Genomic DNA, 509,933 nt, shown 5'->3' on the forward strand with positions numbered 1-509,933 from the left:
ATAGCTACAAACAAAGATTGGGAAGCACTGTTTTAAGGCATTGGAATGTCAGTTTAATTCCTAAAGTGACTCCAGGCTTGCAATAAATGATAAAAATAGCTTCTTAGGGAATATATCATCTCTACCTGAAGATACAACAGTTTGAGAATTTTGCTTTTATTATCTTTTTTTGTTTCTTGTGGCCTGATATTTAAACACCATGATCTGCATTTATTTAAAATGCCAGCCATGATAGTTAAATAATTCATGGATATTCAACGTAACTATTGTCTGCATTATTGCTATCTGGATAATATGCCACTCTGCCCACACACCAACCTGGCACTATAGTGCCAAGGCAGTCTGGAGGGATTTTCAGTGGCACTATAGAAACAGTGCCATGAAAAATTCACAGAGAGAGCCAACTATTAGAATTATCTGGATAATGCCTTTTGATTTTCAGATCCTTTATTTGTAATGTGTAATATTACCTGCATATTATATATATATATATATATATGCAAAACGTAATATTAAACGCAAGGCTATGGTCTTTATGAGTGCTGTTCGTATATAGAGGAACAAATAGTACTAATACTGAAGATGAGAAATCAAATTTATTGGTTATGGTGTAAATCAGAAGACACAAAATATTTGGAGAAAGAACCTTAATGAAATATGATTAGTTTGTTAAGAGGCCATGAAAAATTAGACTGTAATGAGCAAAATATGCCAACTGGAGTTGAAGTCTGTAAATAGAACTGAGCAGTAGGTTTTGAAATTAGAGACTGCTGTTTTACCCATAATGCCTACTGCCATTAAAATTAGTTATCTTCTGCCTTGTGTATGTATTCTTGACTACAGATACAGAATGTACTAAAGATTAGACTAAATAAAGCAGAAAAATCATACAAGCAGCTTTTTTCTGCACAAACATCAAGGGAAAGTCATGCTCCCTGATTTAAATTCCAGCCTTTCATACAAGACTACTGAAAGAAGAGTTAAAGCAGAAGATCATGGTGAGCTGCCTGCCTTCTCTGGAAGCTTGACATTGTCTAGTATTACCAAACATGACATAAGTGGATGGAATGCCTTCCATCAGGTTCCATGGTCATTAGGACTAAAGTGCCCAGCTCTTGTTACAGAAAAGGTAAATCCTAAAATACTTTATTTATACTACAGTGTTTTGGGAGATATTGTATCTGTAGAAGCCTGTGACTCAAATAGTCTGACTCCCAGCTGAAAGCACCAGATTAACATAGCTGGGAACTTTTGAATTCTAGTCACCATGAGATCGAAGGCAGGGGGTTGTAAACTTTTTACACTGCTTCAACATCTTAAAGAGCTGCAAATTTTTAGTACTGCCTTGACACCATTTCATTCCTATGTCACAGAACTCTCATTTGTTGTATACTCCTCCAACATAACTTCTTCATCTAGGCTTCTCTTGTCAGAAATTCCTCATTAGTTCAATATTAGGTCCCGTTCTTTTTAACATTTATCATGCCTGCTTGGCACTCCTTCTTCAAACTCTTGATATCCCTTTTTTCATACACGCAGATGACGTATAGTTTTTATATCTTCTGAATCTTAAACTTCCTTTTCCAAGTCCATTTCTCTCTTCCAAACTTGGCATTGTTGCAGATTGATTATTGCAGAATGAATTGCTATTGAATACCAGAAAGACTGAAACTATGATCTTCTCTTGTCATAGTGTTGCTAATACACTACCTATGCTCACCATCAAAGGGATTCCTATACTATTCAAGGAGACCATCGGGGTACTGGGTGTAACATAAGAATAGCCATACTAGGTCAGACCAATACTGGGTCCACCTAGCCCAGTATCCTATTTCCAACAGTGGCCAATCCAGGTCACAAGTACCGGACAGAAACCCAAATAGTAGTAACATTCCATGCTAACAATCCCAGGGCAAGCAGTGGCTTCCCCATGTCTGTCTAAATAGCAGACTATGGACTTTTCCTCCCTGGACAAGGATCTCTCATTTCATCATCATATTTCTTGGGCAGTCTCCTCTTGCTTCTTCACAGAATTATTTGATACTCCTGAGGAAGCTTTGGCAAAACAGAGAGCCTTCATTGAGAGTTTCCGGGCAAATCCATACTTGATTATATTAAGAACATAAGCGTTGCCATACTGGGACAGACTGAAGGTCCATCAAACCTAGTATCTTGTTTCCAACAGTGGCCAATCCAGGTCACAAGTACCTGACAACATCCCAAAAAAGTAAAACAGATTTAATGCTGCATATCCTAGAAATAAGTAGTGGATTTTCCCAAGTCCATCCTAATAATGGCTTATGGACTTTTAGGAAATTATCCAAAACATTTTAAACCCTGCTAAGCTAACTGCTTTTACCACATTCTCTGGCAATGAATTCCAGAGTGTAACTACAGCTTAAATGAAGAAATATTTTCTCTGATATTTTTTTATTTAGCTTCATTGCGTGCCCCCTTATCCTTGTATTTTTGGAAAGAGTAAACAAGCGATTTATGTCTACTGTTGCACTCCACTCACGGAGGTTCTCCCTGATTGAAAGTTCGCTGCCAACTTAAGTGTGGGATGGATTAAGTTATAAATGAGACTAAATACTAGTAATGCAATGTACTGTAGCTGAAAAAAAAAAACAAAAGCCCAGTGGATCAATGAGGATTTGTACCGCTACCATTATTTCTAAAAGAACGTAATGTTCTTATGAGGTGTGTTGCAGTAGAGTCTGAAGATCCCTCGGTATACATATGAGTATTTTAAAAAAACCTGAATAATGATAACTTGGGTTGGATCCAGATTGTTATAAGGAAGAAGACTTATTTCTGAAGATTGATTATCCTTTAAATGAATGTTTGTTTGGGACATTATACTATTTGATATCCTAGAAATAAGCAGTGGATTTTTCCAAGTCCATCTTAATAATGGCTTATAGACTTTTCTTGTAGGAAATTATCCAAGCCTTTTTAAAACCGTTCTACCACATTCACTGGCAACAAATTCCAGAGTTTATTTACATGTTTTTTTTTTTATTTTTTATTTATTTTATTTATAAGCATTTTGAGATACATAATATTCAAAACAGAATAATATTGCATATTTGTAATCTTTCTTTCAATAGTAAATACAAATAAAGAAGGAAATTAACAATACACCCATCGTCCACAATAATAAGAAATGATCCAAGAATCATAGGAAAAAATTTTAATTTGAGCTATCAAAATCAAGCTCAAACATTCCAATTAAACCAAAAACCGCGCTGGGCCCCATAGATTCACTCCTAAGTGCTATACAGTGTTCATTCGGGTCTAAACTTTCACAATTATACTCTCTTTACTTTTCAAAAAAATGTCTAACTGATTGGGTTCAAAAAATTGGTATTGTTTAGTGTGGAGTAAAATCCTACACACACATGGAAATTTCAAAAGAAAATTGGCCCCCAGGGCTATAGCCCTTGGGCGCAAAGCAAGAAATAATTTACGACGTTTTTGAGTTTCCCTGGACAAATCCGGGAAAACTCTTATTTTTGAACCCAAAAATAAAGAATTCAAGTGCCTTAAGGATAACCTGAGTACTGCGTCTCGATCCAACTCTAATGCAAAAGTCACTAACAAAGTAGTCCTTTGAGTGACCACCTCCAGAGAAGATTCCAGAAAATCCGTTAAATTCATTGCATTCTGAGGGTCTAAGTTTCCTGGGACTTGCCCAGGAATTTGAATATAATATGCCCTTGTAATTGGTGGCAATGAGTTTTCGGTCATTCCCAGAATATCAACAAGATATTTCTTAACCATCTGTACAGGAGAAAGAATGGGCGATTTTGGAAAATTAATCATACGTAGGTTAAGTCTTTTGGATTGATTTTCCAGGTATTCCATGCATCTAGAAGCAAAGTTCCTTTCTTTAATTAATGTTTGATCCACAAGTTGCATTTTTTCAACTTTTTGAGAAAGAATTTTTACTTCAGTTGCATGAGACTCATTAATTTTAAATTGTTTGAGAGCAGACTGTGCCAAAACTTTAATAGTTTCATTATTCTTTGAAATAGCTGATTGTAAAGTAAAGAGGGTTGTGAAGTTCAGTTCCCAAAAGTGACTCTAAGGTCACTACAGCTGGTTTTTCAAACTGCCCTACATTAAATACCAGGGGAGCCGCTTGAACAACTTGTTCCAGGATACTCACTGTCGCAGAGTCCACAACAGTCACAGCTTTCTGCTCTGTAATAGCTGGTTGTTCAGGAGATGACCTTTGTGCTGCCGTCGAGTTCCCTCCCTGCTCGCTCCCTTCACCGCTTAGGGCAGAGGCTGCAGGACTCGAATGGAAGCGCTCACTTCCTGGTTGAGGGGGCGCTGCACGAAAGACAGGGCTTAGGGAAGCCCCGTCGACACTGTCGGTCAGCGCCAAAACGCTGACACCAGCAACTGGAGTAGAAGTCGATGGAGTTCCGGGCGTTATTCCAAAGTGCTCAAGCGTCGGCTGGGAGAGCGGGGGCTTTGCGCCAGGGTCTGAGGGGAAATCCCTGACTTTCCCACGTCGCTTGCCCATCGCATCAACGGGCAAGGTAACTCCCTCCAGCTCTGCTCGAGCGCCACTTGAAACGCGTCCGTAGCGCGGAATCAAACCGTCGCCATCTTGGATGAATATTGCTCGTTTATTTACATGTTGAGTGAAGAAATATTTTATCCAGTTTGTTTAAATTTACGATGTAGTTGCTGCATTGTGTGCCCCTAATTCTAGTATTTTTTAAGAGTAAACAAGCAATTCATGTCTATCCGTTCTACATCACTTCATATTTTATAGACCGCTATCATATCTCTCCTCAGCTGTCTCTTCTCAAAGCTGAAGAGCCCTTGCTTCTTTAGCCTTTTCTAATAGAGAAGTCATCCCACTCCCTTTATCATTTTCATCACCCTTCTCTGTACCTTTTCTAATTCCCCTATATCTTTTTTGAGATGCAGTGACCAGAATTGCACACAGTATTTGAAATAGCAATACAAAGGCATTATAACATTCTCAGTTTTGTTTTCCATTTCTTTCCTACTATTACCTAACATTCTATTTGCTTTCTTCACCACCGCTGCACACTGAGGGTTTAAACGTATCATCAATGATGATACCTAGATCCTTTTTCCTGAGCAGTGACTCGTAATGTGGAACCTTGCATCATGTAGCTATAGTTTGGGTTCCTCTTTTCCATATGTATCACTTTGCACTTGCTCACATTAAACGACATCTGCCATTTGGGTGCCCAGTCTCCCAAGGTCCTCTTGCAATATTTCACAATCCTCTTGCAATCTAACAACTTTGAATAACTTTTCTGTCATCGGCAAATATAATTACCTCACTAGTTATTCCTATGTCTAGATCACTTATAAATATGCTAAAAAATAGCAGTGTAAGTCCTAGGGGAGCAAGCTGCTTCTGGAACTTTCAGTGCCTGCAAAGATTACGGGTGCCACTGCTATGTTTAACTTAAACTTTGCAAAGCATACATTTAACAAATTCTCCACTCTGTTCAGTTTTGTCATCCAACTGTTCAAATACAGACCATATAAGTGACTGCTGGCCAACCGGGCATGCTGAGTTTGATTTATTCTCTTTCTCTGTTGAATCCATTGGCTGCTAAACTAATTCCTGAAAATGAGAAAATTCACACTAGCAGCAGGGAATATTAATAGACTGAGAGCAAAACCAGTAAAAACAGAAGCGTAATAATGTTTTGAAAACATAGAGCACATAAAATGTTGCCAGATTCCTAATCTGAAATGTTGTAGAGAAAATTCTTTAAAAAAATTGTCTGAGCAATAGCTCAGTGTGATATACAGTCATTCCTTATGCCATTAGAAAGAAGTCGCTCAGCCCTCCCATCAATTCCACAACATACCCCTTATTTATAGAAATTAACTTCCCCCTTGCAACCACACTCTGTCTTACTCAGTCAGCCAGCATCATTCAGCCCCCAGTTTCTATTCCTGTATTTTAGAGCTCACCAACTTTTAACCTATTTTATCCATCCACATCTGATCAAAGCCAATTCAGGAGTGGAGGAGTATCCTAGTGGTTAGTGCAGCGGACTCTGAGCCTGGGGAACTGGGTTCAATTCCCACTGCAGCTCCCTGCGACTCTGGGCAAGTCACTTAACCCTGCATTGTCCCAGGTACAAATAAGTACCTGTATATAACATGTAAACCACTTTGAATGTAGTTGGAAAAAAAGGCAGTATATAAGTCCCATTCCCTTAACTTGAAAAACATGCCTTCTGCAGCTTATCTTGTTGAGTACTTGACACATGCCCTAGTCCAGTACCAGTCCCCAAAAAAGCGAATGCTACATACCTGTAGAAGGTATTCTCCGAGGACAGCAGGCTGATTGTTCTCACTGATGGGTGACGTCCACGGCAGCCCCTCCAATCGGAACACTTTACTAGCAAAGGCCTTTGCTAGTCCCCGCGCGCTCATGCGCACCGCGCATGCGCGGCCGTCTTCCCGCCCGAACCGGCTCGTGTTCGTCAGTCCCGTATGTAGCAAGACAAAACAAGGGAAGACACAACTCCAAAGGGGAGGCGGGCGGGTTTGTGAGAACAATCAGCCTGCTGTCCTCGGAGAATACCTTCTACAGGTATGTAGCATTCGCTTTCTCCGAGGACAAGCAGGCTGCTTGTTCTCACTGATGGGGTATCCCTAGCCCCCAGGCTCACTCAAAACAACAACCATGGTCAATTGGGCCTCGCAACGGTGAGGACATAACTGAGATTGACCTAAAAAATTTACCAACTAACTGAGAGTGCAGCCTGGAACAGAACAAACAGGGCCCTCGGGGGGTGGAGTTGGATCCTAAAGCCCAAACAGGTTCTGAAGAACTGACTGCCCGAACCGACTGTCGCGTCGGGTATCCTGCTGCAGGCAGTAATGAGATGTGAATGTGTGGACAGATGACCACGTCGCAGCTTTGCAAATTTCTTCAATAGAGGCTGACTTCAAGTGGGCTACTGACGCTGCCATAGCTCTAACATTATGAGCCGTGACATGACCCTCAAGAGTCAGCCCAGCCTGGGCATAAGTGAAGGAAATGCAATCTGCTAGCCAATTGGATATGGTGCGTTTCCCCACAGCCACTCCCCTCCTATTGGGATCAAAAGAAACAAACAATTGGGCGGACTGTCTGTTGGGCTGTGTCCGCTCCAGATAGAAGGCCAATGCTCTCTTGCAGTCCAATGTGTGCAGCTGACGTTCAGCAGGGCAGGAATGAGGACGGGGAAAGAATGTTGGCAAGACAATTGACTGGTTCAGATGGAACTCCGACACAACCTTTGGCAAGAACTTAGGGTGAGTGCGGAGGACTACTCTGTTGTGATGAAATTTGGTGTAAGGGGCCTGGGCTACCAGGGCCTGAAGCTCACTGACTCTACGAGCTGAAGTAACTGCCACCAAGAAAATGACCTTCCAGGTCAAGTACTTCAGATGGCAGGAGTTCAGTGGCTCAAAAGGAGGTTTCATCAGCTGGGTGAGAATGACATTGAGATCCCATGACACTGTAGGAGGCTTGACAGGGGGCTTTGACAAAAGCAAACCTCTCATGAAGCGAACAACTAAAGGCTGTCCTGAGATCGGCTTACCTTCTACACGGTAATGGTATGCACTGATTGCACTAAGGTGAACCCTTACAGAGTTGGTCTTGAGACCGGACTCAGACAGGTGCAGAAGGTATTCAAGCAGGGTCTGTGTAGGACAAGAGCGAGGATCTAGGGCCTTGCTGTCACACCAGACAGCAAACCTCCTCCAAAGAAAGAAGTAGCTCCTCTTAGTGGAATCTTTCCTGGAAGCAAGCAAGATGCGGGAGACACCCTCTGACAGACCCAAAGAGGCAAAGTCTACGCTCTCAACATCCAGGCCGTGAGAGCCAGGGACCGGAGGTTGGGATGCAGAAGTGCCCCTTCGTCCTGTGTGATGAGGGTCGGAAAAGACTCCAATCTCCACGGTTCTTCGGAGGACAACTCCAGAAGAAGGGGGAACCAGATCTGACGCGGCCAAAAAGGAGCAATCAGAATAATGGTGCCTCGGTCTTGCTTGAGTTTCAACAAAGTCTTCCCCACCAGAGGTATGGGAGGATAAGCATACAGCGGACCTCCCCCCCAGTCCAGGAGGAAGGCATCCGATGCCAGTCTGCCGTGGGCCTGAAGCCTGGAACAGAACTGAGGGACTTTGTGGTTGGCTCGAGATGCGAAGAGGTCTACCAAGGGGGTGCCCCACACCTGGAAGATCTGTCACACTACACGGGAATTGAGCGACCACTCGTGAGGTTGCATAATCCTGCTCAACCTGTCGGCCAGACTGTTGTTTACGCCTGCCAGATATGTGGCTTGGAGCACCATGCCGTGACGGCGAGCCCAGAGCCACATGCTGACGGCTTCCTGACACAGGGGGCGAGATCCAGTGCCCCCCTGCTTGTTGACGTAGTACATGGCAACCTGGTTGTCTGTCTGAATTTGGATAATTTGGTGGGACAGCCGATCTCTGAAAGCCTTCAGAGCGTTCCAGATCGCTCGCAACTCCAGAAGATTGATCTGCAGATCGCGTTCCTGGAGGGACCAGCTTCCTTGGGTGTGAAGCCCATCGACATGAGCTCCCCATCCCAGGAGAGACGCATCCGTGGTCAGCACTTTTTGTGGCTGAGGAATTTGGAAAGGACGTCCCAGAGTCAAATTGGACCAAATTGTCCACCAATACAGGGATTTGAGAAAACTCGTGGACAGGTGGATCACGTCTTCTAGATCCCCAGCAGCCTGAAACCACTGGGAAGCTAGGGTCCATTGAGCAGATCTCATGTGAAGGCGGGCCATGGGAGTCACATGGACTGTGGAGGCCATGTGGCCGAGCAATCTCAACATCTGCCGAGCTGTGATCTGCTGTGATGCTCGCACCCGCGAGACGAGGGACAACAAGTTGTTGGCTCTCGTCTCTGGGAGGTAGGCGCGAGCCGTCCAAGAATCCAGCAGAGCTCCTATGAATTTGAGTTTCTGCACTGGGAGAAGATGGGACTTTGGATAATTTATCACAAACCCCAGTAGCTCCAGGAGGCGAATAGTCATCTGCATGGACTGCAGGGCCCCTGCCTCGGATGTGTTCTTCACCAGCCAATCGTCGAGATATGGGAACACGTGCACCCCCAGCCTGCGAAGTGCCGCTGCTACTACAGCCAAGCACTTTGTGAACACCCTGGGCGCAGAGGCGAGCCCAAAGGGTAGCACACAGTACTGGAAGTGACGTGTGCCCAGCTGAAATCGCAGATACTGCCTGTGAGCTGGCAGTATCGGGATGTGTGTGTAGGCATCCTTTAAGTCCAGAGAGCATAGCCAATCGTTTTCCTGAATCATGGGAAGAAGGGTGCCCAGGGAAAGCATCCTGAACTTTTCTTTGACCAGATATTTGTTCAGGGCCCTTAGGTCTAGGATGGGACGCATCCCCCCTGTTTTCTTTTCCACAAGGAAGTACCTGGAATAGAATCCCAGCCCTTCTTGCCCGGATGCCCAGCCCCCAAGCACTGAAGACACGACGCGTGCCTGTCAGTGAGCGAGATGACCCGGGCGCACTGGGTGCACTTCTTGAAGCCGCTGGGAGACTTCGATGTCATAGGCGGAAAAATCACGCCGGCGAGATCAAAAGTCGAAATGGCGGAAAAGGCACCCGAAAAACAAGGGGAAGAAAACTTCGACCCGAGGCCTAAAAGCGGCCTACCCCGACGACGAAAGAAAACTTACCGGGGCGAAAAAGCTGGAAATAGCGGGGGGAAAAAAGACTGAAGAGTCTCTTTCCACACACAGAATGGATTTTTTTTTTTTTAAAGAACACGAAGAACGCGCGAGGTCGACTTTGCGGGGCACGACAGACACGGCGAAAACACGACCGTACCGAGTGCGGACAAAAGAAGACTGACGAACACGAGCCGGTTCGGGCGGGAAGACGGCCGCGCATGCGCGGTGCGCATGAGCGCGCGGGGACTAGCAAAGGCCTTTGCTAGTAAAGTGTTCCGATTGGAGGGGCTGCCGTGGACGTCACCCATCAGTGAGAACACCTCGGAGAAATGTTTTTACGGAATCCACGTACAGAGAGCACTCTTTAGGTTCAGGATGTAGAGAGGGGTGGGTGGTAGCGTTTTCCACCTGCTGGTCTGCAGACCAGTACTGGTCCTCAAAAATGAGAACTTTTCCCTGCTTCTCTCCCGTTGCCGTCACTGCATCTCTCTTTAGGCTTGGGACAGAGAGAGGGGTGCTGCAGGGGAAGGTGGCGGCATGGAAGGGTGGGCCAGCGGGACACCGCATCCTGTGTAAGGGACAGTGGAGCCACAGAAGAAGGCGGGAAAGTGGCTGGTGACAGAGGAAGGTGGATAATAGTGAAGGATGGTGAGTAAAAAAATCAATTTTATTTAGAAATGAATTGATTCAAAGCAATACACCAAAAATGAATTGGTGAATCAATTTTGAATCGCAAATTGGACACCATTACTACTGGGTACTTTTCCCTCCAAATGGGTGAGATTGTGCTAATTCCTGTTCTAAAGCTGGATGGTCTTGATCTAACTAAAGCAAATAGCAAAATTAATTGACTTTGTAGTTCGCTCACAATTATCAGACTACATAGAAGATTCTGATGTACTTTATTCTTCACAATATGGATTTAGGTGGTCCCATAATACAAAGTTATTGTTGATAGATTTAACATCTGAAGTAAAGAAAGTACTGAGCACAGGAGGCTAGATTATGCTTTTGCAGATTGACACCTTATCAGCCTTTGATACGGTTGATCATAATGTTTTGATATGTATGTATTTCAATGGTTTAATGATTTTCTGAGAAATAGGAGTTATTGAGTAATTAAGAATGATGAATTATCTTTATAGCAGTTGCCTTGCGGAGTACCTCAGGAATCTCCTATCTCAACTCTTTTACTTAACATCTATGAGTTCCTTAGGCTTGTTGGCACTTGGAGAAGAAGAGTTTTTGTTTTCATATGCGGACAATATTTTTTATCTTGTTACAGATTTCTCAAGATCTGCATTATTCATATGTTAGGATAAAAATGTGTATTTATAAGATCAGAGTCTTTATCTTGTCTTCTAAAACTACATACAGATAAGACTTAGGGGCCCTTTTACTAAGCTGCGTAAGCATCTATGCATGCCCAACGTGCGCCAAAATGGAGTTACCACATGGCTCTTGTGGTAATTTAATTTTTGTCATGCATCCAATACGTGCGGACGAAAAATAATGTTTATTTTCAGCCACACGTATCGGACGTGCACCAAGTGGCATTTGGCGTGCGTAGATCATTACCGCCCAGTTACCATGTGAGACTTTACCGCTAGGTCAATGACTGGCGATAAGGTCTCAGACCCAAAATGGACATGCGGCAATTTTCATGTTGCTGCATGTCCATTTTCGACAAAAAGAAAAGGCCTTTTTTACAGGTGCACTGAAAAATGATTCTGTGTGCGCCCAAAACCCACGCCTACACTGCCACAGGCCACTTTTCAGTGCACCTTAGTAAAAGAACCCCTAAAATCCTTTGGTTTAGTTCTGATTTAAATAAAGTTCCAAATATTATTTTATTAGGTAATGACTCCTCCCTTTTGGTTGGGAAAACCTCTAGAGTCCTGGGAGTGATATTAGATTCTGCCAAGTCTATGGAACCTCAGGTTAATAACCTTGCAAAGAATTTTTTTTCTTAAACTTAGACAACTTAGGGGGTCTTTTACTAAGGTGCGCTAGCGTTTTTAGCTCGCACTAAACACTGAGATACCCATTATAGTCCTATGGGTGTCTCAGTGTTTAGCACCAGATGATTCTTAGCACAAGCTAAAAGTACTAGTGCACCTTAGTAAAAGACCCCTTAGATGGATTTGCTCCTATTTTTACAGGAATCATTTTGCTTTAGTGATACAATCACTAATGTTGACCCAGATGGCCACTGCAACTCTCTGGACGTAAGAATCTCACAAAAAAAAATAAAATCTGGAAAAGCCTTCAGTTGCTGCATTAATGGATATCAATAGAAATCAAACAAAATAAAACATGGAAAAGAAAATAAGATGATACCTTTTTTATTGGACATAATACATTTCTTGATTAGCTTTCGAAGGTTGCCCTTCTTCGTCAGATCGGAAATAAGCAAATGTGGTAGCAGATAGTATATATAAGAGAAACATCAAAGCATTACTTTGACAGTCTGACAGAGTGGGAGGGTGGGGTATGCATGGGGACATCAAAGCATTTCATTGATATTCTAATAGGATGGGTGTTGGTAGGTGAGAGGAGGGTGATTGTTGTAGCTGAGCATGCAGCTGCTGGAGCAGCTGCATGGGAGATGGATCGGTCGAGCTCATGGCTTTGGTGTTCTGTAATCCGTTGGGTTGGTCATGAGCCCTTGGGCCCTGGCTGAGGCCAGCGGGGCAATGACCCAGGCCAAGGGGAGACCGACCCACCACCATACACCCCAGCTACACAATACCCCTAAGCTACCCCTCCCCGCAGTCCCTCAGGAAGAAGGGAAATAGGCAAACAGGTGGGCCTCGCGGCCAAACCGGAACCCACGCACACAGAGCCACTCGTGCGGGCCTCACGGCCGAACAGGAACCCAGACACACACGGGGGGGGGGGGGTGTTGAAAGAACCCAGAGGGCCCCCGGGACTCCAAGATGTCAGATACGCGCTGAACACCAGCGATAGGGCAGAGGGAGAAACAAAAGAACCAGAGGCGGCCACGGCCACCCAGGGGACTAGTGCAGGGCAACTAACACAGCAACCCCCAAAAGGGTTAGGAAGCCCCAGGCAGAAGCCAGAGGAACCAGACACAAAAGGAATGCAGAAAGCCTTTGCCTCAAACCCACAGCAGACAGAGGCAACCAGAACACAAAGGGTTAAGTTTGTAGAGCCAGCAGGCACACCAGAGAGAGAGAGCGCTCCCTAAATCAACAAACAGAGGGAACGCTTCCCCGAGGGGAAGCAGGGCCGATAGAACAAACACACTGTCAGAGGCAGGGACACAAAACACACAGTACACAAAGGGTTAAACTCACTGAGCCAGCAGGCCGGGACACTGGGAAGAGAAATCCTTAGAGTAAACAAACAACCAGGGAGGACGCTCTCAGACAAGCAGCCTAGCTGAGACAAAAGCTGAACAAAGCCCAGCCCCCACTGAGGAACAAGCAGCTGGCTTCCCACAGAGAGCTGCAGCCAGCGAAGGGAAGCCCAGCTGGAGGCAAGAGAACAAATTAAACACACACACCTGCCACCAGCTAACACAAACAAAGGGAAAGGAAAGAAATCCCTGAACAGGGAACTCAGATCAAAGTCAGAGCACAGAGCACGTTCTGACCAAGAACTGCGGCTTTCAAGTCACCACAAGAGTGTGAGTAACGCCAAAGCAAGGCAGGGAGTAACACGCAGGCTTAAGTAGACTCACAGACGTCAGCACAAACCCTGGCAGCCAATCAGAAGAGACGTCTCCTCTCTCTCCCTGCCAAGCCGGCAGAATCATAACAGTGATAAACAGAGAAATGAACAGAGAAATACAACTTTATGGTTTATAATGGGCTAGAAAACCCAGATCCTTATTAAGTCCTGTCTGTTGGGTGTCAAAATATTCAATCATTCTTACTTCAAAGGTCTTACGTTCCTGTATTGTTTTAAAATTACCTTTCAGTATCCTTACTGTGAAATCACTGGTGCAGTGTTCTGGTCTTGTAAAGTGTTGGCCCACAGGGGTGGAGGCTTGACTGGCACCGGCTATTTTCATGTGATGTCTGTGCAGATTGAATCTTGTCTTAAGCATCTGGCCTGTTTCTCCAATATAGCATCCTTCATTACATTAATGGAAAAATTTGATCTTGCATCCCCCTAATTAATCCAGCTGCACTGGTTGCCTTATACTTTTTGAATCAAGGTATGCGTATATACAATAGCACTATATATATAGCTGGTAAGAGGCAATCCTTTTAGAAAGCCTGACTCCTTGGAAAACTTTTCCCACATGTTCCAGGAGCCTGGGGTCTCATGTTTAAATAGTCTCTGCATGGAGATCGCGCGAGACATGAGCTGAACAGCAACGAGTTGCTGGAGCTACGAGATCCATGCCCGATAATCAACGATCTCTCGCGGACCCAGACCCAAAATTGAAGGGGACAGTAACCCACATATGGACAGATACCTGAGGAACACACCTGGGACGATGGCACAAAGATCATCAAAGAAAGAAAAGCTAGAGAGAACGAAGACGGACAACCCCGAGCAATTCAAAATGGCGGAGGCTGACGCAACACAACCCGGAGGCTTTTCGGAAGCGCAGCTCCTACAGCTCACTGCAGCAGTGGCAAGGGCTTGGGACCCCAAATGGGCGGAGATGGAACAAAAACTAGAGACCCTGGCCGCACAGTCAAATGGTATAGGAACGAGAGTGGGAGATTTGGAGACCCGGGTGTCGGCCCTCGAAGACGATAGCAGAGGCTACAGCCCCGAAATAGCAAACCTCACAAAGCAACTAAAAGAGAGTCATGACAAATTGGAAGAATTAGAAAATCGTTCCAGAAGGAACAACATAAGAATTGTTGGACTAACAGAGAAGGTTCCGGAACGGAACTTAACATGCTGGCTCGAAAACTGGCTCGCAAAAGAACTTGCACTCACAGATACCATAGGCCCATTAATAATCGAAAGAGCACACAGAGTTGGGCGGAAATCAGAAGATAACACAAGACCAAGAGTGGTAGTGGCCAGAATCTTCAATTACCGACACAAGATGGAGATCCTACAGGGCTTTCGAATGTGTCGAGACACTTTAAAGCACGAGGGGACTAGAGTTTTAATTTTTCAAGATTTCTCAACAGAGGTGCAGCAACAGAGGCGCCAATTTCACCCGATATGTGCAACTCTAGCAAGGAAGGATATACGATTCTCACTGAGGTTTCCAGCCACATTAAGGATTTTAATTGGAGACCAATGGAAATCATTTAAAGAGGCAGCGACGGCAACAACTGCAGTGCGAGAAGCTGGACTAATTAACGTTGAGTGAGATAACACCAGACTTGGGGACGCGAGACCAACAACAAGTGTACTAACAAGGAGACAGAAGGGCATGGACTCAAGGGCGTAAGTGATCTCCACACTCCATCTCTAAGACCTAGAGGATGGAACCAGGGAATCTAAGGGGGAGAAAGGGAAGGGAAGGGAGGGAGATAGGGGAGATAGAAACATGCCTTCACACATCACAACAGGAAAGTAATAGACAGAGTAAAAGAAAAGAGAAAATGTATATAAAAATCCCTCAGGGCAAACAATATGCCAGTTAAAATAATAACATGGAATATAGGAGGGGTAAGCTCCCCAATCAAACGAGCAAAAATGCTAACGGCCCTGAAAAGACAACAAGCAGACATAGCATGCATTCAAGAGACACATCTCAATGACGCAGAACACAAAAAATTAAAAAGGACGTGGGTGGGGGAAGTTTTTGCGGTGCCTGCGCAAGGGAAAAAGGGAGGGATAGCAATACTTTTTCGTAAGGGATTAATATATAAGGCGACACAACTGGCCACTGGGAAAGATGGACGGTACATTATAATAAAAGTGTGGCTGCCAGGTCTAGAAATCAGGCTAGTGGCTCTTTATGGCCCAAACAACTACGAGCCGAGTTTCCTAAGGACACTAATAAGTAAGTGCATCACAGAAGGGAAGGAGAAGCTGGTAGTGGTGGGGGATTTTAATCTGGTACTGGACCCCCAGACAGATTGCTCAAACAGTTCCTCACCGCACCATTCTGGGAAAAGGGCGAAAGAGATGACTTTATTTGCAAAGGAACTTAATTTAATTGACATATGGAGAACATTTCACCCCTTAGATAAAGAATATACACACCGATCGAGAGCACATGGTTCGCAATCCCGCCTAGATTACATATTGGTAGACCGAACGGCCTTTCCACAAATGGTAAGAGCAGGGATAGGTCCAGAAGAAATATCGGACCATGCTTTTGTGTGGGTGGAAATTGAGACGCGCACAGGCAATGAAAGGGGTAGAGGATGGAGATTTCCAACACATCTATATTCGGACCCAAAATTTGCAAAATATCTTGCGGGTAGATGGGAAGACTACGCACAGAATAATACCGCACACGCACAAACACAACCTATTCTATTTTGGACGGCCTCAAAGGCCGTCCTTAGAGGGGATATTATTGCATATAGCAGCAAACAAAATAAACGCAGAACAGCGGGAGTTATGAGGCTAGAAGAAAAACTCAAAAAAGCACAGAGAGCACATGCACGGAGACCGTCCAAAGAAACCCTGGACACTTTAAAGTCAACACAAATAGCACTAAATTCGCTACTACATGAGAAAGAGAGCAGGTCTGCACTGTTCTACAAATACAAATTGCATAAGTTTGGCAACAAAACAGGACGATTACTAGCAAACATAATCAAAAATCAAAGAGGCCCTAGAGCAGTGACCACACTAAGAGATAAGACAGATAAAATGACTAATGATCATAAACGGATTGGTCAAATTTTTACTGAGTATTTTGCCAAGTTATACAAGAATCAAGAGAGTGGGCAAGGGGAGGAACTTAAAACCTATCTCCAAAACTCTAGGCTCCCAAAAATGCAAGACCAGCAAATAGAAGATTTGAATGCACCCTTGACTTTAAGAGAATTGCAAAAGGCAATCAAGACACAAAAGCTCCGCTCAGCCCCAGGTCCGGATGGACTACCAGGGGAATACTACAAATTACTGCCCCCTGAAGCCCTGGCTCATTTACTAGATTACTTTGAAGAGGTGATTCATGAAGGCTGTTTCCCAGCTTTTGCTAACACAGCTTTAGTAACACTAATTCCAAAAATAGGAAAATCACCAGAGAGACCAGGGTCTTACAGACCAATAAGCGAATGCTACATACCTGTAGAAGGTATTCTCCGAGGACAGCAGGCTGATTGTTCTCACTGATGGGTGACGTCCACGGCAGCCCCTCCAATCGGAAACTTCACTAGCAAAGTCCTTTGCTAGCCCTCGCGCGCCCGCGCGCACCGCGCATGCGCGGCCGTCTTCCCGCCCGAAACCGGCTCGAGCCGGCCAGTCCAGTATGTAGCAAGACAATACACTTCAAGGGAAGACACAACTCCAAAGGGGAGGCGGGCGGGTTTGTGAGAACAATCAGCCTGCTGTCCTCGGAGAATACCTTCTACAGGTATGTAGCATTCGCTTTCTCCGAGGACAAGCAGGCTGCTTGTTCTCACTGATGGGGTATCCCTAGCCCCCAGGCTCACTCAAAACAACAACCATGGTCAATTGGACCTCGCAACGGCGAGGACATAACTGAGATTGACCTAAAAAATTTACCAACTAACTGAGAGTGCAGCCTGGAACAGAACAAACAGGGCCCTCGGGGGGTGGAGTTGGATCCTAAAGCCCAAACAGGTTCTGAAGAACTGACTGCCCGAACCGACTGTCGCGTCGGGTATCCTGCTGCAGGCAGTAATGAGATGTGAATGTGTGGACAGATGACCACGTCGCAGCTTTGCAAATTTCTTCAATGGAGGCTGACTTCAAGTGGGCTACCGACGCAGCCATGGCTCTGACATTATGAGCCGTGACATGACCCTCAAGAGACAGCCCCGCCTGGGCGTAAGTGAAGGAAATGCAATCTGCTAGCCAATTGGATATGGTGCGTTTCCCTACAGCCACTCCCCTCCTATTGGGGTCAAAAGAAACAAACAATTGGGCGGACTGTCTGGTGGGCTGTGTCCGCTCCAGGTAGAAGGCCAATGCTCTCTTGCAGTCCAATGTATGCAGCTGACGTTCAGCAGGGCAGGAATGAGGACGGGGAAAGAATGTTGGCAAGACAATTGACTGGTTCAGATGGAACTCCGACACGACCTTTGGCAGAAACTTAGGGTGAGTGCGGAGGACTACTCTGTTGTGATGAAATTTGGTGTAAGGGGCCTGGGCTACCAGGGCCTGAAGCTCGCTGACTCTACGAGCCGAAGTAACTGCCACCAAGAAAATGACCTTCCAGGTCAAGTACTTCGGATGGCAGGAATTCAGTGGCTCAAAAGGAGGTTTCATCAGCTGGGTGAGAACGACATTGAGATCCCATGACACTGTAGGAGGCTTGACAGGGGGCTTTGACAAAAGCAAACCTCTCATGAAGCGAACAACTAAAGGCTGTCCTGAGATCGGCTTACCTTCCACTTGGTAATGGTATGCACTGATTGCACTAAGGTGAACCCTTACGGAGTTGGTCTTGAGACCAGACTCAGACAAGTGCAGAAGGTATTCAAGCAGGGTCTGTGTAGGACAAGAGCGAGGATCTAGGGCCTTGCTGTCACACCAGACGGCAAACCTCCTCCAATGAAAGAAGTAACTTCTCTTAGTGGAGTCTTTCCTGGAAGCAAGCAAGATGCGGGAGACACCCTCTGGCAGACCCAAAGAGGCAAAGTCTACGCCCTCAACATCCAGGCCGTGAGAGCCAGGGACTGGAGGTTGGGATGCAGAAGAGCCCCGTCGTCCTGCGTGATGAGGGTCGGAAAACACTCCAATCTCCACGGTTCTTCGGAGGATAACTCCAGAAGAAGAGGGAACCAGATCTGACGCGGCCAAAAGGGAGCAATCAGAATCATGGTGCCTCGGTCTTGCTTGAGTTTCAACAAAGTCTTCCCCACCAGAGGTATGGGAGGATAAGCATACAGCAGACCTTCCCCCCAATCCAGGAGGAAGGCATCCGACGCCAGTCTGCCGTGGGCCTGAAGCCTGGAACAGAACTGAGGGACCTTGTGGTTCACTTGAGATGCGAAGAGATCCACCAGGGGGGTGCCCCACGCCTGGAAGATCTGTCGCACCACACGGGAATTGAGCGACCACTCGTGAGGTTGCATAATCCTGCTCAACCTGTCGGCCAGACTGTTGTTTACGCCTGCCAGATATGTGGCTTGGAGCACCATGCCTTGACGTCGAGCCCAGAGCCACATGCTGACGGCTTCCTGACACAGGGGGCGAGATCCGGTGCCCCCCTGCTTGTTGACATAGTACATGGCAACCTGATTGTCTGTCTGAATTTGGATAATTTGGTGGGACAGCCGATCTCTGAAAGCCTTCAGAGCGTTCCAGATCGCTCGCAACTCCAGAAGATTGATCTGTAGATCGCTTTCTTGGAGGGACCACCTTCCTTGGGTGTGAAGCCCATCGACATGAGCTCCCCATCCCAGGAGAGACGCATCCGTGGTCAGCACTTTTTGTGGCTGAGGAATTTGGAAGGGACGTCCCAGAGTCAAATTGGAGCAAATCGTCCACCAATACAGGGATTCGAGAAAACTCGTGGACAGGTGGATCACGTCCTCTAGACCCCCGGCGGCCTGATACCACTGGGAGGCTAGGGTCCATTGAGCAGATCTCATGTGAAGGCGGGCCATGGGAGTCACATGAACTGTGGAGGCCATGTGGCCCAGCAATCTCAACATCTGCCGAGCTGTGATCTGCTGGGACGCTCGCACCCGCGAGACGAGGGACAACAAGTTGTTGGCCCTCGCCTCTGGGAGATAGGCGCGAGCCGTCCGAGAATCCAGCAGGGCTCCGATGAATTCGAGTTTCTGCACTGGGAGAAGATGGGACTTTGGGTAATTTATCACAAACCCCAGTATCTCCAGGAGGCGAATAGTCATCTGCATGGACTGCAGGGCTCCTGCCTCGGATGTGTTCTTCACCAGCCAATCGTCGAGATATGGGAACACGTGCACCCCCAGCCTGCGAAGCGCCGCTGCTACCACAGCTAGGCACTTTGTGAACACCCTGGGCGCAGAGGCGAGCCCAAAGGGTAGCACACAGTACTGGAAGTGGCGTGTGCCCAGCTGAAATCGCAGATACTGTCTGTGAGCTGGCAGTATCGGGATGTGTGTGTAGGCATCCTTCAAGTCCAGAGAGCATAGCCAATCGTTTTGCTGAATCATGGGGAGAAGGGTGCCCAGGGAAAGCATCCTGAACTTTTCTTTTACGAGATATTTGTTCAGGGCCCTTAGGTCTAGGATGGGACGCATCCCCCCTGTTTTCTTTTCCACAAGGAAGTACCTGGAATAGAACCCCAGCCCTTCTTGCCCGGATGGCACGGGCTCGACCGCATTGGCGCTGAGAAGGGCGGAGAGTTCCTCTGCAAGTACCTGCTTGTGCTGGAAGCTGTAGGACTGAGCTCCCGGTGGACAATTTGGAGGTTTTGAAGCCAAATTGAGGGTGTATCCTTGCCGGACTATTTGGAGAACCCACTGATCGGAGGTTATGAGAGGCCACCTTTGGTGAAAAGCTTTCAACCTCCCTCCGACAGGCAGGTCGCCCGGCACTGACACTTGGATGTCGGCTATGCTCTGCTGGAGCCAGTCAAAAGCTCGCCCCTTGCTTTTGCTGGGGAGCCGCGGGGCCTTGCTGAGTCGCACGCTGCTGACGAGAGCGAGCGCGCTGGGGCTTAGCCTGGGCCGCAGGCTGTCGGGAAGGAGGATTGTACCTACGCTTGCCAGAAGTATAGGGAACAGTCTTCCTTCCCCCGAAAAATCGTCTACCTGTAGAGGTAGAAGCTGAAGGCTGCCGGCGGGCGAACTTGTCGAATGCGGTGTCCCGCTGGTGGAGAGACTCTACCACCTGCTCGACTTTTTCGCCAAAAATGTTATCCGCACGGCAAGGCGAGTCCGCAATCCGCTGCTGGAGTCTATTCTCCAGGTCGGCGGCACGCAGCCATGAGAGCCTGCGCATCACCACACCTTGAGCAGCGGCCCTGGACGCAACATCAAAAGTGTCATAAACTCCTCTGGCCAGGAATTTTCTGCACGCCTTCAGCTGCCTGACCACCTCCTGAAAAGGCTTGGCTTGCTCAGGGGGAAGAGCATCAACCAAGCCCGCCAACTGCCGCACATTATTCCGCATGTGTATGCTCGTGTAGAGCTGGTAAGACTGGATCTTGGACACGAGCATAGAGGAATGGTAGGCCTTCCTCCCAAAGGAGTCTAAGGTTCTAGCGTCCTTGCCCGGGGGCGCCGAAGCATGTTCCCTAGAACTCTTAGCCTTCTTTAGGGCCAAATCCACAACTCCAGAGTCATGAGGCAACTGAGTGCGCATCAGCTCTGGGTCCCCATGGATCCGGTACTGGGACTCGATCTTCTTGGGAATGTGGGGATTAGTTAATGGCTTGGTCCAGTTCGCAAGCAATGTCTTCTTCAGGACATGGTGCAAGGGAACAGTGGACGCTTCCTTAGGTGGAGAAGGATAGTCCAGGAGCTCAAACATTTCAGCCCTGGGCTCGTCCTCCACAACCACCGGGAAGGGGATGGCCGTAGACATCTCCCGGACAAAGGAGGCAAAAGACAGACTCTCGGGAGGAGAAAGCTGTCTCTCAGGAGAGGGAGTGGGATCAGACGGAAGACCCTCAGACTCCTCGTCAGAGAAATATCTGGGATCCTCCTCTTCCTCCCACGAGGCCTCACCCTCGGTGTCAGACACAAGTTCACGGACCTGTGTCTGCAACCTCGCCCTGCTCGACTCCGTGGAACCCCGTCCACGATGGGGGCGTCGAGAGGTAGACTCCCTCGCCCGCATCGGCGAAGCTCCCTCCGCCGACGTAGTCGGGGAGCCTTCCTGGGAGGTGGCCGCGGTCGGCACCGCACGCGGTACCGACGTCGGGGACCTCAACCTGGGCGATGGGCCAGCCGGCGCCACGCTCGACGGTACCGGAGGCGCAAGCACCGCCGGTACCGGAGGGGTAGGGCGCAACAGCTCTCCCAGAATCTCTGGGAGAACGGCCCGGAGGCTCTCGTTTAGAGTGGCTGCAGAGAAAGGCTGAGAGGTCGATGCAGGCGTCGACGTCAGTACCTGTTCCGGGCGTGGAGGCTGTTCCGGGCTGTCCAGAGCGGAGCGCATCGACACCTCCTGAACAGAGGGTGAGCGGTCCTCTCGGTGCCGATGCCTGCTGGGTGCCGAATCCCTCGGTGACCCAGAGCTCTCGGTGCCGACACGGGGAGGAGACCGGTGTCGATGCTTCTTCGATTTCTTCCGAAGCATGTCACCGGAGCTCCCCGGCACCGACGAGGAGGACGTCGAATCCATCCGTCGCTTCCTCGGGGCCGAGACTGAAGAAGGTCGGTCTCGGGGGGGCTGTACCGCAGGAGCCCTCAGGGTAGGAGGAGACCCACCCGAGGGCTCACCGCCACCAGCAGGGGAATGGACAGCCCTCACCTGCACTCCACCCGATGCACCACCGTCCGACGACATCAGCAGACGAGGTCCTGGTACCACCGACGTCGATGCAGCTATCCGATGTCTCGGCGCCGATGCAGAGGCCCGATGCCTCGATGCACTCGATGCAGGGGCGGCCGAGGAAGATGGTCTGGACGCTGACGACGTCGATGCACTCGAAGATCCCGGTGCCGATGCCGACGAAGAGCCCGAGAACAACACGTTCCACTGGGCTAGTCTCGCTACCTGAGTCCGCCTTTGAAGCAGGGAACACAGACTACAGTTCTGAGGGCGGTGCTCGGCCCCCAGACACTGAAGACACGACGAGTGTCGATCAGTGAGCGAGATAACCCGGGCGCACTGGGTGCACTTCTTGAAGCCGCTGGAAGGCTTCGATGTCATGGGCGGAAAAATCACGCCGGCGAAATCAAAAGCCGAAATGGCGAAATTTGAAGCACCAAAAATTTAGAGGGAGAAAAAATCTCGACCGAGGCCGAAAAGAGGCCTACCCCGACGACGAAAGAAAACTTACCGGGGCAAAAAAGCTGGAAGTACGGGGAGGATTTACACGAACCCGGCGGGGGGTTTCCGGAGCACTTCCCGACTAGGACAAAGCTTTCCCGAAGGAAAAAAACACGTTCAAAACAAATTGGACGCGCGAGGTCGACTTTCCGGGGCTCGACACGGCGAAAACACGACCGTACCGAGTGCGGACAAAAGAAGACTGGCCGGCTCGAGCCGGTTTCGGGCGGGAAGACGGCCGCGCATGCGCGGTGCGCGCGGGCGCGCGAGGGCTAGCAAAGGACTTTGCTAGTGAAGTTTCCGATTGGAGGGGCTGCCGTGGACGTCACCCATCAGTGAGAACAAGCAGCCTGCTTGTCCTCGGAGAATCATTATTAAACGTTGAAATAAAATTACTGGCAAAAGTCATGGCGGATCGCCTGGCGGCGTGTCTGCCTGACATTGTTGGACCTGAGCAGGTTGGATTTGTTAGAAACCGGAGGGCGGGCCATAATGTGAGAAAACTATTACTGGCGATGGCAACCTGTAAAATTAAAGACATCCCAGCTTGGGTAATAAGTCTAGATGCCGAAAAGGCGTTCGATCAAGTAAGTTGGGCTTACCTATTCCAGGTGTTAACAACGGTGGGCATAACGGGGTGGTTTGCCAAAGCAATAAAAACCTTATACACGGACCCCAAGGCCAGTGTGATTGTAAATGGACAGAAAGAGACAGAATTCCCCATACAAAGAGGCACCAGGCAGGGATGCCCACTCTCGCCATTGTTGTTTGTGCTAGCAATTGAACCATTATTGAAAAAATTAATGCAAGACAAAGAAATACAGGGAATAGAGGTGGCAGGTCAACGGTTGAAAGTGTATGCATATGCGGATGATTTGCTACTATTTCTAACTAACCCCAAGTGCTCGCTAGAGGCGGTACTGAGCGAGATAGAGAGGTTTGGAGAACATTCAGGGTTCAGACTAAATTACACTAAATCACATGTTCTACCAGTCAATGCAGAAGTAGTGGGAACCTGGAAAGGCCCGCAACATCTTACGTGGACCCAGAGACCAATCACATACTTAGGAATTAAGCTACCTGCAGATTTGGGAGAGCTTTATAAAGAGAATGTAAAGAGGTTATTAAAAGAGACTGAAGAGAAGTTGGCTATGTGGAGATCACTGCCCATAACACTCTTAGGACGGATTGCCCTATACAACATGACTATAGTACCAAAATGGCTATATGTATTCCAAACTATCCCACTCTACCTAAAGAAAAAAGATGAAAAGACCCTGAACAAAACATTACAGAAATTTCTTTGGCAGGGGAGAAGGGCACGTTTACCGATATCCACCTTAACAACTCCGGTGGAATACGGAGGACTGGGACTGTTGAGTATACGATATATGACAGTGGCTTGTGGAATGCGCCACATTAACGACTGGTTCCGTGGAACAGAAGATTTTTCGAACACAAGTTTGGAGTTACAAGTGGTACCAGAGAATCACTTCACAAATTACCTACATGTAGGAGGTGGCCCCATACCTGAAGTTTTAAGGTACTCGTGGATAATGCCGGCAGCAAAAGCCACATGGAACTGGATATGCCGGCTACACAAGTTCTCAGCAAGAGTGACGCCATTTAGGTCTATATGTGGAAATAGAAATTTTGCACCCGGAAACATGTATGCGGTGTTCCACAGATGGAAAAATAAAGGAATGATATATCTACTGCAAGTGCTCAATCGGGAGGGCAAGATAAAACCGTTTTTGGAGCTACAGAAAGAGTTTGGCCTTGCAGCAACAGATGAATTTCACTACAAACAGCTCAAGCACTATGTAAATACCTTGCCATGGGAGTGGTTGGCAGAGGACGTCCAGGAGGAACTGGCGGCGGCGTTCTCTATGGGGGCGCAGCAAAAAGTCCCACTCACATATCACCATCATCATATCCGGGATACCGCAACGGAACTGAATTATAAAGGACTGGCGGAGCAATGGAATAAGGAATTGCCGATCAAGATACAGGCTTCACAGTTGCAAACATATATCCTCTCCATCAGGCAATTAACTACAGCTGCGAACCACTGGGAATTACAATACAAATTTGCACTGAGACTATATATAGCTCCTCGAAGAGCCTTCCACATAGGTGTGTCCCCTTGGGGCACATGCCCAAAATGTGGAAAAGAAGGAGCGACGCTAGGACACATGTTCTGGGCCTGCCAGAACATATTGAAATTTTGGAGGACCATTACAACCTATGTCTCACAGATATGGAATACGACCTGGAGATGTGAGGCGACTTTGCTGTTTGGACAACCACGGTTGAGTAAACCGAGACCAGGGGGGTTCAAAGAGTTTGTACTTAAAACCACCATTGTAGCTAAGCATGTCATTTTGTCAGAATGGATCTCAACCAAACCACCCACAAGACAACAATGGAGAAGCAGGATGTTGCACCTAATGAGAATAGAACGGCAAGGGATCCATAACCTAGACACAGAGACAGGAAAGAAATTTCAAAAGTGCTGGACCCCATTTTGGTTGACGCTAACTCCAGCAGCCCGAAGTTATCTTTTGAATTTTTGAACACTTAAAGACAAGTAGGGGGACATATCTGGCATGGAAGAAGTGGAATAGATAGGATTAGAGATGTTGTAGATGTGAAGGATTAGTGGAGAGGTAGCTTAGTACTAGAAGGAAAGGGGGGGGGGATAAAGGGAGGGAAGGGAGGGAGGAAGGGAGAAGAAAAGGGCACTACTGTTGAATACTGTTAAATGGGGGAAAGGAACGGCTGTAAAAGATAGGCACACAATATGGTTTTTTTTTTTTTTCTCGGACACAACATGAAGTGTCTGGGATGTCGTTAAGTTCTAAGTGGTATGCCATTTGAATAACAAATTGGAATTTAAATGTTTGGTAATATAGAATTGTGGGGGGATGTAAGCTGGGCAGGAGGGGGGAGGGAGGGGGAGAAAAAGTAAAACTGTTCAATGATTCTTAATCACAGATAGGAATTATTGTATTGCATACTGAATAGAATTGTTGTCATATTTCGGCTAATAAAAAAGATTTAAACATAAAACCGTATGAGGAAAGACTTGCCGACTTGAACATGTATACCTTGGAGGAAAGGAGAAACAGGGGTGACATGATACAGACATTCAAATATTTGAAAGGTATTAATCTGCAAACAAACCAATGTACTGTTTTGATTTGCCTTGGAGATTTTGTCATAGATTTTCTATGTATTAGAAATGTTCCTTCTATGTTCACTTTGTAAAGCTTAATAAACAGATTTAAATATATAAATAGTCTCTGCATTTCCTTACATTTTTCATTGTTAACTACAACAGAGGTAATTGAACTCCCTTTTTGTTTCTGTGAACATAAGTCAAGGTTAACTAAACCACCAGTGGATTATGTCCCATAGTAGCTTCACTTTCAGGCAGAGCCATAAATGACTGTCTGTATTCTTAAAATGTAACTTAATTCTGTAGGTCTAGTATAGTGAACAAAAACAAATCTTATCTTACCAATCAGTCATATCAGCTTCTGTGTGTATTTTGGTAATGCATGGTTAATGTTGTTGTTCTATTTTTAATTAAACATTTTGCGAACTTAACAAAAAAATGGTTACCTGTAAAAACTTACTTTTGAAAATTGTCCTCCCAACATGTGGAGTACTTTTTTCCACATCTAAAAGATAGATGTAATCTACTTGGACTTCAGCAAAGCCTTTGATACAGCCCCCCACAGAAGAATCGTGAATAAGCTGAAAGGGTTGAACTTAGGACCGAAAGTGGAGAACTGGATAAGAAACTGGTTGACCGACAGGTGGCAGAGGGTGGTGGTAAATGGAATCCGCTCGGAGGAAAGGAAGCTGAGCAGTGGAGTTCCTCAGGGGTCGGTACTGGGGCCTATTCTGTTCAATATATTTGTGGGAGATACTGCAGAAGGGTTGGAAGGAAAGGTGTGCCTTTTTGCGGCTGACACAAAAATAGCCAATAGAGTGGATACCCTGGAGGGAGTAGAAACTATGAGAAGGGATCTCCAAACGTTAGAAGAATGGTCGAGGGTCTGGCAGTTAAAATTTAATAAGCTAGTAGATGTGATGGTTTTTTTTAATTAAATATCGTTTTCCCTTCTGTGATGACTCCTTAATTTAACAGAAACCAGAATGCAGGTATATATTTTTTAAAAACTACAATAATGTAAACCTAAATGTACACTGATAAAACAGCATTACATAATAAATCAATATTATATATTATATAGTGAATTGTACTCAAGTTCTTTTGGTACTTCACATCGACCCGTAGGCTGCAAATGTATAAAGAAACCATCCCAGCATCATTGCACACCCTACCTCCACTCATATCAAAAGTTAGCAAAAAAAGACAACAATCAAAAAAACAGCTACTTAGCTGTATAATTGTAGCAAAAAAACCTTCTTGTAGTCTCTGAAAGGAGAAAATCTTTAAAATGGTTCGTCTGATGTATCACAGAGTGTTTTGCAATATATAAGCATTACGTTGCCCCGGGGCTTATATTGCTGTCTGCATAGGACACCAGTAGTCACGCCACCCCATTCATAAGATTTTCTCCTTTCAGAGACTACAAGGTTTTTTTTGCTACAATTATACAGCTAAGTAGCTGTTTTTCTGATTGTTGTCTTTTTTTTTCCTAACTTTTGATATAAGAGTGGAGGTAGGCTGTGCAATGATGCTGGGATGGTTTCTTTATACATTTGCAGCCTACGGGTCGATGTGAAGCACCAAAGAAATGTGAGTACAATTCACTATATAATATAGAATATTGATTTATTATGTAATGCTGTTTTATCAGTGTACATTTAGGTTTACATTATTGTAGTTTTTAAAAAATATATACCTGCATTCTGGTTTCTGTTAAATTAAGGAGTTAAAATTTAATGCCAAGAAGTGTAGAGTGATGCACTTGGGGTGCGGAAACCCAAAAGAAAGATACCGGATAGGAGGGAAGAGATTAGTAAGCTTGACTCAGGAGAGAGACCTTGGGGTGTTGGTGTCGAAGGATCTGAAGGTGAAGAAACAATGTGACAAGACGACGGCCATGGCCAGAAGGATGCTAAGTTGCATAGAGAGGGGCATAACCAGAAGAAAGGAGGTGTTGATGCCCCTCTACAAGTCGTTGGTGAGGCCCCACTTGGAGTATTGTGTTGTTTTGGAGGCCATATCTTGCTAAAGATGTAAAAAGACTGGAAGTGGTGAAAGAAAAGCTACAAAAATGGTATGGGATTTGCGTTGCAAACCGTACGAGAGACTTGCTGACCTGAACATGTATACCTTGGAGGAAAGGAGAAACAGGGGTGATTTGAAAGGTATTAATCCGCAAATGAACCTTTTCCGGAGACAGGAAGGCGGCAGAACTAGAGGACATGAATTGAGGTTGAAGGGGGGCAGACTCAGGACTAATGTCAGGAAGTATTTTTTCACGGAGAGGGTGGTGGATATGTGGAATGCCCTCCCATGGGAGGTGGTGGAGATGAAAACGGTAATGGAATTCAAACGTGTGGGATAAACACAAAGGAATCCTGTTTAGAAGGAGTGGTTCCGTGGAATCTTAGCGGAGATTGGGTGGTGATGCCGGTAATTGGAAACAAAACAGGAGCTGGGCAGACTTCTACGGTCTACACCCTGATCGTGACTTAATAGATAGGGATGGGCTGGATTGTAAATGTTAAGAGACTTTGATGTTAGCTTCAGAACTTAGTACAAGAACAGTACTGGGCAGACTTCTACGGTCTGTGCCATGAGAAAGGCAAGGACAAATCAAACTTGGGTATACATATAATGGGGAAATGGGACTTGATATACTGCCTTTCTGAGGTTTTTGCAATTACATTCAAAGTGGTTTACATATATTCAGGTACTTATTTTGTACCAGGGGCAATGGAGGGTTAAGTGACTTGCCCAGAGTCACAAGGAGCTGCAGTGGGAATGCGAACTCAGTTCCCCAGGATCAAAGTCCACTGCATTAACCACTAGCCTACTCCTCCACTCAAAAGTATCACATACCATATAAAATGAGTTTATCTTGTTGGGCAGACTGGATGGACCGTACAGGTGTTAATCTGTCCTCATTTACTATGTTATTATATAGTGCTGGGATGAGTTAGGGTGGAGTCTTTTTAAATTTGCATGGGGCTTGAATTTTGAAATAATCACCCGGGGCTACCATAAAAACCTACGACACATAACCTGACTGCCATCTTTGCTACCCTTCTCATTTTTACCCTTTTCTGGGCTACACAAACTTTATTGAAAAAGCACCAGGTCCTATCCTAGGGAATGTACACTCTTGCTATGAAGTATGGAAAAATAGTAGTCTGGTATTTAGATATATATAATGAGACCTCCTTTTAAACTTTAGATCTGAATTCAAAGCCCAAATCTACTGATAAACAATATTTTTATTTATTTTATTGCATTTGTATCCCACATTTTCCCACCTTTTTGTGGGCTCAGTGTGGCTTACAATAAGTTGTGAGTGATAGAAATACAGTTTGTTACTACTCGGTTATGGATTACATTGTGAGGAGTTAAGCGAGACAAACTCAGAGTATCATTTAGGAATATAACAATGGAATAGAGCAGTTAAACATTAGGGGAACAACGGGAAACTAAAAGGGCAGTACATACAACAAGAAAGCATAAAGGCATACATTTTCTGTGAGTAGAGGTATGAGTGTGGTGAGAGTACAGGGGATGAGAATTCATAGTGGCTGTATTGAAGCATTGTTGAACCGTGGGTGTGGGCTTTATGTGTTTTGGTTCTTTCCGTAAGTTTTCTCAAAAAGATGGGTCTTCAATAGTTTGCGGAAGGTGGCTTGTTCATAGGTCGTTTTCAGGTTGCGCGGCAGTGAGTTCCAGAATTGCGTGCTCATGTAAGAAAAGGTTGACGCATGCAGCGCCTTGTATTTCAAGCCTTTGCAATTAGGGAAGTGGACACAATAGACACAAGGCTCAGATGTTATAAAAAAACAAAATAGAAAGCTTGGCATCAGATAGAATAGTGGAAAAGTGACATCCCAGGAAAGCAATTGGGCATCCTTGGGGGCACTGCAGTGGACTTTATAAAATGCCCCCAGGTACACAACTCACCACTGCTCCCTTACCTTGTCTGCTGAGCCCCCTAAAACCCACTACCCCCAACTGTACACCACTACCATACCCCTTACAGGTGAAAGGAGCACCAACAGTGGGTTTCTGGTGAGTTTTGGAGGGCTCACAGTTTTCTTCACATGTGTAACAGATAGGGGGAGACAGAAGACTGGGTCCACCTGTCTGCAGTGCACTGCACCACTACCAGACTACTCCAGTGACCTGCATGCTATTCTAATGGACCTGAGTATAACATCAAAGTCTGGCAAGAAATATTTTTAATCACATTTTTTGGGGGTGGGAGAGGGTTAGTGACCACTGGGGGAGTAAGAGAATCTTTTTTGAGTGGAAGAGTAGCCTTGTGGTTAGTGCAGTAGACTTTGATCCTGGGGTAGTGGATTCAATTCCCACTGCAGCTATTTGTTATAAAAACAGGGCTAACTCAAAACGTCTAAGTTTTAGTCCTGGACTTTTTTGTTTTGTTCCATTATGGTTGAAAGATGTCTAAGTCTTAGGAATGCCCAAGTCCCGCCTTGAACACACCTCCTTGAGATTTAGACATCCTTCTGATGGACTTCAGAGAAAAACATCTAAAAAGAGGTTTTGAAAATAGTGATTTGGACGTTTTTGTGAGATAAACGTCCAAATTTATTTATGTGTTACATTTGTATTCCACCTTTTCCCACTTATTAGAGGCTCAAACTGGCTTACATAGTTCCGGAGAGGTGGTTACAGACTCTGTTGTGAACAAATACAGTGTAGGGGTACTATTACAGTGACAAATACAGTAAAGAAGTATCAGTAAATAGGTTTGGGTGATTCAGACAAAATGTCAGGGTGATCATTTGTCAGGGTTGAGTTACTGTCAGTGTCCCGATTAAATTGCTGTATTTCAATATTCAGTAATTGTCAGTTCTGTGGGGTATACCTTCTTGAACAGGTGAGTTTTAGGGTTTTTTGGAATTCTAGATGCAGACTTATGTCACTTTTTGGATGTTTTTCTTTTTTGAAAATGAGCCCCATAGTATATCTAGATTTTTAGAAACCTTTTGAAAAAAGTTCCTCATGAGAGACTCCTGAGAAAAATAAAGAGTCATGGGATAGGAGGCAATGTTCTGTTGTGGATTAGAAATTGGTTATTGGACAGAAAACAGGGTTTAGGGCTAAATGGCCACTCCTCTCAATGGAGGAGACTGAATAGTGGAGTGCTGCAGGGATCTGTACTGGGACCAGTGCTACTGAATATATTTATAAATGATCTGGAAATCAGAATGACAAATGAGGTGATTAAATTTGAAGATGACACAAAACTATTCAAGGTTGTTAAAACACGTGCGGACTGTGAAACATTTCAGGAAGACCTTAGGTTATCAATAGAAATCAAACAAAATAAAACATGGAAAAGAAAATAAGATGATACCTTTTTTATTGGACATAACTTAATACATTTCTTGATTAGCTTTCGAAGGTTGCCTTTCGTCATCAGATCGGAAATAACATGTTTTCCATGTTTTATTTTGTTTGATTTCTATTGATAACCTTAAGAGTGGACTAACACGGCTACCACACTCCTCTACTTAGGAAGACCTTAGGAAATTGGAAAACTGGGCATCCAAATGGCAGATGAAATTTAATGTGTACAAATGCAAACTGATGCACATTGGGAAGAACAATCCAAATCATACTTAACTGATGCTAGGGTCCACCTTGCGGGTCAGCACCCAAGAAAAGATCTAGGTGTTGTGGTAGACAATTCGCTGAAATCTTCTGCCCTGTGTGCAGTGGTAGCCAAAAAAGCAAACAGTGAAAATTGACCAGGTTGTTTCCTGGGATTATTCACACTGATAAGGTGGGCTTTATCCAACAGACAAGCAGTGTGGAATGTAAGAAGGGTAGTGGCAGCTTTGGCATACTGTGCAGATAAACACCTTCCTTCCCTCAGCGAGTTTAGATGCCCAAAAAGCATTTGTGTTCATTGGGAATACCTTTTTCATTTGTTGCAACTGTATGGGGTGGGGGCTTTCTAGACATACATTCAAATACTCTCCACTTGTTAAAATTTAAAAAATCTAGACATTCTAAAGCATTTTTCCCATTTTGGATCAATAGGGGGTAGGAAGGAAAGCTTTACATTTTACCAATTTTTTGCCTCAACTCTACAATGCATCTATATATACATTGCAATGAATATTTTATTTCTTATTTCCTTGTCCCTTATTATACCCATTTACCCCTACCTTACCTGACCCTTTTTCTAATTGTATTTGTTTAAAACCTACCGTACTTGGCGTCCACCATTATGGTATTTTGTAAGCCACATTGAGCCTGCTAATATGTGGGAAAATGTGGGATACAAATGTTACAAATAAATAAAATATATATTAATTCCATGGCTGCTATGGTAGTTTTTCTGTTTAGGAAGGGCACTTGTCAAGGGTGCCCATTATCTCCTTTATTGTTTGCTCTTTTTCTGGAGCCCTTATTGATTCAACTTAGGGTGTGGGCTTGTGAGGAGTGGAGATAGGTAATGAACAAATTCATTGTTTAGCATTTGCTATTTTATTGATCCTCAATCAACCTCAATTATCACTGCCCATGGGGTAGTTTCTGGTTTTATATTTTATTTGAACAAAAATGAAGCTATGTCAGTGGGAGGGTATGATTTTTCTAATTGGGATATCTCTTTCCCATTGAAAGTGGTGAATGATGAAATAAAATATTTGTGCATTTTCCTTCCAAGAAATGTGGTAGATACTTAGTTAATGTTAGAGTGCTTTTGCAGAAGTCCACTGACCTATTAATTTTATGGACTTTTTTGCCCTTGCATTGCACTCTAAAAAATGGTATTGTTTCCCAAGTGGATATATGTTTCACAAACATTTCCTTTATATATTATGACCATGGATTTAAATAGATTCAGTAAACTGTTACAAAGTTATTTATGGAATAATAAGCATCCACATACTACATCAGCACAATTGATGCTCCCTTTTGGTAGTGGGGTTTGGCTTTACCAGATCTTTGATGCTATAGTGGGGTATTTATTTATTATTTAGATTTTGCTCACACCTTTTTCAGTAGTAGCTCAAGGTGAGTTACATTCAGATATGCTGGATGCTTCTCTGTCCCAGGAGGGCTCACAATCTAAGTTTGTACCTGAGGCAATGGAGGGTTAAGTTACTTGCCCAAGATCACAAGGAGCAGCAGTGGGGTTTGAACTGGCCACCTCTGGATTGCAAGACCAGTGTTCTAACCACTAGGCCATTCCTCCTCCATGAGACACATAGAGGGGCATTTTTGATAGTGCATCTAAGTCAGAGTGTGGACATTTTGTGTTAAACATACCAAATCTGAATAGGAAATATACCCATTTTCAAAAAAAGAAAAATGTCTAGCTTTTTTTTTTTTTTTTCAAAAACAGTTTCAAACAAGGTTTTGTGCTTTGTGTGCGTCTCTTTTTAGGCCATTTGCAGAAAAAAACACACAAATTAAAAATGAACAAAATCAAGCCATTGGGATGTAGGAGGGGCCAGCATCTTTAGCAGATTGGTCCCCCAGACATCCCAGGAGAACAATGGGGCACCCTTGGGGGCACTGCTGTGGATATCATATTAATGCTCTCAGGTACGCATCTCACTGTTGCACCCTTATCTTGTCTGCTTAGCCCTCCAAAACCTACTATCCCCAACTGTACACCACTACAATAGTCTTTATGGGTGAAGGGCACCTATATGTGGGTACAGTGGGTTTCTGGTCAGTTTTGGAGGGCTTACAGTTTCCATCACAAGTGTAACAGGTAGGAGGAGGTATGGACCTGGGTCCACCTGTCTACAGTGCACTGCACCCACCACTAGAGTACTCCAGGGACCTGCATGCTGCTCTAACGGACCTGGCTATAATATCTGAGGCTGTCATAGAGGCTGGTGAGCACTACTTTTATTCACATTTTGTTTGGAGTGAGAGGAGGTCAGTGACCACTGGGGACATCTGGTCATTTAGGGCACCTCTTTATTCACTAGAAAAACAGGTCTAAACCAAAACATTGAAATTTTCACCCTAGACATTTTGGGTTTGTTCCATTATGGCTATAAAACATCCAAGTGTTAGACACGCCCTAATCCCGCCTTTGAAATCCCCCCCCCCCCCCCCCCCCGATATGCTCCCATGTGATTTGGATGCACTGCAACAATGCATAGATAGATATCTGCAAAACAATTTTCAACAATACCAATTTGGATGTTTTGAGAAGAAATTCGTCCAAATGGTGCTTTATGACCTTGAGTGAATTCTTTCAAAAAAGGTAGTAAAAAAGGTAATAAATAAATAAAACAACACTTTTTTTGGATGTTTTTCTCTTTTGAAAATGAGCCCCATAGTAGACTGGACTAAGGGCACTGCTTATTATGTACCTGAGTCTTTGGAGAGTCAACTTATCATATCAGTTGCTCTGCTTTATTATCTTCACACTAATAAAATCTATCAAATAGTGTATCTACATGTCATATTATTTTGAAATCTATGCACTGGTGATGGCTTTGATTATGTCAGAGGATGAAGATATCTCCCCATATGATGGTGCTACTTCCCTCATGTGGTAATCGTGATTTGGATCCTGATTTTTCTAAAAGAAATTTGCTCCATTGGCTTGAAGGAGGAATTTCTGCAGTGGGCTATCTGGTTAATTAGGAAGGTTACTGTAAATCTTTTATTTCATTTTATATAGAACTTATATCCTGCTAATACCAATGCAGTTCCCGGTGGGTTACAAAGTAAGAAATTGAACACGATGTTCAGAATAAAATACAAAGCCATAAAATGACTCAAAAGATCCCATTACAAATTTCTTAAACAAAAAACTCTTAAGGGACCTTCTGAACATTAGAAGGTCTGGGCTGTGCCTCAGCTCCAATAGCAAGGAATTCTAAAAAGCTGGAGCTTGGTAAGAAAACAAAGATGACAAAATTCTTTTATTATTATTATTTTATACCTAACATTACATTATGTGATATCCACAAGTAAGCCTTCTCTGGAGTAGCTCACACACTCTGGAATGCACTGCCTGAAAAGCTCTCTACTTCGGGAAGCAGGTGAAAGCTTGGCTCTTCAACTAGGCCTTTACTTGAAGAAGTAATTAACTTGTTAGTCTCACTCACACACACAAGTGACTCAGGCTTAACATACTGCAGCAGGACATGTTTATCCACTCCTACCCTAGCTGAGATAATATTTAACCAGATCTCTGACCTCATGTGCAACTTTCTTTAAATTAGTTACCTGACTTTCTAACTCTTCTTACTCTCTTACCTATCTATATGTTCCATTATTGCTTATACCCTTCACTATTAATTAAACTGTTCTATTATGTATTGTGTTGACATTGTTAGTATCCTATGCCATACTTTGGATTCGTATTTGAATATTTTTACTGCTGTAATTGTCTATTGCTCATATTTGATCTACTCTTACTCTACACCACCTTGAGTGAATTCCTTCAAAAAGGTGGTAAATAAATAAGTAAAATAATAAATAAATTCCTATTCCTTTTGAGCTTCTTAAAGCAGAAAATATGTTGGAACTAAAGAACGAGTATAACTATCTACAAGTGTGCCATTACATTAATTTACTGGATGCATCCCAGCTAAATGAGGATGCTGCAGATGGTTTTATCAGAAACTTTGATACTTTCTAAAACAACAGCGAGTTTATCCTTTTACCAGAAGGTTCTCGTTATACTGTCCCCATCTTAGGATTACAATATATTGGCAGATGCGTGGAATAGAGTTAACTGGACTGAGTTCTGTGAGTGGTGAGATTTTGTATCTTAATGAAAGCTATAAAGAAACTGATTTGACTGTCTACATTGTAGGAGCAGCAGGATAGGTTTCTTTTGCAATTATATATATTTGATGATAGGGCTCAGTTTGGGTATTATTTTGATGTAGGGTGTCCATGGTTGATTAAGGGGGTCTTTTACTAAGGTGAGCTACCATTTTTATCTCGCACTAAAAATCAGCTGCCGCTAAATGTTGAGACACCCATAGTAATATAATGGGCATCTCCGTGATTAGCACCAGCTGATTTTCAGTACAAGCTAAAAACACTAGCATGCCCTAGTAAAGTAAAAGACACCCTAACATCCATACTGATGTATGAGATTGCCTCTTGAAGTTGTAACTTGTTGGTATTATGTTGAGTATTTTCAGGCATTGTTGCTTTTTGTTTCTCTTTGCTTGGTATGGTCTAATAAAGAGTATTTTCCAAAAAATTATAAATAGGGGAAAACAAAGCATAGGGTTATCTCTCTAGCAGCATTCTTATGAAAACTGCCAGAACAGACCAATCAAGTGGTTAGTGCAGTGGACTGTAAAACAAGGGATACGTTAAAATCCCACTGTGAACCCTCCAGGAACAGAAAAATGTCTACTGTACCTGAATCTACACCATTTCACTAGCCTCCAAGTACGAAAGTTCATCTTCCTTGACTCTGCCTCCATCAGCCACCTCCACAATTACATTATTAATTGAACTTTAGCCTTTACTTTGACTTAACAGTTCTACACTTTAACAGCGCACAGAATGAAATTAAAAGAACAGAACGCAGTACTTTTGGTCTCCCCCCTTGACCAGTTTACCCCTAGCCACCACCTCCTATCTCCACTACAGTCTCTGCTGTATGTAGTGTACTGCTCTGTACAACATAGCAGTTCTACAGTCTCGGTCTACCACATTTCCTTGTTGTTTATTTGCTCTGGGGTGGTGCAGCGGGAGTACTGGATGACTCTGCCTACCATCACTGAAGCATGACCAACTTAAATTCCAAAAGGAGAGGAGTGCCACCAGCCCAGGGAAAAGAGAGATCGAGAACTTGGCAAAGCCACCACTCGGTAGCTGTCTTCGAAATTTCTCCGATTCAATTTCTCCGCCGTCCGTACTCCGTAGAAGGAGGAAGAGGAGGAGGTATACGCTGAGGCACTGCCTGGACCTGATTGGTTCCTCCAGATGCGTCATGACGTCACGCGGAAGCGCAGGCGATCGGGGCGGTGCATCTCGCTAGCACTCTGGCCTTGGCCCTCAGGTGCTGCCTTGTGGGTTCGGTTCGGAGCAGGATCACATGCAGACTCAAGCTGCATAGTAAGAGCTCACAACCAGAACCGAGCTACGGGCAGCGACACGAGGTATGGTACTTTTCATTGGAATGGTAAAAAAAAGGGAGGGCGGGCTTCCAATATTTTGGGATGGCATTTCCCATCCCGTGTCGCCCCGTAGCGACGCCTATGCGGAGGAGGAAGAGGAGGTGTACGCCGTGGCGCAACCCAGTGCTGATTGGCTCCCTCAGTTGCGTCATGACGTCGTCGACGTCATGCGGAAGCACAGGCGATCGGGGGCCTTGCTACCACTCGGGCCTTGGCCATCGGATGTTGCCGTGCCGGTTCAGAGTTCATTATAGGCTGACTCAGGCTGCATAGTAAGGGTTCGGGACCGGTACGGAGCTACGGGCAGCGGCACGCGGTATGGTGCCATTCACTGGGCTTACAAAACGGGGGGCTTCTTATGTTTTTGGGGTGGTATTTGCTACCCCGTTTCGACCCGCAGCGACGCCTATGCGTAGGACTAGATCTTGAAAGTCATGACTGTTCATTGCTTTGTTTTGATAAATTTGAAATTACCTTGGCCGTGTTAATGTGTGTGTTTTAATCTTCAGCTTGGTATAAATCCATAACCTTATCAACAGGGTGCATACTCTGAAATAAGTTGACACCCCCCCCCCCCCTTTCTGCCGGGCTAATTGATACTTTGTTCATAGGTGCCATGGAAGAGCTCCATAGCCTGGATCCAAGACGACAGGAATTGTTGGAGGCCAGGTTTACAGGAGGTGTGAGTGGTAGTACTGGAAGTTGCAGTGTTGGAGCTAAAGTGAGTATAAATATTTTCTAAACCAGTTTTCTTAACTTTATGTTATTTGCAAATTCAGCTGTATATCTGTGTATGCGTTGAAGAAATATGTATCACTCTATTTTGATACAGACCAGCTCACTCTGAATTTTTGAGATTTGGTTAATCCTTCAGTCAAATCTTGAAGCAAAGGCTTTAATTTATAGAACATCTAGGACCACTGAAGATCTGTGTTAGACTACTTACCTTTAAAAAAATTAAAGAGAATAATCTCAAAGGGAGTACTTTACAAGCAAAAGTGGTCTGTTTCAAAATTGCGCCACTGAAATAATGGATAAACTTAACGCATATACAACCTGCAGATATACAGATTTGCCTGCTGTATTTGAAGAGGTGTTTTGGAGGGTGAGATAGGAGAGTTTGCACTTTAGCATATGCATTTGAAATTTCAAGGTTTGCATGTAACAACCTAGAACTTTTGTGCACTCCAAAGAGCATGTGTAAGTATAAATGCATCATTTTCTCAGGATAATTTGTTTTAAACTCTTCTTATTTAACTTGGAGAGCACAACCTTATAATATATTCAAAGTGATGTACCATGCGCTAGATATGTTGGACACAGTTTGCATTTTTTCAGTACTTGTTCAAAACTGTATCAGATTCATGTCATCTTGTTGATAGTTTTTTTTGCTTAGCACAATTTCATATATCTTTTCTCAGTGTGCTATTCTAGTGATTTGCTTCCAAAGTTTAGCTGTGATATGCTTGGTGGCATGTATATATTGGTTTGCAAACCGTTTGTTCTGGGAGAAGATATTAACATTTTTGCAAAACCAAGTAAAGACTAGAAATCTTGAGAGATCACTTTCAATAGAAACGTTGATCTGATTTGACCTCTTACCCAGAAACACACTGTGAGCTTGTATCCTCATCAGCACTAAGGGGATGCTGAGCTTGCACTTTGTAAGGAATAGTGTGTAACTGTATTTGTAGGTCAAAAGCTGCAATATCAGCTCCACCCTCCCAACACATGGAGACCAAATAATGTTCCCAGTCTTCTGTCTACCCGAAGAGTATGTGTAGGGTTTCTATGAGGTTCTTAAGTAGAGAGGTGTGGTAGCCATGTTAGTCCACTCTTAAGGTTATTAATAGAAATCAAACAAAATAAAACATGGAAAAGAAAATAAGATACCTTTTTTATTGGCCATAACTTAATACATTTCTTGATTAGCTTTCGAAGGTTGCCCTTCTTCGTCAGATCGGAAATAAGCAAATGTGGTAGCAGATAGTATATATAAGTGAACATCCAAGCATTTCGTTGACAGTCTGACAGGGTGGGAGGGTGGGGGTGGGTAGGAGGATCTGGGTTTTCTAGCCCATTATAAACCATAAAATTGTATTTCTCTGTTGATCACCCTCCTCTCACCTACCCACATCCATCCTGTTAGAATGTCAATGAAATGCTGTGATGTCCCCATGCATACCTCCTACCCACCCTGTCAGACTGTCAAAGTAATGCTTGGATGTTTCACTTATATACACTATCTGCTACCACATTTGCTTATTTCCGATCTGACGAAGAAGGGCAACCTTTGAAAGCTAATCAAGAAATGTATTAAGTTATGTCCAATAAAAAAGATATTATCTTATTTTCTTTTCCATGTTTTATTTTGTTTGATTTCTATTGATAACCTATGAGGTTCTTATAAATTGTCAATTTAGGTGTTTGTGGAGTTTTTTAGGGATACAAAAAAAATCAGTATTTATTCACCACATGTACTATTGCTTGATACATATTTGATCCTTGTGTTTTTCCAATGTTTATCCAGTAGAAACATTTTAATTTTATTTTTGTATGGAAAAGCTTTATTGATTGCATACACCTAGAACTTCTGATCTTAGGTTTCAACTTGGTATGCGTGTGCTTTCTCATTGAAAAAGTCTGCACTAAAAAAAAGTGTGTGCATAGGAAAAGGGATTTGATATTTTTCCTTTTTGTGGTACAATCAAAGCAGTTTACATATTTTGGCCCTCTTTTATCAAGCTGCGCTATGGCTGTTGTTTAGAAATAGTGACAAAGCCCATTCAAAGTGAATGGACTTTGTCGGCATTACTGCGATGGCAGCTGCTAGTGCGGCTTGATAAAAGGGGGCCTCTAAATCTTTTATCTAGTTACCATCAAGTGCTTTTTCATTAAAAACAGTCTCTTTGGAGACTTGTTTGAGAAAGGCAACTGCAGCCACGATGCCTTCCTACTTTTCAGCAAGATTGTTTTAATTTTTTTTATATAACATCAGGGCCTCCATCCCGACAATATGATTCAGGGATTGCTTTTTTTTTTTTTTTTGGGGGGGGGGGGGGATTCTTAGCTTGATCACAAGTGCTATCCCTTATGGATCATCACAATGAGTGTTACAAACAGGACTGTCAGAAAGAATGGGCATAATGAACATCCACTTGCCATATTTCCACTTTGTGTGAAATGATTAAAGTGATATCGTCCATCCCACAGTACGTTTAGCCTGACTACGATCCTGGCCACAAGTGCTTGGATGAAAGCGATGATAGTTCTAGGTGTGGTATGTTGTGTAAAGATGCCACTTTGAGTGGTTTGAGAATGCAGGGGAGAAGCTTCTCTTTATTTGTCTGGAATGAGTAGGTTCAGTTAGAGCTGTCTTTCAAGCCCCCCAAAAGATCCAGGAGGTAATTACAGTTGTAGTTTTGGCCAGGCCATGTGAAGACTAGTGTCTCTTGACACCTTGCTTCAAAGAGAGGCTTGGAGCAAAGTTTGTCTGAATCACAATAAAAGTATCAAAAAGACCCATCTCGCAATCTTAAATGGGTGATGAGTCTCTAACAGGGATTACTATATAGCTCCAAGGGCTTGGATGTGTAGATGATGCATATGTGCTGAAACAACCACATGTGGATGTACTCCATTTAACTTCTTGCTTCAAGGCAGACTGTGCTATCTTCTAAAGGGCCATCCACAGGTCTTTGATCAACACCTTTATGTTGCTGTTGAGTACAGTATCATATGAGACCTACCCTGCTCTGGCTACTAGTGGTATGTAGGGTGGAGATGAGAAAGATGATCTCTTAGTCTTGTGATTGATTTCTTTATATGCACCAAATTACAGATGCTTGGCAATTCAGTACTGGGTGTATTGAGCAATCTGCCTTGGCCATCATTGCTGTGTATTCTAGGTTGTTGGCATCGATGTAAGTTTGTTCCTCAGTGCTGGTGCTGATACCAGTTGTGTTGGGAGTGGAGTCTGCCTCACTATATCGAGGAGTTGCACCTATGATTTCATCTACCTCTGTTCTGTATTTTTTTTTTTAATAAGTGTTTCTTTGGCTCATTTCTTTTGATCATATTAGCTATCTCTGTGCCCAGATTGCTTGCTCCATTGAAGTTGGGATGCCATACAACATTTTTGTTGATTTAGTTGTTCCAAAGTTGGGGAAAAGCTGCTCTAACCTTTTTCTTTGAATCTTTTAGATAATGGAAACATATTCATATCACACCATAAAATATTTCCTTTCCTGGTTTTGTTCAGCTAAGGAAGATTGTCCTTTTGATTAGGAGAACCCAAAGTTCTCTTCTTACTTCTGAACAACCTGGGTTCACCAGTTGAATTAGTGGTAGTGAGTCTTCTTTTACAGGAAGCGCACATGCTTGGTGCTTTGTCTTAAAAAAAGACTGACATATCCTGTCAAGGTATCTGTGGGATTTGACACACTCGCTCCCTTTCCAGTGCTTAGTGGTTGAATTCATAGTTAAGAGGTCCAAAAAGCCTAAAATGCACACATTTTGTTTAGGCGTGCTTTTCTGAAGTGGTCTTTGAAAGCTGTTTATAGCTATTTTGCATGCTGTTTTAGATTCTTTAATTTGCAATTTTTCAATTTGTATTTTGTATTTATTTTCATTACTTCTTATTCTTTAACTTTTTTTAGGGCTGCATTTTGATTAAAATTTGTCGCTATTAATAATGTAATTAAATCTGACTAATTTTTCCCTGTTGCAGCTCCTTGTGACCCTGGGCGATGGAGGGTTAAATGTCTTATGCAGAGTTACAAGGAGGTGCGGTAGAAAAAGAAATAACATACCTTTTATCGCGATTACAAATTTTAATTGAAAAGTAGCACTAATTGTTTGCCTATTAGAACCCTTCTTTGGCAGAAGTAAGTGAATCTGTATTAAAAACCTTCCAAGTTCTGGAGTTGACAGAGTTTCTCATAAACTACACAGAATGAAATTTTTGTTCATTGATGCTGCTGCTAAACTAATCCAGACAAAACCCTATTTCCTCACTAGCAGGATCACACCCATGGTCAAGTTAGTGTTGTGGAGTCAATAGTTACCAGCTACAGTATTACTGACAACATCAGGCTGCATATATGATGAGTGTTTTAGATTCATGATTGACTGTGTGGGTCAGGTTACCTGGGCGATTTAGGCATCGTTTTTACAAGTACATGTTTTGAGTGAGACGAAATGCACATTGTCAGTGGAGGATTTCCACCTAGTAGTTCAGAGCTTGATTTTGACGAAGTTGGATTATTGTATTGTCTTGTATCTGAGGTTCTCACAAGCATACTGTAAAGCCTTATAGGCTGTACAAAATGCAGTGATAAGAGAGTCTTAGGTATTGGCATCTTGTGATCTCTGCCTTTGTGGGGAGCTTCAGTGACTCCGTGTCTGCTATTAAATCAGGTTTAAGTTGATTCTTGTTCACAAAGCAATTTAAGGTTTGATTACATTTTATATGACCAAGGCATTGCAGATGTATTATCCGTCCAGGAGATTAAGATCAGAAGGGGAGTGCTGCCTTTCTTTACCACCTGACAAGGTGAGGTAGCATTGTGGGCCCTTTGCTTTTGTAATGGGTTACTTGGGTATCTCAGGTTGCTTGCTTGGGTATCACAGTTTAGGAACCAATTGAAGGCTCATTTGTACATGCATTTTTAACATAAATTTGTTTAGATCGTATTCTTTGTGCAAGTCATTTAACCCTCCATTGCCCCATGTACAAATAAGTACCTGTATATACTATGTAAACTGCTTTGAATGTAACATAGTAAATGATGACAGATAAAGACCTGTACAATCCATCCAGTCTTCCCAGCAAGATGGTATGCAATATTTTATATGTATACCGGAGTTTGATTTGTTCTTGCCATTTTCAGGGCACAGACCGTAGAAGTCTGCCCAGCACTGTTCTTGTACTAAAATTTCTGAAGTTAACGTTGAAGTCCTTTAAAATTTACACTCCAGCCCATCCATTTCTATTCAGTCATGATCAGGGCACAGATTGAAGAAGTCTGCCCAGCATTGGTTTTGCTTCCCAATTACTGGTGTTGCCACCCAGTCTCCAGTAAGCTTCTGTGGATCCATTCCTTCTAAACAGGATGCCTTTGTGTTTATTCTATGCATTTTTGAATTCCATTGCCTTTTTCATCTCCACCATTAAATTTTAACTCCCAGACCCTCGACCATTCTTCTAATGTTTGGAGGACCCTTCTTATTGTTTTTACTCCCTCCAGGGTATCTACTCTGTTGCCTTTCTTGTTTCATCCACTAAAAGGCAAACCTTTCCTTCCAACCCTTCAGCAGTATCTCTCACAAATATATTAAACAGAATTGGCCCCAGCACCGACCCTTGAGGAACTCCACTGAGCGGATTCCATTTGCCACTACCATTGCCACCTGTCGGTCAACCAGTTTTCTATCCAGTTCACCACTTTTGGTCCTAGGTTCAACCCTCTCAGCTTATTCACGAGTTTTCTGTGGGGGACCGTATCAAAGACTTTGCTAAAATCCAAGTAGATTACATCTAGCGTGCGTCCTTCATCCAGTTCTTTGGTCACCCAGTCAAAGAAGTCAGTAAGATTCATTTGGCAGGGTTTTCCTTTGGTAAAGCCATGTTGCCTCTGATCCTGTAACCCATTGGCTTGTAGAAAGTTAACTATCCTTTTTTTCAGCAGTGACTCCATTATTTTTCCTACCACCGTTGTGAGACTTACTGGTCTGTAGTTTTCCCATTTCTTCCCTGTCTCCACTTTTGTGAAGCGGGACCACATCCGCTCGTCTCCAGTCTTGCGGAACCTCTCCCGTCTCTGAAGATCTATTAAATAAATCTTTAAGAGGTCCCACCAGGACTTCTCTGAGCTCCCTCAGTATCCTGTGATGTATCCCATCTGGTCCTATAGCTTTGTCCACCTTCAGATTCTCAAGCTGCTTATAAATTATTTCTTCTGTAAATGTCGCAATATGCACTTCATTCCCAGATATTCCCTTGGCAGCCAACCACGGCCTTTCTCTAGGATTTTCCTCCATAAACACCGAAGAGAAGTAATTGTTTAGCATGTTCGCTTTATCCTCATCACTCTCCACATAGCCATTCTCTTTATCTTTCAGTCTTGCAATGCCATTCCTATCTTTTCTCCAGTATATCTGAAAAAGTTCTTGTCACCTCTCTTTACATCTTTAGCCATTTTTTCTTCTGCTTTTGCCTTCACTAGCCGTATTTCCCTCTTCGCTTCTTTGTGTTTAATCTGATACTCTTTTCTGTGATCCTCTCATTGTGTTCTTCTGTATTTCTTGAACAAAACCTCTTTTGCTCTTATGTTTTCAGCTGCTTGTTTGGAGAACCATATAGGCTTTCTGTTTCTCTTGTTTTTGTTTACTTTCCTCGCGTAAAGATCAGTTTGCCATATTTATAGCAGCCTTTAGCTTGGACCACTGATTTTCCAGTTCTTCTACGCCTTTCCATGCCTATAGCTCCTTTTTCAAAATCAGTATATCTGAAACCTAGTACTTTGAGTTTTGTGCGTCCACGCTCTGCCTTTGCCCTTATATCAAACCATATTGTGTGATGATCATTATTACAGAGGTGGGCACCCACCTGGATATTGGAAACACTTCCTCTATTCATGTGCACTAGATCCAGCGTCGACCCTTCCCTTGTGGGTTTTGTCACCATTTGTCTGAGCAAGGCACTTTGACAGGCGTCCACAGTCTCTCTATTTCTTTCCTATTCTGCCAACGGGATGTTCCAGTCCACATCAGACAAGTTGAAATCTCCCAGCAGTAGTACCTCTCCTTTCATACCAATCTTTTGAATATCTTTTATCAGATCCTTGTCTAGCGTTTCCATTTGTGCTGGAGGTCTTAACCCCTGTGTGGATACAGGTTCCATCTTCTCTTTCCAGGACGATCTATAAAGCTGCTTCCTTTCCCCAGGTTCTCTGCATTTCAGCCGCTCTGATATTGTCTCTCACTTACAGTGCCACTCCTCCACCTCTTCGGCCCTCTCTATCCTTCCTAAAAAGATTCATCGTTTATCGTTTATTTATTTACTAGACTGTTTCTTATTACAGAATAAATCAGAACGGTTTACAATCAAATATAACATTAAAACAATTAAAATACACAAATCGGAAATCCATATGTGATAGAAAAGCACAGCAGACCATCAAAACTAAAAATATACAATTAATAAAAACATTCATATATATCAAAAACAGCAAGGGGCATTAATCCCCCCCCCCCCCCCCCCACTTTTTTTCTTTTTCTTCCAGTTTGATTGTAAGCAGTGTTTCCAAAAAATTCTTGAAAAAAATGTGTTTTAACAATTTTACGAAAATGAGTGTAAGAGTCCTCAAGCCTAAGTTCTTTAGGAAGGCAGTTCCAAAGTGTTGGAGCCAGAAAAAAAAATGCAGATTTCCGAGTAGATTTCTATTCATTGAACCACATTTCTGTAATAGCAACAATATACACTTTTTCTTCAAACATTAGGGTGTGCATGTCTTGAACCTTTTTACTTAGACTATGAGCATTTGTGCTCATTGCTTTTCATATGCTAAGGTAGTTTAGGTGGTTTTCTATATTTAGATGACCTTTCCTTCTGCCATCATGTTTATTCTGGGAGTGACTTTCTGAATTCTCTTGTTTTCTTTTGTCACTCCCACCCTCTAGTTTAAATGTCTAGAAACATACCTTCTGAATTTGTCCCCAAGGATCCGTTTTCCCGTTGCAGAAATATGTAGCCCATCATTACAGTACAGCCTGTTATATCACGTCGCATTTCCTTTTCCCTTTGTAAACAGTAGAATTTGGCCCAGGCATTATGTGTTGGCCTGTTTTATTGTTGCAATAAGTTTTTATAGAATTTTTGCAGTATTCTTCTGATTTTCATCAATGTTGTACTTCATTGAGTTGTGATTTTATTATTGCGTATGTACTGTACCTTTGTAAACCCACTTAGTTGTAGGTGGGCTAAAAATAGCATAAATACAATTATGTTAACACCATGGTTTCTTTTCACATGATATTTGCCTAATTGACCCTTAAAATTCTAGTGGAATAAGTTCACCTGGGGACTAAAATAGTGCATCTGTGTCACAACCAGTGCAGATACTGTTTTGTAGCTCCATCTTGGCAGGCTGGACAAAAGATTAGTTTTCAAATTCCTCCTCACCAAATTGTTTTGTGAACAGATGTCTGCAACCTGAATTATGAAGCTCATAAGCAGGGACTTTGTACCTAGAACTCTTGGTCTATTAGCTAAGGAAGTGGTGTTTTAACTTAGAGCAGCAGACAGTAATTAGCTGTTTGAGGACTTCCAGAGATACGGTGGCCATCAAAATTTTCCCAATTCAGATATGGAAACAAACAGGAAGCAGATCATCCTGTGTCATGTGACTGTCAGTATGAGATTGGACCTTATCTCTGTGTTCAGTCTTAGGAGCTATGTAACTGGCAGAACGTCTGGTAGACAGATCTTAGATACCTAGATACCCACGGCTGGATCAGAATGTGGGGCACAGAATATTTTTTAGTTGGGTATCTTCAAGATAAGATGTGGTCAGTTTGATTGAACTGGAAAGTCCTCACATCCTATGCCAGAGACCACTATTATTTTTCCCTTCTTTATGGAATAGGTCTTGTCCTTGCATTCTCCATGGCTGCAAAAATAGTAATAAAACTAAAATGACCTTAGCACCTTCTTAGCTGAGATAAATATGGTTTTCACTCCTTCAGGAGTTATCCATTAGCAAACCAATCAAGTTGGACAGTGTACCAACCCAGATCTTGTGAAAACTAAAAACCATTGAGGCATATTTTCAAAGCACTTAGCCTTCCAAAGTTCCATAGGTTTGTATGGAACTTTGGAAGGCTAAGTGCTTTGAAAATATGCCTGATTACCTTTCTCCCTCATATAATGTAACTATTCAAAGTTGAGTGTGTGGCCTAAACTCTGCTGGTACTTTTAAACCATAAGATTTGTACCATTATTGGAGAAAATATAATGGCTTTGATTGGGCAGGTTTTTTTTTCTTCTTCTTTACTGGTCAACACAGATTTATGCCTGCTTTCTCCGTAGGTGGTAATTTATCACAAAATGTATGTATTTGTATAATGAGATCTATGTGCTTTATTCCTCTCTGTCTTCTTTCCTTTCCGGGGATCATGAATTAAAGCGGGCATGTCAAACATGCAATAGTATGTAATGTTCATTATAAATTTAACACTGGTTAATTACATAATGTAAAGTTGGCTTCTAAGTAATTGTAATGGGAGAATAGGGAGGACAAATATTTTACTGTGGCCCATCAATGAATGAATGCATGGCTGCTGTAGCAGCCCATCCTTAGTCATGAGTTTGATATATCTGGATTAAAGTATGTGTGCTTGGAAAAGAGATGGATGAGGGAAGATATGATTGAGGTCTACAAAATCCTGAGTGGTGTAGAAGTGATATTTTTTTTTCACTCACTCCAAAAGTACAAAGACTAGGAGATACTCAAGGAAGTTACATGGAAATACTTTTAAAACAAATAGGAGGAAATATTTTTTCACTCAATGAATAGTTAAGCTCTGGAATGTTTTGCCGGAGGATGTAGTAACAGCGGTAAGAATAGCTGGTTTTAAAAAAGGTTTGGACAAGTTCATGGAGGAAAAGTCCATAGTCTGCTATTGAGACAGACATGAGGAAGCCACTGCTTGCTGTGGGATTGGTAGCGTAGAATGTTGCCACTATTCGGGTTTCCACCAGGTACTTGTGACCTGACTTGGCTACAGTTGGAAACAGGATATTTGGCTAGATGGACCATTGGCCTGACCCAGTATGGCTATTCTTATGCTGTTGAACATTGTGTATACTTTACTGTCTGTTCAATCCTTGTTATCTCAGAAAGGATATGGTGGAACGGAACTAGAAAAGCTTCAGGTAAAGACTACATAAATGATAAAGAAACTGGTGTAATAATGCTCATTTGTGAGTGTTTATGACAAAAAAGCTTTTATTAAAAAAAAGTTCCTAAAAAAAAACAAAAAAGGAAATGATAAAAAGTGGATGGAAGAAGAGAAGAAAGGCTAAGGGGTTAGGACTTTTCAGCTTGGAAAAGAGAATTGAGAGGGGATATAATAGTATCAGAAATCCTAGGCCTTATTTGCAATTGTAAGGGTTTATTTATTTTATTTTTTTATTTTTGTTACATTTGTACCCCGCGCTTTCCCACTCATGGCAGGCTCAGTGCGGCTTACATATACAGGTACTTATTTGTACCTGGGACAATGGAGGGTTAAGTGACTTGCCCAGAGTCACAAGGAGCTGCCTGTGCTTGAAGTGGGAATTGAACTCAGTTCCTCAGTTCCCCAGGACCAAAGTCCACCACCCTAACCACTAGGCCACTCCTCCACTCCATTTATGACTCCATTGTGTGCTTTGCAAGGGTAAGAAAGAAGGTTATTGGTGCTTGCATCTGGAAATAAATTATTTTTGCATTTTTTTGTGAATGCTGTCCAGTGACTCTAAATGCTATAAATTTATACATATTGGAGATTAAGAATACAAGCATTGCCCTTTTTGTTTTATAGCCAAAAGTGTATTCTTTGGGAGGAAGTGGCAGAGATGCAGAAAAACAAAACAAAATAAAAACTACTTTGGAGATGGGGTGGGTTGGGGGTAGTGGCTTACTATACTGGGAGTTCTGCAGGGCCCTAAGAAGGCTGTTGATTGTTACTGATTGTTACATTTGTACCCCGCGCTTTCCCACTCATGGCAGGCTCAATGCGGCTTACATGGGGCAATGGAGGGTTAAGTGACTTGCCCAGAGTCACAAGGAGCTGCCTGTGCCGGGAATTGAACTCAGTTACTCGGGACCTAAGTCCACCACCCTAACCACTAGGCCACTCCGTTGGAGGAGGCAGCTCACTGTGTTCTGTGGGAGAAACGAGCCTGGACTGGAGATTGAGAGGTTGTAGTTATGCCTGTTTCAGGGTACCAGAAAAGTTATTGTTTGTCAGCAGTGGCTGCTAAAACTGCTTTGGAGCTCCACAAGTGGATGGCAGCTAACTTCATTGAAACTTGTTTGAGGGAGGAAAAAGCAAAACGCTACTGGAGGAGAGTTTTATGGTGCACTGAAACAGGGTTAGCTATAAGCATTTTAACATTTAGTTATTCTAAAACAGCTTGGAGATGGTGGGTTCTGAGCGGTCCTGAGCAGGAGATAGAAGTAATGGCACACTCTAGGTACAATTTCTGATGTAGGAAAAGTAAGTATTATGGTTTAAGTGGAAGAAGGTGCTAGTACAGAAAGGCAGAAATTGTGGGTGTTTTGCCTCAATCGGAGCACTTACTTTTGGTCAGTGAGTAGCACAACGAGATGTAGGAGATAGCATCTGTTAGTAGAAAATGTGATCAAGGCATGTAGCATAGCTGGGCTTAAAATGGGCTTGGATAATTCTCCTAATGGAAAAGTCCATAAAAAATATTAACCAGGTAGGCTTGGAAAAGCCATTGCTTAACCCTTGAAATTAGCTATGAGAAATTTGATCTACTTTTTGGAATTTTCTGGGTAGTGTGATCTGGACTGGCCACTATCCAAGACGAGATGCTGATCTAGATAGACCTTGGTCTGACTTATCATGACTTATGTTATGTTCTTGTGTAAGTCTCAGAATAATTTGCCTTCAGAAAGGCTTTGAATATTGACTATATAGTTTTCAGCCCTCAAGGGCTGTATTTTCAGGGTAAGTTGTAGATTCTCTGACACATGCCTTGGGACCTTTTGTTTTTAGGAAGGAATCCATTGTTACTCATCTTGGGCAGTCATGGTGAAGTTATTGAATCTAAATTAAATACAGATTCAGATGGAAGTTTGCCATTTGCTAGTAAGACCATAGATACTTTCTCTTGCTTCAGCCTCATGGTACATGAATATGTTCTGTATCTTTCAGAATTTGACCTTAAAGCATACTCTATTATGGTGCAACTGACACTTAGGGGACAGTTCTATAAAACGGAAGGGATAGATGCTGTAATTCAACCTTGGCCTCCAGGTCTTCTTTGTGTTCCCTCTGTGATCTCTTCTAGGGTGGCTCATTCAGAGGATAGAGACACACGAGGGTCCAGTTGTCTTGGTGGTTCTAGACTGACCTCGGAGGCCGTGGTATGTGGATCTGATGCGTCTTCGCTCGGGTCCTCCTCTAAGACTCTCAGACCAAGTCGGTCTTCTGGTACAAGGTCCAATTCCTCATCCAGATCCGGCTCGATTTTGTCTTACGGCCTGGCTCTTGAACGGGCACGCTTGTTGAAGAGAGGTTATTCTTCACAGGCTGTTTCCACCATGCTCCAGTCCCGTCACTGGTCCACGTCTCTGAGTTATATCAGGACTTGGAGGATCTTTGAGGACTGGTGTTCTGAGCGGCGCATCGCTTCTCTTCGGGCTTCCGTGGCAGAGATGCTAGATTTTTTACAGCACGGACTTGAGAAAGGTGCGGCACTTGCTTCCTTAAGAGTACAAGTTGCGGCCTATGTTTCCGGGGGAAAGTGCAGGGTAAGTCCCTTGCTAGTCATCCTGACATGTCCCGTTTTTTTGAGTGCAGTCAGTCTCATTCGCCCTACGGTCAGAGACATTTTTCCTGCCTGGGATCTCAACTTAGTGCTTTCTGTCCTCACTAGGTCACCCTTTGAACCTTTGTCATCTTGTTCCCTTAAGGATTTAACTCTCAAGGTGATGTTTCTGGTTGATATTGCTTCCGCTAGGCACATGTCGGAGTTGCAGGCTTTATCCTGTCAGTCTCCTTTCTTTCAGTTTTCTAAGGAGAGAGTGGTTTTACGTCCTGTTCCCTCCTTTCTTCCTAAAGTACTCTCACCTTTCTCAATCAGTGGTTTTGCCAGTTTTAGGCTCCTTCTCTGCATCGGAGGAGCAGTGGAGATTGAGGACTTTTGATGTTTGCCTTGCACTCAAGCATTATCTGAGTCACTGAGGTTATCAGGCAATCAGACCATCTCTTTCTGTTATTTGGAGGTCCTCGCAAAGGGCTTTCGGCTTCTAAGCCAACTATTTCAAGATGTATTAAAGACACGATAGCTTCTGCTTACCTCTTGGTGGGGAAACCAGTTCCAGAAAAGCTCAAGGCCGGGAGGAAGTGACGTCAGCGGAGAAAATGGCCGCTTAAGAGCCGTGCTCCGTCGGTCCCTCGGTGCAATCAGCGTATTCCCCCGATATTTAGCATATAATTTTGTTCGGAGAGTAGAGCCCCAGTCAGAGAAACGCAGGGGTAACGCGACGAGAAATGCAGAAGAACGGGGACGCAGTCGATCTCTCGCAATTCGCTTACTCCAATTCGGCCCCTCGAAAGCACATGGCAGCAATGGAAGCTGAACGGCCAGACTCGCCTGAAAATCCCGTAGAGCAATCGGGTGGAGACCTATTCCAGACGCAGGAACCTGTGGAGGGAGGCGACAGCGGTTTCCCCGAACTCCGGCAGTGGCTACAGGAGATTCGCACAGACATGAAAGCGGTGCGTGCGAAACTGGAGACACTAGGAGCAGAGCTGCGAGGCGAAATAGCGGAGATTGGCCGCAGAGTTGAGGAGACAGAGACTAGGCTGGACGAGCAGGCTGAAGAAATGGGGGCGCTGGACAGGCAGATATCAGATATTGCAATAGGACAGCAGCGCATGGCAGACCAATTAGAGGACTTGGAAAATCGCAGCAGGCGCTGCAACCTGCGGTTCCGCGGCCTGCCCGAAACGCCTACATATCAAGACGCGGAATCCGTAGTGCAACGGATTGTGAGTGCATTGCTTAGTAAGGCAGATACACCGCTGACTCCAGAGCAAGTTTTATTGGAGCGGTCACACAGGGCGTTGGGACCAGCCAGAAATAACCTACCGAAAGACATGATTGCCTGCTTCCGCGATTTTAAATTGAAGGAGAGCGTCCTGAGAGCCGCGCGGCAGGCGGACAATTTTCAATGGGATTCCTACAGAGTAGAAATTTACCAAGATCTTGCGACCGCTACCCTGAAAAGGCGGGCTGACCTGAAACCAGTAACGGCCAAGTTACGAGAGATGGGGCTGCGATATCGTTGGAAACATCCATTCGCGCTTCTCTTCTATAAAGATGGAAAGCAGCACCAAGTCCGGATACTTGCGGAAGCCAGAGCGATCATCCCTGAGGGAGAACCAGAAGCCGGCCAATCTGGAGCCGAAGGACAACGGAAATCTGCGGGTCCACGGCCCTACCCGAAATGGCAGCAAGCAGGCCATAAGAGACTGGAGCGCCAGAAGTCTGCGTGTCGTCTCCCATGAATGAGGGAATACAGGCTAGTATGTGTTCCACTGACACTGGGAACCGCAGCAGGACTGGGTAACTGAGATGTTGGCTTGATAGGTGAACAGATGGACTGGACAAAGGGTCTAGGAGATTAGTTGCGCCATGTTGAGGGGATAAGTGAACATATGTATACAGTTATGAGGGAGTGAAGGGGATAACTATAACACCATCAAAAGCACCGGAAAAAAAAAAAAAGAAAAGCTCAAGGCCCACTCTGTGAGGGGTCAAGCCACTTCTTGGGCAGAAAAGTCTTTGGTTCCACCTGTGGACATAAAGCTGCAACTTGGTCTTCGTTGCATTCTTTTTCTAAACATTACAGATTGGATGTTCAGTGTCGTCAAAAGTCGGCCTTCAGGGCCCATGTCCTTTCGACGGGGTTGCTGGGGTCCCTCCCTTAAAGGTTCTGCTTTGTTACATCCCATCAGTCCAATCCTGGGCCAGTCCGGAGGGACACTAAGGAAGGAGAAATTAGACCTTACCTACTAATTTGCTTTCCTTTAGTCCCTCTGGACCAGCCCAGGTCCCTCCCATCAATACAGCTCAGTCGTTCAGTGTTTCTTTACTTGAAGGATAGTTCGTTTTTAGAATTCTTCTTTATAGTTCTTTTTTCTTCTCGGTTACCGTGGTATTGGACGGAGCTACTCTGCGCGTTTGTTATCACAATTTACTTACAAAAAATAATAATAATAAAAAAAAAGATGCAAGACACTTTTCCGTGCCTGATTAACCATGCTGTTCTCAGTTCTTGGGTGGCTGCTCAGAATCCCGGAAGCACAGAAGTTAATTCTTTTCCTGCTTTGTTATACATTTACTGATTATGGGTCACATGGCCAGGGCTCTTATTTGTTTGTTACATTTGTACCCCGCGCTTTCCCACTCATGGCAGGCTCAATGCTTCTCAGTCGCCACCTGCTGGAAGGAGTGCACAACCCATCAGTCCAATTCTGGGCCGGTCCGGAGGGACTAAAGGAAAGCAAATTAGCAGGTAAGGTCTGATTTCTCCTTTTGAATATGCTCTGTAATTTTGTTCTTTATAATAGTCTCTGCCATTTTGCCTGGCACTGACGTCAGGCACACTGGTCTATAATTTTCCAGATCACCTCTGTAGTAAAATCCTAGGCTTGTGAAGATCAGTGGAGAGATGAATAGTGTAAGGTACAGCCAGATCCTAGACAAAAATATGCTCCAGTCTACCATACAGATAGGACTGGAGGGAAAGTTAACTATGATCCTAGGCACAAAGTGGAGCAGCTGAGCAAAAAGTGGCTCAGTTAAAGCCCATTGACCAATAAGAAGGCTGTCAATAATTAAAATTTCTACTGTGAATTATTTGGATAAAACAGTAGTGAACTTCCTTTAAGCTCTGGGTTTATGCATAACTCTGTGGAAGATTCCACCTTTATAAGGAGACAGACTCCGAGTCATGCATAAGCCCAGAGCTTAAAGGAAGTTCACCTCTGATGGTACTTTTTATCCAAATAATTTACTGAGTAGAAATTTGAATTGACAGCCTTGTTGTTGGTCACCAGGGGTTTATTGCATATCATCAAGCTGATCAATCCATAGACTGGTGGGTTGTGTCCATCTACCAGCAGGTGGAGATAGAGAGCAAACTTTTGCCTCCCTATATGTGGTCATGTGCTGCCGGAAACTCCTCAGTATGTTCTCTATCTCAGCAGGTGTGGTCACACACAGCAGCAGCTCTGGCTAGGCCTCCAAGCCTAATCCTTAGGTTTTTGTTGAGGCCTGGGGTTGAGGGCTCTTTTGAGCAAGTGCAAACCTGGTGGCGCCAGGTCCCTCCTTTTCTCCCCCCTCCCGCTGGCTCCGTTTAAAAAAAAAAAAAAAAAATATATTTTTAAAACGTCTTTAAAGGCGTTTAATTCGACGTTTCTTTAAACGTTCATTGCAGCTACTCACTGGGACACCAGTTCGTTACAGCTCGGAGCGGCAAGCCAGGTAATTTTACCTTTTATAGCGGGCAGGGGGTTCCCCGATTCTTCTCCTCGTGGCAATGGCGTCGGAGGGCGAGGGCGCAAAGGGTCGCTCCCCCGGATCGCTGGAGCGCTTCTAGAGGGGATGCGGGGGTTTTACAACCTGATTCGCCCTTGATGGGTGATAGTTTAGTGACCGATGAATGTCCCGGTCGTTCCTCTGGCGTGGCGGTTTTTCCCGCCATAAACGCCCATCCCCGCTCCTCGCCTCTGCCATCTTGGCCGGCCACGCGGCTCGGACGGCTTCTTCGGGGGCCGCCCTTGAGGTTGGAGACATTAATGCCATGAACGCCCTTAATTTGGGCGACGGCACAAAAGCGTCTAAAGTTAAGCGCCGTTCTTCCCGCGCGGCTCCTTCACGGAGTTTCGCAGCCGGACGCCATTTTGGATGCGCAGCATGTCTCTCCCCCGCTATTGCGAGCGCCGGTTGAGAGTGCGTCTAGGGCTGTTGCCCAGGCTGCGGAAGTGCACAGTCTGGGGGGTTTCTCCCCGAGTTTGTTTTGCTGCTGCATCAGGCTTTCCTCATGCAAAACGCTGCCCCTGCTCCCTCTTCTGATAAAGAGGTTGAGGTTCCCAGAGGTAAACGCCCTCGGGTTGATTCCAGGCCTTGGAGGACTTTTGTCTCCTCCGATGTAGATGAGGGCAGCGTGTCTGAGGTCTCCCAACGATCCTTTGCGGATTCCTTGGAGGAGATAGATCCCCGCTCGGATGGAGCGGATGACACCTCTGCAGCGCGGCTTTTTAGCCCAGAGGATTTGCCCAACATGTTGTTACAGGCCATGGATACTTTGAAGATTTCCTCTCCGGAGGACGTCTCTCCTCAGCCCCTGTTGGCTCTGCCATTATGCTGGGACGAAGCGCCCGCCTAGAACCTTCCACGTGCATGATGCCATGCACACCTTAATTGCGGCTCAATGGGATGTTCCCGGAAACGAGCCTTAAAGTGGCTAGGGCTATGTCCCGCCTCTATCCTTTGGCTGTGAGTGAACGTGAGGCCTATCTGTGGCCTACCGTGGATTCTTTAATCACTGCGGTGACTAAGAAAACGGCGTTGCCGGTGGAAGGTGGCACGGCCCTAAAGGACGCCCAAGACAGAAGATTGGAGGCGGCCTTAAGGTCGTCCTTGGAGGCAGCTGCTTTAAGTTTGCAGGCCTCAGTTTGCGGCTCCTATGTGGCCAGGGCGTGCCGGACTATGGTGCAGCGGGCTTCCCCCTCGGATCATTCCTTGAGGGCTGATTGGCCGGCCCTGGAATCGGGCTTAGCCTATTTGGCAGACTTGCTGTATGATGTCTGGAGAGCCTCAGCTAAAGGCATGGCTCAGACAGTCTCTGCGCGGCGGTGGCTTTGGCTGAAACATTGGTCTGCTGACCACGCCTCTAAATCCCGCCTGGCTAGATTGCCTTTTAAAGGCAAGCTGCTCTTTGGGGTCGAGCTGGACAAAATCGTGACCGATCTCGGCACGTCTAAGGGCAAGAAATTACCAGAGGTCAGGGCTCGGGTTAGTACTCCGTCCCGATACCTCCATACCGCCCGGGCAAGTCGGGTTCCTCTGCCCCCTCTTCCTTCAAGAGGAATTTCTCCCCAAGCAGCATTCCTTTCGCAGAGACCGCCGTCCCGGAGGTGCTCCCTCCGGTCCTCCCCCAGGGTCTCGTACCCAATGACGGGGCCTTGGTCCACGCCCCAGTGCAGATTGGAGGACGGCTGTCCTCGTTTCTGGGCGAGTGGACCACTATAACTTCAGACGCGGGGGTGCTGGAAGTCATCAGAGACGGCTACAAGCTAGAGTTCGGCCAACCCTTAAGAGACGGGTTTGTACTCTCTCCCTGCAAGTCTCCGGTCAAGCTGTGGTAGTGCAGCAGACCTTGGACAACCTGATCCGCCTGGGTGCGGTCGTTCCGGTGCCAAAAAAATCAGATTGGCAAGGGACGTTACTTCCATTTACTTTGTGGTTCCAAAGAAAGGAGGTTCTGTCCGGCCTATCCTCGACCTCAAAGGGGTCAATCGGGCCTGGAAAGTGAGGCACTTTCGCATGAGACTCTCCGCTCTGTTATAGCGGCAGTGAAGGCAGGAGAGTTCTTGGCTTCCTTGGACATCAAGGAAGCGTACCTGCATATTCCCATCTGGCCTCCTCTCCAACGCTTTCTGCGTTTACAGTCCTGAGACGACACTTCCAGTTCAGAGCCCTCCCTTTCGGGTTGGCTACTGCTCCGCGGACCTTTTCCAAAGTAATGGGGGTCATAGCGGCCTTCCTGCTAAAGGAAGGAGTACAAGTCCATCCTTATCTGGACGACTGGTTGATCCGAGCCCCCTCTTATGCAGAGTGCGGCAAAGCTATGGACCGGGTAGTTGCTCTTTTGAGCTCCCTGGGATGGATCATCAACTGGAAGAAGAGCCAGCTGCGCCCGACTCAGTCCCTGGTGTATCTGGGAGTTCGATTCGACACCCAAGTGGGCAGAGTGTTCCTGCCAGACAATCGGATTGTCAAGCTTCAGGCTCAGGTGGACTAGTTCCTAGTAGCCTCTCCTATTCGGGCTTGGGACTACGTGCAGCTGTTGTGCTCTATGTCGGCCACGATGGAAGTAGTGCCCTGGGCCAGGGCTCATATGAGACCACTACAGCTATCTCTGCTGCTGCGCTGGACTCCGATGTCGGAGGATTATGCTGTGCGCCTTCCCGTGGACCCAGCAGTGCGCAAGGCGCTGAGCTGGTGGACGCAGACAGACAAGTTGTCTGCAGGATTGCCTCTGGTGACCCCGGAGTGGATTGTCGTCACGACAGACGCCTCTTTGATGGGCTGGGGAGCCCACTGCTTGGGAAGGACAGCGCAGGGGCTCTAGTCTCCTGCAGAGGCAAGTGGTCTATCAACCTCCTGGAACTCAGAGCCATTCGGTTGGTGTTATTGGAGTTCATCCCGGTACTGGTGTTGAAGCCTGTACGGGTCCTGTCGGACAATGCCACGGCTGTGGCCTATATCAACCGCCAGGGAGGTACCAGAGCGCCCCTCTAGCCAAGGAGGCTATGAGTCTTTGCCAGTGGGCGGAAGCGAACCTGGAGCAGTTTTCAGCGGCCCACATTGCCGGAGTCATGAATGTCAAGGCGGACTTTCTCAGTCGCCATACCTTGGAGCCCGGAGAGTGGCAAACTATCTGCTCAGGCGTTCTTGGACATCACGAAGCGCTGGGGCCAGCCGAGCCTAGATCTGATGGCGTCATCGGCCAATGGCCAAGTGCCGCGCTTTTTCAGCAGAGGACGGGACCCTCGATCCCTGGGAGTAGATGCTCTTCTCCAACAGTGGCCGACACAAGAGCTCCTCTATGTGTTCCCGCCCTGGCCCATGTTGGGCAGGGTGCTAGACCGGGTGGCAAAGCATCCCGGCAGGGTAATCCTGGTGGGTCCGGATTGGCCCAGACGTCCCTGGTATGCGGACTTGTTCAGGCTCTCAGTCGACGATCCTCTGCGGCTGTCAGTGGAGCAGGGCCTGTTACATCAGGGTCCCGTGGTGATGGAGGATCCCTCTCCCTTTGGTCTTACGGCCTGGCTATTGAGCGGCAGCGTCTGAGGAAGAAGGGCTTCTCAGACAAGGTCATCGCCACTATGCTGAGAGCGAGGAAGCGCTCTACTTCTACTGCTTACGCCAGGGTTTGGCGTATCTTTGCAGCATGGTGTGAAGCAGGCTCACTTTCTCCCTTCACTGCTCCAATTTCTTCAGTGTTGGCGTTCCTGCAAGAAGGTCTGGAGAAAGGCCTGTCGCTCAGTTCCCTTAAAGTCCAGGTAGCGGCTCTGGCTTGCTTCAGGGGCCGCCTGAAGGGTGCTTCCCTGGCTTCGCAGCCAGATGTGGTGCGCTTTCTCAAGGGAGTTAATCACCTGCGCCCTCCTCTGCACTCAGTGGTGCCTGCGTGGAATCTCAACCTGGTGCTAAGAGCATTGCAGAAGCCGCCTTTGGAACCCTTGTCCAGGGCATCTCTGAAAGACCTGACGTTGAAAGCAGTCTTTTTGGTGGCTATCACTTCAGACAGAAGAGTTTCCGAGCTCCAGGAGCTCTCATGTCGAGAGCCTTTTCTGCAGTTCACTGAGGCAGGAGTGACTATTCGCACAGTGCCTTCCTTCCTGCCCAAGATTGGTTCTCGCTTCCATGTGAATCAGCAGCTCTGTCTCCCTTCCTTCGTAGGGAGGACTACCCAGAGGAGTACTCCGCTCTTGAATATCTGGATGTGAGACGAGTCATCATCAGATACTTGGAAGTGACCAATGATTTCCGGAAATCGGATCATCTGTTTGTCCTGTTTGCAGGTCCTCGTAAGGGTCTGCAGGCTGCTAAGCCTACAGTGGCAAGATGGGTTCAGGAAGCCATTGCAGCGGCTTATGTGGCCGCGGGGAAGGTGCCGCCTATCCAGCTGAAGGCTCACTCCACGAGAGCTCAGGCGGCCTCGATGGCAGAGGCCGGATCCGTTTCCTTGGAAGAGATATGCAAGGCGGCAACGTGGGCTTCGGCTCATACATTCTCCAAGCATTACCGTTTGACTGTGGCTGCACGGGCGGAGGCCCGGTTTGGAGCTTCAGTGTTGAGGTCAGGGATTTCTATGTCCCGCCCTGGGTGAGTACTGCTTCGGTACATCCCACCAGTCTATGGATTGATCAGCTTGATGATATGGAAGGTAAAATTATGTATAATCATACCTGATAATTTTCTTTCCATTAATCATAGCTGATCAATCCATAGCCCCTCCCAGATATCTGTACTGTTTATATTCTGGTTGAATTTTAGGTTCAAGTTTAGCCTTCAGTTACTTCAGGAGGACTTCGTGTTCAAGTTCTTCTTTCACTTGGATTCTTCAAGAGTTGAGACGACTTTGTGTTACAGTGAGCTGCTGCATTCCTCTCCCCTCCGTTTTACGGGGCTGGATTGAGACATAAATTCTGCCGGCACTCCCTCCCGCTTCGTGCGGCTGTAGGGCAGCTTTGTACCCCTCCCGCTTCGGCGGTGTTAGGGTCAGTCAGCTCCTCCCGCGGTTGCGGTTGCAGGATAAGCCAGATCCCCCCGCATCGGCGGGTGTGGTGTCCCTCCCCCGCTCCGCGGGGATGAGCTGGACGGATTCCCCTCCCCCACTTGTGTGGGGATGAGCTGGGTTAATTCCCCTCCCCCGTTTCGGCGGTGGTGAGCTGGGCAGAGTGTCCCTTCGTGGGTGTAATTCTCTAAGTGCTGAGTCCTGCGGATGGAGCTTTGATATCGACATACTGAGGAGTTTCCGGCAGCACATGACCACATATAGGGAGGCAAAAGTTTGCTCTCTATCTCCACCTGCTGGTAGATGGACACAACCCACCAGTCTATGGATTGATCAGCTATGATTAATGGAAAGAAAATTATCAGGTATGATTATACATAATTTTACCTTGTGGCAGTCAGTATCATTACGTAATGAGCCATTATAGATACCTCAGCTAAAGCCCGGACATGAATCTTATAGAACATCTGTGGAAAGACTTGAAGCCTGCCATTCAGGGACAGTCCCCAGCCAACTTAAAAACTTGAGCTATTTTGCCAGGTAGAATGGGCAAAAATTGTATTAACCCTCCGTGGAAAGTTGGCAAATGCATGTCCCCAATGATTCAGTACTACTTGTTGCATAAGGGGCTGCTACAGAGTATTAAGTCAAGGGGTGAGAAGAGTTACATAGTTCTTTTGGTTTCTTGTTCTTAATTACTTTTTGAATCATCAATCAATAAATAAATATTTCTGTAATTGTGTTTCTGCATTGACAGTGTAGAGTATTTTGTGTAGATCGTTGAAACAAATTCCTAATTGAATGCGTTTTGAGTGGAGCACGTCTCACATTCTGCAGTCTGAAAGAAATACATATGTATGAAGACTTTTGCAAGCCATATGTGAATTTTATTGGGAACCAGGATAATTTTGATTATGAACAGAAAGTAGAGGAGTTTTCCTTTTGAAGTAAGGAGACTGGCTTTATGTTCTGTGGACCTCAGGAAGTCATTGTGTGACTGTATCCTTATGTGGGTTTATTTAGATTACTGCTAGGAACACGGGAATTCCAAAACTATACTTTGCATTTTTTGACTGAATGTGAATTCCATAGGTGTTGTCAGAGTGGTGTACAGAATAAATATAAAATTGTTTTATAAAACTAAAACATTTCAGTAGTTTCTTCTAAAATGAAGATAAGATATTGTTAGAGATTAGCAGATTACGAAATTTGGTTCTATGGTTCTTAACAGGTTTAATTTCTGTCTGATAGAACCCAGCAACAAATGCTGGACTCTTAATCATCAGATTTGCTTGTCATGGCAGAGGGTTTTCTTCAATGTTCAGCTGTGTGAGCTGTGTTGTTTAATCTTTATTTACTCCCCCGTTGCGATGTGTACAGAGAATTGAGGATTGAATACTTTATATATACTAGCAATGTGTTTATTTTTGCTAGGGGCATTCAAGTAACTTTTCACTGGCTTAGCACCAGTGGTCTTAGTTTGAGATTAAAGAAAACTGAGCTGCTTGTTGTCTATAGGAATCTGATCCCTAACTTTCCTAAGAATATTTTGATTGAAAATCAACAAATAATTAAGGCTGCATTTAAATTAAAAATTTAATCCCAATTAATCATGTGATTAAAGGTATGTTTGTTTATATTTTTCCCTACTGCAGCTCCTTGTGATTGGGCAAGTCATTTAACTCTCCATTGCCCAGAGTCACAAGGAGCCACAGTGGAAAAATAAATAACATACTTTTAATCGCAATCACAAATTTTTAAAAATCTTCCTTTTATTAAATGTTTTCAATAGAAATCAAACAAAATAAAACATGGAAAAGAAAATAAGATGATACCTTTTTTATTGGACATACCTTAATATATTTCTTGATTAGCTTTTGAAGGTTGCCCTTCTTCGTCAGATCGGAAATAAGCAAATGTGGTAGATGACACTATATATAAGTGAAACATCCAAGCATTTCATTGACAGTCTAACAGGGTGGGGGTGGGTAGGAGGTATGCATGGGAACATCAAAGCATTTCAGTGATAGTCTAACAGGATGGGGGTGGATAGATGAGAGGAGGGTGATAAACTTTATGGTTTATAATGGGCTAGAAAACCCAGATCTTTAAGTCCTGTCTGTTGGGTGTCAAAATATTCAATCATTCTGACTTCAAAGATCTTACGTTCCTGTATTGTTTTAAAGTTACCTTTTAGGATTCTTACTATGAAGTCACTGGTACAGTGATCTGGTTTTGTAAAGTGCTGCCCCACAGTGGTGGGAACCAGGCTAGCACCAGCATTCTGCATGTGATGCCTATGTAAATTAAATCTTGTCTTTAGCATCTGGCCTGTTTCTCCAATTAGCATCCTTCGTTACATTTTTTACACTGAATGATATATACCATATTGGAAGATGAGCATGTGAAAGATTCCTTTATGTTGAATATTTTTCCTTTGTTAATGACTGTGGGGTCCTGTGAAATGTTTTGGCATAGCTTGCAGCTGGATATATTGCAAGGATGTGTGCCCGTCTCTTCTTTTTCAGTCTATATTGGGAGTTTACTTCTGATTAGCTTGTGTTTTAAGTTGGGTGGCTGTTGGAAGGCCAGCATTGGTGGAGCTGGGAATATCTCTTTCAGTAATTCATCCTCTTGGAGTAGAGGCTGAAGATATTTTATGATTTTTCTTAATTTTTCCAGCTCTGGGTTGTATATCACTATAAGGGGGATTCTGTCTGTGCCTTTTTTTTCTTTGTACTGTAGCAGATTTTCCCTGGGTGTTTTGAGGGAGGAGGCAATGTTTTTGGAGATTACTTTGGGGTTGTAGCCTTTCCGTTCGAAGGATGCAGTCAGGATTTCAAGATGTCTGTCTCTGTCCCTTGGGTCGGAGCAGATACGGTGGTATCTTGTTGCTTGGCTGTAAATAATGGATCTCTTTGTATGTGAAGGGTGGAAGCTGGAGTTGTGGAGGTAGCTGCATCTGTCTGTGGGTTTCTCGTATATAGATGTTTGTATATAGCCATCACTGATTGAGACCGTGGTGTCCAAAAATTTGACTTTTTCTGGGGAGTAGTCAATTTTGAATCTGATTATAGGATGGTATGTATTGAAGGAATAGTAAAATTGTTTGAGTTTCTTCCCCCTCTGTCCAAATCATAAAAATGTCATCGGTGTACCGGTAGTATTTTAGAGGTTTGGTCTGGTATGTATTCAGAAATGTCTCTTCCAGCTCAGTCATAAAAAGGTTGGCATATTGGGGTGCTGTCCTGGTGCCCATCGCATTGCCTATTATTTGTAAATAGATATCATTGTTAAAGCAGAAGTAGTTGTGAGTTAAAATAAATTTGATTAATTTTGTAATAATTTCTGGTGAGTATTGATGGTCTGGTGTGGATGTTTTTAGGAGTCTTCCACATGCAGCTATGCCATCTGCATGGGGAATGTTGCTGTATAGTGATTCTACATCCATCGTGACCAGAAGGGTGTTTGGTGATATTTTTCAATTTATTCAGAAAGTCTGTGGTGTCTTGTATGAAGCTGTTTGTTTTGTGCACAAGAGGTTTCAGAATTTCCTCTATGAGTCCAGATATTTCCGCCGTGAGTGTGCCAATACCCGAAATGATTGGTCTGCCAGGGTTTCCAGGTTTGTGGATTTTGGGTAGCATGTAGAATGTGCCTACAGAAGGTTGGTTTGGCATGAGTTTCTTCAGATGTGGCTGTACTTGTTTAGGAAATGTTCTGATAAGGTCTTTTAGCTGCTTTGTATAATCCTTTGTGGGGTCCTCAGTTAGTTTCCTGTAGTATTTATATTCAGAGAGCTGTCTGTGCCCTTCTTATGGTGGCCGCTCTTTCTGGTGGGGTAAGATTGTACAGAATTCTCTTTTGTTTGTTGGAAAGTTATGATTTTACCCTATGTCTGAAACTTTCTATGTAGTTGTCCAGCTTGTAGTTTTGTCCCTCCTGTGGGGTGAAATAAGTGTTCTTTTGTTAAATACTGTATTCCGGTCTGTTGGGGGTCCCTTTATTGTGGAAATGTGCCTTCAGGCGCATTTTTCTAAAGAATTCTTCTAGATCTGAATATAGTTGGATTTCGTCCAGTTAGCTGGATGGGCAAAATGAAAGTCCTTTGGAGAGGACAGAGACTTCATGCTGTGATAAAAGTGGACTAACACGGCTACCACACCTCTCTACATTAAATGTTTTAAAACTTAGATACAAAATATATACTAGCAACTGGTACTGTACAAAAAGAAATAACACGCAGCATATTCTGCCAAGTAGTCATAATAGCCAAAAACAGTTGAACCTTGAAAAATGAGAAAAACACAAAGAATCAAACTCAAAAATAAGTGAAGTAAAGCCTGAAGGAGAGACACACGAACTCTTCACTCACCACTATATATAAAATGTAGCACTGAATGTGATGTGTCTGTAAGCATAATGATCAGCTCTCTTGAAGTCCAGTAATGGTTGCCAGATCCGCTCAAATTTTGCTTCTACATCTTTGTACATAAGTATTGCCATACTGGGAAAAACCAAAGGTCCATCAAGCCCAGCATCCTGTTTCCAACAGTGGCCAATCCAGGTCACAAATACCTGGCAAGATCCCCAAAAAGTACAAAACATTCTATACTGCTTATCCCAGAAATAGCGGATTTTCCACAAGTCCATTTAATAATGGTCAATGGACATTTCCTTGTCATCAAGCAGATGAAGCCATTACGTATGGGTTGTGTCCATCAACCAGCAGGGGGAGATAGCACTCAAATTTCACAGTGCCACATGGTCAACTAGCTCCACTGCCTCTTCAGTATTCTCTGTCTCCCCAAGCAGGGTGGTTGCAGCGTGATCAAGCTCCTTAAAAAATCTGCCTGGGGGTTGCTCCTGGCTTGCCAGTTGTTAGCAGCTTCACTTTAAAGGCACATAGGTTAGCCCTTTTCCTGCCTTACCCATCCCCCCAGTGGATGTGAGCACATTAGTTTCACTTTTCCCTGCTCTTTCCCAATCTATACTTGGTGGATGCAGGCACATTGGTTCGCCTTTCCCACGGTTCTGTACCTCCGGAGTTGATTTGATTGCCTCTTTTGCTGTTTTCTCTACTTTCCTCACAGCGTTTAAAAAAAAAAAAAAAAAAACCAAGAGGTTTTCTTCAGTTTCTACAGCATGATTGGAGCTTGTATACTCGGTCCAGTGAGGTAAGAGTGTTTTCTGACTCCTCCGGGGATGGCCTGCGATTGGGACTGGAACCCGGTGCCCAGGGCAAGTTTTTCTCCTCTGACTTTGTATTATTGCTTCATAATGCATATATGCTTAAAAGAGCTCAGCCATAGGGGTTTTCTACGGCCCCCCTTACTGCCCCTCCGGTGGATGCAGGCCTGGGATTGCCCTCTGAGGCATTTTTCCCTGATAGCTGGCCGCAAGAGAAGCGCAGAAGGGTAAATTCCCCTTCAGAGAGTGGCACACCCCCCTTTTTCCCCCCCGTGGTCGGGATGTGGTGACTGAGGGGTCTGGCAGGCCCTCGTGGCCAGAGGAACCAGAGGAAGGTGCAGAAGGGCCACTGGATTCAGATGATCCGTCCGCGGTGAGGATTTTCCACCGCGAGGAGCTGCCAGCGCTTATTTCACATTGAGGCATATTTTCAAAGTACTTAGCCTTCCAAAGTTCCATAGAAACCTATGGAACTTTGGAAGGCTAAGTGCTTTGAAAATATGCCTCATTGTCTTACAGGTCCTCTCTATTGAAGATCCTGGGAGTGGCGTGACCTCCTCTGGAAATCCGAGGATGGCGAGTACCAAAAAGCCTGCTTGAGCCTTTCCTTTGCATGACTCCATCCAAGAGCTTATTTCAGCTTAATGGGCTGACCCCGAAGACCTTTGAAAGTTTCCAGGGCTATGGGGCAGTTATACCCTCTGAGAAGAAGAAGCGATATGGATCACCTTAAAAAGAGATGATAGAACCTCAGTCCACGTGGGTGTTGTCTACAGACCCCCAACACAACTGGAGGAACTAGATAGGGATCTGATCGCGGATATTCAAAAGTTAGGAAAGAAGAGGGAGGTGCTGTTGCTGGGAGACTTCAATCTGCCAGATGTAGATTGGAAGGTTCCATCGGCGGAATCGGAGAGAAGTAGACAGATCGTGGATGCTTTCCAAAGTGTTTTGCTCAGACAAATGGTGAAGGAACCCACGAGGGAGGGAGCGACGCTGGATCTGGTGCTCACAAATGGGGATAGCGTGTCAAATGTCCGAGTGGGTGCCCACCTGGGCAGCAGTGACCATCTAATGGTTTGGTTTGATATGACTGCTGTAGTGGAGGGCAGCCACTCAAAACTCAAAGTCCTGGATTTCAAGCGTGCTGACTTTACTAAAATGGGGGAATACCTGAGGAAGGAGCTGATGGGCTGGGAGGAAGTACAAGAAGTGGAAGGACAGTGGTCCAGGCTGAAAGAAGCTATAAATAGGGCCACAAACCTTTATGTAAGGAAAGTAAATAAAAGCAAGAGAAAAAGGAAACCGATATGCTTCTCCAAACAAGTGGCTGAGAAAATAAACGCTAGAGTTGGCGTTCCAGAAATACACAAAAACTCAAGAACAGGAACACGGGAAGGAATACCGGAGGAAACTGAAAGAAGCCAAGAGAGAGATACGTCTGGTGAAAGCGGAAGAACAAATGGCTAGAAATGTAAGGAGGGGTGACAAAAATTTCTTCAGGTATATTAGTGAAAGGAGAATGACTAAAAAGGGAATTGTGAGACTAAAAGATACTGCGGACCGCTATGTAGATAGTGATGAAGAAAAAGCAAATTTGCTAAATAGATACTTTTGTTCTGTTTTCACAGAAGAAAATCTTGGAGCAGGACTGCGATGGACTGGAAAAAGTACAAATGAAAATGGAGTGGATACAGCATCATTTACAGAAGAGAGTGTGTATGAACAACTTGTAAAGCTAAAGGTGGACAAAGCCATGGGACCGGATGGGATCCACCCCAGGATATTAAGGGAGCTCAGAGAGGTTCTGGCGGGTCCTCTTAAAGATTTGTTTAATAAATCCTTGGAGACGGGAGAGGTTCCGAGAAATTGGAGAATGGCGGAGTTGGTCCCTCTTCACAAAAGTGGTGATAGGGAAGTAGCTGGAAACTACAGGCCGGTAAGCCTCACTTCGGTTATTGGAAAAGTAATGGAAGTGATGCTGAAGGAAAGGATAGTGAATTTCCTGGAAGCCAATAAGTTGCAAGATCCCAGACAGCATGGTTTTACCAAAGGGAAATCGTGCCAAACAAATCTCATTGAGTTTTTTGATTGGGTGACAGGAGAATTGAATCAGGGACGAGCTATGGACGTAATCTACTTAGATTTCAGCAAAGCTTTTGACACGGTTCCCCACAGGAGGCTTTTAAATAAACTGGATGGGCTGAAAATAGGACCTGAAGTGGTGAACTGGATTAGGAACTGGTTGACGGACAGACGCCAGAGGGTGGTGGTGAATGCAGTTAGCTCGGAGGAGGGAAAGGTGAGTAGTGGAGTGCCTCAAGGATCGGTGCTGGGGTCGATTCTGTTCAGTATATTTGAGAGTGACCTTGCCGAAGGGTTAGAAGGTAAAGTTTGCCTATTTGCGGATGATACTAAGATCTGTAACAGAGTGGACACCCCGGAGGGAGTGGAAAACATGAAAAAGGATCTGCAGAAGCTAGAACAATGGTCTAAGGTCTGGCAATTAAAATTCAATCCAAAGAAATGCAAAGTGATGCACGTAGGGAATAGAAATCCACGGGAGACGTATGTGTTAGGTGGCGAGAGTCTGATAGGTACGGACGGGGAGAGGGATCTTGGGGTGATAGTATCTGAGGATTTGAAGGCGACGAAACAGTGTGACAAGGCGGTGGCTGTATCTAGAAGGTTGTTGGGCTGTATAGAGAGAGGTGTGACCAGCAGAAGAAAGGGAGTGTTGATGCCCCTATATAAGTCGTTGGTGAGGCCCCATCTGGAGTATTGTGTTCAGTTTTAGAGGCTGTATCTTGCTAAGGATGTAAAAAGAATCGAAGCGGTGCAAAAAAAAAGCTACGAGAATGGTATGGGATTTGCGTAACAAGATGTATGAGGAGAGACTTGCTGACCTGAACATGTATACCCTGGAGGAAAGGAGAAACAGGGGTGATATGATACAGACGTTCAAATATTTGAAAGGTATTAATCCGCAAACGAACCTTTTCCGGAGATACAAAGGCGGTAGAACAAGAGGACATGAAATGAGATTGAAGGGGGGCAGACTCAAGAAAAATGTCAGGAAGTATTTCTTCACGGACAGAGTGGTGGATGCTTGGAATGCCCTCCCGCGGGAGGTGGTGGAGATGAAAACGGTAACGGAATTCAAACATGTGTGGGATAAACATAAAGGAATCCTGTTCAGAAGGAATGGATCCTCAGGAGCTTAACCGAGATTGGATAGCAGAGCCAGTGGTGGGAGGTGGGACTGGAGGTTGGGAGACAGGGATAGTGCTGGGCAGACTTATACGGTCAGTGCCAGAGCCGGTGGTGGGAGGTGGGGATAGTGCTGGGCAGACTTATACGGTCTGTGCCAGAGCCGGTGGTTGGGAGGCGGGGCTGGTGGTTGGGAGGCGGGGATAGTGCTGGGCAGACTTGTCTGTGCCCTGAAGAGCGTAGTTACAAATCAAAGTAGGGTATACACAAAACGTAGCACACATGAGTTGTCTTGTTGGGTAGACTGAATGGACCGTTCAGGTCTTTTTCTGCCGTCATCTACTATGTTACTATGAGTGAGGAGCATTTGGCTCACTTTGCAATGCCTAAGGTGGATGCCCTAGTCACAGCTGTGACAAAGAGAACTACCCTCCCGGTTGAAGGAGGTGTTGCCCTGAAGGACATGCAAGACCGTAGACTGGAATCAGCACTTAAACGGTCCTTTGAAATTGCTGGTCTTACTATTTGGGCGTCTGCATGCAGTTGTTATACTGCTGGAGCCTGCCTGGCATGGTTGCAACAGGCAGTGGAACAGCCCGGTGATGGAGCGAAGCCCTTGTCTGAAGTGGCTCCGCGAATGGAGTCGGCCTTGTCGTTTTTGGCTTATGCCCTTTCTGATATTGTCAGAGTTTTGGCTAAACAGATGGCTGTAGCAGTGGCGGCTCGCCGTCTTCTGTGGCTTCGGCATTGGGCGGCGGACATGGCCTCTAAGCAAAGGTTGGTGAAGTTGCCCTTTCAAGGCCTTCTCCTGTTGGGTGAGGAGTTGGAGAAAATTGTGAAAGGCCTGGGAGATGCTAAACCCCAGCGCTTACTCGAGGATAGGCCGCGGCCTCCCTCCAAGGGTCAGGCGGTTCACTCCTCTTAGACCTCGCATCCGTGAAGCTAGAAGGTACCGCCCGGGGCATTCTGCTGGGTCCACTTCTCGTGGCCGGTTTTCAGCAGAGGAACTCCTTTCGCTCGGACAAACGTTCCACAGCAGCAGGCTTAAGACCTGGAGTTCAAGGGCGACCCTCTCAATGATGGTGCGCCGGCCCCCTCCTCGATTCCTGTTATAGGAGGACGTCTTTCCCTCTTTCTCGAGGAGTGGGCCAAGATTACCTCAGATCAGTGGGTCTTGGACCTGATCAGAGAAGGATACCGAATAGAATTCGATGCCCCGATAAGAGACGTGTTTGTGGAGTCCCGATGCGGTTCTGCCGCCAAACGGGCGGCGGTAGAGGAGACCTTACAAGGCTTGATTCACATTGGGGTAGCTTCCCCCGGTGCCTCCCGCCGATTTCGGCTGCGGCCGCTACTCCATTTACTTTGTGGTGCCGCGAAAAGGTGGGTCTTTTCGCCCTATTCTGGACTTAAAAGAATTAAACAAGTCCCTAAGAGTGCGGCATTTTCACGTGGAAACCCTGCGCTCCGTCAGTGCGGCGGTACAGCCAGGAGAGTTTCTCACGTCTCTGGACCTGAAAGACGCTTACTTGCACATTCCAATTTGGCCCCCGCACCAGAAGTTTTTGCGGTGATGGGAAAACATTTCCAGTTTCGGGCCTTGCCTTTTGGCCTCGCCACAGCTCCCCGAACCTTTTCCAAGGTAATGGTGGTAGTAGCTGCTTTTCTCAGGCGAGAAGGTATCCGGGTTCACCCGTACCTAGACGACTGGCTCATCAGAGCGGACTCCGCAACAGAGAGCCATCAAGCTACAGCCAGAGTGGTCTCAGTACTGCAATCTCTGGGCTGGGTCGTCAGTGTAGCCAAAAGTCACCTGACCCCCTCGCAATCTCTAGAATATTTGGGGGTCCGGTTCAACACAGACTCGGGATATGTATTCCTACCCGAGCAAAGGCGGTGCAAGCTTCAGAATCAGGTCCGTCTGCTCCTGAGGATGCCCCGCCCGCGAGCTTGGGACATTGTCCAGCTCTTGGGATCGATGGTGGCCACCTTGGATTTGGTGCCCTGGGCGAGAGCGCACCTGAGACCTCTGCAGTATTCCCTGCTTCAACGATGGTCTCCAGTATCTCAGGATTATCAATGCAGACTCTCTTGCCTCCCTGCGGCCCGACTCAACATGGAGTGGTGGCTCTCAGACAGCATGCTGCGGCGAGGAATGCCGCTGGTACTCCCCGATTTGTGCCTAGTGGTGACAGATGCCAGCCTGAAGGGCTGGGGCGCAGATTGCAAGGGGAAGCATGCCCAAGGTCTTTGGACACCCGACAAGTCAGAGTGGTCCATCAATCGCCTAGAGTTGAAAGTGGTGTTTCAGGCGCTTTTGGCCTTTCAAGTGACCCTGGAAGGATTGGCTGTCAGAGTGATGTCGGACAACATGACAACAGTGTCCTACATAAAACCGACAAGGCGGCACTCAGTGCAGAGCGCTGGCCGCGCAGGCTGAACAGATTTGCCACTGGGCCGAGCTGCATCTACAGTTTCTGTCGGCAGCTCACATTGCAGGTCAGAGCAACGTGCAAGCCGATTATCTAAGCAGGCATCAAATCGATCCAGCGGAATGGGAACTGGCAGACGAAGTATTCCTGCAGATATGTGCCAAATGGGGCAAGCCTGTAATGGGTCTTGCCATAAGCTTGTCGCCATAAGTCCCGTGCTTTTCAGCAGACGGAGAGATACTCGCTCAGCCGGGTTGGATGCCTTGGCTCAACCCTGGCCTCTGGTATGTGTTCCTTCCGTGGTCCTTGATAGGGCGTGTGCTCCTGCGGATTTGGCTTCACCCAGGAGAAGTGGTTCTCATCACCCCGGATTGGCCCAGGGGGCCTTGGTATGCGGACCTCCGACAGATGCTAGTGGAGGCTCCCCTTCTTTTACCTCTGGTACTGAACCTGTTGTCGCAGGGACCGGTGACCATGGAGGACGCCTGCCGTTTTGGTCTTACGGCATGGCTATTGAGAGGACGCAATTGAGAGGCAAAGGCTATTCCAATAATGTTATTTCCACTTTCCTGCATGGCCCGCAAGCGGTCCACTTCCGTGGCTTATGCCAGGATCTGGCGCCAGTTTGAGGCTTGGTGTGTTTCAAAAGCGATCACACCCATGCGGGCTCCTGTCTCGCTGATTCTGGACTTTTTGCAGGATGGTGTACAAAAAGGCTTGGCCTATAATTCCCTGCGGGTGCAAGTGGCAGCATTGGCCTCCCTTCATGGTAAGGTTGCAGGCGTGTCTTTAGCTGCTCATCCAGATGTGGCACGGTTTCTTAGAGGGGTGATTCGGCTCCGTCCTCCCGTGCGGGCACCTTGTCCAGCTTGGAACCTGGGGCTAGTTTTGAAGACTCTGCAGGGTTCTCCTTTTGAGCCGCTATGGCGAGCTTCAGAGAAAGATTTGACACTAAAGGCCGTTTTTCTTGAGGCCATTACTTCGGCGAGACGGGTGTCAGAACTCCAGGCGCTGTCCTGTCGAGACCCATTTCTGCAATTTTCAGAGTCCGGGGTCACGGTTCGTACCGTGCCTTCCTTCATGCCTAAGGTGGTTTCAGCGTTTCACCTAAATCAGCCTATTTTTCTACCCTCTTTTGTTAAGGAGGAGTTTCCAGAATCCTTTGGGCAGTTGCGTCTAAAGCCACTATTGCCCGCTGGCTTAAAGAAGCTATCTTTTCAGCTTATCTGCTTGCCGGCCAGCCTCCGCCTGTAGCCTTTAAGGCACATTCTACAAGAGCGATTTCTTCCTCTTGGGCTGAAACTGGAGCACTCTCTCTTCATGAGATTTGCAGTGCAGCAACATGGGCTTCGAAGCTCTCATTTGCCTGACATTACAGGCTGGATGTGCGTTTTGGAGCACAAGTGCTAGCGCGTTGTGTGACTTGTTCCCACCCTATATAGGGATTGCTTTGATACATCCCATACGTAATGGCTTCATCTGCTTGATGACAAGGAAGGGAAAATTAGGTTCTTACCTTGGTAATTTTCTTTCCTTTAGTCATAGCAGATGAAGCCATGAGCCCTCCCTGTATGATTGTCTGTATGCTGTGAATCTGTTTCAGGTTCTTTTCTTGTTTCCTGTAGTTCTAATCCTTCCTTGGGAGAAGGTTGGAAAACAGTCTTCAGGATTCTTGTTCACTTATAGGAGGATGAGTTCATTCCCTCCAGTTCATGTGTAGGAGGTTGAGTTCATTCCCTCCAGGAGAATGTGTGTATTCCCTCCATAAATACAAAGAGGAGGACGAGTTTATTCCATCCAGGAGGATGTGTTTATTCCCTCCTTTTGAGTTCATGCCCTTGTTATTGGGCCATCGTTCGCTGTGAGGAAAGTTCATGTTATTCCCATTGCGGTTTGTTATACTGCTTTGGAAGCTTCAAATACTGAAGAGGCAGTGGAGCTAGCTGACCATGTGGCACTGTGAAATTTGAGTGCTCTCTATCTCCCCCTGCTGGTTGGAACACTCTGGTGCGCACATATAAGTAATGCCACACTGGGAAAAGACCAAGGGTCCATCGAGCCCAGCATCCTGTCCACGACAGCGGCCAATCCAGGCCAAGAGCACCTGGCAAGCTTCCCAATCGTACAAACATTCTATACATGTTATTCCCGGAATTGTGGATTTTTTCCAAGTCCATTTAGTAGCGTTTATGGACTTGTCCTTTAGGAAACCATCTAACCTCCTTTTAAACTCTGCCAAGCTAACTGCCTTCACCACGTTCTCCGGCAACAAATTCCAGAGTTTAATTACGCGTTGGGTGAAGAAACATTCTCTCCGATTTGTTTTAAATTTACTACACTGTAGTTTCATCGCATGCCCCCTAGTCCTAGTATTTTTGGAAAGCGTGAACAGACGCTTCACCCACCTATACCTCTATCATGTCTCCCCTCAGCCGTCTGTTCTCCAAGCTGAATAGCCCTAGCCTCCTTAATCTTTCTTCATAGGGAAGTCGTCCCATCCCCGCTATCATTTTAGTCGCCCTTCGCTGCACCTTTTCCAATTGTACTATATCTTTCTTGAGATGCGGCGACCAGAATTGAACACAATACTCAAGGTGCGGTCGCACCATGGAGCGATACAAAGGCATTATAACATCCTCACACCTGTTTTCCATACCTTTCCTAATAATACCCAACATTCTATTCGCTTTCCGAGCCGCAGCAGCACACTGAGCAGAAGGTTTCAGTATATTATCGACGACGACACCCAGATCCCTTTCTTGGTTCGTAACTCCTAACTGGAACCTTGCATGAAGTAGCTATAATTCGGGTTCTTTTTTCCCACATGCATCACCTTGCACTTGCTCACATTAAACGTCACCTGCCATTTAGCCGCCCAGTCTCCCAGTCTCGTAAGGTCCTTCTGTAATTTCTCACAATCCTGTCGCGAGTTAACAACTTTGAATAACTTTGTGTCATTAGCAAATTTAATTACCTCGCTAGTCACTCCCATCTCTAAATCATTTATAAATATATATATATATATATATATATATATATATATATATATAAAAAACATTTCTCTGATTCACTGCCACTGTGTGCTAAGAGATCACCACATGCACGCGCCAGTAGGCCAGGTGACATCTGATGCTCATGCCTATGTCAGAGCTGAGGTCTACGCATCAGCCCGGAAGCAGAGAGGATTAATAGTAAATGACAGCAGATAAAAACCGGATCGGTCCATCCAGTCTGCCCAATAGTAACAATCATTATCAATTCATGATTAAATCAACAATGAATGTGATCTACGATAATAAAACGCAACCTCAACGTTCTGAGGACAATGATGTCACTGAAGTCAGTCAGTCTTCCAGAACGGTTCGTGGATTCATGGTGGTGAAGCCACCCCACTGACCCGTGCCCTGCCCTCGCATCAAATGTCATGACGTCGAGGGCAGGAAAAAAAAAAACTCTACTAAACAAACGGTTCGCACCCACGCAGGGGGAGGAGGAGTAGGGAAACAATGCGGAACGTGTTTCCCTACTCCTCCCCCTGCCAACCCACCCGCGGAAAGGGGACGCACCTCCAAAGCTCCGGAGTGCAAATGACTCTGGAGACCACTGTTCCCACATCCAACACCCCCCCCCCCCCCGCGCACCAAACCTCTAAACATTCAAGCTGTTCCCACATCAAACACCACCCCCTTCCCGCGCACCAAACCTCAAAAAATACAAGCCCCGCCCACAGATTCGTATACCCTCCCCCTAAAGCTGCAGCTGAAAACAAGGACCTCCAACACCCCCCCCCCGCAACAACCCCCTCCTGAGACACCCACCTTCGCGTTGCTTTGCCGGCGGGGGACCCGAAACCCCGCCAGCACAAGCCCTGTCTGCTCACTACGGCGTCATCTTCGGCGTTCCTAGCCTGTGGAGGCAGGGCTTCTGTGCGTGTGACGTCCTGCATGTGTAAGACGTCAGACGCACAGAACTCCGCCCTGCACAGCTACCAACGCCAAAGATGACGCCGTAGTCAGCACACAGGACTTGTGGTGGCGGGGTTCCGGGTCCCCTGCCGCCAAACCAACGCGAAGGTGGGTGCGATGGGCACGGTGGGTCGGATGGCTGCGGCCGGCTGCATCGCCGTGGGTGGGATGGCGCTGGGAGGGGGGCATCGCACCTCACAGGCAACAGCAAAATGAGGAAAACCTTGCTAGCGCCCGTTTCATTTGTGTCAGAAACGGGCCTTTTTTACTAGTATTATATACTTGATTATAGTCTTTCTGTGGCATTTCTGAGACATAGACCACAGAAGTCTGCCTGGCCCTATCCTTATGTTCCATCTGCTGGAGTTGCCCTCAAAGCCCACTCCAGCCTATTCATCTTCTTATTTGCGGGACACAGACCATAAAAGTCTGTCCAGCATTGTCCTCATGTTCCAGCCACTAAAGTTGCTGTCTAAACCCTTTCCAGCCCATCCAAAACCAGATTGTCATATATGAGAGACAGATCGTACAGGTCTCCCGGTATCGGCCCTAGTTCATCACAGCCAGAGTCACCATGTAAGTGTCACGCAACACATTCACACACATGCAGACATTTAAGTTTAGGTTTTTTATAACTTCCATTTTCTAAATAGAGATCCTCTGTGTTGATCCCATGCCTTTTTGAATTTTGTCACCATTTGTATCTCTACCACCTCCTTAATGGAGGCTTTCCACATCTGTGCTGTTAAAGCAAGGAGGAGGAGGAGACAGCACTCAAAGAACTTGGTACTCGGTAGGTGAGAGGCTGGCGCAAGTGCAGCATACACTTCCACGGGAACCCCACAGGAACTGCTTCCGTCCCCACGGGAACCCCACAGGAACTGCTTCTGTCCCCTGTTCCCGTGCAAGTCTCTAGTTTCAACCTATCATCAACGACTACACCTAGATCCCTTTCTTGTTCTGTGACTCCTAATGTGGAACCTTGCATGACGTAGCTATAATTCAGGTTCCTCTTTCCCACATGCATCACTTTGCACTTGCTCACATTAAACGTCATCTGCCATTTAGACGCCCAGTCTCCCAGTCTCTTAAGGCCCTCTTGTAATTTTTTTATTTTTATTTATGTATTTATTCATTTTATATTTATGCAATTAACATAAATTGCACATTATAGAAAGGTTAACATGAAAGTTCACTGAAAAAGATTTTTTTTTTTACAATTTAGTCCACAAAATGTTGATCCAAGAACTAGGAAATACTCAATTAAAATAAACATAAATTGATACATATAATCGAGCAGACAGAGCCTAGAGTGTCGCAGCCAGATAAAGCGCTAGCAATCAAGAACTACTGCAGTACTATTCTTTAGATGAAATAAATTCTATTAACTTCTCTGGTTTAAAGAAAATATAATTCATAGTATTCAAAGAAACACAACATTTACAGGGGAACCTTAACATAAAGGTCCCTCCTATACGCAGCACTCTCTCTTTTAACAATAAAAATGGCTTCCTTTTTCTTTGAGTTTCTCGCGCAAAATCTGGAAAAACAAATTTTTGAGCCAAAGAAGGGTGAATCCGTGTGGCGAAAATAAAGTTTGAAAATATTATTACGATCTAATTGCAGAGCAAATGTAGTTCTTTCAGTTATAACCTCCAATGAAGTCTCAAGAAATTCCGTTAAATTTAAACCAGATTGGGGATTAAAAGGCAATTTTTTCCCTCCAGCTCCTGAAATATACACTGCTTTAGTAATAGGTGGATATCCCTCAGAGGGAATACCTAGTATTTCACTAAGGTATTTTTTCAACATATCTAATGCTGGAGTGAAAGGGGATTTAGGAAAATTAAGGAAACGTAAATTGTTTCCCCTAATCTGTTTTTCTAAATATTCCATCTTTCTCTGTTGGAGGTTACTGGCCTTTATCAACACAAGCGTTGAGGAGTTCACCGTTTTAAGTTCTTAATCAAAAGTCTCCATTTTTGTAGATTGTTCTGCAAATTTCATTACTAACTGACTTTACGATCGCTTTAGATCCACTACTTCACCACGCAAAATACCTGAAATTTGCTGCAGGTTGGAATTCAATCCTTGTATTGCCTCCCACAATAGTTCCAATGTAACGGTTGTAGGTTTAGTCAAAACTCCAAGGCTCACGGAGGGTTTGTCAGGATTTCTTTCAGACAGAAGGTACTGTCTGAGCTGGCAAACTCACTGGCATCGACGCGGCAACGGGGCCTCCACATGTAGCCGCTGGTGACCAATTTCCAGACTCAGCATGCTTCTCACTTGCTCCTGCCACTTCTCCTCCTAGTCTTGGAGGGGCCGTTATTGAGGGAGGACTCAGAGAGACTCCCTCAGTGCTCAGGTCAACTTGCTCTCCCGGACCTCCCGAAGCGATCACTCCGGCTCCTAGCATTTGGAGTCCCGACTCCTCTAATGTCAGCTGCCGCAAGAGAGGGGGTTCAACCCTGCCTGCGGAGGTAGGCAAACCAGGTTTCCCCTTCCTCTTTCCTATTACGGCTCCGTGGATACTCAATTGAGCAAGCTTTCAATGGTTGTTAGGAGCTCTTTCCTGTACGTCTGCTCAAGCAGCCATCTTTGATTGCCTCTTGTAATTTTTCACAATCGTCCTGCGATTTAACGACTTTGAATAACTTTGTGTCATCAGCAAATTTAATTACCTCAGTAGTTACTTCCATCTCTAGATCATTTATAAATATGTTAAAAAACAGCGGTCCCAGCACAGACCCCTGGGGAACCCCACTAACAACCCTTCTCCATTGAGAATACTGACCATTTAACCCTACTCTCTGTTTTCTATCTTTTAACCAGTTTTTAATCCACAAAAGAATACTACCTTCTATCCCATAACTCTTCAATTTCCTCTGGTGTTTTTATGAGGTACTTTTTCAAACGCCTTCTGCAAATCCAGATACACAATATCAACCGGCTCACCTTTATCCACATGTTTGCTCACCCCTTCAAAGAAATGTAGTAGATTGGTGAGGCAAGATTTCCCTTCACTAAATCCATGTTGACTTTATCTCATTAATCTATGCTTTTGAATATGCTCTGTAATTTTGTTCTTAATAATAGTCTCTACCATTTTGCCTGGCACCGATGTCAGACTCACCGGTCTATAATTTCCCGGATCTCCTCGGGAACCTTTTAAAAAAAATCGGCGTTACATTGGCCACCCTCCAATCTTCCGGTACCACGCTCGATTTTAAGGATAAATTACATATTACTAACAATAACTCTGCAAGTTCATTTTTCAGTTCTATCAGTACTCTGGGATGAATACCATCTGGTCCAGGAGATTTGCTACTCTTCAATTTGTAGAACTGCCTCATTACATCCTCCAGGTTTACAGAAAATTCATTAAGTTTCTCTGACTCGTCAGCTTCGAATACCATTTCTGGCACTGGTATCCCACCCAATTCTTCCTCGGTGAAGACCGAAGCAAAAAATTCATTTAATCTCTCTGCTACGGCTTTGTCTTCCCTAATCACCCCTTTTACTCCTCGGTTATCTAGTGGTCCTCTAGCTGTCCAACCGATTCTTTTGCCGGCTTCCTGCTTTTAATATACCTGCCACTCTTTCCATGAGTTCTATTGCCCATATTCTACCCCCCCCCAGTTTTCTTCGGTGGGGCTAGCTGGACATTTCCATTAGGCAGCAATAACTAACCTAGCTGCCAGAAGCAGAAAATTGGTTAGTTCCTTAGCATCGGTAGCAGATGAACCCAGAGACCTGTGGGTTGTGTCCAAATGGGCTATGATGGCAGCTCCAGTAGTAGGAATTTAAGAACAGAGCCAGGCAGACTTCTATGGTCTATGTCCCAGAAACACCAAAGAAAGACCATGATGAAGTATATAATACAACATTCATTGTTGATTTAAATTTGTTGGGCAGGATGGACTATTCAGATCTTTATCTGCTGTCACTGTGTTACTATGTTACTAGCAGGTGGAGATAGAGTGCACTAATTTGCAGTGTTGCTAGTGGGAAGTCATGCTTCCTGGCCAGTCAGTATTCTCTATCTCCAGCAGGTTGGACGTGTTCCACAGGCTCCTGGCTTTATTTGCTTCTTTTCTGGCTTTGCTGGTTCAGTAGAGCTAGGGGTGTTCTGGCTGAGCGGTGGCAGCTTTAGAGGGTACACCTGTACACCTGGTCACCCCAGGTATTTTCCCCACCCCTACTCCTTTCCTGGGGGTTTATGCTCCAGCCTTCCCTTTCTCACAGATTTGCCTTCTGAAAAAAAAAAAAGTGACTTTCTGTGCTGGCCTTGCACTCTCTAGGTGCTTGTCACGGCTTGGGAGACTTGAGTGAGCCGAAGATTCCTTCCCCATTGGACTGCGAGTTCCTGTGATCTGCGGTGAGTGTACAGCCTCCTTTCTGCCTTGCAGCAGCTCTGTTTTGGCCTTTTATGGTGGCATAATTGGTAAAGCACTGTTCCTGCTGTGGGAAGCGGAGAACAGCGTCAGGGCTTTGCCCCGGAGGGTGCTCAGTCTCTGACGTCCTTGAGATCTCCATTGGGGAGGTTGAAGCTGACTCTTCCCACGTGCTGGAAATTCATTCTTCTCCTCTTTCAGAGGGCTCAGCGGTCATTTTCAACTTGCCCTTTCCCGCGGTTCCTGCTGCTATTCTTTTGCATCTGTCTCAGTTTTTTTTCCTCTCCTGTGATCTGCGTGAGGGGGGTGCACCAGTTGGTTCTTCAGTGGTGAGCTCCGATTTGCCCTTTTCCCTGGAGTTTGTTTTACTGCTCCTTGCTTATGTGTTGAAGCGCACATCTTCAGGAACTGGAGTTTTGTCTGAGATGGTGGTTTCTAGAGGCTCGTCCTCTTCGGGCAATGAGACCTCAGCATCTAAACGCACTAGGTGGAGGTTCGTATTGGAGGCTAAGCCTCTTCTTGACTTGCCATGGTTGACTTGGAGACCTCCTTCAAAGTGGAGTCTCTTGCTTCTGAGGCAGATGACCCCTCCATGGTTCGAGTGTTCCATGAAGAGGAATTGCCCACCTTTATTTATAAGGCTTTACAGGCTCTGAACATTTCCTCCCCTGAGGCCCTCAATGAGGCTGCTGCTATTCTAAGTTGGCTAGCACTACTAGACTGCCTAAGGCTTTTCCTATTCACACAGCCATGCGGGAACTTAGTTCTGCTTAGTGGTCTTCTGTTGCGGGACTATGGGTGGCCAAGGCGATGGCTCACCTATATTCAGTGACACAGGTCAAATTGGAGCACTTCCGGTTGCCTATGGTGGATGCCTTGTTGGCGGCTGTGACCAAAAGACCTTTTTGCTTATGGAGGGGGGGGGGGGGGGCGCATTGTACTCGAGGACGTTCAGGATCGCAAGCTCGAGGCTGCTTTGAAAATGTCCTTTCAGGTTTCTTCCTTAGCTTGTTTGTGGGTCGTAAGCAGCCTGCACGTCTCTCTCCTAGGTGCAACAGGCGGCTGATTCCTTATTGGAGTCGGGGGCTCAACCACCTCCTGAGTTCCTGGATGTTGTCGGGGTTGGCCTACTTGGCTGACACTCTGTATGACTTGGTCAGAACAACGGCCAAACAGATGGCTTTGGTGGTGACCTGCTGTAGGTTATTCTGGTTGTGCTATTGGGCTGCTGATGTGGTTTCCAATGGCGCCTGGTCCTGCTACCCTTTATTGGTAAGCTTTTGTTTGGAGAGGCTTTGGAAAAGTTGGTCAAGGACCTGGAAGAGACTAAGTCTCAGAGTTTGCCAGAGGATAGCCTTCTCTTTCTCCTAAAAGGGACTCCTCAGAGGTCTCGTTTTCGAGATGATAGGAGGATTTAGAGAAGTTGGTTGAGGACTTTGGAGACACTCAGTCTCCGCATTTGCCAGAGGATAGACTTGTCTTTCTCCTAAAAGGAAATCCTCAGAGGTCCCATTTTCGAGATAGTAGGAGGTACCGCCCAGGCCATCCCTCTTAATGCGGGTAGATCCGCTATAGCCAGAAACAGTCCTTTTGGACTGATAATGCTCTGCAGGACCCCCTTTGAGGATCCTGTCCCCCTTCTTGCTCCTCCCAACAATGGGATGCTGGCTCATGTTTTGGCGGTAGGGGGGCGTTCCTCTTTTGCGAGGAGTGGGCAAAAAGTACTACAGACCAGTGAGTGCTGGATCTTATGTGCGACAGCTACATGCTAGAGTTCTGTTTGCCAATCTGAGATTTTTTTTCTTGGCGTGCCTGTGCGCCTCTCTGTGGAAACAAGCCACAGTGCGGGCCACTCTTCTGCACCTACGGTGCCAGGGGGTGGTGGTGCCTGTTCCTGCTGCAGAGCGTGGCCAGGGCACTACTCCATTTACTTTATGGTGCCCCAGAAGGGTGGAGACTTCCATCCTATCCTAGACCTCAGAAGGGTCAAGCAGTCCCTCAGGGTCCGCCTTTTCTGCATGGACACTGTTTGCTGTATGTGGCAGTCCAGCCCGGAAAATTTCTTCCAGCACTGGACCTCAAGGAGGCATATCTGCATTTTTCCATTTGGTGTTCTCATTAGAGATTTCTGTGGTTTGCCATTTTGGGTCAGCATTTTCAGTTTCTAGCGCTGCCCTTTGAACTTGCTATGGCTCCACGTACCTTTGCAGAGGTCATGGTCATGGTGGTGGTGGCCGTGGTGCGGCGCAAGGGATTCGAGTCCACCCCTAATTGGACAATTGGCTCATCTGAGTATCCTCGTTCAAGGACAATTGTCAAGCCATGGCTCAAGTGGCATCTCTTCTCCAGTCATTGGTCTGGGTGATCAACGTGCCCAAGAGTCTCCTGGTGCCTTCTCAGCCCCTGGATTATTTGGGGGTTCTCTTCAGCATCAAGGTAGGTCAGGTGTTTCTCCCCAAACCAAGGTCCACCGAGCTCCAGAGCCAGATTCGGTGCTTGCTGCTGTCTCCGGCCTCCCATGTCTGGGATTATGCTCGGGTTTTGGGATTGATTGTGGCCACACTGTAAGTGGTGCCATGATCTTAGACTCACATTTGACCCCTTCGACTGTCTCTACTGAGTTGGTGATCCCTGCTTTTGGAGGACTACGAAAGACATCTGGCTTAGTAACATTTGGCTCAACACAGGCGGATACTCCCATGTAGACTCCTGAGTGGATGGTGGTGATCTCGCATGCCAGTTTCTCGGGGTGAGGAACACATTGACTCTTCCATTATCGCCTAGACCTCGGGACTTGAAAGGTATCGCTTTGGCCCATCATCGCTTGGAGCTTTGGGCGGCTCGCCTTGCTCTGCTGGCATTTTAGCCTTTTCTCTAGGGACGGCCGGTGAGAGTTCTCTCCAACAACATGACGGCAGTTGCATACATCAGTTGTCAGGTGGGCATACAAAGCCCTTTGCTGCAGAGGAAGCGGACTTGCTTCTCCAGTGGGCAGTGGCTCACTTGCTTCAGCTCTCCGCAGCTCTCTTTGTGGGAACAGAGAACATACAGGCTGACTTTCTCAGTTGCACCACTCTGGATCCTGGCAAATGGGAAATTTCTCCGTTAGCCTTCCAGTTGATAGTCCAGCGTTGGGGTTCTCCCAACCTGGACCTTATGGCGACCAGCGCCAATGGAAGACTTCTCGCTTCTTCAGCAGAAAAAAGAAGTGAGGTTCAGAGGGGTTAGATGCTCTTCTTCAGTCTTGGCTGGAAGCAGTTCTGCTTTTTGTCTTTCCTCCTTGGCCTCTGATCGGCTGGATGCTTGGGCATGTTCAGGCTTGCCAGGGTTAGGTGATTCTCATGGCCTTGGGTTGACCCAGGAGGTTGTGGTTTGCAGACCTGATGCATTTGATGAGGGCTGAGCCATTGCCCCTCCCCTGGCACCAGATCTGCTTCGCCAGGACCTGGTTCTCATGCAGGAACCCTCCCGCCTTGGTCTTACGGTTTGGCTCTTGTGTGGACTTCTTTGAGGAAGAAGGGTTACTTAGGTACAGTCATCTCTACTTTGCTTCATGCCAAGAAGCCTTCTACTTCGGTGGAGTACGCTTGAGTATGGCGTGTATTGGTGCTCGGAGAGAGAGATTTCGCTGCTTCTGGCTTCTTTATCTTAGATTTTATCTTTCTTGCAGGAAGGGTCTGGCAGCCAGTTCCCTATGGGTTCAGGTGGCTGCTGTAGCCTGTTATTGGGGGCGCATTGTGCGTGCACCTCTGGTCTCTCATCCTGATGTGGTGCATTTCCTCAAGGGGGCCAGTCGTTTGAAACCTCCAGTGTTTCTTCCTTGTCCATCTTGGAGTCTTTCCTTAGTCTTCCAAGTGCTGCAAGTTCCTCCATTTTAGCCTATGCGTGCGGCCACGGTGCGGGTCATCACAGAACTGGGCTCTTGCCTACTTTATGCAGAATTGTTATATTGGCATGTTGGAAAGAATCAGGGCTACAAACAAGCCTTATCTATGACTTCATGAAGCATTTTTACTAAAAATAAATCTGCTACCAAACCCCAGTACTACTTTATAGAGTTTAGTCGGCATCCTGTCTGGGCCTGCTGATTTTCCTGAAGGAGTCGTGGAGACAGCTTTCCAGAGTTCTTTTTTGGGTTATGGTAGAGTCCAGTTTGTCTGTGTTAGATTTGAACAGTTGCTTCCTCTCTAGAGCCTATAAAAATTTAGACCTCTGAGGCAGCGATCCAAGATGGCTCCTCTAAAAAAAATTGTTTTCTCTGACTTGCTCCTGTGTATTGAGATGCCTAAGAGACGGGGAAGAGTGAGGAATCCCCCACTGACCTCGGTGCTGACTTTGGGGCATTGACCCATGGAGCAGTTTGTTACAGCTCCTCAACCATATCCCAGTGTTGCCGCTATGACGGGCGGAGCAGAGACCGCCGCACTGCTGGGCAGTGATGTTTCATTGAGCCCAGTTTCTCCAACCCTGCCACCAGCTCCTCGAGTCTCAACTGGGAGCCAAGCACAGGAGAGGCCTAGAATGACTGCCTTGACCTCAGGGGAGGTATTAGGTCGAGTGGCTGATCTCAGTGAAACGGATCTGGAGCCTCTAGGAGGAACTGGTAATCTTTCTGTGTCAGGGGTTGGAGGTATTAGTGAGGCTTCTATAAAATTGTTTGCTGTTCCTCCTTTTCTCAAGCCTTCAGTGGTCACCTTAGAAAACCTTTGGAAGGCAGTGAATGTATGCACAAGCTTTGTGGAATTTTTGCACAGATTGCTTCTCAATCTTTGGCCAAACCACAGGTGATTGAGTCTGAGGTAAATAATCTAAAGAAAAATGTTGCAATTTGGATCAAGAGGTAAAAACTATAAAAAGTACCCAGTCTTTTCTAATGATGGACAAGATGGCTATTCTTCAGAGGTTGGAACTCATGGAAAATAAAGCTAGGTCTTTGAACTTACATATTTTGAATTTTCCTTATATAATTTCTGTGGCACTTAGGGAGGTTTTTCATAAGTATTTAAAGGATATTTTGAAATTTCCAGAAAATACTAATGCCTCCTTTAAATAATATATATTATGTTTTACTTGCTGGGGAAGATCAAGAGGGCCTATTCAAGCTGAGACTTCTGAACTTGTTGTGGGTCTTTTAGAAACTTCTGGAGATTTTATGATTGGGACTGCAATTTTAATTGTGTCCTTCCTATTTGCACAGGATTTCATTTTCAAAGTGTAGAATTTCTTGGTTACAAGATCAGAATTTTTCTGTCTGTATGTAAAAAAAACAAACAAGAAAAACCCAGGAGCACAGGAAACAGTTTCTTGCTATGAAGCAGGAAGCCCTGGCTCTTGGCAACATTTTTCTTAAGGTTTCAATGCAAGTGCAAGATACAACTGCATGGTTCCTCTTATGTATTTTATGACCCAGTACAGCTGTGAGATTTCATTCAGAGCAAGAAATCAGGTGTAGAAGTGATTACTGTGAATGTGTGAGCTTGTGGAGTAATACATTTATTGTGGGTTGGGTTTTCAGTGTCTAAGATTTATTTTTTTCTTATTTTTGAGAGTTCTCTATTTCTTTTATAGTCTGGTTCTCTCTAATTGTGGTCTGCAGTTTTCATTTTTAATGGCTTTGTTTTAATTGCCTTATTTCTTAAATTGTTTGTGGGAATTGTTCCTTAATATGAAAAACTAGTAAAAAAGGCCCGTTTCTGACACAAATGAAACGGCGCTAGCAAGGTTATATTGATTAGTTGTTTTTTGTTAACCAAATATTTAATATTAAAGTATTGTAATGAGATGGAGTAATAGTGAAGGGTGTATAATGAGGAAGGTGGAGGCCCTGTGTAGGACCACAGGTGCGGTCCTTTTTGACAGAGTGTTTGTGTGTGTAAGACAGAGAGACAGACTGTGTGAGTCCGAGAGTGTGTGTGTGTGAGAGTGATACAGAGGGATTGAAAGAGTGTGTCTGTGTGTGTGTGATACTGTGTGTTTGTGTGACAGAGAGATACAGAGAGTGTGTGTGTGGAATTGAGTTCCATGACCCCCTCCTTCCCTTGCTCTCCTTCCATCTGATGTGAGAGAGTGTGTGTGCAGGACCACAGGGGCGGTCATTGTGACAGAGTGTTTGTGTGAGTGAGAGTGTGTGTAAGACAGAGAGACAGACTGTGTGAATCATACAGTGAGTGTGTGTGAGACAGAGGGATTGAAAGAGTGTGTGTGTGTGTGTTTGTGTGACAGAGAGATACAGAGAGAGAGTGTGTGTGTGGACCACAGGGGCGGTCACTGTGACAGAGTGTTTGTGTGAGTAAGAGAGAGAGAGAGACTGTGTGAGACCGATAGTGAGTGTGTGAAGAAAAGAGATTACTGACTGAGGTATTTCAGGAATGAAATGCTGGTAAAAGAATTGTCAATACTCCTTTCAAGTAATTAAATGTTTGTAAGCATATGGTAAAAGGCAAGAAAGCTTTCAAAAATGTTGTTTTGTGAACTGCAGGTTTAGTGCAAAAGCAATGCTGAAAGTGCTTTACCATGCACAGTACTTCCCAAGGAAGCAGAACCGCAGCAAAGTGAATTGCAAAGTGGAAAACTAAAAAGCCAACCAAACCCTCAGTATTTTTCATGTTAACATGGGAAATACACATTGAATGTAAAAGAATGGTACCGTGTCAGCGACTACAGCCCTTAACCCTTTTATTGCCACATCAACGTTAACACTTCAGGAGCGAGCTTGCTCGGCTGGTTTGCTTGCTGTTGGAAGAGGGGAGGAGGAGTTGCTTCTTTTAGGATCATGTTAAGTGTTTCCCAATCTGCTAGGGGGAAGCTGTGTCATTTGTAACCCTGCCTCTCGAAAACAATTCTTCAGAGCACAGAGTAGTAGTCAGCCCCAAGCGCAGGAGCACCAACAATAAGACCATCGTTGATTGGCTGCAAAATCTCTTCCTGGTTGCTAGGAAAAGGAGTGGGTGATTTGTTGCTTTCAGGGTGATTCCTTGCTTGCTGTCATAACTTAAAGGAGGCGGATGTTCGTTCTCGTGCGTTGCCTGTAGATGTAAAGTGAGATGCATGGGGGGAGGGGTTTCAAGTGTACAGCGCTGCGTACGTGTAGTAGCGCTATAGAAATAATAAGTAGTAGTTGTGGTATCGGAAGGGGGGGGGGGGTTGTGGGTGAGCTGTAGGAATTTGAACTCTGACACTGGGATGGAAAGGAGGCGGATCTTCGTGCTCGTGCATTGCCTGTAGATGAGAAATGAGATCCATGGGTGGAGTTGAGGAATTTGAACTGTGACCCTGGAAAGGAGGCTGATCTTCGTGTTTGCGCATTGCCTGTAGTTGTAAAATGTGATGCATTGGGGGGGGGGGGAAGAGTTTTGTTTTGTGTTTGTATCGGAAGGGGGGGTGCTGAGTTGCATGAATTCCTCGGCAGGGGGAGGAGTAGTTTCCCTACTCCTCCCCCTTTCCTTGGTTTTTTGTGGAGCAGCTGTGCTGGTGACATCATCCTTGGCTTCACCCAACTCCGCCAATAAGACGTGCTACATGGTCTGTGAGTGTCATTGCTCTGCCCACAAGGTCATCACGTTTGACGTGTGGGCGGGGCAGACAGTCATGGATGAAAAATTGATCTCTGGCGCCTCACATTTAGAACGTTGGAAAAGTGAGGCTTCAGAACGTTGGTGGTGCGTTTTATATAGAGAGATGGGGCGTGGCTGAGGGCGGGTCTAGGAGTGAGGGTGACTGGTCCTAGCCTACGAAGACTACAGGATTTTTGTGCTTCTCTGCCTTGGACTGAGCTTCAGAACATTCGAGGTGGGATTTATTAATATAGATTTCTATTCAAGATTGTTTTCTTGACGTATATTTGAAACTTAAACATTAAAAAAAAAATTTAGACCTCTGAATATTATCTTTCCCACTCTCTGAAGTGTACAGTTTGCTAAATGATCATGCCCTGTTCTTCTGTATGCAGTTTGCCATCCCTTCCTCGTATTTCATCAATTGTTCCTTGAGTAATCCTAAACTGAAGTTGGGAGGCAAGGAGTTTCTGTCTTTACCCCAACTATATATTGCTTAAGTCCCATTTTTCTGTACAACACCCCTAGTACCTCCAGAGCATGCTGGTTTAGCTCCCTTCTAACCTGTTATTTGTTTAGTTAATGGTCTGTCCTGATGGAGCTTATGAACCCTCTCTAAATGTTTCATCTCTTGTAGCTGATCCAATTTTTCTCTTTTATCCCTGGCCCCTAGTTCAATACATTTGCCCCATAGGACCGCTTTAAAGGCATCCCATAATAATCCCAGGCTCACTGGCCACCCTCCCCCCCACACTATTAATCTCATTACGATGAGCAGACTGCCTGCAAGCCACCAAAGCCCTAGTGCTAGGTATGAACTGACTCCCGCTCACTAGGCAAGCTCTACAAAACAGACCGTTTCCTCCTAATCTAAAATGAAACACGCTGTACCAAAAAAGGCTACAGAAAATTCTCCCTATAAAAACAAACTGAAGCTTAAGCTCAAACATAAAAGATACTTCCTATCCACACTCAATATCCGGGGGGGGGGGGGGGGGGGGGGGGGGGAGGCTTTAAGCACTTCAGAACAACCAAATCTACCCAATGGCAAAAAAAAAAAAAGTGGTGGGGAGTTGGAGAAAGAGGACAGGAAGTTATTCTACTTCCTCAGAAATCACAATGACACCTTACTCAAGGGCAGATACAGTTAATGCTAATTATCTCTATTCATATACAGGTTTCTTCCAAGTAGACTATTCTGGCCATCAGTAACATACCAGTCCCGTTCAGCAGACATGTAGCTTTGTTCTGAATGAACTTAATTTTTTTTCTCTCTTCTAGAAGTAGTAGACTTAAAAGGATTTCACTAGTCAAAAATTAAAATATGTTTTCATACATTGCTAGCAGAAAAGTAAGAAAAGAATACAGTTTGCAAAATGCAAATTAAATATAAACACGAATACCAGCTTTTTAATATTTAATCGTTAGCTATCTAGTACCTCTCCCAGCTGAAGAGGCACTTTGGTAATAATGGGACAGCCTCAGTCCCAAACACTCGTTCTATTGACCTATAACGACAAACCAATTGTCTAATAAGCAATTGATACCGGCCCTAGGATAATAATTTTACCTTTCCATTAAGCCAATCTGATATACAACTACTATTACTGAAACTAAAGTTAAAATAGGCAAAGGCACTGAGCCTTGGGGCATGACAAGAAGAACCAGACAACCCTATTCCATGTTGACAATGCTTGGAATCAAAGCAGCAAGTCATGAACCCCTACTGTTGGAAAATGAGTGCAAAATAAAAATAAGAGACAAGCTTTCATTTTACAATTTGTCAAAAAATAATAATGTTCTTACAGATATCTATACCTGGTTTAAAAAAAAACAAACAAAAAAACCACACCATGTACTAGTTTGTATCGCCGTTGTATCGCTCCATGGTGCGTCCGCACCTTGAGTATTGTGTTCAATTCTGGTCGCCGCACTTCAAGAAAGATATAGTAGAATTGGAAAAGCTGCAGCGAAGGGCGACTAAAATGATAGCGGGGATGGGACGGCTTCCCTATGAAGAAAGACTAAGGAGGCTAGGGCTTTTCAGCTTGGAGAAGAGACGGCTGAGGGGAGACATGATAGAGGTCTATAAAATAATGAGTGGAGTGGAACAGGTGGATGTGAAGCGTCTGTTCACGCTTTTCAAAAATACTAGGACTAGGGGGCATGCGATGAAACTACAGTGTAGTAAATTTAAAACAAATCGGAGAAAATCTTTCTTCACCCAACGTGTAATTAAACTCTGGAATTCATTGCCTGAGAACGTGGTGAAGGCAGTTAGCTTAGCAGAGTTTAAAAAGGGGTTAGACGATTTCCTAAAGAACAAGTCCATAAACCGCTACTAAATGGACTTGGGAAAAATCCACAATTCCAGGAATAACATGTATAGAATATTTGTACGTTTGGGAAGCTCGCCAGGTGCCCTTGGCCTGGATTGGCCGCTGTCGTGGACAGGATGCTGGGCTCGATGGACCCTTGGTCTTTTCCCAGTGTGGCATTACTTATGTACTTATGTACTTATGTAAATATTGTTTAATGCATTCCTCAATTTCTTTTGCGTATTTTTTTGTTTTTTTTTTCCCCTCCCTCATTTAGTGTTAGAGATACTGAGACATTGTCTGAAGAGAGAATCATTCCAATATCACAGATCTCAATTGCAGATATCAATGAGTAATTTAGCAAAAGACATGTCTAGTCTGGAATAGGAATTATGAAAAGTAGAGTAACATTTCAAGTCCATGAAATGAGGATGAAAACGTCTTCATGTATCCACTAAGGACAGCAGATAGGTTAAGTGGTCATTTTTCTTAATGAAGGAGGGTGAATAGTGGAGTGGAGTGAGGTAAGGATCTGTACTGGGACCGGTGCTATTTAACATATTTTTAAATATTTGACTTGGCTTCCTGCCTGCCTATTGACTGGTGTCAGTTTGACCACATTTCACCTGTACAGTGCTATTTTCTTTGGACTAGCTTTCCGTAGAACGGCAGGCAAAGTTTAAGGTAATTTGGCTATGTTTTTAAAGCATGGCCTGTTCAGTGACTTCACTCGAGAGCGCAAAGTTTGTTAAAAATTTCATCTTTAATGTAAACACAGTTTTGTTTGTCTTGGCAAGACATCTGTTTAATTTTTAAGGCCTAATCTTTGGAACTTGTTATAACTGAGCTTTGGTTAAAAAGATGAAGCAATTTTTAAAAAGTAATTTTAATTTTACATCTTATATTTATAATTTTATGAGTTTATTTTACATGTATAGATATTTTGTGTGATTATTACTAATGTTAGTCTGTAATCCACTGAGTATTGTCAGGATCAGTGGATTGTAAGTAATTTCAATAAAGTAAACTATGATCAGTAATATCAGAAACATCTGTCAGGAGATCATTTATGAACAACATTATTAAATAGAATCTCGTAAAGATCAAAAAATCCTGTGTTAACCTTAGCTTTTTTGGAAAGAAAATTTCAAAGGAATGGCTCCACAGACATACTGTGTTTCATAGACAGATGTTCCAAACAGCGCTCCAAAAATAGCGCTGGAACAGCGCGGGGCGTTATTAGACCTATGATCAGAGATAATTGAATGCAAATTTAAGCACGCAATTATCTCTGATCATGGGGTAGAAGTGCGGGAGAATTGTGCCTTAGCATGCACGCAGCACAATCCTCCCGCACTTGTTTGACAAGTCTGGGCTGTCAAAAGCCCAAACCTGTTAAACACAGGGGCTGGAGGTCCATGGGACCACCATGCCCCAACTACCCCTGCCCCAAGCAATGGGGCTGGAGGTCCAGTGGACCTCCGGTCCCCCTGACGATCCCCCCCCCCTCAGGTTCAGGGAGGGCTGGAGATCCGTTGGGTCTCCAGCCCCCCCTAAGTCCCCCAGCAAAAATGGTCCCTGGTGGCCTAGTGGGCAACCAACCAACCCCTGCTAAGGATAGGGGCTATCATGCCTGTTCCTCCTCTCGAAAGGCGCATAGGTCGGTACTCCATCTTCTTTGTGGTTCCAAAGAAGGGAGGGGCTTTTCGGCCTATTCTCGATCTCAGAAAAGTAAACCAGTTTTTGCGGGTTTGTCACTTCCGCATGGAGACATTAAGGGCAGTTATTGTTGCTGTTCAACCAGGCGAGTTTTTGACGGCTCTCGATTTGAGGGAAGCTTACCTGCACATTCCCATTTGGCAGCCCCATCAGAGTTTTCTCAGATTTGTGGTGCTGGGTCTGCACTTCCAGTTTCGGGCCCTTCCTTTTGGAATGGCCACTGTCCCACGCATTTTTTCTAAGGGTCATGGTGGTGGTGGCGGTGTTCCTGCAGAAGGAGGGGATTCGAGTGCATCAATATATTGATGACTGGCTGGTTCGGGCGACGACAGCAGAGGAGAGTCGAGTGGTCACCGACCGAGTGATTGCTGTGTTGCAGTCCTTAGGTTGGGTGATCAATATGGGCAAGACTCATCTGGTTCCTACTCAGAGTCTGGAGTATCTTGGAGTGCAATTCGATACGAAGTGGGGGAAGGTGTTTCTCCCCGAGGGGCGAAGGATCAAATTGCTTTCTCAGGTACGGACCTTATTGAGTCGTCGTGCTCCCCGAGTGTGGGACTATGTTCACTCCTCAGTTCCATGACGGCGACCTTGGAGGTCATTCCATGGGCAAGGGCTCACATGCGGCCTCTTCAGAATTTCCTTTTGAGCAGATGGTTGCCAAAATCGCTGGATTATCAACGACGCCTTCCTTGGTCGAGCCGGGCCAGAGACAGTCTCGCGTGGTGGCTATGGTCAGCCATTTTGCAGAAGGGTGTTTCTCTGGTGTCTCCCAATTGGGTGGTAGTCGTGATGGATGCCAGCCTTGCGGGCTGGGGAGCCCATTGTCTTCATCGAGTAGCCCAGGGATCGTGGACCCCTCTCGAAGCGACTTGGCCGATAAATCGTCTGGAGTTGTGAGCAGTCGTGAATGCTCTGCGAAGTTTTCAGGACCATCTGCATAGGCAGGTGGTTCGTGCGGCGGGGGGCACTCGCAGTCTTCCCTTGGCAGTGGAAGCGTCTCGTCTTCTAGTATGGGCGGAAGCGCATGTTCAGAGTATGTCGGCAGCATACATTGCGGGTCAAAACAATGTTCAAGCAGATTTTCTCAGCTGGACTGTTTTGGACGCAGCAGAATGGACGCTGTCGGACTCTGCTTTTCGGCTGATCTGTCAACGTTGGGGAAGACCAGTAATGGATCTCATGGCCATGGCTTGCAATGCCAAAGTTCCCCAGTTCTTCAGCCGCAAATGGCAGCCAGGATCCGCAGGATTGGATGCTGTTCTCCAGCCATGGCTGGAACAACAGCTACTGTATGTTTTTCCTCCTTGGCCTCTGATAGGGAGAGTTCTTTGCAGCATAGCGAGGCATCGGGGGCCGGTCGTTCTAGTGGCCTCAGACTGGCCCCGACGGCCGTGGTATGCGGATCTCATTCGAGCACTCTCAGAGCCACCATTGCGACTTCCAGTGACTTCCGATCTGTTGCATCAAAGGCCAGTTCAGATGGAAAATCCCTCCTGCTTTGGTCTTACAGCCTGGCTGTTGAGAGGCGGCAGCTGAGGAAGAAGGGATTTTCAGGACCAGTCATTGCCACTCTTTTGGGGGCACGGAAGCAGTCTACTTCAGCAGCGTACGCGTGAGTGTGGAAAGCTTTCTTGGCGTGGTGTGCTTTGCGTGCTGAATCGCCTTTTCGGGCGGACATTCCGATTATTCTGGAGTTCCTTCAGTATGGTCTTCAAAAGGGATTGGCATATAATTCCCTTTGAGTGCAGGTGGCCGCGCTAGCATGTTTTAGGGGCAAACTGGATGGTAACTCTTTAGCAGCTCACTCTGCTGTGGTCTGTTTCCTTCGCGGGGCTCTTCGGTTTCAGCCTCCTCTGCGGCAGCCGTGCCCGGCATGGCATTTGAATGTGGTACTGTAAGCCCTCCAGGCCCCACCATTAGAGCCGTTGAATAAGGTTTCTGAGAAGGATCTAACACTTAAGACTGTGTTTTTGGTGGCCATTGCTTTGGCTAGGAGGATTTCTGAAATTCAGGCTTTCTTCCAGAGATCGTTTTTTGCAGTTTTCTGAAGCAGGGGTGTTGATTCGGACGGTGCTGTCGTTTCTACCTAAAGTGGTTTCGGCTTCCATGTCAATCAGGCGGTTTATCTTCTGTCTTTTCGAAGAGAGGATTATCCGAGGGAGTTTGCCTTGCTACGTTTCCTGGACGTGCGGAGAGCCTTGTTTCGGTACTTGCAGATCTCTAACGAGTTTCGACGCTTGGATCATCTCTTTGTGCTCTTGTCGGGATCGAAAAGAGGTGAAGCAACTTCTAAGGCTTCCATTGCTCGCTGGATTAGGGAAGCCATTGGAGCGGCGTATCTGCTACAAAGGTGGGCGTCTCCAGTGGCCCTGAAGGCACATTCTACTCGGGCACAGACGGCTTCTTGGGCGGAGGCGTCGGCCTTATCTCTGGAAGAGATTTGTTGGGCGGCTACTTGGGCATCCTGTCATACTTTTACGAAGCATTACAGGCTAGACGTGTCTGCTCGGGAGGATGTGAGTTTTGGGGCGGGAGTGTTGGTGCGGGGAGCGTCGGCTTCCCACCCTACTTAAGGAATGCTTTGGTACATCCCACTAGTTCCTGGATTCATCTGCTGCAAGTGATAAGGAAGGTAAAATTGTGTCTTACCTGATAATTTTCTTTCCTTTAACGCAGCAGATGAATCCAGGATTCCTCCCTAGTTCAGCCAACGTTTTTTTCATTTTCCGTGCAGTGTGGGTATTTTTTCCTTTCGGGTTCTCTTTTGCAGAGTTCAGACAGATATGGGAACACAGAGAGGATTCCGATTTATGGATCAAGTTGCAGTTATTTCAAAGTTCTTATTTGGTTCTCTGTTTTTCATAGTGAGGATGGTTTCTGGTTGTTATTGGTTTCATATTTTTGGCCTTGGCAAATGGTTACGAACGACATACTAACTGAGGAAGGAGCTTGGCCATCTGACATCACTGCCTTTAGTTTGTTTATCTCTATCTCCACCTGCTGGTAGGCGGACTTAACCCACTATTTCCTGGATTCATCTGCTGCGTTAAAGGAAAGAAAATTATCAGGTAAGACATAATTTTACCTTAATGCTCCAAGCAACTCAGAACCAACAGAGGTTTAAGGAATAGCAGTGTGCTTAGCTCCAAAATTATAGTGAAAATAATAAGTTTTCTTCCTTTAAAGGTAGAGCAACTACAGTATGTTTAAGTGCTTTATATAGTGACAACCAATTTTTATGGAATGTTGCATCTTTTACCAGTAAACTTTAAAGCAGGGACTGTGACATGCTGGGTAATATAGCTGCTATTGAATCATCTGGCTGCCATTTTATTTTACTATGTATGAGGAAAGCTTAGTTTAGGAATATGCATGAGATAATGTAATTTGTACTGACAAAAGCTGAATGATCAAGGAGAAAGCACACAAAAGGCCTGTTTCACTAAAAAATACATTTGTGTTATACAGCCATTTTGAATGATGTTTGCGCTCCAGAGTACAGAAAGTTTGTATGAACAAAGACAGGAATAAAAGTACGGTCACTAATATTTCTTGCGGACAAGCATGATACAGATATCCTCACGTGTGGGTGATGTCATCTGATGACACCCTGCTCTGTAACAGCTCTCAAGCTTTTGAGAAAGTTCTGCTGTGCATGCACATGCCTTTCTGTCTGCTGCTGTCATCAAGTGGGACCTTGCCATTTTTTAACAAAGCTCAACGGTGGACTTTTTCTTGTGCTTCCTCTTAACTCATGTCTGATATATTTTCACAGTTGCTTTTAAGATTTTTCTTATGTTTGTATAAGTCCTGTCACTGTTGTGCAGTGTCTTCTCCCCCCCCCCCCCTCCCCCCCCCCCCCCCCCCCCCCCCCCCCCCCGTTACCTAGTTTGGGCATTTCACATTTATTTTTTTCATCTCGTGTGTGGCCATAAGCGCTCTGTTGGATATTTTTCAGCACAGAGTCATTTGATTTCAGTGCGGATATTTTTCTAGATGTGTACCAGAAAAATGGTCTCAGTGGCTTTAGATAGTGTTCCTAGTACTGCAGGATCATATCTATAATGGATATGCATTCCTAGTGCCTGCAGTGTTCGGGGCCCAACCATGATCCCCCTTGATCATTGTATTGTGTTCACAGATGTGAAAGAGAGACATCTGTGTTTAAGAGAAGCAGTGCAAATGAATTTCTGGTGCCGATAAGATTGGTCCATGTATTTCAGCATTGGAAGCATCAGTTTCCATTGCTCTCAGAACTGCATCGAACACAGGAGATGCACAGACATTGAGCATTTCTGTTGTTCTTGACTTTGAGCATCAATAGAGGCCATTGGGATTGGTTATTGCTCGATTCCCACCTGAGGAAAAGGAAGGCTTCCTCCTAATTTTCATCAGCACCGAGGATGCCGATTGTAGAGTGCAGTCTGGGGCACATCAGCATCGAGCTCCTTTGGAGCATAACACTGAGGCACCAATATCATCAGTGTCCTTGAAATGCCCTCAGCATGAGGATCACTCATCCCCTGTGCTATCGGAGTAGATGCAACATCCTCCATGTAGCTGAGATGTACTGATGCGAATTTGGGCCATTAGGGAACACTTGGAAATTGTTGCTATTACAGAGACATGATTCCCATGAATGGGATGTAACCATACCGGGCTATAATCTTTTTAGGAAGGATAGGGAGGGCCGAAGAAGTGGAAGGAGGGCTGAAAAGGTTGGAGGAGTGGCACTGTATGTGAAAAATAATATCACAGTGGCTGACATGCAAAGTATCTGGGGAAAGGAAGAAGCTATACGGATCGTCCTGGAAAGAGAAGATGGAACCTGTATCAACATGGGTGTTATCTGTAAATCTCCAGCACAAATGGAGAAGCTGGACAAGATTGAAGATATCCATAAGCTTGGAATGAAAGGAAGGCATTGTTGCTGTGAGATTTCTACGAGTCTGTTGTGGATTGGAACATCCCATCGGCAGAATCGGAAGGAAGCAGAGATTGTGGATGCCTATCAGTGTTTTGCTCATACAAATGGTGATGGATCTCACAAGGGAAAGATCATAAATGGAGGAAGTGTTTCCAAAGTCCGGGTCGCTGCCCACTTAGGCAGTAGTGATCATCACACGATATGGTTTGACATAACAACAAAAGCAGATTGCAGATGCATAAAACTTAAAGCACTGGATTTCAGACATGCTGATTTTGGTAAAATGGGGGGAATATATAAAGAAGGAGCTGATTGCATAGAAGAAGTGGAAACGCAGTGATCCAAACTGAAAACTGCAATAAATATGGCAACAGATCTTTATACAAGACAAGTAAACAAAAACAAGAGAAACAGGAAGCCTATATGATTCTCCAAACAAGTGGCCGAAAAATAGTGGCAAAGAGGCACATCAGGAGGATCATGGAAAAGATTACCGGATTAAACTCAAAGAAGTGAAGAGGAAATTATGGCTAGCGAAAGCACAGGTGGAAGAAAAATGGCTAAAGATGTAAAGAGAGGTGACAACCTTTTTCAGATAAATTGGGGAAAGGAGAAAAGCTAGAAATGGAATTGTAAGATTGACATATACTGAGAATGGCTATGTGGATAGTGATGAGGAAAAAGCAAATGTGCTAAACAAATACTTTTGGTCAGTGTTCATGGAAGAAAATCTGTGGAAAAGGACCGCATTTAGCAGCTGAGGGTATATCTGGGAATCGAGTGGATACTGCACTATTCACGGAAGAATGCATTTATAAACAACTTGAAAATCTGAAAGTAGACAAGCTATGGGGCTGGATGAGATACATCCCAGGATACAGAGGGACCTTGAAGAAATCCTGGCAGGACCTCTTAAAGATTTATTTAATAGATCTTTAGAGATGGGAGAGGTTTCATGGGATTGGAGACAAGTGGATGTTGTTTCTTCTTCACAAAAGCATGGACAGAGAAGAAATGGGAAACTACAGTCTGGTAAGCATCACATCAGTGGTAGGAAAAATAATGATGCTGCTGCTGAAGGAAAAGAGAGTTAGTTAACTTTCTAGAATCCAACGACTTGCAGGATCTGAGGCAACATGGTTTTACCAAAGGAAAATCCTGCCAAACGAATCTGATTGATTTCTTTGACTGGGTGACCAAAGAACTGAATAAAAGGACATGCGCTAGATGTAATCTACTTTGATTTCAGCCAGGCCATTCATAGCGGTTCGTCACAGAAGACTAATGAATGGCTGAGAGGGCTGAATTTAGGACCCAAAGTAGTAAGCTGAATTGGAAACTGGCTGACCGACAGGTGACAGAGTGGTGGTAAATGTAATCCACTCGGAGGAAAGGAAGGTGAGTAGTGGAGTTCCTCAGGTGTCTGTACTGGGTCTAGTTCTGTTTAATACAGTGTACTTATGAGAGCCATTGCTGAAGGGTTAGAAGGAAAAGTTTGCCTTTTGGCAGATGACATGAAGATAAGCAATAGAGTGGATACCCTGGAGTGAGTAGAAACCATGATAAGAGATCTCCAACATTTAGAAGAATGGTTAAAGGTCTTGCAGTTAAAATTTAATGACAAGAAGTGCAAAAATATAAAGGAGATGTACCAGATAGGAAGAGAGAGATTGATAAAGCACAGCTCAGGAGAAGGACCTTGAGGTGATAATGTTTGAGGATCTCAAGGTGTCAAAACAATGTGACAAGACTGTGGCCATGGCCAGAAGGATGCTAGGCTGCATAGAGAGAGGTGAAAGGGACAGGTACAAATCAAGGTAGGATATACACAAAAATTAGCACATATGAGTTTATCTTGTTGGGCAGACTGGATGGACCGTGCAGGTCTTTTTCTGCCATCATCTACTATGTTACTATGTATAACCAGTAGGAGAAAGGAGGTGTTGATGCCCCTGTAAAAGTCATTGGTGAGGCCCCACTTGGTATATTGTGTTCAGTTTTGGAGGCTGTATGTTGCTAAGGATGTAAAAAGACTTGAAGCGGTTCAGAGAAAAGTGACAAAAATGGTATGGCATTTGTTTCTCAAGAGGTATGAGGAGAGACAGAGGTGATATGATACAGACCTTCAAATATTTGAAAGGTATTAATCTACAAACAAACCTTCTCCAGAGACGGGAAGGTGGTAGAACTAGAAGACATGAATTGAGGTTGCAGGGGGCCAACTCAAGAATAATGTCAGAAAGTACTTTTTCACAGAGAGGATGATAGATACTGTTTTCATCTTCACCACCTGTGGGAAATAGTGGAGATGAAAACAGTAGTGGAATTTTTAAAAAGGGTGGGATAAGCACAAAGGAATTCTGTAAAGAAGGCATGGAACCAAATAAGCTTAGCAGTGAGTAGATGGTAATACCAAAAGGAAATAAAGCCAGTGCTGAGCAGACTTCTGTGGTCTATGTCCTGATCATGGGTGGACAGATTTGGATGGACTAGAATGGGGCTTCTATGGCAACTTCAGTTGTCGGAGAACAAAGCCAGTTCCAGGAAAACTTCTACAGTCTATGCCCTGAAAATGGCAAGGATGAATCAAGATCAAGTATTACTGTGAGACACAACTTCCAATATACTCCAAGTGACTCAGGAAGACTTGAGCACTGTGACTGTGATGTCCTTTCCTTCTTTCAGTGGCAGGTTTTGAGGAGCAGCTCATGACGTTTGAGGAACGAATGGAACTGCTGTTGCGATGGTGTTGATTTTGAGACTAGAGGATATCCAGCCAATACTTGATCTATTCACTGCCTGCAGGAATGGTACCAATGGAGTTTGGAATCTGCGTACTACTCTGGTGTTTGTCTCTTGTCAATTGTGAGAGGAAAGGTCGCTGGTTGTTCAGTGCCCAGGCTCAGGCCTGATCAGGAGGGTCAGTTCAAAAAATGGGCATAGATTCAGACATCTCCTGCTGAGTATTTTTATGAATCTGAATCTAAGTGCTCCTGAATAATTGAAGCACAGTCGGGGGCTTTCTTGGAAGAGACGTCTACTGGTCTCCCATCAGGCTCATCCCTATCACGCGAGGGATGTAAATCTCCTTCAGGGACACTCTCTCTCTGAGATTTTATTAGGGAGATAGTTAAGGCCAACCCATTTTCTTTGGAGACAAAGGAGGAACTCAGGGCAGAAATGAGTATCTTCCAGTCCTTGACCTCCCCCTACCTCCACAGAAGTTGTGATACTGCCTTTTCTCAGAATCCTGAAGGATATTCAGATGAGAATATGGGAGACCTCCCTCTCTGAACTTCCTGTTAACAAAAAGGTTGACTCGATGTACAGTCTAGAAAGCTTCAGGATTTGAGAAGCTGCAGCTTCCTCACCATTCAGTAGTGGTCAAATCCAGAATCAAGAGTCTGAAGACTCGCTCTATGGCACTCCTGGGAAGAGAGAGAAGGATCTTGGAGACTTTGGGAAGGAAGCTCTTTCAGAATGCTCTACTCATGTCCCGCATAGCATCTTACCAGTTCTTCATGAGCATGTACCTGCAGAACATGGTGTGCAGTGTAGTGGAATTTGCTGACATTCTTCTACAGGAGAAGGCAGATGAACTCTTTGAGCTAGTAATAAAGGGAAAGAGTGTGGGAAATATATTTTTGATATGACATTGAATGCCTTCACAGTGGGGTTTGGTGCCTGCAGAATTGCCTGGCTGTGGTCCTTGGACCTCAAGCCAGAAATGCAAGAGAAAGTTGCTGACATGCCTTGCTATGGAGAGAATCTCTTCTGAATTAAGGTGCAGGAGGCTGCTACCCTCATCAGACAGCACACAGACACTCTTAAGACTCTCTCCAGGCCCACTCCTAATCTAGCCTTCTCTTCTAGGAGGTTTTATAGCAGAGGACAATAGAGATCTGTTGCTGTCATAAGCATAGGCATACTCCACCCTTCCACTCCTCCCAGCTGTCTTATGGATTTAGCTCTTGTACTAGACAGCTGAGGGCCCAAAAGTCCCAACCAGTTCCACAGTCAAAACCATGGGCTGGGTTTTGATAATCTCCAGCAGAGCATAACTTAAATCCCAGTAACCACCTCAGATAACCTTCTAGTAGGAGAGAGGCTAACAAGTTTTGCGTCAAGATGTCCCCTTATGACCTCAGACTGGTGGATTCTCAAAATAGCATGGAAAGTTTGCTAACTGCAGTTTAGAGAACATTCCTCCAAATTGCCCACCAAGAGCATCAGAGTTAATCTCTTAACATCAGGAATTGCTTACCAAGGAACTCTTCCTTCTAACAGGCCAATGCAGTTGAGCCTGTTCCACTGTTGGAAATAGGACAGGGATTTTATTTCAAGTAATTTCTGGTCTTGTAGAAGATAGGGGCATTTTGTCTCTTCCTAGATCTAAGGACTCTGAACAAATGTCTGACCAAGCAAAAGTTCTGGATGGTTTCCTTAGACACTTTTATTCCCATTCTACAAAAAGGGGATTGGTTATGCTCCCTGACCATAAAGGATGCTTATACTATATACAGATACATCCAAATCACAGAAGGTTTGTAGTGGGGAAACCTTCCAGTACCACATACTGCCTTTTGGCCTTATGTCAGCACCAAGAGTATTCACAAACTATCAAACAGTTATAGCATCACTATGCAGTTAACCCCTCCATCTGTCACGTCCTCAACCTCTCTCTCTCCACTGCAACTGTCCCTGACACCTTCAAGCACACTGTAGTCACACCACTTCTCAAAAAACCATCACTGGACTCCACCTGTCCCTCCAACTACCGCCCCATCTCTCGCCTACCCTTCCTCTCCAAGATACTTGAACGCGATGTCCATAGCCGCTGCCCTCGATTTTCTCTCCTCTCATGCCATCCTTGATCCGCTTCAATCCGACTTTCGCCCACTTCACTTGACAGAAACGGCACTCTCTAAAGTCTGTAATGACCTGCTCCTTGCCAAATCCAAAGGTCACTACTCCATCCTCATCCTCCTCGACCTATCCGCCGCTTTCGACACTGTCAATCATAATTTATTTCTTGACACACTGTCCTCATTCGGATTCCAAGGCTCCGTCCACTCCTGGTTCTCCTCCTATCTCTCCCAACGTACCTTCAGAGTATATTCTCATGGATCTTCCTCCACCCCCATCCCACTCTCTGTTGGTGTTCCTCAAGGATCTGTCCTTGGAAACCCTTCTTTTCTCAATCTACACCTCTTCCCTGGGCTCGCTGATCTCATCTCATGGCTTCCAATACCATCTTTATGCTGACGATACCCAGCTTTATCTCTCACACCAGACATCACGGTGGAAACCCAGGCCAAAGTATTGGCCTGCCTATCAGACATTGCTGCCTGGATGTCCAACCGTCACCTGAAACTGAACGTGGCAAAGACTGAGCTCATTGTCTTTCCATCCAAACCCTCTTCTCCTCTTCCTCCACTCTCCATTTCTGTTGACAACACCCTTATCCTCCCCGTTTCATCAGCCCCCAACCTCGGAGTCATCTTCGACTCCTCCCTCTCCTTCAATGCCCATATCCAGCAGACAGCCAAGACCTGTCACTTCTTTCTGTATAATATTAGCAAAATTCGCCCGTTTCTCTGAACAGACCACCCGAACCCTCATCCACTCGCTCGTTACCTCTCGCCTTGACTATTGCAACCTACTACTCACTGGCCTCCCACTTAACCATCTATCCCCCCTTCAATCCGTCCAGAATTCCACCGCGCGTCTTATCTTCCACATGGACCGATATACTCACATCACCCCTCTCCTCAAGTCACTTCACTGGCTCCCGATCAGATACCGTATACAGTTCAAGCTTCTCCTACTAACCTACAAATGCACTCAATCTGCAGCCCCTCATTACCTCTCTACCCTCATCTCCCCGTACGTTCCTACCTGTAACCTCCGCTCACAGGACAAATCCCTCCTATCAGTACCCTTCTCCACCACCGCCAACTCCAGACTCCGCCCCTTCTGCCTCACCTCACCCTATGCTTGGAATAAACTTCCCGAGCCCATGCACCCTCCCTGCCCATCTTCAAATCCTTACTCAAAGGCCACCTCTTCACTGTAGCTTTCGGCACATAACCACTTACCTCTATTCAGGAAACCTACACTGCCCCATTTGATTGACTGCATACTTGTTCTTTAGATTGTAAGTTCTTTTGAGCAGGGACTGTCCTTCCTCGTTTAAATTGTACAGCACTGTGTAACCCAGTAGCGCTTTAGAAATGTTAAGTAGTAATATGCAGACGGGATACACATATTTTCCTACTTGAATGATATATTAATCAAGAACACATTAGTGGAAACAGAAAAAGAATGAATGTGCATGACTGTTTGGTGCTGGTGCTACTTGTCATAAATTTTCCCAAGTCATAACTCAGCCCGTCACATAAATTGAAGTTCATTGGAATCCTGCTAGAGATAACTCTAGAATCTGCATTTTTCCATTTCAGTGGATTTTAACGCTTTGTACTAGTGGAAGTGCACAAGAGACAGCAAGTATCAGCTTATCAAATGTTGAGGTTGTTTAGCTACATGGCCTCCACAGTTCTTGTAACTCCCATAGCATACCTTAGTTTGAGGCAAGCTCAATGGACCCTGTCTACCCTGTGAACATAAGCCACAGGGAGACTTTTGGATGTTATATCCATCACAACTTTTGGTGGATGGTTCATTTCAGTCTGGTGAAAGGAGTCCCTTTCCAGATTTCCCAAGTTCAAAAAGTCCTAGCAACAAATGCGTCCAGCCTGGGCTGGGGAGCTCATGTAGATGGGCTCTACACTCAGTTTCTGCTCTGCTTAGGATAAGATTAATCAGATAACCTTCCTAGAGCTGAGAGCAATCTGGAACTTTCTAAAGTCTTTCTGGTAACTTTAATCCAGACAGACAATCAGTCTGCAATGAGCTGCATCAGCATGTAGGTAGGGATTCATACCTTTTGTTGAGAAATAGAATATAGAAGTGGGCCATCTTGCACAGGATGTCCCCCAGAACCAAATATCTAGCAGGGAAAGACAACTGTTTGGTGTACAGACTGAGTTAGATTCTGCAACCTCATGAGTGGTCTGTAGATAAAAGCGTAGCCACAAAATCTTTCAAGAATGGAACACCCTCTCAATAGATTTTTGCCACTTAGTACAACAAGAAAGCTCACTCAGTTCTGCCCCAAACTAGGATCACACAGCAGATGCCTTTCTCTTCCACTGGGGCAGGGGGGGGGGGCTTCTGTATATACAGTATGACTCTTTCCCTCCCTCCCTCCCAATACTTCTCATAGTGAAATTTTTCTGAAACTCACGCAGGATTGGAGGACCATGATTCTGATATGGTTTCCTCTTCTCTTGGAGCTTTCTGTTAGGGAATTTTGGAGAGCGGAATTTTTTTTTTCCCCCCACCACTGATTGCTCATTATCGGGGAATCCTTCTACATCCTGACAGTTTAGTTCCTAACTCTCATGGCTTGGATGTTGTGAGGTTGGGGGTTGATTTGCTGAACTTACCTGAAGGTGTGTTTTGGGTTCTGTTGGCCTCAAGAAGAGCTTCCAGTAGGAGGTCTTATAGCTTTACTTGGAGGAAGTTTGCCATTTGGTGCAAGGGCAAGGCCTTAGGTCTGTTTTCCTTTCCCTCACAAACATTTGCTTGAATACCTTCTACGTTTATGAGAGTCAGTCTGAAGACCAACTGTATTAGGATTCAGCTTGGTACAGTTGGTGCTTATCAGGTAGAAGGTAATTCTTTCTCATTCATTTAGTTGTTCACTTCCTGTGAGGCTTGCTTCTATTGAAGCCTCCCATTAAGCCTTCAACAGCTCTCAATGTTGGTTATCTCAGCTAGTGAAGGCTCTTTTTGAGCCACTGGATACCTACCTTCTGAAGTACCTGACCTGGAAAGGCTTGCTTTTGGTGGTGGTCTTCAGCCTGAAGGGTCATTGAACTCCAGAGCCTAGTAGCTGATTCACCTTACATTAAGTTTTTCTTTTATCTCAGTTTTTCTATAAGAGTGGTCTTGCACACACATCTTACTTTTTTGTCTAAGGTAGTGTCAGAGTTCCGTCTTAACCAGACAGTAGTTCTGCCAACCATTTCAAAACCTCATGCCCACAAAGGTGAAAGCACTTCTGCATACTTTGGACTGTAAGGGATCCTTGGCCATCTATCTGTAGCAGACTAAAGTCCATATAAAATCCATCCAGCTTTTTGTTTCTTTTGAGCCAAAAAGTGTGTTTGCCAATGGGAGCTGCCATCAGCAAGCACGTTTTCAAAATTGGCTAGCAGACTGCATTTCCTTCACTTACACCCAAGCAGGCCAAACTTTGGAGGGACATGGGGGAAGCCATTGCTTCCTCTGGGGTTGGTAGCATAAAATGTTGCTACTGATTGGGTTTATGCCAGGTACTTCATATCTGGCCACTGTTGGAAGCAGGATACTGGGTTAGATGGACCATTGGTCTTGACCCAGTATGGCTGTTCTTATGTTCTTATATCACAGTTCATAATGTTAGAGCTATGGCTGCTCAGGTAGCCCACTTCAGATCGGCCTCCATAGAGATTTTTAGAGCTGCAACATGGTCTTCAGTCCACATATTCACATCACATTGTTTTGGAAGAGGATTTCTGATGTGACAGTTGGATTGACAAGACAGTCTTCCAGAAATTATTTGGGGTTTAGAATGCAACTACACATCGCTAGACCCAGTTATTTTCTGTTCCAGGCTGCTACCTCCTGCCCCCCAACATGCACACAGTTTTTTGGATTTTTTTTTTGTGCATGTTATTGTTAGACCTTGCTTGTTGTGAGACTTGTTCATTATTCCTTTTTATTGTTGATTGCAGACTATAGCTAGGGAGTCTCACATGTGTGAATATCTATTTTGTTTTCGGAGGACAAGCAGAAGTTACTTTCTTGTAGCAGCTGTTCTCCAAGGGCGACAGGATACATATTCTCTCATACCATTCTTTCTTCCCTTGGAGTTAATTCTGGTATCTAATGAGATCCTGCACAACAGCAACAGACAGAAAGGCATGCACTTGTGTGGTACAACTCTCTTCAAAAGCTCGAGTAAAACTAGAGAGCTGTTTCCGCTCAGGGCTCAGTCAGATGATATTGTATACATGTGGGGATGTCCTTCTGTCTTCAGAATACCTGATGCGGGTAAGTAACTTTATTTTATTTTGGTTAGCCTTTGAGGGTGGTTTTGAAGTGTCTTGGACCTGCTAATTGTTGTGCTAAAAAGGTCTGTTTATAATGCAGAAGAGATTTTGATGCCTGAGTTATCTTAATGAGCATCTGATTTTCCCCAAAAAAGAAATAAGAATTACTCTTGTGCAGCTACTCATACAATTAACCAACATTATTAACAGATATGTATGATATTTTCTTTAACACAAGTTGATATATATATATTTTTTTGTTTTGCTTTCTTGGCAGGCTTCAACAAATAATGAAAGTTCTAATCACAGTTTTGGAAGCTTGGGCTCTCTAAGTGACAAGGAGTCTGAGGTATGTAGTGCTGTTTGAAGCTCAGTTACTAGCTGAAGGGAAGTTTATCTTGACTTAAGCTACCCAGACGTACAATGAAATGTCACTGTTACAGTGGATGAAAGTATGACAGGTATTAGCTGCAGTTAAGAGGATGTTCATGTACGTTCTTAATGCTTGGAGCAGAGCAGTTTGTGAATGATAAACTATCAGCAGAATTCAATTAATCAGATTGCTCCATTTGTTGACAAAGCCCCTGGAACAGGGTCAGCATGTTTAATGGATTAATGAAAACCTTGCTGCTAATGTAATTGCTTTACGGTAAGATAATAGGTGTTACTGTTGTGCATATTAGTGTTTTAAAACTGTTAGTGAATTTAGCTTTGTGAGATCTGATTGTTTGTCTTATTTCACTGTCTTCACAACCAAATATGTCTGTGGTGAGAGTCTTAAACAGTAGGAGACTCAAACAGCAACACTTGTTAATTGTTTTTCTGATGATTCAGTTCCTGAAGGAGCTCAGTTACTTTGCAAGGAGTTAGCATGTTGAGTAACTTTATTTTTTATGAAGCAAAAGAGTAACAATTTGTTATTCATGATGCTTGCCATAAATAAAACTGTTGCATAAATGTTCAAGATTGGTCAGATCAGACTTGTAGGTTCATAAACTAGTCATTGTCCACAGTTTACTGCATCAGCTCAAGCAGGTTCTGAGACAGGGTTCTGAAATTACATGGTGCATTTGTATTCAGTTTGTTTCTTTCTTGAGGGAAGTAGGATCTTGCTGGAAAGGGAGGAGATGAGATCTTAGGTAGAAAGAGTAGAAGGAGGGATGGAGATGGAGAAAGAGGAAGGATAGGAAGAATTTAAAAAAGGTATCTGTGATCAGGAGGAGGCAGGTTGATAAACTCACATCCTTCCCATGATATATACAGATTCGTTTCTTCACTCACCACATCCTCTTCGGTGCCCTCAATCATGCAATCAGCCTAATGGCGCGGGGCATTTTTCTCTTTACATCTAATCTTTTTCCCAGTTGCTAAAGTACCTCAGTCATTTGTGGCCCCTATTCACATTCTCTTCCTAGCCCTGTCCCTTCCTAATCTTTTCCCTCACCCCCTACCTCTCTCCGCTACAGGAACTCACTGCCCATCCATCAACTTCATCACCTCACCTTCTCTCCTACCCTCTTCCTCCCTCTTGGCTTTTAATCTCCACCTATTTCTTCCGTCCATTTTGCCTTCCCCATTCCACCTAAATACCTCTCACCTTCGACGCCTTCATGGCCACACCTCTCCTACTCTCCTCCGCTCTCTTTTACTCCTTCTCTTACTCTCAGCCGGTGACATCAATCCTAATCCTGGCCCCCCTCACCAACTATTATCCCAACTCTACAGATCTCACCGCAACCTCTCTAACCTCATCTCTATTTCTCTACTCCCCTCCTCTTCTCTGCCCTTCTCTTGCGCCCTATGGAATGCCCACTCTATCTGTAACAAACTCACCTATATCCAGGACCTCTTTATCTCGCATCACCTCCATCTGCTCGCCATAACAGAAACCTGGCTCTGCCCTGATGACTCTGCTTCAGTCGCAGCCCTGTGCCATGGCGGTTATCTATTTTCACATACTCCTCGCCCTGCTGGCCGTGGGGGCGGTGTTGGACTACTTCTCTCTCCCTCCTCCAGATTTCAACCCCTTCTTCCACCTCAATCTCACTGTTTTTCCTCCTTTGAAGTCCACTCTATCCGCCTTTTCTCTCCTCTGCCTCTTCGAATAGCGATCATTTATCGTCCCCCTAATAAGTCCCTTTCATCCTTTCTCAGTGACTTTGACGCCTGGCTTGCCTTCTTCCATGATCCTTCCTCCCCATCTCTCATCCTTGGTGACTTTAATATTCCTGCTAATGATCCTTCCAACTCTTATATTTCCAAGTTACTCGCTTTAACGTCGTCCTTTAATCTCCAACTATGCTCCACCTCCCCCACTCATCAAAATGGTCACTGTCTTGATCTCATCATCTCCTCCAACTGTTCACCCTCTAGTTTCCTTGCCTCTGATCTTCCCTCCTCGATCACCATCTTATAACTTTCACACTTAAATCTCCTCCCTCCCAGTCCCGTCCTATCTTATCTAATTTATCTAGGAATCTTCACGATATTGACCCTTCATCTCTATCCTCCCATGTTTCAAACCTCCTCGCTACTGTGGCACCATCCACGTCTGTCAACGAGGCTGTTTCTTCCTACAACAATACTCTATCCTCTGCTTTAGACACTCTTGCACCTTTGATGACCCGCCCTGTAAGGTGTACAAAACCCCAACCTTGGCTGACTTCTAATATCCACTACCTACGTTCCTGTAACCTCTCCGCCGAACGCCTCTGGCGGAAATCTCGGGCCCTTGCTGATTTCTTACACTTTAAGTTCATGCTGACCTCCTTCCAATCTGCTCTTTTACGTGCCAAACAGGATTATTATATCCAACTGACCACTCTCTTGGCTCTAATCCTCGACTTCTCTTCACCACATTGAACTCTCTCCTCAAGGTGCCCCCTCCCCCAACTCCCCCTTCATTATCTCCTCAGACCCTTGCTGAATTCTTTCACAACAAGGTTCAAAAGATAAACCTTGCTTTCTCTACCTCACCACCTCTCCCTCCACTAGTCCGTTCCTCTCTCTCTCCTTCCCCTCATTCCCTTTCCTCCTTTCCTGAAGTTACTATTGAGGAAACTACACTTCTCCTTTCTTCCTCAAAATGTACCACCTGTTCCTCTGATCCCATTCCCACCCACCTTCTTAATGCCATCTCTCCTGCTCTTATTCCTTCTATCTGTCACATTCTCAACCTCTCACTTTCCACTGCGACTGTCCCTGCTGCCTTTAAACATGCTGTGGTCACACCTCTCCTTAAGAAGCCTTCACTCGACCCTACTTGTCCCTCTAATTACTGACCCATCTCCCTCCTTCCTTTTCTCTCCAAATTACTTGAGCGTGCTGTTCACCGCCGCTGCCTTGATTTTCTCTCATCACATGCTATTCTTGACCCACTACAATCTGGTTTTCGCCCTCTCCACTTAACTGAAACTGCGCTTACTAAAGTCTCCAATGACCTATTACTGGCTAAATCCAGAGGTCAATATTCCATCCTCATTCTTCTTGATCTTTCCGCTGCTTTTGACACTGTCAATCACAGCATACTTCTCAATACCCTGTCCTCACTTGGATTCCAGGGCTCTGTCCTTTCCTGGTTCTCTTCCTACTTCCCCCACCGCACCTTTAATGTTCACTCTGGTGGATGCTCTTCTACTTCTATCCCTCTGCCTGTCGGCGTACCTCAGGGTTCTGTTCTTGGTCCCCTCCTCTTTTCTATCTACACTTCTTCCCTTGGTTCATTAATCTCATCCCATGGCTTTTCCTACCATCTCTATGCTGATGACTCCCAAATCTACCTTTCTACCCCTGATATCTCACCTTGCATCCAAACCAAAGTTTCAGCGTGCTTGTCTGACATTGCTGTCTGGATGTCTCAACGCCACCTGAAATTAAATATGACCAAAACCGAGCTTCTCATTTCCCCCCCCCGAAACCCACCTCCCCGCTCCCCCCGTTTTCTATTTCTGTTGATGGCTCTCTCATTCTCCCTGTCTCCTCAGCTCGAAACCTTGGGGTCATCTTTGACTCTTCTCTCTCCTTCTCTGCTCATATCCAGAAGACTGCCAAGACCTGTCGTTTCTTTCTTTACAACATCCGTAAAATCCGCCCCTTTCTTTCCGAGCACTCTACCAAAACCCTCATCCACACCCTTGTCACCTCTCGTTTAGACTACTGCAATCTGCTTCTTGCTGGCCTCCCACTTAGTCACCTCTCCCCCCTCCAGTCGGTTCAAAACTCTGCTGCCCATCTCATCTTCCGCCAGGGTCGCTTTACTCATACTACCCCTCTCCTCAAGACCCTTCACTGGCTCCCTATCCGTTTTCGCATCCTGTTCAAACTTCTTCTACTAACCTATAAATGTACTCACTCTGCTGCTCCCCAGTATCTCTCCACACTCGTCCTTCCCTACACCCCTTTCCGTGCACTCCACTCCATGGATAAATCCTTCTTATCTGTTCCCTTCTCCACTACTGCCAACTCCAGACTTCGCGCCTTCTGTCTCGCTGCACCCTACGCCTGGAATAAACTTCCTGAGCCCCTACGTCTTGCCCCATCCTTGGCCACCTTTAAATCTAGACTGAAAGCCCACCTCTTTAACATTGCTTTTGACTCATAACCACTTGTAACCACTCGCCTCCACCTACCCTCCTCTCTTCCTTCCCGTTCACATTAATTGATTTGATTTGCTTACTTTATTTATTTTTTGTCTATTAGATTGTAAGCTCTTTGAGCAGGGACTGTCTTTCTTCTATGTTTGTGCAGCGCTGCGTACGCCTTGTAGTGCTATAGAAATGCTAAATAGTAGTAGTAGTAGTTATATCCTGACGTTTTCAATCTCCACAGTCCCCAGTACCCTCACCTCCACCCTTCCTATCCTTTCATTCATACTCCCCTTCTTCCTTATCCTCTCACCCTACAACACTTCTGCTTATCATTCTTCCTACTCTTTTTGCAGCATATCTGACCCCTTCACACTCTTGCTTCTGTCTCCTTTCACATTTTTCCTCCCCCACAGCCTTAAATCTTGCCTGTTCATGTTCTCTGTTATTCACTCTTCTTCCTCCTTGCTATCACTCACCCTTCTTTATTCCCATATCACTCCCCAACCCAGCTGGACTTTTAGTGGAGGACAGAGGGAATGTGGTATTTCAGACGGCTTCCTCTCCTGTACTTTGAGCCATGCAAGATACCATAGTTTTCTGCAGTTCAAAGTGTGTCATTTGGGGCCTGGCAGCAGAGAAGGGGGGCATTTATTTATTTGTTTGTAGCCAGAGACAATACTGCCACTATCCTAAATAGGTGAGGGAAGAGAGATGAGTTGTTGTTGACCCTTCTGCCAGCATTACCTATATTGCAGCACCCAGTCTCCCATGGCAGTTCTGTAGAGAATGGGTAATTGTGCAGGAAGGGCCAGATTTTTCAACTTTTCCCACAGCCACAGAATCATGGGCCATTGGGTCCTGTTTATAGCCAGTGATAAATAGGTGATCACTGAGGCTTAATGTCTTTATTGAAAGTGGTCAAATGACCAGTAAAAGTGCTTATCAGCTTGTTGAATATTTTAATGTTGTTAAGTATCCTACCTTCAGAACCATAAAATGTAGCTTTATTCCTGGTGATGAGGGAAAAAAGTATCTGCATTGGGAGCGTGAACATGAAGGAGGTGGCAGCAGCAGCACAAGATAGCCATTGACACTGGGAAAGGTTGAGCAAGGAAGGGAGAAAGGTTATTGTGGGTAAAAGTAGGACAAAGAGTTCCAGTCGCTCCTTATCAGTGTCTTTTATACAGTACTTAAAGGGTTCTGAGTATTGGATCAATCAGATAATCATGTCACCACCATTCAGGCTATATATATAAGCCAGGTATTTCATTATGGTGGGCATGTATTCGTCATTGATCCATGTTTTTCAACATTTTAACTTTCCACTTTCAGCTAATAAATTTCAACTTTTAACTTTCAATATTCAATCTTATAGCCTCTAGTGTACTTAGATTAGACGAGCTTTCACTATTCTTTTTTTCTTTTTTTGTTTCTTTTAAGAATTGTTATTCATATTGGAGACCTCTTTTAATCCAAAAGGATTAGAAGAGGTGTCTGAGATGAATAACAATTCTTAAAGGAAACAAAAAAAGAAAAAAAAAAAAACAGTGAAAGCTCGTCTAAGCTAAGTACACTAGAGGCTATAAGATTGAATATTGAAAGTTAAAAGTTGAAATTTATTAGCTGAAATTGGAAAGTTAAAATGTTGAAAAACATGGATCAATGACGAATACATGCCCAACATAATGAAATACCGGCTTATATATATAGCCTGAATGGTGGTGACATGATTATCTGATGGATCCAATACCCTTTAAGTACTATATAAAAGACACTGATAAGGAGTGATTGGAGCTGGGTATTGATAAGGATTAATTAATGACAAACCCCCTCCACTAAGGTTGAAACAATACTGTTTAAATTGGATAACGCAATGTTTTATTGGCATTACTGATGTGTGCTAGAACCTGCCCTATCATTTATATTGTAGTTCCATTCAAAATTTATGTTAAACATTTATTTTAGATTGTAAATCGCCCTGATCTGCGAGTCAGCCTGGGCGGTATACCAAGTTTTAATAAACTGTAAATTCCTTGTCATCAAACAGATGAATCCATTACGAGTGGGTTGTGCCCATCAACCAGCAGGGGGAGATAGCACTGAAAAACCATAGTGCCTCATGGCCAGCTAGCTCCATCTGCCGCTTCAGTATTCTCTATCTCCCCAGCAGGGTGGTTGCAGCTTGTTCAAGCTCCTTCAGAAAATCTGCCTGGGGTGGCTCCTGTGCTTTTGCCAGTTGTAGCAGGGGTGTTGTGGCTGATGGTGCCCACTTTAAAGGCAAATAGATTAGCCCTTTCCCTGCCTTACCCGGCCCCCGATGTGGAAGTAGACAAATAGGCAAGCCCTGTCCCTGTCTTTGCCCACGCTGTGGATGCAGGCACATAGGTTCGCCCTTTCCCTGCCTACTGATCCTCCGGAGTTGGAAATTTGCCTCTTTTGCTGTTACCTCAAACTTTCCTCACAGCGTTTAAAAAAAAAAAAAAAAAAGTCACGTCGCGTTTGGCGCTGCGATCCCAGAAAAGAGGTTTTCTTCTGATTGTGCAGCGTGACTGGAGCTTGGAGACTCAGTCTGGTGAGGTAAGAGCATTTTTTAGCTCCTTCGGGGAGGGCCCGCGTTTGGGACGATTTTGGCGCGAATCCGCCATTTTGAATTTCCGCCGCTTTCGGCGATGGCTGCTGAGAAAGTTAAGCGCTGTTCTGTTTCTGGCAAGCGCAAATCTGCAGTGGGGCTCTGTAATGCATGCTTTTCAGACGGTAGAGCCGGCCCGAGCATGGCGAGCGATTTTTCTTCCCGCTCTGTGGAGCTGGCAGCAGCCGCCATTTTGGAACAGCATGGCGCGACCCCTGCTGAGGCGGAGGGGTTGGAGCCTGGAGGGGCGCCTTGTGTGGAGGCTGATAAAAGAGCTGTTTCCCCCAGACTGGAACCGGGAGGCCAGGGTGAGCCATTTTCCCCTGAATTTGTTTTATTGCTGCATAATGCATTTATGTTAAAAAGAGCTCACCCGCAGGGGTCTCAATCGGCCCTGCTTTCTGTATCCCCTCCAGTGGAGTCTGGCCTTGGATTACCGTCAGGCGCGTTTTCCCCTGACAGGATGGCTGCAAGACAAGCGCAGAAGGGTGGATTCCCCTTCAGAGAGTGGCACACCCCCCCCTCCCCCGTGGTTGGGATGTGAGGACTCTGAGGCGTCTGGCAGGCCTTCGTGGTCTGGAGAGCCAGAAGAAGGTGCAGGATTGCCACCGGATCCAGATGATCCTTCCGTGGTGAGGATTTTTCACCGCGATGAGCTGCCAGCGCTTATTACTGATGCCTTGCAGGTCCTCTCTCTATAGAAGACCCTGGGAGTACTGAGACCTCCTCCGGTAATCCGAGGATGGCAAGTACTAAGAAGCCTGCTCGAGCCTTTCCTTTGCATGACTCCATCCAAGAGCTTATCACGGCTCAATGGGCTGACCCCGAGGGGCCTTTGAAAGTCGCCAGGGCTATGGGGCAATTATATCCTCTTAGTGAGGAACATTTGGCGCACCTAGCAGTGCCTAAAGTGGATGCCCTGGTCACGGCTGTGACAAAGAAAACTACCCTCCCAGTGGAAGGAGGAGTTGCCCTGAAGGACATGCAGGACCGTCGCCTGGAGGCAGCTATGAAACGGTCCTTTGAAATTTCAGGCCTATCCTTACGGGTGTCTGCATGCAGCTGCTACGCTGCCCGAGCCTGCCTCGCCTGGTTACAACAGGCAGTGGAACAGCCCGGAGATGGAGCGGAGCCCCTTTCGGAGGTGGCACCGAAGATGGAGTCAGTCTTGTCTTTTTTGGCTGACGCCCTTTATGATCTGGTCAGATCGTCGGCTAGACATATGGCTGTAGTGGTGGCGGCTCGCTGACTTCTGTGGCTACGGCATTGGGCAGCTGACATGGCCTCTAAGCAAAGGTTGGTGAAGTTGCCCTTTCAAGGCCTTCTCCTGTTTGGTGAGGAGTTGGAGAAAATTGTGAAAGGCCTGGGGGATGCCAAACCCCAGCGCTTACCCGAGGATACCACGGCCTTCTTCCAAGGGTCAGGCGGTTCCCTCCTCTTACAGACCTCGCTTCTGTGAAGTTAGAAGGTACCACCCGGGGAGTTCTGTTGGGTTCACTTCGCGTGCCTGTTTTCAGCAGAGGAACTCCTTTCTCTCGGACAAACGTTCCGCAGCAACAGGCTCTAGACCTGGAGTTGAAGGGCGACCCTCTCAATGATGGTGTGCCGGCCCCCTCCTCGATTCCTGTGATAGGAGGACGACTTTCCCTCTTTCTCGAGGAGTGGGCCAGCTTGTTCCAGCCCGCCTGATCCAGCTTCTCCCTACTCGTTCCTGTCCATCTGCACCAGCTTGTTCCAGCCCACCTGCTAGCTTGTTAGGCATTGACTTTCTTGCCTGCTTGCTACCTTGTCAGCCATTGCTTCTCCATCTGCACCAGCTTTTCCAGCCCACCTGCTAGCTTGCTAGCCATTGACTTGCCTGCCTGCTAACTTGTCAGCCATTGCCTCTCCCTGCCTGATCAGCTTCCCCCTGCTTGCTCCAATCCCTCCGCTCCATCTGTTGCAGCCTGCCTGATCCAGCTTGTTCCAGCCCGCCTGATCCAGCCTCTCCCTGCCCGTTCCTGTCCATCTGCACCAGCTTGTTCCAGCCCACCTGCTAGCTTGTTAGCCATTGACTTACTTGCCTGCCTGCTAACTTGTCAGCCATTGACTTACCTGCTCTCCAGCTTCTCCCTGCTCGTTCCTGTCCATCTGCACCAGCCTGTTCCAGCCCGCTTGCTAGCTTGTCAGCCATTGACTTACTTGCCTGCCTGCTAACTTGTCAGCCATCGACTTACCTGCTCTCCAGCTTCTCCCTGCTCGTTCCTGTCCATCTGCACCAGCTTGCTCCAGCCCGCCTGCTAGCTTGGCAGCCATTGCCTTACTTGCCTGCTTGCTAACTTGTCAGGCATTGACCTACCTGCTCTCCAGTCCATCAATTCCACCAATTCCAAGCCTCCAATCCAGCTTTTTCCGCTCTATCTATCTGCTTATCACCTCAGTCACTACACATACACCTGTTACACCGCAATCATTACTTATGGCCCCCGTCCACATTCTCTTCCTTGCCCTGTCCCTTCCTAATCTTTTCCCCCTCCCCCTACTGCTGTCTACTGCTAGAACTCCTTGCCCACCCATGTCCCCTCCCGTCCTGCTCGCTACGGCAATACCCCATTCACCCCCATCCCTCACCACCTCACCATCCTTCGTGTCTCCTTCCTCCTTCCTAGCTCTTAACCTTCAACACTTCCTTCCTGCCATTAACCCATCACCATTCCTCCTAAGTGCATCCCGTCTTCGTCGCCCGACCTCCCCCACTCTCCTCCGCACTCTCTTGCTCCTCCTCTTGCTATCTGCAGGAAACATTAATCCTAACCCAGGCCCCCCCCCCCCCCACACCTGTCCTCCTCCTATCCATGCAAACGATTCCATGATGTCTCCAATCTCATCTCTATTCCCCTCCTCCCCCCCTCTTCCCTCCCCTTCTCATGTGCCCTGTGGAATGCCCACTCAGTCTGCAACAAACTGCCCTTCACTCACGATCTCTTCATCTCTCGTTCCCTTCAACTGCTCACCCTAACTGAAACCTGGCTCTCCCCTGACGACTCTGCCTCAGTCACTGCCCTTTGTCATGGAGGTTATCTCTTCTCCCACACTCCCCGCCCAACTGGCTGCGGTGGAGGCGTCGGGCTATTACTCTCACCTTCCTGTAGTTTCCAACCTCTCCTCCTACCGCAGTCTCACTGCTTCTCGTCCTTTGAAGCACACTCCATCCGGCTATTCTACCCATTGCCACTCAGAGTGGCAGTCATTTACCGCCCCCCTAATAAATTCCTCTCTTTCTTCCTCACCGACTTCGATGCCTGGCTTTCCGTTTTTCTTGAACCCTCATCTCCGTCCCTCATTCTCGGCGACTTTAACATACACGATGATGACCAATCCGACCCTCACGCTTCTCAGTTCCTCACCCTAACATCCTCCTTCAACCTCCAGCTATGCTCCACCACCCCTACTCACAGAGATGGCCATTGTCTTGACCTTGTCCTCTCCTCTTCCGGCTCTCCCTCCAATTTCCACGCTTCAGCTCTTCCTCTCTCAGATCATCACCTGATCACCTTCACACTTCTTCACCCCCCCCTCAGCCCCGTCCAACTTTAACCACTACGTCCAGGAATCTCCAGGCTATTGACCCTCCCACCCTATCCTCTAGTATTTCTAATCTCCTCCCCTCCATCATGTCCTCCGAGTCTGTCGACAAGGCTGTCTCTGCTTATAATGCCACTCTCTCCTCTGCTCTGGACACCCTCGCACCATCCATCTCCCGTCCCACAAAGCGTACTAATCCCCAGCCTTGGCTGACCCCTTGCATCCGTTACCTTTGCTCCTGCGCCCGATCTGCTGAACGCCTCTGGAGGAAATCTCGCACCCATTCTGACTTCCTTCACTACAAATTTATGCTATCCTCCTTCCACTCCTCCCTATTCCTTGCCAAACAGGACTATTACACCCAATTGACCAATTCTCTCAGCTCCAACCCCCCGTCGTCTCTTCGCCACCCTTAACTCCTTCCTCAAAGTGCCCTTTGCTCCCACTCCCCTTCGCTGTCTCCTCAATCACTGGCCGATTACTTCCGCGACAAGGTGCAAAAGATCAACCTTGAATTCACTACCAAGCCATCTCCTCCTCTTCACCCTTCAACCCTCTCCCTCAACCAACCAACCCAGGCCTCTTTCTCCTCCTTTCCTGACATCACCGAGGAGGAAACCGCTCGCCTTCTTTCCTCCTCGAAATGCACCACCTGCTCTTCTGATCCCATCCCCACCAACTTACTTAACATTATCTCTCATACTGTCACCCCTCCATCTGTCATATCCTCAACCTCTTTCTCTACACTGCAACTGTCCCTGACACCTTCAAGCACGCCGTAGTCACACCTCTCCTCAAAAAACCATCACTTGACCCTACCTGTCCCGCCAACTACCGCCCCATCTCCCTCCTACCCTTCCTGTCCAAAATACTTGAGCGTGCCATTCACAGCCGCTGCCTTGATTTTCTCTCCTCTCATGCTATCCTCGATCCACTTCAATCCGGTTTTCGCCCTCTTCACTCGACAGAAACAGCACTCTCTAAAGTCTGTAATGACCTGTTCCTTGCCAAATCCAGAGGCCACTATTCCATCCTCATCCTCCTCGATCTATCCGCCGCTTTTGACACTGTCAATCATGATCTACTCCTTGCCACACTGTCCTCATTTGGGTTCCAGGGCTCTGTCCTCTCCTGGTTCTCCTCCTATCTCCTTCTATCTCTCCCACCGCACCTTCAGAGTTCACTCCCATGGATCTTCCTCCACCCCCATCCCGCTATCTGTTGGTGTTCCCCAGGGATCTGTCCTTGGACCCCTTCTCTTCTCAATCTACACCTCTTCCCTGGGCTCCCTCATCTCATCTCATGGCTTCCAGTATCATCTGTATGCGGACGACACCCAGCTGTATCTCTCCACACCAGACATCACCGCGGAGACCCAGGCAAAGGTATCAGCCTGCTTATTCGACATTGCTGCCTGGATGTCCAACCGCCACCTGAAACTGAACATGTCCAAGACCGAATTCATCGTCTTTCCACCGGATTCGGGCCCACCAAGGAGAGGTGGTTCTCATTGGCCCAGGAGGCCGTGGTATGTGGACCTCTGGCGGATGCTGGTAGAGGATCCCCTGCCGTTACCTCTGGTACCGAACCTGTTGTTACAGGGCCCGGTGACCATGGAGGATGCCTGCCGCTTTGGTATTATGGCATGTCTATTGAGAGGGCGCAATTGAGAGACAAGGGATATTCCAGTAAAGTCATTTCCACTCTCCTACAGGCCCGCAAGCGTTCCACCTCCGTGGCTTATGCCAGGATTTGGCGCCAAATTTGAGGCTTGGTGTGCTTCTAAAGTGATCACACCCATGCGGGCTTATGTCTCGCCGATACTTGACTTTTTGCAGGATGGTTTACAAAAAGGCTTGGCCTATAATTCCCTGCGTGTTCAAGTGGCAGCTTTAGCATGTTTTCGAGGGAAGGTCGCTGGCTTCTCTCTGGCTGCTTACCCGGATGTGACACGGTTTCTTAGAGGGGTGCTTCGGCTCCGTCGTCCCGTGCGGGCTCCGTGTCCGGCCTGGAACCTGGGGTTAGTTTTAAAGGCTCTTCAGTGTTCGCCCTTCGAGCCGCTTAGGCGAGCTTTGGAGAAGGATGTGACCTTAAAGACGGTCTTTTTGGTGGCCATGACATCGGCGAGACGTGTATCTGAGCTCCAGGCGCTGTCCTGTCGAGACCCATTTCTGCAATTCTCAGAGTCCGGAGTAATGGTACGTACGGTGCCTTCCTTCAGGCCTAAGGTGGTTTCAGCGTTTCACCTAAACCAGCCTATTTTCCTGCCCTCCTTTTCTAAAGAGGAGTTTCCAGAAGCCTATGGGCAGTTGCACCTTCTGGATGTGCGAAGGGCTGTGTTGCAATATCTGCACATGTCAAATGCCTTCAGGACCTCTGACCATCTTTTTGTTCTTTTGTCAGGTCCGCGCAGAGGGTCTCCAGCGTCTAAGGCCACTATAGCCCGTTGGTTCAAAGAAGCTTTCAGCATATCTGCTATCTGGCCGGCCTCCGCCTGAAGCCTTTAAGGCATATTCCACAAGAGCGATTTCCTCTTCTTGGGCTGAAACTGGAGCACTCTCTCTTCAAGAGATATGTAGTGCAGCTACTTGGTCTTCTAAGCTCTCGTTTGCCTGACATTGCAGGCTGGATGTGGCTACCAAGAGAGACGTGCATTTTGGAGCACAAGTGCTGGTGCATGGAGTGGCTTGTTCCCACCCTATCTAGGTATTGCTTTGATACATCCCACTCGTAATAGATTCATCTGCTTGATGACAAGGAAGGGAAAATTAGGTTCTTACCTTAGTAATTTTCTTTCCTTTAGTCATAGCAGACGAATCCATGAGCCCTCCCTCAGTGGTTCATTATGTGATTTATGGTACTTTTATGTTCAGTTTTTCCTGTAGATATGTTCCCTCATTGGGAGAAGTTGGAAAACAGTCTTCAGGATTTCTGTTCAGTTACAGGAGGATGAGTTCATTCCCTCCTTTGAATTATAGCTCCAGTTTTGGGGCGTTCATCCGCTGTGAGGAAAGTTCATGTTATTATGCTTTGCGGTATAACACTGCTTTGGAAGCTTCAAATACTGAAGAGGCAGATGGAGCTAGCTGGCCATGAGGCACTATGGTTTTTCAGTGCTCTCTGTCTCCCCCTGCTGGTTGATGGACACAACCCACTCGTAATGGATTCATCTGCTATGACTAAAGGAAAAAAAATTACCAAGGTAAGAACCTAATTTTCCCTTAGTGTGCAGAAGAGGTGAATTTAGGATATTGCCAACGATGCTCAGATATCAAAGGGGTTAAAAGAATAATGCTGAGCTATGAAGCACGAGAGGGCTGGCAGATATGTATGCTAGAATCCTGTGTGTAGTCTGTAAGAGAGTGGAACCTTTATAGCTTGGCTTATTCTTTGAAGAGCAAGTCTCTTGAATGTCTGTCCTGTAGCAAGTGCTTCTCCAATATTTCTGAATCCTTTGTGGATTTGAATGAGTAGTAAAATTGTTATTTAGGTTAGGCAAACATGTCTGTGTACCATGTTTTGTTGAAAGATGTTGGAAGTTATTATGTAGGATCATCCCCCCCAAAATGTTAAAGTATAAATTTTATTATATATTTGCTTTTTTGGTCTTTTTGTTCAGCTGTCTGAGGAAGCAGATTTTTGTATTCTCAAAGAAGCAGGTTTTGTTACAGTGCATGTTTTTTTTTATTCATGACTCAGCACAACATTCAATAGGCAAATTTCGATGACTATGTTGGTCGAGATTAAGAAGGTAAGGGTGAGCTGGTCGATATTGTGTATCTGGATTTTCAAAAGGCGTTTGACAAAGTACCTCACGAAAGACTCCAGAGGAAATTGAAAAGTCATGGAATAGGAGGTATTGTTCTATTCTGGATTAAAAACTGATTAAAAGATAGAAAACAGAGAATAGGGTTAAATGGTCAGTATTCTCAATGGAGAAGGGTTGTTAGTGGGGTTCCCCAGGGGTCTGTGCTGGGATTGCTGCTTTTTAATATATTTATAAATGATCTAGAGATGGGAGTAACTAGTGAGGTAATTAAATTTGCTGGCGACACTCAAAGTTGTTAAATAGCAAGAGAGGATTGTGAAAAATTACAATAGGACCTTACGAGACTGGGCATCTAAATGGCAGATGACATTTAATGTGAGCAAGTGCAAAGTGATGCATGTGTGAAAGAGGAACCCAAATTATAGCTACATAATGCAAGGTTCCGCGTTAGGAGTCACCGACCAGGAAAGGGATCTAGATGACATCATCGATGATACGTTGAAACCCTCTGCTCAGTGTGCTGCGGCGGCTAAGAAAGCAAATAGAATGTTAGGTATTATTAGAAAAGATAGAAAAGAAATGGAAATCAAAAATGAGGACTTTATGATGCTTTTGTATCGGTCCATGGTGCATCCGCACCTTGAATACCGTATTCAATTCTGGTCAACGCATCTCAAAAATGATATAGTGGAATTAGAAAAGGTACAGAGAAGGACAACGAAAATGATAAAGGGGATGGCAAGCTTTCCCTATGAGAAAAGGCTGAAACATCTAGGGCTCTTCAGCTTGGAGAAAAGACAGCTGAGGAGAGATATGATAGAAGTCTATAAAATAGACGTGAATCGCTTGTTTACTCTTTTCAAAAATACTAGGACTAGGGGGCACGCAATGAAGCTACAAAGTAGTAAATTTAAAATGAATCAGGACATTTTTCTTCACTCAACGTGTAATTAAACTTTGGAATTTGTTGCTAGAGAATGTAGTAAAAGCAGATAGCTTAGCGGGGTTTAAAAAAAGGTTTGGATGAGTTTCTAAAGGAAAAGTCCATAGACTATTATTAAAATGGACTTGTGGAAAATTCACTGCTTATCTCTTGGATAAGCAGCATAAAATGTATTGTTCTTTTTTGGGATCTTGTGAGGTACTTGTGACCTGGATTGGCCACTGTTGGACTTGATGGACCTTCGGTCTGTCCCAGCATGGCAATACTTATGTTCTTATGTAAGAAAAGGAGGGCGGAGCTCAAGGCTTATTACTTTGAGCAGGCATTCGGCAGTTAGCTTTGCGGGTTCAGTGTGAGAACACTTTTCCTGACTGGACAATTCAGCTACTCTTATTTGGATGTGTGTGTTGTGTGTGCTTACTCTGTCCTATTTTAATAGGGCATTAATTTCTCTCTCGTTCTTGTTTGAGAATTATGACCTGCTTTCTACTTTATTTAGTAGAAGCGGTATATAAAGCATTAATAAACATAGATAAAAGGAAATCATCAGCGGAAGAGAAATTAGCATAGGAAGGAAAGTAAGCTATTTTAGTTGTGTGTGTATGTATAAGAAGCTAAAGAGCACTAATTTAAAAATGTTTGGCTGGTAGGAGAGTTGATTGTAAAAAGGTCAGAAAGCCAGGACTTGACACATGGAATTCCTTGAATAAAAACAAAACAAAAAAAAGTTTAATGAAAATAAATTTTGATGTGCCAGGTCAGTTATGTCCACTATAAACAGTAATTAAACATGTTTCAAGAAATAGAAGAGTAGCCTAATGGTTTGCACAGTGGGCTAAGAACCTGGGAAACTGAGCTTACTCCCCCTTGGCTCCTTGCAACCCTGAGCAAGTCATTTAACCCTTGCCTCAGGTACAAAATTTGGATTGTGAGCCCACTTGAGACAGAAAAGGTACCTGCATATAATAAAAATGTATACCGCGTTGGTTTTATCACGGAAAGGTGGTATATCAAATCTGTAACCCTTTACCCTTCATTAGTTTGAGTCTTCTGTCCAGGACTGCCAAAGATAATACATTTAAGCTCTGGAGAGAGGAGGAGGAGGATAGTGGCTGCTATTGTGGTATCTTTGCTGGTACAAATGCATGGTACTAAGGGAGTTCATTCTTGGCAGCTCGTATTTATGCCTTGGCCAACAAGAGAATCTGAAAGTTATCCAAACCAGGGGATTTATAAATGAGAGAGATTGTAGCAGAATAGGAGTCAGTGCTTTGTGCAATTTGTCTATTTGTAAATTTCACATAATAAAGGTACTTTGAAGCATATCCCTTGTCAAGCACAAGGTTGACAATGCTGTTAAACAGTGGCGGAAGCGTCTCTGTGTATGCATCACAGCAAACAGTGGATATTTTGAACATGTACTTTCAACTGTTGGAGTGCAAGTAACTTGCATTCAAAAATTTTCCGAACTTAAGTTGATTTGAGCATAACGTCCTTAGCGTTCACACTTGTCATTTGTTCATATGATGTTTTGAAGTTGAAGTACCTTTATTATGTGAAATTTACAAAGAATATTTATCATGCCTTATATTTGTTGCATGACTAGCTCTATCATAGGCCCATTTGTGAGCAACGTTTTTTTTTAATTGACACACAGTCATTGCTATAGAGAAAAATAAAAGATGCCATGTTATTTTAGAGCACGGTATAGATACCTAGTAGCAAAGATATAGTAAAGTTATAATGAAAACACCTCCCTTATGGTGAAAGGCTAAACATTTTAGGGTACTTCAGTTTGGACAAAAGGTGTCTAAGAGGGGATTGATTAAAAAAAACCCAACTTAAAATCTGTGTAGTGGTATGGTTAAATAGAAAAAGGTTATTCAAAAGTTTGTCGAGCAGTGCAAATAAGAGGAAACTTGAAACTAATCACCAGCATATATACTGTAAAGAAATTTTTACAGAGCATGGACCTTATCCCTACCACTACATCACTTTGTATTTGTTCATACCGGAGTTGGCGAACGCCTTTCTGGTACTATGTAAGCCACATTGAGCCTACAAATAGGTGAGAAAATGTGGGATACAAATGTAACAAATAAATAAAATTAATTAATTAATCTGTGAAATATGTTAGAGCATGTGGTTAAGGTGACTGACAGTGGGATTCAAAACAGGTATGAAAAAAGGGTTAATTAAAAAAAAAATAGCCAGGTAGACATAATAGCCATTGCTCATCCCTGGAAATAAGCTATGACAAAATATCTACTTTGGGATCTGCTGGGCACTTGTGACTTAAACTGGCTGTTCGTAGAGACAGGATCCTGGACTTATGGAGGAAAAAATATAAATTGAGAAATAATTGGGCAGCATACAATAAGCCAAGAGATGTCATCAAAAAATGGAGAGTCAGATGTCGATGGGCCTCGGGCCTCACAGCAGCTGCAGTAGAGTGTTAAGGAGACCCCAAGATTACCTTTTTGTGTGTGTACACACACAGCCGCACTATCTTTGATTAAAAAAGCATTTGTCATATTCTGATTTTTAACTAAATAATTACATGGAAGCTTAAGAAAAGATAAAACACCAATATGTAATATGCTCATTCTTGAGGAAATTCTGCCTTTTCTAAGTTGCTCTAGAGACATTGGGAAACATTCTAATTTTTAAATTAAGAAACAATCTTAAGACCCAATCCCAATCATATTAGTCCTCTATCTGAAACATTCTGTGTTCAAACACTACTATTTGATTAGACAGATGATCAGAAAAATATAATTAGCCTCAGCAGCAGTTCATCAAAGCTGTTCATCGCTAATATTTTCAATCCTCTTAAGGCTTACTGAATCCCTTGCAATATAAAAATTTAAAAAGCAATGTCATTAATTTAATTGTTTGATTTTCTTATATAAAACATCAAAGCTGCTGTCAGCAAAAATGGTACTTCAAGCTGTTAAAGACAGTCGGTTTACTCATAATCCTGACTCAATGCAGACTTTCATTGACTCACTGCTTCAGTGGTCTGGGTAAATGGTGCTGTGTTCTATGGTAGTGCTGCTGAAAAATGTAACCACAATTAGTTTCTTGAGTAGCACTATAAAACATATAACTAGATGTTTTGACCTAAAGCCTACGTGTACTGTGCTTCACAGTAGTGTAGGTATGCTCACTGACTTTTTTTTTTTTTTTTTTTTAAACAGAAGCTGCAATGACATCACATTTTACTTAGATTTTTATACCTTTAGTAAGAAACCAACATTTTGGTATAAGATCCTTTTGATGTGAGCATGGATGTAGATGGTTGTGGAGCTCAGATCGGAGTAGGTGACATTATAATAAGGCAAGGTGCAACAAGGGTGTAATGCAGGCTACTCAAATGTTTTGAGTGGAGATCCAGAAACTTCAGCTGTTTGAAACCCGATGTCTGCAAACTACTGCAGACATGTACCAATCAATAAATACTGAATAAAATGCTCTTTTTCTATCTTTGTTGTCCATGCATTGTGTTTTTTCATTTGTTGTGGTCCCAGTGTCTTTTCTGCCTTTCTTTCCCCCCCCCCCCCCCCCCCCCCCCCCCCCAAGTGGATCAGCGTCACCCACTTGTGAGAATATAAAGCCTTCTGTCCTTGGAGATAAGGCCTTCTGTCCTTGGAGAATACTTGCTACAGGTAAATATATTTAAAGGAGGCAAGCAGGGGCTATTGGCGAACCAAGCAGTACTTAGTGATTAGACACAAAAGGCTGGTAATCCATGAAGCAACAGTTTTTGAGGGGTTAAGGATTAGGCGATGTGATTGGAGTCAGGATCAAAGTCCAGGTAGGTTTGTAGGGCAGTCAGATCAGGAGACTAAGGATCATGATAGAAAACAAGTAGTATATCATCAACATAGAAATATGGAGAAATAGACACTGGATAAGGGCCATAAGAGCACAAAAAATGTTAGAGGACGAGAGCCAGAATAGAACCTTGTTACCCTGTAGTGAAGGGTATGTGGAGAAGAATTAGATGAAGGCAGAGAAATGTGGAAAGACCGATTAGAAAGAAAAGAAGAAACACAGCTAAGTGTATTATCATTGATGCCAATGGCTAAGTGTCTGGTCAGCAAAGTATTATGATTAATTAGGTCAGAAGTAGCGATGAGATCTAGAGAGACTATAGGGGCTACATTTACTGGAGTCATCGGAATGAAAATGGCTGATGAGGTATGTGTAAGTATTGTTTCTGTGCTGTGGTCTAGCTGGCCTAAAGACATACTGGTGTGAGGGGAGGATAAGGGATGATTCTAAATGCTGGAGAATTTGGATAAAAATGAACCTTTTGGTAAACTTAGAAAAAAAGGGAAGATTACAGATCTGTTGATGATTTATGAATAAAGAAGGATGATTTTTTTTTTTTTTTATGATAGGGTGAATAATGGCAGTCATGGTACTGGAAGACAAATGGTTAATGATGGAAAAAAAACCCAACAAACTTAGAGACCATAAATGGCAATTTTCAGCCATGAAGAAGGGATTGAGTCAAGGGGACAGGTAGTTAGTCTTGAAGATGAAAAGTTTGTAACTGAGGTCATTGAGAAGAGGTTGAACTTGGAACAAGAACTGGTTGGAGAACAGGGAGTCTTCAAATGGGGGAGATGAGACCAGAGGGTTATTGCTGATCAGAGAGAGGAGTTCTTTGAGAAGTGTGTTGCAAAATCAAGTGCAGAGAAGCAATGGTGTCCCTAGAGCAAGTAGAGGAGAGTTGAAACAGGGGTGGAGAAGAGTTGCTTAGGGCGTTTGGCAGAATTATTAATTAAGTTGGTATAATACACATGCCTAATTTTCTAAAGTCGGATTCAGTAGGAGTAATGCAGTTCCTTACAGAACAATAAGTTCTCCGAGGACAAGCAGGCTGAACTATTCTCACACATGGGTTGACGATCCGAGTCAGCCCGGGAATCTGCATAAAAATATGCAAAAAAATAAAAGTTTGGTAGAGTCTTGTGGCGTGCATGCGCGGACTGACTTCCTGCCCGTCGCACGACTGTGGTCTTCAGCCTTCTTCAATTTTGAAGCGTTTTTACTCTTTTGGTTTTTATTTTCATTTAATTCTGTTAAAAAAAAAAAAAGGTTTTCCTTTTATTTTTTCTTAGTTTTGTTTTCCCTCTTAAAATTTCCTTTCTTTTTCGTAGCAGCCGTCTTTTAGGCCGCACGGTCGGGTTTCTCCCTTTTTGTGCCTTTTTTCTTGGCACAATTGAGCTGTTTGATTTTGCCAGTTCGGTCTTCCCTTCCATGCCATCAAAGAATCCGAACGGCTTCAAACGTAGTACTTGGTGCAACCGGACCATCTCAGGTACAGATACCCATTCGTGGTGTATCCAGTGCCTTGGGCCTGACCACAACCCAACTTTGTCTTCGTCTGAAGAAGAGGACACAATTTGCTCGAGAAGCCCAGGGAGAGAAACTTTTTGGGGCTCAGTCTGGTCCTTTGTTGGTGGCATCGACATCGAGGAACGCATCAACGTTGGGAGTGGAGGTAGACATGGCTGCTGAGAGGCCACAGCACACTGGGAGCAGTGAGGCATCGAGTGGGTCTCCACCTGCCTCAAGGCCTCCTGCTGTACAGACCCCTCGGGAGCGTCCATCGTCGGACCTGACCCCGAGGCGACGTGGGGATTCGACTTCGTTCTTGTCGGCATAGAGGAGCCTCAGTGAGGTGCATCGAGTGAAGGCTAAGATGCACCGACACTGTTCCCCCTCAACCCATGGTCCTGGGAGCTCCAGGGCACCAAGGGATTTGGCACCCGAGAAGTGTCGACGCCGGTAGGATCGCTCCCCCTCCATACAGGAGGGGCCGACACGTCGGCCTCTTAGCAGTCCGGTTCCTGCTCCCAAGCCTCAGCCGATTCTGCTACCGACTGCTCCACCATTCTAAAGACCTATGTGATCAAACCTGTTCCACCAGGGGAAGAAGGGCTGGGATTCGATTCGAGGTACTTTCTTGTGCAAAAGAAAACAGGGAGGTTGCGTCCCATCTTAGACCTAAGGACCCTGAACAAATTCCTAGTTTGAGAAAAGTTCAGGATGGTTTCCCTGAGCACCCTTCTTCCCATGATTCAGGAAAATGATTGGCTATGCTCTCTGGACTTAAAGGAAGCTTACACACACATCTCGATACTTCCAGCTCACAGAAAGTATCTTCGATTTCGGCTGGGAACACAGCACTTTCAGTACCGTGTACTGCCATTTGGCCTAGCGTCAGCTCCCAGGGTATTCACGAAATGCCTAGCAGTAGTTGCAGCATCTCTACGCAGACTGGGAGTGCATGTGTTTTCTTATCTCAATGATTGGCTGGTGAAGAGCACCTCAGAGGACAGTGCTCAGGAGTCCATGCGGAAAACTATTCAGGTGCTGGGACTACTAGGGTTCGTAATAAATTACCCCAAGTCCCATCTCACTTCTGTTCAGAAATTGGAGTTCATTGGAGCACTGCTGGACACGAGGACAGTTCAGGTCTACCTTCCTGAGACAGTGGCAGACAACCTTCTGTCCCTGGTGTCCGCAGTTCGAGCGTCTCAGCAAGTCATAGCTCAGCAGTTGTTGAGACTCTTGGGGCGCATGGCATCCACAGTTCTTGTTACACCCATGGCACGTTTACACATGAGATATGCTCAGTGGACTCTAGCTTCTCAGTGGTATCAAGCTGCGGGGAATCTAGAAGATGTCATCTAGCCGTCCACTGACTTTTGGAATTCTCTTCAGTGGTGGACAATCTGATCCAATTTGACCATGGGGCGACCATTCCAAATTCCACAGCCGCAGGAAGTGCTGACGACAGATGCATCTCTCCTGGGGTGGGTGGGGGGGGGGGGGAGGCGGGGTTCATGTAGATGGGCTTCACACTCAGGGAGCCTGGTCCCCCCAGGAGACAGATCAACCTCCTGGAGCTCTGAGCGATCTGGAACTCTCTAAAGGCTTTTAAATATTGGCTGTCTAACCAAATTATCTTGATTCAAACGGACAATCAGGTTGCAATGTACTTCACCAACAAGCAGGGATTTCACCCTCTGTGTCAGGAGGCCGTTCAGATGTGACTTTGGGTGCACATGGCATGGCATGCTTCTCCAAGCCACTATCTGGCGGGCGTAAACAACAGTCTGGCCGACAGACTGAGCAGGGTAATGCAACCTCATGAGTGTTTGCTGAGTATGGCCATTGCTTGCAAGATCTTCTGAGCATGGGGCACCCCCTCGGTGGATCTTTTTGCCACTCAAATCAATCACAAGGTCCCTCAGTTCTGTTCCAGGCTTCAGGCCCATGTCAGACTAGTGTCAGATGCCTTTCTCCTACATTGAGGAACAGGCCTTCTATGTGCGTATCCTCCCATACCTCTGGTGGGAAAGACTTTGCTGAAACTCAAGCAAGGCCACGGAACCATGATCCTGATTGAGCCGTACTGGCCACGTCAGATTTGGTTCCCTCTTCGTCTGGAATTGTCCTCCGAAGAACCGTGAAGATTAGAGAGTTTCCCGACCCTCATCACCAGGATGAGGGGTTGCTTCTACATCCCAACCTTCAGTCTCTGGCTCTCTCAGCCTGGATGTTGAGAGCCTAGAATTCGTTTTCTTGGGTCTTTCGAAGGGTGTCTCCCGGGTCTTGCTGGCTTCCAGGAAAGATTCCACTAAGAGGTGTTACTCTTTCAAGTGGAGGAGGTCTGCCATCTGGTGTGACAGCAAGGCCGTAGATCCTCTTTCTTACCTTACACAGACCCTGCTTGAATTCTTCTACGCTTATCAGTCAGGCCTCAAGACCAACTCCGTAAGGGTTCACCTTAGTGCAATTAGTGCGAATCATCAATATGTAGAAGGTAAGCCTATCTCTGGACAGCCTTTAATTGTTCGCTTCATGAGAGGTTTTCTTTTATCAAAGCCCCCCTGTCAAACCTCCACCAGTGTCATGGGATCTCAACGTCATTCTCATTCAATGTCTTGCAAACATTTTATCCCTGTCCTCATGCCTACCCTGGCGAAAGCAGCTTGCACACCTTGGACTGCAAGAGAGCATGGCCTTTACGTGGAGTGGACGAAGCCCTTCAGACAGTCTGCCCAGTTGTTTGTTGCTTTTGATCCCAACAGGAGGGGAGTTGCCATCAGAAAGCGCACAATCTCCAGTTGGCTAGCAGATTGCATATCCTTTGCTTATGCCCAAGCTGGTCTGACTCTGGAGGGCCATGTCATGGCTCATAATGTCAGAACAATGACTGCGTCGGTGGCTCACTCAAAGTCAGCCTCCATTGAAGAGATTTGCAAAGCTGCAACGTGGTCTTCAGTCCACACATTCACATCACACTACTGCCCTGAGCAGGATACCCGACGTGACAGTCGGTTTGGGCAGTTGGTGCTGCAGAATCTGTTTGGGGTTTAGAATCCAACTCCACCCGCCTAGGCCCATTTTATTCTGTTCCAGGCTGCACTCTCAGCTAGTTGTATATAGTTTCAGGTTAATCTATGTTGTTGTCCTCACCGTTGTGAGGCCCAATTAACTTATGTTTATTGTTTTGGGTGAGCCTGGATGCTAGGGATACCGCATGTGTGAGAATAGTTCAGCCTGCTTGTCCTCGGAGCAAGCGAGCAGGTATTCTCCGAGGACAGTAGGCTGATTATGCTCACAATCCCACCCACCCTCCCTTGGAGTTATTTCTTTATGCTTTGTGACTTAACTGAAGAGTACGGTCTTGCGACAGGTGAGAAATCAGTCTGCGCATGCGTGGTGTGGTGCTGCACGTGTGCCAGAAGACTCTAGTGAACTTTTATTTTTTGCTATATTTTTATGCCGATTCCTGGGCCAACGCGGATCATTGACCCATGTGTGAGAATAATCAGCCTGCTATCCTCGGAGAATATCTGCTACAGGTAAGTATCTTCGCTGTATCCGAAGATCTTGCCTTCTGCCTTAATCTCTCAGTACGGTGTAGCTGCCTTTTAAAAAGGCGTAGGTGTCTTCCTACCAGGAATTTCTAGGATGCATGGAGGAAGATGTATGTATGGGGGCTAAAGGGCTAAGTCATTAAAGGGGAGTTTTCTACAGGTCACCTAAAGTTAGGTGCTGGGAAGATGCATGCTAAATGCAAATTCTATATTGGTAATGACGCATATTATTTTCAAAAGAAGGATTTCTTCTCAAAAGAATACTAGAATAAATCGTCAGTTATGTGTTTAATGTTAGATGTGAGCACTTACGCTAGCTATCTCAGTAGCTGGTATAAATGCTCATGCCTAACTGCTGTCAAGTTAGGGTGCATATTCTGTATCCTGCACGTATAAGTGCTGGTCATGCCCCTGACCTGCTCATGCGTTTCCCAGGTCCATCCTCCTTTTCCAGTTGTGTGCTGTGGATTTTGTGTACTCAGTTTATAGAATACTCAGGATAGTCATGTGTGTAACTGCAAATTAGTGCCAATAAATGCCAATTGACACCAGTGATAGCCAATCATTGGTTAATGCCAAATAGCTGCCAATTTACCAATTATGCATGCAATTGGCACTATTCTATAATTTGTACGTGCAGCTTTATATGTTGTCAAACTGTGCATGCAAATTTATAGAATTGGCGAGTAAATGCAGAGCACAAGGTAGTCCCATAAGCCATTTTGCTGATCTAATCATAATGGGGTGAAGTCTGAGGGAAAAAGAGCAGAACATATTAGGTATATTATGAATTAATGCAAAACCCTACAAAAGTCACTCAGGATCTATAGAATAAATCTAGTGTTATGGACCAGTTCCAAACAAGGATGTACCTTGAGAAAAGCAGCATTGTCATTATTGCTGTGAGCCCAAAGCATCAATACACCTACTGGGAAAATTGAATAATCTGGGTTATTACAGATCTGTACACAGATACTCAATTCTAACAGAATACCTGGCCTTGGTCATACATGCAGAAAACAAATAGATCCTCTCCAAATACAGGACAAGAGACCACAAACTAAAAATAGAAATATATTGACAAAAATTAACTTGAAACCCTTGGGAGCCAGACTCTGCATGCATTGCAATACCAGAGAACAAGAGAGAAATCTTAGCGGAGGAGTGGCCTAGTGGTTAGGGTGGTGGACTTTGGTCCTGGGGAACTGAGGAACTGAGTTCGATTCCCGGCACAGGCAGCTCCTTGTGACTCTGGGCACGTCACTTAACCCTCCATTGCCTGCCGCATTGAGCCTGCCATGAGTGGGAAAGTGTGGGGTACAAATGTAACAAAAACAATGTGCAAAATATAAAGATTGCAGAAAGCTCCCAAAATTATCATACTGGTCCCAGACTCTCTTTTTGCTATCTTTGTAGCTTGTTGTCCAGGACCTCCTTTACCATTTGTTTCTCTCCTCTTCCTTACTTCCTCTCTTATATTAATCTCCAACATTGATCTTTCACGCTCAGCTTTATTCCATTTTTTTCTGCTTCTTAATCCACTCAGATTTTATCCCTTTCACCATTCAATCTTCAAGCTCCCTATTCTTGCTTCTTTTATCTGTATCTTTCTATTTCTCCCCTACCCATGTCTAACATTTTCTCTCTTCCCTTTCCCATCTATCCTTGTCAGGCTTCTCTCCTTCCACCTCCCCTTTGTACAGCATGCTCCTTTTCTGCGCCACTGCTGTCTGGAAGAACAGAAAATAACAACATGGGGCTTTGGATTCATTTTCTGGTTCTGTCCTCTCAGATGTGACTTCTTAGGTTGGAGGAGGTGAAACCGACAGGTGCTGAGCAAGTGCAAGGTCCAAGGCTTCACACTGCTATTTTCACATTGCTGACTTTTGGTTGCATTCAGAAGGGTGTGAGTGGGTTCCTTCAGTGCAACTGGTGCAAATCTCACTGCGGCATACTGGTTGAGAAGCACTGATCAAGATTACACTGCAATGAATTCAGCAAACAGATTAAGTAGAGTCTCCTGCATTTTTTTGTGGAAGCCACATTGACGTTCGTCCCAAAAGTCCTGATCCTCTTAGTTGCTAAAGTATACATTTCTTGAGAACCTTAGTCAAAGCTGATAAATTAGAGACTTTGGATGGTAGTTCCAGGTATCTTTGCATCTAGTATCGATCTATTAAAACAGGCTTCACAACAGCTTTCTTCAAAGTTTCTGGAAAAGAGCCAGTTTGTAGAGAATTTTAATGATAGTAAAACAGGTACAGTTATATCTTCTACTGCTGGCAATAAAGCGAGAGAACAGGGTTCAAAACAAGAATCCTTATTTTTTACTTAAAGCAAGCACAGTTTCATCCTTTATAATAGCCCCAGCCTCTGATGACATGAAATATTTCAACAGAATTGGAAAAATATGTTTAGTTATTTCTTCTGTTCTATGTGAGGAGTACGCGGGTGAGAGGGGAGCGTGAGGCACCCCAGATAAGCCAGAGAGCCCTTTTCCCCAAGGGGGGAAGGAAGGGTAAAGACTACAAGACCCAGCAGCCCCTCAGAGACTACCACACTAACATTAGAGACTATCATTCCCAGCAACCCCCAGAGACGGCACAAGGAAGGACCGGTGAGGGGAGTTCGCAACACCCGGCCTGGAGAGCCAGGGGAAGGGACGAGGCTCCAGCCTTGGCTAATCAGGAGGATAAGGAAGAGCTGGGGGAGAGAGGGTTAGAAGAACCCATGGAGTGGCAAGAGGAAAAGGGAGAGGAGGAGCCCATGGATGTCTGTGCTCTTGCTAAAACCACAGGGAGAGAGTTTAAAAGGGAGGTAAAAGTCTGGTTTGGGGGGTTGCTGACAGGGGGAAGGAGGTGGTTAACCTATAGGAAGGGTTGGGGCAGCACATGTTCTAGCCGGAGGCCGTGAGGAGTTTTTGGCTCGAAGGGAGTGCTGGCAAAGAAAGGGGAGGCTTCTGCATACTTCAGACTGGTGACCGGGGGAATTTTTGGGCCGGGAGGATTACAATATATTTCCTTTACTTTGTGGATAATATATCTTCTTTACTTAATGGAATACAATGTATTTCCTTTCCCTTGTGGATAATATATCTTCTTTACTTTATGGATTACAAGACATTTCCTCTACCTTATGGATTTATGAGTATACAATAAATTTTCCTTAGCCGGGTGGAGTCCAGTATTTTCTTTAACTGGTGGCTTATAAGGAAATGGGACTTGATCTTGGGGGGGGGGGGGGGGGGGGCGCTACTGCCATTAGAGGGAGACCAAAGACTATACAAGACCGGACCCCCAGCACCAATCCGCTCAGTGGAATCACACTCTCACAGCCTTAGAAGCTTTTACATCTTTTATGCTCCTGCTAGTATGTACCATTGTAGGATATGGTGCCTCATTTTGGCTCTGCAGACTAATGCCAGTCATCTTAAAAAGAGTTCCAATGCTGTATCTCCTCTCTCAATTTTCACACTGGTTTTCTATCGTGCAAAAACAGGATCCTCAAGATGCAGACCTTTATTCTACAAGTGACTGGACTAGGGGCTCCCACAGTGCAGTCGAGGACTATCTTGAAGACCTATGGTTACTGTGCAGCAAGCTTTACAGAGGGAACTGCATTGGAGCTTGAGAAGCAGTCATGTATTCATATTTTCATTCATTCATGTTTGCATCTGTACACATCTGCAACATCTTGGTAACCTAATGGTTTTGTGAATAATTTTATTTTAGAGAGCCATTACATTTTATTTCAGTTTACATTCTTATGGGGAAAAATGTAATTATGGTTTGATATTTGATCAAGATTTATGCCTTATCTATATTTTTTACTGATATTGTTTCATCTGGCATCTTTATTCTGTTGAACAGCATGGATGATCCTTTATTGAAGTACTGTTTGAATTAATTGCTTTTATTTGTAGACTCTTTCTTTGTACCAGATGTTTTTATCTTTGGCTTGTCAGGCACCCATGGTCACACACAAATGCTAGCAGAGACAATGTAATGTCACCTACTAAGTTTCTTTTTGTTAGGTGACAGCAGAAGACAACTAATCAACTCATCCAGTTTGTCTACTGTTTTCTGTCCCCAAGGTGTTAGGATATTACTTCTTATCCATGATACTTTGTCTTTTTGCATTGTAGTCTTCCCTCCAGGTGAGCCTACAAGATCCCTTTTTTAGTTCACAACTATCACCACTTTCCTCCCATGTCCAGCCATGAGGTCCCACAATAATTCTACAGCCACAAACACCAACCTAGCCTGTTTCCGACTTCCAGATTCTGGTTAACATTGGGAACATGTTGCCTGCAAGGGAGCCATGTATTTGATCTTCCTTTTTGCCATGCTCCCATGCAGTTCATATTTGAGCCATAATCTTGAAAAATTAACATTTTATGTAGCCTGGCTGGGACCTGTGTAGCTATTTTAAAGTGATTGTAGGACTCACAGTCGTCTTTCTCAACAGTTTCCTTAACCCATGACTACTGACTTTGGAGGGATGGCCTAATTAGGGCAGAGCCTTGGTGGTGCCAGACTGTTTCCACTTTACAGTGATTGACCTGATAGTACCCCCTCAGGGATATTCAAACACCAATTGATGTTTTCTTATAGCCTTCCCCTAGTCATTAACTTTGAATAATTTAACCTTTGAGTTCTTTTGGTCTGCTTCTTGCTGGCCTCCCACTTAGTCACCTCTCCCCTCTCCAGTCGGTTCAAAACTCTGCTGCCCGTCTCATCTTCCGCCAGGGTCGCTTTACTCATACTACCCCTCTCCTCAAGACCCTTCACTGGCTCCCTATCCGTTTTCGCATCCTGTTCAAACTTCTTCTACTAACCTATAAATGTATTCACTCTGCTGCTCCCCAGTATCTCTCCACACTCGTCCTTCCCTACACCCCTTCCCGTGCACTCCGCTCCATGGATAAATCCTTCTTATCTGTTCCCTTCTCCACTACTGCCAACTCCAGACTTCGCACCTTCTGTCTCGCTGCACCTTCTGTCTCGCTGCACCCTACGCCTGGAATAAACTTCCTGAGCCCCTACGTCTTGCCCCATCCTTGGCCACCTTTAAATCTAGACTGAAAGCCCACCTCTTTAACATTGCTTTTGACTCGTAACCACTCGCCTCCACCTACCCTCCTCTCTTCCTTCCCCTTCACATTAATTGATTTGATTTGCTTACTTTATTTATTTTTTGTCTATTAGATTGTAAGCTCTTTGAGCAGGGACTGTCTTTCTTCTATGTTTGTGCAGCGCTGCGTATGCCTTGTAGCACTATAGAAATGCTAAATAGTAGTAGTAGTAGTATTTCATCTTCCGCATGTTTAGACTTTTGTTTGTTTCAATTTCACATCAAACAGAAATAGCTTGATTCTTCATCCAGGAATATTCAAATCAGCTGAACTACAGAGATTGGGCACTAGTGTCTTTCTTCTGTGTTTGTACAGCGCTGCGTACACTTTGTAGCGCTCTAGAAATGTTAAATAATAGTAGTAGTAGTAGTAGTGAATACTATTTAACTTTATTATAGGTCTTGTAGCAATTTTTAGATCCACTGCTAATTTTTATCTGCTGTATGACACAGGGGGTGTGAAGACTTGTACAATCAAGAATTTTGGTTTCTCATTACATTTTAAATATTTCTGTAATTACTGTATTTTCATATTTAAAATAGTCTGTTGTACAGATCAGTGAAATTCCTACATTAATGCATTTTGAACTGTGTTTTTTAGATAGTGGAATGTGAAAAATATACAGGGATGTGTGAAGACCCAAGGCACTGTATTTTATTTCATGTATTGCACTAAATTTTAATTATTTGAGGACATACAGGATATGCAGACACACTTGATGGTGAAGTCGTCTGGACAGATTCACTTGCAATGCTCTCCCGTAGCTCAGGAAACTTTTTAAGTTCCTGAGCTTGTGCAGCTGGTCCTGCTCAGAATTGGCCCCTCGGTCTTTTTTTTTCTCTGCTAACGGACCAGGTGTCAGTCTTTTTCCTCAAAACACTATTTTTATCAAATTTGCATTTAATTTTCCTTGTCTGCTATAATATCTCTTTAATATGGTTGCTTCAATTCTGCATTCACTGAAGTGTCTGTTTCAACATGTGGACAAGGAAATAGTCTGACACAAATCTCTCTCCTCCACCTCAGCTGATAAAGCTTCTGGCAGAGAAGAAACAAGAAAATTAAAGCTGCCTAGTTGTTTGAGTGATTTATTCATACTGACAACAAGTCCATAGACCGCTATTAAATGGACTGGAAAAATTCCTCATTTTTAGGTATAACTTGTCTGGAATGTTTTTACGTTTGGGGAGCGTGCCAGGTGCCCTTGACCTGGATTGGCCACTGTCGGTGACAGGATGCTGGGCTAGATGGACCTTTGGTCTTTCCCAGTATGGCACTACTTATGTACTAAGGCAACTGGAGCCTAGTTGCTTGCAAAGTGACTCTTTTTGACTTAATGTGCTTTTGCCTCTACACAGATTCCCCTTTGGCTTTACATTCTCCTTTGACTTTACATTCTCCCTCTGGAAGACAAGCTGATTAAAAAGGAGTATAAGCACAAGCACCTTGAGTCAGAAAGAGCCACTTTGCAAGTCTCTTCCTAGAGTAAACAGCACCCTTCAGTGGGTCATTGATTCAAGTAGTAAACATACTTCAAAAACTGGAAGTAAAACTGTGACTTCTGAGAGAAATACCTCAGTCTGTCACCGTTGACCATACTGGGACAGACCGAAGGTCCATCAAGCCCAGTATCCTCTTTCCAACAGTGGTCAGTCCAGGTCAAAAGTACCTGACAGGGATCCCAGAACAGTAAAACAAATTTTATGCTGCTTATCCTAGAAATAAGCAGTGGATTTTCCCAAGTCCATCTTAATAATGGCTTATGGACTTTTAGGAAATTATCCATACCTTTTTTAAAACTTTCTAAGCTAACTGCTTTTACCACATTCTCTGATAATGAATTCCAGAGTTTAATTGTATGTTGAGTGAAGAAATATTTTCTCCAGTTTGCTTTAAATTTACTACTTAGCAGCTTCATTGCGTGCCCCCTATTCCTAGTATTTTTGGAAAGAGTAAGTGGACAATTTTCCTCTACCTTTTCCGCTCCACTGTCATATATCCCCTCAACGTCTCTTCATCAAGCTGAAGAGCTTTAGCCGCTTTAGCTTTTCCTCATCTCGCCCTTGTTTGTAGAGTGGGCCATAGAACCATAGAAATAGTAATGCAACAAGTATCTCACAAATCGCTGGGCATAACTCCCTTCGTCGCTCTCAGGGATTCTAAATGGTATCAAATTAGAGTAATGACTCCAATTTTCAAACCTGTCTTTGAGGATCTGGACTTGAGCATTCAATTCCTGAACCAAAGAACTTTTCGGTCTCTATCTAATCCTTGAGTGCTGACACACACTGTTCAGTATCAGTTACTCTTGCTACCAGGTCCTCAAATCATTCATCAGATTTGGAGAGCACCATTTGTAGAATCTCGTCTTTCACCTCTCATTTAATGCAGCCCTGCCACAAAGTCTTCCGTATGTTCCGTCTTGATCTTCATTTCTTCTCCATCCATAGCCACTTGCGCACCAATCTTTGCAGTATATATTTCTTTTATAGTTTTGATGACTTTCTTTCACAGGTGTCAACATTGTACCACTTCAGGTGCAGAATACAACTCTCAGATGTGGTCCAGTATCTATAATTGGGCAAGGTAAGGAGCCCAGCTCACTCATGCCTTCTCTCCATGCATTCTAACCAGAAGTCTATCAACTAGGTGTTACTCTATTCACAGCTTGAAACTTGGAAGGAATTTCTATCTGTCCAGGCAGTTTCTAAATGTTTACGGTTAAAATACAAAGTTTTGTTGAGCCTGGGATCTGATCTTCATCAACATCGTGAGGCTGCCATTAAAAAAAATCTCAAAAAGCCAGACCCTAACGCCTGCATACCTCCTGGAAAAGACCACAGAATTTTGGACATAGTTACTACTACTTAACACTTCTAAAGCGCTACTAGGGTTACGCAGCGCTGTACAGTTTAACAAAGAAGGACAGTCCCTGCTCAAAGGAGCTTACAATCTAAAGGACAAAATGTGCAGTCAATCAAATTGGGGCAGTCTAGATATCCTGATTAGAGGTATAATGGTGGTTAGGTGCCGAAGGCGACATTGAAGAGTTGGGCTTTGAGCAAGGATTTGAAGATGGGCAGGGAGGGGGCTCGGCGTATGGGCTCAGGAAATTTATTCCAAGCATAGGGAGAGGCGAGGCAGAAAGGGCGGAGCCTGGAGTTGGCAGTGGTGGAGAAGGGTACTGAGAGGGAGGGATTTGTCCTGTGAGCGGAGGTTTCAGGAAGGAGCGTAAGGGGAGACAAGGGTAGAGAGATAATGAGGGGCTACAGATTGAGTGCATTTGTAGGTTAATAGGAGAAGCTTGAACTGTATGCGGTGCCTGATCGGAAGCCAGTGAAGTGACTTGAGGAGAGGGGTGATATGAGCATATCGGTCCATGCGGAAGATAAGACGAGCAGCAGAGTTCTGAACGGATTGAAAGGGGGATAGATGGCTAAGTGGGAGGCCAGTGAGAGGAGTAGGTTGCAATAGTCAAGGCGAGAGGTAATGAGAGAGTGGACGAGAGTTCGGGTGGTGTGCTTAGAGAGGAAAGGGCGAATTTTGCTGATGTTATAGAGAAAGAAGCGACAGGTCTTGGCTATCTGCTGGATATGCGCAGAGAAGGAGAGGGAGGAGTTGAAGATGACTCCGGGGTTACGGGCAGATGAGAGGGGGAGGATGAGGGTGCTATCGACTGAGATAGAGAGTGGAGGGAGAGGAGAAGTGGGTTTGGGAGGAAAGACAATAAGCTCAGTCGTGGCCATGTTCAGTTTTAGGAAGCGGTTAGACATCCAGGCAGCAATGTTGGATAAGCAGGCCGATACTTTGGCCTGGGTTTCCGTAGTGATGTCTGGTGTGGAGAGATAAAGCTGGGTGTCGTCAGCATAAAGATGATATTGGAAACCATGAGATAAGATCAGCGAGCCCAGGGAAGAGGTGTAGATTGAAAAGAGAAGGGGTCCAAGGACAGATCCCTGAGGAACTCCAACAGAGAGAGGGATAGGGGTGGAGGAAAATCCATGAGAATGTACTCTGAAGTTCCACGCACTCTTTTAGGATTCTAGCTCATCAGCTTCACGTGCTTCATTGCCATCACATTAATTGATTTTTAAAAATCTTTCTTCAATACTCAAATCAATCATTTGTATCTTCTCTAATCACCTCATTTCAGGAATGTGCTTTCCATTTGTTGAAGGCCAATTAGAAACAGTGGCTCAAATCAAGAACAACTCATCTACTGTAGGGGAACGTTTGTCTTCTAAATAATAATTACCACCCAACAATTGTTTCCACAGCTCTATCAAAGATGAAGAAATTGACCATATAAGAACATAACATAAGAATGGCCATACTAGGTCAGACCGATGGTTCATCTAGCCCAGTATCCTGTGTCCAGCAGTGGCTAATCCAGGTCATAAGTACCTGGTAGAATTCCAGATAGTAGCAAGATTCCATGCTACCAATCTTAGGGATAAGTAGTGGCTTTACCCACGTCTGTCTTAATAGCAGATTATGGACTTTTCCTTCAAGAACCTGTCCAAACTTTTCGTAAACCCAGACACACTAACTACTGTATAGTAGACCACTTTCTCAGAGTCAAGCTTCATTGTTGAAGAGAATTAATCTTCCAGCAAGCATCAAATGCTTCCTCCATTGGTGGTGGATGGACACCAATCTAAAAAAAAATACACAATCAGTTATTACTCACTACAGATGCATTCCCAATGCATAGGGATCGCACTTGGAGCATCTACAGACCCAGTGTTTCTGGTCCCCACAGGAAAGAAATTTCACATCAATCATCTTGAACTCAGAGTGATTTTCAAAGCACTTCACACCTTTTCCAAGTGGCTAAAGGGAAAAAGGTGGTCGTTATCGTTTATTTTACTTGATATACCGTTTTCAAAACAGTTTGCAATATAGCAATAAACAAAAACAAAAAATACAAACAATACATAAAACCTATAAACAGTGGAAATCCATTATCGATAGGAAAGTTCATACACCCAAGACCAACCATCATAATGCAGGCATACTCCATATTCAAGTCACTGACAAACAGCTAATTAAAATCCAGATTTCATCTTGTGAGGCTTATCATAACTAATTAAATACAGTTTCCTTGTCCTGGTGCAGAAGTTCGACTAGGCAAACCAAACACTCCATAAGCCAGATGTTGAGAAAAAAAAAATCCAAAAGCCAAATTAAAAAAATAATTTTTCAGCAAGACTCTAAAAGCTTCATATGACTGTGAGTCGTAAGTGACGAGGAAGTGAGTTCCAGAGGGCCGGGACCAAGAAGAAAAAAGCAGCCGAACATGTTGATTCCCAACTGGCGCTTAGTGGAGACTGAAGGACTAAGCTGTTATCTGTTAAGAAGCATAGGGAATGATATGGCTAGGAAGGTAGGATGGATTTGAATTTAATCCGGGATTCAATAGGAAGCCAATGTAGACGCTGTAATAGACAACCAGGTAGCCACGTTTTATCTAAACAGACAAGGAGGATCAGGATTGCATCATCTGTCAGGAGGCAGTAGCTATTTGGAATTACCCCCTTCTCATACCAGATTATGCTTTTAAGACACTTATTTTTCAGAAAATGCAAATCTAGCAGATTTATTGTGTAGCAGAGGTAACATCAACCCTGCTTCCTTAGCTGTGTTGCAGGTTTTAGATTATCTCCTACATTTATCCAATTTTGGTCCGCAAACCAATTCAGTTATAGATGTCATGTATCCATCTTAGCTGCTTTTCTCCATTAGTCTCTTGTTTCATGAAGGGTCTTCTTTATATCAAACTTCCTCTGTATACACCAACTTTGTTGTCCTTGCTCAGCTTTTTCCGTCTTCTTCGAACGATTTGGACAAGCAGCACTGATAGTTATCTTGTATAAGAATTTGACATACATAAGAGTAGCTATACTGGTTCAGTCCAGTGGTCCATCTAGCCCAGTATCCTGTTTCCAACAGTGGCCAAGCCAAGTCACAGTTACCTGGCAGAAACCCAAATTGTGGAAACTTGACATGCTACCAATCTCAGGGAAAGCAGTTGCTTCCCCATGTCTGTCTCAATAGCAGACTGTGGACTTTTCCTCCAGGAACTTGTCTAAACATTTTCTAAACCCAGGTACACTAACTGCTGTTACCACATCCTCCAGCAATGAGTTCCAAAGCTTTACTATTCTTTGAAAAGATATTTCCTCCTATTTGTCTTTGTACTTTTTGAAAAAGTGAAAAATCTATTCACTTTTACACATTCTTACACCACTCAGGGTTTTAAAGACCTTAACAATATCCCCCCTCAGCTGTCTCTTTTCCAAGCTGAAGAGCCTCTTTAGCCTTTCCAAAATGATAAAGGGGATGGAACTCCTCATTTTTGGCACTCCTCTTTGAATCTTTTCTAATTCTTGTATATATTTTTTGAGATGTGACGACCAGAATTGGATCATAAGTGACATTCAGTATCCAAACAGTATCTCAGTGGATTACTCAGTGCATTAACGTCTGTTTAAACCAATCTGGACCTTCCTTCTCCATCATCAGTGCCTGCTCATTCTCTCAGAGCAAAGGCCACTTTAGTAGCATATCTCAACTCCACTTCCTTTGAAGACATATATAAAGCAGAAATTTCATCATCACATCATACTTTCACCAAATATTACCATATTATTCCCTGGTTCCCTGGATATGTTCTCAAGAAGACATGCCTTTTGGACAATTCGTGCAGCATAATTTGTTTCAATTTAATTTTTGGTCAATCCCAGCTTTTTTTTTTTTTTTTTGCTGCTTTTGCTTGGGTTGGCTAGTCATGTACAAATATGTATACTTCTTTGCTGACCATCAGCTGTAGAATCACCATCAAATGTCTTCATATCCCTTTCTCAACAGAGAAGGCACAGTTGCTTACCTGTAGTGGCAGGTGAATGTAGTCATACATAGAGATTTTTATTTGCTATGATAAGGACTTAGGTGTGGTGGGAGGGGCAATTTTGAGCGGGACTGGTAGTGCGAGCTTGGGGACAAAAAAAAATTGTTCCTCGAGCTAGGGGAGAGCATTGCAAGTGGATCCATCTGGAAGACTTCACCATCATGTGTGGCTGCATTCCCTTGCTGTCTGTGAAGAGCCCCTGTTACAGATAAGCAACTGCGCTTTAATCAGATAAGTGATTTAGTATTAACATGATACTTTTCTTTTGTATGCTTCTCTACATATGGAATGTTGGAAATGTATTGCTGTAAATTACAAATAAGATCATATTTCACTGTCTCTTTTTTCACTTCACTGATTGCCAATAGCATTACAAATACAAATTAGTCTTGGCCAAATTTGTCACTACCTAATACTGTTGCTTTATCTTTTTATTGTCTCACGTGTACATCATGTTCTCAAGACCAGGCCTTGTTATCAGTGTCTATTACTGTGTATTTTTTGCATAGTGCTGATTTGTAATAGAGCTTTATCTGCAGTGGAGCATAGTCTATGGAACACCTTGTCTCAAGCCCTCTGGATAGAGACTGATTTAGGAAGCAGGTGAAAGCTCTCTCTCTCTCTTTTTTTTTTTTTTACTTAGTCTTTTAACTTGTCATAACTCTTTGTGTGTATTACTGGAATGTTTTTGGGTAAGATTATTTTTGTAGTCGGTGATATGTTTTTCAGTTTTTGTCTGTGTATATTGGTAGTAATGTTGTATCAACTATTTTATGTTTCTTTCAAATGTTTAATTGTTAATCTCCTAGGACCATTTGATGGGCAGTCTATAAATCTTTTAAATAAATAAAATAAAAGGATTGATGTCTGTCTGTCTGTCCATTGATATGTTAATTCTCCAAAAAGGAGTGGAAACTTACCAAATGTTACCATGCAGGAAAAAAATATGAATTTCTTGGATGACTTTGGAAACAAATTCCAGGTCAGTATTTTCTGTGGGGAAACTTAAAATGTTGACCATTGTGCCATCTAAAAATCCCAACTTAGTTTTCGAGCACTTTGACACTGAACGACACAAACAGGTAGGGAAAAATAACTAAAGCAGTTAGTGACAGGTGGCCCAAAAAGGTGCATTCAAAGCCACCATTTCCACAGTTCGAACAGCAACCACTTTTTTTCAGTTTCAAATTTGCCCACCTGTTTAATAAAGTTTAACCTGAGTTATCTGCAGCAGGGCTCATTTTATTCCTGTGGACCTTGCTGCAGATAACTTGAGCTAAGCTTTAGTAAACAAGTCCCTTTGTTTGTTACTTGGACACTTAGGGCCCTGTTTACAGTCTGTGTTTCGGCCATAGCCTTCATCAGGAGTCCTTAACAAATAAGAAAGATAATAAAATAGTATATACAGACATATTAAGATAAATATAAAGGAAGAATCACTTATTAGTAAAACCCAACACCATGTGTGTAGTGTATGTTCCAAGATTGCTTCATAACTGAGAAACACAATGGCTCAGGCCTTTTAGCCTATATGTAACATAAGCTGCAAGAAGGTTTCACTGGTAACATATAGCCTACAGGAACTTTTTCTGTGGTCCTGTGACCTGCAGCAGGAAACCCCAGTTTAAAAAGAAAATGCTATGATCAAACAAAGCAATGGCAATAAAGGCACACATTTGTGAAATGACATGATCTTTTGTAATTGTGAAGAGTTTGTTTCTCTCTTCTGCATGGTGGGGAAACAAAATTTCTTGCATTTCATTAAATAAAAAATAGTATTAAATAGGCTTAAAACCAAACTTCTTCACCAGGACACAAGTCAGCATCTTCAGTTTTTCCTCATCTTTTTAAAAAGTGTACAAGCTATAAGGTTTCATTGAATTAAGGGGGGAGAGGGAGATTTGGGTAGGGAAGGGCTGGGGAGAGGTTGGGAAAGGTCATAGGGCAGCAGGCGAGTCTACAATGGCAGTGGTAGCAGCAGCAGCCTCATCACCCTCCTCTGAGTCCCAGATTTCAGACTGCACAAAAAGTGCCTTGGCCCGGTGCAAGACCCGGTTCAGGTTGTGCTTCCGCACCAGGTGGTCAAAGTGCATTGCCAGTTCATTGTAGTCCATGCCATGTTTCATGATATGCTCATGGTGCTCCAGCAGGATGGCCGGGCACAGGAAAAGCATGAAAGGGTTCCCTCGGCCAAACTCTTGGGGTGGGGGCAAGCTGACCATGGATAGAGGGGGTGAAACAGTGGAAGGCGGGGCAGATGCCCTTAAACACTCCTGAGTTTCTTTCACCATTGTTGAAACCTCTCTGTCGGAATTCCCTAAATGTCCTGTTTTAATAGTATCCTTCTAGTATACTCCACACCAAACCACACACTCCTGGGTGACTGTCTACTTTCTCCCCCATTTTAGTTTAAAAGCTGCTCTATCTCTTGTCTGAATCTCCAGAGATGTTGACGTGTCTTTATTTGAGAATTTCTACTCGCTGCTTTCAGGAAAATGAGATCGGGCTTGGAGAGACATAAAGGAAAACCTTTCTCTGCTTCCCAGATGCACAGCATTTGGGATTTACAGTTGCAAATGTAAGGCTAATTAATTGCTTCAGGATCCTTCTCACAAGTCCTGTTGCTGCAGTCAGCCCTTTACAAGAAAGGTGTTTGAGAACCAAGCAAAACTGGTTAAGTTTTAAATTCTTAACGTTACTTAACCCTTAACTCTTAACCATAGATCACTTAATACAGGCCCAGAGAGTCACCATGGCAGGTGCTGACATATCAACGTTTCTTGCTTAAGGAAGATGTTAATGGGAGTCTCTTGGCTTTACAAGCTTCTAGATCCTTCTATAGAGGACTAACAGGTTCAATTCGTAGAATAGCTAATAGGTGGATTATTCGTCAGTTAGTATGCTCTTGAGTGTTACAAGTGCACCAGAATTGGAAGTTTGTCTTTGCTTTTTTTGTACTTTCTCTCTTGGATTCCTCTTTAGCATTTTGGTCAAGGAGGTATCAGCCCAAGGTCTTAGACTCTCGGGCTTGGACTACTAGTCCCCAGTTCTGCAGAAAGAGTTGGTACCTGGAAGTTTTATCATTTTAGATTTATGAGGTAATAGTGCCTCAAAAGTCTTGTAGTTAACATGAGCTTATTTTAGTTTGTAGTTTAGCTTATTTATTTAAGCCTAGAGTTTAATCTTAAAATCTAGGCATATGTTCTTTGGCTGGGAAGTCTTCCTTCTAGGAAGTCCCTTTCTACATTCGGTGGAAAGCAGCAGCAGTCTTCAGAAGGAGAGAGAAACTGTAATCAGATTTGGCGTTACCTACAAGTGACACCTGTCTTGTACCACTTACCCTTATGCAGCTCAGGAAAGGTTAAACCTTGACCAAGTTGGGCATATGTTTTTAACCCCTCCAGTGTTGTTGCTATTTTAATAAAATTTTCTTTGAACTACATTGATTTGTTCCTGTCTGTTCACCTTTTTGCCTGCAGAACTTTAATTTTCAATTGCCTTTTCTGGCTGTGGTAGAAAGAAGCTTGTCCTAGTGGAACAGTTCACAACATTTCTTGCAGGGAATCCCTCTGGATCAACCCAAATGGATTGTGGTGACCACCGGTGCCAGTCTTTGTGCTTGGAGGGGCCCACTGCATGAATTAAGTGGCACAGGAGTGATGGCCCCCCTCTGGAAGCATCCTGGGCATTCAGTCAGCTAGAAACCAGAGCTGTCCAGCTGGTCCTGACAGTTCGTCCCCTTGTAGTGGAAGAAAGTGGCTTGAGTGATAGGTAGTGTCATGGCAGAAGGGTAACCAGCTTGGCCGGCATTGATGCCCTGATGCAGCGGTGGCCCAGGCAGAGCTCCTGTACATCTCCCTCTTTGAGGGATCTTCATTGGTTACCTATTCAACAGTGGATTAAATTTAAAGTGACATGTCTGGTTTTTAAAATACTACATGGTTTTGAATTCTGAAGATGTGGTGGACTTAACTGAAATTTCTGGCTTCTAGGCATAACAACTGTTTTTTATGCACCTTTCAAATGGGGTACCCTGACCCTAAGAATATTCATTTTAAAACTGTTTATGAGAGCTCATTCCCATTTCATGCTGCTAAAATTTGGAATGAGTTATCTTGGGATATCTTATTTTGTATTTAGGAGAGCTTTAAAGACATCTCTGTTTGATTAATATAGTATTTTAGATGTATTTGTGAAATATAAGAATTTTTAAAGTATATAATCAATTACAAGCCACCCATGTCCAGCGACCCTTCTCTCTTCCCTGCCCCTCCCTCCAGCCACCCATGTCCAGCGACCCTCCTCTGGACAGGGATCAGTTGTGAGGCATGTCCCCCCCCCCCCCCCCCCCCCGGGTTCTGAAGTTGACATCATAATGGCTACGGTGATGTCAGCCTGATCTACGGTGCCTAGCAGACCAACTCGGAATGAGCCACGGTCCCAGGCAAGTCAGAACGTTGGAGGTGAGAATTTTTATATAGGATAGTAACACAGTAGATGACGGCAGATAAAGACCTGTAATGTCCATCCAGTTTGCCCAACAAGATAAACTCATATGTGCTACTTTATATGTATACCTGTCCTTGCTATTTCCAGGGCACAGACTGTAGAAGTCTGCCCAGTACTAGCTTTGCTTCCCAATTACTGGTGTTGCCGCCTAATCTCCGCTAATCTTATGTGGATCCATTCCTTCTGAATGTGTTTACTTTTAATTTATCCCACGCATTTTTGAATTCTGTTACTGTTGTCATCTCTACCACTTCCAATGGGAGGACATTCCAGTTATCCACCACTCTCTCTCTGTGAAAAAATACTTCCAGACATTTTTCCTGAGTCCGCCCCCCTTCAACCTCAGTTCATGTCCTCTAGTTTTACTTCCTTCCCATCGCCGGAAAAGGTTTGTTTGCGGATGAATACCTTTCAACTATTTGAAAGTCTGTATCATATCACCCCTGTTTCTCCTTTCCTCCAGGGTATACACGTTCAGGTCAGCAAGTCTCTCCTCGTACATCTTGTAACGCAAATCCCATACCATTTTTGTAGCTTTTCTTTGAACCACTTCCAGTCTTTTTACATCCTTTGCAAGATGCAGCCTCCAAAATTGAACACAGTACTTCAGGTGGGGCCTTACCAGCGACTTGTACAGGGGCATCAACACCTCTTTCCTTCTTCTGGTTACACCTCTCTATGCTGCCTAGTATCCTTCTGACTACGGCCACTACCTTGTCACATTGTTTCGTCGCCTTCAGATCCTTAGATACTATCACCCCAAGATCCCCCTCCCTGTTTGTGCATATCAGACTCTTGAACACATACGTCTCCCGTGGATTTCTTGTTCCTAAGTGCATCACTTTGTACTACTTTCCACTGAATTTTAATTGCCAAATCTTAGACCATTCTTGTAGCTTCTGCAGATCCTTTTTCATGTTTTCCACTCCCTCCGTGTTGTCTACTCTGTTACAAATCTTGGTATCATCCGCAAAAAGGCAAATTTTACCTTCTAACCCTTCGGCAATGTCACTCAGAAATATATTGAACAGAATTGGCCCCAGCACTGATCCTTGAAGCACTACACTACTCACCTTTCCCTCCTCTGAGTGAATTCCATTAACCACCACCCTCTGGCATCTGTCTGTCAACCAGTTCCTAATCCAGTTCACCACGTTGGGTCCTATCTTCAGCCTGTCAAATGAGGAACCGTTTCAAAGACTTGCTGAAATCTAAGTAGATTACATCTGTTGCATATCCTTGAGTCAATTCTCTGGTCACCCAGTCAAAGAATTCAGTAAGATTCATTTAGCACGATTTACCTTTGGTAAAACCATGTTGTCTTGGACCTTGCAACTTATTGGATTCCAGGAAATTCATTATCCTTTTCTTCAGCATTAGAAACATAGAAACATGACGACAGATAAAGGCCATATGACCCATTCAGTCTGCCCATCCTCTGTAACCCCTAATTCTTCCTGTTCCTAAGTGATCTCACAATCTTATCCCATGCCTTTTAAAACTCTGAAACAGTCCTCGACTCCACCACCTCCACCGGGAGGCCATTCCACGCCTCCACCACCTTTTCTGTGAAATAATACTTCCTTAGGTTACTCCTAAGCCTATTCCCTCTCATCTTTGTCATAAGCCCCCTCATTCCAGAGCTCTCCTTCATTTGAAAAAGGCTCTCTTCCTGTACATAAATGCCCTTGAGATATTTAAATGTTTCTATCATGTCTCCTCTCTCCCTCCTCTCTTCCAGCATATACATGTTGAGGTTCATAAGCCTGTCCCTATAATTTTTGCGTTCAAGACCGCTTACTAATTTCGTAGCCGCCCTCTGGACCGACTCCATCCTGTTTATATCTTTCTTTTTTATTTTATTTTTTTTTTATTAAGGTTTTACAAGTATAACACAAAACAACCAAAAAGAAACAGTAACAATAATCCATGGCAAAGTTAATAACAAAAATAAAAAGGCAGAACAACATACCATGACAATACCCATAGCAAATCAGCAATTATACAATTATCAGGTAGTGCTATTAGGAGTTTATATCTTTCTAAAGGTGCGGTCTCCAGACACGCAGTACTCCAAATGAGACCTCACCAGAGACTTGTACAATGGCACTATCACCTCCTTTTTCCTGCTGGTCATGCCTCTCTTTATGCACCCAAGCAACCTTCTGGCTTTGGCCGTTGCTTTTTCTACCTGTTTGAAAGCTTTAAGGTCATCAGACACAATCACCCCCCAAGTCCCGCTCTTCTTTCACACGCTGAAGCACTACACCCCCTATACTGTACCATTCCCTCGGATTTTTGCGACCCAAGTGCATGAGCCTGCATTTTTTGGGATTAAACCTTAGTTGCTAAATATCCATTCCTCTAGGTTTGCTAGGTCCTTCCTCATGTCATTCACACCCTCCAGGGTGTCCACCCTGTTGCAGAGTTTAGTATCATCCGCAAAGAGGCAAACCTTACCAGACAGCCCTTCCGCAATATCGTTCACAAAGACGCTAAAAAGAGCCGGCCCTAGGACCGATCCCTGCAGTACTCCACTGATGACCTCCTTTTCTTCAGAGCAAGCTTCATTTACCACCACCCTTTGTGTCCTACCATTCAACCAATTTTTTACCCAATCAGTTACTCTAGGTCCCACACCGAGGGCACTCAATTTATTTATCAGTCACCTGTGCGGAACCATGTCAAAGGCTTTGCTGAAATCCAAGTATACCACATCAAGCGCCCCTCCCACATCCAACTGTTTGGTCACCCAGTTGAAGAAGACAGTCAGATTCGTCTGACACGACCTGCCACTAGTGAAGCCATGCTGCCTTGGGTCCCACATTCCATGTAGTTCAAGAAATGTCACAATCCTCCTCTTGAGAAGCGTTTCCATTAGCTTACTCACCACCGAGGTCAGACTGACAGGTCTGTAATTCCCTACCTCCTCCTTACTTCCACTCTTGTGCAAAGGAACCACATCCGCCCTTCTCCAGTCCACTGGGACCACTCCAGTTTCTAAGGAAGCATTGAAGTGGTCTGTCAGCGGAGCCAACAGAACTTCTCCAAGTTCCTTAAGCACTGTTGAGTGTGTCCCATCAGGCCCCATCGCTCTGTCTACTTTTAGTTTGGCAAGCCCCTCACGAATACAGTCCTCCGTAAACAGGTCTTGGTCTACTATACATCCATCCCCTTTAGCTTTTGTTTCCTGCAGCCCTACCCCTGGGTTTTCATTCGTGAACACAGAGCTAAAATAATCGTTAAGCAGTTCAGCTGTATCCTTATAATCTTCCACATATTTCTCTCCCTCAGCTTTGAGCCTCACAATGCTATTATGGCACTTCCTCTTGTCACGTATATATCTGAAAAAGGTCTTGTCCCCCAATTTTACCATATTAGCTATCTTTTCCTCCATTTGCCACTTCGCTTTCCTGATAGCTTTTCAAGCTTCTCTTCACTTATTTAGGTATTCTCTCTTGTCTTCATCTTTCTGAGTTGTCTTATAACGAGCAAAGGCTAGCCTCCTTTCCCTTATCTTTTCAGCTACTACATTTGAGTACCAGAGAGGTCTTCTTTTCCTCTTACTTTTATGTAATTTTCTAACATAAAGGTTAGTTGACTTTAATATAGCTCCTTTCAGTCTTGTTCATTGCTGTTCTACATCCTTCAGCTGTTCCCATCCCGCTAACTGTTCCTTGAGAAATTCCCCCATCTCGGCAAAGTTAGTTCCTTTGAAATCCAGGACCTTCAATCTTGAGTGAGCCCTCTCTTCTGTTTTAATATTGAACTATACCATACGATGATCACTAGATGCCAAATGGTCCGCTACCTTGACGTCAGAAACGTATTCTCCATTCGTAAGCACCAGGTCCAGAACAGCTCCATCCCTCGTCGGTTCCGTTACCCACTGCTGGAACAATTCTTCCTGTAGGGAATCTAAGATCTCTTTGCTTCTAGATGACCCCGCAGCCAGGACACCCCAATCAAAATCCGGCATATTGAAGTCACCTATCAGTAGTACTTCCCCTTTCCTAGCTATCTTGCGGATGTGTTCAATTAAGTCCCTGTCCAGTTCCTCCAACTGTGAGGGAGATCTATATATCACTCCGATATAGATACATTTTCCTTTCCCTCTTTCCAGTTTAACCCACAGCGCTTCTTCCATACTCCACATGTCCTGCAGTTCTGTCACTTGGATATCATTCTTAGCGTATAATGCCACACCTCCACCCTTTTTTCATACTCTGTCCGTCCTGAATAGATTATAGCCAGGTATAGCAACATCCCAATCATGATTCTCCGTGAACCATGTCTCCGTGACTGCCACTAAATCCAAGTCCGCTTCCATCATTGTAGCCTCAAGTTCTAGAAGCTTGTTTCCCATACTACGGGCATTGGTATACAAGGCTGTCCAGATTTTACTCTTTTTATTCACTTCTGTAGAGGCATTAGATGTCCTACCTTCCTTGGGGTTAATTATGGCTTCGTGGCCTTTTATACCCATCCCCATCAATTTTAGTTTAAAGCCCTCTTTAGAACTTTAGCCAGCCTGTTGTTGAAGACACTCCTTCCTTTCCTTGACAGATGGACACCATCACCGCTCAGTGCCTCTTGGAAAATCATCCCATGGTCTAAGAAACCAAAGCACTCTCGTTGGCACCAACCACGCAGCCATGCATTTATCTCCAAGATGCGAGATTCTCTCATTCGACCTTTACCTTCGACAGGGAGGATCGATGAGAACACTGCCTGCGCACCTAGATGCTTCACTCTCTGACCCAAAGCCACGAAGTCTCGTATGATACGTTCAGTAGGATACTTAGCTATATCATTTGTGCCAACATGGATGAGTAGCATAGGAGCGTGGTCTGTAGGCTTGATGAGTCTAGGCAATCTTTCCACAATATCGCGAATCTTGGCATCTGGCAGACAGCACACCTCTCTGGACAACATATCCGGCCAGCAGATGGGTGCTTCAGTGCCCCTTAGAAGTGAATCTCCAACCACCACTACCTTTCGCTTTCTTTGGGCCAATTGTCCGGCTGTGATGGCATTTTTGGTCATTGTTTCCTCCTGTTTTTTTTAGATGTTTCTAGCTCTTCTATCTCCAGGGCTGTGAACAGATTCTTTACCTGAATAGAAGGTGAAGTTGGAGGATTGATCTTGTGGGACTTGGTGGCCTGCCCAAGATCTTCTCTCCCTTTGCTGGAAGTCCTCAATGTTTTGACCTGTGTCTCTGGGACTTTTCCAATAATCGAAGTGAGGCTCACTAGCCTGAAGTTTCCAGCTTCTTCTCTGTCACCACTTTTGTGAAGAGGGACCACATCCACTTTTCTCCAATCCCTCGGAACCTCCCCTGTCTCCAAGGATTTATCAAGTCTTTAAGAGGACCCGCCAGAACCTCTCTGAGCTCCCTCAATATCCTGGGTTGGATCATGTCCGGTCCCATGGCTTTTGCCACCTTTAGATTTTCAAGTTGTTAATAAACACTCTCTTCCGTGAATGGTGCTATATCCGCTTCATTCTCATATGTACTTTTGACAGTCAATTGTGGTCCTTCTCCAGGATTTTCTTTTGTGAAAATAGAACAGAAGTATTTGTTTAGCACATTTTCTTTTTCTTCATCATTTTCCACAAGTGATTCGTAGCATCTTTCAGTCTCACAATTCCATTTTTAGTTTTCCTCCTTTCACTAATATACCTGAAGAAATTTTTGTTGCACCTCCTTACATTTTTAGCCATGTGTTCTTCCACTTGCACTTTCAACAGCTGTATCTCTTTCTTAGTTTGTTTGTTTCATCTGGTATTCCCCTCTGTGTTCCTCTTCTTGAGTTTTTCTGTATTTCATGAACACCAACTCTTTAGCCTTTATTTTCTCAGCCACTTGCTTGGAGAACCATATCGGTATCCTTACTCTCCTTACATAAAGGTTTGTAGCTATATTTATAGCTTCTTTCAGCCTGGACCACTGGCCTTCCACTTCTCGTATGTCCTCCCAGCCCATCAGCTCCCTTCTCAGGTATTCCCCCATTTTACTAAAGTCAGCATGCTTGAAATCCAGGACTTTGAGTTTTGAGTGGCTGCCCTCCACTGCTATATCAAACCAAGCTGTTTGATGGTCACTGCTGCCCAGTGAGTCAGCCAAGTACTGTATCAAAAAAGTTCTCTAGATGTGGCCAGCAATGATACAGTCTGATAAAACAAATTCAGCTAGAATATAACTTTCCTTTTGTAAATCTAAGTAATTATAGCAGTTCATCAGTGTAAAGTGCAAATTTAAAATCAGTTTGGAGACTAAGGCTGCTTGCTTTATGTATTTTTACCTAGGACTGGCAGAACCTGTCCACAAAGTTAGAATGCTACAGCAAGAGTTAGCAGGATGTAGGAGAAGAAGCAGTTAGAAAAACCTAGTCTTTCTACTATCAGAGCTAGACAGGAAGTGGAAGATAGTTTTTTGTTGTTGTTTTCTGTCTTTTTTTTTTTTTTTTTTGGGGGGGGGGGCAGGATTAGAAGACAGAGAAGTACACCACAATACAGATTCACAGGACAAATTAAATAAGCAATAAATTCAAGAGACTAGATATATCAGGTAGCTAAACCTGTAGCCAGAAAGTTGAGAAATTAGAATAAAATAATCAGAAAACACTTAGCAGTATTTTGGTTCGGGTCCAGCACATGGAATGGAATTATAATTATGTAAGCTATTTGTTTATACATACTGTAACTTTGATCACTGGGATGTATAAATGTTATAATGACTGTAGACTGATGACAAATAGAGCAAGAACCACATCCATAATAACCAAATGGTTCTAAAATTTAAAATTTCTTGGTCAAAATGGGTTCAATGGTTGATGGCCCTCTTATGATTTTTAACATCTTGAGTAGGCACGCATAATGTGGTATTAATTTTTAAAACATTGGTGCATCGAAATACCTTTGCGTTAAGATATTTTTTAGATAGGCTAGAAAACCTCAAGGGGCATACCATATCAGGTATTTTCTCCCGTCCCCCCTTTCCGTTATTTGGGAACACCTTCCTATCTGGTCATTTTTTTTTCTTCTAGATACCCTTTCTTTAAACCTTTTATTTTCATGTTTTTTTTCACTTGTCTTTTCAAATTCATTCACAGTTAAATACAATCTGAGGTGCAAGAATTGGGTAACTGGAAGACTCGTCTTTAGACTATGCTGATTCTTAAAATGTAAATTTTTATCTGTAAGCTTACTATAAATAGATGTACTAAATCCTCCATCTGCCTTCCCAGTTTGAATATTGAGAGACTTTAGATTTCTATCTTTTTAGTAAACCAATGTAAAAAAATATCTTTAATTCATCTGTGCCACTCCAAATAATAAAAATACCATCTACGTATCTTTTCTATTCACAGTAGGTATGCATGGGTGGTCTGAGAGAGAAAGCTTTTCTAATCTATCTACATATAATTTTGTGACATGAGCCATAGCAGCCCCCATTTTGCTGCTTGAATTGCTGAAAAGAACTTACCTTGAAATAAAAATAATTAAAACAAAATTGTTGTCAAATGCTATCTCTGTGTAAAAAAAAATATTTTTAGAGTGATGGGTCCAGCTTGGTGGAACTGCTTGTTTCTATCTTTGAGATCAGTTCAGGTTGTTGCCCTTTTTAAAAAAGGACTTAAGACATTTTTATTTTGAAAGGCTTTTAATCAGTAAAGCTACTAACTCCTAACTATTTATTTTGGAGGATTATTGCTAGATGTTTAAGGTTAATTTTGTTTACTTTTATGTCAGAAGTATGTTTTATTGTGTTGTTTGTTTTTAACTATGTATTGATACTATTGTAAGGTGCCATGAACTTTCTGGATTGTGTGGGTTAGTAAATAATATAAATAAATAAATAGATAATTTAGAAATAAAATCAGTGGATAGTTTAGAACAAGTATGCTGCTGAGTAAGGTTCTTACATTTGAGGTTGTGTACCATTATCTCTTAAATGCAACAAAGACTCAATGTCACCAACAGCAAGTCTTCAGTTATTCAAAACATAAGTTTAAGATTACAATTTCCATGCATACATTAGAAACACACAGATAAATCAACAAATACTAGATAGAAAACTTTCAATGGCTTCCAAAATGTTAGTGTGTATGTATTATGTATTGATTAGGGCTGTACCAAATATTCGGCCCCCTAGTGCAATATAGCTAAATCTGCTTTTAAAATTTCAGATGAGGGATAATGGTATGAGTCTCATTCTCTTTTTAATTTAGTATGCTAGGAGTCATCCAGATGAGTTTCACAAAAAAATGCTATCTGGGCTTTATGCTTTTTACTGGTAAAACATTTTTATTAGTTTTCATATTCACAACCTTAACAGATATCAAATACATTGTGATTCAATAATAATAAATCACACCCCCTCCCCAACCCAGACCACCCCTAACTTTTCAGGAAAATCACTATAAATCTACTAGAACCTTTAGCCTGGATTCTTATGGCTTCCAGTGATTATGGTAGAAAAACAAAAAGTAATGAAAGAGAGAAGGGATTATTTACTAGAGAACTAATTGCTACTAGGCCCCTGTTCCAATGAGATTATAAAGTATCTAAAGTAAGATTTCTCCCCCTCGGTGTCATATTTTGAATGTAACTATTGCAAACCATCAGAAAATGTTTTCTATGTTTGGGAAATCCATGAGCCTCCCAAACAAGGAGTTGATGCACTTCATTCCTTCATTTCTAATAAGTGAGGTACTCCGTGGTCATCTATGACTGCAAAATACATTTCCTGGCTGCCAGACACATTTTATGAATTAGAGATGTATCCTCCTTAGATTTCCCCTTATAAGCCCCTCTTGTATCTGATACTAGATGTTCCGGTGAATTAGTTATAGTGCATCCTTAAATAATAGACATATACTGAACTATTGAAGTGTAAAATTGTCTAATCTTGGGGCTGGTGGTTGGGAGGTGGGGATAGTGCTGGGCAGACTTGTACGGTCTGCCCTGAAAATGACAGTTACAAATCAAGGTAAGATATACACAAAAAGTAGCACATATGAGTTTGTCTTGTTGGGCAGACTGGATGGACCGTGCAGGTCTTTTTCTGCCGTCATCTACTATGTTACTATGTTTCCCCAGCACTCTCCTATATGAAGTTGGAGTTCTTCAAAGGTTAATAAAAACCCTTCACCAGTAATAATGTTCTAACATTGTCAGCCCAGCTTTTTCCCAGCCTGGTTCAAATGCTATGTTGCCCCTAATGGAAAAAAAAAAGTCAATGACAAAAGGGTTTCTGTACAATTAACCTCCATGCCTCTCTCAAAGGGCGCAGAATAATACTACAGCCCAGCTGATAGCAAAGTTTTTTGATTGGAGCTTGTAACAAGGAGAAATTATATAAGGAGCAGGATAAGCCGTTTCCAAGTCTAATGGGTATATTACATATTTTGAAAAAGCCAGTCTCTAATATGCCTCAGTGAACATGCATTATTACATAAATGTAAATTAGGGAGACCCATTCCACCCTGCATCCAATTACCTAAGAGGAATGAAAATTTCAGTTTAGATTTCTGTTTCACCCCACAAAATTTAGATAATGTAGAGTTAATGTGTCTCAGGTCTTTTTGCAGCAATCTGATTGGCAGTGTTTGTAGCACATAAAGGCCATTTGGGAAAGATTGTCATACGAATAAGACTTATTCTGCCTTCCAATGATAGTGGCAAATCCCCTCAGCTCTTCAGTTGTCACTCTGTAGTAGCCAATAATTTAGCAACGTTTAGATGATAGGAGTTCAGTGGTGGTTCAGTAGTAAATTGAATCCAACCTCTGCCCTCATCGCCCCCTCTCCCAAAACAAGTAAATATTTGAATGAAGATATTTTTCTAAGGAGGTGACTATTCAAAAAATTCATATTCTTATGTCATAATACAAAACCTGAAAAAAATCCCAACTCAACATAAGTGTAGCACACAGCAGCACTAATTCCTGTGAGTTAAACAGCTAGAACCCCTACCTATGAATAGACAGCATTATAAATATTAAACACTGGCCCTTGAAATCCAATATATCTACTACTGGTAAAAACAGAACATGGGACGGTTACAGATCTCTACACCAACTACGTGCAAATAGAATACTGCATCTGAGTCACAGGCAAAACACAGCCACATAGGAGCCAACTCTATGGATCCAGTGGATGCCGAGCACCCCCAATAATGAGCAAGCTCCTTCATTGTGTCATGGGAAGGGTAATTTATATTGTATTTGGCACCCCCAATCGTTTTGAATTGTTGGTGCCTATGCACAGATAAATCCTCATCAAATACAGATCACAAATTAGAAAAATCAGTATGAACCTGAAGAAGTCAAACTTGGCATGTACCACAACACTGGGAAAATAAAAACAGAAATGTATTTTCCCCTTGTACTGAACAAAGGGTAAAGGGTCAGTAGTTATGGATTTTGATATACTGCCTTTCTGTGGTACAACCAAAGTGGTTTACATGTATTCTATGCAGGTACTTTTTTGGGCCCTAGTGGGTTTACAATCTAAATTTTTGTACCTAAACAAAATATAAAGATATTCATGATGCGTGTTTCCCAATACTAACATATTCCAGTTAATAAATTCAAAATAAATATGATTTTTCTGCCTTTGCTATCTGGGCATTTTATATTTCCAATCATATTGGTCTCAAGTTTCTCTATTCTACTTTCCTGTCTGTTTTCTGCTAACTCTGTCCACTGGCTGCTGTCTTTTGTCCTTCTGTCGTCTTCCATTCCTTCACATTTGTCTGATATATTGGTTACTCTCTTTTAGCTCTTTCCTCCTCTTTTTTTCTGGCTGGCTGTCCATTCAGGTTTCACCTTCTTTCTCACACTCCAGTCCTCCACGTCTGTCTTTTTACTTTTCATCTACTTATCAACTTTCCATATCCTTCTCGCAGTCCCTAGCTCTCCCATTTTCACTGTCATAATTCTTTCCCAGTCTCCTATTCCCTTCTGTCGCCCACTCCCCATTACCACATTTCTACCCTCTGTGTATCATCCTCCTCTCACTCATCTCCTTGAGAACTTCCATGGCCTTTCCCATATGGTTACATCATGCCCAGCATCTCTTCTCCCATCACCTTTGTAGCCCAGCACATCTTCTCTGTACCTCCACCCTTCTAGCCCAGTATCTTTCCTCTCCTCCTTACATTTGTTGCATCTCCCTGTCCCCTCTTCCTTCCACCCCAACAGTGCAGCTTTTTCTGTCTGCCCCCAATAGTGCAGCTTCTTCCTCCTCCTCCTCCCCCCCATGGTATCTCCCTCTCTCTATCCCATTCTTCTCTTCTCATCCATAGTCAGCTTCTCTCCTCCTTCATAGTCAGCTTTCCTCCTTCTCTTCCCCTCCATAGTTGGCTTCTCCCCTCCATAGTCAGCATCTTCCCTTCTTCTCTTCCCCTCCACAGTCGGCATCTCCCCCTTCACTCCTCCCCCCCTTCATAGTCAGCATCTCCCCTCCTCTACTCCTTCTCCCCTCCATAGTCAGCATCTCCTCTCTACTCCTCCTCCCCTCCACAGTCAGCATCACCTCGCTGTACTCCTCCTCTCCTCCACAGTCGGCATCACCTCTCTCTACTTCTTCTCCTCCTCCTCCCCTCCCTAAGTATTTCCTCCTCTCCTCCCCTCCCTAAGCATTTCCTCCTCTCCTCCTCCTCCCCTCCCTAAGCATCTCCTCCTCTCCTCCTCCTCCCCTCCATAAGCATTTCCTCCTCTCCTCCCCTCCATAAGCATTTCCTCCTCACCTCCCCTGCCTGGCAACTGGCTTCTCTCCTCTCCTCCCCTCCCCTGCCTGCCATCTGGCATCTCTGCTTCATCCCTCTCCCCATCCCCTTGCCTCCATATGGCATCTTTCCTTCCCTTCCCTTCCCTCCCCTGCCTGCCATCTGACATCTCCTTTCTTTCAAACCACCATCACCCTCCCCACACACCCACCCCAGTATATTTTAAAACTGTCTTCACTTCTAGAGGTCACTAGCTGTGAGCACGAATCCACACACATTATTTATGAAGGTCCCAGAACCTTCCATCTGCTGCATCCTGCCTATGCGGAAACAGGAAGTTGTGTCAGAGGGAAGGCTCTGCTCCTGGTCACAAGCAGTATATGTGAATTTCTGCACCTTGCTGGTGACCTCTTGAAATGAAGACAAGATTTAAGGTACATGGTGAAAGGAAAGAGGAGGAGATGCCAGATCATGGGTAGTGGAGGGAGGTTTGAGAGATTGGAGGAGATGCTGGATATTCGATGGGGGATGAGAGAGATACTGGACCATAGTGGGAAAAAGAGAGAGAAATGCAGGACCATCCGGCAAAGAGTTTCAGAGCTTAACTATTCATTGAGTGATAAAATATTTCCTCCTATTTGTTTTATATTTCAACGGTTTTTATTGATGATGTACCACGTCAAACAAAACCAATATAGTCAAACATTTTGTAAACATTCAGTCATGTCATAATTGTACATATGCATCTAGTCTAACATCATCAACATTATTTTACATCCTTTCCTCCCCCTTCCCCCCCACCCCCAACCTCCCCTTTATTTTACTCCTTTACCTTTATCTACTTATTTCATGGTAATTATACTAGCAATATCTATTACAGGTCTTAACCGGTCCAAAGTCCGGAGCAAATATCTGCTGGATGTCTCACTATCTAGGACATATCCAATTTGTTAAGCACTGCACTTCTAGCCTTGTGGGAGATATTTTGTAAATATTTAGTCCATATATTAACAAAGATCTTTCTTTGGGTTACCGTAAGCCTCCCTGGCCTCCCAGAGCATTAGCTCATGGAACCTATTTCTCCAGTACCAAAAGGAGGGTGGCTCAGCCTGCAGCCAATGTCTGAGTATACATTTTTTTCCCCACTACATGGGCCTTACACAAGAATAACTCCTGATTTTTGTCTGAGATCCCATAAGCATTGCTTTTATTCAAAAGCACTCCCCTCCAGGAGGGAAGCAGTCTATGTCCCAATAGTTGTTCAAGATATTTCTGTAACATTTTCCAAAAGTGTTTTATTCAATCACATCGCCAAAATGCATGCAAAAAAGTGTTATCTCTATGACACTTAGGACATTGAGCATCAGATATCCATCCTGCTCTTACTGCTTGTGATTGTGATATGTACCCCCTGAGAATTACCCTGTATTGACTCTCCTGCAGCTTCGCCCCTCCCACTTGTCTTGGTATATCTTTTATCAATTTTGCAAAATGTATTCCTTTCAGCTCATAGCCCAAGTCTTTGCACCATGTCTTTTCAAGTATCTCATAGGCACGGGGGGGGGGGGGGGGGGGGGGGGGGCTAAGGAACTCCAATACTTTATGTAAACTTGATATTGACACCTGTCCGTGTGCATCCCCTTTCAAAAAATCTCGAAGCCTAGAGCCCAACCTTGTGCCTAGTGCATCTTGGTCCACACTGAACCAATAGTGATGCAATTGTCGATATGGGTAATAATCTTTAGTGGCTAAAGAGAATCTCTGCTGCAGGTCCGGAAAACATTCATTAAATGTTCTAGCAAAGTAATCCCCTGTGCCGACCATCTATCAAATAAACTCTTCTCCAGCCCCGGTGGAAAGTCCCCATTCCCTCGCAATGGGAACTGGTCACTAACATTGAGGTTATATTTCCAAGACTGCATAAGAAATCTCCAAGCAGTTCTCAGAGGTTGAAGCAATACGCTGTTCCGAATGCTAAGTGGTAAGCTTTTTGTTTTTGCTTGTAATAAGAAATTCAAATGCCAAGGCCTAAATAGTTCCTGCTCCCAACTAAGTGGGGTATATTGATTTGTGTTAAACAGCCAATCCCTAAAATGTCTCAGAAGGCATGCCTGATTGTATCGTTTAATACAAGGTAATCCTAGCCCACCCCGTGCCCATCCATCCTCTTATTTGTTTTAAAAGTATTTCTATGTAACTTTCTTGAGTGTCCCCTAGTCTTTGTACTTTTGGAACGAGTAAAATATCAATTTACTTCTACTCTTTTTACATCACTCAGGATTTTGTAGACCTCAATCATATCTCCCCTCATCCATCTCTTTTCCAAGTTGAAGAGCCCTAAATTCTTTAGCCTTCCCTCATATGAGAGGAGTTCCATCCCCTTTATCATTTTGGTCGCTCTTCTTTGAACCTTTTCTAATTCCGCGATATCTTTTTTTAGATACGGCGACAAGAACTGAGCGTGATACTCAAGATGCGGTTGCCAGACTGTAGGTGGACTTCTCTACATTGTCCCTGTAGGTCTCCTTTATGTACATTTGTCTTCCTCAGCTCCACCAAGTCTGCTACTCTAGCCTCAAGAGAATGGACCGGTCCTCTGACAGCTAGGAGCTCTATGCATATAACTGCTCCCCAGCTGGGAGATAATCATACATGTGACAGTGCAAAAGACTGCATCGCACCCCTCTCGCTGCTGGACTGCTGTCGCCATCTTAGTATTTTTGAGTTTTCAATAATTTAAAACTTGCTAAGATATAAAGGATATTAGTCTAATATAAAAAAAGTATTTGGCTTATATGGTATACTAGTAAAAAAGGCCCGTTTCTGACACAAATGAAACGGGCGCTAGCAAGGTTTTCCTCGGAGTGTGTGTGTTTGGGAGAGTGTATGTGAGAGTGAGTGTTTGAGAGTCAGAGTGAAAGTGTGAGTCCAATCCATGCTCCTCTGTCACCTGGCCCCTCCATTCATCCCTATCCAGCAATTCCGCTGTCTCCCTGAGGCCTGCCCTGCAATCCATATGCATCCATGGCCATCTGTCCCTTCCATTCATCCGTATCCAGCAATTCCCCTCTCCATGAGTCCTGCCCTTCCAATCAATGCTCCTTTGTCACCTGGCCCCTCCATTTTTCCCTATCCAGCATTTCCCCTCTCTGCCTGAGGCCTGCCCTGCAATCCATATCCATCCATGGCCATCTGTCCCCTCCATTCATCCCTATCCAGCAATTCCCCTCTCCCTGAGTCCTGCCCTTCCAATCCATGCTCCTCTTTCACCTGGCCCCTCCATTCATCCCTATCCAGCAATTCCCCTCTCTGCCTGAGGCCTGCCCTGCAATCCATATGCATCCATGCCCATCTGTGCCCTCCATTCATCCCTATCCAGCAATTCCCCTCTCCCTGAGTCCTGCCCTTCCAATCCATGCCCATCCATGCTCGTCTGTCACCTGGCCCCTCCATTTTTCCCTATCCAGCATTTCCCCTCTCTGCCTGAGGCCTGCCCTGCAATCCATATCCATCCATGCCCATCTGTCCCCTCTATTCATCCCTATCCAGCAATTTCCCTCTCTCCCTGAGTCCTGCCCTCCCAATCCATGGCCATCCATGCTCCTCTGTCCCCTGCCCCCTCCATTCATCCCTTTCCAGCAATTGCCCTCTCTCCCTGAGCCCTGCCCTCCCAATCCATGCCCATCCATGCTCCTCTGTCCCCTGCCGCCTCCATTCATCCTTTTCCAGCAAGTCCCCTGTGTCCCTTCCATGACCCCCCCTTGCATCCATGCTCCTCTCTCTCCCATGTCCCAGCCTGGGCCGCCCTCTTCTTCCTCCCCCCCCCCTTCGCATCCATGGTGTCGTTTCTCCCCTGCCCTCCCGCTCCCATTGTTTTTCTTTTGTGGCCACCCTCTTCGCTCCCCCCAACATGGTTTTTATTTTTTTTTCTTGTTTTTAAATGTACCTCCGTGGTTCCGGCAGCGAAGCGTCAGGGAAGGAGGCGGTGCTCCCGACGTCTAGGTTTCCCTTCGCTCGCTGTGTTCCGCCTTCTTTTGACGTCATCCTTGACGTCAGAAGAAGGCGGAACACAGCGAAGGGAAGGCTAGACGTTGAGAGCGCCGCCTCCTTCCCTGACGCTTCGCTGCCGAGCGTTGCGATTGGATGAGTGTCATTGCTCCGCCCTCGACGTCATCACGTTTGACGCGTGGGCGGGGCAGACACAATGCGATCTCACCCCCTTCACTTTTGGCTAACAGAGGCTTCATTCGAACGTTGGAGGTGCGTTTTATATAGAGAGATTGTGTGATTTATTTAGTGTTTTCTTCTTAGAAAGTAATGAAATGTAATTAAAACTCTGTAAGAGCACTCCTCTCTTGTTATCCTAATTAGAAAACTGACTATAAATGAAGAGTTGTGCTGGGGGGGGGGGGGGAGTTGAGGAGGGGTTGGGTTGAAGTCTAAGCTAGGGCCTTCTATGCCTTCTAGAGGCTGTCTGTTAATGCTGTGGTACAAAGTTCAAGTTTTAAAACTAGGGGGAAAATAGTATGGAGATTAGTTGATAAAGTCTGCTTTTTTATATTTTTATTTTGCCTATTGCTAACCTACAATTTCTCCTTTAAACCCCAATCTTTAAGTTCCAAAAGCACAATATTGCTCACTTACCAGAGAAATGTCCTCTTCTCTCAGAACTTCTCAGAAAGAAAGTTAAGTGGGACCTTTCCTCTTTATAAAGTTTTGAATCTAAGGGGACTGCTTCAAACAGACCCTTTCAAGCTAATTCAGTAATCAGATTGACCTTAATAACCTTTGCAAATATTCTACTTTCTTACACCTTAACTCCTAGTTTAGGTCAGCAGCAATGCTACCTTTCCAGCAACCAAAGAAGAGAAAATAACTGTCTTTTAGAACAGAATTTGAGCCTTGCTACTATCCTTTCTTAAAGTTCTTTGGCTGTTAAGATTCTACCTCTAGAAAACGTTTCAGTTTAAAACTGTGTGAAAAGTGTCTACCTGTAGAGAAAATTTTAGTTTTAAACTATGGGAAAAGGGTCACTATGGAAACTAGTTGTTAATGTTTGCTTTTCTTTCTTATTTTTCCCCCCTAAGACTGAACTAGGCCCTTCTGTGCCAGCTAGAGGCTATCTGTTAATGCTGTTGTATAAAGTTGATGTTTTAAAACTAGAGAGAAGAGAGTATGGAGATTAGTTGATAAGTACATAAGTATTGCCATACTGGGAAAGACCAAAGGTCCATTGAGCCCAGTATCCTGTTTCCAACAGTGGCCAATTCAGGTGACAAATACCCGGCAAGATCCCAAAAATGTACAAAACATTTTATACTGCTTATCTCAGAAATAGTGGATTTCCCCAAGTCCATTTAATAACAGTCTATGGACTTTTCCTCTAGGAAGCTGTCCAAACCTTTTTTAAACTCCGCTAAGCTAACCGCCTTTACCACATTCTCTTGCAACGAATTCCAGAGTTTAGTTACACGTTGAGTGAAGAAATATTTTCTCCGATTCGTTTTAAATATACCACATTGTAGCTTCATCGCATGCCCCCTAGTCCTAGTATTTTTGGAAAAGTTTGCTTTTTTTAGTATTTTTATTCTGCCTATAACTAACCTACAATTTCTCCTTTAAACCCCAATCTTTAAGTTTCCAAAGCACAAAGCATAGTAATGTTCACTTACCAGAGAAATGTCCTCTTCTTTCAGAACTTCTCAGAAAGTTGATCTTTTTTTGGAAATCACTTCAACCTCTGCTATTATCAATCTGCTAATATGAATGGCTGGTGGGCTGCAGCAGTAGTGCTTATTGGGTAGCAGAAGTATTTGTTTATGAATGTCTATGCTCAAACAAGACTCTCTGGAATTTATTCAGCAGTTAGGAGATGTATGGAATATGGTGACATGGATAAGATCATTGCAGAGGACTTCAACCATCCTCTTGATTTAGTGTTTAATAGACTGCATGTAATCTATTGAGGTCCAAGACATGGAGTGAACTTTATGACTTTATGATCTTGATGGAACTGGTAGATCGCTAGATGTTAATGAGCCATACGAAATATGACTGTGCATTTTATTCTGTTCCACACTAAACATTTACCAGGCTAGACCACTTTCTCGTATCTAAATCTGATGTGGCTGGAGTCTTAAACATTAATGTACACACCATTTTGATTTTTGCTCATGCTGCATAGCTTTAGTGGAGTCCATTGTTGGTAATCTGAAAGAAAAATCGGTCTGACATTTCAGTAACTTCTCACTGACAAAAAGGTTTTGGAATAGGAATGAGACAGTAGCCCCCCCCCCCCCCCCCCCCCCAAAAAAAATATAGTATGAGAAGCTTATAAAACCAACTTGTATGGGAAATTTATCTGTTAAGATTTATGGAAAAGGAAACAAGATACAGAGTTTAAAAGTTGTGGAGGTGGGGATATCTAGGCTTGAGCAACACCACATTGTGACTTGGGGAAATAACGTGCTAATGAAACTAGGACAGTTAAAATATGACTACAATGATAAACTCTTCAGCATGTAGGCCAGGAAATTCTTGTCCAAACATCAGGCAATAACAAATTGAGTTGATTGATGGCCCAGTATTTGAAGGTCTGTAAATAGAAACACCTTATAGTCACTATGAAAGATACAGACTTTTAAGATGTTATCCAATGAAAAAGAAATAGCTACTTTTTGGTCAAATATTCTGAGCTGTTTCAATTGACAACAGAGGGGTAAGACAGCTCTCGTAATACATAGTAACATACATAGTAACATAGTAGATGACGGCAGAAAAAGACCTGCACGGTCCATCCAGTCTGCCCAACAAGAAACTCACATGTGCCACTTTTTATTTGTATCTGTCCTCTTCAGGGCACAGACCGTATAAGTCTGGCCAGCACTATCCCCGCCTCCCAACTACCAGTCCCACCCCCCACCACCAGCTCTGGCACAGACCGTATAAGTCTGCCCAGCACTATCTCCGCCTCCCAACCACCAGCCCCGCCTCCCACCACCAGCTCTGGCACAGACTGTATAAGTCTGCCCAGCACTATCTCCGCCTCCTAACCACCAGCCCCGCCTCCCACCACTGGCTCTGGCACAGACCGTATAAGTCTGCCCAGCACTATCCCCGCCTCCCAACCAGCCCGGCCTCCCACCACTGGCTCTGGCACAGACCGTATAAGTCTGCCCAGCACTATCCCCGCCTCCCAACACTGGTTCTGCCACCTAAACTTGGCTAAACTCCCAAGGATACATTCCTTCTGAACAGGATTCCTTTATGTTTATCCCACGCATGTTTGAATTCTGCTACCGTTTTCATCTCCACCATCTCCCGCGGGAGGGCATTCCAAGCATCCACCACTCTCTCCGTGAAAAAGTACTTCCTGACATTTTTCCTGAGTCTGCCCCCCTTCAATCTCATTTCATGTCCTCTCGTTCTACTGCCTTCGCATCTCCGGAAAAGATTTGTTTGCGGATTAATACCTTTTCAGCAACTCTGCAGCATATAATATCAGAACATGAGGGTAGAATTAGGGTCATCCCTTGCCCCCCATGTAATAGTTCAAGCTGTTAAGTTCCTTTCCAGTAAAGCACCTGGATAGATAGGTAGACAGCTGAATTTATAAACAATTTTGCTTGGATTTTATTTATTTATTTATTATTACATTTTTACCCCGCGCTTTCGCACTCAAAGCAGGTTCAATGCAGCTTGCATAGTATTAGGGATTACAGAGTATTGATAGAGAAAATAAAAGTTAAGTATAGCAGAATAACAAAAGAGATAGGTAGGTAGAGAAGGTCAAGGGTGAAGGGAGTAGGGGAGGTATAAGTAAGGGTAGGTGAGCATTGGAAGAGGGGTTGAGGAGGCGGAAGGGGGATGGAATACAGGATAAGCATAGGGAATTTTGGTGGGAGAAGTAGTCTACGTCATTATTGTCTCCTGGATATGTGTTGGGTAGTAGAGTTCATAGGAATTAGTTTAGGTCATTAGGATAGGCCCTTCCCTACACCCCTTCCCGTGCACTCCGCTCCATGGATAAATCCTTCTTATCTGTTCCCTTCTCCACTACTGCCAACTCCAGACTTCGCGCCTTCTGTCTCGCTGCACCCTACGCCTGGAATAAACTTCCTGAGCCCCTACGTCTTGCCCCATCCTTGGCCACCTTTAAATCTAGACTGAAAGCCCACCTCTTTAACATTGCTTTTGACTCGTAACCATATGTAACCACTCGCCTCCACCTACCCTCCTCTCTTCCTTCCCGTTCACATTAATTGATTTGATTTGCTTACTTTATTTATTTTTTGTCTATTAGATTGTAAGCTCTTTGAGCAGGGACTGTCTTTCTTCTATGTTTGTGCAGCGCTGCGTACGCCTTGTAGCGCTATAGAAATGCTAAATAGTAGTAGTAGTAGGCTTGCTTGAACAAGTGGGTTTTTAGTGATTTCCAGAAGGGTAGATAGTCCCTGATTGATTGGATAGGTCTGGGGAGGGCATTCCAGAGTTGGCTGCCTAAGAAGGAGAAATTGGATCCATAATAGGTTTTATATCTGAGTCCTTTGCGATTGGGGTAATGTAGGTTGAGGTAAGTTCGTGAAGTTTCAGACATGTTTCTGGAGGGAAGGTCAATCAGATTAAGCATATAGCTCGGAGATTCACCATGGATAATCTTATGGATTAATGTGTGGATCTTGAAGTTGATTCGTTCTCTGATAGGGAGCCAGTGAAGTTTTTCCACGAAGAGGTGTTGCGCATTCAAATCGAGATTTGCCAAAAATAAGTCTTGCTGCTGTATTTTGGGCAGTTTGAAGTTTTTTCAGGATATGGGTCTTGCAGCCTAAAAAAATACTATTACAGTAGTCGGCGTGTATGCACTTCTTTGAGTCAAAAGCTGCTTTGCTAAAGTTCTAGTGACTCTTATCCCTAAACCAGGGAAAGATCCCACTTAGTTAGAAAATTATTGACTTCTTTATTGAATCTTGATATTGACAGGTTTTAAAATGGTTTGGTTTGTCAAAAGCTGCTTCACTAAAGTTCTAGTGACTCTTATCCCTAACCCAGGGAAAGATCCCACTGAGGTACAGAATTATTGAATCTTGTTTATAAAATATTGTCAGGTTTTAAAATGGTTTGGTTGCAACGATGAATTATATGATGAGTACAAATCTTTTCCTCAAGTCTAGTGTTTAGGATTATAATTTAGTAATATTCTTGTAGATTCCATTAGAGGAGGTAGGGTTACAAGACATGGTTGCCCAGTGTTCCATCGTCTATTAAGGTTTGATATTGGAGCCATTCTTGTAAAAAATTCTTAGTAATATGGACATTCACAGAATCAGTTTTCCTGAAACTGAATGTCAAGTAATCACCCTATACAGATCACCACCTATTATTTTGATAGAGCCAGACATTTCACTTCTGGCCATGCTAATCTTGGTGTGACAGTTTTCGTATTCTGTGGTTGCCAGTTTAACTGGAACAAATTGGAAATTATGCCAATGAATGCACACACAGTTCAGGGGGATGTAGGGGAATTTGGGTTCAAATACATAGGAATTGTTTTTTTGTTTTTTTCACAAAGATACTGAGTAAATGATGGAATTAAATATGAAGGCCAGGCTTGATGTTGTTTTCAGGGTGATGCACCACTGCCGTCTGCTGATGCTTTCTTGGTAGGGCAGAGTTGTAGCAATCAAGCTGATCATTTCTCAGACTACATGCTAACCATGCTCCCCTACCTCTGCCCCAAGGAATTTTATGCTACAATAGAACAATCTATTTAACTAACTTTCTTTGGAGAGATAGGAGTGGAAGGAGTAGCCTAGTGGTTAGTGCAGTGGACTTTGATCCTGGGGAACTGAGTTTGATTCCCACTGCAGCTCCTTGTGACTCTGGGCAAGTAACCCTCCATTGCCCCTGGTACAAAATAAGTACCTGAATATATGTAAACCGCTTTGAATGTAGTTGCAAAAACCTCAGAAAGGCGGTATATCAAGTCCCATTTCTCTTTCCCTTAAATTGCCTTTAAAATGCTTAGGCTCCTAAAGAACTGGGCATGGTGGATGCCCAGATTTTTATCTCTCACATGGCAGTTCCACATAGCTCAGGATAGAGGAAGAATGTAATTCTTCTTAGACTTTGTGCTTTAGCAGTACTTGCCTGCTGGTGGTTCCATCTTATAACATTCACCTAGCCATGTTTCATGATACAGCATTTAATTGTCTTGCCCCCCGCTTTACGGAACTAATTGCCGGAATCTTTATGGTCTGACCCATCTTTAATATGTTTTAAATCTGGAATAAAGAGTAGCAGAAATAAACTCCACACAAGAGTATTTATTTTTTCTCCAATGTAGAGTTTTTTTCCTGCTACTCTTTTCCATTATTTTATTGAAACCTGTGATAAAGGAAAAGGGGAGGAGACTTGTTATATTGCCTTTCTGTGGTTACAATCAAAGTGGTTTACATATTATATACAGGTACTTATTTTTGCACCTGGAACAATGGAGGGTTACCTGACTTGCCCAGAGTTAAAAGGAGCTGCAGTGGGAATGAAACCCAGTTCCTCAGGTTCTCAGGCCACTGACTTAACCACTAGGCTACTCATTCACTTCCGGAAGGGATTGATCTTATGAAGGCCTTAGTAGCCTGTCCCTGGAACTTTGATGTTTCGTGTGATAATTTTACTATATTGACTGCACAATGCTTGCTGAACTGAATAGTATCAAATAAACTTATTTTTTATTTTATTTATGCTTGCTGAACTGAATAGTATCAAATAAACTTTTTTGGTTTGGACGTTATTTTTTTGCTTTCCAGTTTTAGGGTTTTCACTCTAGAGATCTTTCATGCCTCATGTATTCCCACTGCCTCCAGTTTACACTTGTCTGTTGTAAGGAAATGATTGTTATGCTGTGCAATCTCTACCTCCTGTTACTTTGTCCTCATCCTTTGATGTGTTGTAGGTAGTTTACAGTTGTTTACATATATAATTTGTGTGTATACTGCTGATGCTGTTAGCAATAGTGCATATCAGATGCCTTCCTAATGTTATGTTGGTAGAGACCTTGGATAAGATAGAGCCATGACTGCTGTTTGAACTGGTGCTATCTGAGCTTGATAGAGGGTCAGAAGATTCGTGATGGAAAACAGTTGAAACCCCTATTTGGTATAACCCCAGGATTAGCAATAAAACATTAACTTTGCCAGTATGCAAGAGGCGAGGAATTTGGACATTGAAGCAGTTGGTGGATAATAACAGGCTACTGTCCTTCCCTGAATTAGCTGTAAGATTTGGGATTTCTCAATCTCAACTATTTATATAGTCGCAACTGTCATATAACATGAAGCCCTTTAGATTACAATACACTTCAAATGGAGGTGGAACTGAAACTATGGGGTGCTCTTCCTTGTACTAAAAGACTGAGGACCATGTACTTTCAATTCAGCTCTGGTCTGTGTGAAGTATGAGGAAAAAAATTGCTTATATTGAAGAGGGTGGTGTCTCAAGGAAGATGTTTTGGGGCACCATCAAAAGACCCACTCAGTCTACTAGCCTTATCCAGTCTGTTCTTTCTTGTGTTGAGCAATTTGGTCACCATGGAGGGTGTGGAGGGCTGGTTTATTTGATTCAAATATCTGTTGGCATTGCTGCAAGGCATTAGGCACCCTATCACATATGATATTTAGTATCCTTCCATACAGGTCTTTTGGAATGAGATATGGCAATGTATACAAGACATACTGCAGTTCAATCTAGACTTATCCTTAGAGATGGTGATCTTAAAAGGAGCTAATTAAGGCTCATAAGAAGTTACTGCATACATCGATATTACAGGTTTTACAAATAGCTTGCTAACTGGGAAAAGAAAAACTTCTAGTAGCACACAGTTTGACGAACAAATATGTACTGAAAGTAGCAGAGGACAATGGGATGTTTGAGTACTTGTCAGCTTTGGGAACAAGTAGAGACATGCCTAAAATTGATGGTATCCCAAGGATATTGAAAGGATATAATGTATAGATGAACATATGGGCCCTTAATTGTGACTGTGACTTTAATCGACACCACCTAAGTTGATCTTATAGTGGATGTGTATTTGTATTGTGTTGTACGTTGATGGATGGATATTAAACTCAATAAAATAATCTTTTTTAAAAAACAGATGCCAGTTGAGCCTATCATTTTATATGACACATTGATTGATTTATTTTGTTTATAGACTCCTGAAAAGAAACAATCGGAATCATCAAGAGGAAGAAAGAGAAAAGCTGAAAATCAGAGTGAAAGCAGCCAAGGTAAACCAAGAAATCTTTCATATAAAATCACGCTGGTATTTTTATGTTCTTGCAAATCCAGATATTCTGAAGAACAGTAATTATATAATAAGAAATATATAATCTGTTTCCTGATTTATTTATTTTTTTATTTCTAGGATCATTGATAGCTTTTATATCATTGTGTACCACCTCTGTTTTTTTTTCACTTCCTTCTGTTGTGCATTGTTAATAAGATTTCAGAATATCCTTTGCATTTTATTGCAGAACATAAATGATGGCATGATAGAAGTTGTTAGCCTACAAGCAAACAGTTATTAAAGTTTCTATCAGCACAGTCTCCGTCAACTCCAAAAAAATAATGTCAACAGAATATAGACTGTGGATTCACTGTGTTCTCTATTTATTGTAAAAAAAAAAAAAAAATGGGGAAAAGGTCTCTTTTATCACCAGGTAACACTCTATCCCGATTATGAGGAGATTAGTTGAAAAATCTGTTTGGTGATGAATATAATCATTGACCAAAACCCCCACTCCTCCTGTGTGAAATAACTCCAACATAAACAATGGCTTCACTCCCGCCTATTCAAGATTGCTGACCATTCAGGCTTGTTTCCCTTGAAAAAGCAGCAGCGAAACGGATGTCCGTTGGGACCCACAGAGCCAAAGATAAGTGTAGTCCTGCTGAACATATGTTTATCATTTGTTATCCAGCAAATTATTTCACAGTGATTTTGATCTAGTTTAAAATATCAAACATAAACATAAAATATCAAACATATTTTTTTGAGTCACTTTATTTTTGAGTTATATCACACGGAAGGAGGTCTTTGGTCAATAATTATATTCATCACCAAAAAGGTTTTTCAACTAATCTCCTCATAATGGGGATAGAATGTTACCTGGTGATAAATGAGACCTTTCCCCCATTTTTTTCACATTAAATAGAAAACACAGTGAATCCACAGTCTATATTCTGTTGATATGATAGAAGTTGTTACAAGACCTATGCTGGATACACAGATGGTTGAGTTGGAAACTTGTGAGCAATAGTTCCAGTTGTCAAGCCTTCAACCCTAGCTGTTGTCCATTGACTCATGTTTCATTGATGGTCAAAATTCATTCAGCCATCTTTAAAAAAAAAAAAGTATCCTAGGGGAGAGCATATGTCATAATTACTTATTTCATGCTTGGATTGGTAATGGCTGAACAGCATTCAGGCTGCATACTTTAAGGAATTTCTGTGGAAAATTTAAATATCAATAGGTGAGCAGGAATGTTCAGGAAGAGAGCTGGGAGAGAGGTTTATGTTTGGTAAATTCAGATGTTTGGGATAGATGCTAATATCATATATATAGTAAGCATTCTACATTGCTGCTGATCATGCTATAATCTTCATTCTCGTACAATAAAATTTAAAAGCTTTTTAGGCTTTTAGACTGCCCAATTTAATTAAAAGTACTCCTGGTCCACTCATAGCTAAGCTATAATTAAAACCACATGAAATTGATATTCTTGTATCTGTAAAGAGAATACCATTGGTACAAATGCAAAAGTTGCTTAACTGTAATTACCAGAAAAGTATATACGGATGCATTGGACACTTGGGGGCTGATGCACTTGGGATTGAGCACAAGTGTTAACTCACATGGAATGTATGGCCGCAAGGCATTTAAGTATTGTGCAGTAATGCAGAGAGAGAAACAGTGATGTCACTGCAAGCAGAATGTGGGAAATTTATCTCTAGGTATATGGCTGAGTAGAAGGGTTGGTTGGGATGATAGGAATTGTTTAGTTTTTGTTTTTTTTTTAATCATAACAACTGATCTACAACTCTAAACAAGGCACATGGAAGAAAGTAGTGGCACACACATCTGTGCCTTTTCGCCTGCGCCTGTACTTCTATGCATAAATATCAGGTCTGAAAACATGCTTATCAATGCAGATACCAGATTTAGGCACCTAAAAGAAGGGCATAATCTCATGTGTGTATTATTTTAAGGGGAAAATATATTTATAGGTATAGATTTGTATATGCTGGTTTGCCACAACTGCACATGTGGTGGATGCAGTATTGTCTTCACAACATGGGCACCATTACCAAGTGAGACCTGTGCCCAAGTCCCTCTTCTTCATTACCACATGACTTGCCTGTGCTTAAAATTTGCATATCATTTGTTTACTGCATTGCTGTGGTATATTTTCATAGTAGTTTAGCAGTACAAGCTTCTTTGCACAAAGCTCTACTGCAAACCTTTCTGCATTGGCCTCATGGTAAGAAGACATAAAAAGGTCAAATTAGCACAAGCATGAAACTTGTGAGCAGTAGCACCAGTCATTGAGGCTTCATCTTATGCCAGTTATGTTTAGAATGTTCCTTGTTGCCTATCTGTACTTCCTTCAGAGATTATCCATTCTTCTTTTAGATTTTGTTAAATGACAGTATGTAATGAAGATTAGCTGTTTATTGTAAAATTGTGCAGTCTTAAATGTTTTGTAAATAATTTGTTGACTAGGAAAGTCAGGTTGTCCAAATGCTTTAGCTGTACATAAGGTTATACAGAGTTAATGGCAGATAGAATTGGCTTAATGGTTACAACAGTCTGCTGTGAACTAGGGAAAACGGAGTTCAAATTTCATATCTACTTGTGACCTTGGGAAAGCCAATTCAGCTGCCGTTGCTTCAGGTATAAACTTAAATATAAGCTTTCTGGAGCAGGAAAATATTTACTGTACTTTATTTGTAGTATAGCTTCAGTTTGGGAAGGCAATTAAATCCAACATATGTGCCAGAATTTCTCTAGGAATTTAACAATATTTAAGAGAATGGAAATTATGAATAAAGAATTATCTCCATTTGTTGAAACTTTTTTTGTTGTTGTTTTGGGTTGGATTATTTTTTTGTTTACCTTTAGCTCATTAGAGATCTGGGTTTTGGATTATTACCCTTCTGTGCCTTTTTGACCTTTTCTTTACCCTGTGCCATGTATAGTTATATTAATTTCCAGATATGACTTCTTACCCTTGTTTTCCCTTTTGGTCTGATATAGATTTATTATTATATGGATATCTTAGTAATGATTAGGCTCCTAAAGTTTATGGCCCGGCTTTATTTGCATCATAGCCATTAATAAAACCCAATTAATAGAACTTATATATCCTTTCAATTGAGCATGGGTTGAAACAGAGTTTGAAAAGATGTGTCTTCTTTTCCCTTTGACTTGTATGCACATCAATGCAAGCATCCTCTCAGGAGCAGCAGGCAAGTGATTTCTCTATAAGGTGGCTTGTGTAAGATGTGTGATTAAAGACAAATCATTTGTGGCACATCATGATCATAAACAGTGATGCAAATGTAATCTTTGAATTAGTCTTAAGGCCAGTTGAAGTTATAAGCAGCTAATTACAGTTACTTCTTTGTTATATTTTAAAAATAGATTTTGAAACCTCAAACTTCTCAAAGTCTTCAGTGCAGTAAGGGTTGCGTTAGAATGCTGTGCGAAACTTCAGCAAGTGCATTCTAATGCATGTGCTAAAATATTTTTTACTGCCGAAGCAATCAACTAATGGCATACAGGTTATCTCAACATTAAAAAATGTGTGCTGTCAGAAAACACAGCATACTCCGCTGTGCTAATATGCAGTAGTGCTGTCCGATTTGCGATTCAAATTGATTCACCAATTAAATTTGATCAAATCAATTCAAATAGATTTGTTTTGGGAGAAATCAGACTTTCCCCCACCTCCCTCCCGCCGTCACCCAAGCCATTGCTGTTGCTTCTCTAGAGCAGCAGCAGAGGTGGCAAAGGAAGTTAAACTCACCACAGTATTGGACTCTGTATTAGTTCAGGCTGCAGGCTCTTCCCCGGAACAGGAGGTGGGACTGGTAACCGCTCCAAAGGAGAGTCTATCCCTGTGGTGAGTTGAGTTGCTTTTGCTGTTGCTCATCTAGAGCGGGAGGGGGGAAACAGAGGCTGGTTGGAGGGGAGAGAGGGCAGAGGCTGGATTGAAGGAGAGAGGAGGAGAGCAGACTATGGATGGAAGGAGGAGAAAGAAGGAGGGAAAATGCAGGATGGCAGGAGGGAGAGGAGGGCAGAGGCTGGATGGAAGGGGTGAGAAGGAGAACAGATAGAAGGAAGAGAGATGGAGAGCAGATAGATAAAGGGGAAGGAGGGCAGAGGCTGGATGGAAAGGGAGGGATAAGGAGATCAGATGGATGGAGGGGGAGGTGAGGACAAGAGGAAAGGAAGGGAGATGCTGGTCCTGGGGGAGGAAGGACAGGAGGAGAGGGGGGGAACAGAGGGATAGAGACATAGAGATGCGATGCTAGACATGGGGAGGGGGATAGGAACACAGAGGGGGGTGCTGCTGGACAGGGCAAGAATAAAGATACAGAGAGAGGAGATGCTGAATATGGCAGGGACACAGAGGGGAGTTGAATGATCGACATGCACAGAGAAGAAATGCCAAAAGGACCAGGAGACCCTGGCAAAAGATTTAAGGAGAAGACAGAAGGAAGTTGAAACCAGAGACTTGGACCATCATGATTACAAAAATTAAAAGACAAGAAAACAAATGTAGAAAATGAATTTTCCTTGTCATCAAGCAGATGCAGCCATTACAGATGGGTTGTGTCCATCAACCAGCAGAGGGAGATAGAGAGCACACTTTTTTCAGTGCCTCATACCAGCTTGCTCCACTGCCTCTCTTCAGTATTCTCTATCTCCCCTAGCAGAGTGGCTGCAGCTTCTTCGAGCTCCATCTAAAATCTGCCTGGAGGTTGCTCCTGTGCTTTTGCCAGTTGTTAGCAGGGGTGTTGGAGGCTATAGCAGCTTCACTTTAAAGGCACATAGGTTCGCCCTTTCCCTGCCTTACCCATACCTCTGTGGATGTGGACACATTGCTTAGCTTTCCCTGTCCTTCCCTACCAACAGTGGATGCAGGCACATAGGTACGCCCTTTCCCTGCCTTTCCCACTCACCTGAGCCTCCGGAGTTCTATTTACCTCTGTTTTCCTCACAGCGTTAAAAAAAAAAAAAAAAGTCGCGTCTTGCTTTGGCGCTTAGACGCTGGAACAGAGGTTTTTCCTTGCCTTTTTCTGTGGGACCAGAGCTGTGATACTCGGTCCAGTGAGGTAAGAGTGTTTTCTGACTCCTCCGGGGTGGGCCCACGATCGGGGCGATTTTGAATTTTACAGCCATTTTCGGCGATGGCTGCGGAGACAGTAAAGCGCTGTTCCAAGTGTGGCAAGCGCAGATCAGCAGCGGGGCTCTGTAAATCGTGCTGTACAGACGTTAGAGCCGGCCCGAGCATGGCGAGCGACGATTCTTCGCGCTCTGAGCTGGCAGCGGGCACCATTTTGAATTTACTACATGGCGCGACCTCCGCTGAGACGGAGAATCCTGAGCCCGGGGGGAGGCCTCGGAGTGAGGCTGATATGGGAGCTACTAGCCCCGGCAGAGATCCGGGTGCCCAGGGTGAGTTTTTCTCCCCTGATTTTGTCTTATTAATGCTTAAAAGAGCTCTCCTGGGTATGCCCTCTGAGGCGTTATTCCCTGATAATTGGCAGAATATGAAGCGCAGAAGGGCTCATTCCCCTTCAGAGAGTGCTGCACCTCCATTCCCCCCCCCCCCCCCCCCCCCCCCCCAGTGGTCGGGCTGCGAGGATTCGGAGGACTCTGGCAGGCCTTCATGGTCTGAGGAGCCAGAGTCTGGTGCAGAAGTGACTCAGGATCTGGACGATCCCTCCGCGGTGAGGATTTTCCACCATGATGAGCTGCCAGCGCTTATTTCTGATGCCCTGCAGGCTCTCTCTATTGAGGACCCTGCCAGTGGCACAGCCTCCTCTGTGAATCCTAGGATGGCTAGTACCAAAAAGCCTGCTCGAGCCTTTCCTTTCCATGACTCCATCCAAGAGCTTATTTCGGCTCAATGGGCTGACCCCGAGGGACCTTTGAAAGTTTCCAGGGCTATGGGGCAATTTATACCCTCTGAGTGAGGAGCATATGGCTCACTTTGCTATGCCTAAAGTGGATGCCCTAGTCACAGGTGTGACAAAAGAGAACTACCCTCCCTGTTGAAGGAGGTGTTGCCCTGAAGGATATTCAAGACCGTAGACTGGAATCAGCACTTAAACGGTCATTTGAAATTGCAGGTCTCACTATTCGGGCATCTGCATCCAGTTGTTATGCTGCTAGAGCCTGCCTGGCTTGGTTGCAACAGGCAGTGGAACAGCCCGGTGATGGAGCGGAGCCCTTTTCAGATGTGGCTCCGCGGATGGAGTCGCTCTTGTCCCTTCTTGCTGACGCCCTTTATGATATTGTCAGAGCTTTGGCTAAACACATGGCAGTAGCAGTGGCGGCTCGCCGTCTTCGTTGGCTACGGCATTGGGCGGCGGACATGACCTCTAAGCAAAGGTTGGTGAAGTTGCCCTTTCAAGGCCTTCTCCTGTTTGGTGAGGAGTTGGAGAAAATTGTGAAGGGCCTGGGTGAGGCTAAACCCCAGCGCTTGCCCGAAGATAGGCCTCGGCCTTCCTCTAAGGGTGCGGCGGTCCACTCCTCTTACAGACCTCGCTTCCGTGAAGCTCGAAGGTACCGCCCGGGGTGTTCTGCTGGGTTCACTTCTCGTGCCCGTTTTCAGCAGAGGAACTCCTTTTGCTCGGACAAACGTTCCACAGCCACTGGCTCAAGGCCTGGAGTTCAGGGGCGACCCTCTCAATGATGGTGCGCCGGCCCTCTCCTCGAGTCCTGTCATCGGAGGACGTCTTTCCCTCTTTGTCGAGGAGTGGGCCAACATTTCCTCAGATCAGTGGGTCTTGGACCTGATCAGAGACGGTTACAGAATAGAATTCGACGCCCCTGTAAGAGACGTGTTTGTGGAGTCCCGATGCGGTACTGCCGCCAAACGGGCGGCGGTAGAGGAGACTTTACAAGGTCTGATTCAGATAGGGGCCGTGTCCCCGGTACCTCCCGCCGAACACGGCTGCGGCCGCTACTCCATATACTTTGTGGTGCTGCGAAAAGGAGGGTCTTTTCGCCCTATTCTGGACTTAAAAGAATTAAACAAGTCCCTGAGAGTGCGGCATTTTCACATGGAAACCCTGCGCTCCGTCATTGCGGCGGTACAGCCAGGAGAGTTTCACACGTCTCTGGACCTGAAAGAAGCTTACTTGCACATTCCAATTTGGCCCCCGCACCAGAAGTTTCTGAGGTTTGCGGTGATGGGAAAGCATTTCCAGTTCCGGGCCTTGCCTTTCGGCCTCGCCACAGCTCCCCGCACCTTTTCGAAGGTTATGGTGGTAGTAGCTGCCTTTCTAAGGCGAGAGGGTATTCGGGTTCACCCGTACCTGGACGAATGGCTCATTCGAGCAAACTCTGCTGCAGAGAGTCAGCATGTAACAGCCAGAGTGGCCTCAGTGCTTCAATCTCTGGGCTGGGTCGTCAATTTGGCCAAAAGTCACCTGACCCCCTCGCAGTCCCTAGAATATTTGGGGGCCAGGTTCGACACAGCCTCGGGGTATGTGTACCTATCCGAGCAAAGGCGGTGCAAGCTTCAGAATCAGGTCCGTCTGCTCCTGAGGATGCCCCGCCCGCGAGCTTGGGACATTGTCCAGCTGCTTGGATCGATGACGGCCACCATGGAACTGGTGCCCTGGGCGAGAGCCCACCTGAGACCTTTACAGTATGCTCTACTCCAAAGATGGTCTCCAGTATCTCAGGATTACCAATGCAGACTCTCTTGGCTCCCTGCGGCCCGACTCAGCATGGAGTGGTGGCTCTCAGACAGCATGCTGCGGCGAGGAATGCCGCTGGCGCTCCCCGATTGGTGCCTAGTGGTGACAGATGCCAGTCTGAAAGGCTGGGGCGCACATTGCAAGGGAAAGCATGCCCAGGGTCTATGGACACCCGAGGAGTCAGAGTGGTCCATCAACCGCCTAGAGTTGAAAGCGGTGTTTCAGGCGCTTCTGGCCTTTCAAGTGACCCTGGAAGGATTGGCTGTCAGAGTGATGTCGGACAACACGACAGCAGTGGCCTACATAAATCGACAAGGCGGCACTCAGTGCAGAGCTCTAGCCGCGCAGTCCGAACAAATTTGCCAGTGGGCCGAGCTGCATCTACAGTTTCTGTTGGCAGCTCACATTGCAGGTCAGAGCAACATGCAAGCCGATTATCTAAGCAGGCATCAGATCGATCCAGTGGAGTGGGAACTTGCAGACGAAGTGTTCCTGCAGATATGTGCCAAGTGGGGCAAGCCCGTGATGGATCTAATGGCGACAAGCTCCAATGCCAAAGTCCCGTGCTTCTTCAGCAGACGGAGAGATCCTCGCGCGGCGGGGTTTGATGCCTTGGCTCAACCCTGGCCTCCGGGCCTACTGTATGTGTTCCCTCCGTGGCCTTTGATAGGGCGAGTGCTCCTGCGGATTCAGCTGCATCCAGGAGAAGTGGTTCTCGTCGCCCGGATTGGCCCAGGAGGCCTTGGTATGTGGACCTCCGACAGATACTTGTAGCGGATCCCCTTCAGTTACCTCTGGTTCCCAACCTGTTGTCACAGGGTCCGGTGACCATGGAGGTCGCTGGCCGATTTGGTCTATTTGGCCTGGCGATTGAGAGGGCGCAATTGAGAGGCAGAGGCTATTCTAATAAAGTAATTACCACTCTCCTGCAAGCCCGCAAGCGTTCCACTTCCGTGGCTTATGCCAGGATTTGGCGCCAGTTTGAAGTCTGGTGTGCTTCCAGAGAGATCACACTCCTGCGGGCTCCTGTCTCGCCGATTCTGGACTTTTTGCAGGATGGTGTACAAAAAGGCTTGGCCTTTAATTCCCTGCGGGTGCAAGTGGCAGCATTGGCCTCCCTGCTTGGCAAGGTTGAAGGCGTGTCTTTAGCTGCTCATCCGGATGTGGCATGGTTTCTTAGAGGGGTGCTTCGGCTCCCTCCTCCTGTGCATGCATCTTGTCCAGCTTGGAACCTGGGGCTAGTGCTGAAGGCCCTTCAGGGTGCTCCCTTTGAACCACTTCGGCGTGCTTCAGAGAAAGATTTGACACTGAAGGCCGTCTTGTTAGTGGCCATTACTTCGGCGAGACGGGTGTCAGAGCTCCAGGCACTGTCCTGTAGAGACCCTTTTCTGCAGTTTTCAGAGTCCGGGGTCACGGTTCGGACCGTGCCTTCCTTCTTGCCTAAGGTGGTTTCAGCGTTTCACCTAAACCAACCTATTTTCTTGCCCTCCTTTGTCGAGGAGGAGTTTCCAGAATCTTTTGGGCAATTGCACCTGTTGGACGTGTGCAGGACTCTGCTGCAGTATCTGCGAGTTACTATCTCTTTCAGGACCTCTGATCATCTGTTTGTTTTGTTATCAGGTACTCACAGAGGGTCTCCAGCGTCTAAAGCCACTATTACCTGCTGGCTTAAAGAATCTATCTTTTCAGCTTATTTGCTTGCCGGCCGGTCTTCGCCTGATGCCTTTAAAGGTCATTCCACTAGAGGAATTTCCTCTTCTTGGGCTGAAACTGAAGTACTCTCTCTTCAAGAGATGTGTAGTGCAGCAGCATGGGCTTCTAGGCTCTCTTTTGCCCGACAATACAGGCTGGATGTGGCTGCCAGGAGGGACGCACATTTTGGAGTGCAAGTGCTGGTGCGTGGTGTGGCTTGTTCCCACCCTATCTAGGGATTGCTTTGATACATCCCATCTGTAATGGCTGCATCTGCTTGATGACAAGGAAGGGAAAATTAGGTTCTTACCGTGATAATTTTCTTTCCTTTAGTCATAGCAGATGCAGCCATGATCCCTCCCTGTCTGATGCTATCTGCTGTAAATCTATTTCAGGTTCTGTTCGTGTTTCCTGGAGATTCCGTCCTTGGGAGAAAGTCGGAAAACAGTCTTCAGGATTCTTGTTCAATTAAAGGAGGATGACTTAATTCCCTCCAGTTTCATGTTTTGGAGGATGAGTTTATTCCCTCCGGGAGGATGAGTTTATTCCCTCCAGTTATGTCTCAGTGGAGGATGAGTTTATGCCCTCCGGGAGAATGTTTCATTCCCTCCATTCTGAGTTAATGCCCTTTGTTGTAGGGCCATCGTTCGCTGTGAGGAAAGCTTATGTTATTCCCATTGCGGTTTGCCATACTGCTTTGGAAGCTTCAAATACTGAAGAGAGGCAGTGGAGCAAGCTGGTATGAGGCACTGAAAAAAGTGTGCTCTCTATCTCCCTCTGCTGGTTGATGGACACAACCCATCTGTAATGTCTGCATCTGCTATGACTAAAGGAAAGAAAATTATCAAGGTAAGAACCTAATTTTCCCTTATTTTCTATTTATTAATGATAGCCTTAAAAAACTGAATTGAAATGAATCGAATCAAAAACGTTTTGACCGCATCGAACAGCACTAATATGCAACCCTTTGCTGCATCAAGATAACTCTTCCTTCCTATCAATGTGTGAGTTGGAATTGGCTCATGCATTAACAGGAAGGAGACATCTCCCCACATCACCCAAAACATTAGCCCTGGTGATTTAGTAGTGGACTCAATAACCCCAACCCCACCCACCCTATATTACCTAAAAATAACTCCATTCTCACCAAAAGTTTCCCTTTTGCCGAGGGGGGGGGGGGGGGGGGGAGTCATAGGAGGTCAACTTTGGAATGCCTTACCAAGATCTATTCAATTAGTCAATGACCTTCTACCTTTCCAAAAACTACTAAAAACTTACCTCTTGAAGCAAGCCTACACAAATAACCTAACTTAAATTTACAAGACCTTTTTACTACTGGACCAGAATATAATACAGAATCTGGAATATGCTCCCCATTTTTTCCTCTATAATATCCCTCTCCCTACCCCTCCCTACACAATCTAATACATCCCCTTCCTATCCCTCCCTAACATTTTTCACATATTGAACTACGTTAGTCCCTATACTCCCCCTCCTATCATTCCCCTAACTCTTCCTTCCTCCTTTATGCCCATCTTACCTATCCACACATAAATGATTACCTCTTTACTTACAATATTATAGCTGCATCCATTTTATATCACTTTGTTAACATGATTTACTATGTAAGCCGCATTGAACCTTCTAATGAGTAGGAAAATGTGGGTTATAAATGTTACAAATAAATAAATAAAGTAAAGATGGAATTGTTGCTCATTTTAAGTAATGTAATCACAGGTTACTAGGTATAAGTGCAGTGCCTCGTAAAAGTTTTCACACCCTTGCACATTTCAGACATTCTGTCTCAAAAAATACAATTCAAAATATTTATGGTAGGAATTTGTTTCACTGATGGTACACAACAACATATACATATACTCTTGGCTTAATACGTGCTAGAAGCCTCTTTTGCAGCAATAGCAGCCATTAGTCATTTAGGCTAAGTAGCAGCCATCTTTGCTGCAGTTCTTGCTCATTCTTCTTGACAGAATAGCTCAAACCCTTTCAAGTTGGCCAAAAGTATTGCCACAGATTTTCTATTGATGCCGGTCAAGGACATTAATTTTCTTCTCACCAAGCCACTCTGTTGTTGCTCTTGCTTTGTATTTAAGATCATTGTCCTGCTAAAATGTAAATCTTCTCCCCAGTCCCAGGTCTTTGGCATACTGGAACAGGTATTCCTCCAGGATCTGCCTGTACTTTACACTATCCATCTTCACAAACCTTCCTGTTCCCCACTACTGCAGAGCATCCCTACAGCCTAATGCAACCACTACTGTGCTTTATTGTACAGATGGTCAGGGTAGTGGGCTGTGTTTATTTTATTCACTCATATTGTTTAGCATTGAAACCAAAAGTTCCGCTCCCTTAGCATCCCTCCGGACCGGTCCAGAAATGATTGATGGGTTGTGTGTGACTACCATCAGATGGAGACTTAGAATTTTGATTCTTGCATGAGCCTATAATATCCTTGCCCAGCCTCAGTTTGAATCAGTATTCTCATCTCCAGCAGGTGTTAGATGTGGTGAGCCCTTCAGGCTCAGTATTTTCTCTTTTTTATTTCTTCTTGTTTATTCTTTCTTTCTTTAGTGGAGTGGAGGAGTAGCCTAGTGGTTAGTGCAGTGGACTTTGATCCTGGGGAACTGAGTTTGATTCCCACTGCAGCTCCTTGTGACTCTGGACAAGTCACTTAACCCTCCATTGCCCGGGTACAAAATAAGTACCTGAGTATATGTAAACCGCTTTGAATGTAGTTGCAAAAACCTCAGAAAGGCGGTATATCAAGTCCCATTTCCCTTCCCTTCTCCATTACTCTCTCTATAAAAAAAAAAAACAGTTTTCGCTGCCTTTCTGTGCAAGTTCGGTGTTTTATCAGCTTGAAGCTGTTGTCAATCAGCTCAGGCTGGGTGCGCTTTGACCTACTGATGGTCGGTCATGAGTGATAAAGTTGAAAAGATGTGCTGTTTGTCAGCGATGCAGTGTAACTGCCATTGGTGTTTGCAAGTATTGCACAGTTTTGGTTCCTGAAGGGGCCCCAGATCAGACTGATTCGGCATGCTCTGTTAGTATCAGTGGAGCCACAGTTCCAGCAGGCCAGTGGGAACCGTCACCATTATGGATTCTCAGTGTACTGCAGTGGAGCGGCCTCCACAGCTCATGCCTCAATCTTCCCTTCCTTCAGCGGCTTCTCAGGTGATACTGGGGGAAATCCTGATTGGGGCTTTCCACCAGAGTTTGTTTTGGTGATATACAAAACATTTATTTTAAAGCAGTCCGCTCCCCATTCAGATGTCACCCTGGGGGCCACTGTCCTTATCCAAGCATGCCCTAGGGTTCTTTGGGATGGGGGGGGGGGTGGAGGATGAAGCTCCTGGAGATTGCTTTTTCTCAGACCACTTTTTGGATGATGAGGAAGGGTCATGGGAGGGTAGGGACCTTGAGGGATTAAGAGAGCCTTTCTCCCCTCAGGGAGATTCCTGCCAGGAGAAGATTCCTTGGTTCATGCCTTGCACAAGGAGGACTTGCAGGAGTTCATCACTTTGGTCTCCACTCTTAATTTTGAAGAAGAGTCAGTGACTATGGTTCAGTGGACAGTGGACCCTTTGGTGAAAGGGATCCATATGTCAGGAAAGACTTTTCTCATGCATCAAGACATCAGAGAGAGAGAGAGAGAGTTCTGGCACAATGGGAGATTCTAGATGCTCCTTTTCGCTTAGCCAGATCCATGATTCGCCTTTACCCTCTTCCAGACCAGGATAAGAATTTGTTGATGCCTCCTGTCATTGATGTGGTATTGGCGATCACCAAAAAGACTATGATACCTTTCGATGGAAGTACCACATTGAAAGACCCACTGGATCGTAGGATGGAGTCTCTGTTGAAGCACTCATTTGATGTTTCTGCCTTGGCGGTTCAGGCTGCCATTTGTGGAAGATTGGTTGTCAGAGCATGTTTTCACTGGTCGGAGCATGTCTTTGACAGATCTTCAGATGACTTGTCTTTGATTGATATGAAAGTCTCTCGAAATGAGATTGGGTCTGCTTTTTTGGCGGATAGGCTGCACGATTTGCTTACAGCTTCTGCTAAGTCTATAGCTCTTAATGAAGCGACCCGGCATTCTCTCTGGCTTCGTGGTTGGTCTGTGGATGCAGGTTCCAAGTCTAGTTTCAGTAAATTTATGTTTAGAGGCTCCTTGTTGTTTGGGGAGGTGCTCAATACGTTAGTCAAGAGTTTGGGGAGGCCAAGGTATCTCAGCTTCTGGAGGATCTTTCTCGAACGGTGGGCTGTGGCTTCCTGGCCAGTAGAGGCTGTTTGCATGATTTTAGGCATTTTCGGGCTGGAAGGTTTGCAGGTACTCAAAGAACTAATTTTTTCTAGCATTCTCAGTCCTTTCATGGAGCCCATCATGGATGCAGACGGAGTGGTCAGGTGTCTCAGGCCCAGGGTTAACTTTCATAATGAAGGTGTCTGGTATCATCCTCTGAGACATTTATTGAAGATGGGCCCAGATAACCTTGGACCAGTCAGTCCTCGATATTATTCGCGATGGGTACTCCTTGCTCGTCCCCTCCTGGATGCTTTTCTGGAGTCTCCCTGTCGTTTGTGCGTAAAGACGGGGGGCAGTCAAATATACCCTTGCGAGGCTTTGGACGGTTTGTTCAGTTCCTCGAGAAGAGATAGGCACGAGTGGTTGTTCCATCTATTTTGTAGTTCCAAAGAAAGACGAACCATTTTGGCCCATTTTTGATCTTAAAAGTGTGATTCGGTTTTTAAATGTCTCTTCTTTTCAGATGGAAACTGTTCGATCTGTCATTGTTGCGGTTCATTTTGGGGAATTTCTGATTGCGTTAGACTTGTCCGAGGCTTATCTTCACATTCCAGTCCTCCAACAGCACCAGAGATTCCTTCATTTTGCAGTATTGGGCCACCATTATCAATTCTGTGCCATTCCTTTTGGTCTAGCGATGGCTCCTTGGACCTTTACCAAGGTGATGGTGGTGGTCACAGCAGCTCTGTGCAGAGAGGGCATCCTTGTGCAGACCTATCTAAATGATTGGTTGATCAGAGCAAAGTCATTTCATAAAAGCTGCCAAGTAACTGCCAGAGTCACTTAGTTTCTGGAAACTCTCGGTTGGGTAGTGAATCTTGTTTCTTGGACCCGACTCAGACTCTGGACTACCTTGAGGTCTCATTCAACACCCTCCTAGGCCGCCTTTTTCTTCCTCTTACCTGGATTCACAAATTGCAGGATAAGATTCACTAGCTTCTTCACCGTCCTGTTCCCCGAGCCAAGGATTACCTTCAGCTGCTCAGCTCCATGGTGGTGACTATAGTGGTAGTGTCCCCTGCAGTGGTCTCTTCTCTCCTGGTGGTCTCCTCAGTTGGATTCTTTGGAGGACTGGTTACCGCTCAAACAGAGATGCTCGTGAGTCTCAGTTGTTGGCTGCTAACTCCCAGTCTCTCCAGAGGTGTTCCTTTGGCTCTTCCTCAATGGATGGTGGTAACAACAGATGCCAGCTTTTTGGGCTGAGGGGACCCATTGTCTGGGACAGTTGTCACAGGGCCTCTGGTCCCAGGAGGAAAATCTTATCCCATAAATCTGTTGGAGACCAGGGCAATACAGTTGGCCCTTCAGGCTTTTTACTGTCTGATTGTGGTCAGAGCAGTGCAAGTTCTTCCCGACAATGGTAGGGCAGTGATGTACATCAATCGTCAAGGCAGCACAAGAAGTCTCCAGCTGGCGAAGGAAATGGCGCTTCTCATGAGTTGGGTGAGTTGTTATCGCTTGGATCTTTCCTCAGCTCATGTGGCCGGGTCACAGAATGTACAGTCCGACTTTCTCAGTTGTCAGACTCGGGGGCCAGGGAAGTGGGCCCTGGGTCCGGAGGCTTATGACTGTATAGTCCGTTGGTGGGGTGTCGCAGTAATGGATCTGATGGCGATGTGGCAAAATGCCAAGATGATGCAATTCTTCATCAGAGAGAGGATTATCAGTCAGAGGGCATTGATGCCCTGATTCAGCCCTGGCTGGGGAGTCAAGTCTATGTGTTTCCTCCATGTCCTCTGTTGGGTTGTGTCATACAGTGAATTGAAAGTCACAGAGGACTGGTGGTGCTCTGGATTGACCAAGAAGACTGTGGTATGCTGATCTGATGCGGCTGGTGTTGGACTCGCCACTGAAACTGCCAAACTCGGGAGATCTATTGAGACAAGGTCCGCTTTCCATGCCAGATCTGACTCTGTTTTGTCTTATGGCTGCCTCTTGAGAGGGCTTGGCTAAGATAGAGATGGTATTCTGCGAAGGTCATTGTTACTATGCTGAAGTTTTGCTGAACATCTACATCTCTCACTTATGTGCGGGTTTGACGAGTTTTCGAGGACTGGTGTGCAGATCGTAACGTGCATGCTGGACAGGGCTCACCATTCCTCCCCAATGATCTGCGAACCCTAATGCCAGCTTGGAGCTGGTGTAGGGTTTGCCGCAGCCAGCGACCCAATCTTTGGCGCGCTGGCCGCTGATCATTGGGGATGAATATGTTTAGCCCTGTTTAGCATACATTTGCATGCTAGTTGTGTTCAGAGCCCATGAGCGCGTTGTTTCATGCGCTCGGGGGCTCTGATCATGGGGCAGTAGCAAACGCCGGTGCTAACAGCCTCTAGCCCTGGCGTTTGCTTCTGATCATCCCCTTGTCAAAGATTTGATATTAAATATTGTTTTCTTAGTTGTGATGTCTTTGGCTTGCCAAATGTCAGAGTTAAGGTGCTTTTGTGTAGGGCGCCCTTCTTAGTCTTTTCCAAAGAGAAAGAGAGTAGTTTTGCGACCTGTTCCTTTCTTTTCTTCCAAAAATCTTGTCATCCTTTCATTTGAACCAGGCCGTTGTGTTGCTCGTTTTGGGTTCTGCTTGTGGCTCAAATGAACAGCATCACCTGCAGAACTAGATATGCTCAGAGTTTTGCAGGAGTATCTGCATTGGATGGCAGATTTGCAGTATTCACACCATCATTTTGTTCTGATCCAGTGGCATTCGGAAAGATTTGTGAGGTGGATTAAGGAGACCATTGGTTCTGCCTATCTTCTTTCGGACAGAGTGGTTCCAGAGAGTGTTCAGTCTCATTCCTTGAATGGTGTGGCCTCTTCATGGGCAGAGCGGTCACTTGGATATCAAGGTGGTGACCTGGTCTTCTCTCCATACTTTTGTTTGTCACTACAGGTTGGATGGTCAAGCACATCAGGAAGCGGTTTTTGGTGAGCGCATTCTTACTGCAGGGCTTTATGGGTCCTGCCCTTAAATGTACTTCCCCGGTACTTTCCATCAGTCATTTCTAGGCCAGTCCAGAGGGATGCTAAGGAAGGAGAAATTAGATCTTACCTGCTAATTTTCCTTTAGTCCCTCCTGGTACGGTCCAGATCCCACCCTTTGAATTAGGCTGGTCCTTTCCTGGATAGTTATTTGATTTATTTGACTTTGTGGAGAGAGAGCTGCTTTGAGAATTCTGTGTTGAGCTCTAGTTTTTATTGTTGTATTGGAGAAGAAAAAAAAAAGTCTTTCAATGGTTCTCTAAGCCAGCACTCTTGCTTGTTTGCTGTGTGGTTATTGGGGACCCTGCTGAGCAAACAGATGCAGATTCTTTTCTTTTTCTTCCATTCTTGCTTTGGTAGGGACATACTGATTCAAACTGAGGGTGGGGAAAGGATTTTATAGACTCGCGCAAGAATCAGAGTTCTCGGTTTCCACCTGCTGATAGGCTTGCATAACCCATCAGTCATTTCTCGGCCGGTCTGGAGGGACTAAAGGAAAGAAAATTAGCGAGTAAAATCTAATTTCTCCTTTGGCCTCATTTTTCCACATGTATGCAGAGTCCCCTAAGTGTTTCTTTGCAAACAATATGTGATACATCATATGACTTTCCTTCAGCAAAGGTATTTTTCTTGCCACTTTTCCATACAGGCCATATTTTTGGAGCAGTCTTGAATTTGGTGAACAGCATTGTCCCAGTCTCAGACAGAGATTACAGTTCTTTTAATGCAATTAGGTGTCATAATGACATTTCCTCATCAGTTTTCTTAATCCACTGCTACTGACTTTGGAAGGGCAGCCTGATTGAGGCTGTATCTTGATTGTGCCAAACTGTTTCCTCTCTTCAGTGATGGACCTGATGGTGCCCAGAGAGATACTCAAACATATGAAATTAGTCTTTCCTCTCTCTATGCGGTTTTCATTTTTTATTATATGCAGGTAATTTCTTTTTCCCTAGTGGACTCTTATGAACCTTGTTAAGGTAATTTTGGAGACTGGAGTTAATTTGGATTTAGTTAAGACTTTTGGTTTCTTAATTATCTTTTCAGTATTTCTGTAGTTGTATATTGTGTAGCTGTATAGGTCAATGAGAGAAATTCCTACTTTATAGCATTGTGTTGATGTTAGCAGAGATTCTCAACTCACACCTTGTGCCACACCCACAGTGCATCTATCTCATGTGTATTCATTGTGGGTACCCTAAAAACCTGATTGGCTGGCTGGATTGGAGAACTGCGTAGCGAACCCCTGCTATAGAAAGTGAAAATACATACAGTATTGTACACCGCCTTAAGTGAATTCCTTCAAAAGGGCAGTAAATAAATCCTAATAAATAAATACAAGGGTTTGAAAACTTATAAAAGGCACTTTTCTGGCCATTAATTCCATCTTCTGTATTATTCTCCGTCTGTGTGAGGTCATCTGTAAGTCAAGTTTTAAACCAATAAAATAATACAACAGATCTTGTAATACTTGGAATGTTGCCCTCTAGCACCCCTATTTCTGCTTTCCACTGAAGCACTTTTTCTGTATTACCTCAGGATGCTTCAGCCTAGACCTTAAAACTGCAGTGAAGTAACTTTCACTCTAAGTTCCACTGAAGGTCAATATAAATCATTTATGTGAAGCACATCATTTGACCAAAATCTACAGCTCTCTGGGGAGGAATTTAAGGTTTTTGTTTGCATTTTAATGGAGGAAAGCACCCACTTAGATGATGATCTAGTTCTGTGAAACCTCTATGGCAGGAACTTATTGCCTCCTGTTAGTGTAGTTCTCTTCGGTCTCTTGATGGCTGTGGTTTCAAGTCTAAAAGTTAATTCACTATTCCTTTTCATCCTGCTAGACCAGTCCTGATGAGTGGGTTATATTCCTCTATCAGACAATGAAGATGGAGATCTGGAATTTTCCAGTGTGACATCACAGTATAAGAAGTGATGCAGCACTAGAACTTGCAATATTTTCTGCCTCTAGTAATGTGGGTTGGTGTAGCAGTTGCTAATTTTCTTCTGACAAAGCTTGTTAAGTATAGTCTGCTGCCTGTCCTGCAGGTTTAGCATAGATTGGCCTACCGGAAGTTCTCGGGGATCGGTCCATGTAATTGAGCAGCTGAATTGTGCTCCCTGTGGGCCTTGGGTTTGGTGTTGCTTGACACTGTGGGAGTCAGCTTTTTAGAGCCTAGCTGAGTAGGACAAGGCCCCTGAGGGGATTTATACTCCCTCCCGCTTTCCTTTTGCATGTGTTCTACTTGTCCCTATCTTCCCTCCTGACAAAGGGGGGTTTAGAGGTATTTTGGTTCCTACTTGATTCTGTCCTTTGCAGGAATAAAGTTTTTATTAAAGAAAAAAAAGAGAGAGAAGGGGGTCTTAAAACTCAACTCTTAGCCAAGGAAACAACCCTGGGGACCGCCAGAGTGAGCCAAGTGATTTAGGGACTCTCCAAGGTCACTGGCGAGATGGGGGGGGAGACCAGTTTCTTATGCCGGCATAGAGGTTGGTGTCTGAGCAGCATCACTGGCTCCTCTTACATTGGAGATGTAGTACAAGCCAGTTGGTAAATTCTTCCCTATCACGGCTTTAGCAGCTAGAGGTGGCTGAGTGTCTGGCTTCCGTCGCAATCATGTTTTTTGTGCCAGCAGGAATCATGTTCATCTTGGACATTACTGCCTGCTTCCAGAAGGCTCACAGTTCACTCCACATGCCCCTTCAGAGGGGGGGAGGTCTGGTGTTCATACCAGGTCAGAAAGCTCTCACGGGTGCAGGATTGCCCCCTGGGGAATGAGGAGAACTTGAAGCACCTGAAAATCTGAGTGTTTGGTGGGGTCCTGGAGTCTGGTTTCCATCTTCTCATTTGAAGAATAGGAAGAAATTGAAGGGTGGGGTGGGGGTGGGGGGCTAGCCTCGTCAGCAGCCTGTCTCTAGAGCAAGTTGAGCTGCCAGGGAAGAATAAGGAATTCCATGTCAAATGGTCACTCCACAGGAAGGAGTTGTTTTCACTCATTTCCCAATGTTAATGTGGGTCCTAAAGGTCCAGAGGATTGTTGAGCCTGTTCACATAGGGATTTTGGAAGTAAACCTATTCTTGGAAGCTCTTTGCATGCCATCCAAGTTCTTTCCTCTTTTTAATGTTCTAAGTGGTAATTTAGGAATAGAAGTCCCCAGAGGCAGTGTTGACAGACACTGGGATCTTGGGGGAAATTCTTTCCATTACCACAAGAAATCTGGTCCTCCTTTTCTGCCTTCCTGAATTAGGAACTCAGAGGACCACCATCCCAGTGGAAGGAGGCTGATACACTGTATGACCGTGTCAGGATATATCCGGAGACTGATACACTGTATGACCTAGCCAGGATATCCGCCGAGTCAGTGGCTTCTCTGTAAGCAACCATTTAGAGGCAAGTTGTTGTTTGGGGAAGACCTTAAAAAGCTGGTTAAAGAACTGGGAGAAGCTAAGCAGCAACAATTACCTGAAAATCAAGCTTTGACCAGCAGTGAGACATTCCATGACATGCTCTTGTCTTAAGGTTTGGGGGAGGTTTTGCTGTGGGAAACCTGCTCCATGTTCTGCATGTTCTATTTCTTCTTCCAGTAAGATCCACAAGAATCAGCTTTTTTGCGATACCCACAAATTTTGAGATATTGGGGGAGTCACTTTCTCTGGAATCCAAGGTGCCCAATGAGTCATGGTGGACCCTCTTCAGGGCAGTCCAGGTAGGAGGCTGGCTAGGGCTATTCTGAGCGTATCTGTATCACCTCAGAATAGTCTGTCCTGGAGGTTATCCAGCAAGGTTGCATGCTGGAATTCACAGGACTCTTTTCTGGTACCTTTATGATATCATTGTGCTTCGGTGGGCAAGAGAGCAGGATTAACGTATACCTTGCAGCGATAGCTCCTAATGCCTTGGGTAGAGTAGGGTTGGCAGAGAATTCTATCTATCTTATAGTCCCCAAGGGTGGGCACTTCTCTCCCTTTTTGAACCTGTAAGGGGTAAATGGGTTTTTCTTGGTACCTGTCTTCCACGTGGAAACATTGATGTCAATGGTTTTGTCAGGCTGTGCAGGGGAGTTTTTGGCTATATCATATTTCACATTCCTATCTGGAAGTGCCACAAGAAACACAAAAAAATTTTTCTGTGCTTCATTGTTCTTAATGAGCATTTTCTTTTCTCTTTCTGTATTTTTTAAAATTATTTATTTATAATTTAAGCAAAAAACATACAAGCATTCCACTTCAACAAGAAACACGGAAATAACATTATCCAAAGGAAAAAGAAAATGTAAGAAAAGGAAATATTCCTTCTTAAACCACTATCAGGGGGGAGCATAAGCAAGAAAGATAAGGAGATCCATAGGAAAACTTCAAATTAGTATGGCATGCCATGTGATCCATCACCCCATTATATTACCTATTTACAGCCCCATCACCAGAAAATGTGCAGTAATATCCCAATGGGGCAAGCCGTCAAGTCGAATCAAGCCACAACTTTCTTCAAGTCAAGAAAAGCTCTTAATTATTCAGGTATCAAACAGACATACTTTGTTCCTAAACATTTTATCAGACATTTACAAGGATAAGCCAATAAAAAAAGAGGCCCCCAAGGCCAAAACCTCTTGTTCCATGGCCAAAAAGATTTCCTTCAATCTTGTATTTGTCTTGTTACATCTGGATATATCCACACTTTTTTCCCATGAAATAACACTTGTGCATTACAAAAATACAGACTTAAAACCATATAATAATAATAATAATATTTAGATCTTGTTCAGACACAAATGAAATGATCAATGCAGCTCTTTCAGTCTCTTCAGTTATAGGCAATTCAAGTATTTCAGATACACAATGTCTCATTGATTGCTACCTGACTCCCCAGCCCCTGAGACCCTTCAGAAGTTATTTTTGAAGGAGCAAAAAAAAAGATCTGATTAACAGGAGGAATAGTTTCAGGAATAAACTTTCAGGACCTCTATCGGATAACTCCTAAATATGTTCATTGGCAGAACACCCAAGGGCTTGGGAAAATTCAAGAAGTGAAGATTATGATTATAATTCTCCAGATTTTCTATCTTCTTATGCAGTAATAGTTTATCTTTAATAATTGCTGCTTTTGTTCCCTGTAATGCTTTCAGTTCTTCCTTAATACTATTTATTTGATATAAAAATGCTGATTTAGTCCCATACAAGGTTTTTGACTAAGTGTCTGTACTCACAAGAACAAAACTTTTTTTTTAGTAGACTTGGCAACTGTCCCATTCAATTTTTGGAGAAGCAGTCTGATGTTCTCTAGTGTCACCGCCGCTGGCTTCTCTACCTCCACTTTATCAATAAAGGGCAAACCACCGCCATTTCTTCCACTGTCTAAACTCTCGGCTTCGCCCCTAACGAGAGCGTCCCAACCAGCAACTTCCACTGCAAGAGGCTCGTCTGATACCGCCAGAGCAGGTGGAGGTTTCAAAAACCAGGGGAGACAAGGTCACATGCTGGCTCTCCTTCTGCCAGACCCAATGTGTGGGCCATCCTTCCGGAATCTTGTAATGGAGTTCTGGTGGTATGCCTCAAGATTGCTTTTCCACCAACCAAGACTTCTTCCCCCATGCAGCAATCAATCTTGACTACCCCCTTTCATTTAGTGTGCGGTATAACTCTAGAAGAATCAGGGAAAACAGCAGCAAAACTCCAGCACTCGTGTAACAGCACCAGCTCATGCTGCTATCTTGGCTACTCCCCTTTTCCATGAGCATTTTCAATTCAGGGCCATTCCATTTGGGTTTGCCACACCAAAAGCCTTTTCCAAGATCATGGTTATTGTGGCTGTCTTCCTTCTCAAGAAGGGCGTGAGACTATATACTTAATTAGATGACTGTCTGATTCTGGACAGACATGGAAGAGGCATCCAGGAAGGTGAAGAGGCAGGTGTTCCACTTTCTGAAAATTCTGAGCTGGATGGTCAACTATGCAAAGAGCCAACTGAATACCCCTCAGACCCTTAAATTTTGTGGGACTCTCTTCAATACCATATTCAGGAAGGTTCTCTTGTCACAAGAGAGAATGCTCGCTTGTAGTCCCAACTCTGAGCAATTCTGTCTGGGACTATCTCCTGCTTTTAGGTTCTGTGACAGCTGCACTGGACCTAGTCTCTTGTGTGTGGAGCCACAGGCGAACCCTGCAAGGATCTCTACTTTTGTGGTGGTCACCCCAATCTCAGGACTTTGACATCCATCTCAGGTTGGGAAAGTCATTCAAGAAGGAGCTGTTGGACATATTCGGAGCTCTTCCTTCAGAGAATGGACCTGGAGCCTCCCATTTTGAATGGTAGTGACAGCTGATGTGAGCCTGTCTGGTTGGGGAGCCCACTGCCAGAGACAGGTTGCTCAAAGACTCTGGTCCTCTCAGGAGACTCCTTGGATTCATCAGCAGGTTGGAAGCCACAGTCTCCACCTGGCTCTAGAGTTTTTCTTGTAGTGCATTTGTGTGTTCTCCAGCATGCCGCAGCTATGACTGAAGTCAACAAATAGGGATGCTTCTGGAGCTGGACTTGGCCAGGAAATCTGCATCCTATTCCACTGGATGGAGACAAACCTGAGAGCAATATTTGCAGCTCCATAGCCAGGGTGCAGAATGTGGAGGTGGATTTCTTAAGCTGGGATGTGTTGGATCCCTGGAGCCTGGGAACTGAGTATCCAAGCCTTTCAGTTGGTAATAAATTATTGAGGCCTCCTGGGTTTGACCTGCTGCCAGTGTGGCAGAATTCTAAGGCAATAATGGTCTTCAGTTCACTGCCATCAATGTGCTGATGCAGACCATCTTGAGGCTACAGCTGTTAAATCTTTCTTTGGCCTCTCAGCTGAGTGCTTCATGGGATATTGAGCCATCTAGGGTTAGTAATGGTCTCACTTGCCATGGTATGCTAACCTGGTCAGGCGCTAGTGGTAGATCCTCTGCCTCTACCCCAGTATCAAAGCTGCCTACACTAGGGTCCATTATTGATGGACAACTCAGGTTGCTTTTAAAGTATGGCTAGGTCCTTGAGAGGCTCCATCTAAATAACTAGTTATTCGTCAGCAGTAGGTTTTATATTGCTTAAGGCATGTAGATCTTCCTTGGCATACATACAGATATTTATTTCTGGTGTTCAAATCAGGAGCCTTCTGCTTGGTGAACAAATCTTCAGCCTTCTGATCCTTCACGCAAAATGGTTTGGGGCATGGATTGGTGTTGAATTTGCTGAAAGTTCAAGTAGTTGATTAGCCTATTTGAGGATGTGTTATGGTTGTTTCTCTGACAGCTCACTCATGTGGATAGTTCCCATTTTCTAAGAGGAGTCTACCACATTTGCTGCCCTCTCCTTACCCCTTTTCTGGTGATCCCTTGATGGGACCTCTACTTAATCTTGAATACTTTGGAGGGAGCTCCATTTGCGCCTTAAAATTCTTTGAAGACAGTTTTTTACCTATGTGCATTTTGGAGCTGCAAACCTTGTTGTACAGAGATTCTTGTTGGTCGTTTAAGAGGACTGTAGCTCCCTGTAGATAGTTCCAACCTTCTTGCCTGAGATTCTCTCTCTCTCTCTCTCTCTCTCTCTCATCTCAACTAACTGATTAGTTTGTCAGCTTTCTTGTAGCATCAGAATTCAGGGATTCTGAGTTTCTTTTATAAGCTTGGATATCATAGGATCCTTCTTTTCTGCTTGAGGATTACAAACTCCTTCTGGAAGCAGGATCACTTATCTATCATCTTTAATGGTCTGCACGATGGTGAAGTGGCTTCAAATCCTCTCTGGCTAAATGGATTAAGGGAGCCATCAGATACACATATAGTCAGAATGAACTTGAAGCCCTATGGAACCAGCTTCTGATTCAATGAGGACTCGGGGCAGCTTTGTGAATGGAGGTTAAAGTGGTCGCTCCAGAGGATATTGCAAGATGGCGACTTGGTTCTCTTTGTATGCCTTTATCAAGCATTATAGGTTGAATGTGCATGCCATAGATGATGGCACATTTTGTAGGATGGTTTTGGAGAGGGCCGTGATTTCCACCCGAAGTCTTGAAGCTTCCACTCTTTTGGACTGGTCTCACAGGATGAAAAGAGAGGTGAAATTTGTTCTCTGCTGATAATTTCCTTTCAATGAATCATGCTAGACCAGTCTAGTTCCCACCCAGGAGGATTGCAACTTCAAAGGTAAACCTCAGTGGTCTGCTCCTTTCTAAATTAGCTTGCTGCTGTATAGGTTTATCCTTGCAGAGAAATTCTTGTTGAGAACTCATTTGATGCTACATTATGAGGTGTGTTTTATTTTCTTTCTGTTAGTCCGTTAGCTTTGTTAGTAGTATGGTGCAAGCTCCAGCACTGCAGCACTCCGTATGCTATGAAAGTCAGCTCTTCCTTCATCAGCTGATAGGAAGAGATAACCCACTTACCTGAACTGGTCTAGTAGGATTTGAGAAGAGGAAATTATGAGGTAAGAACAAAATGTTACCTTTTTTTAAATTTAGATGATCAGAATATAGGGTTATTATGCTTTCACTGACCATATGTGACCACCTCTGGGAAAAGGAAACTGTTGTATATATATATCCTTTTTAAGTTGGTAGTATGAAATAATTCATTCATTTATTGAACAATAATTACCATATTTTAATTGTCATCTAATCTTTATTATATCTGTTGTTTTCTGTTAATAGTTCATTTTTTGTCTTTTTGCTTTATTTAGGAAAAAGTAGTGGGGGACGTCACAAAATTAGTGACTATTTTGAGGTAATTTTTTGTTTTTGTTTAGAATTTGTTGCAGTTCTATTTAAATCAGTGGAAGAGTGATGTAATGGAAAGAAGGATTAGCAAAACATATCTAGAGTGTGGCAAGATAGCATTTAGAATCTCAGATTTGTTTGCATTGTGATATTGGGCATCCTACTGTTAGAATGGAACTAGATATCATAAAAACAGGCACGGAATTAAGTTTTGTGAATCAAAGCAGTTGTGTTTTCTTAAACATTTTTTTTAAAGAAAAGTAGTAATATACATATAATCAATTTTTTTAAAGATAGGATGTGTATTTCTTTAAGAACTTTGACTGAAAAGATTGCCTGTAACTATATTCATTCAGCTTGTCCTTTCTAAGTCAGATGACCATGTTTCTTTTTTTTCCTTCAGTACCAAGATGGAAACGGTTCTAGCCCTGTCAGAGGCTTACCTTCTGTAATCCGTTCACCTCAAAATTCACATTCACATTCCGCCCCGTCCTCTTCCGTAAGTTACCAGTACACAACAGACCAAGACTAAGTATTTTCATTGTCTACATACCAACAACTGATTATTTGGAGTAGTGATTCCTTAGTGTAGTAAATATAACCTTTTATAAAAGCTAGTTTTGCACAATAAGGGCTCTTTAACCAAGCTGCGGTAAGCATTAATGCATGCTTACTGCAGCTTAAAATGTCATACCGCGGGGCGTGCTGAGGCATCCCACTGTAAAATGCACATATGTGCATGTTACTTGTGCATTAAAAAATTAAATTTATTGTTTTGGCTGAGGGGGTGTGTTGGGGGGGAGGTGGTGACTAGGCATGTGTAGGCTAATCAGTTAATACAGCCACATTGCTGCACACTAACTGATTAGTGTAGGATTAGTACTTGACCCCTTACCACCTACAAAATATGGGAAGGTAAGGGCTCACAAACTAACTTTTGTTAATGGTTGTGAGCTAATGGCAACAATAGTGCATGGCCATTAAATCAGAAAATGGAAAATCAGCAATTTCTAGCCGTGGTATAAAGTGGCCTTAGCATGCAGGAAAGACCTGCGTAAGGGTGCACTAAGGCTATTTTTTGCTGCAGCTTTGTAAAAGGGCCCCTAAAGCAGCAATAGTGGCATTGATATTATTTAAATATTTGTCTTGTCTGTATTACAGTAGGCAAGTTAAAAGTCAAACATAAACAGTAAATTTCAACCAACATACACTAAACATATCAGTACATATTAAAATACTGTATCGGCTACCTTTCTCTCCTCTTAATTGAGCTAAAACATTTTGTTTGTATTGTACAAGCTAATAAAATTTGAAAAACAGATGAATCTTCCATCCAAATTTGATTAGGTAGGCTTCAGGCCAGGCCCAAGAATATTCTGCATTGTCCCATAAACGTCTTATAGTACTTTTTCTGACTTGCACCTTACAAGGAGCATGCGGGTAAGCCTGGGAGTAGGGTAAGCTAGTAGTTACTAACAGGGCTATGGAGTTGGAACGATGGAGTCAGTCGGTAAAAATGTACAGACTCCAGCTTCAAAATAAAAGGTTACATGATAATATATTGTTTTATACTTATATATTTTTCTCCTGGATCGAAAGTACTGGTAAATTTGTTATGTTGTATTGACTCCATTGCCCTGGTTACTAGCATTAGTCCTATATGAAGCCAAGTGTGCCAATGTGCTACTTCACAGTTGGAGTATGGGGAAATAAAGCATTTGTTCATGTGATCTGATAACTGGATTGACCTGCTAGTAGTATGTTGTTGTTTTATTTTATAGGACTGTACAAAATAAATTTTAATATTGCAGATTGTGCTTGCATTTAACAGCATAAGATACCCAGTTCAGTCTTATTATGTTCTGTGTAAGTATGAAAAAAATATGAACCTGTTTTGGGTTATGTTTACTTACAATTTTGCCCCAGTGTTAAGTTGGAGTCACCTTGATTTTTACCTTACAAAAGTTATTGATCTCTAAAACAGAGAAATAGAACCTTTCTTTAAAAGAGAGAATATATACTGTACACAGAGCAATGTTAGAAAAACAGTAATACAATATTTCTTTTGGCAGTGTTATCAAGTTTAGTTCTGAATTTTGTTTTAAGCAGTTTCCCTTCAGTTTCCTGCAACTCTGGGAGTGGTATGTCCCCATCTGGCAGGAATCATGCTGAATGCGATGTCACTTTTATATCATAACCAATACAGATGTATGACTCCATTACTCCTGTTAGCAAATAGATCTTGTGCATATTTAATATGGATATCTTGAAAACCCAGGTGGATTGTGGCCCTAGAGGACCATGGTTGCCCACCCTTGATATAGAGAAATTAAGAATATAGGAGCATATTTACTAAAGGGCATTAAGGTTTGGAGTTAACACAGATTTTGGTATGTGTTAACTGCAAATCTTCTGCTGTTATTTTTAAGGATATTTTTTATGCAGGTCATGCGCTAACGTAGTCATTAGTGCATGCTAAGGATTAACATGGGATCACTTTGCATCTCATCTATGTAGGAAACAGTAAGTGATCACATATTAATTCAGCATTATCCAGTTAGTGTACATTACCTAGAAAGTGCTAGCTGGATAATGTTTCCACACCTATGCTTTGCCCATGCCACACCTTCTCCCAGTGAAATTCCCTATTGCTCCGTGTGCTAGCAGATTTATCACCACAGAACACCTCTGTTAGCATGCATTAAGGAATCTAAAACAAGGCATCAACAAATCAAAAGTCAAAATTATAAAGACGTGCCACAGATTTAACCAGATGTCTGAAAATAGCAGGGCCTTCAAGGCCTCCTGGAAGAGAATTCCAAAGCTAGGACACAATGACAGAGAGCAAACTATTGCAAGCCACTGCTAGTGTAGTAGCCAGTACTGGGGGTGACAGCAGTAGATTGAGCAAGATGATTTTAAGGACCCTGCTTATGACTGAGACATGGTTGCCCCAAGGATATCTGATGCCCCTACAGGCACTGTCCCCTTCCCTTCTTCCCTGCCACCTGTCTGGCCTTGCCTCTTCTCTTCCACCTTTCTGGCCTTTCCCCTTCTCTCCCTCCCCGCCACCTTTCCAGCCTTGCCTCCATTACCCTTCATTTCTCCCTGCTGGACCTACCTCACCTCTCTGTCATACTTTAACCTCTGCTGCTGTTTCTGCATCACTGCCCTGATAAGTTCGCCCACACCATCATCACTAATCCAGTCAGTATTGTCCGGGTGAGGCCTTGAGCATCCATACATGCTCAAGGCATGCATGGTCCCACCTCTCCAAACTTCATTTTTCGGAGAGGATGGGGTATTGCAGGCCTGAACTGCATGGGTTCACAAGGCTCTGGGTCAACCAGTTGGGCTGACTGCCACACTGGCGCTGCCCTACACGGATGCTTAGTCTTACTAGTGATCATACCAGGCCTGGGCTGAGAGATGAACATATCCTTCTGATCTGCTTATCTACTACCTTGATCTTTTCCATTGTTTCTATATTATCCTATTATATATTGGTTGTCACTCTTTCTAGTAAATAAGTGGAAGGCCAACGGATTTGTGTTTCATAAAGAGGATTTTTTTAAAATTCATCTACTACAGCCAATATTTTGTCATAGAATAGGACACAGAGATGAAAATGTTCAAACCATATCTACATTTAGAACAGAACAGTGCTTTATCTGCAGAAATTGGCTAAGAAATTGCCCTCCCGATATGCAGGTAAACATATGTGTATATGGCATCTGTGCACATAAAGAAGTATTCCCAGGGTGGGACAAGGGGGTTGCGCTTAGCTACACACTTTTGAAAATGGAAGCGTACGTATCTAAATTAAAATAAAAAAAATTGTGAATGCCAAAGTAGGTATAAATATATGGGCATAGTTTCCCTGGGATAATTTGTTCATGTATTAGTATATGCGTGCATGTGCTTTAAAAATCCATCCAGGTCACTTTTTGTTCATCCACACCATTATAAAATTGCTCCATGTTTAGTACAATCTGTATTTGTTAGACATTGATTCCTTCTCCTCTTCTAATTTTATGGATCTTGGTAATAAAAGATGTACACCCATGTGTGCCCATTGTTTTAAAAAATCTCTTCTTCTAAGATCACTTTTCAGCTTTTTTTCTTACGTATATGACTTGCATGCATTAGAACTCCCTCACAATGAGTACTGTGACATTTATGCTGTCAGGTTTTCAAAGCAGCAACTAGGTTTGTGAGCCCTTGGGCCGCTGCCAAGGAGCGGCAGAGGCAGGCAAAACCACCCCATCCAGCACTGGGCTAACATACATACAAAGCAGGAACACACTGGACAAGAACACTTGGACTGGAACACAGGACTGAAGCAAGGCTTCACCTGCACTTGACCACCCTTCCCCAGGAGTTGAGCCCCTGGGTGCAGGCGGCCGGCAGGATTTCCCGGACTGGGCAGGAACTGGATACCAGCAGGAAACACACAACAGAGTCAAGATTACAAGCTGCCAGGCAGCCACTAAGACAGAAACACAGACATGAGGGAGTCAGGACTAAAAGCTGCCAAGCAGCCACTAATAAAGAACACAGATACAAGACAAGGAAATGCAGACCAGAAACAAGACTAGGAACTAAACAATAAAACCAAAGCTAAACTACACACAGACTAACTAGAATCAGACAAGGAACAATTCAAGAAACCAGACTAGGCAGAAGTGCAACAAAGCACCAGGGACCTTAGACGATGCAAAGGCCAAAGTTTCTGGGTGATTAATAAAGCCCATCAGCTGCTAAAGCTCTGCTGCAGCAATCACAAGGCAACTACGGGTGCTGTTCAGGTACAAACAAGGAAAGCAATTCTGGCAACCCGGAAGATCTGGACTGAACTGGGCTGAAGTCTGGAACGGGTGACAGTAAACAGACAGTCCATTGCAGCCACCAGGTCTGGCCACCAGAGGGCGAGGTGAGCACAGACAAGGAAACTGTCACAAACGTGACATATGCTTCCTGGTGGCATCCTAATGAGGGGCCAAAGCAGAAGTACTTGTATGTATTTATACCTATAATGCTAGAAATGTGTAACTAAATGTGCTGGCAAAAAATACTCAAAAGGTACTCGACCACCAACCCATAGGTTCATTTTCAAGAGTATATATTGTGAGGAGGATGCAATTGATGAGAAAGCATTTGTCCCTGGGAACAGGAGGAAAGGTAGAAACTACCAGTCCCAGCAGCCCTTTGGGGAAAGGCACACTAAAAGTCGGGACTACGATTCCCAGCAGCCACTTTAGAAGCTCTATCATAGAGTCCAGGACTCACATACCCAACAGCCCCTGGAGGAGGTTAAGGAGAAGTTCAGAGAGGGTAGTTTGAAATACCCGGCCCGAAAGTGCGGAGAATGGGAGTAACTCTAATCAGGAAGATGAAGTACAGGTGGGAAAAGGGTGGGATGAGGAGCCCATGGAATGGAAAGGGGCAGAGAGGAACAAGAGGAAAAGGAAGGAGAAATAGGTGGAGAGCCCATGGATATTGCGGGGCTGGCTAAAGCCAAGGGAAAGGAACTGGGCCAGCAAGTAATAACATGGTGTGAGGGCTGGGCTTGGAGGGGGAGGGAGGTGGTTACTCCAAGGAAGGAGGTGAAAGAGGGAGAGTTAGGGCTGGCTACCACAGGGTCGAAGCAGGCGGTTGTCAGGAGTCATGGCTGACAGGTAAAGGGGAGGGGACCCTGCTACTTCCCCTGGCTCGTGGAGAAGAGCTGGAAAGGAGAAGTAAGGTGGTGGAGGCCATGTTTTGAACTGCAATGTTGAAACTACAATATTTTGAACTGCAATGTTGAAACTACAGTGATTTGAACCACAAGGGTTTTGAACTGCAATGCTGTGAATGGCAATGATTTGCGTTGCACTGTTTGAGAGGGGGGGGGGGTTGACTCCCTAAATTTCATTTGAACAATTTTTGGGCGCTGGTGAAATGGCAGTGCTTTTGAACTGCTGTCTTGTGGGAGAAAGGAAGGAGGAGGGGGTTTGAGCTGTGTGTGTGGGGTGGGGGGGTTCTTTCTTTTTTTTCTTTCCGGGCTCATTGGGGGAGCTAAGAAGTGAGAACTGTTGCTGTTATTAACTGCTTTGTTCTGGCAACCTTCCGAAATGAGAGGGGACTGCATGAAAGTAAAAAGAACCTTGCACAGAGGATTATCATATGTCTGTTTCTTTTTCTTTTCTCTGCGTGTGGATTACAATGAGGGGAAGGGCCTAGGAGCCCGGAGGTCCTTTTCTTCTCTTTGTGTGGATTACAGTGAGGGGAAGGGCCTAGGAGCCCAGAGGTCCTTTTCTCCAGGAGGAGGAGGTCAAATGGGGTATATGTTCCCGAGAAGTGGGTTGAAATTCTGGACCAGCGCTACAGGTCTGGAGGGACCGGAGGCCAGGGAGATCTCTAATAATATACAGTTCAGGTCAAAAATATAAAAAAGCATATTCATGGAAAAGAAGCACAAGAACTGTATTATTGTCTCATAGTTCTAGGGCAGTGTTTCCCAAAGGAGATATTTTTTGGCAAGAGATACTTTATAAGTCTGATTTTGTAGAACAGGACATTCGTTCAATGATTCACTCATTCAGCTCAGTATCTTCCTCAATTTTAGAGAAGCGAGCACCTTGTTATATTAAATATAAGATGAAAATGGGTAATCCATGGTATACAGAAAGTTTGCTAATGTTAAAATGCAGTTGTAGATCATTGGAAAGACAATAAAGGGAAAAAAAGATGAAAGTCTCTATTCTGCCTGAAGAATGGAAATAAGATGTTACAAAATGGCTATTAAGGATGTAAAAATTGCTTATTATGATGAAAAAATACAGGAAGCAGGTAATTCCTCTCAAATGTTATTTAAAATATTTCAAGTCCTAATACAGATAAAATTCTAATAATTCCAGAGTTGATGCAGCCCTCAGCAGAACAATTGGTCTCTTTCCTTCAAACAAAATTTAATAATATTAAACAATTGATTTTAGCAGGATCTGCTTATTTTAGAGGTTAAATTCTGCAGATAGATACTGGGATAACTTTTCAACAGTAACTTCTGTTTCAGTGATGAATATTTTAAAAAGATGGGTAGCCTATTAGATGTTTGCCCTGCATTTTATCTTAAGAATATTCCACGGAATTTTTGAATTGGCTTACTTATTTTGTAAATACTGTTTTATTAGAAGGCAATTATCTGAAGGATATTGCAGAGATTGGAGCTGCTTTAACCTTTGCTGAAAAGTTTAGACCTGTTGCTAGTATACCATGGATGGCAAAACTTCTTGAATTTGTCAGCAACCAATTTTCAGAATATCTTTTCAACTCTGAATATCTACATTCTTCACAACATGGGTTTAGACTATCATATAGGACAGAAACATTATTGATTCCTTTAACAACTGAAATAAGGGCATTTCTTTCAAAAGGTAAAAACATAATTTTGTTACAATTTGATATATCTGTGGCCTTTGATGCCGTCGATCTTGACTTACTGCTCTTTAGACTTGGTGAAACATGCATTGGCGGATCAGTACTTGGTTGGTTTACAAGATTTCTAAAATATAGAACTTACACGGTAGTTAAAATATAGAACTTATACAGTAGTTAAAAATCAGGGCCGATATAATGGGACAAAGTCAACAAGGATTTAGTGAAGGGAAGTCTTGCCTCACCAATCTGTTGCATTTCTTTGAAGGGGTAAACAAACAAAAATGTGGACAAAGGTGAGCCGGTTGATATTGTGTATCTAGATTTTCAGAAGGCATTTGATAAAGTCCCTCATGAAAGACTACAGAGGAAATTAGCGGGACATGGGATCGGAGGTAGTGTCTTACTGTGGATTAAAAACTGGTTGAAAGATAGGAAACAGAGAGTAGGGTTAAAAGGTCAATATTCGCAATGGAGAAGGGTAGTTAGTGTGGTCCCTCAGGGATCTGTGCTGAGACCTCTGCTTTTTAACATATTCATAAATGACCTAGAGATGGGGGTAACTAGTGAGGTAATCAAATTTGCTGATGACACAAAGTTATTCAAAGTCGTCAAATCACAGGAAGATTGTGAAAAATTACAAGAGGACCTTACGAGATTGGGAGACTGGGCTTCTAAATGGCAGAAGACGTTTAATGTGAACAAGTGCAAAGTGATGCATGTGGGAAAGAGGAACCCAAACTATAGCTACGTCATGCAGGGTTCAGCGTTAGGAGTCATGGATCAAGAAAGGGATCTAGGTATCATCGTTGATGATACGTTGAAACTTTCTGCTCAATGTGCTGCAGTGGCTAGGAAAGCAAATAGAATGTTGGGTGTTATTAGGAAAGGGATGAAAAACAAAAATGAGGGTATTATTCTGCTATTGTATTGCTCCATGTGGTGCGACCGCACCTCGAGTATTATGTGCAATTCTGGTCGCAACACCTCAAAAAAGATATAGTTGAATTAGAAAAGGTGCAGAGAAGGGCAACAAAGATGATACAGGGGATGGGACAACTTCCCTATGAGGAAAGGCTGGAGAAAAGGCGGCTGAGGGGAGATATGATAGAGGTCTATAAGATAATGAGTGGAATGTAAAGGGTCGATGTGGAGTGTCTGTTTTTACCCTTTCCAAAAATACTAGGAGAAGGGGACATGCGATTAAGCTGCAGTGTAGTAAATTTAGAACAAATCGGAGGAAATGTTTCTTCATTCTATGTGTAGTTAGACTCTGGAATTCATTGCCGGAAAAAGTGGTTAAGGCGGTTGACTGAGCAGAATTTTAAAAAGGGTTGGACGGCTTCCTGGAGGAAACGGCCATAGAATGTTATTGAATGGACGTGGGAAAAATCCACTATTTCTGGGATGGGCGGGATAAATTGTTTGTTCTTTTGGCTGCTGTCAGAGACAGAGTGCTGGGCTTGATGGACCCTTGGTCTGTCCCAACATGGCGATGCTGATGTACTTATGACTAGTTGGCTGCTAGGACGTGTTGTCCCCCCCAATTGTTCAATGTTTTTATGAGTCATTTGGGAAGATATTTGGAACAGCTAGTTTTAGAGTAATTGCACAGGCTATTTTATTACCTTATCTGTACTATTGTAATTTGCTTTATTGTTCTCTAAATGTGAAGCTGAAAAAGAAGCTCCAATTGCTGGAGAACACATCAGCCAGATTAATATTCAACCTGGATAGATATAGTGAAGTGACTATTCTGCTAAATGAACTGCATTGGCTCAAAGTAGAGAATCAAATTTTTTTTTCAGACTTGCTTGCCTAGTTTATAAAGGGTTTTTGCTTGGAGACAGTATTTTTAACGTTGTCAGGCAGTGGATTTAATTCAAGGAGCAAGGAAAGACTGTTCTTAAATTTTCCTTCAATGAAGACTGTGACCTATAAAATGATCATGGAATGTTCATTTATTTTTCAATGCATTAAAAATTTGGAATAGTATTTCAATTCAGTTACGCTGTAGTCCATCCTATATTTTATTTAGAAAAGGTCTTAAAACTTATTTGTTTTCAAGACAAAAATTGGATTAAATCTTAATACAGAATATAATTATATTAGCTTGTTAAATAGTAATGATAATGAATTAGAAAGTTTCTACTCTTTTCTTGGTTTGTAAATTCTTCTTGTATGGGATGTTCTTACTGATTGTAGTCTGCCTAGAAGCTTTATGTTAAAGAGCAGAATATAAATCTGTTAATATAATACTCAAAAACATAAAAAATGACCTACTGTGTAACTCAACAAGTATATGTGAAAGTGAAGCCCTTCACAACTAAAGGAAGGAAAAGGCCTCAAGGAGCTCAAGACTTAACAGTCTCAAGAGCTACTTAGGGCCAGATGCACAAAAGTCGTCGTTAGAGCCGTTCCCTACCGAATTCCATAGTGAATCGGTAGGGAACGGCTATGCATCAAAGAAAGGGAATGCAAATGAGCTACTCGTAGCTCACTTGCATTCTCTATTCCCTCGTAAAACAGTCGGAGAATTGGCCGGTCAAGCATGCGCAGAGCAGCAAAGCATTATGCTGGCTGCTCTGCGCATGCCAAATACGCCTCAAGTGCTCGTCAGGAGCGTCCTTTATGGACGTTCTTCACTGTAGTGTATTATAAAAAAATAAATCACAGGCTCTGATGCTGCAGGCATCCTCTGCACCTGCCATGGTACAAATAGAAGCAATTCTGGAGACTGTCATTAGGATTTCCATCCGCCCAGCGCCATCTTCCACCCAATCACAGCGAAGGAAGCATTGAGCCAAGCTGAGCTAAACGCTTTTCCCCCTCCTGCGAGGTAACCCTGGCTCCGATGCTGCAGGCTCTCAGCTAAGAGACCCAGAAGTCTCTGAGCCAATCACAACGCGTTTAGCTCAGCTGAGAGCCTTCAGCATCAGAGCCAATGTGTTGACTGAATTTCACTCATAGCAAGCAAGTGCAGTTTGGAAGTTGTTAGTCTTGAAAAGGTTCATGAAAGGCAGAATAGCAAATGTTCAAATAAATAAAAACAGGGAGAAAATAATAAATAACTCCAATTTTAACAAAACTATTAGTGGGATTTGAACCCGCCACCTCTGGATTACAAGACCAGTGCTCTAACCAGTCGGCCATAGCTCTGTTTGCTTGGATGTCCCTCCCTTACTTCCAGGTCTCTCAGCTGAGTGAAGCACGGGCAAAAAGGACATTTTTATTATTGGGGGGGGGGGGGGGGGTGGGAGGACGCACAAAATGGACGTTTTCTTTTTTAAGCGAAGCTTTATTAAAAAAAATCAAACAGGCTTCGTTGCTGCAGGCTCTTTTTCGGACATCATTCAACCCCGGAATAATAAAAACGCCCTTTTTGCCCGTCACAGCGCGTTTAGATCGGGTGAACACGTTGTGATCGGCTCAGGGACTTCCAGGTCTCAGCTGAGTGAAGCACTGCCAAAAAAGACGTTTTTATTATTCCGGGTTTGAATGATGTCCAAAAAAGAGCCTGCAGCATCGGAGCATGTTTGATTTTTTAAAATAAAGCTTCACTTAAAAAAAAACCTGTCCATTTTGGCCGTGCTTCACTCAGCTGAGAGACCTGGATGTAAGGGAGGGACATCCAAGCAAGTACAGTTGTGGCCGAGTGGTTAGAGCACCGGTCTTGTAATCCAGTGGTGGCGAGTTCAAATCCCAGTAATAGTTTTGTAAAAAAAAAAAAGGACGAGTACTTGGATTTTTTTTCCACTTTTTTAAGTTGTATGAAGTCTTTATTGAACATTTATCAAAACAGCATCAGAGGCTGTTTGATTTTTTTTTTTTTATATGGTGAAGAATGTCCATAAAGGATGCCCCTGACGAGCACTTGGCCGTTTTTGCCCCCCCTCCTAATTTTTTTTTTACATTTTAATAATTTTTCCAATCCCGCGCAGCCCCAACGAGAGGTACAGACCTCTCGTTAGATTTTCCAGCATTTTTCAGCGTTAAGGTAATTGGAAAAGGTTAGTGCATCTCATTACAATAGGGTTTCTACACGATTTGCTCATCTGCATTCCATTTTTGTTAGCTGCTACCGTCGTCGGAAAAAAGTCTTTAATGCATGCCAGGGTTTACTACTTGTTAAGGGCTCGTTAAGTTTAGTGCATCTGGCCTTTAGTGATCAAAATGACCAAACAAACGGTCAATGTGATCTGTTCCTCATCATCGGCTAAAACAACCTCCATTTGTTGTCTAATGTTTTGCTTCAAATAATTACAGAAAAACATGCAAAGTCACTTCCCAATAACTTCAGGTGGCAAGTACTATGTTGTATTCAAATATGTTCAACCTCATGCTCAATCCAAAGCTTAGGAATGAAAAACTTAGCTTTGCTCGATGCAATCATCCATGATGCAAGCTTAAATTCCGCTCAAGGCGTTCCTTGGGACCGACGTTGTCCAGCATTTCGCTCCTACTTATATGAGCAATGATGCTTCAGTGTCCACAAGTCGAGGCTGCAAAGAAAAAAACTTCTGCATAACTGCCGCATCTGCAAAATAATAATGCTTGATCCTGACCTGACCAATCAAAAAAGGTTTAGATGAAGTGACACCATTCTATACGGGAATTTAATGCCTCAGGTTTTAGGGATTTTAAATTAAAGATCCATTTCTGTTCACACTGAAGTAGCAATTTACGAATTGCTCCGCCTCTTCTTAAGGGCTGCACTTGTTGTAATACTACACCCCCTATCTCTTCAGAAGAATGTCGATAAGAGATGCAATGTGCCGACAAGGGTAGGTTAGTTTTACCAGTGTGGATAGCACTCCGATGTTCTACTAAACGGACCATTAGAGCCCTAGAGGTCTGGCCCACATAAATCATCCCGCACGGACATTGCACACAATACACACTACCAATTCCGATTTGCATGAGGTGAAGTCTCTCAAAATATATTTTTTATTCGTGACTGGATTAGTAATATCCAAAGTTTCCATCATGACATCACACACTGTACACTCTCCACATTTCGTGAGTCGACCCACCATACCCGGCCCCATAGTGCCCTCATTCAGTGGAGCCAGAGGACAGAGGGACACAGCAACTCCTTCAAGTTTCTGCCTCTGCTATAAGCAAATCTCATTGCACAGTCCTTAAAAGTGGAAATGGATTGTACCAATGACCAGTGCTTGCACACTGCTCGGACCACTCATGAGGTGCTTCTGTTGTATCTCATAACATGCATTAAAGTTCTTCCTTCTTCTCCCACTGGTCCTCTAGGTGCCAACGACAAATCACGGTTATCTAACCTAGCTCTTTGGTATGCTTGCCTTCCCACTGAGTGAGGGTAACCTCTGGCTACCAATCTGCTGCAGAGGGATTTAGACTGATTATGAAATTCATCTTCAGTAGGACAGATCCTCCTATACCTCAAAAGTTGTCAGTAGAACAGATCCTCCTGTACCTCAAAAGTTGAGAGAAAGGGAGGCTATTTTTGAGTGAAGCCAGGTGGCAGCTCTGATAATTCAAAAATGTATTTTTGTCGGTGTCCTTCTGAAAGACAGTGGTGGAAAAACCATCAGTAGACTTCTTAACCAGGACATCCAAAAAGGATATCTCTGAATCATGATAGTGCATGACAAACTTGATCCTGGAGTGGCAATTGTTCAAAAAACCCAAAAGCTGTTGTAAAAGGTCCAGACCCCCATCCCATAGAAGAAAAATGTCGTCAATGAATCACACCCAAAGGCACACTTTAAAACAAAACCCAAAAAACTCCATACACATATTTTTCTTCAAAATCAGTCATGAAAAGATTTGCTACCAAGGGAGCCATGGTTGCTGCCATTGCTACACCGGAAATTTGTTGGTAGATCTTGCCTTCAAACTGGAAAAAATTCTTCTTCATGGCTACGTCTGCCAGCTTTATAATAAAAGAAGGTGGAGCTCTCGGTGCTATTCTGCCTTCAATTGCTTCATCTTGGGGTATTCTCGTGTATAACGAGGTCACATCAAGGGTCACCATCAGTGGTGTCTGGCTCACTCCCTGTAATTCAGAAAGACATCGCAAAAGTGAGTCATGTCTTTAAGGTACGACTTGCCCATCGTTACCAGCAGTTGCAAAAAACAATCATTGAATATTGATAAGGGTTCCAAGACCGACCCTCCGCTGGAAATTATGGGTCTGCCAGGAGGATTATACAGAGTCATATGGATCTTTGGCAAAGTGTAAAGAATGGGTATCTGCGGATGCAGTGTATTCAAAAAGTAAAATTCTTTGTGTCAAAAATCCATGAGCGTATCCTTCACTGGTCATCAACAAAATCTCCTTCTGTAGATCAGTAGTAGGGCAGCTCTATATAATCTAAATCAGCCGCCAGCTGTCGATGGATCTTGGCTATGTATTCATCCCAATTCTGCATTACAGTTGCCCCACCTTTGTCCGCTCTGCAGATCATGATACTGGTGTCTTTTTTCAGGGCAGCAAGGGCTTGCTGTTCTCCTCTAGTAGTATTGAGAAACCTCTTTCTCGCAGTGGAGGCTTCTACTTGCTGAAATTCTTGCAACACCAAAGCTTTACAGGAAGCCAAAAGTGGAGTTAAATGTCCAGGCAAGCTTCACTTGTATTTTCTCTTCACAATTGAAAGGCTTGTGTAACTTCTCCAGTATCATCGATAAACATCTTCAGATGTAAGAGGCACAAGAATTTTTTCAATTCAACCCATTATTGGAAAGCATCTAATGGTTGAGTGGGAACAAACGAGAGCCCCTTGGCTAGCAACCCCATCTCCTCAGATGTCAAAACACAGTAGGATAAATTGATCACTACAGAATCCGTTATTGTGAGCGGGAACGTGTAATTGGACGACTCTGATGGGAGGGGTTCTGGGGGTATATGTTCTACCCATTCTTGGAAATTGCCTCCTTGTCTCCCTTGTTGTCATCTGATTCTTCGACCTCTGCCTCTTCTGCCTCCGGCTCTGCCTAAAAAAGGAGGAGATCCTGAGCCAGAGTAGCTATTGTCAGACATCTTCCTTTCATCTTCCTCGGAAGGCTGTCCCACTGTGTCCTTAGATGATACAAGCCATGGATATACAAATTTGGTGTCATAATCTTTTTCATCTCACTGCAATTTCTTTATCTTTAATCGCTGCAGATCTGAGCAAAATTGATCTAGTTTATACCACAAATCATCATGCTGTCTCTGAAAACCATTCCCTTCACTTTTAATGCTTCCATTAGAGTATCAACTTCCGCTTTAATGGTTAAAGGAAACCTCTTTCGTTTTATCAATAATAAGGACCATCAGGTCCAATGAACATTTGTTCAAAATGCCCGCCCACTTCTGGAGGAAGGCGTCATCATTTAGAAACAATTTGGGTGCTTTTATTATGCATAATCCTTGTGGTATTAATCCCTTCTTACAGTATTCTATGAGGGTGGCTCCATGAAGCTCAGGCTTAACCATTCACTTCATAGTATCCTGAAAACCTGACTGGCAAGGGGGTACTTCAGGACTGACTTGGGAAGCACTGTTCTAGAGCAATATTTGGCAAACTTTTTAAGTTGTCACCTTTTTGTGCTCAGTCAAACTTTTTAGGTTGTCACTTTTTTTGTTCTCTAACCCTTCCTGTTTTAAATGTAATGATTATTTTCAATGGATAAGTTATGTCAACATTGGTATAAGTATAAAATCTGACATTTTTCAATCAATACTCATAAAATTAGTATAGGCATAGCCTTTTAATAGAACAAGAAGTACACATATTCTTAATTTTTGATTGCAAATCTTTCTTTATAACATTTTCTTCATGTTATTTTCATTACGGTAAAAAAAAAACCCTCAAGTTAACAAGCCCTCTAATATTTTTAGTCCCGTACTCTCCTTTACCCATTTCAAAAAAGCTACATTTAACTTTTAAAATGTCAATACAATGTATTGTAAAGTTATATTAACCCAAATATCTTTCACTATCCCCATCCCATTCAAGGTCTCCCCTTTGTCTTGCAGTTCTTCCAGTTGAGGACCATTACAACTGGGAAGAAGTAACAGCTTTTTTTTCTCTCTCTTTTATGCACACGAGGCCTCCCCCCCTCCCTTTCCTCTGTAATGAAATAAAACAAGTGGTGAAAGGATGCAAAGTGTAGCTCATGGAATTCTTTTCAACCCCTCTATGTGAGTGTGTCTATGTGTAGCATGTCTGTGGTGTTGACTTGGAGGAGAGATGATGCAGCACCCAAGTAGTCAGTTGGTTTTGAAAAAAAGAACAAAATTAAATCTAGTTTGATGATATATGAAATCATTAAATATCACTGACAACAGATTTTAAAGGGTGGATTTTACAGTTTAGCCGTAGGATGCCTCTGTCCCATGGCCAGGGCTGGCCCCTAGGCAAATTTACATTTATGAGTCCCTATCATGAACTCTGATTATTTCCTCTCTTCCTCCTGCCATGCTTTACCTGTCTAGCATAAGAAAAACCACAGGCCCTAGTTCTGTGTACAGTGAGGGCAGCAGCAGGTTGTGAAAGAGCTTGAGGACTGTGCAAGTACATGCTTTGAATGGAGTGACCTAGTTTAAAGCTGTGTGCTGTGAACCAGGGAAGCTGGACAAGTCCTTTTCATCCTCCATTGCCTTTTGTACAGACTATAGATGGCAAAGGTGAACTACTCTGAAGAGTGAGGTTAAAGGCCACAGAGCAAGATTTATAGGCTATGTCTGGCACAGAAATCATTCTAGATTTATACTTCAAAAAGGCCTCAACAATAGATAAAACAAGACAAAATTGTATTTAGCATTCTTTGGATATAGACAAAGTAAAGGCAGTATTTGCACAGTTTTCAAAGGAATTTGCCCAGGTAATGAAATAGTTACATGGGCAAATTCCCCAAATACACTTTTTCTCTCTCTGAAGCTGTTGCTTGCTGCTTATGGGCTCACTCTGTGAACACTCTCCCCTGTCAATCAGTTCTGCCCTTCCTGTGAGGTTTTAGTAATCACTGAGGGCTAGATGCACTAAACCGTAACGACCCTCTAACAACCCTTTAAGAAGGAAATTCCTAACCTTTGCATGCATTAAAGGCCTTTTTCCTACGAAGCAAGCAGTTAACGAAAACGGAATGCAAACGAGAAACTACCATTGAAATGTGGACAATTCGGAATGCACTAACCATACCGACGATTGCAACGAATCATTTACCGTCAGAAATTTTACGTGCGCTCAGACCTGTCGTTAAGGCCTGAGCTGTCATCTCCCCGCTGCCCCCTGCACCATAAAAATCCAAGCCGGCATGTTTAAAAAGAAAAGTGAGATACAAATACAAACGCGTGGCTCTCCGCTCCCCCCTGCATCACTACAAAACTAAACATACCTCAAAAAAGGATTGGAAGGGGGCAAAGGCGCTTGTCAGAGGCATCCTGTATGGATGGCTTTCCCCGCCCCCCCCCCCCCCCCCAGATCATACAGACACTGTTCCCCACTTCTCCCTGCAGCTTAAAAATCCTGTCTCTCTCTCCTTCTCCCACAGCTTTGAAAATTAACACTCTCTGCTATCCCCTGAAGCCAATTTCCCAGTACTGTAAACAAGCTGCCCCTTCCCCCTCCCTTCTTGTTCCATCACAGTGAAAGAGGTCTTTTGTTACAAAAGGGGGTTTACAAGGGTCCTTCTTTTTAGAGTCATCTTCAACTGCACTCTCCTGCTAGGTCCGGGACCTGCAAGCCTTTATGCTCTCTGATCTAGCAGGAGAGCTAGATCCGATCCCCCCCTTGCACGCCCCAGTCTGACGTAAGCAACCTACGTAGGTTTAATACGTTTGCGGCATGCTCAGAGCAGCCAGCATAACGCTTGGCTGCTCTGCGCATGCTTAAGGGGCAAATTAATGACGGGAATTACGAATGTATGATACATTGTACTTTTCAATACCGCACCGAACATTTCTGAGCTGTTTCTTTTGTGCATTCTTCGTTGTTTCAAATTCGTTAAGCACTTTTACAATTTAGATTTTTTAACGTTTGGTTGATGCATCTAGCCCTGAGACTTTTTTCCTCAGCTTCTTGCAGTGTTCCTTCCCCTCACCCCCGCCCCCCCACCCACCTCCTTTTCATGTCTATCCCTTCTCTGCTCTCTCCCAGTGTTGCGAGATGGTAAACATTTTTCTAGCCCAAAAGTAGCCCAATATTCGTAAGGTCAATATGGTATTGTAATCATTGTAGTCACCAGCAGCATAATCAGCATCAGCTTAATTATCAGCATAATCAGAATCAGCATCAGTTTAATCATCAGCAGAATCAGCAGCAGCTTAATCATCAGCATCAATATAATCATAATCAGCATAATATTAATATTTTCAAACTATCTTCAATTTTCTTTTTCATAAAAAGCAGACTAACATTAATTTTTGTAAGCACTTAGCAGTCTACAACAAGTAAAGTCAGAAACAACACAGTTTACATCTAATTGTTCAACCACACTTAGGATTCATCACCTTTAATGATTTACAATTTAGAACTAATTACTACTCTAACCGATGAAACCAGTACTTCCTCTCTGTATATCACGTGCTGTACTAGCATGTTTGAAACTTATTAGCGAGATTAAATAAAAATGCTACCAACAATGAAGAACAACGTGATTAGAGCAGCTGGGTCAATGGGGAAGACGGTGGCTGTGTGTGCGGACTCTGTGGAGGAGAGGGAAAGGGAGAATTCAAAGTTGGAGAATAACTTGTGCTGCTAGCAGCTACTCACGGCAGGCTCAGTGACCCAACAGGCCTCTCCTGCGCACTTGGTGGATCCCTTTCACAGGCTGCTGTCTGTCTCTGCGTGCTGCCCTACAGTCTAGGGTCACCGCACACTAGTGGAGGAGACACGCATGCTCCGGAGTGATGGCAGGCTTGACCTACTTGGAGGCTGTGAAGAGGAGAATTAAGAGTTTGCCGGATGAAGTGGACCACGCCGAGTAGCAGGGGAGCAGTTGCAGAAGGAGCTGGAACAGGAGAGGAAGTGCAGGAAAATTGTAAAGACTAGTGCAACTTGCTAGCTTTCAGAGCCAGGAGGTGTGTTTTTTTGGGGGCCGCAGTTTGGTGATAGGTAACAGCAGAGTCTTACGTCCGCAGCTGCTGCGCTCAGCAATTTAAGAGGGCCAGATCCTGCCTCCCTTGGCCTCCTATTGGTCCAATTAGGACCAATAGGAGGTTGAGCAGTACAGAGCTGTGGCAGTGAAAAATAGCCCAACCAGCAGATGCAGCGCCAAAAAATAGCCTAAAAAGCCGTGAGCTTTCAAAAAATCCCGCGGGAGGAAGCAGAAAACCGCCTAATTCAGGATACTCTTGTCTCTCTCTAAGCTCAACACAATTCCTTATGCAAAGCTCAGTCCTCTCCCTTCCTGCACATCGTGCAGATGTTGCACTGGCACAGCACAGGAACTACCCCAGGCCGGCTCAATACTTCCCTTCTTGTAACAGGAGTTTCCTTCAACTGTTTCAGCCCCATTACCTTCCTATTGGCAGGATGCTACTCACAATCTCTACTGCTAGTTACACTGGAAGCAAGTAGAGCTGGTTTACTTGCATATAAGAGCTGTAGATTTAGGTTTTAAACTCTGAAAAATATCCAGACATTTAGCTATCTTTCTAGCTTCTGGACATTAATGCAAATATCTGTAGACTCTTGAAAAAGTCAGTTGGCAGGCCTAGCCTCTGAGCACATCTGCCATGGCCTCCCCTAATTCTATAACTTTAGTGCCTAAATGTAAGCACCATTTGTGAGCACACAAGTTTCATAGCAAGTAAATTGAAGAAGGCATGGGCATGTTGAACATTTACGTGCATAGTTTATAGAATACTTGCATTTTTGTTCAAAAGTGCTAAATTTAAGCACTCATTTTTACCCACAAGTGACATGGTATAAGTGTTCATAAATGCCAACTATGCTAATATTCTATAACAATCTGAGTGCCTAGATTCCATTATAGAATTTGTGCTACCTATGATGCATTTTTGCACCTAAACTTTGGTGCACTTTAGAAAATTGTCCCCTTGGGCTTTTGGTGCACTTTAGAGAATTGTCCCCTAGTACTATTGGTATGTGCCTAGTTTGCCTGTGCCTTTATCTATGGCAGGTTTTCACGAGTTATTCTCTTAGATCAGCAAAGAAGAAATTTGGTTAACCCTGGATTTAAATAGTGTAGATGAAAAGTGGCTAATTCTTGAAAGTTTGCCACATATATTAGCCTAATAAAAAAGTAGCTCCTAGACTTGTTTGTTTGACTCTGATTTCCATATAGCTAAGTGAACTAACATGGCAACTTTGATTCGGTACTTAAAGAGTGTATAACTTCTCAGTTGAACAATGATTCCATCAGATCCATGACTTGACATGCCCATCCACGACAAATTAAAACAAAGGTTTTTCACCTGAAATAATGGGAATTGACAGATTATTAGGCATATCACATTTTTTGAGAAGTTTCTTCCCTTACAAATATTAGGCCATGGCCACTGTAGTACCCACGTGCAGAGTTGCAGTGGTATCTCCAATTGCAGTGCCATCAGCACACTCATTCTCTTTCTACTAAGAATTTGTCTCCTTCAATGCAGATCATATTACAACGGTATAGGTTGGAACTTAAGCTTCGTAACACTGGGGCATTATAGCATCCTGACAATAGGTTCATCGGCCAATTTTGCAAGCATGTATCTCTTCTCACAGCTCATCCAGGAAGCTTGGACACAAGCCAAATGGATGCTTCATATCAGTCATCTGGCTTAGGATAATATTTTACTCCTGAGTATTTGCATGCCTTCTTCAAGATCAGTCTGTTTTAATACAGACATTCGATCCAATTGTCATGTTTTATATAAATTCAAAATACTGATGGTACTTGCTTACAAACTTATGTTTAACTCACTAATTAGCAAGTAAACCTCTCCCTTATAATATCTAGGGTCACTATAGAAGGTTTTTTTGACTCATGAGGAGCTCGCACGATATCCATACTGAGAAGAATTTCCTTCAATAGTGGGTATCAAGCATTCAATCATTCACTGTTAACATAAATAGTAACAGAGAATGTTGAGCATCTGAAGTCTTTTTCCACCTTCAAAACACTAGATATTATAAGGGAGAGGTTTACTTGCTAATTAGTGAGTTAAACATGTTTTATATAAGCAAAAACGCATGAGTTCCCTTCAGCTATGCCAGGAAGCAGCATGAATTTGGGTCTTCGCAATTTCTCATTTAGTAACTACCTAATTACTTGGTGATTTGATAGATAGCTGTGACATGAACACACATCAGCAGGTCAGCAAATATATTGTGCCTGGAGCCCATATTCTTCTCGGACCTTGTTTAACCTTCTATGTTGGTGTAGAGACCATAAACAGGCAAAGGATTGAAAAACATTTAGCTTCTTCTTTTACCTAATAGCAACTAGCTAGGAGCAACTGTACAGTTGCATTAGACATATCACTTACCCTATAGCAATCGTCAGTATATAGAGACACTTGTAGGGCAACAATAAAGCAAAGGAACAAGCATGCAAACTGTAGGAATGAATTTTATGCTTAAAGGTGAAATACCTCAACAGCCTGAAATGCCTTTATAGAGGAGAGTGCTCACCAACTGCTAAATATCTAGAATAAAATCCTTGTGTAGTCTTCTTCATTTTCCTAAGCTTTATGCTTCATTGTCCCCAAAACTCAAAAGTTTAAAAAACAATGACATTTAACTTGTTTTTTCTTCCTAAAATCTTGAATAGTGTGATTTTCAGGTGGTGATAATGCAAAGGAAGTTAACACACATTGGAGTTGATAGCCAAACTCGATTTAGGAGAGACATTCAAAAAAGCAAGTACAGCTTCATTTTAGAATAGATGCTGCTGAAGTTATGTAAAATAGAAACAATGTCAAGCCCTCCTCTTTAAATAGCAAGAAATCAATAAAACTGCTTCACAGAGTATAAACACTTTCATTTTCCAGAGGAAATTTTATTTGGATTTATAAAGATGTATAAGGTTTACATTTGTTGTACGTTTATTCATCTTCTCAATAAAACTAATAGAAACTCACTAGCTCAAGAAAAATGTTGTTTATGAGTAAAGCTCTGGGTTTGTGGAACAGTTTACCCCCGATTTGAGCTTGGTGTCCAGCTCCCTTGTTTTTGCAAGTTTCTGAGAACCTGATTGTTGAGACTTTTGCTTAAGGCCAAGGCCAGCGCAATATAAGTACATAAGTACATAAGTAGTGCCATACTGGGAAAGACCAAAGGTCCATCTAGCCCAGCATCCTGTCACCGACAGTGGCCAATCCAGGTCAAGGGCACCTGGCACGCTCCCCAAACGTAAAAACATTCCAGACAAGTTATACCTAAAAATGAGGAATTTTTCCAGTCCATTTAATAGCGGTCTATGGACTTGTCCTTTAGGAATCTATCTAACCCCTTTTTAAACTCCGTCAAGCTAACCGCCCGTACCACGTTCTCCGGCAATGAATTCCAGAGTCTAATTACACGTTGGGTGAAGAAAAATTTTCTCCGATTCGTTTTAAATTTACCACACTGTAGCTTCAACTCATGCCCTCTAGTCCTAGTATTTTTGGATAGCGTGAACAGTCGCTTCACATCCACCCGATCCAAGGTAAGCATGGCAGAGGAATGCCAACATTTAGGGGCACATCAAGCAGCAGTGGAGCCCTCTACCATGCTTATCTTGTTTACCAAGGTGGCGCAGAGCCCACATTTGAGACTTGACACATTCCACTCCTTTCAACAGGAAGTCTGAGGGGGCAAGACACAGAAGTACTGGCGTGCCAGGCCTCTGCTGCTTTCTTCTGGCTTGGGAGCAGGGGACACCAGGAACCCTAGCTCTGTTGGATGAGAGGTTCCAAACTAATACTGAACCAAGGAGAAAATTAAGGATTGTAATCAGTTATGAGTGTATTTACTGAATTTGTTTAATTTATTTTATTTTTTAATATCCATTCAAGAATGGGCTAAAAACAACAAACTTTGCCTAAACCCAAGTAAAACTGAGTTTCTGTGGGCCCCTAACACAAGTGGGCACTTACCTGATCTCATAATCTCTTTTGGGAAATACAAACTTCCCCTCAAATCACAAGTCAGGAACCTTGGAATACAGTTAGTACATAATCTGATCCCCCAAATCCAAGCAACCTTCAAGAGCTATTTCTATCTTTTATGACAACTACTCTGCCTCTCTCCATACATTGAGAAGGCAAATCTTGTCTGTTGTGCATGCCATGATAACATCAAGCTTGGATTACTGTAATGCACTTTACAATGGTCTGACTGCAAAGGGCCTGCATCAGCTCCAATTGATTGAGAATGCTGAAGCAAGACTACTTGAAGGTTTTAAGCAGTGTATCACAAATTTAAAACTCTCTCTGATCTTCAAAGTCCTTAAAGGAAATGGCCAAGGGTACTTGAACAGAATCACCCTCTACATACCTCCAAGGACACTCAGGTCCTCCCAAGGAGTATCCCTAACCACACCCTCTCCAAAGGACATCATACGATGTGATACCTGCTAGTGAGCCTTCTGTAGAGTAGCCCACCCCCCCGCACTCTGGAATGCAGTTCCTGAAAGACTTCACTCAACACAAGACTTCCTCTACTTTAGAAAGCAGGTGAAAGCTTGGCTCTTCAACCAGATCTTTAATGGAAGAAGTAACTAACTTTCTAGTCTCTCACATACTACATACACAGATGCACGGAATGACACTGGCTGCACATACTATAGCAGGTCATGTTTATCCACTCCTACCCTAGCTAAGATAATATTCAAGCACCTTTTTGACCTCATGTGCAACTTTCTTAAATTAATCCTCTTTTCTTTTCTTTCTCTTTTTTTTTTACTCCTATTATTTTATCTTACCTATATATATGTTTCATCTTTGCTTATACCCTGTGCTGTCTACTAAAATGTTTTATTACATTTTGTGTTGACATTGTAAGTGGTATACTATGCCATACCTTGTACTGTTGTTTGAATATTTTTACTGCTGTAATTGTCTGTATTGCTTATGTTTGACTTATTCTTGCTGTACACTGCTTTGAATGAATTCCTCAAAAAAGCAGCAAATAAATCCTAATAAATAAATGTCGTTTGTTGTTTTAAATTTAATTTTAATGGTATTACAGTGATAGTTTTAGTTTTATTTTCATTGTTGTTTTTTAATCATATACAATGGCTAGTTATCTACCTTGAACCTGGCTCAAGCTATGTAACACTGAAATCAAATTATTTAAATGTGAGTATATGTCTGTGTGTGTGTGTGTGTATATATATATATATATATATATATATATACATATATATATATATATATATATATATATACAGTGGTGGAAATAAGTATTTGATCCCTTGCTGATTTTGTAAGTTTGCCCACTGACAAAGACATGAGCAGCCCATAATTGAAGGGTAGGTTATTGGTAACAGTGAGAGATAGCACATCACAAATTAAATCCGGAAAATCACATTGTGGAAAGTATATGAATTTATTTGCATTCTGCAGAGGGAAATAAGTATTTAATCCCTCTGGCAAACAAGACCTAATACTTGGTGGCAAAACCCTTGTTGGCAAGCACAGCGGTCAGACGTCTTCTGTAGTTGATGATGAGGTTTGCACACATGTCAGGAGGAATTTTGGTCCACTCCTCTTTGCAGATCATCTCTAAATCATTAAGAGTTCTGGGCTGTCGCTTGGCAACTCGCAGCTTCAGCTCCCTCCATAAGTTTTCAATGGGATTAAGGTCTGGTGACTGGCTAGGCCACTCCATGACCCTAATGTGCTTCTTCCTGAGCCACTCCTTTGTTGCCTTGGCTGTATGTTTTGGGTCATTGTCGTGCTGGAAGACCCAGCCACGACCCATTTTTAAGGCCCTGGCGGAGGGAAGGAGGTTGTCACTCAGAATTGTACGGTACATGGCCCCATCCATTCTCCCATTGATGCGGTGAAGTAGTCCTGTGCCCTTAGCAGAGAAACACCCCCAAAACATAACTTCCATATCATCAAGCTGATCAATCCATAGACTGGTGGGTTGTGTCCATCTACCAGCAGGTGGAGATAGAGAGCAAACTTTTGCCTCCCTATATGTGGTCATGTGCTGCCGGAAACTCCTCAGTATGTTCTCTATCTCAGCAGGTGGTGGTCACACACAGCAGCAGCTCTGGCTAGGCCTCCAAGCCTAATTTTTAGGTTTTGTTGAGTGCCTGGGGTTGAGGGCTCTTTTGAGCAAGTGCAAACCTGGTGGTGCCAGGTCCCTCCTTTTCTCCCCCCTCCCACTGGCTCCGTTAAAAAAAAAAAAAAAAAAAATTTTGAACGTCCTTAAAGGCGTTTATTTCGACGTTTATTTAAGCGTCTATTGCAGCTACTCACTGGGACACCAGGTCGTTACAGCTCGGAGCGGACAGCAGGTAATTTTTACCTTTTTATAGCGGGCAGGGGGTTCCCAGATTCTTCTCCTCGTGGCATATGGCGTCGGAGGGCGAGGGCGCAAAGGGTCGCTCCCCGGATCGCTGGAGCGCTTCTAGAGGGGATGCGGGGGTCTTCAAGCCTGATTCGCCCTTGTTGGGTGACAGTTTAGTGACCGATGTATGTCCCGGTCCTTCCTCCGGCGTGGCGGTTTTTCCCGCCATAAACGCCCATCCCCCGCTCCTCGCCTCCGCCATCTTGGCCGGCCACGCGGCTCGGACGGCTTCTTCTTGGGCCGCCCTTGAGGTTGGAGACATTAATGCCATGAACGCCCTTAATTTGGGCGACGGCACAAAAGCGGCTAAAGTTAAGAGCCGTTCTTCCCGCGCGGCTCCTTCGCGGAGTGTCGCGCCGGACGCCATCTTGGATGCGCAGCATGTTTCTCCCCCGCTCTTGCGAGCGCCGGTTGAGGGTGCGTCTAGGGCTGTTGCCCAGGCTGCGGAAGTGCACAGTCTGGGGGGTTTCTCCCCCGAGTTTGTTTTACTGCTGCATCAGGCCTTCCTCATGCACAACGCTGCCCCTGCTCCCTCGTCTGGTAAAGAGGTTGAGGTTCCCAGAGGCAAACGCCCTCGGGTTGATTCCCAGGCCTTGGAGGAATTTGTCTCCTCCGATGTAGATGAGGGCAGCGTGTCTGAGGTCTCCCAACGGTCCTTTGCGGATTCCTTGGAGGAGACGGATCCCCGCTCGGTTGGAGCGGATGACCCCTCTGCAGCGCGGCTTTTTAGCCCAGAGGATTTGCCCAACCTGTTGCTACAGGCCATGGACACTTTGAAGATTTCCTCTCCGGAGGACGTCTCTCCCTCAGCCCCTGTTGGCTCTGCCATTATGCTGGGGACGAAGCGCCCGCCTAGAACCTTCCACGTGCATGATGCTATGCACACCTTAATTTCGGCTCAATGGGATGTCCCAGAAGCGAGCCTTAAAGTGGCTAGGGCTATGTCCCGCCTCTATCCTTTCGCTGTGAGTGAACGTGAGGCCTATCTGTGGCCTACCGTGGATTCTTTAATCACTGCGGTGACTAAGAAAACGGCGTTGCCGGTGGAAGGTGGCACGGCCCTAAAGGACGCCCAAGACAGAAGATTGGAGGCGGCCTTAAGGTCGTCCTACGAGGCTACTGCTTTAAATTTGCAGGCCTCAGTTTGCGGTTCCTATGTGGCCAGGGCGTGCCTGACTATGGTGCGGCGGGCTTCCCCCTCGGATCCTTCCTTGAGGGATGATTGGCCGGCCCTGGAATCGGGCTTGGCCTATTTGGCAGACTTGCTGTATGATGTCTTGAGAGCCTCAGCTAAAGGCATGGCTCAGACAATCTCTGCGCGGCGGTGGCTTTGGCTGAAGCATTGGTCTGCTGACCACGCCTCTAAATCCCGCCTGGCTAGATTGCCTTTTAAAGGCAAGCTGGTCTTTGGGGTTGAGCTGGACAAAATCGTGACCGATCTCGGCACGTCTAAGGGCAAGAAGTTACCAGAGGTCAGGGCTCGAGCTAGTGCTCGCCCCGGTACCTCCAGAGGACGGTTTCAGGAAGCCCGTCGGTACCGCCCGGGCAGGTCGGGCTCTTCTGCCTCCTCTTCCTTTAAGAGGACCTTCTCCCCCAAGCAGCGTTCCTTTCGCAGAGACCGCCGTCCCGGAGGTGCTCCCTCCGGTCCTCCCCCAGGGTCTCGTACCCAATGACGGGATCTTGGTCCACACCCCAGTGCAGATTGGAGGACGGCTGTCCTCGTTTCTGGCCGAGTGGACCACAATAACTTCAGACGCTTGGGTGCTGGAAGTCATCAGAGACGGCTACAAGCTAGAGTTCTGCCGACCCTTAAGAGACGGGTTTGTACTCTCTCCCTGCAAGTCTCCGGTCAAAGCTGTGGCAGTGCAGCAGACCTTGGACAATCTCATCCGCCTGGGGGCGGTCGTTCCGGTGCCAGAAAATCAGCTTGGCAAGGGACGTTACTCCATTTACTTTGTGGTACCAAAGAAAGGAGGTTCTGTCCGGCCTATCCTCGACCTCAAGGGGGTCAATCGGGCCTTGAAAGTTCGGCACTTTCGCATGGAGACTCTCCGCTCTGTTATAGCGGCAGTGAAGGCAGGGGAGTACCTGGCATCCTTGGACATCAAGGAAGCGTACTTGCATATTCCCATCTGGCCTCCTCATCAACGCTTCCTGCGTTTTGCAGTACTGGGCCGACACTTCCAGTTCAGAGCCCTCCCGTTCGGGTTGGCTACTGCTCCGCGGACCTTCTCTAAAGTAATGGTGGTCATCGCGGCCTTCCTGAGGAAGGAAGGAGTACAAGTCCATCCTTATCTGGACGACTGGTTGATCCGAGCCCCCTCTTATGCAGAGTGCGGCAAAGCTGTGAACCGGGTGGTTGCTCTTTTGAGCTCCCTGGGATGGATCATCAACTGGGAGAAAAGCCAGCTGCGCCCCACTCAGTCCCTGGAGTATCTGGGAGTTCGATTCGACACCCAAGTGGGCAGAGTGTTCCTGCCAGACAATCGGATTGTCAAGCTTCAGGCTCAGGTGAACCAGTTCCTAGTAGCCTCTCCTCTTCGGGCTTGGGACTATGTGCAGCTGTTGGGCTCTATGACGGCCACGATGGAAGTAGTGCCCTGGGCCAGGGCTCATATGAGACCACTTCAACACTCTCTGCTGCAGCGCTGGACTCCGGTGTCGGAGGATTATGCTGTGCGCCTTCCCTTGGGCCCAGCAGTGCGCAAGGCGCTGAGCTGGTGGACGCAGATGGACAAGTTGTCTGCAGGAATGCCTCTGGTGACCCCAGAGTGGATTGTCGTCACGACGGACGCTTCCTTGTCGGGCTGGGGAGCCCACTGCTTGGGAAGGACAGCGCAGGGACTCTGGTCTCCTGCAGAGGCAAAGTGGTCTATCAACCTCCTGGAACTCAGAGCCATTCGGTTGGCGCTTTTGGAGTTCATCCCGGTACTGGCGTTGAAACCGGTACGGGTTCTGTCGGACAATGCCACGGCTGTGGCCTATGTCAACCGCCAGGGAGGTACCAAGAGCGCCCCTCTAGCCAAGGAGGCTATGAATCTATGCCAGTGGGCGGAAGCGAACCTGGAGCAGCTTTCAGCGGCCCACATTGCCGGAGTCATGAATGTCAAGGCGGACTTTCTCAGTCGCCATACCTTGGAGCCCGGAGAGTGGCAGCTATCTGCTCAGGCGTTCTTGGACATCACGAAGCGCTGGGGCCAGCCGAGCCTAGATCTGATGGCGTCATCGGCCAATTGCCAAGTGCCGCGCTTCTTCAGCAGAGGACGGGACCCTCGATCCCTGGGAGTAGATGCTCTTCTCCAACAGTGGCCGACACAAGAGCTTCTCTATGTGTTCCCGCCCTGGCCCATGTTGGGCAGGGTGCTAGACCGGGTGGCAAAGCATCCCGGCAGGGTAATCCTGGTGGGTCCGGATTGGCCCAGGCGTCCCTGGTATGCGGACTTGATCAGGCTCTCAGTCGACGATCCTCTGCGACTGCCAGTGGAGCAGGGCCTGTTGCATCAGGGTCCCGTGGTGATGGAGGATCCCTCCCCCTTTGGTCTTACGGCCTGGCTATTGAGCGGCAGCGTCTGAGGAAGAAGGGCTTCTCAGACAAGGTCATCGCCACTATGCTGAGAGCGAGGAAGCGCTCTACTTCTACTGCTTACGCCAGGGTTTGGCGTATCTTTGCAGCGTGGTGTGAAGCAGGCTCACTTTCTCCCTTCACTGCTCCAATTTCTTCAGTGTTGGCGTTCCTGCAAGAAGGTCTAGAGAAAGGCCTGTCGCTCAGTTCCCTTAAAGTCCAGGTAGCGGCTCTGGCTTGCTTCAGGGGCCGCCTGAAGGGTGTTTCCCTGGCTTCGCAGCCAGATGTGGTGCGCTTTTTCAAGGGAGTTAATCACCTGCGCCCTCCTCTGCACTCAGTGGTGCCTGCGTGGAATCTCAACCTGGTGCTAAGAGCATTGCAGAAGCCGCCTTTTGAACCCTTGTCGAGGGCATCTCTGAAAGACCTGACGTTGAAAGCAGTCTTTTTGGTGGCTATCACTTCAGCCAGAAGAGTTTCCGAGCTCCAGGCGCTCTCTTGTCGAGAGCCTTTTCTGCAGTTCACTGAGGCAGGAGTGACTATTTGCACAGTGCCTTCCTTCCTGCCCAAGATTGTTTCTCGATTCCATGTGAATCAGCAGCTCTGTCTCCCTTCCTTTCGTAGGGAGGACTACCCAGAGGAGTACTCTGCTCTTAAATATCTGGATGTGAGACGAGTCATCATCAGATACTTGGAAGTGACCAATGATTTCCGGAAATCGGATCATCTGTTTGTCCTGTGTGCAGGTCCTCGTAAGGGTCTGCAGGCTGCTAAGCCTACAGTGGCAAGATGGGTCAAGGAAGCCATTGCAGCGGCTTATGTGGCCGCGGGGAAGGTGCCGCCTATCCAGCTGAAGGCTCACTCCACAAGAGCTCAGGCGGCCTCGATGGCAGAGGCCGGATCCGTCTCCTTGGAAGAGATATGCAAGGCGGCAACTTGGGCTTCGGCTCATACATTCTCCAAGCATTACCGTTTGACTGTGGCTGCACGGGCGGAGGCCCGGTTTGGAGCTTCAGTGTTGAGGTCAGGGATTTCAATGTCCCGCCCTGGGTGAGTACTGCTTCGGTACATCCCACCAGTCTATGGATTGATCAGCTTGATGATATGGAAGGTAAAATTATGTATAATCATACCTGATAATTTTCTTTCCATTAATCATAGCTGATCAATCCATAGCCCCTCCCAGATATCTGTACTGTTTTTATTCTGGTTGCATTTCAGGTTCAAGTTTAGTCTTCAGTTATTTCAGAAAGACTTCGTGTTCAAGTTTTTTCACTTGGATTTTTCAAGAGTTAAGACGAGTTTGTGTTACAGTGAGCTGCTGCATTCCTCTCCCCTCTGTTTTACGGGGCTGGATTGAGACTTAAAATTCTGCCGGCACTCCCTCCCGCTTCGTGCGGCTGTAGGGCAGCTTTGTACCCTTCCCGCTTCGGCGGTGTTAGGGTCAGTCAGCTCCTCCCGCGGTTGCGGTTGCAGGATAAGCCAGATCCCCCCGCATCGGCGGGTGTGGTGTCCCTCCCCCGCTCCGCGGGGATGAGCTGGACGGATTCCCCTCCCCCACTTGTGTGGGGATGAGCTGGGTTAATTCCCCTCCCCCGTTTCGGCGGTGGTGAGCTGGGCAGAGTGTCCCTTCGTGGGTGTAATTCTCTAAGTGCTGAGTCCTGCGGATGGAGCTTTGATATCGACATACTGAGGAGTTTCCGGCAGCACATGACCACATATAGGGAGGCAAAAGTTTGCTCTCTATCTCCACCTGCTGGTAGATGGACACAACCCACCAGTCTATGGATTGATCAGCTATGATTAATGGAAAGAAAATTATCAGGTATGATTATACATAATTTTACCATTTCCACCTCCATGCTTGACAGTGGGGACGGTGTTCTTTGGGTCATAGGCAGCATTTCTCTTCCTCCAAACACGGCGAGTTGAGTTCATGCCAAAGAGCTCAATTTTTGTCTCATCTGACCACAGCACCTTCTCCCAATCACTCTCGGCATCATCCAGGTGTTCACTGGCAAACTTCAGACGGGCCGTCACATGTGCCTTCCGGAGCAGGGGGACCTTGCGGGCACTGCAGGATTGCAATCCGTTATGTCGTAATGTGTTACCAATGGTTTTCGTGGTGACAGTGGTCCCAGCTGCCTTGAGATCATTGACAAGTTCCCCCCTTGTAGTTGTAGGCTGATTTCTAACCTTCCTCATGATCAAGGATACCCCACGAGGTGAGATTTTGCGTGGAGCCCCAGATCTTTGTCGATTGACAGTCATTTTGTACTTCTTCCATTTTCTTACTATGGCACCAACAGTTGTCTCCTTCTCGCCCAGCGTCTTACTGATGGTTTTGTAGCCCATTCCAGGCTTGTGCAGGTGTATGATCTTGTCCCTGACATCCTTAGACAGCTCCTTGCTCTTGGCCATTTTGTAGAGGTTAGAGTCTGACTGATTCACTGAGTCTGTGGACAGGTGTCTTTCATACAGGTGACCATTGCCGACAGCTGTCTGTCATGCAGGTAACGAGTTGATTTGGAGCATCTACCTGGTCTGTAGGGGCCAGATCTCTTACTGGTTGGTGGGGGATCAAATACTTATTTCCCTCTGCAGAATGCAAATAAATTCATATACTTTCCACAATGTGATTTTCCGGATTTAATTTGTGATGTGCTATCTCTCACTGTTACCAATAACCTACCCTTCAATTATGGGCTGCTCATGTCTTTGTCAGTGGGCAAACTTACAAAATCAGCAAGGGATCAAATACTTATTTCCACCACTGTATATATATATATATATATATATATATATATAATGTATATAAGTGAGTGTAAGCATATTCTTTAAGGTTGCAAAAATGTTTTTATTTGTGTGTTTTAGGTTCAACAGAATAGTCCTTCACCTACTGCATTAGCTTTTGTGGACCACCCTATTACACAACCAAAGCAGTTATCATTTAAAGTGATTCAGGTAAGCATCATGGAGTTATCTTGTATTCCATTTGTTTCATTGCAATGACTGAAAACCAATTTCTAAAACGTGTTTGTATCAGATTGTTTTATAAATGCTCATTTTCTAGCAACTCCTGTCTGTACTCTAGGGTCTTTGTGAATGTGTTATCTCTATTGAATGTTGATAGGTTAAGTGGGCAGTTTTCAATATGTCTTTTGAGACAGTCCAAGAGTATCATCATCATCATCATTAAACTTTATGTGATATCAGAGTCATTAGAATATCTAAGTGGGTTTCAACTTCAGTAAATGAGGTGGGAAACAAACACAAAATACAAAGAGGGGAGATATGATAGAGGTCTATAAAATAATGAGTGGAGTGGAACAGGTAGATGTAAATTGCTTGTTTACTCTTTCCAAAAGTACTAGGACTAGGGAGCATACAGTGAAGTTACTAAGTAGTAAATTTAAAATGAATCGGAGAAAATATTTCTTCACGCAACGAATAATTAAACTCTGGAATTCGTTGCTAAAGAATGTAGTAAAAGCAGTTAGCTTAGCATGGTTTAAAAAAGGTTTGGATAATTTCCTAAAAGAAAAGTCCATAAGCCATTATTAAGGTGGACTTGAGAAAATACACTGCTTATTTCTAGGATAAGTAGCATAAAATGTATTGTGCTTTTTTTGGGATCTTGCCAGGTACTTGTGACCTGGATTGGCCACTGTTGGAAACAGGATACTGGACTTGATGGACTATCGGTCTGTCCCAGTATGGCAATGCTTATGTTCTTATGTTCTAAAGATCAGGGACAGACAGGTAGTGTACTTGTATGCAAAGGTAAGTTTTTGTGACTTTCATTGACATTTGATAAATCCCAGGTACTTTTGTACAGTTAGATTCGGTTTAGTTGGACAGTGTATTGCTCTGTGTCCATGGGTTACAGTTTGGGAGCGAAGCTTTATTGTAGCAGATACTGAAGTTTTTCAGCTATATTGAATTGCACACAAATTTACTTACTCTAGTGCACATATTTTGAATTGTATATTTTAAGGGGGAGACAAATGATGGTTTATAAGAGCAAGTAAACTTCTGTTTGCAACAGTGTTTTCATTAAACCTGTGCTTTTGGGAACTGGAATAGTGTTGTAAGGTTCCACTACTGATAGTCTCTCATTACAATATTATTAGTGGTGTTAATGTCATCAGGTTGTATTTTAAATTTTCCAGTCATTTAACCAGCTTTGTTCTATTTTTGTTGTTATCTGCCCTAGAGACTGACTGAATTTAGGTTTCATTAGGGTGCTGAACCTAGCCCCAAATCCTTTACTTGTCCAGTTTCGGCTGAAAGGTTATTTTCATTTTTGGCCATGTTTTTAGTTTGTCAAAAATGACAATGTGTTTTGCTGAAAATTTGTGCTTTGTCCCGTTTATCTCCTTCTCTTCCTCCGAACAAGAGTTGCCCTTCCTCTAGGACTCCCTCTCCTGAGTGCCTCCCCCTAGGACTCCCTCTCCCGAGTGCCTCCCCCTTTCCACCTGTAGGCCTCCCCCTTCTACCCATAGGTCTCCTGGGCCTATCTTACAGTCCCTGGTGGTGTAGAGGTGTACTTCGGGCAGGAATGCTCCTCAGTTATTCATGCCCATTCTGGCTATGCTCTCAAAAATGAGTGCTGCAACTATGGACATTGCTCCTGCCCTGACTACACCACCAGGGATTGTAAGGGTAGTCCTGGGGTGGGGCTACTCTTTGTACTGCGATTATGACCTTGCACAATAGTTTATATCAGCATTTCCCAAACTGTGCGCCTGGTGTGTCGCAGCGAACTCTCAGGGGTGCCACGGCACAGCTTGACCTCCCTCCCGCTGCCCACGTCCCAGCCTCATTCCCTACACCCCCCCCCCCCCCCCTGGAGCTCCGAAATCTGCCACTTCCTGCTTATTCCCCTGCTGCCGCTGCAGTTCTTGCAGCTTACATTTTTGGGCTGTCCGCAATTCACACAGGCACTGTGGGGATTTCCTTCTGCCGCTTTCAGCCCTCACAACAGGAAGTTGCATCAGAGAGGGCCAGACGTGACACACTGAGAAGGCCCCAGAGTGCCTGCCTGTGTGAATTGTGGATGGCCCAAAAATGTAAGCTGCAAGCACTGCAGCGGCGGCAGGGGAAGGAGAAGGAAGCGGCAGTGATCCTGGACCTGCAGGAAGGAAGGTAACTAGCAATGCTAGATTTGGGTAAGGCAGAGGTGTGCTGGATTTATGGGAGGAGAGGGCTGCAGGGAATGGTGTGCTGGACTTTCTGGGAAGAGGGTGCTGCAGGGAAAGGGAGACCCATGTGGCCGGGGGGGGGGGGGATAGGGGTGCCATGAAAAATTGCTCGAACACTAAGGGTGCTGTGAGCCGAAAAAGTTTGGAAACCCCTAGTTTTTATGACAAATAGAGTGCTCCAAATAAATGGTTTTGATACATAGTTTTAGCAGGAATTTTAAGTCTGTAAATTTTGAATGATATACCTCTTAGGGAATTAGCCTGTCTGTGGAGTTTTGATGTCCGCTGTTACTGCAAGTGTGGCGCAAAGTCAGCCACTGTAAAAACACCATGGTTAGTTAGTTTTCATTAGCTTTAGTCCATGTGTATGGAAGCTGTTTTGCTTGGAGGTAAGATATGGTCTTACATTATTAAAATTTTTATATTCTAGCTTGGATATTGGTTTAGCATAGGGATTCAGACCACAAGCTCTGACCCCAGCGGCCTTCACTGGTTCATATTTACACAACCAAACTTGAGTTTTTTGGTTTCGGAATTTTGGCTGTAGTTTCAGTTTTGGCCGAAAGCTTTCAGAGAGTTTCGGTGGCAGTTTCGGTTTTTGTTGGCCTCTAATCTGCCCACTGCTTCAGGGTTTGTGACATCCTAATCCTAGATGTAAAGCTTTACGAATAATAAAATAGTTTAAAAACATCGAGCTAATTTTTAAGTTTCTGGCTAATAAATTCTGGCCATTTTAAAGTTAAATATTTCAGTACTATAATGTAATTTTTCTGAAATGTTTGTTTCTGTATTTTAGACTGATCTCACAATGCAGAAATTAGCGTCGCTAGAAAGTAATAAAAACCAAGACCTAGAAAAAAAAGAAGGTCGTATAGACGATTTGCTCAGGGTAAGTTGCAAAGGAGTTTGTGGGAAAACATTTTGGAGTTCTTTATTAGATGTTTTTTTTTTTTTTTTCAATTATTCAATTTTTTATTGAAGATTGCAACAGATGAAGATTATAACGTAACAATCACAATAAGATTAGAACTTGTAATATCATCTTGACACAACACATTTTGTATTTAACCAACCAACTCACCACCTACCCCCAATTCTAAATCCTATACCTCCTCTCTACTTCAGTCAAAGTAAACTGTCCAAATTTCAAACTACGAAGTTGATAAAAGCAGTAAGACATCTCATAAGTATCGACTGTACAGTTGATTACAGCAGTACATCTTCCTGAAATGAAAAATAATATAACAGATTAAACCAGAATAGAGCAGTGTAGCCTTTCGTTGACCCCTCTGAATAGCAATTCAAAAGTTATTTAAGCACTAGAGATAAGAGAAGTGATCAGTACAGTTGATAAGGTTCATTGTGCCATTTATTTTCAAATTGAGTCTTTTGTCTATGTAAGGCTGCTGTGAGTTTCTCATAGTTCCTAACTTCAGTTCATATACCTTTCCAGGACTCAAACAGTGGACCCACTGTATCTTTACAAGCTTGTACCATAGTCATTTTGGCAGTCAAAAGTAAGGATAGTGTTAGATGCTCATTTAAAGTCCACGGAAGAGATATGGGAAAGTGAGCTAGCAAACAAATGTCTGGCTTTAGATCCCCAGTTACACCACACCAATGTCATATCTGTGTCCATGTTCCTTGCCAAAACCTTTGAGTCCGTGGACATTCTTACCACAAATGCTCATAACTCCCCTCACTTCCACAGTTCCTCCAACAGAGAGGTGAGACTGTGGTCATAACGGAGAAGGATTGGATCCTGGATGGATACCAATACAGTCTCGTCACCTGCATATATTGCATCTGCTGATAGATAGACACTGCCGAACAGTGCTTAATGTAATTGTAAATATAGAGCCAGTCCTCTGAGGTAAGAGAAATCCCTAACCAGAGCTCCCATACAACTTCATGTGATGCTTCTCGAGAGGGATGCAGCTCTAACAGAGCATGGTATACATGTGATAATAGCTTTTTATTCATCCCCGATTTAAATAGGACAACCTCTTAACTCTTTCAGCTTCCTTTGTAAGTTATGACACGTCTCCTGTCGTTGGATAAGATCTTGGAATTGAAAATATTGAAAAAAGAGGATTCCTCTGCCCCATCAGATCTTATGCTGCGGAAGGGACAGAAGGGTCATAAAAATGTCTTGCTGACGTATGTCCTTACAATACTGCAAATCCAAAGTTTCCGATGCCCTTCTCAAGGGAGCCAGGTAACCAATGGAAAGAGGCATATAATCGCTTGATCAACTATAAGGATGGTATATCCCTGAAACCCCCGTGTGCACTTGATCTGTTTCCCAGTGATCCAAAATGTGCTCAAAAAAATATGCCCAGAGTGAACTTTATTCTGTGCTTCTGTTCTGGTACCCGCCTTCCCCATGTACTCACAAACTGAGTATTGGGCTATGTATTCCTCTCAATACGAACCTAATGTTTTTCTACTGATTGATCTTGGTGGTCTTGCATTGCTTTGAGGATTACAGCTTTGTAATATTGCCATAAGTTCGGGAAGCCCACCCCCTTTTCCTCTTTAGGGAGAGACCGCCATATAAAGTTCCTTAATCTCTTATCCCATTTCCTAAAAATATCTCTGGGCATTGCGATAGGGAATTGAGTGAAAAAAAATAGAAACTGCAGAACTATCATCATTTTAAGCAGTGCAATCCTACCAACCCAGGTAAGCGTAAGATCTCTCTATCCTTCTGATGAAGACCTAATAGGTTGCTCTAATGGGATATAATTCAAAGTGTACAAATCCTGTACTTTAACAGACAGTTTAACTCCCAAATAACTGAACCCTTTCTTGTTCACCTGAAACAAAAAGTTATGCAAATCCTCTGCTTATAGATGTATTAAAAAGAACGTACGAATAGCCATACTAGGTCAGACCAATGGTCCATTCTAGCGCAGTATCCTGCTTCCAACAGTGGCCAATCCAGGTCACCAGTACCTGGCAGAAACCCAGTTAGTAGCAACATTCCATGCTACCAATCCCAGGGTAAACAGTGGCTTCCCATATGTCCATCTCAATAACAGACTATGGACTTTTCCTCCAGGAGTTTGCCCAAATCTTTATTAAACCCAGGTACACTAACCACTGTTACCACATCTTCTGGCAGCGAGTTCCAGAACTTAACTATTTTTTCAGTGAAAAGATATTTCCTCCTATTTGTTTTAAAAGTATTTGCATGTAATTTCATTGAGTGTCCCCTTGTCTGTACTTTTTGAAAGAATGAAAAATCAATTCACTGCTACCGGTTCTACACCACTCAGGATTTTATAGACTTCACCCCCTCTCAGCTGTTTCTTTTCCAAGGTAAAGAGCCCTGATCTCTTTAGCCTTTCCTCATATGGGAGGAGTTTCATTCCCTTTATCATTTTGGTTGCTCTTCTTTGAACCTTTTCTAATTCCGCTATATCTTTTTTTTCCGTCATCAGACTGTTTTTAGTCCTTAACTTTGGTCTGGTTTTTCCCCTTTCTTTTTTCCGTGCCTTGCCCTTTTTTTAGGCACCATTGAGTCATTTAATTTAACCAACGAGGTTTTTCCATCCATGTCCACGAAGACTCACAGTGGCTTCAAGCGCTGTACCCAGCGCAGTCAGACTACCTGTAGAAATGTCACCCATTCTTGGTGTCTGCAGTGTCTTGGGCCTGACCGTAGCCCTGGTATAACTGTGTTCTCTGTCTTCTCATGAAGAAGAGGACCTAGGTTTCCCAAGAGGCTCAACAAGAGAGAATTTTTGGAGCCAAGTCCGGTTCCTCGACGTTGGCATTGAGGTCGGAGGTGTCTGCATTGATGTCGAGCATCGCACCGGCATTAGGAGCGTTGGTAAGCATGGCTGCTTCGAGACTCTTAGACATTGGGAGCAGTGAGGCTTCAATTGGGTCTCTGCCTGTCTTGAGGCCTCCTGCTGTGCAGGCCCCCCCCCCCCCCGGTACTGTCCATTGTCGGACCTGACTCCTAGGTGATGTGAGGATTCGACGTTGTCCTCGTTGGCACCTAGGAGCCTTGGTGACATGTTTTGGGTGATGGCCAAGAAGCATCATCATCAGTCACCCTCGACACATGGTGCCTGGAGCTCCGGGGCATCGAAGAATTCTGCACCCAAGAAGTGTCGACACCAGGAGGATTGCTCTCCCTCTATACAGGAGGTGCCGATGTGCCTGTCTCCAAGCAACTGAGAGCCTACTCACACATCGACCCCAGCGGTTCTGCAACCTGCGCCTCAACTCGTACCCAAGCTTTCCTGGTGTTGGCCCTCAATGAGCACATCAGGGCCTTCCTCTCACAGCTGCTGGATGGCCTTATGTAGTGGTGTGCATCCGTATAGGCGGTACTTGCGCATGCTATATCTCCCGTTGTGGCCCCGCCTGCTGCTGGTGGCCTGGTGTCGACTTTCATCCAAGCCGGGAATCCCTCGACGTCGGTGGAGAAAGCTTCACCTGAGTCAAGACAGGAGCCAGCTACTTGACGCTGCTTTCGAGGGCACAGTTCCTTGACATTGAGGCAGATTCGGTTTCTGCAATCCCAAAGGGAGATACTTTCCGACACCGAAAAGGAGCGCTCAGGGTATTCAAAGGAAGATCCCAGATTCTTCTCCTCTGATGAGCCTTATGGGATTCCCTCTGAACCCTCCCCTCCACCTGAAAGAAGACTGTCTCCGCTGGAGAGCCGTTCATTTGCATCTTTTGTTAAGGAAATAGCTGATGTCATTCCATTTCCTTTGGAAGTGGAGGATGAGCCCAGGGCTAAGATGCTCAAGGTCCTGGTCTACACATCTCCTCCTCAGGAGGTTGTGACTGCCCCTCCCCTAAGGGCCCTGAACAAGTTTCTAGTCCGAGAAACGTTCAGGATGGTTTCCATGGGCACCCTTCTTCCAATGGACTTAGAAAAATGATTGGCTATGGTCTCTGGACTTAAAGGATGCATATACTCACATCCTGATACTTCCAGCCCACTGGAAGTATCTTTGATTTTGGCTGGGAACATATCACTTTCAGTATCATGTGTTGCCTTTTAGCCTTGCATCGGCTTCCAGGGTCTTCACCAAGTGTCTAGCGGTAGTTGCAGCATCGCTAAGCAGACTGGGATTCCATGTATTCACATATCTCAATTGGCTGGTGAAGAGCACCTCAGAGGACGGTGCTCAGGAGTCCATATGGATGACTATTCGGGTGCTAGAGCTACTAGGGTTTGTTCTAAAGTATCCCAAGTCCTATCTACACCCTGTCCAGTGATTGGAGTTCATAGGAGCCCTGCTTGACACACAGAGGGTTCGAGCCTTCCTACCTCCTGGAGACGAGAGTGGACAATCTTGTCTTGCTGGCATCCAAGGTTCGTGTCTCTCAGCAGGTCACAGCTTGGCAGATGTTGAGCTTGCTGGGTCACATGGCTTCCACAGTGTATGTTACACCCATGACATGTCTTCATATGAGATCAGCTCAATGGACCCTGGCTTCTCAGTGGTACCAAGCCACGGGAAGTCTTGAAGATGTAATTCTTGAAGTGTCCCAGAGCTTGTATGCTCTCTTCAGTGGTGGACAATCCGATCCAATTTGACCCTGGGATGTCCATTCCAAATTCCTCAGCCACAAAAAGTGCTGACGATGGATGCATCTCTCCTAGGATGGTGAGCTCATGTAGATGGGCTTCACACTCAAGGATTTTGGTCTTCCCAGGAAACGAATCTTCAGATGAACCTCCTGGAGCTTCAGGCAATCTGGAACGCTCTAAAGGCTTTCAGGGATCGGCTATCTCATCAAATTGTTCTCATTCAAACAGACAATCAGGTTGCAATCTATTACACCAACAAGCAGGGGGGAATCGGATCACACCTTCTTTATCAGGACACCATCCGGATGTGGCATTGGGCTTGCCAACATGGCATGTTCCTTCAAGCAACTTATCTGGCGGCGCAAACAACACGCTGGCCGACTGGCTGAGCAGGATATTGCATCCGCATGAGTGGTCTCACAATATGGGCATAGCCTGCAAGATCTTCTGAGCATGGGGAACCCCCTTGGTAGATCTTTTTCTACTCAGATCAACCACAGAGTCCTTCAGTTCTGTTTCAGGCTTCAGGCTCACGGCAGACTAGCGTTGGATGCCTTCCTCCTCAACTGGGTGACAGGTCTTCTGTATGTGTATCCTCCCATACCTCTAGTGGGAAAAACTTTGTTGAAACTCGAGCAAGACTGTGGAACCATGATTCTGATCACACCATACTGACCGCAGCAGATATGGTTCCCTCTTCTTCTGGAATTATCCTCCGAAGAACCGTGGAGATTGGAGTGTTTTCCGACCCTCATCACACAGAACAAGGGGTCGCTTCTACATCCCAACCTCTAGTCTCTGGCTCTCACAGCTTGGATGTTGAGAGCCTAGAATTTGCTTCCTTGGGTCTTCCGGAGGGTGTCGTCCAAGTCTTGCTGGCTCCCAGGAAAGATTCCACTAAGAAGTGTTACTGTTTTACATGGCAGAGGTTTGCCATCTGGTGTGGCAGCAAGACCTTAGATCCTCTTACTTGTCCTACACAGAACCTGCTTGAATACATTCTACACTTATCAGAGTTTGGTCTCAAAACCAACTCTGTAAGGGTTCACCTTGGTGCAATTAGTGCTTATCAGCATGTAGAAGGTAAGCCTATCTCTGGACAGCCTTTAGTTGTTCGCTTCGTGAGAGGTTTTCTTTTTTTTTTTTTAATTTATACATTTTTTTTTATTAAAGTCAAAATATCGCAATTGCATTACATCTTATCATACCACTACATTTCACCTTATAACATAACATGTCTCATGTGCATTTTAAACATTTTCTCCCCCTCCCTCCCCCTCCCCTCTTTGTCCCTCAGGATGTCAAGCTGTTCTCCTCTCCCTTCTTACCAAACAAAACCTCGTGCATCCGCACCCATTCTTGTGCTCCAGGGTTATATCTCCCCTTCCTTTTATCTGTTAATTTTTCAAATTCTATAACATCTTTCAACTTCACCCTCCATTTTTGCCCTCTCTGATTACCCCAACCTAGCAGACACCATTTAGGTTCATGTGGAAAGGGGTTTTCCAAAGCTGCTGATAGTCCTTTCACTATCTCTCTCTAGTAGCCTTGCAGCTTATTACATTCCCACCATATATGATAAAATGTTCCCTTTTCTTGCCCGCACTGCCAACAGGCCACTGAAGCCCCTGGGTACATTTTGTTCACTTTATCTGGTGTGTAGTACCATCTGCTCAATATTTTGTAAGCATTTTCTTTTATCAACACGCATATTGAGGCCTTCTTAACCTCTATACACACCCTCCTCCATTCGGCCTCGCTTAGAGTCTGTGTCATATCCTTTTCCCATGCCTCCATATATTTGTGTTTCCGAAACTCTTGGCTCCTAAGGTGCCCATATACTTTAGAAATTCCTCTGCCTCTCACATCTCTCTCACCCCACAAGTTTTCAAAATTTTCCTGGTCCACTGGTGCGTTTTTTGCCCATTTCTCTGATATAATAAAGTGTTTAACTTGTAAATATGCATATATGTCTGTCTCTTGCAGGCCATATCTTTCTTGTAACTCCCCAAATGTTTTAATGTGGCCTCCCTCCAGGAAGTCCAGGAATCTAATTAAACCCTTCTGAAACCATGTTGAGAAAACCCCCGATTCTTTTCCTGCTGGGAATCCTGATTTTTGCATGATCCATGCATAGGAGGATCTCTTCTGTCCCCCCGCAGTTGAACTTTTAAGGTTCCCCAGAGAGTCAATAAGTGTGATACAAAGGGGTTCAATGTCATTTTCCCATAGGACTGTTCCGGGATGGAAACCCATAACAAGCCCTTCAAATATCCCTCTCTTACAAACACTTGTTCCAATTTGGTTATGTGTGATAGATCTACCTTGCACCATTCTGCTATTTGTGTTATCTGCGCCGCCCAATAATACCACTGCATATTTGGCATCTGTCTTCCCCCATCCTGTATCCTTCCCCACATTATTCTCCGTGACAGCCTAGCTGTTCCCCCCCCCCCCCCACACACACACACAAATCTCTCTAATTCCGATTGTAATCTTGTCAATTCCCTTTTCGGAACTGGTATGGGTAGGGTTTGGAATAGAAATAGAAGTCTTGGTAGAATATTCATTTTTATCACCGCTATGCGTCCCCACCACGATATCCAGCCTGACCTCCATCTGTTCAAATCCCTTCTCACTGCATGTAGTAGGGGTTCATAGTTCCAAGCATATAAATTCTTTAAATCTTTGGGAATTTTTATTCCCAGGTACCGGAATCCTGTTTCTGTCATTTTAAAATTAAACCTTACTTTCAGCTGTGCTTGGTCAGCTTCTGGTATTGTAATTCCCATTATCTCAGATTTGTCATAGGTACTGCAAATCCTGCTTGCCTCCCGTATATTTCAAGTTCTTTAACTATGATGGGTAGCGTTTGCAACGGTTTGGCCACATAAAACAGGATGTCGTCCGCAAAGAGCGCGATTTTATGTTCTTTAGCTCCTAACCAAACTCCCCTTATGTCTCTCATAGTTTGAATTCTCTGTGCAAGGGGTTCAATGGGCAACGCAAACAGTATAGGCGAGAGTGGGCACCCCTGCCGTGTCCCCCTTTGAATTGGGAAAGCTTCAGAATAGCCTCCATTGATCTTTAGTATCACAGTCGGGGATGTATATAGTCCCTTCACCCATTCTATAAAAGGTATTCCCATGCCCATTGCTCCCATTACTTCCCATAAGTAGTCCCACTCCACTCTGTCAAATGCTTTCTCTGCTTCTACTGCAAGTAGCATCAGTGAGTCTCTGTTGGAGTTCCTCAGGGATCTGTCCTTAGGCCCCTTCTTTTCTCAATCTACACCTCTTCCCTAGGCTCCCTGATTTCTTCTCATGGTCTCCACTATCATCTTTATGCCGACGACACCCAGCTTTATCTCTCCACACCACAAATCACTGCGGATACCCAGGCCAAAGTCTCGGCCTGCTTATCCGACATTGCTGCCTGGATGTCCAACCGCCACCTGAAACTGAATATGTCTAAGACTGAACTTATTGTTTTCCCACCCAAACCCACTTCCCCTCTCCCTTCACTCTCTATCTCAGTTGATAACACCGTCATCGTCCCCGTCTCATCTGCCCGCAACCTCGGTGTCATCTTCGACTCCTCCCTCTCCTTTTCTGCGCACATCCAGCAGATAGCCAAGACCTGTCGCTTCTTCCTCTACAACATTAGCAAAATTCGCCCCTTCCTCTCCGAGCACACCACCCGAACTCTCATCCACTCTCTCATTACCTCTCGCCTTGACTACTGCAACCTACTCCTGACCGGCCTCCCACGTAGCCATCTATCTCCCCTTCAGTCCATCCAGAACTCTGCCGCACGTCTTATCTTCCGCCTTAACCGATATACTCATGTCACCCCTCTCCTCAAGTCACTTCACTGGCTCCCAATCGGATACCGCATACAGTTCAAGCTTCTCTTACTCACCTACAAATGCACTCGATCTGCGGCCCCTCCGTACCTCTCTACCCTCATCTCCCCGTACGTCCCTACCCGTAACCTCCGCTCTCAAGACAAATCCCTCCTTTCAGTACCCTTCTCCACCACCTCCAACTCCAGGCTCCGCCCCTTCTGTCTCGCCTCACCCCATGCCTGGAACAAACTCCCTGAGCCCATACGCCGTGCCCCCTCCCTACCCATCTTCAAATCAATGCTCAAAGCCCACCTCTTCAATATCGCCTTCGGCACCTAACCACTTCACCTCTTCTCAGGAAAACTTATCTACCCCAACTTGACATTTCGTCCTTTAGATTGTAAGCTCTTCCGAGCAGGGACCGTCCTTAATTGTTAATTTGTACAGCGCTGCGTAACCCTAGTAGCGCTCTAGAAATGTTTAGTAGTAGTAGTAGTAGTAGTAGTAGTCTCCTCTCCTCTGTGCCCCCCATATAATATTCAATGTACGTTGAATATTGTCCGCAACTTTTCTATTGAGTGTCCTATATAATAATTCTCACCTCCAACGTTCTATGCTTGGGACCGTGGCTCCCTGGCTGCAAATGGTCTGCGAGGCAGACACGCACGGACGTCACTGACGTCAACACAGCTGATTCCAAGGCAAGGGGAGGAGTACTCCTCCTACTGCCTTGGAATCAGCTGTCACCCCCCCCCCCCCCGCGCTACGGCCCCCTCAAAACCCACCCCCTCCCGCAAACCTGTCGATCCCCCCCCCCCCCCCCGGAATGCCGAAAACCGCACCCCCCCTCCCGCCGCTGTTGTGCACTACCTTCGGGTGGGTTCCTCAATCATCTTCTCAGAAAGTTTAACTCCGTGCGTCTGACGTCAGACGCATGCGTGCATCTGACGTCAGACGCACGCAGAGGAACTTCCAGACAAGATGATTGAAGAACCTACGGGAAGGGAAGAACAACACGGCGGCGGTGGCGGCAGTTTTCGCTCACACGGGGGGGGGGGGGGGGGGAACGACAGGTTCGCGGAGGGGAGGGTTCGAGGGGGCCGTAGCACGGGGGGGGGGGGGGGAATTGCCTGCCTAAGGCCCGTTTCCTTGCCTACAGAAACGGGCCTTTTTTACTAGTAAACCCAGATTGGTCTGTGTGAATGAGGTGTGGCATAATATGAGCTAAGTGATCCGCCATGATCTTTGCTAAGATTTTAACACCTATGTTCAGTAATGAGATTGGTCTGTATGACCCACACACTGTTGGGTCTCTCCCTGGTTTCGGTATTACTGTAATTCCTGCTATTTTCATGCTGTTGGGTAGGCCGTTTCCTCCATAGTTCGCATTTCCAACCCTTGTCAATAGTGGGGCTAGCTCCCCTCCAAATACTTTATAAAATTTCCCGGTATATCCATCCAGTCCCAGTGCTTTCCCTCCTTTTAACCCCTTAATCACCCGAATTACTTCTGGAACCGTTATTGCCTCTCCAATTCCCATCTCTGGGCTTTCGTTACCTTGTTAAGGCCTAAGTTTTGTAAATGTCCTTGTATTTTCTCTCGGGGTGCCCCATCTCCTGCCTTATAAAGTTTAGAATAGTACTGCACAAATTTACTCCTAATGTCTTTAGCTTGGTATACCAGTTTATCTCCCTGTGTCTTTAGTTTTGTAATCAAGCTCTTGACTTGTTTTTGTCGTAGGCTGCGTGCTAACATGGTCCCTGCCTTGTTACTAAATTCAAAGAATTTTTGTTGCATCAGTGACCTGTGGAATTCCATCTTAACTGCAATTTTTGGAGCTCCCCTCTGCATTGTACTAATTCCCTAAGGGTTTTGGTGTCTCTATCCGTTTGATGTTGTATTTCTAGCTGCGTCAATCGATTTCTTATTAACACTTCTGACTCTTCTCTTTTTCTTTTCTTGCTTGCGCCTTTTGCTATCAGATGTCCTCTAATCACTGCTTTCAGTGCATCCCACAATGTGCCCTCCGAAATCTCCCAGTTATCATTAAATTGCAGGTATTCTTTTATTGTTTTATGTATTTCTTGACATTCCTCAGCAACCCTCCAGACCGGTCAAGACGCTTGGGTTATGCATGCCTACCAGCAGAGGGAGACTGAGAACACTAACTTCAAACTGAGTACATATAACCTGTGCTAGCCCTCTATCTCCAGTATTTTCTCAGTCTCAGCAGAGGGTAGACATGCAGCCTGTGCAGCTTGTCCGGTCTGGTAGGATCTTGTGAGACTAGTTAATTTTTCCTGATTTCTGGGGATAAGTTGGTGATACAGTTCTTCCCTGTGCCTGGAACGCTGTAGTGTGCAAGGGGTTGGTAGGTCCGGTGGGGCCTGCCATTGTCCCCTCTGGGGTGTCACACCCGGGTGGCCGGGTCCCTCCCCCCGACTGGCTCTCCCGTTTTGGCCAGAGTTGTGCCTCGGCTGCAGTGTTAATCCTGCAGCCTTGAGTGCCATTCAGATTCTAGCAGCAGGGCTCAAATAAAGTTTAAAAAAAAAAAAAAACAAAAAAAAAACCTCCTCGTGTAGAGGACTGCAGGAGCTGCACTCCGGGGTCTCCGGAGTTGTTCAGCCGGTCTGGGAGAGCTGAGTCAGTATTCAGCGCCGGTGAGTGTTGGTTTTCTTTCTTTTAACTTCGCCGGTTGCAATCAGCTGTTTTTTGTTTAGACGCGAGTATGTCGGGGAAGCTCCTTCGTTGCCGGCTGTGCGCGCGTCGGGGTGTTGACGCGGCTGGCGGTTCCTGCCGTTTTTGTGGAGAGCCCAAGGCCCCATCCCTCGCGCCACCGGTGTTAGCTGCGGAGGCTCCTTCGGCGGGATCGCAGGAGAGTTGTGCGGCTCAGGTTGGCGCTTCAGCGGCGGTCCCGATTTTGGCGGGAACCGCCGCCATCTTGGATTCGGGTCTTTTGGGCGCTGAGACGGTCGTGGGGCCGCAGCCACTCCCGATTTCGAGTCCCGGGGGGGGGGAGGCCTCAGGCAGCATGGGGTTCCCTCCTGAGTTTGTTTGGAGTTTGTTTCAGGCTTGGAAAGCGGGCCCGTCGGGTGCGGAGTCCCTTAGTCCTAAGGTGGGGGGGGGGGGCTACCGCTAAAAGACCACGTGTGGAGTGCTCTGAAGATGTAGAGGTCTTTTCTCCTCCGGATTCTGAGGGTGATTTTAGCCCCCTGGAAGAGGAGGAGGGGTCGGTGGCAGGGCAGGATGGGGACCTGTCCTTGTCTGGGGAAGACCCCTCGGTGGTTAGGATTTTTCACAGGGATGAATTAGCGGATCTCATTGAGCAGGTGTCTGCCACTTTAAGGTTTGATCCGGCGGCAGCTCCCATTGGGGATGGGAAGCAGGTGGATCCTTTGGTCAAGGGGATCAGGCGGGTCTCTCGCTCTTTCCCTATGAATGCGGACTTGAGGGATATGATCACGCAGGAGTGGCATTCGCCGGAGGCTCAGTGTAAGGTGGCTCGAGCTATGACTAAGCTCTATCCTCTTCCTCAGGAGGACAGAGACTCCCTCAGGCCCCCGACTGTGGATGCCGTGGTTACGGCAGTGACTAAGGCTACTGCTATTCCAGTGGATGGGGGGGCCGCGTTGCGGGACCCTCAGGATAGGAAATTGGAGACCTTCCTAAAGCGCAGTTTTGATCTGTCGGCCTTGGCGCTGCAAGCGTCTGTTTGTGGAGGTCTAGTGGCTCGGGCTTGTTTTCGCTGGGCTGAGAGGCTCCTGGATAGTCCGCAGGCTGATAGGGCTTCTCTTGTTCAAGATCTGGCCAAGTTGGAGATGGGGTCGTCGTTCTTAGCGGATGCGCTGTACGATTTGTTGAGGGCCTCGGCTAAGAACATGACCTTTGCGGTGGCGGCTCGGTGGGCCCTGTGGTTACGGGGCTGGGTGGCCGATGCCGCCTCCAAGACAAAACTTTGTTCCCTCCCTTTTAGAGGCTCTTTGCTTTTCGGGGAGGAATTGGATAAGTTGGTGAAGGGTCTTGGTGATGCTAAGGCCCCTCGGCTTCCTGAGCTTCGCCCCAAGGTGTCTAAGGGGGCAGCAGGGCGGGGGCGCTTTCAGGAGGCTCGGCGGTATCGGCCCGGTAGGTCCTCTGGGGGGACTAGGGGTCGGTTTTTCCAGAGAACCCAGTCCTTTCGAGGTGGCCGTCGCGGGGGGCGAGGCTCCTCTTCGGGAGCGTCCGGTACGTCCCGTGTGTCTCAATGATGGTTTGGGGACCCAGCCTTTGGTTCGCGTGGGGGCTCGCTTACGCTTGTTTTACCAGAGGTGGGTCCAGATCACGTCAGACCAGTGGGTACTGCAGATAGTGCGAGACGGGTACGCCCTAGAATTCGACAGTCCCCTCTCCGACTTCTTTCTCGTGTCTCCCTGTCATTCAAGATGCAAGGCAAGAGCAGTACGGGCCACTCTGTCGCGTCTAATCGGGTTAGGGGCGGTGGTGCCTGTTCCCAGGTTAGAAAGAGGTACGGGCTGTTACTCCATTTACTTCGTGGTGCCCAAGAAGGAAGAGGGGGCCTTCCGGCCCATTTTAGACCTCAAGAAGGTCAATGCGGCCCTAAAGGTTCCCTCCTTTCGGATGGAGACGTTACGCTCAGTTATTGTAGCGGTGCAAGAAGGAGAGTTTCTGACGTCTCTAGATCTGACAGAGGCTTACTTACACATTCCCATTCTAGAGGCGCACCAGCGTTTTCTTCGCTTTGTGGTCTTAGGGAGGCATTTTCAGTTTTGTGCGCTGCCTTTCGGCCTGGCGACTGCGCCTCGCACCTTCTCCAAGGTGATGGTGGTGGTGGCGGCGGCGCTGCGCTTGCAGGGCATTTTGGTTCATCCGTATCTGGACGACTGGTTGATTCGGGCCAAATCAAGGTCAGAGAGCGAGGAGGCTACCGGTCGTGTGGTGACCTTCTTACAGTCGCTCGGTTGGGTGGTCAATCTGGCAAAGTGTCACCTGGTGCCTTCCCAGTCTCTGGAGTATCTGGGAGTTCGCTTCGACACGAAGAAGGGCCGGGTGTTCTTGACAGCTTCTCGCATCTCCAAGCTACAGGGGCAGATCCGGCGGCTCCGAGCGCAGAGAGCGCCTTCGGCTCGGGCGTATCTGCAGGTGTTGGGTCTGATGGCAGCAACAATAGAGGTGGTCCCTTGGGCCAGGGCCCATATGAGAGAATTACAGAGAGCTTTGTTGACTCGTTGGTCTCCTCAGTCTCAGGACCTGGAGGAGAGTTTCCCTCTGCCGAGGGTTGCCCTTCGCAGCCTTCGCTGGTGGCTCCACGCTCCGAATCTAGCGAAGGGCATGCCGCTGGACACTCCCAGTTGGACGGTGCTGACCACGGATGCGAGTCTCTCGGGCTGGGGAGCGCATTGCCTGGGTCAGGTAGCTCAAGGACGTTGGACGTTGGAGGAAGCATCTTGGTCCATCAATCGCCTGGAGACTCGAGCAATTCGTTTGGCTCTTCGGTCCTTTCACACCCTGTTAGTAGGCAAGGCAGTCAGGGTGCTTTCCGACAATGCCACGGCCGTCGCATATGTAAATCGGCAGGGAGGAACGAAGAGCCAAGCGTTAGCTGTGGAGGCGGCGGAGTTAATGTTCTGGGCAGAAGCTCATCTTCAGGGTCTCTCGGCGGGCCACGTGGCAGGGGTGGACAACGTGAGCGCGGATTTTCTAAGCAGACACACGTTAGACCCCGGGGAGTGGTCCCTCCATCCCTCAGTGTTCAATCGACTGGTGTTGGAATGGGGTCGGCCGGGGCTGGATCTCATGGCATCGGCCGACAACGCTCAGGTTCCTCGCTTCTTCAGTCGTCGAAGAGATTCTCGGGCCGAGGGCATCGACGCGTTAGTGCTCCCGTGGCCGACTCAACAGTTGCTCTATGTATTTCCGCCATGGCCGCTGGTGGGCCGCGTGGTGCAGCGGATCGGGCGCCATGCAGGTCTAGTGGTTCTGATTGCGCCCAATTGGCCTCGACGTCCGTGGTACGGAGACCTAGTTCGGTTATTAGTGCAGGCTCCGATGCCGTTGGGGCCCAGGGTGAGATTGGTTCAGGGGCCGATCGAGATGGCCGACCCGGCTCCATTCTCGCTTACGGCCTGGCTCTTGAGAGGCTCAGATTAAGGAAGAAAGGTTTTTCAGCCAGGGTAATTGATACCATGTTGCGTTCTCGTAAGAGGTCTACTTCTTTGGCTTATGTGCGGGTGTGGCGCATTTTTGAGAACTGGTGTCAAGAGCGGGATTATGTCCCTCTACGCGTGTCGATCGCGGAAGTTTTGGAGTTCCTGCAGGATGGTCTTGACAGGGGGCTCTCGCTCTCTTCCCTGAAAGTGCAGGTTTCAGCGTTGTCTTGTTTCCGTGGAAAGATTCAGGGAATTTCCTTGGCGGCTTCGCCGGACGTGGGGCGGTTCTTGAAAGCTGTCAAGTTGCTTCGTCCGCCTCGTCGGCCGACGGTGCCGCCTTGGGATTTGAATTTGGTCTTGGAGGCTCTGGTAGGCCCTCCGTTTGAACCGTTGGCTTCCATCTCGTGTAAAGATAGAGCAGCTTTTAAACTAGAAATGGGGGGAAGGCCGACAGTCGCTCAAAAGAGCATGGTTCGGGATAAGGTATCTTTCAAAGATATCACCATAACAGGGAAGATAGAGTATCCTGATAGTGAGGTTGCAAAAGAGATTGTAGTAGATCGGGTATCTTTAAATAACAATAAAAATCAGACAAAAGATTGCCAATTAATACTGTCAAGTACTAAGCATGATGTACTTAGGAACAACAAACATAGTTTGAAATGTCTATATGCGAATGCCAGGAGCCTAAGAAATAAGATGGGGGAGTTAGAATATATTGCACTAAATGAAAAATTAGATATAATAGGCATCTCTGAGACCTGGTGGAAGGAGGATAACCAGTGGGACACTGTCATACCGGGGTACAAATTATATCGTAGTGATAGGGTGAATCGGATTGGTGGAGGGGTAGCATTGTATATTAACGAGAGCCTTGAATCAAATAGATTGAAAATTCTGCAGGAAGCAAAACACTCCTTGGAATCACTGTGGATTGAAATTCCATGTGCAAAGGGGAAAAGGATAGTGATAGGAGTGTACTACCGTCCGCCTGGCCAGGACGAACAGACGGATGCGGAAATGTTAAAGGAAATCAGGGACGCAAACAAACTGGGCAACACAATAATAATGGGGGATTTCAATTACCCGCATATAGACTGGGGTAATGTAACATCTGTACACGCAAGGGACATAAGATTTCTTGATGAAATCAAGGACAGCTTCATGGAACAGCTAGTTCAGGAGCCGACAAGAGAAGGAAAAATACTAGACTTAGTCCTTAGTGGTGCTCATGATCTAGTGCAGGGGGTAACGATACGAGGGCCGCTTGATAACAGTGATCATAATATGATCGGTTTTGATATTGGCATTGAAGGAAGTGAAACTAGGAAATCAAGTACGCTAGCGTTTAACTATAGAAAAGGTGATTACGACAAAATTAGAAAAATGGTGAAAAAAAGACTGAAAGGAGCAGCTCGCAGAGTAAAAAACTTGCATCAGGCGTGGATGCTGTTTAAAAACACCATCCTGGAGGTTCAGGACAAATATATTCCACGTATTAGAAAAAAGGGAAAAAAGACTAAACGTCAGCCGGCGTGGCTAAACAGTAAGATAAAGGAAATCATTAGAGCCAAAAAACAATCCTTCAGAAAGTGGAGAAGAGAACCAACTGAAAGTAACAGGATAGATCATAAGGAATGCCAAGCCAAATGCAAAGCGGAGATAAGGAGGGCAAAAAAGGACTTTGAGAAGAAATTAGCGTTGGAAGCAAAAATACATAGTAAAAACTTTTTTAGATACATTAAAAGCAGGAAACCGGCCAAAGAGTCGGTTGGGCCGCTGGACGAAAATGGTGTTAAAGGGGCGATCAAGGAGGACAAAGCCGTAGCGGAGAAATTAAATGAATTCTTTGCTTCGGTCTTCACCGAGGAGGATTTGGGGGGGACACCGGTGCCGGAAAGATATGTTTCTTGACAATCTTTTTCATCTGCTATCAGTGATTCATTAAGCCTCCACACCGTCTCCCGTCTTTCTATCCCTAATTGTCCCACTAATACCCAAACTGGCACGTGGTCTGAAACATGTATGTTGTCAATGTCTGAATCTTTCATGTTCCCCCACAACGATCTACTCCCCCAAATCGCATCTATCCTCGAGTATGATTTTTGGGCATGTGAATAGAAAGAAAATGTTTTTTGGCCTGGATGTTGCAGTCTCCATACATCTACCAAATCTAATTCCTTCATTAATTTGAGAAATTTCCCCCTGTGGATTCGTGCTCCTCCTCCTCTCCCCAGGGAGTGATCTATTGTGGAGGCGGTCAAATTATAATCTCCTCCCATAATTATCTGGCCCTTTACAAATTGACTTAGGCCTAGGCTCACTTTTTCAAAATATGTTCCTTGCTCCTCATTTGGTGCATAGATATTGATAAAAGTTATTAATTGATCTTCAATCCTCCCTTTGATTGCTAAGCATCTGCCTTCCTCCCCCTTGTATATGTCTTCTGGTACAAATCTTAAGTGGTCATCAATATAGATTGCCAACCCCCCCGTCTTTCCCCCTTTGGAGTTTGCTAATATAGTGCCCTGCCCCAATTCCCTGTATCTAATCAAGTGTTCATCCCTTCTTTGGATATGGGTTTCTTGCAACATTATTACGTCCCATTTCAGTCTCTTTAATTCTTTGAGAACAATACTTCTTTTCCCAGGGTTATTCAAACCATTGACATTCCATGATCCTACCCGTATCCCCCTCCCTCCACCCCCCTGACCCCCAGTGGGCTCCTGATTCTGGCCCCGGACACTCCTGGCCAGTGCTACCCTGGAGGTAGTGCATCCGCGCCAGATAGTTGCCCCTGTAAAATGTTTTCATTTACTATACCATCCCCCTCCACCCCTTTCCGCATCCATAATTCCCCACCAGACAACGCTTATCTTTTGGTCAACAGTATGTCCACTGTTTAGTATACTACCAAAGTATCTTTAAGCAGTCATCGAAACAGCTTTTCAGTCATTTCCCCTCGTTTCTCCATCTGGGCAGGCTGGTTTCATAGATCTGGTTCTCCTCTCGCCTCCGACTCTCTTCCAGCTTTGCTTTTCCGGGGTCTGTTTCCCTTGCTGTTGTCTTTGTTCTCCTTCCTTGTCCCTCGGAATATCCGAGCAGCCTAGATCTCTCAGGATTTTCCAGGCGCCCTCCACGGCCTGGATTCTCCGCGTTTTAGCTCCTACCGTGACCAGGATGCCTCTCGGGTACAACCACCTGTATCGCTGTCCAGTTTTTTGTAAATAAGCTATAATGTCTTTAAATTCTCTTCGTGTTTGCAAGGTCTTTTTTGCCAAATCCTGAAATATTTGTATTTTACAATTTTCCCAGGTTATCTCTCCCAGGGCTCGTGCTTTGCGCCAAACAACTTCTTTGATGTTGTATTCGTGAAAGCAGGCCACTATATCTCGTGGCCCCTCTCCTCTCTGCGGCCCTAGGGTCCGGTGCGCTCTGTCCAATTTATATTTCTCCGAGGACAAGCAGGCTGCTTGTTCTCACTGATGGGTGACGTCCACGGCAGCCCCTCCAATCGGAATCTTCACTAGCAAAGGCCTTTGCTAGTCCTCACGCGCCAATGCGCACCGCGCATGCGCGGCCGTCTTCCCGCCCGAAACCGGCTTGTGCCGGCCAGTCTTCTTTTCTCCGCGCTTGGTACGGTTGTGCTTTACCGTTCGTGCCCCAAAAAGTCGGCCTCGCGCGTCGTTTTTCGACTGCTTTCTGTGAGAAATCCCAGAAATTATTTGGATTAACCACTTTTGGTTTTTCCTCCCTCTCCTTCGAGGTTTTTCGCCCCATTAAGTTTTCTTTCGTCGTTGGGGTAGGCCTTACTTAGGCCCCGGTCGAAATTTCCCTTTTTTCTGTGCCAAATTTCGCCATTTCGTCTTTCGATTTCGCCGGCGTGATTTTTCCGCCCATGACATCGAAGCCTTCCAGCGGCTTCAAGAAGTGCACCCAGTGCGCCCGGGTAATCTCGCTCACTGACAGGCACGCGTCGTGTCTTCAGTGTCTGGGGGCTGGGCACCGCCCTCAGGCCTGTGTTCCCTTTTGCAAAGGCGGACTCAGGTAGCGAGGTTAGCCCAGTGGAACATTTTGTTCTCGGGCTCTTCGTCGGCATCGGCACCGGGGGTATCGAGTGCATCGACGTCTTCAGCGTCCAGACCTTCAACCTCGGCGGCCAGTACATCGAGTGCATCGAGGCATCAGCCCTCTGCATCGGCGCCGAGACATCGGACAGCTGCATCGACGTCGGTGGTACCGGGACCTCGTCTGCTGATGTCGTCGGACGGTGGTGCTTCGTCTGGAGTGCAGGTGAGGGCTGTCCATTCCCCTGCTGGTGGCGGTGAGCCTTCGGGTGGGTCTCCCCCTACCCTGAGGGCTCCTGCGGTACAGCCCCCCCGAGACCGACTTTCTTCGATCTCGGCCCCGAGGAAGCGACGGCTGGATTCTACGTCCTCCTCGTCGGTACCGGGAAGCTCCGGTGACATGCTTCGTCCCAAGAAGTCGAAGAAGCATCGTCACCGGTCTCCTTCCCATGTCGGTACCGAGAGCTCTGGGTTGCCGAAGGAGTCAGCACCCAGCAGGCATCGGCACCGAGAGGACCGCTCACCCTCTGTTCAGGAGGTGTCGATGCGCTCCACTCTGGACAGGCCGGAACAGTCTCCACGCCCGGAACAGGTTCTGACGTCGACGCCTGCATCGACCTCCATGCCTTTCTCTGCAGCCGCTCTGAACGAGAGCCTCCGGGCCGTTCTCCCAGAGATTCTGGGAGAGCTGCTGCGCCCTACCCCTCCGGTACCGGCGGTGCTTGCGCCACCGGTACCGTCGAGCGTGGCGCCGGCTGGCCCATCGCCCGAGGTGAGGTCTCCGGCGTCGGTGCCGCGTGCGGTACCGGCTGCCGTCGCCTCCCAGGAAGGCTCCCCGACTACGTCGGCGGAGGGAGCTTCGCCGATGCAGGCGAGGGAGTCTACCTCTCGACGCCCCCATCGTGGACGTGGCTCCACGGAGTCGAGTCGGGCACGGTTGCAGATACAGGTCCGTGAACTTGTGTCTGACACCGAGGGTGAGGCCTCGTGGGAAGAGGAAGAGGACCCCAGATATTTCTCGGACGAGGAGTCTGAGGGTCTTCCTTCCGATCCCACTCCCTCTCCTGAAAGACAGCTTTCCCCTCCTGAGAGTCTGTCTTTTGCTTCCTTTGTCCGGGAGATGTCTACGGCCATCCCCTTCCCGGTGGTTGTGGAGGACGAGCCCAGGGCTGAAATGTTTGAGCTCCTGGACTATCCTTCTCCACCTAAGGAAGCGTCCACTGTTCCCTTGCACCATGTCCTAAAAAAGACATTGCTTGCGAACTGGACCAAGCCTTTAACTAATCCCCACATCCCCAAGAAGATCGAGTCCCAGTACCGGATCCATGGGGACCCAGATCTGATGCGCACTCAGTTGCCTCATGATTCTGGAGTTGTGGATCTGGCCCTAAAGAAGGCTAAGAGTTCTAGGGAGCATGCTTCGGCGCCCCCGGGCAAGGACTCTAGAACCTTAGACTCCTTTGGGAGGAAGGCCTACCATTCTTCTATGCTCGTGGCCAAAATTCAGTCTTACCAGCTCTACATGAGCATACACATGCGGAACAATGTGCGGCAGTTGGTGGGCTTGGTTGATGCGCTCCCCCCTGAGCAAGCCAAGCCATTTCAGGAGGTGGTCAGGCAGCTGAAGGCGTGCAGAAAATTCCTGGCCAGAGGGGTGTATGACACCTTTGATGTTGCGTCCAGGGCCGCTGCTCAAGGTGTGGTGATGCGCAGACTCTCATGGCTGCGTGCCTCTGACCTGGAGAATAGAATCCAGCAGCGGATTGCGGACTCGCCTTGCCATGCGGATAACATTTTTGGAGAGAAAGTCGAACAGGTGGTAGAGCAGCTCCACCAGCGGGACACCGCATTCGACAAGTTCTCCCGCCGGCAGCCTTCAGCCTCTACCTCTACAGGTAGAGGATTTTTTTGGGGAAGGAAGACTGTTCCCTACTCTTCTGGCAAGCGTAGGTACAATCCTCCTTCTCGACAGCCTGCGGCCCAGGCTAAGCCCCAGCGCGCTCGCTCTCGTCAGCAGCGTGTGCCTCAGCAAGGCCCCTCGGCTCCCCAGCAAAAGCAAGGGACGAGCTTTTGACTGGCTCCAGCAGAGCATAGCCGACATCCAAGTGTCAGTGCCGGGCGACCTGCCAGTCGGAGGGAGGTTGAAAGCTTTTCACCAAAGGTGGCCTCTCATAACCTCCGATCAGTGGGTTCTCCAAATAGTCTGGCAAGGATACACCCTCAATTTGGCCTCAAAACCTCCAAATTGTCCACCGGGAGCTCAGTCTTACAGCTTCCAGCACAAGCAGGTACTTGCAGAGGAACTCTCCGCCCTTCTCAGCGCCAATGCGGTCGAGCCCGTGCCATCCGGGCAAGAAGGGCTGGGATTCTATTCCAGGTACTTCCTTGTGGAAAAGAAAACAGGGGGATGCGTCCCATCCTAGACCTAAGGGCCCTGAACAAATATCTGGTCAAAGAAAAGTTCAGGATGCTTTCCCTGGGCACCCTCCTTCCCATGATTCAGGAAAACGATTGGCTATGCTCTCTGGACTTGAAGGATGCCTACACACACATCCCGATACTGCCAGCTCACAGACAGTATCTGCGATTTCAGCTGGGCACACGTCACTTCCAGTACTGTGTGCTACCCTTTGGGCTCGCCTCTGCGCCCAGGGTGTTCACAAAGTGCTTGGCTGTAGTTGCAGCGGCACTTCGCAGGCTGGGGGTGCACGTGTTCCCATATCTCGACGATTGGCTGGTGAAGAACACATCCGAGGCAGGAGCCCTGCAGTCCATGCAGATGACTATTCGCCTCCTGGAGCTACTGGGGTTTGTGATAAATTATCCAAAGTCACATCTTCTCCCAGTGCAGAGACTCGAATTCATAGGAGCTCTGCTGGATTCTCGGACGGCTCGCGCCTATCTCCCAGAGACGAGAGCCAACAACTTGTTGTCCCTCGTCTCGCGGGTGCGAGCGTCCCAGCAGATCACAGCTCGGCAGATGTTGAGATTGCTAGGCCACATGGCCTCCACAGTCCATGTGACTCCCATGGCCCGCCTTCACATGAGATCTGCTCAATGGAACCTAGCTTCCCAGTGGTTCCAGGCTGCTGGGGATCTAGAAGACGTAATCCACCTGTCCACGAGTTTTCTCGAATCCCTGTATTGGTGGACTATTTGGTCCAATTTGACTCTGGGACGTCCTTTCCAAATTCCTCAGCCACAAAAAGTGCTGACCACGGATGCGTCTCTCCTGGGGTGGGGAGCTCATGTCGATGGGCTTCACACCCAAGGAAGCTGGTCCCTCCAGGAACGCGATCTGCAGATCAATCTTCTGGAGTTGCGAGCGATCTGGAACGCTCTGAAGGCTTTCAGAGATCGGCTGTCCCACCAAATTATCCAAATTCAGACAGACAACCAGGTTGCCATGTACTACGTCAACAAGCAGGGGGGCACCGGATCTCGCCCCCTGTGTCAGGAAGCCGTCAGCATGTGGCTCTGGGCTCGCCGTCACGGCATGGTGCTCCAAGCCACATATCTGGCAGGCGTAAACAACAGTCTGGCCGACAGGTTGAGCAGGATTATGCAACCTCACGAGTGGTCGCTCAATTCCCGTGTAGTGCGACAGATCTTACAGGCGTGGGGCACCCCCTTGGTAGACCTCTTCGCATCTCGAGCCAACCACAAAGTCCCTCAGTTCTGTTCCAGGCTTCAGGCCCACGGCAGACTGGCATCGGATGCCTTCCTCCTGGATTGGGGGGAGGGTCTGCTGTATGCTTATCCTCCCATACCTCTGGTGGGGAAGACTTTGTTGAAACTCAAGCAAGACCGAGGCACCATGATTCTGATTGCTCCTTTTTGGCCGCGTCAGATCTGGTTCCTTCTTCTTCTGGAGTTGTCCTCCGAAGAACCGTGGAGATTGGAGTGTTTTCCGACCCTCATCACGCAGGACGAAGGGGCGCTTCTGCATCCCAGCCTCCGGTCCCTGGCTCTCACGGCCTGGATGTTGAGAGCGTAGACTTTGCCTCTTTGGGTCTGTCAGAGGGTGTCTCCCGTGTCTTGCTTGCTTCCAGGAAAGATTCCACCAAGAGGAGTTACTTCTTTCTGTGGAGGAGGTTTGCCATCTGGTGTGACAGCAAGGCCCTAGATCCTCGCTCTTGTCCTACACAGACCCTGCTTGAATACCTTCTGCACCTGTCTGAGTCTGGTCTCAAGACCAACTCTGTAAGGGTTCACCTTAGTGCAATCAGTGCATACCATTACCATGTGGAAGGTAAGCCGATCTCAGGACAGCCTTTAGTTGTTCGCTTCATGAGAGGTTTGCTTTTGTCAAAGCCCCCTGTCAAGCCTCCTACAGTGTCATGGGATCTCAATGTCATTCTCACCCAGCTGATGAAACCTCCTTTTGAGCCACTGAATTTCTGCCATCTGAAGTACTTGACTTGGAAGGTCATTTTCTTGGTGGCAGTTACTTCAGCTCGTAGAGTCAGTGAGCTTCAGGCCCTGGTAGCCCAGGCCCCTTACACCAAATTTCATCACAACAGAGTAGTCCTCCGCACTCACCCTAAGTTCTTGCCAAAGGTCGTGTCGGAGTTCCATCTGAACCAGTCAATTGTCTTGCCAACATTCTTTCCCCGTCCTCATTCCTGCCCTGCTGAACGTCAGCTGCACACATTGGACTGCAAGAGAGCATTGGCCTTCTACCTGGAGCGGACACAGCCCAACAGACAGTCCGCCCAATTGTTTGTTTCTTTTGATCCCAATAGGAGGGGAGTGGCTGTGGGGAAACGCACCATATCCAATTGGCTAGCAGATTGCATTTCCTTCACTTACGCCCAGGCTGGGCTGGCTCTTGAAGGTCATGTCACGGCTCATAATGTTAGAGCCATGGCAGCGTCGGTAGCCCACTTGAAGTCAGCCACCATTGAAGAGATCTGCAAAGGTGCGACGTGGTCATCTGTCCACACATTCACATCTCATTACTGCCTACAGCAGGATACCCGACGCGACAGTCGGTTTGGGCAGTCAGTTCTTCAGAACCTGTTTGGGCTTTAGGATCCAACTCAACCCCCCGAGGGCCCTGTTTGTTCTGTTCCAGGCTGCACTCTCAGATAGTTGGTAAATTTTTTAGGTCAATCTCAGTTATGTCCTCGCCGTTGCGAGGCCCAATTGACCATGGTTGTTGTTTTGAGTGAGCCTGGGGGCTAGGGATACCCCATCAGTGAGAACAAGCAGCCTGCTTGTCCTCGGAGAAAGCGAATGCTACATACCTGTAGAAGGTATTCTCCGAGGACAGCAGGCTGATTGTTCTCACAAACCCACCCGCCTCCCCTTTGGAGTTGTGTCTTCCCTTGTCTTTGTTTTGCTACATATGAGACTGGCCGGCACAAGCCGGTTTCGGGCGGGAAGACGGCCGCGCATGCGCGGTGCGCATTGGCGCGCGAGGACTAGCAAAGGCCTTTGCTAGTGAAGATTCCGATTGGAGGGGCTGCCGTGGACGTCACCCATCAGTGAGAACAATCAGCCTGCTGTCCTCGGAGAATACCTTCTACAGGTATGTAGCATTCGCTTTGCCTGGGTTTTGCGTTTCTCCACCATCACCTCCAGTTCCCAGGATAAAAGCACACAGCTCCTGCACAACTTTTAACGCATCTTTATGTGTCTCATCCTCTGGTATGCCTTTGAAACGCAGGTTGCATCTCCTAGACCTGTTTTCCAGGTCTTCCAGTTCCCCTCGACTTTGGTGTTCTTTTTGTAAGGCTTGCTGCAGCTCTTTCACCTCCTCCTCCATGACATCCACTCTCTCCTCAGTCTCTGAGACTCGTTTCCCAATGTCTCTCAGTTCTTCTCGCAATTCTCTTACTGCAGTTTGTATTCCTTTCCTGGTAGTGATCATTTCAGCTTTGAGCTCTTGAAACCATCGGGATATGTCCGTTTTACTCAGCTCCAGATTTTCCTCTGTCAGTTCCTTGGGGTCCAGGTCCGATTCGGAAACTCCGTCCGCCATTTTGGAACTTCGTGACGCCACAATTGCGCCCGCTCTTTTCCCCGTTCCAGGTGTCTTCGCTGAGTATTTAAATTTGGCAAGCTTTTTCCGTGCTGCCATTAATTCAAGCGCTCAATGTGTTGTCTGGTACGGTTTTGGGATGGTAAAACAGCTTTTTTACCCTGGCTTTAGCAGAGCTCTTTCCTTAGGCAGCCATCCAGTAACGCTGACATCACTTCCTCCATGAGAGGTTTTCTTTTATCAAAGCCACCTGTCAAACCTCCACCAGTGTCATGGGGTCTGAATATCATTGTCACTCAGCTGATGAAAACTTCTTTTGAGCCACTGAATCCCTGCCATCTGAAGTACTTGACCTTGAAGGTCGTTTTCTTGGTAGCTGTTACTTCAGCTCGTAGGATCAGTGAGCTTCAGTCCTTAGTAGTGGATGTACCTTATACTAAGTTACATCTCAACAGAGTAGTCCTCTCCACACACCCTATGTTCCTGCTGAAGGTGGTGTCTGAGTTCCATCTGAACCAGTTGCTAGTCTTGCCAACATTCTTTCCTTGACCGCATGCCCATCCTGGTGAAAACAGCTTATACACCTTGGATTGCAAGAGAACATTAGCCTACTATATGGAATGGACAAGGCCCCACAGGCAGGTCTGCCCAGCTTTTTGTTTCTTTTGATCCCAACAGGATAGGGGGGGTCGCCATCGGGAAATGCACCATTTCAGTTTGGCTGGCAGATTGCATTTCTTTCACATGCCCAGGCTGGCCTTGGAGGGTCATGTCCGAGCCATGGCTGTGTTGGTAGCCCACTTAAGGTCAACTTCCATTAAAGAATTTTGCAAGGCTGTGACGTGGTCTTCAGTCCACACATTCACATCTAACCACTGCCTTGAGCAGGATACCCAATGCGTCATTCGGTTTGGGCAGTCATTGTTGCAGAATCTGTTTGGGGTCTAGAATCTAACTCCACCCTCCTAGGCCCATTTTATTCAGTTCCAGGCTGCACCCTCATTCAGATTATATATAGTTTAATGTTAATTTCTGTTATGTCCTTGCCATTGCAAGGCCCAGTTGACCAATTTTGTTGTTTTGGGTGAGCCTGGATGCTAAGGATTCTCCACTTGTGAGAAGATAGAAGTCTGCTTATCCTCAGAGAAAGTGAAGAAACTTACCTGTAACAGGTATTTTCCGAGGACAGCAGGCTTCATATTCTCACAATCCCTCCCACTTCCACTTGGAGTTGACTCCTTCGTTATTTTTACTTTATTTTTTTTTTTTGCTTTAGTATTAAACTGAGGAGACTTCGTTTTCATGACGGGCGGGAAGGCACTCGTGCATGCGCAGTGGAGTGCAGTTTGTCCTCCACAAAGCTCTATTTTTAGCTTTGACAAAATGCCGGACTGGGTGATGCAGATCGGCGTCACCCACTTGTGACAATTTGAAGCCTGCTGTTCTCTGAGAATACCTGCTACAGGTAAGTATCTTCGCTATAGCAAGGTATCATTTGTATATTATAGTATTTTGTGTTTAAGTTTTCCAGCTACTATTGGCTGTTCTGTGGGTAGAGGTTTAGTGGCTAGGGCAAACAAGAGCGGGTACATCAGACAACCCTGTCTTAATGCTCTGCCTAGCAAGAAGGGCTCTGATATTTCCCAATTAACCATAATTTGGCTAGAATGAGCTATAAAAAGAGAACATACCCATAAACTATAATTCCCCCCAGACCTTTTTTTTCCATAACACTAAACATAAAGTCCTATTCTACCCTATTGAATGCTTTTTCAGCATCGATTGCAACACACACCACTTTTATTTTCTCACAGGATCCAATCAGTTAAATTAACTGCCCTACATATATTGTCTCCCAATACTCTCCTCTCCACTAAGCCTGTTTGATCCCAGTGGACAATTTCGTGTCACTAAAATTTTGGCAAAACTTTTCATGTTATTATTTAATAGTACAATGGGCCTGTAACTGGTGCACTGAGAAGGATCCTTTCCTGGTTTTAGAAGAATTACAATTTGTGCTTTATACATACTACTAGGCAATGGATCTTCCTGTTGGATGCTGTTGTAAATGGGCTAAAAAGGGAGCCACTTAGTCTAATATGCCCTTGTAAAATTCTGCCGGAAATCCATCCTCCCTTGCAGCTTTTCCTGGTGTTTGATTCTTAATGGCTTCCTCAGCTTCCCAAGACTGTATATTCCTATTAAGCTATAGTCAACCTTTCTCTGATGTAATTGGTAGAGACAATTTCTCTAAGTGTGCATTAATCGCGGACTGGGAAGCCATATTTTCTGACTTTTACAGTGATTCATAAAACCATCTAAATTCCACTGCAGTCTCTTTATTTGTTGCTAGAGCTTTACTCTTTGGATTTTCCAGTTGTCGAACCCACCTGGAGTCACTCTGCTTCTTCAGCTTCCAAGCTAATATTTTACCTGGCTTAGCAGGAGCTCCAAGCGCTGCATTTCTTACAAGTTTAGTTGATCATGTTTTTCTTTTAGTAATGCATAAGTTCTTGGGTCTCTTGTTTATTTGGTTTGCAATGCTGATATTCCTCTGATTAATGAGGTTCTCTGCTGTTCTCTCTCTTTTTAACCTAGCTCCCTTTTGTTTGAACAAACCTCTCACATAAGCTTTTCATACGTCCCACATCATTTACGGAAACATTACCAGTATCATTCGATGCCACGTAGGCTGCCTATTCTTCCCTAAGCCAGCATTGTATTTTGTAGCACATTTGCCCTCCAGGATTTCTGTAATTTCAGTCCCCTCTTCCTCCTCCTGATACCGTAACTCAGGCCATCTCCCCAGTTGGGAGACTGTACAAAGCATGTATGAATTTTTCGGTGCAGAGAAGTATGTATAATTTCTGCAAGCTTTACTCTTCTCCCTCCAAATATCTACCAGATTCCATTTCTTAAGCAGGGCCCACAAAGTGTTGTTTATTTTCCCCATTTAGTGTTCAGAGAAATATGTTCTTGTTAGGTGCTCTTATTTTCAATACTCAATTGGCTATTTTTTTAAATGAAGTTATGAACAGCATTTGATACATGCAATATGCATGACCATACATACTATTAAGATTCTTGGAACAGTTTTTTCATTATCCAGAGATGTAATAGTCACATACTACCCCAATAAGCGTATTAATTCCTTCAGATTACGTTTTCGCATTGCTGCTTCAAATATATTCTGAGTTTAGAGAGTTTCTTGGCTTGGAACTAGTAGTGCTTCTAGGACACCATGTTGTGCTTCAATGCCTCAAAGACAATAAATGTTCAGGAATCCTAGGGTTACTGTACTTTGGTGTCCTAGAATGTACTATTTTCATGGACTCCAAGAATTTTACGTCTCACGGGTAATAGATACTTCAAATACATTTCTGATGCTGAGAGTACATACACCTTATAAACAGGATTTGTTACATTCATGATAAATTTTGAGATACATAAATGTTCCTCACTTGTCAATATTCTGATACAAAGTAAATAAGTCTTTTAATTTGAAGTTGTTCTGCCACAACTTTATCTAAGCAGTATGTCAAGCCTACAGTTTTCATTGAGAGCACTGAACTCTGAATGCTGTTGCCTGTATACAAGTTCTGCCTAAAATCCCACATTTGTGTGCTGCTTGTTAAATTTAAAATGCTGCCTCTCCCCAATTATAGTTTGGCAACTTTAACCATGTTTGCTAGAATAAGTTTTTTATTCTCAAAGTTCCTTTTTCTTGTCTGTTTATATATAATTATTATTATTAGCATTTGTATAGCGCTACCAGACGCATGCAGCGCTGAACACGTGACATAAAGAGAGACAGTCCCTACTCAAAAGAGCTTACAATCTAAATAATACAGACAGACGAGACAGTTACGGGTGAGGGAAGTAAAGGTGAGAAGGAAGGAAGGGGCAAGGGGGAGAGCAATTGAGTAGTGGCTAGGAGCTAAAAGCAATATGAAAAGGTGGGTTTTCAGTATAGATTTGAAAACAGGTAGAGATGAAGCTAGACGTATAGGCCCAGGAACTCTATTCCAGGCATAAGGTGCTGCGAGAGAAAAGGAACGAAGCCTGGAGTTAGCAGTGGAGGAGAAGGGGGACGACAAGAGAGATTTGTCCAGTGAGCGGAGTTCACGGGGAGGAATGTAGGGAGAGATGAGAGTGGAGAGGTAATGGGGGGCTGCAGAGTGGATTCATTTAAAAGTCAGTACGAGAAGTTTAAACTGTATGCGGAAGCGGACAGGGAGCCAGTGAAGTGACTTGAGGAGTGGGCTAGTGTGGGTATAATGATTCTGACAGAAAATAAGTCGTGAGAAGTTTGCTACCGCCCCATGATCAGAGGCCTCAAGTGTGTGAAACAAGGCGCTCGTGGGCTCTGAACGCAACTAGCATGCAGATACATGCAAAACAGGGCTCTTAGCGCAAGTAGCATGTAAATGCATGCTAAACCTATTCATCCGCAACGATCATCGACCAGCGTGCCTGAGATTGGCCCGCTGGCCGTGGCAAACCCTACACCAGCTTGGAGCCGGCGTTAGGGTTTGCAGACCATTGGGGAGGAATGGTGAGCCCTGTCCATCATGCATTTGCCTGCTAGCAGGCCCCCATTCCCCCCCAATGCAACTGCCCCTGCAGGACCCCCGGCCTGACCGTTCCCCTCCTCCCCAGGGACAGGTCGCTGGAGGTTCCCCCAACACAGGTTCAGGGGGGGGGGGGGCTGGAAATCCGGTGGGTCTCCAGCCCCCCTACCCCCCCCCAGCATCCCTCAGATGTTCCTTGTGGGCCATGGGTGAATCCCCCCCCCCCCACCTGGTGGTCTAGCGGCTCTTCCCCACCCCCCTACCTTCAGTTAGAGGAGGGAGGTGGCCTCCCTTCTCTTCCATCAGCACCACCTGGAAAATGGTGGTGCCCAGACCTGCCCAGTGCATCCTGGGATGCACTGGGCGGTGCTTCACACCATATAAGGGAGAACTTGTGTGGGGGGGTGGGGTCGGAGGGACCGAAGGTCCGCCGGACCTCCAACCCCCGTTTCGCTTGACAAGTGCGGGAGGATTACGCTCAGGCACAACTCTCCCGCACTTCTACCCCATGATCAGAGAAAATTGTGTGCTTAAATTTGCATGCAATTATCTCTCCGTGCTGTTCCAGCGCTATTTTTACAGCACTGTTTGGAACAGCGCAGGGCTTTTGATTATCTGCCCATAAGTGAGCAGAGTAACTTAAAATAAAGTCCCTGAGGTTACCTGTTTAACTCTGTCTACTTTTCCTGAAGTTTAAAAGCGGTGTCCCAGCAAATCCTTAGCAGTGAAGTTCTGTGGAAGTCCTTTCACAGCACCTCTTCTGGAAGGTGATATTTATTGATATCTATGAATTTTCTTTCCTTGAGCCCTACTAGACACATTGTTACTTGCAGTCTTTGAGTTGAGGATTAGCTAGTGTTGGGGGAGCTATGCAGTGCAGCTGGTGAAGAACCCAAATCTCATCAGCCATAGATAGACGCTGATAGAGCTGAAAAAAGCAGCTAGCACGAAACTAGAATCTTGGTAGCCAAACCACAGGCGCTGTCAATGTGGGCAAGTTGGAGCTGAGTTTCTCAGCTGCACAACTTATAAGGAGCTCAGATAATTATATCCTCAGCATGCTTGATTTTGAAAGGAGTCTTGCTATTCTTTTGGGTACTGTTGCATAGGTTTTAATTGTCAGATTCTTTGTAACTAAATTATATGTGAGGCTCTTGCAGAAATTGAAAGCATAGTTTTTACAGAGGTATGCATCTTATTTTTAATGAGAGAAAATAAGAGTTCCACCCAAAAGTTTTTGGAAAGCATACCGATTTTTCCTCGACACTGGAGAACCATGGAAAATATCCTAATTCTTCCTCATATCTTGTGTCTTAAGTGATGTACTCTGTGATGTATTTTGTTTACTTATAGTAGCAGAAGTGTCAAGAGTACAGATTTTTTTTCTGAATTAATCAGAAAGTATAGTTTCTACACGGATTTTTCAGACTTGTATAATATATACATCAGTAGAAATATGAGCTCAGTTTTAACATCCCTGCACATGTTAATGCTGTTGGTTATATATATGTACCTGAAATAAGGAGGTATTTTAAGTTAGACTGGATTACTACTTCTGTTGCACCTGTGTGCATTGCTACCGTAGGCTCTTTCCAATGGTATATGGCACTATTATGAAATTGAGCTCTAAAATGGTCTTTATCTAAGGTTAAAGGGCAGCTAGGTGCCAAGCTAACTCATAAAAACACTGAAATATTGTATTAATAACCTTTTGTTTGATAGTTTATGCTTTGTGGGCAATATGTTGTAAATGTATACACCTTAAAGGCAATGTCTGTGCAGTGAGTATGATGTGGTCTGTGATGAAAAAACTGTCAGTCTATTGTGCAGTTGTCCTCAGGACTTTGTGGATGTGAGTCCTGGAACGGAACTGTCATCTGATGCTGAAGCTTCATCAGTTTGTCTGTTCTGCTTTGTCAGATTTGACAGTAACAGGATGAAGTTTGTATCACCAACCTACTTGTCATATATAGTATGACAGTCATTGAGGCAGTGCAAATATAACTTCACTGGGTTGGCCATGTTTCTTTTGACATCTAGCAAATGAGCAACATTCATGAAGTGGTCCATGGCGTAATCCAATAGAGCAACAGACTAGGGAGGCTGGGATTCCAGTCCCCCTTATCCCAGTGATATGTCTTGTGACTTTGGGCAAAGCACTTCATCTTCCACTGTGTGAGTTACAAACTTAGATTGTAAACTTTTGGGGGCAGGGACCTATCAACTAGACCTGAACTTTCAATTCCCCCTGAGATGATATTTGGAAAGATGAGTGGTTGAATTCAAATCTAAAAAGTATAAAAAATACAAAAACAAACTAGGTTGCAACCCCCTCTAATGATATACAGCCTAGGGAACCTAACCTCTGTTCAGTTACAGCAGATAGAACATAGAATATGTGCCAGTTTGAAATTGTGGTGGTGTTAGAGAAATGTCAGGGTACCCCTTCCGTAATTTGAATGTGATTTCTCTTTGGAAAACTGTGCAGTTTAAGAGTTGGCCTGTGTTCACAGAGAAAGCTTCCTCACTGGTAAGGTCTGTTGATCTATAGCTCAGTGTGGAGGTGGATAGGACAAAGCATTTGAGGACTTTTCAATGTAGCCAACTCTTGAGTCAGTTGTTGAAGTACTGCTTTAACATCCTCTAACTTTTTTTTTCTTCAAAAATATGTAGTCTGCTGTTGCTGCTGCTTAATTTGAATGTTCTCTGTAGCAGATGGCAAAACAACATTTTTTCCAAAGTATATGTTTTGAGTTGAGAGGTTTGTGCCATGACCAGCTTAATTGCTTTTCTTTGGAATTTTGCTGTTTTCCTGAATCTACTTTTATAACAGTGTGGCATGTTTTTAAAAAATGAACTGTTAATATTTTGATTGTGTTATCAGTACTATTGGATACTGCTAACATGTTCTTATTTTTCTTTTGCATCATTTGTAGACGAACTGTGATCTTAGAAGACAAATAGATGAACAACAAAAACTACTTGAAAAATACAAAGAAAGGTTAAATAAATGCATTTCAATGAGTAAGAAACTTCTAATAGAAAAAGTGAGTTAAAATATTAATATATTAAAAATATATTTTAAGATTTCTTTTTGTGTTGTACCTATGTATGTTTAATTATGAACAGTCAGATGAAGTTGAATGTGTTACTGTTTTGGTTTTTGTAGAGCACACAGGAAAAACTGGCCAGTAGAGAAAAAAGCATGCAGGATAGATTACGACTGGGTCACTTCACAACCGTTCGACATGGTGCTTCGTTTACTGAACAGTGGACAGATGGCTTTGCATTTCAGAATCTTGTCAAGTTAGTCACTGCTATGTTTCTTTTTAAATACTTTGTTGTGAATTTTTACTGCTATTCTGTTATCCAAAAATGACTTTATTTTTGTATTTATTGGGATTTATTAACCACCTTCATAAAGAGATTCACTCAAGGTGATATACAGTAGATACAGTTTAACATCAAACGTACAATTTTGTTAACAGCATAAAAATATTAAAATGAACAAGTAAAGACATAGACAGAATGAAAGAGGAAAACTTAAAAGGAGCAAATTGAGACCTAAGAATAGGACTACCATGAAACAAGATAAAAAATATACACATTTAACAGCACTGAAATTCAAATAACAGAGATATATATAATACAATGTAAGCATAATATCGATGGAGTATCTAATAAGCACACAATTAGAACATTCAAATAACATTGCTATGATACTAATGCTAACGATTCCACGCTGCTATCTGTTTCATGTGCAAAGTTTATTTTATTTGACTCAATTCCATCTTTATCATATAGCGCAACCCTTTATATTTATTTATTTATTGTTGTTACATTTGTACCCCGCGCTTTCCCACTCATGGCAGGCTCAATGCGGCTTACATGGGGCAATGGAGGGTTAAGTGACTTACCCAGAGTCACAAGGAGCTGCCTGTGCCTGAAGTGGGAATCGAACTCAGTTCCTCAGGACCAAAGTCCACCACCCTAACCACTAGGCCACTCCTCCACTCCAGAGAACCCACCTAGGCTGTGATCCCAAAGGTAGGTCTTATGACCCCATTTATGTTCCCAACCCACATTTTGGGAAGCTCTATCCTATTTTAGTTGGAACCACTCTCTGTGCCAAGTCTTGTATAATCTCCACTTTTTGTGAAATCTGTCCCTTTCCCAATTCTTAAAAGCTGTAATCGTACATGTTTTTGTATATATCCTCCATTCGTCTGATAACTGAGACATAGGGGTAGTCTTTCATGGTGCCTGTGACATGCCACTAGATTCCTTGCCATAGCAAAACACACCCTGTAGCCCACCTCCATCAGTGGGATGGACAAGGAAGTTTTAGCCACCTCAGAAATTTTTTGCTACTCTTCCTTGCTCCATTGGACCCCTAATTTAGTCTCCTATACTACCACGAAGGGAAGGTTCTCATCATTCCACACCAGTAACTCTCCATAGATTCTTTAATAAAAGCCCTTTGGTGCCCTTATGTCTTGTGTACAGCTCCTCAAACCCTATTGAGGGCCCACCCAATCCACAAGCAAGCACTTCTAATGTAATGAACCACTTTTCTCCAGTCCATACTATGATTGCAGCTCCTCAGATTACTTTGTTCCACTCTTCTGAGTGAGGAGGATGTGGTTTAAGGAATATCAAACATATAAACGGCAAGTGACCGACTCACCTGCAAATGCACAGTACAGACTTCCCTCTCTGTCCCACCCTCGAGTCAAGAAGTCATGACGTCAGAGGGCGGAACAGAGAGGGAAACGGACTGAGTCGTACTGTCCTGGAAACGAACATCGTGCGAACCAACCTCCACCCTCCTCCTCCTCCTCCCCCTCCCATCCCCGCCGCCGCTCCCGCCCCCCTCCGTATCGGGCCCCCTGCACTGACCTGACAACGCCTCTCACCTCAGTGTGGAAGCGCTGCAGGCAGCAGCAGAGCGATCTGCTGCTGTCTGTAGCGCTTTCACATGGAGGTGAGAGGCGCTGTCAGGTCAGTGCAGGGGGTGCGGCACGGGGGGGGGAGCGGTGGCGAGGAGGGTAGCTGGACATGGGGGGAGGGCAGGGGGGAGAGGGCATGGTTGCAGGACATGGGGTGAGAGCAGGGCAGACAGGAGGGTTGCTGGACATGGGGGGGAGGATCGGTGGACGGGGTGAGGCCAGGGGAGAGAGAGGAGGGCTGCAATACTCGCCCGTTTTTACGGGCTTAACGGCTAGTATAATATATAAGCTCCTTAACAAAAATGAAAGTGTTTTTCAGCAGATGTATATACCTAAAATAATCCTTTCAAAAGGCACGAATGGATACTGTGAAGATTAATTAGTTAGTGGTATAATATTAGACATAAAAAGCATGATGATGTTATAAATAATTCTCCGAGGACAAGCAGGCTGCTTGTTCTCACTGATGGGGTGACGTCCACGGCAGCCCCTCCAATCGGAAACTTCACTAGCAAAGCCCTTAGCTAGCCCTCGCGCGCCCGCGCGCACCGCGCATGCGCGGCCGTCTTCCCGCCCGAAACCGGCTCGAGCCGGCCAGTCTTCTTTTGTCCGCACTCGGTACGGTCGTGTTTTCGCCGTGTCGAGCCCCGGAAAGTCGACCTCGCGCGTCCAATTTATTTTGAGCGTGTTTTTTTCCTTCGGGAAAGTTTTCTCTTAGTCGGGAAGTGCTCCGGAAACCCCCCGCCGGGTTTCGTGTAAATCCTCCCCGTACTTCCAGCTTTTTGCCCCGGTAAGTTTTCTTTCATCGTCGGGGTAGGCCTCTTTTGGCCTCGGTCGAGATTTTTCTCCCTCTAAATTTTGGTGCTTCAAATTTCGCCATTTCGGCTTTTGATTTCGCCGGCGTGATTTTTCCGCCCATGACATCGAAGCCTTCCAGCGGCTTCAAGAAGTGCACCCAGTGCGCCCGGGTTATCTCGCTCACTGATCGACACTCGTCGTGTCTTCAGTGTCTGGGGGCCGAGCACCGCCCTCAGAACTGCAGTCTGTGTTCCCTGCTTCAAAGGCGGACTCAGGTAGCGAGACTAGCCCAGTGGAACGTGTTGTTCTCGGGCTCTTCGTCGGCATCGGCACCGGGATCTTCGAGTGCATCGACGTCGTCAGCGTCCAGACCATCTTCCTCGGCCGCCCCTGCATCGAGTGCATCGAGGCATCGGGCCTCTGCATCGGCGCCGAGACATCGGATAGCTGCATCGACGTCGGTGGTACCAGGACCTCGTCTGCTGATGTCGTCGGACGGTGGTGCATCGGGTGGAGTGCAGGTGAGGGCTGTCCATTCCCTGCTGTGGCGGTGAGCCCTCGGGTGGGTCTCCGCCTACCCTGAGGGCTCCTGCGGTACAGCCCCCCCGAGATCGACCTTCTTCAGCCTCGGCCCCGAGGAAGCGACGGATGGATTCGACGTCCTCCTCGTCGGTGCCGGGGAGCTCCGGTGACATGCTTCGGAAGAAATCGAAGAAGCATCGACACCGGTCTCCTCCCCGTGTCGGCACCGAGAGCTCTGGGTCGCCGAGGGATTCGGCACCCAGCAGGCATCGGCACCGAGAGGACCGCTCACCCTCTGTTCAAGAGGTGTCGATGCGCTCCGCTCTGGACAGCCCGGAACAGCCTCCACGCCCGGAACAGGTACTGACGTCGACGCCTGCATCGACCTCTCAGCCTTTCTCTGCAGCCACTCTAAACGAGAGCCTCCGGGCCGTTCTCCCAGAGATTCTGGGAGAGCTGTTGCGCCCTACCCCTCCGGTACCGGCGGTGCTTGCGCCTCCGGTACCGTCGAGCGTGGCGCCGGCTGGCCCATCGCCCAGGTTGAGGTCCCCGACGTCGGTACCGCGTGCGGTGCTGACCGCGGCCACCTCCCAGGAAGGCTCCCCGACCACGTCGGCGGAGGGAGCTTCGCCGATGCGGGCAAGGGAGTCTACCTCTCGACGCCCCCATCGTGGACGGGGTTCCACGGAGTCGAGCAGGGCGAGGTTGCAGACACAGGTCCGGGAACTCGTGTCTGACACCGAGGGTGAGGCCTCGTGGGAGGAAGAGGAAGATCCCAGATATTTCTCTGACGAGGAGTCTGAGGGTCTTCCGTCTGATCCCACTCCCTCTCCTGAGAGACAGCTTTCTCCTCCCGAGAGTCTGTCTTTCGCTTCCTTTGTCCGGGAGATGTCTACGGCCATCCCCTTCCCGGTGGTTGTGGAGGACGAGCCCAGGGCTGAAATGTTTGAGCTCCTGGACTATCCTTCTCCACCTAAGGAAGCGTCCACTGTTCCCTTGCACCATGTCCTGAAGAAGACATTGCTTGCGAACTGGACCAAGCCATTAACTAATCCCCACATTCCCAAGAAGATCGAGTCCCAGTACCGGATCCATGGGGACCCAGAGCTGATGCGCACTCAGTTGCCTCATGACTCTGGAGTTGTGGATTTGGCCCTAAAGAAGGCTAAGAGTTCTAGGGAACATGCTTCGGCGCCCCCGGGCAAGGACGCTAGAACCTTAGACTCCTTTGGGAGGAAGGCCTACCATTCCTCTATGCTCGTGTCCAAGATCCAGTCCTACCAGCTCTACACGAGCATACACATGCGGAACAATGTGCGGCAGTTGGCGGGCTTGGTTGATGCTCTTCCCCCTGAGCAAGCCAAGCCTTTTCAGGAGGTGGTCAGGCAGCTGAAGGCGTGCAGAAAATTCCTGGCCAGAGGAGTTTATGACACTTTTGATGTTGCGTCCAGGGCCGCTGCTCAAGGTGTGGTGATGCGCAGGCTCTCATGGCTGCGTGCCGCCGACCTGGAGAATAGAATCCAGCAGCGGATTGCGGACTCGCCTTGCCGTGCGGATAACATTTTTGGCGAAAAAGTCGAACAGGTGGTAGAGTCTCTCCACCAGCGGGACACTGCATTCGACAAGTTCGCCCGCCGGCAGCCTTCAGCTTCTACCTCTACAGGTAGACGATTTTTCGGGGGAAGGAAGACTGTTCCCTATACTTCTGGCAAGCGTAGGTACAATCCTCCTTCCCGACAGCCTGCGGCCCAGGCTAAGCCCCAGCGCGCTCGCTCTCGTCAGCAGCGTGCGACTCAGCAAGGCCCCGCGGCTCCCCAGCAAAAGCAAGGGGCGAGCTTTTGACTGGCTCCAGCAGAGCATAGCCGACATCCAAGTGTCAGTGCCGGCGACCTGCCTGTCGGAGGGAGGTTGAAAGCTTTTCACCAAAGGTGGCCTCTCATAACCTCCGATCAGTGGTTCTCCAAATAGTCCGGCAAGGATACACCTCAATTTGGCCTCAAAACCTCCAAATTGTCCTCCGGGAGCTCAGTCCTACAGCTTCCAGCACAAGCAGGTACTTGCAGAGGAACTCTCCGCCCTTCTCAGCGCCAATGCGGTCGAGCCCGTGCCATCCGGGCAAGAAGGGCTGGGATTCTATTCCAGGTACTTCCTTGTGGAAAAGAAAACAGGGGGGATGCGTCCCATCCTAGACCTAAGGGCCCTGAACAAATATCTCGTAAAAGAAAAGTTCAGGATGCTTTCCCTGGGCACCCTTCTCCCCATGATTCAGCAAAACGATTGGCTATGCTCTCTGGACTTGAAGGATGCCTACACACACATCCCGATACTGCCAGCTCACAGACAGTATCTGCGATTTCAGCTGGGCACACGCCACTTCCAGTACTGTGTGCTACCCTTTGGGCTCGCCTCCGCGCCCAGGGTGTTCACAAAGTGCCTAGCTGTGGTAGCAGCGGCGCTTCGCAGGCTGGGGGTGCACGTGTTCCCATATCTCGACGATTGGCTGGTGAAGAACACATCCGAGGCAGGAGCCCTGCAGTCCATGCAGATGACTATTCGCCTCCTGGAGCTACTGGGGTTTGTGATAAATTACCCAAAGTCCCATCTTCTCCCAGTGCAGAAACTCGAATTCATCGGAGCCCTGCTGGATTCTCGGACGGCTCGCGCCTATCTCCCAGAGGCGAGGGCCAACAACTTGTTGTCCCTCGTCTCGCGGGTGCGAGCGTCCCAGCAGATCACAGCTCGGCAGATGTTGAGATTGTTGGGCCACATGGCCTCCACAGTTCATGTGACTCCCATGGCCCGCCTTCACATGAGATCTGCTCAATGGACCCTAGCCTCCCAGTGGTATCAGGCCGCTGGGGGACTAGAGGACGTGATCCACCTGTCCACGAGTTTTCTCGAATTCCCTGTATTGGTGGACGATTTGCTCCAATTTGACTCTGGGACGTCCCTTCCAAATTCCTCAGCCACAAAAGTGCTGACCACGGATGCGTCTCTCCTGGGATGGGGAGCTCATGTCGATGGGCTTCACACCCAAGGAAGGTGGTCCCTCCAAGAAAGCGATCTACAGATCAATCTTCTGGAGTTGCGAGCGATCTGGAACGCTCTGAAGGCTTTTCAGAGATCGGCTGTCCCACCAAATTATCCAAATTCAGACAGACAATCAGGTTGCCATGTACTATGTCAACAAGCAGGGGGGCACCGGATCTCTCCCCCTGTGTCAGGAAGCCGTCAGCATGTGGCTCTGGGCTCGCCGTCAAGGCATGGTGCTCCAAGCCACATATCTGGCAGGCGTAAACAACAGTCTGGCCGACAGGTTGAGCAGGATTATGCAACCATCACGAGTGGTCGCTCATTCCAGTGTTGGTGCGACAGATCTTCCAGGCGTGGGGCACCCCCCTGGTGGATCTCTTCGCATCTCAAGTAACCACAAGGTCCCTCAGTTCTGTTCCAGACTTCAGGCCCACGGCAGACTGGCGTCGGATGCCTTCCTCCTGGATTGGGGGAGGGACTGCTGTATGCTTATCCTCCCATCCCTCTGGTGGGGAAGACTTTGTTGAAACTCAGCAAGACCGAGGCACCATGATTCTGATCGCTCCTTTTTGGCCGCGTCAGATCTGGTTCCCTCTTCTTCTGGAGTTATCCTCCGAAGAACCGTGGAGATGGGAGTGTTTTCCCGACCCTCATCACGCAGGACGAAGGGGCCCTTCTGCATCCCAACCTCCAGTCTCTGGCTCCTCACGGCCTGGATGTTGAGGGCGTAGATTTTGCCTCTTTGGGTCTGCCAGAGGGTGTCTCCCGTATCTTGCTTGCTTCCAGAAAAGACTCCACCAAGAGAAGTAACTTCTTTCATTGGAGGAGGTTTGCCGTCTGGTGTGACAGCAAGGCCCTAGATCCTCGCTCTTGTCCTACACAGACCCTGCTTGAATACCTTCTGCACTTGTCTGAGTCTGGTCTTAAGACTAACTCCGTAAGGGTTCACCTTAGTGCAATCAGTGCATACCATTACCAAGTGGAAGGTAAGCCGATCTCAGGACAGCCTTTAGTTGTTCGCTTCATGAGAGGTTTGCTTTTGTCAAAGCCCCCTGTCAAGCCTCCTACAGTGTCATGGGATCTCAATGTCGTTCTCACCCAGCTGATGAAACCTCCTTTCGAGCCACTGAATTCCTGCCATCCGAAATACTTGACCTGGAAGGTCATTTTCTTGGTGGCAGTTACTTCGGCTCGTAGGGTCAGTGAGCTTCAGGCCCTGGTAGCCCAGGCCCCTTACACCAAATTTCATCACAACAGAGTAGTCCTCCGCACTCACCCTAAGTTTCTGCCAAAGGTCGTGTCGGAGTTCCATCTGAACCAGTCAATTGTCTTGCCAACATTTTTTCCCCGTCCTCATTCCTGCCCTGCTGAACGTCAGCTGCACACTTTGGACTGCAAGAGAGCATTGGCCTTCTACCTGGAGCGGACACAGCCCAACAGACAGTCCGCCCAATTGTTTGTTTCTTTTGATCCCAATAGGAGGGGAGTGGCTGTAGGGAAACGCACCATATCCAATTGGCTAGCAGATTGCATTTCCTTCACTTACGCCCAGGCGGGGCTGGCTCTTGAGGGTCATGTCACGGCTCATAATGTTAGAGCCATGGCGGCGTCGGTAGCCCACTTGAAGTCAGCCTCCATTGAAGAAATTTGCAAAGCTGCGACGTGGTCATCTGTCCACACATTCACATCTCATTACTGCCTGCAGCAGGATACCCGACGCGACAGTCGGTTCGGGCAGTCAGTTCTTCAGAACCTGTTGGGCTTTAGGATCCAACTCCACCCCCCGAGGGCCCTGTTTGTTCTGTTCCAGGCTACACTCTCAGTTAGTTGGTAATTTTTTAGGTCAATCTCAGTTATTTCCTCGCCGTTGCGAGGCCCAATTGACCAATGTTGTTGTTTTGAGTGAGCCTGGGGGCTAGGGATACCCCATCAGTGAGAACAAGCAGCCTGCTTGTCCTCGGAGAAAGCGAATGCTACATACCTGTAGAAGGTATTCTCCGAGGACAGCAGGCTGATTGTTCTCACAAACCCGCCCGCCTCCCCTTTGGAGTTGTGTCTTCCCTTGAAGTGTATTGTCTTGCTACATACTGGACTGGCCGGCTCGAGCCGGTTTTCGGGCGGGAAGACGGCCCGCGCATGCGCGGTGCGCGCGGGCGCGCGAGGGCTAGCAAAGGACTTTGCTAGTGAAGTTTCCGATTGGAGGGGCTGCCGTGGACGTCACCCCATCAGTGAGAACAATCAGCCTGCTGTCCTCGGAGAATACCTTCTACAGGTATGTAGCATTCGCTTTACAGTTTGTTCTATTCAATCATTCAGTCTCAGTGCTGTGCATATAATGAGTTGAACAAAAGGAACCTCAATCCTCCCAGTAGTGGAATTCTTACTGAATATGTAACCCTCTACTCCATCAGGTGTCCCATTTCTATTATCGGTTCTACTATCACAGGGGGGGAAAAAAAACATTGATTAAAAAACAAACAAACAAACCTTGATTTTAAGGTAGCACAAGCTACCAGAGTAAAGGTGCTTTATCAACTATCCCCCAGTTCAAATTCCAATTCGCAAAAATCAGGAGGCATACCCAAAAATGGAGAAATTATACTTAGCTGGCAAAAAAAAAAAAAAAAAAAAAAAAAACGCTATCGCAACCGCTCCAGCTGCCACAGCTCAATGTGTAGCTTCATAAATCCAGCTCTCTTCATATTTCGAATGATGCAGTGCACTGCCGATCCACCAAGCTTCCTTTCCTGTCTTCAACAAGAGCACCTTGTTTTGCAATCTGCTGCTGTTTCAGGAAGATGCCTTTCTATAGAACCTTTTTTCTCAAATTTGATGGGTATACTTGCAGTCTGCTCAAATGTGGATATATGTTCGGAAAACTTTTATAGAATAGAGATTCAGCATAGTACAGATTTTACTTACTGTGTCCAAATTATTACTAATTATGACATGTATGTATGAATGTATACATCTTAATGTTAGATCTGATTTAATAAGTGGAAGCCTACATGAAGAGTCCAAAAAGGACCCTATTTTAATCCTGTTTTATAAGGCAACGTAGGCACTTATGTACCTTTATAAAATAGGCTCCCAGATGCAGAAACAATTTGAGCAAATGGCAATCACACATTTACAGCTGTTCTCAGGCAGGTGTAAATGTGTGAGTCTATGCTATTTGTGTACTCATATATTTTGTAAAATGCAAGCATGTATCACAACTCCACCCCTGTTCTTCTCAAACTATGCCCCTGGGAATGTCCACGCACAGTGCATGTAAAGGTATACACTATTTTTGAGGTGTATTTATTTACATGCTCTTATACCTCTGCACATATATAAGAAGGGCCTTTTCTGCATGAAAAAGGCTTCATACATGGAAAAACCTTTATGTAATTATCATACTATAACATAGCTCTGTGTCAGTAGGAGCTATATGTCTATATAAATATCGGTAATTCACCATCTCTCCAACTGTGCATATCTACATAGATATATAACTAACTTTCTTTATCATGAGCTGAGAAAGTTTGTGAATGCCAAGTATGAGAATTGCAAGTTCTTATCATAATGCCAATTCTTAACTTAACCAATCTTTTCTTATGCTGTTAAAAAAATACAGCAGTTCTCTGTTTCTTTAGACACAATGTACAAATTATAACAGTAAGACTCATTCAGAATTGGCGTGTGAAATAGTAAGTGAACACATAGTTTTCTTAGCACATTTAATTGACTGATTTGTATCAAGTGCTTAAATAATTGGGCAGCAAGCAAACCATCCTGCAGAGCAAATCTGCATGACTAAGTTTTGGGCATCCTGTCTTGAAGAAAAGTTCAAAAGGGTTTGACTTTGGTCTTCACTGTAATAGTTAGTGGGAGCTTATCATTCCACAATCAAAGGAAGTTTCAGAGGACCTGTGGAAATAGTTGCTGCTCATCTGTCTGGACAAGGTTACAAGGTTTTTTCTAAACATTTGTGGTTCTACTGTCAGTTTACAAATGGAAAAAGTTGAAGCCTACATTGACTACCCGGGAGCAGTCATCCTGCCAAGATCATCAAGAGCAAATTAGAAAATCATACATAAAGTTACAAAACCTTCACTAATGTCTAAATTCGTATCTGCAGGCTTCTCATGCTGTTGTCGATGACTGGTTTTATGTGTCAACCATCAGATGGAAACTGAATAGGAATGGGATTCATGTCGGAATAGTTAGGAAGAAACTACAGCTTTCTAAGAACATTATTGCCCACCTCAGTTTTACCAAAATGCGCATTTTGGGGACACACAAGACTTCTGGAGTAATGTTTGCTGTACAGATAAGCCAAAAATTGAACCTTTCGGTCACAATAACAAATATTTTGTTTGGTGAAAATCAAACCCTGCCTCATCGCGTGTTGAGCCTGATGGCCATGAGTGGAAGCTGAGCTGAAGGTGGGTCATGCAGCAGGGAAAACAAACCTAAAGATTCAAGTAACCCACCAGTTAATAATGCAGACTAGAAAGTTATTAAATAAATACATTTACTACAAAATAGCTGATGAAGGGATTGCATGATTTTGATTGGCTAAGTCAGAAGTCCTAACTTAAACCTTATCAAAAGATGGCAAAACCAGAATCAAATCATTCATGCAAGAAAGTCCTCCCCGAAACAACTGTGTATGGAAAATTGAGGCCAAAATTACTGAAGAGCAATGTGTGAGTCTTATAAACAGGAAATGTTTACTTGAAGTTATTACTGCTCAAGGAAGTTTAACAGATTACTGAATGAAGAGTTCACATTTATGGTCTGTTTATTCCATGGGGGTTTCCATTTTATTAGGGTTTAGATTAGGATCTAATCATGTTTTGAAGATAAATTTTGCTAAAATATAGACCATTCTAGGGGCTTCACAAACTTTTTCTCAGTACTTTAACTGTATTTGTCTAGAAATATATATGTGTTTACGTAAAAGTTGTTGAAATGCACAAAATGAAAAAAAAAAGTTGAAAATACTTGACTGTGAACTTAAAGCATTACAAAGCCTGTAATGAGATTGTGGAGGTGGGAGAGCAACTTAATTACTGTGTCAGTTGAGATGGTGCATCATTCTTATCGTGATATTCCTTGAACATTAGTTGTGCTGAAGTAGTGCCATTTTACAAAACTATCAACATTTTAAAACATCAATTCTAAAAACTGTTTTGTAGCAGTGTTAGCATTCAAAATAAATAACATTCTTAAAGTGACACATGAATCAGAACAACTCACTAAGGGGACCTTTTACCAAGCTGTGATAGGGCTACCGCTGGCTTGGCACATGGCGATGCTGTCCTACCTGCTACTGTGGGAGCCTTGCTGTAGTGCCAACTCCCGCACACAGCATTTCTGCTGCCAAAAAAGTATTTTTTAGCATCGGGGGCTTACCCAGCAGTAATTGGGTAATGCAGGTTAGCACGGGAGCCCCAGCATTGCCATTTCCATTTTTTAAAAAGAAAAGTTCTTTTAACAGCATTGGTAAAAGGAGGCCTTGGCGTGCAGGAATCCTGTGTGCCGATGCCACTGCAGGGGTTCTTCTACCACTGCTTGGTAAAAGGATCCCAATGGAGGTAAAAACGAGTATATACAGGACAATTTGATCCAAATCTGTAGTATAGAATTTGGAATCTTGCACTTATAGAAAACTTAATATGAGAGCCCTACTTCATTAAAAAAAAAGTATTCAATATTAAAGGGTATAAACCAAATGGCGTGTTCTGTTCTACCACATCAAGCATTGAAAATCCAACTTAGCTAATAATGCGAGATCATCAAGCTATTTTACGAGGTAGATATTCAGTGGACTTTTGAGCACATTAAAATACATGGTTAGCTTATTCATAAGTCTTTATTAGTGCTGTTGAATAATTGTTGTTAAAATTTGTGATTGTGTTAATAACGATTACAGTTAACGCCACAACCTTCAGCATCCATTTCCCTTGTAGGCTTCCACTCTACATTAAGAATGCCCTGGTGTTCTAGAGTAGGACAGGCAGGAGTGATCCCTAGTTGCTTCTGCCCATACTGGCTGCAGGTTCAAAATAGCAGCTGTGAACTGTAATGGTAGTTCTGTGGTACTACTGCTAGTGTCCCTAGATCACCAGGGCAACCTTAAGGTACCCCCAGGGGGGTGGGGGGGGGGGGACTTCAAGATGGGTGTTGACTCTCTGAGGGGATCTTCTGAAGGGGATGGATATTCTGAAGGACAAGGTCAACATTCAAAAATACTTATGTGGCCAATAGAAGATACTATGGGCTTGATTTTGTAAAAAGACCCACATAAGTATTTTTGAATGTTGACCTTTCTATTTCTAGAAATACAGAGGCCTATATTCAAAAGCACTTACGTGATCAACCTTGCTGCTAATCACATGTTCTCTTAAAAAAAAAAAAAAATAATCCCAGGTGTTTCATGTATAGCTGTATATCAGGGTGTCTAGGTTAACAGAGCAGGAAGGTGCCTATTTTTAACCAATTTTATAAAGATCTATAGGCGCCTGTCTTTTAGCACAAATCCTGCAGAAATAGGTACCCGGATTGAAGGTACAGACATTTACACCTGCTCTCAAGTAGACATAATGTATGCATATGCAGAACACACAATTCTGCCTATTTTATAAAATACGTATTTCAAGTTCTCCATGGCATCACCACTCGCGAGGAGCAAGGAAGGTATTGATTAATTATATAACTTATTACAATGTCCCAAACATCCAAACTTTTTTTATATAAAGCAGATATCTAATGACTGCAAATAGAATAAACAGTATGGTTATTTTATTTGTGGATCATCAGATCTAACCGCAGCACAACTCATATGAACAATTTTGTTCTTTCATTTCAAAGAAAATGGTTGTGGTGCGAATCCTCATAAGATCTCCTTTTTCTAAATTTTTCTTTGCTTTTCTTAGTTTTTCATATTCATATTTATATTCCATAATAGTCCATTTTATAAAAGTGAGCTATATGCTTTTAGCCCAACTTATCTTAGTGTGGCGGCAACCTTAACCGCAGGAGAAACTGGCCCAGATCATGCCTCATCCCTATTTCAATTGTCACATGTGTTTTCTCTCTTTGTCACTCAGTCTCCCTCTCTTTGTTAATCTTTACCACTTTTTTTTTTTTTTGGAAATAAAAACAAAGTAGAACTGCAAAATAATATGATTAAATGAGTATGAGAAAATTAGAGAAACATTGAAGGAAAAGATAAAATGGTGTGAAAAAGCAAAGCTTGGGAGCTTTATGTTCTTTTTAAAAGGGTTGCTGATTACCTGGACAGTATCGCTCAATAAATTATTTAGGATAGTTTCGAATGTATTTCCTTTTAAAGGCATTGCTTGATTTAGTTGATTTAAGTCAATTATGCTGAAATATTCCCCTGCTTCAATGCACTCACATGAAGGAGACAGTTTAAATTTTACCATAATTGATGGGTGGATGGTGCCGACTGCCATCACCTGCTGCTGCCTGAGCATGCCCTGGTGAGGCACAAAGCAGCAGTAGGAGCAAAGCAGGATGAAAGAATTGCATGCACTCTCATTTCTACAAAGAGGCACATTTTCACCTCTATCCAAGTCCCAAGGAATGCTTGTTTACATGCCTCCACTGTTGGTATATCTAAACTGGAAGTCAGTGGTTCTTTGGCGAGGCTGCTCTATGCTTTAGTAATTGGATAAAGAGAAGACATAGGAAATAGCTCAAATATAGGTGGGTAACAGCTATACTAAGAAGCATTAGCAATAAATGCAAATGTGAGTGAACAGAAGCGAGAAGACACATAATGTAACCCGGAAAAACAGAAAAATATCTAGGTGTGTGTTACTTACGGAACTCAAACAGCACATTCTTTCCATTGCATATAACCAGCACACACACACACCCCTACATGTGTGTAAGTATATAATAAAGAAAGATAGAGGAAGCATGAATTCTAGAAAAAGTTTAACAAATGATGCATCAAAGACAACATAGAGGAACACAGCAGATGCTGCCTCGGCATGTCAGAGATTGATAATATCACATGAAAAGATACCTGCTAACACACAGAAGTCATCATGGACAATGAGAGGCATGTGCAAGGAAATGCATTTCAAATGTCCTTTACTAGTGTGTTGTGATCCCATGAACTACTGTGCCCTTGATGGTATTCCATACGTCACCAGGGCTTTGGTCTCTTGATATCTAGGATGTTGGGTGTTCAATTTCATTCTCTGGACCTGGAGTAGTCACTGAGAAATACACAAAAAATTGCTTTGTTTAGGCAACTGCATCCAGTAAGTGCAAGGCAAAGTAGATAAGGCTCAGTCTTGCTGTGGCAGTGTGTGTTGGATATGCAGAACCCCCCGCTCATTTCATACAGATAAAGAGCAAATGTGCTAGACCTAACTGGAATTGTCCGAAGGATAGTTTGTTTATTATGTAATTTGCTGTACTGCTTTTCATAATTAAAAAGAAAGAAAAGAAAATGAAGCAGTATACAGTAGCTGGCCTAGAGAACCAACTAAAGAAAGACTGTGGTGGACAGTGGCAGAGGTGGTGGCTGAGCTGTTGTCATTACTTTGTCAGTGAGAATCTCAATAACATGCCTACAAGTTTCTGCTGTGTCCAGTGTTGCTAATACGTTTAAGTCTATATTTGTGCTACCTAGGTGCAACTGGGACATGCTGTGCTCTTGGATGAATTTACATTACATGCTTTAGAGAAGGTGCAAGAAGAGTAGCAGTCATCAGCCTTAGCTTCCAGATATTCATTTGTTTGCATATGTGATCTCCATTAGTACTGGCATGACTACATCCTAGCATATAAAATATTGTGCTAGCTAGTATGTGCAGTGGTTATGCTGCAAAAGGCAGAAGGCTACTTTCAGGAGTAAGATTAATAGCGGGACTCCTGATTTGGTTTAATTTTAGCTGGCTTCTATTCATTTATGCTCATGACAAGTTACATTCAGGGGCGCTGGAAGTTTTCCTGTCCCTGTAGAACTCAGTCTGTACCTGAGGCAATAGAGGATTAAAATGACTTGCCCAAGGTCGCAGGGACAGCAGTCCACAAGTTGAGGATTGCATAGCACATGAAAGGGAAAAGTATGTGGTTAGTCTTCTCTAAATGTTGTTATCCCACGTGAATAAAGGATGACAAAGAGAGGGTACATAACAGATGGTATTTTCCCATTTGGACTTGCTGTATCTTGCTACGGCATTGAGTGTTTTTTTTTTTTTTTTTACTTGTTTTTGTGTGCATATTGAAACTACCCCATTTGAGTTCTATGGAATTGGGATGAATAAGTGTTTCAGAGAGAATGCAGATAAGGTGGTATGGAGACTGACTTGTGGATAGAGGTTTTATGTTTCTTGTAGTCATTTTAGGTAAAATCACGACTTATGTATGCCCATTGTACTTTCCTTATCCATTTTTTTTAATGGGATTATCACTCATGACTTAAAAGGTATGCCTGAAAAATGGATATTTTGGGCACATTCATAGGGAAATAAAGTAAATAACAAGTTTCATGTTTGAGAGAAGGGCAGATACAGCATGCTTTATTCATCATCCAGTTCACTGATAGTTTGCCTCTCTTGCAGCCTCTGCACAGGATTTTAACAACTGTTATATTTTTGTGTCCATAAACTCACAAGCTTTTCCAAATAGCTGTTCACCATAGTCTCCTTTCTGTCCTCAAATGTGCAAACTTGAATTTACAAGAGCAAAAAATGTATGTATTTGATACTCTAAAGAGATACGTTAAGATATGCAGACATATAGTTATTAAAAATAGAGGTGGTGTTATAGTCTTTAATTATGATTGAATAGTTACGTTTTATGTGGCTAAATGATTGGTTTTAAGATAACACATTTTTTCTGCTTTATTTGCACACTCCAAGTAGAAAGGAAAATGAATCAAAGGGCTACATTTTTATGAATCACAATCATATAACTTAAAGTGAGAGCCTCAGATCCTAACTTTTCTACTCATTCAGTGTCTTGTACTGTGGAACTGAACAAGTTCTTGTTCTTGAGTGTTTATGCTTCCTTTCTGAGCTTTTCCTCAGGTGTCAGCTTTCAAGATATCTCCTTGGTGACCACTGAATTCTGCAGCCCGGTAGCAGAGAGTAGCATGTGTTTTAATCCAGAGAACAGCATTAATTGCATTAACTTGTTTTGCTTTGTTTTAATATGTAAGCTATTGATTATTGAAAAATTGTTCATCTAGGTCAAACCATTTTAGTTATGCAAGAAGACCAATTTTAAAGTGCATGCATCATCCATTAGCGTAATTAATGTATCTGTGCTAATCAAAACAGAGACCTTAACTATGGTTAGTATACTATTTGAGATTAAAATGAGATGTGGATTCTTTTTTTAATTTAGTTATTTCTCTACCCACTGTACTAAATTTGTTCTGTTTTCTTGAGCTATAACTGTGTCTTGAAAAAAACCTGACTGGTTTAGACAACTCTGTAAAACTAAAAGTGGGTACATTTTCAAAAAGTGTAAGTTATACTGTACAGGCCATATATTGTAGGTAATTGCCCTTTAGAAAAGATACTGTTTAATATAGTTTTTATTGCTAGAATTCATTGCATATTGCTTCACTCAGGCTTACATAATTTTGACAGGCAACAAGAATGGGTAAATCAGCAACGTGAAGAGATTGAAAGGCAAAGGAAACTCTTGGCAAAGCGTAAACCTCCATCTACAAATAATTCTCAAACGATAGTGGCCAGCTCTGAACCAAAGCAAAGGAAAAACAAAGCTGTAAATGGAGCAGAAAATGATCCATTCTTGAAACCTAGCTTACCACAGCTGTAAGTTATGTCTTCTCATTAGTTTTGTAAGTAACTGTGTATTACGTGTACTGTCTAATATAAAGAGGTCCTGTGATCAGACAAATAGGGATAACATGCACCATCCAAAAGCCAGTTGGGTTTTGGAGAAGGAATTCATGATGTTGCACAATTGCATATTTTCCCTATTAACTGGGCATTCTTTAGTTGGCATTTATCAAATGTTTATGATTTAAACTCCAGAAATCTATGTGAAAGGGGACAATTGAGGTGATTGGGAATTATCCTTTTAATCCTCATTCTGATGTGGAATATTTTTGATCAGTATTTCACAATCTGATACACTACCTGAATAATATAAAGGTTTGTTTAAAATTTTTTGGCCTGGCAGTTTTCCTCTTGCTCCTATGGGCGTCCATCCAATTCAAAAATAACATTTATTGCAGAGCTTCACAAACTGTGGGTCACACCCCCAAATGAAGTCGCAAAATTCACATTTGGGTCACAACCTGAAGGAGGGGGACCAAAAAAGAAAAATGTCAAAGGCCTGTGCCTCCTGACAAATCTGTGGTATTAGATCTGCAGGGGCTCCGTGCAAAATGGGATGATGACAGTGTCAGCAATAATGCTGTAGGAGCGCTGGGAGCAGCAGCGTTGTGTATTGTCTGTGGCTGCAATAAGAGGTTACGGCCACAGAAAGTTTGATAAGCACTCATTTGATGGGCTGTGGTGTTAAGAGCTTTCATTCAGAGTCTTCCAAGGATTTTTCCTTTTTGTACCCCATATCAATTTAACTTGGACATACAGCCAGATGCCATAATTTTTGTGACTTTATCCAGGGCCAGCTCTACCATTAGGTGGACAAGGTGTCTGCCCTAGGGCAGCAGACAGGGTAGTGATGCCAGCATGACCAGCCAGATAGCAGCAGAGCAGCATGTGAAAGCTTCTGTCAGCACAACAGCAGGCCTTTGAGTACTTGTGTGTGTGTCTGCAGAGGCCTGCCATGTCCCTCACCCTCTGACAGGAAGTTTGTGTCAGAGTATGTGGGATCCAGTAGGCCATGAGTATGTACGGTGCTCAAAGGTCTGCCACTACTTCTGTTACATTTTGCAGCAGCAACATTGGGCAGAGCTAGGTAGGGTGGCAGTGACAAGAGAAGAGAGGGAAGATGCTGAACATGGGACATGTAGAATAGGGAAGGAAAGGGGGATGGTGGTGGGAATGCTAGACTCAGTAAGGTGGGTGTGGAATGGGGCTGATTCTAGATATAAGTGAGTAGGGAAGAGAGGAGATGCTGGACACAGGATGGGTTGAAGGCGCGGTAGTGTTTTTAGTGTGTGCTAAACACTAGAGACACCCATAGGAATATATGGGCATCTCTAGCATTTAGCGCACGCTGAAAACGCTAGTGCGCCTTTGTAAAAGGCCCACTTAGTATTTACTGTACTGCCTTGGCTGACTTAGCAGAACAAAGTGGTGTACAGACTACAATAGAAGAACAGAAAGGAACTACAATAAATGGAATAGGAAGCAAAGCATTCAAAGAGCTCAGCACTAACTATATCTGGGAGATGGGGGGAGGGAAGGAAAGGGGGAAGGGCATGAAGGAATGAGGGTGGGAAGGTGAATCACAGTTGAGTCGTCCCTTAAACACCTTAGGCCTGCTGTCTTGAGACGTTTGAAAGACAGCTCACCACATATATATTTAGCGGAATATTATTCCAAGTAAACCGTGCCATAAAAAAGAATGCGCTGTGCCTAGTTTATTCAAGCTGGGCAGCTCATAGGCCAGGGGGCACAAGATGATGGTCATTCAATGAACAAAATACATGGCTGGGAGTATAGGGAATGGTGAGAGCAGTGAGGTGAGGTGGATCCTCTAACCGGAATACCTTGAAATCAAGCATTAGAATTTTAAATTTGATTTGATATTCAAGCGGGAGCCAGTGATGGTTTTTTTTTTGTAGCGGCAAGACTCTGTCAGTCTTCGTGCATGACATAGTAGGTGAATGACAGTGTTTTAGAGAATCTGAAGCTTTTTCAAGTTGACTGGGTTGGGTTTCTAGATTTGGTTCCCTGTGGGTGTTTGACAACTTGGAGGTTGGAGGGTCTCAGAGAGATCCCCTATAGGATGCTACATTTGTCTGCACTTCACCTGCTTTTAGCTGTGATACTTGTTCTAGTCCTTTGAGAAGTCATGCCAGTTGAGAAACCTGTTTAAAAAAAGAGGGGATGCAGAGGAAGACTTGTTAATCTTGTGCCTTGCTTACAGTGATTAATTTGAGTGGAGACTTCTGGAAACCTCCCAAGCATTCCTTGGTTTTTGGCTGGCCCTACCCCACCCCATTTTATACTTTGGGCTTAAGAAGGGTACTAGTAGCAATTCCATGTTCACCCTGTGATTGGCATGGTTTCAGGCTTCGGTTACATAGTTCAGAAGTTCTCAGGGTTCAGAGTTGCATCCAGCTTGAGTTTTTCCTTCAAGTGTGACCTCTGTTTTTCAAAATCAAGTTCTTCCTCTTTTTGCTCCACTCAACACTGGAGAGTGGGAAACTGTTTGTTGCACTGGCTGTTTTATTTAGTTTGGGGGGGGGGGGGGGGTGTTGGACCTTATGACAGTAGAAAGGGCACCGCTTGTGGGTGTCTTCTGATAGTAGTCCATGAGCCAGAAGCAGGATGACCGCTTGGGTGTCCATACTCCCATGTTATTCTTTCTTTATTCTATGCATTTGTATCCCACATTTTCCCATCTATTGGTAGGTTCAATGTGGCTTACATGAATGTGGAGTAGATTGGTTACAGATTCTATAGAGCAATACTACAAATTGTGTAGAACAAGGCTGCAATTTGTATAGAGCAAGGTTATAATATTTATTTATTTATTTGTGACATTTATATCCCACATTATCCCATACAAGTTGAGTTCATTGTGGCTTACAATAAATAGTGTAGGATATGTAACAAATAATAATGCATAAGAAAGTAATTTGTTGTAAGAATCCAATTTTACAATACAATATCATAAACATATTGGGATAGCTATAGATGTTTATCATTTAGAAAATCTATTATGAATGAGAAATTGTACATGAAGGAAAGAGAAAGTTAATGGTAAATAGAGAACCAATTCAGGTTCTTCCCTTGGTGCTCTGATCTCATCCCATGGTTTTCAGTATCATCTTTATGCTGATGACTCCCAGATCTACCTCTCCACACCAGAAATCTCAGCCGAAATCCAGGCCAAAGTATCAGCCTGCCTGTCTGACATTCCTGCCTGGATGTCTCAGCGCCATCTGAAACTAAACATGACCAAGACTGAGCTTCTTATCTTTCCCCCTAAACCAACCTCTCCTCCTCCCCCATTCTCTATTTCTGTGGATAACACTCTCATCCTTCCTGTCTTATCAGCTCGTAACCTTGGGGTCATCTTCGACTCCTCCCTCTCCTTCTCTGCACATATTCAACAGACTGCTAAAACCTGCCATTTCTTTCTCTATAATATCAGCAAAATTCGCCCTTTCCTCTCTGAGCACACTACCAGAACCCTCATCCACGCTCTTATCACCTCTCGCTTAGACTATTGCAACTTGCTTCTCACAGGTCTCCCACTTAGCCATCTCTCTCCTCTTCAATCTGTTCAAAATTCTGCTGCACGACTAATATTCCGCCAGGGTCGTTATGCTCTTATTAGCCCTCTCCTCAAGTCACTTCACTGGCTTCCTTTCCGTTTCCACATACAGTTTGAACTCCTCTTATTGACCTATAAATGCATTCACTCTGCAGCTCCTCAGTATCTCTCCACTCTTATCTCTCCCTACATTCCTCCCCGGGACCTCCGTTCACTGGGTAAATCTCTCTTATCTGCACCCTTCTCCTCCACCGCTAACTCCAGAGTCTGTTCCTTTTATCTTGCTGCACCATATGCCTGGAATAGACTTCCTGAGCCGGTACGTCAAGCTCCATCTCTGACTATCTTCAAATCTAAGCTAAAAGCCCACCTTTTTGATGCTGCTTTTAACTCCTAACCCTTGTTCACGTGTTCAGAACCCTTATTTTATCATCCTCTTTTTAACATTCCCTTATCTCTTGTTTGTCCTGTTTGTCCTAATTAGATTGTAAGCTCTGTCGAGCAGGGACTGTCTCTTCATGTTCAAGTGTACAGCGCTGCGTACGTCTAGTAGCGCTATAGAAATGATAAGTAGTAGTAGTAGTAATTAATATCCATATTATTTAATTCCAATTAATTATTACCTGAATTGGTTCTCTATTTACCATTAACTTTCTCTTTCCTTCATGTACAATTTCTCATTCATAATAGATTTTCTAAATGTTAAACATCCATAGCTATCCCAATATATTTATGATATTGTATTGTAAAATTGGATTCTTACAACAAATTACTTTCTTATGCATTATTATTTGTTACATATCCTACACTATTTCCATGGAACAATGAGAGTCTGTAGTAGATTTGTTGCTGTATGTATAGAACTAGGTTACAATTTATGAAGCTCAAAGATATTAATGGATGTCTTGATTATGACTGGTTTTATGTGTATATATTTGTATCAGGTGAGCACATAGTGTTTGGGTTGAATTGGGCAATTGAAGCTTATTTCAGTTTCTGGCCATTGTCATATTCTTGTAATATTCATTAATCTGATTGGTTAGGTTGGTTCAGTGGGGAGGATCTTTCCAAAAAAGTAGGCCTTCAGATGTTTTTGGAAGATTAGTTTATTGTCCTTGAGTTTTAGGTCTATCGGTAGTATATTCCAGAGCTTGGTGCAAACATAGGAGAACTGGAAGCATATGGTTGATTTGTATTTTAGACCTTTACATCTAGGGAAGTGGAGGGTTAGGTAAGATCTTGCTGATTTATTTGTGTTCCAGATTGGTAGGTCTATTAGATTGGTCATGTAACCCGGTGATATGCCGAAAATTATTCTGTAGGCCAGAGAACATATATTGAAGGATATGCGTGCCTTGATTGGTAGCCAGTATAGCTTTTGGCGAAGGGGTTTAGTGCTTTCAAACCAGGTTTTTCCGAAAATGAGTCTGACCACTGTATTTTGTGCTGTTTGTAGTTTTTTTTTAGGATTTGGTCTTTGTATCTTGCGTAGATTCCATTGCAATAATCCACATGGGCCAGAACCATGGTTTGGATCATGTTATAGAATACATCTCTTGGAAAGTATTGCTTTATATGTTTGAGTTTCCACATTGTGTGGAGCATTTTCCTTGTAGTGGTCTTAGCTTGGTTTTTGAGTGATAAGTCATGGTCTATGGTGATTCCTGGGATTTTCAGGTTGTCTGAGATTAGGAGAGATGAATCCAAGGCATTGATGGCTGTGTTCAGTATTGTGTGGAGATGAGAATATGAAGCAGTGTGTTTTTTTCCCCATTTATTTTCAGTTTGAAGGCTGATGCCTAGGATTCCATGGTGTTCATGCTGTTCTTGATTTTGATGGAGATTTCTGATGGGTTGTTTTTGAAAGGGATTTAGATAATAGCGTTCTTCTGTCACGAGTGGGATGCTCAGGATCAACAGGTTGTCACCTTGAGGGAACAATTATCAGGGTCTGGTCTTCCTCCCACCCAGGGTCCTTATAACTTTGGTAGGCCACACTTGTCTGGGCTGGTCTAGCAGGACTCGAGGAAAGGAAATAGCATATAAAGAACAAATTTCACTATTGTATAACTCCACCCTTGTGCATGCCCACAATAAAAGTATGCACTGTGTAAACCCTGGTTGGTATTTTATAAAGTCATTTAAGTGGAACTATCTTAGAGATTCAGCAAGAAAGTATCCTGCTCTATCTCAGCGGGTGCAGAAATGCTCAAGCCATATCTAGATATGCTCTGTGACATGCAGATCTAAGTTTTCTTTCTTCCTTCCTCTACTCTAGTCCATAATCAGGAGGCTACTGGAGAGGAGCCAGCCACAACTCAAGCTCACCATACTGTCCTAGGAGACAGTAGTTTCTAGAACTGATTGTTACCAGATCAATTGGAAAATCACATTTTTATTTAAGCTTCTAAGTTCACCTAGAGCCAAGGTCTCTATAGTTGCAAGTGTCCAGTGGCTACAAGAGGAGGTTTGTGGGAGGAGAGAGAGCAGCAGTTGTGATGCAGGAGGAAGTGTGGCTGTGGGAACCAGAAGTGGCATAATTATGCACAAGCAAGGAAGCACTCTAGGCTTCACACAAGGAATGGCCCATTTTGAGGCAATTTGGGGGCTTTGAGACAACTTGGCCCAGGGTCAGGTCCCAGATTGACACATGAGCCCCCTCCCCCAAACCTGGAAGCACACATGTTGGTTCACATATGTGTGCGCAGAACCGAGAAGTATTGAACTGGGTCCAAGAGCAGGGTGTGGGCAGCAGTGGATCTTGGAATAGTACCCCCACAAACCTTGAAATGCCGTGTCCACATATTGGCCGGGCACTGTCCAGTTTGGAGGGAGTAAGACTGAGAACTGCCTGGGTCAATAAAGGGAAGCAGGAGGCTACTGACTGTACTGGGAAGGGACTGGCTGGTTTGAATAAAGTTGCTGTCTGGGGGCAGCCTGAATTGTCCTTTGGTTGAGAGGCTGTGAAGGCAGAGTAGTGTTATTAGTTCTATGTGGCTGGTGTAGTATTGTATTGGGAAAACTGAATGACTTGGGTAACTGGAGGTAGCAGTAAAGTGCTGGAGAAAAATTTGTATTGCAGGAGCAGTACAAGACAGTATGCATAGTAACATACATACATAATAAATGACGGCAGGTAAAGACACATATGGTCCATCCAGTCTGCCCAACAAGATAAACTCATTTTACGTGGTATACGATACTTTATGTGTATACCCGTTTGATTTGTCCTTGCCATTCTCAGGGCACAGACCGTAGAAGTCTGCCCAGCACTGTTCTTGTACTAAAGGTTCTGAAGCTAACGTCGAAGTCTCTTAAAATGTACACTCCAGCCCATCCATATCTATTCAGTCACGATCAGGGCATAGACCGTATAAGTCTACCCAGCGCTGGTTTTGCTTCCCAATTACCAGCATTGCCACTTGATCTCCGCTAAGATTTTGTGGTTCCATTCCTTCTAAACAGGATTCTTTTCTGTTTATTTATTTATTTCATTTGTATCCCACATTTTCCCGCATAGCAGTAGGCTCAATGTGGCTTACAGGTTCTGGAGAGGAGAGTACCAACTCCGGGAATATATACAGAGTGGAAAATAGAGTAACAGTAGGTGCAAGGAAGCTTATCCTATATAATAATTCTCACCTCCAACGTTCTATCTTGCTGCCTGTGTCCGTGACTTCTTGGTCTGCTAGGCTCCGAAGCCCTGGCTGACATCACTGGACCCATTATGACTCGAACCCAAGGAAAAAAAAACCCTCACAGCTGATCCACTCTCCCCCCCCCCCCCCCCAAGTTCCAGACCCCACCTCCCTCCCTCCCTCCGATTTCCAGACCCTCACTCTGAGTTCCTGACCCCTGGACGCCCCTGCCGTGACTCTCTCGAGCCCCCCCTTCCCGCCGCCAACCTTCCCCCGCCGCCGTTGCCTACCTGTTCTGGCGGGGGACCCAACCCCCGCCAGCCGAAGTCCTCTTATCGGCTGCGCGGCGTGGATGAATGATCTCATCAAGTTTGAATCTGTTTGTGTGTGTGTGTCTGACGTCCTGTGTGCAGAAATACTGAAAACTGAAGCACCTTTTTATTTTATGTTATGTTCAAAGGAAAGGGGTTATGGTGTCCAAGATTAAACTCTGGAAGGAGAACTAATGAAATATAACTAATGAAGTATATTTTCTCTCCTCACAATATAACACGAACAAACCCACCACTATTAACACCCCAGACTACACCCTTCCTATTTCAGACAGTCTGAAAATTCTTGGAGTTACAATTGACTGAAACCTCACGCTGGGAAAGCCATGTGGAAACTCAAAAGAATAAATTCTTTCTTCCCAAGGGAAATATTCCGCAGCCTGGTACAATCAATGGTGCTAAGCCACCTAGACTACTGCAATGCCATCTATGCTGGATGTAAAGAACAAATCATTAAGAAACTCCAAACTGCCCAAAACACAGCAGCTAGACTCATATTTGGAAAAACGAAATACGAAAGCGCCAAACCCTTAAGAGAAAAACTACACTGGCTCCCACTAAAAGAAGAATTGCGTTCAAAGTTTGTACCCTGGTCCACAAAATCGTTTACGGTGAAGCCCCGGTCTATATGTCAGATCTCATAGACTTGCCAACTAGAAACACAAAAAGATCAGCATGCACATTCTTGAATCTTCATTACCCCAGCTGCAAAGGACTTAAATATAAATCCACATATGCATCCAGCTTCTCCTACATAAGCGTGCAACAGTGGAACGCACTACCAAAGGCCATTGCATCCAGCTTCTCCTATATTAGCGTGGAACGCACTACCAAAGGCCATAAAGACGATGCAAGACCTAGCAACTACTGAAAACCAAGCTGTTCAAAAAGGCATACCATAATGATCCATCCTAAATACTAGACTACTAGACTGTAAATGAACTAGACAAAACCAAAATCTCCACACCAAACTGATAACCTATGTGATAATAATTGAAGTTACACAACACGCACTACCACTTTATTTCACACACCGGAAATGAACTTTCTATATTTGACTGTCTAACTTATTCTATATTCACTTTATCATTTAGGAACTTCAGTGTAATACCACTGTGTATTCTACTTTACCATTTATACACCTTAATGTAATATCGCTTGTATTTCTCTATCCGGAAATGGCGATCGCCATCACGTCATAATGTAAGCCACATTGAGCCTGCAAATTGGTGGGAAAATGTGGGATACAAATGCAACAAGTAATAATAACAGCTTTGTATTGCTTAATAAATCATCTCTGCTTAGTTGATTGCAAAGCCTGGAAGTTGGCAGAGACAGGCTGAAACTCCTCTTTCAGTGAGTGTTTGTTTAAAAGAGAAAATGATTTTCAGAATCAGTGTGCCAAATGAGTGAAGGCTGCTAAAGTGCAACCATAAGTCAGAGGGGAGTGAACACAGAGAGAAAGAGAGAATGGTGATTATAAACCAGTAATTACTGAAGCTCCTTATGCTTCCTCAACAGAGATTTAATTTTCATCAAAGGTTTGGAGCTAGACATAGGTGTAGTTTTAAAAATCATTTTAGCCAGGGAAGCTTACCTTAACAAATAGCCAGAAACACCAGTAAAATCTTAGATAACCTGTGAATGAGGCCAGTGACGTACCAACGGGGGGCGGTGGGGGCGGTCCGCCCCGGGTGCACGTCGCTGGGGGGTGCCGCGGTGCGCGCCTGTTGGCTCCGAGTTCGCTAACTTCGCACGTTCGCTGCAGCTCCCTCTGCCCCAGAACAGGTTACTTCCTGTTCCAGGGCAGAGGGAGCTGCAGCGAACAAGCGAAGTTAGCGAACTCGGAGCCGACAGGCGCGTGCCGCGGCACCCCCCAGCAGCGTTCACCCCCGGGGGGGGGGGGGTCATTTCGCATGGGGGGGTGCATCGGCGATCCGCCCCAGGTGCCATCCAGGCTGGGAACGCCACTGAATGAGGCACACCAAAACAATCTAATCCACATAATTTTCTTAGCAACAAAGAGCACTACCCACATGCCGTTACTGTTCCCAGACATCACTGTCAAATGCACTGAAGGAGTCTCCACTTATATTCATGTATGCTTACTGCCTGTTAGACACATTAAAAAAAAAACCCTCATCGTTCTATTTTCAAGTTTGGTCTGTTTGGGAACAAAGCGTTTCAAGAATAGATAAAATACTGTTCTCATCAAACTAAAAGATTTGAAAAATTGCCTTCTCTCATAATAGGATGTTCAGTCAAAAGAAAGAAAAAGAAAAAAAGTTCCTAAAGAGTATGAGCCTTTTCCTCTCAATAGGCGGTAAGCGACACTGACTTCTTACAGCGTATTGCTGAATAGCGTTTAGTGATGCGTGATTTTACCTTCCTAGTTGTTTTGTCAATATATAAACGTGGGCCAAGGGCGTGAATAGCATATACAGCCCCTTCAGTGTTGCAATTATTATAATCTTTCAAATTGTATACAGTTGATTCAAAAAAGGTGTTTAAACATGTTATCCCAAAGCGTTTTCACAAACAACATAAGCACCGTATTTGAAATGTCCCACAGAAGATGACATCGGTCAGGGAATAACTAGAATATTTAAAGTGATCTTTCAAATTCCTTCAGACAGAGATAAATACTAATCTAGGCATTTTTTTTAATACATTGTGAACCTAAAGAACATTGCAATTTTTTTGAGATTATTTTCCTAATCATAAATGCTTCAGAAGAGTATGGTAACACTGCAAATTTAGGCTGAGACAATCATTTTCCTGATGTCAATAATAAATACCTGTTCATATATTTTGCATGTTTATGTTCTTTGTTTATGTTGCTTCATTAACCTTGCCTGAATAGTAAAGTACAAACGTGTTTGAAACACTGAAATTGCCCCACTGGGATATCATCGCAGAAAAACTTCAGATGACAACTCTGATAGTTTAACTGGCCATTAAGAACAATTGCAGGCTTATTTTCGAAAGAGAAAGACGCCCACATTTCGACCCAAATCGGGAGATGGGCGCCTTTCTCTCATGGGCGCCTAAATCGGTATAATCGAAAGCCGATTTTGGGCGCCTCCAACTGCAGTCTATTGTGGGAACGGACAAAGTTGACGGGGGCGTGTTGGAGGCGTGGTGAAGGCAGGACTGGGGCGTGTTTATCGGCCGAGGAGAGATGGGTGCGCTCGGCTGATAATGGAAAAAAGAAGGACGCCAGAAGCGAGAATTTGGGTCACTTTTTCTGGACCCTTTTTTTTTCCACGAACAAGTCCCCAAAAAGTGCCCCAACTGCCCAGATGACCACCGGAGGGAATCGGATTGACCTCCCCTGACTCCCCCAGTGGTCACTAACCCCCTCCCACCAAAAAATAACTTTAAAAACTTTTTTTCCAGCCTGTATGCCAGCCTCATATGTCATACTCAGCTCCATCACAGCAGTATGCAGGTCCCTGGAGCAGTTGTTATTGGGTGCAGTGGACTTCAGGCAGGTGGAGCCAGGCCAATCCCCCTCCCCCTACCTGTTACACTTGTGCTGGTAAATGGGAGCCCTCCAAACTGGCCCCAAAACCCACTGTACCCACATCTAGGTGCCCCCCTTCAGCCATATGTGCTATGGTAATGGTGTAGAGTTTTGGGGAGTGGGTTTTGGGGGGGATTTGGTGGGACCCAAGGTAAGGGAGCTATGGACTTGGGAGGTATTTAAAAAATTTCTTTAATTGTTACAAGTGCCCCCTAGGGTGCCCGGTTGGTGTCCTGGCATGTGAGGGGGACCAGTGCACTACGAATCCTGGCCCCTCCCACGACCAAATGCCTTGGATTTGTTCGTTTTTGAGCTGGGCGCCTTCGGTTTCCATTATCGCTGAAAACCGATACCGCCCAGCTCAAATCTGCCCAAATCCGATTCATTTGCCCGGCACCAACCATATTATTGAAACAAAAGATGGATGCCCATCTTTTTCGAAAATATGGAGATGGCAGACCTAATTATTTACAGGTCTGGCCTGCCCCTTCGCGGACCCGTCCTCGGAGATAGACACCCATGGAGATGGGCGTTTGCGTTCGATTATGCCCCTCTTAGTTTTCTAAATATGGTGATATGTAATTCCCCATTTTCATTAAAGATCTGTAAATCCGAAAAAGAAATACGTCTTTACTTATGCTGTAAATTTTCAAATCACATGCTGTACATTTATCCAATGTAGAAAGAAATCTAACCACTCTTCATTATCCCAAAAGAAAAATAAGTTGTCAAATCGGACCCACAAAATTGAGGGCCAGAATCCATAATTTTGTTGATTATGCTACAGTAGGATGCAGAAAAAAAATAATTCAATGTCAGTATCACAGTCAGTACGTTAATCAGGAATGTAGCCTTTAACTGTGAGTAGCTTGCTTGTAAAAGCTTATGATGTATCAGGGGCGTAGCCAGACACCCAATTTTGGGTGGGCAGAAGAACTCCACCCTGTCCCACAAGTGATTTAGTCTTCCCTCTCTTGCCTGCATACCATATGGTCTCTCAAACATCCCCCCTCCCCCACATACCTTTTAAATAGCAGATTTTCACCGGCAACGAGCAGCAACTAATACACATTGCTCATTTTGGCCCCACAGCCTTCCCTCTGATGTGTTTCCACATAGATGGGAGTACATCAGAGGGAAGGCTGTGGGGTCAGTGTGAACAGTATGTATCAGTCGCTGCTTGCTGCAGGTGAAGATCTACTATTTACAAGGTATGCAGGAGGGACAGTTGTTGGGAGTTTTTGGCTGGTGGGGCTTGGGGATCCCTGCCAGCCACATCATAGGTATGCTGCTACTGGGTGGGCCTGAACCCAAAGTGGGTGGGCCTGGGCCCACCAGGGCCCACCCTTGGCTACGCCACTGTGATGTATGACATGGATTGCATCCTCGTGAGGGAATATTCATATATAAAGAGGTAATATCCAGTGTTACAAGATTCTCTGTTTGCTGTATTTCTTAAATAAGATAACTTATTAATAAGAGCCATGGAGTTTTTAATATATCCTCCCCTCAGACATGAGCAGTCAGAAAAACTGATCAACATAGATTATCTAGTGGAACTTAAATCAGTCCTAGCCACTATAGGATAACCAGGATGATTGAAGGTAAATTTATGTGCCCCGATTATGGCTATACACATCTGGTTGGGGTGGAGTGAGCTTTGACAACAACTCCAGTAGTTGGGGAGTATGCTCAGTGCTGTGCTTATTTATATAATCTGTGTCCTGAAAATGTCAAGGACAGATCATTATCAACCTTGAAGTAACTATACACATGAAGTCAAATTCGTTAGCGTTTACCTTTAAAAAAGGAGACTATGATAAAATGAGAAGAATGGTTTAAAATAAACTTGGGGGGGGGGGGGGGGCAACTGAGAGGGTAAAAACTGTACAACAGGCATGGACGCTGTTCAAAAATACCATCCTGGAGGCCCAGGCCAAACATATTCCGCAAATTAGAAAAGAAAGACGGAACTCCAAAAGACAGCCGGCGTGGATGAAAAGTGAGGTGAAGGAAGCTATTACGGCTAAAAGAAACGCCTTCAGAAAATGGAAGAAGGAACCGTCTGAAAATAACAAGAAGCAGCATAAGGAGTGTCAAAGCAAATGCAAAGTGCAGATAAAGAAGGCCAAGAGGGATTACGAAAAAAAGATAGCACTAGAGGCAAAAAAACATAGTAAAAAATTTTTTAGGTATATTAAAAGCAGGAAGCCAGCAAAAGAATTGGTTGGGCCGCTGGATGACCGAGAGGTAAAAGGGGCAATTAAGGAAGACAAAGACGTAGCGGAGAGATTGAATGAATTCTTTGCTTTGGTCTTCACTGAGGAAGATTTGGGTGGGATACCGGTGTCGGAAATGGTATTTCAAGTGGACAAGTCGGAGAAACTTACTGACTTCACGGTAAACCTGGAGGACATAATGGGGTAGTTCAGCAAACTGAAGAGTAGCAAATCTCCTGGACCAGAGTACTGATAGAACTGAAAAATGAGCTTGCGGAGCTACTGCTAGTGATATGCAATTTATCCTTAAAATCGAGCTTGGTACCGGAAGATTGGAGGGTGACCAATGTAACGCCGATTTTTAAAAAAAGTTCCAGGGGAGATCTGGGAAATTATAGACCAGTGAGTCTGACGTCGGTACTGGGCAAAATGGTAGAGGCTATTATCAAGAATAAAATTACAGAGCACGCAGAAAAACATGGGCTGATGAGACAGTCAGCAAGGATTTAGTGAAGGGAAGTCTTGCCTCACCAATCTACTGCATTTTTTTGAGGGGGTGCACAAACATGTGGACAGTGGGGAGCCGGTGGATATTGTGTATCTGGATTTTCAAAAGGTGTTTGACAAAGTGCCTCATGAAAGACTCCTGAGGAGACTGGAGAGTCATGGGATCAGAGGTAGGGTATTACTATGGATTAAGAGCTGGTTGAAAGATAGGAAGCAAAGAGTAGGGTTGAATGGAGAAGGGTAGTTAGTGGGGTCCTGCAGGGGTCTGTGTTGGGACCGCTGCTTTTTAACATATTTATAAATGACCTAGAGATGGGAGTAACTAGTGAGGTAATTAAATTTGCAGGTGACACAAAATTATTCAGGGTCGTCAAGTCGTAGGAGGAGTGTGAAATATTACAGGAGGACCTCGCGAGACTGGGGGATTGGGCGTGCAAGTGGCAGATGAAGTTCAATGTTGACAAGTGCAAAGTGATGCATGTGGGTAAGAGGAACCCGAATTACAGCTATGTCATGAAAGGTTCCGCGTTAGGAGTTACGGACCTAGAAAGGGATCTGGGAGTCATCGTTGATAAGACGTTAAAAACGTCTGCCAGTGTGCTGCGGCAGCTAAGAAAGCGCACAGAATGTTGAGTATTATTAGGAAAGGGATGGAAAACAAACACGAGGATGTTATAATGCCGTTGTATCGATCCATGGTGCGAACGCACCTCGAGTATTGTATCCAATTCTGGTCGCCGCATCTCAAAAAAGATATAAAGGAATTAGAAAAGGTGCAGAGAAGGGTGATGAAAACGATAAAGGGAATGGAATGACTTCCCTATGAGGAAAGGCTGAGAAGGTTAGGGCTCTTCAGCTTGGAGAAAAGGCGGCTGAGGGGTGATATGATAGAAGTCTACAAGATAATGAGCGGAGTAGAGCGGACAGATGTGAAGCATTTGTTTACACTTTCAAACAACAACAAAACCAGGGGACACAAGATGAAGTTAGAATATGGTAGATTTAAAACAAATGGGAGAAAGTTTTTCTTTACTCAGCATGTAGTTAGACTCTGGAACTCGTTGCCGGAGAATGTAGTGACAGCAGTTGGCCTTAAGGGGGAGGGGGGTTTGCCGGGTTCTTGAAGCCTGGATTGGCTGCTGTCGGAGACAGGATGCTGGGCTTGATGGACCCTTGGTCTTTTCCCAGTATGGCGATGCTTATGTGCTTATCCAGCTTATTTTCGAAAGAGAAAGACGCCCATATTTCGACCCAAATCGGGAGATGGGCATCTTTCTCCCATGTGCGACCAAATCGGTATAATCGAAAGCCGATTTTGGTCGTCTTCAACTGCACCCCGTCGCAGGAACGAACAAAGTTGATGGGGGCGTGTTGGAGGCGTGGCGAAGGCGGGACTGGGGCGTGGTTATCGGCCAAGGAGAGATGGGCGTCTTTAGCTGATAATCAAAACAAGAAGGGCGTTGTGGACGAGAATTTGGTCCGCTTTATTTGGACCCTTTTTTTTTCAGGTCCAAGTCCCAAAACAGTGCCCTGACTGACCAGATGACCACCAGAGGGAATCGGGGGATCACCTCCCCTGACTCCCCCAGTGGTCATTAACCCCCTCCCACCAAAAAAAACCCAATTTAAAAACGTTTTTTCCAGCCTCTATGCCAGCCTCAAATGCCGTACCCACCACCTCCATGACAGCAGAATGTGTTCTATCCTCTGACAGCCTTTCCCTGGTTCTGATGTGGCTCTCGAGTGAGTGTGACACCATTTCTGTTATGCGCACTGCAGAGTCACATCAGCAATGCATTGTGGTGGGTGTAGGATATTGGGCTCCGTGATTCCAGTAGCTTGTGTTAAATGCTCACGATGTTGGTAGTTGGTAGGCTCTACTCCCATGGTGCTTTTCCCCCTGCTTACTGAGTCAGAGTGTGTCCTGTTTTGTTTCCGGTAGTCCATGAGGTAGTGGCCATTTTTGTAACACAGTTTTAGATCCCTTTCATGTGTTAGCCACGTTACAGAACTTAGTTCTTCCCTTGAATGTGGCTGAAAGTGGGCATTGTACAGCATTCTGCCAGCTCTGACCTACTGCTAATCTCAGTACCAGGAAGACTCTTTGCCAGTGGGGCACAATCTCTGATCTGCAGTTAACTGTGAGTAAACTTGCTTATTCAAATAAAGGACTTTTTCAAAGAGATTAGTCTTCTGGTGTCAACTGGTGTGCCAAGGTTATACAGCAGCAACAAGTCCTAGAGGCCTGCCTGTATGCAGGTCCCTGGAGCACTTTTAGTGGGTACTGCAGTGCACTTCAGGCAGGCGGACCCAGGCCCATCCCCCCTACCTGTAACACTTGTGCTGATAAATGGGAGGCCTCCAAAACCCACTGTACCCACATGTAGGTGCCCCATTCACCCCTAAGAGCTATGGTAGTGCTGTACATTTGTGGGTAGTGGGTTTTGGGGGAGGGGGGTTGGGAGCTCAGCACCCGTGGTAAGGGAGCTATGCATGTGGGAGCATTTTCTGAAGTCCACCGTACTGACCTCTAGGGTGTCCAGTTGGTGTCCTGGCATGTCAGGGGGGCGAGTGTACTACGAATCCTGGCCCCTCCCACGACCAAATGGCTTGGATTAGGACGTTTCTGAGCTGGACGTTTTTATCTTCCATTATCACTAAAAAAAAAAAAAAAAAAAACGCCCAGCTCACAAACGACTAAATCCATGGCATTTTGGTCCGTACAAACCGTATTTTCAAAACGAAAGATGGACGCCCATTTTTTTTCGATAATACGGTCCGTCCCACCCCTTCACGTACCCGTTCTTGGACATAGACACCCATGGAGATGGGTGTTCGCGTTCGATTATGCCCCTCCACGTGTCCTCTTGTAATTTTTCCCAATCCTCTTGCTGTTTAACAACTTTGAATAATTTTGTGTCATCAGCAAATTTAATTACCTTACTAGTTACTCCCATCTCTAGATCATTTATAAATATGTTAAAAAAACAGTGGTCCCAGCACAGACCCCTGGGGAACCCCACTATTTACCCTTCTACAGAATGAAATAGTTGCGGTGTATTAGAAAATACTTTCTAATACATCATTATAGGATTATTGTGCAAGCATTGATTTTTATCTCTATATTGGCTATACTGAAGAACTTCTGAAATCTTTGCAAACAGCACAAAATATGGCGGCCAGGCTGGTGTGTAGAGCTAAGAAATTTGAGAGGACTATGCCCATGAAAGAATTTTATTGATTCCGATGAAAGCCCATGTTTCATTTAAGATGAGTTCAATGATATTTAGGGTTTTGTTTGACAGCACCTAGGTATATGATTAAATTGATAACATTTCCTGTAGGTAGGAAGCTCTTATCACTTTAGGACTCATCGGTTGTTGCACATCCCATAAGCTACATTAATTTGGAATTTCCTTCTCTCTCTTGTGAAATCCAAATCTCATTAAATAGGATTCTGAAAGAAATTGAAGGCTTTCTTATTTCAAAACTTTTTAAAGTATGCTTTATTTTCATTGCTGTTTAGAGTTTCTATTATGTATTTTATGGTAGCTCCTAATAATGGCTATCTTTATCTGTGTAATCTGCACTGAACTATCTTGGATAGTAGTGGAATTGTGTACTAACGGTCAGCGTAACCATCCCTTTAATTCAAGAAATTGTTCTACTAACACTGTCCACAGCGTGAGTCTCAGAAAGTTAGTTGTACATTTCTTGATATTAAGAAATGTCTATCATTTTGCTTACACAAAACCTTCCTTTTCTATCAAATGATATACTTATCACCCATGGGCTAAATTCTGGGTACATTTTTGTCAGGTTCTGGAGAGAATAGTTGTGGTCCTTGGTTGAAAATAGAAGGGTAGGCAAAAAGTATAATAAACCCCAAAGTAACTATATATGAAAGCTTACAGCACTCAAACCCTAGTAGAGTGTGTTCTGATTGAACTGGAGGCCCAAAATAATAGGAGGAAATGAACTGGGTCAAAAAGATGGTGTGCTTGGACAGCGCAGAGTCTATTTTTGGCCTAAGTAGAGAGGGAACTCCTCCGAGATGAGCCTTCACTCCCATTCATGGTCTGGCTGAGATTATCATAATAATATCAGACTTTGAGCATTCTGTCTCTGCAGAGCTTTTGAGTTTCCCATGTCTTAGAACTCTTTAATAAGCCCAGGCCATGAGATTAGTGGTGGTAGATGTTATGGATGGGCAGACTGAATAACCATATGGTCTTTTAACTGCCTTCATTTTTGTATGTTTCTTTGTAATTTTAACTTTTTCAGACAGTATAATTCAACTTTCTTTACCTTTTCATTAATTGACTAATTTTATTCATTTGTTGTCTCTTTTATCAGGTTAACCCTTGCAGAATACCATGAACAAGAAGAAATTTTCAAACTTAGATTAGGACATCTCAAAAAGGTAAGCATCTTTGTGGGAAAAGTAAATGATCTTACAAATAATATGCTTAAAACATTATTTTAAGGTGATACCTTCTCATGTAACTCCATTATTCATGATGTATTGTAAGCCACATTGAGCCTGCAAAAAGGTGGGAAAATGTGGGATACAAATGCAGCAAATAAATAAATAAATGTAACCCAGAAAAGCAAAAAATCAAAATTAATTTTTAATTGAATGAAAATTTGTATTCTTAGAAAAATATGTATTAGTTACATCGGTACATATGATAAGTTGGGGAGGACTTAGTACTTCTGCAAGCTATGACATGTCGTGCTGATCTGTTGGCAGGCTATTGTGGCCCTAAGCTGTAACATTTAAAAGGCCCACCGCCCGCGATCAAGTAGCAAGTAAATGTTAGGTTTAATAGTTTTCCATGCTAGTGAAGTGTAAGGCCCCTTGTAATTTGAGGCCCTAAACTGTTTCTTGTCTAGCTTATATGTAAATCCAGCCCTGTCTGTAGGCATTCTATAATGGTATCAAATGCATGGCTAAGAGATAGCTATGTGACATATAGTTAGATTTTCAAAAGTTATTGCTGAGGTCCTTCGCCAAAGAATATTAATGAAACAAGTTCTCGTAAGACAAAAAAAAAAACCTTTTCTAGGTCAAAAATGGATTAAAAGCAAACAAAAAGTATTTTTTTCACAATGAAGAATCTATGTTGTTAAATATAATCAACTTCCAAATGATCTAGAAAGAGACTAAGCAGCAAGGGAACAAAATTTGCCAATGCAAATCCCTGAGAAAGTTAGGAAACTTGAAATGATGCACCTACTTGCAACACTTACACTAAATCTTTCTTACTTGCAACTTCTAAATAATAGCTATGCTGTACTAGAGCTAAAGGATAATACTGCACTGTAATACAAGAGCATTAAAGGAGCAATCAATTACCCACGTGCATCTGTTCTTCTGTTACGTCCTGGGTGTGTTTATAAATTAGACACTTTCGTACAGTGAATTTACTTATGACACAGTTTAAAACATATTCATTTTGATTTTTTTATCGCTAGTCCAAAAAATACTCAAGGTCTCCTTCAGTCTTAAAAATATTCCTTTGGTATGTAATTACCAGTAAAGCCATGATATCATTGCTTCCATATCATCAAGCTGATCAATCCATAGACTGGTGGTGGGTTGTGTCCATCTACCAGCAGGTGGAGATAGAGAGCAAACTTTTGCCTCCCTATATGTGGTCATGTGCTGCCGGAAACTCCTCAGTATGTTCTCTATCTCAGCAGGTGGTGGTCACACACAGCAGCAGCAGCTCTGGCTAGGCCTCCAAGCCTAATTTTTAGGTTTTGTTGAGTGCCTGGGGTTGAGGGCTCTTTTGAGCAAGTGCAAACCTGGTGGTGCCAGGTCCCTCCTTTTCTCCCCCCTCCCGCTGGCTCCGTTAAAAAAAAAAAAAAAAAAAAAAAAAATTTTAAACGTCTTTAAAGGCGTTTATTTCGACGTTTATTTAAGCGTCTATTGCAGCTACTCACTGGGACACCAGGTCGTTACAACTCGGAGCGGACAGCAGGTAATTTTACCTTTTTATAGCGGGCGGGGGTTCCCCGATTCTTCTCCTCGTGGCACATGGCGTCGGAGGGCGAGGGCGCAAAGGGTCGCTCCCCGGGTCGCTTGAGCGCTTCTAGAGGGGATGCGGGGGTCTTAAAGCCTGATTCGCCCTTGTTGGGTGGCAGTTTCGTGACCGATGAATGTCCCGGTCCTTCCTCCGGCGTGGCGGTTTTTCCCGCCATAAACGCCCATCCCCCGCTCCTCGCCTCCGCCATTTTGGCCGGCCACGCGGCTCGGACGGCTTCTTCTTGGGCCGCCCTTGAGGTTGGAGACATTAATGCCATGAACGCCCTTAATTTGGGCGACGGCACAGAAGCGGCTAAAGTTAAGAGCCGTTCTTCCCGCGCGGCTCCTTCGCGGAGTTTCGCGCCGGACGCCATTTTGGATGCGCAGCAGGCCTCTCCCCCGCTGTTGCGAGCGCCGGTTGAGAGCGCGCCTAGGGCTGTTGCCCAGGCTGCGGAAGTACACAGTCTGGGGGGTTTCTCCCCCGAGTTTGTTTTGCTGCTGCATCAGGCCTTCCTCATGCACAACGCTGCCCCCGCTCCCTCGTCTGGTAAAGAGGTTGAGGTTCCCAGAGGTAAACGCCCTCGGGTTGATTCCCAGGCCTTGGAGGAATTTGTCTCCTCCGATGTAGATGAGGGCAGCGTGTCTGAGGTCTCCCAACGGTCCTTTGCGGATTCCTTGGAGGAGACGGATCCCCGCTCGGATGGAGCGGATGACCCCTCTGCAGCGCGGCTTTTTCGCCCAGAGGATTTGCCCAACCTGTTGTTACAGGCCATGGACACTTTGAAGATTTCCTCTCCGGAGGACGTCTCTCCCTCAGCCCCTGTTGGCTCTGCCATTATGCTGGGGACGAAGCGCCCGCCTAGAACCTTCCACGTGCATGATGCCATGCACACCTTAATTTCGGCTCAATGGGATGTCCCAGAAGCGAGCCTTAAAGTGGCTAGGGCTATGTCCCGCCTCTATCCTTTGGCTGTGAGTGAACGTGAGGCCTATCTGTGGCCTACCGTGGATTCTTTAATCACTGCGGTGACTAAGAAAACGGCATTGCCGGTGGAAGGTGGCACGGCCCTAAAGGACGCCCAAGACAGGAGATTGGAGGCGGCCTTAAGGTCGTCCTTTGAGGCGGCTGCTTTAAGTTTGCAGGCCTCAGTTTGCGGCTCCTATGTGGCCAGGGCGTGCCTGACTATGGTGCAGCGGGCTTCCCCCTCGGATCATTCCTTGAGGGATGATTGGCCAGCCCTGGAATCGGGCTTAGCCTATGTGGCAGACTTGCTGTATGATGTCTTGAGAGCCTCAGCTAAAGGCATGGCTCAGACAGTCTCTGCGCGGCGGTGGCTTTGGCTGAAACATTGGTCTGCTGACCACGCCTCTAAATCCCGCCTGGCTAAATTGCCTTTTAAAGGCAAGCTGCTCTTTGGGGTCGAGCTGGACAAAATCGTGACCGATCTCGGCACGTCTAAGGGCAAGAAGTTACCGGAGGTCAGGGCTCGGGCTAGTGCTCGTCCCGGTACCTCCAGAGGACGGTTTCAGGAAGCCCGTCGGTACCGCCCGGGCAGGTCGGGTTCTTCTGCCCCCTCTTCCTTTAAGAGGAATTTCTCCCCCAAGCAGCGTTCCTTTCGCAGAGACCGCCGTCCCGGAGGTGCTCCCTCCGGTCCTCCCCCAGGGTCTCGTACCCAATGACGGGGTATTGGTCCACGCCCCAGTGCAGATTGGAGGACGGCTGTCCTCGTTTCTGGGCGAGTGGACCACAATAACTTCAGACGCTTGGGTGCTGGAAGTCATCAGAGACGGCTACAAGCTAGAGTTCTGCCGACCCTTAAGAGACGGGTTTGTACTCTCTCCCTGCAAGTCTCCGGTCAAAGCTGTGGCAGTGCAACAGACTTTGGACAATCTGATCCGCCTGGGTGCGGTCGTTCCGGTGCCAGAAAGTCAGCTTGGCAAGGGGCGTTACTCCATTTACTTTGTGGTACCAAAGAAAGGAGGTTCTGTCCGGCCTATCCTCGACCTCAAAGGGGTCAATCGGGCCTTGAAAGTGCGGCACTTTCGCATGGAGACTCTCCGCTCTGTTATAGCGGCAGTGAAGGCAGGGGAGTACCTGGCATCCTTGGACATCAAGGAAGCGTACCTGCATATTCCCATCTGGCCTCCTCATCAACGCTTTCTGCGTTTTGCAGTCCTGGGACGACACTTCCAGTTCAGAGCCCTCCCGTTCGGGTTGGCTACTGCTCCGCGGACCTTTTCCAAAGTAATGGTGGTCATAGCGGCCTTCCTGCGAAAGGAAGGAGTACAAGTCCATCCTTATCTGGACGACTGGTTGATCCGAGCCCCCTCTTATGCAGAGTGCGGCAAAGCTGTGGACCGGGTAGTTGCTCTTTTGAGCTCCCTGGGATGGATCATCAACTGGGAGAAGAGCCAGCTGCGCCCGACTCAGTCCCTGGAGTATCTGGGAGTTCGATTCGACACCCAAGTGGGCAGAGTGTTCCTGCCAGACAATCGGATTGTCAAGCTTCAGGCTCAGGTGGACCAGTTCCTGGTAGCCTCTCCTCTTCGGGCTTGGGACTATGTGCAGCTGTTGGGCTCTATGACGGCCACGATGGAAGTAGTGCCCTGGGCCAGGGCTCATATGAGACCACTACAACACTCTCTGCTGCGGCGCTGGACTCCGATGTCGGAGGATTATGCGGTGCGTCTTCCCTTGGATCCAGCAGTGCGCAAGGCGCTGAGCTGGTGGATGCAGACAGACAAGTTGTCTGCGGGAATGCCTCTGGTGACCCCAGAGTGGATTGTCGTCACGACGGACGCCTCATTGTCGGGCTGGGGAGCCCACTGCTTGGGAAGGACAGCGCAGGGGCTTTGGTCTCCTGCAGAGGCGAAGTGGTCTATCAACCTCCTGGAACTCAGAGCCATTCGGTTGGCGCTTTTGGAGTTCATCCCGGTACTGGTGCTGAAGCCTGTACGGGTACTGTCGGACAATGCCACGGCTGTGGCCTATGTCAACCGCCAGGGAGGTACCAAGAGCGCCCCTCTAGCCAAGGAGGCTATGAGTCTATGCCAGTGGGCGGAAGCGAACCTGGAACAGCTGTCAGCGGCCCACATTGCCGGAGTCATGAATGTCAAGGCGGACTTTCTCAGTCGCCATACTTTGGAGCCCGGAGAGTGGCAGCTATCTGCTCAGGCGTTCTTGGACATCACGAAGCGCTGGGGCCAGCCGAGCCTAGATCTGATGGCGTCATCGGCCAATTGCCAAGTGCCGCGCTTCTTCAGCAGAGGACGGGACCCTCGATCCCTGGGAGTAGATGCTCTTCTCCAACAATGGCCGACACAAGAGCTTCTCTATGTGTTCCCACCCTGGCCCATGTTGGGCAGGGTCCTAGACCGGGTGGCAAGACATCCCGGCAGGATAATCCTGGTGGGTCCGGATTGGCCCAGGCGTCCCTGGTATGCGGACTTGATCAGGCTCTCAATCGACGATCCTCTGCGGCTGCCAGTGGAGCGGGGCCTGTTACATCAGGGTCCCGTGGTGATGGAGGATCCCTCCCCCTTTGGTCTTACGGCCTGGCTATTGAGCGGCAGCGTCTGAGGAAGAAGGGCTTCTCAGACAAGGTCATCGCCACTATGCTGAGAGCGAGGAAACGCTCTACTTCTACTGCTTACGCCAGGGTTTGGCGTATCTTTGCAGCGTGGTGCGAAGCAGGCTCACTTTCTCCCTTCACTGCTCCAATTTCTTCAGTGTTGGCGTTCCTGCAAGAAGGTCTGGACATAGGCCTGTCGCTCAGTTCCCTTAAGGTCCAGGTAGCGGCTCTGGCTTGCTTCAGGGGCCGCCTGAAGGGTGCTTCCCTGGCTTCCCAGCCAGATGTGGTGCGCTTTCTCAAGGGAGTTAATCACCTGCGCCCTCCTCTGCACTCAGTGGTGCCTGCGTGGAATCTCAACCTGGTGCTAAGAGCATTGCAGAAGCCGCCGTTTGAACCCTTGTCGAGGGCATCTCTGAAAGACCTGACGTTGAAAACAGTCTTTTTGGTGGCTATCACTTCAGCCAGAAGAGTTTCCGAGCTCCAGGCGCTCTCATGTCGAGAGCCTTTTCTGCAGTTCACTGAGGCAGGAGTGACTATTCGCACAGTGCCTTCCTTTCTGCCCAAGATTGTTTCTCGCTTCCATGTGAATCAGCAGCTCTGTCTCCCTTCCTTTCGTAGGGAGGACTACCCAGAGGAGTACTCTGCTCTTAAATATCTGGATGTGAGACGAGTCATCATCAGATACTTGGAAGTGACCAATGATTTCCGGAAATCGGATCATCTGTTTGTCCTGTTTGCAGGTCCTCGTAGGGGTCTGCAGGCTGCTAAGCCTACAGTGGCAAGATGGGTCAAGGAAGCCATTGCAGCGGCTTATGTGGCCGCAGGGAAGGTGCCGCCTATCCAGCTGAAAGCTCACTCCACAAGAGCTCAGGCGGCCTCGATGGCAGAGGCCGGTTCCGTCTCCTTGGAAGAGATATGCAAGGCGGCAACTTGGGCTTCGGCCCATACATTCTCCAAGCATTACCGCTTGACTGTGGCTGCTCGGGCGGAGGCCCGGTTTGGAGCTTCAGTGTTGCGGTCAGGGATTTCTATGTCCCGCCCTGGGTGAGTACTGCTTCGGTACATCCCACCAGTCTATGGATTGATCAGCTTGATGATATGGAAGGTAAAATTATGTATAATCATACCTGATAATTTTCTTTCCATTAATCATAGCTGATCAATCCATAGCCCCTCCCAGATATCTGTATTGTTTTATTCTGGTTGCATTTCAGGTTCAACTTTACTCTTCAGTTACTTCAGAAAGACTTCGTGTTCAAGTTTTTTCACTTGGATTCTTCAAGAGTTAAGACGAGTTTGTGTTACAGTGAGCTGCTGCATTCCTCTCCCCTCCGTTTTACGGGGCTGGATTGAGACTTATAATTCTGCCGGCACTCCCTCCCGCTTCGTGCGGCTGTAGGGCAGTTTTGTACCCCTCCCGCTTCGGCGGTGTTCGGGTCAGTCAGCTCCTCCCGCGGTTGCGGTTGCAGGATAAGCCAGATCCCCCCGCATCGGCGGGTGTGGTGTCCCTCCCCCGCTCCGCGGGGATGAGCTGGACGGATTCCCCTCCCCCACTTGTGTGGGGATGAGCTGGGTTAATTCCCCTCCCCCGTTTCGGCGGTGGTGAGCTGGGCAGAGTGTCCCTTCGTGGGTGTAATTCTCTAAGTGCTGAGTCCTGCGGATGGAGCTTTGATATCGACATACTGAGGAGTTTCCGGCAGCACATGACCACATATAGGGAGGCAAAAGTTTGCTCTCTATCTCCACCTGCTGGTAGATGGACACAACCCACCACCAGTCTATGGATTGATCAGCTATGATTAATGGAAAGAAAATTATCAGGTATGATTATACATAATTTTACCTTCTCTATCATCTTACTTTGTTTTATTGCTTTGTTTTATGGTGGTACTCATATCTTCCCTTTATTTTTCTCAGACCTTATTCTCTATCATCTTACTTTGTTTTATTGCTTTGTTTTATGGTGGTACTCATATCTTCCCTTTATTTTTCTCAGACCTTATTTTTAAATGGAATATTTCTACTTTTTGCATTTCGGGAACACTATCATCAATAGTACTTGTACCTTGAGAAAAGTTTGCCACACAGTGTGTATAATTTTGTGCATAGTTAATGAGCACAGGCATGATTGCATAAAATTGCATAATTTCCTGTGTGTAGGAGTCCACGCTGTATAATATTGTTGACTAGCTTAAGTAGGAAGCAGATAGAGTGGTGGCGCTTAGGAAAACAGACTGTATAGTTAGGTATAGCGAGAACAGGCAGAAAGGATTGGCTGTTGGCCTAAGCCAGTCAGCTTGCTGCAGCTTCTGCCTGTGTTAAGGTTAGCAAGAGGAGGGATCATGAGAAGAATGAAGGATGCTGCTGAACCTGCCTGATTAATTGCTTAGAGCTGCCGAACAAGTGCCCTGAGAAGGGGAAAGCATTTCTGCACTGAGATATGTGCTGAGAAATTCATCCTCTCCCTTCAGGCATTGAGCAGTTCCCTTCTGGGACTTTCTAGATTTTCTCTTTAACTGGGCTGCACGGTGGCATCCTGCATCAGTGGGTGTAGAGGGGAAGACAGAGGGGCTCATGAACTTTGTCCAAAGTTGAAGGGTTAAGGGGGAAGAAAGCATCCAAGGGGAAGGCGGGACCCCTTGTAGAGACCAGCATATGCCTGATAAGGATGACTAGGAATTCCTGACACAGAGAGGAGAAACCTAATGAGGAAGGAGTATAGGGGAGCCCCTGAGAGAGGCTAGGAATCTGATGGAGATATGAGAAAGAGCAGTTCTTGATAGGGAAACAGGAAGAAGGGTGGGAAGGAGGTGCTTGGGGGGGAGAGTATGGAAAGGGAAAGCAGAGGGAACCTGAATGGGAAAGAGTGAGAAGAAGAAGTATTCTTTATGGGGAAGGGAAGGAGGGATGAGTAAGGTTGGTTGATGGGGAAGAGGTGGAAAAGGGGGGCCTTGATGAGCATTGAAGACTAGAAAAGCAAGAGGTATAGAGCTCTATGGTCAGTAAATGTCTCTTGCCCCTTGCATATTCTCATTTCTCAGTAGAACACACTCTGCACCTAGGTTTTATCAGCTGGCTCCAGATTTGCCATTGCATACAGGAAGTTGTGTTGCTTTTCTTAGGAAATACAAATGGGAAATTAGAACTAGAAGTTCCTGCATGCAGTGAGGTAATTCCAGGAATACATAAGCCCTGTCAGCAAATCTGGATACATCTCTCACTTGTAAGGAAAACCCCACACACAGTTTGCCCCTTCAGTCTTGAGTATCATGCATACACACCCTCTATACTTGTGGCAGCATACATACCTCGCCCCTCATCCCTAAAAGGGATTTGTGTTTTATTTCCTATATAGTATATACATAATTTTCAGATTTTTAGGGTGTGATTACTACATTTGCATTCTATTTCAATTTTTGAATATATGTTGTTTTACTTCAGAAATTTCTCTATTAGATGCTGTATCTTTTTAATAACATTTCAAGTCTTTATCATATTCACTACTTTGGCTGCTTTTTTCCATCGAGACAGACTGAGGAAAAGCCTTAGTAAATCAGGGGCTTTGAAAAATATTTCTTTTTTGTTTCCTGTGATGGGGTAGGAAGGTAGCTAGCTTCCATTTTATATTATCACCTATATTAGCAGAATTTCATGAGCCCTGAATTTTTAAAACTTTTCCAGAAATTATGGCTTCTAAAATGCAATCACTGGTTTACCTCCTGACCTTGTATCTAAACTTGTTTCCTACCAGACCGGTCCATAGGCATGGGTATGCCTTCCCCTGCCATCATATGGAGACTGAAAATCAGTGAACTAATGGCATCCTATAAATATCCTGTGCAGTTCCCTGCTGATCAGTATTTCTGAGCGTCCAGCATATGGTAGATGATGCATCTTGTGTCGTCTTGGCTGTTTGCGTAGACCTGGTCTGAGGGGGTTAGTGTAGGTTATTGCTAATTTGTTTTTCCTTCACTGACCATTATTAAAATAAAATTTTTAAAAAAGGTAGGGGCCCTTGAGAGCCTCCCGGGAGGAAAACTGAAATGCTAGCTTAAAAAAGAAAAGAAAAGTGAATGTTGAGCTGGCACAGAGTTGTGCTAGGCAGCCAAGGTGGCGATTAGGCAGTTGAAGCGCAGAAGGAACTTTTGGCTGTGATGGGGGGAGAGGGAGTGAACATGGCCTTACCTCTAGAGTTCCTGAGTTTATGTGAATTGGTGGTGATGAAGCAGTGTGGCTTAGGCCACATGGCAGCCTGGAGAGAGCACAGCCAAGGCTGTTGAATTTTAGCTGCCACTTCTCAGGCTCTTCAGGTCAAGAGTGCTTCAGGTGTTAAGTTCATTGAACTGGTGTGGCTCACATAGTTGGCTCAAGCAGTGGAGAAGGGGCTACAGGGTGATGGAAGCTGCTCGCAGTACTCTAAGCAAGGAGGCTCCTGCAGCACCCAACAACCTGATTTTGGTGGGAAATGCTGCCATTTTAAGTGCTGCCAGGGAGGACGTGTACTTGGACAGGCCCCCATTTTGAGCAGTTAGATGATCAAGAAGTACCTGAAGGAGGTAAACGGGCAGAGAAGCCCCCATTTGCCAGTGCTGGTCAGGGGTTCTCCCTTATCTTCAATAAGGTCTGGTGGCTGAAGGACTGTCAGATACTGTAAGAGTACAGGAATCCTTAGTGGCATGCAGGGCATGGTACGAGAGATAACAGTGTTGGATCTGCTGGGAAACAGTGATCATAACATGATCAAGTTTGAGCTAATAGCTGGAGTGAAGCATAGAGGTTAGGGCTCTTCAGCTTCGAAAAGAGATGACTCCCCTCAGCCATCTCATTTCCAAGGATTTTGTAGACATCAAACGTGTCTACAAAATCCTGAGTGGTATATAATGAGTAGAAATGAATTGAGTTTATACCTCTTTCAAAAAAATACAAAGAAGTTATATGGAAATACATTTAAAACAAAGAGGAGGAAATATTTTTTCTCTCAGCGAATAGTTAAGCTCTGGAACTCATTGCCAGAACAGCAGTTAGTGTATTTAGGTTTAAAAGAGGTTTGGACAAGTTCCTGGAGGAAAAGTCCATAATTTGCTATTGAGACTGTTTGTCCTGGGATTGGTAGCATGGAATGCTGCTACTATTTGGTTTTCTGCCATGTACTTGTAACCTGGATTGGCCACTGTTGGAAACAGGATACTGGGCTAGGTAGACCGTTGGTCTGACCCAGTATGGCTATTCTTATGTTCTTAAGGAGGGGCCACAAGGGGCAAAGAAACCTTAATGGTTAGCCAATAATTAATTTTTAGAGAGAGATTCAGGGGCAAAGAAACCTTAATGGTTAGCCAATAATTAATTTTTAGAGAGAGATTCACTGAGATCTCAGAATCTGTTAGTCTGGGTGGATATCTTCTGGGGGGCCCATGTCGGGGAGCAGTAGGAATGGCTGGAAGAAAATGGGGTGCCTCCAGGAGAGGAGCTTCAGTGGTCTGGATCTTCCATAGAGATGTTGCCATTCTTGATAGCACAAGTACTATCAGCTTTAAAGGTTTCAGAGACAGAATTTCCAGAGAATGTGAAGACAGATGATCTACTGCTGGAAGGTATTAAGAAGCCATCTCAAGCCTTTCCAATGCGTAGGTCTTACACCGGATGTGCTTCCCCACATCACAAAATGAGGGGGAATCCTAAGGGATGCATAGATTTAATGATAGAAAGATGAAGTTTAGTGAGAGCTCCTCTATCCATGTGTGCTCAGCTCAGTAGCATCCTGGAAGTCCCATTATTAGGGTAATTTTACAACAGGGCACCATGCAAATCTTAGAGCTTACAGAATCAGTGGTCTGAGCCCTCTACTCTCGCTTCCAGCAGCTCTCAGAGCAAATGTTGTGTATTGTGGCACTTACCTCAGATCTTACCCGACATACAGGAGAGTTGGAAACATGAGTCTCCAAAGTTGAGGATATGCATCAAGAGCAGGCCATGACCTTAACAAACCTAGGCCTATTCACACAGGCACTCCAAGAGAAGGTTGATGACCTTGAGAACCGCTCCAGACGAGAGTCCTTGTGGTTGCTCGGACTGCCTGAATCAATTCCTGAGCACAATTTACACCAAACTTTAGAGACTTGGCTGTTAGCTAACTTCCCAGAAGCAGGAGAGGGTGGCACCATTCGACTAGAACGGGCCCACTGAATTGGAGCTAGGCGCACTCAAGACCTGAGGCCATGCATTGTAATCGTGAAATTCCATCACTATGTACAGAAGGCTATAGTGCTAAGACTTACAAAAACTGCAAGAATCAAGTTCAGTACAATGGCGAAAAAGTGAAACTCTTTCAGGATTATTCCCCAGCATTGGCAGCATGCCACTGTGCTTTTTCAACTGTTTGCTCCGTTTTGGTACAAAAAAAACCCTGCGTTTCATGCTGTAATACCTGGCCACCCTCAACGTTCACAATAATGGGCAATGGATCTCTCATGTCACCCCAGAGGAGGCACAAGATTGACTTAATCATTTGGAAACTACTTGAGCACTTTATGTAGTCACTGATGGACATAGCAGTTGAAAGTAGACTACAAGCTATGTTTGGGAGGCCATGACCACAAACTTTTCTTCTTTTTTTTTTCTTTTTTTGTTCCTTCCTAATCCACCATTTTATTGGGCCGATACTGTATAAGAGAATGACAATATTTCTTAATTATTAGTTTAATGGGGATGGGGTTTCCTTAGCGCACATAGTGATCTGTTACCTTGCTCTTTTTAGATGAGGAAGGTAAAACTCGGTATGATGGAAGGGAAGTGGGTAATGATATGGGGATGGAGGGTTAGTTGGAAGGGGAGGGAACCTGAGACGTTGTTAGAAGAAAGGACGATGTTTCAGAAGTGGGAGTTGTTTCCCCGCACCAGATTTATATTGCTGCACTGGTAGTAGGATAATGAAACTTTTTGTACTGATTAAGGGCCATGGTCATGACATCATTGAAATACAAAGGGAAGCGAGGCTGGGCACCTTGGAGCATTTCTTGACTGTATGATCACACAGTCCTTCACTCACCAACTAGGATTGAGAACTGGTCCCCTGTAGAATAGCCAAGTGGAATGTGGGAGGGGTTTCCTCCCCCATAAAGCATACTAAAATTTTGCAGAAAATGGAAAGGCATAAGCTAGCCATGGCATACCTGCAGGAGACAAGACTGACAGTCAAGGAACATCAAAAATTAAAACAGAAATGGGTAGAAGTGTTCTATCCCTCCTCTGGAGTGAGGCAGGGAGGGGTGGCAATATTGCTGCGTAAAAGCCTAAATTACAAAGCACAACAACTATTTAAAGGGGAAGGTATCTACTCCTCAAATTATGGATTTCTGGTATATGGTACCATCTTCTGGTAATGTATGCCCTACCCCATTTGAGCCACAGTTTTATCTCAAGTTGTTGAGTCTGCTGCACCCATATAGTCGGGAAAACTTAATGGTAGTTGGAGATGCTAATCTTGTTCTGGACCCTAGTTTAGATCGTTCTGGAATGTCTGGGAAAGTGAGGATGAAGTGTCACAGGGATGGAATCTTAGCCAGTTTGCCATTGATGGATCTGGTAGATCCTTGGAGTCTTCTACACCCAGGGGAACACAATTACACGCATGCCTCTCATTCACATGTCACTAAATCCAGAGTAGACTATATATTGACACAATGTGAAATAGTTCAGAGAACAGCAGCTGCAGTGATAGGCCCCGGGGGCATCTCTGACCATTATGTTGTGTAGGTTGATCTAGACCCCCCCCCCCCCCCAAGCGTCTTTTCGACCACAGTACCATTTGCGGTTCCCAGAATATTTATAGAAGGATTAGGATTTTCAGAAATTTCTGCTGGATAAGTGGGAATTTTTTGTCCTCACCAATGGTCATCACAGAGACCATCCCAGTGTCGTCTGGGAGACAGCAAAAGCGGTATCAAACATATAAACGGCGAGTGACTGTACTCACTCGCAAATGCGCAGTAGAGACTTCCCTCTCTGCCCCGCTCCTGCTTCAATACGTGATGATGGGGGCGGGACAGAGAGGGAAGTCTGTACTGGCATGCTGCAGACGTCGGAACCGCTCCCCCCCTCCCCCGGAGTCGCCGCTGCCCCTCCATCTGGCCAGAGCACTGTGAACTTACATCAGCACGCAGCAGCAGGCACATCAGCAAAGCTGCCATCGGGCTTCCTTCTCTGCCTTTGTCCCGCCCTCGCCGACGTTACGTCACACGAGGGCGGGACACAGGCAGAGAAGGAAGTCCGCCTGGACGGCAGCTTTGCTGATGTGCCTGCTGATGTAAGTTTACAGTGCTGCTCGGGCCGGGTGGAGGGGCGGCGGCAGCGACTCCGGGGGGGGGGGCTCGGAACCCCCCCCCCCCCCATTCCAAAAGTAGCCCGTTTTCACGGGCTCAACGGCTAGTTAAGAAGAGAAATAATAGTGTATACCAGCGCCTGTAAAGCAAGACTAGCAGATAATATAGTACAATTGAAAGGGCAGCTTAGCCTTAAAGTATATGTGCGTGAGCCAACAGAAGGGAACAAAAGTCTGTTGCTCCACTCTGATTGCCCTTAACACTCTCATACATGCGCATAATAAGTGCTCTTTATTATATTGCAAATTTAAATTCTATCAGTTTGGAAATATATCAGGTAAGCTAATGGCAAGATTAGTAAAGATTTATGGAGGGTCGCAAGCTGTTCCCATACTGAGAGGCGAGAATGGGAATGTCACTGGGAATCAAGATAAAATCATGGAGCAGTAATTGAATTTCTTTTCTGGCCTATATGGGCGGGAAGAGGGGAAGGACCGGTCCAAAATCATACAGCAATTTTTGGATGAAACGGTGTTACCCTCGTTGACTGCTGACGCTGTAGATACCCTCAGCCAGCCTCTTTGGCCAAAAGAGATACAACGGGCTGTAGGCTTTCTCAAACTGTACTCTGCACCAGGGCCAGATGGCTTCACTGGGGGGGGGGGGGGGGGTTACAAGACCTTGCAAATACAGCTTTTAGGACCCCTTCATGCTTATTTTACGGAAGTGGTAACAGCGGGAACATTCCCTTTAGAAGCTAACAAGGCTTTTATATCACTCATCCCAAAGCCCCAAAAACCCAGTGAGAAAGTAGATTCTTATAGGCCCATATTTCTTCTCAGTGTTGATTTAAAGATATTATCTAAAATCATGGCCACCAGACTGGGAGTAGTGCTCCACGATATAATAGATGAAGCACAAGTTGGGTTTGTAAAGGGCAGGCAATCTGTTTTAAATGTACTGGTAGCAATGTCACACTGCCTGACAAATAAGATACTAGCATTGATAGCCAGTCTAGATGCCGAAAAGGCATTTGATAAAGTGTATTGGTCATATCTTTCTGAGGTGCTGTCACACTTTGGGATTCAGGATTGGTTCCATCAAGCGAATCAGACTCTATATAATGGGCCTCAGGCACAGTTAATAGTAAATGGGACATATTCATCGGTCTTCTCCATTTTTCATGAGATGAGCCAAGGTTGCTCACTATCACCGTTACTCTTCATTCTCTCCCTAGAACCCCTGCTTTGTATCCTAAATAATGCCCCAAATTTAACAGGAGTACAAGTACGTGAAACACAAGTCAAAGGATTAGCTTTCGCAGATGATCTGATAGTTGTAATGTCAGACCCACAACGATCATTAGACACCTCAAATATTTCTCCGTTAATGGAAGACACGAAAATCAAACTTTAGTGGATTTATCTTTGTGGGGCAGAATAAGACTCTTCAACATGATATTGGCCCCTGAGATGGTTACAGTGGTGGAAATAAGTATTTGATCCCTTGCTGATTTTGTAAGTTTGCCCACTGACAAAGACATGAGCAGCCCATAATTGAAGGGTAGGTTATTGGTAACAGTGAGAGATAGCACATCACAAATTAAATCCGGAAAATCACATTGTGGAAAGTATATGAATTTATTTGCATTCTGCAGAGGGAAATAAGTATTTAATCCCTCTGGCAAACAAGACCTAATACTTGGTGGCAAAACCCTTGTTGGCAAGCACAGCGGTCAGACGTCTTCTGTAGTTGATGATGAGGTTTGCACACATGTCAGGAGGAATTTTGGTCCACTCCTCTTTGCAGATCATCTCTAAATCATTAAGAGTTCTGGGCTGTCGCTTGGCAACTCGCAGCTTCAGCTCCCTCCATAAGTTTTCAATGGGATTAAGGTCTGGTGACTGGCTAGGCCACTCCATGACCCTAATGTGCTTCTTCCTGAGCCACTCCTTTGTTGCCTTGGCTGTATGTTTTGGGTCATTGTCGTGCTGGAAGACCCAGCCACGACCCATTTTTAAGGCCCTGGCGGAGGGAAGGAGGTTGTCACTCAGAATTGTACGGTACATGGCCCCATCCATTCTCCCATTGATGCGGTGAAGTAGTCCTGTGCCCTTAGCAGAGAAACACCCCCAAAACATAACATTTCCACCTCCATGCTTGACAGTGGGGACGGTGTTCTTTGGGTCATAGGCAGCATTTCTCTTCCTCCAAACACGGCGAGTTGAGTTCATGCCAAAGAGCTCAATTTTTGTCTCATCTGACCACAGCACCTTCTCCCAATCACTCTCGGCATCATCCAGGTGTTCACTGGCAAACTTCAGACGGGCCGTCACATGTGCCTTCCGGAGCAGGGGGACCTTGCGGGCACTGCAGGATTGCAATCCGTTATGTCGTAATGTGTTACCAATGGTTTTCGTGGTGACAGTGGTCCCAGCTGCCTTGAGATCATTGACAAGTTCCCCCCTTGTAGTTGTAGGCTGATTTCTAACCTTCCTCATGATCAAGGATACCCCACGAGGTGAGATTTTGCGTGGAGCCCCAGATCTTTGTCGATTGACAGTCATTTTGTACTTCTTCCATTTTTCTTACTATGGCACCAACAGTTGTCTCCTTCTCGCCCAGCGTCTTACTGATGGTTTTGTAGCCCATTCCAGCCTTGTGCAGGTGTATGATCTTGTCCCTGACATCCTTAGACAGCTCCTTGCTCTTGGCCATTTTGTAGAGGTTAGAGTCTGACTGATTCACTGAGTCTGTGGACAGGTGTCTTTCATACAGGTGACCATTGCCGACAGCTGTCTGTCATGCAGGTAACGAGTTGATTTGGAGCATCTACCTGGTCTGTAGGGGCCAGATCTCTTACTGGTTGGTGGGGGATCAAATACTTATTTCCCTCTGCAGAATGCAAATAAATTCATATACTTTCCACAATGTGATTTTCCGGATTTAATTTGTGATGTGCTATCTCTCACTGTTACCAATAACCTACCCTTCAATTATGGGCTGCTCATCTCTTTGTCAGTGGGCAAACTTACAAAATCAGCAAGGGATCAAATACTTATTTCCACCACTGTATATATGTTCCAAATGATACCTCTGTTTTTGAAGGGCTATGATGAGAAGCAGTTGGGAAGGGCTCTGCATCACTACTTGTGGTAGGGCAGGAAGCCGAGATTACCGCTCAGGGTGTTGCAGACCCTGATCCAGCATGGTGGAATGGGTCTCCTGAACATAAAATACTTTTCAGTGGCAAGCCAGATGAGACATATAAATGACTGGTATCGACAAACAAAGGCCTTCTCGTGCACCATCTTGGAGACACAGCTGGAACCTGGAACTCACATCAGTTGTATAATTCATGGTTTGACCACTTTGCCCAAGGGCATATATAAGCATCATCACATATGCAAAGCAGCCAGGGAGACTTGGAAATGGACTTGTCGCTTTCCGTTCTTGCCTAATATAACACCATATATGACCTTTTGTGGGACTCAGACTTTCCTACGGGACAAGGAGACAATCAGTTTAAGTGCTGGCAAAATCGTGGCCTATGCTACTTGGCACATTTCGTAGACCGAGAACCAAAACCATTTCCCAAGATTCAGAGAGCGTTCAATGTGCTTATTTTAGAATTTTTTTTCATATCTTCAACAGTTAATGGGATGGAATGCCATCATGGAGGACGTACAAGAAGTTCTGTCGGAAACCTACACGTTGTGCTCCCAATCACCAGTACCTGATACAAAGAGATGCTGGCTGGCTAGATGTGGGGTATGAATGGAGGAGATGCTGCTGGACCCTGGGGTGGGGGAAATGCTGGCAAGCTAGCTGGACATGGAGGATGAATGGAGGAGGTGGTAAAGAATGGATATGCTGTCAGACATGGGGATGGAGGGGGAATGGGGAGATCATGAGATTCTGGCAGGCTGGCTGGATGTTTTGGGGTGTGAATAGATGAGAAGCTGCTGGACATGGGAGTAGGAGGTGAAATAGATCATGAGAGATGGGAGAAGCTGGCAGGATGGATGGACATGGAGGTTGAATGGGTGTGGGAGGGAGAGGAGATGGGGGACATGGGGGAAATATGATAGAAAATGTTGGACATGGGGAGGGAAAAGGGAGACACAGGATACTGGACATGGGGGGGGGGGGGGTGGATAGGGATATCCTGGGTAGGGGGCAGAGAGAAATGCAGGAGGAGGGTGAGAGAAACTAGATTTAGTGTAAGGCTGAGGAATAAGGCCAGGGATTGCTAGACAGCCCAAAGACATACAGCAAAGAGGGGGGAAGGCTGTTTACAGTTGGATGTAGGTGAGGAGAGAAGAAATGTCAAATGGACAGGACACTCTAGAAACAAGAGTTACAGAAAGATGAACAAAGAAAAGTAGAAATCGGAGCATGAGACCATCAGAATTAAAAACAAAACAATAAACATGGCCAAAGGTAGAGAAAAAAAGAGCTTTATTTTTAATTTTGTATTGGAATGTCAAATTTTACAATGTATATCTGCTGTTATGGTGTTGTACTGTTTGCAGCGTTCTGAGAGGATGTGTTTGAAGCAGTGATAGCTAACCTTGCTTAATTTGGAATTATTTCATCTAGTTTTCTAGTGAAAATGAAGCCTCTGCTTAGTGGCCAATTTACAAAGATCAGTGAAGTATTGTAAAGGCGAATTTAAGTATCATCGCAGCATATCATCTCTATCTTAACACCTTCACACTAAACATGCGTTTTTAACCCAACAACGATTGAAGGATTCTAGTCAGCATCAGCCTATCCTGTTTCAGTTACACAAAAAGAATCAGACCAAGCCAATTGATCCAAATAAAAATGAAAATATTATGAATGCTATCGCCAGGTGCCAAAGATGGTCTCCCCATTAACATCATTTCTATTGATGGCCTCAAGGAAGGTCTGAGGATTGCAACAGGGTGTCAAACCTATGAACTTCCAATCAGATCAAAGATTGATGCATGCATCAGAGATCTGTTCTATGGAAAAGAGCAAGATTCAAGTACTTGTGAATGGAGAGTCCCATGTTGCACTTGCAGATTACTGGGCATCCATTAGTCAATGACAGCTACTTGGGAGTTGCATGCTGGACGAGACTTGGAATTTCCACTCTTGTCCACTAATGTTTACCAAGTGGAAGAATGCCACTTTCGTTCTCCCTTATATGGCAGACTGTCCCTGCCTGGTGCATCTCAGGATGCACCGTGTGGGGCAGGGTGCTGAGGCAGGAACGAGTGAGCATCAATCCTGCCTCATTTAAAGGTATGGGAATCTCAAGGCCTGGGTAATGGAGTAGGGGGGGGGGGGGTGGTGCCAGAGAGCTAATTTTGTGTAATTGGAGGAAAGGCAGCGAGAGTCACTAGACTATCAGGGAAATGTTCAGAAGTGTGGGTAGGTCTTTGGGGAGGGAGGGGGACATTAGGCCATGAGGTGGGAGGGGGGGGCAATTACAGGTATCCAGGGTAGGGTAGACGAGTTGAGGGAGAGAGCAGGGGTTGGCGGTAGACACCCACTCCTCTCTACTGACCCTTTTACGCTGCCTCAGACCTTGCAAAAACTTTCCCACAGTAACTGTGTCAAATTCTTTTTCTTTTCTTGCATGCTGTAGGATAGCAAATCCACTACATTTGCATGTGGTTGCGGTGATGGTTAAGACAGTGTTAAACCCATAGTAATCATGTGAGAAGTTTTCTGTATTGGTCTCTCAATGTGGTTTTCTTTGCCTTTTTCTATAGAGGACTGATGTGAGCAAAATGACATTGCATGTCCAGACAATGTATATTGAGGATTAGGCATGCTATAATGATGCATTTCACATCTTGAAGCCCAGCCTAACCCTCATAGCCTTCATTTAGCTGCTATTGTACTACTATACGATCTTTCTGATGTCCTGTTCTTCAACTCTGAATTTGATATTCAACTGTTTGCCCAACGCTTCTCAGAATCAGACAATAACTTAAAGAGTAGTTGCAATATTTATAACACTATAGAAGAATGAAAAATAGTTAAGACTTTTAAAGAACCTTCTTTATGATGCATACTTTGAACAACCCATTGATTTTGGTGGGTAAATGTTTTCTTTTCCTAGATTGGTTAAACTGAACTTCACTCTCCTTTCAGGAAGAAGCAGAAATCCAAGCAGAACTTGAACGTTTGGAAAGAGTACGAAATCTTCATATACGGGAACTTAAAAGAATAAACAATGAAGATAATTCACAGTAAGCAACTGTTTTTTTTTTTTAATAGTTTGTTTTAGGTTGTATATGGTACTCTTTATAGAATTTACTGTAACGTGTGCAGTTGCAGCCACCAGTGATGAAGTTAGTTTGATTACAGAATCAGATTTTCAAAGAATCATAATTTGAACCTGATATATACTCATAATTCCATGCATAGAGACAAACCATCCATCACTGGCAAGATGGTCTGACAGCAGCATATGCTTTATCTTTAGATTATATTAAATCTCAAAAGGTGTAAGAGCATGAGAAGCAGAGTTGTTATTGACTTAGTGCACTTGTGTGAACTAAAATACATGGAGGAAACATGACTTTTGCCCAGGGTGAATCACAATCATTGATAAAAGGGATCTGAGTATGTCCTATATGTTCTGATTCCACTAGATTTTCAATTTCTTTCTAGACAGGAACAGAGTTTCCAAATGAAATATCCGTTTTCCAGTACGTTATGTAAGTTTTAACAAGTAGGAAAATTGTGGCACACAAGCTGAACATGTTCATAGTATATTCAGCACATACCTGATATGCATGCGGACAAATACACATGAAAACTAATTGGTTTGTTTCTTTCATTATGAAAAGTACATAAAAGTGACTGTACCAGTAACTGAATAATGGCACAGTGCTTTTTGATTCACAGTAGAATCCAAGAACATGAAGACCCAACTGTTTTGCTACTTTTCATTTCTTAGCTGTAATCTTACAGACTCAACTCGGATCCCAATAGAGTTTCTCTATACTTGTACCATGCTTTCTTGAATATTGATACAATCTTTGCAGCTATTGCCTCCTTTGGTAGTCTTTCTGGCATTTAATACCTTTTCTGTAAAGAATCCTGTGTTATATTGCATTTGAATCTACGTTCATCCAGCCCCATATTATGAGTTCTAGTTTATTTTTCCCCCTGAATATTTGAATCTCTCTGCCTTCTATTCTTTTGGTTAAAAATTTAAGGGGCCTTTCACTAAAGCTTAGCATGAGCTAATAGATGTTAGTGCCTGCTAAATGCTGTGTGTCCTGTGGGCCATGAGGCATTTAGCGCACACTAATGTCCATTAGTGCACACTAATCTCCAGTAAAATAGCCCCTTAGGTCTTACGTCTTGCCACATATGATTAGTGTTACAGACTGCACTATTTGTAAGTTTTCCTATGGACTGTATAAGCAGTGTTAAAAAAATAAAAATAAAAAATTTGAGCTTAGAAAGAGGATGGCATAAAAAAAATTAAATGGATGCGTGTATGTTGATGGGTTTAGTAGTGCTTAGACAATGACTGCCTGTGAGGCGGGCAGACTTTTATGATGATACTAGTAAGTAAGGCCCGTTTCTGGCAGAAATGAAACGGGCGCTAGCAAGGTTTTCCTTGGAGTGTGTATGTTTGAGTGAGTGAGTGTGTGTGAGAGTGACTGTGTGAGAGAGAGAGTGATTATGCGAGTGTGCTTGTGAGTGACAGAGAGTGATTCTGAGTGCCGAGTGTGTGTGACACATAGAGAGTGAATGTGATACAGTGTGACACATAGAGGGGCATAATCGAACGAAAACGTCTATCTCTATGGGCGTTTGTCTCCGAGAACTGGTCCGTGAAGGGGCGGACCGAACCGTATTTTCACAAAAAATAGACGTCCATGTTTTATTCGACAATTTGTGAGCTGGGCGTTTTTGTTTTTCAGCGATAATGGAAAATGAAAGCGCCCAGCTCAAAAACGAATAAATCCAAGGCATTTGTTCGTGGGAGGGGCCAGGATGCGTAGTGCACTGATCCCCCTCACATGCCAGGACACCAACCGGGCACCCTAGGGGGCACTTTTACAAAAACAAAAAAAAAGGTAAAAGAGCTCCCAGGTGCATAGCACCCTTCCCTTGTGTGTTGAGCCCTCCAAATCCCCCTCAAAACCCACTGCCCACAAGTCTACACCATTATTATAGCCCTAAGGGGTGAAGGGGGGCACCTACATGTGGGTACAGTGGGTTTGGGGGGGTTGGACGACTAATAAGCATTAAGCAGCATAATTGTAACAGGTAGGGGGGGATGGGCCTGGGTCCACCTGCCTGAAGTCCACTGCACCCCCTAACAACTGCTCCAGGGACCTGCATACTGCTGCCAGGGAGGTGGGTATGACATTTGAGGGTGAAAATAAAAAGTTGTGAAACATCATTTTTTGTGGTGGGAGGGGGTTAGTGACCACTGGAGGAGTCAGGGGAGGTCATCCCCGATTCCCTCCGATGGTCATCTGGTCATTTAGAGCACTTTTTTGGGACATGTTCGTGTGAAAAAAGGGTCCAACAAAAGTGTCCTAAATGTTCGCTAAAAACGCCTTTATTTTTTCGATTATCGCCCTAATGCGTACATCTCTAACCACGCCCCAGTTCCACCATCGCCACACCTCTGACACGCCTCCATCAACTTTGTCCGCATCTGCGACAGAGTGCAGTTGAAAACGTCCAAAATCGGCTTTCGATTATACCGACATTCGTTTTTGTGAGATAAACGTCTATCTCCCGATTTGGGTCGAAATCTAGGCGTTTTTCTCTTTCGATTATAAGGTGGATGGTGTGACTGTATGAGAGTTAGAGACAGAAAGACACTGACTGTGAGAGTGTGTGTGTGTGTGACAGAGATACCTCCCCCTCCCTCTGTGGGTGTGCAGTGTGGCTCAGTTATTGTTTTGTTGGGGAGTGTGTGAGAAAGGGGGGGTAAGGGGGGAGTGTGTGAGAAAGGGGGGTAGGGGGAGTGTGTGAAAAAGGGGTGTGGGGAAGAGAAAGGGAGCAAGGCTTGCAGAACAATTCCACATCAGAAGGAAGGAATGAACTAATTCAGTTTTACTTTTATCCCATTGCACACTGGGCTGGACATCGATTTTTAAGTTGTGGGTGTAGTGCAAATGGGATAAATCCAGGCCTGCGTCTGTTTGTCCCTCATGTTGGAATTATTGGCAGCCGGGGGGGGGGGGGGGGGCAGAATCTACTCAATCTCACACCCCGCAGGTCCCTGTCGCCCCATCCCACTGGTGACTTTCTGACAGTGGTGTGTTCGTGTCACGGAATACCCAACCTTGAACTACCGGCTCTGTAACTGAACAAACGGCGGTTATCGCTACTTCCGGCACTTTAAGCGACGCATACTGAGCTCGTCCTGGGCCGAGGCAGCTGCCGCTGCAGCCATGGCCCTCGGTTCGCCGCCTTTGTTGCCTCACGTCGTTGATGGGCTGTAGACCTCAGCAGGGCCAGAGGAAGGCAGCGTGCCCAAAGCCGGCCTCCGACGGCCTCTGTGCTTTCGCTTGAGCCATCGCCCCCACCCTCCTCCTCCTCCTGCCAGCAGGTTCGGTAACTTCACCCGACCCCAGGCCTCAGTTGTGCCATTGTTGGGAGTTTTGTTCGACCTCGCGATCTTTCACGATTGCATGGGGGGGGGCATGGTGGCAGCTGCAGATGGGAGCAGACCAGTACCGGATCACTGACACTGATTCCTAGGCCTTGTGGTCCGGCCTCGACATCTTCGCTCCTTCCCTCTGTCCTGTAGCCTTGCGGTAACGTTGACTGACTCGTGCTGGTGTTCTGTGATTGGGCACAGTCGTAGATGACGTCATCATGTCAGGAGATGGATGCAGGACTGAGCATATATGCTTCAAGCTTTTTGTCCACGCTGCCAGCTTCAGAACATTGGAGGTGCGTTTTATTATATAGGATTAGGATGTGCTGGAGAGGGCTTCGACGATAACTCCAATAATTGGAACGTAAGGATAATGCTGGGTAGACTTATCGGATCTATGTCCTGAAGATGGTATAGAAAGATCAGGATCAAGTATATGTATGATTTAATCATGAATTGATAATGAACGTAACTGTTGGACAGACTGGATGGACTGTTTAAGTCTTTATATGTTGTGTTACATGGAGCATTACATTTTAGTGATTAATTTTTATCTGTCCCTCATTTGGTTTCACCTAATTAGTTGAGCATATTATTATTGGTGGTGCAATGTAATTTATATTTAGAACTGTTGGGTGCAGTTGGAGCTTTCAATATGCAGTTCTGTCTGTTTGCCGATGGAATATAGCTCTGTGCTTCACTTGAGACTGTTTCCAGGACCACCTTAAAATAGTGTCAACTTTTATTTGTCCACAGTTTTGAATCTGGTATATAGCAAATAATGTTTTTCTTTTTCTTCTATTTTTATTATGAATTTCAAATATATAATAAAAAAATAAAAATAAAAGTAATCCTAAACAATTCCTCTTAACAGAGAAAGGAAACATTATACAGGGAAAAAAAAACCCAAATATGATAGCCTTATCGCATGAGGAGTGAAGAGAACAATAATAAAGAAACACATTAACAAATAATACAGAGATCCCTAGCAAAACAGCACCTGAATTAATCCCCAAAGCTTGCCTTATTCTCAAGACAAATAGACAAGAGAAAAAGAGAAAGATTCATAATCTACTGCCTGCCACCCCCCACCCCCCCATTTATGTGTAAAAAAGAAAAAAAAATCCTTCGTGAGAACTCAAAAAAGATATAACAATTTGCAACTGAAGTAATTGGGGATATGCAAGGCAACCTAAGATAAAAAGAGGTTCCCATCGCCAATACTTGGAATTTCAATGCAAGAAAAGTTCTACACCTCATTTGAGTTGAACTTGCAATGTCTGGAAACAGCTGGATCTTTTGCCCACAGAAGAAAACATCTTTAAATTTAAAGTAAGACTTCAAAATTACATTTTCATCACTCTTAGATTCAAGGGAGACAAAGAGGGTTACTCTCACAGAAAAAGAATCTTACAAAGCTTAAAAAAAAACCTCTGCTTTTTCTATCATATTGGGCCGCCTTCCTTCTCACTTATTAAAGCAGTATTACCAAGAAATATAATTTATATACCAGTTCCCTCAGAATTGGGGCATTTAAGGACCTGTAAGGAATATTTTCTCAATATCTCATTTTTGAAATGTTGAATTTTTTTAAATTTTGGTAGTATGTATGATGATTATCAATGCTGATAGCATGATTTAATTGGTCTTGACATTTTAAATATTAAAATTAGTTTGTATTATCTGTATTGTATATTTTATGGATAGATTTTGATGTGGCAGAATACATGTATTTTTTAAAATTTTGTTTGATGCTCTTCCTCACATCAAACACACAGTAATTTGGTTAGTATTAAATATATATATCAATAAAGGCAGTATATCATGTTCTCCAATAAACCAAGTACAAGAGTTCAGCACTTCTTAATTTTTTTATTTATTCATGACATTTATACCCCACATTAGCCCGAAATAGACTCAAGTTCAATGTAGCTTACAAACAATAAAGTGAATAAAACATAAAAATGTACAGAATATAACACAAATTACAATAACTTCAAGAAGCAAATTAATACATATGCAGTAAGTAACCAGGGATTTAGACTATCTCAAGGACAAACAAATAATTAAGGGTGGAAAGGTGAGAGCATTATTAGGCAGGACTAGATGGGAAACAAGATTAAGAAAAGGGTATGGGTAAAATTCTAATAGAGTTCTTTATATTCAGAAAGGCCAGACCGAAGAAACGTGTTTTTAGAAGACTTCTTGATTGATTTAGGAAGAGAATTCCAAATTTTGGTGCCTTGATAGGAGAAATTAGCAGAGTGAACTGTTTTATATATCACATTCTTACAGACAGGGAAATGTAAGACAAGATATTCTCTGGATGATGAAACAGCATTACGAGGGGGTAATTCAATAAGATTATTCATATATAGTGGGCCTTGACCAAACAGGATTTGGTGGATGAAAATGCATAATTTGAAAGATATTGTATCTCTTATTGGTAACCGTAGCTCATATAGAAGAGGAGTAACTTTGGCAAAGCAAGGAGATCTACATATAAGATGAGCAGCAGCATTTTGGGCTGTTTATAATTTTTTGAGAAGACCACTTTTAAGTCCAGCATAGATACAATTGCAATAGTCGAATTTGGTGAGGACAAGGGATTGAACCAAAGTACGAAAGAAAAATGGCCTCAATCTCTTTAGCTTCCAAAGTGAGTGAAGGACACTCAAGGTCAACTTAGATACTTGGTTTTCAAGGGTGAGGAAACGATCTATTGTGACTCCCAAGATTTTCATTGATGATTCAAGTTTTGTTCTTAATAGTAAAGTTACTAAGATTCATAGGATGGTGAGGGTTAGTTATAATTAGAAACTTAGTTTTATTCATATTAAGTTTTAGTTTTAAATTAGAAGCCCATGATTCCATAATTTTATCCCTAGACTAATCATGTGAGTTATGTCAAGTAATTCCTTAGAAAATGGGATATAAATGGTGACATCAGTCATATAGTTATCATATAGTCTTTTGATCATCTAATAAAATGCTGATTATAGACATTTTAAGGCTATGTTAGGCATTTACAGCAAGTATAACAGTGAAGTGTGTTACAGTGGATAGAGACATTAGTTATTGGTATTAATGCACACTAACCAGTAGGAAATGGCCCCTATGTTTATTATTCATGTGATACTGTCACCCCACCACCACCTCTCTCTCCCTTAATCCACACCCCCCTACTCTCCTTCCTCTCCTTCTTTTTCCTCCTTCTCTGAAGTTTCTACTGAGGAAACTGCCCTTCTTCTTTCCTCCTCTAAATGTACTACCTGTTCATCTGATCCCATCCCCACTCATCTACTTAGCACTATCTCTCCTACTATCACGCCTGTCATCTGTTACATCCTTAATCTCTCACTTTCCACTGCAATTGTTCCTATGGCCTTCAAACATGCTGTTGTCACTCCACTTCTTAAAAAACCCTCACTTGACCCTACCTGTCCCTCCAAATATCGACCCATCTCCCTCCTTCCTTTCCTCTCCAAATTACTTAAACGCGCTGTTCACCGTCGCTGTCTTGATTTCCTTTCTTCTCAACCTATTCTTGACCCACTCCAATCTGGTTTCCGCCCTCTTCACTCTACTGAAACTGCACTTACCAAAGTCTCTAATGACCTTTTGCTGGCTAAATCCAGAGGTCTCTATTCTATCCTTATCCTGCTTGACCTATCTGCTGCTTTCGACACTGTTGACCACACCATAGTCCTAGATACGCTATCCTCGATTGGATTCCAGGGCCCTGTTCTTTCCTGGTTCTCCTCTTACCTCTCACTTCGCACTTTCAGTGTTCACTCTGGCGGTTCCTCTTCAACTTCCATCCCGCTTTCAGTTGGTGTCTCCCAAGGTTCTGTCCTTGGACCCCTCCTTTTCTCCATCTATACCTCATCCCTTGGTACCCTAATTTCATCTCATGGCTTTCAATACCATCTTTATGCAAATGACTCTCAGATCTACATCTCCACCCCTGAAATCTCAACCGTAATCCAGGACAAAATTTCATCCTGCTTGTCTGACATTGCTGCTTGGATGTCTCAACGCCATCTGAAGCTAAACATGACTGAAACTGAACTTCTCATTTTCCCTCCTAAACCCACGTCCCCTCTTCCCCCTTTCTCTATATCTGTTAATGGCTCTCACATCCTCCCTGTCTCCTTGGCTCGTAACCTTGGAGTCATCTTTGATTCCTCTCTCTTCTTCTCTGCACATATTCAACAAATCGCTAAAACCTGTCGTTTCTTTATCTACAACATTAGCAAAATTCGCCTCTTCCTTTCTGAATACGCTACCAGAACCCTTATCCAAACCCTTGTCATCTCTCACTTGGATTATTGCAATTTACTTCTCACTGGTCTTCCTCTCTGCCATCTCTCTCCTCTCCAGCCTGTCCAAAATTCGACAGCACGACTTATTTTCCGCCAAAATCGTTATACCCACACTAGCCCACTCCTCAAGTCACTTCACTGGCTCCCTATCCGCTTCCGCATACAATTCAAACTTCTCCTACTGATCTTTAAATGCATCCATTCTGCAGCCCCCCCATTACCTCTCCACTCTCATCTCTCCCTACATTCCTCCCCGTGAACTCCGCTTACTGGACAAATCTCTCTTGTCGTCCCCCTTCTCCTCTACTGCTAACTCTAGACTTCGTTCCTTTTCCCTCGCTGCACCTTATGCCTGGAATAGACTTCCTGAGCCTGTACGTCTAGCTCCATCTCTACCTGTTCTCAAAGCTATGCTGAAAACCCACCTTTTCACCACTGCTTTTGGCTCCTAACCACTACTCAATTTGCCCTCCCCTTGTTCCTTCTCACCCAGTACGTCCCTTGTCCTTAATTGTCTTGTCTGTCTGTATTATTTTTAGATTGTAAGCAGTTTACAATAAAAGTCCCAAGTATAGGGAGGTTGATTAATAGCTGATGTTCAAAGGGTGATTGAAAACAGCATATCCTAAGTTTTGTACTTATTTCACCTTACTAGTATCAAAAAAAAACCCTATGCCTACTGTTTAAAGTGTAATAATAAATACTACTTATTTTTAAGGTTCAAAGACCATCCAACATTAAATGAGAGATATTTATTACTTCATCTACTGGGTCGAGGTGGCTTTAGCGAAGTATATAAGGTAAAATAATATGAAATATTTTCCAGCTGAACATGTTAAGATTCACATTTCAAGTTTCATAAATTATTTAATCAATGGAGTCTATTTGGGAGAATTCCAGAACCTTTCATTAAAGAAATGATTATTCTTCCCCAAACCTGAAATAGAAAATTTAGGAATTGTATATCTGTATTTGAAATAACAGAGAAAACCTTTTCCACACACATAAGCTAATTTAGAGAGTATTTCTCAATATAAATCCTTTCCAGGGTTTTTACATAGACTTTGGAACTTTGTAAAATTCTGCATTGGGTTGTTACGTTTGGCTCTATTTTGATGTGTTTTTCAGGCGTTTGATCTTTATGAACAAAGATATGCTGCTGTGAAGATTCACCAGCTTAACAAGAGCTGGAGAGATGAGAAGAAAGAGAACTACCACAAGTAAATACAGTATTAATACCTTACCATTCTTGAGGTAAATTGAACTTACCCTAGTTATTGTGAAAATAATTAACCCAATATCTCCTTCTAGACATGCCTGCAGAGAGTATAGAATACACAAAGAACTGGATCACCCAAGGATAGTTAAACTATATGACTACTTCTCGCTGGACACAGATACGTAAGTGTGAAGAGCGAAAATGTTTTTTCATCTGCAAACTACACCCAAAGTTCTGGGTTCCATAACTGCATTGGCTCCCTCTTAAAGAACGCATCACATTCAAAATATGTACCCTGGTCCACAAAATCATTCATGGAGATGCCCCAGCCTACATGTCAGACCTGATAGACTTACCACTTAGGAATGCTAAGACATCGTCCCGCACATTCCTTAACCTTCATTTCCCCAGCTGTAAAGGGCTAAAATACAAACTAATGCACGCGTCAACCTTTTCCTACTTGAGCACACAACTCTGGAACGCACTACCGCGTAACTTAAAATCGATCCATGAACTAACCAACTTCCACAAACTATTGAAGACCCATCTCTTTAATAAGACATACCACAAAGACCAACAAATATGAACTCCTTCACACATACCCAGAATTGTCTTTACTATCTGCTTGTTATATTAATATCATGCTTTATCATTATCATGTTACCCAAGATCCTTCTATAATACTAAATGTTTATTTCTTACAAATCTCCATTATTCATGATATATTGTAATCCACATTGAGCCTGCAAAGAGGTGGGAAAATGTGGGATACAAATGCAATAAATAAATAATAAATAAATGTTGCTTGAGTGCTTAATAATTAACACACGTTTAGCTTGAAAGTTCACCATAATAAGCTGCAAGGAACACATTTATTTTCCTTTAATTTTCCTTTCTGTTTACTTTTGATTTTTTTACTTCCTTCTCAGGACAAATGCTTAGTTTGCAAGTTTACTGTAGCTTCTGCTTGTTGGATTTTTTTCTGTAGTTTTATTTGTGCTTATAGTCAGTTGTAAGTTTTCAGATATAAGTAGGATGTGCTCCAACATATCAGTATTACAAGTATTTTCTTGTTTTGCTTTTTGTCTGGTGTGGTCTTAAAATATTTTGCATTATATCTAACAGGTGTATTTTTTTTTCATTACATTTCCAACTTACTAGGTTTTGTACAGTTTTAGAATACTGTGAAGGCAATGACTTAGACTTCTATCTGAAGCAACATAAATTAATGTCAGAGAAGGAAGCCAGGTCCATTGTAATGCAAATAGTAAATGCACTACGTTATCTCAATGAGATCAAACCACCTATTATTCATTATGATCTTAAGCCAGGTAAGGAGAAAGTGTGTTTACTGGTATATAATCTTTCTTCTCCATTGTACTCTTCCTGATTTAGCTTGCTAAAGTTCTTACAATGCCTGAACTATGCACAGCAATTGTGAAATTATAGGGATAACTTTATAAGGCATTTTCTACGAGTAAAGCATGTATTATGTATGGAAAATGGTTCTTTTGAAATAGTACAGGTGTATACCATGGGTGTTCTAGGGGTTGTTTGTGATGGTAATACAATATATGTATGCATGTTATATTAAAAAAAAAAAACCCAAAAAACATAAACATACATAAGATTACACGTATATATATTCACCTTTGGACCAGATGTGAATTTGTGTGCTACCCGGGGGATCATTGTAGGAACCTATTTTATGAAGGCACATAGGTGTTTTGAAATGTTTTTAGGTGCCTAGTTATAAAATTACTCCTTTCTCTTCATCCCTCCAAACGAGCCCAGACGCATGGGCTTATTTTCTCCTAACAGCAGATGGAGACTGAGAACCAATGATTTTGAAGGCATCACTAGTGTCATGTGTAACCCATAGCCAGCCAGTGTTTCTCAGCCTCTCACAAAAGCATCGTTAAGGAAGGGGATGTTCCACCAGGAGAGGACACAGCAATAGTCTGTATTTTTGTAGGGCTGAGCTGGCATCTTTAATACCTCAGGTGCTTTTGGTGTTGATTTCTGAGGAATATCCTGTAGTAGGTGGAATTTTGGAGGATCCAGTGCTTGATGGGATCTGGAAGCTGGCCTTCCCTATCCGTAGGTGATCAAAGGACCTGATTGTGGCAGAATGGGACAAGGTGAATGATGGGTGAAGGTGAGCAACAGAGTTCCTGCTAAGCAACTTTGAGCTGCATGGAAATTCTCCACTGAGGAAGTGCATTGATATTATGCTTTCTGTCATGAGGTACAAGCAGATCAATCTGCCTGTCTCTTGTGACTAACAGCATGATGATATTGCACCTCCCCTCTCTGGCAGGAACTTTGGTGGAGGAGTTCCATGCACCTGAAAGCTACTTAGAGGGAACCCGTTGGACAAGTCTATGGCCAGGCTGTAACCACAGAGAGAAAAATTGCACCTTCCTAAATTGGATGCCTTGGTATCAGCTTTGACCAAGAAGATGACCATCCCAGTGGAAGGAGGCACATCTCTTGAATATCTGCAAAATTGTTGGATGGATGGGTCTGTTGAGCAGTCATTTGAGGTGTTAGCAATGGCCTTACAATTAGCAGTCTGCAGCGGCTAAGTGGTTTGCACATGTCTGCAATGGATTCAGCAATTGCTAGATTAGAGGGTTCCCAGAAGGTGTTCTGGAGGCAGCATGCCTAAAAGCAAGTTCATTTTTGGTTGACACCTTGTATGACTTAGTACAGTTGTTGGCAAGGAGCATGGTACAGTGGTGATAGGGCATTGCCTGCTATGTCTAAGAAGCTGGTCAGTGGATGTGGCCTCAAAGATGGTGACTCATTGAGCTTCCTTTAAGGCAAGGGTTCTCAATCTTTCTTCTGTTGTGACATACATGATAAACAATGATTACTACAATCCACAGCTGAACATAAAAAAGAGCCTAAATTTGTGGCTGAGGTGGAGAAATTAACAGATCGCAGATTGGGGCATTTAAAACTGGATGCAGAGGAGTGGGTACATTTGGATAACATACTGGGTGTAATATAAAGGTTGAATTAATAAGTTTAGGGGACGGGAAGGGAGTTAGACAGGGAGCAAGAGGGAGCGGGAAGGGGGATAAATGGGTTCAAGGAAGGGGGGAGGGAAGGTTAGGGGGGACGAAAATAGAGAGTGGGCAGAGAGGAAAGTGAACGTATCTAAAGTTGTTGGCTAATTGTCCTAAAAGCAATGTAACATGTGTTCAGCATTTTGAGGTGTAATAATTGTTAAACTCTCAATAAAAACTTTAAAGTAAAAAAAAAAAAGCACCTAAATATTTAATTGTTGTGTAAAAAGGGAAATATAAAATGTTCTTTCACAGCAACACAGGAAATGACGGGAGATAAAGACCTATATAGTCCGTCCAGTCTGCCCAGCAAAGGCAGAGCTGCACCTACTCTGTGCAGGTTATAGTCATTCATGCTTAAACATTGGTTGGTAATTGGCCATCATGCCAGTTACATACAGGTAGTTAAATACAGTGGCTCTTGAGAGGATGAGATTAAAGAATATTCTGGTCACGTGATATCAAACCTGTTGTTGGGTAGATTGTATGGACCATGCAAGAATTCATCTGCTGACATTTACTGTGTTGCAGTTCAGGAAGAGATTGAATTATCTAGCTTATTATCTGAGTATGGAGGATCTATGAGGCTAGGTGTCAGGACTGGTCTTTGAGTCTATTCCATTGTTCTCTGCTGAACATTTTGGTTGTTCTCCAGGATATACTTGATCAGGGATTGACCTTGAATTCCTTGCTAGGCCCATTGCTTGTAATAGGAAGACTGGTGCAGGGTTGTCCCTTGGCTTCTCACCCACATGTAAGGCAGTTTTTGAGGGACATAAAACATCCAAGGCCCTTGATGACAGTTTCCTTTGAGCCTCTTCAGGAAACTTTTCAAGTAATATCCAAGAAGATAGTAATGATCCACAAGATAACCTTGGGCTAAAAGAAGGGAATCGTCATTTCATATTATTTGGTCAATCTCCCATCCAATGTGTCATGAGGCAGGAGGTCACAGGTTTTCAAAAGGTCTGCATTGGACATGCAGTGGGCTTTGTAAACAAGAGAACCAAGGATTTTTGCAAGTCGTCATCCTTTTCAGTGGACCCAGAAAGGACAAAGAAGCATCAAAAGCTTCAGTGGCTTGCTAGAATAGGAAGCTATTGCTTCATTATACATACTGCAGGAATAAGCAGTATCCTTGAGGTTGAAAGCTCACCCAACTAGGGCACAGGTCTTCATCTTGGGCAGAGTTTAGTTCTACCACAGGACATTTGTAAGGTTATGCTGGCATTTTTTTTTTTTGTTCAGCATTACAGACTGGATGTTCTGGCTACACAGGATAATTTGGGGAGCAAGCGTTTTTGAAGGTAGGCTTGTCTAGGTCCTCCTTTGTTAGACACTGCTGTGGTACTTCCATATATCTGGACTGGTCTGGAGGGATGATGAGGAAGGAAACATTAAATCTGATCTGCTAATTTTGTTTCCTTGAGTTCTTCCAGACCAGTCCAGAACCCACCCATGGTATGTTTTATGATGGCAGTATGTTGAGGAGCTGTGACAGATTCTAGGACTAGAGAATCTAATGCCATTTGGTTACCTCTTTAGTTGTTTGGTGGGCTGGAATTGAGTGTTTCCTGCTTTGCTCTTTCTTTTTTTTTTTCCTTTTTTTTTTTTTTTGGTAGGGGTATGGTGTTGCATTGTTTTGTTACAGAAATACCGGCTGACTGGATTGCACAGGACCCTTTAGAGGGTGATGTCATTAAACTGGTCATTCTCAATTTCTGCCTGCTGGTAGGGGAGAATAAACCCACATGTCTGGACTAGTCTTGAAGGACTCAAGAAAAGAAGATGAGCAGGTAAGACCTAATTTCTTCTTATATGTACTGCTTATATTCATAGGAGTAATAATTTCAGCATACATTTTAAAACAAGTAGCTAAAAAATTTTATATTTTGGTTGGGTTTGTTTCTTTCCTTCATTTTTTTTTCCACATCTCTGGTTGCTTTCCTTTTTCTCTGTTTTCTTCTGTGTCTCAGATGAGATACTGGGTAAGGTGACTGCCATATTAGCCACTGTGGCTTATCTAAGTAGTCTAATTTCATGAGAAAAAACTGAACTGGATGCAGATGGATGTACCATTCTGCTCCTAGATTAGTGCTAGATGATTTTTAGTTGCTACCTGACAGTTGGAAATTCTTGAATTCCTTTGAGAATTAACTGCTGTTTAGTCTAACTCTAAATGTTTTACTTAATGCTTTAGGCTTAGTAAGTAGGAAAAAGGCACCTTGAGATAAGTGTTTATCATCTCCTTACTTGCCAAAAGCACAAAAAAAGTAGTTTTATTCAAGAAAAAGAAGTAAGGGAGAAAAATCAGCTTTGTGCATATTCAAATATCATAGTATTTTTGTCTTTTTATTTCTGCCTGATTTTTGTTAGGAAACATCCTTTTAGTAGATGGGACAGCATGTGGAGAAATCAAAATAACTGATTTTGGTCTTTCTAAAATAATGGATGATGACAGCTATGGTGTGGATGGCATGGATCTTACTTCTCAAGGAGCAGGGACATACTGGTAATTTTGCTATTTCCTACAGCTTTTTCATGTCCTTACTGTTCTTTTCATTCAAGTTTCTTCTGTGATAAATGTACATACTTTTTATATATAATTGACTAAAAGTATTAATGTGCCGATTTTATAGTTCTGTTTCACATTATACTCATGCTTCTGAGGGGAAAATACCTTTTTTTTGTTTGTTTGTTAAATAAGATAATGAATTCATAATTACCTAAAAACGTTTTGGTGTTCTTGATTGTTGAGTAAAGCCAATGGTATGCTAGAGCCGGTTGTTAAATTTTTAAAGCTCTTGCGAGCCGGTTGTTCTGGCAGGCGAGCTGGCTCCCAGGTGTGGCGCAACCCGGCAGTAAGCGAGGTATGCATGGCAGGAGGGTACCACAAGCCATGCTGCTTACCTCACCTCCCGCCGCCCTGAGGAGTTTAAATCTTTGATTTACCTCCGTCGCAGCAGCCGCAGTGAAAGCCCTGCCCGTCTCTAGTCTTCCCTTCGTTCCTGTCAGTGTCCCGCCTTCTGACGTCATTTCCTCTTTCCGCAAGGACGGGACACTGACAGGAAACTAAGGGAAGGCTAGAGACGGGCAGGGCTTTCACTGATGCAGTCGCTGCAACAGAGGTAAATAAAAGATTTAAACCGTGCAGGGTGGCAGGAGCAAAAAGAGGGATGTTGGGGGGAGAAGAGGGCGGGCAGGTGGACATGGGAGCAGGAGGGTAGGGGAGAGAGGAGCATCGAAGCCATCGATGGACATGGATGGGAGGGCAGGGCCTAGGGAGAGAGGAGAAATTGCTGGACATGGAGGGGAAGGCAGGGGAGAGAGGAGAATTGCTGGATATGGATGGATGGAGGGGGCAGGGGAGAGGAGAATTGCTGGATATGGATGGAGGGTAAGGGAGAGGACAGTTTCTAGACATGGGTGGATGGAGGGAAGGGCAGGAAAGAGGAGAGCTGCTGGACATAGGTGGATGGAGGGGAGAGGAGGGTTGCTGGACATGGGTGGATGGAGGGGAGGGCAGGGGAAAGAGGAGGGTTGCTGGACATGGATGGATGGAGAGGAGAGCAGGGGAGAGAGGAGGGTTGCTGGACATGGATGGATGGATGGAGAGGAGAGCAGGGGAGAGAGGAGAGTTTCAGGACGTGGATGGAGGGGAGGGCAGGAGAAATTCTGGACATGGATGAAGGGGAGGGAAGAGAGAGGAAGTGAGATGAACATGAATGGAGGGGAGAAAGGAGAAATGCTGGACATGGATGGAGGAGAGGGAAGGGAGAGAGAAGAAATGCGCGACATGAAGGGAAGGAGATGAGATGAGGGAAAAGGAAGAGAGGAGAAAAACTGCACATGGATGGAGAAAATAGGCAGAAGCTGGATCCACTGGACAGTCAAGTCTGTGGAGGACCCAGCTTTTACTTATGGAGGGCAAGAAATGAAGACGAAAGGAGGAAAGAAAAGAAATAAATGGAAAGGAAGCCCTGGAAACGGAGTCAAGGGAACAGATAGCAGCAGAATCAGATACTGGGCCAGCATGATCAGAAAAACAAAGTCACCAGACAACAAAGGCAGAAAAAAATCATTTTATTTTCATTTTAATGTTTGGAATATGTTGTAGGTATCCAGAGGTACTTAGCTGTCAGAACACTACTGGGCAACATTCTGGGGAAGGGGGAGCCTATTCCGAAAGGATGGGCTCCACCTTAACCAGGGTGGGACCAGGCTGCTGGCATCGGCATTTAAAAAGGAGATAGAGCAGCTTTTAAACTAGAAATGGGGGGAAGGCCGACAGTCTCTCAAAAGCGAATGGTTCGGGATAGGGTATCTTGCAAGGATACCTCACAAACAGGGAAGATAGGGTTTCTGGATAGTGAGGTTGCACAACAGACCGTGGTAGGTCAGGTGCCCTTAAATACAACTAAAGATCAGACAAAAGATGGCCAATCAATAGTGTCAAGTACTAAGCATCATGCAAATAGGAACAACAAACATACTCTGAAATGTCTATATGCAAATGCTAGAAGTCTAAGAAATAAGATGGGAAAGTTGGAATATATTGCAGTTAATGAAAAATTGGATATAATAGGTATTACTGAGACCTGGTGGAAGGAGGATAACCAGTGGGACACTGTCATATCGGGGTACAAAGTATATCTTAGTGATAGGGTGGACCGGTCTGGTGGAGGGGTAGCATTGTATATTAATGAGAGCCTTGACTCAGATAGATTACAAATTCAGCAGGACACAAATCACACCCTTGAATCATGGTGGGTTGAAATTCCATGCATAAAAGGGAAAAGGACGGTGATAGGAGTGTACTACCGTCCGCCTTGCCAGGATGAGCAGGTAGACGCAGAAATGATAAAAGAAATCAGAGACGCAAACAAAATGGGCAATGTGATAATAATGGGTGTCTTCAATTATCCAAATATAGACTGGGTAAATGTAACATCGGGACATGCTAGAGAGGTACAATTCCTTGATGAAATCAAGGACAGCTTTATGGAGCAGCTGGTGCAGGAGCCGACGAGAGAAGGAAAAATTCTAGATTTGGTCTTTAGTGGAGCGCATGATCTGGTGAGGGACGTTATGGTACTGGGGCCGCTTGATAACAGTGATCATAATATGATCAGTTTTGACATCAACCTTGAAGTAACTATACACAGGAAGTCAAATATGTTAGTGTTTAACTTTAAAAAAGGAGACTGATAAAATGAGGAGAATGATGAAAAAAAAAACTTATGGGGGCAACTGAGAGGGTAAAAACTGTACAACAGGCATGGATGCTGTTCAAAAATACCATCCTGGAGGCCCAGGCCAAACATATTCCACAAATTAGAAAAGAAAGACGGAAGTCCAAAAGACAGCTGGCGTGGTTGAAAATTGAGGTGAAGGAAGCTATTAGGGCTAAAAGAAACGCCTTCAGAAAATGGAAGAAGGAACAGTCTGAAAATAACAAGAAGAAGCATAAGGAGTGTCAAAGCAAATGCAAGGCGCAGATAAAGAAGGCCAATAGGGATTACGAAAAAAAGATAGCATTAGAGGCAAAAAAACATAGTAAAAAATTTTTTTTGTATATTAAAAGCAGGAAGCCGGCAAAAGAATCGGGCCGCTGGATGACCGAGGGGTAAAAGGGGCAATCAAGGAAGACAAAGATGTAGCGGAGAGATTGAATGAATTCTTTGCTTCGGTCTTCACTGTGGAAAATTTGGGTGGGATACCGGTGTCGGAAATGGTATTTCAAGCGGACGAGTCGGAGAAACTTACTGACTTCACGGTAAACCTGGAGGACGTAATGGGGCAGTTCAGCAAACTGAAGAGTAGCAAATCTCCTGGACCGGATGGGATTCATCCTAGAGTACTGATAGAACTGAAAAATGAGCTTGCGGAGCTACTGTTAGTGATATGCAATTTATCCTTAAAATTGAGCATGGTACCAGAAGATTGGAGGGTGGCCAATGTAACACCAATTTTCAAAAAAAGTTCCAGAGGAGATCCGGGAAATTATAGACTGGTGAGTCTGACGTCAGTGCTGGGAAAAATGGTAGAGACTATTATTTAAAACAAAATTACAGAGCACATCCAAGGACATGGATTACTGAGACCAAGCCAGCAAGGCTTTTGTGTGGGGAAATCTTGCCTGACCAATTTACTTCATTCTTTGAAGGAGTAAACAAACATGTGGACAAAGGGGAGCCGGTTGATATTGTGTATATGGATTTTCAAAAGGCGTTTGACAAGGTACCTCATGAAAGGCTACAGAAGAAATTGGAGGGTCATGGGATAGGAGGAAATGTCCTATTGTGGATTAAAAACTGGTTGAAGGATAGGAAACAGAGAGTGGGGTTAAATGGGCAGTATTCACAATGGAGAAGGGTAGTTAGTGGGGTTCCTCAGGGGTCTGTACTAGGACCGCTGCTTTTTAATATATTTATAAATGATTTAGAGATGGGAGTTACTAGCGAGGTAATTAAATTTGCTGATGACACAAAGTTATTCAAAGTCGTTAACTCCCGACAGGATTGTGAAAAATTACAAGAGGACCTTACGAGACTGAGAGACTGGGCAGCTAAATGGCAGATGGCGTTTAATGTGAGCAAGTGCAAGGTGATGCATGTGGGAAAAAAGAACCCGAATTATAGCTATGTCATGCAAGGTTCCACGTTAGGAGTTACGGACCAAGAAAGGGATCTGGGTGTTGTCGTCGATAATACACTGAAACCTTCTGCTCAGTGTGCTGCTGCAGCTAGGAATGCGAATAGAATGTTGGGTATTATTAGGAAAGGTATGGGAAAACAGGTGTGAGGATGTTATAATGCCGTATCGCTCCATGGTGCGACCGCACCTTGAGTATTGTGTTCAGTTCTGGTCACCGCATCTCAAGAAAGATATAGTAGAATTGGAAAAGGTGCAGCGAAGGGCGACTAAAATGATAGCGGGGATGGGACGACTTCCCTATGAAGAAAGACTAAGGAGGCTAGGGCTTTTCAGTTTGGAGAAGAGATGGCTGAGGGGAGACATGATGGAGGTATATAAAATAATGAGTGGAATGGAACAGGTGGATGTGAAACGTCTGTTCACGTTTCCAAAAATACTAGGACTAGGGGGCATGCGATGAAACTACAGGGTAGTAAATTTAAAACAAATCGGAGAAAATATTTCTTCACCCAACGCATAATTAAACTCTGGAATTCGTTGCCGAAGAACGTGGTGAATGCGGTTAGCTTAGCAGAGTTTAAAAAGGGATTACACGGTTTCCTAAAGGACAAGTCCATAAACCACTACTAAATGGACTTGGGAAAAATCCATAATTCCAGGAATAACATGTATAGAATGTTTGTACGTTTGGGAAGCTTGCCAGGTGCCCTTGGCCTGGATTGGCCGCTGTCGTGGACAGGATGCTGGGCTCGATGGACCCTTGGTCTTTTCCCAGTGTGGCAATAATTCTGGACTCGTGTCTAGGGGAGCGTACCTCTTTAGCCCAATGACTAACTAGTTGTTGTAAAAAAAAAAAAAACAATGCCACAGATGGAATATATATAATTTATTAAGTAAAGAAAAAAAAAAATATATATATATAGTTCTGAAGCAAAATGCCAAGCAAAATACAAAATAACTTGCTATAAAAATAGATTATCACCCAAAATATAGATAATGGAATATGATTATCCTAATGGACTAACTAAATGAGTGATTACACAACCAATCACAATACTGATATCCTAATGATAAGCATGCGAAGTTACACCACACGTTTTATGCAAAATACCGTTAGCATCTAAATTCATAGATCATAAGTCATGACATAACCCATCTATCACAGACAAAGCAAAGAACTAATTATCCCCATGACCATAGGGGATAATTAGTAGTAAATCCTGTTACCTCACCCTGCAGTCTGTGGCAGACATCCAGTGGTAAAGAAGCGGATTCTTCCTCAGACTCCAGCTGACGCCGCAGCGAGTCTCTCCGTCCAGGAATAAAGTTCGAGATCTGTCTTCTGGACACAGATTACACAGTCATAAGTAAGGCCATAAACTGTAGTTGAGCGAACCTTGTGAATTTGCTACAAGGTATGCAGTTCACTGGTGTTTAGGAAAATCAGTCTCTGGCTATTCGCGAGCCTTCTATCCACCCGCAAGTCTTCCGGTCGTCTCCCTCTTCTTTTTCTCTTCAGTCCAAACTTTTTCGTATCCAAGGGTCAGATGATACCTGTGGACCAATCACAGATGGTGTAATCATGTCCAGCGAGCCTTTGTTCTAGTATCGACGACAAGCAAACCTCCCTGTCTGCTCACATACTCCTGGAGCCATGTGTCTCTCTCCTCCAATCTTCCGAGGAGATAGCAGCCAGTTTGCAACACAGAATATGTTCTTGGATGAAATCATCTTGCTATGCTCAGCAGTAATGTTCCTTTGACAAAGCTGGTACAGGCCACAAGCTGTAATCCATATTGTTATAATAATGGCTGCATAGGCCAAGACCAGCAAAGATGAGATCTCAGGTAAATACTCCTGCAATGTCCACTTTGAGAATTTACGTCTGCTATTATATTTTGCAATGTATAGCGACGTGTTTCTTTCTGTTTTTCTGGTATTGTGCTGCATGCAGAGTCGAACTTCTTAGGATTTCAGGTTAATTTTTGAAGAATTTGAATAGGGGCTATCTCTGTTCTGCATGTATGACTGCAAGGCCAAGTGTCTGACTAGGGATCTGTTTGTTAGGTTCTGAGATTTTGATAACACATTGTTTTTCAGAGTTGGCAAGACTGTCTGTTCCCCTAATTTGGTTTGTGTCATTTTGGGTATACTGCAGAGATTTTTTTTTTCCTGGTAAAGGACTTCTAAAACAGACATCATGTTATGAGAATCGGGTTCTCAGCGTTAAAAGTTTATATTTATTTTCTTATTTATGGCATTTTATCCCACATTAAACATGAATTAGATGGGAACCTGGGAGCATTTAATTTTTTTTCCCCTGGAGAGAGTAATGCATTGCCATCTCCCCCCTCCAAGGCTTTCTCCCCGGCTATAGCCAGCTCTGCAATTTGGGGGGGGGGGGCGCAGAGGTGGACTGGGGAGAGAGTCTGCTAACATTTACCAGCACACCACTGAGTAAACCCATTCTTGGGTTTATTAGAAAGGAACTCATATAGAATAGACTTTTAAAATAGAAGCTAGAGATCTAAATTTCTTAGCAATTCCTTGTAAAAACTGTTTTGAATGTATTCCCTCCTAAATAATTTAATATATAGGGAGTAATTTTATAAAGAAGGCACTAACATTTACATGGCAAATGTACACACAAATGCCCAGATTCTGGCAACGTGCTATTCTGTAGGTGTACATGTTTTTACAAGTAGGCATACACATGGGCAGAGCGTGGGCTGAAGTCACACTAATGCACATAACTTATAGAATACTGTAAGTTAAGTGCATATCTCTGGCATCTAAGCATTTAAATCATTTCTGTGGCTGGCATAAGTGTTTCTGCCTACACACATACACTTACGTACCTGATTGTGCTAGTATTTTATAAAGGAAAGCAGGTGCCTATTTTCCTTTATAGATGAGGTTCTCAACCCAGTCCTCAGGACACTCCCAGCCAGACAGGTTTTCCGGAAGCCCACATTGAATATGCCTGAGAGAGATTTTCTTAAAAATGGAAGCAGTGCATACAAATTGATCTTGGACATATTCATTGTGGATATCCTGAAAACCAGACTGACTTGGTGTGTCGCGAAGATTGGGTTGAGAACTCCTGCTTTTAGAATAAGCTCCTGTTAGGTACCCCTTTGTAGATCTGCCCCCCCCCCCATAATGCCTACTTGTGTAGTTTCATATACTTTCAGTAAGCATTACATAAATTCTTCATTTACTTTTATAATACTTATTCATTGTTCTGGAAATGAAATGCAATGATATAGCAAAAGATCATCTTTATCAAGCTGATATGATTGATGTACAAAGAAGGGGAAACAAATCTGAGAAAATATTTTTCCACTCCACGTGTAATTAAATTCTGGAATTCGTTGCCAGAGAATGTGGTAAAAGCAAGTTAGGGTTTAAAAAAAAGCAGGCAGAGTTAAAACATTTTACACAGTTTCTGCGCTCTTAAGGAAGGAATTCGATATAGATGGGGCTACCCATTTACCCTGAGGTTCTATAAAGAAGGCAAGATGCATCAAGTCCGGATGGTGGCAGAAGCGGCGGAAATTTTTCCAGACACATCGGCTCATAAGGAGGATACCCTGAAACGCCCTTCGGCCCTGCCAAAGGCCGCTCATCCACGCTGGCAGAGAGTTGTGTCAGGTGGGGGCCGCCTCAATGCCAACAGTCAGATTCTGCTTTAAAATCTGCAGGCCCGTCAGCAAAACCTTGAAAAACTGTCTCTGAGCTAGGCATGGAGTGCCTGGGACTTTGAATTACTAGTAACTGAGATCCATGAATGCAGATAAGAAGCAACCGTTAATATTTGGCTCAAGGAGTCATTGATCCTGGTCACACTATCTGCTACGGGTGGTTTGTAAGTTTAAAGTCATGAGTGGCAAAAGGTTGAGGCCACTTTCCTTCTGAGGCACCCTCATATCTGGAGGGGAGGACTGCCTGATAGTTGAAGAGGGTAAGGGAGGGGGGATTGTTCTGGTTGGGGAGGGGCAGTTATTTTGTTCTAGCAGGTTTATGGCTGGTCCTCAGATCTTTGCAGTGGTGCAAGTAGTGGTTCAAATACTTTGTAAGATAGATAATGAGTGTTTTCACTTTTCTGACACTTAATGTTAAGGGGCTGAATTCACCGGTGAAATGCCAACTTATGTTTAGAGAGATCTGGCACTTGGGTGCAGATGTGACATTTACTTAGCATGAACACTTATGTGGGCATAATGGTTCTTACCATCTTTATTTTGCTTCTAGTCACACAGATAAAAAAAGAAGGGAGTATTAATAGCCCTCTCCCGACGGTATCCCTGGCAGGTGAGACACATAGTCCGTGATAGGGGGAGGGATGATATATTCTTATGGTTTTACAGGTGGGAACAGAGGTGCTGTCCTTTTTAAATCTCTACACCCCTAATGAGCATCAAGGGGCTTTTTTTTGAAGAGTTATCAGCGGTCCTTTCCAGACACGTGGAGGGAACTCTGTTAGTGGAAGGTGACTTTAACCTTACCTTACAGCCTCACTTGGATAACTCCTCAGCAGGAATAATGTACTCTCATCCGGATCGCATTAAGTTGCATAACTTTATAGGCAAATGGCAATTGCTGGACATTTGGCGTCAGTTACACCCCAACATACGCAACTGTACCTATTATTCAGCAGTCCATGATTCCTCTTCCCGCATTGATCTTTGGTTAGGGCCTCCCAATTTGCTATTAAGTACGAGGGACACACAAATTCACCCCAAGTCTTGGTCTGTCCATTCCCCCCTTACTTTGGAGCTTAGTGTGCTCTCTCCCCCAAGGACTCAGTGGCGATTTGATGACAGACTTCTAGCTGACCCTTTAGTGATTTCCTGCCTAGAAACTGCACTTAAGGAATATATTGACTTTAATGGTAATGGGGAGGTACATTCTATGATACTATGGGAGGGCCTCAAAGCAGAAATTCATGGGAAAGTCATAGCACTGCAGACACATATAAGGCGACAAGCAAGAACCTGATCTCAAGAATTACACACCAAACTTTCCATTCTCACCACCCAGGATCAACAATAGCCGGGTGCCCATCGCATTGGGGATCGTATCTATTCTATACAATTGGAGCTCCATGAGCTCCAGCTAGCAGAGATAGCAGAACATTTGCAGCGGGTTAGGCAAACTCATTTTGAGTTTGGGAAATAAACCATCCCGACTCTTGGCATATAGGTTAAAAAAGCGATACACTAGCAGATATATTTACTTGGTTATGGATAAAGTTGGGAAGAGGTGTACACAGCCTGAAGAGATCCGACTAGTCTTTTTAGATTTCTATGCTACATTATATTGCCCTGATGAGTTTCCTACAACTTCAAAAATTCAAGACTATCTAGATGAGATAACGCTCCCAAAAATATCTAATTTGCAGGGGGAGGCCCTGTTGGCCCTCCATCACGTTAGGTGAGGTTCTTTGGGCCATACAAGATTTACCAACTGGAAAGGCTCCAGGGCTGAATGGGTTCATGAACAAATTTTACAAATGCTATCATAAGCTTCTTGCCCCCTTATTAGTCCGAACCTTCAATGAACTGGGAGATCATCCAGAGTTGCCATACTTTTGGTTCTTGGCATATATCACAGTCTTATTGAAGTCTGGAAAAGATCCCCAACAATGTGGCTCTTACCTCCCAATTTCATTATTGGGCTCGGATTATAAATTGTTTAGAAGGGGTCACGTGACGCGATGCACGCGAGCGGTCGCTAAAAGATTAGCTCCGTGCCCTCTCTCGCATTCCAAGCCATAAACCCTCGAAGTAAAAAAGGAAAACGGCTAAAAAGTGATAACAACACACCCGCGAGGCTAGCCCAATCGCTTACCATCGCAGATCGGGTGTCCGAAGCAGCAATGGCCGCGAAATCGCTTCGCAAAGACAAAGACAGAGGAAAAGCGGGAGAAGACAAGATGGCGGCACCGGCGAGCCCATCGAATTTGTCGGTTAGCTCAGCATGGACCGCCGAAATAGTGGAGAGGTTACAGCAGCCCTGGAAGTTATTCTAGACAAGAAATTACAGGGACTGGACTCCAAACTAGCAGGTTTGCAGAGCAATATGACGCAACTCACCCAGGATTTGGCCGGCTTTCAACAACGAACGGGGGCCCTGGAAGACCAAGTTACAGCCATGGAATAGAGGTATAGTAAACTCCTAAAAACAGTGGAAACACAAGCCGAGAAGATAGAAGATCTAGAGAATAGGTCTAGACGCAATAACTTGCGTTTTGTCGGGCTGCCTGAGGATATAGGGGAAAGGGAGCTTCGGCCTTTCCTGGAGAAGTGGCTAGTGAAAGAACTAAAGCTGCAATCAGAAATAGGGCCCCTAATTATTGAGAGAGCTCATCGAGTAGGCCCCATGCGACAAAGTGCGGGCAGGCCCAGAATAGTGATATGTCGGGTACTTAATTTTACCCATAAAACTGCAATTATGCAGGCCATACGCGGTGGAGCAGCGTTGACTTATAACAATCAAAAAATCCTCTGTTTCCAAGACTATTCAATTGCAGTTGCCGCGTAGAGGAAGGCTTTCTCGCCGACTTGTTCGCAACTAGTGCAGCATAAGATCAAATTCGCGCTGTTGTACCCAGCAAAGTTAAAGATCTTTTACCAATCATCTGTTAAAATTTGTGAGACGGTTCCTGAGGCACAACAATATGTAAGACAAATACTGAGTGCAGGAGACGAATGACTAACGGATAATGCTGCGACTGGGAAGTACATGGAGCAGATACAGTTGAATATGTTGGATTTAAATTACTGACAATGTTAAAATATTTGAGTTAAGGAAGTTGAAAACCTTTGGATAAAATGACCTCAATGGTACAAAGCGACAACCTGAATTTGGTTTGATTAAAGCTAGATTCTGAGGTCATGGCAAACATAGGAACCGAATGATTATCGGGCCAGTTCTGGATCCTGATAGAAGCTCAGGGACGCATGTCAGCGGACATTCATGAAAGAGACTAGGATTCACTCCGAGGCCCAACAATAAGTATGAGACAAACTAAAAAAGGAGATGAATGACTCAAAGGGATCGGATAAGTTGGATCCGTTGAATAATGCAGGCAACTGGAGTGTATTGGATTACAAAATTGAGAATTAAGCGGCAGGTAAACTGCGAGTTGAAACTTTCAGGAAGCTGATTAAAGGAACCAAGCGCCCTTGAAGACATGAATCAGGGTAGACCATGAAAGGCTGCAACTTAGAAAAGTACTTATGACCGAGGCTTGGACAAATACATATGCGCGGCAAAAGAAATTTATCGGTCTATAATAAGAATAATAGGTTGATGAGGCAGCTTGATCAACCGTTGACACGCTTTTGGATTACAACTGCTGAATGGAAGAGACAGCTTGATCGGCCGTCTTCATGATTGTGGATTACAACTGCTGATTGGATAGGCGGGAGCCAAGGCGGGCATCTATAGACAATATCACTAACCAACAAGAGCGGAGATTTGGAGATAGCATGGAAGGCATATTGAAGACGTTTCTGTTGGTCTACCTGATAAGCTGGAATAAAACACTTACGAGGACAATGCTTAACAGATATAAGACCCTATCCCTCCTTTGTGACAGAAAGGAGGGAGGAATTGGTGATGATATATATGCAGGTTATGAAAAGACATTAGATTAAGGGAATCATAACGTTAATGGTTAATGTTGGAGTTACTACATATAATATACAAGGATCCCAATTAGAGGAAAGGGCATTGACACAGTGTAGAGAAACTGTTATATTGAGTAAAGTTATTTAGAAATGAGAGAACACTGACTAAGTGAAGAGGTACCATTGAATATGAGGAGAGAGAGGGAGGAGAGGGGAATTAATATAAGGGCTCACATAAATAAGAGGGAAGTAAACCTTGAAATAGAAGCTCAATTATATGGAATGCAGAGAGGGGCGTAAACGTGACTAGTCCCATAAATAGGGACGAAGCACAGAGGGTTAATAGGGAATATGGGAGGAAGGGAAGTAGAAGGGAGGGATGGGAAGTTAAGGGGGGGGGACGAGTTGGGGAGGGATAGAGCGCAGGGGTAAGCAAATAGAAGTAAGTAAGACAAAGAATAAGGAAGAGAAAAATGGTACTATGCAGCATAAGAGAATGTGTGGGGAATACATGATAAGAAGGGGGAACCATAGGCTGGGGTGGTTGCTCCCGGAAGATAAAGAGCTTTTGTGGGTGATCGGATGCCACCACGACCCGTGAAAGATGGTTAAAATAGTGACCTGGAATGTGGGAGGCATCGGATCACCAGTAAAGCGCTCTAAGATATTAAAATATCTACAGAGAATCAGAGCGGATGTTGCTCTGTTGCAAGAGACGCACCTGAATGAGACAGAACATGATAAGCTAAAAAAATGGTGGGTAGGAGAATGCATTGGTTCACCCGCAAAAGGGAGAAAAGGTGGAGTGGTCGTCCTAATAAGAAAGGGGGTGGTGGACAAGATTTGTGATGTAATTAAAGACCCAGAGGGAAGATACATTTTTTGCAAGGTACTATTGGCAAGGAGACAGATACTATTGGGTAGTATTTATTCACCGAACCAAATGGATACCAAATTCTATCAACAGCTACTAGGGCATTTAATAGTAGAAGACTCTTCCCGATTAATTTTGGGAGGAGACTTTAATACAGTATGGGACCCGCAGATTGACAAATCAAATGCCACACAGACACCAACTTACTGGATGTCAAAGGGACTACCAAACTTATGTTCCCTTTTGGACCTATTGGACATCTGGAGAGTTCTTCATCCACAAGATAGAGATTACACACATATGTCCAGAGCACATAACACACAGTCAAGGATAGACTATCTACTGATGTCACGCACATTAATGGGAGAAGTACAGGATACCCAAATAGGACCGTATGCAATATCGGATCATGCGGAAGTTTGGGCGACTTGGAACCCTGGGGAGGTGGGAGGTAAATTAAAGCAATGGACATTCCCAAGTTATTTGACCCATAATGCGGGATTTCGGGAACATTTGTTGAAAAGTTGGAAGGAATATAAACTTTTTAATGAGAACACAACCTCCAACTCAATTGTATTCTGGGAGGCGGCAAAAGCAGTCCTGAGAGGAGAGATTATTAGTTATGTAAGCCAATTTAAAAAAGCTAGAGACAGAGAGATACTGAGACTAGAGAAAGAAATTGTAACATTGCGAAAGAAGTATGATAGGTCTTCCAGTGCTCAAATGAGGAAAGACTTGGTGTCAGCTCAAGTGGCTTTAAATACCCTTATCCATGAGAGAGAGATGAAGTCACAAACTTATTATAAGTTCCAATTATATAAGCATGGTAGTAAAGGTGGAAAGATGTTGGCCAGACTTATTGCTCGGAAACAGACATCGAGAAGGGTTATAACTTTAAAGGATGAGACGGGCAAAATGTGCTTTACAGATTTGGAAATCCAAAATATCTTTAAAACTTTCTATCAGAACTTATATACAGAAGAACATGACTCAGGTCTTCCGAGCAACTTATACTTAGAGGGGGTGGCCCATCCGGTCCTCTCGGAAAGGGAACAAAAAGTATTAAACGAACCAATAAATATTGATGAAGTACACTGGGCAATAGCTAATAGCACACCAGGGAAAGCGCCAGGACCGGATGGTCTAAGAGTAGAATTTTACCAACTATTAGGGGAAGACATACAGCCTGCATTGGTAGAGACTTTTAATGGGTGGGTAGAAAGAGGATTTCTTCCTAAACAACTGAACATGGCCCAAATTATTTTGCTACCCAAACCCAAGAGAGATCATACATTGCCGGAGTCATATCGACCCATTTCTCTGCTGAACTGTGAAATGAAGATATTTGCTAAGATATTGGCAGGACGCATGAGTCGCGTATTACCAAAATTGGTGCAGGAGGGACAGGTGGGATTTGTCAAAGGAGATCAGTTGCTAAAAATTTGAGGAGAATCATCGCAGCGCTGGAACATGTAAAGAGGGAATCAAAGCCAACATTGATGATCAGTTTCGATGCCGAGAAGGCATTTGATCGGGTTGACTGGAGTTATATGTTTGCTACGCTAAATGCATATGGATTTGCAGGGTGGTTTATTACAGCAATTAGAACATTATATACATCACCGCAAGCTAGAATAATGGTCAATGGCAATTATTCGGAAGCTTTTGAAATAAAAAGAGGAACTAGGCAGGGGTGTCCCCTGTCGCCACTTCTTTTTGCATTATACTTAGACCCACTGATTAGGGATATTGTCGAGATGCCAGCCATAAGAGGAGTGGTGATTGGGAAACAGGAATTCAAATTAGCTGCCTTTGCAGATGATTTGTTAGTTATGCTCACAAATCCAGAGGAGTCCTTGCAAGCACTACTGGAGGTGTTTAAAGAGTTTGGAACCTATTCTGGGTTCAAACTAAACCTGGAGAAATCAGAAGCATTGGTTAGTAATATACAGAATGCAACGTCCTGGCAGGGAACGTTCCCATTGAGAAGAGCAACCAATTCGTTTCGATACTTGGGTATAGAGCTGACGCCAGAAGTGGTAGATCTATATTCACTTAACATTAAGATGCTGTTGACTCAGACTAGACACCAATTGGAGAGTTGGAGACAGTTGCAACTGCCGCTGATGGGTAGAATATGCCTAATTCATATGGTGATCCTACCTAGGTGGTTGTATGTCATGCAGACCATACCTATATGTATATCGGGGAAAGACCTGAAAACATTCACTAAGATGGTAATGAAATTTTGCTGGGCCAATAAGAAAGCTAAGATGAAACAACAGTTCATGATGGGTAATTGGCAACAGGGAGGGCTAGGATTACCAGACTTGAAGTTATACAATATGGCCTGCTTAATGCGGCATGTGAGGGATTGGATATTTGGAACAACATACTACACACCATTAGAATTAGAACAGGAATATTTCGAACCGCTGCGATTGCAATCCCTAATACAATTAGAAACGACGCAGGTCCCCGAGATATACAGGGACAATTTGCTGTTAAAACCGCTTAGGAGAGCTTGGCAATTCTTGGGGAACAGATTGAAGATGGGGAGAGGGGTAACAGAATTATTAACAATCAGAGGGAACCCAACCTTTACAGCAGGTATAGAAAACCCAGTCTTTCAGCGATGGGAAGAAAGAGGTTTGGAATGTCTGGACGAAGTAATAGGCGATTACGGAAAGATTAAACCTTTAGATCAGCTGTTAGAGGCAGATGCAATTCAATGGGGTGATACATTTGCGCACTGCCAGCTCAAACACTTTATTCAGTCAATAGATCAAGGCCGATTGGAACAGAAACAGGGATTGAAACTAAAAAAATTTTTCCTAGAGATTTCTGAAGAAATGCCATCAATTTCAGGGATACATAAAGCTCTGTGGCCATATGAGAAACCCAAAAACTTTCAAAAGGTAAAAGAGCGCTGGGAGAAGGATTTAGGAGTCAAGTTATTGGTATGGGATGTTGAGAGGCAACTGAAGGGGATACCGAAATTGGTCAGCGGAGCTCAATATAGGGAATGTGCATTCCGTTTTATACATCGAGCATACATGTCACCTGCACAATTCGCAAAATTCGGGGGATTGCAGACGCCCTTGTGTGTGAGATGTGGGAGAACAAACAACACATTTTACCATAGTTTTTGGAGCTGTTGGAAGATTAGAAGGTTTTGGGGGAAAATAACTCATTATATATCACAACTATTAGGCCGAAAGCTAGCAGGTACACCAGTGCAGATGCTATTAAATTTACCAGGATCCTTTAAAGGTCAAATACCAGAGCACAATTTATTTTTCCGTAAAATAACATTGCTGGCAAAAAAATGTATCTTGCAAAACTGGACAAATGATATAGGGCCAGATTATTGGCATTGGCGGAACCTTATCCACCAGTTAATGACGTGGGAAGCTAAAGAAGCCAAACGCTCACTAAAAAGAAAGAAAACATTTATGAAAATTTGGGGTGCTTATGTAGATTCTTTGTCTCATAGGGGAAGAAGTTTGGTCCTCAACACATTAAGATGATAACAAAGCATAAGTATCAATAAAAAAACGGGGGGAGGGGTGGGATTGGGGAGGAAGGGGGGAAAAGAAAAACTTTTGGAGACAGTAATAACAGGTTGTTGTATAGTTTTTGCTTGGCAGATGTGGTATCAATGGTTGTAAGAATGTTCTTATGTCATGTCTTCAATAAAAATGTTGAAACATAAATTGTTTAGAAAAATTCTAGCTAATAGACTGCAGAGGGTAATGCCGCATTTAGTCCACTCAGACCAAGCTGGTTTTATTTTGGGACACCAAGCATTTGATAATATTAGGACTTCACCTGATACAGGAAGTGAATAATACAAGGCAGCCTACACTGATCCTCTCCATGGATGCTGAGAAGGCGTTTGATCGAATGTATTGACCCTTCATGTTCTCTGTTTTGGAGCGCTTGGGAATTGCCGGGTGATTCCTCTCCTGGCCCAGGTTACTGTGCACTCTCCCAATGGCTTCTTTACAGGTCAGTGGCTCTTATTCTACTCCTTTCCTTCTGGGTCAGAGAACATGTCAGGGGTGTGCGCTGTCCCCTTTATTGTTTGCACTTACTATCGAGCCTTTGGCTCAGGCACTTCGAGCACACCCGAGTATACGTGGCCTAACATTGGGTACAGAGGTACACAAGTTGATGCTATTTGCCAATGATATCCTGCTGACCCTAACAGAACCCACACGTTCATTGCAGGTAGTGGTGCAGTCCCTTCAAAGATATGGGAGGGTCTCGGGTTTTCAGGTTAACATGGATAAGTCTGAGGCCCTAAGCCTCCATATACCACTGGGAATGATAGCCTCATTACAACAATTGTATTCTTTTAGATGGTGTAAGTGGTCGCTTCGCTATCTTGGAATTAATCTTACGCCCACTTTGGAGACCCTCTATGCTACCAATTTCCCCTCTAAGATAAGAGAATTGTTCCTTGAATTAGATAGATGGGAGGGTTTGGAACTCTCATGGTTGGGCAGAATATCGGCTATAAAAATGATGATTCTGCCGAAGTTACTATATTTATTTTTGTCGTTGCCACTGCCCAAACATTTTTTTCACCAACTTAATCATAAAGTTTTTGCATACATTTGGAGGCATAAGCCACCATGAGTACAAGCAGAGGTTCTTTATCAGCCCAAGAAGAGATGCGGTATGGGGGTTCCAAACTTTCTTTTGTATTTCCAAGCAGCTCAATTACATTTATTAGCGGATTGGGTCGCTGGTAGCTCCAAATCTTGGCTATAAATTGAAAAACATTGGCTAGGCATGAGTCAGTTAGGTTCCATACTGTGATTACCCCGCTGACAAATTCTTACATTTATTAAGCAAGCCCCCCTGGCTATACATTTTCCGTTACAAACCTGGTAAGGGTATACGCCAGAAATTTTTTCCTGAAAGGACATACTTCCGACAGATGGCAATATGTGCTGCCCCAGGCTTCCCCCTTGGAGCAGAAGATGCAATTTATAAAATCTGGGAACGGAAGGGTCTCACACAATTGGGGCAGATTTGGGAGGAGAGGCAAGTGATATCGTTTGCTGATCTTCAGGAGGATTATGATTTACCAGCTCACCATATGTTTTATTATAGACAGATACGAGACTACATATATTGCAGAGCTAAAGAGGAGCTAGCACTAGAAGATACAGCACTTGCATGTGTGATTCGGGGTGAGAATTCCAAGGTCTGCACCTCGAGACTCTATGCTGCCTTGCTAACACGACACACTCCTATATTAAGATATACTGAGAGATGGAAACGGGATCTAGGAACTACCTATGAATTGTAAAAGTGGGAAAAGTCTTTTGGATATATGTTACAGGTCTCTGTTTTTAGCTCATTGATAGAAAATGGATATAAAATGCTTTATTGCTGGTACTTTACCCCATATAGAATAGCAAAAATGTACAATAAAGGTAAGGGCCATTGTTGGAGGGAGTGTTCTGAGAAAGGGGTTATGCTTCATATTTGGTGGACCTGCCCTAAGATAAGGACTTATTTGACTGAGGTGCTTCATCTACTGGCCCAAATTATAGGAATACAATATTCAGCAATAGTGCTGTCTCCTGCATTTTTGCCCAAAGGGGGTTCAACCAGCTGTGCATCATCTGGCGTCAGTGCTGCTTGTAGCTGGAAAAATTATGTTGGCATCTGCTTGGAAAAGTCCATTTCCACCTCCAGGGTTGAAGGTAGTTTACAAGATGGACAACTTATACCAGATGACAGTAATTCGAGCTGGACAAAATGTACAATTTTATAAACAATGGGACAAATACATTGCATGGAAATCCCGTTCTGGTATAGATTTAGATGCCCCAAGACTGATTGCACCACCTGTTTGATTACCTAAGAATGCTGTAAGATTTATGTTTGCTATGGACTAGCTGCTTATCAGACTAAAGATTATGATACTGGGGAAGGGAGGGCTATGTTAGACTATACTGGAATGGTTAAAAGCTCTTGTTTACAAGCTATTGTTTGAGTGTTATTATACTTCAAAACTTTCAATAAAAATATTTAAAAAAAAAAGAAATAGCCATATTAGGAGTCAATTTTAAAATAACGTAATTTGTAGTATGAACAAAATACACTCTAGTTTCCATCCCATTGACTGAAGAATTTAGTACACTGTTCACACATTACATGAGAGCTTTCCATAATTAACTTGTGACTTTTTCACTCCTGAGTTAAAGAAACTGTTGCCATTCATAGTCGGTGAGTAACTGCATTCACAGAATGGCTAAGAAAAGTTAAGCATTAACATTAGTATTATGTGACCATGCCTCAAAATTCTGCAGTGCATGGACACCTGAAGTACTAACTCAGTGGTTTCCAAACTCATCTTGGGGGAACCCCAGCCAGTCAGGTTTTCAAGATATCTGCAATGAACATCCATATCATGAATATTAATTGTGAATATCCTGAAAACTTGACTGGCTGGGGTTCCCCCAAGACCGGTTTGGGAATCACTAGGCAGCTGAAACAGTGCTTCCTTATTAACCTGATAAACCAGTCCAGGCAAGTGAGTTATGCTTTTCAACCAGCACATGGAGGTAAAGAAATCATTGACAATTAAGTGATGTCATCATAAGAGGTGGTGTAGCCCTGATACTTGTGCTAGTGACATAGCAAATCTGCAAAACTTGAACAATGTAGAATAGCATCATAGAATGGCAATATAGCCCAGGATCCTGACTCAGCAACATTGCTCTGCAGCATAAAGCATTAGAGACCACCATTAAGGATCAATATTAGATCTAATTCTAGGTTACCACCATATTTTGAACTGGGAAGATCCAACCCTGGTCCCACCAACAGGATAGATGCCAGCAGATAGGAAGAGACATATGCCCCAAAGCAATCTTTTAGTGTGGGTCCTGGATGAGTTTATCAGGACTCAAGGAAAGGAAATTAGCAGGTAATAACAAATTTCACCTTCCGTAGACCAATCCAGATGAGTGAAAATGTACCAAAGCTTCTAGTCCCCAGGTGGGAGGAAAATAATGAACCATATGCATATTGCCTCTCCAAGGAGTCTGTAACCCTCTTCCAGAAGCCCCCCTTGTAAAAGTTAAGCCAAGAAGGGTGGGAATAACGGGAAAGACCAGGTAGGCTGGTACCCCACCCAGAATCACATGCTGGATTGTTCTCAGTCAAACCAGGAGCACCGACGTAACAAACACTGAGAAGGGCGTAGTGACAAAGTCCTCAAAAATAGCAAGGAGTCACCAGATGAGCAAATCGATACTAAGGTCTGTATGGGAAAGAATTCTGAACATTGAGGATGCCAGACCACAAGCCACAAGGCAACCCTAAGCAGGCCTCAATAATACAACTACGCCAACCAAGTGTACATTTTGCCAGCACCCCCAAAGCCTTGCTGTGGTCCCCCACAATGAATGTGAGGGAATTAGAGCGCTAAGAAGGAGAAGGCAAAGAACAGGATCTTCCAGATTTGGGGTATCTCTCAAGTGGACTATTTCACCATCAGCAAAAATGCAAAACAATCCCACTTATGCTCAGTACATCAAGCCTTACTTCAACTGACAAAATATGCTCTAGCCATACCTTAGACTTGGCTTCTCCTTTATGCTTATCGCCTCATCCTGCTTGTAGGAAATGCCAGGCACCATAATATATATAGTACTCTACTGGCCTTGTCAGAACTGGTTCCTTTTGCTCAAAAGGTCCAGAGTTCTATCTCAGTGCAGGCTCCAGATAGTTTCATCACTAATCATGCAGGATGATGGCTCCCTTATTCATCCCAGTCTTAAACTGCTAACCCTTACAGCATGGAAATTAAATGGTGTTTAGTCACCAGACTAGGACTTCAAATGCCTGTACCTATGAGAAAAGTATACACCAGATGTACCTAAACTTCAAATGGTAGAGAATTCACATCTGGTGTTTCACAAATAGACATTACCTCATTTACTGTCTTCCTGATTCTGTATTGCACTATTTGTATTATCTGTATTAACTAGGTTTCCAAAAGTCTTCCATCAGAGCTTGCTCTTGGTCTATGATGCCTCAATTAATAGGCTTCCAGTTGCTTGCTATGCTGTTTTTTTCTAGACTCATGAAGTGTGTGTTTGTGTATCATTAATAACTTCCACATCTTTTGACAAGTAAGCTGTTCTAGACTAATGAACAATTTATAACAAGACAAGCAACTCTGGACTTGGGAGTTACACCGTTGTGTGCCTGAGTCAGTCCTGCCTCTTGATGGAAAAAGCTTGTTTTCCGTAGACAGCAGGACTGATCAGGCACACCATTTCTCTCACCTTCCCAGGAGTTGCATTACTTCTTGAGCTGCAGAGCTAACAGGTGTTCAGGAGACTGCTATGTCAAGAAGAGCCGCACATTCTTAGAACTTTTCTGAGCTATGGTAGAGCTACTTTGTATACCATGAAGTCACCCATTTGTGTGCTTAATCCTTTTATAGGTCAGAAACAGTGCTATATGCCCCCACCTTCTCATTTTCCCTTACCTGGATGACTGTCTAGTGAAGGGCTCCTCACCTAAAGAAGCCAGTCTGTCCAGATGGCAATTTGCTTTCAGTAATCACTGTTTTGTCATAAACTTCTCAATAGCAGTCTTACCACTGCCTCAGAAACTCCAGTATATTGGAACAGAAAGCCCTAATTCCAGATTAGAGTGTAGTCAGTTGGAGCAAGATCACCTGAAGCTTCATGCACAAATCGAGCACCTCAGCTCTGTCTCTTATGATGCTCGGTCATATACAGTGATGTGAAAAAGTATTTACCCCATCCTGGTTTCCTCTATTATTGCATACTAGTAAAAAAAAGGCCTGTTTCTGTATGTAATGAAACGGGCGCTAGCAAGGCTTTCCTCGGAGTGTGTATGTTTGAGAGAGAGAGAGAGTGTGTGTGAGAGTGACTGTGAGAGAGAGAGTGAATGTGCGAGTGTGTGTGTGTGACAGAGAGAGTGTGTGCCAGGGTCCCCCCTCCCTCTGAGTGTCAGGGTTGTCCCCCTCCCTCCCTCTGAGTGTCAGGGTTGTCCCCCTCCCTCCCTCTGAGTTTCAGGGTCCACCCCTCCGAGTTTCAGGGCCTCCCTCCCTCCTTCCCACCCTCCCTCCCAGTTTCAGGGCCTCCCTCCCTCCCAGTTTCAGGGCCGGTCTCCCTCCCAGTTTCAGGCCCTCTCACTACTACTCACGCGGCGCCAGCTCCCCATTTCCGGCCACTGCTGCTTCTCCTGTTGAGCAGCAGCGGCCGCTACAAAAACAAAACAACCGGAAATGTTTTTAAAAAGCGAGTGCGGCACTGCAGGTAGTCATCAGTCATTGGCTGTCGGCTCTGCAGCCGCTCCTCTCGCCTCTCACATTGCTGTGCTCCTCCGGGGTCGTCCTCCAGGGGCAGTGACGTGAGAGGCAAGAGGAGCGGCTGTAGAGCTGACAGCCAGCTGTGAGTGACGTCAGCCTGGCTACAGAGCCTAGCTCAGCAACACTGAAGGAGCCACAGACACAGGCAAGTCATTAGAACGTTGGTGGTGAGAATTATTATATAGGATATGTTTTATTTGGATTTTCTCACACCTTTTTCAGTAGTAGCTCAAAATTACATTCAGGTACACTGGGTATATATGTCACACAATAGTTTCTGATCTTTAAACAAAGGGAATCTGAGTAAATACATAACACAGATTTTAAATTACTACTTCATTTATTTAAGGAACAAATCCATCTGTATGCTAAGCCATGCGGCTTAGTAAACGTGGGGAAAATTATCCAGCACACATATCAACCATATGAAAAAGTAATTGCCTCATAAACATAACTAGTTGCATCACCTTTAGCAGCAATAATTGCAGTCAAACACTTCCTATAGTTTGATATCAGTTTTTTACTTTGCTGTTGAGGAATCTTAGCCCACTTTTCTTTGCAGTTCTGCTTTAATCATGCATGAACTGCTCATTTCAGTTCCTGCCACAGCATCTCTGTTGGACTTTGACTAGGCCACTCCAGAACTTAAATTTTGTTTCTCCTCAGCTATTCAGATGTAGATTTGCTTTTGTGTTTTAGATCATTATCTTGCTGCATAACCCAGTGATGCTTCAACTCACAGTCAGATGTCCGGACATTCTTCTTAAGAATTTTCTGGTACAGTGTAGAATTAATGGTTCCTTCAATAATGGCAAGGTTATCCAGATCCTGAGGTAGCAAAGCACCCCCACATCATCACACTGCTACCAGCATTTTTGACAGCTGGCATGATATTTTTACTGTAAAATGGAATCTCTGTTGTCCAAAGAGTTCTGGTTTTGATTCCGCTCTCCAAAGAACATTTTTTGCAAATGTGAGACGAACATTAATGTTTTCTGCCTTGCTGTTCTGCCATGAATTCCATTTTGCCCAGTCTTTCTTATTGTGGAGTCATGAACACTGACCTTAGCTTAGCAAGAGCGGCTTTCAGTTCTGTGGATGTTGTTCTGAGATGTTTTGAGATTTCCTGGATGAGTTGTTGAACTCCTGGAGTAATTTTGATAGACTGGCTGCTCGGGGGAAGGTTCACCACTATTCCAAGTTGTCTCCATTTGGATAATAGATCTCACTGTGGTTCAGTGGAATCCCAGAGCTTTAGAAATAGCCTTGTAACCTTTTTTTATATTGATATTTTTCAACAACATTTTTAAAATCTTTTCTGGAATTTCTTTTTTTCATGGTATAGCATTTTTGTAGAAACTTTGTGGTGACCACTCTTAATATATAACTAGGTTTAGACTCTACAGTTTGGCTACAATCAAGCCTGGCTGTGTTCAAGCCACTGAATCTGGTCCTTGGTGGTGTTCAGGGCATATTGCAAGAGGTAGTGGTGTTGGGTCCCCTGGGAAATAGTGATCATAACATGATCAAGTTTGAACTACTATCTGAGATGAACCCGCAAAGGAAATCTACTGTAGCTGCATTTACTTTTGAAAAGAGCAACCATAATAAAATAAGGAAAAGGTTAAAAAGAAGCTAAAAGGATCGGCTGCTAAGGTTAAGACACTAACAGGCTTATTTTCGAAAGAGAAGGGCGCCCATCTTCCGACACAAATCGGGAGATGGATGTCCTTCTTTCAGGGTCGCCCAAATCGGCATAATCGAAAGCCAATTTTGGGCGTCTTCAACTGCTTCCCGTCGCGGGGATGACCAAAGTTCACAGGGGCGTGTTGCCACCTTAGCGAAGGCGGGGCTGGGGCGTGATTAAGAGATGGACATCCTCGGCCGATAATGGAAAAAATAAGGGCATCCCTGATGAGCATTTGGCTGACTTGGTCCATTTTTCCTTTCGACCAAGCTGTGAAAAGGTGCCTGAACTGACCCGATGACCTCCCCTTACTCCCCCAGTGGTCACCAACTCCCTCCCACCCTAAAAAAAAAAAAATTTGCCAGCCTCTATGCCAGCCTCAAATATCATAGCCAGCTCCATGACAGAAGTATGCAGGTCCCTGGAGCAGTTTTAGTGGGTGCAGTGCACTTCAGACAGGCGGGCCCAGGCCCATCCCCCCCTACCTGTTACACTTGTGGTGGTAAATGTGAGCAAACCTCACCCAAAACCCACTGTACCCACATGTAGATGCCCCCCTTCACCCCTTAGGGCTATGGTAGTGGTGTGGGGAGTGGGTTTTGGGGGGCCTCAGCACCCAAGGTAAGGGAGCTATGCACCTGGGAGCAATTTTTGAAGTCCACTGCAGTGCCCCCTAGGGTGCCCGGTTGGTGTCCTGGCATGTCAGGGGGACCAGTGCACTATGAATTCTGGCTCCTCCCATGACCAAAGGGCTTGGATTTGGTCGTTTTTGAGATGGGCGTCCTCGGTTTCCATTGTGGCCGAAAACCGGGGACGACCATCTCTAAGGTCGACCATCTCAACATTTAGGTCGACCATCTCTAAGGTCGACCTAAATGTTGAGATATGGGCGTCCCCAACTGTATTATCAAAATGAAAGATGGACGCCCATCTTGTTTTGATAATATGGGTTTCCCCGCCCCTTCGCAGGGGCCCTCATGAAAACTTGGGCGCCTCGTTCGGTTATGCCCCTCCACATCAGGTGTGGACGTTATTCAAAAATACCATCTTGGAAGCCAAGACCAGATGCATTCCACGTATTTGCAAATATGGAAAGAAGAGAAAACGACAGCCAGCATGGATAAAAGGTGAAGTGAAAGAGGTTATTAGAGCCAAAAGATTGTCCTTCAAAGAATAGAAAAAGGACCCAAATGAAGAAAATAAGAAGCAACATAAGCACTGGCCATCAAATGCAAAGCATTAATAAAGAAAGCTAAAAGAGAATAAGAAGAGAAATTTGCCACAGAGGCTAAAACTTGCAGTAACAATTTTTTCAGGTAGCCTGTGAGGGAATCTGTGGGACCATTAGATCATGAAGGAACAAAAGGGGGGCACTCAGGGAGGACAAGGCCATAGTGGAGAAACTGAATGAATTCTTTGCTTCAGTCTTTATGGAAGAAGATGCAAGAGATCTGCCTGTACCTGAAGTGGTTTTCAAGGGTAATGATGCAGAGGAACTGAGAAAAATCTCTGTGAACCTGGAAGATGTACTGATCCAACATGACAAATTAAAGCGTAGTAAATCACTTGGACCAGATGTCATACATCCAAGGGTACTCAAAGAACTCAATTATGAAATTACTGATCTGCTGTTAGTAATATGTAACCTGTGGTTAAAATCATCCATAGTAACTGTGAAGATTGGAGGGTGGCCAATGTGACACTGATTTTTAAAAAGGGTTCCAGGGGTTATCTGGGAAATTACAGACCTGTAAGCCTGACGTCAGTGTCGTGCAAAATAGTGGAAACTATTATAAAGAATAAAATTACAAAACACAGAGACAAACATGGTTTAATGGGATGGAGTCAGCATGGGCTCAGCCAAGGGAAGTCTTGCCTCACCAATTTGCTTCATTTCTTTGAAGGCATGAATAAACATGGATAAAGGTGAGGTGGTTGATGTAGCGTATCCAGATTTTCAGAAAGCTTTTGATAAAATTTTTCATGGGAGACTCCTGAGAAAACTAAAGTCATGGGATAGGAGGCAATTTTGTGGTGTGGATTAGGAATTAGTTATTGAACAGAAAACAGAGGGTAGGGTTAAATGGTCATTTCTCTCAATGGAGGAGGGTGAACAGTGGAGTGGTACAGGGATCTGTACTGGGACCGGTGCTATTTAACATATTTAAAAATGATCTGGAAATCGGAACGACGAGTGAGGTGATTAAACTTGCAGATGACACAAAACTATTCAAGGTTATTAAAACGTGCAGACTGTGAAATATTGCAGGAAGACCTTAGGAAATTGGAAGACTGGGCATCCAAATGGCAGATAAAATTTAGTGTGGACAAATGTAATGTGATTCACAATGGAAAGAATAAGGGTCAGCACTCAAGAAAAAGATCTAGATGTCGTTGTAGATAATATGCTGAAATCTTCTGTTCCGTGTGCGGTGACAGCCAAAAAAGCAAACAATGCTAGGAATTATTTGGAGAGGGATGGTGAATAAGACCGAAAATACTATAATGCCTCTGTATTGCTCCATGGTACAGCTACACCTTGAGTATTGTGTTCAGTTCTGGTCACCGTATCTGAAAAAAGATATAGCGGAATTAGAAAAGGTTCAAATAAGAGTGACCAAAATGATAAAGGGGATGGAACTCCTCTCATATGAGGAAAAGCTAAAGAGATTAGGTCTCTTCAGCTTGGAAAAGAGATGGATGAGGGGAGATATAATTGAGGTCTACCAAATCCTGAGTGGTGTAGAAGTAAATCGATTTTTTACTCATTCCAAAAGTACAAAGAGTAGGGGACACTCGAACTTACATGGAAATACTTTTAAAACAAATAGGAGGAAATATTTTTTCATTCAACGAATAGTTAAGCTCTGGAACTCTTTGCCGGAGGATGTGGTTAGTGTATCTAGATTTTAAAAAGGTTAGGACAAATTCCTGGAAGAAAAGTCCATAGTCTGCTATTGAGACAGACATGGGGAAGCAACTACTTACCCTGGGATTTGTAACATGGAATGTTGCCACAATTTGGGTTTCTGCCAGGTACTTGAGACCTGGGTTGGCCACTGTTGGAAACAGGATGCTGGGCTAGATAGACCTTTGTTCTGACCCAGTATGGCTACTTTTATGTTCTTACAAATCTAATTATCAGTGGTGGTCCTTAGTCAGCTGCCACCCAGGGCGGATCATCGCTGCACCCCCCCCCCCCCCCCCCGGATGCAGTGTTGTGTCCCTTTCCCGGGTGCAGAGTCCCTCCCCTGGGTGTAGCAGCGTCCCCTCCCCCATCGCATCACCTCAAAACCCCCCTCCCCCGGGTGCATTGCTCTTACCTCCTGGGGTGCTGGTATCAGCCACACAGCAGTTGAGCTGTCGGCTCCGCCGATTCCCTGCTCCCTCTGCCCTGGAACAGGAAGAAAGATCAGAGAGAGAGAGCAGGGAACCAGCGGAGCTGACAGCGATGTGGCTGCTCCCTGCATCGTGCACCCGGGGCAGACTGCTCCCACCGCCCCACCTCGGTACACCACTTCTGTTTATCAATTAAATTTGGTAAGTTGGTTGATTGAATAACTTAGAGGGGCAGTTACTTTTTCACATGAGTGTTGTGTGTTGGATAACTTTGTTGTCTAAATAAATGAAGTAATAAAAATTGTGTTATGTGTTTACTCCGTTTCCCTTTGTCTAACATTACATTTTATTTAAAGATCAGAAACCATTCAGTGTGATATAAATGCAATAATAAGGGACATCAGGAGGGAGGAGTAAATTGTTTTTTTTCACAGTACTGTAATAGCTTCCACCAGGTAACCCCATATGTACACTTCCACTTATGTGAGTTTCAGGGTTCAGTTGACAAAGCCATAGACATATCAAGTAAGAATAAACCATTTATTTATTTGCGCTGTCAAGTGATGGGGAAACATGTGACTGCCTGATCCAGGGTTTTCCATTCCAATAGTTCATGCAGAGAAAAATGTAATCTATGCTGATGACATCACCTTACTTATTCCCCTGGATGTAGGCCTATCAAATGTTGATAATAAAGCTACATTTGGAGTTAGGCTAGTGGAAGATTGGGTAGTTATAAACTAAAATTAAATTTGGATAAAACATTTTTGGCTTTTAATCCAAGACAGAATATTTCATGTCATACAATTACTATAAACAATATTTCTTTTTCAATCGAAACAGAGTTAAAAATTTTGGGTGTAGTTCTGGATACTGGTTTTTCCTTTGAGAAACGTGGCACAACTAACTAAAGTATTTTTTAGTCTGATAATGCTAAGAAGGATTAGACGTTTCTTTGAATTCCTACAGTTTAGGTTGGTTGTTCAGGCCTTGATCTTAAGAGGCTGCAAACTTTGGAAAATGTAGCAGTTCGTTTGATCTATTCTGCTAAGTAATATGATAGGTTGTCTCCTCTCTAGGTGAGGGCCCACTGGCTTCCCATTAAGCTAGCTAGGATATATTTTAAAGCATGTACAATCATCTTTAAAACGTTACATTTTCTCACTCCTGAATATATGCTGTCATTATTTGCGCTACGGAATATTTTGCTTTTACATTTCCCGACCTCAAAATTTGTCAGATTTAAGTCAATCTTCCAGTCCTTATTGTTTTTGTTGGAATAAAATTCTGAAATGAGCTCCTGGGCGTTTTTAGATCTTTGTAGTCTCTTGCTATTTAGAAAAGCCCTTAAAACATATCTATTCGAGAAATGTTTGAAATACAATTAATACTAGATTCTCTTTTATAATTAATTTGATTTTTTTTAATTTATTTGTTGCATTTTTTTATTTCAACAAGCATATACTTGTAAAAGCAACACAGCTTTATCAATGGAAAAGAAATATATGTCAAATAAAAATTTTAAGGAAAATCTAACATAATTCAATTGTCGCCTTCTTAGACCACTATAGTTAGGGGATATGTCCAAAATTATAGAAGATTATTAGCGGAATATTATGATCATAGTAAATTAAAGGCTACACATGTGGACTTCAATATATCTTATATACCAACATTATCACAGTTGTTTGGAGTCTAGAAACTTTTTAACTGATCAGGCACAAAAAAGGTATACTTAATCTCAGCAAAATTTGATTTTTGTCTTTTTTTCTTGATTGTTACTTCCCAGGTTTACCTGGTTCTTTTTGATGTAAACCACATAGAACCGGTGAGGTGGTTGCAGTATAAAAGCACTGTTTAGTTTAGTATCAGGGATAGATTTGCATGTAGTGGAGTTGGTTCATTCAAATCTATTTCATGTGTATTAATTGTTGATTTTCTGAAAACCAGACTGACTAGGGAGTACTCTGGGTGACTTGAGAAACACTGCCTTGATGAATTCTTTGTATCCCTTTTAAATTGTACTCCTAGGACATTCTGTACTTGATGTAGCGAATTCTGCACTGATCAGATGTTGCTATCCCAATCATTGGTAAAATCCAAAATCTGGGGGTAATTCTAGATTCTGCTCTTATCATAGAATTTCAGTTACAAAAAATTACAGAGCAAGGGACGGTGTGATACAGGGAGGTTGGCAAAGAGCTTGCAGGTATGTTCATTGGGGAGGAATAGGGGGATAGAGACAATATTGGGGGGGGAGGCAGAGAGAGAGATAGGGGTGTTGACAGAACTACATAAAGAGTGCTGGACAAGAGAGAACATGAGAGGACAGGGTAAAGTGAGGGTGTGAGCTATAGAAATGATTAGTAGTAGTAGTAGATAAAGGGGCTCATTTTCAAAGCACGTAGACTTACAAAGTTCCATAGTAACTTATGGAACTTTGTCAGTCTTAAGTGCTTTGAAAATACACCTCAAACGCTGAGAAGTGTTGAACCTGCTGGAATAGGAGAGAGGGATCAAGACAAGCTGGGAGGAGAGATCTGGGGAAGGTGGAAGGAGAGTGAAATTGTAGGGAAGGTCAGTCCTGAGGAGGGAATAAGCTGGTTGGGGCATATGACAGAGGAATTGTGCATAGAAAACTTACAAATATGTAGAACAGAGGTTTTCAACCCAGTCCTTGGGGCATATCCTGCCAATCGGGGTTTTTAGAATATCCCCTAGAACATAAGAGTAGCCATACTTGATCAGACCAGTGGTCCATCTTGCCCAGTATCCTGTTTTCCAAACAGTGGCCAAGCAGACTATGGACTTTTACTCCAGGAATTTGTCCAAACATTTTTTTTTTTAAACCCAAATACAGTAACCGCTGTTCTCCGAGGACAAGCAGGCTGCTTGTTCTCACGACTGGGTGACGTCCGCGGCAGCCCCCACCAACCGGAAGAAGCTTCGCGGGACGGTCGGCACGCAGGACACGCCCACCGCGCATGCGAGGCCGTCTTCCCGCCCGTGCGCGACCGCTCCCGCCAGTTACTTTTTTTCCGCGACTGGAGAGAGTTGTGCAATTGCCTCTCTCTCTGTTCAGCCACCGGATTTTTCGACCGCGTTTACGCGGATCGTCGCTTTTGGACCCCGTTCGGTTTCCTCTTTTCTTTTGTGTTATTAAAAAAAAAAAAAAAAAAAAAGGGATTTCGCGCGTGTGGAGCACGTGCTCCCCTTTTCCCTCGCTTCTAGCGGGGACGCCACGTTGCGGCCTAGTGGCCGCTCGGTCGGTTTGTTTTTTCGTGGTGTGATTTTAGCCACCATTGCCGACTTTGACTTCGCCGACGCGATTTTTCCGTCGATGTCCTCGAAGGTCCCGAGTGGATTTAAAAAGTGTGGTCGCTGCGGCCGGCCGATCTGGCAGACCGACACCCACGCTTGGTGCCTCCAGTGCCTCGGGCCGGAGCACAATCTCAAGTCGTGTGCTTTGTGTCTCGGTCTCCGGAAACGGACTCAGGTTGCGAGGCAAGTTCTACGGGACCGTCTTTTTGGAACTTGCGCCGGCCCCTCGACGTCGACCTCGACGGCATCGGTATCGAAGGCCGGTTCTTCGGTACCGGTATCGATGCCCGAGACATCGGCACCGATGGCAGCGACCCCAGGAGAACAGGTCCCGTCGGCCCGCCGGTCCGCCGGTGAGAGTGGGGTTGAGAGGCCGCGTGGGCAGTCGGCCCCGGTCACTCCCTCAGCTCGTGAGCCACGGGACCGAACCCTGTCGGACCCGGTACCTCGAGACCGAGGGGGATCGACCTCCTCCTCCTCCATGCCCTCCGGCGCCGGTGACGTGCACCGGAAAAAGGACAAAAAGCGCCGTCACCGGGAGCCCTCGGTGCACCCTGAAGAGGAGTCGACGCCGAAGCGTCATCGCAGAGAGGAGAGATCTCCGTCGGTGGTGGAGGTACCGACGCGTCGGGGTTCCGGCACCTCGGTGCCGTCTCCTGGCCCCCAGCAGCTTCTGGCACCGACACCCTTACCGGCCCCACCGCCTTTCCCGGCAGCGGGCCTGGACGAGTGCCTCAGAGCCATCCTTCCGGGGATCCTGGAAGGGCTGATGCGCCAGGCTGTGCCGGCGTCGGGGGTGCTTGCGCCCCCGACGCCGATGACTGTGGCGCCGGCGAGCTCTAGCCCGGCGCCGGGGCTGTCGACACCGCCGCCGCTTGCGGTGCCGGTCTCGACCGCCACGCAGGTGGAGTCCCCGTCGACGTCGATGGAGGGAGCTCCGTCCCCGCCGGCGCGGGAGTCCACCGCTCGACGACACCGAGACCTCGGTGCCTCGACGTCGAGCCGGGCCCGCTACCGGACTCAGCTACATGAGCTTATGTCCGACACCGAGGATGAGGACTCGTGGGGGGAAGAGGAGGACCCGAGATATTTCTCCTCAGAGGAGTCTACGGGCCTTCCCTCGGACCCCACGCCGTCACCGGAGAGGAAACTCTCCCCTCCTGAGAGTCTCTCCTTTGCCTCCTTTGTGCGGGATATGTCTATCAGCATTCCCTTCCCCGTGGTCTCTGTGGAAGAGCCGAGGGCCGAGATGCTCGAGGTCCTCGACTATCCATCACCACCTAGAGAGTCCTCCACGGTACCGCTGCACAATGTCCTGAAGGAGACGCTGCTTCGGAACTGGGTGCGACCATTAACTAACCCCACCATTCCCAAGAAAGCAGAGTCCCAGTACAGGATCCACTCTGACCCAGAGCTCATGCGGCCCCAGTTGCCCCATGACTCAGCGGTCGTGGATTCTGCTCTCAAGAGGGCACGGAGTTCGAGGGATACCGCCTCGGCGCCCCCGGGGCGGGAGTCTCGCACTCTGGACTCGTTTGGGAGGAAGGCCTACCAATCCTCCATGCTCGTGACCCGCATCCAATCCTACCTGCTCTATATGAGCATCCACATGCGGACCAATGTGCAACAGCTGGCGGACCTGGTCGATAAGCTCCCGCCGGAGCAGTCCAGGCCATATCAGGAGGTGGTCAGGCAGCTGAAGGCGTGCAGAAAGTTCCTGTCCAGGGGGATTTTTGACACCTGTGACGTGGCATCTCGTGCTGCGGCCCAAGGTATAGTGATGCGCAGGCTCTCATGGCTGCGTGCCTCTGACCTGGACAACCGCACCCAGCAGAGACTGGCTGACGTCCCTTGCCAGGGGGATAACATTTTTGGTGAGAAGGTCGAGCAGATGGTTGACCAACTGCATCAGCGGGAAACCGCTCTCGACAAGCTCTCCCACCGGGCGCCTTCAGCACCCGCCCCCACGGGCGGGCGTTTTTCCCGGGTCCGGCAGGCTGCACCCTATTCTTTTGCAAAGCGTAGGTACAACCAGCCGGCCCGAAGGCCTCGTCAGGCACAGGGACAGCCCCAGCGCGCTCGTTCCCGTCAACAGCGTGCGCCTAAGCAGCCCCCTGCGCCTCCACAGCAAAAGCCGGGGACGGGCTTTTGACTGGATCCACGGGAACATAGCCGCCCTACAAGTGTCCGTACCGGACGACCTGCCGGTCGGAGGGAGGTTAAAATTCTTTCACCAAAGGTGGCCTCTCATAACCTCCGACCAGTGGGTTCTCCAAATAGTGCGGTGCGGATACGCCCTGAATTTGGCCTCCCTGCCTCCAAATTGTCCTCCGGGAGCTCAGTCTTTCAGCTCCCATCACAAGCAGGTACTTGCAGAGGAACTCTCCGCCCTTCTCAGCGCCAATGCGGTCGAGCCCGTACCACCCGGGCAGGAAGGGAAGGGATTCTATTCCAGGTACTTCCTTGTGGAAAAGAAAACAGGGGGGATGCGTCCCATCCTAGACCTGAGAGGCCTGAACAAATTCCTGGTCAAAGAAAAGTTCAGGATGCTTTCCTTGGGCACCCTTCTGCCAATGATTCAGAAAAACGATTGGCTATGTTCCCTGGATTTAAAGGACGCATACACTCACATCCCGATACTGCCAGCTCACAGACAGTATCTCAGATTCCGCCTGGGCGCACGGCACTTTCAGTATTGTGTGCTGCCCTTTGGGCTCGCCTCTGCCCCACGAGTGTTTACAAAGTGCCTCGTGGTGGTAGCGGCCTACCTGCGCAAGCTGGGAGTGCACGTGTTCCCATATCTCGACGATTGGCTGGTCAAGAACACCTCGGAGGCAGGAGCCCTCCGGTCCATGCAGTGCACTATTCAACTTCTGGAGCTGCTGGGGTTTGTGATAAATTACCCAAAGTCCCATCTCCAGCCAACTCAGTCTCTGGAATTCATAGGAGCTCTGCTGAATACCCAGACAGCTCAGGCCTACCTTCCCGAAGCGAGGGCCACCAATCTCCTGGCCCTGGCTTCGCAGACCAGAGCGTCTCAGCAGATCGCAGCTCGGCAGATGTTGAGACTTCTGGGTCATATGGCCTCCACAGTCCATGTGACTCCCATGGCTCGTCTTCACATGAGATCTGCTCAATGGACCCTAGCTTCCCAGTGGCTCCAAGCCACCGGGAATCTAGAAGATGTCATCCGCCTCTCCACCAGTTGCCGCACTTCACTGCTCTGGTGGACCATCCGGACCAATTTGACACTGGGACGTCCATTTCAAATTCCACAGCCCACGAAAGTGTTAACGACGGATGCATCTCGCCTGGGGTGGGGAGCTCATGTCGATGGGCTTCACACCCAGGGTCTGTGGTCCCTCCAGGAAAAGGATCTGCAGATCAACCTCCTGGAGCTCCGAGCGATCTGGAACGCACTGAAGGCTTTCAGATATCGGCTGTCCTGCCAAATTATCCAAATTCGGACAGACAATCAGGTTGCAATGTATTACGTCAACAAGCAGGGGGGCACCGGATCTCGCCCCCTGTGTCAGGAAGCCGTCGGGATGTGGCGCTGGGCATGCCGGCACAGCATGCTTCTCCAAGCCACGTACCTGGCAGGCGTAAACAACAGTCTGGCCGACAGACTGAGCAGAGTCATGCAACCGCACGAGTGGTCGCTCCATTCCAGAGTGGCACGCAAGATCTTCCGAGAGTGGGGCACCCCCTCGGTGGATCTTTTCGCCTCTCAGACCAACCACAAGCTGCCTCTGTTCTGTTCCAGACTTCAGACACACGGCAGGCTAGCGTCAGATGCCTTTCTCCTTCATTGGGGGACCGGCCTCCTGTATGCGTATCCTCCCATACCTTTGGTGGGGAAGACCTTACTGAAGCTCAAGCAAGACCGAGGCACCATGATTCTGATAGCGCCCTTTTGGCCCCGTCAGATCTGGTTCCCTCTTCTTCTGGAGTTGTCCTCCGAAGAACCGTGGAGATTGGAGTGTTTTCCGACTCTCATTTCGCAGAACGACGGAGCGTTGCTGCATCCCAACCTTCAATCCCTGGCTCTCACGGCCTGGATGTTCAGGGCGTAGACTTCGCTGCGTTGGGTCTGTCTGAGGGTGTCTCCCGGGTCTTGCTTGCCTCTAGGAAGGATTCCACTAAAAAGAGTTACTTTTTCAAGTGGAGGAGGTTTGTCGTCTGGTGTGAGAGCAAGGCCCTAGAACCTCGTTCTTGCCCTGCACAGAACCTGCTTGAATACCTTCTGCACTTATCGGAGTCTGGCCTCAAGACCAACTCAGTAAGGAATCACCTTAGTGCGATTAGTGCTTACCATTATCGTGTGGAAGGTAAAGCCATCTCTGGAGAGCCTTTAGTCGTTCGATTCATGAGAGGCTTGCTTTTGTCAAAGCCCCCTCTCAAGCCTCCTACTGTGTCATGGGATCTCAACGTCGTCCTCACCCAGCTGATGAAACCTCCTTTTGAGCCACTGAATACCTGCCATCTGAAGTACTTGACCTGGAAGGTCATTTTCTTGGTGGCAGTTACTTCAGCTCGTAGGGTCAGTGAGCTTCAAGCCCTAGTAGCTCATGCTCCATATACCAAATTTCATCACAACAGAGTAGTGCTCCGCACCCACCCAAAGTTCCTGCCGAAGGTGGTGTCGGAGTTCCATCTTAACCAGTCAATTGTCTTGCCAACATTCTTCCCCAGGCCACATACCCGCCCTGCTGAACGTCAGTTGCACACATTGGACTGCAAGAGAGCATTGGCCTTCTACTTGGAGCGGACACAGCCCAACAGACAGTCCGCCCAATTGTTTATTTCTTTCGACCCTAACAGGCTAGGGGTCGCTGTCGGGAAACGCACCATCTCCAATTGGCTAGCAGATTGCATTTCCTTCACTTACGCCCAGGCTGGGCTGACTCTTGAGGGTCATGTCACGGCTCATAGTGTCAGAGCCATGGCAGCGTCGGTGGCCCACTTGAAGTCAGCCACTATTGAAGAGATCTGCAAGGCTGCGACGTGGTCATCTGTCCACACATTCGCATCTCATTACTGCCTCCAGCAGGATACCCGACGCGACAGTCGGTTCGGGCAGTCGGTGCTGCAGAATCTGTTTGGGGTGTAAATCCAACTCCACCCTCCAGGACCCGAATTTATTCTGGTCAGGCTGCACTCTCAGTTAGTTGTTCTTCGTAGGTCAATTTCTGTTGTACCCTCGCCGTTGCGAGGTTCAATTGACCTGGGTTATTGTTTTGAGTGAGCCTGAGAGCTAGGGATACCCCAGTCGTGAGAACAAGCAGCCTGCTTGTCCTCGGAGAAAGGGTATGATACATACCTGTAGCAGTTGTTCTCCGAGGACAGCTGGCTGATTGTTCTCACCTACCCTCCCTCCTCCCCTTTGGAGTTGTGTGTTTCTTCTTTTGCTAGTCATTCAACTGGCGGGAGCGGTCGCGCACGGGCGGGAAGACGGCCGCGCATGCGCGGTGGGCGTGTCCTGCGTGCCGACCGTCCCGCGAAGCTTCTTCCGGTTGGTGGGGGCTGCCGCGGACGTCACCCAGTCGTGAGAACAATCAGCCTGCTGTCCTCGGAGAACAACTGCTACAGGTATGTATCATACCCTTTACCACATCCTCCAGTAAAGAGTTCTAGAGCGTAACTATTCTTTGAGTGAAAAAATATTTCCTTCTATTTATTTTAAAAGTGTTTAAATTTTGGCATAGAATTCCCTCAGTAGTAAGAATTGTCCTGTATGAATAATTAAATGGAAAGTACAATTAAAATGAATTTTGCTCATCATACTCAAACACATTTATGCTGCCATTTTGGGGCATTTGATGATTTATTCTGATTCCTTAGGCTGTCCTACAGCACCCTACACAAAAGTGTCCCATACACAGCATAATTGGGAAAATAAAATGAATTTTGCCTTTTATTCATTTCCCATGATTATAAATATTAGTACATGCATGTAGCACACTTTGAAGCATAATCCAGCCATGCTGCAACAAGTGTATGGAGGCTGAATGTGAACCTGAGAGACAGTGGATTCCCTGAGGTAAGAGGAGGTCAGGGCAGGGAGTTTGTGTGTTAACTTGCATTTTTTGCCCATCAGATTTGACAGGCCCCTCCACTAGTACAGAGATACTCAACCTAGTTCTTGGGACTCCACAGTCTGGTTTCAGGATATCCACAACAAATATGTATGAGGCTTGCTTACAGTCAATACAGTACATACAAATCTGTCTCATGCCATTTGCATTGTGGATATCCTGAAAAACAGGCTAGCTGGGGGTGTCCCAAGGACTGGGCTAAGAACCACCACACTAGTTTAAAAGGTAAAATCATAGGGTCAGTCTAATGTCCCTCCGATAGTTCTGCCTGCTGTGATGTAAAACCTGGATGTAAATCCCAACTAGTGTGGATCACTTCCACCTAAAATAAGATTTGGGGCAAATGTGCCATATATTGAGGGGAACTGTTGTCACAGATCCTTTCTTAAGAGGACGCATCCATGCAAAACTATAAGAACAATAATATGCATTCAAACTGTGATACAGATGTATTAAAATGTGGCAGCCTTTTTGGAAATGAGGTTCACTGAGTGGTAATCTTTTTTTGCCAGCTTCTCCATCGCAAAATTTTTCACCAAGATTTGTTGTGCAGGTCATTTGCATTCATAACAAACTTATTTGAAAATTGACAAATCCCACAGGAAATCATTTCAGAGGTTTGAATGGGACAGCTGGAGTAGGTTATTCACTGTTTTCTGCCAAATAAAGTATACAGCTGATATTTAACTCAATCCTGTTTGTTCAAAGTGCTTTGAATAGATATTTTAGATGAGAAGGTTGCCCTTTTCTACAAGAAACTCTGCAGAAATGTGGTCTTTCATAGGTTTTCTTTATATAGTTTTATATATTAGCTGAAGGTGGTAAACTAAGATTGTGCTCTTCTTACACACCAGTGCATGGGTTTAGAAATAATGACATGATTGTGCTTGAAATTTCCCATTTATTCTCACAAATGGTCCAGAGTCTCAGCACAGGACTGAAGTCTAAGGATGAAATAACTCACCATGGAAAGCCATATAACGTACTATACCGTATAGATTCATAATCTCTCATTTCTGTACAAGTGGAAAAAGTTTAGATTAGTGCACTATTCATCAGTTCACATTTCTGAATATGAAGGGCAATACATTTTCTGTGAGAAACGAGAAGTCCATAGTACTGATTCGGCAACATTTAAATGTATGTGGGGTCTGAATGCAGAGGTCATCAGAAGTAGTCTTTGACTGTATTTGACAGTCGGATGCTTTCCAGTGAAGCTGCTAAATAGTAAATTTAAAACGAACCAGAGAAAATATTTCTTCACTCAATATGTAATTAAACTCTGGAATTCGTTGCCAAAGAATGTGGTAATAGCAGTTAGCTTAGCAGGGTTTTTAAAAAGGTTTGGCTAATTTCCTAAAAGAAAAGTCCATAAGCCATTATTAAGATAGACTTGGGAAAGTCCACTGCATATTTCTAGGATAAGCAGCATAAATTTTTTTTTATTGTTCTGGGATCTTGCCAGGTATTTGTGACCTGGATTGGCCTGTATTGGAAACAGGATACTGGGTTTGATAGACCTTCGGTCTGTCCCAGTATGGCAACACTTATGTTCTTATGAATTTTTTATGTTGAAGAACCTACAATGTACTTAGTTGTGACTAACTAGATATTTACTTTCTACAGGTACTTGCCTCCAGAATGCTTTGTGGTGGGAAAAGAGCCACCAAAAATTTCAAACAAAGTTGATGTATGGTCTGTTGGAGTAATTTTTTTTCAATGTCTCTATGGCCGAAAGGTAAGAATCACAAACAGTGCATTCAGATAAGCTATGTGGATGTTTTCAGACTGCCTGGAATGTTAATTAAAGTTGATGTTTTTACAGCCCTTTGGTCATAACCAATCACAACAGGACATACTACAAGAAAATACAATATTAAAAGCCACAGAAGTTCAATTTCCAGTTAAACCTGTTGTAAGCAACGAAGCCAAGGTAACATTTGTAAATTCTGTAACAGAAAGTAGAAATATTTTCTGTTAGCAACTTGTTTAGCTTTCTTGACATCTAACATCTATGAATCTTTGGATTAAAGGCAGGTGTTTATTTACCAAAAGGCCATTACATGAGATTATGCTCTCTAAATAGAAATCAATCCATTGAAGAACTATTTGGTAAATAGATATCAGTAGATCATTATAGCTGTCATTTAAGTTTCAGCTTGCTAAGATAGTGTGACGTGAAATGTCAAAAACGGTGCTTTCATTTTCCTGTAGTATTTTCTCATTACTATTATTTCAAAAATGAAGTTGGCAGTTGGGAGCTTTTGACATTGGCACTATAGACCTCACCAGTGGCGTACCAAGGGGGGGTGGCGGTGGGGGCGGTCCGCCCCGAGTGCACGCCGCTGGGGGGTGCCACGGCGCGCGCCTGCTCCTCCGAGTTCGCTAAACTTCGTTCGTTCGCTGCAGCTCCCTCTGCCCTGGCCGGAACAGGTTACTTCCTGTTCCGGGGCAGAGGGAGCTGCAGAGAACAAACGAAGTTTAGTGAACTCGGAGGAGCAGGTGCGCGCCGCGGCACGCCCCCCCCCAGCGGCGTGCACCCAGGGGGGGTGTCATTTCGCCGGAGGGGGGAGGTGTCATCTAGCGGGGGGGGGGGGGCGCGCATCGGCGCTCCGCCCCAGGTGCCATCCAGGCCAGGAACGCCACTGGACCTCACCTAAGTAATAGAGATTTAACTTTTAAATTGGCTGATGCTTAAACTGAAGGAGAATATAATTATTTTATTTGAACAATTAAACTGTTGAGAAATCACCTCCGACTTCCCCAGTTGAGCTAGCATTAAGGGGCAAGTAGTTCAGGGCAAGTTGCATTCAGCAACAGTAGGGATTTTCCTGTCCCCAGAGAGCTTATAATCTTAAATTTGTACATGAGGCAATGAAGGGTTGAAAGACTTGCCCATGATCACAGGGAGCAGGATTTGAGCAGGGTTTCTGGTTCTCCATCAGTAGGCAGAAGGGTTGAAGCGGCGTAATCGGAATGATGTCATCCTCACGGCTCTTGTGTCAGCTCTCTCCTGTAGCCCAGGTAAACCTTTAGAAAAGCTGTCCTGGGCATGTGGTAGATTCCCACACTGTAATCAGCTCTTCTCCTCACTTCAGTCTGTTTTAACCACTCCAATGGTCAACAGCTCTCTCCTGCTCCTCTTCACAGGGTCTCAAAAAAAAAAAGGCGATCTACAGCCAGATGCACAAAGGTCCCGTTAAGGATCCGTCTGCGTTTCCAAATCAGTAAAAATTTACAGATTTAGAAACACAGAGAGATTCACAAAGAAAATCACATGCAAACGAGCTGCTCATTGCTTTTGCGACCCAGCTCACTTGCATTCAATATGGGGGAAGCAAGTCAGTGAGCTGAGCGTGTGCAGAACAGTCAGTCGCTATGCGTGGCTGCTCTGATCATGCTACAGACGGCTCTCATACACGCAGACAAGCTGTGTGTGTGAAAGCAGTAGATTTAACTTTTTTGCTTTTTTTTTTTTTTTTATTGCAAGTACAAAAGTGCTTTTTTTTGGATGTGCATACCTGTATTGCAGCTCCCTGCCTCCTGATGCTGGGAAAAAATGGGGAAAACCTCTCTGCTGCTCTAGTCTCCACTCTTCTATGAAGAATCAGCAGCATCAGGGCTTGGTTCCACCCCCAGCTGTTCCTGCTGCTTCCTTCTATTGGCTGGCTGACATCCTAGATCGCCCATCTCCCTGAAGATGGACTCTCATTGGCTGGCTGCTGTCCCAACTCCTCCTCCCTGCAGGACTTTCCTGATGATATCACTTTAGAGCTGTGAACTGATTGGATCCGAACTTCCTGGTGTCCCCCTCCAGTAGTGAGTGGGCAGGACATCCCAGGCTGATGCTGTCCAATTGGTTTAGCCCCTCTTTGTGGAGGGAGACACCAGGAAGTTCGGATCCAATCAGTCCACAGCTCTAAAGTGATGTCATCAGGGAAGCCCTGCAGGGAGGAGGAGTTGGGACAGCAGCCAGCCATTGAAAGTCCATCTGCAGGGAGATGGGTGATCTAGGATGTCAGCCGGCCAATAGAAGGAAGCAGCAGGAACAGTTGGGGGTGGAACCAAGCCCGTTTCCCACAGACGCTGTTTCTTTGATGGACCTTTGTCTTCCTTGCATTTTTGGGAAGTCACCATTACTTTTATGCTTTACATTTCGGTACTGCCCCCACCCCCAATTTCTTGCCAGTAAAATGTAATTTGAAAAAGAAATATATGTGGCACGGCTTTCATACACACAAAGAAGCTGCGTGTAAGCTGGTATACTTTTTTTTTTTGTGCTCCATCTTCTCTGCCTTGTTTCTCCCCTTCTATTTCCAATAATGAAGAACGGCAGGTCCACACCTCCCATTAAAATTTCCACGGTAAAGGTAGGGACTGCTTTTGTGCATGGGGTTGGAAAAGTAGTGCATCTCATCGCATTCTCATTTAAATTATAATAGTAATTAGCTTATTTGCATTCCGTTTTCGTTAGCTGCTACCGTGACAGGAAAATGGCTCAGAGGACCCTTTTGTGCATGTCCCGGTTTACTACTTGCGCGCTAAACTGGCTTGAACCAGTTTAAAAACCACGTTGCTGCCTCGTCAAGTTTGGTGCATCTGGCCCCTAGTGACCTCTGTACAATTAATAATAATAAAAAATAAAAATAAATAACTAAAATCAAAAACACAGAAGGGACAACAAAAATTGGAACCATGTCAGCTTCCACATGGATCCCCAGGGACTGCCTTGGTACCCGCATATTCTCAGCTGCAGAACATCTTCGCTGTGTTCCTACAAAGACCAGGTGCTAACACCATGCCAGCGTGTATGTGTTTTTGAGCATCACGGCCCCTCAGAGCTATTCTTTAACACCAACAGTACCTCAGCCTACCTCTCTCCTACATCAGCAACCATGTAAACTTGGATTCCACAGCGCGTAAGGCTTTTGGGGGAATTCAAACCAACCACTCCTCAAACCCTGCAGCCTGTTTCTGTATTAGCAGTGTTACACATACCCACTGACTGCAGAATGCACAAACAAGAGAAGAAGAGCAAGCCTCAACACTTTAAAAACTCTGCTCTTCAGTTAAGAGCAGTCATAAGTCTACTTCCCTTTAGGGGACCAATCAGTCAGATAAATAATAGCAGTCTAACTCTCTTAAAGAGACCCTGCTGCCTGAATGCCAAACACTGACAGTCTCTCTAAAAAGGCTTTCGCAGAATAAACTATGATCAACTTCATCTCCCAAAAACCCTTGTTGCTGCCAGACTCTCCGACTGTCCCCACAATGCATCTCCTTCATACGGAAACTCCCATGGCTGCTTCAGTTCCTTCAACAAGTTGTTCTCAAACAGCTGTGCTGCAGCTCCTCCAAAATTTCCTTGTTGGTGTGTACTTCTGTCCTCCAGAAATCTTTTCAACCACTCTCCTCTACTAATTGGGTGTTACAGACTGCATTTGGAATCAGTATGACAATGTGACATTGGACCATCTTCGGGTACCCCATTGGAACCCCTTGTAGTTTCCCTCACCTCTGAAGGACCACCTTTTTTAGACTCCATAGAGGTTCACAAGGATTCCACCCCAAGTGGATGATATTCTTATACCAAGTTGTTGTTTTTTTTTAAGGTTTCTAAAGTTGTAGCTCTCCAAACTGCTTCCATTGTGCAGGATATACAGGACTTCAACCCCATTCTGCAGTCCCTCATTGCTGCTAAAGAGGTTCCTGGATTACCAATTCAGCAAGTCTTACAAGATCTTCAACTCAAGATCTGGCAAATGCCACTCACCACTTCACCCACATCCTAGGCATCTTGACATTAAGTATAGGGCCACCCTGCTCCAGGTCACTCACACCCATAGCTTCCTCATTAATCTGCAGTATCGGAAGCAGCCCTGGGGGAAAAAAAAAACAAAAAAATCAGACTATAAACCATCATGCCCCCTCGAAAAGGGCAGAAAATGCTTAAATCAGTAAAAGTGTATTCGAGATCAATGCTACTGACAGTTCACCAGAAAACTGAAAGAAACAACTCGCTCTCTCAAACTTAGATCTACAAGAGTGCAACTTCCATCGCATCAACACATCTTATGATACTGCCTCCATACCTTAGCTTTTGCTATCACTGTGCAGAACCACATGGCTTCGGGCCTCAGGGAGAATCTCTATGACTGACTCGCAAATGCCCCCTGCCTGGGAGAGAATCTATTTGGCAAAAAAGAGGTGAAGGGTACCTTCACTCTTATTAAAGATCATTTTTATACACTTCATGAGCTCTCCATCCCAGCACCCTTCAAAGAATTAAGACTTTTCTTCAGGGCAAAGAATTCATCATGATCTAGTTACATTAGAATTTCATGGTGATGACCAAATGAAATTTAATTTTCAGGTCAATAATATGATCAAATCTTGCTGTTTTCAATTAAGGATGATACATCAATTTATTTATTTATTTATTGCACTTGTATCCCACATTTTCCCACCTGTTTGCAGGCTCAGTGTGGCTTACAAAACCTGTAATGGCATCACCATTTCAGGGAATAGAGATACATTTGGTGGTACAAAGGTATCACTAATAACAAAGGCTAACAGTCGATCTACTCAAGCAGTTACAGAAAGAAGACGATCAAAGTGAAGGAGGAGTGTTGCAGCCAATATTGACAAAAGCAAATCTGGTAAAAATTACACATGCTCTGGTAACCAGCAGATTGGATTACTGTGATACACTTTTTCAGGGTCTGACTCATTAGTTTAAAAAGATTACAATTGGAACAAAATATGATGGCCCTGTGATTACTGGCAAAAAAATATTTGATCATATAACACCTGTTTTGGCTGAGCTGCATTAGTTACCAGTGTCAGCAAGGATACATTTTAAAATTTTATGTTTGGTATTTAAAGCCTTTCAGTTGAGAGTTCCTGATTACCTTTCTGTCCCTATTAACAGGTATGTTCCAGTGAACTACATTGGAACTTCCTCCTTTGTCTATGGTTAAGTTAAGTACCACCATGAAATGGGCCTTTTGTTATTTTGGCCCTCTCTTGTGGAATCAGTTGTAGGAGGATATTAGGAGTATGGAGAATTATTTGCAGTTACATAAGGCCTTGAAAACTTGGCTTTATGCAGACAAACCACTGCTTCCCCAGTTTCAACAAAGCCTCATTAGGTTTTTTGACAATCCACCAGTAATGGGCAGATTAACTCCTTTTAAGGAGGTTTGGCAATCTATCACCACAGAAAAATGGGTTCTCAAAATCATTAACCAAGGATAACGTAAGAACAACTTCTCCTTTGTAACGCTCCATATGCGACCACTGTAGTGGCATCTCAAGTTTCGCTGGGCTCTGCATTTCTAGAGCCTGTCCAGCAGAATTCCTCTCTGTCAGGGATTCCCTCTGCTGGTGGCAAAACTATGTAGTGGGCACAGGAGAGGGAAACCAAAGTACACTCACACAGGAGCAGTGAACAAAAGCACAAGGATCCTTCAAGGTTGGGGACATCAACTCAAATTTATTGGACAAACCGACACGGTCCATGTTTCGGCCAAAACAGTCTGCATCAGTGGTCTTGAACTAGTGCACAATGTCCAAAAAAATGCATGAAACAGCAATGAGACACTGCTCATTCTGAAGATGCCAAAGGTTGCCACAACAAACAGCTGAATTCTTATTGTCAAACAAAACCACATTAATGCACTGCCGAAAACCAGCGGAGTAACACCTAGAGAGTCAAAACTATGTAAATATTTTCAAGGGCTGCCCTTTTTGTATGCCACCCTGTACCATCACCTTAACAAATGTTCCCTTGATGTCTTAGACATGTGAACTCAAGGCTTATGGTCACTTCAGGAATCCTTCCTAGACATGAATCAGTTTGAGCTTCAAGCAGTATATCTGGGCCTTCAGACTTTTTTTGCACTGGCTCCACCACCAAACTATCCTGATACAGATGGACAATCAAGTCACCATGTTCTGCCTCAAAAAAACAAGACGGTTCAGGATCCCTGCACTTCTATCATGAAACCATCAAAATCTGAAACCTAGTATTTGCCGTAAAAACCTTATTATAACCCACATATCTCCGAACTTGCAGTTATGCTCAGTGGTAGGCTCAACCCACAGGAATGGTCACTCAGACTCAACTATTTGATAGCTAGAGGATGCTGGATATTGACCTTTTTGCTGCCCCTCTCAACACAAAGTGCAAACGTTTCTGTCAAAGGCTTGCGCACAATTCTTTTGCCCTCCCTGGAGGCCTTCTATATGCATTCCCTCCATTCACACTCATTCCGAAGGTGATACAGAAAACTCAACAAGACAAAGCTACAATAATCCTCATAGCTCTGCACTTGCCCAGGCAAGTCAGATTCTCTAGATTTATTGCAATGACCTCAGTACAACCAGTCCCTCTGAGGCAAAATCCATTATTACTAACCTCAGCGAGGCGGTCTTTTACATCCCAAACTCAAGTCAGTTTGCTGACAGCCTCGCTGTCGAACAGCAAGCTTTTAGCCTATCTTGTGGTTCTTCGCAACATGAAGAACATCATCTTTGTTTCTAGAAAACTATCCACAAAACAGTCCCCTCAGTCTAAATGGAAGAGATTCTCAAAGTGGTGCATAACCCACATTTATGTGCCCACTATCTGCCATCTCCCGGATATATTGTCCCACCTACTGTTTTTGTTTAATTTGGACCTTTGCATCTCTTCAGTCCATCTTCATCTTTCTGCTACAGTGGCATACCATAGGCAGGAAATTCCTGTCGCTTCATCCTTTGATTTTTCACTTCATGAGGGGCCTGCTAAATATTAGGCCCCATTTTCATTCTCTATATCCTCAGTGGGACCTTAAGATCATCCTAGCAGGACTTCTCAAAGGCCCCTTTGAACCTCTAGGTGAAGCAACACTCAAGCATCTTACCTTGATGACAGCATTCCTTATGGCAGTAATGACAGCGTGAAGAATGAGTGTGTTGAGGGTTCTGGTACATCAGTCCCCCTCCTCCCTTCCTTCACCTCATTGTTCCACAACCGAGTTGTTCTGTGCACTCACCTGAAATTTCTTCCCAGAGTTGTGTCCGATTTCATATTAACCAATCTGTAATTCCTTCCGGAGTTTTTTCCCCCAAAGGTTTGTGCTGGTTTACCATTGGACTTCTTTTTTTACTACCTATATGCCATGAAGCTTCTTTTCAAAACTTCTCATTTTGTATCCTTCAAACTAGCCATCCTTGAGGCCCCAGTGTCAGTATACTCTCTTGCATTGAATTTCCAGCTGCATAGACTTCTGCTACAGTCTTTCACCTTTCCATTGCTGGGATATATATCTATCTATTCACCAGCTCTGAACTACAGCCACATCTATTGCAACCTTCAAGACATCTCAATTTAAAACACTTTTAAATCAGTAAGTTGGCCCTCTCTATACATGTTCACTAAGCAGTACTGCCTGGAATCTTCATCTCAAGCAGTGCATTTATTTACAGTCTCTTTGCTTATCTTTTATACCATTTCTGACCAGCTCCCCATTATCTGAATCAGGCCATCTTCATTTGTCACCTGGGGTAACTCTAAGCACTAGAATCATCCAGTCGTGTAGCTGCATTCAACCTGCCTGTCAATGGAGAAAGCGTAGTTATTACCTGTAACGGGTTCTCTGTAAACAGCCAGGGAACACAGCCACACTTTCCATACCTTCTGTCCCTTCATGGAAGTGGGAGCTGTAATATATTCTGAAGTGAGGTGTAGGGGAGCTGCTTACAATGCAGGAATCTCATGCATGCCCAGGATAGCCTCTCCAAATGTTTTCCAGGGCTGTGGGAAAGATCCAACACAGGGGCCATCAGGATGATGTCACCCCAATTGTGTGCTGCATTCCCTTGCAGTCTGGAGAACCTCCATTACAGATAAGCCACTACACTTTCTAAGCCCTCTGCTCTAATCATTAAGCTACTCTCCAAAAATACAGTAATATAAGGCCTCTAAAAATGAAGCCTCTGGATCCCCAGGTCATTACTATATGCTGCCATCCCTGCCAGATATGATGCATTTATTCCTGTAATTTTGAAACTTAACATTTAGGAAAGTAAGCATAGAAGTATATGAAAAGTCCAGTAGAAATTTAGTTGGAGCCTGCAAAGTTGGATTCTGGTATAGAAATCAAAATGCCAAAAAGTTTAAAACCAATCTTCTAAACCTGGTAAGAATTTAAAAAATACTGTATATAATTTTAAAACAAATACAGTGACTCTCACTGTATTTGTTTATGTATAGTTCAGGACAACCAGTTTTCTTTCTTACCAACAACAAAAATCATTGTCTGCTTTCTAGGCCTTTATAAGGCGGTGTTTATCATATCGTAAGGAGGATCGATTTGATGTCCACCAGCTGGCTAATGATCCTTACCTTCTCCCTCACATGAGAAGATCCAATTCTTCAGGAAACTTGCATATGAGCGGGCTGGTTCCATCCCCTACACCACCTACTTCAAGCATTATATCATACTAAAGCCCTTCAAGTCTAGACTGGCATGAGACTCTCAAGTAGCTTTCAGGTGCAAACTTCCGTTTGAGAAGATATGAGTGTTTCTACACAAGACATGTTTGAAGATGTGTGTGTATTTTGAAACTTGGGAGTCGTTCTCTGTAGTGTTTGTATGGTGAGAGTGGATCATGGACTGTGAAAAATGTACCCTTCTGACTGTAACCTTCAAAGCTGAAGGATGGCAATGCCTGTTCTGTGTTAAACAGGCTTTACTGTGTTTAAGGTTGAAATATGGACACTGGGGGGGGGGGGGGGGGGGGTAGTGAAAATGGCTGGAAACCTTGTAAATAGCCTTTTTTGTAATTCTTAAAATACATTTGTTTGGAACTGAAGAGTTTTAAACATGATGGGTCATACTTTGATGTTTAAAATGTTCAAACAAGAAAAATAAAAAATGCATTTTGAACTCTTAAAAGAAAGCGCACTGTTTGGGTACACAAATCATTTTGCCTTTTGAGAGGTTACTCCAGTGAAACCAAAGTAAGATGTCAATGGGTACACACTTTTTTTTTTTTGTTTTGATTGCTTGTTTGAGTTTGTTTGGACAAAGCTTAGTTTGAAAGTTTGGGATAAAGTGCTTTTTCATTTGCCACATTTGGAAGACTGTAATGGTTTCTGCAGCCTTAATGGTTGTGCCTAAGAAGCCAGGTGTCTGCTTCTTTCACAAGTTAGTTTTAAAAAGGTTGATGAATCATTCCAGATAAATCATCCTTCGGTTCATGGACTCTTGATTTTTGAAATAGCTACACTTTTTTAAAAATTGTAATAATAGTTGCAGTGCTTTCAGAATGTACTGTTACTTTAGAATTTTAACAGATGTTCTAGGATTTGTTTGTAGGCCTTGTGATAAATGCAAAGTGCAAACAGTATGTAACCAAATGCAGACAAGACGTCATGTAAATTGTTCTATGCAGGATAATGAGACATTTCCTTCTAACTCTATTGTATATTAATGTACAGATGTCATATTTTCAGTTATTCTTAAATTTCAGCAGCTTGTTCCTGTACAAATGTTTAAAGTATGGCTTTTCTAATTGGATATAGTATTTTTTTTCAAGTCCTCTTGAAGGCGCTTTTTAATTGCTGCTAAATGATGTTGCTTTTACTTTGGCAGAAACAGAGAATGACCTCCTTAAAAGATGCAGATGGACTGTCACTATGAATTAAAAATCAAGGCATGTCTAAACATAACCGTGTTATACATACATTAGTTGGTCAGTTTCTTGTGCTCTAAAACTTGAGCATTTTGACACTAGATTTAGGAAGGTTTCATAGTTAATGAACATTTTCTTTTACGTTTCCATCTGCGGAGTAGGAGGATCTTCTTATAAAGAAATGTTCTTTGTGGCTTGAACAGGTGTTATAAAATATGAAACATTTTCTAACTGCCTTGTATGGTAAAACCAATTTTTTTTCTTCAGGTTGCTAAATTTCTCTTCTGTACATTATTCCTTTTACTATCACATTTATTCTGTTAAATACTTATATGTAATTTTGTTCATATTCCAGATGAGGCTGTATTACAGGCTATCTTTTTAATATTGTACAGTTAACTGTGGCTCTTGTTTCTCATGTTGTGAACTGTTGCATTTTTCATTGTACATAGATATATTAACTGTCTCTTTAAGATGCTGCTGAAATTGTAGAGAATGTAGCCAAAAGAGTAATAAAAAATGGAAGTTGACATTTAAATTATATGTTAAAATGTTTTTTGCGTTTTTTTTTTTAGTTTTTTACTATTGATCATAATCTGTTAATCTTTAGATTTATATTCAGTAAAGAAATATTGACTTGATTTTGTTCAGCTTTTAGAGCGTATAGTTTTTCCATTATCTTTCTGCTAATACTCCATATTTATTTAGTCTTTTTACCTAAACTTATATTTTGCCAGACCGGATCAAACTCTGCTCTCCTATTACTTTCCTTTCTATCAGTTAAACTTGGCCAACATAAAATGTGATGTAAAGCTTTTTTGTGGTGTTTCTCCTGGGTTGTGGAGTACCCCCCCCCCCCCCCCCAATGTAAAAACGTATACAAAATATAATTGCAGCTTTAGTGTGTATTATAAAACTAGTTATTCATTTCCTTGGGGATCTGTATCTGTATTTTTTATTATGTTGCATATAGGATTAGGGGATTCAGCTGCTTTTTTGTCTTGGGTTATTGGTGTTCTGTGGTTGTGTTGGTAGATTTTACATGGGGTTTTATTTTTTCTTTGATTGTATATGGCAGTTTTGATTTATTTTTACCCTAATATGTCTTTGTATGTTTTATGCAACCCAAATGTGGTATATAGAAGACTTTTACCATGAGAGATAACCAAACAGATGAACAAATCCCCTCACTTCATCAGATAGTAGGTGCTTATGGTTAATACTGGTATACTGACCAAAACCTTAGTTCTTCATGGTTCACTGAATGTAACCCCATGTGAAGGGAACAGGCAGCATCAGCTCAAACTGTGCACAAGAAAGGAAAGAGAACCATGTACTAGAAAGAAGAGAGAGAGGACCAGGATTGGTCTTGAGCAGGCAAAAGAAAAGACACTATATCTAATTCCATTGAAAAATGATTGAGCACTGGGCCACCTCATTCAGTGCGAAGAGAAGGTAATTATCTTTTTCTGCTCTTTGAGATCACTGTTGAGCTAAGTGACTTTATTATTGTGCCACTGGGACCTAGATGTCAGTCATCTGCTGGAGCCATCAGGAGCAAGTGAGAATCACTCTTATCCCATACAGGAATTAGTATTTTGAGGTAAGCTTTAGGGTGGGGGGGGGGGGGGGGAGGGAAAAGGGCCTGGAGGCATCCTTAGTTACTGTCAATGGGGGAAAGGGCTTCCAAAAGGGGCAGGGCTAAGAAGTGGGCCATACACTTTAAAATTTTAGCTCCAATTCAGGGCCTAGCCCACCAGAGACTTGAGCCCCCCCCTCCCCCCCCAGGAGGGTAAGATTGCTGATACAGGTAGTCCTTTTCAGACATCAAGATGCTGCACAAAGGAGTTCAAGTTTTGTTTATTTTATATGGATTACCATGGGAATGAAAATAAAACATTTTGCAGTAACGGGATAAAGATGGGCCAGGAACTTATTTGTATCCCAAAGCTGAATACTGCTAAACCGACTGCTAATCCATTCAGTGTGTTCGCACATTAGCCTCCTAGTCTGAGATTATCATTTATTTTAGACCTGTGTTTACTAGTGCTTGGCAGTGACATTATTCTCTGATGACGTGGGACACAGTAATTCCACATATTACTACTACTACTTATCATTTCTAAAGCGCTACTAGACGTACGCAGCGCTGACTAGACGTACGCATAAAGTATGACCATTCATGTGTTTAGGCACAGTCACAACCTACAAAAAGCCTAACGACTATGAAAGCATTGGATTGAGTAATACAACCTATTCTAAATCTAAAACAAGTAAATAAAATTCCTTTCCAAACTCATCCCAGTACAAGGATTCCTCCACTTGGTCCCCTGTGATGCAGTTTACCAGATCTAAGCATGTATACTAACCTTTACTATAAGTTTTTTTCTATTTTTAGTAGATTAGGCTACATTACTAAGGGGTCCTTTTACTAAGGTGCGCTAACGAATTAGCCCATAGGTATAGAATGTGGGATTTAGCATGCACTAAGGGCCTTTTTTTACAAAGGTGCGCTAGCATTTTTAGCATGCGCTGACCATGTAGATCCCCATAGCAATATTATGGGTGTCGACATGGTTAGCGTGCACTAAAACACTAGTACACCTTTGTAAAAAAAAAAAACCTTTAATCCGTTAGCACACCGCTTCCAGTCTTTTTACTTCTTTAGCAAGATATGGCCTCCACAACTGAATGCAATACTCCAAGTGAGAGCTCACCAACAACTTGTAGAGGGGCATCAACACCTCCTTTCTTCTGCTGGTTGTATCCCTCTCTATGCAGCCTAGCAACTGTGGCCAGAAGGATGCTAGGCTGCATAGAGAGGGGTATAACCAGCAGTAGAAAGGAGGTATTGATGCCCCTCTACAAGTCGTTGGTGAGGCCCCACTTGGAGTATTGTGTTCAGTTTTGGAGGCCGTATCTTGCTAAAGATGTAAAAAGACTGGAAGTGGTGCAATGAAAAGCTACAAAAATGGTAGAACTAGAGGTCACTGTTCAGAACACAAATTAGCTTTGGTAAAAAAAAAGAAAGTACTAATCAATGCTGAGTTGGAATCGCTGCTTTCTGCACAAAGAAACTGCTTTGATTACTTACCTCCAAAATGCAGTTGGGGACTCATGCCCTAGTTTATATGATAACTTTCTCTGTCCTGAATAAAGGAATCCCTTCTAATTGGCTAACATAGAGGAGTATATTGTGTAATTAAGAGGAAGATATTTACTGAAATGTGTAAAGTAGCATGTTATTGCAGCAGTATTTACCACAGGAATCACAAATCTAGTGGTGCTATGGCGCAGAACATTGTGCATTCTTGGCTGCAATAATGAAGATGGTGGGCCCCAAGTCAGGCTGGTAGTAATGTAATTCCCATGCTCACTCCTTGATCCCACTTCAGCAAAGACACTCTGTCCCCCAACAGAAAACCTACTGTTGCTAAAGAGGCAGTACTACTGGCAGGGGTCAGAGGTGCCATTTGATGCTAGCAGCCGATTTGAAATCACTCTTACCCTCCATTGCTAAACTCCAGGGATAATTCTGGTAGGACCAGGGATGTCTTTATAGGGGAACAGTCTTCCAAGGACCAGGGTTTCAGTTTCATGTGGGGGGGGGGGGGGGGGAAGAGGGTCTCTTTGAGGCCGGTATGTAATCTGTTAAGGGACTGTGATCAGGGGGGATCTGTAATAGTCATGTGAATGATATCACTGGTCCTTTTAAGATGGCACCCAGTCTCAAATTTGCTGATATTTTTCCACAAATAACATAATTTACAAAATAAACACAAGCTATGTGTTTCAATTTGAATAGCTTTCGAAGGTAACCCTTCTTCATATCAGAAATAAGAAAATGTTGACAAATACCAGAATATAAAGTGAAACGGGCATTACAATGACAGTCTCACAGGAGAAGTGAGGGGTAGGTTAGGTGAGAAACAGGGAGAGTTGGGTGGATGAGAGACAGAGAGAGATGTATGGCAGATAAGAGAGTGATAAAGCAGTAGTAGAATTTTATGGTTTAGTGGGATAGAATGTCCAGATCTTTAAGTCCTGACTGGTGGGTGTCAAAATATTTCATCATTTTGAATTCAAATGTCTTACTTTCCTGGATTGTCTTAAAATTTCCTTTTAGTGTTCTTACCATAAGATCACTGGTGCAATGTTCCGGTTTTGTAAAGTGCTGTCCCACAGAGGTGGCATCCTGGTTGGCATTGGAGTGTTTAATATTGTGTTTGTGTAAATTGAGCCTCATCTTTAACATCTGGCTTGTTTCTGCAATATAGCTCCCTTCTAGTGGGAAGAACACACTTTCACTATGTACACCTGTCTTTGTATTACCCAATTAGCCAACCTTGTCACTCTTCACGCAAGACTATTTTCTTTCCATGAGTCCTCCTTTCTTGCCAATGACTAAATCTCTCATTTAAAATGCTCATCTTTTTTTCTCTTTCCTATGGGGGAGGGGGCAGTTTTTTAACTAACTTGTACAGTAGGTCCCATGAGTTTATAGTATTCCTACAGTGGCTGTAAAAGCATGGTGAGGAATATTTGTAAGAAAGATGCTATATAAAATAGCATGATATATCTAGAATTCTGGAAATGCCCACATTGCTTGGCAAAGATGTCAAACCTATGAGTTTTCAAAATAAAGGGTTCTTTAGAGTAACTATGAACACACTAATTGTTAAAGGAGGAAAAGCCTCGAGAAGCTCCTAGACTTTTAAGGTTGTCTTCAAGGAGCAGGACTTCCTCATCATCGTCAAAAACCTCTGTGTAGCGTCGTACTTACTACACTGGTGATAGTCTCAATAAGGGGTTTAGTATAATAAACTTAGCTTATTCTAATGGACTTAACTTTAGTCAGTCGATCTCTGTGTGATCTCTAAATCTGGACTGTGATCAACAATGGCCAGCGTTTCGAATCTCTGCTTCAGGATCACGGGCCATACAGATCTTCAACTGGAGGAGAGAGACAGAAATTAATTTTATCATACTTCAACTACTGCTACAACCCAGTTCGAGATCAGAAGACCTGACGAGTGTGCATACGTGCGTGTTGAAGTATACTCAGCAATCCGGAAAAAGGTAGCTCGGATTTTAAGGGACCACTGGCGAATAGTCCAGACGCTCCCCATTTTTTCTGAATCTAGAATACGGTTTGCATATAGCAGAGGGAAGAACTTAAAAGAATTACTCTGCCCGTCAATGCTCCCCATTTTTTCTGAATCTAGAATACGGTTTGCATATAGCAGAGGGAAGAACTTAAAAGAATTACTCTGCCCGTCAATGCTCCCAGATGAATACTCCACCCCACTTATGCATGAGGGTCACAAGAGATGCAATGATTGTGCAATATGTGATCTAATGATAGAGACCACAGTCTTTAGGCACCCTAGCACCAAGAAAGAATTTAAACTGCACATCAACACCACGTGCAAGTCAGATCATGCGATTTACGTAGGGCAAACATCACGGACTTTATACTGGAGCACAAGAGTGCAATCAAGATTGTCCAAAGTACTTCCCCCCTAGCTCTCCACTATAACGATTTGAAGCATGAGTTTAGATCCCTTCGCTGCCTTGTGTTACAACAGATCACAGCCTCAGGGCCAAGAGGGTTAGATAGGCGTCGTATTCTTTTACAAAACGAGCAGAGATGGATCTTTAAATTAAATGCTTCCATCCCTGCTGGACTTAATTCTAATATTGAGTGGATCTATTTCTTATAAAACTCAATACATGGCCACGAGTTACTGCCTCTTAGAAGACATATGGTACCTATCCCTGGAAGAACGGGGATTGGTTGTGATGGTAACAGCGTGTGACGTCAGCAAGTCCTTAAAAGAGTCGCCATTTTCTGAGGCGGGTGTCTCTGATGCTGCCTTCGGCTTTGTTGAACAGATGTAAGTACACAAAAGCGAGCAAGTAAACAGTAAGCTGGGCCAGTATGATAAAATTAATTTCTGTGTCTCTCCTCCAGTTGCAGATCTTTATGGCCCATGATCCTGAAGCAGAGATTAAAAACGCTGGCCATTGCTGATCTCGGTCAAGATTTAGAGATCACAAAGAGATCGACCGACTAAAGTTAAGTCCATTATAATAAGCTAAGTTTTTTTTTTTTTTTTTATTTATTTATTAACATTTTCCATTATATTACAAGACATTCCTCTTGTTCAGGTATAATATATAGTAATTTACAATATTGTAAAATAGTAATAATAAGGAAAAGAAAAAAAAAAAAAAGTGAAAATAAACCTTCACTAAGGAAAATTTATACTCAAGTCCATAAATGTGATCCAAGATTTCAGGAAAATTGCGGAGACAAAATATAAGGAAATTAATAGAGATTATACAAAAGCTGTTAAGAAGAGCACAGTTATAATTAACGCTTTTCCATTTTCACTGAGGTTATGAGCGAGGACACATGTGACGGCTCTGTAAATACATATTTTCTTTCTTTAAACCTTATTATGCACTTGCAGGGGTACCTTAAAAAAAAAGTACCCCCCAAGTGCAACACCTCAGGCCTAAGGAGTAAGAATTGTTTCCTTCGTCGGCGAGTCTCCTTGGAGACATCAGGAAAAAGTAAAACTTTTAGACCCAAAAAGGGTTTATCTTTATTACAGGAAAACAGACGAAAGAGCAAATTCTTATCTGGTAATAATACCACTGTGGCCACTAATGTAGCCGCAGTTGCCAATTCAGTATCAGAAGTTTCAAGTAACAGGGAAATATCAATCGGAGCTTCAGGTGAAGAGGTTCCTTTCCCAGGAATATAATAAACCATAGACATTGGAGGCAGATTCTGTTCCGGAATTAATAAATTTTCACGCATATAGCGTTTCAGCATATCTATTGGAGTTACATTCTGAAGTCGAGGAAAATTAGTAAATCTAAGATTATGATTTTTAGTGTAATTTTCAAAAGTTTCCATTTTATCTCTAAGACTTGTCAAGTCTTTCACCATAATAGGTTGTAGGGTTTCAATCTTCAGAAGTCTCTGATCCAGGTTAACTATTTTTCCATTTAAATCTTTAATCTGTTGCTCTTGTACACCTAAGTTACTTTCCAAGGATTTCACTTTAGGTTGAAGGTCGTTTATCTGCTTAAGGAAAACTTGACCCAGATTGGAAACCAAGTCCCACAAAGCTTCAAGTGTAACATCTTTAGGTTTAGTCATAAATTCTATGGGTAATTCAAACCTTACAGGCTGATCAGCGTCCTCACTTCGCCCCTCAGCTTCTCTCCCCTCAGTTTGCAGCGTTTCCACAGGCAAACTGGTCTCCAATCCCACCTCGGTAGTAAGAGAGGCTTCGATTCGGCGTTCTTCTGGGCCCCTTACCTCAATGGGAGTAGACCCTGTCGAATCCAGGAGGAAGGAACTGGCGCCAATCGGCTGGGGAGGAGGAGTGCGTTCAGCGGGGCTTAGAGTCACTTCAAATCCAGAAAGCGCCAAATTCTCCGTTTCGCCGGCGCGTACATCTGGTTGCAACCCGCTTTCAGAATGAGCTCCCTGCGATCTCAAGTAGCGATCCAACGGACCAGGTAAGGAGGGTGTTAACGGGGAAGCCCTACCCGCTATTCGTCCTCTCCGTTTCGGCATGTTAGGAGCTTGAGTCGACACAACCTAACAGCTTGCGGCCATCTTGGATCAAGCCATAATAAGCTAAGTTTATTATACTAAACCCCTTATTGAGACTATCACCAGTGTACTAAGCACGACGCTACACGGAAGTTTTTGCCGATGATGAGGAAGTCCTTCTCCTTGAAGACAACCTTAAAAGTCTAGGAGCTTCTCGAGGCTTTTTCTCCTTTAACAATTAGTGTGTTCATAGTTACTCTAGAGAACCCTTTATTTTGAATGTGCATGTTGACAGAATAGGGAGCTCTTACCCCCCACCCCCCCCCCCCCCCCCCCCCCACCCACACAGTGATTATTTAGTTCAAACCTAAGAGTTTTGCCTTCACAGATCTGGAGAATTGCTCATTTCAGTATGAAAATTTAGTAAATCCTGCTGGAATAATGCCGTTTGTTGTCATGGACTTAAAATAAACCAATTAAAAAAAAAAAAGAGTCCTTATCCAGCTTCTCTTTAAGACAATCCCACTTTAATGCAGTATTCTGTAGGAATAATAATGGATATGCCATTGATCTTTCAGTGCAGAATTTAGACACTTTGCAGGTATCTGGTTTCCATAGGCATATGTTGTTTTTCTAGTGAACCTTTTAAAATGTGTTTTCTTGTTTCCAATGAAAAGAAAATGTAAATGCCCAGTTATTAGTCATGCTGCAGACTGATGCCAAAGAGACAAGATGGGTCACATGGTACAGTGTAATGTGCCAACCCAGGAATGTAAAAATAATATCCATGTTTTCTAATTAAACAATAGCAAAAAGTGTTTACATTTTAAAGATCTACGCTGTCTGTCTTCTCTCATTCTTTCTTCCAAGCAGCAAAGAAGCATTGAACATTATATTTGAATAATATGTTTTTTTTCAAAGGCTAGGTTGGTTTGTTTTCCAATTGCTGGGAATAGTAAGAGGGACCATTGCAGGACTACACTGGAAAATGTGCTTCAGGGCCCTCTTTTGTGACGGTGCCCAATCTTGCCTCCCTGCCTTGGACCATTGCTCAGCAATGTCCTTCTCAATAACTTACTGCCTGCAGGCAATTTTGATCTGATCCAACAAGCCAAAGATGTGATTTCATAATTAGCCTAGAATGGGTGGCAGAGCTGGTGGTTGGGAGGCGGGGCTAGTGCTGGGCAGACTTATACGGTCTGTGCCGGGGCTGGTGGTTGGGAGGCGGGACTAGTGCTGGGCAGACTTATACGGTCTGTGCCGGGGCTGGTGGTTGGGCGGCGGGAATAGTGCTGGGCAGACTTATACGGTCTGTGCCGGGGCTGGTGGTTGGGCGGCGGGGATAGTGCTGGGCAGACTTATACGGTCTGTGCCAGAGCCGGTGGTGGGAGGCAGGGATAGTGCTGGGCAGACTTATACGGTCTGTGCCAGAGCTGGGGGTGGGAGGCGGGACTGGTAGTTGGGAGGCGAGGATAGTGCTGGGCAGACTTATACAGTCTGTGCCAGAGCTGGTGGTGGGAGGTGGGGTTGGTGGCTGGGAGGCGGGGATAGGGCTGGCCAGACTTATACGGTCTGTGCCCTGAAGAGGACAGTACAAATAAAAAAGTAGCACATATGAATTTATCTTCTTGGGCAGACTGGATGGACCGTGCAGGTCTTTTTCTGCCGTCATCTACTATGTTACTATGTAACTGTGAAGTAAGAACTCAATTTTTTCAAATTCCTTTGGACAGGAGTTATTAAACATTGGAAGATAGATTATACTTAATTTACTTTGGTTTATCTCTTGAGGAATTTTTATGTCAGCAACCCATATTCTAGGTGTGCAAAATATGATTGCAGACAAACTTAGGTGTTACCTGGATACTCGTGAATGGCTCATGAATCAGGAGATGATACCTTCCAACAGCAAGAGTCCCAGCAATAGTCCTTTTTTTTTCATTGGAAGACCAAAAGCTTCTGATACTTTGCTACAGAAACTAAGGGGTCCTTTATAAAAGTGTGCTAGCGTTTTTAGCGCATGCTAAAAATAAGCACGTGCTAAACATTAGAGACGCCTATATATTTCTATGAGCATCTCTATCTTTTAGTGCACGCTGATCATTAGCATGTACTAAAAATGCTAGCGCACCTTTGTAAAAGGCCACCTAAGTGAGTATACACTGGCATTGGACTCTTTCAACATACACTGAGAGAGTAAGGCTCCTTTCAGCTCATCTCCCTATGTCACTAAAGGCTCCTTTTACAAAGCTGTGGTAAGCACTAGCATGTGCTTACCACAGCTGATAAGGGTTTACTGTGGGATGTGCTGAGGTGTCCCGTGGTGATTTAGCAATCCGCCTGTGTAAATCTTATGCTAAAAATAATTTCTTTTACTGGAGAGGGGGCATTTCTGTGCTGATCAGCACAGCTACATTGCCATGAGCTAACGGAGTGGAGGAGTGTCTTAGTGATTAGAGCACTGATCTTGACATCCAGAGGTGGATGGTTCAAATCCCACTTCTGCTCGTTGTGATCTTAGGCAAAATCTCAGGTGCAAAATTAGATGTGAGTCCTCCAGGGACTGGGAAATATCCTGAATGTAACTCACCTTGAGCTACTACTGAAAAAGGTGTGTGTAAAATCCAAATAAATAACTGATTAGCGCACAAGCCCTTATCACCTACAAAATAGGAGCCTGTTTACTAAGCCGTGCTGTAGACACACTAACTTTTTAGCACTCGCTAACGATAGAGAAGCCCATTATATTCCTATGAGTGTCTGTAGCGTTAGTTCACACTAAAAGGTTTTGCGCATCTACAGCACTTAGTAAACAGGACCCTAGGTGTCTATAAGAGCTCACAGTCTAATATTTAATAATGGCGGCGTGCTAATGGCAACATTAGTGTGTGAAAAAGGAGAAGGAAAATTGGCCACTTTCTGGATGTATTAGAAATTACCTTAATGTGCGGGAAAGACCCATGTAAGGGTGTGCTAAAACCACTTTCTACTGCAGCTTTGAAAAAGGAGCCCTAAGAGAGGAAATTTTACAAAAGATACAACAGGCCAAGACCTCAGTCTTTATATACCTATCTGGCCTTACCCCAAATCTAACACCTTTTGATTCAGTCACCAATTTCATCTAGCAGAATCTCCTTCACTGAAAATTAAATTCTCCACCTGGGTTAGGTATCTGCTAGCACTAACAGCATAAATGTTGAATTTGTATTAGTAGTATCTTTCAACTTGTTCATGCAGTAGAAGATATTGTACTGCATGAAAACTAAATTATTTGTAGGTGAAGACTCACAATAGATTTGCATATTTGGGACAATATCCCTGTATTAACACTTGATGACTTTCCATTGTAAAGATCTTTTTTTTATTAATGTGAATAATGCTGCTGATGTGCTACGTTTCAAAGCCTAGGCATGTAAGGTTTTTCAGTACTTAAACTGGTTTGCTCATTGACTCTAATATCTTTAGCTATTTTTGTTCATGCATTGTTAGGGGTAAATCTGTAAGGGGGGTGCCAAGAAGACACTTATTTGGAGCCTATTCTATAAAACGTGCCTACTTCTCTTTATAAAATACTAGTGAACAAGTCAAATACATGCTTATAGTTTAGTTGCAAGCACTTTGTCCAGCCATAGAGCTAATGTAAATGCTTGTCCCCAGTACATGCAAATTATAGTATCTGTGCTGTATGGCCACCATTGCATCTAGGTGCATGTGGGCTGGTATTCTGGGCATTTAAATATTTCTTGGTGCCTAAAAATAGGCACACTTGCAGAATTGCCCTCCACATGTTAGTTTCAAACAATCTTTAATAAATGTGATTTGATTTATTTTTAAGATTTATTTTTTCATTTTTTCATTTTCCTTTTTATTTATTTAATGAAAGGTGGTATTTCATTCTAAATACAGAATTATTGTCCTTTGCTGTTTCTCCTTTTGCTACTTTATTTAAAGGGATTGCATCTGTGATTAGTTAGTGATATCTTAAAACTATTGAAAAGCATTTAATGCATCACTCTAAGAAAAAATATTTCAAAAGTTTTACAAGTTCTCACTGCTCACTTTATTGAAGAAAAATGCAGAGCTGCAGTGTAGTCTTCTCTTCACATCTTTACATCTCACCACTGTCTGCATGGACTGTCTTGAAGAGAGTGTATTTAGTTCTACAAGACCTCTTCATGATATATTGTCCAGACAGTAGTAAGATTTGAAAGTGTGAATGGAAGGCCATGTGTTCTAGCTCTATGTGGTTCTTCAATAGAAAGTGAACAGGGATAGGCAATCTAGGTTCAGAGAGTGGAGCACCAGCTGAAGCTGTTTTATGTCTTCTTGAATTCACGCAAAACCCCCATTCCAGGTTTTAGCTAAGGAGCTGGTTGTGGCTTTGATTACCTCTGCTGTCTTGGACAACCACAAGGTCCTTCTTGGTGAGAATGAAGGGGTGGAGGTGCTAGAAAACCTTTCCTGTGAAAGATATTCTAAGGTTTTATGCAGACAGCTTAGTGCAGGGGTTCTCAACTCAGTCCTTGGGGCACACCTGGCCAGTCAAGTTTTCAGGATACCCACAAAGAATATACATGAGATAAATTTGCATGCACTACTTCCATTCTGTGTACATCTATCCTATGCATATTTGTTGTGGGTATCCTGAAAACTTAACTGGCTAGATATTTCCCAAGGACTGGGTTGAGAATCACTGGCCTGGTGTAACCTCCAGTAGTTGGGTGCTAAGTATAGCATGAAATGTCTCAAAACATGATCTATTAAAAACCTTACCCTACCAGGAGCATCAGACAGGTTTTCAGGATTACCACGATGAAATAAGCATGAGGGATATTAGCATACAATGGGCTTCCAACAAATGCAAATTTATCTCATGTATATTCGTTGTGGTAATGCTGAAACCCTGACTATCTAGGTGTGCCTACAGGAAAGGGTTGATAAGCACTGCACTAGGAGAACTTTCAGCCTTACACCTTCCCCCAACACACGCACGCACACACGCAGAGAGGAGGAGTATGATAACTGGATAAATAAACCTGTAGGACACAGAGACATTAAAACATTCCTTCCCAACTGATAAGGAGGGAGAGGCCCCAGTGTCGTGCCAAACAGCAGGTTTTCACTCATTTTCCTGTGCCTCATATTCCTTCTCTGATAAAGGGGGAGAGGCCCTCTTGCCTAAAGTGCTATGTCCCTGAAAACAGGTTTTCACCCTTTCCCCTACAGGGGCATGGATTTTCCTATGCCTAAAATGACACCAGCCTGAAAGCAGTTTTTCTCTCTTTTCCCTATATGGGCATAGATTTCCCTATTGGCTGGCAGCAAACCTGGGCTGTCAGAATGGAGGTTATATCCTTCAGTCCTTTGTCTTTTTTGCCCCCCCCCCCCCCCCCAGCTCCTTTTTTTTCTGGATTTCTGCCTTTCTACTTTATTGTACTTTGTTTTTTTCTCCTTCTTCCCTGGCTTTCTGCTTTATTGCATTTTAAATCACTCTGCAGCTAAGCAGAGCTCCGAAGACAGGAAGAATTTTAGAGTTTGCTGGTCATGTAATCTATACCCCTGATTCCTGGCAACTGAGCTTACACCAAACCTGTATGCAGAGATATATTGATATCCAGTATGCAAATAAAAGCTAAGTGGTACTATTTACCTGTACAAAGTGTCTGAGTGTTGTCTGCACATACTTTTGAGAAACCAAGATAACTATAATAGCCATGACTAGCAGTATAGACTGCAAGCTAACAGTGAAGAGCTTACAGCGGGCTGCCTAATGACCCGGACATGTAGGCAGGATAGGCTGTGGACCAGTGGCAAAGAGCTTGCAATGAAGGCTGTCTAGTGACTTGGCTGACCGCAGGGGCAGTAAGTTAGTTGCACACACAGTGTAGGCTCATATCAGTCACATTTTAGCAAACTGTCTCGGGATTAAAAAAAAAACCTGCAAAGTACATACAGTAACATTTATGGAACTCATGGGACATCGCATTAAAACATGGATAATGAAAGTGACAAAATGACAATACAGAAATAAAATTTAAACTAAATAACAGTAACAATACCAAATGTATTACAGAGAGACAAATGTACTGGTGAAGATGCAATTATACTGTTGCAAACTGTACGAGGAGAGACTTCCTGACCTGAACATGTATACCTTGGAGGAAAGGAAAAAACAAGGTGACTGGTATAGATGTTCAAATATTTGAAAAGTGTTAATGTGCAAACAAACCTTTTTCCAGAGACGGGAAGGTGGTAGAACTAGGGGACATGAACTGAGGTTGAAGGGGGGCTGGAGTAATGTCAGGAAGTATTTTTTTTCACAGAAAGGGTGGTAGATACATGGAATGCCCTCCCATGGGAGGTGGTGGAGATGAAAACGGTAATGGAATTCAAACATGCGTGGGATAAACACAAAGGAATCCTGTTTAGAAGGAATGGATCCACAGAATCTTAGCGGAGATTGGATGGCAACACCGGTAATTGGGAAGCTAAACCAGTGCTGGCAGACTTCTACAGTCTACGCCTTGATCGTAACTGAATAGATATGGATGGGCTGGAGTGTAAATTTTAAGGGGCTTCAATGTTAGCTTCAGAACTTTTTAGTACAACAGTGCTGGGCAGACTTCTGCGGTCTGCCCTGAGAATAGCAAGGACAAATCAAACTCGGGTATACATAAAAAGTATCACATACCATGTAAAATGAGTTTATCTTGTTGGGCAGACTGGATGGACCATTCAGGTGTTTATCTGCTGTCATTTACTATGTTACTATGTATTACTATATACAATATTGACAAAGTGCCGCACGAAAGACTCCTGAAGAAATTGCAGAGTCATGGAATCGGAGGTAGGGTATTATTATGGATTAAGAACTGGTTGAAAGATAGGAAGCAGAGAGTAGGATTGCGTGGCCAGTATTCTCAGTGGAGGAGGGTAGTTAGTGGGGTCCCGCAGGGGTCTGTGCTGGGTCCGTTGCTTTTTAATGTATTTATAAATGACCTAGAGATGGGAATAACTAGTGAGGTAATTAAATTCGCCGATGACACAAAATTATTCAGGGTCGTCAAGTCGCAGGAGGAATGTGAACGATTACAGGAGGACCTTGCGAGACTGGGAGAATGGGCGTGCAAGTGGCAGATGAAGTTCAATGTTGACAAGTGCAAAGTGATGCATGTGGGTAAGAGGAACCCGAATTATAGCTATGTCTTGCAAGGTTCCGCGTTAGGAGTTACGGATCAAGAAAGGGATCTGGGGTGTCGTCGTCGATGATACGCTGAAACCTTCTGCTCAGTGTGCTGCTGCGGCTAGGAAAGCGAATAGAATGTTGGTGTTATTAGGAAGGGTATGGAGTCCAGGTGTGCGGATGTTATAATGCCGTTGTATCGCTCCATGGTGCGACCGCACCTGGAGTATTGTGTTCAGTACTGGTCTCCGTATCTCAAAAAGATATAGTAGAATTGGAAAAGGTACAGCGAAGGGCGACGAAAATGATAGTGGGGATGGGACGACTTTCCTATGAAGAGAGGCTGAGAAGGCTAGGGCTTTTCAGCTTGGAGAAGAGACGGCTGAGGGGAGATATGATAGAAGTGTATAAAATAATGAGTGGAATGGATCGGGTGGATGTGAAGCGACTGTTCACGCTATCCCAAAAATACTAGGACTAGAGGGCATGAGTTGAAGCTACAGTGTGGTAAATTTAAAACGAATCGGAGAAAATTTTTCTTCACCCAACGTGTAATTAGACTCTGGAATTCGTTGCCGGAGAACGTGGTACGGGCGGTTAGCTTGACGGAGTTTAAAAAGGGGTTAGATAGATTCCTAAAGGACAAGTCCATAGACCGCTATTAAATGGACTTGGAAAAATTCCGCATTTTTAGGTATAACTTGTCTGGAATGTTTTTACGTTTGGGGAGCGTGCCAGGTGCCCTTGACCTGGATTGGCCACTGTCGGTGACAGGATGCTGGGCTAGATGGACCTTTGGTCTTTCCCAGTATGGCACTACTTATGTACTTATAACAAGTCTGCTTATAAGTCTACATACTGTTTAGATAAAACAATATACAAAATGTATTAATACTATAGTAAGATGAACTACCAAGGTTCTTAGAAAGAGTAATCATAATATTGGAATAAAGGTATTGAAGGAATAAATAAGGTATTTTAAAAAACAATAACAAAATACCCCCCACCCCCAGTTTTACAAAGCCACACAAGCAGCTGCCAGTGCAGTGATGCCGACATAGTCCATCCAAAGTGAATGGGCTGTATTGGCATTGCCATGTGGTATAAAGGGGGGGAGGGTAAATCTCTCCAATGAACATTAAAAAATAAAAGCTTTTTTTACTATAAATAAGTACTAACTTATCAAAGTTGACCTTGAGCCATTAACCTTTTAGCTACAAGGCATCACCCTTATCAGTGCTATAATGAATATTACCATATTAATCCAAAAGTCTTGTGGACTCTCACAGAATTAAGTGCCTTCCAAAGTAATGACAGTGTACTGTTAGAATAACCTTATGCATGTCTTCTGTATGTGAGCATGATGAAGAGTTTTAAGGGATTTTTGCTTAAAAATTATAGCAAACATGATGTAAACTCAATGTGTACTAAAAGATAAGTTCTACAAATGTGTCCAGTGATTTGAATAAAAGATGGCTTACCTGCATTTGATCACGATATTATTGTTTAGGTAGAGTGTACCAGTTTAATGCAGTTCACCAAATTGATGCAACTTTTGGTGAAACACGATTGGGACATCAAAGGTAATTTGGACTTTTGGGGGGGTTTTGATTTTTAGACAGAGCAGTTGCAAGAATTATATGATTTTTATATATCAACTTTATTTTATCAAAAAAAAAGAGCATGCCATTTATGATTGGTTTATTTCATTTTTTAATATATTTCAAAGCAACTTTAAAAGCAGATAGAGTAATGCAATATAGGTGCAATTTCTGCTGCTTATGCTAGTATTTTAAAACATAGGGGCACATTTTTGAAAGAAAAAAAAATGTCTAAAAAGTGGCATAAAGCAGCATTTGGACATTTTTCTCACAAAAAATGTCCAAATCAGTATTTTTGAAACCTGTTTTGCAGATGTTTAGCTATGCAATTTGTCTGCAGTTCATCCAGATCACAAGGGGGTATGTCGGGGTGGGATTAGGGCATTCCTAACACTTGGATGTTTTACAGCCATAATGGAATAAAATGAAAACATCTAGGGCTGAAACTTCAATGTTTTGGTCTGGACTCGTTTTTAGAATGAATAAGGGCCAAAAAGGTGCCCTAAGGAGCTGTTTTACTAAGCTGTGGTAAAAAGTGGCCTACGATAGTGTGAACACATCTTTTGAGTGCTCGCTGGGACATTTTTTTTTATCGAGTCTAGGAAAAAGGGACTTTTTTTAAAGGGGCTTGAAAATAGACGTGTGCTAAAATTGAAACCAACGCGTGTCCATTTTCAGCCAGAGAACTTACTGCCACTCAGTGGTAAGGTCTCATGCACTACCTGCGTGGTAAGCATGCAGCATGCGCCAACTGCTGTTTATCTCCAGGTAAGTGGCCCGCGGTAGAAATTAGAAAATTATTTTCTACCACGGGATTCAGCGCGCACCAAATTCAGAATTACCACCTGGCTCACGTGCTAGCTGGCCGGTAGTGCCGATTTGGTGTCCACTGTACGCACAGAGGCCCTTACACAGCTTAGTAAAAGGGCCCCTAAATAACCAGTTGACCACCCCCTTACTCCCCCTGTTGTCACTGACCCCAATTTCAGAATTACCGCCCGTCTCACGTGCTAGCTGGCCGGTAGTGCCAATTTGGTGTCCGCTGTATGCACAGAGGCCCTTACACAGCTTAGTAAAAGGGCCCCTAAATAACCAGATGACCACCCCCTTACTCCCCCTGTTGTCACTGACCCCCCTCCCATCCCCCCAAAATGTGAATACAAATATTACTTACCAGCTTGACAGCTTCAGATGTAATGGCCAGATCTATTAGAGCAGCATGCAGGTCCCTGAAGGTGTGTAGTAGTCCGTGCAGTGTACTGTAGACAGGTGCACTTGGGCCCATATCTCCCCCTACCTGTTACACTTGTAGTGGAAACCATGAGCCCTCTCAAATTCACCAGAATCCTACTGTAGTCCAATATAGGTGCCCGCGTCACCCATAAGGGCTATTATAGTGGTGTACATTTGGGGGCAGTGGGTTTTTGATGAGGTTTGGAGGGCTCAGCAGACAAGATAAGGGAGAAATGGTGAGATGTGTACCTGGGAGCATTTATATGAAGTCCACTATAGTGATCCCTAGGGTGACCCATTGCTGTCCTGAGATGTCTGGGGAACCAGTCTACTAAAAATGCTACATTCTCCTACATCACAATGTCTTGATTTTCTACATTTTGCACTTGAATTTTTTTGGGGGGGGGGAAAACGGACCGAAAAGATAAATGTTTTGAGCACAAAACATCTAGAAAATAGCTATTTGCAGGAAAAAAAGATGGACTTTTTCTGTTTTGAAAATTGTTATATTCCCTATTTGAATTTTGGATGTTTTGAGCAAAACATCCAAAATTGTACTTAGACGTCATATTGAAAATGCCCCTCATAGGCACCTATGTGTCTTTTTAAAATAGCATCTAAATAAGGGGCCCTTTTACAGAGCGGCAGTAAGCCCAACGCAGGCTTGCTGCACGCTAATCTGGAACTATCTGGCTCAATACAGGCACTGGAGCTCCCCCATCGCAATGCTTCTGGCACCCCCTCCATCCTCTCATGGCTTCTGCACCTCTCCTTCCCCCCTCTGGTCCAGTCTCCCCCCCCCCCCCCCCTGTCCCACTCCCTCACCTCTCTCACTCCCCCGCGACCTTAAAAATTTATATTGATCTCCCAGTGCAGCAGCAACAGCATGACAGGCTGCCTTTGGCCAGCCCCTGGGTCGTCCCTTTGCTATGTCCCGCCCACAGAAAATTGCATTAGAAAAGGCAAGATATGGCAGAGAAAAGACCCAGGGGGAGAGGGAGCAGTGCTGGATCTCCTTTGGGGGGGGGGGGGGAGAGAAGGGGAGAGACTGGACTGGGGGAGAGGTGGTAAATCTGTAAACCAGATGAGGTCAGAGGCTGGGTATTTTGATGCTCTTATTCCCCAGCATCCTGGGCCAGAACCTCACCTGGTCCAGTGGTTTAAGCCAGCCCTGGCAGCACAGTATTGTCTAGAAGACAAGAACGATGAGAACCAATGCAAAACTACTCCATCTATCCTCATCACTTTTAACTTATGCAACAAAATATGATTCACAGAATCAAAAGCAGCAGAAATGTCCAAAGTAATTAAAAGAAAATATGTCCCTTTCTCAAAGCCTGCTCAAATAATATCCAATATAGATATCAATAAGGTGTCAGTGTCATGCTGCAAGCAGAAACCAAATTGGTATTTATCCAAGACTTGATGTAATTCTACAAAAAATCCATTAGATGGTCAAGCACAACTTCTTCAATAATCTTTGCCACAAATAGGAGAGGAAATCGGTCATTAATTCCCAGTCACCGAGGGGTCTAAAGATATATTTTTAAGTAAAGGTTTAATAGCAGCTTTTTTCAATGATTCTGGCATTTATCCCACAAATAATGATTTATTTACAATGTGTTCTCAATAGAAATCAAACAAAATAAAACATGGAAAAGAAAATAAGATGATACCTTTTTTATTGGATATAACTTAATACATTTCTTGATTAGCTTTCGAAGGTTGCCCTTCTTCCTCAGATCGGAAATAAGCAAATGTGCTAGCTGACAGTGTATATAAGTGAAAACATTCAAGCATTACTATGACAGTCTGACAGGGTGGGAGGATGGGGGTGGGTAGGAGGTATGCATGGGGACATCAAAGCATATCATTGATATTCTAACAGGGTGGGTGTGGATAGGTGAGGGGAGGGTGATCAACAGAGACATACAGCTTTATGGTTTATAATGGGCTAGGAACCCCAGATCCTTGTTAAGTCCTTTCTGTTGGGTGTTAAAATATTCAATCATTCTGACTTCAAAGGTCTTACGTTCTTGTATGGTTTTAAAGTTACCTTTGAGGATTCTCACTGTGAAATCACTGGTACAGTGTCCTGGTCCTGTAAAATGTTGACCAACAGGCATACTTCCTACCCACCCCCCTCCTCCCACCCTGTCAGACTGTCATAGTAATGCTTGAATGTTTTCACTTATATACACTGTCAGCTAGCACATTTGCTTATTTCCGATCTGAGGAAGAAGGGCAACCTTCGAAAGCTAATCAAGAAATGTATTAAGTTATGTCCAATAAAAAAGGTATCATCTTATTTTCTTTTCCATGTTTTATTTTGTTTGATTTCTATTGATAACCTTAAGAGTGGACTAACACGGCTACCACACTCCTCTACTTTACAATGTGTGTAATAGAAGTTGAAGATACCTCTTTCATAGCTTTCACTATGAATGGACAACATGGGTCAAAAACACAAAAACATTTTTAAATCGTAGTGAAGATAGATCTAACTTGTTCTACATTCACTTCTGAAAAGATAGACCATTGCTGTTTAACAGTTAAAGGACATTCTATTTCTAGTGGTAAGACAGTAAAATAAACATCATGAGAAATAGACAAAACCTGCTTGGAAAACCTTTTTCAAATTCATGACAGGAAATTAAGTCCAAAGGAATGATCATTTGGAGAGTGCTCATGTGGTAATTTAAAAAAATGGCTGCATGCTATTGGCAACATTAGTGCATGACCATTAATAGAAAAAAACAGAAAATAGTTCATTTTATGGCCGTGGTCTTGGCATGTGGGAAAGACCCACGTAAGGGTGTGCTAAGGCCATTTTTTTGCTGCATCTTTGTAAAAGGACCCCTAAGATATTTATCTTATCCTTACTACAAGGCCCAGTGTGTGTTACAGTAAAAACATAAAATATTAATATACCTCTTAGAATGATGACCATATTTAAGTCTGATATGACATTTCACAGTCTATTCAATGTAAGTATCTTTTTTACATTATGGGTCCTGTTTACTAAGGCGTGTTAGCGTTTTTAGCGCACACTAAAAATTAGCACATGCTAACGCTAGAGACACCATATATTCCTGTGGGTGTCTCTAGTGTTAGTGTGTGCTAATTTTTAGCATGCCTACAGTGCGGCTTAGTAAACAGGACCCTATGATTGTTACTTTCCAATCTCATCCTTCATTCTTATTCTCCGTATACACCAGTAACCTTACTTAACAACTTTTTATTCTCCAATAACCTGTATTGAGGCTAAGACTACCCTTATTTGTAATGGGGTGCCATCCCGTTCCACAAAATATTTTCAAATTATTGTCTTGTGTTCATCCTGCACATATCCAATCCAGTATTTCTGCCCATAGGCCCGCTTCTCCTGCTTTCTCAGTTTTCCGGTGATCACATATTATTTGTACATCTATTCATTTTAATTGCTCTGCACCAAGTTAAAGCTTTGAGATCCTTGTTCAAATAGCCCACTGGAGCATTCTAACAGTAGCTCATTAACTTCTCTTAGGCTTTTCTGAGTGGTAACTATTTTTGAGTCTATTTTAAATTCAGAGACATTCAATGTGACCACTTTCTTGTTAATTTCCTGGCTCTTAGTTCTTGTATGCCGGAGTCTCTCATTTCAATTACCTCTGAGTTTCTTTTCTGCAGTTGTTTTCACCATTATTACTCTAAATTCTCTTACAGATCTCAGCAAATCTTTTATGTGCATTTAGTCCTAAAGCATTTTACAGAGAGCTTAGTGAGTCCAGGCACGTTGCTGCATCTGCCACATTGCTCAAAATCCTCACATACCCTGCATGCATAATTTTCAGATGGGCAGAAAATTGCTGACTGAACCTGATGATTTTTCTAAGAAGCTCAGAACAATTTTTGTTTCCTTTTAGCTGTAATTCTGGTAGGATACTCTTGAAAACTAATATTCAGCTGTTCTCAGAAAAGATTTCTATGCATTTCTGATAAACTGTAGTATTTGTGACTTTGTAGCAAAGTTAAGAATTCTGGCTATAATTATTCTGGAGCAATTTTGCAGAAGATCCTTTGTTCCAATGCAGTGTGCTCTCTCAAAAGGGATAGTGCCAAAAATGAATTCTAGGTCTATTTCCCTGAACACCCCTTCTTGTAATTTAATTTAATCTGGCATTTATATTCCACTCTATATCCATAAAAAAAGAACTAAGCAGATAATAATGTAACATAAAAACAAAACAAAAAAACCAATATCATCCCAAACCACCTATTTATCACATATAACCTTACTTGGACCCATAAAAGATTAAAAATAACTATAAACTAAACTAATACATAACAGAATTACACCAAAAAAAATCAACTTCAGTCTATAATCTCATTAACAATTCATCAATTCCAATTAATAGGATCAATTTCATTTTGTGGCGGGACATTTTTGATTTGACATCTAAGTTCAATTTTTTACATTTTCCAGAAAATGGGAAAGAAGGTCATTAAAAAAAAAAAAGAAAGTCTATTTTCTTTTTTCAAAAATACTGTTTTGTTCTTTGGTCAATTCCCCCCCCCCCCCCCAAAAAAAAAGAAAAAGAATAGGTGCAAAATGTAGAGATTCATGCCGTTGGGAGGTAGGAGGAGCCAGCAATTTTAGTAGACTGGTCCTCCAGACATCCCTGTAGAGCAATGGGGCACCCTAGAAGGAACTTCTGTGCACTTATAAAAATGCTCCCAGGTACACATCTCACCTTTGCTCCCTTATCTTGTCCCCTGAACCCTCCAGAACCCACCCAAAATCCACTGTCCCCAACTGTACACCACTATAATAGCCCTTATGGGTGAAGGGGGCACCTATATGTGGGTACAGTAGGGGTTTGGTGACAGGTAGAGGGAGATAGGGACCTAGGTCCCCCACTGTGTACTGTACCAACCACTACACTACTCCAGAGACCTGACTTTAACATCTGCAGCTGTTGATATTTACTAGGGAGAGAACAATTACTGGATCAGCACCAATGAACTGTAATTCTCTTCCGCTGGATGTTAAATCAGAGACTAGCTCTATTTCATTTCAGAGGAAATTGAAGACTAGACTAATAAATTGTTAAGGAGATTATGGGGCTCATTTTCAAAGGAGAAAAACGTCTAAAAAGTGGCATAAAGCAGCATTTAGATGTTTTTCTCACAAAAACATCCAAATCAGTATTTTTGAAACCTATTTTTAGACATTTTTCTATGAAGTCCATCAGAAGTGCATTCAAGTCACAAGGGGGTGTGTGGGGGCATTTTGAAGGCGGGATTAGGGTGTGCCTAACATTTGCATGTTTTACAGCCATAATGAAACAAACCAAGAATGTCCAGGACTAAAACCAAGATGTTTTGGTCTAGACCTGTTTTCAGAACGAATAAGGCATTGAAAGGTACCCTAAATTAACAGATGACCACTGGAGGGAATCAAGGGTGACACCCCCCCCCCCCCCCCGATACCGCCCTAGTGGTCACTGACCCCCTCCCAACCCCAAAAAATGTGAATAAAAATATGACCACACTTCTTTCATCCATGGTTTCTCTAGTCAGAAATCTGATTGTGATCTAAGAGATCTAACTGGTGTGTATTTAGTCACAAAATTGCTTAAATTCTTAGGACCAACATTAGAAGAATTCTGAAAACAAATATAAGAAATGTAAAAATAATCCACAAATCCAATGGCATCCAAACAGTAATATGAAATAAGGAGTAGCATGATACTATCTTTTTCCTTACTAACATTTTTGTTTCAGTCTTCTGTATTGTGGACATGCATAGGACACATAGGTAAGAAAAGAGATGACTTAAGATGGGATGTTCAAGGTTTTTTATGAGGGATTTTGGCTTGGAGGCTAGAGGACAATGTCATATGGATTTGGGGGAGGTGGGAGTAGGCTCTACACATATTGTATAAAATACAACACAGGAAATACATGTGTAAGTGGCTTAAAACTAACACGTGCATTTAGTGGCAGGGATAGCCATTACTTTGAACATATAAGTAACTTCCACATCGAATCAGTCATCTAGGTGACACTTACACAGCCAACTGGCAGCTTTCCTTCCTGTTAGCTATGTGTCAAATGACACTGTTTTACACCACTTATGTTTGTTTGTGGCATCTGTCTGATTTTCCCTAGACAATTCTCATTCTTTCCCAAGACTCCCCTTATTCCTTTAATATATTTTAACTGAATTTTATGAACTATATATGGACCTTACTCTATGCCCTTCTCTCCTTTGGCCTCCTATTTTTTAATCTCTGATTTTGCTTCATTATTTTTATAGATAAATTATAAATTTAAAAAAAAATTGTTTTAACCATATCATTGTCATCTTGCAAACTGCTTAGGTATTCATGATAGGCAATCTATCAGAAATAGACTAAAAAACTGAAAGTGTTTGCTCTGTAATGTACATAAATGTTAGTGCCTAGTTTATAGAATGTCCCTTTTTACGTGTCCTTGTAGAAATGATGGTAGTGTGCTCTGCAAGTCTTGAAACATATGTTTCTGATCTCTGCAGGGTATGATGTCCTCTAGAGGTTATTTTACATGAGCACCAAGATGGCTATTAGAATTCAGTGGGAGGAAAAAGCCTCTTCCTGCTAAAGCTGGTGCTAACCAATGAGGCGACTTTGTTTAGAGGAGGGGACAATCACCCCATATACAAAGCAGGAAAGCAAGTTAAAGTAAGCTTCAAGGTGAGTTACAATCTGGTACACAAATATTTTCCCTGCCCAAGTGGGCTGACAATCTAAATTTATACTTGAGGCAACTGAGGATGAAGTGACTTGCCCAAGGTCACATGGAGTGTCAGTGGGAGATGTGGGATTAAACCCTGGTGTCTCTAATTCTCAGTTGGATGCTTTAACCATTAGGCTAGGCCCGTAGAGAACCATTTTAAAGAAGAGAGTCCTTGAACTGCTTCTGTCTGCAAAGTGAAGGAACGTGAATCCTATCCTAAGGAAACCATGACAAATCTAAATGTCAACTATCAGGTGCCAGCAGATTATTTTACTTGTAAAATAGAATTGATGCATTGCTCATTTAAGATTCAAATAAACCCTAGTCTATATTACTCTGTAACTCTTTTAGCCCCATGTTGGAAATAGTTCTTCATCTGAGTTATATGAAAAAAATGTATCTGTGCTTTAGATCAATGAGAGCTAAGGAGACTCTTGGTGGAATGTTGACAGCTGTAGTACACATTTCTCTCAGGGCACATGTATTTCTTACTACTTTACAGAAGGGCTGTGTAAAGCCTATAGTGAAGGCACCCCTTCTAGACTGGCCCCTCCTTACTGCTCCCCTAACCTGCCACACAAATATACAGATCATATGTGTCGTTCAACAATCTAAATGGCCCGATATTAGCTATAACTTTTTAAAGGAAATACATGGATGTAGCAATTATGCAGTCACTGGCTGCTGGTGAGTATCAGCCTAATAGAATTTTTACAACCTATGCCTAATCGCTTATTAGTGTCTTTTACTGCTCTTGACAATTTTAGAGTTGCTCTGTGGCGGTTAATTTTAAATCACATTAATTAGTGCTTTAGCTAGGTCTTCGTAAGTCATGGCCAGATGTAACAAGTTGTGCTGTCCTTTAGCACAGTGGTTTAATTTTGTTTTAAATTGTTTTTAAAGGTACATTTGAAACAATTCTGAAGTAGAGAAAGGATACTTTGATAGTAAAAGACTGAAGATGATTAGTTAAAACAGATCAACAACTTAGCTGTGCTTCCTAATAGAAGAAAAAAAAAGGAAAGGGAGACAGGAAAAGGAGGAATTATCGGACTCTATAAACACAAAATTGTGCATTCTCTGTCTTGATACATCATCACTGCTAAGAGATCAGACTCATACTACAAACCAGAACTAAGGACTCGCATCTCTCTCACCAGCCACAGAGGCTTTTTTTTTTTTTTTTAAGAAATGTTTGAAACTGAAAAGTTCAAAGAAACCTTTTTTTTTTTTTTTTAATTACAAAACCCATAACAAAATCTAACAAAAACCTGCATGCCAAAGGCTATCACCTGCTGGCCTAAAGCCAGACATTTCTTTCTCCTCTCATTTAGCCTTCCAAGGGTGGGATAGACCCAAATATTTTCACCCAGAAAGGAAACAGTGCTATGATGAACATATAAGCATAAAATGTTGTCTTTTTTAACTTACTCAAAAACAAAAGCCATCAAAAGAGTAACCTCTGTTAGCCTCTTCTATAGTTAATTCCATAAATGCTGACACATCTAGGCTGAAATTAGAGATAGTAGACCCTTTCAAACCTCTTGCTCTGATTTAAGCAGCAACATTTAAGACTGCTGAGGGAGACAGCTTCCCTTGGGATTTTAAGAACATCCATCAAATACCTCTTCAAGGTCTCTAGAAGAAGCTACAGAGAAGCCTTGCTTATTTTGTTTCCAACCTCTTAGACATGGAGCCAAGAAAACTCTCCTGAGCGCTCACTTGTATGACCAACCTGGCAGTTACCAATTCCACCAGAGCACTCTGATGGAAACGACTCGACAGACTAGTGCAGGTCAGATGGAGTCCAATGTTACAGTAGGGCAGTGATTCTCAATCTTTTTGTTTTGTGGACTTTGTAAAGTTTATTCAGTTCTCATAGCTCACAAAGTAAATTTTGCGTGCTCCTCACTGCCCAGTCCCTCCCACCAGCTGGAGGGTGGCACTTTTTATGTGTGTTTCATTCTGTCAGCTAGTAAGCCATGTAAGATGACAGGGCTCCATGTATTCAGACATCAGCTTGATGCTAGTAGAGGAAACACACAGGTAAGTGTTGCTGTCCATCTACAAATGAGAGTAAAGGAGGGGGCTAAAGCTACCAGATTTCTATTGGGTGAGTCTGGGACAATTGTTCTCTATAGTGCTAGTGAGCAATTAGTTCAAGTGTACAGCGCTGTATATATCTAGTAGCGCTATAGAAATAAGTAGTAGATAGGGGGAATCTAGTGCAAACTGTATTGAAAGTTGTAGCTCTCATAGTAGATGATGGCAGATAAAGACCTGTACGGTCCTTCCAACAAAGATAAACTCATAGTATAAGGTATGATGTGATACAAAATATATACTACCACAAAATAATTTTGGGCTTGATACCTACCAGCCCTGAAGGTTTTATATGTCTTATAGACAAGAAAATTAATTATGCATGAGAGAAAAATCAAGTTTGATCCAGCAAACTGATCCTAACATATAAATTCTAGGTGGGGGATACATTCAAGACAGAGATTTGGCACTGGGTTCCAAAGTATCCAGCTTATTCCAGGAAGCATACAGCTACTAGGTCGTGTATTACAATCACTAACCTGAAACTAGGATGTTTTTTTTGTACATATCAGAGGTGGAGAAGGGAGAGTAGGGTGTCTTTAATCTGCTGGGTCTGCTTCAATCACATCCCTCCCCCTCCTATATCTAATATTGAGAGAGGTGGATTAAGAAGCAGTGCACTTTGCTTGTCCCACCTGGTTTCTGCAGTCTACCTGGGAGAAGAGGGGGCTGGAGTAGAAAGCAGATGACTTTTCATTGGAGTACTGTCCAATGGCGATGGGGCATCTCATTAGCCCATGCCCCTCTCTCTGCTCACACCTTTTTCAGTAGTAGCTCAAGGTGAAATTAAAATTCAAGTGTGCTAGATATAGATACATGGAGCAAAGATCTAATGAACAGTGTGAACCACTACAGTATTGGAGTAGTTCTTTGATTTTCTGCAGTTGTAATGGGAGAAATGAAGTTCCCAAGTTCTATCTGCAGGTATATTGCTTATAGTATTAAGCTAGCTTCCTCTAGTAATAATATAGACAAGTACTGAATGTCAAACAGTGACCACATCTGCAGTATCTCCAAAACGTACATCAACATATTCAAGAACATTTATCTAAATCTAGCTGCTATGTAGAAAGCCAACAGTGGTGTGGCAAGGCTGTGTTCTGTCACTTTTGTTTCTAATGGGTACAGATTTTGTCATGTAGAAAACACCAGGCCAAACACTGGAATGATCAGAACTGGTTTGTGCTGCTGTCACACTATTGAGAGAATGCCTGAGACCATCTACAGGAACTGACCACCTACTAAAGGTATCCTAGGAAGTCTGGATTGAGAATCAGCGAAGCCCGAGATTTTAAAAAGTTGGTGGTCATGCCTGTACACAAAATCAGCAACACCCTGTCAAAGACATGGACAACATCACCTATCTTGGCAACATCATATTCAGAAATGATATGCTTGAGAGATATCAATTATCACAAGGGGGTATCACTATTTCAGCAGATGTGTAAATATGGACAACGATGAACATAAGCCTTGATGAACATAAGCCTTTACAAAGCTATTGCCCTGCAAACTACAATCTATGCCTGTGAAAAACAGAACATTAGTACAAAGAACACAAAATTTGAATGTCTTATTTCCATTAGTATGCCTGGAGAGAATTCTTGGTGTCATCTATCATGAGGAGATCCTGAGAAAAGTAACTCATGGTGGCTCTAAAGATACTGCAGCTAAGTGATGAATCCTACAGGTTGGACATAGTCTAAGGCTACATTATAAATATGATAGGCCATCAACAGGTAGGAAAAGAAAGAAGACCTGGCATAGCACATTCAAAGATGATCTTCAGTACTAACCAGGAAGAGAGAGAAAGCATTGTGACTGGAGAACACTTGCTGTCTGACGTGGCATGAGAACTTACATCTAAATACGTAATACATAGATTAAAACATTTTTTTCAGTATGGAAAATTCATCTCAGTCAAGGGGTCCTAGTATCTTCTATCAATCATAAATATCAGTGAAAGCCACACAGAAGTACTTAGAAATGCTAATACACACAGTTTAGATCTTTTCCTCAAAGTTTTAATAAAATGGCTGATTTTTGCACTGTTACACCTCCTCTTTGTACCTTCATCCTTCCAAAATAAAATATATCAAAACAGCCTGAGATTCAAACTGTGCGTGTATCTCTCTAATTAAAGATTGTGTAACTGGAGCCAGTCTTTTCTGATGCAATAGAAAGGGTATTAATTCAACAAATCTATGTACCTTGGGTTCAGCCAAAGGAAAAATCTTGCCTTGCCAATTTGCTTCATTTTGTTGATTTACACCCTATATGTGTGTAAACAAAGAAACTGACACCTGTTATAAAAAAGAATAATAAAAAAATGTTTATTTTTTCAACTGTCCTCCGTCAGACAGAGGCAGCGTGGGAACACCACACTGGAAGCAAAGTCTGCTTACATAATATATTTTTAGCAATAATACAGAGATATATATTTGCTTAGCAGTAATACAGAGATATATGCTTGCTCAGCTTTGCTCTTGCTTTGCTTAAGATACTTATCTTCTCCTCAGTTTAAATACACTTACATTCATACAGCACCCAATGTGTGCACGCCAGCAACCCTTTTTCTTTGAAGCTTGTTCTCACATTCCTTATCTACAAATGTCTGCAAGCAACATTCCTTCTGCTCCCAGCACAGACTGTCTCTCTTTCACACCAGGCTGCTCAAGGTTGATTCTATGACTCCCTCATTGTTTTCACAGGTTTGTGACTCATAGGTCTTTTGCCTTAATACTTGCACTTCACTGACCATAGGAACTTTATACTGTTCAACAGTTTCTCATTATATTTATGAAGCATGTTCATTATTATTAACAATTTCCTTGAAGATATAAATAAACATGTGGATAAAGGTGAGGCAGTTGCTGTAGGTCATGTGGAAATTCAGAAAGCTTTTGCCAAAGTTCTTCGTGAGCGACTCCTGAGAAATATTTAAGTCATGGGATAGGAGGTAATGTCCTTCTTTGGATTAAGAACTGGTTATTGGACAAAAACCAGAGGGAAGGGTTAAATGGCCATTCAGCTCAATGGAGGAAATCCAATACATTAGCGTTTAACTTTAAAAAAAAAAAAAGGAGACTATGATAAAATGAGAACGGTGAAAAAAAAAAAACTTAAAGGAGTGGCTGGGGGTAAAACATTTACATCAGGTATGGATGCTGTTCAAAAACACCATCCTGGAAGCTCAGGCCAAATATATTCCATGTATTAAAAAAGGAGGACGGAAGACCAAACGACAGCCAGCATAGTTAAAAAGTGAGGTAAAGGAAGGTATTAGAGTTAAAAGAAAATCCTTTAGAAAATGGAAGAAGGAACCGACTGAAAATAATAAACAGCATGAGGAATGTCAAGTCAAATGCAAAGCGCTGATAAGGAAGGCAAAAAGGGACTTTGAAAAAAAGATTGCATTGGAGGCAAAAACACATAGTAAAAATTTTTTTTTAGGTATATTAAAAGCAGGAAGCCGGCAAAAGAATCAGTTGGACCGCTAGATGACCGAGGGGTAAAAGGGGCGATCAGGGAAGACAAAGCCATAGTGGAGAGATTAAATTAATTCTTTGCTTCAGTCTTCACTGAGGAAGATTTGGGAGAGATACCAGTGCCAGAAATGGCATTCAAAGCTGACAAATGAAATCTCTATAGACCTAGAGGATGTAATGGTGCAATTTGACAAATTGAAGAGCAGCAAATCTCCTGGACCAGGTGATATTCATCCCAGAGTACTGACAGAACTGAAAAATGAACTTGCGGAACTATTGTTAGTAATATGTAATTTCTCCTTAAAATCGAGCATAGTACTGGAAGATTGGAGGGTGGCCAACCTAACGCCAATTAAAAAAAAAAAAAAGGTTCCAGGCGATATGGTAGAGACTATTATAAAGAACAGAATTACAGCGCATATTCAAAAGCGTGGATTAATGAGACAAAGCCAACATGGATTAGTGAAGGGAAATCTTGCCTCACCAATCTATTACATTTCTTTGAAGGGGTGAGCTGGTTGATATTGTGGATTTTCAGAAGGCGTTTGACAAAGTACCCCATGAAAGACTCCAGAGAAAATTGGAGTCATAGGATTTATTTATAGCATTTATACCTCGCTCTTTCCTGCATGATAGCAGGCTCAGTGCGCTTACAAGCTATGGTACAAAGTATCACAGAGATAACACCAAAGTATGGTACAAGGTATCACATAGAGATACAAAGTATCAGAGATGTTCAAGTTAAAAGAGTAGAAACAATGGGGAGAGATGTGGGGGAGAAGATTGGAGTATGGGTAGTGCTGGTGGTGTGGAATTAGGTTCGAGAATTAAGTTGGGTTGTTTGGGTAAGCTTGTTTGAAGAGATAAGTCTTCAGCAGCTTTCGGAAGGGTAGGTGTTCATTGGTTGTTCGGATGTGTCGTGGTATTGTGTTCCAGAGTTGGCTGCCTATAACTGAGAAGTTGGAAGCATAGTAGGTTTTGTATTTGAGGCCTTTGCAGTTGGGAAGATGAAGATTGAGATATGTTCGGGAAGATTTGGACCTATTTCTAGCTGGAAGATCGATCAAGTTGGTCATGTAGCTTGGAGATTCGCCATGGAGGAATCTTGTGGATCATTGCGTGGGCTTTGAAATTTATGGGTTCCTTGATAGGGAGTCAGTGAAGTTTTTCACGAAGTGGTAGTGTCCTATTGTGGATTAAAAACTGGTTAAAAGATAGAAAACCGAGAGTAGGGTTAAATGGTCAGTATTCTCTTTTTTTTTTTTTTTTTTTTTTGAAAATTTCTTTATTGCATCATGAAGACAAATACAAACATCTGCTGTCACCTGCAGCTCAGCATCACTCAAAACATTACAATCAGGAAAAAAAAAAAAAAAAACATTACAGGTTTTGCACCTACAAACCTATACATTTGATCTCCATGTGCTTTTTCTTATTTTTCCCCCCCCCCCCCCCCCCCCCCCCTTACTAAACCCTACCCTTGTGTGTGAGACTTCCCCCCTCCCCCCATGTACCCTCCCTCCTCTTCCCCTTTCTGGCTATCCATTACTTTGCAAATCAGGGTCTGGTGTCATGAGCAAGTCCCGTGCTCTCCCCCATATATCTTTGTACTGGCGGTTACTGAGCACTGTTGTAAATTTTAATGTCATATGCACCCATTGGGCCATTTCCTTCATATGAGCCTTCCACCGTTCCAGAGATGGAGGCGACGCATCAACCCAAGTTTGTAAAATGCATTTCTTAACTAATAATGTAGCCAACAGCACAAATTTACACTGAGCTACACCCAGTCTTTGCTGTCCAAGAGATTCCCCACATCCCATCAGAATAGCCGAATATTTCCACTCCATTTCGCGCTGCAGCGTCTTTTCAATGACTTCCAGTGCACCTACCCACAGTTTATGTAGGCACGGGCACTCCATGAATGAGTGCAGGAAGCCTCCCACACTCTTCCCACACTTATTACAAGTGTCGTCCTCCCACATCCCCATAATCTTGCCTCTCTCTTTAGTGATGTGTATCCTGTATAAAATCCTGTATTGTATGTCCTGCAGAGCTGCGTTCGGGGTAATTTTGCTTAATCCCCCAAAAACCGCTCCCAGTCGTTTCACCGATATCTCCTCACCTGTGTCCCTACTCCAAATCTCTGCTAATTGTGGAATATGTAGCGCCTCCTGGGAGTCCCGAATTAGCTGGCACCATTGTGACAGTCTGTTAAGTTTGGGCGGAATTTGCAAAAACAACTTGTCTAGCTGCGTGAAATGCACTCGCCCCCGGCTCCTGCGTTCCACGCTCAGCACATAGTCTCTAATTTGAAGGTATGCAAAGAACTGCGAGCCCGGTAATTGTAATTCATCCCTAACTTCAGTGAACGCTGGGAAAGCCTCCTCGTCCGTTGCCCTAAATTGTCCTATAAATCTACAACCCTTTTCGCGCCATTCCCTAAATACTGACACTCCCTGACCTGCCGGAAAGGCCATGTTGCCCGTTAATGGCAGGAATGGGCTAGCTCCTCTCACTATACCTCCATGCCCCCTCCACCATCTCCAGGCCCGCTGTAGGGCTGCCACATATGGGTTATTTACTATCTTTTTGGCTCCTTTCACTACCCATGATTCTAACACTGCGAACGGATCGTTCTGACCACACCAACTCTCCCAGAAGCCCCTAGTGGCATAAAAACTCTCTCCCGACTGCAGCTCATGAATCCACCGCAGCAATGCTGCCACATTATATGTTCTTAAATCTGGTAACTTTAGACCTCCCTGCTTGCGAGTATGAGTAAGTTTCACATAGGAGATCCGTGCACGCTTCGCTCGCCAAATAAAGGTACTTATCACACTTCTATACAAACAATCCTCCCTTTTCTGTACCCAAAGGGGAAGCATTTGTAAAGGATATATTAATTTAGGCAGCATTACCATCTTGACCAAAGCGATCCTACCCATAAAATTTATAGGCAAGTCTTTCCACCTGCTACAAAGTCGTTTTACTTCCTCCACTCGGTCTGTCACATTCTTTTTATAGATCCAGCTCTGATCTGCACTTAAGAACACCCCTAAATATTTAATGCCCCTTTGGGCCCACATCAGAGGAAACTCTACGCGTGTCCTACATGTGCAGGGATCGCTGATGGGCAACGCTTCTGATTTCCCAAAGTTAATGCTAAGCCCTGAAAATTCCCCGTATTCCTTAATAATATCCATCACCAGAGGTAGCGTTTGAGACGCCTTATCTAACATCAGAAGCATGTCGTCAGCAAACAAATTTATTCTATGTTCTGCACCCCCTACTCTTAACCCTGTTAATCTGGATTCTTGCCGTATTTTTGCCGCCAGGGGTTCCAATGTCAGGATAAATAATAACGGTGACAGCGGGCACCCCTGTCGGGTACCACCCCGTAATGGGAAAGCATCCGTGAGGGAGTCATTTATGATAATCTGCGCGGTTGGGTTGCTATACAGAGCTCTAATCCATTGTAAGAATTCTCCCTGTATGCCAAAGCGCCTCAGGACCCAAAACAGATACTCCCACACTACTTTATCGAATGCTTTCTCAGCATCCAGGCTGGCCAGAATGGCATCTCCTGCTCTCCCCCTGCCTTCAATTAGCACTCGACTTACTTTCAGTATATTGGCCGACGCGTATCTTCCCTTAACAAAACCCACTTGATCGGGGTGAACTAGACAGGGGACTACCTGACTCAATCGATCTGCCAACACTGCCGCCAACAATTTAAGATCTTGATTGAGCAATGAAATGGGTCTATAAGACCCAACTTGTTCCCTATCTTTCCCTGGTTTAGGTATGACTGTGATATGGGCATGGTTCAGTACAGGTCCCATCCCGCCCGTTTCCTTCACCTCATTGCACATATGTATGAGGGGTTCGATAAGTAGATCCTGCAATATTTTATAATATTCCGTCCCTAGGCCGTCCGGTCCTGGGGCTTTGGCCAGCTGCAAGCGTTTAATTACTCGTTGCACCTCTTTCCCTTGCAGTGGTGCTTCCAGCATCTCTTTCTGACTTTCAGTTAGCGTGGGGAGATCTACATCTCTATGGAATTCTATACACTTTTCCTCTGAAAAAGGGCCCTCTTTGTAAAGTGCTGCGTAATAGCGCACAAATTCCCTTTCTACTGCCCTTTGGTCTGTTGTTACCGTTCCCCCCCGTTTCTCGGATCTTACCTATATACTGCTTCCCTGATCTCTGCCTCACCAAAGCCGCCAAAAGCTTGCCTGTTTTATTCCCCCATTGATGCAGCTTATACTTGTATAGCTTGATATTGTATAACGCTCCTGCATCCAGTATATCTTGCATTGCTTTCCTACACTCAGCATATGCTTGTCTATTATTTTCTGTGGGAGAGACAATAAGAGCTCTGCGGGCATCCCTTAATCTCCCGGATACTTCTATAATTTGAGAGCTCCGCCGCTTGTTCTGCGAGGCAACATAAGAAATAATTTTGCCTCGGAGTACGGCCTTCGCTGCCTCCCAGTAAATTCTCGGGTTTACCGACTGAGCATCATTCTCAGCAACATAGGCCGTCCAGCTCTGCCTCAGGTAAGTTTTAAATTCTCTACTCTGGTACAGAGCCGGATTCATACGCCACCTTGCCGGTCTCTTCCTCTCCCCCCACCGCATTTCAGCCCACACTGGTGCGTGGTCAGAAACCTCGGGCTCCCCAATTCCAGTCCTTTCTACTATTAAGCTTACTGAGTGGGATACAAGCAGGTAATCAAGGCGCGAGTGAACTCCATGAGGGTGTGAAAAAAAAGTATAATCATGCTCTTCTAAGTGTTGGAGGCGCCAAATATCCACCATCCCCAGCTCATTCATAAGTAGATTCACCCCTCTTTCTTCATGTCCCCGCCCCACCTTCCTCGGGGGTTTACAATCTATAGAGGGGTCGCTCGTAACATTAAAGTCCCCTCCTACAATAAAGTGATATTCATCAGAAGCTACCAATTTAGCTATTAAAGTAGTAAAAAACTTATGAGAATACACATTTGGTGCATATACGCTACACAGTCCCACTTTAACACCTTGCAGGGATCCTGTCACTATTACAAAGCGCCCCTCCGGGTCTTGATACAGCTTATGTATATTGAATGCAATTGCTTTCCGTATTAATATGGCTACTCCCCTTTGCCTTCCATTGTATGCTGCAAAAAATATGTCTCCCACCCAATCTCTTTTCAGCTTAAGGTGTTCTACTTTGCTTAAGTGTGTTTCCTGTATCAGTGCCACATCGGCCTTTTGCCTCTTGAGTGCCTGCAGTACTTTTGTTCTCTTTATTGGTGAGTGCACTCCATCTACATTCAATGACACAACTTTTAGATTAGCCATTCAGCCCATCTGTTGATAATTCTGCACTTATCCATCTCTGCGTATCTCTGTCCGGGGGCCCCCCAGCTAGGCCTCCAGACCAGACTTGTTGTTTAACATCTAGTTGTAAAATTATGGAGTCTTCTCCCCACTCAATCATGCCCTTCCAGTCCCCTGATATGTTGTTACATGAAGTATCAATAGCCAGAACTGTCCCCATTCCCCCATCCCTATCACTATCCTCCCCTTTACTCCCCCCCTTCCCACCCTCCCTTCCCTCATTGATCCTTGCATTCCAATTTCCCAACACACACACTGCCATCCATATAATCAACATTTCTTCCCCTTACCACTAACTCCCCCGCCCTCACAACTCCCGACTCCCCTATTGGTTCACACTCTCCCGTCCTTTATACCTATCGCCCCTTCTCTTCTGCCCTAGTCTTTCCTTCTTCTTATAACATTTTTACTCTCAAAAACAGGAACAGTAAAAAGGCCCAACATTTGCTGACACCTTCCAACACATGTGCAGCATAGATAATCTTCAAACCCACTTCAACTTTATATCAAGTTCCACATGAAAAAAAAAAAAAAAAAAAACAACTTAACTTCCAGCAACATCTGGTTCTCTCGTTCTGGAGCCATTATTCACAGGCTGTCCTCTTCTGCCATGTCTGCTGATCACTGCCAATGCTTCTTCAGCTTGGTATTAAGTTCTTCCTACCATTGTCCGTGGACTGCCACTTCCCTGGTGCTCCCATGACTTGATCAATTTCCCCATTTGTAAGAACTGCGATGTAGACACCAACCACTGGTCACTTATTCCCACGAATCTGGGTGATCCAACGGTTCGGGTCCGCACCATTCTAAAATCACAGTTTGAGCGACCTTTAGGATCCACAATTTCTCATGAGTGTCCCTTCTTTATTCTGGTCTTAGCGCAAATTTCTTATCTCATACACTTGTCTTATAGTCCAGTAAGTTGTCCTATCACCATTAAGGTATCATAACTGATTTACTTTTCAAGTTCCTTATATGCGTTCCACATATGCTGCCAGCTCGCTGGGGTCAGTAAAAAACAGCACTTTGTTATCAGCCATAATCCGCACCTTAGCCGGAAAAAGTAGGGCAAATTTCACCCCTTTTTCAAACAGGCGTTTGCAATGCTGTCCCATTTTCCTCCTCTGCTCCGAGACCACAGCAGAATAGTCCTGGAACAGCAATATTTTATTTCCATTATATTCCAGCGCTGCTTTCTTCCTGTATGCCAACAATATTTTCTCTTTATCGGCGTAATTTAAAAGTTTTGCTATAATTGTCCTGGGGCGGTTCTCCCCTTCTCTGCGTGCCCCGATCCGATGGACTCTTTCAACCTGCAAAGGTTTTCCTGGGCACTGTAATCCCAGCTGTTCTGGGAGCCATTCCTCCATAATCTTCCATAAGTCTTTATCTTGTACCGACTCAGGAAGCCCAACTATCCGGACGTTGTTTCTTCGGCTCCGATTCTCCAGATCGTCGATCTGCTGTTCCAGGCGTTCACATTTGCGCTCTAAGCCGTCTAATCGAGTGTCTGCTACCTCCGCTCTATCTTCTTGCCTGGAAATCCGTTCCTCCGCTTGCTGGAGTCTCGCACTTTGTCGTTCCACTGCCTCCCGAATTTGCTCTACGGAGGATTGGAATTTGGACAGCTTATCTTCTAATATAGCCGTCACCTGGTGTATCAGTTCTTGAAAGACTTCTGTGGGCTGACTCGCTTCTCCCGCGGTTTCTTTAACCGCCGCCATTTTGGCTTTCACTTCGGGCATGCGGGACTTTTTAGGCCTCTGCGATTTCGCGGGCATTCCCCGCTCTCTCTGCCGTGTTCTCCTCCACACAATCTCGCAAATCGAGCGCGGATCTTCTACCGTTCCCCTGCTTAGCTCGTAGGTTTTAAAGACGGGAGGTAAGCTGATTAATTTCAAAAATAATGGGAGTCGGGAGCGGAGCCGGGTCTTCGGACGTCCGTTCAGCTCCCTCGCATCACGTGACCCCCGGTCAGTATTCTCAATGGAAAGGGGTAGTTAGTGGGGTTCCCCAGGGGTCTGTGCTGGGACCGCTGCTTTTTAACGTATTTATAAATGACCTAGAGATGGGGGTAAATAGTGAGGTAATTAAATTTGTTGACGAGACAAAGTTATTCAAAGTAGTTAAATCGCTGAAGAATTGTGAAAATTACAAGAGGACCTTGGGAGACTGGGCGTCTAAATGGCAGATGACGTTTAATGTGAGCAACTGCAAATTGTTGCATGTGGGAAAGAGGAACCCGAATTATAGCTACGCCATACAAGGTTCCATGTTAGGAGTCACCGACCAAGAAAGGGATCTAGGTGTCGTCGTTGATGATACGTTGAAACCTTCTGCTCCGTGTGCTGCTGCAGCTAAGAAAGCAAATAGAATGTGAGGTATTAGTAGGAAAGGAATGGAAAAGAAAAATGAGGACGTTATAATGCCTTTGCATTGGTCCATGGTGCGACCACACCTCGAATATTGTGTTCAATTCTTGTTGCCGCATCTCATAAAGTATATAGTGGAATTAGAAAAGGTGCAGAGAAAGGCGACGAAAATGATAAAGGGGATGGGACGACTCCCCTATGAGGAAAGGCTAAAGCAGCTGGGGCTCTTCAGCTTGGAGAAAAGACGGCTGAGGGGAGATATGATAGAGGTCTATAAAATAATGTGTTGAGTGGAATGGGTAGATGTGAAGTGTCTATTTACACTTTCCAAAAATACTAGGACTAGGGGGAATGCGATGAAGCTACAAAGTAGTACATTTAAAACAAATTGGAGAAAATGTTTCTTCACTCAACATGTAATTCAACTCTGGAATTCATTGTCAGAAAATGTGGTAAAGGCGGTTAGCTTAGCAGAGTTTAAAAAAAGGTTTGGACAGCTTCCTAAAGGAAAAGTCCATAGCCCATTATTAAATTGGACTGGGGGAAAATATTTCTGGGATAAGCAGCATAAAATGTTTTGTACTTTTTTTGGGGGGATGCCAGGTATTTGTGACCTGGATTGGGCACGGTTGGAAACAGGATGCTGGGCTTGATGGACCTTTGGTCTGCCCCAGTATGGCAATACTTATGTAATAGTGGAGTGCCAGAGGGATCTGAACTGGGACCGGTGCTATTTAACGTATTTATAAATGATCTGGAAAACAGGAACAAGTGAGGTGATTAAATGTACAGATGACAACATTTCAAAGTTGTCAAAACACATGTGGATTGTAAAAAATTGCAGGAGACCTTAAGAAAGTGGAAGACTGGGCATCCAACTGGCAGATTAAATTTAATGTGGACAAATGCAAAGTAAGGCACACTGGGAAGAATAATCCAAATCACAGTTACCTGATGCTAGGGTTCACCTTAGGAATCAGCACTCAAGAAAAAGATCTAGGTGTCATTGTAGACAATACGCTGAAATCCTCTGCCCAGTGTGTGGCGGCGGCCAAAAAAGCAAACAGGATGCTAGGAATTATTAGGAAAGGGATGCAAGAGATGACCAAGAATATTATAATGCCTCTGTATCGCTCCATGGTGCGACCTCACCTTGAGTATTGCGTTCAATTCTGGTTGCTGTATCTCAAAAAAGATATAGCAGAATTAGAAAGGGTTCAAAGAAAAGCAACCAAAATAAAGTACAAAGACCAGGGAACACTCAATGAAATCACATAGAAATACTTTTAAAACAAAGAGGAAGCAATATTTTTTCACTCAAAGAATAGTTAAGCTCTGGAACTCACTGCCAGAAGATGTTGTAATCACAGTTAGCATATCAGAGTTTAAAAAAAAGGTTTGGACAAGTTCCTGGAGGAAAAGTCCATAGTCTGTTGAGATGGACATGAGAGAAGCCACTGTTTGCCCTGGGACTGGTAGCATGGAATGTTGCTACTAATTGGGTTTCTGCCAGGTACTTGTGGAACTGGATTGACCACTGTTGGAAGCAGCATACTGGGCTAGATGAGCCATTGGTCTGACCCAGTATGGCTATTCTTATATTTGTATGCAAAATAAATGTAAGACTACATTTGTATACAAAGGTTTAGGTACCCCTCAAGCTGTATATTTAAATGAATTCCTAAGTGAACATAAAATGACATAACCCACAGATGGTACACTATGCATTTAACTTTGCAGAAAGATGTTTTTAATTACCATTTGCAGTTTCTTTTTAAACAAATTCAAAAGTAAAACCATGAATAAGGTGGGTACAAACATTCATGCTTGTTTGTAACACCTGCTTTAAAAGAAATAACAGCTTCTAAACATTTCATTGTAGTCAGGTAAAGTCTTCTTATTCTTGCTTTTGGGATTTTGTTTCCCCCACACTGCTCCTGTATCTCAATTATTACTAGGTGCTCATTTTCAAAGCACATAAAGCAAATATATAACTTTGCAAGTCAATGTGCTTTCAAAATGACCCCCCCCCCCCCCCCACCAGCTTTTCAGTAGTATTCTAGTCTGAAGACTGCCATTCCAAAACCTTCATCTCCCTTTCTTGCAAGTGCTTCATGATTGATTAGAATAGTTGTTTTGTTGAAACATACTTCAGAATCTCTTTTCGGCATGAATTCATTCAGTCAGACATTAGCTTCTAGGATATGTTGATCGAATCAATCATTTATATTCTGCTCGAGGTGTTTCACATCTACTATAATAAAACTCACCCTCAACGTTCTGAGGACACTGACGTCAGTGAAGCCAAGCCCTGACTTCCTTCAAAAAGGTTCGTGGTGGTGAAGCCACCAAAATTGCTCCGGGCCCCGCCCTCGAGGGCGGAGCAATGGCAGAACAACAAAGGGGTTGGCAGTGAGGGAGGCAGGGAGGCGTGGGGGGTGGGAAATCGCTCCGGGCCCCGCCCTCAAGGGCGGAGCAATGGCAGAACAACAAAGGGGTTGGCAGGGAGGGAGGCAGGGAAGCGGGGTGAGAAATCGCTCCAGGCCCCGCCCTCATGTCAAACATGACGGGGGCGGAGCAATGGAAGAATAACGATGGGGTTGGCCAGGGAGGGAGGGGTGTTGGCGACGAACACCTTGCTAGCGCCCGTTTCATTTGCTCTGAAACGGGCCTCTTTTACTAGTACATAAATAATGGTTAAAATATCAAAAAAGGTTATATCTACTCTAAACACATTTCCTTCCAACCATACAATATTTCTTGTACCACTGGCTGCCAGAGAATAAACACACTATAGCTCCACTCTTGAGCTTAACAGCTGGTGAGTTCTCTTCAAATATTTTACCTCCTTTGTTTAGTCTAAAATTTTATCTTACATGGTTGTGACTTAACAGTTGAGTTTTCATTGCATCAGTCTAAAGTACTTTTTTCCAAAAGGTTTCAGGATTACCACAAATTTCTGTTGCATGCTCCAGATCAGGGCTTGACAAGGCACCAGATGGCCATGGCCCCTAGTGCCCAGGATTTCCATATCCTGTTCTTCTCTGCTGCCTCTACTACTATCAATACAGTTTGAGCCACACGGTGCAGGTAACTCCAGCAGTGGTCTCACAGAACTTGGAACCAAAATCGCCATGTGAGTTCCTGCACCGTGTGGCTCAAATTCAAGAAAGCTGCATAATGCAAGGAGAAATTAGCTTCCAGTGGCAGCAGGGCAGGTAAAGTAAGTGGGGGGGGGGGGGGGGGGGGGGGGGCTGGCTGATTCTCTTCCTGTGTGGTGAGGGGGGGGGGGGGGGAGACTGATAGGGAAGGGACTGGGTGAAAATAGGATGGGAAGACAGGCTATTGGTTGTCTTATTTTTGCTAGTAGCCTGTAGCAGTGCATTAAAGGCCTACTTTAACTTTACTCACCCCTTACACGTAGTTGGGAAGCAGCATTAGAAAATTAGGTTCCAAAGGTGGTGCAATAGATTGTCTTATGAACATTGTTCTTCAAAGTCGGTAGAGATAATGTGGGTACATGTCTCAAGCACTGGCTTCTAAATCCAAAGAAACTTGCTTTAGACCACCTTTGTTATGAGGTCATACAAAAGGCTGCCATTCTGACAATTCTCCCATCCAGTGTTGTGTAAATAATGCTGTACAGTAGACTATTCAACTCATGTTAAGCTAAAGTTTTATCAGGTAGTTGTAAATCTGGCCAGTTTTCAGGTAGGTCAATCAAGAATATATACCGTATTTTTCGGACTATAAGACGCACTTTTTTCCCAAAAAATTTGGGAGGAAAATGGGGGGTGCGTCTTATAGTCCCGAAGGTAGCGATTCCGGATCGCCCTCCCCTACTCACGTCAGCGATGTTCCCTGGTGGTCTAGTGACATCGGGGCAGGAAAGAGCCCCCTCTTTCCTGCCCAGCGCGCTGCTCTCCGTCCTCCTCCGTCCTCCTGTATGCTGCCTGACGGTCTCGGCGAGATTCAAAATGGCCGGCGAGACTCTCGGCGGCCATTTTGAATCTCGCCGAGACCGTCAGGCAGCATACAGGAGGACTGAGGAGGACGGAGAGCAGCGTGCTGGGCAGGAAAGAGGGGGCTCTTTCCTGCCCCGACGTCACTAGACCACCAGGGAACATCGCTGACGTGAGTAGGGGAGGGCGATCCCGAACTCGGACAAGACGCACCGGAGCACCTAGGTTTTAGAGGAGGGAAAAAGGAAAACATTTTTTTTCCTATTTCCCTCCTCTAAAACCTAGGTGCGTCTTATGGTCCGGTGCGTCTTATAGTCCGAAAAATACGGTATATTTTTTTACTTCTATAAAACTTATCTTGACTTATAGCTACATATAAAACTTTCCATTTAACAATGTTTAATTTGAAATTACCAGTACTAGTTTCCTTAACAGAATGAACTGGCAACTTAAAATCAGGTGCTTAAATATTTGGTTAGCAAACTGAAGGCTCATACCACAGCACAAAAGACTATTTCAACTGAGCTGGAATTTAAAAGAGGAGGAGGAGGAGGAAAATGTTGGGCTATTTTTAAATAGACTACGGTAAATATGTTCATTCCTCACACTTGTACCTGCTACATAACAATGTACAAGTATAAAGGAACAATGTTGCTTCAACATCTCTCCAATGGTACTCTATTAGCTGCACAGAACAAATAATCCTTTCAATGTAAGACACAAGAAGGTATAAAATTTCAGTAATTTTATTGCTGTATGTTCCTCTAATATATGTATATTCTCCCAAGTATCTACAAAGTGCCACCTTCTGGTTTAAAAGTAACATTCATCACCCTTCATTCTCTATTTCTTTCAGAATGCCATTTTGCAGTATATTCTTGAAAGCAAAGCAGAAAGAATTACAAAATTATTTATGTTTTTAAGATCTCAACATAAACTGTAAAGAGGCTGAATAAAAAGATGTTTAACAGTGCACATTCTGTAACTAATACAGCATTTTTGTTGGAAACTAATTTCTCTAAAATAAATTTACAACCCAGTGAGGCAAGTTTAACAGTGGGAGTCCAAGTTTACAGACATTATTTTTTCAGTTGCTTCCAAATAGGAAGCATGGGCCTTCACCGAACAGCATATAAACCCAAATTTCTTTTCTTCTCTACTCTCAGAATTATTTACAAGACAGTTAAGTACAAACAAGTACGAAATTAATGACAGGTTGCCATTTCAAAACACACCTCTGTGGCTAAATAAATACCAAGCCAATCCCATTCAAACCAGCTCCTAAGACAGATTTGAAGCCTGTGTCTCAGTGATCCCACTAAAAGGTGTGTCACTAACAGCACTGCATTCATTGCCTTCATTTTCAGCAGTGGCTGCTTTCAGGAAGGATGTTGTATCCAACGTGGGAACAGATACTGGTTCTACTCCTGTAGCAGTTCCTGTATCAAGGGCAGGCAAGCTTCCCATCTGAGTGATGGAAGAAAGCAACTCAGCAGGTGAGGCAGACACCTGCACACCTGGCATGAGAGAAAACGAAGTGGGGAATTCAGACGATACTGAAAGAGGTGCTAAAGCAGGCAGATTCAGAGGTGGTGCTGGAAGAGGCGTTATACCTTGCAGATTCAAAGGTGGCAAGCCTACAATAGAGAGAAAATCCATTACAAACCACAGAAGTCTTATATCCCTGCACTATTTAAGTTTCAGATTCTCACCTCTGGTCCAGCTTTGTGGGTAATCACATGTGTGCAAATACATCCAATTAACTGTCACTGTTCATATTCTGAAAACCAGACCTGCGTGCTGCCCTTACTAAGAATACCTGACTTTTTAGGGAACTGAATCCAGCAAAACAAAATAAACCTGTTTATGCTTGTCAACCTACAGAATGTTGGAAATAACTACATAAAAAAGAACCTCTATGTCCATTTGTCTGGTGGCACAATAACTTTTCAGAGGGATGAAAATTCACCTCATTTGGCAGATAAAATTTGAACTATTAAATTACAAATTATTACCCCAGATTAGTAGTATTTGAAATATAGTCTACTCCAGTTTTTCTTTAACTGGAGTAGACTATATTTCAAATATATCTAGTTCTCTGAAAGTACTAATCTGTTTCTGGTTTCAAATTTTACCTCATTTATACTTTGAATATAAATACTCCAGAGAACTATGTAAATCATATCAAAATTATTTATTGTAATATCAACATCACTCATATCTCATACATACAACCTATTCATACATTCCAAGGTCATGCCAAATTTCTAAGCCCCATATGGAGTCATTCAAGCCATGGTCCAAATTGAAAATCTTGTATAAACACACTTGTGGTTGAGTTCAGAAGCAAACAAGCCGCCGTTCCATAGAGGTGTGCATCAACAATGAAGGCGTTCAAAAAATAACATCCAAGCAAGTTGTAGATAATGATGTGGTCGATAAATCTTTGAAGTTATCGTCTTCCATAACTCCCCTCCCATGCTATTTAAACTACATGCAGTCACACCCCAGAACCTTCTTACACATTACTCACCACTGAAGTCCCATTCACACATACTCCTACCTACATAGTCTAGGTTTTGCAGAAGTGGGAAGTGCTGCCACTATCAGGATCCACTTATGCTGGAAAAGTTTAAAACCTTAACCTTGACTTAAATTCAGTATCCATTTGTCATCATTAACATACTGTTGTTTGCTAGTATTGTAGATGTAAATAAGCCACATCCACTTCTGCTCTGAGAGTTCTAATAAGGGTTTGTGGTGCAACAATCATTCCCAATATGATTCTTTAGTGCCCTCACCAGATGAGTCCAGAACCTGTGGGTAGTGCCTGCCAACCAAAATGGTCGCATCAGAGAATACAGAGTTGTGAGTTTTGTCCTATAAGGGCACTGTGCCGCTTAGTCTTACTAAATATCAATGCAAACACACAAAACCTGTGGGAGAGAGACAAAAAAATCTATAAGCAAAAAGTCAATCCCTTTAAATTCCCTCGTAGAGGGGAAACAAGGGCATATACCAGAAGCAAATAAAAATAAACAAACACTCTACTAAACTACATAGTTTACATATATGAACATTGTAATGTGCTCCAATTACATGAAACTTTTCAACCTGGTCATTGAGTAGCATACTCTAGAGGCAAAAATGTATCTAACCACTTTCGCTTCAACCCAAAGTTAAACTTTCTAACACGGAAGGCCATAAACCTTGCGGTCATTGCAAAGCATGCCCTATGTCCATGGTTGGCAACACATGGCAACATCCTCAAACTCTAAAAGTATACAATTTAAGTACATCTACAGACTGTTCTTCTACCTATGTGATTTATGTCGTGTGTCCTTGCCCAAAAATTTATGTGGGTCATACCAGTAGGACTGTAAGGAAATATTTGAACGAACACCGTAATAGGCTAAACCCCCCCCCCCCCCCCCCCCCCCAAAATATTAACAGCTCCAATGGTTGTTCATTGTATGGAATGGGACCATGATGCTCATTTAGCATTACGTGAACAATTTTAAATCTTTGAATTAAAATCAGTTGTTCCAGACGGTCTAAATGAAGAAATTTAATGGAATGCTACTATAACTTTAGGTATGCCCTTTTACCTTTAAATTTATATTCAAATGTGAGCATTTAACAAAACATCTGTTCCCACTGGGTAAGTTTTTCTGGACCTTTGATTGGATGCCATAAGCACGTAAGCAACGTCAGGCTCTTGTTTAAAGACGCTGCTTTCCCGCTGAGGTTATTAAAGATGGAGGACCTCTGAAACGTTGAAGCACTGGCATCCCTGATGAATACATTGTTGAAAACGGAAATTTCTGAAGGACCCGACTCATTTCAGGAAATATCGTCAAAGTATAATGAAAGAATTTTGGACTCAGATAAGTTTGGTTCTGATTAACTTCATTTTTGCAGTGCATATGATACAGCATAGTGTTTTGCTACAATCAGACAAGTTTTAGTTGTGTATGTATAGGCTGTTCTTTTTCCCCAAGTGTTCTCCTTGTGCAGTTTTCTGCGAATTATATTGTTTTACATTTTTCACTAAGTTTGTAGTGGTGTATTCACACAAAAAAAACTAGGGGAAACGCTTATAAAAAGTAAATCATTATGCAAATTAGCTCGGCTGTAGAAACAGCCTATACTGAACTCTCTGTGTACCCCTTTATAAACTATATAGTCGAGTATTTTCTTTATTCGCTTCTGGTATAGGCCCTGGTTTCCCCTCTCTGAGGGAATTTAAAGGGATTGACTTTTTGCTTATAGCTTTAATTCCACAGCATTTCTATTTCCAACAGATGGCAGACAGGTGAACCATGCAGTTCCTGGTCTGGTCAAACCAGGCTCATTCGTAGAACTGGGACCCATTAGAATAGGGGGAGGGGGTTAAGTCACTGGCAAAGTCTGGTCTTGCTTAAAGAGGGATTATTCACAGGATAGAGTCCCTTCAATCCCTCCTTTTCTACATTTATCAGTTAAAGAATATCAAAAGGAAGAATCCAGAAACATAAGGAAAGCTTTGGCTCAGAGACAGAAACAGCAGTGCATTATTCTATGGTGAGCTAGATTAGAGTGGTAGGTCTGTTTCTGCACTCTGTTGAGGGAGCTTGAGGGTGAGAAAACTTAGCAACTGAGGCCACAATGTGCAGCTCTTCTTTTGAAAATCGTATTTACTGATGGATGAGTCATAACAAAATAATAACTCAGCATTACGTATACCATGAAAAAAAAAAAGTTATATATAACACAGAACCCTCTCCGTCCCTCTAAATCCCCACTACCACCACCAACCTCTCTATCCCCACACCTACATTAATCTACTTTGGGCAACTGGAGTCAGTCAAAGTGTTCCAGAAGGGCAAACAGGTCTGAAGGAATCATCCCTCTAAATCCCACCTATCTCTCTATCCCCACATCTACAGATATGGTACTCCTTAAGCATTCATTACTGTACTTTGGGCAATTGGAGTCAAAGAGGCATATTTTCAAAGCACTTAGCCTTCCAAAGTTCCATAGGTTTCTATGGAACTTTGGAAGGCTAAGTGCTTTGAAAATATGCCTCAAAGTGTTCCAGAAGGGCAACCAGGTCTGAAGGAATCGATCACCCACAGTGGAAGACAGGTCCCCCATACTCTTACACTACAACACATTAAGCAAAATCATAGAGGACTGCCAATGGGAGAGAGTGGGCACCTCATGTGAAAGCCAGAGAGACTTAAAATACTTTTTCTTTGCTAGCAAAACTGAACACCTCAAAAAGGCACGCAGACCAGCTGTCTGGGGCCTCTGTGTTTGAAAAATATCAAAAAGTTAGGAAGAGGATGAGTCCAATGAATTTGCCAAAACTGGGACACATGCTGGACCAGCTGCGTCCAGAAAATCTGTATGAGAAGACATGTCCAAAACATGTGCCCTAATGTAGCTCCCCCCCCCCCCCCCCCCCAAATTTGAGACAATGATCATCTGGTCTCAAAGTTGCTCGGTGAGCTCTATGTGGCGATATATAAAGTCTATAAAGGAACGTGAATTGTAACTCTCGAAGAGTGGCATTTTCCATCAGGGTGTACACTTGTACCAAACAACTTTTGAGTTGAGCTGCAGACACCAAGGAGGGCAGCTCCCGCAACCACCTTTGTGCCATGGATTCATAGCCTGGGTCTTTCATTTGGTCTCGTAAATGATTATGATAGAACTTAACAGGTATGGAAAGTTGTACATCCAAACCAAACATCTCATTAAAACTGTGTTATACAGCAATCATCAGAGAGAGTCTCTGGGTAGGGACCCCACATGTGCTGTAGCTGGAAGTAGGTATGCAAGAGTCCTGTGGGAACACTGTTCCCACATTAACATCTTGCAATTGCTTCAAAGTGCCCTGCTCTGTAAGGCAAACGCCTTAACGGCACTATGTAAGCCACATTGAGCCTGCAAAGAGGTGGAAAAATGTGGGATACAAATGCAACAAATAAAAAAAAAAAATTATATAAATAAGTACATGTTATTAATAATAGGCCCCACCCTCTGCCCATCATCTAAATACCAAGAAGTGCTCCCTACTGGGAAGGACAAGTTTACCACCACTGGCAACAAGGGGGACACCTCTCTGGATAGTCTATGTAATCCATAAAGCCATTGCCAGGTCTTGTATAGAAATATAAAAAGAATAGCAAAATGGGGTGGTGCCCACATCCTACCTGGGGCTGCCTGGAGCAAATAGCGAAAATGATGGGGTTGAAATACTGCCCGCTCCTTAGTTGTATGAGAGGAAAAAAAAAAAAAAAAAAAAGAGGTTCCCTAAAACCAATCCTTTATATGATACATGCAGCAAGCTACCGCAAAGGCCCAAACGTCCCCAAACTCGAGGCAACTGCAAGCGATACAAGTATCATCGTGCCCTTTTCCCTTCCATAAGAGGAACAAACCCTGCGCAGAAAAATGCCATCCTTATATAGCCATTTCAGAACAATAATCATATTGTAGAGGGCCACCCTACCTGATAAAGAAAGCGGGAGTGCCCTCCAGGTCCACAGCAGCCGCTAAGTAGATACCTGCAGTGGGCCAATATTCTTTGAGTATAGGAGGGTGAGATCCGAAGGAAGCAATATCCTCAGATATCCGAGTGTATCTGAAGCCCTTTGGAAGGGAAAATCCACTTGCCACAGATAGCAAATGGAACGTTGGATTGGGGGTGCCATAGATTGTGAGATTTAAGCGAAACCTGGCCAACAACTGAAATTCATTCAGAATTGAGAGCATTTGCAGAATAGTTTGATGGAGGCTTATCAGAATAAGTAAAATATAGTCAGCAAACGCCAGAGCTTTGACTCTAAGACTCGGTAGTGAGATACCCAAAACCCGGGGGCCGAGATGGATAGTTCGTAAAAGGGGTTCTAAATATAAAAAGAGAAGAGGTGAGAGTGGATAGCCCCGACAAATGTGGAAAGCACGTGGCCGACTGACATTTACCAGTAACCTAGGGGCATGATTGACCCATCCATCCAATCCTACTTAAAGCACCTCAAATAAAAAAAACACCAGTTCACGTGGTCGAAAGCCTTCTCGGCATCCAAGCTCACCGGAGAGAGGATTCCCAGTTGCTTGCTCTGAGAAAGAGCAAGCAATGCCTTTCACATTCAAAACTGCATGCTGACCACGCATAACACCAGCCTGGTGATCTCCCACCAATGTCGGCATATGTGTAGCCAGCCTATCAACCAGAACTTGCGAAATAATTTTTATGTCCATATTAAGTAATGAAATAGGCCGGCAGCTCTTCTATGTGCAGTAGTGGTGACTGCCAATTGGGCTCCCTATGGAAGCTCCTGCAGAGCAGATGAAGTATTACATCCGATGTGTCGGCCGCAAGATTCTTCAGGGCAACGTGCTTCCTGCCACACTTGTTTTTCCTTGCGGCTGAACAGGAGGGGAGCCCCATGGGGAGATGCCAAATGATTTTTCAGCATGATTTATGCCAGCAGGGAGACCTTTCCTATCTGGCTGTGGGAGACCTTTCCTACCTGGCTGTGCCAAACTACGCTTCTCACAGAAAGAAAGTAGCAGCTATTTTGTCTCCATGTGCGCCTGAAATGCTTGCAGGCCCGGTGCCTTTGTGGTGGCAGGGCTGGTTAACTCAACATTAGACTCATGGAGGGGAAGTTCGGAAGTATGCTTTGACTCTGGGGGATCCCTGAAGTCAGACTTGCTCGCTTCAGCTATGATCTTTGGGTCTTTGGAAGCAAACAAGGACTTTGTTGCTCAGAAAGTCTTTAGAAGACAGCAAGATTTCAGTAGGTAAAGGTAATGACCCCATAGTAAGGGCCCCCCCCAAAAGAAAGCTTTTCCTATCAGGCTCAAGGCCTCCCCCCACAAAAAAAAAATAGCTTTTCCTATGCATCAGGCTCAAGCCCTCCCTCCCCCCCAAAAAAAACAACAAACCCCATTCAGGTTCTGGTTTCAGATGAGTGGGGCTCTCCCAAAGCAGTGGCCTGGGTCGGAAGAGCTATGTCTAAGCTGTATCTGCCACCCTCCCCCTTTCATCAGGCACATAAGGCTATTCAATGCTCTGTCAGCCAGATAATCAAAAGCAAACACGGACACTAGAGACCAATAGTGCCAGGCATGCTAAACAGGGACACCACTATTCCTCCCCAATGTTTGGCGAGCTGCCTGCCGAGTACTACTACAACTATTTAACATTTCTATAGCGCAACAAGGCATACGCAGCGCTGTACACCATACACAAAAAAGACAGTCCCTGCTCAAAGGGCCCTGCTTCCGCGGCAAACCCTATACCAGCTCAGAGCTGGCGTTAGGGTTTGCCAGGGCATTAAGGAGGAATAGGGAGGCCCTGATCAGCATGCATTTGCATGCTTCCAATCCCCGAGCCCCCTCAAACACACAAGGGCCTGGAGCTCCTGGGGACTCCCAGGCCCCCCATACATCAAATGCCCTGGTGGTGCAGTGGGACCCAACCCCCTCTGGGGCCCCCCCGCCCCCCCCCCCCCCCAATACACCAAATGCCCTGGTGGTGCAGTGGGACCTCATCCCCTCCAAAGGCTAGACCTGGTGGTCTAATGGTGAGGGGATCCCCCAAGCCCCTCCTCTGGTACCTTTTAAATTGGAGGAGGGACTAGCAATCCCTCCTCCTCTGCAGGAACCAACTCAAAATGTCAGCGGCCTGCCCAGTGTATCCTGGGATGCACTGGGCAGGGCAAAGTGCCACCATTTTGAGGAGACGCCCACAGAGGAGAAGGTAGTGCTAGTCCCTCCACCTCCAAATTAAAGGTACCATGGGATGGGGTGGGAGAACCCCCCCCCCCCCCACTGACCACCAGAGCATTCGGGGGGGGGGGGGGTCTGGGGGTCCACTGGACCTCCAGGCCTTCCTGTGCTTGGTGGGGGGCAAGGGGTCCACTGACTCTCCAGGCCCCCCTGTACTTGGTGGCATGGGGGTGGGGTTAAATGCCTTTGGGGGGGGGGGCTGAGGGGTCCACTGGATCTCCAGGCCCTTGTGTTTGTCAGCACGGGGTGGGGGTGGGGGGGGGGGGGCTAGATGTCCAGGTCTGACAGGCCTGGGAGAAAATCTCAGACCTGTCAAACCTCTTCTGCAGGAGGACTGTGCCTTGAGCACATGCCCAGACACAATCCTCCCGCAGAAGTCCCCCTATGATCAACGCTAATAACGTGCATAAAATTTGTATGCTATTAACGTTGATCATAAGGGAGTTCTTTCCCTGCACTGTTCCGGTGGTAATTCCTTTTCCTTGCCCCTTCTTCTAGAACTCTTCCCTCTTATCTGCGAGTACAGTCCTCCTACCCCATGTTTAAAAAGTGGAGTCTTAAACCTACTTCTACACCAAAGCCTTTGGGAATGATAGGGACATGTGCATTCTTGGCTGAAGTCTTCCTTGTTTTATGTTTTTTTGTAATTTTTATCTTCTGCTTTTTTTCTGCTCCTTATATTTGTTTTGTAAACTGCTCTAACACCTCAAGACTAAGAACAGTATATCAAATATGAGAATAGACTGAACTATTTTTTAATTGCATTAATACATACCAGGGTGCATAACGTCTGGTAATACAGAACCAGGAATTATATGTGGTCCAGGCATGTTTAGATTTGGTAGGTTAGATAGATTGGGTAGTCCAGTGGATAGTGGCATCAAACCTAAAAGAAAAAAGTAAACCGCAATGGGAAAATTAGGTTCTTACCTTGGTAATTTTCTTTCCTTTAGTCACAGTAGCTGAATCCATTACGAATGGGTTGTGTCCACCTACCAGCAGGGGGAGATAGAGTACACTGAAAACCATACTGCCTCCTGGACAGCTAGCTCCATCTGCCTCTCAGTATTTGAAGCTTCCAAAAGTGTTAAACCGCGAAGTAGCATAACATGATCTTTCCTCACAGCGAACAAACGCCCCAGAACAGGAGCAATAACACAAAGGAGGGACGAACTCAACCTCCTGTAGTAGAACAGAAATCCTGAAGACTGTTTTCCAACTTCTCCCAATGAGGGAACATATCTGCAGGAAAAACTGAACACAAAACAGTCAATCAGGGAGGGATCATGGATTCATCTGCTGTGACTAAAGGAAAGACAATTACCAAGGTAAGAACCTTATTTTCCCTTCCTTGTCATCAGCAGCAGATGAATCCATTACGAATGGGATGTATCAAAGCAATCCCTAGATACGGAGGGAACAAGTCACACCACGCGCAAGCACTTGTGCTCCAAAAAGCGCGTCCCTCCTGGCAGCCACATCTAGCCTGTAATGACGGGCAAAAGAGAGCTTAGGAGCCCAAGTAGCTGCACTACATATCTCTTGAAGAGAGAGTGCTCCCGTCTCAGCCCAAGAGGAAGAAATCGCTCTTGTGGAATGTGCCTTAAAGACGTCAGGTGGAGGCCGGCCAGATAGCAGATATGCAGAAAAAATGGCTTCCTTAAGCCAACGGGGCTATAGTGGCTTTAGACGCTGGAGACCCTCTGCGAGGACCTGACAACAATACAAAAAGGTGATCAGAGGTCCTGAAAGCATTTGACATCTGCAGATACTGCAACAGAGTCCTGTGCACATCCAGAAGGTGCAACTGCCCAAAAGATTCCGGAAACTCCTCCCTAGTAAAGGAGGGCAGAAAAATAGGCTGGTTTAGGTGAAACGCTGAAACCACCTTAGGCAGGAAGGAAGGCACAGTACATACCATAACTCCGGACTCTGAGAATTGCAGAAATGGGTCTCCACAGGACAGTGCCTGGAGCTCAGACACCCGTAATGGCCACCAAAAAGACTGTCTTTAGAGTCACATCCTTCTCCAAAGCTCGTCTCAGCGGCTCGAAGGGCGAACAATGAAGAGCCTTTAATACTAGCCCCAGGTTCCAAGCCGGACAAGGTGCCCGCACAGGAGGACAGAGCCGAAGCACCCCTCTAAAAAACTGTGCAATGTCTGGATGCGCAGCTAAGGAGAGGCCAGCGACCTTCCCTCGAAAGCACACCAATGCTGCCACTTGAACCCGCAGGGAATTATAGGCCAAGCCTTTTTGTACCCCAGCCTGCAAAAAGTCAAGAACCGGCGAGACAGAAGCCCGCATGGGTGTGATCGTGTTTGGAACACACCAGGCCTCAAACTGGCGCCAAATCCGGGCATACGCAACAAGTGGACCGCTTGCGGGCCTGCAAGAGAGCGGAGATGACCTTGTTAGAATAGCCCTTGTTTCTCAATTGCACCCTCTCAATAGCCATGCCGTAAGACCAAAGCGGCAGGGATCCTCCATGGTTACCGGGCCCTGCGTCAACAGGTTCGGTACCAGAGGCAAAGGAAGAGGAGCCTCCACCAGCATCCGCCGGAGGTCTGCATACCAGGGCTGCCTGGGCAATGAGAATCACCACTCCCTGGTGCAGCCGAATTCGCAGGAGTACTCGCCCTATCAAGGGCCAAGGCGGGAAACACATATAGATGGCCCAGAGGCCAGGGTTGAGCCAAGGCATCCAACCCCGCCGAGCGAGGATCTCTCCGTCTGCTGTAAAAGCACAGGACTTTGGCATTTGTGCTTGACGCCATCAGATCCGCTACGGACGTTCCCCATTTGGCACAGAGTTGAAGGAACACTTCGTCTGCCAACTCCCACTCCGCTGGGTCGATGTGGTGTCTGCTTAGATAATCGGCTTGCACGTTTATCTGAACTGCAATGTGAGCTGCTGACAGGAACTGTAGATGCAACTCGGCCCAGTGGCAAATCTGAGCGGTCTGCACAGCCACTGCTCTGCATTCCGCCTTGACGATTTATGTAGGCCAATGCCGTCATATTGTCCAACAGCACTCTGACAGCCAATCCCTCCAAGGTCAATTGAAAGGCCAGCAACGCCTGGAAAATTGCTTTTAACTCCGAGCGATTGATGGACCACTTCGATTCTTGGCATGCCTCTGCTGGCAATGAGCTCCCCAGCCCTTCAGGCTGGCATCGGTTACCACCAGGCACCAGTCGGGGAGCACTAACGGCATTCCTTGCTGCAGCTTGCTGTCTGAGAGCCACCCACTCCATGCTGAGTCAGGCCGCAGGGAGCCAACTGAGTCTGCACTGATAATCCTGGGAAATGGGAGACCAACGTTGTAGCAGGGAACACTGCAGCGGTCTCATGTGCGCTCTCGCCCAAGGCACCACTTCTAGGGTGGCCGTCATTGACCCCAAGAGCTGGACAATGTCCCAAACTCGCGGGTGAGGCATCCTCAGGATCAGACGGACCTGGGTCTGAAGCTTACACCTCCTTTGCTCAGGTAAAAAAAACCCAACCCCGAGGCCGTGTTGAACCAAACCCCCAAATACTCTAAAGATTCAGAGGGGGTCAGGTGACTTTTGGGTATATTGACGGCCCAGCCCAGAGATTGCAGTAGTGAGACCACTCTGGCTGTTACACGACGACTCTCTTCTGCAGAGTCCGCTCTGATGAGCCAGTCGTCGAGGTACGGGTGAACCCGGATACCCTCTCGCCTGAGAAAGGCAGCTACCACCACCATTACCTTGGAAAAGGTTCAGGGAGCTGTGGCAAGGCCAAAAGGCAAGGCCTGAAACTGAAAGTGTTTTCCCAAAACTGCAAACCGGAGAAACTGTTGGTGCGGGGGCCAAATAGGGATGTGCAAGTAAGTTTCTTTCAGGTCCAGAGACGAGAGAAACTCTCCTGGCTGAACCGCCGCAATGATGGACCGCAGGGTTTCCATGTGGAAATGCTGTACTTTGAGTGACTTGTTGACTTTCTTCAAATCTAGAATGGGCCGAAAAGACCCTCCTTTTCGCAGCACCATAAAAGTAAATGGAGTAACGGCCACAGCCGTGTTCGGCGGGAGGCACGGGGATCACCGCTCCCAGGTGCAACAATCCTTGCAAGGTCTCCTCTACCGCAGCCCGTTTAACAGTAGTGCCGCATCGGGACTCCAAAAACACGTCTCTCACCGGGGCAGTAAATTCCAATCTGTAGCCGTCTCTGATCAGGTTCAAAACCCACTGACCTGAGGTAATCTTGACCCACTCCTCGAGAAAGAGGGAAAGATGTCCTCCAACTGCAGGAATCGAGGAGTGGGCCGGAGCACCATCATTGAGAGGGTTGCCCATGAACTCCAGGCCTTGAACCGGCCGCTGCGGAGCGTTTGTCTGAGCGAAAGGAGTTCCTCTGCTGAAAACGGGCACGCAAAGTAAACCCAGCAGAACGCCCCGGGCGGTACCTTCTAGCTTCATGGAAGCAAGGTCTGGAAGAGGAGGGAACCGCCTGACACTTGGAAGAAGGCCGCGGCCTATCCTCTGGTAAGCGCTGGGGTTTAGCATCCCCCAGGCCCTTGACAATTTTCTCCAACTCCTCACCAAATAGGAGAAGGCCTTGAAAGGGCAACTTCACCAACCTTTGCTTAGAGGCCATGTCAGCTGCCCAATGCCGTAGCCATAGAAGGCGGCGAGCGGCCACCGCCACAGCCATCTGTTTAGCTGAAGCTCTGACCAGATCATAGAGGGCATCAGACAAAAATGACAAGGCCGACTCCATCTGCGGTGTCACCTCCGCAAGGGGCTCCGCTCCATCCCCGGGCTGTTCCACTGCCTGTTAAAACCAAGCAAGGCAGGCTCGAGCAGCATAACAACTGCACACAGATGCCTGTAAGGCTAGGCCTGAAATCTCAAAGGACCATTTGATTGCTGATTCCACTGCATGTCCTTCAGGGCGACCCCTCCCTCAACTGGGAGGGTAGTCTTTTTCGTCACAGCCGTGACTAGGGCATCCACTTTAGGCACAGCCAAGCGTGCCAAGTGCTCCTCACTGAGAGGGTATAAGTGCTCCATTGCCCTGGCAACTTTCAAATGCCCCTCAGGGTCAGCCCATTGAGCCAAAATAAGCTCTTGGATGGAGTCATGCAAAGGAAAGGCTCGAGCAGGCTTCTTAGTACTTGCCATTCTTGGACTACCAGAGGAGGCTTCGCCCATCACAGGATCTTCAATAGAGAGGGCCTGTAAGGCATCAGAAATAAGCGCTGGCAGCTCCTCGCGGTGAAAAATCCTAACCACAGTGGGATCATGTGGATCCAGTGGCAATCCTACACCTACCTCTGGCTCTTCGGACCACGAAGGCCTGCCAAACCTCTCAGAATCCCCACAGCCTGACCAAGTTGTAGATAATGATGTGGTCGATAAATCTTTGAAGTTATCGTCTTCCATAACTCCCCTCCCATGCTATTTAAACTACATGCAGTCACACCCCAGAACCTTCTTACACATTACTCACCACTGAAGTCCCATTCACACATACTCCTACCTACATAGTCTAGGTTTTGCAGAAGTGGGAAGTGCTGCCACTATCAGGATCCACTTATGCTGGAAAAGTTTAAAACCTTAACCTTGACTTAAATTCAGTATCCATTTGTCATCATTAACATACTGTTGTTTGCTAGTATTGTAGATGTAAATAAGCCACATCCACTTCTGCTCTGAGAGTTCTAATAAGGGTTTGTGGTGCAACAATCATTCCCAATATGATTCTTTAGTGCCCTCACCAGATGAGTCCAGAACCTGTGGGTAGTGCCTGCCAACCAAAATGGTCGCATCAGAGAATACAGAGTTGTGAGTTTTGTCCTATAAGGGCACTGTGCCGCTTAGTCTTACTAAATATCAATGCAAACACACAAAACCTGTGGGAGAGAGACAAAAAAAATCTATAAGCAAAAAGTCAATCCCTTTAAATTCCCTCGTAGAGGGGAAACAAGGGCATATACCAGAAGCAAATAAAAATAAACAAACACTCTACTAAACTACATAGTTTACATATATGAACATTGTAATGTGCTCCAATTACATGAAACTTTTCAACCTGGTCATTGAGTAGCATACTCTAGAGGCAAAAATGTATCTAACCACTTTCGCTTCAACCCAAAGTTAAACTTTCTAACACGGAAGGCCATAAACCTTGCGGTCATTGCAAAGCATGCCCTATGTCCATGGTTGGCAACACATGGCAACATCCTCAAACTCTAAAAGTATACAATTTAAGTACATCTACAGACTGTTCTTCTACCTATGTGATTTATGTCGTGTGTCCTTGCCCAAAAATTTATGTGGGTCATACCAGTAGGACTGTAAGGAAATATTTGAACGAACACCGTAATAGGCTAAAACCCCCCCCCCCCCCCCCCAAAATATTAACAGCTCCAATGGTTGTTCATTGTATGGAATGGGACCATGATGCTCATTTAGCATTACGTGAACAATTTTAAATCTTTGAATTAAAATCAGTTGTTCCAGACGGTCTAAATGAAGAAATTTAATGGAATGCTACTATAACTTTAGGTATGCCCTTTTACCTTTAAATTTATATTCAAATGTGAGCATTTAACAAAACATCTGTTCCCACTGGGTAAGTTTTTCTGGACCTTTGATTGGATGCCATAAGCACGTAAGCAACGTCAGGCTCTTGTTTAAAGACGCTGCTTTCCCGCTGAGGTTATTAAAGATGGAGGACCTCTGAAACGTTGAAGCACTGGCATCCCTGATGAATACATTGTTGAAAACGGAAATTTCTGAAGGACCCGACTCATTTCAGGAAATATCGTCAAAGTATAATGAAAGAATTTTGGACTCAGATAAGTTTGGTTCTGATTAACTTCATTTTGCAGTGCATATGATACAGCATAGTGTTTTGCTACAATCAGACAAGTTTTAGTTGTGTATGTATAGGCTGTTCTTTTTCCCCAAGTGTTCTCCTTGTGCAGTTTTCTGCGAATTATATTGTTTTACATTTTTCACTAAGTTTGTAGTGGTGTATTCACACAAAAAAAAACTAGGGGAAACGCTTATAAAAAGTAAATCATTATGCAAATTAGCTCGGCTGTAGAAACAGCCTATACTGAACTCTCTGTGTACCCCTTTATAAACTATATAGTCGAGTATTTTCTTTATTCGCTTCTGGTATAGGCCCTGGTTTCCCCTCTCTGAGGGAATTTAAAGGGATTGACTTTTTGCTTATAGCTTTAATTCCACAGCATTTCTATTTCCAACAGATGGCAGACAGGTGAACCATGCAGTTCCTGGTCTGGTCAAACCAGGCTCATTCGTAGAACTGGGACCCATTAGAATAGGGGGAGGGGGTTAAGTCACTGGCAAAGTCTGGTCTTGCTTAAAGAGGGATTATTCACAGGATAGAGTCCCTTCAATCCCTCCTTTTCTACATTATCAGTTAAAGAATATCAAAAGGAAGAATCCAGAAACATAAGGAAAGCTTTGGCTCAGAGACAGAAACAGCAGTGCATTATTCTATGGTGAGCTAGATTAGAGTGGTAGGTCTGTTTCTGCACTCTGTTGAGGGAGCTTGAGGGTGAGAAAACTTAGCAACTGAGGCCACAATGTGCAGCTCTTCTTTTGAAAATCGTATTTACTGATGGATGAGTCATAACAAAATAATAACTCAGCATTACGTATACCATGAAAAAAAAAAAAGTTATATATAACACAGAACCCTCTCCGTCCCTCTAAATCCCCACTACCACCACCAACCTCTCTATCCCCACACCTACATTAATCTACTTTGGGCAACTGGAGTCAGTCAAAGTGTTCCAGAAGGGCAAACAGGTCTGAAGGAATCATCCCTCTAAATCCCACCTATCTCTCTATCCCCACATCTACAGATATGGTACTCCTTAAGCATTCATTACTGTACTTTGGGCAATTGGAGTCAAAGAGGCATATTTTCAAAGCACTTAGCCTTCCAAAGTTCCATAGGTTTCTATGGAACTTTGGAAGGCTAAGTGCTTTGAAAATATGCCTCAAAGTGTTCCAGAAGGGCAACCAGGTCTGAAGGAATCGATCACCCACAGTGGAAGACAGGTCCCCCATACTCTTACACTACAACACATTAAGCAAAATCATAGAGGACTGCCAATGGGAGAGAGTGGGCACCTCATGTGAAAGCCAGAGAGACTTAAAATACTTTTTCTTTGCTAGCAAAACTGAACACCTCAAAAAGGCACGCAGACCAGCTGTCTGGGGCCTCTGTGTTTGAAAAATATCAAAAAGTTAGGAAGAGGATGAGTCCAATGAATTTGCCAAAACTGGGACACATGCTGGACCAGCTGCGTCCAGAAAATCTGTATGAGAAGACATGTCCAAAACATGTGCCCTAATGTAGCTCCCCCCCCCCCCCCCCCCAAATTTGAGACAATGATCATCTGGTCTCAAAGTTGCTCGGTGAGCTCTATGTGGCGATATATAAAGTCTATAAAGGAACGTGAATTGTAACTCTCGAAGAGTGGCATTTTCCATCAGGGTGTACACTTGTACCAAACAACTTTTGAGTTGAGCTGCAGACACCAAGGAGGGCAGCTCCCGCAACCACCTTTGTGCCATGGATTCATAGCCTGGGTCTTTCATTTGGTCTCGTAAATGATTATGATAGAACTTAACAGGTATGGAAAGTTGTACATCCAAACCAAACATCTCATTAAAACTGTGTTATACAGCAATCATCAGAGAGAGTCTCTGGGTAGGGACCCCACATGTGCTGTAGCTGGAAGTAGGTATGCAAGAGTCCTGTGGGAACACTGTTCCCACATTAACATCTTGCAATTGCTTCAAAGTGCCCTGCTCTGTAAGGCAAACGCCTTAACGGCACTATGTAAGCCACATTGAGCCTGCAAAGAGGTGGAAAAATGTGGGATACAAATGCAACAAATAAAAAAAAAAAAATTATATAAATAAGTACATGTTATTAATAATAGGCCCCACCCTCTGCCCATCATCTAAATACCAAGAAGTGCTCCCTACTGGGAAGGACAAGTTTACCACCACTGGCAACAAGGGGGACACCTCTCTGGATAGTCTATGTAATCCATAAAGCCATTGCCAGGTCTTGTATAGAAATATAAAAAGAATAGCAAAATGGGGTGGTGCCCACATCCTACCTGGGGCTGCCTGGAGCAAATAGCGAAAATGATGGGGTTGAAATACTGCCCGCTCCTTAGTTGTATGAGAGGAAAAAAAAAAAAAAAAAAAAAAGAGGTTCCCTAAAACCAATCCTTTATATGATACATGCAGCAAGCTACCGCAAAGGCCCAAACGTCCCCAAACTCGAGGCAACTGCAAGCGATACAAGTATCATCGTGCCCTTTTCCCTTCCATAAGAGGAACAAACCCTGCGCAGAAAAATGCCATCCTTATATAGCCATTTCAGAACAATAATCATATTGTAGAGGGCCACCCTACCTGATAAAGAAAGCGGGAGTGCCCTCCAGGTCCACAGCAGCCGCTAAGTAGATACCTGCAGTGGGCCAATATTCTTTGAGTATAGGAGGGTGAGATCCGAAGGAAGCAATATCCTCAGATATCCGAGTGTATCTGAAGCCCTTTGGAAGGGAAAATCCACTTGCCACAGATAGCAAATGGAACGTTGGATTGGGGGTGCCATAGATTGTGAGATTTAAGCGAAACCTGGCCAACAACTGAAATTCATTCAGAATTGAGAGCATTTGCAGAATAGTTTGATGGAGGCTTATCAGAATAAGTAAAATATAGTCAGCAAACGCCAGAGCTTTGACTCTAAGACTCGGTAGTGAGATACCCAAAACCCGGGGGCCGAGATGGATAGTTCGTAAAAGGGGTTCTAAATATAAAAAGAGAAGAGGTGAGAGTGGATAGCCCCGACAAATGTGGAAAGCACGTGGCCGACTGACATTTACCAGTAACCTAGGGGCATGATTGACCCATCCATCCAATCCTACTTAAAGCACCTCAAATAAAAAAACACCAGTTCACGTGGTCGAAAGCCTTCTCGGCATCCAAGCTCACCGGAGAGAGGATTCCCAGTTGCTTGCTCTGAGAAAGAGCAAGCAATGCCTTTCACATTCAAAACTGCATGCTGACCACGCATAACACCAGCCTGGTGATCTCCCACCAATGTCGGCATATGTGTAGCCAGCCTATCAACCAGAACTTGCGAAATAATTTTTATGTCCATATTAAGTAATGAAATAGGCCGGCAGCTCTTCTATGTGCAGTAGTGGTGACTGCCAATTGGGCTCCCTATGGAAGCTCCTGCAGAGCAGATGAAGTATTACATCCGATGTGTCGGCCGCAAGATTCTTCAGGGCAACGTGCTTCCTGCCACACTTGTTTTTCCTTGCGGCTGAACAGGAGGGGAGCCCCATGGGGAGATGCCAAATGATTTTTCAGCATGATTTATGCCAGCAGGGAGACCTTTCCTATCTGGCTGTGGGAGACCTTTCCTACCTGGCTGTGCCAAACTACGCTTCTCACAGAAAGAAAGTAGCAGCTATTTTGTCTCCATGTGCGCCTGAAATGCTTGCAGGCCCGGTGCCTTTGTGGTGGCAGGGCTGGTTAACTCAACATTAGACTCATGGAGGGGAAGTTCGGAAGTATGCTTTGACTCTGGGGGATCCCTGAAGTCAGACTTGCTCGCTTCAGCTATGATCTTTGGGTCTTTGGAAGCAAACAAGGACTTTGTTGCTCAGAAAGTCTTTAGAAGACAGCAAGATTTCAGTAGGTAAAGGTAATGACCCCATAGTAAGGGCCCCCCCCAAAAGAAAGCTTTTCCTATCAGGCTCAAGGCCTCCCCCCACAAAAAAAAATAGCTTTTCCTATGCATCAGGCTCAAGCCCTCCCTCCCCCCCCAAAAAAAACAACAAACCCCATTCAGGTTCTGGTTTCAGATGAGTGGGGCTCTCCCAAAGCAGTGGCCTGGGTCGGAAGAGCTATGTCTAAGCTGTATCTGCCACCCTCCCCCTTTCATCAGGCACATAAGGCTATTCAATGCTCTGTCAGCCAGATAATCAAAAGCAAACACGGACACTAGAGACCAATAGTGCCAGGCATGCTAAACAGGGACACCACTATTCCTCCCCAATGTTTGGCGAGCTGCCTGCCGAGTACTACTACAACTATTTAACATTTCTATAGCGCAACAAGGCATACGCAGCGCTGTACACCATACACAAAAAAGACAGTCCCTGCTCAAAGGGCCCTGCTTCCGCGGCAAACCCTATACCAGCTCAGAGCTGGCGTTAGGGTTTGCCAGGGCATTAAGGAGGAATAGGGAGGCCCTGATCAGCATGCATTTGCATGCTTCCAATCCCCGAGCCCCCTCAAACACACAAGGGCCTGGAGCTCCTGGGGACTCCCAGGCCCCCCATACATCAAATGCCCTGGTGGTGCAGTGGGACCCAACCCCCTCTGGGGACTCCCAGCCCCCCCCCCCCCCCCAATACACCAAATGCCCTGGTGGTGCAGTGGGACCTCATCCCCTCCAAAGGCTAGACCTGGTGGTCTAATGGTGAGGGGATCCCCCAAGCCCCTCCTCTGGTACCTTTTAAATTGGAGGAGGGACTAGCAATCCCTCCTCCTCTGCAGGAACCAACTCAAAATGTCAGCGGCCTGCCCAGTGTATCCTGGGATGCACTGGGCAGGGCAAAGTGCCACCATTTTGAGGAGACGCCCACAGAGGAGAAGGTAGTGCTAGTCCCTCCACCTCCAAATTAAAGGTACCATGGGATGGGGTGGGAGAACCCCCCCCCCCCCCACTGACCACCAGAGCATTCGGGGGGGGGGGGGTCTGGGGGTCCACTGGACCTCCAGGCCTTCCTGTGCTTGGTGGGGGGCAAGGGGTCCACTGACTCTCCAGGCCCCCCTGTACTTGGTGGCATGGGGGTGGGGTTAAATGCCTTTGGGGGGGGGGCTGAGGGGTCCACTGGATCTCCAGGCCCTTGTGTTTGTCAGCACGGGGTGGGGGGGGGGGGGGGGGGGGCTAGATGTCCAGGTCTGACAGGCCTGGGAGAAAATCTCAGACCTGTCAAACCTCTTCTGCAGGAGGACTGTGCCTTGAGCACATGCCCAGACACAATCCTCCCGCAGAAGTCCCCCTATGATCAACGCTAATAACGTGCATAAAATTTGTATGCTATTAACGTTGATCATAAGGGAGTTCTTTCCCTGCACTGTTCCGGTGGTAATTCCTTTTCCTTGCCCCTTCTTCTAGAACTCTTCCCTCTTATCTGCGAGTACAGTCCTCCTACCCCATGTTTAAAAAGTGGAGTCTTAAACCTACTTCTACACCAAAGCCTTTGGGAATGATAGGGACATGTGCATTCTTGGCTGAAGTCTTCCTTGTTTTATGTTTTTTTGTAATTTTTATCTTCTGCTTTTTTTCTGCTCCTTATATTTGTTTTGTAAACTGCTCTAACACCTCAAGACTAAGAACAGTATATCAAATATGAGAATAGACTGAACTATTTTTTAATTGCATTAATACATACCAGGGTGCATAACGTCTGGTAATACAGAACCAGGAATTATATGTGGTCCAGGCATGTTTAGATTTGGTAGGTTAGATAGATTGGGTAGTCCAGTGGATAGTGGCATCAAACCTAAAAGAAAAAAGTAAACCGCAATGGGAAAATTAGGTTCTTACCTTGGTAATTTTCTTTCCTTTAGTCACAGTAGCTGAATCCATTACGAATGGGTTGTGTCCACCTACCAGCAGGGGGAGATAGAGTACACTGAAAACCATAGTGCCTCCTGGACAGCTAGCTCCATCTGCCTCTCAGTATTTGAAGCTTCCAAAACAGTGTTAAACCGCGAAGTAGCATAACATGATCTTTCCTCACAGCGAACAAACGCCCCAGAACAGGAGCAATAACACAAAGGAGGGACGAACTCAACCTCCTGTAGTAGAACAGAAATCCTGAAGACTGTTTTCCAACTTCTCCCAATGAGGGAACATATCTGCAGGAAAAACTGAACACAAAACAGTCAATCAGGGAGGGATCATGGATTCATCTGCTGTGACTAAAGGAAAGACAATTACCAAGGTAAGAACCTTATTTTCCCTTCCTTGTCATCAGCAGCAGATGAATCCATTACGAATGGGATGTATCAAAGCAATCCCTAGATACGGAGGGAACAAGTCACACCACGCGCAAGCACTTGTGCTCCAAAAAGCGCGTCCCTCCTGGCAGCCACATCTAGCCTGTAATGACGGGCAAAAGAGAGCTTAGGAGCCCAAGTAGCTGCACTACATATCTCTTGAAGAGAGAGTGCTCCCGTCTCAGCCCAAGAGGAAGAAATCGCTCTTGTGGAATGTGCCTTAAAGACGTCAGGTGGAGGCCGGCCAGATAGCAGATATGCAGAAAAAATGGCTTCCTTAAGCCAACGGGGCTATAGTGGCTTTAGACGCTGGAGACCCTCTGCGAGGACCTGACAACAATACAAAAAGGTGATCAGAGGTCCTGAAAGCATTTGACATCTGCAGATACTGCAACAGAGTCCTGTGCACATCCAGAAGGTGCAACTGCCCAAAAGATTCCGGAAACTCCTCCCTAGTAAAGGAGGGCAGAAAAATAGGCTGGTTTAGGTGAAACGCTGAAACCACCTTAGGCAGGAAGGAAGGCACAGTACATACCATAACTCCGGACTCTGAGAATTGCAGAAATGGGTCTCCACAGGACAGTGCCTGGAGCTCAGACACCCGTAATGGCCACCAAAAAGACTGTCTTTAGAGTCACATCCTTCTCCAAAGCTCGTCTCAGCGGCTCGAAGGGCGAACAATGAAGAGCCTTTAATACTAGCCCCAGGTTCCAAGCCGGACAAGGTGCCCGCACAGGAGGACAGAGCCGAAGCACCCCTCTAAAAAACTGTGCAATGTCTGGATGCGCAGCTAAGGAGAGGCCAGCGACCTTCCCTCGAAAGCACACCAATGCTGCCACTTGAACCCGCAGGGAATTATAGGCCAAGCCTTTTTGTACCCCAGCCTGCAAAAAGTCAAGAACCGGCGAGACAGAAGCCCGCATGGGTGTGATCGTGTTTGGAACACACCAGGCCTCAAACTGGCGCCAAATCCGGGCATACGCAACAAGTGGACCGCTTGCGGGCCTGCAAGAGAGCGGAGATGACCTTGTTAGAATAGCCCTTGTTTCTCAATTGCACCCTCTCAATAGCCATGCCGTAAGACCAAAGCGGCAGGGATCCTCCATGGTTACCGGGCCCTGCGTCAACAGGTTCGGTACCAGAGGCAAAGGAAGAGGAGCCTCCACCAGCATCCGCCGGAGGTCTGCATACCAGGGCTGCCTGGGCAATGAGAATCACCACTCCCTGGTGCAGCCGAATTCGCAGGAGTACTCGCCCTATCAAGGGCCAAGGCGGGAACACATATAGATGGCCCAGAGGCCAGGGTTGAGCCAAGGCATCCAACCCCGCCGAGCGAGGATCTCTCCGTCTGCTGTAAAAGCACAGGACTTTGGCATTTGTGCTTGACGCCATCAGATCCGCTACGGACGTTCCCCATTTGGCACAGAGTTGAAGGAACACTTCGTCTGCCAACTCCCACTCCGCTGGGTCGATGTGGTGTCTGCTTAGATAATCGGCTTGCACGTTTATCTGAACTGCAATGTGAGCTGCTGACAGGAACTGTAGATGCAACTCGGCCCAGTGGCAAATCTGAGCGGTCTGCACAGCCACTGCTCTGCATTCCGCCTTGACGATTTATGTAGGCCAATGCCGTCATATTGTCCAACAGCACTCTGACAGCCAATCCCTCCAAGGTCAATTGAAAGGCCAGCAACGCCTGGAAAATTGCTTTTAACTCCGAGCGATTGATGGACCACTTCGATTCTTGGCATGCCTCTGCTGGCAATGAGCTCCCCAGCCCTTCAGGCTGGCATCGGTTACCACCAGGCACCAGTCGGGGAGCACTAACGGCATTCCTTGCTGCAGCTTGCTGTCTGAGAGCCACCACTCCATGCTGAGTCAGGCCGCAGGGAGCCAACTGAGTCTGCACTGATAATCCTGGGAAATGGGAGACCAACGTTGTAGCAGGGAACACTGCAGCGGTCTCATGTGCGCTCTCGCCCAAGGCACCACTTCTAGGGTGGCCGTCATTGACCCCAAGAGCTGGACAATGTCCCAAACTCGCGGGTGAGGCATCCTCAGGATCAGACGGACCTGGGTCTGAAGCTTACACCTCCTTTGCTCAGGTAAAAAAAAACCCAACCCCGAGGCCGTGTTGAACCAAACCCCCAAATACTCTAAAGATTCAGAGGGGGTCAGGTGACTTTTGGGTATATTGACGGCCCAGCCCAGAGATTGCAGTAGTGAGACCACTCTGGCTGTTACACGACGACTCTCTTCTGCAGAGTCCGCTCTGATGAGCCAGTCGTCGAGGTACGGGTGAACCCGGATACCCTCTCGCCTGAGAAAGGCAGCTACCACCACCATTACCTTGGAAAAGGTTCAGGGAGCTGTGGCAAGGCCAAAAGGCAAGGCCTGAAACTGAAAGTGTTTTCCCAAAACTGCAAACCGGAGAAACTGTTGGTGCGGGGGCCAAATAGGGATGTGCAAGTAAGTTTCTTTCAGGTCCAGAGACGAGAGAAACTCTCCTGGCTGAACCGCCGCAATGATGGACCGCAGGGTTTCCATGTGGAAATGCTGTACTTTGAGTGACTTGTTGACTTTCTTCAAATCTAGAATGGGCCGAAAAGACCCTCCTTTTCGCAGCACCATAAAAGTAAATGGAGTAACGGCCACAGCCGTGTTCGGCGGGAGGCACGGGGATCACCGCTCCCAGGTGCAACAATCCTTGCAAGGTCTCCTCTACCGCAGCCCGTTTAACAGTAGTGCCGCATCGGGACTCCAAAAACACGTCTCTCACCGGGGCAGTAAATTCCAATCTGTAGCCGTCTCTGATCAGGTTCAAAACCCACTGACCTGAGGTAATCTTGACCCACTCCTCGAGAAAGAGGGAAAGATGTCCTCCAACTGCAGGAATCGAGGAGTGGGCCGGAGCACCATCATTGAGAGGGTTGCCCATGAACTCCAGGCCTTGAACCGGCCGCTGCGGAGCGTTTGTCTGAGCGAAAGGAGTTCCTCTGCTGAAAACGGGCACGCAAAGTAAACCCAGCAGAACGCCCCGGGCGGTACCTTCTAGCTTCATGGAAGCAAGGTCTGGAAGAGGAGGGAACCGCCTGACACTTGGAAGAAGGCCGCGGCCTATCCTCTGGTAAGCGCTGGGGTTTAGCATCCCCCAGGCCCTTGACAATTTTCTCCAACTCCTCACCAAATAGGAGAAGGCCTTGAAAGGGCAACTTCACCAACCTTTGCTTAGAGGCCATGTCAGCTGCCCAATGCCGTAGCCATAGAAGGCGGCGAGCGGCCACCGCCACAGCCATCTGTTTAGCTGAAGCTCTGACCAGATCATAGAGGGCATCAGACAAAAATGACAAGGCCGACTCCATCTGCGGTGTCACCTCCGCAAGGGGCTCCGCTCCATCCCCGGGCTGTTCCACTGCCTGTTAAAACCAAGCAAGGCAGGCTCGAGCAGCATAACAACTGCACACAGATGCCCGTAAGGCTAGGCCTGAAATCTCAAAGGACCATTTGATTGCTGATTCCACTGCATGTCCTTCAGGGCGACCCCTCCCTCAACTGGGAGGGTAGTCTTTTTCGTCACAGCCGTGACTAGGGCATCCACTTTAGGCACAGCCAAGCGTGCCAAGTGCTCCTCACTGAGAGGGTATAAGTGCTCCATTGCCCTGGCAACTTTCAAATGCCCCTCAGGGTCAGCCCATTGAGCCAAAATAAGCTCTTGGATGGAGTCATGCAAAGGAAAGGCTCGAGCAGGCTTCTTAGTACTTGCCATTCTTGGACTACCAGAGGAGGCTTCGCCCATCACAGGATCTTCAATAGAGAGGGCCTGTAAGGCATCAGAAATAAGCGCTGGCAGCTCCTCGCGGTGAAAAATCCTAACCACAGTGGGATCATCTGGATCCAGTGGCAATCCTACACCTACCTCTGGCTCTTCGGACAACGAAGGCCTGCCAAACCTCTCAGAATCCCCACAGCCTGACCACGGGGGGGGGGGGGGGGGGGGGGGGGGGGGGCGCCCGCTCTCTAAAGGGGAATTTACCCTTCTGCACTTGTCTTGCGGCCAACTGTCTGGGGAAAAAATGCCTGACGGCAATCCTGGGCCACAGAGGGGAACCAGGTAGCAACGCAGAGACAGACATCTGCGGCAGAGCTCTTAACATGAACGCTTTATGTAAAAGCAACACAAACTCAGTGGAGAAAGGCTCACCCTTGCCTCCCGGTTCCAATCCGGGGTAAGCAGCTCCTCTGGTAGCCTCCATCCGAGGCTCCCCTCCGGCCTCAGACCCCTCTGCTCCTGTGGGGGTTGAGCCATGCGGCGCATCCAAGATGGCGCCCGCTGCCAGCTCCACCGAGCGGGAAGAAACATTGCTCGCCATGCTCAGGCCGGCCCTGATGTCTGAAGAGCACGATTTACAGGGCCCCGCTGCAGATCTACGCTTGCCACAACGTGAGCAGCGCTTAACAACCTCTGCAGCCATCGCTGAAAAATTTCAAAATGGTGGATTTGCACCAAAAACATCCCGATCGCGGGCCCTCCCTGGAGGAGCTACAAGACTCTCTTACCTCACCAGACCGAGTCCCAGAGCTCCGGTCACGCTGCACAAACAGAAGGAAGCCTCAGAATCGCAGCGCTAACAAGCGCGTTGCATTTTTTTTTTTTTTTAACGTTGTGAGGAAAGTTAGAGGCAACAGCTACAGAGGCACTCGAGGTTCAGGAGAGTGGGAAAGGCAGGGAAAGGACGAACCAATGTGCCTGCATCCACATAGGAGGCCGGGTAAGGCAGAGAAAGGGCGAACCTATGTGCCTTTAAAGTGGGCACCATCAGCCACAACACCCCTGCTACAACTGGCCAAAGCACAGGAGCCACCCAGGCAGATTTCTGAAGGAGCTGAATAAGCTGCATCCACCCTGCTGGGGAGATAGAGAATACTGGGAGGCAGATGGAGCTAGCTGGCCAAGAAGCACTATGGTTTTCAGTGCTCTCTATCTCCCCCTACTGGTAGGTGGACACAACCATTTGTAATGGATTCATCTGCTTGATGACAAGGAATATGACTGATTACTTCAAGTAAGCCTAACATCAGTTAACAGAGAGTATAACATCAGTTAATGAAGACTGTATACTGAACGTATAATAAACAGTACTGTATATATGTTTATCAGATGTGAAGCTTTTTTGGGTCACAACGGTTAAGTGCACGCTCCGGTTAACTGCATGTATTTCTTTGGTCCCAGACCCTTGCACTTAAGCAGATTGCACTACATGTATACCCTGGAGGAAAGGAGAAACAGGTGACTTGATACAGACGTTCAAATATTTGAAAGGTATTAATCTGCAAACGAACCTTTTTCGGAGACGGGAAGGTGGTAGAACTAGAGGACATGAAATAAGGTTGAAGGGGGGCAGACAAGAAAAATGTCAGGACGTATTTTTTTCACAGAAAGAGTGGTGGATACTTGGAATGCCCTCCCGAGGAAGGTGGTGGAGATGAAAATGGTAACAGAATTAAAAAATGTGTGGGATAAACATAAAGGAATCCTGTTCAGAAGAAATGAATCCTCAGAAGCTTAGCAGAGATTGGGTGGCAGCACCAGTGGTTGGTAAGCGGGGCTAGTGCTGGGCAGACTTCTATGGTCTGTGCCCTGAAAATGGCAGATACAAATCAAGGTCATGTATACATATAAAGTAGCACATATGAGTTTATCTTGTTGGGCAGACTGTGCGTGTGTGTAAGTAATAAAAAATAATAGGCCATCAGAAGAAAAGTTACAAGGTTGTTGCCAAGTTGTGCAAACACTGTTGCTAAAAACTTCTTTCCAAAAATCTTAGTCTTAGAATCAAAATGGAATACCCACAACTACAAGAATATTCATAAAAATATGTATTCTTAAAAAATGGCACTCCTCCTGAGAAACATGCGATGTAACTCTAAATCGTAGCCTGCAACTGATGCTATCAACACATTACTAGCTTTAAAAATGTGTATGCCTGACGAAATGCTCCTACTTTCTTAAAAATGCCAATAGTAAAAATAAAAAAGGGGAGTCTTACCTAGGTGGAAACTAATGTTATTAAAAAAAAAAAAAAAAGATAGTACCTTACATAAATACAAGCCAATGTTCTATGGGGTCCTTTTAAAAAGGCGTGCTAGCGTTTTTAGTGCACGCTAAAAATAAGCCATGCGCTAAATGCAAGAGATGCCCATATATTCCTATGGGCATCTCTAGTCTTTAGTGCAAGCTAATGATTAGCGTGTGCTAGAAACGCTAGCACACATTTGTAAGACCCTCTATATTTGAAAATGCCCAATACACTGAACAGATTGTAGTATAATCGAGAGAGATCAGTACAGCTTAAGTATCTCAAACAGTAAAATGTTGCTTCTTTTTAAAACAATAGTACAACTGTAAATAGCCAAAAAAATATAGAAAGGCACTCACCATTAACACCATGATTGCAAACATACCCTGGGAGTGGAGCACTGCTAAACTAATCAAAAATGGTGCGTTTGAGCAGCGCATTTAAATTGAACCACATAAATGCCAATGGTTCAGTATTCTAAACAACTGGTGGCAGCTAGTAATGGGTAAATGAGCATTGCCTAATTGGGCCATTTTGTTGGGGGGGGGGGGCCCTAATATGTTGGGCCATTTTGTAGAGGGCCAAAATGTGGGCAGATAGTAGTCAGAGACTATTATGTCAGGGGCTCTTTTGTTAGGGTTTTTTTTTTTTGATGGGGCTATTTTGTCAGTGCTTTTTTGATGGGACTGTTTTCACAGTGCTATTTTGAGTCAGTACTGATTCCAAGACATCACAATTCTTGTTCAGGTGGCTATTTAAGCTTGGAATGAAAGGGGAGGCGCTACTGCTGGGAGATTTCAGCTTGCCTGATGTGCATTGGGCTATCCCGTCAGCAGAATTACAAAGATCACATGGTGATGGAACCCACGAGGGAAAGGTCGACGCTGGATCTAGTGCTCTAAAATGGAAAAAGTATTTCCAATGTATGTGTGGGTCCCCACCTAGGTAATAATGATCATCACACAATATGGTTTGATGTAAAGAGCAAAAACGGAGTGAAGATGCACAAAATTCAAAGTATGGATTTCAGACGTACTGCTTTTTGTAAAATGTAGGAACACCTGAAAGAGGAGCTGATGGCATGGGTAGGCATAGGTGAAGTGGAACCACAGTGGTCCAAGCTGAAAGCTGCTATAAACATGGTGACTGATCTTTACATAAGGACAGTAAACAAAAACGAGAGAAAAGGGAATCCTATATGGTTCTTCAAACAAGTGGCTGAAAAAAAAAAAAAAAAGGGCAAATGAGGCCTTGTTCAAGAAATACAGAAGAATGCAACAAGAGGATCACGGAAAAGATTACCGGAGTAAACTCAAGAAGCGAAGAGGGAAATACGGCTAGGGAAAGCGCAGGTGGAAGAAACACATGGTTAAAGATGTAAAGAGATGTTAACAAGACCTTTTTCAGATATACTGGGGAAAGGAGAAAAGATAGGAATGGAATTGGAAGACTGACGGATGATGATAAAGTGAACGTGTGAAATACTTCTCTTCTGTGTTCATGGAAAATAAATCCTGGAGAAGGACCATGAGTAGGCTGCTGAGGGAATATCTGGGAATGGAGTGGAAATTGCACTATTCACAGAAGAAAGCGTTTATAAACAGCTTGAGAAACTGAAAGTGGACAAAGCTATGTGGCTGGATGGGATACATCTCAGGATACTGAAGGAGTTCAGAGAAGTCCTGGCGGGATCTAAGGATTAATAGAGCTTTAGAGATGAGAGAAGTTCCACGGGATTGGAGATGAGTTGATGTGGTCCCTCTTCACAAAAGCGGAGACAGGAAAGAAGTGGGAAATTATAGGCTGGCAAGCCTCATGTTGGTGCTGCTGAAGGAAAGGATAGTTAACTTTCTAGAAGCCAGCCGGTTACAGGATCTGAGGAAACATGGCTTTACCAAAGGAAAATCCTGCTAAACTAATCTGATTGACTTCTTTGACTTAGTGGCCAGAGAACTGGATGACAGATACGCATTAGATGTAATCTACTTGGATTTCAGGAAAGCTTTTAATAAAGTCCCTCCCAGAAGACTCAGGAATAAGCCGAGACGGCTGAACTTAAGACTCAAAGTGGTGAACTGGATTGGTTGACTGATGGAAGACAAGAGGGTGGTGGTAAATGGAATATGCTTGGAGGAAAAGGTGGCATGCCTCAGGGGTTGGTGCTGGGGCCAATTCTGTTCAATATATTTTTGAAAGAAAGACATTGCTTAAGTGTTAGAAGGAAAAGTTTGCCTTTTTGCGGATGATGCGAAGATAGACAAGAGTGGATAATTTGGGAGGAGTAGAAACTATAAGAAGGGATCTCCAAACGTTGGAAGAATGGTCAAGGATCTGGTAGTTAAAATGTAATGGCAAGAAGTGCAGAGTGATGCACTTGGAGTGCAGAAATCCAAAAGAGATGTACCAGATAGCAGGGGAGAGATTGGTAAGCTTGGCTCAGGAGGGCTCAGGGTGATGGTGTCTGAGGATATCAAGGTGATGAAACAGTGCAACGAGGAGGTGGCTGCCACCAGAAGGATGCTAGGCAGCACAGACAGGAGTAAATCAGCAGAAGATGCCCCTGTACAAGTTGTTAGCGACATCCCACTTGGAGTATTGTGTTCAGTTTTGAAGGCCGTATCTTGCGAAGGATGTAAAAAGACGAAGTGGTTCAAAGAAAAGTGATGAAAATGTTATGGGGATTGCGTAGCAAGATGTACGAGGACAGACTTGACCTGAACATGTATACCCTGGAGAAAACGGGATACGATGTGATACAGATTTTCAAATATTTGAAACAAACATTTTCCAGAGAAGGGAAGGCAGGAGAACTAGGGGACATGAATTGAGGATGAAAGGGGGATGACTCAAGAATGATGTCAGGAAGTATTTTTTTCATTGAAAGGGCAGTAGATACCTGGAATGCCCTCCTGCGGGAGGTGGTGGAGATGCAAACGGTAACGGAATTAAAAAATGCATGGGATAAACACAAAGGAATCCTGTTTAGAAGGAACGGATCCAAAGAAACTTAGCTGAGATTAGGTAGCAACACTAATTGGGAAACAAAGCCAGTACTGGGTAGACTTCTATGGTCTGTGCTTTCATCATGGCTGAATAGACTTGGATGGGCTGGAGTGGAGCTTATCAGGGGCTTCAACAACTTCAGAAATTTTAGAACAAGGACAGTGCCGGGCAGACTTCTACGGTCTATGCCCTGAAAATGGCAAGGGCAAATCAAGATTAGGCATATATATGAAGTATATCATACAATATGTAATGTTTATCTTGTTGGGCAGCCTGGATGGACTGTACAGGTCTTTATCTAACATCACTATATGGTAGGGCTAGCTGTTCTCAGCATGGAAGATTTGCATATCGGGACCATCCCTTTCGGGGTGGTCAGAAAGGTCAGGGTGCTCCAGCTGGGAGTGTGGAGGTGCTAGATCTGCAGTGTGAGGTATGGGGGCCCATGCTCCAGTTCCTCTGGTGGGAGGATGACCAAGGCAGTTTTTACACAGGTAGGTCCAAATAACCTCAAATCAGTGGGTCCTTGAATTTAATCAGCATAGTTATGCTCTCAAGTTTGCTCATCCCCTGATTTGCTGTTGCCACTGTTTATCAAGGTTTGCTTTCTGTAACATTTGTTACAGCTTCTTGTGATTTTATTTACAGAATTAAATGCAGTCTCAAATTATCATCTTGAGATGTTTTTCATTCCTTCAGATTTAGTACATGAATATCAGATTGATGTGGCTTCTGATGCAGGCGTCTACGCCAAAACATGGCTCGTGTCGAGTCCTTGTTTAGATTCAATGTGAAGTGTTTTATTAATAAAGGACTGTTTATTCAATTTTGCACCCAGTCCATTTTGATTATCTGTTGCTTGCTTCTTTTGTTCTGAGGTACGGAGATTAAGTTTTCACAACAAGGAGAAGGAACAAACTAAAATCACGCATGTGTGTACACACACACACATATATATATATATATATATATATATATATATATATATATATATATATAAAGCAGTCCACTCTGTTCTCCACTCTCATTCCCTTTATTGTTGCTTGGTGGTCATTTCTTACCTGGCAGTGTTGTTGTTGGGTTAATTGATGGCGACACTGTGTTGAGGGAGGAGTTTACTGGAGGGGGTGGCAACAATGGTACTGTTGGGATACCTGCAAAAAATGAACAAATTCACATACATGTACAGCATTTCCTTTTTAATGACAATGGCCCCATCTCAATGTCCCTGATGTCACCATGCCTCCTAATGTGCTGCGCCAGAGGCTACAAAATGAGAGCAAATATGAGTGGCAACATAGGGCATCCTTGCCTCATTCCCCGGCCAAAACCAAACTCCTCCTAATGTCCCTCATTTAGTCTAACCTTAGCTTTTAGAGCAGAATACATTGCCTTCAGACACCTACAGAAATCTGGACCAATTCCATTATTTGCCACCCTATTAACATATAGGCCCAATGCATGTGACCAAATACTTTTTCAACATCTACCACCAGCAGAACAGATACGATTTCCTCCATCTGCACACACCAGGTTAAATTTAACACTCGCCTTATATTATCTCCCACATAACGGCCTGATCTTCGTGAATAAGCTTGTGCATCATTACTTGCAATCTGTTAGTCAACAATTTAGCTAGAATGTATTTTATTTATTCAAAGTTACAAATTGCAAATACAGATTAAATAAATAGCTTAGCCATTAAACAGCAAAAAATTAAATATACAATAAATCTCAAATGCTAGAGGAAATTAAACCCTCAAAGGATAGAGACAAGAAAATTGTAAAAAAAAAAAAAAAAAAAAAAAAGAGAGATGTTCCCTCTTCAAACAAACATATGAGCCATATGAGAGAGAATACAATAAATCTAAGCAATACTCTATCTGAGATTAAATTTAAACTGTGGAACCACATCAGGTACCTTCCTAGACCACAGAGCCAACACTTTAGCAGACAAAATACATTTTAAATAATCAGGTAACTAAAATCTCTCTCTCTTCCGTGCAATGAGAAAATATGAGAGACCATCACGAAATGCCTGCAGCCACCTAAAGGGTCTATCCCAGCACTGCTCATGCCCACCTGCACCTTTGCACATGCTCCACAATGGCATACCCTCCACCCCACCTGGGTTTCTCTTGCCTCTGGGCGAGTCTCCCACCCTCAAGTTATCTCTGCAGTGGTTTCTAAGGACACTAGGGCCATAATTAAACTCTGGAATTCATTGCCAGAGAATATGGTAAAGGGGTTAGCTTAGTGGAGTTTAAGAAAGGTTTGGACGGCTTCCTAAAGGAAAAGTCCATAGACCATTATTAAATGGACTTGGAGAAAATTCACTATTTCTAGGATAAGCAGTATAAAATGTTTTGCACTTTTTTGGGGATCTTGCCAGGTATTTCTGACATGGATTGGCCACTGTTGGAAACAGGATGCTGAGCTTGATGGACCTTTGGTCTTTCCCAGTATGGCAATACTTATGTACTTTTGACATTGTGGTTGTCATTTTTCTGCATATTTTGTCAATATACTGCAAATTATGCATCTGTCTGAAGTGCACACTCTACTCACCTGTGCTGAGAGCATTACTGACAGAGGAAGGGCTCGAACTAATGGAAAGGTGTGAAAGATCTGTTTCAATTCCTGCAGTCCCAGATGGTAAGCTAGAGGGGGCATTCACTGAAGATAGCTGAACCTTTCAAAAAACAGAAAAAACAGAAGGCAACTTTGGTAAGAATGAAAAAACCATAACTATATCTTTACCTTCTACAACTAAAGGCAGGAATTGGGGGGGGGGGGGGGGGGGGGGGTGAAAGAGTCAAATCAGCAGGCGAGTGCAGTCCTGCCAAAGTGTTTATGTTTACTCCACACTTTTGGGAGCAATCGGACTGTAGCAGGAAGAAGCCATATCTGGAAGGACAAAAGACTACATCTGGGTGAGGCAGGAAGGAGGAGGAGAGAGGGCTGTGAGAGGGTAGGGTGAGGTGTGAGGTAAGACAAGAACTCAACTATATTATGCCCCTTGTCACACCCTCCCCGCCACAAAAATAAAATAATTCTTGGGGAGCAGGGATGATGGCAGAATAACACAGTAAATGCGTTTTGTCCTTTTTGAGGCCTGAATGAACGTTTCAAACCCTGTCTAAAGGGTACATTCCATTTGACTATGTTGTAGTGGCTACTAATCCAAATACAGATTAAATTTAAGACACTCACTGGCTATTAAGGCCAACAAAGGCTGGGGGTCCTAAATATCCTGTGGATAAAAATGACCAGGTCAAGGTCTTTTCTACAAATGGTTCATGTTTCTGGAATACATTCCTCACCGAGACTGGGGTTTGTGTGACTAATCCTTTCTGCTTGAATCTAAACACTTGAAGGGCATTTCTATAACTGGGTGTTAACAATTACATGTACCTTGTGCACAGTGCAGTGTTAATTGGAACTTGTGTGCACAAATGCGTTAAGTGTTATCTATAAAGGCACATATAGCTGCAGGGGGCATACACATGGGCAAGTCTCCAACTTACATACACTACATACAGAATACTATAAGTTAAATGAACTGAATTACACACTTGGGCACGCACACTTACCTCTGCCATTGATCTGGCACAAGTGCTTCTAACATTTGGTAAACCAATCTGGGTTTATACTGTATTCCAACACAAAGTAGGCACACCCGAGTCCTATTATAGAACTGGCACTCAGTGTCAGGTGCCATTGTGACACCCAACTTGAGGCACCAACTTAGAGAATTGTCCTCTTGGATTTTTCATCAATTTGGCTAATTTCCACAACAGGAATTTTTCTTGTTGATTTCTTGTTCATATCTTAGAAATTAAGATCCAAGTTGGTGTCAGTGGGTGGGCCTGCCTTTGATTTTTTTTTGATTATGGTTGTATTTTTTTTTTGCATATCCTGTTCTACTGATATGTGCACTATATTACTTTTTAAATAGTCTGTCCTGGTCAAGAATGGCTGAATATTAAGTGCTTGATAGATATTCTGGTCCCTATCTCCCTCTACCTGTCATATTTGTGGGGAGCAACTGTGAGCCCTCCAAAACTCACCAGAAACCCACATATAGGTGCCCCCTTCACCCATAAGGGCTATTGTAGTGGTGTACAGACGTGGGTTTTGGGGGAGCAACAATGAGATGTGTACCTGGGAGCACGTTTTGGCACTCTACTGCAGTGCCCCCTAGGGTACCCCATTTATCTCCTTGGATGTCTGGAAGACCACTAAAAATGCTGGCCCCTCCTACATCCCAATGGCTTAATTTACTACGTTTTTCCACTTGGACTTTTTTTTTTTTTGTTGAAAATGGACCAAAAAACAAAATGTCCAAAGCACAAAACCTTGTTAGAGAAAGTATTTTCAAAAACAAAAGATAGACGTCTTTCTTTTTGGAAAATGAACTTCTTTCTTTTTCAGATTTTGGATGTTTTTTGCAAAACGTCTAAAGTCGGACTTAAACATCATATCGAAAATGCCCCGCCATGTGTCACCAGGGTACAAATTATATAACAGTGATAATGGTGGATCATATTGGAGAGGGGTGCTATATGTTAAAAAGGTAATTAACAAAATAAAAATTCAGAAGGAAACATAGCAATATGGAATCCTTATGGATAAAAATTCCATATGTGAAGGGAAAGAGAATACCGGTAGGGCTACACTACTATCCAGCAGGCCAGGACAAACAGATGATGAAACGTTAACACAGCTAGCAAATTTAGCAACAGTATAACAATGGGTGATTTAAATTACTGTACCAAGAATCTAAAAATATAAATTTAAATGTAACACATTGTGCTTGGTAGAAACTCCTGGTGAGGAACACTATTCTCACTCTCAGAACACTCCATTCTGCAAGACAATCTTGATGCTACTGCCATAAAATGTCTATCCTCCCAGTACATCTGAAGGAATCCACAGATTCAAAGAAACAAAGTACAGTTAACCATGTAGAACAAGTAGAAGTAAACCGATTTTTTACTCGTCCCAAAAGACTAGGGAACACTAGAGGAAGTTACATGGAAATACTTTTAAAATAAATAAGAGGAAATATTTTTTTTACTTAACGAATAGTTAAGTTCTGGAACTCTTTGCCGGAGGATGTGGTAACAACGGTTAGCATATCTGAGTTTAAAAAAGGTTTGGACAAATTCCTGGAGGAAAAGACCATAGTCTGCTATTGAGACAGACATTGGGAAGCAACTGCTTGCTCTGGGATTTGTAGTATGGAGTGTTGCCACAATTTGGGTTTCTGCCAGGTACTTGTGACCTGGCTTGGCCACTGTATGAAAAAACAGGATACTGGGCTTGATGACCATTGGTCTGACCCAGTATGGCTACTCTTATGTTCTTAATTTCTAAGCATACATCAACTGCTAGTTTGATAGCATGGACATGTGCCATGTATGAATTACAATTTATATTGTTAAAAAAGGAAAGTGATCCAAAATGGAGTGCTCCTGTTTGTTGCAATTTCAGCATTACCTTTTGGCTCTTGACTGTGAGCATGCTGAATAGGAAGGGAAGCTGAAGGGTGTTCTTCCCCCCCCCTCCCCCCCCAGTCCTTCGTCAAGTTTCAATTGCAGCCTATGCTATATCTTCCCCAATTTCAGACATTTCTGCTGTTCCAGGGCAGGGAAGAGCCCGTAGAGTACATCGTCACTCAGCCTGGCAGGACCAACGACCCCTCCCATCTCACAACCCGGTGAGCAGCTTGCACTGGTTCCGCAGGAAGTGGTTCAGTGGAGCTGGAGGAACAGCAGTCCTTATCTGTGGTTGTGTTGGGGGAAATTTCTGCTGCTGGTTTGATCCCGCAGCATATAGTGGGGGGGGGGGGGGGGGGTCAGCGATCTTTGTATATGGTGTCAGCGAAGGCAATCTCCCCAATATCTGGTTATACCTCAGAAGAAATTTCTCTACGTACTGCCACGCTTCAGCGATTAAGATCACAAGAGATTTTGCGGGACTCAACCTGGACGGATCTTGAATCTCTACACAAGGTTTGCACATTCTTGTCTGTTTCCTTAAATAATGCTGTGCAATAAAAGAAGGGGTGAGTTGACTATTCTGATTAAACAAACTCAGTTGGAATAGGTAGTGACAAAGATTCAGGACAATCAGGCTCAGTTCATTGGAGAAAGACTGTTTCACCATAAGGTGGAAAGTTTTGAAAATTGTGTGACATTTAAACCCGAGAATACTTAATTTTCCTTATTCTAGACTTACATCGCCTACAGAGATGTTTCATAGATATTTGTTAAGAAATTAAGTATTCCGAGAGGTTTTTGCCACCTATGTAAAAATTATACTATGTTCTGACTATTCTGTCAAAATCTGGGGAAAAGCAGGAGTAGCAGTAGGATGTTTCATAAATTAAAAGGCATCCAGAACATACTTAAATACCCAAGAGCATTAATTTAAAGACCCCTCTGAACTACAAACCTAGGTGTGCTGTAAGATAGCAAAGGATAATGGAACCAAGTTTTAAAACGTAGCAGATTAAGAGCTCTGCCTAGCCTCTGGCTTTTGCAAAAGCTGTCTCACATCCATCTCTGGTTAAGAGGCAGAGTTCAGATGCTTTTGAGTGTTTCCTATCCTCAAGTGAACTCCATCTAACCACTCTTTTCTAGAATTTCACCTGCCCCACTGGCAGAAGACTATATAAAGCTTAGTGGCCTCACTACTTGCAAGTTTACTCAAGTTGCCCCTATCTTGATTCATCCCAACCTAACACAATTTCTCTGGTACCTCTATAGGGTCATTTACTAATGGCTAGCACATACCAAGCTTCTTATTTTTTTGTCAATTAGTCTGTATGTCTTGCCAGTCTATTCTAAATTGTAAGCAACCAGGACATTGAACTGTCTTGTGTGTCTATTAAAAACTGTATATATCAGTTGTTCCCAAACCTGGTCCTGGAGGCACCCCAGTCACTCAGGTTTTCAGGATATCCACAATGAATATTCATGAGAGATTTACAAGCCGTGGAGGCAGTGTATGCAAATATCTCATGAATATTCATTGTGGATATCCTGAAACCCTGATTAGCTGAGGTGCCTCCAGGACCAGGTTTGGGTACAACTAGTATAAATGATTATTTTAGCCTCTCAAAATATAGTACTATACAATCCACCTCTAGATTGCAAGTGTAATTTTAAAAACATTACTACAGGTTTTGAACTATACCGTTAGGTCCTTCTTATTAAAGAAATTTTCCATTATTTCTACAGTGAGCACTCATCACTGCTGGGCCCCCAACTATGGTTCTTTTTCAATTTTCTTCCTCAGGTTTTGGTTTAGGATCTAAGGTCAATATATACAAGACATTCATCCAGAAATCGCGTTTAAGATGTAATGTTTATATTACCTCTGTAAAACCATCTTTGAGAGGACTAACTGGTACATTGGGCACCTGCCCTGGAATAGAAATGTTCTTGCCCTCTTCAAATGGGCGTGTAGGAATCCGATGCAAGTATCCATATCCAATGCCGCACCCTAAGCTGGGGGGAGGAAAAAAAAATTGCAGCTTAAACACACTAAATAATCAGGCAGACAAACATCAGAAATACTTAACTCCCTTACCTGCCTTCTCCACCCCAAACATGATTTGGTGTAATAATCACCTCACGACAATTATCGGTGTCTGTGTTGTACACGTAAAGTTTTAATGGTTTTCCCTCATGTGTTTCAATGAGGGAGAAAAGATCTTCAGACTGGTAAAAAAAAAAAAAAAAAAAAGAATATAGTCCATTAGCAGTTAGACCAATCCCAGTTTCAGACAAAACTTGATCATTCAATAGAAGGAGAAATTAGGTCTTATCTGATCATTTTCTATTACAGAACCTGTGGCATAGCTGTGTCCATCAACCAGCAGTCCAGCTCCTCAATATTTACATAGATGTGCGGTAAGGAGAAGCTCAGAATAAACACAACTCCCCTCTAATCTCACACTAACCAGATGAGCAAACATGTGTGGCCTCTAATCTCTGGACCATTTGTAGAGAACAAGAGATATGCAGGAAGCACCATGCAAGGTGGCAATCATTTTACCCATCACTTTGCACTGACTAAACATCTCAGAAACCTCAGGCGGGCCTCTGGAATAGTGGGAAGGTCTAATAGAAAGAAAATTATTAGGTAAGACCTAATTTCTCCTTTCATTACATAGCTTCCCACTATTACTGAACCCGTGGGATGTTGAAAAGCAATCCCTAGAGTGGGTGAGATCTTCCCTGAGGACCGAAGCCTCACAACTGACTTCTGAGCATGCCACAGCTACCCTGTGTTTGGCTGCGAACCTGCAGAAGACCCCAATCCAGCAGTCAAATCAAGCCTGTGTACCACAGCCAATCAGGGGCTATGAGAATTATTCAACCCTAGTGCAATGCAATCCTTTTCAAACACGTGGCCTACCACTGGCCAAGGAGGGAAGACATCTACTGCTAGGGCTGCAGTAGGGCATGGATCCCCATCATGCCTGGTTCTTTCCAAGAACTTGGGCACTTTGGCATTTCTTTGTCTATCAAGTCCAGACGTGGAAAACCCCATCAGTCCACTATCAGCTGAAAACCCTGGCTGATAGTTCCCATTCTCCCTGGTCCAAGGAGTGCCTGCTGAGAAAGTCCACTTCCACATTCAAGATCACGAAGTGAGCTGCTGACAAAGCACAGATTTTTCTCTATTCAACCCATGAGGGATGCCGCCTCCACTATCATTGGACTGTAGGTCCCACCTTGCTTGCTGATGTAACCCACCGCCACTGCATTGTCGGAGAAAACTTGGACTGAGGCTCCTGCCAGAAAGGGAGCAAAGTCATGTAAGGAATTCCATACTGCTCTGAGCTCCAATTTATCGACCATCCTGTTCCGTCCAGGTGCTCTGTGCCAGAAGGAACTTGTAACGAGCTCCCCAACCTAACTTGCTGGTTTCTACCGTCACCACCTCCCAATGTGTTATCAGAAAGGGAGCTCCAACACTCAAATTCCTGGGCGACAACCACCATTGCCTACTCTGTCCGGCAATCAGCATCCAAGAAGATGAAGGTCGTACTTTGTGACACCACAGACCAGCAGCAGAGAAGAAATTCCTGTAATGGCTACATATGAGCCCTTGCCCACTGCATCACTTCCACTGATGCTGTCATTGACTCCAGAACCTGGACGTAATTCCAGACCTGGGCCTGCTTTGACTGAGAAGATGAATCTGCTGAACCAGCTTCGACTTCCTGTAATCCGTGAGCTAGATACTCTCCCATGCTGTGTCGAATAGAATGCCCAGATACTCCAGTGTCTGAACTGGAGTTAGTTTGCTCTTCTCAAAATTGATCACCCAACCTAACTGCAGAAGATGGACAACTTTTCCGTCACCGCCACACTATCCAAATAGGATGATGTACAAACGAGCCAGTTGAGATACATGTGAACTTTTCCTTGTCACCAAAGGAAGGCCGCCACAATAACCCTTGGTAAATGTTCTTGGAGCCGTGGCAAGACCAAAGGGCAAAGCCCTGAACTGGACGTTATAGACCAGCATCAGAAAACACTGAAACCTCCGATGTGGCAGCCATATGTATATATGCGAGTACACCTCCTTGAGACAGAGGGTGGTAAGAAATTCTCTTGCTTGAACCGAGGCTAACAACTGCTCTTAGTGTCTCCAGGTGAAAGCGGAAGACAGTGGTTTAGACCTTTGAGATCTAAGATTGGAGTATCTGATTGTCCCCGTTTGGCCTGGGGAACTGGAACAATGGCCCAGATTGCCAGAAAGAAATATACGGTGGCCTGAACCTCGACCACCTTGGTTCCCTTTCAACAAGGAGGCTGCAAGAAGAGAGGACCAGTTGGGTGGGAGTAACCTTTTGTAAGAATATCCAGAACCCACTGGTCTGACGTGATTTTGGTCCACTCCTCCCAAAACTCCTGAAGACATCTTTCCACTGGAGGAGTGGACCAGCCTCACATCATTGCAAAGCTCGGGCACTGACTTGAGAGGAGGACTTCCTGTCCACATAAAAGAAGACTGATGTGCCTGAATCGGGTACTTCCGACCATATTGCTGACGACCAGGTGGGTACAATCTGCTGTCTCGAACTCGAGAGCCCCCTGAAGATGAATGACCAGAGCCTTTTGGCTTATCCTGCAGCAACTGCTGAGGTTTAAAGTTTCCCCTAGTTCTTTCACCAAGTTACCGAGATCTCTAATCAGCCACTTGCCTGAAAGGGTGGTTTAGCTAGATATGATTGACACTGCATCTGCTGCCCAATGGCAAAACCAGAGTTGCCAATGTCAGTCATAACACGTCACAAATAGCATCTGCCAAGAAGGCTGACCCCACTTCCAGCTAGGTGTTATAGTGCCCACCTTGTGCTACCCACTGCTGGTGCCACTTCAGGCATGGTCTTGCCATGAACAAGCTGCACACTGTGTTCTTAAAGGCTCAAAGCGGTTTGTTACAGTGAGCCTTTTAGCTTCCTATCCTGTAGGTCTTTAGGGTAATGCCCCCTTCCACCGGCAAGGTAGTCTTCTTAGTCACCACCGTAACCATGAGTCCACCCTGGGAAGCTGCAATGTATTTTTCTCCTCCAGAACTAACAGGTAGAGGCGAGTCATGGCTCTTCCCATCTTCCCACTCTCAGTCCTGTGTCTGGTGAGACCCATTCTGATGTAATCAGGTCCTGAATGCATGCATTCAGAAAGCCTTAGAAGCACCTCTAAGCCCCCCCCCCCCCCATGAGTGACAAAGATGAACTGCTGACACTGACGCAGAAGGCTTCTCAATGGAAAGCACTGCCAGTGCCTCAGAAATAAGAGTACTGATCATCCCCCTTCTCAGGAGGGAGCTCTCCCCCTTGTAAATGGCTCCTTCAATAATGGCCCCTCTGAATAGACCAAGGCCACATCAAATAAGGAGAAGAAGCAGAGATCTGCCCGCTCCTGGAGGTCTAAGCAAGATCTCTTAGGAGCTGGAGGGTAAGCGGGGCGAGAAACAAGCACCTTGCAGCAACCCTGTCCCTGCTTCAGTAAATAGGTCAGGCTTAACAGCAATATAAACTTTGGAGAAAACAAAGATCCCGATGCAGCTGAATGCTCTGTTGGGCTCCAAGGCTGTAAAATAGCAGCTGTGATCTGCATGTGATCAGACACATGCTGCTCCTCACTGCCAGTCGGCCCCAACAAAAGGTGCCCGTTCCCACGCTCTCCTGCATGAAACTAAACACTGGCCCTGATGGAAAGCTTGAAAATTCCAGCATATGTGGATGCAGCACCAAATCCGAAAGTGTGCTGCCACCAATCATTTCTAGTGCACCCCATGAGAGTCCTGGTTTCAATGCACACCAATGCCCTGATACTAGGCAGTGGATCCCACAGCAGGAACACTACTTAACTGCCTCCGACGGAGTATCATTCACCCTGTCACAGACACAGCACAACATGTCCTAAGTGGCAAGTCAGGATCCCTCCCTGCATCAAGTAGAACCTGCAGTTCTGAGTCAAACTTTAGTCGAACTTCCCACTGCCGGCTGTTCCTCCCAAGCTCGGTCTCTACAAGTTTTACCACAGATGAGAAAGGCTCAGGATTGATACTCTGTCCCACCTCTTTCTTTTTTTTTTTTTTTTAATGGTTGTGCTGGGAAAGAAGAGCTCCACTGGAAACAGGGGCAAGGGGAAGGGAGGGAAGAAGTAAATTCGCAGGGCACCAAAGACAGGGATCTGAAGACCTCCAGATATGACTCCGCAGACTCAAGCTACACACGCAGCTCAAATGGGGATCAGATGACCAACTGAACAGGAGCAAAGCACTCAGAACTAGAGGCTGAAAAGTATATCTAGTCACCTGCTGGAGATACAAAATACTGAGGAGATGAACTGGATACTGAGAGAGACACGTCTCAGCTCAATTTTCAGTTCTTCATCTCTTCCTACTGGTTGATGGACAACTTTCCCCACAGGTTCTAGAATAGTGAGAAGCTACGTAACAGTAGCTGTAAACTATAGTATTCCAGCAGCCCAGTACACAGAGAAAGCACCAGGATGCTACCTGAACATTAAATGACCCACACACTACTATTACTATTATTATTTTACAAATGTTTGTATTACTAGAGCAATGCAAAGCTAATTTAACTATGCATTCCAAATCTCTAGGATGTCACTGTAGCACAGCTTTCTATATGACACCCTATTAGAAATGGTTATTACTAACATGCACGTGCATACAAGGTTTTCAACTGTAGGCCACAATCAGAAACCCATATTTGTGTAGGCCACATGAATTTTACTGTTTTTAGCATGATTGACACTCATCACAATTTGTGTAATCTCTTCTGAAGTTGTCCCTATATATAAAAAAAAGAAAACCTTACTCTAAAATAAAAACACCCACACAAAAAAAAACAAACTCAAATTGCAAGAAACTTTTTTTTCTTTTGTGAGAACGATTTTCAAAAAGAATCTGAACAGAATACTGCAGCTAGTAATTCTTCACCTAGTTTTAATGTGTCCAATATCTCTTAAATAGAGTGCCAGCTAAAAATTACCTTTTGAGAGAACCCTTGTATTTGGCACTGGATATGGCAGGAATCAGAGTGCCAAAGACAACACTATGGCCTTATGGTTTCATTGGGGGGGGGGGGGGGGGGCATCAAGATCTACACTTAACATGGTATCCTGATGTTAAAAGTTAGGCATCAGTATTCTTGAGCAAGACATTATCTGGAACGCACTATCCGCCTTTAATCCAGTCCTATGGCCTCATTCCAACTGAAACAGTTAAAGAAATGAAATTGAAATCTAAAAGGGAACTCATGTCACTGCCAAAGTAAGTCAATTTTTATTTTGTTTTACCTCATTCATCACAGTGTCTGCTCCTATGATGTAATCACTGTGAGGTCTAAGACCTGCCAGAGCAGCTGGAGAGTTTGGTTCCACCTCCTAATTTTATTTTAAGCAAAAGGAAACAGAGAAAGACTTATCAAAAATTAAAGAATACAAGCTTATGTTTTTGAATTTTGCAATGCATATACTAAACATTTAACTAGATCTGGACACAAAATTCACAATGATAAAACAAGTAGATTTTTAAGATCAACAGCAGCAGTATACCATATGTCTTAAGTCGTTAGATTGCATTTAACTGATAAATGCAAAAATCTTCAAAGCATACTGAATAAAAGCACTCCAACTTTTCATTTCACTCCCTCTTGTCTAAGGTGATGTTACCCTTGGACCCCAAGAAAGTAATAAATGACAGCCCTGCAAATGACAGGAATGAGTATTCCTCATTGAACTGGTAGATGTATGTAGCCTACCTACCAATACATGCCAGACATTTTCATTGGCACCATCAAAACTGCAGAACCGAATACTGACACCCAGCAAACCCTGTCCACCCCATAAGTTACTGGGTGTGACCGAGGTCTCTCGCAGTTCCAGTGTTTTGCTGCTGTATACCACCATTTTTATTGGCTTCTCAACATTGGCTTTTAGTAGGTCCTTCAATGTGTCATTGTCTTTATTCTGTAAATTTAGAAAGAAATTATTATCAGCAACTCTCCTTAAATGTAAAGGCTTCAAAAACAGATGTATTTTGCCATAATAGGCAAAGTAAAACTAGTTCTGATGTGGCTTCTAGTCTCCTAATAAGGTTGCAGGAAGAGTTTTAAGTTCCTTCATACAGGTTAAACTAATTTCTTGGGGTTCCCCCCCACCCCCAAAAAAAAGCTTACCGAACACAGAGAAGACACACGGTGACCCATGAGCAATATAACACTTGGCAATCCAAAAAGATGAAGACTATGTTGAGGCCTACCAATGCTAAGATGAGAAGCTTTATATTGCTTAAAAGAACAAAGCCAAAACAATTCAGATATCTAAATCACACTTTTTTTTTTTTTTAGAAATAAGGGAAATACAGCAGCAGCAAAGTCTATCAAAATCACTCTTGACTGCAAAAATTACTTACCAGTCTTGAACCATTAATAGACACAATAAAATCGAAGAAAGGTTCCAACCCAGCTCTGTGTCCTGGCGAGTTATCTTGTACCTATAGAGACAAAAAGTACCATAAACAGTCTTGGAATGAACTATCACCTGGAACTGAAAACACCACCCCCTCCCCATTATGCTTAAAACTCATTTTATTAAACATTTATACTGGTAAACTAGGTTTAAAAATTAATAAAATTCAGACTGTCAGTTCTTTAAAAATGAAAGCTTACAAGTGTTCAAACAAGTTCTCAGAGATTCCTTCTAGAAAGACCTCCTCTTCTGCCAAGGAAAAGCTTTCTACTAAATACGCTGCAATTAACATTAGAGTAAAGCTCCATAGTCTTGACTGATAGGTTTTTTTCCTAATACTTTCTAAAGCTTTCATAAAATTAAAGAAATAGTGGAAATTCTACAACACACAAAATGGCTAAACAGGGTTTTCAGGATGTTGCCAGTGAACATAAATATCTCAGAAATGAGCTGTGTATTACACAATCATTTGTATGAATTGTTACTATCAGCTCCACTATTGTCCTCAGCAAACAAATAAGCCTATTCAAGTCCTAGCTGTAATGCATAACAATAGAGAATCACTCATGGTGGCAGAAGCCCAATATCTCTCTGGTATTATACTGGTAAAAATGAGCAGCCAAACTTTGGCACCAGGCGCTCATCGTGAACTAAAGGAGCCCATCTTCTTCTGACCCAGTATGGCAATACTTATAATCAGAACTAGGTCAAATTGTAAACCTAACACAGTAACAGTAAATGACAGCAGATAAAGACCTGGCTAATCCAGTCTACCCAACATGGCAGCCAGAGCCATATCGTCACTCAGTGAAGGTTACCTTTTGACTGAATGCCGGCATCACAACCTGGGCAGCTGACAATTTGTTATCATGCCTATTACATATAGGCAGTTCTGTTATCATGCCACAATATCATACCTTGAAACACCTCACGTGGTCAAACAAATTCCAAGGGCCCCCCCTTCCCCCGGGTAAATCCAGACAAATGGTAACCCTAGTACTGAAGGAACTTAGGGAAGTTCTAACAGCTCCACTGGCTGACCTTTTCATTGCTTCTCTAGAGTCAGGACTGGTCCCAGAGGACTGGAGCACAGCATATGTGGTCCCTCTCCACAGTAAAGCGGAGGTTGGAAACTACAGGCCGGTAAGGGACTTCTCCGTTTTAAAAGCATTTCCATTAATTTACTTACAACAGAATAGTAAAGTTTTTGGAATCCAGGACTATGTTCGTGAGGAGCTGGTTAAACTAAAGGTGGACAAAACGATGGGGAAGGATGGCATACATCTGAGGGTACTGAAGGAACTTAGGGAAGTTCTAGTAGCTCCAATGGTTGACCTTTTCAATGCTTTTCTAGAATTGGGAGTGGTGTCGGAGGACTGAAGAGCAGATATGGTCCTTTCTCCACAAAAGTGGAAGTAGAGAGGAGGTTGGGAACTACAGACAAGTAAGACTGACTTCTGTGGTAATATAAAGTGTTGGAATCCAATGGATTACAGGACTTTAGGCAACACGGTTTCAAAAGAGGCAGGTCTTGTCAGACAAATCTGATTAATTTCTTTGACTGGGTGACCAGAGAGTTGGAATCGAGGGAGAGATCTAGATGTGGTGTATTCAGATTTTAGCAAAGCCTTTGACACAGTTCCGAATAGACAACTAATAAATAAACTGAGTGCCCTCAGTTTGGGCCCTAAAGTTACTGAAAAGTTTCAAGTTTATTTAAAATGTACTATCCCACCCTACCGGAAATCTTCACACCAGCTTACAATCTAATCAACAAAAAGGAAAAAAGGAGAGGACTGACAGTACAAGACATGAAGAGAGGGTGCGGGGGGGGGGGGGGGGGGGGGGGGGTTGAACTACAAGTCAGATAGGACAGTGGGTAGGAAAGTACATCATATGCATTCAAGGATCAACCCAGAGGATTCACAACGATAGAAAAGGGGGGCTAACAGAACATACCTTTGAACAAAAAGTCTTAAGATAGGTCTTGAACTTGTCCAAGGTGGTCTGTAAATGAACAGGAGGTGGGAGAGAATTTTATAACTGAGGTTCCTGAACAGAAAAAATAGAATGTCACGTGTGTTCATGAACTCTCTCACGGTAACTTGGAACCACTAACTGGTTTTGATGAGCTGATCTAAGAGATCAGGCTGGACTGTAAGGAATAAGGTAATGTGAAAGTTAGGAACTGGTTGAGTGGAAGGCAACAGAGGGTAGTGGTAAATGGGAGCTCATTCTACGGAAAAGGATGTTACCAGTGGTGTGGTGCAAGGTTCGGTTCTTGGAACTTTTTTTTTTTTTTACATTTTTGTAAGCATATTGCTGAAGGGCTGTCTGGTAAGGTTTGCCTCTTTGTCGATGATACCAAAATTGAAATAGGGTAGACACTGATGGTGTGGATAACAAAGGGAAGGACTTAGCAAAGCTAGAGGAACAGTCTGAAATTTGGCAGCTTAGATTTAATGCTAAACATGCAGGGTCCTGCATTTAGGCTGCAAAAACCCAAGGGAATGGTACAGTTTAGGGGGGTGAAGAACTTTTGTGCACGAAAGAGTGGTACTTGGGTGTGATCGTACATGATGATCTTAAAGTGGCTAAACAGATAGAAAAGGCTAGAAGGATGCTTGGATGCACAGGAAGAGGAATAGCCAATAGAAAAAAAAGGATGCTTGGATGCACAGGGAGAGGAATAGCCAATAGAAAAAAAAGGAGGTGATGATGCACCTGTATAAGACTCTGTTGAGACCTCATTTAAAACACTGTGTACAATTCTGGAGATTGCACCTTCAAAAAGATAAGCAGGATGGAGTCAGTCTAGAGGATGGCTACTAAAATGGTCAGTGGTGAAAGGGGATAGACTCGGAAGTAATCTGAGGAAAAGCGAAGATACTTACCTGTAGCTGGTATTCTCAGAGGACAGCAGGCTGCTTGTTCTCACAATTGGGTCGTCATCCATGGCGGCCCAGGAACTGGAAAGAAATTTTGCCAGCAAAAATAAAGACTTTCGGGAACTTTCCGTTGCGCGAGCAGGACGGACCGCACATGAGCGAACAACTTCCCGCCCGCCGCACGAGCGTGTCTCCTTAGTTTAATCAAAAAGCATATAAACAAGAAACAACCATAACAACAGCTCCAAAGGGGAGGAGGGCGGGTTTGTGAGAACACTCAGCCTGCTGTCCTCGGAGAATACCAGCTACAGGTAAGTATCTTCGCTTTCTCCGAGGACAAGCAGGCTGCTTGTTCTCACAATTGGGGTATCCCTAGCATCCAGGCTCACCCAAAACAATGAACATTGGTCAATTGGGACTCGCAACGGCGAGGACATAACAGATTGATGACCTAAAACCAAAATGAACTAACAGAATGCAGCCTGGAACAGAATCAAAATGGGCCTAGGAGGATGGAGTTGGATTCTAAACCCCAAACAGATTCTGCAGTACCACCTGCCCAAACCGACTGTCGCGTCGGGTATCTTGCTGAAGGAAGTAGTGAGATGTGAATGTGTGGACTAATGACCATGTCGCAGCATTGCAAATCTCTTCAATGGAGGCCGACTAAGTGGGCCACTTACGCAGCCATGGCTCTAACATTATGAGCAGTGACGTGACCCTGTAAGGTCAGCCCAACTTGGGCATAAGTGAAAGAAATGCAATCTGCTAGCCAACTGGAGATTGTGCGTTTTCCGATGGCAACTCCTCTCCTGTTTGGATTGAAAGAAAACAACTGGGCGGACTGTCTGAAGGGCTTCGTCCGCTCCATGTAAAAGGCCAATGCTCTCTTGCAGTCCAAGGTATGCAAACTGCTTTCACCAGGGCGGGTATGAGGATGGGGAAAAAATGTTGGCAAGACAATTGACTGGTTCAGATGGAACTCCGACACCACCTTTGGCAGGAACTTATGGTGTGTGTGGAGGACTACTCTGTTGTGATGAAATTTGATATAAGGTACATGAACTACCAAGGCCTGAAGCTCACTGACTCTATGAGCTGAAGTAACAGCCACCAAGAAAACGACCTGCCAGGTCAAGTACTTCAGATGGCAGGAATTCAGTGGCTCAAAAGGAGCTTTCATCAGCTGGGTGAGGACGACGTTGAGATCCCATGACACTGGTGGAGGTTTAACTGGGGGCTTTGACAAAAGCAAACCTCATGAAGCGAACAACTAAAGGTTGTCTTGAAATAGGCTTACCCTCTACACGGCAATGATAGGCACTAATCGCACTAAGGTGAACTTTTACAGAGTTGGTCTTGACACTAGACTCTGACAAGTGTAGAAGGTATTCAAGCAGGGTCTGTATAGGACAAGGAGGAGGATCTAGGGCCTTGCTGTCACACCAGACGGCAAACCTCCTCCATCCGAAAGAGTAATGCTTCTTTGTGGAATCTTTCCTGGAAGCCAGCAAGACTCTGAAGACACCCTCTGAAAGACCCAAGGAGGCGAATTCTAAGCCCTCAACATCCAGGCCGTGAGAGCCAGAGACTGGAGGTTGGGATGTAGAAGCAACCCCTCGTTCTGAGTGATGAGGGTTGGAAAACACGCCAATCTCCACGGTTCTTCGGAGGACAGCTGAAGAAGAGGAAACCAAATCTGATACGGCCAGAAGGGTGCAATCATAATCATGGCTCCGCAGTCTTGCTTGAGTTTCAGCAAAGTCTTCCCTACTAGAGGTATGGGAGGACACGCATACAGGAGGCCTGTTCCCCAATAAAGGAGGAAGGCATCTGACGCTAATCTGTCGTGGGCCTGCAGCCTGGAACAGAACTGAGGAACTTTGTGATTGATCTGAGTGGCAAAAAGATCCAGAGGGGGTGCCCCACACTCGGAAGATATTGCGGACTACGCCCATGTTCAGTGACCACTTGTGAGGTTGCATTATCTTTCTCAGCCTGTTGGCCAGACTGTTGATTACGCCTGCCAGATAAGTGGCTTGGAGAAACATGCCATGACAGCGTGCCCAAAGCCACATCTGGACGGCTTCCTGACACAGAGGGTGAGATCCGGTGCCCCCCCCCCCCCCCCCCCCCCGCTTGTTGGTGCAGTACATGGCAACCTGATTGTCTGTCTGAATTAAGATTACTTGGTTGGACAGTCGATCTCTGAAAGCTTTTAGAGCGTTCCAGATCGCTCTTAATTCCAGGAGGTTGATCTGCAGACCTTTTTCCTGAAAGGACCAAGCTCCTTGAGTGTGAAGCCCATCTACATGAGCCCCCCACCCCAGGAGGGATGCATCCGTCGTCAGCTCTTTTTGTGGCTGAGGAATTTGGAATGGACATCCCAAGGTCAAATTGGGCCGAATCGCCCACCACTGCAAGGAATTCCGAAAGTCGGTGGACAGTTGGATCACATCCTCTAGACTGCCCGCAGCTTGATACCACTGGGAAGCTAGGGCCCACTGAGCTGATCTCATGTGTAGACGTGCCATGGGAGTCACGTGAACTGTGGAGGCCATGTGACCCAGAAGTCTCAACATCTGACGAGCCGTGATCTGTTGAGACACTCGAACCGTAGACACTAGGGACTCTCGCTCCTCCCATTCCCCGTTCTGTAAAACGTACCAAACCCCAGACTTGGCTGACCTCTAGAATCCGCTACCTACATTCCTGTGCCTGCTCTGCCGAATGCCTTTGGCTGAAATCCCGTGCCCATGCTGACTTCATACATTTCAAATTCTTGCTGACCTCCTTCTAGTCTGCTCTTTTACTTGCCAAACAGGACTATTACATCCAGTTGACAAATTCTCTTGGCTCAAACCCTCGACGTCTCTTTGCCACACTGAACTCTCTCCTCAAAGTGCCTTCACCTCCAACCCCCCCTTCACTTTCCCCCCCCCAGACTCTGGGTGAGTACTTTCATGATAAGGTTCACAAGAGTAAACTTGAATTCTCAACCAGGTCCCCTCCACCTCTCCTTCCCTTAGTCCATTCTCTCAACCCTCCAACCCCTGCCTCCTTTTCTGAAATCACTGAAGAGGAAACTACACATCTTATTTCCTCCTCGAAACTAACTACCTGTTCCTCTGATCCTATTCCCACCCATTTACTTAACATTATCTCTCCTACTGTCATTCCTTTTATCTCTCCTACTGTCATCCCTTTACCTGTCATATCCTCAATCTTTCACTGTCCACTGCAACTGTTCCTGATGCCTTCAAACATGCCATAGTCACAACACTCCTTAAAAAACCTTTATTGGACCCTACCTGTCCTTCCAACTATCGCCCCATCTTCCTCCTCCCTTTCCTATCCAAGATACTTGAACGTGCTTGTTCACCGCCGTTGCCTTGACTTTCTTTCATCTGAAGCTATTCTTGATCCACTTCAATCTGGCTTTCGCCCCCTTCATTCAACTGAAACAGTGCTTGCTAAAGTCGCCAATGATCTGTTCCTGGCCAGATCCAAAGGTCTCTATTCTATCCTCATCCTTCTCGATCTATCTGCTGCTTTTGACACTGTTGATCACAGCCTACTCCTTGATACGCTGTCCTCACTTGGATTTCAAGGCTCTGTTCTTTCCTGGTTTTCTTCTTATCTCTCCCAGCATACCTTTTGTGTATACTCTAGTGGATCCTCCTCTACTTCTATCCCACTGTCAGTTGGTGTACCCCAGGGATCTGTCCTGGGACCTCTTCTTTTCTTCATCTATACTTCTTCCCTTGGTACTCTGATCTCATCCCATGGTTTTCAGTATCATCTTTATGCTGATGACTCCCAGATCTACCTCTCCACACCAGAAATATCAGCCGAAATCCAGGCCAAAGAATCAGCCTGCCTGTCTGACATTCCTGCCTGGATGTCTCAGCGCCATCTGAAACTAAACATGACCAAGACTGAGCTTCTTATCTTTCCCCCATAACCAACCTCTCCTCCTCCACCATTCTCTATTTCTGTGGATAACACACACATCCTTCCTGTGTCATCAGCTCGTAACCTTGGGGTCATCTTCGACTCCTCCCTCTCCTTCTCTGCACATAGTCAGCAGACTGCTAAAACCTGTCATTTCTTTCTCTATAATATCAGCAAAATTCGCCCTTTCCTCTCTGAGCACACTACCAGAACCCTCATCCGCACTCTTATCACCTCTCACTTAGACTATTGCAACTTGCTTCTCACAGGTCTCCCACTTAGCCATCTCTTTCCTTTTCAAGCTGTTCAAAATTCTGCTGCACGACTAATATTCCGTCAGTGTCGTTACGCTCATATTAGCCCTCTCCTCAAGTCACTTCACTGGCTTCCTATCTGTTTCCGCGTACAATTCAAACTCCTTTATTGACCTATAAGTGCATTCGCTCTGCAGCTCCTCAGTACCTCTCCACTCTCATCTCTCCCTACATTCCTCCCCGGGAACTCCGTTCACTGGGTAAATTTCTCTTATCTGCACCCTTCTCCTCCACTGCTAACTCCAGACTCCGTTCCTTTTATCTTGCTGCACCATATGTCTGGAATAGACTTCCTGAGCCGGTAAGTCAAGCTCCATCTCTGGCCATCTTCAAATCTTAGCTAAAAGCCCACCTTTTTGATGCTGCTTTTAACTCCTAACCCTTATTCACTTGTTCAGAACCCTTATTTTATCATCCTCACTCTAATAATCCCTTATCTCTTGTTTGTCCTGTTTGTCTGTCCTAATTAGATTGTAAGCTCTGTCGAGCAGGGACTGTCTGTTCATGTTCAAGTGTACAGCACTGCATACATCTAGTAGTGCTTTAGAAATGATAAGTAGTAATAGTAGTAGAGATTGTCTGCCCTCACCTCAGGGAGAAAAGCTCGAGCTGTCTTTGTGTTCAACAGTGCTCCAATGAACTCCAATTTTTGAACTGGGGTGAGATGGGATTTGGTATAATTGATCACGAACCCCAGTAGTTCTAGCATCTGAATAGTCATTCGCATGGACTGCAGAGCACCCACCTCCGATGTGCTCTTCACCAGCCAATCGTCGAGATAAGGGAAGACATGCACTCCCAGTCTGCGTAGCGACGCTGCGACTACAGCCAGGCACTTAGTAAACACTCTGGGTGCAGACGCAAGAGACCAAAGGGCAGTACACAGTACTGAAAGTGCTGCGGTCCTGGCTGAAACCAAAGATACTTCCTGTGAGCTGGGAGTATCGAGATATGGGTATAAGCATCCTTTAAGTCCAAAGAGCATAGCCAATCGTTTTCCTGAATCATGGGAAGAAGGGTGCCCAGGGAAACCATCCTGAACTTTTCTCGGACTAGATAATTGTTCAGGCCCCTTAGGTCTAGGATAGGACGCATCCCTCCTATTTTCTTTTGAATAAGGAAGTACCTGGAATAGAATCCCAGCCCTTCTTCCCCTGGTGGAACGGGTTCGACCGCATTGGCCTTTAGAAGGGCGGAGAGTTCCTCTGCAAGTACCTGCCTGTGCTGGGAGCTGTAAGAATGAGCTCCTGGTGGGCAATTTGGAGGTTTAAATATCAGATTGAGGGTGTATCCTAACCAGACTATTTGAAGAACCCTTCGGTCGGAGGTTATGAGAGGCCACCTTTGATGAAAAAACATCAACCTCCCTCCTACCGGCAAGTTGTCCAGCACAGCACTTCGACAGAGGCTATGCTGAACTGGAGCCAGTCAAAAGCCCGTCCCTTGCTTTTGCTGGGGAGCAGAATGGGCCTTAGACGCACGCTGTTGACGAGAACGAGCGCGCTGGGGCTGAGCCTGGGCAGGCCACCGAGAAGCAGGAGTGTACCTACGCCTAGAGTAGGAATAGCGAGCACTTCTCTTTTCTCCAAAAAAAACCTCCTAGATGAGAAGGCTGTAGCAGAAGGCGCCGGTGGGAGAGAGAATCCATAGCATCATTATGCTTTTTAATCTGATTAACAAGCTCCTCTACTTTTTCTCCAAAAAGACTGCCCCCCCCCCCCCACCGGCAAGGAACATACGCCATCCGCTGCTGGACTGAATGATCCAGGTCAGAGACACGCTGCCATGAGAGTCTGCACATCACTATACCTTGAGCAGCGATCCTGGATGTAACATCAAAAGTGTCAAAAGTACTCCTAGCCAGGAACTTGCGACACGCCTTCTGCTGCCTGACCACCTGGCAAAAAGGCTCGGCAAACTCCGCAGGGAGCGCATCAACCAAGCTGGACAGTTGACTTAGAGTCCCGCAAGTGTATGCTCGTGAAGAGCTGGTATGAATGGATCTTGGACGCAAGCATAGCGGCCTGATACGTCTTTCTCCCAAAAGAATCAAGAGTCCTAGCTTCTCTGCCTGGGGGCGCTCTAGTACTCCTGCCTATCTTGAGAGCGGAATCCACCATCATGGAATTGTGGGGTAATTGGGAGGTTCACCGTGGATCCGATATTGGGATTCTGCTTTCTTAGGAACCACAGGGCCAGACAGAGGGGCGGATCAGTTTCTCATAAGGACTTCCTTCAGTACCTTATGGAGAGGGACTGTCACAGCATCTTTAGGTGGAGAAGAATAATCCAGGACTTCCAGCATGTCAGACCTGGGCTCTCATCCTCAACAGGGAAAGGAATAGCCGTAGCCATTTCCCGGACAAAAGAAGAAAAAGAAAAAAAAGAAAGACTCTCTGGTGGAGATAATGTCCACAATGGACAATTGGGCTAACTCTTTCCACCTGATATTAAATGCTGAAAAAAACCATTGTTTAATTCTGTCATCACAGTATAACAAATATAATCCCACCACTTTAAAATACTCCCAACCTTTCTTTACCTATCTCAGATAGTTTGAAACTTCTAGGGATCACAATTGATCGACATTTAACATTGGAGACTCAAGTGACCAACACAATAAAGAAAATGTTTTATTCAATGTGGAGACTCAAAAGAATAAAACCATTTTTTCCTCGTGATGTCTTCCGCAATCTGATACAATCTATGGCCCTAAGTCAGATGGACTACTGCAATGCTATATATATGCAGGATGCAAGGAACAACTACTAAAGAAATTACAAACAGCTCAAAATACTGCGGCTATACTGATCCTTGGAAAACCCAAATTTGAATCTGCAAAACCACTCCAAGAAATTCTGCACTGGCTCCCCGTTAAAGAACGAGTAGCCTTTAAAATATGCTCACTAATTCACACGATAATCTTCGGTGAAGTCCCAGAATATATGCTCAAATTAATTGACTTACCACCCAGAAACAGATTCAGTACCTCAAGATCATATCTGAACTTACACTACCCAGACTGTAATGGCCTTAAGTACAAATCAATTTACGCCACCAACTTTACATATATAGGCACCCAATTATGGAATGCTCTACCCAAACAAGTAAAATCTACCCAGAACTAACTAAATTTCCGAAAATTATTGAAATCAGAATTGTTTAAGAAGGCATATTCCCCAGGTTTAACCAAACTTGAATTAACTATTACTATAAATTCAGATCCAAGGACAATAATTACCTGTTTATTATCACTTGCATTTTGATGTTTAATTGTTATTTTATATCTTATTCTCAATTTGTATAATTGTTTTTCTTGTACTGTAGCTTGCACTACAGACTTTGTTAGCCACTTTGAGCCTGCGATCAGTGGAAAAATGTGGGATATAAATGTAATAATAATAAATAATCTTCTTTCCAATTCCAGCTGAGAAGGGTCAGAGGGAATCCCAAAAGACTCATCGGAAGAGAAGTACCTGGGATCTTCCTCTTAATTCCCATGAGCGCTCCTGCTCAGTGTCAGACGCAACCTGAGTGAAAGTACTCTGACAATGGACCTGTCTCAACGCCGAGGAACGATGTCCTCCGTGGCGATGTTGAGAAGTCGACACCCGATCCGACTGCGGCGAAGCTCTCTCCACTGACGTCGAAGGGGAGTTGACCTGGGTGGTAGCTGACGCAGATGCCGCAGGCAGCACCGGAGTCGGAGACCTCACCACAGGTGACGGGCCAGGCACCGCTACAGCAGATGACAGAGGACGCAAGCACCCCCGACATCGAAGCTGATTGTCGCAGTAAGATTTCCAGAATTTCTGGAAACAAGGCTCGGATACGCTCGTTGAGAACTGCCATCAGAAAAGACTGTGGGGCCGGTGGAACAGGCGGTGTCAGAATCTGTGGAGGCTCGGGAGCAGGTACCGGGTTGCTAGGAGACCGAAGCATCGGTACCTCCTGTATCGAGGGGGCGCGGTCCTCTCGGTACCGACGCTTCTCAGGTGCCAACTCTCTCGACACCCCAGAGCTCCCAGTACCGTGCGGAGAACGATGACGGTGCTTCTTAAACTTCGCTCAATGCCCGTCATCGAGACTCCTCTGTACCAATGAGGGAGACGTGGAATCCTCACGTCTCCTCGGGGCCAGGTCCGACAAAGGTCGGTCCCGGGGGGGCCTGCATAGCAGGAGGCCTCAAGACAGGTGGAGACCCACTCAACGTCTCACTGCTCCCAGCGCAAATTGGCCTCTCAGTAGCCATTACCTTGCTCCCCCACGTCGATGCTCCTGCTGACGCTGCCGAACTCGGCACCGATGTCAATGTCGAAGGACCAGACCCGGCTCCAAAAAGCTTTTCCTGTTGGGCCTCTCGAGACGCTTGGGTCCGTTTCTTCATACAAAGACACAGACTACAAGCAGCTGGGCTATGGTCAGGCCCAAGGCACTGGAGGAGTGGCCTAGTGGTTAGGGTGGTGGACTTTGGTCCTGGGGAACTGAGTTCGATTCCCACTTCAGGCACAGGTAGCTCCTTGTGACTCTGGGTAAGTCACTTAACCCTCCATTGCCCCAGGTACAAATAAGTACCTGTATACAATATGTAAGCCGCATTGAGCCTGCCATTGGCCTGCCATGAGTGGGAAAGCACGGGGTACAAATGTAACAAAAAATAAGAAAAAAATAAAAATACACCAAGCGTGGGTATCAGTACCTGAGATGGTCCGGTTGCACCGAGCACAACGTTTGAAGCTGCTGGGTGTCTTCGATGACATAGAAGAACACACAGCCTTGGCAAAATCAAACGACGCGATTTTGCCAAAAGGGAAGGGCACAAAAAGGGGAGAACCCGACCGTACAACCTAAAGGTCGGCTGCGTCGAAAATGAAAGGAAACTTTAAAACGGACAAAAAAGAATAAGAAAACTACAGGAAAATAATTGTTTTTAATATATCCTGAAATAAAAGAAAAAAAGCGAACAAGAATTGCGAAAGAAGTCTTCGTCCAGGGCCTGACAGAGCGGAGCAAAAAACACTGCCGTACCTAACCGTGGAGAAAAAAAAAAAAAAACTGAGGAGACACACTCGTGCAGCGGGCAGGATGTCGTTTGCGCATGTGCGGTCCGTCCTGCTTGTGCGACGGAATGTTCCCAAGAGTCTTTATTTTTGCTGGCAAAATTTCTTTCTGGTTCCTGGGCCGCCATGGACAACGACCCAATTGTGAGAACAAGCAGCCTGTTTGTCCTCGGAGAATACTTCTTTATGAAAAGGGTGGTGAATTTGTGGAACAGCCACCTGGTGAAAGTGGTGGAGACGAAAACAGTACCTGAATTCAAGAGAGCTCAGGGAGTGACAGGGAGAGTGGGTGGCATGGATGGGCAGACTGGATAGGCTATATGGTCTTTGCCAACATTTTTCTCTGTTTCCCCACAAGCAGGAGTTGCTCCTGCTTCCAGACCCCTCCCCCCCATGGCATCCCTAGGCTTGTCTTACAATCTCTGCTGTTCTAGGAGTGTAGATGGGGAAAGAAGTGGCCCCAGTTACACTTGCCCATTCTGATTCTGCTCTGACAGTCAAGGCTGACTCTCAGTGAGTTATGACCTCAGCTGTTGCTCTGAGTGTGGTACAAAGTCAGCCACTGTAAAAGCACTGTGGCTTTCAATTTCAGTGTTCATCAGCTGCAGGCCGTTGTGTGTGGAGCTTATTTTGCTTGGAGGTAAAGTACAGTCTTTCATTATTTGAATTATTATATTCTAGCTTGGATACTGTAGGTTTAGCAGACGGTTGTAGGCTCCGACAATTGCTAGCAGCCCTCACTGGTCCACATTCACAGAATCAAACCTCAGTTTTCTGTTTCGGCTTCAGCTGAAACCAGGTGATGAGTGTCGGCTGCAGTTTTGGTTTCAATCAAAAACTGAAAAATATCAGTTTCAGTCGGCCTTTACTCGTAGGCACTACTGCAGTGGTAGCTGACTGAAGGCTGCAAAACATAACTCAGATTTTCAAGATACCCAATGCAAATTTCACTCAAAGGTATTCAGGACAATTTTTTGGGGAATGGCCTGGAAGTTATTTTGCCACTTTGTTTCAGAATCCAGCGCATCAGGGGGTGTCTGGAGTGTCTGGAGCTCTTCCCTTCCATAAAGGTGCAGGGTAGAGGAGGGAAACTTGGAGAATGGCAGCTGTTACTTCTGTTGCATCTGTACCTGGCCTACTCCCATTCCACATTTCCACTTCCTTCCTGTCTACAAATCAAATCCAACTATATTCATTAGGGACAGACAGAAAACCCGTTTGCTGCACTTGACAAATGGAAATTTAATGCACTACTGCATCAAATATATACATTCCATGACTCTCTCAGCTTATAAGAAGCTCATTGACCACCCCTATTTATGTGATTTAGTTTTGTTTCTCAGCGACCATATGCACGCATTGTAAGTGAAAATTCAACTTACATTCAGCAGAAAACATGTATAAATCTTATACTGCTACAGGAAATCAGGTAGTACTTATAATCAAAACCTAACCAAGCTCATCAATGCTGGAACAGGAGCTTTTACATAGTAGAGAAAGAGAGAAAAAGATTTAGATTGACAAAAGTTAATGTTTAAAGTTCATCTACATTTATCTCATCATGCAAAAAAGACAAAAAAAAAAATCAAAAACCAAACTATTTAGTAACACAGCAGATGTCAGCAGATAAACCTGTATGGTCCATCCCGTCTGCCCAACAAGATACACTTATTATATATGGTATATATACCTGTTCTTGATTTATCCTTGCCATTTTTAGGGCAGACTGTAGAAGTCTGCCCGGCACTGGCCTTGTTCTGAAATTACTGAAGTTGTTATCAAAGCTCCACTCCGGCCCATCCAAATCTAATTCAGACTCCATCAGGGCACAGACCATAGAAATCAGGCCAGCACTGGCTTTCCTACCTAATCTCCCCTAAACTTCTTTGGATCTGATCCTTCTAAACAGGATTTCTTTGTGTTTGTCCTAGGCATTTTTGAATTCCGTTACTGTTTTCATCTCCACCACCTCCCGTGTGAGGGCATTCCAGGCATTTACCACCCTCTCAGTGAAAAAAATACTTTCCTGCAGCATTTAGTTTAACTACAGTGGGGATCATATTTTATGTAAACAAGTGGCTGGCAGATACACTGAGGGGGAGGCAAGGGGGCAAAATCCCTTCCAAAGGGGAGCCCGGCTCTGGCAAGCGTCTTCTTGCCTGCCTCCTTCCTGGTCTGTCTCTCTCCTGCTCCTGTGTGCGAGGAGGACCTGAATGATTGTGTTAATGAAATGATCTTGATTACCGGGTTAATGCAATCATCCGGGTTCCAGCACATAGGCGCAGGAGACACAGAACAAGGGCGGAACAGGAACTCTGCAGTCAGACACAGGAAGGTGAGCAGCCTGTACGTCTAACCCCCTCTTTGGCCGTTTTCAAGTCCAAACTTAAAGCCCACCTCCTTACCACTGTTTTTGACTCCTAACCACTGTTCACTTGCCCTATCCTTTCATCCTCACCTCTTTAGTCCCTTACCCTTAATTGTTCTGTCTGTCTGCCTGTCTTATCTAGATTGTAAGCTCGTTGAGCAGGGACTGTCTTTTTTGTGTATGGTGTACAGCGCTGTGTATGCCTTGTGGTGCTATAGAAATGATAAGTAGTAGTAGTAGGAGGAGGCAGCGGAGCACAGCAGCCTAGGTGTGTGTGTGGGAAGGCAGGCTCTGCTACCGTGGTGGTGGTGGTGGTGGGGGGGGGGGGGGGGGGCAGGCAGCAGTCCTGCTTGTGTCTCTGTGGCAAGCTATTATTCCTGGATCGGTCTGTTAAATGACAACACAGAGTGGATGAATCTCTATTAAACATATATAAAACCTGAGCTCCTTCAACCAGACAACTTTTGAAAATAATGCTCTGCTGAGCTAGTGTTTGTGTGTATCTTCCCCCACAGACACTGTGAAGGCTCAATTACTATGTAACTTTGCAAGTCTACTTTGAAAACATGCCTCATTGTAACCAAAATGAGAAAATCCCATTAGTACGTCTGGCCCATACCGTCTACCACTTTCCATGTCCCCAGCACCTTTCACCCACTCCCTGAACAATCGTCTCTTATTCCTAGTGAGGAAACATATTTTATCCGACGGAAACGCCTTTTTAACAAAATTCAGATCCAGGATGCCCAACCCTTTTTTAAAACGCGCATGAAACCAGAGTAAATGCAATATGCGCTTTCTTTTTTTTTTTTCCAAGAATTTTAAATTTCAATGTGACTGTTCAAATGAAACGTACACAAACGAGTAGTTGAAGAAGCCTCTGCGACTGCAGGCTTTTGTGACAGTTTAGGCAGTCTGTATTTAACTATCGTAAAGGCACACGAATAACCAACTGAACTGCTGCTGCAGCTAAGGCTTTTTGTTTTCCTCGCTGCTGCTGCTTTACTACGGCCAAGAGCCGCAGTGGAAGGGGCTGACCGGCCACCCGCAGAGTGACAAGGGCTGGGTTTTAGCGCACACCCTGACAGGAACCAACACAAACTAGAGCGAGCGTGTGAATAAGGAAAAGTCCATCCCGATGAACACAACACCAACCTCTCCGGAAACACTAACCCCACTTTAAAGTGAACGAGGCAAACAAACTGCAATTCAACCCACAGCTCCGGCGTACCAGGCCCATGCCCGGACTCGGTACTGCAGCCCAGCCCGGCCGTACGTACTCTGAGGACGTGGTATCCCTCGGTGCCTCCGCCCGGAATTTCCACGCTCTGCGAGGCTCCCATGGCTCCGGGCGGCCGGTGTACTGTCGGAACACGACCCTGTCTACCGGCACCGCTCCTCGCCACACCGCACTTGTTACGTGGCACTCTGAGGCGGCCGGAGGGGAATGCTGGGACGAGGGGCAGTCCGAAAGGCTGCGCTCCTCGCCATAGCGCCATCTGCAGGGCGCCAGGTGGACTCAGCGGGAAGCTGGAGGAAGGTTCGCAGGTGAGTTTGGCAAGGAGGTTTTATGACAGGAGACAGACAGCATGAGCCTATCTGGCCCATTCTGTGAGTTGAAGCCAGTGGGCGGAGCTGGCCGCCATATTGTGTGACCCAAACATTTTGAAGACACAATTGAAAATAAGAGCAAACTTGTGAGGTTTATATGACTGCCCATGGCCATGGGGCTTATTTTCAAAAGAAGGATTTCTTCTCAAAACGCAAAATCAGTATTTTCAAAACCTAGTTTGCAGACTTTTATCTATGCAATTCGTCTGCAGTGCGTTCAAACCACAAGGGGGTATATGGTCTGGAGGGCAGGCTTGGGGTGTTCCTAGCTTAGAACAAAAACATCTAGGGCTGAAACTTTAACGTTTTGGTCTAGACCTGCTTTTAGAATAAATATGGCATATAAAGGTGTCCTAAATAACCAGATGATCACTACAGAGAATCAGGGATGACCCCCCTCTCCCCTCCAAAGATGTGAGCAAAAATATTACCAGCCTTTATGACAGCTTCAGATGTTATAGCTAGGTCGTAAAAGCAGCAAGCAAGTCCCTGGAGTAGGTCAGTGATGTGTACTTTAGAGAGGAGGACCTAGGCCCTTATCCCACTCTACCTGTTACACTTGTGGTGGAAAGTGTGAGCCCTCCCTCAAATATAGTGACCTCTTCACCCATAAGGGCTATTTTAGTGGTGTACAGATGGGTACAGTAGGTTTTGGGAGACTGGGCGTCTAAATGGCAGATGACGTTTAATGTGAGCAAGTGCAAAGTGATGCATGTGGGAAAGAGGAACCCGAATTATAGCTATGTCATGCAAGGTTCCACGTTAGGAGTCACGGACCAAGAAAGGGAGCTAGGTGTCATCGTTGATGATACGTTGAAACCTTCTGCTCAGTGTGCTGCTGCGGCTAAGAAAGCAAATAGAATGTTAGGTATTATTAGGAAAGGGATGGAAAACAAAAATGAGGATGTTATAATGCCTTTGTTTCGCTCCATGGTGCGACCGCACCTCAAATATTGTGTTCAATTCTGGTCGCCGCATCTCAAAAAAGATATAGTGAAATTAGAAAAGGTGCAGAGAAGGGCAACTAAAATGATAAAGGGGATGGGACGACTTCCCTATGAGGAAAGGCTAAAGCGGCTAGGGCTCTTCAGCTTGGAGAAAAGGCGGCTGAGGGGAGATATGATAGAGGTCTATAAAATAATGAATGGAGTTGAACGAGTAGATGTGAAGCGTCTGTTCACGCTTTCCAAAAATACTAGGACTAGGGGGCATGCGATGAAGCTACAATGTAGTAAATTTAAAACAAATCGGAGAAAATGTTTCTTCACTCAACGTGTAATTAAACTCTGGAATTCGTTGCCAGAGAATGTGGTAAAGGCGGTTAGCTTAGAGGAGTTTAAAAAAGGTTTGGACGGCTTCCTAAAGGAAAAGTCCTTAGACCGTTATTAAATGGACTTGGGGAAAATCCACTATTTCTGGGATAAGCAGTATAAAATGATTTGTACATTTTTGGGATCTTGCCGGGTATTTGTGACCTGGATTGGCCACTGTTGGAAACAGGATGCTGGGCTCAATGGACCTTTGGACTTCCCAGTATGGCAATACTTATGTACTTATGTTTTGGAGGGATCAACATACATTATAAGGGGGTAATGTGCCCATTGCTCTTCTGGGATGTCTGTGTTGCCAATCTACTATGAATGATGGCTCCTCCTACATCCTAATAGCTTGATTTTCTACGTTTTTCACTTGGACTTTTTTTTTTTCCAAAATGTCCAAAAAGATAATTGCACAGAGCATGAAAACATCTTGCATGTGGCCATTTTCAGAAAAAAAAAGATAGACATTTTGCTGTTTCAAAAAAGGCTATAATTCCTATTCGGATTTAGGACATTTAGTGCAAAGTATCCAAAGCCCAACTTTGACATCATATTGAACATGCCCCGCCATGTGTGTGTGTTTTTTTTTATTTGACAGCTTTTTATTCTATTCTAATCAGGGTATTTATATCCCTCTAATATCAATAAAGAATGTAAGCGAGTTAAATAAGTTCAAAATATATGCTGGAAAGTTAGGAAGGCTTAAAAAATTAAAAAGATAAGTTTTCGATCTCTTACAAAATTATAGATAACTAGAAAGCATATGAACTTGTGTAAGTATAGAGTTCCAGTGATGTTCCTTGTTTGGCTGGCACCCAGGATGGATCGCCGCTGTGCACCCCCCACAATGCAGCATCGTCCCCTCCCCCCCCCAGGTGCATTGCCTCTTACTTCCTGGGGTACTTGGAGCAGCCGGGCGGATGTCGTCTCCGCCGGTTCCCTGCTCCCTCTGCACCCTCCCTGAAGCGTGCATCCTCGGTACGCCACTGTAGATTTCCACAATTTAGTGGCATGAAAGGACAAAAAGCCCTCATGAATTCTCTTATAACAAACTTTCCTAACAGATGGAAACCCCAACAACAGAGTAGAATAGAAACAAGAATTTTCTCCAAAGCACTGGATAAGCTATCAGCTGTGGAAGAAGAGAAGAACGGTGCTTCTGAAGAGAGTGAGAGCACACCGCCATCTTCTGGAGAATGCCTGCCTCTGACTTTGGGTTAAAGATTGAGCTGGTTTTATTAACCTTTATGGTGCCATGTGCATTTGTTCCGTATGGTGGGAAATAGTAAATAGAACACCCGTTTTTTTAGTGGTGAAGATTACAATATAGCCCCTGACACAGCCATTTGGGGTGGAACACGGCCTGTGTCAGGCATCACATTAGGTTGAATTCCTACAATAAAGATCTGTTTGTATCTATCTATGATCTGCTCTATTTGTTTCCACATTGGAGTTTGCGGATCGTCTGCCTTGTTGTTTCTTGGGATATACTAAATACAATACAAGCAGTCTTAAAGACTCTCCAAGCAGAAACTGGTAACCAATGTAGTCTTCTAAGCAATGGTATTACGTGATCATAACGTGAACAGCTGTAGATCATTTTGGCTGTAGTATTTTGCAATAATTTCAACTTGTTAATTAATCTTGAATTTAATCCACCATATAGAGCACTACAATAATCCAACTGAGGTAATACAATAGCCTGAACCAGCATGCAAAAATGTTCATTAAAAAAAAACCCCAAAACAGATCTAATCATTCTGAATTGATATAGTTTCAAAATATCTTCTTGCTCAGAGCCGGGATGTTTCTTAAAGCTGCCCCCTACAAAAATCAAGCCTCCTATGGCTCCGAAAACAAGTCTGCCATTCTGGAGCACCCGTAGCCCTCCCAAAGACCCCCCTCCAGAGGTTAAAAAACCTTGGTTTACATTTTGGAATCTTTCAAATAAATAAAAAAGCTGTCAAACAAAAAGAAACACATAGGCAGTCATAAACCTCACAAATTTGCTATTATTTTCAATAGCGTCTGCAAATGTTTAGGGGTCACACAATAATGCTTCAACTTTTTGATGTCATGCCTTCTCCTGTCATAAAACCTCCTTGATGTTTTGTCTGGCTCCGTAAAAAGGTATGCTGGAGTCAAAATGTTTAAAGACGGGGGTTTGCCGACTCATGAATATAGTTTTGTCTTTGTTTTTTTATTTTTTTATTTATAACCATTTAAATTTTTACAAGCGATAAAACTACTTGCTGGAAATAAAGAGAAAATAATATATAGGAATTATTTCAGTCAGGTAATTCTATTCTCTTCCTTAGACCACTAAGAGGCAGATGCAGCAACCAAACGTAAAAAAATCTAAATCGTTAAAGTCCCTAACGATTTTAAAATAACGAAAAATGCACCAAAAAAAAAAGTCACACATGCTGAGATCGGTAGTGAAACGTACAATGTATCAAAGAATCACAATACACATCGTTAATCGGCCCCCAAATCATGCGCAGAGCAGCCAAGCGTTATGTTAGCTGCTCTGCGCATGCCACAAACAGTCAAAACACAGTCAAATCGCAAGCACATGGCTCCCAAATAAAAACAAAAATAAAAAAAAGGGTCGGGAGGGGGCAAGGGCGCTCATCAGGAGCGTCCTGTACAGACGGCCTTGCCCCCCCCCCCCCGCTGCTCCCCACTTTCCGCCGCTCCCCCCACCCCGAAAAAGCAAAATTCTAGCAGCCCCTGCCCCCTCCCCACTTTCCGCCGCTCCCCCCACCCCGAAAAAGCAAACTTCTAGAAGCCCCTGCCCCCCTCCCTTCCTCACTACTCTCTCACCTCAGCTCCGCCTCCCGACATCCTCCGTCCGTGCCCCGCCCCCTTTTGGGGTCGTCGCCGCCATTCCCCTCCTCCATCGGGCCCCCCTTCCTCTTACCGGGCCCGTGCAGCGCCTCTCTCCTCTGTCCGAAGGCGCTGCACGGGCAAGAAGAAAGCTGAATCAGCTGATGCCTGCCTTCGCCTAGCTTCGATAGAGCGTCTTTCTCCTCCTGGGCCCGCCCCTGTCTGACGTCAGTAACCTACGTAGGTTACTGACGTCAGACAGGGGCGGGCGCAGCAGAAGAAAGACGCGCCATCGTGAAGGCAGGCATCAGCTGATTCAGCTTTCTTCTTGCCCGTGCAGCGCCTTCGGACAGAGGAGAGAGGCGCTGCACGGGCCCGGTAAGAGGAAGGGGGGCCCGATGGAGGAGGGGAATGGCGGCGACGACCCCAAAAGGGGGCGGGGCACGGATGGAGGATGTCGGAGGCGGAGCTGAGGTGAGAGAGTAGTGAGGAAGGGAGGGGGGCAGGGGCTTCTAGAAGTTTGCTTTTTCGGGGTGGGGGGAGCGGCGGAAAGTGGGGAGCAGCGGGGGGGGGGCAAGGCCGTCCGTACAGGACGCTCCTGATGAGCGCCCTTGCCCCCTCCCGATCCTTTTTTATTTTTATTTTTTTATGTGTTTTCTGAGGTCCTTTGGACCAATCACAGCGCTTTTAGCTCTGCTAATGCGCTGGGATTGGCTCAAAGTTTGTTTATTTTTTCACTTAACACTTTTTCCTGCCACGGAGCTGTCCTAATGAGAGGTCCAGACCTCTCGTTAGTTTTCCTGCCTTTTTCCTGCGTAAAGGCAATCGGAAAAGGTTAGTGCATGTCGTTTCAATGGGGTTTTCACACTAATTGCTCATCTCCATTCCGTTTTCGTTAGCTGCTACTGTCGTCGGAAAATAGGCTTAAGTGCATGGAAAGGATAGGAAATTCTTCCCTGAGGGCTCATTTAACGATGAAAAACGTTTAGTGCATCTACCTCTAAATAGGGAGAGTGAAACAAGACATGGAGATCAATTAAACAGTAAACAGAAAAAAAAACCTGTGGTATAACCTGATTATCCCCGGATATTACTCATCTAATTCATTATTCCACATTGATCATCTGGTTGGCTTCTTCAAGGCCAATATGGTGTATATGCAGATCATTTCATTGAAAACATACTTATTGTCCAATATTAGGCTGTTTTGTCTTTAACTGAACCACATTTTGCCCTCTCTACCTTGTACACAGCTGGTATTGCTATATGGAGATCCACTCAGTATAAATTCAGACATAATTCCTCATTAGTGAGTATTGTAGCCTAAACCCGAGGAGAATTGGAGAAACAACCCTGTTTGCACGTGACCCCTTGGTACGCCACTGGGTGGATGTGAAGCGTCTGTTCACGCTTTCCAAAAATACTAGGACTAGGGGGCATGCAATGAAACTACAGTGTAGTAAATTTAAAACAAATCGGAGAAAATGTTTCTTCACCCAACACATAATTAAACTCTGGAATTCGTTGCCAGAGAATGTGGTGAAGGCGGTTAGCTTGATAGAGTTTAAAAAGGGGCTAGACGGTTTCCTAAAGGACAAGTCCATAAACCACTACTAAATGGACTTGGGAAAAATCCACAAATTCCAGGAATAACATGTATAGAATGTTTGTACGTTTGGGAAGCTTGCCAGGTGCCCTTGGCCTGGATTGGCCGCTGTCGTGGACAGGATGCTGGGCTCGATGGACCCTTGGTCTTTTCCCAGAGTGGCATTACTTATGTACTTATGATTTCTTTTACTGACATGCCACTTGGTAACCCTAGTAAGGGAAAGTTGCCAGCTGTCAATTTTAATCTAGATAGGTTGGCCCTCGACACAAGTTCAAACCTAGCAATACATCAAGTCTGTTTTTTAGCAGCCTTTGGCTAGCTTCCAGTTGGTAAGTGGATTGCACCGTTGCACCCAAAGTTGCTGGATCAAATATATCTTGGTTAGCTGTGTTGTAAAGAGGTACAAATTATCAAGCCATTAAAGTTATCTAAATTTACAGGTAAATGAAGGAGGAGGTAAGGGAGCAATGGTGAGATATGTACCTGGGAGCATTTATTTGAAGTCCACTGCAGTGCCCCCTAGGATGCCCCATTGCTGTCCTGGGATGCCTGTGTGTCCAGTCTTCTAAGAATACTGACTCCTCCTACATCCCAATGGCTTGATTTTGTGCATTTTTCACTTGGACTTTTTTTTTTAATGGACCAAAAAGATAAATGCACAGAGCACAAAAACATCTAACAAATAGCCATTGAAAAAAAGAGAGATAAACCTTTTTCTGTTTTGAAAATGTCTATATTCCCCAATTGAATTTTGGACTTTTTAGCAAAATGCCCAAAGTTGGACTTAGATGTCATATCGAAAATGATCTTCTTAATCTCTGTCTTTACCTGCCAATGTTGAGGCACAGACCACAGAAGACTGCCCAGCACCGGTTCTACTTCTCAACTACTGGAGTTGCTGTCGAAGCCCACCGCAGCCTTAATCCTATCTGTTTTTGCCATGTACGAGACCCAGACTGTAGAAGTCTGCCTGTAATTGGTCTTACTTACCAACCTCTGAAACTACCATCAGAGCTCACTGCAGCTATGAGATTATTTAAGTTTTGCTTTCATTGGATTCCATCCTTTTTCTGTACAGTGTTCCTCTGTATTTATCTCACGCATTCTTGAATTCTGTCACCGTTTTTTGTCTTCATAGCCTCCCACGGGAGGACATTCCAGTCATTCACCTCCTTTTCTGAGAAAAAGTATTTACAGACATTGCTCCTAAGTTACCCACTCTGCAAGCTCAACTCATGACTTCTAGTTCTACTGCTTCCCTGTCTCAGAAAAAGATTAGTTTACATATTAATACCTTTTAAGCAGTGGCATAGCGAGAAGGCAATTTTTGGGTGGTCCTACAGGTTGGATGGGAGGGCACTAGAGATAAACCTGACACCTGATGCACCCATGCGCCGTCCCAGCTCCACCCCTACCTCATTCCTAATAATTTCAATAAGTACATAAGTATTGCCATACTGGGACAGACCAAAGGTCCATCAAGTCCAGCATCCTGTTTTTAACAGTGGCCATTCCAGGTCACAAGTACTTGGCAAGATCCCAAAAAAGTACAATACATTTTATGCTGCTTATCCTAGAAATAAGCAGTGGATTTTCCCCAAGTCCATTTTAATAATGGTCTATGGACTTTTCCTTTAGGTAGCCATCCAAACCTTTTTTAAACCCCGCTAAGCTAACTGCTTTTACTACATTCTCTGGCAACGAATTCCAGCGTTTAATTACACATTGAGTGAAGAAAAAATTTCTCCAATTTGTTTTAAATTTACTACTTTGTAGCTTCATCGTGTGCCCCCTAGTCCAAGTATTTTTGTAAAGAGTAAACAAGCGATTCATGTCTACCCATTCCACTCCACTCAGTATTTTATAGACCTTTATCATATCTCCCCTTAGCTGTCTTTTCTCCTAGCTGAAGAGCCCTAGCTGCTTCAGCGTTTCCTCATAGGGAAGTCTTCCCATCCCATTTATCATTTTCGTCACCCTTCTCTGTACCTTTTCTAATTCCACTATATCTTTTTTGAGATGCAGCACCCAGAATTGAACACAATATTTGAGAGTAGCAGTGCAGGCTTCAGTGGCTGCAAGCCATGTTGAGGGTTAGGAGAAGTACAAGAGGCTGCACTCTTCATCCCCCATTGAGCCATAGGGGCTCATTTTCAAAGCACTTAGCCTCCCAAAGTTCCATAGAAACCTATGGAACTTAGCCTCCCAAAGTGCTTTGAAAATATGCCTCATAGTCTCCCAACACACATATGTTTCCCCCAAATATTCTGCATCCATAGAACCCCATGGCCCTTTCCCAACAGTGGATGCAGAGAAGAGCTAGGACATTTCCCCATAAAACTCACCATACAAAAATTGTTGTTTCTAGTGTTATCTCAACAACAAGCTTTTTTTTTTTTTATATATCATTTTTATTGATGGTCATAAGTTTACAAGTGATAATGAAGTGAAGAAATGCATTACATTGCGAGTATATTTCAAACAACTTAACAAACATCCAACTTATTCAAACTGGCCATCCATAATTTTGTTCTTTCCCGCTCAACAACAAGCTTTTTATAAAGTAATACAAAAGTCTATCAAACAAAAAGTCACCCAGAACCTAGAGCAAATCTACCATGCCAACATTAACATTCAAAACAAGGATCCTACCTATGATACTATGATATTACATTGGAGCCCTAAAATATCAATATATCTATCAAGAAACCTGAACAAACCTGCCATGAGTGGGAAAGCATGGGGTACAAATGTAACAAAACAAACAAACAAACAAACAAACAAAAAAACAACAACAAATCACTATAGAATACTACTTAGAAAATTCATGCTAACAGAATACCTCAGTCACACACACAGAACACAAATATCAAATACAGAATAAGTGACTGACCATAAACATAAATTACATTGAAACCCCAAGAAGCTAGACCTTGAATGCAATACAACAACAGAGAAATAGAAAGAGATGCATTTCTTCCTACACTGTGCAAAATATAAAGAAAGTACATGTCAGAGATGGTGTTAGGGAGAGCCCTAAGCCTGCCAGAAGCTGATGAAGATGCAGCCTGGTAGTAAGCTTTGGGGTTCCCTCCCAAATTTCTGCCCTAGGCCCCAGTCATGTCTAGCACACCTCTCCCTTCCCTGCAGCCCCCTCCTCCCACACCAAGTCCAGCACACCTCTCCCTTCCCTGCAGCCCCCTCCTCCCACAACAAGTCCAGCACATCTCTCCTTCCCAGCCCCCCCCTCCCACAACAAGTCCAGCACATCTCTCCCTTCCTAGCAGCCCCCCCCACAAGTCCAGCACATCTCTCCCTTCTCAGCAGCCCTCTCCTCCCACAAGTCCAGCACATCTCTCCCTTCCCAGCAGCCCCCTCCTCCCACAAGTCCAGCACATCTCTCCCTTCCCTACAGCCCCCTCCTCCATCGTCTGACACACCTCCCCATTCTCTGCAGCCCCCCTCCTCCCACAACAGCACATCTCTCCCTTCCCTGCAGCCCTCCCATAAGTCCAGCACATCTCTCCCTTCCCAGCAGCCCCCTCCTCCCACAAGTCCAGCACATCTCTCTCTTCCCTACAGCCCCCTCCTCCATCGTCTGACACACCTCCCCATTCTCTGCAGCCCCCCCTCCTCCCACAACAGCACATCTCTCCCTTCCCTGCAGCCCTCCCACAAGTCCAGCACATCTCTCCCTTCCCAGCAGCCCCCTCCTCCCACAACAGCACATCTCTCCCTTCCCTACAGCCCCCTCCTCCATCGTCTGACACACCTCCCCATTCTCTGCAGCCCCCCTCCTCCCACAACAGCACATCTCTCCCTTCCCTGTAGCCACAGCCCCCCTCCTTCCACAATATGTCCAGCAGACCTCTTCCTTCCCCAAGTCCAGCCACCCACCCACAATTGAGCATCCCTAGCTAGCTTCCCTCCCACATGTCTGGGATGATGGACTGAGGACACAGTGGAGAATGAGATAAAAAAAAGGAAAAGCCAACAAAGAAAAACAAGGTTGTTGGAATAGCAGAGTTGGCAGGGAAGAAAGCTGATGAAAGTGATTGCAGAGGGCTAGATCAGAGAATGGCAGAGAGATGAACAAGTGCAATCCAGGGCAGAAATAAGGGATAAGTTAAGTAAAAAAGAAAGACTATTATTTTCCAGTAACATGTGACTCAAATAAGCTGGCAACATGTAAACAGAGGAGAGGCAGGAGGGAGTGTGGCCTGATAAAGCACAGGTGAGAGAAGTAGACAGTAATTCAGGATGGAGTAGTTAGGCTTTCAATGATCCCTCCTAATTTACGGTCTGCCCCATAGGCTGAGTTTTATAGGAAGCTGCATTCAGTATTCATATCCCTTAAATGGCCAGAAATCATGTCCCATCTCTATTCAGCAGGACTGATCCAGACCCTTTGCTTTTACTTAGCTAATTATCCACTTCAAAATTCTTTATTCATTGGTTTAATTATCTTTCAGACCATTAGGCCACAAAGATTTATCACAGCCCACTTAATTTCAGAGAACAATTTGGAGTAAGGTTCCATAATGTTTGCCTGCTATGCAAAGCAGTTCTTAAATTATTGCTCACTAAGGCCCTGATGCTTAAAGCAACGGTGCTATAGCAAACATCATCCGCCCCATACCGCAGGAACAGAGCAGAAAAATAGCCCTCCAATGCTCAAAGCTAACGGCATTCAAATTATTTGCACACTGTGAGACTGAAAGTAAGGAGGAGGAACATGGCTGGTGCACGCGCACAAGAGTTTTGCAGTAAATGCAGCTCTTGTGCGCATGCGCCAGGCAAACCCTGAAGTGAAGCACACATCGGCACTGTTCTTCTGCAGCATTAAATATAAGCATTTCAACAATTTTTCCCATTTGAAAGGCTCATATTTAAGTGTAGAAAACAGGCGCTAATGTGTGCTTTTGCTTTCAGGTTTGCTCGGGCTCGCACTCATTTGTTTTTCAGTAGCGATGCTTAGAGACTTGCATGGGCTTGCTTCGCTTCCAAAACAATGAAAATGGACAGATTTTAAAGAGAAAATCACAAGAAATCCTCTCTTCAAACCCCCCCCCCCCCCCCAATGCTGGCATTATTTATCCAGCGGTAAGAGGAGGGTTTGTTTGTGCACTGTTCTCTGAACATTGGAAGGGCATAGCAAATGACCTCATTAACATCCATTTGACTACGTTTAAATATAATTTGTGGCCATCTCAGGTGCACACGCTGTTTCTTGCACTAAAGCCCTCTGAGCATTCTGTGCAAATTAACGCTGCTACTGGTCCAGCGCTAATCAGCTCTAATGCTGGCATTGGGTCCTGAGCATCAGGGCCCAAGTTCCACATACAGGGCAAATAGCACAGCTATCCCTCCTCTTGGGTACTAGGGGCCCTGTTTACTAAGGTGCACTAAGGGCGCGCTACCATGGGTGTCTCTAGCATTTAACGTGCACTAAAATTAGCATGCGATAAAAACGCTAGCATGCCTTAGTAAACAGGGCCTTAGGTGTTTTAACAATAACCATCTCTCTGACCTCATGTGCAACTTTCTTTAAATTGGTCACCTTATTTTCTAACTCCACTTACTCTTTTACCTATCAATATGTTCCATCTTTGCTTATACCCTACACTGTCAATTAAAATGTTCTATTACATATTGTCTTGACATTGTAAGTAGTATACTATCTAGCTTATTTTCGAAAGAGAAAAATGCCTATAGTGCGACCTAAATCGGGAGATAGACGTTTGTCTCGCAAAGGCGCCCAAATCGGTATAATCGAAAGCCGATTTTGGGCGTTTCCAACTGCACTCCATCGCGGAAATGAATAAAGTTGATAGGGGCGTGTCGGCGGTGGAACTGGGGCGTGGTTATCAGCCGAGGAGAGATGGGCGTCTGTAGCTGATAATCGGAAAAAAAAGGCGTTTTTACCGTGATTTCGGGTCACTTTTTTTTCACGAACTAGTCCCAAAAAAGTGCTCCAACTGCCCAGATGACCACTGGAGGGAATCGGGGATGACCTCCCCGGACTCCCCCAGTGGTCACTAACCCCCTCCCACAAAAAAAAACCCCACTTTAAAAACTTTTTTTCCAGCCTCTATGCCAGCCTCAAATGCCATACCCACCTCCATGACAGCAGAATGTGTTCGATCCTCTCACAGCCTTTCCCTGGGTCAGATGTGGCTCTCGGGTGCAGTACAGGGTCACATCAGCATTGCATTGTGGTGGGTGTAGGGTATTGGGCTCCGTGATTTCATTAGCTTGTGTTACAGTCTCACGATGTTGGTAGTTGGTAGGCTCTTCTCCCATGGTGCTTTTCCCCCTGCCTACTGGCTCAGAGTGTGCCCTGTTGTGTTTCCTCTTGTAGTCCATGCGGTAGTGGCCATTTTTGTAAGCCAGTCTTAATTCCCTTTCCTGTGTTAGCCATGTTAGACAACTTAGTTCTTACCTTGAATGTGGCTGAAAGAGGGCATTGTACAGCATTCTGCCAGCTCTGACCTACTGCTCATCTCAGTACCAGGGAGACTCGTTGCCAGTGGGGCACAACCTCTGATCTGCAGTTAACTGTGAGTAAAGGCGATTATTCCAATAAAGGACGTTTTCGGAGAGATTAGTCTTCAGGTGTCAACTGGTGTGCCAATATTATATAGCAGCAACCAGTCCTAGAGGCCTGCGTGTATGCAGGTCCCTGGAGCACTTTTAGTGGGTACCGTAGTGCACTTCAGCCAGGTGGCCCCAGGTCCATCCCCCCCCCCACCTATAACACTTGTGCTGGTAAATGGGAGGCCTCCAAAACCCACTGTACCCACATGTAGGTGCCCCATTCACCCCTAAGAGCTATGGTAGTGTTGTACATTTGTGGGTAGTGGGTTTTGGGGGAGGGGGGTTGGGAGCTCAGCACCCGTGGTAAGGGAGCTATGCATGTGGGAGCTTTTTCTGAAGTCCACCACACTGACCTAGGGTGCCCAGATGCATAGACGGTCGGTAGCCCAACTGTTTGGGGAGGCTAAAGGGGGCGGAGCTTACCTCCATACGCTCCGTGGCAGCGACGTCAATGAAGAAAAAGACACTACAGGCTCGCCGCCAGCTTCTCCCTTCTCTCTGCACACAGTGTCCCGCCCTCGCGGAAACAGGAAATGCATCACCGCAGAAGGCGGGACACTGTGTGCAGAGAGAAGGGAGAAGCTGGCGGCGAGCCTGTAGTCTTTTTCTTCATTGACGTCGCTGCCACGGAAATAAAAGGTCAAAATGTGCGGGGCGGGGGGGGGGGCGGGCTGCATCACAAGTGGAAGTCCACGATTGGGCTGGGGAGGCTTAGCTTCCCTAAGCCTCTTATACGGGGCACCTATGCCCAGTTGGTGTCCTGGCATATCAGGGGGGCCAGTGTACTACAAATTTTGGCCCCTCCCACGACCAAATGGCTCGGATTAGAATGTTTTTGAGCTGGGTGTTTTTAGTTTCCATTATCGCTAAAAAAAACAAACGCCCAGCTCAAAAACATCCATTTTTTCGAAAATACGGTTCGGCCTGTCCCTTCACGGACCCGTTCTCGGAGATAGGCGTTTCCGTTCGATTATGCCCCTCCATGCCATACTTTGTATTGTTATTTGAATATTTTTACTGCTGTAATTGTCTATTGCTCATGTTGGATTTATTCTTACTGTACACCGCCTTGAGTGAATTCCTTCAAAAAGGTGGTAAATAAATCCTAATAAATAAATTAAATGTTCACTGGAAACAGGCAACAGATTAGTAGATCAGTGTCTCTGGGTGTATGGAGAGAAGATATGTGCTATTTTCTCCATGAAACATTTTGAAGGACAAGTCAACGACAGGTGCATAAATAGAAAAACACTTGTGGCTAAATCATTTCCACATACCCTAGGATTTCCATTATTAAGGGCTCCTTTTACAAAGCCGTGATAGCAATTCCCCCTCGGCATACAAATTGAATGGCCTTCCTCATATTTCCTCCTTTATTGGGAATCGCTAGCATGGTTTAGTAAAAGGAGCCTTAAATGCTTTCACTATAGAGCTTCGTTACCAGGCACTATATCGAAAATGCTTGCTCAGAGAAACAATCTTCTGAGCACCTGACCATTTGAGCTGTTTACCAAGGAGAAGGCATGGGTAGCAGTGGTGTATCGAGGGTGGGGCGGTGGGGGTGCAGGGAGCAGCCATGCAGCTGTCGGCTCCGCTGGTTCCCTGTTCCCTCTGCTGCTACTTCCTGTTTCGGAGCAGAGGGAGCAGGGAACCAGCGGAGCCGACAGCTGATTACCCTCTCTGTTTGGCTTGTTGTGTAATACCCTGCAATGGGGGCTTGGTGCAATAGTTAATTGAAACTGCTTAAAGCAAGCAAGAAGCTACAGAACATGCTAATGCATTAATAATTAATCCTGATACTGCTGAAAGTGATAATACTGTGTACACGCAGATGCAACCCACCTCGCATGTAGAAGACTTAGAAACTGCTATTTAAATATACAAACTGCAATTTATACCATTTTATTCTTTTTTTTTTTTTTTACAGCTGTTACATTGCAAGTTATTCCTCTCAGGAAATATTTGCTTGTGTTAATGGGTGGAATGTAATACTAATAACCGCCAAGGGTTGGTTAGCAAAAAGGGTATTTAGGATTCATTATAATCATTTTGTCCTGTTATGTATAGCCTGTTTCCTACAATTCCCTGCATAGATGTTGTAAATGATTGGTATCTACAATCTCCCTGGTCTCATATATGAAGCTGTATGGTCATGACGGGTAAGACAGACCCTTTGTATCCAGACACATCACTAGCAGTCTGTAACCTAAGCCAGCCTACAGCCGGGGCACTTGTACTTGATAAATAAAGTAGTTTACCTTTCTCATATGTAGCCTTGGTCTTTCCTCACTCTATATATTGGATAGTGGATACTTGATAATCTAGGTTGGGGGCCAAAAAGGCCAGAAAACAGGGGGGGTGCGCAGCGGCAGTCCGCCTTGGGTGGCAGCCGACCAAGGAAGCCACTGATGGGTAGGAAGAATTAGATAAGGAACTCATCATACTGTTGTATATTCTAATGTACTGATTGATTTTTTTTACTTCAAAAACATTTTTTTGCACTTTCATTTTTATTATATAACTTATACAGCTGTTTCAACTTCCAACATCATTTTATTCTTCAAGTTATTTTCCCTTTTAACAGCAATATTACTTACAAAAACCCATCTATAACATTAGCACAAGGCCATTAATACAAAAAATGGAAAAAGGCCAATTTTACAGCTGTGGGGGAAACCCCATGCAAGGCACACTAAAGCCACTTTTTGTCACAGCTTGATAAAAGGACCCCTAATTGACTTATTCAAATAAAGATTTCACATGCACATAAGTGACTGAATTAAAACAAGGGCCAAAGCAGTAACCTTGCATTAGAACCATATGCTACAGCTAAGCACACAGTTTCCTAACACAAGAATGAAGAAAACATTTTGTTGCCCAATGCAGTAAGCAAATAGCTTGAAAATAGGCTGTGCGCAAGAAAAATGTATGCAGATAGCTGGATAGATGTCTTTCTCATTGATCCTCCCTACTAAGGGTAAAGGCCAGGGCAGAGAGGCTCATATCCTAAAGAGGAATGCATGGTTGTGCAGATGGTGTCATTGAGAGCATTTTGGCATCCTGGACATGGAATGATTTTCCAAGTGCTGCTGAGCAGAGATGACATCCACCTATCAAAGAACAAGTGAAGTGTCTTCCGCAGCATACTATATCAAAGCAATTCAGTATTTCCACGGTCTCTGAATAGAACTCTTCTGTTTAGAAGTTTAATTACTTTCTCAAAGATGACAAATTTTAAAGTTTGATGCAGATTTCTCCTGGGAGTACAGTAATGGTGCATCGTAGCTAGGACTTCTGTTCTGGATTTTCATTCATTGAGTCCAAGGAGGGGAGCTTAGAGCTGCAGGCAGTTTTTTGTTGTTTTTTTATTTTCTTGCAGCAACACAGTTGTGTTCAGAGCTGTTGCTACATTCAGCAATTAAAAATAAAGTTCCTGCAGTTCCTCTTGGGCTGTGCAGATTGCTAAATGAAGATACATGAAATTCAGAAGCCCCTCTAAATTCACACATCCCCCTACTCTTTATTACCAGCTCTTCTCCTCCCAAACACTCCCTCATCTGCTACCCCTCATCTCTCCTTCTATGCATATTCTGTTTTCCTAGCTCTTCCCCCCCCCCAATACATCCACTACCCCTTGTCTCCTCCAGCTTATCTCCCCTTCCATGCTTATCCAGTGCTTGCTCTTCCATTTTTTCTTAGCCCCTTGTACTCCCAGTACCTTAACCTTCTCTCCTTGAACTCAGTTGTTGAATGATCCAGCTGTTTAAATGCAGATGTTGTTACAGTTTTCCTGCATCTTCTGGTTTTCAAAATCCTGCCCTGTTCTCAAGTCTCGCGAGAGCAGCACAGGACCTCCTGCACTACTCTGTATGGTGTGGAAAGGCTGCAGCAGCTGCTGATTTGGAACCAGAAACCCACTCTTCCCCCCCCCCCCCCAGCAAATTCTGTGCCCTGTGCATTACAGAATTTATGGATAACTCCTGGAGGAATTCTGCATATCTTCAAAATGTGATAGTCAGTGGGGTCAATATAACACAATATCTTTCTGAAAATCCACTTAATGATAACAGGATAAGTCATCCCGTTCATTTTTTAAAGAGATTTAGTTCAGCCTCTGTCTTTATTAGCAAACTAGTAACAAGTGTTTTTTTTTTTTTCTGTTTGATATTAAGGGATATTTTTTTTTAAAAAGGAAAAGAGTTTTTTTTTAAGTTATAAAGTCTGTATGAGTGTTTGTGGTTTTGAGGGGGGGTTGTGGGGGTCTATGGGTGTATGCTATTTTTTTTGGGGGGGGGAGGGGTGTTTGTGGGGTAGGGTAGCGTTCTGTATGAGTGTTTGTGGTTTTGAGGGGGTTGTGGGTGTCTGTGGGTGTGTGTGCCATTTTGTGGGGGGGTGTTTGTAGGGGGGTGTTTGTGGGGTAGGGTTGTTCTGTATGAGTGTTTGTGTTTTTTTTGGGGGGGGATTATGGGAGTCTGTGGGTGTTTGTAAGAGAGAGATGTAGGTTTTTACTGTTTCAGTTTTTGTATTAAGGGGGTTGGGGGAGGGAGTGTGTGTGTATGAGTGTGAAAGCAAGATGTTGTCTGTCCATGGCAGTGTGTGGCATTTTGGGTGGTGGGCAGTTTGGTTGTATGTATGTGTGTTAGTGAGTGATGCTGATTGTCCACATTAGATGTGGGGTTTTTTTGTGGCTGGTAGGGGGTGATTCTCTGCGCGTGAGTGTGATACAGTAATCTTAATTCAGCAGGGCACTCTGATGTGGTATTTGTAGGCACTTGTATTTTTGTTGAAACCAGAGGGATCCGTTGCAGGCAGGCAGTAGGAGTAGATATGGGTTTTTTTCGAGTGTGGAATGTGGGTGGTGTTCTGTAGGGGGGGACGGGGCTGAGGGCGCATGTATCTGGAGGTCTCCTTGTAGGCACTGATTTCAGCTGGGCACTCAGGTGGGCTGTGATCTGTTTTTTTTAGGGGGGGGTTGGGCGCCGGAGGTTTCCGTTTGGGTGGTTTTTTTGGGGGGGAGGGTTGGTTTGGTTTTAGTGTGGAATGTGGGTGGCGTTCTGTAGGGGGGGCGGGGCTGAGGGCGCATGTGTTTGGAAGTCTCTGTTGTAGGCACTGAACGCCAGCTTGGAGACTCACCGCATGAACAGCTAGCAGAGTAAGGTCCGCGATGTAGTGGTTGTTTAGTGGCGTTCTTCGTCCGCGCTTTCCTCGCGGTTGGTCCCCGTGCTGGTAGCTACCCCCTCCTCAGGAAGGGGCGGGACTCGTGTGTGTTTGTTTTTTTTTTCCTGAACGCCGCTGCATTTTCTTCGCTGTCCCACTCCTGCTCCTCTGCAGCACCGGTCCCATTCAAAGGCTTGGTGGTTTCTAAGTCCATGTGAGTGTTTGGGAGGTGGAACCGTACTTTGTGTGCATCACCTGAGGCACAGCCAATCAGCAGCGCGTGGGCGGGGCAAACACTGATGTTCAAAAAGTGGTCTCTGCCGCCTCACTTTAGAATGTTGGGAAAGTGAGGCTTCATTAGAATGTTGGAGGTGCGTTTTATATAGAGAGATATGGGCAGTATCTTGGAAGAGGGGAAGAATGAGGCAGGATATAAATATTAGAAAAAAGGAGATACTTTACAAATGAGTTGACTCTGGATAGCAGTAATAATAGGCCCTTTTCTGTGAAAGCTGGGAAGTTGTCTCAAAGTGAATCTCACCATTTTTGGAGGCAGTTGGCTGCTGAATATTTTAGGTTTATAATAATCAGATGGTGGTTGTCAGTGGAGAAGTTGACAGCCATGTCAGACTTAGTCCTGAGAGACGAGAGTTGGAACACTCCTGTCATTTTTAGTTTTGCATCTCATCGGAGAGGAGGTACTAGGAAAACCAAGCTATTTAAGAAATATTAATTTTTCAGGACTAAACCAGTCAAAATCACTGCTTGTGCAATGATGAATCGCTAAACCAATGGCCTGAAAAATATTTGTTTTCCAGTTTGCATTCTGCAAACAGGTGTTGAAATTATATGTGTTGGGCTGAAGCAATATACTCCCCCTCCACGAATTTCCATAAGTATATGATTAGCTGTGTGGTAAACCTAAAGATGTAATGTTTTGCTTTCACTTCATCGCCTACACACGGAGCATCAATTGCCTCTCTCTTATGCATGTTAGTATGATGTCATAAGGAAATCACCCCCTTTATTTTCTTTCATTTTGCCTTCAGCTTTTCTGCAATTTTGACTGTCTTGTTTCTTGTAATGCTGTAGAAGGAAGAAGCTCTTTTTCTCTTTTTGACCTGGTTGGAGTAAGGGGAGACCCCATTGTTGAGGAGTTCTCCTATTTAGATTCTTAATCACCATCTCCTAACTTTTGCTTATTTCTTCATGCCATGTCCCCTCATCATCTAGCTAAAATGTAATAGCAGTGTGATGACCCGTTTAACATCTTTTCACACTAAAACCTGCAATGTGGGAGTGGTCGAATGACAGGCTGTAGGGTATCACTTAGCAGTTCAGTTAGGCTTTTTTTTTTTTTTTAATAAGTAGTGTAAATAATAAGTAACTGAGCAAAGCAAAGGCCTGTGCTTGGTATATCATTCCTGCAGTTTGCTTACACAATTTAAACCCCTTTCCTTAGCTTTTTAAGGGTCCAAATGTCTTCTTACATAAGGAAGTGTATTCATCATATCCCTCGGTGTAGCTCTATTAGCCATACTTTACCACTCTAGTAAGAACCGGGGAGTAGACTTTTTTTTCCCCAGTGTCCAGGAGCTGCGAAGTAGTCTTCCAGAACTTTGAGAGGGTTAAATGATAATTTATTGCTCAAGAAGACATGGCTTTGTGACCAGACCTTCCTATCCTAATTGAGTCTATGAAATAGTTTTGGTATTCATGCCTTTAGATTTTATGCTATGCACTGGTTTTTGAATTGTGCAGCTGTCTTCTCCTCTCTTTTGTTAAAATGTACATAAGTATATAAGTATTGCCACACTGGGACAGACCAAAGGTCCATCAACCCCAGCCTCCTGATTCCAACAGTGGCCAATCCAGGTCACAAATACCTGGCCAGGTCCCAAAAAAGTTCAATACATTTTATGCTGCTTATCCCAGAATTAAGCAGTGGAGTTTCCCCAAGTCCGTTTTAATAATGGTCTATGGACTTTTCCATTAGGAAGCCATTGAAACCTTTTTTAAATCCCGCTAAGCTAACCGCCTTTACCGCATTCTCTGGCAATGAATTCCAGAGTTTAATTACACATTGAGTGAAGAAAAATTTTCTCCGATTCATTTTGAATTTACTACCTTGTAGCTTCATCGAATGCCCCCTAGTCCAAGTATTTTTGGAAAGAGTAAACAGACGCTTCACGTCTACACTTTCCACTCCACTCATTATTTTATAGACCTCTATCATATCTCCCTTCAGCCGCCTTTTCTTCAAGCTGAAGCGCCCTAGCTGCTTTAGCCTTTCCTCATAGGGAAGTCGTCCCATCCCCTTTATCATTTTTGTTGCCATTCTCTGCACCTTTTCTAATTCCACTATATCTTTTTTGAGATGCGGTGACCAGAATTGAACACACTATTTGAGGTGCAGTCGCACCATGGAGCGATACAAAGGCATTATAAAGTCTTCATTTTTGTTTTCCATTCCTTTCCTAATAATAATACCTAACATTCTATTTGCTTTCTTAGCTGCAGCAGCACACTGAGTAGAAGGTTTCAACGTATCATCAACAACGACACCTAGATCCCTTTCTTGTTCGGTGACTCCTAACGTGGAGCCTTGCATTACTTAGCTATAATTCGGGTTCCTCTTTCCCACTTGCATCACTTTGCACTTGCTCACATTAAACGTCATCAGCCATTTAGATGCCCAGTCTCCCAGTCTCATAAGGTCCTTTTGTAATTTTTCACAATCCTCCTGCGATTTAACAACTTTGAATAACTTTGTGTCGTCAGCAAATTTAATTATCTCACTTGTTACTCCCATCTCTAGGTCATTTATAAATATGTTGAAAAGCAGCGGTCCCAGCACAGACCCCTGGGAAACCCCACTAACTACCCTTCTCCATTGTGAACACTGACCATTTAACCCCACTCTCTGTTTTCTATCTTTTAACCAGTTTTAAATCCACAGTAGAACACTACCTCCTATCTCACGACTCTAATTTTCTCTGGAGTCTTTCATGAGGTACTTAAGGACTGGTTCTTCTTTACCACTTTGTAAGCTGTGCAAAAGATTTTGGCAGTTATCTCTTTCTCACAACAAATGGATTTTATACATACATTCTCTAGCACCTCTCTGTTAGCTTCTGCCACCAATTTCAAAGCAGATTTATGAGATGAACTTTCCTTGTGGGCAGATTATTTCTTACATAGGGATGTTAGCTGCTGCTGTCATGTTTCACCAAAATAAAGGGCCCTTTTACTAAGCCGCTTAAGCGTCTACACGTGCCCAATGTGCGCCAAAATGGAGTTACCATTTGGCTACCGCGTGGCTCTTGCGGTAATTTCATTTTTAGCGCATGTCCGATACATGCGGCCAAAAAATTATTTTTATTTTCGAAGGTGCATATTGGACACGCGCGCCAAGTGGCATTTGATGCAAGTAGGTCATTACCGCCCAGTTACCGTGTGAGACATTACCGCTAGGTTAATGGCTGGCGGTAAGGTTTCAGACCCAAAATGGACATGTGGCAATTTTCATTTTGACTCATGTTCATTTTCGGCAAAAATATAAAAAAGGCATTTTTTATAGGTGCGCTGAAAAATGATTCTGCGTGCACCCAAAACACATGCCTACACTATTGCAAGCCATTTTTCAGCGCACCTTAGTCAAAGGATCCCTAAGTGATTTCATTATTGGCTCACTCTTTCAATATTTTCATTCCCATCTGTTTCTCAACACCAAGCATTCCAACTTCTTGACATGGCCTACAACCAAGTTTTTTATTTTGTATAGAAAGCCAGCCATATTTTTGGCAAAATTCATTTTTTTTTTTGTTTTAAAGTCCAACAAGTAGGCCATTGATTGTCATTATTTTGTTGCTCAATACAAGACGATGATGAAGCAAGTACTTCAGGCTCATTGATTTCCTCTTCATTATCGACTAATTTCCTTTTACTAGGTATAGGAGACGAAAAGTAACGTGATTTTTTTCATTATTAAACCATTTCTGTAAGCTGTCACAGCTCCAGTACACCCGAATGACAGAAACCAGACTACCACACAGACCAGGAAGTAGCAGAACGGTCTTGTCAAATCTGAAACACAATCCAGCTTATTTTTGAAAGTGATGGGTGCCATATTTCGACCCAAATCGGGAGATGGGCGCCCATCTCGCAAAGGCGCCCAAATCGGTATAATCGAAAGCCGATTTTAGGCGCCTGCAACTGCACTCCGTTGTGAAAATGGCCAAAGTTGACGGGGGCGTGTTGGAGGCGTGGTGAAGGCGGGACTGGGGCGTTTTTATCGGCCAAGCAGAGATGGGCGCCTTCGGCCGATAATCGAAAAAAAATGGGTATTTTTAGCGAGAATTTAGGTCACTTTTTTGGACCCTTTTTTTTCACGAACAAGTCCCAAAAAAGTGCCCTAAATGACCAGATGACCACTGGAGGAAATCGGGGATGACCACCCCTGACTCCCCCAGTGGTCACTAACCCCCTCCCACCATAAACCCCCAACTTTAACAACTTTTTTTGCCAGCCTATATGCCAACCTCAAATGCCATACCCAGCTCCATCACAGCAGTATGCAGGTCCCTGGAGCAGTTGTTAGTGGGTGCAATTGACTTCAGGCAGGTGGACCCAGGCCTATCCCCCCTACCTGTTACACTTCTGGTGGTTAATATTGAGCCCTCCAAAAAAACCCCAAAACCCACTGCATCCACATGTAGGTGCCCCCTTCACCCCTTAGGGCTATGGTAATGGTGTAGACTTGTGGGCAGTGGGTTTTGGGGGGGATTTGGGGGGGGGGACTCAGCACACAAGGGAAGGGTGCTATGCACCTGGGAGCTATTTAAATTTTTTTTTTTATTTGTAAAAGTGCCCCCTAGGGTGCCCAGTTGGTGTCCTGGCATGTGAGGGGAACCAGTGCACTATGAATCCTGGCCCCTCCCACTATCCAATGCCTTGGATTTGTTTGTTTTTGAGCTGGGCGCATTCGGTTTCCATTATCGCTGAAAACCGATAGCGCCCAGCTCAAAAATGCCCACATCCTAGTCATTTGCCCCGCACAACCCGTATTATCAAAAAAAGATGGGTTTCGAAAATGGTTTGTCCCGCCCCTTCGCATGGCCGCCCACGGAGATGGGCGCCCATGGAGATGGGCACCCACTTTTGATTATGCCCCTCAATATGTAATCAAAATCTCAGAACCTTTCAAGCCTCACATGTCATAAAAGCACTAACTTCTGATTCTGGAGAAAAGAGTGGTGGTAAGGTCTCACATATTAACTGGGTGGTAATCTTCAGTGCATGTACACTGCCGATTACCGCCGGACATGCGCCACGCAGTAGAAAATTTCTACCGCGTCTTTTGGATGCGCATCAAAAATGGAATTACCGCCTAGGGCATGCAGTAGCAGGTGGTAGTTGCAATTTGATGTGCGTTGTATGTACATAGGCGCCTGTTCACCTTAGTAAAAGGACCTCTTAGTGAGATACGGTCTCCAAAACTGAACACAGTATTCCAAGTGGGGAATCACCGATAACTTGTACAGAGGTATCAACACTTCTTTTCTTCTGCGGATTATACCTTTCTCTATACAGCCTAGCATCTTAACACACTTCAGTAAAAGGCCCCTAAAGTTGTAGAATCTTAAATTTTCATGAATTTTCAGTATAAAACTTAGGTCCTTGTTTACTAAGCCATTAGAGGCACGTTAAGTGTTTTTAGTGCATGCTAAATGTTAGCATTCGCCTACCATATAGGCACCCATATTACTACGGGCACCTACACAGCGCACGCTAATGTTTAGCGCGTGCTAAAAACACTAGTGCAACTTAGAGGGGAATAATCGAACGGCGCCGTAGAAATTGATGGCCAGCCATCTTCAGGGCCGGCGCCATAAGAGGGCGCCGGCCAAATCGCTCGCCGGGTTTAGCATAGGATCGCCGGCGAATCGCCGGGTTTAGATGAGATGGCCGGGTCCAGTTTTCAGCCATAATGGAAACCGGACCCAGCCATCTCAAACCCGGTGAAATGCAAGGCATTTGGCTGTGGGAGGAGCCAGCATTTGTAGTGCACTGGCCCCCCTGACATCCCAGGACACCAACCGGGCACCTTAGAGGGCACTTAAAAAAATCTTTAAAAATAAACAAAATTTGCTTCCAGGTGCATAGCACCCTTCCCTTGTGTGCTGAGCCCCCCAAACCCCCCCCAAATCCACTGCCCACAAGTCTACACCATTACCATAGCCCTAAGGGGTGAAGGGGGGCACCTACATGTGGGTACAGTGAGTTTTGGGGGTTTTTGGAGGGCTCAACATTAACCACCACAAGTGTAACAGGTAAGGGGGGATGGGCCTGGGTCTGGGTCCACCTGCCTGAAGTGCAGTGCACCCACTACAAACTGCTCCAGGGACCTGCATACAGCTGTCAGGGAGCTGGGGATGACATTTGAGGCTGGCATACAGGCTTGCAAAAAATGTTTTCATATTTTTTTTTGGTGTGTGGGAGGGGGTTGGTGACCACTTGGGGAGTAAGGGGAGGTGATCCTCGCTTCCCTCCAGTGGTCATCTGGTCAGTTGGGGCTCTTTTTTGGGACTTGGTCCTAAAAATACATGGACGAAGTTCGTCCGGTGAAATACTCGTTCGAGCCGGTGTTTTTTTTTCATAATAAGGTAAAGCCAGCCATCTCATAGCCCCGCTCCGCCCCGCCCCCTTCCCGCCTTCGCTACCCTACCAACATGCCCCCTTGAAGGTTGACCAGCACCGCAACAAAAAAGCAATTGGGGCCGGCCAAAATCGGCTTTCAATAATACCGATTTGGCTGGGATTGAGAGATCGCCAGCGATCTCCCAATTTGTGTCGGAAGATCGCTGGCGATCCCTTTCGAAAATAAGCCTGTTAGTAAACAATGCCCTTAGGCTACTAAGTTTGGCTGAAAATAGGTACCTAATGTAGGTACCTAAATTTGGGAGCTCAGATTTTTTTTCGAATATTGGACTTATAAAAAAAAAAAGAAGAGAAGATCCATGCTGAATACCTGATTTGTGTATAAGAACAGAATGAAAGTAAGTATGAGATAATATGGACCTGATGTCAGTGGTGGTTCAGATAGATCTTTTGTTTCAGTATGGATTTGGGATTTCATGAGTAAAGTTCACAGGTACACTGCACATTTCACCATATTTGCCAATGTAAACTTGCCATCTTGTTAAAGTAGCTCTTTTGGGGGGTCCTTTTACTAAGGTGCGCTGAAAATGGCCTGCGGTAGTGTAGGTGCATGTTTTGGGCGTGTGCAGATCCATTTTTAAGCGCGCCAGCAAAAAATGCCTTTTTAAAATGTTTGCTGAAAATGGGCGTGTGGCAAAATCAAAATTAGCACGTGTCCATTTTGGGTCTGAGACCTTACCAGCAGCCATTGACCGAGCAATAGACTCCCGCGGTAACCAGGTGGTAATGACCTATGTGTGTCAAATGCCACTTGGCGTGCGTCCGATACATGCATCCAATTATTTTCCAGACGTGCATATTAGACACATGGCAAAAATGGAATTACTGCAAGAGCCACGCAGTAGCCGGGCGGTAACTCCATTTTGACGTGCATCGGGCGCACGTAGACATTTACGCGGTTTAGTAAAAGGGCCCCTTGGATGGAATATTCATTTTAAGTTTCAAGAGTAGTATATATTCAAAATAATAAAGAGAGACACAATATATAGAGTGCTTTTGAATAAACTTTTATTGAAAAATTAAAACTACATTGCATATCATGTTTTATCATTTAAATAATCTTTTAGTCACATAATACTGTGACTTTCGTTGCATCAGTTCTTCAGTCTCTCACTATTGATTACATTGTTTTGCCCTGAATAGATTGTGTTCATAACTTTCTTGATTACTTACACAGTTCCTGACTAACTTCTTGCAGTTTGTGTCTGCCTGTCTCATTTTCCCCAATAACCATCTCTTCCTCTGAAGAGTAAAAGACTTTACAAGCTGAAGCTGGGATGGTTGATTTTAAAATCAGCAATTGAATGGTTTTATGATCAGATGATGACTAGGTCATTCGAAATGGATGGAGAAGGTCCAGCATAAAAACCTTTTATTTCAATACTTTCTCATGCTCAATTTCAGAAAATTAAAACTATTACAAGTGCCAGAGTACAATGTACAGTCCTTCTCTGGGAGGGCATAACAAAATTCTCTGGAGCCATCTGCTAAATTTGCCCAGTTTCAATCTATTCTTTTTTTTTCTGCTGAACAACTTATTGAACAACTGATTCTCCTTGCGCTCCTCTTTTCATAATACCAATTAATTATTTTGCTATGTGACTATGAAAATCCGGGGTAGCATGCCACTGCTATTTTTAATTGTGTTTCTGGAGGAGAAATTAAGTATAATTAAGCAAATTAAGGTCTCCAATCAGAGATGCATCATGAAGCGGATTTAACATAAAACAATTATGCAGTGGATGCTTTCAAATGTTAACCTCAACATGTTTAGGCTTTTCTAGAGAACACACCCCTGGCACTTAGCAGAATAGCAAAAAAGTTTGAATTTAGCCCATGGTGAAATCTCCTTTTGCAACCAGCAGCTGTAGTGAACCCAGCTACAGTACATTTTGGGAGAGGTGAGTGAATCTTACCATAAAACAATCTAGAATGTGCCACAGAACTTCTCTGGACTGCTTTAAAATATTAGAAGAATCCCCTGTTCGTATCCAGCGTTCACAAGAAGAGCACTGATGACACTGGGCACACAGTTAGCCACTAGTAAAAGTGCAGATGCTTGCAAAGTATCGATATTTCATTGTACTCCAGTCTGTACTCTACACACTGTACAATATTAGAATACTCTTATGTAGAATATCATTCTTAATTATTTTGCGGGCACTCTAATAGTAATGCAAGTTTCACTAATTTTGGCTGTTCTTTGGCTCACAAATACACTAAAATACCTTAAACATTATTTAGAACTTACTTCAATAATATATAAATAGAATACATTACAAATGGAAGAAAATACAAGACACCTCTTTAACATGGTAAATCTCTGCTTATAAACAAATATTTCATATACCTACAATTTAACAGTTATCTTACTGTAAAACTATTACATTTATTTCCTTTTCACAAAGTCATTTAACAATAATATACACAATCTACACAAATCAATCTCTAAAAATACAGCAATAATACACCTGTTACAATTACAGCGCTACTATTATGTCCTGATATGACGCTAAGGGAATAAATGAATAACCCCTGGGTAATGCTTTTCAGTCTTCATTAGGTTTATGAGAAAAGCACTAACAATGAGGGTTAATACCATTAAACGGGAGCTTTTCTTTATTAGGTCCTATGAATCTATCATTTTTGATCCCACTACAGCATGCCGCTCAGGTCTTGTACTGCTGTAAGAAAATTGCATTCTCCTACAGAAGGAAACATGCTGTAACAACCAAAATTATTTATGTATATATATAAAATACTAGGATCTTAGGGCCTGATAGACAAAAAAAAAAAAGCTGAGCTCCTAAATGTATGCTCCTAAGTTAGGCTCTTAAATTAGGGGCCCTTTTACTAAGGTGAATAGACACTTATGCGCGTCCAACATGCGCCAGATTGGAACTACCGCCTGGCTACCATGTTCCCCGGGTGGTAATTCCATTTTTGACACGAGGTAGAAAATATTTTCTACCACGTGGGACTTAAGTAGCGGTAATCAGCAGTTTAAGCACTCTGGCTGCTTACCGCCCGCTTAGCAGGTGAGATCTTACCGCTAAGTCAATGGGTGGCAGTAAGGTTGAAAGTGGACATGTGTTGGTTTTCAATTTTGTCGCACGTCCGTTTTCGGCCACACAAAAGCGCCTTTTTTCCAGACGCGCTCAAAAAATGAACTGCATGCGTCCAAAGCACACGCCTACACCAGTGCCGGCCACTTTTAGGCACGCCATAAAAGGGCCCCTCGGTGCCCTAATTTCAGCCAGTCTTAGGAGCCTAAGGGGTCCTTTTACTAAGGCACACTAACAGATTTAGGGGCCCTTTTACGAAGCAGCAGTAAGCCCACTGCAGGCTTACCGTATGCCAATTTGGAACTACCGCAGGAGCTCATCGGTAGTTCTCACACCTAGCATGCACCATTTCTGGCGTTACAAAAATATGGTCTATTTTTGTAGCACCAGAACTAAACCGGCGGCAGTAAAGGCTCCCCACAAAATGGCTGCGCGGTAAG

The 509,933-nt window shown here is 44.5% G+C and overlaps 2 protein-coding genes across 3 annotated transcripts; one reads left to right on the forward strand and one right to left on the reverse strand.

Moving 5' to 3' along the window:
- The first annotated feature begins 36,944 nt into the window (after positions 1 to 36,944).
- On the forward strand, positions 36,945 to 379,863 carry TLK1 (tousled like kinase 1). Of its 2 annotated transcripts, none has more exons than XM_030209141.1 (21): positions 36,945 to 37,070; positions 37,700 to 37,809; positions 104,569 to 104,640; positions 169,186 to 169,261; positions 194,670 to 194,713; positions 195,110 to 195,205; positions 226,033 to 226,122; positions 229,159 to 229,251; positions 261,476 to 261,586; positions 261,709 to 261,845; positions 278,473 to 278,661; positions 296,847 to 296,913; positions 316,544 to 316,641; positions 325,077 to 325,158; positions 325,487 to 325,578; positions 325,670 to 325,759; positions 326,739 to 326,908; positions 331,028 to 331,163; positions 369,267 to 369,378; positions 369,466 to 369,573; positions 377,956 to 379,863. In XM_030209141.1, the coding sequence occupies exons 2-21, from the start codon at positions 37,705 to 37,707 to the stop codon at positions 378,130 to 378,132; spliced, it is 2,145 nt and encodes a 714-aa protein (XP_030065001.1). In that variant the 5' UTR covers positions 36,945 to 37,070; positions 37,700 to 37,704; the 3' UTR covers positions 378,133 to 379,863. The 2 variants fall into 2 exon arrangements, with proteins under 2 accessions (XP_030065001.1, XP_030065000.1); XM_030209140.1 differs by lacking the exon at positions 36,945 to 37,070 and adding an exon at positions 37,264 to 37,404.
- Positions 379,864 to 421,717: 41,854 nt separating this feature from the next.
- Positions 421,718 to 482,107, reverse strand: GORASP2 (golgi reassembly stacking protein 2). Its single transcript, XM_030208921.1, has 11 exons — positions 481,867 to 482,107; positions 465,947 to 466,027; positions 465,298 to 465,501; positions 464,830 to 464,916; positions 459,569 to 459,699; positions 459,354 to 459,486; positions 454,538 to 454,661; positions 453,031 to 453,123; positions 442,280 to 442,390; positions 438,801 to 438,821; positions 421,718 to 422,582 (listed from the first exon to the last, which is right to left on the reverse strand). The coding sequence occupies exons 1-11, from the start codon at positions 482,083 to 482,085 to the stop codon at positions 422,269 to 422,271; spliced, it is 1,518 nt and encodes a 505-aa protein (XP_030064781.1). The 5' UTR covers positions 482,086 to 482,107; the 3' UTR covers positions 421,718 to 422,268.
- Positions 482,108 to 509,933: the final 27,826 nt, after the last annotated feature.

Source organism: Microcaecilia unicolor, chromosome 7 (assembly GCF_901765095.1).
Source record: "Microcaecilia unicolor chromosome 7, aMicUni1.1, whole genome shotgun sequence".
Taxonomy (NCBI): domain Eukaryota; kingdom Metazoa; phylum Chordata; class Amphibia; order Gymnophiona; family Siphonopidae; genus Microcaecilia; species Microcaecilia unicolor.

Bases quoted from the DNA above. Each gene is read 5' to 3' on its own strand.
- GORASP2 (XM_030208921.1), bottom strand. From the start codon at position 482,085: ATGGCGCTATGGCGAGGAGCGCAGCCTTTCGGACTGCCCCTCGTCCCA. The intron at 454,662-459,353 runs GTAATATAAACA...GTTTTTTGAAAG, and splicing joins TCAAAGATGGTTTTACAGAG to GTTCAGCTATCTTCAGTGAA. The intron at 438,822-442,279 runs GTATGTATTAAT...CTATCCAGAGAG, and splicing joins ACCAGACGTTATGCACCCTG to GTGTCCCCCTTGTTGCCAGT.
- TLK1 (XM_030209141.1), top strand. From the start codon at position 37,705: ATGGAAGAGCTCCATAGCCTGGATCCAAGACGACAGGAATTGTTGGAG. The intron at 226,123-229,158 runs GTAAGCATCATG...TCTGTATTTTAG, and splicing joins TATCATTTAAAGTGATTCAG to ACTGATCTCACAATGCAGAA. The intron at 331,164-369,266 runs GTAATTTTGCTA...TACTTTCTACAG, and splicing joins CAAGGAGCAGGGACATACTG to GTACTTGCCTCCAGAATGCT.